Here is a 576,716-nt window from a genome sequence, read left to right as displayed (position 1 = left end):
GTTTATTCTACAATCTCCAATCTGCCATTAATTTCATCCAGTGTATTTGCCATCTTAGATAGTATAGTTTTTAATTTCTAAAAGCTTGATTTGTATCTTAAAACAAAATCCTGTCTCTATTCATACTCAATCTTTCCTCTAGCTTCTTGAGCATATTGAATGTTTAAATGTCCTTTTCTACTAATTCCACCAGACAGTTCTTCCCCTGGACTTAAGTTTCCTCACAAGGTTGTAGTTATAAATTCTCAACTGAGTTTATTAGGAGGACCATATATCTCTGGAATGTTCTCCCTGTGTTCCTTCCTCATTTACAGTACTCTGCCTTGTGAGCTAGATGCTTTGGCTTCTTCAGATTTCTAGCTCTCTCTCCTCAACTATGGCAGTCTGCACAGATATACCTTGGTCCTCCTCCTAACTCCCCTTCAATCAAGACTAAAATCTTTAAGACATTAAGCTGGGTCAATTGTAGGATTTTTCTCATTTGCTTCTCCTCTCTCAAGGATAACTGCCTTTGTTGCCTGATATCCAATGTCTTGTAAACTACTGTTTCACATAGTTTATTCAGTTCATTTTGTTGTTTCAGGTGGAAGGGTAGATTCAGTCCTGGTTACTCTATCTTGGCCAGAAGCAAAGTTACTACTTTTGAAATTTGATTATTTTATCCCCTTAAACAGAGTACTTTTTTAGGGTGACACCCCCCCCCAAGAAAAGGGTCCACATTTATTATATATCAGAGATTTAGAAAGTTGTGAATATTACTTATATTCTGCAATGGAATCACACATTCAATTTAATTCAAAAGATCACATTCTGTGTTTTAAGTTCTATGATTCTAGTAATTAAAAAGAGAGAGAAAAGGATCAATTAAACATTATTCCCATGTTCAAGGTACTTCCATAATAGTATAAAAAATACAAAAGCACATGTAAAGGCCCATATAGAAGTCATACTAATTAGTTTATTGATATTAAAAAATCTTATTCTCTTAGATGAGAATTAAGAAAACCATTAAGAAGACTTCTACATATTTCCGTCATTACATCTACTAACCTGCCTGTTTCTCTACCCAGATATTCTGCCTTCTTTTCTCTTCTTATGAATAATCCATTAGTAATCTAAGAAAACTATAAACTCTCTTATTTATGCATTATATCACATTTTTTTCTATTGTCTGAGAAATTCTCCTTTTAATTTTCTGCAGCAAGAATTTTTCATTTCTATCTTATTCTCCAGCTTTTAATAATCCCATTGAAAAATACCTCTTGACAATAACTTATTTTTATCTACAACTCCATTTCTCTCCTTCCTCATGCAGTCAACTTCCTTGCTTTCTCCAATATCTTTCCCTGGTACTCTCTTGAGTCCCACTCTAATCTGGCTTTCAACTTCTATAGCTTTACCAAAATTGCTTCAAAGCCACAAAAATATCTTCATTTTGCTAACTACAAGGATAAGTTCTCAGTCCTTATCATCCATGAACTAACAACAATATTTCAGAATGGTTGATCATTGATTTCCTCAACGGGAAAAAAAAAAAAAAAACCCTCTTTACCCACTAAAACACAACTTTAGAAGCATCTTCTTATCTTTCTGGGTGATCTTTTTCAGTTTGCATTACCGGTTTCTCCTCACTCCCCAACCTGTTAGGCTCAACCTCAAGGCTCAAAGAAGACATGGTCTTTGAATAACTGCTCTTTCTACACTCATTTTCTTGATGATCTACTTTATTATAAATGTTTTGCTGTGACTCCCAATATATATCTTAAGCCTAGCACATTTGTCTGATCTCTTCTACTATCTCTTTTATAGCATCCATGGTACAATATAAAGCACAGGAAGACATATCAAATTTTTTGGCTTTCCCCTATATTAGTTATATAGGATTATATGTATACATTTTATACATTTATACATATAAAGAGAGTCTACTGCTGAACTATTAATTCTTCCTACTAGATGTTTGTGCTTAGCTATCAGTTATTTTCTACTGATTGTATTTAAGTAATTAAGGCTATGATTTGAACCAGACCAAACTTCTTCCAGACCCCACAGCCTCTATAGTTTTTCAAAATCTATTTGTTTTTTTAAAAGGTTCACATAAAACATATTTCTTTCCCTCTTTTTTGTTTCTTCCTACTTCTACTTTGCTTTACTTAAAATTTTAGCTGAAAAAATCATCTTTTTAATTACCATCATTTTAATTCCCAAATTTCTCTCTTCCTTTATGATTTCTTCCTGCATTTAACTTTGCCATAATGATAGAAAAGTGACAGTGAGAATCTCTTATGAAATAATCCTACAAATGATGACATGCACAATGGTATTTTAAAGTAGAACTTGTGACTCTGATCACTGATGACAAACTTAAAATCTTAGAAACATGAGTGAGCGGTTTTTTTCTTAGTTTTGCCATCAATGATAGCTTCCCCTTTTAGTAAAGTAACTTTCTATTACTGATGAAAATATTAACTCAAACAAAACTTAAATAAAATGTGCATTAAAGACCAGTGTTATTCATTTAGATTTCTAGCAGGGAAAACAAATAGTAAAACTAGTCAAATAAATGAACTTATAGAATCTTATATTATGATAAAGAGAAAATTAAAGTAGAAAAAGCAAACAAGGATTGTTTTTAGGAGGGGCAGTTTGAGTTAGTGTGGTCAGAGATGGCCTTAGGTGAAATAAATAGCCTAAAGAAGGTGAGGGAGTTAAGTCTGATAAGCTATCTGGAGAAACAATGAACAATCAGATGGAAGAGTAAGTCCAACGTTGCTTGGCATGTTTGAAGCACAGCAAGAAGTATGTAGTTGGAGAAGAGTTCTTTAGATAGTAGTAGAAAAAGAGAGCAAAGAAAAAAAATAAGTTAAGGGAAGGGGAGCAGACCGTATATGTCTTTCAGATCTTAGTAAGAATTCAGGCTTTTTCCTGAAAGAAATTGAAGATGACACAAACAGATTCAAAGATACACAATGTTCTTGGATTGGAAGAATCAATACTGTTAAAATGACCATGTTACACAAGGAAACCTACAGATTCAATGTAATTCCTATCAAATTACCAACGGCATTTTACACAGAACTAGAACAAAACGTTTTTTAAATTTGTGTGGAAACACAAAAGACCACAAATAGCCAAAACAATCTTGAGAAAGAAGAAAAGAGGTGGAGTAATCATGCCCCCTGACTTCAGATTATACTACAAATCTACAGTAATCAAAAGAGTATTGTACTGACACAAAAACAGACATAGAGATCAATGGAACAGAATAGAGAGCCCAGAAATAAACCCACATACTTATGGTCAATTAATTTATGACAAAGGAGGCAAGAATATACAATGGAGGAATAGACAGTCTGTTCAATAAGTGGTGCTGAGAAAAACTGCACAGATACATGTAAAAGAATGAAATTAGAACATTCTCTAACACCATATACAAAAATAAGCTCAAAATGGATTAAAGACTTAAATGTAAGACTGGATACTATAAAACTTCTACAGGAGAACATAAGCAGAACATTCTTTAACATAAAGCACAGCAATATCTTCTTGGATCTGTCTCCTAGAGCAGTGTAAATAAAAACAAAAATAAATAAATGTGACCTAATTAAACTTAAAAGATTTTGCACAGCAAAGGAAACCATAAATAAAATGGAAATACAACATATGGACTGGGAGAAAATATTTGCAAACAATACTACCAACAAGGGATTAATTTCCAAAATATATAAGCAGCTCATACAACTCAACATCAAAAAAAAAAAAAAAATTTAAAAGTGGGCAGAAGAACTGAATAGACATTTTTCCAAAGAGGAAATGAAGGTGGCCAACAAGCACATGAAAAGATGCTCAACATTGCTAATCATCAAGAAAATGCAAATGAAAACCACAATGAGATATTACTTCACACCTGTCAGAATGGCTATCATCAAAAAGAACACAACAAATGTCGGCAAGAATGTGGTGGGAGTGTAAATTGATGTAGCCACGATGGAGCACAGTATGGAGGTTCCTTAAAAAATTAAAAATAGTGTTACCATATGATTCTGCAACCCCAATCCTGGGCATATGTCTGGACAAAACTATAATTTGAAAAGATACATGTATTCATAGCAACACTATTTGGAATAGCCAACACATAGAAGCAACCTAAATGTCCATCAAAAGATGAATGGATGAAGAAGATGTGATATATTTATATGTGTGTATATATATATATATATAAAGGAATATTATATATATTATATTATATATATTATAATATATATATGTGTAATATATATTATATATAAAATTATATATAATATATATTATACATATAGTATACAATTTACATATATATATATATATTATATATACATATAATGGAATATTACTCAGCCATAAAAAGAATGAAATAGAGATTATCATAGTAAGTGAAGTAAATCAAAGACAAATATCATATGATATCACTTATATGTGGAATCTTAAAAAAAAATGATACACATGAACTTATTTCCAAAAGAGAAAGAGACTCAGAGACATAGAAAAACTTATGGTTACCAAAGGGGATAGCTACAGTGGTTGGGAGAGAGATAAATTAGAAATTTGGAATTAACATATATACACAACTATATATAAAATAGTTAAAAAACAAGGACCTAGTCTATAGCAGAGGAGACTATCCTCAGTCTCTTGTAATAACCTATAAAGGGAAAAATCTGAAAAAATTTCAAATGTACAGCAAACTGAATCACTTTGCTGTTCATTTGAAACTAACACAACATTGTAAATTAACTACACTTTAATAAAAATTGTCCAAAAATTAAGTAAAATAGATTTTTTTTTCAAAAGAATTCAGGCTTTTTCTTTCAGTTTGAAATCTAATGGGGTTAGGAGGAGTTCAGCAGAAGAGTGACTTTGTCTGATGTAGATTTGCTATGGTCTAAAGGTTTGGGTTCCCCCCAAATTCACATATTGAAACCTTAAGCCCTAATATGACTGTATTTGGAGATGGGAGCTTTGGGAGGTAATTAGGTTATGACAGTGAACACTTCATGATGGGATTAGTGCTCTTATAGGAAGAGATATGAGTGCTTGTTTCCTCTCTCTGTTATTAGCCATGTAAGAACTTAACTAGAAGGTGGCCATCTGCAAAATTGGAAGTTATATTAGCCTGAATTGACTAAGGCAGGTTTGAACATTATCACTGAATTTTATATTGAGAATAAACAACAGGTGGTTAAGAATAGAATAAAGGAAACCAGTTAGGGTGCTATTGCAATATTTAATGAAAGGTTATGATGATGAGAAATTAGTAGACTTCTGAAGATACTGCTGCATTTGATATAGGCATGAGAGAAAGGGATTATTCAATGATGACTCCTGAATAACTGAAAGAATGAAGTTGTCCCTTTTGCTGAGATAGTAATATGAATCAATAAATCAATTTTGGTCATATTAGGTTTGAGACATCTAGTGGTTGATGTTGAGTAGAGAGACGGATCCATTAATCTGGAGTTCAGGGATGTAACAAAGACTAGAGAAATGATTTGAGAAGCATCAGCATATGGATTGTATCTAAAGCCATGATTCTGATTGAGGTCACCAAGGAAATGGGTATAAATTGAGAAGAAAAGTCCAAGTGCTATGCCCTGGAACATGCATACGTTAACAAGTTGGTGTTTTACAGGAACCAGTAAAAGAGATTAAGAAAGAGTAGTTTAAAAGGTAGGAAAAAGCAAAAAACAAAAAACAATGAGGGTTTTGGCAGACCAGTGAAGCAGTTGTTTCAGGAATAGGGAGCAGGCAATAATCAACCAGGTCAAATGCTACAGCTAGGTCAAGTACGATTATGGAGAATTTATTCTTGGATTTAACACTGTAGAGGTCATTAGTGACTATGATAAATGAAGTTTCAATGGAGTATTATAAGAGAAAGGCAGATTAGAATGAATTTAAGATAGAATAAGTGTAGGAAAATTGGAAACAGCAAGTGCAGAAAAGTTTTTCAAGGAAGAAATGCAGCAGTTGCTGAAAGGGGAAGTGAAGTCAAGGAGGATTTTTTTTAAAGATGTAAGTAATAAAAGCATGTTTGTTGGCTGATTAGAGAGACCCAATAGGGACAAACAAAACTAATGATGTCTAAAAAAGAAGATTTGCTGGGACAACATTCTTGAGTGGAGCAAATGGGGTGTGATCTAGTGCTGAAGTGTAGGGTGTAGTGTTTACTAGGATTATGGACACCAATATAGGTAGGGCAAAAATTGCTCGTGTAAATGTGTGAAAATTTCTCCTGATTATTTCTACTATTTTCACAGTGAAATTGGAAGGAAGGTCATCAGCTGAGCATGACAGTGGGGAAGAGGTGTTGGAATTTTAGAGAAAATAAGGTAGTCATCTAAGAGAGTGGGAGAAAAAATGGACTAGACCAATATAGTAGACATTAAGCAAATAGGGTGCTATTTGAATTCAACCTTTGCTTCAGTTTACAAAAGTGGATGCCATGAAGTGAGAGCAAGACAAAGGAGTGGAGGATGTAAATAAAGAGTGATTATATTGACCAACCATGGCATTTTAGCAAGGTATATAGGGAAAAGGGGACCTGAGGGTATAAGGAATAGTGAAAAGTTCATAAGATAAATGGATTTTAGCTTCCTTGCTGTGTTGAAAAAATGTTGGAATTGAAGGACTAGAGGAAAGTGGTGGTTTAAAAGTATGGTGCTTTAAATTGAGCCAATAGAGAGGTTTCAATTATCGATAATTATGTATAGTAATAGGATGTGTCTATGGGAGGAAGTGGGGTGGAGGACAATGTTACTGGAAGAGAAGTGGTCAAGAGACTGAAATTAACATGAATGATGTCAGCAGATATCAGTAGAGATTCCATAAGCTGCCTTTTCCCCAGCCTCCATGCTTCCATCAGCTGTAGTTATAAGGGATTTCTAAAACTTAGTGTGTTCCTGGCCAGACCCTTATATCTGTCTGCCTTGTGACCAATCAAGACTTATCATGCCTTTTTTACCTGTTTACATATGTCACCACAAGAAGTCCAGGACTCCCTAATCATCCACCATCCTCCGTACTGTAATTCCCATATGAGTCTGTGCATTGCTTTCTCTGACACCATCTTCTACATTTACCTAAATTCTGAATCCCTTTCACTATACTCTCTGGATCTCAGGATCACTCATCAACAAAATTTCCCATAAACCTGACATCTTTTTCATTTTCTTTTCCTAACATAAACCTGCCTCTCTTCTGAGGATTGCTTTGTCCTCTCTAAATGGTAGATATTTTCTCTCCCAAACCTCTTTCCTCTGGACCTGGAGGTGGGTTTTCCTCACTGCTTCTTCCATATAATTTTTCAGCCTTTTTTCTTGAAACACACCAGTTTTGAAACTCATTTCATTAAACAATGCCAAACACAAAACCATCCTTGTTTTAGTGATCTACTGGCCTTGTATAACTTCCTTTTATTCCTTGAAGGTTTTAGCTATGTACACCCTCCCCATCACATTCTCAAACACTACTATCAAAGTTCTTGGTGACTCAAATATCCTTCAATATCATGACCAGGATTATATTAAATGCCATTGGTCTGAGATGGTAGAGGTGTAATCTGCCTGGAATGTCAGATGAGGAATTAGATGCCATGTCAAGACATTTTTTTTTTTAACATCTTTATTGGAGTATAATTGCTTTGCAATGGTGTGTTAGTTTCTGCTTTATAACAAAGTGAATCAGTTATACATATACATATGTCCCCATATCTCTTCCCTCTTGCATGTCCCTCCCTCCCACCCTCCCTATTCCACCCCTCTAGGTGTTCACAAAGCACAGAGCTGATCTCCCTGTGCTATGCGGCTGCTTCCCACTAGCTATCTATTTTACGTTTGGTAGAGTATATATGTCCATGCTACTCTCTCACTTTGTCCGAGCTTATCCTTCCCACTCCCTGTATACTCAAGTCCATTCTCTAGTAAGTCTGCATATTTATTCCCATCTTGCTCCTAGGATCTTCGATCATTTGTTTTTTCTTTTATTTGTTTTTAGATTCCATATATATGTGTTAGCATATGGTATTTGTTTTTCTCTTTCTGCCTTACTTCACTCTGTATGACAGTCTCTAGGTTCATCTACCTCACTACAAATAATTAAGTTTCGTTCCTTTTTATGGCTGAGTAATATTCCATTGTATATATGGACCACATCTTCTTTATCCATTCATCTGTTGATGGACTGTCCTGGCTATTGTAAATAGAGCTGCAATGAACATTTTGGTACATGACTCTTTTTGAATTATGGTTTTCTCAGGGTATATGCCCAGTAGTGGGATTGCTGGGTCATATGGTAGTTCTATTTTTAGTTATTTAAGGAACCTCCATACTGTTCTCCATAGTGGCTATATCAATTTACATTCCCACCAACAGTGCAAGAGGGTCCCCTTTTCTCCACACCCTCTACAGCATTTATTGTTTCTAGATTTTTTGATGATGGCCATTCTGACCAGTGTGAGATGATATCTCATTGTAGTTTTGATTTGCATTTCTCTAATGATTAATGATGTTGAGCATTCTTTCATGTGTTTGTTGGCATTCTGTATATCCTCTTTGGAGAAATGTCTATTTAGGTCTTCAGCCATTTTTGGATTGGGTTGTTTTTTTTTTTTGATATTGAGCTGCATGAGTTGCTTGTATGTATTGGAGATTAGTCCTTTGTCAGTTGCTTCATTTGCAAATATTTTCTCCCATTCTGAGGGTTGTCTTTTCATCTTATTTATGGTTTCCTTTGCTGTGCAAAAGCTTTTAAGTTTCATTAGGTCCCATTTGTTTATTTTTGTTTTTATTTCCATTTCTCTAGGAGGTGGGTCAAAAACGATCTTGCTGTGATTTATGTCATAGAGTGTTCTGCCTATATTTTCCTCTATGAGTTTGATGGTGTATGGCCTTACATTTAGGTCTTGAATCCATTTGGAGTTTATTTTTATGTATGGTGTTAGGGAATGTTCTAATTTCATTCTTTTAAATTTAGCTGTCCAGTTTTCCCAGCACCATTTATTGAAGATGCTGTCTTTTCTCCACTGTATATTCTTGCCTCCTTTATCAAACATAAGGTGACCATATGTGCGTGGGTTTATCTCTGGGCTTTCTATCCTGTTCCATTGATCTATATTTCTGTTTTTGTGCCAGTACCATGCTGTCTTGATTACTGTGGCTTTGTAGTATAGTCTTAAGTCAGGGAGCCTGATTCATCCAGCTCCGTTTTTCTTTCTCAAGATTGCTGTGGCTATTCGGGGTCTTTTGTGTTTCCATACAAACTGTGAGATTTTTTTGTTCTAGTTCTGTGAAAAATGCCAGTGGTAGTTTGATAGGGATTGCATTGAATCTGTAGATTGCTTTAGGTAGTAGAGCCATTTTCACAATGTTGATTCTTCCAATCCAAGAACATCATATATCTCTCCACCTAATTGTATCATCTTTAATTTCTTTCATCAGTATAATTTTCTGCATACAGGTCTTTTGTCTCCTTAGGTAAGTTTATTCCTAGATATTTTATTCTTTTTGTTGCAATGGTAAATGGGAGTGTTTTCTTAATTTCACTTTCAGATTTTTCATCATTAGTGTATAGGAATGCTAGAGATTTCTGTGCATCAATTTTGTATCCTGCTACTTTACCAAATTCATTGATTAGCTCTAGTAGTTTTCTGGTAGCATCTTTAGGATTCTCTATGTATAGTACCGTGTAATCTGCAAACAGTGACAGCTTTACTTTTTCTTTTCCGATTTGGATTCCTTTTATTTCTTTTTCTTCTCTAATTGCTGTGGCTAAAACTTACAAAACTCTCTTGAATAATAGTGGTGAGACTGGGCAACCTTGTCTTGTTCCTGATCTTAGTGGAAATGGTTTCAATTTTTCACCATTGAGGATGATGTTGGCTGTGGGTTTGTCATATATGGCCTTTATTATGTTGAGGATGGTTCCCTCTATGCCTACTTTCTGGAGGGTTTTTATCATAAATCAGTGTTGAATTTTGTCGAAAGTTTTCTCTGCATCTATTGAGATGATCATATGGTTTTTCTCCTTGAATTTGTTAATATGGTGTATCACATTGATTGATTTGTGTATATTGAAGAATCCTTGCATTCCTGGGATAAACCCCACTTGATCATGGTGTATGATCCTTTTAATATGCTGTTGAATTCTGTTTGCTAGTATTTTGTTGAGGATTGTTGCACCTATGTTCCTCAGTATTATAGGCCTGTAGTTTTCTTTCTTTGTGACATCTTTGTCTGGTTTTAGTATCAGGGTGATGGTGGCCTCGTAGAATGAGTTGGAGAGTGTTCCTTCCTCTGCAATATTTTGGAAGGGTTTGAGAAGGATAGGTGTTAGCTCTTCTCTAAATGCTTGATAGAATTCGCCTTTGAAGCCATTTGGTCCTGGGCTTTTGTTTGTTGGAAGATTTTTAACCACAGTTTCAATTTCAGTGCTTGTGATTGGTCTGCTCATATTTTCTATTTCTTCCTGGTTCAGTCTTGGCAGGTTGTGCATTTCTAAGAATTTGCCCATTTTTTCCAAGTGTCCATTTTATTGGCATAGAGTTGCTTGTAGTAATCTCTCATGATCTTTTGTATTTCTGTAATGTCAGTTGTTACTTCTCCATTTTCATTTCTAATTCTATTGATTTGAATCTTCTCCCTTTTTTTCTTGATAAGTCTGGCTAATGATTTATCAATTTTGTTATCTTCTCAAAGAACCAGCTTTTAGTTTTATTGATCTTTGCTATCATTTCCTTCATTTCTTTTTCATTTATTTCTGATCTGATCTTTATAATTTCTTTCCTTCTGCTAACTTTGGGGTTCTTTTGTTCTTCCTTCTCTAATTGCTTTAGGTGTAAAGTTAGGTTGCTTATTTGAGAGGTTTCTTGTTTCTTAAGGTAGGCTTGTATAGCTATAAACTTCTCTTTTAGAACTGCTTTTGCTGCATCCCATAGGTTTTGTGTTGTTTTGTTTTCATTGTCATTTGTTTCTAGGTATTTTTTGATTTCCTCTTTGATTTCTTCAGTGATCTCTTGGTTATTAAGTAGTGTATTGTTTAGCCTCCATGTATTTGTATTTCCTACAGATTTTTACTGTAATTGATATCTAGTCTCATAGCATTGTGGTTAGAAAAGATACTTGACATGATTTCAATTTTCTTAAGTTTACAAGGCTTGATTTGTAACCCAAGATATGATCTATCCTGGAGAATGTTCCATGAGCACTTGAGAAGAATGTGTATTCTGTTGTTTTTGGATGGAATGTCCTATAGATATCAATTAAGTCCATCTTGTTTAATGTATCATTTAAAGCTTGTGTTTCCTTAATTATTTTCATTTTGGATGATCTGTCCATTGGTGAAAGTGGGGTGTTAATGTCCCCTACTATAATTGTGTTACTGTTGATTTCCCCTTTTATGGCTGTTATTATTTCCCTTATGTATTGAGGTGCTCCTATGTTGGGTGCATAAATATTTACAATTGTTATATCTTCTTCTTGGATCGATCCCTTGATCATTATGTAGTGTCCTTTTTTGTCTCTTGTTATAGTCTTTGTTTTAAAGTCTATTTTTTCTGACATTTGAATTGCTACTCTAGCTTTCTTTTGATTTCCATTTGCATGGAATATCTTTTTCCATCCTCTCACTTTCAGTCTGTATGTGTCCCTAGGTCTGAAGTGGGTCTCTTGTAGACAGCATATATATGGGTCTTGTTTTTGTATCCATTCAGCCAGCCTGTGTCTTTTGGCTGGAGCCTTTAATCCATTTACATTTAAGGTAATTATCGATATGTATGTTCCTATTCCCATTTTCTTAATTGTTTTGGGTTTATTATTGTAGGTCTTTCCCTTCTCTTGTGTTTCCTGCCTAGAGAAGTTCCTTTAGCATTTGTTGTAAAGCTGGTTTGGTGGTGCTGAATTCTCTTAGGTTTTGCTTGTCCGTAAAGCTTTTAATTTCTCCATCAAATCTGAATGAGTTCCTTGCTTGGTAGAGTAATCTTGGTTGTAGGTTTTTCTCTTTCATCCCTTTAAATATGTCCTGCCCTCCCTTCTGGCTTGCAGAGTTTCTGCTAAAAGATCAGCTGTTAACCTTATGGGGATTCCCTTATGTGTTATTTGTTTTTTTTCCCTTGCTGCTTTTAATATTTGTTCTTTGTATTTAATTTATGGTAGTGTGATTAATGTATTTCTTGGCGTGTTTCTCCTTGGATTTATCCTGTATGGCACTCTCTGTTCTTCCTGGACTTGATTAACTATTTCCTTTCCCATATTAGGGAAGTTTTCAACTATAATCTCTTCAAATATTTTCTCAGTCCCTTTCTTTTTCTCTTCTTCTGTGACCCCTATAATTCGAATGTTGGTGCGTTTAATGTTGTCCCAGTGGTCTCTGAGACTGTCCTCAATTCTTTTCATTCTTTTTTCTTTATTCTGCTCTGCAGTAGTTATTTCCTTTATTCTATCTTCCAGGTCACTTATCAGTTCTTCTGCCTCAGTTATTCTGCTATTGATCTATTCTAGAGAATTTTTAATTTCATTTATTTTTTTGTTCATCTCTGTTTGTGTGCTCTTTAGTTCTTCTAAGTCCTTGTTAAAAGTTTCTTATATTTTCTCCATTCTATCTCCAAAATTTTGGATCATCTTTACTATCATTATTCTGAATTCTTTTTCAGGTAGACTGCCTATTTCCTCTTCATTTATTAGTTCTGGTGGTTTTTTGCCTTGCTCCTTCATCTGCTGTGTGTTTCTCTGTCTTTTCATTTTGCTTAACTTACTCTTTTTGGGGTCTCCTTTTCGCAGGTTGCAGGCTTGTAGTTTCTGTTGTTTTTTGTGTCTGTCCCTAGTGGCTAAGTTTGGTTCAGTGGGTTGTGTAGGCTTCCTGGTGGAGGGGACTAGTGCCTGTGTTCTGGTGGATGAGGCTGGATCTTGTCTTTCTGGTAGGCAGGTCCACATCTGGTGGTGTGTTTTGGAGTGTCTGTGACCTTATTATGGTTTTAGGCAGCCTCTGTGCTAATGGATGGGGTTGTGTTCCTGTCTTGCTAGTTGTTTGGCATAGGGTATCCAGCACTGTAGCTTGCTGGTCATTGAGTGGAGCTGGGTTTTGGTGTTGAGATGGAGATCTCTGGGGGATTTTCACCGTTTGATATTACGTGGAGCTGGGAGGTCTCTTGTGGACCAGTTTCCTAAACTTGGCTCTCCCCCCTCAGTGACACAGCCCTGACGCCTGGCTGGAGCACAAAGAGCCTGTCCTCCACACGGTTTAGAATAAAAGGGAGAAAGAAAAGAAAGAAAGACAGAAGAAGATAAAAATAAAATAAAATAAAGTAAAGTAAAATAAAATAAAGTTATTAAAATAAAAAATAATTATTAAGAAAAATAAATTTTATAGGTAATAAAAAAAGAAAAATGGCCAGACAGAACCCTAGTACAAATGGTAAAAGCAAAGCTATACAGACAAAATCACACAGAAGCATACACATACACACTCACAAGAAGAGAAAAAGGGGAAAATATATATATATCGTTGCTCCCAAAGTCCACCTCCTCAATTTAGGATGATTCATTGTCTATTCAGGTATTCTACAGATGCAGTGTACATCAAGTTGATTGTGGAGATTTAATCCACTGCTCCTGAGGCTGCTGGGAGAAATTTCCCTTTCTCTTCTTTGTTCCCACAGCTCCCTGGGTTCAGCTTTGGATTAGGACCCGCCTCTGCATGTAGGTAACCTGAGGGCATCTGTTCTTTGCTCAGACAGGACGGGGTTAAAGGAGCAGCTGATTGGGGGGCTCTGGCTCACTTAGGCCGGGGGGAGGGAGTACTACGGATGCAGGGTGAGCCTGCGGTTGCAGAGGCCGGCATGACATTGCACCAGGCTGAGGCATGTTGTTTGTTACCCTGGGGAAGTTGTCCGGGACCCTGGCAGTGGCGGGCTGCACAGGCTCCCAGGAGCGGAGGTGTGGAGAGTGACCTGTGCTTGCACACAGGTTTTTTGGTGGTGTCAGCTGCAGCCTTAGCGTCTCATGCCCATCTCTGGGGTCCGCGCTGATAGCCATGGCTTGCGCCCATCTCTGGAGCTCCTTTAAGCGGCACTCTTAGTCCCCTCTCCTTGCGCACCAAGAAACAAAGAGGCAAGAAAAAGTCTCCTGTCTCTTCGGCAGCTCCAGACTTTTCCCCGGACTCCCTCCTGGCTAGCTGTGGCTCACTAGCCCCCTTCAGGCTGTGTTCACACCGCCAACCCCAGTCCTCTCCCAGCGATCCGACCGAAGCCCAAGCCTCAGCTCCCAGCTCCCGCCCGCCCCGGAGGGTGAGCAGTCAAGCCTCTTGGGCTGGTGAGTGCTGGTTGGCACCGATCTTCCTTGCGGGAATCTCTCTGCTTTGCCCTCTGCATCCCTGTTGCTGCTCTTTCCTCCACGGCTCTGAAGGTTCCCCCCTCTGCAACCCCCAGTCTCCGTCCATGAAGGGGCTTCCTAGTGTGTGGAAACATTTCCTCCTTCACAGCTCCCTCCCACTGGTGCAGGTCCCGTCTCTATTCTTTTTCTCTGTTTTTTCTTTTTTCTGTTATCCTACCCAGGTACTTGAGGGAGTTTCTTGCCTTTTGGGAGGTCTGAGGCCTTCTGCCAGTGTTCAGTAGGTGTTCTGTAGGAGTTGTTACACATGTAGATGTATTTCTGATGTATTTGTGGTGAGGAAGGTGATCTCCCCGTCTTACTCTTCCACCATCCTGAAGCTCCTTCCTCAAGACTTTTTTGTCACAAAAAATAAGACTTCGTAGACTGAGAAAAAGATTATGTCTCAAATAATTGTCTATTTAATATTTAATGCAGTGGTTCTCAACTGAGGGTTATTTTTCCCCCCAGGATACATTTGACAATGTCTGGAGATATGTTTTTTGTCACAACTATGAGGAGGAGTGTGCTACTGGCATCTAGTGGTTAGAGGGCATGAATAATGCCAAACATCCTGCAATGCATAGGACAAACCCCCACAACAAATAACTATTCAATCCCAAATATCTGTAATACTTTTGAGAAACCCTTGGTCTAGGGTGATGGTGTTCTTCACTTTAAGATTTTTAGCAATGGAAGTGTAGTGATTTATATATTTTTAGTCTGAAGTAGGACCCTGACAAATATAGATAGAATAGGATTACAGCAAATACTTAACAAAACCCACTAAAACCTTGGAGAATTAAAAGATTTTTAAAATATAAAAAAATGATGGTCACAGTTTTAGAGCCTCCAAATTTTTGAAATTCCCTTTCTCATGAGTACAAAAAGTTTAGCTAGCTAGTTTATCTAAAGTTGAAATGGGGCTTCCATGACCCCAAGTTTCCATTTTTTCTTCATAGACTAAGGAGCTTTTTACTTTAACTCTTTTCTCCTGGGTTTCAATTTGGAATAAAACTATTTCAAATGGAATATGATTCTAATGGGACACAAAAACCATTTTGTTCTGTGAACTGGGACTTTGGCCTGGTTTTTGAATTGCTTTATTTAAGAGTGGGTGGAACGGGATTGTTAACCTCATTTGTGACCTATGACATTACTTTATACAGTGGTTGGTTCTATTCCATTGTCACTCATTTATTCATTCATATCCATCCATTCAGCATCCATTCATCTATTTATTTAAAAAGCATTTACTGAATTCCTACTATATGCTAAGCAATGTGTTAGTGGGGATAAAAGGATAAACAAGAAAAGATCTCTGACCTCAAATTGCTTTTACTGTGATAGAAGAGAAAACAACAGAAATTATAATAATTTAATACATTAAGATTCTTAATAAAAATTGTTATAATGGCACACAGAAAGGAGTGACTTACAATTCTGTGTGGTGTTGGGAAGTAGTTCCAGAAGGTTTAAAAGATCAAATGATACTATGAAAAAAGGATAAAAGGAAAAGAGGAATGGATAAAATGGATACAACAAAAAAGAAATTTACTATTTTAGGGCTATCCACCATGAGCCAAGCCCTATGCAAGGCACCTTAAGATCTTTTTCTTATTTGTTCCTTACAATAAGCCTACATGATACATTATCCCTATTTTATATGTGAGAAAACAGAAGCTCAGATACATTCGTCAAGGTTACCATGAAAATAAGTATCAGAACTGAGATCTGGGTCTACATCAGACTCCGCATAGCCATGTTTCTTCCAACAAGCCAAAAAGAAAGAACAGGTTTGAACACTGAGGGTGCAATGTACTCACATTTTGCCAGGTATGCTAGACTTTTCTTTCACATTTAACCTTCCATGCCTATAGCTCCTGAAACATCTGAGTATCTCTCTACTGCTGGCTATAACTGATCTGACCCACAACAAACCTATCAACAGGCAGATTTTATGAGATTGTCTCTTAAGAATGTGAACAAAAAGACTATACTCATGATAGTGTACATGTACTGATGGTTTGCTGCTCTGGTATGTCACTTTATGCTGAGGCTGAAGTAGACTGGAGAGAAGGAAGCAAACCAACATTATATGTGAGCCAACATACTGTAGGATCAGAAACCATGAGTAAGCAGAGAAAACTGTCAGTGGAAGAAAAGAGAAGCAGAAAGAAGCTTCTGGAGAATGAGACACTAAGACAGCAACAGCTATAATTCTTGAAGGAAGATTTCTGTTTCTTATTAAGCCTGGCTGTACTTCTCAACATCTTATACTATTACCCTTCTCCCCACTACCACCATATATACAAAACTTTAACTGGAGCTTAAATGTTATTAGATTTATTTTAATAAAAATGTTTTGAAGTGGACCAACACTAAGAGAATAAGAGACAGTAGCTTATAATCACTGGAGCAGAATGGGCACCTTGTTTACACTAATGAACTTGAAAAATATAGAGTTCAGGGTGAGAATATGAAATGTTTTTAATGTTGGGCCAAAGATTTGGACTTTATTCTAAAAGGATAAGGAAGGATTAGAGATATTTGAATGCTTTAAAGCACCTCCTTGAACTATAAGATTTGGTTTATTTATTCCTGTATCAACAGTACCTGGCTGAGAGAATTATACAAAATTTATGTTTGATAAACATTTGTTGTAACAATGGAAAAAACAAATGAGAGACAAAAATTATCAGAGTTCAGTTTTACAACATAATTATAATAAGTAAAATCACGATTGAAATCCAATTATAAAGAGCTTTGAGGATGGATTGAGTATTGAAGGATAATGGGACTATGCCAACAATGAAACATGAAGTAATCCACCAGCTATAACATGGAAGCATGAGACAGCATTGTCCATGCTGAAAGTGTTGAGTATAGCATGATATAATTTTAAAGAGGGGTGGCAGAGGATGAAGGGTAAGAGATCAGTAGGGATTTGTTCAAGAAAGACTTTATAATACCTGCTAACAATCTCGAACATTAATGTTTCATAGTTTACAAAGAATCACTAAAGGATTTTCCACACAGGAATTAATTCATTCGTTCCCACAACAAATATCTGAGAAACAACTATGTTCCGGATATTATTCTTTCTGCTGTGAATGTATTGGTGAATGAAATATTTTTTAAAAAATCTCTTGTGGAAGTTACATTTTATTGCAACAGACTGATAATAAAGTAATATAAGCAAATGTCTTGTTTATTAGAAGTAATATGTGGTGTGGAAAAGTAATTAAGTTGAGTAAGGGGAATTAGGAGTGGTGAGGAGTAGCTTGCAGTTTTAACAGGGTGGTTGGTGTAGGCCTCACTAAAAAGATGTTTGAGCAAAGATGAGGAGATGAGGGAGTAAACCTGGGTAATACCTGGTGGAAGGACACTCCAGGAATAGGTTTTCTCCAGCTACCATAAACAGCCTGAGGCAAGAGAATGTCTAGTAAGCCAGGGAAATCCAGGAGAACTATAAGGACAGGGTAGAAAGAGTGAGATGGAATGGAGAAGGTGATAAGATCAGAGAAGGAATGTGAGGCAAGATCCTAAAGGGCCTTGTGACCAGACATGCATTTTAAGGTGATTATTCTGGCAGCTAAGCAGAAGATATATTTAAAAACAGTAAGATACTTAGGATAATTTTGGTTCTAAATAATAGAAATCACAATAAGGAAATTTATTAGGTCATATTACAGGATCTGAAGATAAGGAATTTATGACAGGTTAGAGACTGCAGAAGAAAAGTTCAGTGAACTCAAAGATGTACTTGTATACTATCCAAAATAAAGCACAAAGAGAAGAGGAAAAACATGAAAAACAATTACCAGAGCAGAATTGACCTGTGATGTCTAAAATATGTGTAATTTGAGTCCAAGAAATGTAGAAGAACAGAAAAGAATTGAGAAAATACTGAACAAATTTTTCTAAATTTAATGAAAACTATAAATCCAAGACCTAAGAATCTCAGCAAATCTCTAGTATCATAAAGAAAACCACACCAAGGCACTTCATAATCGAATTGCTGAAAACCAATGATAAAGATAAAATCATAAAGAAGCCATGAAAAAAGGACAGAATATACATACAAGAACAAAGTTTAAAAATTACTGGGGAATTACTATTAGAACCCAAGTAAGCCAGAAGACAATGAAGAGATCTTTAAATATCAAAGGAGAAAAATAAAGTCAACTTAGATTTTTCTACTATGCAAAAAAAAAAAAAAAAAAAATCTTTTAAAAAAGAACGTGAAATACTTTCCAAACAGGTGGTGAGAGAATTAATCTCTAGTAGACTCTCACTACAAGCAAGAATAAAGGAAGTTCTTTCATCAGAAAGAAAATTTTACCAGATAGACTTTTGTAAATATACAAAGGAATTAATATTGCTAGATGTGGTAAATATGCGGATGAGTATAAAAATAATTTTGCCCCAAATATCAATTATTTGTCCATCTAACATTACCTTTTTTGCTATCATTTTGCTGGCCTCCTGCACCAAGCCAGCTATTACTCTTTCAACTGGATTTCCACATTAGCATTCTAATTGGTCTCCCTTGTTCTGCGCTTATTCCAACACAGTATATTCTCAACAAAACAACCAGACTTTTAAAACATACCTTGCAGATTATATCACCTCTTTGCTCAGAATTCTCCAATAGCTTCTCATCTCATTTATGGTAAAAGCCAAAGTCGTCACAATACTACAGATTCTATAAATTTAGCTCTCCTTACCTCTGAAACCTTATCTTAGAGAACACTCACCTTCATTCTATTTAGCAACATTGACCTCTTTTTTAGTCCTTGAAGACAACAGGAATTGTCCTACCTCAGAGCATTTATCTTTATTCTCTTTTCTGCTAGAGCACTGTTTTCCAACATATTCTCTCATTTCCTTTTCTTTCCGTACAGTCACCTCAGGAAAGCCTTCTTGGTCACATCCACAGCCCCAACATTCCCTCTCCTCTTCCATGCTTTTTCTTGAAGACTACTTTTTAAAGAGCAGTTTTAGATTCACAGCAAAATTGAGAAGGTACAGAGATTTCCCATATGCTCCCTATTCTCACACATGCATAGCCTCCCTCATTATCAACATCTCCCACAAAAGTGATGCATTTGTTACAACTCTTCCATGCTGTTTTAACAGTATTTATTACCATCTGACACACTCTATATTTTTCTTATTTTTTTAATCTGTCTCTTCTCCTAAAATATAAGCTCCAAGGTGACTCAAATGTTTTCTCTACGAAATTTTCCTTGACTCTTCCCAGGACAGTCAGACTCTCTTCACCTTCTCATTCAGACCACAGTGTATGAGATTTCCAATTGATTACATCCTCACTAACACTTGATATTGTCAGTCTTTTTTTCTTTGACCATTCTGATGAAGGGGAGAATTTTATCTCTGAAAGATGAAAGGTGTTTTTTCTGGAAGAAAGAATGTATGCTATGGGGCAAAATCACTAAATACATACACAAACACAGGAAAACACCACTCTATACTATATACTGAACTTGTAAAAATAAAAATGTGAAATTAGCTCAATCCAATACAGATTTCTCTAAGCTAAGCATTCAACAAGGGGATAAAAAGGTGGAAATTTTTAATGAATTGATGACACATGCCAAATTATTTCTCTTGTTCTTCAGTAGGCACTGACAGAAAATCCTTGTCAGCCTTTGGGACTGTGAGGCAGATTTTTAATTTCATGCTTTTGAAAAGTTTGAGAGACTTTCAAATTCAGTTATTTAAATTGCCTTTAAATTACCTATTGCAAAGTATAACCAGCAACCTGTGTGGAAAATCCCTTATGTATTTTAAAAAATATTATTGAAGTAAAATTTAAATAAATCTTAAATAAAGGAAATATATATATAAATTTAAGTAAAGGCAAAAATTATAAAGGTGCAGCTCAATCAATTTCCACAAGTTGAATACACCAAAGTAAACATTGTCCAGATCTAAAAACAAAATATTTCAAGCACTAAGGATTCTCCTTTATGTTCCCTTCTACTCACCAACTGTTGTTGAGAACAACCATTATCCAGGCTTCCTCCTGATAACCTTTGCCTAATTTTTACTTTATATAAGTGGAATCAAATTGCTCACTATTTTGGTGTCAGACTTTTTTTGTTCAATCTTAAATTTGTGAGATAGATACATCCATGTTGTTGGTTGAAGTTGTAAACTGGGTATTCTCATTACTGTATTTAACAATTCTTTATCTAATCTACCATTACTGGACATTTAAGTATTTTCAGTTTAGGGCTATTGTACTGCTATTAACATTCTAATGCATATCTTTTGATAAACATACACAGAGGCATAAATTTATTGGCAAAATTTGGGGTGAGGGCTGCAGGGTGTGTGGCTTTTTTCTGATTGGTTGGTGGTGAGATAACAGGGTGGTGCTCCAGAAATTTTGTGCTCAGCCTGAAGTTACCATCCTCCATCTGGGTGGGGGTCTTAGTTCCTGTAGAAGAACTCAAAGATATTGTTATTTATATTTCTTAAGGAGGAGCCAGGATGCTGCCCCAAGGCTTCATTATTGTTTCTTGACTGCTCCTCTCTTGTTTCTGCATTCCCTTCCTTCCCTGATTAGAAACTGTTTGAATCTTCCCTATAAAACTCAGGCAAGGTCAAGGAGGCTGAATGAAGCTTTTTCCTGCAAACAAGAAACAGGGGACACAGAAAGTCTTTTGTGCCCTGGAGGGCCCCACAGAGTCCTGCTTGGTTTCATAACCAGGCAGCCCAGCTTGTGGAAGCATGGGGAATAGATTGGAGAGGTGTTCTTAAAGAGAGGGAAACTACTGTGAAATAAAAACAATTCCAAACTTCTATAAGGAGAGACTTTATTTGAAAAGACTACTGCATTAGGTAGAACACTCTGATTATAAGATCTGCAAGTGTCTCAAGTCTCAGATAAGAAAGGACTTTTCTTGTATAGGGAGGAGTAACAAAGCTAGAAAAAAACAGGGTCAGGGTTGGGACAGAGAATGTTTTTCTGGAGATCAGCAGATGGTGCCTGGAAGGGGTCCTAAGGAAGAGCAGTCATGCATTATAATGCTGTATCAGGCTCCGGTCAAAGTTCAAAGTCCTGGGACTTCCCTGGTGGTCCAGTGGTTAAGACTTCCAGGCAGGCTTCTCTCTAGTTGAGGTACGCAGGCTCCAGAGTGCGTGGGCTCAGTAGTTGCGGAACATGGGCTTAGTTACCCTACGGCATGTGGGATCTTAGTTCCCCAGCCAGGGATGGAACCCACTTCCCCTGCATTGGAAGGTGGATTCTTAACCACTGGACCACCAGGGAAGCCCCATAAATACTCTTATACGTAGATTTTAGATAGCAATTTACTCTGCAGTTACAGCACCTACAATAACATCCCATTTGATAAAATGCCAGGACTGGGATTTACTGATGTAAGGGAGTATTTAGTGACACAGTGATTTACATCTAACCCTAAATTGATAAGCCACTTGTCTGCCCTTTAGAAAAGCAGACTTTAAACCAATAAAAACATTAGATTGTATGTGCTTCCATAGGCAAGGTTTCAAATATAGATTCAAATTTAGTTGTCTAAAATCAATATTTGTATAAACAGTTGTATATTAATAATCTTTTTGGAAAAGAGAAGTAAATAAAAGAATCCTTGTTTTCTGAGTAGTGAGCAGTGCAATGTGCTCAAATTTTAATAGACCATATACAAAGGATGGATTGGAGTTGTCTAAGAAAAAGTTCAGCAAAGTGACACAAAATTGTAAGAATATAGTATGAGTACTTAAACCTGGAATCCACTTATTTATGTATTCTTTATTTCTTCTCATGTATTTATTTTGACAAATATTTTGTTTTATTAAATGCATCCTAAGTGTGGGCCTCTGCACCAAACACTGAAATAAGCTTACATGTAAAAATGTAAATGTAACATATGCACATAAGTACATTCAGATCAATGAGATAGGTTAGATCCATCATCTTGCGTAAAGCTATAATTTTAACAAATGTCAGACTAAGCATAGTGACACAATCCTTATTTTACTTTCTCTTCTCTGCCATTAAGAACAATATACTAACAGGAAAGGGTAGATCAAACATTGCATAACAGGAATTAAAACTGAAAAGGAAATAAGTTATTAAAAGAACACATAGTTATTGTAAAGTGTCGTGCCTGCAAAATTAAGTGCCAATGCATGGCAAAAACTTGCAGGTGCATGGAGAATGTTATCATGGAGAAGGTTACCATCACAAGCAACACTTGCCTTAGGGTTTTAACTCACAATGCTTTTCCTTTTCCACTGCACCATACTACCACTACATTCCTTCAATATTCTTTATTTCCTCAATGAACACTTTTGTCACAAAAAGCACAAAATTGCTTTTAACCTGGTTGCACCAAAAACACTATTAGTTCAAAATTAAGTGATACCACTTGTGAGGTCTTAAACATGTTATTAATTATGGGTTACGTTCAGTGGTATGTTGGAGCTAGTTCCTACAGACACAGGAGAGACAATTGTGGTTGTTTCTCAACCCTAGATTCAGTGACATCCTATTGGATAGCTTGAAATTGGCATGCTGGGAGTATTTACACTATAGAAATCAGTAAAATTTACAAATTAGGAAGCTTATTTTAAGAGCTGGTTTATCAACACATCGTTTGATGAGAGTGTTGGTTAATACCAATACAAAATGCACAGCAGAAAAACAATTACTAAAATTGTTTCATTTTCATGAGATTTGCTTTTTTGTTGTTGTTTCTATGTTTTGTTTTGCTTTCATTACCAGCCCTCTTACTTTTCCAGCTGCTATAATTCTAAGAGAGACCTTTATAGTTTTCCTCGATAAGATATTACAATAGACCTCTTAATTCTTGTAACTCCATGGATTAATTATGGAATAAAATGTTTCTAAAAATTTTATAAATGGATTCATTTTATCTCTGTTCAATGTTATGCTATTGAGACTTAGCCATATTGTTACAATGTTATGCTATTGAGACATCCATATTGTTACATTAAACTAGAGTTTACTCATTTTCCTTGCTGTATAATATACTCTAGAATATACAATAATCTATTTTTCAATCTACATCAATGGACATTGGAATTGTATGCTGTTTGGGGCTATTACAATGGCCCGTTTATATGTGTTTCTGTTGGATATAGCTAGGACAGAAATGTCTGGGTCAAAGAATATGTGTACCTTCAACTTTAGCAAATACTGCTAAAGAGTTTTCCAAAGTGCTGTAGCAACTGAATTCCCATCAGCAAAGTATGAGTGTTGAGTTACTCCACATTCTCTTAAACATTTGACATGGCCAGCCTTTTTAATTTTATTCATTCTGGTTCATATGTGGTAGATTTTCATTGCGGTTCTAATTTGCATTTCTCTGATGAGCAAGGAGGTTAAGCATCTTTCCAGTGGTCATTGGTCATTTGTATGTGTTCCTTTTTGAAGTTCCTCTTCAAGGTTTTTGGGGGCTTTTTTTTTTTGCCAATTTTTCATCTGATTTGACTGTTTTCTCTGTTGATTTATAGAAGTTCTTCACATGTTTTGGAAATGTGCCCTTAGTCTGATGTAAGTATTGGGAATGTATTCTAATTAGTGGATTTGCCTTTTTACTCTCTTAATGGGATCTTTTTGTTAATGAAAATATTTTAATTCTAATATAGTCAAATTAATGATTTGTATGTCAAGTTTAAAAATTAAAAAATATAAAAACTCTATTTTATGTTTTACCATTAATGTTTAGATCTAATTTCATCTAGAATTTATGTCTAAATATGAGCTAGAAGTCAGATTTCCACCACCTTCCTTCACCATAGATATTTAATTTGCTATTGTTTGAATAGATAATCTTTCCCTATAACCCTAAAGTATATGTGTTTTCATGATTCAAATTTCCATATATGTATGGATCTGTTTCTAAAATCTTTATTCTAAATCATTGATCTATTTTCCTATCCTTATGCAAATAGCATATGATTTAACATAGTTCATAATGTCTTGATATATGACACAGTTCATAGCTCCACAGCTTGTGGGATCTTCCCAGACCAGGGATCTAACCCATGTCCCCTGCATTGGCAGGCTGAATCTTAACCACTGCACCACCAGAGAAGTCCCCACACCTAGGATTTTTGAAAGAGATCACATTGAATCTATTATGTTGTCCTTTTTAATACTGTACATGTTAGGTTTAGGTATCAAGATTACAAAGATCTCATAAAACATCTTGGTAAGTATTCATTTCTATTTACTCTCTAGAAAAATTTTTGGGTGGTTGATGTCATCATTTCTTTAACTGTTAGAAATGACCAAATATTTGGTATAAAATATCTGGTATGGAGCTTTCTTTCAGGGAAGGTTTTGAATAATGAACATAATTTATTTCATAGATATAAGACTAATCTGATTTTCTCTTTCTTTTGTGGGCTGATTTGATAAGTTGTGTTTTTCTAGAATTTTGTCCCTTCCATCCATGTATAGCCATTGAAGTTTTCACTTTATCTTTATAGTATTGTTTTTAATTCCTATATTTCTTCACTTCATTATTTTCTTCCTTCTATTTTTGGGTTAATTTTCTGTTTCCCCCCCCCCCTAAATTCTTGATATGAATGCTTAGATAATTGATTGTAATATATAATATACATATTTAAGTCTATACATTTCTCTCCAGGCATGGACTTCACTATATCATAAGTTTTCAGATGTGTTACGTTCATTAAGATTCAGTTCAAAAGGGCTTCCCTGGTGGTGCACTGGTTGAGAATCTGCCTGCCAATGCAGAGGACATGGGTTCGAGCCCTGGTCTGGGAAGATCCCACATGCCGCAGAACAGCTGGGCCTGTGAGCCACAGTTACTGAGCTTGCACGTCTGGAGCCTGTGCTCCGCAACAAGAGAGGCCGCGATAGTGAGAGACCCGCGCGCCATGATGAAGAGTGGCCCCCGCTTGCCACAACTAGAGAAAGCCCTTGCACAGAAACGAAGACCCAAAACAGCCATAAATAAATAAATAAATAAATAAAAATTAAAAAAAAAAAAGATTCAGTTCAAAATAAATATTTTCTAATCTTCATGGTGATTTCTTTTTTTTTTTTTTTAAGAAATTTATTTATTTATTTATTTATTTTTGGCTGTGTTGGGTCTTCGTTTCTGTGCAAGGGCTTTCTCCACTTGCGGCGAGTGGGGGCCACTCTTCATCGCGGTGCGTGGGCCCCTCACCGTCGCGGAGTCTCCCGTTGCGGAGCACAGGCTCCAGACGCGCAGGCTCAGCAGTTGTGGCTCACGGGCCCAGCCGCTCCGCGGCACGCGGGATCTTCCCAGACCAGGGCACGAACCCGTGTCCCCTGCATTGGCAGGCGGATTCCTAACCACTGCGCCACCAGGGAAGCCCCCATGGTGATTTCTTTATTGAAGCATTTAAAATTATATTTCTTAGTTTCTAAATATAAGATAATTTTCTAGGTATCTTTATTATTTCTAACATCACTGCATTCCAATATGGTCAGTAGACATATCTGATATGATTTGAATGCTAAATCTGTTAAGACTGCTTTATGACCTTTCATACTTCACTAAATGTCCCATGTGCACTTAAAACGAATGAGTGTTCTAGAACTTCATATACAGTGTTATATATAGTTAGGTCAAGTTTGTAAATATGGTGTTCAAGTGTTCTACAGTGTTGGTGACTTTTTTTGTCTTCATGGTCTATTTATTACTGAGAAAAATGTACTAGAGTCTTCCAATATGAATGTGGGGTGGTATAATTTTGCTTGTATCACTTAATTTTTTCTTGTATTACTAATTTATTTTATTATTATAAACCTCATGAAAAAATGGCAGCTTGAAGAATCATATGTGAAAATCACATAACTTATAAAGCATATCTCTTCATTTCAATCTTTTATCAATAAAGCATAGTTATATTCTTATATCTTGATTGATATAGTGAGATGGACAGAAATGACTAGGTTCCTGCTCCTATTCACTGAATGCTCACAAATGTATTTAAAAGACACTAATTCAGAGATCTGTAAGCTAGAAGAGACTGGATTCAGGACCATTGCTGAGAGCTGGCACTGGTGAATAGCAGGCAAGGGCTCAGACTTTCTCAGTCCACCTACCAAAATAGTTATGGTACTGCCATTGACCCAGTGGTCATAGGTCAACTACAAGTGAAGTATCCAAGTGAAAATAATCAATTTACTTAGGCTACTACTGCAATACTGAAAATATAAATTAACAACAAAACTTTCACGATTTTTGGATATGAGGAAAACCTTAAGTACCAGGTACAATTAACTAAGCTCCTCAAAGACAGGGATTATGCCTAATGGATTGTTTTAGTCGTAGCACTGAGTCGTTCACTTGGCATTTGGTGACAGTTGATAAATATTTGTTAAAGGAAACTCTTGGCCCTGCTCGAACAAAGAGTTAATTATAAGTAACATTTCTGTGAGCCTAGAAAACCACAACAACACAGGTAGGTCTTCAAGGCTTCAGCAATTTTAAGAAATATCACATTTTCCCTAGTAGAATACAAAAGCCACAAGACAGGAAACACTACCTTCAATAGGAATACCTCTCATATGACTATTATCTTCATATGTCATAGATCATTGGAGGAAAATGTTACATTCTTCATCCCTGGAAACTGGATCATCCAGACTGAGATAAATCTGGAAACCTTAATGATTATTTCTCCTCCTTTTTGCTTGGTGTACAAACCTAACATGGCTCCCTTGCTGATTGCCCTGCAAAGGCAGCATCCATTCTCAAGAATGACTAATAAAATTGCAAAGGAATAAATATATATTTAACCTAGAGCCCCATGGATTAGTGTCCACTGAAGTATATTTTCAGAGATAATTATTTTAGAAGAAACCTACCCTTTAAAAAGCACCTTGGTTGGTCATGTAACATCCGTCCTTAAAAGAATATCTAAACTCAAATGAGTTTAAGAATCAAATTGCAGTGTACTTGTACACTAGGCTGTTTACATGAAACTTGTGGGGCAGTCACATCTTTCACCTCCATCCTGGGTGGCTGTCCTCTTCTCTTCTCTTCTCTTCTCCTCCTTTCCCCCTCTCTTCCTCTCTTCCTCTCTATCACTCTCTTTCTTCCCTCCAGTGCCTTCATACCAAATTCTGGATAACCTGCTCTTCCACTCATTCCAACTCCCCTTCCCAACCATAGACTACTCCTAGGTTCTTGTCCATGCTCTTTCCTTTATTAAAGCTAATTTGAAACAATAAGTTTAAAGCTACCTATTGCATTTTTTTCTTTTTCTTTTTCTTTTTTTTTAAGGTAACATTTATGTTTTAACAATGATTTTCATTTGAATAAGTCCAGAGTGGAAAATCTCTTTAATCTAGTAAGATATGATAACAAAAAAACTGCAGATAATGCTATAGTGGCAAGACTGAGCTTTTGTATGCTAGAGAGAGAGGAGAAATATATTTATCAAACTGCTATACACTAAGCAAATAAGTAGGGACAACAAATCCAAGTTGTTCTGTTTAAGTATAAACCATCTGTGTGATAGAGACCTCTATGGCATGATGGCATGGTTTTCTCAGAAAAGCATGAAATCTCAGGAAGTCAGCTTTCAATCAGGTAAAATCTTATTGTCTATAATGAGCTGTATCCCACCCAACAGATGGTCTTGAATCTGGGCACTCTATGTTCACAGCTTTGGACAAAATTCTAGTACTACCCAACTATAGGGACATGAGATCTGGCTTACTTATATTAGGGCAATGACTTACACTGAAAAACTTGCTGGGTTGAGGCTGACTTGTTGCAATATTAATATTCAGGTCACTCTTGCCTCTCTACTGTGAGTCAAGCTCAATACAAATCTAACAGAGCACTGGATTCCATTGATTCCCAAGATTCTCCAGAATGAATCATCATCCTTGCCTTCTTTCACTCAAATCCATTGTAATAACAAATCCTGTCAAATCTACCTTCCAAATATATATGGAATACATCCATTTCTTTCCATCTTTGCTCTATCTGTCCCAACTATCACCTTTTCTCCTTTGGTCTATTTTAATGTCACCAGCTGACCATCTACTGTTTGCTCTTACCTCCCTTATGTCATCTCCTACACATAGTAGCAAGAGTAATCTTTTAACACATAAAAGGGTTTATATCCCTGTTTAACCTAACACCCTTTAATGACTTTTTTCATTTAACTCCAAATTTATTATCGTGTCCCACATCTTCTCCTTCATTGGAATGTAAGTTCCGTGAGGGCAGAGACTATATCTGTCCTGTTCACCACTGAATTAAAGAACCTAGAGTTAATTAATGAGGTCAACTTAAATAGAATCCAGGCTTCTGTCATAGCAGACTCACCACAGCATCAGTGGAGTGGACTCCTAACCCAATTCAGGATTTAGATACACCCCTGAGGGCTGGGTGCAGAACAGTGATAACATTGCTCCCACCGCATTTTTACAGCATGGAAGACAATGGTAGTGTCACTGAAAGCAATGTCCAGAGGGAGTTCCAAGCTGGGCACAAAATGAAAAAGTCAGCAAACTAAGCAGGCACAGACAAAGAACAGAAAGGTAAGGAGGCAATTAAAATAAAGAACAAAGAGAGCTGAACAAAAGACCTTTTGAATCAGATTCTGGAGGATAAGGACATGAGAAATTTCCAGTTAGCCCTCATGACATGACCCTGCTGGGAGTGAATAGTGTCAGAAGCAGAGAGCACACAAGTTTCCAACCCTCACCATAATTTTAAAATGCACACAATTCACTTCAAAATGTACTTACTGTTCACTCATTCACTCACCCACTTATTCATTCATTCATTTATAACACAGTCTTTATTGAGAATCTATGACTATCTTTGGAAACATTAAAATACACTGAAATGCACCTTGTTTCAGAGCTTCTGGCTATCCATCTGTAATAAGGCAGACTGGCCTTCTAATACTCTTCCTTCTTCTCTCACTCATCACTCAATATTCAACCAAAGTTTTTCTGTCATGTAAGGTTTTTCAAATTCTCCCTGGTTTTCCCTTATCTGAGTTCCCTTCGCATGTACAATTGCCTCACATGATTTAAGCCTTGAAGAATGGCTTTCTGTATTATTTCCAGATTGTATACTCCTTAAAAACTAACACACTTTATTATATCTGTAGTATTTCTTCTATGGACTTAGCTCAGTGCCCTTAGTGCACGATAAGTGCTTGGTAAATACTTCAACTCTATTGCCTGGTTAGTAGGGTCATTATCCCCAGATTAGAACTCTAGTTGAGCTATTTCTCTTATTTTCTGGTTAAGTGGATATATGAGAAGACCTTTCTCGGCAGTTTCAGACTTTTATTGATTCATGTTTGCCATCCAGAACCCAACTGGCTTCTATAATATCCCTTTGGCACATTAAGTCACTGTGCATTTCTATTTATACCATTTGGTTACTGGCTGCCTTGAATCCTTTAATGTAACCAATCTAGGAATTTGCAAACTTTAAAAGTAAAAGTAAATATATTTAAAATATACACTTACATATTCATTTACAGAACACTGAAAAAATAGCATTTTTTCAAGTATATTATGCCTTGTTTTCATTTTAAAATTAGAAGTTTTTGACAGAGAAAAGAAAATCCTTATAATCCCAGCTTCACTATAAACTTCGCATTTGGAAATATGTTTGCTTTTTTTTTTTTTACATTTCTATCTACCCTTTTTATCTATTCACTTTGGAGCCTGCTTTTTTTCTTTTTTCACTTCATACTGAAACCCATCATGACATACTTACCAGTTGCCTCCCATTCTTTGTTATCCTCTTTGTTTTGAGTTTGTTAACTTCCCTTGAGAGGATTAAGTAAAAGAAAAGGGAGGTGCAGTTTACTAAATATTTTATCAGGAACATTTTTCTGTGTTGTATTTCCTTCAAACAATTATTTTTAATATTTATTTAGTATTTAATGGACCATATGTATACTTCAGCTGCAACTAATATTGTAGCCAGTAATTCATGTGAAGAAACAGCGATGCAAACACTAGTTTATTTTATATTGGCTTGTGTAACTGGCCTCCTGCCCCCAGATGTCTGTTGTCAGGTCACTCACACACGCAAACACCTGCAGGATGTGGCTCTATAAGGGGTGTTCAGAAAAAGCATGTCAATCTCAGGAAGCTAAAGTGAGGGTGGATGAAAGGAACTCTCAAGTGGAGTTTTCTTTGGGTTCAAATGCTTTTGCAGCTTTTCTCTCACTCTTTGTACAGAGTTGGAAATGTGACATTTTAAAGATAGATTTTATAGAAACAAATGTCAAGAGAGGTGAGTCATACTAATATCTCTAAAAATAAACCCAGGTTGTCAAAGAAATCAAAACTTTGCCCTCAAGCTTAGCCAGTGAGAGAGCAGGAGTCTTCCCACCATGGGCTTTGCAGCTGCTTAAAGTAATCCCAGAACCTGAGGGAAATATGAGACTGAAAAGGCTGAAAATAAGAGGCAAAACGTATTTAGGGTTTGAATTTTATTTAACTGGAAAGTGGCCTTCAGGAAATGCACCATATTGAGAAGGAGAGAAGTGATTTGGCTATTTCAAATGAGGACCAAGATAGGCCTCCTAAAGGAATAACCTCCACTGTTCACATTTGAAATGTAGCTTTGGCAGCAGCCTAAAGAGTTAGCATTAATAATGAGCATCTACAGTGGTCTGAGTACAGAGGGAGAAAAAAACTCCAAAGCCCTCAGGAGGATATTTGGAATCCCAGACTATGCCCAAAATGTGCCCTAATGTGGACACATCAATGTCAAAAGGAAATAAAATTGAGTTCCAAATTTAGAGACAGTAAAGCCATCTATCTTGGTTTCTTCTCACATTCCTTCTCCACAACTCTCTCTCCAATGTCAATAGTCAACAAGATGGCCAATGTCCTTTTGCTTCCCTGCCCAGGACTGGACACTGAGTAACTGTATACTTCCCCCTGCCTGCTCTCTTGAGAATACCAAGTGGTCAAGATTTTTTTGTTTCATTTGTTTGTTTGCTTTAATTAAGAACATCATTCCCTGTGCTAGAGACAATGGTGAGTCAGATAAAGTTCCTGCCATCATGGAATTTACATTTTATTGTGAAAACCAGACAGTAAACATATTGACAAATAAATATATGTATAGTATAATTTCATGCATCATAAAGTAAGGTAAGATAATAGAGATTTATTGAGTATGAGTTAGTGTGGGGATGTCCTAATTAAAGATGTCCTTTCGTCCATCTTATATATATCAAACATGCATGTCATATTTATTCAGAAGTATAGGAAGCCTCTCTCTGTCACCCTCTGTCATGCAGTACACCTCTAGGAGGCAACTACAATTACTGGATTCTTGGATATCCTTCTAAAAGTGTTTTATGCATATGCAAGAATAAATTCATTTATATAAGTATGCATACATAATATTTTATTATAAAAATTTTCAAATATATAGCAATATTGAATGAATTTTACAGTAAACACCCATATATCCACCACATAGTTTCTACCATTACCATTTAACAGTACTTGTTTTATCATTTATCTAACCATGTATCCATTATTTTATCTATCCATCCTATTTTTATTGCATTTCAAAGCAAATTTTAGACATTACTATACAACTCCTAAATGCTTCAGTATGTATACCATTAACTAGAGCTCAATAATTGTTTAGGTTTTCTTTTTTTTTTTTAATTTATTTTTATATTTATTTTTGGCTGTGTTGGGTCTTCATTTCTGTGTGAGGGTTTTCTCTAGTTGTGGCAAGTGGGGGCCACTCTTTATTGCAGTGCACAGGTCTCTCACTATCGCGGCCTCTCTTGTTGCGTAGCACAGGCTCCAGACGCACAGGCTCAGTAGTTGTGGCTCATGGGCCTAGTTGCTCTGTGGCATGTGGGATCTTACCAGACCAGGGCTCGAACCCATGTCCCCTGCATTGGCAGGCAGATTCTCAACCACTGAGCCACCAGGGAAGCCCTAGATTTTCTTTTGATGTAAACCTGAAATGCAAAGATTTTAAATGTCTTTCAATCCATGACCATGCTATAGCTCCATATTTATTTAGGACTTCTTCTTTTCTGTCAGCACTGTTTTGTATCTTTCCATGTAGAGGTCTAACATATATTTTGTTAAATTGATTTGTGTGTCTTATATTTTCTGATGCTCTTTTTCTTACATCATACTCAATGGTGAAAGACTGAAAGCTTTTCCTCTAAGCCAGGAAAAAGGCAGTTTGGGAAATTGATAGTGTTGATAGTTGTACAACAATGAGTATATACTTAATGTCACTGAATTAATTGTACACTTAAAAATAGTAAATTTTATATTACATATATTTTACCACAATAAAAAATAAATCAAATGTCATAGTATGGGGCAGGGAAGAATATGAGATATCTCTATACCTTCCTTCTAATTTTGCTGTGAAATTGAAACTGCTATTTTAACTGTCTTTTAAAAAATATCTTGCTGGTTGTGTTTCTTCTGGTCATCCCCTTGTAGAGTACAAGGATTTGAGATAAATTTACAACATTTTTGCCATGGCCAACAATAGAAGACAAGACATTTATCCATGATATTCCCATCATTCCACTTTGAGATGTGTGCTGGGGCCACTTTGCATTGGCAGTAACTTACAAGGTGGGAATACCCTTTTGCATTCCCACCAGCAATGAATGAGAGTTCCTCTTGCTCCACAACCTCTCCAGCATTAGGTGCTGTCAGTGTTCCAGATTTTGGCCATTCAAATAGGTGTGTAGTAGCATCTCATTGTTGTTTTAATTTGTATTTCCCTGATGGCATATGGTACAGAACATATTTTTATATGTTTTATTTGCCATCTGTATATCTTCTTTGGTGAGGTGTCTGTTAAGGTCTTTGGCTCTTTTTAAAAATCTGATTGATTATTTTCTTATTGAGTTTTAAGAGTTCTTTGTATATTTTGTATAACAGCCCTTTATCAGATGTGTCTTTTGCAAATATTTTCTCCAAGTCTGTGGCTTATCTTCTCATTTTCTTGACATTGTTTTTGTAGAACAGAACTTTTTAATTATAATAAAGTGCAACTCAACAATTCTTTTGTGGATCCTGTCTTTTGTACTGTATCTAAAAAGTCATCACTATTCCAAAGGTCATCTAGGTTTTCTGCTATATTATATTCTAGGAGTTTTATAGTTTTGCACTTTACATTTAGGTCTGTGATCCATTTTATTTTTTGTGGTGAAAGGTGTAACATCTGCATCTAGATCATTTGTTTTGCATGTGGATGTCCAGTTGTTCCCTTACCATATGTTGAAGAAACTGTATTTGCTCCATTGCATTGTCTTTGCTCCTTTGTCAAAGTTCATTAACTATATTTATGTGGGTCTGCTTCTGAGCTATCTATTCTATTCCATTGATGTGTCTATTATTTCAACAGTAACTAACTAATCTTGATTACTGTAGCTTTATAGTAAGTCTTGAAATTGGGTAGAGTCAGTCCTCCAACATTTTTCTTCTCCTTCAATATAATATTGTTTATTACAGATCTTTTGTCTCTCTACATAAACTTTAGAATCAGTTTGTCAAGATCCACAAAATTACTTGCTGGGATTTTGATCGAGATTGCATTGAATCTACAGATAATGTTGGGAAGAACTGACATCTTGACAATACTGAGTTTTCCTCTCCATGACCATGGCATATATCCCTTTTATTTAGTTCCTCTTTAATCTCTTTCCTCAAAGTTTTGTAGTTCTCCTCATCATATAATTTTTTCCCCTATTTTGTTAGATTTATACCTAGGTATTTCATTATTTTTTAGGGTACTAATGCAAATGATATTGTGTTTTTAATTTCAAGTTCCACTTGTTCATTGCTGGCATATAGGAAAGTGATTGACTTTTGTATATTAACATTGTATCCTGCAAACTTGCCATAATTGCTTGTTATTTTCAGTTTTTTCATTGTTTCAGATTTTCTACATAGATGATCATGTTCTCTGTGAACAGAGACAGTTTATTCTTCCTTTCCAATATGTATAGCTTTTATTTCCTTTTGTTGCCCATACTATGCAGCCCAGGCCCCGGGTGCAAAAACATTTTTAACAAAACAAGCAGTCTAGGAGTGTTTTGTCAACAGGATGCTACAAAGGCCAGTGACAAAACCAGACTGAACCAGCTCTAACTTGACCACAGGAACGCACCTGCACAGATGAAACCTGGTGGTGTCCAAGAGTTGCCTTTGGTCTGTTACCCTGCTAAAATCTCTGCCTAAAGGGGGGATTTGTACTCTGCTACACACAATTTGTGCAATGTTCAAGGGAGCCTGAGGGACTGCGCATGTACTGGCTCTTTCTGGAAATCACCTCCCTTTCCCCCAGTTTCTGGTGTTGAATCTGCTCATTACCCCTTAAAAGTTCCCCACTTTCCTCCATTTGGAGAGGAAGTGTCTTTAGAGCATGAGCTTCCCTTCTCTATTCTCTGGCCATTGAATAAAAGCCTGTCTTGTTTGCACCAAACTCAGTTTCATTATTGGCAGCACGAACCTGAGTGGAAAAGAATTCCCTAACTGAGCTGCGAGGTTCAGTTCAGCTAGAGCCCCAAGAGGTGGGCTTGGGGTCTAATTCAGTAACACTTTTCTTGTCTCACTGCATTAGCTAGAACTTTCAGTATAATGTTGAAGAGGATTGGTGAGAGGGGACATCCCTGCCTTCTACCTGATCTTAGTGGGAAATATTTGACTGTTTCACTACTAAGTATGATATATTTAGATATTTTGGAGATTTTTAAAAATCAAGATGGGGAAGTTTCTCAATTCCAGTTTACTGAGCGTTTTTATCATGAATGACTTAGATTTTGTCAAATGCTTTTTTTGCATCTATTGATATAATTTTGTGTGTGTGTGTTTTAGTCTGTTAAGGTGTTGGAATTACATTAATTGATTTTCAAATGTTGGACCAGCCTTTCATACCTGGAGTAAATCCCACTTGGTCATGGTGTATAATTCTTTCTATACATTGTTGTATTCAATTTGCTAATATTTTGTTGTGTTCCTGCATTTTGCGTTACCAAAGGGAAGGAATCTGGGCCCATGCTAGAGATTTGAAGTAGGAATCATAGAGAAGAATGTGTTCCTGCCTCTGCAGACAAGTCCTCAATAACACATCACCCCAGAGCTATGAAAAACATAATTTTGTTTGAGAATCTTGGGTGCTTTATCCTGTATATATGTGTTGATTAAATTAGTGGGCCTGTAAAAAAGCCTTTTATTTGCTACACTGTTAAATTGCTATGAGGTAACATAGAACTCCCAAAGTTGCTGGGAAAAACATGCGGAAAACAGAAATCTATATCTTTATCTTGAGGTATTAGATGGATCATGGAGTGGTCAGGAATAGGATAAATTATTTTAAATTTAGTAGCTACCTGCAATAACAGGTTAAATACTAAACAAATTTTGCCTTTTCTGAAAATCTGGCCTAGTTGGTTTTATTTCTAATTTTTTTAAATATAATTACTTAAGATTTAAATGGTAGAAGAGTGACATTCAGGTATCCTCTTGAAATAGATTTAATTTACATGTTTTTTTTTTTCCAATAAGATGCCTAAATTACATTACAACATTATTAAAGTGTTCCATCTCATGCCATTTTGAAAGGAATAGGGACATCTTGCAATGGGAAATAGATGAATGATAGGTAAAATCGTCTCTAAGAGTTTACAAAACAAATTAGAAGTGCACACTTTAAAGGAAAAAAGAAGGTTATCACATTCTCAAATGGATTATGCTTTACATGATTTAAAAACTGCTAAACAGCTCATTCTGTTCCAAATTATTCTTTATTTCAGTTTTTTATTCTACAAGAAATTCTGCCATTCAGAATTCAGATTCATTATAGATAATTCAGTATGAAGTAAGAAATAATTTTGGGACTCAGGCTATTCATTGTTCCCATATTTGTATGATTTAGTTGAATCAAATTTCTTTCCTTCTTTTTTTCCTGAGCTGAACTGTATTGAAGAAAGTGATAGTGGGTGATGTGAGGGGAGTGGAAAGATGAGAGATAATTGGAAAAGACTGGGGCATTTATAAGGTTATCATTCACCACCCTAATGCAGCCAATTCCTGGATGCATATTAAAATTACCAAGGAAACTATTTTAAAATGAAACAAAACAAAAACAAAGAAACAAAGGTCAATGCCTAAGCTTTTCATACCCTAAGGGCATTTATAATATAATCATATAATTATAATCTTGTGGAAAGTAATTTTTTTGCCGTTGTTTTATTTTTCTTTTTATCAATAAGACACCCTGGTGATTTTAATTTGAAAACTGAGACTTAGAACCACTTTCTCAGTCCTGATATGCAGATAATATCCCATACCAAGTGAATTAGAATACCTGGAACAAAGGAATATATGTTGGTATTTTTTAAGATCCCAAAGTAATTCCAATGTGCAGTGAAATTTAAGAACTACTACACTTGAGTTTATATCTGAATAACCTAGAGGACTAGTTAAAACAAAGATTGCTGGACTCCACTCAGAATTTCTGATTCAGCTGATCTGGAGAGGGACCTGAGAATTTGTATTTCTACAAGTCCCCTGGTTGTGCTGATAATACAAGTATGAGAATGTATATAGGATCACTTTGGAAAACTGTTTAGTATTAACTACTAAAGGTAAAGTTATGCATACCCTACCCATCAGTTCCTTCCTCAGTATGTCCCCTACAGAAATTCATATTTTTATGCACCAGAATATATGTATAAAATATTTTCATAGCATTATTATTTTCAATGACTGAAAACTAGAAACAACCCAAATATCTACCAGCAACAGAATGAAAAAATAATTTGTGGTATGTTCAGAGAATGACATAACATACAGAAATAATGATGAACAAGCACTTCTATATACAACAATATGGATGATTCTTTAAAACATAATATTGAACAGAAGAAGCCAGACTCATGCACACACATAACACACATAACACACATAATATAATTTCATTATATAAATTTTAAATAAAATGGACAAGACCAAAAAACTACTGTTTAGGAATTCATACTTCAGGATTAAAATTGTTTAAAAAAATCAAGTAAATTATTGCCTTAGTATGGATAGTGGTTTCCTTTGAGGGTGACAAAGTGTTTTATCAGGAAGTGCCTTGTCAGGGTTTTCAGGATAATGGCAGTTTTCCATCTCTTTAGCTGGGAGATTGTTAAATAGCTACTTTCTTTATAATAATTTTAATATACTTCTGCTTTATGTACTTTTCTATATGTCTATAACATTTCATAATAAAAAATAATCAAATAATAAAATTAGGAAGGCCAAGTAACTAGTAGAAAATAATTATGTAGAGTATACACTAACTTCAAAGCTGAAACAAGATGAATCTCAAGTTGTCTATAGCAGGAAAATTTTGTTTGAAGTCAATTCTGTGAACTAAGTAGAGAACATTTCAATTACATTGTGTAGAAAATTGGAAGAAACCTATTTTTAATGATTTTGAAATTTTAGGAGAACATGGTGACAACCAGGGCCTTTTTTGTGAGATATTCTAGTTTATGCCTATTGTCCTAGTGTAATTATTATTTTTTTAATAGATCTTTACTGGAGTATAATTTCTTCACAATGCTCTGTTAGTTTTTGTTGTACAACAAAGTGAATCAGCCATATGCATACATATATACCCATATCCCCTCTCTCTTGAGCCTCCCTCCCATCTTCCCTAACCCACCCCACTAGGTCATCGCAAAGCACCGAGCTGATCTCCCTGTGCTATGCTGCTACTTCCCACTAGCTAACATTTTTACATTCGGTAGTGTATGTATGTCAATGTTACTTTCACTTCGCCCCAGCTTCTCCCTCCCACTCCATGTCTTCAAGTCCATTCTCTATGTCTACATCTTTATTCTTGCCTTACAACTAGGTTCATCAGCACCATTTTTTTTTTTTAGATTCCATATATATGCATTCGCATATGGTATTTGTTTTTCTCTTTCTGACTTACTTCACTCTGTATGAGAGACTCTATGTCCATCCACCTCACTACAAATAACTCAATTTCGTTTCTTTTTATGGCTGAGTAATATTCCATTGTATATATGTGCCACATCTTCTTTATCCATTCACATGTCGATGGACATTTAGGTTGGTTCCATGTCCTGGCTATTGTGAATAGTGCTGCAATGAACACTGTGGTACATGTCTCTTTTTGAATTATGGTTTCTCAGGGTATATGCCTTGTAGTGAGGTTGCTGGATCATATGGTAGTTCTATTTTTAGTTTTTTAAGGAACTTCCACACTGTTTTCCATAGTGGTTGTATCAATTTACATTCCCACCAACAGTGTAAGAGGGTTCTCTTTTCACCACACCCTTTCCAGCATTTATTGTTTCTAGATTTTTTGATAATGGCCATTCTGACTGGTGTGAGGTGATACCTCATTGTAGTTTTGTTTTGCATTTCTCTAATAATTAGTGATGTTGAGCATATTTTCCTGTGCCTCTTGCCCATCTGTATGTCTTCTTTGGAGAAATGTCTATTTAGGTCTTCTGCCCATTTTTTAACTGGATTATTTTTTTGATAATGAGCTGCATGAGCTGTTTGTATATTTTGGAGATTAATCCTTTGCCTCTTGTTTCATTTGCAAATGTTTTCCCCCATTCTGAGGGTTGGCTTTTTGTCTTGTTTATAGTTTCCTTTGCTGTGCAAAAGCATTTAAGTTTAATTAAGTCACTTTTGTTTATTTTTGTTTTTATTTCCTTTGCTCTAGGAGTTGGGTCAAAAAAGATCTTGCTGTGGTTTATGTCAAAGAGTGTTTTTCCTCTGTTTTCCTCTAAGAGTTTTATAGTGTCTGGTCCTATATTTTAGTCTTTAATCCATTTTGAGTTTATTTTTGTGTATAGTGTTAGGGAGTGTTCTAATTTCATTCTTTTACATGTAGCTGTTCAGTTTTCCCAGCACCACTTATTGAAGAGGCTGTCTTTTCTCCATTTTATGTTCTTGCCTCCTTTGTCATAAGTTAGGTGCCCATATGAGGGTGGGTTTATCTCTGGGCATTCTATCCTGTACCATTGATCTGTATTTCTGTTTTTATGCCAGCACCATACTGTCTTGATTACTGTAAATTATGGTATAGTTTGAAGTCGGGGAGCCTGATTACTCCAACTCCGTTTTTCTTTCCCAAGATTGCTTTGGCTATTCAGGGTCTTTTGTGTTTCCATACGAATTGTAAAATTTTTTGTTCTAATTCTATGAAGAATGCCATTGGTAGTTTGATAGGGATTGCATTGAATCTCTAGATTGCTTTAGGTAGTATAGTCATTTTCACAGTACGATTCTTCCAATCCAAGAACATGGTATATTTCTCCATCTGTTTATGTCATCTTTTATTTCTTTCATTAGTGTTTTATAGTTATCTGAGTGCAAGTCTTTCACCTCTTTAGGCAGGTTTATTCCTAGGTATTTTATTCTTTTTGTTGCAATGGTAAATTGGAGTGTTTCCTTAATTTCTCTTTCTGATTTTTCATTGTTGATTTATAAGAATGCCAGAGATTTCTGTGCATTAATTTTGTATCCCACAACCTTATCAAATTCATTGATTAGTTTTATTAGTTTTCTGATGGCATCTTTAGGATTTTCTATGTATAGTATCATGTCATCTGCAAAGGATGACAGTTTTACTTCTTCTTTTCCAATTTGTTCCTTTTTTTTCTTTTTCTTTTCTGATTGCCATGGCTAGGACTTCCAATACTATGTTGAATAAGAGTGATGAGTGTGGACATCCTTGTCTTGTTCCTGATTTTAGTGGAAATGCTTTCAGTTTTTCACCACTGAATAAGATGTTTGCTGTGGGTTTATCATATATGGCCTTTATTATGTTGAGGTAGGTCCCCTCTATGCCCATTTTGTGGAGAGTTTTTTTTTTTTTTTTTTTTTTTTTTTTTTTGAGACATTTCAATTTTATTGGCATTGCATCATTGTCAAACATCATATTATCATAAGTTTATACTGTCATTTGATCCCATTGCACATCTTCTGGTAAACCAGCTGGACAATACAGCTGAGCAAATATGGGATAGGAAAGAGGACAGTGATGAGTTTTCACCCTTGGGTGCAGTGGGCATTGAAAACTTTATTTTTTATTTATTTATTTATTTTTAAAAATAAATTTATTTATTTATTTACTTTATTTTTGGCTGTGTTGGGTCTTCGTTGCTACGCGCGGGCTTTCTCTAGTTGCAGCGAGCGGGGGCTACTCTTCGTTGGGGTGTGCGGGTTTCTCATCGTGGTGGCTTCTCTTTGTTACGAGGCACAGGCTCTAGGCGTGCGGGCTTCAGTAGTTGCAGCACGCAGGCTCAGTAGTTGTGGCTCGCAGGCTCTAGAGCGCAGGCTCAGTAGTTGTGACGCACGGGCTTAGTTGCTCCGCGGCATGTGGAACCTTCCCGGACCAGGGCTCGAACCCATGTGCCCTGCGTTGGCAGGCGGATTCTTAACCACTGAGCCATCAGGGAAGCCCGGAAACTTTATTAAATAACTGTTCTGCTCCTATTTCAGAGCATTCCTGGAACAAAAGCTAAACTACCCAACAGTGGTTGAAGGAGGGACTCCAAGGAGCAGTAGATGGTAGGGGACAGGGTGTAGAAGTTAGTCTCATAAAGGTGAGGACAGAACCATGTGTTGCTTCTTTTTCCTTTTCTTTTCTTTTTCTTTTTTTTTTAACTTCTTGGCCCTGTCGCCCAGCATGCAGGATCTTAGTTCCCCAACCAGGGATCGGGCTGCACCCCCTCTTTAAGTATACCATTTATTTCCTGCTGAAACACTCAGTCCTTCCCCCAGGGGGAGTGACTCACTGACGGCTTGGGTGCTTCTTTCTCCTCTCATCTCTCTCTCTGGATCCGTGCCCCCTGCAGCAGGCACCCAAGTCCTCTCTGCTACATGATACAATCTTACTGGGGCAGGCTCTGTTTATTTGTTGTTGTTTTTAGTCCATCCATCACCTTGTCTTGTAATCTTCCTTTTTTTCTAATTAAGTTTATCCTGCACAAGTGAAATATTTTCACTTTTCAGATGTGGACTGGATCTTTGAAAAAAGGGTTCAGCAAGTTTCTTAATTACAGGCGCGCAGAGGCCGCTGCAGCTTCCGCACTTCCCCTCGAGGGCGCTCCGGGACGCCCGCGCTGCGCCGCCCGCCGGCGCGGGGGCGGAGATTTTTGTGGAGAGTTTTTATTATAAATAGGTGTTGAATTTTGTCAAAAGATTTTTCTGCATCTAGGGAGGTGATCATATGGTTTTTATTCCTTAATTTGTTAATGTCATGTATCACATTGATTGATTTGCTTATATTGAAGAATCCTTTCATGCCTGGGATGAATCTCACTTGATCATGGTGTATGACCCTTTTAATGTGTTGTTGGATTCTGTTTGCTAGTATTTTGTTCAGGATTTTTGCATCTATGTTCATCAGTGATATTGGTCTATAATTTTCCTTTTTTCTGATTTCTTTTTCTGGTTTTGGTATCAGGGTGATGGTGGTTTCATACAATGAATTTGAGAGTGTTTCTCTCTCTACAATTTTGTTGAAGAGTTTGAGAAGGATCAGTGTTAGCTCTTCTCTAAATGTTTGATAGAATTCAACTGTGAAGCCATCTGGTCCTGGATTATTTTTGTTGGAATATTTTAAATTATGGTTTCAAATCCATTTCTTGTAATAGGTCTGTTTATATTTTCTAATTCTTCCTGGTTCAGTCTTGGAAAATTGTACTTTTCCAAGAATTTGTCCATTTCTTCATGACTGTCCATTTTATTGGCATACAGTTGTTTGTAGTAGTCTCTTATAATCCTTTGTATTTCTGAAGTGTCAGTTGTGATTTCTCCATTTTCATTTCTAAATTAATTGACTTGTGTCCTCTCCCTTTTTTTTCTTGATGAGTCTGGCTAAGGGTTCATCAATTTTGTTTATCTTCTCAAAGAACCAGCTTTTAGTTTTATTGATCTTTGCTATTGTTTTCTTCATTTTTCTATCATTTATTTCTGCTCTGATCCTTATGATTTCTTTCCTTATACTGAGTTTGGGTTTTCTTTGTTCTTCTTTCTCTAGTTGTTTTAATTGTAAGGTTAGATTCTTTATTTGAGATTTTTCTTGTTTCTTAAGGTGAGATTGAATTGCTATAAACTTCCCTCTTAGACCTGCTTTTGCTGCATCCCATAGGTTTTGGGTCATTGTTTTTTCTTTGTCATTTGTTTCTATGTATTTTTTGATTTCTTCTTTGATTTCTTCAGTGATCTCTTGGTTATTCAGTAGCTCACTGTTTAGCCTCCATGTATTTGTGTTTTTTACATTTTTTTTCCTGTAATTGATTTTCAATCTCATAGTGTTGTTGTCAGAAAAGATGCTTGATACCATTTCAATTTTCTTAAATTTTCCGAGGCTTGATTTGTGACCCAAGATTTGTCTATCCTGGAGAATATTCCATGTGCACCTGAGAAGTATATGTATTCTGCCACTTTGGGGTGGAATATTCTATAAATATCATTTAAGTCCATCTGGTCTAATGAGTCACTTGAAGCTTTTGTTTCCTTATTTATTTTCTGTTTGGATGATCTCTCTATTGGTGTAAGTGGGGTATTAAATTCTCCTACTATTATTGTGTTACTGTCGATTTCTCCTTTCACGGTTGTTAGCATTTGCCTTATGTATTAAGGTGCTCCTATGTTGGGTACATAAATATTTATAATTGTTATATCTTCTTCTTGGATTGATCCTTTAATCACTATGTAGTGTCACTCCTTATCTCTTGTAACAGTCTTTATTTTACAGTCTATTTTATCTTATAAGTGTATTGTCACTCCAGCTTTCTTTTGATTTCCATTTGCATGAAATAGCTTTTTCCATCCCTTCACTTTCAGTCTGTATGTGTCCCTAGGTCTGAAGTGGGTCTCTTGTAGACAGCATATATATGGGACTTGTTTTTGTATCCATTCAGCCAGTCTGTGTCTTTTGTATGGGACATTTAATCCATTTACACTCAAGGCTATTATCAATATGTATGTTCCTATTACCATTTTCTTAATTGTTTTGGGTTTGTTTTTGTGGGTTTTTTCTTCTCTTGTGTTTCCCACCTAGAGAAGTTTCTTTAGCATTTGTTGTAAAGCTGGTTTGGTGGTGCTGAATTCTCTTAGCTTTTGCTTGGCTGAAAAGCTTGTGATTTCTCTGTCAAATCTGAATGAGATCCTTGCTGGGTAGAGTAATGTTGGTTGCAGGTTTTTCTCTTTCATCACTTTAAATATATCTTGTCACTCCCTTCTACCCTGCAGAAGTTCTGCTGAAAAATCAGCTGATTACCTTATGGGGATTCCTTTGTATGTTATTTTTTGTTTTTCCCTTGTTGCTTTAATATATTTTCTTTGAGTTTAATTTTTGTTAGTTTGATTAATATATGTCTTGGTGTGTTTTTCCTAAGGTTTATCCTGTATGGGACTCTCTATTCTTCCTGGACTTGGGTGACTATTTCCTTTCCCATGTTAAGGAAGTTTTTGACTATAATTTCTTCAAATATTTTCTCAGACCCTTTGTTTTTCTCTTCTTCTTCTGGGACCCCTATAATTCGAATGTTGGTACGTTTAGTGTTGTCCCAGAGGTTTCTGATGTTGTCTTCAATTCTTCTCATTCTTTTTTCTTTATTCTGCTCCTTGGCAGTTATTTCCACTCTTTTGTCTTCCAGCTCACTTATTCATTCTTCTGTCTCAGTTATTCTGTTATTGATTCCTTCTAGTGTACTTTTCATTTCATTTATTGTCTTGTTCATCTCTGTTTGTTTGTTCTTTAGTTCTTCTAGATCTTTGTTAAACATTTCTTTTATTTTCTCTATCAGTGCCCCCATTGTATTTCTGAGATTCTGGATCATTTTTACTATCATTACTCTGAATTCCTTTTCAGGTAGATTGTCTATTTCCTCCTCATTTATTTGGTCTTGTAGGTTTCTACCTTACTCCTTCATCTGTGACATATCTTTTTGCTGTCTCTTTTTAAATTTTTTTTAAGAGTGAGATTGTGTTCCTGTCTTACTGGTTGTTTGGTCTGAGGCTTCCAACACTAGAGTTTGTAGGCTGTTTGGTAGAGCTGGATCTTGGTGCTGAGATGAGGACCTCCATGAGACTTCACTCCAATGAATATTCCCTGGGGTCTGAGGTTCTCTGTTAGTCCAGTGGTTTGGACTTGGAGCTCCCACTGCAGGAGCTTCACCCGACCCCCAGCTTCTGAACCAAGATCCCCCAAGCTGCCTGGGGTGGCAAAAAAGTAAAAAGAGAGAGAGAGAAGAATAACAAAGTAAAAAATAAAATTAGACTAGGAAACTAACAGATATGTTATAAAGAACATAAAAATAAAAATAGATGAATCAACAACTGGGTGGTACATCAGTACCACAATAGTTAAAAAGAGGAGGAGAGAAAAGAAAAAACAAAGGTGGGGGAAGGACTTGGCTGTGGAGGGTGGGCCCTAAACAAAGGCGAGGTTTGGGTGGTGGGTGTGGCCTATGATTAGGACCCACAGGGCTGGAAAAGGCCCTGGGTGTTGTGTGGGGTGGGGCTTAGTTTCAAGGAACAGAAGGTGTCCAGACATGCCCCCACCCCTGGTCTCAGAGGGTGGGGACCTCATCTGGGAGCCCAGCAGGCTTCCTGGGCTCAAGTGGATTGTGCAAACACCCTCCTCTCCTCTCCTGCTCGTTTGGTCCTGGAGGGACCCTCCCCCTTGCCTCTCCTGGTCTCCCTGACTCCTCCCCTGTGTCGCCAAGGACCCAGGCAGCCTGGAGGGGGCCTTGGAGGACAGGGGAATGGCCTGGGAACTCAGCAGGTTTCCCAGGCCTGAGTGGGTGGGACAAATGCCCTCTAGTCCTCTCTTACTCCTCCTGGATGGCTCCTCCTGCCTGCCTCTCCTGATCTCCCCAACCTCCATCTTATGCCCCCAGGGACCCACCCAGCCTGGATATCCAGTGTAATTAATTATTAACAGTACCTTTTCATTTGGAAAATAAATTATGAGTATATGTCTGTTTTTAGCATTCTTTAGACAGCTGAAACAGGAAAATTTGTCTTCTAAAGATCAGTTTTAATCTATGCAATAAGAAATTCCAACTCAGTAAATGCAGAATGGCTTTTTCATATGTATATGATTTTGAAAAAACATGCATTCCCAAAGCCATAGCATTTCTTTTTTCTCTCTCCACAATTAATAGGTTTTGCCTACTTTAATGGTTCCACTGAAATTAATCACCTTGAGTGCTTACACCCACCCTGTCCCCCCCCAAAAAAAACAAAAACAAAAACCTGATTTCTTAAGAAAAACAATGTAAAAAAGGCCAAGTATGCCAAGACCCCAAAACTTAGTGCTTAACTATTCAACATCTGCTATACCATCTGTTTTTAAATCTAAATGTCATTTTCAGAAGTTTCTCTGATAATCAATGAAAATTTAAATCATGCAAGATAAGTGCAAGATGACTAAAAGGGGGTTAGGCAGGGAGATGAGAGTCAAAGCACAGAAAGGAATAAATATCTGTACTAAGTTTCTTCTAACTTGAACTTCCAAAGTAAAATCTTCAAGTAAAACACTGGAAACATCAAAGTGTTCCCACATAGTCACATCCTCCTCTTCTCCAACCCACTCTCAGGAAAGAAAAAGCTAAAGCTTTCAGATCAGGTTGAAATAACTCAGGAACATTTATTAATACTTGACTAATTCTTAGGCCCTCAGGATAAACTCCCATTGATGTCAGCAGCTTTCTTTTGCAGACAGTCTTAATAGATTTCAACTGTTTTATTTAGAGCACTTCCACTTTAGGATGGAGCTTCAAAGGCCTTACCTAACACTGCTAGGATGTTGGCAGCCCAACAAATTCTGAGAACCCAAACCCTCAGATGCAATGGCTCCTTCCTGGCTGTTTCTGAAGGATGCTGCTTGAATTTTGTATCTGCAATTAAGAAATAGGAAGAGAGCTTGCATGACCCTAGAAGCTTCTCTTGTGTGGCCATTGTTGATTTAAAAGTGTAAGAACTGATCAATAGAAATTATGTTTCTGACTAAGGAGTCGAGTCTACCTATGTACATTCAAGCTGTGTCTGCACATACAGACTAATCTGAGGAGGGGGAACTAGTTAACTACAGCCATAGAGCTTTATATAAAATAATATATCAGCCTAGGATCACTGGCTGAAAGGAAAAAACGCCCATTTAAGCCAGCTTAAGTTAAGAGAAATTTATTTTTAGGCTAAACGAGGACCTCACAGACATTTAAGGATAAGAAATGAAATAGAGCCAAACTACCTGGGACAGACACTAAAACAGAAAAATTAGTTACATAATCATTCTCTGTTTTTAGAGCAAAGATTCCCTCTTATCTCTGATTCTTTTTTCTTTTATTTGGCTTCATGTAGTTCCACATTCCTCTACTTGCCCTGACGTTTCAACTCAATTATCCACTGTCAGCTAAATAATAGCCCCTGTATCTTCAAGTACAACTTCTCAAGAGAAAGAATCTAATTAGTTCAACTCACTCTATGCACCAGTTCTTCTTGTGTTAGCATTCAACCCTAGCTAAGTCAGCTAGTGGTGAGGAATTACTTCCTACAAAGGGGGTTGTGAATAGGGTACATTCTAGAAAAGGACTGGATAAGTGCTCCCCAAATTTCTACTATAAGGATTTATGTAAATTATTTAAAATTATTTTATCTTGGATGGACCATGTATAGATATCAAAAAGTACTGGCTCTTCTTTCCTTGTCTTCCAGATCAATATGAAATTCAGGAAATATATAACCAATTTTCAAATGACAATGTTGAAGCCACAAGAAGAGTTTTCAATCTCCTGCAATGGAAATTATTAACAAAAATGGAATAATGTCTCCAACATGTATGCTTTTCTTTACTCAGAAGGCCTCTGTGGTTGGATTGCTCCCATTCCCCTAATGGAGGCTTATACATTTATAACACGTTTCTGTTTGACGCTCGTCCACCCAAATCTAAAGTGAAGAGTTGCTTGTGTATTACATTGAAAACAATAACGCGGGCTTCCCTGGTGGCGCAGTTGTTGGGAATCCACCTGCCAATGCAGGGGACATGGGTTCGAGCCCTGGTCTGGGAGGATCTCACATGCTATGGAGCAGCTGGGCCCATGCACCACAACTACTGAGCCTGCGTTCCAGAACCTGTGATCCACAACTATCGAAGCCCACGCACCTGGAGCCCGTGCTCCATGGCAGGAGGTCACTGCAATGAGAAGCCCACGTACTGCAACAAAGTGTGGACCCCGCTCACCACAACTAGGGAAAGCCTGCACACAGCAACGAAAACCCAACACAGCCAAAAATAATTAAATAAAATAGATAAATAAAAACAAGAATGCATTTGGATTTTGAAAGAAAATGCCAAAAATTTCAAACATGATACATTTATGTCCAACTGAGTCTTTCAGAATATATTTTTAAGAATCAGTGGAATAATGGAAATCTTAATCAATGTTGCCTGATTTTCTATAGCTTGGATCTCATCTCTCAGCCATTTTTTTCTCCAGAGTTAGAATATTCAGTTTATTTTCTTATATTTGAGAGAAAAACAAGTATTAAGGTATATTTTTTGATCACTTCAAAGTTAGTTTTTGCAGAAAATATATTCTGACCTGTCTTTACTGCTACAGATTTACAAAGGGCATATCTGATTCATTTCCAGGAAGAACAAACCACTTTTCTTAATGAATTCAAGGAAGATAAAGAAAAGTCAACAATAAAATGAAAGAATTAGATTACCTTTTTTTCATATGACATATTTTATTGGCTTTAATATTCAGTAGTTGAAATTTTGTGGTGCTTTTTAATCTTAATTTCTTAACATCTTACATTTTCTTTTTTTGTTTTCATTTATCCATTCCTTTATTTATTTGTTCAACATTCAATAAATGTCCCCCTTTTATCAAGACTGCATCATGCTTTGGGAAGACCTCACATGGGGCTGTATAGCCTCTCATGAAACACAATAGAAGGGTACATAAACCAGACTTCAGGGGAAAAACAAACAGGAAAAGCTCCCTGGGGAAAATGACATCGTGGGTGAAGGCTCTGGAGGTAAGAAAGTACTAACACATTTGAGAAGCTGCAAAAAGTAGAGCTGGCCTGAAGAGTGCACAGTTAGAGAGTGCAGGGCTGTTTGGCAAGGGTGCCGGTTAAGCTTACATTTTCTTAATATACATAATTCCCATTTTAAAAATTTTAGTCTTTTCAAGGTTGAATTTGTTACCGTTTAGAAGTGCAATGAAATTTTATGTATGTATGTCTTTATTTATGTATTTTAAACCAACTTGACTAGTTCCTCAAAAGCTTATGATCTGAAATGAGATGAGAATGGTGGCAAGATCTTTCAGTTGCTTAATATCAAGAAAGGAGAAGTTACCTGTGGACAATTTGATAACTCAAATCTGGGCATGGAAATTATTTGGTCTCGTAGTGACAATGCACCCACTGAGTGTCTCCCAGCTATGTAATACACTCCCACTTGAGTATATGTGACAGTTAACACCAAAGGAGATGTTAACTTTTAAAGACTGGCTTTTTTGTTTGTTTATTTAAATTGAGCACAGGTTGATAGATGTAGCGTTACTCATTACATTTATTCAAACATTCACTAAATTAAGCAATGAATGCTTATTTAACAAATATTAAATAAACATTTAGCAAGTGTTTATTGCACCCCTACTATGTACCAAGCACACTGCTTGGATTGGGGATACAAAAGTCTATAAAAATGATAATATTTCTAGTTAAGCTCAGTGGGGTAAACTATCACAAAGATCATTTTCCTATGAAGGGTTATATGGAACTGAGAGAGTAAGGAGGAAAGCATAATTGAGATTGGGGATCAAAGTATGCCTTTATGTGGAAATAACTTTTAGGCAAATAATGAGGGGTTAAGTAGGAGTTAGACAGGATACTTATGAGGTGGGAAAGAAAAATTTATATTTGGGGAACTGAAAAGTGAGAGTACCTGGACCAAAGAAAACAATGGGTAAAGTGGCTCAAAATGAGACTGGAGCTCTAGATACGGGCCACAGTAACTGTACTCATAATCTAGTTTAACAGTTTGGGGCTTGACCCTAAGTTCCGTGGAAAACAATTCACATGTTCTGAGCCATGGATGATATGAACTTTTATTTTATTTTAATCTTATTTTATTTTTTATTTTATATTGGAGTATAGTAGATTAACAATGTTGTGTTAGGTTCAGCTGCACAGCAAAGTGGTTCAGTTTTACATATACATGTATTTATGATTTTTCAAAAAAATTTCCCATTTAGGTAATTACAGAGTATTGAGCAAAGTTCCCTGTGCTATATGGTAGGTCTTTGTTGTTTATCTATTTTAAATATAGCAATGTGTACAGTTCAACCCCACACTACCAATCTACCCCACTGCGCCCCCCCCCTTCCCCTGAGTAGCCATAAGTTTGTTCTCTAGTCTGTGAATCTGTTTCTGTTTGGTAAGTAAGTTCATTTGTATCATTATTTTAGATTCTGCATATAAGCTATATCATATGATATTTGTCTGTTTCTGTCTGACTTACTTCACTTAGTATAATAATCTCCAGGTCCATCCATTTTGCTACAAATCACATTATTTCATTCTTTTTAATGGTGAGTACTATTCCATTGTATATATGTACCACATCTTCTTTATCCATTCTTCTGTCAGTGCACCTTTAGATTGCTTCCGTGCCTTGACTATTGCAAACAGCACAGCAAGAATATTGGGGTGCATGCATCCTTTTGAACGATGTTTCTCTCTGGATATATGCCCAGGAGTGGTATTGCTGGATCATATGGTAGCAATAATTTTAGATTTTTTAAGGAAACTCCATACTGTTATCCATAGTGCCTGTACCAATTTACATTCCCACCAGCAATATAGAAGAGTGTCATTTTCTCCACACCCTCTCCAGCATTTATTGTTTGCAGAGTTTTTGATGACAGCCATTCTGACTGGCATGAGGTAATTTCTAATGGTACTTTTGATTTGCATTTCTCTAATGATGAGCATCTTTTCATGCGTGCTTTAGCCATCTGTATGTCTTTTTGGGGAAATGTCTATTTAGGTCTTCTGCCCATTTTTTGATTATTTGGTTTTTTTTATACTGAACTGTATGAACTGTTTTTATATTTTGGACATTAATGCATTGTCGGTTGCGTCATTTGCAAATATTTTTTCCAAGTGTGTGGGTTGTCCTTTCATATTGTTTATGGTTTCCTTTGCTGTATGAAAGTTTTTGAGTTTATTTAGGTTTCATTTGTTTATTTTTGTTTTTATTTCCACAGATCAAAAAAGATATTGCTGCAATTTATATAAAAGTGCGTTTGCTGATGTTTTCCTCTAAAAGTATAATAGTATCTGGTCTTACATTTAGGTCTTTAATCCATTTTGAGTTTACTTTTGTGTGTGGTGTAAAAAAATTATCTACTTTTATTTTTTATATGTAACTGTCCAGTTTTCCCAGCACCGTTTATTGAAGAGACTGTCTTTTCTCAATTATATAGTCTTGCCTCCTTTGTTATAGATGAATTGACCATAGGTGTGTGAGTTTATTTCTGGGATTCCTATCCTGTTCCATTGAGCTATATTTCAATTTTTGTGTCAGTACCATACAATTTTGATGACAGTAGATTTGTAATGTAGTCTGAAGTCAAGGAGCCTGATTCTTCCAGTTTCATTTTTATTTCTCAAGATTGCTTTGGCTATTTGGAGTCTTTTGTGTCTCCATACAAACTTTAAGATTTTTTGTTCTAATTCTGGGAAAAATGTCACTGGTAATTTGATAGGGATGTCATTGAATCTTTAGATTGCCTTGGGTGGTATAGTCATTTTGACAATATTGATTCTTTCAATTCAAAACATAGTATATCTTTCCAACTGTTTGGGTCATCTTTGACTTCTTTCATCAGTGTCTTATAGTCTCTGCAATAGAGAATTTTGCCTCCTTAAGTAGGTTTATTCCTAGGTATTTTATTCTTTTTGATGTGATGGTAAATGTGGTTGTTTCTTTAATTTCTCTTTCTTATCTTTCTTTGTTAGTGTATAGAAATGTAACAGATTTCTGTATAGTAATTTTGTATCCTGCAAATTTACCAAATACATTGATCAGCTCTAGTAGTTTTCTGGTAGCATCTTTAGGATTTTCTATGTATTGTATCATATCATCTGCAAACAGTGACAGTTTTAGTTGTTTTCCAATTTGGATGCCCTTTGTTTTTCTTATGTGATAGCTGTGGCTATGACTTCCAAAACTATGTTGAATAAAAGTGGTGAGAGTAGACATCCTTGTCACGTTCCTGATCTTAGAGGAAATGCTTTCAGCTTTTCACCATTGAGTATAATGTTAGCTGTAGGTTTGTCATATATGGTCTTTATTATGTTGTGGTAGTTTCCCTCTATGCCCACTTTCTGGAGAGTTTTTATCATAAATAGGTGTTGAATTTTGCCAAAAGCTTTTTCTGCATCTATTGCAATGATCATATGGTTTTATTCTTCAATTTTTTGATGTAGTGCATCACACTGAATGATTTGTGGATATTAAAAAATCCTTGCATCCCTGGGATAAATCTCACTTGATCATGGTGTATGAACATGTTAAAGTATTATTGGATTTGCTTGGTAGTATTTTGTTGAGGATTTTTGCCTCTATATTCATCAGTGATATTGGCCTGTAATTTCCTTTTCCTGTGGTATCTGTGTCTGGTTTTGGTATCAAGGAGATGGTGGCATCATAGAGAGTTTGGGAGTGTTCTTTCCTCTGCAATTTTTTGGAAGAGTTTCAGTAGGATTGGTGTTAACTCTTCTCTAAATGTTGGATAGAATTCACCTGTGAAGCCATCTGGTCCTGAACTTTTGTTTGTTGGGTGTTTTTAAATCACAGTTTCGATTTCAGTACTTCTGATTGTCTGTTCATTATTTCTTCCTGGTTCAGTCTTGGGAGATTGTACATTTCTAAATTTGTCCATTTCTTCAAAGTTGTCCATTTTATTGACATATAGTTCCTTGTAGTAGTCTCATGATCCTTTGCATTTCTGTGGTGTCTGTTGTAACTTCTATGTTTTTGTTTCTAATTTTATTGATTTGAGCCCTCTCCCTTTTTCTTGATGATTCTGGCTAAAGGTTTATCGATTTTTTTTTATCTTTTCAAAGAACCAACTTTTAGTTTCTTTGATCTTTTCTATTGTTTTCTTCATCTCTATTTCATTCATTTCTGCACTGATCTTTATCATTTCTTTCCTGCTATTAACCAGGTTTTATTTGTTCTTCTTTCTGTAGTTGCTTTAGGTGTAAGGTTAGGCTGTTTATTGGGAATTTTTCTTGTTTCCTGAGGTAAGATTGTATTGCTATAAACTTCCCTCTTAGATCTGCATTTGCCATGTCCCATAGGTTTTAGATCACTGTGTTTTCATTGTCATTTGTCTCTAGGTATTTTTTTATTTCCTCTTTGATTTCTTCAATGATCCACTGGTTGTTTAGTAGCAAATCATTTAGCCTCCATGTGTTTGTTTTCATTAATTTTTTTTCTTGTATTTGATTTCTAATCCATAGTGTTGGGGTCAGAAAAGACGTTTGATATGATTTCAATTTTCTTAAATTTACTGAGGCTTACATGGTGGCCCAGCATGTGATCAATCCTGGAGAATGTTCCATATGCACTTGAGAATAATGCATATTCTGCTGCTTTTGGATGGAATGCTCTATAAATATCAATTAAGTCCATCTGGTCTAATGTGTCATTTAAGGCCTGTGTTTCCTTATTTATTTTCTGTCTGGATGATCTGTCCAGTGATGAAAGTGGGGTGCTAAAGTCCCTCACTATTATTGTGTTACTGTTTATTTCTCCATTTATGGCTGTTAGTATTTGCCTTATATACTGAGGTGCTCCTATGTTGGGTGCATATATTTATATTTACAACTGTTATATCTTCTTCTTGGATTGATCCCTTGTGTCCTTCCTTGTCTCTTATAACAGTCCTTATTTAAAGTTTATTTTGTCTGATATGAGTATTGCTACTCCAGCTTTCTTTTGGTTTCCATTTGCATGGAATACCTTTTTCCATCCCCTCAATTTTAGTCTGTATGTGTCCCTAGATCTGAAGTGGGACTCTTGTAGACAGCATATAAATGAGTCTTGTTTTTGTGTCCATTCATCCAGTCTAAATCTTTTGGTTGGGGCACTTAATCCATTTACATTTAAGGTAATTATTGATATATATGTTCTTATCGTCATTTTGTTAACTGTTTTGTATTTGTTTTGTAATGTTTTTTTCTTCTATTACTCTTTTTTTTCCTTTCTCCTGTGATTTGATGATTAAGTTTAGTGTCGTGTTTGAACTCCTTTTTCTTTTTTTTTGTGTGTGTCTGTGGTAGATTTTTGGTTTGCGATTACCATGATGTTTTGATATAGCAGTCTGTATATAAACAAGGTTGTTTTAAGTTGCTGGTCTTTTCATTTCAAATGTATTTTCAATATCCTGCATTTGTGCTCTCCTCTTCTCATAATTGCTGGCTTTGATAACATATTTGTGTGCAGATGATTTCCTATCTTTACTGTATGTTTGCCTTTGCTGGAGAGCTTTTCCATTTGTAGTTTTCTTGTTTTCAGATATGGCCTTTTCTTTTTCACCTAGAGAAGTTCCCTTAGCATTTGTTGCAAAGGTGATCTGGTGGTGCTGAATTCTCTTAGCTTTGCTTGTCTGTAAAGATTTTGATTTCTCCACCAAATCTGAATGAGAGCCTTGTTGGGTAAAGTATTCTTGGTTGTAGGTTCTTTCCTTTCATCCCTTTAAATATATCTTGCCACTCCCTTCTGGCCTGCAGAGTTTCTGCTGAGAAATCCACTGATAACCTTACAGGAGTTCCCTTGTATGTTATTTGTTGCCTTTCCTTTGTTGTGTTTAATATTTTTTCTTTGTCTTTAATTTTTGTGAATTTGATTCCTATGTGTCTTGGTGTGTTCCTCCTTGAGTTTATCCTGCTTGGGACTCTGCACTTCCTGGACTTGGGTGACTGTTTCCTTTTCCATGTTAGGGAATTTTTCAGCTCTTATCTCTTCAAATATTTTCTCAGGTCCTTTCTCTCTCTCTTCTTCTGGAACCCCTATAATTCGAATGTTGGTGCATTTAATGTTGTCTGAGAAGTCTCTTAGACTGTCCTCAGTTTTTTTCATTCTTTTTTCTTTATTTCATTCCTTGGCACTGATTTCCACCATTCTGCCTTCCAGCTCACTTATCCTTTCTTCTGCCTCGGTTTTTCTGCTATTGATTCCTTCTAGTGTATTTTTCATTTCAGTTATTGTATTATTCATCTCTGTTTTTCTTTTCTGTAGTTCTCCTACATCTTTGTTCAACATTTCTTTTATCTTCTCAATCTGTGTCTCCATTCTTTTTTTGAGATTTTGGATCATCTTTATCATCATTACTCTGAATTCTTTTTCAGGGAGATTGCTTATCTCCACTTCACTTAGCTGTTGTTCTGGAGTTTTATCTTGTTCCTTCAACTGGGACATATTCCTCTACTGTCTCATTTTGTCTAACTTTCTGCGATTGCAGTTTCTGTTCTGCAGTCTGCAGGATTGTAGTTCTTCTTGTTTCTGCTGTCTGCCCCCTCATGGATGAGGCTGTCTAAGAGGCTTGCCCAGGTTTCCTGGTAGGAAAGACTGGTTCCTGTCCACTGGTGTTTGTAGCTGTGTCTTGTGGCAGGGCTGTGTCAGTGGGTGTGTTTAGTGGACAACTGTGTTCTCAGGAACACTTGAAGCAGCCTGTCAGCTGATGGGTGTGGCTGTCTTCCTACCCTCTTGGCTGCTTTGCCTGAGGCTTCCCAGGACTGATGCCTACAGGCTGTTGGGTGGGGTGAGGTCCTGGTGAGAAAATGGTGGTCTGCAAGGAGGCCCATCCTCATGAGCACTCTTTAGAACCACTGCCACCAGCATTCTCATCCACACAGTGAGCCACAGCTGCCCCCCACCCCCCGCCTCCAAAGAAGACCCTCCAACACCAGCAGGTAAATCTGACCCAGTTGCTTATGAGGTCACTGCTTTTTTCCCTATGTCTTGGTGTACACAAGACACTGTGTGCACCCTTCAAGAATTGAGTTTCTGTTTCCCCAAGTTTTGTGGAATTCCTGCAATCAAACCCCACTCACCTTCAAAGCCAGATTCTCTGGAGCTCCTCCTCCCATTGCCAGACCCCCAGACTGGGGAGCCTGATGTGAGGCTCAGAACTTTCACGCCTATGGAGACCTTCTGTGGTATAATTATTTTCCAGTTTGTGGGTCACCCACCTGTCATGTATAGGGTTTGATTTTATCACTATTGTGCCACTCCTACCATATCGTTGTGGCTTCTTCTTTGTCTTTGGATGTAGGGTATCTTTTTTGGTAGGTTCTAGCATTTTTTTTTTTTTTTGGCTGATAGTTTTTCAGTAGTTAGTTAGTTGTGATTTTGGTGTTTCTGTAAGAAGAGGTGAGCTCATGTCCTTCTACTCCACCACCTTGTCTCCTTCTCTCTCATTTATTTTAAAAATTACACTGGCTGGAATGGAATGACGAGGGTCAAAAGTGAAAGTGCAGTATAGTGAGTTTAAACTTGAGTGGAGGCAGTGGAAATGAACAAAATGTATAGATTTAAGAAAACTTGAGGAGACATGTCCAATATATCAGCAAATTCTATTGTTTATAAGTATTGAGGTAACAGGAGCAAACCCCATGATTTGAGTTTAAGCAGTTGTGTGTCACCATACTGTGATTTGCTGAAATGGGGTAGATTGAAGAAAGAGGGTACTATGGACTGGACCGTGCCCCCCAAATTAATATGTATTTATTTATACCCTCCAAAGTGAGTGTATTTGTGGATGGGGCTTTGTGAGTGTTGGGGAGAAAAGTTTGCTACCCCAAAATGTCTCTTTGGCATGCATTTTATTTTAAGCTGAAAATATCTAGGCCCAAGGAACTCAGGAGGAAACTTTGACCTTCCTGCTAACTGCCTAAAATTTAGATAGTGGACGTGTTATCAGAGATATCTGCAAAGAATATGGGCTAGTTGTATAGGCAGAAACTCAGCAGGACCTAGAGAGCAGAGTCCACTCTGTGTCCATTTCCTCTGCCTGGCCCAGCAAACTTTTATTTATGAACAATTTGCTTTTCCAACTACTTGTGAGTTGCTTTCATTCCCTTTGAAATCCCAAACCACTATCCTCAACATTTTTTGTCTTTAGCTGAAGATGATATTTAAGGTGAGAGTTTTGGCCGTATTGGTGAATCACTCAGTTTTCCTGGGTCTCCCCCATGTATACATGTAATTAAACCTTTGTTTGATTTTTCTCTTGTTAATCTGTCTCATGTCAATTTATTTCTTTGCCCAGCCAGAAGAACCTAGAAGAGTAGAGGAAAATTTCTTCCTCCCTGACATGAGGATGTGATAAAAGTTAAATGAGGTCATAAAGGGGAACCCTAATATATAGGAAGATAAGGAGGAACCAAAATTCTCTCCTTCTCCACCACATGAGGACACAGAGAGTAGGTGGCCTTCTGCAAGCTGGGAAGAGCGTTCTCATCAGAAAGTGAATTGGCTGAAACTTGATCTTGGACTTCAAACCTCTAGAGATGTGAGAAATACATTTCTGCTATGTAAACCACCCAGCCTGTGATATTTTGTTATGGCACACCAAGCTGACTAAGATATAAGGATTTTGGAGGTTACTTGTATATTGAGATGGATGTGGGATAATTACCAATATTAATAATGGGGTAGAGCTCAGAGTGAGGTCTAAGCCACAGATCAAAATCTAGACATCATTAACATTTAAAAGATATTTGAAACAACAGCTACAAATGAGGTTGTCTAAAACAAGTATACACATGAGAAAAGAGCAAGAACAAAATTCTTAGTACTTCCTACATATAGAATTTGGTGCAAGAAGAGTACCTAGCTAAATGCATTGAGAAAGAGTGAGAGATTTGTCATCAGGACTTTGTGATATTAGGGAAGCCAAGAGAAGACAGTATTGAAGCAGAAAAGTACAAGTCAATTATACTGAATATTGCTAAAAGATTAAATAAGAAGAAGATAAAGAAGCTTCCATTACATTTGGCAATATGAGAGTCATTGGTGACTACTGGGAAAACAGTTTTGGTGTAATAGTGTGGTAGAATTGATATTTGAGTGAATCAAAAGTAAAAAAGTGGAGGCATCTTTCATAGACTGTGTGTGATTGTGTGTGTGTGTGTGTGTGTGTGTGTGTGTGTGTGTGTGTGTGTGTGATATTTGACTGTGACAGGAAGCACAGTAATAGGAGGGTGATTGAATCTAATGTGAGTTAATGACTCCCCTGGGGTGGATCAGGTCTAGGATGAGTCACATTATTTGCTCCTTAAGTAATGAGCATGCCTCTATACCTAGTGTCCTAGAAATTATATAATAAAATCTTCCACTATCATCTCTTATAAAAAATTACCTTTGACGTGTTTATTTTGGGGTTAGATTTTCAAGAATGCACCTCATTACTATGACAAGAGTTGTCTACACTTCTATTTCTTTGAAAATGGAATCCTTTTATATCCTCACCACAGTCCTTTCATAAAATAGGTTTGTACCCCTGAATCCTGGTTACTTTGGTTGGGTCTTTGTGACTTACTCCCACACCCTTGGAGCAGGCATCTCTTGTCCTCTGCCTACTTTCTGCTACCAGAATTTCTTTACATGAATTTTGGCCCACCTTCAGTGAATTCTTTCTTCATTCTTCTAGACGTCCATGATGACAACTTGATTTCCTGGCTCATGTTCCATTACCTGGTATTTGGATTACCTTTGGCCACCTCCTCTGATTTTCCATCATCAGTTCATCCAGGCTGCCTATGGGCTACACCCACAATGGGGTTAAAGGCTCAAGTCCTGTGGAATGAGAGATGTGGGTGTGATGATACCACTTAATAGCTATGAATCCTTGGCCATTGTTAACTCTCCAAGTCTAGGATATTTCCCTGTAAATGTTGCTGTGAGTACTAAATGAAATACTTTCTATAATATTTACCTAGAACAGAGAAAGGTTTGAATTAAATGTGGCTACAATTATTATATCCAATAGTGATCTAAATAAATTATCTAGTTTCAGTTTTTTCTCAGTTTTATGATTGTGTTATTAAGTTTGCTGAAGTATAAATAATAAAAAAGGTGATTTAAATCTGTCTCATTTCATTTTAGAAATTAATACTTTTAGGCAGTTTATAACACTATTTAAAATGGTAGTCTGCTCTTAGGATTGTTTTGTGATTTAACTCTTTTTTTTTTTGCAACTAGTGATAAGGACAGAGTAAAGGGACAAAGCAGGTAATTAAATAGTTAATCCCACTAGGGAATCATAAGTAGAGAAAAAAGTATGGGTGACCCCTGTAAGTTAATTATCACTCAAGAAAGCAGGTTTTCTTAACCACAAAACCAAGTGGGCTTGCTTAGCAAGGAAAACCATGCAATAGAAGCACAAGACATGCCCCAAGACAATAAAACAATGGTGGAATGAAACCTACATTGTGCCCATTGAAATCAGCAATTTAATGATCCTTGAGAAGGGGCTTTTTCTGTGTGTACTAAGAGCAGAAATATAGGGGAGAAGTGTCATTATACTAAAACCTAAGATGTTTTACCATATTTTAGTATATGTTACCACTTTTTCCTCATTTCCATAGTGCCATGACAGTCCTGGTTGAGCCATATAGGGTCAAAAACTACTCCACCCAATATATAGAAGGAGTTAATGATGAAAAACTCAAGGAAAGAAGAACGAAGAAGAAAGGAAGAAACTGGTCTTCTCCCTCTCCCCACTTTTCCTTTGATTATAAAAATGTAGCCCACTAAGTTCTTGGGGCAGCACTCCTTTGCCTGCTCACTTGTATCTCTCACAAGTGTCCTGTACTAATAAATCATTTCTTGCCTGTTGCTTTGCCCCTTGCTGAATTCTTTCTGCACTGAGACAAAAGAACCTGAGATTCATTAAGTCCTGAGATAAGTTCTGTGGTTTCAGACCAGGTGTGCAGTTTCAATCAGAAGACTGTGGGTTTGAGTCCCCTCCTAAGGTAAGGATGATGAGTTTTGAGTCCAATCTGAAGTGTGGCTAGGTTGAAATCCCATCTGAGGAGTGCAGTTTCATCTGGGTTAGAGTCCCATCCAAGGAGTGCAGTTTCAATAGGAGAAAAAAATCTTCATAAATGGCTCATTGGTCATTCAATGACTTAACCCTTGTGGCATTTCTGGTCTCTAATGGAATCACATTATTTGAAGTATAAGGAGGAGCGCTGATGAAAGAAGAGTAAGTGATGTGATCAAGGCCTCCCAGAAAGTCAGAAACAAATGTCAAATTATACCACTACCTCTGCTCTCTACTCCTAATGAGTACTTCACTTCAGTGCCAGTTAAATGTTAGGGTAATCTAAGTCCAATAGAAAAATAATGCAAGCCACATATGTAAATATATTATAAATTTATTTCCACAAATGTAATTAACGTTTTTCTACTAGTTATATTTATCTTAATAATTCATTTTTATTCACTTTTAAATTTATTTATTTATTTTTAACATCTTTATTGGAGTATAATTGCTTTACAATGGTGAGTTAGTTTCTGCTTTATAACAAAGTGAATCAGCTATACATATACATATATCCCCATATCTTCTCCCTCTTGCATCTCCCTCCCACCATCCCTATCCCACCCCTCTATGGGTTCGAACACTCCCTAACACCATACACAAAAATAAACTCAAAATGTATTAAAGACCTAAATGTAAGACCAGACACTATAAAACTCTTAGAGGAAAACATAGGCAGAACACTCTATGACATAAATCACAGCAAGATCCTTTTTGACCCACCTCCTAGAGAAATGGAAATAAAAACAAAAATAAACAAATGGGACCTAATGAAACTCAAAAGCTTTTGCACAGCAAAGGAAAACATAAACAAGAGGAAAAGACAACTCTCAGAATGGGAGAAAATATTTGCACATGAAGCAACTGACAAAGAATTATTCACTTTTGTATTAATTTGCTTTTATCAGGTTTATTGATGCATAATTGACATATACAATTAATCCATTTAAAGTGTACAATTCAATGAATTTTAGTATATACACAGAGTTGTGCAACAATCCCCACAATCAGTTTTAGAACATTTTCATCATCTCCAAAAGAAACTTCATACCAATTAGCAGTCAGTCACTCCCCCTTTACTCCCAGTCTCTCACCCGAACCCTAGGCCATTAGAAATTGACTTTCTGTCTCCATGTGCTTATTCTGGACATTCTCTTTTGCTGTCAATCACAGTATGTAGCCTTTTGAATATGTCCACTTTCATTTTGCAGAATGTATTTAAGATTCATGAGTATTATGAGTGTCAGTAGTTTATTCCTTTTTATTCCATTGTATGAATATATCACACTTAGTTATTTGTCTATCTGTTGATAAACATTTGAGTTGTTTTCAGTTTGGGTAAGCAAAACTCACCACTATTTTCAGTGTAGGGGCGCAAAACTTGCCACTCCAAAATTTCTCTTTGGCCTGTGAATTATTTTGAGCTGAAAACAATCAAGGCCCAAAAGAATCAGGAAGAAATTTTACCTTCCCTCAACTGCCTAAAACTTTTAGATAGTAGTTCTGTTCCTGAAATAGAGCTATCACTAGAGATATCTGCAAAGAATATAAGCTAGGTGTAGTGGAGGAAACTCTAGGAAATGCTTAAAGATTAGTGTTCATTCTGTCTCTTTGTCTCTGCATGGTTTAGCAAACATTTATTTACCAAACATTTGCTTTACCATTGCCATGTCAATTGCCTTTCTCCCCTTCGAAGTCCCAAAGCACTATTCCTAACATCCTCTTTGTCTTTAGCTGAAAATCATATTTAAGATGAAGGTTTTAGTCATTTTGATGAGTTATTCAGTTTTCCTGGGTCTCTCCCATGTATACATGTTATTATGCTTTTGTTTAATTTTCCCCTGTTAATCTGTCTCATGTCAATTTCATTCTTAGACCAGCCAGAAGAACCTAGAAGGGTAGAGAAAAATTTCTTCCTCCCCAACAGGTGATTATGAATAAAGTTGCTGTAGAGATTCTCATATAGGCTTTGATGTAAACTTAAGTTTTAATTTCACTTAGGTAAATATCTAGGGGTAGGATTGGTGAATCATAAGAAAAGTGTTATATTTAACATAACAAGAAATTGTTAAGCTTCTTATTTTCCCGAAATGGTTGCTCCATACTACATTCTCAGTAGGACTATATGAGAGTCTTGGTTGTTCTGCATTGTTGCTAGTGTTACTGAGCCAAACTTGGGTCTGTTCACCCATGCACAGTAAAGCCAATCAACTGACACTGGGTTGAGGTGAAAAAAAAGTGCAGCATTTGTTGCAGGGTGCCAAGCAAGGAGTCCAGGGCAACTGGTGCTCAAAACACCCAAACTCCCCCCATTGGGTTTCAGGAAAGCATTTTTAAAAGGCAAGGTGGGGGCTTCCTTGGTGGCGCAGTGGTTGAGAATCTGCCTGCTAATGCAGGGGACACGGGTTCGAGCCCTGGCCTGGGAAGATCCCACATGCCGCAGAGCGGCTGGGCCCGTGAGCCACAACTGCTGAGCCTGCGCGTCTGGAGCCTGTGCTCCGCAACGAGAGAGGCCCGCGCATCGCGATGAAGAGTGGCCCCCGCTTGCCACAACTGGAGAAAGCCCTCGCACAGAAACGATGACCCAACACAGCCAAAATCAATCAATCAATCAATCAATCAAAACATACGCATCTGATTCAAGATCCTCATTAAAAAAAAATAAATAAATAAATAAAAGGCAAGGTGATGAAGGGGAGTTTCAGGGTATGTGATCAGCTTTTGCACAGTTTTTGGATTGGTTGATGGCAACGTACAGGGTGGTGGCACAGGGGTTATCATTATCAAACCTTAGGTCCCAGTAGGCCTAGGGGCTATGTGTTTATGGTCATCAAATAAAGTCTTCCATTTGGTGGGGGTTTTAGCATCTGTCAAGGAATTCGGGAAATGTGCATTAGATACTGTTATCTTGGTACTTCAGAGAGGTGTTAAAGCAGAGGATATGGGGGAGGGGTCAGTCCCTCCCAGGAAGGTCCCATATGGTCCTGTTCTGTTACGCTAACATTTGATATAGTCAGTTTTTTTTGTTTGCCAGTCCAATGGGTGTATAGTGGTATAGCCACATTTTTAAAAGTTTAAAAGTATGAAATTAACTTTATAATACATTTTGTTTAATTAAATGTGTCAAAAATTTTCATCTCAACATGTAAAAAGTATAAAATTGTTAATATATTGTATTATTAATATTGTTTTTCACACCAAATTTGGAAATCTGGTGTGTATTTGACACTTACAGCACATCTCAATGCAAATGCTTAATACTTGTAAATACACAGTTTAGGTAGAGTCCTATCAAAACCAAGTTATGTTTAACTGAAAAATATTTTATACTGCTTCAGTTTTTAAATTTAAATTGAAATATATTAAAATTAAATATAATTAAAATTCAGTCCCTCAAGTGTAGTAATCACATTCCAAGTGCGCATGTGACTGGTGACTACTATATAGGACAACACAAGCATTCCCACCCCAGTACTTGATTGTCTTCCTAATTTCTAAACCATGGGGAACTATAAGGGATGTAGATTTACTCAAGACTAAACCATATTTAATGCCCCCATGTTGGATTAAGTGCCCCTTTTTGGTGATCAGTGCTTATACATTTTAAAATATTTACCTCATTATACTCTTCTTTTTTTTTAAGATTTATTTTAATTTTATTTTTGGCTGCGTTGGGTCTTTGTTGCTGCGCACAGGCTTTCTCTAGTTGTGGCGAGCAGGGGCTACTCTTCATTGCAGTGCACGGGCTTCTCCTTGGGGTGGTTTCTTTTGTTGTGGAGCACAGGCTCTAGGTGTGCAGGCTTCAGTAGTTGTGGCACGTGGTCTCAGTAGTTGTGGCACATGAGCTTAGCTCCTCCACAGCATGTGGAATCTTCCTGGACCAGGGATTGAACCCGTGTCCCCTGCATTTGCAAGCAGATTCTTATCCACTGTGCCACCAGGGAAGTCCCTATGCTCTTAATAATGGATTTACTTTAGACTCTCCTTGACTCATTTCAAGTTCCTTTAAGGCACAATGTGTCTTTATTAACAGATCCCCAGCATCTAGAACAGTGTCTAGCACACTATAGTAGTTACTCAATAGATACGTTTACATATGTGAATAAAAGCACAAATTAATGTTGAAATATTATAATATTGACATGACACTTGCTCAAAACAAATGGTTCCTATGGTACATATTGTATTTATCTGATAGTACTCAATTTAGGATGGTCTTATCTGTATTCAGTGGTGAGACTGGCATTTAGTTGAATTTTTCATTTTCCATTGAATTTTATCAACTTTAGGAAAATTCTATTTTTAACAGCTGAATCAGTTTGTAATCTAGATAAAGAAACATTCTGAGGGGTCTCCTTGTAGGTGTTCCATACTATCATTTGAGAGCAGCAATTGTATTTTTGCTGTATGGGAGCAAAATTTGCCACCCAAAATATCTTTTTGGCATATGGATTATTTCAAGCTGAAAACAATTAAGGCCCAAAAGTCTCAGGAAGAAAATTTGACCATCCCCCTACCTGTCTAATAGAATGTATATAGAGGATCTCTTTCAGGAAGGGAGCTATCACCATGGATAACCATAATATGAAGTAAGTATGGTAGGCAGGGAGAAACCAATAAAAGTCTGTTTGGTAATATTTCTCTCTGTGTCCCATTGTCTCTGTATGACCCAGTAAACATTTGTTTACCAAAGAAACATTTGTTTTTTTATCTCCATGTCAATTGTCTTTCTCCCCTTTGAAATTCCAAACCACTACTCCCAACATCTTCTTTTGTTTTTAGCTAACGATGGTATTTAAGGTGAGGGTTTCAGCTATTTGGGGGAGTTACTTAGTTTTTCTGTGTCTCTGCTATGTATACATGTTATTAAACTTTTGTTTTATTGTCTCTTGTTAATCTGTCTCGTGTCAACTTAATTTGTAGATCAACCAGAAGAAACTAGAACGGTGAAGGAAGATTTCTTCCTCTCTTACACTGCCTTATAGTTAGGCTCAGTTTCAATGGTGGAAATAGAAAAAAACTTCAGTGCAATTCATATAAAGCAAAACTCTAAGAAGAGCAGTGATGAGAGAAGGCCTAGGGGTCAGTCCAACATTCAGAGAAGAGAAAAAAAGGGCTGAGAGAGGGACAGTTGGTTTTGGGGATGCGGAAACAGCACCCAAAATTACAAAATAAGCCACCAAAGAAGCAAAAGAAGGAGAAGAAGAATGAAGGGGGTGAAGAAAAAGAGGAAGAGGAGGAGGTAAAGGAGAAGAGGGAGGAAATGGGGAAGTGGTGTGGGGGAGGGGAGGAGAGGAAAGAAAGATAGGAGGAAAAAGAAAAATTTTCAGGAGAGACAATTTCAGTAGATGAGTAGTACAAACCAGAAACAAGTTTTAAAGAGATGATGGGGATTATGTGCTGAAATAATCTGGAAAGTAGGCAGACTTATCATCCCTCTCTTGGCTCACAAAACACTCTGGTACACATTGTTACACCTAAGACTTCTTCCTGAGAAAGTTTTGACAAAGAGAATGGAAAGTTACATAAGGTCTCAACTTCAAAGGGCATAAAGGATTACAATTGATTGGCAGTTTGAAATAAATAGAGAAAACAGGCCATGCATAGAGAGCAGCATCAAATCTACTTTAAAAGCCATTTTTATAGATTTGAATGTTACACTTCATATCAAAGAGGCAACTGGGTAGGGCTCACAATAATGCTTCTGCTGTGGTTCAGTTTATGACTAGTACATTCAAGGACAGAGAACACAAGAGAGAGGATGCTTAGGGTGACCATATTTATTGAGAGTGCAAGTATGTCCTAACTGAAATGGACACCAAATAATAATAATAATGGGGAACTGTCTCATTCAACCAGGACATGCAATTATGCAATTACACTAGATGTGTTATCATTGTTATAGGGTCAATTTGTCCCCCCGCCCACGCAAATTTATTCATTGAAGCCCTAACCCTCCAAAGTGGCTGCATTTGAAGGAAGACCCTTTAAGGAGGTAAGGTTAAATGAGGTGGGGTCCTGATAAGATAGGACTTGTGTTCTTATAATAAGAAGATAAATGATATCTCTCTCTTTCTCTCCTATGTACACACAGAGAAAAGGTCTTGTGAATACACTGTAAAAAGTCATTTCTGTACAAGTCAAGAAAAGAGACCTTACCAGAAACCAACTCCATGGACACCTTGATGTGGGACTCCTGGCCTCCGGAACTGTGAGAAAATAAATGCCCATTGTTTAAGCCACCCCGTCTATGGTATTTTGTTATGACTATCTGAGTTGATTAAAACAATTAATAAATTAAATCTTCATTTCCTTGACTAGAGACACAAATTGAGTAGAACAAAAGTGGATCAGGGCAATGTTGCTGGCTGCAGCATGTCATATCCTAATTCACTGGGATAACACTGAAATGGTCCTAGGATTGGAATCAAGACACCTTGAAGATCAGTTTCTCAATCAGGCATTCTGTTTTTGTCCAGATGGTGTTCTTAAAGGGAAAAAAAAAAAAAAAGCCAGGCTTAATTAGATAGTCTAAGGATAAAATACAGCTACTCAGTCCAAAACTATGTTCCAGAAAAGTCAGGAACTGGAAGGAAGAAAATAGAAAGAACTAGTGGTAAATTTCAGTGACTTTGTTCAAGAGAAAGGCCATTCCTTTTGGAAGTGAAAAAGGAATGTGTTTCTGTTTACATAATAGCATCTAATAGTTCCTTATGTGTGCTCTGTATACCATACTAAGTGGAAGGGACTCAAATGAGTAAGACATACATGCTCTGTTAAAATATGTTAAGGTGAATGCATATAATAGAATATCATAGAATTATTTAAAACTAAGTATCAATATGGGAAAATGTTAATGATGGTTTTAAACATACTAAAAAGTAAGCTTCAGTTGAATTTATATACTGCTTCAAGTATGTAAATATTTATAGAAATCTAAATGTTATAAATATAAATGCAGATGAATAAAAAATTTCTGGTAGAATACACATGAATCTGTTACTGATTACATCTGGAGAGTTGAATTAGGGCTAGAGATCGGGAGGAGAAAGAGATTTAATTTCACTAAGTATAGTTTATAATTGGTCCATGAGAAGTTAATTAATTCACAATCTATTTACAGAAGAGATGAGTAAGAATACATGCAACTAAGCTGTCTACGTGCTAAAGTAGAAATATGCATAGGGTTGAGCAAAGATGTAAAGAGGGAATGTTCAATTTTATATGGAATTTTCAGAAATGAATTTTTAAGGGAAAGTGGTACATGAGCTAAGTTTTGAAAACTGGGAGATTAAAAAATAAAAAAGAATGAGCAGAGAAGCCAAATATCAAGGAGAGAGAACTAAAAGTATGAAATGTCATGGGATGTTTGAAAATCTGCAAATGGTCCTCTATACCCGCTCCAGTTAGCTGAGTATATGAAGTCAAAGCAGGAAAAAATGGCCATGGATAAAATTAATGAGGAGGTAATAATAAGCATATCTAAAATTTAATGAACCATGTTGAGGGTTAAATGCTTGCCCTTACAGAGGGTAGTGAGGAAATTTAGACAAAATTTCAGGAAATGTTGAGTGGGCAACAGTATCAAATAGTACATAAAAGATTAGCCATAACAAGCCTGGAAAGAGTTATTTGCTTTACTACTATGAGGTCTTTGGTTATCTCTATTAAGTGTTTAGTGAATGGAAGAATGACAGACATTTTGGCCAATGGTAGTAAATGACAGGACTCTAAGGCTGTTGATTACCTTAGGAGCTCATGTCTCAGGTAGCTTGAGACACAAGGTGAGATAATTTGATTGCCTTTGTCCCACATGTAGACTGGAATTTGCTTAGTCATCATTCTCAGCCAGTAATGAAAACTCTCTACAGGAAGTTACAAGGAAGGAGATTGACCTTCTGTTGGAACCTCTGCAACCCATGGTGGCTGGGCCTTTTACAGATTTATGATGTGTAACCAAAGAGGTTTGGAACAAATTGGGGAGAAGACACATATGGTTGAGAGACATAAACAGCTCAGATAAAATGGCCCTGGAATAAAATAGTTCTCTTCAGAGAGTTTTACAGGTAATTTATAACTTCTTTCTTCTGAGGAGATTTCTAGGAATGGACATCTAAACATATTCTTGTTCTATTCAGCCTATTGTTCTCCATAAATGGCTCCTTGTGCTTTAATTCAAATTTTCCGTTTAATTTACTTTTGCTTTAAAGGTTAAGAACTAGGCTTTGATTGTTTCTTACCATGACTTAACAACCTACAAAACAATTCCTTAGCTAAACTTGTAAAAGGGACATTGTGATAAATATTGAAATATGTTATCAAAATAAAAATTGTATGGATTTTTTTTTAAAAAGAACTGCTGTTAGACATCAGGTTCACTTGAGCTGAAATCCTGGCTTTGCCACTTAGCTAGTTTACTGGACTACTTTAAGCCTGTTCTGCCACAAATTGGAAAGAGCATGTGAACTATGTCTTGAGTTTTGTTTGAAGGTTCAATTGAACTGGTGTATTTAAACACTTTAGCATAATGTAACACAGAGAGTAAGAACCTTAAAAAAAAAGAGCTTTATTTTATTATTATTATTTTATCTGACAAGTTTTGCTCTCAAATGAACTCAACATAATTTTTTTTCAGGTGCCCTGTTAAAGGTAATACCAGGATTTGATAAACATTACCATTTCAGATAAATAAACCATCTGAAATACTTTTGGCCATAAGACATATTATATTATTTTTTTAAAAATCTAATAACAAAGCACCAACTGTATACAGAAAATCTATTTTCTGTGATCTTATACTCAAAATGTAGTGAATTTATGTATTTCTTATTGTACCCTTTAAATGTATTTGAAATATCTATTTATGATGATTTGTCAGTGGTGTGGTATAAGATAAAATGTGATTTTCATTTTGAGATTAAATCAGTCCTTATCTGATTACCAAAACTGATACTTACCAATTCTATGGCCTTATTCAAGAAAATTTAAAGTAATACAAGGTAAAATATATTGAGCATTTACTATATGCCAGTACATTTCTAACTTTATTCTTATAATACACTCCTGAAATAAGTACAAATAATTCCATTTTATAGATAAGGAAGGTGATGGAGGCATTATATCATTTGCCCACATCACAGGTAGCGAGAAGAGCTAGAATTTGAACACAAGTCTATGAGGCTAACAAACCCAACACTCTTTATCCAAACTATGTACTGTCGGTAAAATGAGGCTAAGGAAACTTACTTTATAGAGTTGTTATGAAGACTGGTGATAATATATGCCATTTCACATGAACTCTGTAAATGTTAGCGATTTTTAATTTAATTTCAAATGAAAAAAATTAGGTCTGTTTGTCTCTGGGTTACCGGCCTGCGACCTTCTTTCTGAAATGCAGAATGCTACAAGGGGTGATTTGCTACAAGGGAGTGTAGGGGGTGTAAATGCCAGGTGCAAGATGTAATTTACACAGAGTCAGAGAGTGTTAGAGGTTAGCTTTATGAAGGACAAATCTAGTTACAGACACTACAGATTAGTAACAGTTAAAACTAGGATTGATTAACTCTTTCAGGCCAATTTATGCTGCTTCTCTAGCCTGTTCATTGTTCCCTTTATTTTCCTTGTTATCAGGAGACGAAAATCTCATTTCTATTTTTGTTATAAGACAGGCTGGTCTAAGAATCAAATTGACATGAGACAGATTAACAGGTGAAAATTAAACAAAAGTTTAATAATATGTATACATGGGAGAGACCCAGAAAAACTGTGACTTGCCAAAATGGTCAACCTCTCTCCTTAAATACAATCATCAGCTAAAATCAAAAAAGCATACTGAGGGCGGGGAGTCAGTTATGGGAGATTATCAGCAAAAACACAGTAAATAAGGGTAAGGTTGTTTTGAAGATTTAAGTTAGTGCCTTTTCCATTAATAAGTTTATAGAGATCTGGTCAACCTCCTCTTCCTGGTACAGTGAGGGACACCTCCTTACAAGCGGATATTTCCCTTAAAAAATGTAAATATTTCTTTACTAAATAGTTATTAAAAAGTAACTCCAACTTGGTTTTCAGAGTTTTTCCCATGTCAGCTGTTGCTTAGAAAATAATCAACTTAAAACAATTAATATGTCAATGACACCTATTTTGGGGTGACAAATTCTCCTTCCTTACAAAGTACACAGTACTCCCTACATAACCTTCCCTCATACTGTACATTTTATTCTTCATGTTTTTCTCTTTACCTTTACCTTTTCTATTTTGGATGGACTCTATGATCACTTTACATGAAAGCAAAAAAATTGATAACATTTTCAAATACATCAAATTATGTCAAATGCAATATAATTTGACATACATATTTTGAATGTCAAGTAATGGGGCTAAGAACAGGCAGCCCCAAAATGTGCCACTTTGGCATGTGGATTATTGTGAGCTGAAAACTATCAAGGTCCAAAAGACTCAACAAGAAACTTTGAACTTCCCCCTTACAGCCTAAAAATTTTTAAGGTAGGAGGTGTCAACTTGAAAAAAAACAAAAAAAGCACAGTGTAAGAGGTGCGAGTGGAGTTTATTCAGTGTCTTATTGAGAACTATAGTCCAGGGTACAGGCTCTCAATAGCTCTGAGAAACCTTTCCAAAGAGATAAGGAAGGAGCTCAGCATATATACAATTTTGGAGAAGGGGTACATGCAATCAAGCACACATCTTTGTAGATTACTGCTAGTCATGAGGTGCAGATATCTTAGTTAATTATTTTAATGCTTTTCTAAGCATGGGAAGATGCAAGAAATTGGGTACATAAAATTTTCTCCTGAAAATATCTAACTCTCTGAAGGCCTGTTCTGACAATTTTTCCAGAGCACAGTGTCTCAGTCCTGATCTCTGCCATGAATTCCTTTCAGGGTGTATTGAAGGTCAGCTACAGCAGTGGCTAATGACTCACTCCTTGTAGAGCTAGAGTGACATTCTTTAGTTGGCAGAGGCCTGTCCTAGGAAAGAACTATCAACCATAGATAACTATAGTAATTTATTAGGTGTGGTAGATAGGGAGGAACCTAGCAAAGCCCATTTGATTAAAGTTCTCTTTGTGCTCTTTTGTCTTTGGATGGCCCAGCAAACATTTATTTTCCAAACATTAACTCTTTTTCTCTTCCTGTGAATTACCTTACTTCCCCAGGCCCCTACCTCCTTCTTAGTCCAGAATATATCTATAAAATCTCGCCTTGCTGTCTTTGGAATTCTTCACACTTATGTGGATTTCCCCAGTGCATATAATAAATTTGATTTTCTCCTGTTAATCTGCCTTATGTTATTTAATTGCCAGCCAAAAGAACCAAAAGGGAAAGAGGGGAAATTTCCACTCTCCCACAGAAATAACTATTAGCATTGCTGTGTTTGTTTGACTTCAGAAATAGAAAAGAAATAACTAAATTGATGTACTTTACACCAAAATAGTTCAAAGAATTGTGATGATTAATGAACCATCCCCCAAACCCTATAGAGTCCTCAGGTTTAATCAATGTTAAATCATCCAAAATAACAGAGAGGTGCAGAGGTGCAGGACGTTGATGGGTTTTGTCTACCTCATGAGTGCTTCTCCCGGTTCTTCTGGGCACTGGCTTTGAAACCAAGCAGGTTCCTGGGCATGGAAGCCTTTCTGTTCCCCGTTTCTTGACTCCAGCCTCCATGACCTTCCCTGAGTTCCAAAGGACAGATTCAAACAGTTGCTAATCCAGGAAAAGAAGGGATGCAAAGACAAGGGAGGGGTAGCCAAGAAACAATAGTGCAACCTTGGGACAGGGTCCTGGTTCCACCTCAAGGGATACACATAACAATATCTTTAAGTTCTTTAAGATGTCAGCATTCTTTATACCAAAGACCACCTGAAGCTACATTAATGAACAGAGAAGCTCATCAAGAAGATTACCTGAGACCAGATTAAAAGAGTGCAGCCCCTGCACACACCCTAATCTTATCAAAAACTCCACCCTTGAGCTGTTGCTATAAAACTCCTTATCAAATCCTCCCAGGTTGGTACACACAGTTTTGAGTGCAGGAGCCAGTAGTGTCTCCCTTTGCCTGGCAAAGCAATAAAGCTATTCTTTTCTGCTTCACCCAAAACTCTGTCTCCAAGATTCAATTCAGGATCAGTGCACAGAAGCTTTTGGCATCAGCCTCACATGCCAATACTAAGCCTTCCAATTTTGAATCTGTAAGGGAGCAAAATTTGCCATCCCAAATTTTCTCTTTGGCATGCAGATTATGTTAAGCTGAAAACAATTAAGGATCAAAAGTATCAGAAAGAACATTGACCTTCCCCCTAACTGCTGTTGGGGATGGTGAAATTTCCCCTTCTACCACTCTTGAGTGCTTATGGCTGGACGAAAAATAAAATTGACATAAAACAGATTAACAGAAGAAAAAGAAACCAATTTGAATTTGTGTGCCTGGAGGTCCCACAGAAACAGGACCCAAAAAATGACAAAAGCAGGCAGCTTTTATAATTTTAAGACAAAGAAAACATAAATTCTTGAGGAGAAACTCAGGTTCACTGTGCCCAATTTGTGAAGAATCTAAGCAGAGTTTGGGCTTGGTGTGGTAAATTAAGGAAGTAACAGGTTTGTTTATGTAAGCTTCTTGGCCCTGAATCTTTGGTGATAAGGGTGTCCTTCTACCTCCAGATGTAGGGAATGCACCTTTAACATGAGAGATTATTTCCTGCTTTCAGGGAGACAGAAAGGAGTGTCCCTTTTGCATTGGTCATTTCTTAAGTAACTTTAATTCAAAATAACAAATATGTGATTGAGGAACATTTTGGAGTGGTCTACCCTGGGTGCCAACACTGTCTAAATAATGTATATCTATAGAGGACCTGTTCCATGAAGGGAGTTATTACCATAGATAACCATAGTATGAATTAAGTGTGGTGAGTAGGGAGGAACCTAGCAAAGTCTGTTAAAGTCCGTCTCTGTGTCCCATTGTCTCTGCATGACCCAGCAAACATTTATTTACCAAACATTTGATTTTTCAACTTCATGTGAATTGCCTTCTTCCCCTTTGAAGTACCAAACCACTACCTCTAACATCCTCTTTTGTCTTTGGTTGAAGATGAATTTAAGGTGAGGATTTCAGCCATTTTGCTGAGCTACTCGGTTCTCCTGAGTCTTTTCCATGCATACCTGTTATTAAATTTCTTTGATTTTCTCTTGCTAATCTCTCATGCCAATTTAACGCTTTGACAACCAGAAGTATCTAAAAAGAAGGAGGAAAATTTCTTCCTCCTCAACAAATACAAAATTAGAACACCTAATTAATGTTATACCAAAGGACTCTTTTACCCTACAAAAGTATAGGTGTATTTGCCTTTTCATAGTGTGCTTTATTTTGTAGTCCTCCATCTCTGCCAGAAATCACCACTGCAAGCCTATTTCTAATCTATAATTAATAATTGAAATAACCAAAATAAGGTCTTTTTAATTCAAATTTTGATTCTGTTTATATATATATATATATATATATATATATATATATATATATATATATATTAGAAAATCTGCCAAAATGCTAAGTACTTTTGCAACATGTCCTAAACCATTTAGCATTTCTCCCCTCCTTCTCTCTTTCCCTTCTGTTACTGAGTCCAAGCTCAGTCTGCTTGATGTATGACAGGCCAATAAATCAAGAGACGAGGTGTTGAGGCAAATAGAGACTTTATTTGGAAAGCTGGAGTCCGAGAAGATGGTGCACTAGAATCCTAGAGTACCATTTTATCAGGGTCTGGATGCTAGTTTCTTTTATAGAATGGAGAGGGGGAGGAGGTGAGGAAGTAAAGTGAAAAGGCCTTAAGTCTTGCAAAATATCTCCTGGTTTGGCCAGCCTAGGGGAAGGAATGTGTTAATTTCTTCTTTCCTGCAGCCACTCACAGGTGGGCAGAATCAGGTGTTCCCCTGTGAGCTGAAAAAAAGCACTTTGGTTTAACATTCAGGCAGAGGAGCAGGGTTCCCTGAGGCAGGCCTTTATGTATGCTTATAGCTATAGACGGCATCCTCTTAGTGATTGTAGTAATGAAAGCAACAGAAAGCAATGGTTAAGGTAAAAGAAACAGATCCAACATGGAATCAGATTTTGTTCTTCCCTGTTACACTTCTTTTCTATCTTCCTTCCTTCCCCCTTTTTCTCATTTCCTTCCTTATTTTCCATTTATCTTTTTTTCTCTTTTCTCTTCTCTCTTCCTTTTATTTCTTCCTTGTTATCCTTTCTGCCTTTTTATCTTCCTATCAGCATTTCTTATGTGTGTTATACCAGGTGCTATGTAGACACAAAGAAATGATCAAGGAGCTCTTAATCCAACTGACAAAACGACCATTTAGTTTACTCAGTAAAAATTAATCAAGGAAATCTTAAAATAATATTTTTAAAGTGCTGGACAAATCTTTGGTTTATTGCTTTCATACAGTGAAGAAAAGAAAGAGTATGTCAAGACTTTTTTCTCTGCTCTAAAGTAATTTGTGCCCATATTTCAAAAAGCAGCATATCATGACTTCCCTGGTGGCACAGTGGATAAGACTCTATGCGCCCAATGCAGGGGGCCCAGGTTTGATCCCTGGTCAGGGAACCAGATCCCACATGCATGTCTCAACTAAGAGTTCACATACCACAAGTAAGGAGCCCGTGTGCTGCAACTAGGGAGCCCACCTGCCATAACTAAGAGCCAGTGCAACCAAATAACTAACTAAATAAATTCTTTTAAAAAGAGACATATCTTCAAAGAGTCACAATTTTCTTCAAATTTTATGATTTTTGTTAGAAAAACTAAACAGAGAAAATAGCCCCCTTCACAGAGCTTTTTTAGATTGTAAAGAGGTACATGAATCAGGGAAATGCTGCTATTTTTCTATTATTTTCATACTGGAGATGCTAACATCGAAATTCTATAGTTTTCTCTATTTAGACTCTGCTTCATGCAGTGTCCATCTACTTCTTTCTGCATCACTAGTATTGAAGGTTGTGATTTCATTAGGACAGCTTTTATTTCAAAGTACTCTCTTAAATGAAACTCAAGGGAAATGAGCTAAACATAAGATGTCATTGGTTTGCAAATGCCAATCTTCTACTCTCAAATTTCAAGTGCTACTTGTCTTTGTAATTGCAAGTGTAGGGACACATCTTGCCTCACCTAGAAGCACTCACATAGTACTAACAATTATCAGGCAGGACAGTATTTAAATTTTAAATTATCACTGATCCATGTTTACTGTGTAATTTACCCTACAGTGATTTGCAGGGTAAAGTAGGAAATAAATTTTGGATTTCTCTTGATTCCAGCAGAGGGCATAAAGTAGGTTCAAATGTTACTTTTCTTTTTACAAAGACCAATATGTATTTAAATTTTTAAACACATGCTCCATTTAGTATAACTAAATTGTTGGGGTTTTTTTATTATTGATTTGGTTCATTTTGTTTTTGGTTTTTCCTAATACTAAGTTAGCATTTTTCACAGATTATAAAGTTATGATCAGCAAGGGGACAATTGTCAAATGGAAGGATAAAGCAGTGACATCTTCTCAGTAAAGACAGGCTAACAGTGAGAATAGAAACCACTTCCTTTATAATTTATTTGGAACATACAATCATGGGCTTGTATAAAAGCCAGTATTTTCATGATGGTGTGGACAGGGAATGTTGGCTGCAATTCCAGTAAATAATGTTGCTCATCATCCCTGTCCTACAAGGATCAAGCCAATAGTCACTGCACCTTCTCCCCACCCCCAACACTCCCTGAGGGAAATTCAAGATGGATTATAATGGAAAACCACTGCAGTTTACCCCACTCCCTGAGGGAAATTCAGGAAGGAAAAAAACAGGAAGCATTTTGTGCTTTGAATACTGGCCCTAGGTAGTTAAGATGCATATATAAGGATTAATTTCAATGAAACCAGACTCTTGCATCTTTCCATACATAGAAAAGAAATAAAATCATTAACTTGACATGCTTGTTCCTTATGATTAGCAGCAATCTTTTTTTTTTTTTTTTTTTTTAGCAGCAATCTTTTGATATTCATCTACATGTTTTCTGTCCAGCAGAAAAACTCTTATATATCCTGATTCTCCCTTATCTCTTTGGAGCATTTCTTCAGAGCTATCTGAATGGCTGTCTCTTGAGCTATAGTCCTCAGTAAGATCCCCAAATAAAACTTAACTCACAACTTTTCGGTTGTGTCGTTTTTCTTCAGTTGACAGTATGAATGGTTTTTCTTTTTCTTTTTATCTTCTTCCTCTGATGAAGCTGGAGTTGAAAATGGTTACTCTGGAAAAGTAATCTAAATCTTTCTTCAGATGGATTGTGGATAGGTGGTTAAGTCTTTCTTGAAAAAAAAATGTAAAACAAAATAAAATAAAAGCAAGAAGCAGTTTGCAAGAGTTTGTCACAGACTTAATAAAGAACATCCTGACCTTTTTAACCTCAGGCATATATTGAGTTTGGTTTAATAGATTTAAGTTATTAGAAAAACGTTTCTAATTAAACTATGATAAGACCAGTTAATTAAGCAGCCCTAGATGATATTTGTGAGCAATCTTGATATCTGTGGGTGTGTGTGTGTGTGTGTGTTTGTAGCAATAAACATAGGCATTTAAAAAATAGACTTTACTAAATTAGGGTTGCTTTATTTAACATGTGATAGCATAATATTTAGCAAAACTCATTAATACAATTTTTAATGCTTTGTTTTATAATACTTAAGACACTATCAGTTGCAAACCCATTATTATTTTATGAGCCACTAAGGAAGACAAAATCTCTGCCAAGTAAAATGTGACACAATGCATTAAAGAAAATTTTGTATGATGCATGAAAAGTTCACACAATCCTCTTAATGCTTGGAAGTTACTTTCATCTATTCTGAGGCTCTTGGTAGTTTCTCCTGACTTTCATTGTGTTGCCTAACATGCGCCAGGCAATTCTTCCCCACATTTCTCACAAACAGATGTAGCACAGTTTCATATACTCACAAGTATCTTCCTTCCTCTGACCCTATATAGCTCTTGTTTGTTGTTTTGCAGGAAAACATGACATTTTGGTAATTCTCCTAACAATGAATATTTGCTTCATTCTCTTTTTTCCCTGTGTTATTTTGAATAAAGTTTTTTTCACATACTGAAATATCATGCAATCTTTTAATACATTTTAAATAGCAATTAAACTCAACCACTGTAGCCTTGACTATGTTCATGACCTTAGTAATATGAATAGTTATGAACTAGTTCATCCTTGTATAAGCAGATAGAGTAGGGGGGGTCCCCAGAGGAAAAGATCCAGATATACCTTTTTAAGCCTAAGCCACTTTGTGATCTAAGCCTGGCCACGATGTTTGCTCTTCAACAGGTCTCAATAATAATGATGTTAAAGGAACAAAAGAATATGTGACTGTTATCAGGCAAGAAAAGTAACAATAGCAAAATAATAAATCTGTTGTAAAGACCCCCAGTTGTTTCAATGGTAAAGATTAGTCTGAATCACATTCTTGAGCTGCTTTAAAGAATTCATACTCCCCTCATGTGCTCAGCCACCATATCAAATGGAACCTAAGGAATGATGATGTTGACTTTTCTGACCATTAGTACTTCAACCAACAGAACGGAAGCTTGGACTCTGTCAACCTTTGTCCAAATTCTATGCTGAATTCTCCTCTGCTCAAGCCCTTTCACGTGTGAATGAAAAGTATTGCCTGCCATATCAATTTAAAAAAAGATGTTATAGCCATCAAGTCATCACATTACAGCCGCCCCCAGTGGTGAGCCCTGAGGAAACTCAGGATGGGAAAGACAGGCTACTGACCCCAGATAGCATAAGGTGCATATCAAAGGAATGATTTCAGTGAGCCCAGACTCTACGTCTTCCCATACGTAGAAAAGTGCTAAATTCCTTAACTTGAGATATCTGTTTTTTTTTTTTTTTAATTAACAGCGATCTTTTGATGTTCTGATTAACTGGTCTTTGTTGCAAAAACTCCTATGTATTCTGGCTCCCCTCCTTGCCTCCTTGGAGCAGTCTCTCAGAGTTATCTGCTATGCTGTATCCTGGGCTTAAGTCCTCAGTTTTGTCCATAACTAAATAAAACATAACTCTCAACTTTTAGTGCATTTTTTTCAGTTAACACATGAATATACATACACCACCCAAACCCCTTCATGGATATGCATGTCCCCTTAGCTTAAAACTTGCCCAATTTTGCTGTTCAGGGAAACACTGCTTTGGGAAATATCCCCCATGTTACCCTTACTTGCTGCAAGTAATAAATCCTTCCTTTTCCCAATCTATGGCTTGGTTGTGTCTTTTGGCTCAACCCCCACCAAGAAGTGAACCCAGTTTTCAAGTAATACTTGTAACACTTGTAGGAAATGAAAACTATGGCATGACTCCTGCCTGGTCAAAAACAACTGTAAGCACCACAGCTTTTAAGATATATCCTTATTTCAGAGATTTTTTTAATGTACCAAAAATAGTGTGTCTTAGAATCAATAAAAAGTATTTGCTTACTTTACAAAAGTATATATTCACATAAGAAAGATACATACATCCCATAAGTATAATAATAAGTAGTCTGGAGCTTGGATGTACTAAAAAGAAGACCATAAAAAAGTACTGTGAGTCACCAGGGAGTTGAGTACCTGAAAGCAAAGTGCCCCAGAGGAAGTGAACAAATTCTAGAACACTTCCTGCAAACTCACATCTGTAAAGATATGTCAATATAAAGGGACAATAATGTATAAAATAGAGTGCTGGCACTTTGCTCAAACTATTGAGTAAAAAAATGTTAAAGTAGAGAGATAAAACACTGAGAGAGCAGTGTGGGAAAGTAATAATTACTTGCTATCAGTTAGTAGGAGAATAAACAATAGGAGCAAGTCCAGATATCACAATTGCCTGAAAAGCATAGTCTAGGTCAGGGATCAGCAAACTTTTTAAAAAACTCCAGATGGTAAATATTTTAAGCTTTGCTAGCCACATACATTCTCTGTCACATGTTCTTCTTTGTTTTGTTTTTGACCATCTTTTAAAACATATAAACCATTTTGTAGGATCTCTCCTACAAAAAGAGATCCTGGGCTATATTTGTCTTAGCCTCAGATTGCAGGCCTTTGGTTTGGATCAGTGGTTGTTAAATTTTAACATGCATCAGAATTATCTGGAGGGTTTTCAAAATCAGAGTGCCACCCCCAGGGTTTCTGATTCAGAAGGTCTGGCATAGAACTTGAGAATTTGCTTTCCTAACAGGTTCCTAAATTGATGTTGATACTGCAGATCTAGGAACCACACTTGGAAAATCATTGATCTAGTGGTAAAAAGTGGGTTGGGGACAATATCAGATTTAGGTTAAAATCTCCATCCTTTCACTCACCACCTGTGAGAACTTGGGCAGTTCACTGAACTCTATTGAAATCTCAGTTTTCTCAGCTACAGAATAGACAGAAATAGATCCTCCTTTTATGGGCTCTTATAAAATTTAAATAATATAATATTTGTAGATAATATTTTTGGCACATAAAGATTGCAACATAAATGTTAACTATTACTCATCATACCAGGTGGGAAACCATTTTGAAAAATTCAAAAGGAAAATTTAAAAAATTATATTATTTCACCTATGCTGATTTATTTGAGGTACTGGAAACTATCATCTAGAAAGTTTAAAAGAATAAAAAGGAATTATTGTAGGGGAACAAAACTTACCACCCCAAAACATTTCTTTGTCATGTTGATTATTTCAAGCTGAAAACAATCAAGTCCCAGAAGACTCAGGAAGAACCTTTGACCTTCCCCCTAACTGCCTAAAAATTTTAGATAAGGGACCTGTTCCCGGAATAGAGCTATCATCAGAGACATCTACAAAGAACATGAGCTAGGTGTGGTGGGCAAAACTCAGTAGGACCTGGAGATCAGAGTCCACTCTGTGTCCCATGGCCTAGCAAACATTTATTTATCAAACATTTACTTTTCCATCTCCATGTGAATTTCCTTCCTCCCCTTTGAAGTCCCAAATCACTACCTGCAACATCCTCTTCATGTCTTGTTTTGTCTTTAGCAGAAGACAGTATTTAAGGTGCTGATTTCAGGCATTTTGCCAAGTTACTCAGTTTCCCTGGGTGTCTCCCATGTATACATATTACAAAACTTTGTTTGATTTTCTCCCATTAATCTGTCTTATGTCAATTTAATTCATAGACCAGCCAGAAGAACCTAGAAAGGTAGAGGAATATTTCTTCTTCTCCAACAGTTGGCAACAAGAATGGGGTGCAAATTTTCTGGCTGGACATTAGTTACCCCAAAGCTGCTGCATTTAAGATATCCTAGGACAATTGAAAAGTGCTAGCAGATAGTAAGAATTCTTACAATGTCAGTCAGTCTCTCAGAGCTCTCTCTGAAGGCTCTGTTGAAAGTAAAAGTGGTAGGAGGTTTTTTTTCTTTCTTTTTTAAAAAATTAAATCAGCGGGAAAAAAAATATTTGTAGGACTAGCTCCTTGGACTCAAAGTCTATTGGTTTGAAATTTGGTTGAGTATTCTTGGTTTATTGATCCTTTTCCTCCCAGAGATGGTCACTGTTTTTCTTTGTGTCTCTCTTTTGTGTCATTTTGATGCCAAAAACTCAGCCTCTGTGCACAGATGCCAAATTGAATCTCAGAGACTGAGTTTTTGGTGAAGTAGAAAAGAATAGCTGTATTGCTTTACCAGGCAAAGGGGGACACAGTTTGTTCCTGTCCTCAAAAGCTCTGTTTCTCGACACAGGGGGATTTCATGAGGAGTTTTATAACAATGGTTCAAGGGTGGGGTTGCTGATAAAGATCAGGGTGTGTACAGGGCCTGCACTCTTTTAATCTGGCCTCAGGTGGTCTCCTGATGAGCTTCCTTGGTTCTCAAATTGTGACCTTCTCTGGAATGAAGAATGCTTCCTCAAGTAGTTAACATTTTCCACTTGTCAGGGTTTTAGTTCTGTAGAAGAGCTCAAAGATATTATGTGTATCCCTTGACACGGAAACAGGATCCTGTTCTGAGGCTGCACTATTGTTTCTTGACTGCTCCTCCCATGTCTCTGCATCCCCCCTTCCCTGATTAGCAACTGTTTGAGCCTGCCCTTTGGAACTCAGGGAAGGTCATGGAGGCTGAAGCCTATTCCCTACAAATAAGAAATGGGAGACACAGAAATGTTTCCACGCCCATGAGCCCCACAGGGTCCTTCTCAGTTTCAATTTGTCATAAAGAGGAAAACCATTGGTCGTATTATGTTTTCCTTTTCTCTTGTTCTATGTCTTGAGAGCTTAGTGTGTTAACCAATGAGAAAACTCTCAGGGGCTTCCCTGGTGGTGCAGTGGTTGAGAATCTGCCTGCCAATGCAGGGGACACGGGTTCGAGCCCTGGTCTGGGAAGATCCCACATGCTGTGGAGAAACTGGGCCCGTGAGCCACACAGCTACTGAGCCTGCACGTCTGGAGCCTGTGCTATGCAACAGAGGCTGCGATAGTGAGAGGCCCACGCGCGCACCGTGATGAAGAGTGGTCCCCACTCGCCACAACTAGAGAAAGCCCTCGCACAGAAACGAAGACCCAACACAGGCAAAAAATAAATAAATAAATGTAGTCATTTAAAAAAAAAAAAAGAATCTCTGTCTCATTCTCTACTCTTCCTAAAATAAAAAAAAAAAAAAAGAAAACTCCCTCTGGTCTCTGTCATTTGGAAGGTGCACATATATCTGTGTATTTAGCAGCCAATCAAATAGACTGTGGTTCCAAGCAGTCTCTTCGTCAGGTCATGCTGGCTCTCAGGGGCATTTGTCATAAGGGGCCTGTTACTGAACTCAGGTTTGGCTGCTCACTTCTCAAAAGCCAAGATATGAGGAGAAACAAGATTTGGGCTCATAAAATCAGCTCCTCGAGAGACAAGTTTTGATTGGAAAGGAAAGCCTACTTTATTCCAGAGGCCAGCAACTTGGGAAAAAGAACCAACTCTGAAGATTCTGCTTGAACTATGAAAGTTTTTAAAGGAGAAAGGGGAAACTAATCACAGTTAATCATTTGAGGTGGGGGGTCATGGTCTTTGTTATCTTCCATTATGTGCAAACTGGCCAGCCTCATTGTTCTCCTTTTCTGATCTTATCTTGATCATAGAGCCACAAGACTGCTAGAGGGAAGGTTTAGTAATCCTTTAATCAAACTCACCATTTTCCCTTCCCTTAATCTAAGAAAAGAATTGTCAACAACAAACTGGCAATTGGCACTTGCCAACTACCTCTACAAGGATTAAATCATGTGCTGCTGCAGCTGCTGATTTTCAACACCCCCTGAAAGGAGTTCAGGGTGGAAAGCAGAAATGAGACACTCCGTGCTCTGGGAAAAATTGCAGAACAGGTCTTTAGGTAGTTAGATATTTTCAGGAGACTAATTTATGTGCCCAATTCCTGTATCTCCTCATATCTAGAAAAGCACTAAAATCCTTCATGGTGACGACTGCTCCTCATCACTAGCAGAAACGTTCTGCTGAAAAAAATACATGCTTGACTGTATGTACTCCCCCCTCACCAAAATCACATATATACTGACCTTCCTCCCTACCTCTTTGGAGCAGTTTCTCAGAGCTTTCTGAAATGCTGTCTCCTGGGCTATAGTCCTCATTTTGCCCCAAATAAAACTTGACTCACAACTCTCACGTTCTGCAATTTTTTTTGGTTGACAGAATGAACATGTTAAGCAAAGCAGAACAAAGGCCTTGGAAAGTATGCAGAAGCCTAAGGGTCCGGGAATTTAGCTAGTGTAAAGGTTAGATTTTAAAGTATAACTAGGCTCTAGGATCAAAAGAGGAAGTGGATATGTGTTGGGGAGGGAATAATCTTCTATTTTCAGAGATGGTTGTCTTGATCACACAGTTCCAAGTAGCCATCAGGTCTCACTTGTCGTTGGAACATTACCTGAGTCATAAATTTCTGGTCAGCAGGGAGGGTCCCACAGGGTCCTGCTCAGTTCCAGGCCCAGTCCATAAGGAGCCTTTGTCTTCTCAACTTTCATTGTTTTATTAATGATGCAACAAAGGTCTTTACTTTCTTAGACTATTTTTGTCAGTGAACTTTCTGGATCTTGTGAGGGCCGCATCCTTTGCACTCTCCTGTTGGGACATCTCTTGTATCTTATTGGTTTGAGTTACTATTAATATTCTGCCCATCAATGGCCAGATGATGGATCTTTTGCCTTGGAAAAACTTCTATTTTGGTAAATTTTTAGAGTGTTCTCATCCTAAATAGCTGTTTTATTAGTACCTATGGAAAGACAAAATTAAAATTATATATAAAGAAACATAACAGCTAATCTTAAGAACTCCATTAATAAGGAAAAAATGGCATGGCAAGCCTTACTGAGTTTGGTGTCTCAGCTTCCCCTCAGGGGGTCTTACAGACGCTAATAAAAGCATTAAGTTAATTAGCAAAAGAATGGGAAGAAGGCAAGGGGAGAGTCGAGAGACTCTTCAGAATTAGGTAGGAAATTTTAAAAGGGTTATTAAGAAGTAAGATAAATAATACAAATATTGAAAATGGTGGAATAAAGAGGAATCAGAAAAAGAAGTCACAAGACATCCCAGCAGGATGGAAATCTTTAAATGGTTAAGAAATGGGGGGAATAAAATGGACTTTGATGGGATTAAAGTAAAGGTTTTAATACAGCACTACCTAATATTGGTAAACAAAAGTGACCACCTAATGGACCCCCAACATTAAAGGGCCTAAAACAAGTCTGTTCTATTTACCACAGTTTGAAGAAATTTTTAAAGTTAGGAGGCAAAATTTACACTGAGAAACCTAATCAGCAATTGCTTGGGGCAACAGGTCATTTAAATAATTTAAAAGTTGACAGAAGGGCCTGGGTCCCTTGACTCAACCACTCACTGGGACCGTATACAGGACTGGATTAAGTGGTCAGTTAGGGGATAAAAAGGAAAAGTTTATGGGATTCCTTGTAAAATCAAGACCTGATGGGATCCTAGTAGAGATTCTAATTAAAGGTATGAGTTGATGAAACTGAGATGAAAATTGACAAGACAACTGGTGTATTTGAATGGGCTTTATGTAAAACGGTTGTGTCTCTTTTGCCCGATTGTATTGTGGTGATGGATATTGTGTTTCTCTGGGGGATGCTTCCTTGCTTGTATTGTAAGACAGAGCATGTAAATCCATCTTCAGGCAATGTTAATTAAACATGCTAATGGAAACCTATAGGGTTGTCTAAGCCCACACAATGTGAGATGGAAACTGGGGGCTAACACTCAGAGGTTAATAGAAGAAATATAGTGGAGGATTTTTACCTCTAGGGTGAATTGATTTGGGGTTGAATTGTGGGCTCAGATATAGGGCTTTTATTCAATGCTTAGTACAGACTTTCGGAGGTATGATACATTGAGCCCTGAAGTTCTAGAACATATAAATCTTTTGATTTTTATTTTTAGTCAGAAATTTCCTCCCTCATATAAAGAAGCAAATTAAGAAAATGTAATTGGTTGAGCAGATCAGCATTTTGATTATTTAGGCAACAACCCAGACCTTTGGGGGAATTTAAAGCAACTGTCTTTGTCTTACAAATCTCTACAAAATTAGAAATGCAAATACAGCCCACAATGGCATGAGACTGAGCCTAGTTGACTCAGTCAGGTAGAACTTGAAATCAAAAGAGGAAAAAAAAAAGGAAATGAGACATTTTTAGAAGTACAAAATGCCGGAAAGGGTTCCCCATCCAAAATCTAATTCACAGCCTCCTTATCAATTTGTCAAGTACTAGCACAAATCTTAAGACTTTATCACAAATAGTAAAAAGCCTTAACTATCTGAGATGATCAACTTGACTTATTTCTGCTGTTATTATTAACTAGTCAGGTTTATATCATACCTGATTTATGACTAAATTTTAAGATGAAGGAGATGAGACCTCTGGTTGTGCCTGTCTATATGTGTACATTATAGAAATGATATTTCTCCATCTCCCAGTAAGATTATCAAAACTGATATGTGAAAGAACTCATTTAGTTGACATAAAAGTGCTTGTGAATTAAATATTTCTAAATTTAGTAGAAACGAAACTAAAGTTTTTTTCAAGTTCATGTGATTTAAGATAAATCTTTAGTAAATAAAATCAAGTTTTTGTTGATTTAATTAAATAGTTCTGTCTTGAGAGTTATGAGCATTAAATGGGAAATTTTATTCTACCTAGGTTTACCAAAAGTCAAATAAGGTTATCTTATCTCTGTTACAAAATTTGTCAGCAATAAAAATAACTTGGTATGATAAAATTTTTACAAGTAATTAAATAAATGTTAATGTATAAGAGTTTTTAGGTGAACTCTTTAAGAATAATTATGTTTTATGATATGTCTACTTAAATATAGCTTACAAAATCTTTTGGTACTTTAACACTTTAGAGTTTTATTAAGTTAAATAAGGGGAATTCATTGACTGTCCATATCATTTCCAAATAAGATAAAATACTGACATATTGTTACTGAGTCCAAGCTCTCTCTGCTTGCTACACGTCAGGCCAATAAATCAGGAGATGAGGTGTTGAGGCAAGGAATAGCAACTTTATTCGGAAAGCCAGCAGACCAAGAAGATGGTGGACTAGTGTTCCCAAAAGCCATCTTATTGGGTTCTGGATACCACTTTCTTCTGTAGAACAGAGAGGGGGAAGAGGTGAGGAAGTAAAGTAAAAAAGCCAATAGTTTTGCAAAATATCTCCTGGCTTGGCCAGCATTGAGTAGGGGATGTGTTAATTTCTTCTGTTCTGCAGCCATTCACAGGTGGACAGGGTCAGATTGTCTCCCTGTGAGCTGAACAAAGGCACTTTAACATTCAGGCAGAGGGACAGTGTTCCCTGAGGCAGGCCATTATGTATGATTATAATAACAAAAGCAATGAAAAGCAAAGGTTAAAGTAAAAGAAACAGATCTAACATGGAGTCAGATTTTGCTCTTCCTTGTTACAACATTAATTGTTAAACAAGTCCCTGAAACTGAGCAGGAAACTTTTGGGTCCTACTGGGTACAAAACCTTTCCATGTCCCCTCTTTTTTGCTTGTAGGAAAAAGACTTCAGTGTCCTACACCTTACCTGAGTTCCAAAGGGCAGATTCAAACCGTTACTAATTAGGGAACAGAGGGAATGCAGAAAAAAAAGAGGAGCAGTCAAGAAACAATAGTGCAGCAGTAAAACAGAGTCCTGGTTCCTCCTCAAGGGATGTATTACATAACAATATATCTTTGAGTTCTTCTGCAGGAACTATGACCCCCACCCAGGTGGAGGGTGATAACTTAAGGCTGAGTACAATATCTCCGGAACACCACACTGCTACCTCATCACCAATCAATCAGAAGAAAGTCACACACACTATAGCCCTTACCCCAAATTTTGCCTATAAAAACTCTTCCCCGAAAACCATCAGGGAGTTCAGTTCTTTTGAGCACAAGCTACCCATTCTTTTTGTATGGCCCTTGCAGTAAACCTTTCGCTGCTCCAAACTCTGATGTTTTGGTTTGCTTGGTCTCACTACATCAGGCACTCGAACTTGCATTCCACAACAATTTTACCTGAGTTTGTTCTGTTATTACAGAAAAACTAAGGATTTTTAGGTTTATTAGTAAACATGTCATGTACCACATTGAAATAAAATTATAATGCTATGAGAAAATGTATGTTTTTAGAAATTATAAAATGAATTCATAAGCATTCCAATTAAAAAAACATACTGCTATAACAAATAGTTCACAATTGCATACTTCTTAGCTTTCACTAGAAATTAAAGTTTCTAAGGGTTAAGAATTTTAATTAATATATGTAATAAAAACTACTAAAATTAATAACAAAATCATTTTGTATGCAAGGGAAAAAGGTGTAAGGAATGGAAATGCATTGTATTAAGAGAAAAGAAAGTAATTTTCTCCTACAGAGAGTTTAAAAAAGAAACAGAGAGAAAAGAAAAGGAAAGCATAAGTTAAATCAAAGGGTTAAAAAAAGGAAGTTATAAAAGTTTGTGGAAAAGAATCCTTGAGAAGAAGTTTCTGTGCAATTTATCAGCTCAACTTCTGGACTATGAAATTCTAATAGAAATTTCAAAGGCAGCACTGTGGGGGAACAAATTTTGCCACTCCAGAATGCTTCTGGTATGTGGGTTATTTTGAGCTGAAAACAAGGCCCAAAAGACTCAGGAAGAAACTTTGACCTTCCTGCTAACTGACCAAAAATTTAATTAAGGGGGTTACTACAAGAATAGAGCTATCCCCAGAGATATCTGCAAAGAATATGGGCTAGGTGTGGTGGGAAAACTCTTAGAGATAAGAGTCCACCCTGTGTCCCATTGTCTCTGCATGGCCCAGCAAATATTTATTTATCAAACATGCTCTCCATGTGAATACATTTCTCCCCTTTAAATGCTCAAACCACTACCCCCAACATCATCTTTTATCTTTAGCTGAAGATGGTATTTAGGGTGAGGGTTTTGGCCATGTTGGTAAGTTACTCATTTTTTTCTGGGTCTCTCCCATGAATACATGTTACTAGATTTTGTTTGATTTTCTCCTATTAATATGTCTCATGTCAATTTAATTCTCAGACCAGCCAGAATAACCTAGGTAGTTAGAAGAAAATTTCTTCCTTCTCATGCATATTTTAAGGAAAGATTTTTCATATCTAGGCAATGACCCAGGGATAAAGAACCACAGACTCTGGGTCCAATAGTACTGGATATACATTATGAATTTACAGGAAGATCTTGACAAATTATTGTACTTCTCTAAACATAGGTTTCTTCAATCTCTATCTGGTCTCAAGTTTTACCCTTACCCTAGTAAAAGCCATCACCCAGAGAACACTTTTTGAAAAGTAGATCCTATCACTTCATTGCTCACTTAACACTATTCTGTGGTTTCAATGACACTTAGAATTTTGTATTAATACCTTATCAAGACCTGCAACACCCAGGAGAAGAATCAGAGGCCATACTGCAGACATTCTGAAGCAGCTACTTGTTTTCTGTCTTCTGTTTTTTGTTTTTCATTTGTTTTCTGGGTTTTGGGGTTTTTATCTCTAGATAATTTATGTGTACATTAAAGTTTGAAAGCACTGGCCTGTAAAGTCTTCCTGACCTCCCTATGAGTCTCTGACTTCACCCACTAAAACTCTCATTTATTATATTCCAGGTACTCTTTCAGTCCTGGAATGCAAGAAGCTTAGGATCTTTGCCCTCTACCTAGGATATCCAGTCCACAGATCATCTCATGACCAGGCCCTCCTTGTCATTTGAATCTGAGCTGAAAATTTGCTTTCTCATAACACTATCCCTTTATTTTCTTTCTTATAGTACGTTTCCACCCACCAGAATATAAGAAATGTAAGAGCTGAAATCTAAACTGTCTTGTTTATTGCTCTATCCCTAGTACACAGAACAATGCCTGATATATTGCATATGGTCAATAAATAATTTTGAATAAATGAGGAAATAATATTTACCTTCTGGGATTACACTTGTTATTAAATGATAACATATTAAGAAACATTAGTACATTGTGGTTACTTGCCCAATATTTGTTCCCACACCTTCCCTTTTTCCTCCTTCCTTTGTGAATATAGTACTGATATGCTATGGTGCCTAGACTGTGGTGATCCAAAACATTATATATAAGATCTAAAGAGAGGCCCTAATAATTGTGTCACCTATTGATTTCTCTTAGAATCAATTTCTCCAATTTTCTCCAATAGCGTGTTAGAAGCACATTTAGAAAAAGAAAAGGTAAGAGAGAATAGAGGCACTTAATCTGCAGGATGGAGACACAGATACATCCTTTACCTGAATTATGATGGTCCTAGTTCTTAGGAAGGATAATTCTAACAGGAATATGCAGTGTAAATAATCATTTAAATATAGGAAATTTTGAGTGCTAAGAGTTGGAACATATTCAGTTTATTCATTTAATTTTTTCTAAAATTTTGGTTGTTAGAATATGGAACACTATGTGTGGTAAACCTAGCCATGATATTTTAAGTACTTCATTTTCAATATGGTAGAAAATAAGAGAAAAATGCTGAAGGTTTAGAATTGAGGGAGTAAATTAGAATATCTATGGAAACCAGTGATGTATCAATGAGAAATAGTTTGGAACCTAAGAATTCAGTCCTGTAACCAGAAACAATAGCTGCCTCAGGAAGTAGATGTCACTTGGAACAGCTGGAGAACATTTATGAAATCAATGAAGAAGAAGCATGAGACTAAATAGAGAAACAATTTTTTATCTACACTGACGTCAGATTTCTGTGCTTGCTATATTAACTGCAAGAGTCATTCTTCCTTTGCTTGGTAAACTAAAATGAAATTAATATTACACTTGATATTACTTAAAAAATTAAACTAAAGTGTAACACAGATGGAATAATTTAAACAGTATTAGAATAAGTATATAATTTATATAATGTAGGAAGATAGGCATTGATATTCTATTGCAAGGAAATGTCTGGTTTTTTTCTTTTCTCAGCTAAGATAATTTTATTATATTGGTAGTAGTGTTGAAATAATTTTTTCATCTTTGAGACTTTGAAAGCTTAGTTTTGTTACAAATTGATAATGAGGAACATACTAAATTTCATACCACTCCTCATGAACTTTGAAATCTGTACTATTTATTTTCCAGTGAGCTAAAGAGCTGCGAGTTATTTAGAATGCTTTATTTATTATTCTCCCAATCAGTTGACACACATGTGGGCAAATAATCTGTCTTATTTTTGATGTATAAATGTACTAGATGTGCATTAAAAATAATTTACTTCTATTCTAACCCACATATTTTCCAATGAGGTCTAGAAACATAAATGATTTGCCTCAATACAGAAATATTTGAACTATAGATGAGATTCTATTTCACTTGAATCTCATTCCAAGCTCTTACCATGACACCACAATGATTCAGTTTACATGGAAATGTATTATATTTTGCATGACAAATATTGGGAATTCCAGTGTTTTAAGCTTGAATTCCTGATACTGTGTCCCAAGCCTGAAGTTAATTATAAAACCTGCTAAAATACAAGCCAGTGAGTGCCCCTAAATCTCTTAATAAGAAGAAAATTCATCATGAACACCTTTATCAGACAAGGTGTACTAGTTCCTTGTTGCTGTTTTAACAAGTGATCACAAATATAGTGATTTAAAATGAAACAAATTTATTATCATGAAATTCTAGAGATCAGAAGGCCAAAAGCAGTCTCACTGGGCTAAAATCAACAGAGCTGCATTATTTTTGGACGATATGGGGGAGAAACCATTTCCTTGCCTTTTCAGGCTTCTAGGGTCTGCCCCATTCCTTGGTTCATGGCCCTGCATCACTCACATCTATGCTTCTGTTTTTATTTTTTTTCTTACTCTAAGCCTTCTGCCTTCTTCTTATAAGGACCTTCAAGATTGCATTACGTCCATTTGTATAATTCAGGATAATCTTCCCATCTCAAGATCCTAACTTAATCACTAAGTCCTTTTTGTCATGGAAGGTAACATATTAATAAATTCCAGTAATTAGGATGTAGACTTCTTGGGGGAGGGGGCTATTATAGAGCCTGTCACACAATGGTACTGTAAATCTATCAACATTTTGCCTTGGCCTAATTGGCTTACACCCATAACTAATCTATGCTATGGTTGTTGATGAAGAGGAAGGTGGGAGCATTTCACTTGTGTTTTCCCAACTCCATTCATTCTGGGCAGGCTGCCTAGTTTGTTGTGATCTCACAACAAAACAACTATCTGTGAGAACTCTAACCTAATGGCTTAACCTGTAAAGATGAATCAACAATTTCTATGTGTGAGTTTTATTCATCTTTGACACATTTATAGGGGGTTTGATTTATTTCTATTCTAGTCTGCAAATCTGGAAAATGTTGGGTCTGACTACTCGAAAAATGAATGTCTTCTGTAGACAGATAAGTAAAATTAACTATCCATAAATGATTGCAGATTTTCTTTGCGAGGCACAGCCAAAGTGCTTGTGTTACACACTCAACACTCACAGCCCTAAGGAAAGAATATACTTGTCCCAAAAGTTTACCCCACATTTTGTATATGGTATTAACTTTTTAAATTCTTTATAACATGGATTTATTAAACATTGGCTCTCTTCCAGGCATTGCCATATATTCCAGGGTTACAAAAATAAATCATAGTATCTACTTTCAAGGAAGTCATTGTTCAACATAGTGGTTTTAAAAGTATGGTCCCTGGACTCCTAAGCATCACCTGGAAACTTGATAGAAATGCAAATTCTTGGGCCTCATCCAAGATCTACTGAATTAGAAACTCTTGAGGATGAAGCCCAACAACTTGTGTTTTAACAAGTCCTCCAGGTGATTTTGATGCATGCTATTTGAGGACAATTGAGCTAATATGTGTGATCAAAACATATACAGATTACAACACAATGTAATCAATGTTTTAAAAATGGTGTTGAGTACATGATATAGAAACAGAAATTAGATGTTTACTGGGAAAGTTAAGTAAGTTTCATATAAAAGGTAACTTCTGATCTGGGCTTGGAAGAATCAGTAGGGAGCTTTCTTAGATTGTCCTTAACATCTTGATGTGCTCTGAAACTGCTGAAGTTCAACATGGCTGGTGCACAATGTATGTGGGGTAGAGTAAAGATAGATAAACCTAGGAGTTAGAAAGGAGTTAGATTTTGAAGAAATTTTTATGTCAAGATAAAATTAATGTTATGATTATATTTTATTTTTAGTTAGAAATTTCTGGCACCAATATAAACATAGATTACAGAATGTAAATGCCAGTGGCACAGATATCTATATCAGCTGAAAGCCTCATGTAGAAGTCAAAATGAATGATAAAAGAGCCCTTAACTATTGGTGGCTAATAATTTTTCTAACATTTTATTATGAAAAATTTCAAACAGAAAATTTGAAAGAATGTTAAATTGATTATTCATATATCCACCAGCTAGACATTACCATTAACATTTTACTAACCTTGCTTTTTTATATGTCCATCCATTCATAAATCCATCCATTCTCTATTCAACCATCAATCCATTTTATTTTTTGATTTATTTCAAAGTAAATTTCAAATATCATTTGCCCTCTCATTACATATATCAGCATGCATAGCATTCACCAAAGTTCAATATTTGATACTTTTGATACTTTTACCTTTTGAGGTAACATTTATTTATAATAAAATGCACAAATTTTAAATGTACATTTGCTGAACTTTGACAAATGCCTGTATTTATTTAACCTCTTTCAAGACATAAAACATTACTCTCACTCCAGAAAAATTATCTCATACCACTTCCCAGTCAATTTCTATGCCTACTCCCAGAGGCAAACACTGTTATGATTTTCTTTTGACTGTAAATTTGCTTTGGCTGTTCTAAAATTTCATATAAATAAAATTATACAATATATACTATTTTGTGTAAAGTTTGTTCCACTCAGCATAATATTTTGGAGGTTCATACATGCTGTTGTGTGTATCATTAGCACACACCTTTTTATTGCACACTAATATTCCTCTGTATGAGTAAATATACCACAGTTCATTTAATCTATTGAAGGACACCTGAGCCATTTCCCTAAGTTGATTAATAGTAATAAAACTGCTATGAGACCTGTTCAAGATGGCAGAGGAGTAGGAGGATGTGGAGCTCATCTCTCTCCACAAATGCATCAGAATACATCTACAGATGCAACAATTCTCACAGAACACTGGTTGAACACTAGCAGAAGACCTTGGACACCAGAAAGGACAATAAAAATCCCCACATAACCAGGTAGGGTGAAAGAAAGAAGGGAGAAGGAAGAGGAGAGGAAGCGGGATGGGACCTGTGCCCCACTGGGGGAGCTGGAGCAAAGGAGATGTTCCAGCATCCAGGGAAACTCTCTCACTGATGGAGAAATTGGTTGGGACAGAAGGGAAGCATATAAGGCTGTCAGAGGAGGGTGAAACTGCCAATCTGTGGCAGACAGGACAGTGTGAGAACTACACAGACAGTCTGTGTCACAACACTGTGTGCCCCAGACTGGGATGTGTGTACACCAGTGTGCATGGGGGCTGGGAGCTGGAGAGTGGGGATTGGAGAGCAAACCCGTGGGGAGGACTGCTGTTGGCTGTGAGGAGAGGGCTTGAGGGGATGGGAGAGAGGAAATTGCAACTGGGAATGCCTGTGGAGGAAACCCGGGCTGCCATGGAAGCAAGGCATCACTATTGAGTGATGTATGGAGGGTGGAGCCACCATTGCAACTTCTCTCTCCCCATGCACCAGCCCCTGCCCCCTGAGATGCTAGGAAAGGGCCCCACCAGGGATGGCCCTTGCGCACCTACCACTGGGCACTATAAGAAGCTCCCACCAGGGCTGGCCTTCACGTGCCTGCCACCAGGTATTAGAGGAAGATCCTGCCAGGGCTGGCCCTCGTGTGCCTGTCTCCAGGACCTAGAAAATACTCCCTCTAGGGATGAATCTCTCATGCCCGTGGTTGCTGGATTCCTTGTGCACCTTTTGCCACCTTGGCTCCCACGACCCAGGCAGCTGTGCCACCTCCATGCCCTGTCCTCACCAGGACAGACCCAAGTGTTCCAAGGCAAACTCAGGGGCAGGCTCCTGTGGGTGGCCCACATGAAGATGTGAGGGTAAACCACAGCTGAGTCCCAGTGGTGGGGTGATTAGGAAGAGGAATGAAAATCTTTCTCTCAGCTGCACAGTCACAGATTAAATCCCTGCAATTGGATTGGTAGACCCTGCATCTATGGGATATCTGAATGGACAACAAGATTTCCTACAAAAGAAACCAGAATAGCTCTGGAAGCTGTAGACTTTGGGGGCAAGCACATGGGGCAGTTGGACCAGATCAGAGTCTGAGCTGTCCCCACAGTGCTCAGAGCAGGTCCAGAGACCAACCTATAGGAATTGGACAGCCTCCTGGAGAGGCAGAGGTGGGCTGTGGCTCAGGCTGGGGCAAGGACACTGAAAGCTGAGACCCCAGGAAAATATTATTATTACTATTATTTTTATTATGTTTTGATTTGTTCTGTTGTTGGTTTTGTTTTTTTATTATTATTCTTTATTTTCATTTATGTTTGGTGGTTTTTTTGGTTTTTCTTTTTGTTTCTTTTTTCTATTTTTAGTTTTTTTTATATTTCTATTTTACTTTGCTTTTTTGTTGTTCTGTGTTATTTCCATTTTTCTTTGTTCAATTTTGTTTTTATCTTTTTTTCTCTTTGTTCTGCTTTGTTTTTACCTTTTTAAAAAAATAGTTTTTGTGAGTTTGTTTAAAGAAAACAAACTTTATTTTGTGAGTTTGTTTAAAAGAAAACAAACTTGCTTTATTTTTCAGTTTGCATACTGCTTTGGTTTTGTTTTTTGTATTTGTTAGTTTTGTTGTTAATTGTTTGATTTCGTTTTGGGGTTCTTTTGATTGTCTGGTTGTTCTCTTGGTTTGAGTGGTTTTTTTGTTTGTTTCTTTCGTGTGTGTGTTTCTTTGTTTGTTTTTGTTTGTTTGGTTTTGCTTTTACCATTTGCCTGGGGTTTTCGTTGTCTGTTTTTTGTTTGGTTGGTTTTTTTAATCATTACTCTTTTTGCTCTCTGTTTCTGTCTTGCTATTTGTCTTGGGTTTTGTTTCTCTGCTTGTTTTCATTTGTTTTTTTCCCCCCAGTTTTTTCCTTTTATTGCCATGAAGTGCAGCTTGCAGGGTCTTGAGTCCCTGGCTTGGAGTCGAGCCTGGGCCTCTGTGGTGGAAGTGCTGAGTCCAGGATGGTGGACCACAAGAGAATTCCCAGCCCCAGAGAATATTCCCAGAGGTCTCCATCTCGAATCCAAGACCTGGCTCCACTCAACTACCTGCAGGTTCCAGTGTTGGATGCCTCTCAACAAACATAAGCAAGACAGAAACACAAACCTACCTATCAGCAGACAGGCTGCCTAAAGTCATACTAAGCTCACAGACACCACAAAACACACCACCTAACATGTTCCTGCCCATTAGAGAGACAAGACCCAGCTCCACCCACCAGAGCTCAGGTACGAGTCTCTCACACCAGGAAGCCTACACAAGCCACTGGACCAACTTAACCCACTGGAAACAGACAACAGAAGCAAGAGGAACTATGACCCTGCAGCCTGCAAAAATATTAGACAAAATGATAAGACAGAAATATGTTGTAGACAAAGGAGCAAGGTAAAACCCACAAGAACAAATAAATAAAGAGGAAATAGGCAATCTACCTGAAAAAGAATTCAGAGTAATGACAATAAAGAGGATACAAAATCTCGGAATAGAATAGAGGCATAGATCAAGAAAAGAAATGTTTAATAAGGATATAGAAGAACTAAAGAAGCAACAAATTATGATGAACAACACAATAACTGTAATTAAAAATAGACTATGAGGAATCAATAGCAGAATAACTGAGGAAGAAGAACGGATAAATGAGTTGGAAGATAGAATGGTGGAAATAACTGCCATAGAGCAGAATAAAGAAAAAGGATGTAAAGAAATAAGGACACTCTCAGAGACCTCTAGGAAACATTAAATGCACTGACATTCAAATTGTAGGGATCCCAAAAGAAGAGAAAGAGAAAGTGTCTGAGAAAATATTTGAAGAGATTAGAGTCAAAAAGTTCCTTAACATGAGAAAGGAAACAGTCAATGAGGTTGAGGAAGCACAGAGTCCCATACAGGATAAACCCAAGGAGAAACATGTCAAAACACATATTACTCAAACAAACAAAAATTTAACACAAAGAAAAAATATTTTAAAAACAAGGGAAAAGCAACAAATAACATACAAGGGAATCCCCATAATGTTATCAGCTGATTTTTCAGCAGGAACTCTGCAGGCCAGAAGGGGGTGGCAGGATATATTTAAAGTGATGAAAGAGAAAAAATTACAACCAAGATCACTCTACCCAGCAAGGATCTCATTCAGATTTGATGGGGAAACTAAAAACTTTACAGACAAGCAAAAGCTAAGAGAACTCAGCCCTACCAAACCAGCTTTATAACAAATGTTAAAGGAAATTCTCTAGGAAGTAAACACTAGAGAAGAAAAACACCTAGAGAAACAAACCCAAAACAATTAAGAAAATGGTAATAGGGACATACATACCAATACTTACCTTAAATGTAAATGAATTAAATGTTCCAACCAAAAGAAACAGACTTGCTGAATGGATACAAAAGCAAGACCCATATATATGTTGTCTACAAGAGACCCACTTAAAACCTAGGGACACATACAGGCTGAAAGTGAGAGGATGGAAAAAGATATTTCATGCAAATGGAAATCACAAGAAAACTGGAGTAGCAATACTCATAACAGAAAAAATAGACTTTAAAATAAAGACTATTACAAGAGACAAGGAAGGACACTACATAATGATCAAGGGATCAATCGAAGAAGAATATAAATAGTAAATATTTATGCACCTAACATAAGGGCACATCAATACATAAGGCAAATGCTAACAACCATAAAAGGGGAAATCGACAGTAACACAATAATAGTGGTGGACTTTAACACTCCACTTACACCAATGGATAGACCATCCAGACAGAAAATTAATATGGAAATTCAAGTCTTAAATGACACATTAGAACAGATAAACTTAACAGATATTTATAGGACATTCCATCTGAAAGCAGCAGAATATACTTTCTTCTCAAGTGCACACAGAGCTTTCTCCAGCATAGATCACATCTTGGGTCACAAATCAAGACTTGGTAAATTTAAGAAAATTGAAATAGTAGCAAACTTCTTTTCCAACCACCACACTATGAGATTAGAAGTCAATTACACACAAAAAAATCTATAAAAAACACAAACATATGGAGGCTAAACAATATGTTACTAAATAACCAAGAAATCAAATAGGAAATAAACAAATACTTATAAACAAATGACACAGAAAACACAACAATCCAAAACCTATGGAATGCAGCAAAAGCACTTCTAAGAAGGAAGTTTATAGCAATACAATCTTACCTCAAGAAACAAGAAGTCTCAAATAAACAACCTAATCTTACACCTAAAGGAACTAGAGAGAAAGAAGAACAAACAAACCCAAAGTTAGTAGAAGGAAAGAAAGCAGAAGGATCAGAGCAGAAAGAAATGGAATAGAAATGAAGAAAACAAGAGCAAAGATCAATAAAAGTAAAAGCTGGTTCTTTGTGAAGATAAATAAAATTGATAAACCTTTAGCCAGACTCATAAAGAAAAAAAGGGAGAGGACTCAAATCAATGAAGTTAGAAACAAAAATGGAAAATTTACAAATGACAACACAGAAATACAAAGGATCATAAGAGACTACTACAAGCAACCATATGCTAATAAAATGGACAACTTGGAAGAAATGGACACCTTCTTAGAAAGAGTCAATTTCCCAAGCCTGCATCAGGAAGAAATAGGAAATATGTACAGACCAATCACATGTGCCTAAATTGAAACTGGGATTAAACTGGGATTTTGTTTGTTAACAAACAAAAGCCCAGAATAAGATGGCTTCACAGGCAAATTCTATCAAACATTTTGAGAAGAGTTAACACTTATCCTTCTCAAACACTTCCAAAAAAATTTCAAAGGGAGGAACACTCCAAATATCATTCTAAGTGGTCACCATCAGCCTGATACCAAAACCAAATATATCACAAAAAAAGAAAATTACAGACCAACATCATTGGTGAACATATATGCAAAAATCCTCAACGAAATACTAGCAAACTTAATCCAACAACACATTAAAAAGATCATACACCATGATCAAGTGGGATTTATCCCAGGGATGGAAGGTTTCTTCAATATATGGAAATCAATCAATGTGATAAACCATATTAACAAATTGAAGGATAAAAACCATATGATAGTCTGAATAGATACAGAAAAATCTTTCAACCAAATTCAACACCCATTTATGATAAAAACTCTCCAGTTAGTGTGACTGGAAGGAACCTACCTCAACATAATAAAGGTCATATATGACAAACCCACAGCAAACATTATTCTCAATGGTGAAAAATTGAAAACCTTTCATCCAAGATCAGGAACAAGACAAGGATACCCACTCTCACCACTATTATTTGACATAGTTTTGGAAGTCCTAGCCACGGCTATCACAGAAGAAAAAGAAATAAATGAAATCCTAATTGGAAAAGAAGAAGTAAAACTATTTACAGATGACATGATACTTCACATAGAAAATCCTAAAAATGTCACCAGAAAAATAATAGAGCTAATCAATGAATTTAGTAAAGTCACAGGATACAAAATTAATACACAGAAATATCTTGCATTCTTATACACTAATAATGAAAGATTAGAAAGTGAAATGAAGGAAACAATTCCATTCACTATTGCAACAAAAAGAATAAAATACCTAGGAATAAACCCACCAAAGGAAGTAAATGAAGTGTACTCCAAAAATTATAAGACACTGATGAAAGAAATCAAAGAAAGATGACACAAACAGATGGAGATATATACCATGTTCTTGGGTAGGAAGAATCAATATTGTGAACATGACTATACTACCCAAAGCAATCTACAGATTCAATGCAATCCCTACCAAATTACCAATGGCATTTTTCACAGAACTAGAACAAAAATTTTGCAATTTGTATAGAAATGCAAAAGACCCTGAATAGCAAAAATAATCTTGAGAAAGAAGAACGGAGCTGGAGGAATCAGGCTCCCTGACTTCAGACTATATTACAAAGCTACAGTAATCGAGACAGCTTGGTACTGGCACAAAAACAGAAATATAGATCAATGGAACAGGATAGAAAGCCCAGAAATAAACCCACACTCCTATGGTCATCTGATCTATGATAAAGGAGGCAAGAATATACAATACAGAAAAGACAGCCTCTTCATTAAGTGGGGCTGGGAGAACTGGACAGCTAAAAGAATATTTACAAAAAAAGAATATTCACAAAAAAATCTCAAAATGGGTTAAAGCCCTAAATGTAAGGCCAGACACTATAGAATTCTCAGAGGGAAACATGGGCAGAACACTCTTTGACATATATCACAGCAAGATCTTTTTTGACCCATCTCCTAGAGTAATGAAAATAAAAACAAAAATACAAAAATGGGACCTAATGAAACTTAAAAGCTTTTGCACAGCAAAGGAAACCATAAACCAGATGAAAAGACAACCCTCAGAATGGAAGAGAATATTTCCTATCAAAGCAACTGACAAAGGAGTAATCTCCAAAATATACAAACAACTCATGCAGCTCAATATCCATAAACAAAATGAAACAAAACAACACAACCAATAAATGGGCAGAGACCTAAATAGACATTTCTCCAAAGAAGACATACAGATGGCTGAGAAGCACATGAAAATATGCTCAACATCTTTAATTATTAGAGAAATGCAAATCAAAACTACCATGAGGTATCACCTCACACCAGTCACAATGGCCATCATCAAAAAATTCACAAACAATAAATGCTGGAGAGAGTGTGGAGAAAAGGAAACCCTCTTGCCCTGCTGGTGGAAATGTAAATTGGTACAACCACTATGGAGAACAGTATGGAGGTTCCTTAAAAACTAAAAATAGAACTACCATATGACCCAGCAATCCCACTCCTGGACATATACCCAGAGAAAACCATAATTCAAAAAGACACATGCATCCCTATGTTCATAGCAGCACTGTTCATAATAGCCAAAGCATGGAAACAACCTAAATGCCCATTGACAGAGGAACGAATAAAGAAGATGTGGTACATATATACAATGGAATACTACTGTGCCATAAAAAAGAACAAAATAATGTCATTTGCAGCAACATGGATGCAACTAGAGATTATCATACTAAGTGAAGTAAGTCAGAAAGAGAAAGAAAAATACATATGCTATCACTTATAAGTGGAATCTAAAATATGACACAAATGAACCTATCTATGAAACAGAAACAGATTAATGGATATAGAGAACAGACCTATGGTTGCCAAGATGGAGGGGGTTGGAGGAAGGAAGGAATGGGAGGTTGGGGTTAGCAGATGTAAGCTATTCTATATAGAATGGATAAACCACAAGGTCTTACTGTATAGCACAGAGAACTATATTCACTACCTTATGATAAACCATAATGTTTAAGAATATTAAGAAAAGAATGTATGTAGATAGATAGATAGATAAATAGAGATAGTTAGATGAATCACTTTGCTCTGCAGCAGAAATTAACACATTATAAATCAACTATACTTCATTTTTTTAAAAATGAAAAAGGAACAAATGATATTACTTTTAAAATCATAATAATACATTTAGAAATTATTTTTTCCTCATTACCTTATATCACCAGTTGTTTGGATTTCATCAATATAATCTAGGCCTGAAGATTCATTTAACAAATACTTAAGTGCCAGGTATGGACTATGCTAGGTGTTGGGAATACAGCAATAAAAGAAGTAGTAAGAAATATCCCTTGTACCATGGGATTTGCATTCTACTGGTAATAAGTAATATTTATACAGTACCTATTCTGTGCTAGTCATGTCCTAATTTTTAAAATATACTTAGGTGTATTGACTCATTTAATCTTGACCACACCCTAATGCCTCATTTTACTGATAATGAGACATAAAGAGGTTAAATAACAGCCCCAAGATCAGAGAGCTAGTAAATATTAGATCTGGAGCACAAACTCAGACCTTTGGCTCTCCTTTCTACACTACCCATGCTTATTTCCATGGAGATTTCATCTAGTCTTATGCCTTTAAATAACATTTATGTAACAGTGCTCCCCAAGTTTATATATCACATATTTTTTTCCTGAATACTAGGCTTATAGATCCATTGCCTATCCAATATCTTTATTTGGATTTCTAACAGATTTCAGTTTAAAGTGTACCAAACTGATCTCCTGATCTCCCCTGGACCCCAAAACTGCTCTACTTGCAATCTTCTCCATCTCCGTTGATGACAACTGCATCTTTCTAGTTGCTCAGCTCCCAAACCTCTCTTTTTACAATTGGAGGCAGTACTGGTATACCAAAAAGTTAAACGTGTTATTGGCTTCAAGACTGGGCAGCATACTGAGGCCAGAAGGCCTCAACTTCACTGTCAAAAGAAACTATAAATTCAGGGAAGACATTTTCAAGGGAGGCTGCACTAATGGTGACCCATGTAATATGAAGACAGATAGTTTATCAGCACTGTCATCTGAAGTAACATGTAAAATATACCTAATAAAATTTGTAGAATGGGCTAAGGAGGTTTCCAGGCATAATGTTGGGAGGGCCAACTGTTTTCCTTTAGCTGCACTTCATAAGACATGGATATGGAAAAAGTAAAGTAGGAAATGTTAAATTTTCAAGCAGATAGAGGAACATTTTCAAATGTAGGCCTTCTGGGTCCCTGGAAGAAGACTCTCAAAGTAACAAATCACCATAGTGAAAATATAAAATCCACAGTTTTTCATTAAAATGTGATTTTAAGGGAAAGATCTCAAGATTCATTGTTAAGATCTCAGAAAGAACTAAGGTGTTTTCTTGTAGACATTTTTAGCTAGATTTAAGGGCTTTTAAATTTCTTGAAATGTAGTTTTATAGCACTCTGATGCTCAATCCAATATAGAGAGGGACCAGTCTTGAAGAGATATGTGGGTATGGCTTTTGTCTAATACAGCAAATTATAATTTGGATCACAAGAAAGTTAACAATGTTTTAAAAGAAATTATACTATTTTTGACTGAAAAGGTGAGAGGCCATTCAAAATGAAAAAAGGCTTTGGGCCCCTATATACTTGTGGACAGGAAGCAGGCTGAGAAAGCTATGAAATGGGTATTTCTTATGGAAAATGAGGCTGGAGCCAAATGCTTTGAGGGTTGAACCAAGGGGCATGGAGAAGGATTTTCAGGGAATAGGAATCGGCCTTTATCAAGAACTAGCAACACGTGCCTGACTGCTGTTCAGATTTGTTAGGAACGAGTGAGTGCTGTGTGCCTCCTGTTTTTTCTTCCTCCTTTTGAATGAAAGTGGCTATTATGGCCCTCTTGTCCCTGTCTCTTCACTGTATGTTGGGTGGTGATTGGGAAAGGGAGCAGATAATGTCTCTTTATTTCACATGTCTTTGGATTGAGAGGATTCATAATTCAAAGAGTTTTATCCACACCCGAACCCAAATTAGAAGACGAACTTCTAGAATTTAATCCTTAACCTCATGATATATTAGAATGAGATTTTGGGGGTGTGACACAGGGGGGTTATATTTTACATGTGAGAATGACATAACTTATTAGGAGTCATATGGCAGACTGGTAGCTAAACTCCAAAGATGGATTTCTGGTAAGTGCTTTCTGACATACACACTCTTGTGTGCTAATTTTAAGGAACTCTTTCTCTGATTATTCCTTTACCTAGCATCCTGTTCTTGGTTTATAGATGAAATGTCTTCTTTAGTCTGTCTAAAAATACTAATTTGAGTTACTCTTATTTAAAGTGATGTTCTCCTCCCCTACCCTGAATTTACTCTTATTTTACTCGTGGTCATTTTTTTTCTGTGTGTGTGTTATTTTCCCTTCATGTTGCAATCCTTCCACAAATAACATCTGATGTTAAGTTGTCCATTTATATTTAAGGATTAGACAAAGAAACGGCTGACTGGAAATATAGATGGAGCTTGTCAACCAGCAAGACTTCATGTTAAGATCAAAAGTTGTTTCTACCTCAAAAATTTTGCTCTTTTTAAAAAAAATTTTATTGAGGTATAATTGATTTGCCATGTTGTGTTAACTTCAGGTATACAGAAAAGTGAACCTGTTATACAAAGAAATCTATCCACTCTTTTTAAAATTCTCTTCCCATATAGGCCTTTACAGAGTATTGAGTAGAGTTTCCTGTGCTATACCATAGGTCCTTATTAGTTATCTATTTTTTATATAGAAGTGTGTATGTCTCAATTCCAATCTTCCAGTTTATCCCTCCCCCTCCTTATACCCCAGTAACCATAAGTTTATATTCTCCATCTGTAAATCTATTTCAGTTTTGTAGATAAGTTCATTTGTAGCCTTTTTTTAGATTCCACATATAAGTGATTTCATATGATATTTGTCTTTCTGTGTGTAGCTTACTTCACTCAGTATGACAATCTTTAGGTCCATCCATGTTGCTGAAAATGGCATTATTTTGTTCTTTTATGACTAAGTAATATTCCACTGTATATATGCACCACATCTTCTTTATTCATTCCTCTGTTGATGGACATTTAGTTTGCTTCCATGTCCAGGCTATTGTGAATAGTTCTGCAATGAACATTGGGGTGCATGTGTCTTTTTGAATTATGGTCTTCTCCAGATATATGCCCAGGAGTGGGATTACTGGATCATATGGTAGTTCTATTTTCAATTTTTAGAGGAACCTCCATACTGTTCTCCATACTGCCTGTACCAGTTTGCATTCTCACCAACAGTGTAGGAGGATTCCCTTTCTCCACACTATCTCCAGCATTTATTGCTTGTAGACTTTTTGATGATGGCCATTCTGACCAGTGGGAGGTGATACCTCATTGTAGATTTGATTTACATTTCTCTAATAATTAGTAATGTCGAGCATCTCTTCATGTGCTTTTTAACCATCTGTATGTCTTTGGAGAAATAGCTATTTAGATCTTCTGTCCATTTTTTGATTGGGTTGTTTGTTTTTTTGATATTGAGCTGCATGTGCTGTTTTTATATTTTGGAGATTAATCTCTTCTTGGTTCATTTGCAAATATTTTCTCCCAATCTGTGGGTGTTCTTTTCATTTTGTTTATGGTTACCTTTGCTGTGCAAAACATTTTAAGTTTAATTAGGTCCCATTTGTTTATTTTTGTTTATATTTTCATTATTCTAGGAGGAGGATAAAAAAGGATCTTGCTGTGATTTATGTCAGAGTGTTCTCCAAATGTTTCACTCTAAAAGATAGTATTCAGCCTCATATTTAGGTCTTTAATCCATTTTGAATTTATTTCGTCTATGGTGCTATGGTGTATTCTAATTTCAATCTCTTACATGTAGCTGTCCAGTTTTCCCAGCACCACTTATTTAAGAGATTGTCTTTTCTCCATTGTATATTCTTACCTCCTTTGTCTTAGGTGACTATAAGTGCATGGGTTTATCTTTGGATTTTCTATCCTGTTCCATTGATCTATATTTCTGTTTTTGTGCCATTACCATACTGTTTTGATGACTGTAGCTTTCTAGTATAGTCTGAAGTCAGGGATCCTGATTCCTCCAACTCTGTTTTTCATTCTCAGGATTCTTTGGCTATTTGTGGTCATTTATGTTTCCAAACAAATTGTAAAATTTTCTGTTTTAATTCTGTGAAAAATGCCATTGGTAGTTTTTTTTTTTTTAATTATTTTATTTATTTATTTATTTTTGACTGTGTTGGGTTTTTCGTTTCTGCGCGAGAGCTTTCTCTAGTTGTGGCAAGCGGGGGCCACTCTTCATCGCGGTGCGTGGGCCTCTCACTATCGCGGCCCCTCCTGCTGCGGAGCACAGGCTCCAGACGCGCAGGCTCAGCAGTTGTGGCTCAGGGGCCCAGCTGCTCCGCGGCACGTGGGATCCTCCCAGACCAGGGCTCGAACCCGTGTCCCCTGCATTGGCAGGCGGACTCTCAACCACTGTGCCACCAGGGAAGCCCCACCATTGGTAGTTTGATAGGGTTTGCATTCAATCTGTAGATTGCTTTGGGGATTATAGTCATTTTCAAAATGTTGATTCTTCCAGTCCAAGTACATGATATATCTCTCTATCTGTTTGTGTCATCTTTGATTTCTTTCATCAGTATCTTATAGTTTTCTGAGGACATGTATTTTACCTCCTTAGGTAGGTTTATTCCTAAGTATTTTATTCTTTTTGATGTAGTGGTGAATGGGATTATTTAATCTCTCTTTCTGATTTTCATTGATATTGTATAGAAATTAAAGAGATTTATGTGTATTAATTTTGTATCCTACAACTTTATCAAATTCATTGATGAGCTCTATTCGTTTTCTGGTAGCATCTTGAGGATTCTCTATGTATAGTATCATATCATCTGCAATCAGTGACAGTTTTACCTCTTCCTTACCAGTTTGGATTCCTTTTATTTTTTTTTTTCTTCAGTGATAGCCATGGCTAGGTCTTCCAAAACTATGTTGAATAAAAGTGGTGAGAGTGAACACCCCTGTTTTGTTCCTGATCTTAGAGGAAATGCTTTCAGCTTTTCACCATTTAGAATGATGTTAGCTGTAGGTTTGTAGTATATGGCCTTTATTATATTGAGGTAGGTTCCCTCTAGGCCCACTATCTGGAGAGTTTTTATCATAAATATGTGTTGAATTTTCTCAAAAGATTTTTCTGCATTTATTGAGATGATCATATGGTTTTTATTCTTCAATTTGGTAATGTGGTTTATCACATTGATTGATTTGTGTATATTGAAGAATCCTTGCACCCCTGGGCTAAATCCCACATGATCAGGGTGTAAAATCCTTTTAATGTGTTGTTGGATTCAATTTGCTAGTATTTTGTTGAGGATTTTTGCATCTATGTTCATCAGTGATGTTGGCCTGTAATTTTCTTTTATTGTGTGATCTTTGTCTGGTTTTGGTATCAGGGTGATGGTGGCCTCATAGAATGAGTTTGGGAGTGTTCCTTCCTCAGCAATTTTTTGGAAGAGTTTCAGAAGGCTAGGTGTTAATTCTTTCTAAATGTTTGATAAAATTCACCTGTGAAGCCATCTGGCTCTGGGCTTTTTTTTTGCAAGATTTTTAATCACAGTTTGAATTTCAGTACTTGTCATTGGTCTGTTCATGTTTTCTGTTTCTTCCTGGTTCATTTTTGGAAGACTGTACCTTTGTAAGAATTTGTCTATTTCTTCCAGGTTGTCCATTTTATTGGCATATAGTTGCTTGTGGTAATCACTTATGATCCTTTGTATTTCTGTGGCGTCTATTGCAACTTCTCCTTTTTCATTTTATTAATTAGAATACTCTCCCTTTTATTCTTGATGAGTCTGTCTAAAGGTTTATCAATTTTGTTTATCTTCCCAAAGAACCAGGTTTTAGTTTTATTAATCTTTGCTATTGTTTTCTTTGTCTCTATTTCATTTATTTCTCGTCTAGTATTCATGATTTCTTTCCTTCTACTAACTTTGGTTTTGTTTGTTCTTTTTTCTCTAGTTACTTTAAGTGTAAGGGTAAGTTATTTATTTAAGTTTTTTTTTGTTTCTTGAGGTAAGATTTTATTGCTATAAACTTCCTTCTTCAAACTGTTTTTGCTGTGTTTTGGATTGCTGTGTTTTGATTGTCATTTGCTGTAGGTATTTTTTGATTTCCCCTTTGATTTCTTCAGTAATCCATTGATTAGTTAGTAACATATTGTTTAGCCTCCATGTGTTTGTGTTTTTACGTTTTTTTTTTTCCCTGTAATTGATTTCTAATCTCATAGTGTTGTGGTCGGAAAAGATGTCCCCTATGATTTCAGTTTTCTTAAATTTACCAAGGCTTGATATGTGACCCAAGATGTGATCTATCCTAGAGAATATTCCATATGCGCTTGAGAAGAAAGTGTATTCTGCTGCTTTTGGATGGAATGTCCTATAAATATCCATTAAGTCTATCTCATCAAAGTGTCATTTCAGGCTTGTATTTCCTTATTAATTTTCTGTCTGAATCATCTATTCATTTGTGTAAGTGGGGTGTTAAAGTCCCCCACTATTATTGTGTTACTCTTGATTTCTCATTTTATGGCTGTTAGCATTTGCCTTATATATTGAGGTGCTCCTACATTTGGTGCGTATATATTTACAATTGTTCTGTCTTCTTTATGGATTGATCCTTAGATCATTATGTAGTGTCCTTCCTTGTCTTTTGTAACAGTCTTTATTTTAAAGTCTATTTTGTCTGATATGAGTATTGCTACTCCAGCTTTCTTTTGATTTCCATTGGCATGGAATAGCTTTTTGCATCCCCTCACTTTCAGCCTGTATGTGTCCCTAGATTTTAAGTGGGTCTCTTGTAGACAGCAGATATATGGGTCTTGCTTTTGTATCCATTCAGCCAGTCTGTTTCTTTTGGTTGGAGCATTTAATCCATTTACATGTAAGATAATTATCAATATGTATGCTCTTATTGCCATTTTCTTAATTGTTTTGGGTTTGTTTTTGTAGATCTTTTTCTTCTACTGTGTTTCCTGCCTAGAGAAGTTCCTTTATCATTTGTTATAAAGGTGGTTTGGTGGTGCTGTATTCTCTTAGCTTTTGCTTGTCTGTAATGTTTTTGATTTCTCTGTCAAATCTGAATGAGATCCTTGCTGGGTTGAGTAATCTTGGTTGTAGGTTTTTCCCTTTAAGCAGTTAAAATATATCCTGCTACTCCCTTCTGGCCTGCAAAGTTTCTGCTGAAAAATCAGCTGATAAACTTACAGGGATTCCCTTGGATGTTATTTGTTGCTTTTCCCTTGCTGTTTTTAATGTTTTTGTTTTGTATTTAATTTTTGTTAGTTTGATTAATATGTGTCTTGGTGTGTTTCTCCTTCTGTTTACCTGTATGAGACTCTCTGTGCTTCCTGGCATTGATTGACTATTTCCTTTCCCATGTTAGGGAAGTTTTCTACTATAATCTCTTCAAACATTTTCTCAGACCCTTTCTTTTTCTCTTCTTCTTCTCAGACCCCTATAATTTGATTGTCAGTGTATTTGATGTTGTCCCCGAGGTCTCTGAGACTGTTCACATTAGTTTTCATTCTTTTCCTTTATTCTGCTCCATGGCAGTTATTTCCACCATTCTATCTTCCAGCTCACTTACCCATTCTTCTGCCTCAGTTATTCTGCTATTGATTCCTCTAGTGTATTTTTCATTTCAGTTATTGTGTTGTTTATCACTGATTATTTGTTCTTTAGTTCTTCTACATCCTTGTTAAACATTTCTTATATCTTCTTGATCCATGCCTCCATTCTATTTTTTTGGATCATCTTTACTATCATTACACTGAATTCATTTCAGGTAGATTGCTTATCTCCTCTTCATTTAGTTGGTCTTCTAGGTTTTTACCTTGCTCTTTCATCTTCAACATATTCCTCTGTTGTCTCATTTTGTCTAACTTACTCTGTTTGTGGTCTTCTTTCTGCAGGCTGCAGGGTCATAATTCCTCTTGCTTCTGGTGTCTGCCCCCTGATCGGTGAGGTTGGTCTTGGTGGCTTGTGTAGGCTTCCTGGTGGAAGGGACTAGTGCATGAGCTCTGGTGGTCGATCTGGGTAGGGCTGTGTCAAGGGGTATGTTTTGGGGTATCTGTGAGCTCAGTACGATTTTAGGCAGCCTGTCTGCTGATGGGTGGGACTGTATTCCTGTGTTGCTGGTTGTTTGTTCTGAGGTGTCCAGCTCTGGAGCTTGCAGGCTATTGGGTGGAGCTGGGTCTTGGTGTTGAGATGGGGACCTCCAGGTGAGCTCATGCCAATTAATATTCCCAGGCACCAGGAATTTTCTTGCAGTCCAGTGGCCAGGACTTGGTGCTCCCACCATGGGGGCTCAGATTTGATCCCCAGCCAGGGAACCACAACCCTGCAAGCCACATGTTGTAGCCAAAAAAAAAAAAAAAAAAGGGAAGAAAACAGACAGACAAAAACCAAGACAAACAAAGGTAAAAATAAATAAGAGGAAAAAAACCCAGAAAACATAAAGAAAACAAAAAAGAAGAAACAACCAAACAAAAATATCCCCAAACAAAAGTAAACAATAAAAACCAAAATAACATAAACAAAAAAGAAAAAACAAAACAAAAAAGCAAGCAAAACAAAAAATAAACACTAAAAAATGACAACAAAAGAAAACAAATAAAAGAAAAAAAACCCTTAAAACCAAAAATCACAAAATGCAAAATCAGAACAAAACAAAACAAGACAATAAAAAGAAACAAAATAAAATAAAAATAGATAACTAAAAAAATATTTTAAATTTTTAAAAATTAAAAAAATAAGAATAAAATAAAATAAATTAAAACAACAAAACAAAAGAAAACAAAAAAATTCCCTGGGGCCCTCACTATTAGAGTCCTTTCCCCCACAATGAACCACAGCCAACCTCACCTCCCCAGGAGGCCCTCCAAGACCTCTATGTAGGTCTCTGGATCTGGTATGGGCCATCTGGTTACAGCTCAGACTCTGAGCTGGCCCAATTTCCATGTGTACTTGCCCCCAAATTCCACAGCTGTTAAAGCTACACTGGTCTCAATTGTGGGAGCAGTCATCCATTCAGATGTTCCACAGGCATTGGATATACCAGGCCCATCGTGGGTTTTTAATCCAAGGCTTGTGCAGCTGCACAGAGATATTTCAGTTCCTCCTCCTTAGTTGCATGGCCCCTGGGTGTCAGCTTTGATTTTGGCCTCACCTCTGCATGTGGGCCACCCTCAGGCATCTGCTCCCTGCCCAGGCAAGAAGAGCAAAGGCAACAACTGAGTGGGTCATGCTTGCTTGCTTAGGAACAAGGGGCCACAGGTTGTGACCAATTGGGATGCACGTGCTTACTCAGACATGAGGGAGACAAGGCAGCAATGACTGGGATGTGCACTCTTGGTCTTTTGGGAATCTCTCCCAGTGCCTGTGGATGCAGGGGCTGGCATTCAGGGAGAGAGGCTGCAATGGTGGCCCTGCCCCTTGTGCACCACTCAACAATGGCTCTCACTTCCAAAGCAGTCCACACTTCCTCCAGGAGCATTCCTGTCTGTGGAGCTCCTCACTCCCATCCCTTCAGGCCATCTCCACACAGCCAATAGCAGTCCTCTCCCTGGGTCTGCTCTCCTAACCCCATGCTTCAGCAGCCAGCCTTAGCCCCTGCCCACATTGGCAGACACCCATCTCATGCTGGGGCACACAGGGTTGTGGTACAACCCATCCATGCAAGTCCTGCTCTGTCCTGCCTACCAAAGGCTGGCCACTCTACTTTCTTCTGATAGCCCCTGAAGCCCCCCAACCTCTATTTTGTTGTATTTTACTGCCAGTGAGGGGGCCTCCCTGGGTGTGGTAACCTCTCCTGTCCTTCAGCTGCCCCCCCAGGGGTGCAGGTCCCATCCTGTTTCCTCTTTTCTTTTTCTTCCCTTTCTCTTGTTTATCCTACCCAGTTATGCAAGGATCCCTTCTTGTCCTTCTAGGTGCCCAAGGTCCTCTGCTAGTGTTTAGCAGGTGCTCTGTGAGAATTGTTCCACTTGTAGATGCATTCTTGATGTACATGTGGGGAGAAGTGAACCTCAGGTCCTCCTATTCTGCCATCTTGACCACTCTTCCCAACACCTTTGTTCTTGTTGCTCCTAGTTTCTTCTGGTCTTTAAAATGTCCTATATTTAGCCATCACTTTCCTGACAAAAATACTTAATTTTACCAACCCCACATATACATTATCTCTCACCATTACAGTCTTATTAGAATTGATTACTATTTTAAATGATCCTTAGGTTTGTTTAGTTCTTTGGTTTTGTTTATTTTATATGCTTATTTGTTTGACTGTCTCTTGCTCTGAAATGTAAAACTGTGAGAACAGGGATCTCATCTGTTTCTTCATCACAATGTCCTCAATACTTAGAACAAGGCAATGCATATTGCACATTCTTAATAAATATTTGTTGAGAGAAATATTGATTAAAGGTGCAGTCAGCCATTGTAAACTGGAAGTTTCACATACTTACCTTAACTCCTACATTAAAATTTCTCACTGTTGTTGAAGCCCATGGTAGACCACCCCAAGATGTGTCTCAATGGCATATTGATTATTTTGAATTAAAGTTACTTAAGAAATGGCCAGTGCAAGAGGGACACTCTGAGCCTCCCTTCTGTCTCCCTGAAAACAGGAAATAAATCTCTGATGTGAAAGGTGCATTCCCTGCCTCTAGAAGTAGAAGGACACCCTTATCACCAGAGACAAGAAATTTGGACCAAGAAAACTGTATAAGTAAACATTGTTACTTCTTTAATTTACTAACCCAAGCCCAAACTCTGTTTAGAGTTTTCATTAATTGAGTGCCCAACATTTGTTTCTTTTTTTGTTCTGTTATCCCTCACAAATTTATTTTTTCTTTGTCTAAAAAGTATAAAAGCCACCTGCTTTGGCCACTTCTTAGGTCCCATTTCTATGAGACCTCTGTGCTCACTATTAAAATTTTTCTTTTTCTTCTGTTAATCTGTCTTGTGTCAATTTTATTATTAGTCCAGTCACAAGAACTCAAGAGGGGTAGAATGGGAAGTTGTACCCTCCCCCACAGTGTCCTTACATAACTTTAAGGAAATGACTATAAAATTTTATAATAAATACTGTTGACATCTGCTATAAAACTCTCTCCTTATGACACTACTACTGGCTCACAATAATCCAGGCTGAGGAGATTATTTTCAGCATTTTTTTTTATCATCTTTGATTTCATACTGCCATTGTCTCTCAGATAAAACAGAATGAAGCATGGAAGAAAAGGGCACTAAAATTAGGTCAGAACAGCTGGGTTTGAGTCAGGGTTCTGTCAAGTATTAGTTGTGCGACTTTATTTAAGTGGTTTAAATTCTCTGAGCCTATAGCTTTATATATAATTTGAAGATAATGATACCCACACACACCTGAAGATCTGTGTGAAAATATTCAATTAGTGCATGTCATGAAGTAGTGACAATGAATAATCCCTTTCTTCCTATACTGTATTTCACAATTAGAAAGCACTTCTTTGTGTCTAATTTAAATCTCTTCTGCTCTTTGTTCTCTATTGTGAATGTGGTAACAGAAACTAACCCACCAAATATGATGCTTCAAAAGTTTTATTTTCTCTAGTTGACAGGGCTCATCTTATTTTGTAAATAAAATCTTATTGGAATACAGCCATGTCCACTCTTTTACATATTATCTCAAATATGGCTACTTTTATGTTACAACAGCAGAGTTGAATAGTTGTGAGAGAGACTGCATGAAAGCTTAAAATATTTCATTCTGGCTTTTTAGAGAAAAAATTTGCTAACACTTGTTTTATCCGTTGTCAAACTAACTTTTAAAAAACATGTAAAATTTAAAACAATTTTTAAAAAATATAACTCTTTTTTAGAAAAAATATGAAAAGTCTTAGGCCATCAACATGCAAAAAAAATCTCATCAAAAGACAATTCAGAAAAAAAATCTTAAAAATTTCACTTATTCAGGGGAAGAAATCTTTCCTGTGTAGAACAGTGATTCACAATTGGGAAAATTTTTCTCCCATAGTGAATATTTAGCAATATCTACAGAAATTTTTGTTGTTGTCACAGCTGGGGGTCAGGGTGCTACTGGTGTCTAGTGAGTAGAGGCCAAGGATGCTACTAAACATCTTACAATGCACTGGACAACCCTTCCATAATGAAGAATCATTCAGTCCCAAATGTTAAGAGTGCCTAGGTTGAGGTTGAGAAACCCTAGTGTAAAATGAGATACATACATGATTAAACAGCTCCTTTGAAGTCTGTCATTGGTTCCAGTGGAAGTTCCAAAACTTTCTACATGCTGACTGGTTCCTCAGGTAGAATCCAGAACATTCATCTAAATAAGTCTGCCTTCTATTTACAACATACTAGCATGTAAAAACCATATGATTATTTTTCACAAGGACACAAATATTTTTGTTATTCCCACATTCCCTCTTCCCAGGGTGAAGATAGTTGAACCCTCCCAGATTCTCAGATCTACACCTGCCCTTAGGCACTGGAACAAACTTTTCTAGGTCATTAGCCTCTAATTGCTGTCCACTGGAAATATCCAGATAATATTTAGGTGATGTGCCAGCTATTGCTAGCAATCATTTCCCTTATTCTCCCATGTTTCCCTTATGTTCCATGTTCTCTGGAACATATCAGGTACACAGCATGCCCAAATCCCTTATGCTACCTGTGGCTACATTTGGATTTGTGTGCCTCAATACCAATTTTAATTCATTTTAAAACACAACACAACATTCTATGGTTGTGATATAAAATAATATCTCACTCTGAGTCTATTGTCTTCTTTAATGTCACAGATATTAATCAAAAGAATGTTTAAGAGCTCAAAGTTATGTAAGTTTCTGTGGTCGACTCTATACCCTCTTCCCCATGCCCAATCACATGTACCAACAAGAAGTGCAGCCAGCACTTCTGGGTTTTATAAAGACCTGAGGTTTGTCTACTGTATTAAGGTTCTCCAGAAAAGCAGAACCAATAATGTAGGTTGATCCATAACAGATAGGTAGATAGAGTTAAGGATAGATAGATAGATCGATCTATGGAGAGAAAGGAAGAAAGATTTATATTATATTATATTATATTATTTTATATTATATGCAATTTACTCACATGACTATGGTGGCTGAGAGGTCCCAAGATCAACAGTACTAAGACCTGAGAATCAGGAGAACTGACATTATCCGTTTGAGGTTGGGTCTGAAGACAGGAGGACATCTATGTCCTAGCTCATGACTATCAGGCAGACAGAGTAAATTCTTTCTTGCTAGCCTTTTGTTCTGTTCAGGCCTTCAACAGATTGGATGAGTGCTACATATATTGGTAAGGGCAATCTATTTACTCAAGCTACTGATTCAGAGGTTAATCTCACCCAGAAACACTCTCACAGACACACCAAGAATAGTGTTTAAACAAACATATGGGCACCCTGTGACCCAGTCAAGTTTTTGCAAAATTTAACCATTATATCTATACTTGCAATAAACCACTTAGGATAAATGTTAATGCTATTTAAAGACTATGGAATAGGTTCAATAAAATATAAATACAAATATATGTGTGTGCATATACAAAATTTAAGCTGTCTCATGTCAGCAATGAGGTAGGACAATAATCTCCTTACAACAAACACTGGAAGAAATATTTTGAAAACTAATACAGAGGTGAAGATTACTGAGAATAACTTCTTTTCACTTACTGATATTTAAATTTTTCATGGCTAAAATTGTTATGGTTTAATCTAAAAAATGAATTGATGTTAGAATTGTGGATTATAAAATAATTGAGGTGAGGTTATCTGTTGGTTATCTGCTCTGGCTGCTGATCAGATCAGCATTAGGCTTTGGCTTTCATCACTGTTTTGTATCTCACACATCTTCTTAACAATAAATAGAACAGATAGTAATGAGATTAGTTTGATAGATCACAGTTCTGGAGTGCCACATTCCATTAATTACTTGAGACGTTGCTCCCAATCCAAGGACTGGGATTTTGTAGTTATTTCAGAAGGCAAAATGGAGAGAATATCAATATACCCAAGAATTTATTTATTAGCTGACCTTAAAAAGAGCTACAGAGGCTCTCCCGGAAGATGGCGGAAGAGTAAGATGCGGAGATCACCTTCCTCCCCACAAATACATCAGAAATACATCCACACGTGGAACTGCTCCTATAGAACACCCACTGAACACTGGCAGTCAGACCTCCCAAAAGGCAAGAAACTCCCCACGTACCCGGGTAGGGCAAAAGAAAAAAGAAATAACAGAGACAAAAGAATAGGGATGGGACCTGCACCAGTGGGAGGGAGCTGTGAAGGAGGAAAGGTTTCCACACACTAGGAAGCCCCTTCCTGGGTGGACACTGCAAGTGGCGGAGGGAGGAAGCTTCGGAGCCACAGAGGAGAGCGCAGCCACAGGGGTGCAGAGGGCAAAGCGGAGAGATTCCCACACAGAGGATCAGTGCCGACCAGCACTCACCAGCCCAAGAGGCTTGTCTGCTCACCCACCGGGGCGGGCGGGGGCTGGGAGCTGAGTCTCGGGCTTCGGTTGGATCGCAGGGAGAGGACTGGGGTTGGCTGCGTGAGCACAGCCTGAAGGGGTTAGCGCACCACAGCTAGCCAGGAGGGATTCTGGGAAAAGGTCTGGAGCTGCCGAACAGGAAAGAGACTTCTTCTTGCCTCTTTGTTTCCTGGTGCGCGAGGAGAGGGGATTCAGAGCGCCGCCTAAACAAGCTCCAGAGATGGGTGCGGGGCACAGCTATCAGCGCGGACCCCAGAGACGGGCATGAGACGCTAAGGCTGCTGCTGCTGCCTCCACCAAGAAGCCTATGTGCGAGCACAGGTCACTATCCACACCGCCCCTCCCGGGAGCCTGCGCAGCCCGCCACTCCCAGCGTCCCGTGATCCAGGGACAACTTCTCCAGGAGAACACACGGTGTGCCTCAGGCTGCTGCAACGTCATGCTGGGTTCTGCCACCGCAGGCTCGCCCCGTCTCCATAACCCTCCCTCCCCACGGCCTGAGTGAGCCAGAGCCCCCGAATCAGCTGCTCCTTTAACCCCATCCTGTCTGAGCAAAGAACAGATGCCCTCAGGCGACCTACACGCAGAGGCATGTCCAAATCCAAAGCTGAACCCCAGGAGCTGTGTGAACAAAGAAGAGAAAGGGAAATTTCTCCCAGCAGCTTCAGAAGCAGCGGATTAAAGCTCCACAAACAACTTGATGTACCTGCATCTGTGGAATACCTGAATAGACAACGAATCATCCCAAATTGAGGAGGTGGACTTTGGGAGCAAGATATATTATTTTTTCCCCTTCTCCTCTTTTTGTGAGTGTGTATGTGTATGCTCTGTGTGAGATTTTGTCTGTATAGCTTTGCTTTCACCATTTGTCCTAGGATTCTCTCTGTCCGTTTCTTGTTTTTTTTTTTTTCTTAAAAAAATTGTTTTTTCATTAATAATTTTTTAATTTTTATTTTAATAACTTTATTTTATTTTATTTTATCCTCTTTCTTATTTCTTTCTATTTTTTCTCCCTTGTATTCTGAGCCATGTGGATGAAAGGCTCTTGGTGCTCCAGCCAGGCATCAGAGCTGTGCCTCTGAGGTGGGAGAGACAACTTCAGGACACTGGTCCACAAGAGACCTCCCAGCTCCACGTAATACCAAACGGCGAAAATCTCCCAGAGATCTCCGTCTCAGCACCAACACCCAGCTTCACTCAACGACCAGCAAGCTACAGTGCTGGACACCCTATGCCAAACAACTAGCAAGGCAAGAACACAGTCCCATCCATTAGCAGAGAGGCTGCCTAAAATCATAATAAGGCCACAGACACCCCAAAACACACCACCAGACATGGACCTGCCTACCAGAAAGACAAGATCCAGCCTCATCCACCAGAACACAGGCACTAGTCCCCTCCACCAGGAAGCCTACACAACCCACTGAATGAACCTTAGCCACTGGGGACAGATACCAAAAACAACAGGAACAATGAACCTGCAGCCTGTGAAAAGGAGACCCCAAACACAGCAAGATAAGCAAAATGAGAAGACAGAAAAACACACAGCAGATGAAGGAGCAGGGTCAAAACACACCAGACCTAACAAATGAAGAGGAAATAGGCAGTCTACCTGAAAAATAATTCAGAATAATCATAGTAAACATGATCCAAAATCTTGGAAATAGAATAGAAAAAATGCAAGAAACATTTAACAAGGACCTAGAAGAACTAAAGAGGAACCAAGCAATGATGAAAAACACAGTAAATGAAATTAAAAATAGTTTAGAAGAGATCTATAGCAGAATAACTGAGGCAGAAGAACGGATAAGTGACCTGGAAGATAAAATAGTGGAAATAACTACTGTAGAGCAGAATAAAGAAAAAAGAATGAAAAAAACTGAGGACAGTCTCAGAGACCTCTGGGACAACATTAAATGCACCAACATTTGAAATATAGGGGTCCCAGAAGAAGAAGAGAAAAAGAAAGGGACTGAGAAAATATTTGAAGAGATTATAGTTGAAAACTTCCCTAATATGGCAAAGGAAATAGTTAGTCAAGTCCTGGAAGCACAGAGAGTCTCATACAGGATAAATCCAAGGAGAAACACGCCAAGATACATATTAATCAAACTATCAAAAATTAAATATAAAGAAAACATATTAAAAGCAGCAAGGGAAAAACAACAAATAACACACAAGGGAATCCCCATAAGGTTAAGAGCTGATCTTTCAGCAGAAACTCTGCAAGCCAGAATGCAGTGGCAGGACATATTTAAAGTGATGAAGGAGAAAAACCTACAACCAAGATTACTCTACCCAGCAAGGATATTGTTCAGATTTCATGGAGAAATTAAAACTTTTACAGACAAGCAAAAGCTGAGAGAGTTCAACACCACCAAACCAGCTTTACAACAAATGCTAAAGGAACTTCTCTAGTCAAGAAACACAAGAGAAGGAAAACACCTATAAAAACAAACCCAAAACATTTAAGAAAATGGGAATGGGAACACACATATCGATAATTACCTTAAATGTAAATGGATTAAATGCTCCCACCAAAAGACACAGACTGGCTGAATGGATAAAAAAACAAGACCCATATTCAGACCTAGGAACACATACAGACTGAAAGTGAGAGGATGGAAAAAGATATTCCATGCAAATGGAAATCAAAAGAAAGCTGGAGTAGCAATTCTCATAGCAGACAAAATAGATTTGAAAATAAAGATTATTAAAAGAGACAAAGAAGCACACTACATAATGATCAAGGGATCAATCCAAGAAGATATAATAATTGTAAGTATTTTTACACCCAACATAGGAGCACCTCAATTCATAAGGCAAATGCTAACAGCCATAAAAGGGGAAATTGACATAACAAAATAATAGTAGGGGACTTTCACACCCCACGTTCACCAATGGACAGATCATCCAAAATGAAAATAAATAAGGAAACACAAGCTTAAAATGACACATTAAACAAGATGGACTTAATTGATATTTATAGGACATTCCCTCCAAAAACAAAAGAATACACTTTCTTCTCAAGTGCTCATGGAACAAATTCCAGCATAGAGCATATCTTGGGTCACAAATCAAGCCTTGGTAAGTTCAAGAAAAATGAAATCCTATCAAATATCTTTTCCAACCACAACGCTATGAACTAGATATCAATCACAGGAAAAAAATCTGTAAAAAAAAATACAAGCACACGGAGGCTAAACCATACACTACTAAATAACCAAGAGATCACTGAAGAAATCAAAGAGGAAATTAAAAAATACCTAGAAACAAATGACAATGAGAACATGATGACCCAAAACCTATGGCATGCAGCAAAAGCAGTTCTAAGAGGGAATTTTATAGCAATACAATCCTACTTCCAGAAACAAGGAACATCTCAAATAACCTAATCTTACACTTAAAGCAATTAGAGAAAGAAGAACAAAAAAACCTCAAAGTTAGCAGAAGGAAAGAAATCATAAAGATCAGATCAGAAATAAATGGAAAAGAAATGAAGGAGACGATAGCAAAGATCAATAAAACTAAAAGATGTTTCTTTGAGAAGATAAACGAAATTGATAAACCAATATCCAGACTCATCCAGAAAAAACGGGAGAAGACTCAAATCAATAGAGTTTGAAATGAAAAAAGGGAAGTAAAAACTGACACTGCAGAAATACAAAGGATCATGAGAGATTATTACAAGCAACTCTATGCCAATAAAATGGACAACCTGGAAGAAATGGACAAACTCTTAGAAATGCACAACCTGCTGAGACTGAACCAGGAAGAAATAGAAAATATGAACAGACCAATCACAAGCACTGTAATTGAAACTGTGATTAAAAATCTTCCAACAAACAAAAGCCCAGGACCAGATGGCTTCACAGGTGAAATCTATCAAACATTTAGAGAAGAGCTAACACCTATCCTTCTCAAACTCTTCCAAAATATTGCAGAGGGAGGAACACTCCCCAACTCATTCTACGAGGCCACCATCACCCTGATACCAAAACCAGACAAATATGTCACAAAGAGAAAAACTACAGGCCAATATCACTGATGAACATAGATGCAAAAATCCTCAACAAAATAGTAGCAAACAGAATCCAACAGCACATTAAAAGGATCATACACCATGATCAAGTGGGGTTTATCCCACGAATGCAAGGATTCTTCAATATATGCCAATCAATCAATGTGGTAAACCATAAAAGCAAATTGAAGGAGAAAACCAAATGATCATCTCAATAGATGCAGACAAAGCATTCAACAAAATTCAACACCCTTTTATTATAAAAACCCTCCAGAAAGTAGGCCTAGAATGAACTTACCTTGAAACAATAAAGTCCATATATGAAAAACACACAGCAAACATCATTCTCAGTTGTGAAAAACTGAAACCATTTCCTCTAACATCAGGAACAAGACAAGTTTGTCCACTCTCACCACTATTATTCAACATAATTTTAGAAGTTTTAGCCAGAACAATCAGAGAAGAAAAAGAAATAAAAGAATCCAAATGAGGAAACACGAAGTAAAGCTGTCACTGTTTGCAGATGACATGATACTATACATAGAGAATCCCAAAGATGCTACCAGAAAACTACCAGAGCTAATGAATGAATTTGGTAAAGTAGCAGGATACAAATTTAATGCACAGAAATCTCCTGGATTCCAATACACTAATGATGAAAAATCTGGAAGAGAAATTAAGGAAAAACTCTCATTTACCATTGCAACAAAAAGAATAAAATACCTAGGAATAAACCTACCTAAGGAGACAAAAGACTTTTATGCAGAAAATTATGAGACACTGATGAAAGAAATTAAAGATGATAGAAACAGATGGAGAGATATACCATGTTCACAGATTGGAAGAATCAACATTGTGAAAATGACTATACTACCCAAAGGAATCTACAGATTCAATACAACGTCTATCAAACTACCAGTGATATATTTCACAGAGCTAGAACAAAAAAATTCACAACTTTTATGGAAATACAAAAGACCCTGAATAGCCAAAGAAATCTTGAGAAAAAAAATGCAGCTGGAGGAATCAGGCTCCCTGACTTCACTATGCTACAAAGCTACAGTAAACAAGACAGTATGGTACTGGCTCAAAAACAGAAATGTAGATCAATCGAACAGGATCAAAAGCTCAGAGATTAATCCAGGCACATATGGTCACCTTATTTTTGATGAAGGAGGCAAGAATATACAATGGAGAAAAGACACCCTCTTCAATAAGTGGTGCTGGGAAAACTGGACTGCTACATGGAAAAGAATGAAATTAGAACACTCTCTAACACCACACACAAAAATAAACTCCAAATGGATTAAAGACCTAAATGTAAGGCCAGACACTATAAAACTCTTAGAGGAGAACATAGGCTGAACACTCTATGACATAAATCACAGCAAGATCCTTTTTGACCCATCTCCTAGAGAAATGGAAATAAAAACAAAAATAAACAAATGGAACTAATGAAACTTAAAAGCTTTTGCACAGCAAAGGAAAACGTAAAGAAGATGAAAAGGCAATCCTCAGAATGGGAGAAAATATTTGCATACAAAGCAACTGACCAAGGATTAATCTCCAGAGTTTACAAGCAGCTCATGCAGCTCAATATCAAAAAACAAACAACTCAATCCAAAAATGGGCAGAAGACCTAAACAGACATTTCTCCAAATAAGATATACAGTGCCAACAAACACATGAAAGGATACTCAACATCACTAATCATTAGAGAAATGAAAATCAAAACTACAATGAGGTATCACCTCACACCTGTCAGAATGTCCATCATCAAAAAATCTACAAACAATACATGCTGGAGAGGGTTTGGGAAAAGGGAACCCTCTTGCACTCTTGGTGTGAATGTAAACTGATACAGCCACTATGGAGAACAGTATGGAGATTCCTTTAGAAACTAAAAATAGAACTACCATACGACCCAGCAATCCCACTACTGGACATATACCCTGAGAAAACCATAATTCAAAAAGAGTCATGTACCAAAGTGTTCACTGCAGCTCTATTTACAATAACCAGGACATGGAAGCAACCTAAGTGTCCATCAACAGATGAATGGATAAAGAAGATGTGGCAGATATATACAGTGGAATATTACTCAACCATAAAAAGAAATGAAACTGAGTTATTTGTAGTGAGGTGGATGGACATAGTGTCTGTCATACAGAGTGAAGTAAATCAGAAAGAGAAAAACAAATACCGTGTGCTAACACATATATATGGAGTCTAAGGAAAAAAAAAAAAAAAGGTCATGAAGAACCTAGGGGTAAGACAGGAATAAAGACACAGACCTACTAGAGAATGGACTTGAGGACATGGGAAGGGGGAAGGGTAAGCTGTGACAAAGTGAGAGAGTGGCATGTACATATATACACTACCAAACGTAAAATAGATAGCTAGTGGGAAGCAGCCGCATAGCACAGGAAGATCAGCTCAGTGGTTTGTGACCACCTAGAGGGGTGGGATAGGGAGGGTGGGAGGGAGGGAGATGCAAGAGGGAAGAGATACGGGAACATACGTATATGTATAACTGATTCACTTTGTTATAAAGCAGAAACTAACACACCATTGTAAAGCAATTGTACTCCAATAAAGATGTTAAAAAAAAAAGAAAGAACTACCATTTGACCCAGCAATCCCACCACTGGGCATATACACTGAGGAAACCATAAATCAAAAAGAGACATGTACCACAATGTTCATTGCAGCACTATTTACAATTGCTAGGACATGGAAGCAACCTAAGTGTCCATTGACAGATGAATGGGTAAAGAAGGTGTGTCACATATATACAATGGAATATTACTCAGCCATAAAAAGAAATGAAATGGAGGTATTTGTAGAGGTGGATGGACCTAGAGTCTGTCATACAGAGTGAAGTAAGTCAGAAAGAGAAAAGCAAATACAGTATGCTAACACATATATACGGAATCTAAGGAAAAAAAAAAAAGGTTCTGAAGAACCTAGGGGCAAAACAGGAATAAAGACGCAGATGTAGAGATTGGACTTGAGGACACTGGGAGGGGGAATGGTAAGCTGGGACGAAGTGAGAGAGTGGCATGGTCATATATACTACCAAATGTAAAATAGATAGCTAGTGGGAAGCAGCCACATAGCACAGGGAGATCAGCTCGGTGCTTTGTGACCACCTAGAGGGGTAGGATAGGGAGGGTGGGAGAGAGATGCAAGATGGAGTGGATATGGGGATATACGTATACATATAGCTGATTCACTTTGTTATACAGCAGAAGCTAACACAACATTGTAAAGCAATTATACTCCAATAAAAATGTTAAAAAAGAATAAGAATATATAGACTTTTCCTTTTTGGTATCATTTATTGATTTAAATATTTTATAAGTGACAGTTTCCACTTATAAGGTAAATAAATCTGTGGCTTAAACAGAGAGTTTTGTAATGAATTATGTAAATATAACACACAACTGTTATTCCACTTTGTTTTATAAGAATCCTAGGTTGTTAATCACTCATTTTTCATATACAAATTTTCCTTGTTCTTCAGTCTGTAAATACAAAAACATTTTACATAATGAAACATGCTATTTGCATACATCATGCATAATTTAGAACAATTATAAATAAGCACAATCCAATGAATTAAAAGTGGTGTTACATTAAAAGTAAAGTACATACAGTGGATGTTTATAATTCTATAAGTGTTTACATACTTTTACACATACTAGTATTCTTAAAATTCTAGTGAAATGAGGCATATTTTATCTTTTCAATCACAAAAATGTTCTCTAAACTTATACTATTGAGTAAAGAAAAATATCTTAAAATATAATATGAAACACTGAATTAAAATTTTATAATTAATGGTACAGGTTTAATAGATGCAGTTATCTTTGAAAAACAAAAAATAGCTTGACATTTCAAAATATATGCAATTTAACCATGCTTTATGGATATATTATTATATATCATGATGTTATTTGATAACACTGTAATTTAAGTTTGCAATAACTAGATTTTTAAAAGTAATGATTTACAAAGCATAATCTGATAATAAAATAGCAAATGCCCAATATTGTTTACATTGCAAGCCAAACCAAAAATTTAGACCCATGAGATTACAGCAAATGAACTGGACAAAACATTAAAATAATTCAGGTATCTGGTTAAATAAAACCTACCCCATGTAGAGGAAGTGAATGAAGGCCTAGCACGATATAACCATGTGTTTTTATTAATTGGGTTGGGAAACCTATTTACTATTACATGGTAGTGGAATGTTTGATGGAAATGCTTTGGCTATTTACCTTATACATTGAAATCAGGAGGCAAGTTTTTGTTTGTATTTGTTTTAATCTAAAGTACTGTTAGGGAAATGAGAACCTTTGGTTTTGTAAAATGGCTACTCACAGCTGAAGTGTCAGAATTCTGGTAGGTTGATTTTGAAATGAGGAATGATAAGTATTATTTCTGGAATGCATTTAATTGGTACATTTTAAAAGCATAACAAGACAGCTTTGTCACTTGATTATCAAAGTCATAATGTAGTTACAAGTAGCTGTTATAAAATTTTATAGTTTTTCCAAGGCAAATTTTTCAGGGAATTTTTTTTTTTTTCTTAAAGCTGTTAATTCAACTCTAAGAAAATCAGAAAGCCTTTTTGTCCATGGACAATTTTTCCATTTGAACCTAACCTGACTTCCTTAGTAGTAATAAACTGCCATTATTATGTGACTCAATTTCCACACAGTTGGAATAATTTTTGCTTATCTCCAAATACTTAAAGGAGACAATGATTTTATTTTTGCCAATCTGAGTCTTAGATATCAGTTTAGTAAGAGGCAACAAAATAGAGGGAGAAAATGGGACTGTGGCTCACAGCTGTTCAAATGTTATCTTAATTCTTCTTAATTTCTTCTGTTTTCCTCAACCATATCTCTTCCATTTTTACATTCATTATTGGAAACATTTCCCTCAACAAATAAAAATGGTAAAGGTATTGAAGGTCATATTTCTTCATGAACAAGTATTAAGATTCTCTATCATTTCAAGGCAAAGGTTTTCTTAACACTGAAAATCACAGGAAGAAAGTAATTTGTATTTTCATAGGTGTCAATTTATATGGAAACTGCCTACTTTTTCACAATTTCAAAATAAATGTCAGTGTGGAATAAATAAAAGTTGATCAACATAGAAAGTCTTCCCTTTTGAAGTTTTAATTTTTCTGAATTTTTCATATCCCTTCCTTTGACTGACTACCTGATTTGTTATAGTAGAAGATCCCTAAGATGTATAACAAAGAAGTCCAAATGAGAAATAAGAACCAAAATTCAAATGTATTTGACTTACTGAAGCAAATCTTTACAGAGAGAAAAAAGAAAGCTGTATTATTTCTACATAATTTTCTGTTAATGAATGCAAACCAATGTATGTCATGTAGACAACTTATTAAATAGTTTGAATGTAATATTAATACACTAACATAAAAAAGAAAAGAATAAAATTTTCAGTTTTAGAGATTAAAGATTGTTTAAATCTTGTTCAAGACTTGTTCAAATTATTGTAGTGCCAGGGGTATCTAAAATGAAAAACATACTCTTCCGTCTTCCTCACTATTACACCTTTAAATAAGATATTTCACTTATTTTCCATTACGAATCATCTACTATGCTAGAAATGATTGAATTTTCCCTGAAAAAAAAAAAAAAAAGGTTTTGGATTGGGATTTGTAAATGGTTGATCCCTCAATATAGCTACCATAAAATGATCCAACCTGTGTTTTTGTACTTAGGAACATGGTAATTTGTTAATTCTAGTGAAAAAATCAAAACTGTGGTTATAAACAGCAATCTGAATATATGTTAAAATCTAAAGGCATAGAGCTAAGAAATTTGGAATACACTGTATATTGCTTTTTCAATACAGTAGACATAAAATTGATAGGAAACATTTTCAAACCCTCAAAAAAGAACCCAAAACACCATGCTATGCCAAACTGAGTTACAGAAGGGTATGCAGGATGCAAGACAGTGCATTGGTCATCTATAGGTAAAGAGCCAGTAAAATCAAGTAGTAGTTGGTGTATTTGCCTTATTGGGAAGTAGCTTCTAGAAAACAATTTCTCTACAGATAGAAGAAGCTTCTTTTCTATTTCAATCTTTAGCAGTGTGGTACCCAAGGAAAAAATTACTATGTGAAAATAAGACGATTTTTCCAAATTAAGATGTTTGTAGGGGCAAAAAATAGGAGATTGTCCAAAAAGGGTGACCCTGATACTTCTTGAAGACATGTTTAAATTCAGTAAAAAAGAACAACATGTTACTTTTTAAAACTTATGTTTCTCTTAACTGATGAAACCTCTATAGAAGCCAAGGTCTCAATTGTCTCAGTCATTTCTATACCCAAATTATCTATATCTAAATAGTCACCTTCTTTTCCTTACCTCATGAATCCACAAACTCTTCAATCATGAAGCCATAATAATAATAATATACTATTTTTCACATACTTCACAAGAAAAAGAAGGGAAAAAAAGGAAGGAAGGAAGGAAGGAAGGAAGGAAGGAAGGAAGGAAGGAAGGAAGGGGGAAGGAAGGAAGGAAGGGAGGGAGGGAGGGAGAAAGGGAGGCAGGGAGGAAATAAGGGGGAAGGAAGGGAGGGAGGATAGAAGGGAGGAAAAGAGGGAGGGAGAGATGGAAAAGAGAAGCTGAGGATGCTGACAAACTTAAGGAACTAATTAGTTTACTGCACATAAGGCCTATACTATGCTAATACTAAATTAGATCATAAAGCAAATATTGATTAAGACATAGTACCAAATTTTCCCAAAAGAAAACAAATTCTGCACTGATGGGCATATATAATGCAAGATTTTTTGCCCCTTTAAATCTTTTTATTCTGATTAGCATATTCCTTAAGTTTCTTGTTTGTTTTAACAAAGTTTTTACATGCTGAATTTTATGACATTCTATTATGTATGAATACTGTGCTATAAAAATCTATAATCAGTTACCTTACCATCTATTTTCAGCTTTCTTCTAGGTTAACAGGGTTGGCAAAGTGTGATTTTTCTGTCTCTTGTCATCTTTTTTGGTGTCTTTTTTTTTTTTTTTTTTTTTTTTTGGTTACAGTCCAGCTGAATCCAGCTGAAGTATTTCATATATGCTTATAAAATGGGATACTTTCTACAGTCAGGTATTCATTTGCATTTTAGTAGGAGAATTTTTCTTTAGACAGAAAAAAAAAGTGTTTTTAAGGATTAGAAGAAAAAGCAATGAGTACTCACTATCTCAGGTCATTGAGTTACATGACAAATGAAAGGGATGGATTATATAATTGCCTGGTAACATATCTGAAACTAATTTAAGAGATAAGAATAATAATTTTGGCTACCATTCACTAATAATTATCTTTGTACAACAAGAACAAAAAGAATTTTCTAAAAATTCCTGAATTACTGTAGATAATTATAAAGTTATCTAGTTTATCTAGACCTGCTTGGCTAGAATGAGATCTAACATAAGAATTAATTTCTTTTTCTTGATAATACTTTCTAGTCAAATAATAGAAAAGCAATTTATCTGAAGCTTCAAGCCAAGGTTAGGCTCTGATTTTAACCTGGTAATTTATACCAATAAAATTTGGAGGGGAGATTTCCTGTTGTTGATAAACTATCTGGCCACTCCAACATGAAGTTTGCTTCACTTTAACTATGGAGAATTGAACTTTTTAAAAAAAGCTTATAAGTGGCAGGGGAATTTTAAGTGGTTATACACAGATATATTTATACAGATCATCCCAGTCTCAGAAGAAAGCCATACTCTCTTGCCAACCTTGAAAGTTAGTGATATTGACCATAAAGGCATGCTTCTTGGGAGTCAATAAAAGTAGAATTGTTCTAGGAATTGAGGTTTCATTAAGTATGGAAATGCATAGCTTCTTTTTAGTCAGAACATATGTAGGAATATTTATATTTATTGTTCAAAGGATATGAAGGTAAGTTTTCACTTAGATTTTATTCTGAGAATTTGAGATTCTTGCTCTAGATCCTTTCATAGCCAAATGTGAACACAGTATACTTGTCTTTTATCCTTAACCCTTATATTACTAAAAACAGTTTTATTATTTTAAGTAAAAGAATGTTGCCAAATTTGTAAACCATGGCTCAATGCCAAAATTTGTAACTTTGTCTTATTTATGACATCTTCTACATCTTTCCTGCAACAACTGGAAAACATAGAGAAAAAATAACTGAAATGTAATTTATAATTCTTTGTTATCTCCAGGACGTAAAGCCTTAAGGAATCCATCAACAAAATTATTATTCCTTTTCAGTGCTGAAGCACTTGATACCTTTAGAAAATTTTCAAAAGTCTTTAGCATTCTGAATTTCGGATATAAGTAAGTTGATTTTCAAGACAGCAAATCTTCGTCCCAAATTAGTTTCTTAACTGATAATTCTGATTAAAAATTGTTCAGGTTTGTTTCTTCCTTTTAAAATTTTGTTCTAAACAAACTCTGCTAGAATTACCTAGCTATATGTAAGTGAAACATCTTTGAATGATGATTAGAGACTGCTTAACCACTTAATTTTAAAAGACTGGGAGTACATCTTCATCTCTCCCACAGAATACCATCAAATGCTGTGGGGTAACTCTCTTCCCAGCTCCATTTCTCTGGAACATCCCAGAATAAGATGGATAGGTCTGGAGTCATAAAGGCTTTTATCTACTCTAAAGTTGAGCACTTGTTTTGCTTGCAGCTGAAGCCCAATTTGAGAACAATGTGAAGAAGAATATGGAATAGAGTATAGCCCCCCAAAGCCATTTTACAGATGTTAGTATACAGAATATTTCTCATTCTTTGTGACTAAATTTTCCAACTAGGGAATGGTATAATTTCTATAATGTCAGAACAAAAAAAATGATGTATAAAATGAAATTGTATTCCTCTCACGGAATGTTAGCTCAGCCAGCATGCTATAAAAGGGAAAAAAAAAGTTTTGCTTTAATATCACTTGAACACCTATAGTCTGTTCTTTTGTGCTAATTTTAGCAGGCTTTTCTGTGACATACAGAGGGGCTGGTATTTGGCCTTCTTTGTTCCTTAAGCCCAGATGTTCTCACACTTTCATTTACCTTCATCACCGTAACCAAGTCTAGTTCTATCTGCCACCTTCAGAGAGTTTATATATATAGCTTTGTGAGTTTCTAATCCCAGTTTCACTGATGTGTGCCCCTGCTGAGAGGTTGCTGCTACCTCCTAAGAAAACTGAAAATAGCTCATGAGGGATTTTTTCTCTTTTCTTTGTTAAATAAAAATGAGCAAATAAGTCATTTGGCTTTCACTAAACTACATGTGTCTATTATGAAAACTGCTTCCCTTTAGGAGTATATATACTTTCACAAAGAAAAAAGTTAAATCTCTTTGCTCAGTCTCATCTAAAGTTCCTGCCCATCCCACCCCCTCCATCTGTCCCTATGTTCTGAGTCTGACATGTAACTGCCAGGCAGCAAAATGGGAAGAATTGTCTTTAAAGAGTGCGGGGGTGTGAAGAAGAAATTTTGCACAATTTTGATTTTACCCCAACTAATACATTACTGTCCTACTTATATTTAATTATACTTAATAGCCTACAGTAAAAATTCATTTAGTAGAATCCCTTCTTTATCTCCAACTAGCCAAAAGGCCACAGAGGAAGATTAAATATAAACCAATTCCTTTATTTGTAAAAATATGTATCAAAAGAATTAGAAACAAACTACTACTTAGGCTTGCCATTTAGTTTTTCTTGTCTCTTCTGCTTTCAAATAATAAGCAATAGTACTTAAGTCTAATATTAAGAGTGGTCTGATCAACAACTAGATGAATTAACTGAGAAAATAGATTCACTATAATTTAATGGATTCAAATTAAGTATTTTTTATTATTTATTATCAAAAGCATGCTTATTAAGGGTTAAGCATCCAATGATATACAAAAAGATGACTGTCAAATGCTTTCTCAGTGGGAAAAAAACGCTTTCTCAGTGACTCAACAGCCCTGTTTGATTTTTATAGGAGAATTTTATAAATCGTGGGTAGGAAGATGTTAAGTTTTGCTGTTGGTAATAGGAAGGTAAAATGTTAGCAAACCCACCCACGACTCCAATTGTGTTCAGATTCAAGATTAGAAGAGAGTTTAACCATCTAGGCAATAATAGGAACTGTAATCTTATTTAGAGGATTAGGAATGGATTCTAAGCTTTATGATTTTGCTAAATAATAATCAGATGATTAGAAGTACCTCAGTGTATCATAAATTTACTAGTTAGTTTTAACTGTAATCCTAATTCATGATTCTAAATGATGGAGGAGTAATTTAACTACTAAAGGACTATTATTGACTGTGCCATATTTGATTAAAGTTATATTTTAAGGAAAGTAAAAATATGAATTATTCATTTCAAAACCTGCAAGCTTTAGTGGTATCATCAAAATGGCTGAGAAGGACAGGTTATTTTAAATATGACTACATAATGATTTTCAGACATTTTAAAATTGTACTACAGATGAATTTCAACCAATCACATTCTGAAAGCCAAAATAGTATTGTACTTACTAAACATTTGCCATCGCAGAGAACAGTGATAATAATTATTTTTATCTTTAATCTTTCATCATCTCAGACCTTATCAAACCAACAGTAGAATTAATTAACTTGTCCTAAGATGCATCTGTATTTTTGCCAAGCCTACTCTCGATCAGCTTATCCAACCCATACTATACTTTTGCTCATTTATCTATCCTTAAATACTCCTATTTACTATATACTACAAAGATCTGAAAATCTGGGCAACAATACATATACAATCTTTTGAGAGGAATAGAAATCATATTATGATAGGTATCAATAATTATACATCAGAAACAATCTGATCAAAATATATTAACTACTTCATAGCATGTGTGCAAATGAAGGACTTGTGAGAGAAATTAAGTATGTTATCTGCTCAAATAATTTTTATCTATCACTTGCTGCTCATTTTACTGTAGTAGAATGGTGAATATCTTTTAAAAGTCCACACTACCTATATTATTGCTTATATAAAACATGTCTCTGTTTCCCTAAGGGTTCTATGAAGTGCACAGAAGTGCAAGTTTCATATGGCATCATCATCATGGCTTAGATTATTGCTTGAAAGGTTGTTATAAGATATTGCTAGGAAATAAGTTTTAGATGAATGTACAATTCAATGAGAAAAGTACAGAGTGAGACTAAGTATCAAGTTGGTGATGTTTCAAACATAAAAATCAAAGTATTTGGGAATAAGGCTGTCACTTTGACATTTGCTTCTCTGTCCAAACGTTCATAGTTCATATCTTGTTGGTAAGGATCAACAAATATTGTGATGTACTGCACAGCTCTGGCAGTAACTAAGAAAGTTATACTGTACCTAGTATGTCTAATAGCCCTATAGTGAACAATATTCATCCCTCATGCTTATCAGTGTTGATTTGAAGCTTGAAGACTTATGCTCAAAAAGCAGACTATAAATTTGAAATCAAAGCTAAAATTAAAAACTTGTGAAAGAAATAATGCTATTAAGCCTGGAGTATTTAGCTTTTCAAAATAAGTATGAATGAAATAATATATTTCTATCTTAGTCAACTTGCACTTATTCCTAGTAATTGGGATTATTTGAATATTCTTCATTGATTCCCAAATCTGGCTATATATTAGCATTACCTAGAGTGATTTTCTAAATACAGATTCCTAGGCCTCCACCTGAGACCTACCAAATCCAAGTCTCTGAAGGTAAAGTCCAGTAATTTGTGTCCCTAAGGTAGTCAGATATTGCCAAGCTTCCTAAAGTAGTCAGGTACTGCCAAGCTGATGAGTTGAACCATTGAACAGGATCATTTCTTAATAAGGATGGAATTGGCAATGAGGCACATGGCTGAAGCTATGGTCTGGTCACAACACAATAGAAATAAGACACAGGGACTTCCCTGGTGGTCCAGTGGTTAAGAATCCACCTTTCAATGCAGGGGATGTGGGTTCAATCCCTGGTCAGGGAACTAAGGTCCCACATGCTGCGGGACAACCAAGCCCATGTGCCGCAACTAGAGAGAAGGCTGTGCACTGAAACTACTGAGCCCGAGCACTCTGGAGCCTGCACACCACAACAAGAGAAGCCCATGTGCCACAACGAAGACCTAGTGCAGCCAAAATTTAAAAAAAGAAAAATAAATAAATAAAGACACAAACTTTACTTCTCTACATCCCAAGTCCTTCCAAAATGTCACTCCTTTTAATCATGTAATATCTACATTCAACACACCCCCACACACAGAATATTTATTACTTTATAAAACTAAAACTATTCTACAACATAAGATTAGCTGTGATTCTTCCTGTTTATAAATGTATCAATGACTTTTTTTAATGAAAGGAAGAAGGAAGGAAAAAAGGAACAATGACTTTTATGAAAGGAAAAAGGGAGGAAAGAAGGAACAAAGGAAGGAAGGAAACAGAAAGATGACAGGAAAATAATACTTAGGCTTCAACTGTTTGAATCAAGTGTGAGGAAGGAATTTTGCACACTATCTCAAAATGCTCTGACAAAATTTATGTTAATCTGTGTATAATATCAGTGTCTGTTCTTCATTCACCACTGTGAGGAGCCTTAAATTGAGTCCACAGCTGGGGTCAGTTTATCCATTTAACAATAAAATTCTTTCAATCATGTTAACACAATTTATGTGTATGTTCAATCAGCTGGTTGTAAATTGTGTATTCATATCAAGAGCTATGCTTAAAGAATCATCATTCAGACTGTAATATGTTAAACTTTAATAATTAAGCCTCTGGTGCATCATGTTTTTCAGGTTATATCTAATAAGATATGCTTATAGAAGCCTCTGAAATGACATAATTTTTGTAGCTGAAGATCTATAGTTTAATAATAGAAATACCCAGGCTACAATATGGGGCTTGGTTCTTGGACTTGAGTTTCTAGGTACTGTTCGCTGAAAGACATCTGGTGCCCCCCAGAGCCTATTCAGAGCCATGTGTAACTCATTCCGAAGGAACATTTATGGAAGTTGTACCAAATGCTTGGAGTCAGATAGTATTTTGAAGGAAGCAGAGAGAAGCTACAGGTGGAAGCAATGCCCTAGCAAAACTGAGAATGGTTAGTTCACTTCAGCAGTGCTTTGTTACTTGGGCCTAGAGTTGTGTGGGTCTTGCAATCTGCCTGAAACAGGCATCAACAACTCTTTCTATGGCCATGTTAGGTTCAGTGATACAAAGGGAATGGTGTTTGATGGAGCCAAACTTGACTTGGTGAGATGGTTTCCAGTGACAGTATAGAGTAGGAGAGGGTCTGGGCATTGGTTAAGTTGTGCTTAAAATGCATGACAAGACAGAAACTTACATGTAGAAGTTTTACTGTCTGCTCTGATGATCCACAAACTTGCCCTCAGCAAGTCAGGAACCCAAGGAGCCTTCAAAAAATATATTTAATAATGGTGATAATCTTGAGCTCCCTCTTCATACCTCACAACCTCAAATATACCATTTCAACTGGTATCAATATGATTCTGTAGGAAAAACACAGCCTGGCAGTTTTCCAAATTCTCTGTGACTTTGCCTTTTGTATCTATCAATTTAATTTTGCTTTATTGCTGTAACTCTTTGGAGGAATTCACCAAATTAAGACTTCCTGCGCTTGTGAATGAGATTTTGCTTTATTTGTTGTCCTATTTTGTTCTGTTTTTCCTGGAAAGGCACACAATTTTGCACTTTCACAATAAAACACTATGTTTCTGTTACTATTGTCACTGGATAAGAACAGTGTGAAACCCCAAGAGTTCATATTTGAAGCACTGAATCCACAAACTCACTCTCAAGTCTCAGGCATCAGTGCCTGTCTCAGAGTCACAATAGGTCATACACAGTTCACTGGATTCCACACATAATCAAGTATTAAAAGGGAAATCAAAACTATTTGAAATATAAAAGAAGAGATGAATATCAAGGCAGATTTTAGACAGTTGGACCAAACTGTTAACTAGAAGCTGTTTCTTCTTTCCCTTCTCCACCCAACACTACACAGCCAAGAGCCCCAACTCTATGTGCTCTTCAGGCATTGAGTATTATTCTTTTTATTATGGCTGTTACCTATTTATCAAGGTTCACAAAGCACATACTGTGCAGTATATTTTGGGTACATATGGGGGTTTCTGACTTCGTTATATAACTCATTTATTTGTAAACAATGACATTCCATCAAAATGATACTGATGCCAACATGAAGCTTTGGTACTGATGGCTAGTCATAAAGTAACTTCTTCAAATCAGTTGCTGGAAAGAATACTGAAACAGAGGGTCTATATGTGCCAAATTGGATCTTAAAGTATCCATTTTCGAGTGGGTTAGAGCCATTTCCCCAATTAAATAATGCTTGATTTCTAAAGGGACATCCATTTAAATTCCATTTAATCTGCCATGCTAAAAAGCATGATGTATGTTAATAGTTTGTACATGAGAATACCGTATAGATATTATTCAAATGTAATACCAACAGCCACCCATTATTACAATCACAATTCCTAATGGAGGATACATGTATTGTACTCTATAGGACATATAAAAATGCAATGCTTTTTCACAGCCTCTAAATTCTATGACTGCAGCTAGAATGAAATGCCATTTTATACTGTATTTTGCAAATACATATAGGAATAGTGTAGCTATAATAAGTCAACTGTACTAGGTTGGCAAAATGGTAATAGATCAGACCATTGCCTCAGACTATACCTTCAAAGATAAATTTAGATTATATGCTATGAAAAATGTAGTTTACATCCTGTTTGTGATATTTAATAGATCTCTGGCATATTCTTCATTGTGACATTTGTGACAATGTAAATAGCTATTCTTCTCCAAGTAAAATCATATAAACTAAGAAAGAGCTTGTTATTTTTCTGAAAAATTGAATGTATATACAATTCTTATCCTAAACCCTATCACCAAGTACTAGATAATGAAGTGGATTGTCAAGGATGCTTTTAAAATATGCTTCCCACAGGTATTTTTAAGTATGGAGAGAATAACCATATGTTTAGAATAGTTGCTTAGACAAATCTTTACAAAAAGTAGAGAATTAATTGGATGATTCCTGGAAGTCCCTTTCAGCCTTATGGTTACAAAACACATTGTTTATGATTAAAACACTTATGATTTACTATATCACAATAAGCTTTAAGTTACTGTGCAGAATAAGCATAAATGAGTTCAGTGAGTTTGGTTCTCTCCCCATGCTCCTGTGCTATAAGAAGCCCATCAGCATAGCTGAGGTATTTCCTATTCTCAGCAAGAGGATTGAAGTGCTCCCAGAGCCTGTTCTTTCCACACTGACTGTAAGCCTGCCCTCTATTCCCTGTGAAAGAAGTGAGTTAATCTCTCAGCCCCCTAAAGAAATTCTTTTGTGAGTAATTATTCCCATGAGAGAACCTTGTCCTCAGCCTCCACAGCCTCCTATAAAGACCCTGGCCTTCTTGCCCACATGTGGTTAAAAACAGAAACGTAGACCCAAGGAAGGGAGGGACAGGCAAGGATTCAGGTCTAGGTCCTGTTTCCACATGCAAAGTGTTGCATTAGTGTCCTCTTAAGCCCCAGCGAGGGAACAGAGTTCAACAATTATAAAAATGATCACCATTATAACAAATAATCTGCATATCTAGAAATATTTTCTAGCTGTATACTTAGAGAACTTAAAAACACTAATTAATCCTCACAGACTACATTGGACACTAGTTAATCTGTTCCTTAACTGAGTTATTTCATAACTAAATTCTAATGCAGCCAAAATCCCTAACCAGAAAAAATATATTGTATTCAGTAGGCATAAGCTACCAATGAGTATACCTATCAGAGTAAGAAAATGGCCACCACAAGGTTTCAAGGAAACAAATGTTTCCAACTCATTAACCTCAAGAGAAAGTTAGATTCTATATCTGATCCAACATAAGAAACTCTGGACACACTGTGCTCAGGGTGTTTCAGGGTGAGTCTGTAATAATATTTTCATGCACTGTTAATTAACGGGAACAGGTTTTCATTTAGCAGAACAAGCAATGGAAACCTATCTGTAACTTTGGTGATTACTAGGTCTGAAGGTTAGACATACTTCAGTATTAATGAAGGTGATTCACTGAATTTAAAAGCCACATCAAATAAACTGCAGAAGAACATTAAAAAAAATCTCAAATCCATAAAATACAGTTTTTTTTCCTTGTTTTTATTATGAAAGAATAAACAACCTTCTTGGCAAAATACCCTACACCTCTTTCTCACTAATGCCAGTATCTAGCGATTTGTTCCCATGAGGGGCAGTTAGTCCTTAGGAAGCATCCTTTGAAGAAGGTGACAGGGGCAGGGGGGTGGACTTACATGTCATTTAGTAGGATGCTGTTTATTAGAATTTAGCACATTGTAAAAACTACCTATATTTAGAAGTGCTAAGTTGAAAGGGTCCAATGTAGCAAATCATTTTATTTTCACTGATATTTCTTAGAAGATAGCAAAAAGACCTTTCTTTAATCTTGGTTACAGAAACATACATTTGCTATTAGGACATGCCATTTCCTCTGGATTCTATGCTGCATTAATCAAATCTAAAAGCTATATTTACTAAGCAGATATACTATGCTTTCTCAGCATCTGAAATCCTAGGTTATGTGTATTTTCAATCTAAGCACTTATCTCTCTAAATAAGTGAAACTATATTCTATTAATATGTTGGAATTACATAATATACCAACTATACAGTAGCAGATTGTGAAAATCTAATAATGCTGTGTGAAATTACCTAGAAGAGATATGTATAAAAATAGGTAATATCCCTAAAATATTTTGCCAAGTTACAGTTTTTCCTGCTGGGGAGTTTACCACACTGCCATGATATATGTATGAAATGTCTGTTCAGAAAAACAAAATTAGAAAATATTCCTCTCATACCCACTCACTAAATGTAGGAATATATAATCAAAACTGGCTCTCAAAAGTGATACAAATATATAGAGAAAGATACCTGTATGTGTGACAAACAAGAAAACATGGAATCTATTTATTGGTTAGTTTTGAAAGGGGCCTCACACTTGTAATTAATTAAAATACATATATATATTATACACAATATATATATGACCAAAAACACTCATAAGAATGGATACATCTTATTTCCACTTTGCCCTCCAGTTTTTTGTTGATAGTCATCACCCTCCTTTTTCTAGGATTATTGCCTGACATAACAGAAATTCCACTGTTTGTCCTCCAGAGAGCAGTGAAGGATGAACAATCTTTCCATTCTCCTGTCATGACCCATGTTCTGGGCTTGTGCTTTTTGGAGGAGTCTTTGATCTGTAGCAGGTCTCAGAGGCTTGTCTCCCGGAGGAACATTGTGCCAATGTTGTAGGAAACCTTTTTTATTCTCGATGAAGAAAGAGAAGGCTTTGGCTGCTTAGGACCAGTTCTTACCTCCAGGAAATAGCAGACCCCAGAGATTTCCTTTGGAAAGTTGTCTGGAAGCTCTTCACGGGACCGAGGAATGAATGTGAAACTTTCTTCTCGTTTTAATAATCTAAGAAGAAAATATATAATGTGAATCATATGGGCAGGGGAGATGAGAAAAAATGGACACAAATTTTAAAGACTCGGGAAGCCTATCAATGACTGAGCTCATATTAAATGCCTTCATTCTTTGTAGAGATGTGGCCTTCATTACATTCCAAATACTAGAAAATATTATTTCTCAGGAGAAAATACCTTCACGCTATAATAATAATTTTTAAAAAGCAAAGTTGTTCTTGGTGCTACTGGAAAATATTTGTTCAAAGTTGATTTTTTTCCTAAACAAAAGGCTAAAGAAACTGCATAATACAAGTTTTTATTCAAACATGCAGGATTTACTCTTTCTGTTTTAAAAATCTGCCTAATTCTGGAGCACTCCTTTAATGTTTTGTAGACTCTCAATAAGATTTAAATCCTATGTGTCATACACATAAATCAAGTTTTTAGCTTTGTAGAACAACAGTCATAATTCCATGTTTCTGTGATATCTGGTTACTGATTTCTAGCAATACATATTTTCTAAACTCACTAGCATTTATTTGTCAAACAGCTTGACTCTTCCCATCCAGTCATAGTTAAAGACAATTTTCTAGTACACTAATACTGGAGATTTATTCTTGTCCAGTTCCATGAAATGTTCAGTTTGATAGCCGTACCTAAAAAAGTGGTCCAGAAGTTCAATTTAATTCAACAACTTTTATGGGCTGCTTCTTATTGCCCTAGAAAAATCTCCTAGATTCTGTTGTGAATATAATAAGTAGAACACAAGCTAAGAAGCTTAAAGTTTTATCAAAAGAGATAGACACAGAGAATAAAAGAAACAGAAAATAAAAACTGAATAAGCAAACAAAAGCCACAGTAATATAAAAGTAATATAAAACAATAGGCTAGATGCCATAAGAAAGGTGAATCCAAAAAGGTGTTGAAGTCCAGAGAGGGAAAAAGTTTACAGTGGGATGACCACTAAACCTTCATGGATGAGATGGTACTAAAGATGGGCAGAATTTCAATAAGTGAATGTGGAGAACAACATAATCAAAGGTTTAGATACAAGAGAATTATGATCAGGATCAACATGTTTCCAACTATTGGATACCATTATAGAATGAGGTAAGAGTGAGAGTTAAGGCTGAAGCAGTAGGTTAAGACAAACTTTTGAAGTCCAAAACTAAAAGTTTAGACTTTATTTGGAAGGCACAGTGGAGCCAAACCTATCACTTTTTTCCTAAAAACAACTCATTTTCCTAAGACAGGTAAATGTTAATAGCAGGTCCAAGTTATTCAGGATAAGAGATGGGTTGGAGGTGAAAGGAACCATTATGACAGAGAAAAGGCAAAGTGAAAAAGTCAGTGAGTGCAAGGAGAATAAACAGTGTTTGAAAAATGTAAGATCATTGCACAAGCAATGATAATCATCTTTACACTAAAGAGAAAAAAAGAATCATTCCTTGTCAAAAGTTCTTAATGGATAAAAATATTATCTGAAAATAACAGTTGGTAGTACTAAGAATTCTTATAATGTGAGCAATCTATATTTACCCTTATGAATGACTGTTGTAGTATTTTGCCTTGTAAAAGATTTTTTAAAGATTTTATTCTTACTTGTTCAGTTTATTTATTTAATTTAATTTTTATTTTATATTGGGGTATAGTTGATTTACAATGTTGTGTTAGTTTCAGGTGTACAGCAAAGTAGTTCAGTTGTACATATGCATATATCCATTCTTTTTCAGATTCTTTTCCCCATACTGGTTATTATAGAATATTGAGTAGTTCCTTGTGCTATACAGTAGGTCCTCACTGATTATCTATTTTATATATAGTAGTGTATATATGTTAATCTCAAACTCCTAATTTATCCCCTTGCCCCATCTTTCTCCTTTGGTAACCAGAAGTTTGTTTTAGAAGTCTGTGAGTCTGTTTCTGTTTTGTAGATAAGTTCATTTGTATCATCTTTTTAGAGTCCACATATAAGTGATATCATATGATGTTTGTCTTTCTGTATCTGACTGACTTCACTTAGTATGATAATCTCTAAGTCCATCCATGTTGCTGCATATGGCATTATTTCATTCTTTTTTTATGGCTATTCCATTTTATATATGTACCACATCTCCACATCTTCTTTATCCATTCCTCTCTTGATGGACATTAGGTTGCTTCCATGTCTTGCCTATTGTAAATAATGCTTCAGTGAACATTAGGGTGCATGTATCTTTTTGAACTAAGGTTTTCTCCAGATATATGCCCAGGAGTGGGATTGCTGGATTATATGGTAGTTCTATTTTTAGTCATTTAAGGAACCTCCATACTGTTCTCCACAGTGGTTGTACCAATTCACATTCCCACCAACAGTGACTGAGGGTTCCATTTTCTCCACATTATTGCAAGCACTTGTTATTTGTTGACATTTGGATAATAGCCATTATGACAGGTGTGAGGTGATATCTCATTGCAATTTTTCCTTTTTAAAAACTTCCAATTGACCATTCCTTTAAAAATATTACACAGTGATTATATTAACTTGGGATATAGGTAAATGAGTCTCATTCTAACATTTCAAAATTCTTTCAATTAACTTATCTCACTTATCCACATAATGTAACTCCATGCAAAGTCTAAACATGCTCTTCTCTGACAAATTTATGGAGGGTAAAAGTGAGTCCAGAGTAAGATAGAGTGCTTTGATAATGGGAGCAGTAAGACAGTGTTGGCTCTGAAAGGAGAGTCCAGACCTGTTAACTCCTAGTCAAGCCTAGCACTATGATAAATAATAAAGCTATACTAAGATAGTTTTTTTTTCTTCCAGTGTTATTGAGATGTAATTGACATACAGCACTGTATAAGTTTAAGGTGAACAATATAGTGGTTGGATTTACACCATGAAATAATTACCACAATAAGTTTAGTGAACATCTCATATAAATACAAAATTAACGAAACAGAAAATTTTTTTTCCTTGTGATGAGAACTCTTAGGGTTTATTCTCTTAACAACTTTCATATACAACATACAGCAGTGCTAATTACATTTTTCATGCTGTACATTACATCCCCAGTACGTATTTACCTTATAACTGTTAGTTTGTACCTTCTGACTACATCCAATTCCTGCTCCCCCCACTCCCCTCTGGTAACCACAAATCTGCTCTCTTTTTCTGTGTTTGTTCACTTTTGAAGTATAGTTGACCTAAAACACTATGTTAGTTCCTGTCATACCCAGTAGTGATTTGATATTGCTATACATTTCAAAATAATCACCATGATAAGCCTAGTTACCATATGTCATCATACAAAGATATTACATAATTATTGACAATATTGCCCACACTGTACATTTCATAACCATAACTCATTTATTCTGTAACTAGAAGTTTATGCATCTTAATCTCCTTCAACTATTTCTCCTTCCCCCAACAATCTCCTCTCTGGCAACCACCTGTTTGTTCACAGTATACATAATGCTGGTCTTGTTTTGTTATATTCAGTCATTTGTTCTGCTTTTTAGCTTGCACATAAAAGTGAAATCATACAGTATTTGTCTTTCTCTCTCTGACATTTCATATAGCATGATACCTTCTAGGTCCATCCATGCTGTCCCAAATGGCAGATTTCATTCTTTTTTATGGCTGAGTAATATTCCATTGTATGCATATGCCATATCTTCTTTATCCATTCATTTATTGATGGGCACTGAGGTTGCTTCCATATTTTGGCTATTGTAATAAAACTGCAGTGAACATAGAGGTGCATGAATCTTTTCTTATTAGTGTTTTTGTTTTCTTCAGATAAACATCCAGGAGTGGAATTTCTGGGTCATTTGATAGTTCTATTTTTAATTTTTTAAGGAATTTCCATACTGTTTTCCATAATGGCTGCACCAATTTACATTCCCTCCAACAGTGATTTAGGGTTCCATTTTCTCCACATTCTTGGAAGCACTTGTCATTTGTTGATATTTAGATAATAGCCATTCTGACAGGTGTGAGGCGATATCTCATTGTGATTTTTATTTGCATTTCCCTGATGATTAGCATCTTTTCCTTTGCCTGGTGGCCATATGTATGTCTTCTTTAAAAATGTCTACCTAGGTTCTCTCCCAGATTTTAAATTGTGTTTTTGTTTTGTTGATGTTGCGTTGTAAGAGTTTTTGTATATTTTGGATATTAACTCCTTTTTGGATAGGTGGTTTGCAAATATCTTCTCCCATTCAGTAGAGAGCTTTTTAATTTTGTTGATAGTTTCCTTTGTTGTGCAAAACTTTTTAGTTTGATGTAGTCCCATTTGTTTATTTTTGCTTTTGTTTCCCTTGCCTAAGGAGACATGTCCAAAAAAGTATTGCTAAAACCAATGACAAAAAGCATATTAGCTAAGTCTTCTTCTAAAAGCTTTACAATTTCACGTCTTATATTTAAGCCTTTAATCCATTTTGATTTTACTTTTTATATGGTGTGAAAAATTAGTCCAATTTGATTCTTCTGTCCAGTTTACCCAACACCATTTATCTTTTCCACATTGTATTTTCATTCTTCTTTTTGTAGATTAATTGACCATATGACTGTGGGCTTAATTCTGGGCTCTTTATTCTGTTCCATTGACCTTTGTGTCTGTTTTCTGCCAGTACCATACTGTTTTGAATTACTGTAGCTTTGTAGTATGGTTTAAAATCAGGGAGCATGATACCTCCAGCTTTGTTCTTTTTTCTCAAAGTTATTTTGGCTATTCTGGGTCTTTTGTATTTCCATACAAATTTTAGAATTATTTGTTCTAGTTCTGTGAAAAATGCCATTGGTATTTTGATAGAAATTACATTGAATCTGCAGACTGCCTGAGTACCATTGTCATTTAACAATATCAGTTCTTCCAACCCATAAGCATTATATATCTTTCCATCTGTGTCATCTTCAATTTCTATTCTCAGTGTCTTATAGATTTCTGAGTATGGGTCTTTTTCCTCCTTAGTTAGATTTATTCTTAACTATTTTATTCTTTTTGATTCAACTGTAAATGGGTTTGTTTTATTAATTTCTCTTTCTGACAGTTTGTTTTTAATGTATAGAAATGCAACTGATTTCTGTATATTAATTTTGTGTCTTGCAACATTAACAAATTCATTGATAAGTTCTAGTAGTTTTCTTTTGTGGCATCTTTAGGATTTTCTATGTATAGTATCATGTCATTTGCAAAGGTGACAATTTTTCTTCTTTTTTTCCAGCTTGGATTCTTTAAAAAAATTTTTGTGTGTGTGTCTGATTTCTGTGGCTAGGACTTCAAATACTGTACTGTATAATAGTGGTGAGAGTGGGCATACTTGTCTTGTTCAGGAAGAAATGCTTTCAGCTTTTCATTATTGAATATAATGTTGGCTTGGATTTGTCATATAAGATCTTTATTATGTTGAGCTATGTCCCCTCTATACCTACTTTGTTCAGAACTTTTATCACAAATCTATGTTGAATTTTGCCAAAAGCTTTTTCTGCATTTACTGTAAAGATCATATAATTTTTATTCTTCAGTTTGTTAATGTGTTTTATCACATAGTTTGATTTGCAAATATTGAACCATTCCTGATTCCCTGAGATATATCCCACTTGATCATGGTATATGATCCTTTTAAGGTATTGTTGACTTCAGTTTGCTAATGTTTTGTTGAGGGTTTTTACATCCATGTTCATCGTTGATACTGGCCTATAATTTTCTCTTTTTTGTGATGTCTTTGTTTGGTTTTGGTAACAGGCTGATGCTGGCCTCATAGAATGAGTTCAGAAGTATTCCTTGCTCTTCAACTTTTTGGTAATAGTTTGAGAAGATTAGGTGTTGATGCTTCTTTAAATATTTGGTAGAATTCAACTCTGAGTCCATCTGATTCTGCACTTTTATTTGATGGGAGTTTTAAAATTACTGATTCAACTTCATTCCTGGTAATTGTTCTGTTCATATTTTCTATTTCTTCTTGGTTCAGTCTTGGAAAATTATACATTTCTAGGAATTTTTCCATTTTTTCTAGGTTGTCCATTTATTTGATGTATAATTGTTTGCAGTAATGTCTTATGATCCTTTGTAATTCTGTGGTGTTGGTTGTAACTTACTCTTTTACATTTCAGATTTCATTGATTTGGGCTATCTTTTTTAGTTTGGCTAAATGTTTATCAATGTTGTTTATCTTATCAAAAGTTCATATCTCATTTTCACTGATCTATTGGTTTTTTAAAAATTCTCTATTTCCTTTATTTCTGCTCTGATCTATATGATTTCCTTCCTTCTACTAATTTTGGGTTTTATTTGTACTTCTTTTTCTAGTTCCTTCAGGTGTGAGATTAGATTATTTATTTGAGATATTTCTTGTTCCCTGTGGTAGGCTTGTATTGCTATAAAATTCTCTTTAAGAACTGCTTTTTGCCCCATCCCATAGATTTTGAACTGTTATGTTTCCATTTTCATTTGTCTCAAAGTATTTTTTGATTTTCTTATTGATATCTTGAGTGACCCATCAGTTGTTTAGTAGCATATTGCTTACCTTCCACATGTTTGTGATCTTTGCAGTTTTTATTCTTATAGTTGACTTCCCTTCTTATACCAAAACAAAAAACATCCTTAATCTGATTTCATTTTCCTTAAATTTACTGAGACTTGTTTTGTGGCCTAGCCCGTGTGATCTATCCTAGAGAATGTTCCATGTGCACTTGAAAAGAATATGTATTATGCTGCTTTTGGATGAAATTTTCAATATACATCCATTAAGCCTATCAAGCATAATGTGTCATTTAAGGCCAGTGTTTCCATATTGATTTTCTGTCTGGATAATCTGCCCATTGATGTAAGTGAGGTGTTGAAGTCCCCTACTATTATTGTGTTCCTGTCAATTTCTCCCTTTATGTGTGTTAATATTTGCTTTATGCATATTTAAATGCTCTTACATTGGGTATATATATTTACAATCTTTAGATCTTCTTCTTGATCATTAAGTGATATATTAATTTGTCTCCTGTTAAAGTCTTTGTTTTAAAGTCATTTTGTCTGATATAAGTATTGCTACCCTGGCTTTTTTCTTTTTTTCATTTCAATTTGCATGGAATATCTTTTCCCACCCCCTCACTTTTGGTCTGTGTGTATCTTCAGATGTGAATTGAGTATCCTGAAGGCAACATATATGTATCCATTCAGCCACTGTATGTCTTTTCTTTGGAGCACATAGTCCATTTACATGTGTAGTAATTATTGATAGGTTTGTACTTATTACCATTTCATTAATTGGTTTGGGGTAGTTTTTGTAGTTCTTTTTTGTTCCATTTTTCTTCTTTGCTTTCTTCCCTTGTGATTTGATGATTATCTTTAATGTTTGGATTCCTTTCTCTTTTTTGTGTTTATGTATCTATATAGATCTTTGGTTTGTGATTACCATGAGGTTTATATATAGCAAAATATACATACATGATTATATTACATTATTGATCTCTAAGTTCAAACACATCTTACCAACCCTGAATTTTTCTCCCCCACATTCACTGTTTCAAACATATTTTACATCAATTTTTTTTGTGTATCCCTTAACTACTTATTATTATGCATACAGTTTGGTTTTATTACTTTTGTCTTTTAACCTTCTTGTTTTATACATAGTTGATTTACTACCTTTATGGTATATTTGCCTTTTCCAATGAGATTTTTCTCTTTGTAATTTTCATGTTTCTAGTTTTGACCTCTTCTCTTCTGCTTAGAGAAGGTCCTTTAGCATTTCTTGTAAAACTGGTTTTTGGTGTTGAACTTTTTTAGCTTTTTATTGTCTGTAAACCTTTTGATTTCTCCATCAAATCTGAAAAGAGCTTGCCAGGTAGAGTATTCTTGGTTGCAGGCTTTTTCCTTTCATCACTTTAAATATATCATGCCACACCCTTCTGGCCTGCAGAGTCAGCTGATAGTCTTATGGGAATTTCCTTGTACATAACACGTTGCTTTTCCCTTGCTGCTTTAATGTTCTTTATCTTTAATTTTTGCTATTTTAATTACAGTGTGTCTTGGTCTGGTCCTCTTTGTGTTGATCTTGTTTGTGACTTTCTGTGTTTCTTGGACCTGGATGTCTGTTGACTTTCCTAGGTTAGGGAAGTTTTCAGTTATTAGTTCTTCATATGTATTCTCTGCCTGTTTCTCTCTCTCTTCTTCTACTTGGACCCCTATAATGTTAATAATATGCTTGATGTTGTCACTGAGGTCTCTTAAGCTCTCTTCTTTTTAAAAAATTCTTTTTCTGTTCATCATGAGTGATTTCCACTACTCTGTCTTCCAGTCCACTGACTCATTTGTCTGTATCATCTAATCTACTCTTGATTTCTCCTTGTGTATTTTTATTTCAGTTATTGTATTCTTCGGGTTTGTTTCATTCTTCTTCATATTTCCTTACTCTTTGTTGAAAACTTCTAACTTCTTACTTTTTTCGTTCATTTTTCTCCCCTGTTCTTTGAACATCTTTATGATCATTACCTTGAACTCTTTTTCAGGTAGATTCCTTATCTTGAACTTCATTTAGTTCCTCTGGGTTTTTATATTTCTCTTTCCTCTGGAACATATTCCTCTTTTGCCTAGTTTTGCCTATTTCTCCGTTTTTATTTTTACATATTTGGTAGATTGGTTATGTTTCTCAATCTTGGAGAAGTGGTCTTATGTAGGAGATGACATATGGGGCCCAGCAGCACACTTCCCTTTGGTTACCAGAGCTATATGCTCTAGGGGTGCTCTCTATGTGGGCTACATGGGCCCTTCTGTTGTGGTAGACTGACTACTGTGGGTGTGCTGGTAGACATGGCTGGCCCCAGGTCCAGTTGGTTGCCAGATTCTGACTAGGGTAAAAGCTGTAGGCCACTGGTAGATAGGGCTGGGTCCTGGCATGAATGGCTGCACCAACTGGGAACTTCCATTCCTAGTACTGGTCTGCTGGTGGCAGGGCTGGGTTATGAACCAGCTGGATACAGAACCCTGGGTATTCCTGGGGCTAGTGCCGGCCCACTGGTGGGTGAGACAATGTCCTGTGGTGGCTGGCTGGAGGGTTAAAGGCCCCATAGCTGGTGTCAACCTGCTGCTGGGAGGGGCCAGATCCTAGGGTAGTTGACTGAGGGCACCAAAGTGTCCAGAAACTAATTTTGACCCACTGATGGGCAGGACAGTGTTCAGCAGATCTTGAGTCTGGTGCTGGTGCCAACCTGCTGGTGGGTGGGTCAGGTTGAAACAGGTGGTTGTAAGGCTGCAGTGGTCCTGGGCTTGCATCTGCCTGTTGTTGGGTGGGCCAGGGCCCAGGGTGACCTGAGGCTGGTGTCATCCTACTGTTGGGTGGAACCATGTCCCAGGGCAGCTGGAGCTCAGAGCAGCCGACTTGATGATGAGTGAGATTTTATCCCCACACAGATAGCTGTTTGGCCTTTGGCTTCCCAGAACTGGTGCTGACTGGCTGAGTCCCAGTGGTTAAAAGCTAGAGGGAATATTCCAAAATGGTACTGGTCAGAACCACCAGTGTCCTTGTAGTAGATAGAGTCCCAGGTGTCTCCTACTTCTCTTGGAAGCTCTCCAAGAAGAGCAAATGGGTCCTTTCAAATTACTGCTTTTGCCCTGGGTCCCAGAGCATGTGATTTTGTATGAACCCTTTAAATATGGTGTCTCTATTTCTACAGCCCTCTGTCTCTCCCAAAAGTAAGCCCCATTGCTCTTCAAAGCCAAACATTCTGGGGGTTTGTCTTCCAAGTGTAGGACCCCTGGACTGAGAAGCCCATATGGAGTTTGGGAGCCCAATGTTGGGCTTGGATCCCTTGCTCCTTGGGGAGAAACTCTGCAATTGTAAATATCCTCCCTTTTCTGGGTCACCTACCTAGGGGTATGGGTCTTGATTACAGTGCATCTCTGTCCCTTCTATCCATATCATTGTGGTTCATTTTTCATAGCTTTAATTGTATAAAATATTCTCTGCTAGTCTTCATGTTGTTCTCATCAATACTTGCTCTGTAAATAGTTGTAATTTTGGTGTGCCCATAGAAGGAGGTGAGCTCAGGGTCTTCTTACTCTACCATCTTGGTCACTTCTCTTTAAGATAGCTTTACATCACAAAATAACTAAACTGAGATGTAGATAAGCCTTAATGACAATCAGAATGGAAGTCATTTTAGTCCTGTTTGCTTTTTTTTGTTTTTATAGATGTTGATTGTCTTTACATATAATATACAATCAGTTACTTCAGAAGAAAAAAATGTAAAATTCCCTAAACAATAGTTTAATTTAGCATTGAATTCCAGAATAATTTTTCTTAGCTCAGAACAGTCATCAATGTGCAACATGTGGGTATCAATGATGCCAATCAATCAATAGACACTTGTTGAGTGCTTGTGACATGATGAAATAGTCCTCTGAATGGAAGAGAGTAAGTGGACATGCATAGAATATGTTAATATAAAATTTAAAGGGCAAGAAATACTGATGATACAAATTAAGAATACAAGCCAGCATATGGTACAACATATGATAAAATCCAAAGGAGGAAATTCTGTAGGGTAAAGGGAGAAATGATTACTGTGGATCTTAGTACAAAATTCTAGAACCAGAGCAATAAAGTTCACTTCCACCAATTATAAAATAGAGCCATAAGCTCAATCTTTCCAACAAGTTTCCTTAAAGGCCCATTATCAACAAACAGGATTCTAGATAAACTGCATTTCTCTATTCCTACATGTTAAGCCCCCTAATTTTGCTATCTTTACAGTTTGTTTGCCTTACCAAGGTCTTTGTATTTTGCTATAATTGAGATTTTTATGACAATGAATAATAAAATTGGGAAAACTTCTATGAAAGCCCTTGTAAATGACTGAAAGAGGGTGTAGTAGTGGCTTTGGATGCCACAACTTAAATAATTCACTGGACTTTGTCTGGGAGGAAACTTTTAATAATGAATTAATTTCTTGACATTTTAAATTCATCTCATATATACTGTGCTAAAATACAAATGCATCAACTTTTATGGAGTTTTATTCTTTTATAAGTATATGTTTTGGTATTAATAAACTAAATACAGTTTTAAATTTTAATTATAAAAATGAGAGCACATAAGGATAAATTGATCCAAGCTCCTATGATACCCAGTATTTAGCAAGTTTTGTATATATAAATACTGAAGTGCAATATTCAGATGATTTCCAATAGGAAAATCTGAATGAATTACTGGCGGGTCTGTGCAGGAGGTCGGGGGAAACATTTCACACAGCACACCTGGTCATGATGAGTCATGTGATAAATAAATGATCAAATGTGTATACAGGGATTAAGAATTTATACACTGATCACCTCAGAACTTCTGACCCTTCTGATATGCTTTATTAAGTCCAAGTCCCTGGGCTGGCTCTAAAGCTTTGCCTAGCAGTCCATTTCTTCAGCAACTCAGGACTGATATGGAAGCTTAAATTCTACATAAATCTAAATTAATCTCCAGCTCTAATCCCTAAGTGGTTGATATACAACTTGGGAATTTCAACATGTTTAACAAGTGTTCAGAAGCCACACAAATCCTAGTTTACCTGCCTGTCACCTTTCCTCTTCTCAACAGAGTTTTTTTCTACAAATCGATTTTCAAGATGAAAATTAACTGCTTCTACAGATCATCGGATGGCCCTCAAGCATGCCACGGACCTCCACGGAGGTCCATGAAGCTGCTCCCTCACTGCTGTGCAACGAAGCTGTTCTCTGATTCCTTCAGCTCTTGTCTGAATGCCCATTCCCCCTTGTTTTCACTAAGCATTGTGCTCTCCTGTATTCTGTCTTGGAAAAGGACCTGAAACTAAATCACACTGAGGTACAAATGACCTAAATGTAATTTCCATTTTAACACAAGATCCAGAGTTTTGAAAAAGTAATCAAGTTGTAACCATGACATTTCAGGCATCCTATTCTAGGATTTATTGTCTTCTTCAGATCATACTTCATTGTCATATATACAGGTTGTCATATATACATATATATGACATATGTATAATTGTCATATATACAGGTTGATGGTTATATATTATTCTAACCTAATGGCTTATTATTCTAAACTAATGGCTTAGGTTAGAATTTGATCTTTTATTACTCTATTCCTTTTTCTCCAAATCTATACTTTGATTTGATTGTTAATTAGGGAGGCCTTTAGGCCTGGTTGCTATGTGCATTTCTCATACTACTCCAAGACTGTAGAATTAGGAAAGATAACCAGTAATACAATTCTTAAACCAGGCTTTACCTTCATGCAGTCTTCTGGTCAATGAGTTCAGCAGTTAGCTGGTCAACAGTTAGTTCCTAAATGCCTTCTAAGAGCTAGGTGCTGAACAAATGCATTGCTAGTTTTGATTGTAATAGTTATGGGGCAGGAGAGGACTGAGATGGAAAGAAGGAACTTTTATTTTTGCTGAAAATGTCTTTTCATAAAGTGTTTTTTGTTTATTTGTTTGTTTGTTTTAGCTGAGTTGATGTCAGGGGTAACTCCCTAGACAAAACAAACCTTGCTGAAATTAATAGATGTATTTCCAGTCTCTAATAGTGACCAACTAGATGTGCAGTCCTCTAACATCTGCATGTTTGAAATCATCATGCAAGATTGGAAAACCTTTTCTTTGTTTCAACAACTAAAAAGACCTGTGTAATATGCAAAGTTATAAGAGAGCAACAACTCAGAATGCTATCTACCACAGTAATCACAAACTTGTCTATTCATTTCCATGCTACTGCTCACCGAAGAATTCATTAAGACCAAGGCAAGAGACAATAATATATGAGGCATTTTGCAGAGCTGAGGCCAAGAAAGCATATGAGGATAGTGACTTTTTGAAGACTGAATATCTGAAATGTCTTTATTTCATTCTCTTCTCAACTTGATTAGTTTGATGCATCATTAAATTCTTGATTGGAAATTATTTTCTCCTCAATATTTTGCTGCTAAAAAGTCAGGTGTCATTCCATTTTCTATTCCGGTGGGTATAAACTTTCTGTCAGTCTCTCTCTCTTTCTCTCTCTCTTTTATCATCATCATCATCTTTCTGTCTCTGGTTTTATACAAATTAATGATAATGGTGTCTCAATGCATTTTTTATTCATTAAAATGACCATTAGTGGAAGCTTTTGATATACAAAGTTATATCTTTCAGTTCTGAGAATTTTTTGGTATTTCATTGATAATTTTTTACATTTATTCTGTATTTTTCTTTCTGGATTTCTGCTTAGTTATATATTGGACTTGGTAAATTGATCCTCCAGTTTGTTTTCTTTTCTCTGTGATTTACTTGCTCATTTTTCTATTCTACTTTCTGCATGATTTCCTCTAATATTATCTTGTAATCCTCACAAGGATTTTAAAACAATTTTAAAACTTCAGATATCATATTTTTAATTTCCAAGAGCTCGTATTTGTTATATGATTGTTTCATTTTTTTAAGTGTTTTGTTCTTACTTACAATCTTAAATCTATGACAATATTAATCGTCCTTTTTGATTTTCTTCTGTTCTCTATATTGCCTCCATTTCCTCCAAATGCTTATTGACTACTTGTTGTTGGGATTTTTTTTTTTTTTTGGTTGTTGTTGTTTGCCTGCTTATTTTGGTCTTTCTCTTTCATATTAAAGGCATTCAAAAGTGACTAATATCATTGGAAGTCCCTTTTACTTAACTGTGATGCAGTACAATCTGATTGGAAGCTTTATGTGTGGCAAGATTTTATAAAATTGTGGGTTTCTTTTGGGCATTTCATTAGGGCTCCCAAATATCAATACATTTAGCATTCTTCCCTTGGGCTAATTTGTCCAAGTAACAATGTTCCAATCATGCCTGTGGCATTAAACCTGGCTTCCAGCATTCTGGAAGTTAAATGGAGGAAATGAGCTGGGAATCTCACTGTTCAGTATATAGGCTGTTACTTAGTCCCCCTGTTTCACCTGATCAAATTTAGAGCCATTTTCATTCAATATCTCAAGGAAAATAAACTATTGTATACTTCTAGAGTTATTTGTCCCTTCCAAATTTATTCTTACTAAATAATAGAGTTTTAGATGAGCACATGGCTACCCAGCTAGAAACTACATTTTTCAAATTCCTCACAACTAAGTTTCTGAGTGATTATTAGGTTCCTACAATTAGAGTCACTCGTTCAAGATTTGAATGTCAGAAGTTAAGTTGATTCCATTTTCTTTTGGCAACTGACTATTAACCCTGGCTATCAGATTAGAATTTTGCAGAAGAAGGCTCCAGTTTCTAGTTTCCTGAGTATCAGGAAAATGGCCCAGTAGTGGTGACTTTTTCACCCAACCTCCTAATCGCTGGAATGAACATTTAGGCAACCACTTTTCAGCTTCCTGAGATTCAAAGCTTAGTATGGCTGTGGCCATGGCTCCAGACCTAGAACATTATAACTCCAGTAGTGACATCAGAGGCTTAACTAGCCAGTTTTATATTTGCTGGCATCACTTCAAGATACCCAGTTTAGAATCTGCTCTTTTTCCCCCTTTCATGGTTCTGTAAGCATATCATTCACTGTATTAAATCTTTTCCATCTTAAAATACTTGGGGTTGTTTCTACTTCTTGTACTTTTTCTGAAATTTCTCTCAGTTATGTGTTGGACTTTGTAAATTAATCCTCTAATTAGTTTCTCTCTTTTTCTGAATAGGCTGATATTTAGAGTTAGAGTATATAAGCTTGTTTCTTATCTGTACCTTCCTCTGTAAGACTTGAGATGTCATTGTTCCCCTCTGTACTAAGCCAAATACCACTAAAGTATACACTTTTCATCTTGCTCTCTTTCATTTTTAACTCCTTTTCCCTTCTTTGTATGTATATGTTGAGAGAGGATTATACTTGCTTTATATTTTTACTATCATTTTCCTACTATTTCAGAAAAGATTAATGAAAACCCAGGTGTTCAATCTGCAACGTTAAATTAGAATTTTCTACTGTTGCTAATTACCTGAATATCTTTTTGCTAAGGAATGCATTTGGACTCTGTTATGATGGCATTAGACACTATGTCTTTGAGTGATGGAGAAGGATAACAGCTCTGAGAAAAGAAAATGAAAAAAAGATAAAAATTCTTTGTGGTTTTCTAAGTGTTCTGTAGTTCTCAGTTTTTCCTATTCACCTTCTTCTTTCCATCTGAGTGGAATAAAATAAGTTCTGCTCTGTATTTCTGCTTTATGCTTCACTGCTCCAAAATCTGATACAGTTTGAAGATAGGCCCAATAAAACTATAGTTATTGAGTCAGACAGCCTAAAATCCCTTGAAATTCAATGATTCATTCTTTGGAAATAACACACCTGTCCAAATAAGGAAAATAAGAATCTGGCTTATTATGAAATAAACAGAAGGAGCTCACCAAATCTGTATGCATTTTAACGTTACAAACATTTTAAGTTACAGATTTTGTAGCAATTTTATAGAATCATGTTTGTGGGTTTTAAAATTCAAGTTAATGGACAAGTTTTCAAAAAGGGACAGTTTCCCTATATGTCCCTGAGAAGTATAAGGAAGAGAGGCATAGAGGCTCTCTGTGACACCCTGGCTCATTTCTTTTTGCAACCACCTTGTTTTAAGTATTGATAGCAAAGTATGCTTACTATAAATTCCACAGTCTGTGTGCCTGGTGCTTGCTAGGGAGTGCACATTCTGGTATGTGTTTCTTATTTGGATGGCAAAACAAACGCTTCTTAAATTCTTAATTTTATAGAACTACCATACGACCCAGCAATCCCACTACTGGGCATATACCCTGAGAAAACCATAGTTCAAAAAGAGTCATGTACCAAAATATTCATTGCAGCTCTATTTACAATAGCCAGGACATAGAAGCAACCTAAATGTCCATCGACAGATGAATGGATAAAGAAGATGTGGCACATATATACAATGGAATATTACTCAGCCATAAAAAGAAATGAAATGGAGGTATTTGTAATGAGGTGGATGGAGTTAGAGTCTGTCATACAGAGTGAAGTAAGTCAGAAAGAGAAAAACAAATACAGTATGCTAACACATATATACGGAATCTAAGGAAAAAAAAAAAAAAGGTCATGAAGAACCTAGTGGCAAGACGGGAATAAAGACACAGACCTACTAGAGAAGGGACCTGAGGATATGGGGAGGGGGTGGGGTGAGATGTGACAGGGTGAGAGAGTGTCATGGACATATATACACTACCAAATGTAAAATAGATAGCTAGTGGGAAGCAGCCGCATAGCACAGGGAGATCAGCTCTGTGCTTTGTGACCACCTAGAGGGGTGGGATGGGGAGGGTGGGAGGGAGGGAGATGCAAGAGGGAAGAGATGTGGGAACATATTTTATATGTATAACTGATTCACTTTGTTATAAAGCAGAAGCTAACACACCATTGTAAGGCAATTATACTTCAATAAAGATGTTAAAAAAAAAAACAAAAAAAAATTCTTAATTTTAGGATACTGAATAGCTAAAGGTAATTCTGCTACATTGGTTTCTGTGGACATTGTCAATTTTCAGCTTTAATAGCCTAAAACCTCCATTTAACACACTAAAAACCAAAGAGAGTTAAAATTAAAAACACTAAGAAGAGTTACATGTCTACAGGCAAAATTTCAAAAAGAGGTGGCAAATGAGAGATTAGAAAAGATAACTGTAATCAGTTCTTAATAATTAAATAATTTCTTCACATTTTTTATTCCTTTGATCAAAATTATTTTTAAAAAATAAGTCCAATATCACACTAGTCTTTCTGTATAAAAGACAAAGGGTGGAGTGGAAGGAAAAAAAATATGCACATTTTTAAAATGAACAATACTTCATTGACTTCATTATTAAAATATTAGATGCGAAACAATTTTAAAGAATTCTGTGTTCTCTATTTGATGTATTCCTGAACCAATCATAAGTAGAATCAGCCTAGATCATTGTAAGGAGGACATAGAAAGTTATAATGACTTCAGTCCCAAAGAAGGCAAATCAGCCTGAAGAAAATATTTAGGAGCTAGAAATAAAAATAGTGAGCTTTTTTCTTTTCTTCAAGAGTTTAACCCTTCTCCTCCTCATTCTTCCATATTTTTCTTTTAAAGTTTTCACATTTTAGTAACATTACATTCCCCATGTTATCACCACAGAATATAAATTCAGGTTAGATGAGAGAACTTCACAAATGCAATAACGTATTCTGTAGTATACCAAAGTTTGTATAAAATGTCTGACCAAATCAACTTGCTCAAAAATCATTAATCACTTCCATTATAGATAATTTATTTAGTTTAACATTTAAAATTCTTAGAAAATAAACATACCATACACACTTTAAAAAGTGTTTTCCATTTATCTTTTCATTAGCACTTAAAATACATATTTCTGCTTGAAGATGACATTTAAAAATTATTCTAAAACAGCAGCAGCAAATAAAATTCTTCAATAACAAAAGAGCAAAACTAGGATCCATAATTAAGTTATTCTCATATTTAAAGTATGATCCTGAAATAAATACTACTTCTAAGCAGCTCTGTTATCAGCTTTTCATGTTTGGTTTAAACGCACACAACTTGTCAGTGTGGGGAGGCTTATATTATAATATTATATTCTATGCATTGTTCTGAAAGGGTTCTTCAAGAGCCAACCAGTCCTAAAACCTGAAGACCATAAAGCAAATAGGATTCCTATGTAACATCAAAAGCCTGTGATATTTTGTAACAGCTAGGAGTATTTTACGATTGGCTCGTTCTCTTCTTTAGAACTAATTTCATGAGGAGAGCTTAAGAAGGTGGACATTTTACCATTATCATGTGCATGTAAAAGTGACATGTTTCTTTTGTGCTAATTTGACTCCTCTGAATGACATAGTTAATGAGCTAGTCACCAATAATTTCGTGACCAGGCAAATGAAACCTGCAAAAAAAGAAACCAGTTTCAAATTAACATGTTATTGTCTCACCCACTCAACAATTTATTTTCAACATAAATATATAACCTCATTAGTGCATACATTTAGTTTACATACTGTCGTTTTGTATGAAATACTTTAGTTCTCTCTTAGTCTCTTTAAAACAAAAAACAAAAAAAAACCTCAATATGAGATGTCTGACTAAAGCAAGCACTATCAACCAGACCAAGACAGCATCTCTTCTAAGGTTTAGCTTTTGGCCAGAATTCCTGATACATAGAATAGTCCATACCAGGAGTCATTGCTCCTGCAACAAAGCCTTGGGTTGCCAGGCACATGTGAATCAGGTGAATGGACATTTTAGTATTTTCCCTTCTCTTCAATTTATATAATTCATACACAATGATTGCTACAAAACCTGCCATTCCAATGGGGACAAATGGTGCCCCTCTGGCTATTCAAATAAATTTACATCCATGATCTTCATCAAATGAAGAAAGAGAAACATCTGTGTAGGTAGACAGTGATTGAAGACTCTTTTGAGAACTACAGGACTTCTTTAAGTCACTTAAATTCTCTGGTTCTGTTCTCCAGAAGAGATCACATCTTGGATCACAAATCAAGCCTTGGAAAATTTAAGAAAATTGAAATCTTATCAATCATCTTTTCCAACCACAATGCTATGAGATTAGAAATCAATTACAGGAAAAAACTGTAAAAGCCACAAATACATGGAGGCTGAACAGTGTGCTGCTAAATAACCAAGAGATCACTGAAGACATCAAAGAAGAAATAAACAAATACATAGAAACAAAATACAATGAAAACGTGATGATCCTAAGCCTATAGGATGCAGGGAGAGGACTGGGGTTGGCTGTGTGAACACAGCCTGAAGGGGCTAGTGCACCACAGCCAGCCGGGAGGGAGTCCAAGAAAAAGTCTGGAGCTGCCAAAGAGGAAAGAGACTTTTTTTGCCTCTTTGTTTCCTGGTAAACGAGGAGAGGGGATTAAGAGCGACACTTAAAGGAGCTCCAGAGATGGGCGTGAGCCACGGCTATCAGCACGGACCCCAGAGACGGGCATGAGACACTAAGGCTGCAGCTGCAGCCACCAAGAAGCCTGTGTGCAAGCACAAGTAACTATCCACATCGCCTCTCCTGGGAGCCTGTGCAGCCCGCCACTGCAGGGTCCCGTGATCCAGGGACAACTTCCCCGGGAGAACACACGGTGTGCCTCATGCTGGTTCAACGTCACACTGGCCTCTGCCACCACAGGCTCGTCCTGCATTCTGTATCCCTCCCTCCCCCCGGCCTGAATGAGCCAGAGCCCCCAAATCAGCTGCTCCTTTAACCCCATCCTGTCTGAGCAAAGAAGAGACGCCCTCAGGCGACCTACAAGCAGAGGCGGGGCCAAATCCAAAGCTGAACTCCAGGAGCTGTGCGAACAAAGAAGAGAAAGGGAAATTTCTCCCAGCAGGCTGAGGAGCAGTGAATTAAATCTACACAATCAACTTGATGTACCCTGCATCTGTGGAATACCTGAATAGACAGCAAATTATCCCAAATTGAGTAGGTGGACTTTTCCCCTTTTTCTCTTTTTGTGAGTGTGTATGTGTATACTTCTGTGTGTGATTTTGTCTGTATAGCTTTGCCTTTACCATTTATCCTAGGGTTCTGTCTGTCCTCTTTTTTTTAAATTTTTATTTTTAGTATAGTTTTTAGCACTTGTTATCATTGGTGGATTTGTTATTTTGGTTTGGTTGCTCTCTTCTATCTTTCTTTCTTTCTTTTTAATTTTAATTTTATTAAATAATTATTTTTTATTTTAATAAATTTATTTTATTTTATTTTACTTTCTTTTCTTTTCTTTAATCTTTTTTCTTTCTTTATTTTTTTCTCCTTTTATTCTGAGCTGTGTGGATTACAGGCTCTTGGTGCTCCAGCCAGACATCAGGGCTGTTCCTCTGAGGTGGGAAAGCCAAGTTCAGGACACTGGTCCACAAGAGACCGCCCAGCTCCACGTAATATCAAACAGTGAAAATCTCCCAGAGATTTCCATCTCAACGCCAGGACCCAGCTCCACTCAACGACCAGCAAGATACAGTGCTGGACACCCTATGCCGAACAACTAGCAAGACAGAAACACAACCCCGTCCATTAGCAGAGAGGCTACCTAAAATCATAATAAGGCCACAGACACCCCAAAACACACCACCAGACTTGGACCTGCCCACCAGAAAGACAAGATCCAGCCTCATCCACCAGAACACAGGCACTAGTCCCCTCCACCAGGAAGCCTACACAACCCACTGAACCAACCTTAGCCACTGGGGACAGACACCAAAAACAATGGGAACTAAGAACCTGCAGGCTGTGAAAAGGAGACCTCAAACACAGTAAGTTAAGCAAAATGAGAAGACAGAGAAACACACAGCAGATGAAGGAGCAAGGCAAAAACCCACCAGACCTAACAAATGAAGAGGAAATAGGCAGTCTACCTGAAAAAGAATTGAGAATAATGATAGTAAAGATGATCTAAAATCTTGGAAATAGAATGGAGAAAATACAAGAAACGTTTAACAAGGACCAGAAGAACTAAGCAGCAAACAAACAGTGAATGAACACAATAAAGGAAATTAAAAATTCTCTAGACGGGATCAATAGCAGAATAACTGGGGCAGAAGAACAGATAAGCGACCTGGAACATAAAATAGTGGAAATAATTACTGCAGAGCAGAATGAAGAAAAAAGAATGAAAAGAATTGAGGACAGTCTCAGAGACCTCTGGGACAACATTAAACACACCAACATTCGAATTATAGGGGTCCCAGAAGAAAAAGAGAAAAAAACAGGACTGAGAAAATATTTGAAGAGATTATAGTTGAAAAATTCCCTAATATGGGAAAGGAAATAGTTAATCAAGTCCTGGAAGCACAGAGAGTCCCATACAGGATAAATCCAAGGAGAAACATGACAAGACATGTAAAAATCAAATTATCAAAAATTCAATAAAAAGAAAAAATATTAAAAGCAGCAAGGGAAAACAACAAATAACATAAAAGGGAATCCCCATAAGGTTAACAGCTGATCTTTCAGCAGAAACGCTGCAAGGCAGAAGGCAGTGGCAGGACATATTTAAAGTAATGAAAGGGAAAAACCTACAACCAAGATTACTCTACCAAGCAAGGATCTCGTTCAGATTTGTTGGAGAAATTAAAACCTTTACAGACAAGCAAAAGCTAAGAGAATTCAGTACCACAAAACCAGTTTTACAACAAATGCTAAAGGAACTTCTCTAGGCAGGAAACACAAGAGAAGGAAAAGACCTAAAATAACAAACCCAAAACAATTAACAAAATGGTAATAGGAACATAGATATTGATAATTACCTTAAATGTAAATGGATTAAATGCTCCAACCAAAAGATAGACTGGTTGAATGGATACAAAAACAAGACCGTATATATGCTGTCTACAGGAGACCCACTTCAGACCTAGGGACACATACAGACTGAAAGTGAGGGGATGGAAAAAGATATTCCATGCAAATGGAAATCAAAACAAACCTGGAGTAGCAATTCTCCTACCAGACAACATAGACTTTAAAAGAAAGACTATTACAAGAGACAAAAGAGGACACTACATAATGATCAGGGGATCAATCCAAGAAGAAGATGTAACAATTGTAAATATTTATGCACCCAACATAGGAGCACCTCAGTACGTAAGGCAAATACTAAGAGCCATAAAAGGGGAAATCCACAGTAACACAATCATAGTAGGGGATTTTAACACCCCACTTTCACCAATGGACAGTTCATCCAAAATGAAAATAAATAAGGAAACACAAGCTTTAAATGATACTTTAAACAAGATGGGCCTAATTGATATTTATATGTCATTCCATCCAAAAACAACAGAATACACATTCTTCTCAAGTGCTCATGGAACATTCTCCAGGATAGATCATATCTTGGATCATAAATCAAGCCTTGGTAAATTTAAGAAAATTGAAATCATATCAAGTATCTTTTCCGACCACAATGCTATGAGACTAGATATCAATTACAGGAAAAAATCTGTAAGAAATACAAACACATGGAGGCTAAACAATACACTACTTAGTAACCAAGGGATCACTGAAGAAATCAAAGAGGAAATCAAAAAATACCTAGAAAAAAATGACAGTGAAAACACGACGACCTAAAACCTATGAGATGCAGCAAAAGCAGTTCTAAGAGGGACGTTTATAGCAATACATTCCTACCTTAAGCAACAAGAAACGTCTCAGATAAACAACCTAAATTTACACCTTAAGCTATTACAGAAAGAAGAAAAAAAAACCTAAAAGTTAACAGAAGGAAAGAAATCATAAAGATGAGATCAGAAATAAATGAAAAGGAAATGAAGGAAATGATAGCAAAGATCAATAAAACTAAAAGCTGGTTCTTTGAGAAGATAAACAAAATTGATAAACCATTAGCCAGACTCATCAAGAAAAAAAGGGAGAAGACTCAAATCAATAGAATTAGAAATGAAAAAGGAGAAGTAAAAACTGACACTGCAGAAATACAAAGGATCATGGGAGATTACTACAAGCAACTATATGCCAATTAAATGGACAACCTGGAAGAAATGGACAGATTCTTAGAAATGCACAACGTTCCGAGACTGAAAAATGAAGAAATTGAAAATATGAACAGAACAATCACAAGCACTGAAATTGAAACTGTGATTAAAATCTTCCAACAAACAAAATCAAGGACCAGATGGCTTCACAGGCAACTTCTATCAAACATTTATAGAAGAGCTAACACCTATCCTTCTCAAACTCTTCTAAAATATAGCAGAGGGAGGAAAACTCCCAAGCTCATTCGACGAGGCCACCATCACAGTAATACCAAAACCAGACAAAGATGTGACAAACAAACAAAACTACAGGCCAATATCACTGATGAACATAGATGCAAAAATCCTCAACAAAATACTAGCAAACAGAATCCAACAGCACATTAAAAGGATCATACACCATAATCAAGTGGGGTTTTTCCCAGGAATGCAGGGATTCTTCAATACATGCAAATCCATCAATATGATACAACACATTAACAAATTGAAGGAGAAAAACCATATGATGATCTCAATAGATGCAGAGAAAGCTTTCAACAGAATGCAACACCCATTTATGATAAAAACCCTGTAGAAAGTAGGCATAGAGGGAACATTCTTCAACATAATAAAGGCCATATATGACAAACCCACAGCCAACATCATCCTCAATGGTGAAAAAATGAAACCATTTCCACTAAGATCAAGAACAAGACAAGGTTGTCCACTCTTCCCACTATTATTCAACATAGTTTTGGAAGTTTTAGCCACAACAACCAGAGAAGAAAAAGAAATAAAAGGAATCCAAATCTGAAAAGATGAAGTAAAGCTGTCACTGTTTGCAGATGACATGATACTATACAGAGATTCCTAAAGATGCCACCAGAAAACTACTAGAGCTAATCAATGAATTTGGTAAAGTAACAGGATACAAAATTAATACACAGAGATCTCTTGCATTCCTATACACTAAAGATGAAAAATCTGAAAGTGAAATTAAGAAAACACTCCCATTTACCACTGCAACAAAAAGAAAAAAATATCTAGGAAAGACCTACGTAAGGAGACAAAAGACCTGTATGCAGAACATTAAAAGACATGATGAAAGAAATTAAAGATTATACAAATAGAGGGAGAGATGTACCATGTTCTTTGATTGGAAGAATCAACATCGTGTAAATGACTCTACTACCCAAAGCAATCTACAGATTCAATGCAATCCCTATCAAACTACCATTGACATTTTTCACAGAACTAGAAGAAAAAATTTCACAATTTCTATGGAAACACAAAAGACCCCGAATAGCCAAAGCAATCTTGAGAAAGAAAAATGGAGCTGGAGGAATCAGGCTCCCTGACTTTAGACTATACTACAAAGCTACAGTAAACAAGACATTATGGTACTGGCACAAAAACAGATATATAGATCAATGGAACAGGATAGAATGCCCAGAGATAAACCCACGCAAATATGATTACCTTATCTTTGATAAAAGAGGCAAGAACATACAGTGGAGAATAGACAGCCTCTTCAATAAGTGGTGATGGAAAAACTGGACAGCTACATGAAAAAGAATGAATTTAGAACACTCCCTAACACTATACACAAAAATAAACTCCAAATGTATTAAAGACCTAAATGTAAGGCCAGACACTATAAAACTCTTAAAGGAAAACATAGTCAGAACACTCTATGACATAAATCTCAGCAAGATCCTTTTTGAGCCACCTCCTAGAGAAACTGAAATAAAAACAAAAATAAACAAATGGGACCTAATGAAGCTTAAATGCTTTTGCACAGCAAAGGAAACCATAAGACCAAAAGACAACCCTCAGAATGGGAGAAAATATTTGCAAATGAAGCAACTGAAAAAGGATTAATCTCCAAAATTTACAAGCAGCCCATGCAGCTCAATATCAAGTAAACAAACAACCCAATCCAAAAATGGGCAAAAGATCTAAATAGACATTTCTCCAAAGAAGACATACAGATGGCCAAAAATAACATGAAAAGATGCTCAAGAGAGCTAATTTTTAGAGAAATGCAAATCAAAACTACAACGAGGTATCACTTCACACCAGTCAGAATGGCCATCATCAAAAAATCTACAAACAATAAATGCTGGAGAGGGTGTGGAGAAAAGAGAACCCTCTTGCACTGTTGGTGGGAATGTAAATTGATACAACCACTATGGAGAACAGTATGGAGGTTCCTTTAAAAACAGAAAATAGAACTACCATAAGACCCAGCAATGCCACTACTGGGCATGTATGCTGAGAAAGCCATAATTCATAAAGAGTCATGTACCAAAATATTCATTGCGGCTCTATTTACAATAGTCAGGACACGGAAACAACCTAAGTGTCCATCAACAGATGAATGGTAAAGAAGATGTGGCACATATATACAGTGGAATATTACTCAGCCATAAAAAGAATCGAAATTGAGTTATTTGTAGTGAGGTGGATGGACCTAGAGTCTGTTACACAGAGTGAAGTAAGTCAGAAACAGAATAGTAAATACTATTTGCTAACATATATATATATAGAATCTAAAAAAAAAAAAAAAAGATCATGAAGAACCTAGGCACAAAACGGGAAGAAATACGCAGACCTACTAGAGCATGGACTTGAGGACACGCAGAGGGGGCAGTGTAAGCTGGGACAAAGTCAGAGATTGGCATGTACATATATACACTTCCAAACGTAGAATAGATAGCTAGTGGGAAACAGCCACATAGCACAGGGAGATCAGCTCAGTGCTTTGTGACCACCTGGAGGGGCAGGATAGTGAGGGCGAGAGGGAGGGAGATGCAAGAGGGAAGAGATATGGGGACTTATGTATATGTATAACTGATTCAATTTGTTATAAAGCAGAAACTAACTCAGCATTGTGAAGCAATTATACTCTCAAAAGATGTAAAAAATAAAAACAAACGAAGAAAAATCCAATACAAAAAACAAAGAATCTCATCACTTCAGGTAAGATTAGATGCAGATAGCAAATAAGTTCTTAGAAGTTTAGAATTTCAAATCAGAAACTGTGGCACTTGAGGCAGGATAATGCCAAGTTAATACACATTATCATATTGAAAATTTAAAAGAATTTGTGCTTATAATGCATGGTATATAGAAATTTATTTTTAAAATCCAATCAAACATCTCAGAATTTCAATTCATTTCTGGAGGTGAAAATCAGTGTCTCCTCAATAGGAATGTTTATTTGAACTGTTTCAAGGAATAAAACAATCTCTGAAAAAAAAAAACCTATGGGATACAGCAAAAGCAGTTCTAAGAGGGAAATTTATAGCAATTCAAGCTCATCTCAAGAAACAAGAAAAATCTGAAATAAACAATCTAACCTTACGCCTAAAGCAAATAGAAAAAGAAGAATAAAGAAAACCCAAATTTAGTTGATGGAAGGAAATCATAAAGATCAGAGCAGAAATAAATAAAATAGAAACAAAGAAATCAATAGCAAAGATCAATGAAACTAAAAGCTGGTTTTTTAAGAGGATAAACAAAATTGATAAGCCTTTAGCCAGACTCATCAAGAAAAAAAGGGAGCGGACTCAAATCAATAAATTTAGAAATGAAAAAGGAGAAGTTACAACAGACACTGTAGAAATACAAAAGATCATTAAGAGACTACTACACGCAATTATATGCCAATAAAATGGACAACCTGGGAGAAATGGACAAATTCTTGGAAAGGTACAACTTTCCAAGATTGAACCAGGAAGAATTAGAAAATATAAACAGACCAATCACAGGTAATGAAATTGAAACTGTAATTAAACATCTTCCAACAAACAAAAGTCCAGGACCAAAGGGCTTCACAGGTGAATTCTATCAAACATTTAGAGAACAGTTAACACCTATCCTTCTCAAACTCTTCCAAAAAATTGCACAGGGAGGAACACTCCCAAACTCGTTCTATGAAGCCACCATTACCCTGATACCAAAACCAGACACAGATGTCACAAAAAAAGAAAATTATAGACCAATATCACTGATGAACATACACACAAAAATCCTCAACAAAATACTAGCACGCAGAATCAAACAGCACGTTTAAAAAGATCATACACCATGTTCAAGTGGAATTTATCCCAGAGATGCAAGGATTCTTCAATATATGCAAAACAATCCATGTGATACACCATATTAACAAATTAAAGAATAAAAATCATATGATCATCTTGATAAATGCAGAAAAAGCTTCTGACAAAATTCAACACTGATTTATGATAAAAACTCTCCAGAAAGTGGGCATAGAGGGAACCTACCTCAACACGAGTCATATTTGACAAATCCACAGCAAACATCATTATCCATGGTGAAAATCTGAAAGCATCTCCTGTAAGATCAGGAACAACAGAAGGATGTCCACTCTCCCCACTATTATTGAACATTGTATTGGAAGTCCTAGCCACAGAACTGAGAGAAGAAAAAGAAATAAAAGGGATCCAAATTGGAAAAGAAGGAAAACTGTCACTGTTTGACAATGACATGATACTATACATAGAAATCTTAAAGATGCTATCAGAAAACTACTAGAACTAATCAATGAATTTGGTGATGTTGTGGGATACAAAATTAATTAATGTGGGATACAAAAAGAAATCTCTTGCATTCCTATACTCTAACAATGAAAGATCAGAAATAGAAATTAAGGAAACAATCCCATTTACCACTGCAAGAAAAAGAGTAAACTACCTAGGAATAAACCGACCTATGGAGGCAAAAGACCTGTACTCAGAAAACTATAAAACACTGATGAAAGAAATCAAAGATGACATAAACAGATGGAGAGATATACCATACTCCTGGACTGGAAGAATCAATATTGTGAAAATGACTATACTACCCAAAGCAATCTACAGGTTCAACACAATCCCACTCAAATTACCAATGGCATTTTTCACAGAACTAGAACAAGAACTTTTACAATTTGTATGGAAACACAAAAGACCCTGAATAGCAAAAGCAATCTTAAGAAAGAAAAACGGAGCTGGAGGAAGCAGGCTCCCTGACTTCAAACTATACTACTAAGCTACAGTAATCAAGACAGTATGGTACTGGCACAAAAAAAGAAATATAGATCAATAGAACAGGATGGAAATCCCCAAGATAAACCCATGCACCTATGGTCACCTTATCTTTGATAAAAGAGGCAAGAATATACAGTGGAGAAAAGACAGCCTCTTCAATAAGTGGTGCTGGGAAAACTGGACAGCTACATGTAAAAGAATGAAATTAGAACACTCCCTAACACCATACACAAAAATAAACTCAAAATGGATTAAAGACCTAAATGTAAATCCAGACACTATAAAACAGAGGAAAACTTAGGCTGAACACTCTATGGCATAAATCACAGCAAGATCCTTTTTGACCTACCTCCTAGAGAAATTGAAATAAAAACAAAAATAAACAAATGGGACCTAATGAAACTTAAAAGCTTTTGCACAGCAAAGGAAACCATAAACAAGACAAAAAGACAACTCTCAGAATGGGAGAAAATATTTGCCAGTGAAGCAACAGACAAAGGATTAATCTCCAAATATACAAGCAGCTCATGCAGCTCAATATTAAAAAAAAAATCCAATCCAAAAATGGGCAGAAGACCTAAATAGACATTTCTCCAAAGAAGACATACAGATAGCCAACAAATACATGAAAAGATGCTCAACGTCACTAATCACTAGAGAAATGAAAATCAAAACCAAAATGAGGTATCATCTACACCAGTCAGAATGGCCATCATCAAAAAGTCTAGAAGCAATAAATTCTGGAGAGGGTGTGAAGAAAAGGGAACCCTCGTGCACTGTTAGTGGGAATGTAAATTGATACAACCACTAAGGAGAACAGTATGGCGATTCCTTAAAATACTAAAAATAGAACTACCATATGACCCAGCAAACCCACTTCTTGGCATGTATCCTGAGGAAACTATAATTCAAAAAGAGACATGTACCACAATGTTCATTTTAGCACTATTTACAGTAGCCAGGACATGGAAGCAACCTAATGTCCATCAACAGATGAATGGATAAAGAAGATGTGACATATATATACAATGGAATATTATTCAGCCATGAAAAGGAATGAAATTGAGTTATTTGTAATGAGGTGGATGGACCTAGAATCTGTCATACAGACTGAAGTAAGTCAGAAAGAGAAAAACAAATACCATATGCTAATGCATATATATGGAATCTGAAAAAGCGGTACTGATGAACCTAGTGGCAGGGCAGGAAAAAAGACCCAGATGTAAAGAACGGACTTGAGGACACAGAGGAGGAAGGGGAAGCTGGGATGAAGTGAGAGAGTAGCACTGACATATATACACTACCAAATGTAAAATGGATGGCTAATAGGAAGCTGTTGCATAGCACAAGAAGATCAACTCGATGCTGTGTGACGACTTAGAGGGATGAGATAGGGAGGGTGGGAGGGAGGCTCAAGAGGGAGGGGATATGGGGTTATATGTATATATATAGCTGGTATTTTGTTGTACAGCAGAAACTAACACAACACTGTAAAGCAATTATATAAAGATGTGAAAAAATAAAATAAAATAAAATTCCAGAAAAAAAATAATTCTCTGGTTCTCAATTTCCTTGTGGAAAAGGAAAGATTTTGATCTAATTTATTCCAAAGATTATTTCTGACTCAAACATCTAATGGTGGTTGACAATTTATATACTACTCCAATTATAGAGGGTCATGTGAAACAACATGTTCAAACATGTTAGTTTTAGACTTGCAATTCTGAAAACGTCTCAAGTAAGATCTCCGGAGAAAACACTGTTGTGTTGGCCAACATCAAAAAAGCTGATCACAGAGCAATTTTGATTTAATAATGGGTGACTAAAGTATGAGAATTTTTGCAGTTTAATCAGAGCCATGAAAATAATTCTTGAGCATAGCATTTAGATCAGATATTTCTCAGAGTGCACAAAGTGTTACACACAAAAGAACAGGGAAAGGAACTAACTGCTAAAAGACTAAGTCCCAATTAAGACCAATTGCAATTTTCTAGTTTAAAAATGACTTTCCCGGGCTTCCCTGGTGGCGCAGTGGTTGAGAATCTGCTTGTTAATGCAGGGGACACGGGTTCGAGCCCTGGTCTGGGAGGATCCCACATGCCGTGGAGCAACTGGGCCCGTGAACCACAACTGCTGAGCCTGCGCATCTGGAGCCTGTGCTCCGCAACAAGAGAGGCAGCGATAATGAGAGGCCCACGCACCGCGATGAAGAGTGGCCCCCACTTGCTGCAGCTAGGGAAAGCCCTAGCACAGAAACTAAAGACCCAACATAGCAATCAATCAATCAAAACAATCAATAAAATAAATCTTTAAAAAAAAATGACTTTCCCAACATATTCTCTTTTATTACCTTTTCTTTTCTTTTTAATTTATTAATTTATTTATTTATTTTTGGCTGTGTTGGGTCTTCATTTCTGTGCGAGGGCTTTCTCTAGTTGCGGCAAGTGGGGGCCACTCTTCATCGCGGTGCACGGGCCTCTCACTATCACGGCCTTTCTTGTTGCGGAGCACAGGCTCCAGACGCGCAGGCTCAGTAGTTGTGGCTCACGGGCCTAGTTGCTCCGCGGCATGTGGGATCTTCCCAGAGCAGGGCTCGAACCCGTGTTCCCTGCGTTGGCAGGCAGATTCTTAACCACTGTGCCATCAGGGAAGCCCTATTTTATTATCTTTTAAAATGTGTTCTCATAGTACAAATCATGATCATTTTTTTGGAGGTAGACTTCTTTGTTTTGAGTGGAATTGAAACATACCTATTTACTTAATATAACAATCCAATGTAATAAAATATAAAATTTCCCAATTCCTTTAAAGAAAAATGCTTATAAATGAGAAAAAGGGATAAAGAGAAATTGATTTATTTAGAAAAAGTTTGATTACATGCTAAATCTTGAATTTTGAAATAAAAAGATAAGTTCATAAGGCATTATTATTTTTAAAAGTCAGTAAACATGACTTTCCACTTCCAAGGCCCAGTGTTGACCACACAATACATATAATGGCTATGTGATTTTGCCTAGTCAGCCCTGTTAATTATTTCTTTAAAGATATTTATACCTTTATACTTTCATATTGCTTTCCTTCCATTCTCACAACCTCAGTCCTAGCTCAAGTTTAGAACAATAATGTTGCCTTTCAATACTCATATTTCCTCTAGTTTTCCTTATTCCCTCCATGTGGAACATTACCTCCAAATAAATTTTCCTTTGATCATGTGGTTTACAGGCTCAAAAACATGCAATGGGTCTCTAATAACATATAAGATCCACTATTTTCTAAGTTGAAAATAAATTCTCAGCCTCACTAGATGTTAAAACTATGATACTTTTTTTAAATAAATATTTTATTTTAGAATAATTTAATTTTTTTTTAGACACAAAACTTAATTTAATAGAAATTTTGTTTGTAGTTCTTACATTCTCATTTACAGAAATGTTGCAAAGATAGTACGAGTTCCTCTATACTCTTTACTCAGTTTCCCCTAATGTTAACATTCTACATAACCCTGGTACATTTGTCATAACTAAGAGATTAATAATAGTATGTTATTAACTAAACTAAAGACTTTATTTAGATTTCACTACTTTTCCACTAATGTCTTTTTTCTTTTCCAGGATTTAGTGTAAAATTTTTGGAAATGATACAGACCTAATTGTTTTTTCTAATTCATGAGGAAACAGAAGATAAGATTACTCATGTGAGTTATCTAGGGTCATAAACTAATTAGTGTCAGAACATTAATGTGAACTTGGGTCTCCTGATATGTTTTATTTGGTCATTCATTTATTTAATCAGCCAGAAGCAATTTAAAAATTTTTCCAAACTATGGGTCACTTTGGAAATCTAATGTATTAGAAAAAACATCTTTCCAGAAAAGTACACACGTGAGTATGCATTGAAAATATGTCAGGAAACTCATAAACACACCAAACTTAAGATTTCCTTAAATGCTATACTATCTCCCAATACCTTAACAACACTACATTTAACTATGTTCTAGTTTGGATTTTTAAATCAGAGTTTACTTAAATTGGTTTCATAGCCAACAAATGTTTAAAAATTACTTTTCTACTTGGCCCTTTTAGCTAAAATGTGAACATCTAAAAATATTCAGAAAGTATCCTTTATCCATTATTAATTGCAAAATAAACATTGACAACCCAGTCACTTGCATTGGTGCCATTTTTAGTGGAGAAAGAAAATGGAGGATGTGCATTGGATTTCCCTCTTGCTTTAGATTATGCTCAAATATCTTAGTAACTAATTTTCACTTTATAGTGATCTAGATAATGTAAAGAATTCAGTTAAACTTGGTGTTATTTGTAAAGATATTATTTATGGCCAATAAAATAGCTGTTTTTTGTACTTCATAGAAATTCCTCTTTTGTATGAAATTAATAGATGTCTGCCATATTAGAACTATTGACATGAACCAGATTCATGTCTTTAAATTCTGCACCCTAAGCTAGGTAATTAACATTTTATCATTACTGTCATGGGAAAAGAGAAACACCCTTCATCTAGAGTAAGGAATGTGCCCTAATATAGGACCAGCAATATTTCTACATTCAATCTAGAGCCTTAACATATAGACCAAACCTATGCCAAGTAGTCAAACTACCAAAAACGTCAAAATTGCCAGACCCACTTTTTCATTTCATAACAATGAAATAATAACTAACCATTATTACACAGTACTTATTTATATATTTATGTATTGATTCTGACAACTATAAGCAATTAAACTTATAAAAGTAAGCTATTAGGTAAATATATATATGACTTTTACTATAAAAATAACTGCAACATTATATTCTGATCCTCAAAGACTTCACTATTATGACCTCATAATGCTGGTAAATATATGGAATGATTGAGGTGGAATATTCTAAAGTCAAAAAAATAGACCAGATTTATTTTTAAAAATTAGGAAAGCTTATGATTTCCAATCCTCAGAATTATATTTTCTGGGGAAAATGCTATTTGGTACAGCAGAGAGACAAAGGAAGAAAGAGTTAAATAAAAATGTCTAAGTAGAATATCTCATTCAATTTTGCTATATGTGACTTTTGTTGACACTTTTAAAAGGATAACATGGATGTTATTCTTTGTAATTAAAAAATAGAAATATAATTCTTGAGGCACAACTTAATTTATCCTTTTGGAAACACTATTAAGTCATTTGTCTTTATTATTATTTTTTTTATTTTGTAAAATATAGTGTTTACTATTTTTGGTGCTTCTATAAAGAATAGGATGATCAATAAAGTCACTTAAAAGACTGACAGGACAGGAAAATACCAGTCCAAATATTTTTTAAAAATATAGTCACTAGTGCAGATAAGCATTTTGATTTTTTAAAAACAGGAAGTTATAGGTCAACTACTAGACAGAATTTCTTTGGATGTCTTTCCCCATTTTAAGTATCTATAGTAAGAAGAGTAAATATTTACAGTATATCTCACTCTTGTATAATAATAATATTGACAAAGAAATAGAAGCAGATTTTCTACCTAGTGTTTTAACTAAGTTAGTAACTATTAACTTTTACATGCAAAGAAAAATATACCCAAGTAAGTTAATCTTTCTTCAATTATTCCATGCATATCTCAATATACTAGAAAGATGCATTCCTCTAAATTGTCTATAAAGTAAAATTCTGAATAATATGCCTATATTCACTGTGATTTTTATTATATGCGTTAGACACAAAATGTTTTAGCATAACAGACGCAGAAGATGGTTTTCTGTTTAACCCGGAGGCCTCTATTTGCCACAGCTGATGTTCAGATCCAGAGTTAGAGATACAGATATGGTTAGAAATACGGAGACGTTAAGCAAATATTTTAGGACAAACATTCTTCTTTTTTATTACCTTGAGTATGAAAAGAACTCTGGGATAGCAAAAGTGTAACCTGGATATATTCATATGTGCAGAAATAAGAAAGGAACAGAATCTCCCTTGCTCTGATTCCAGCTTGCTCCCTATTGATGCTTTTATCACTCTTTTGCAGAGGAAATCCTCCCATCAAGGCAAGTCATCTTCAGAAATTATTGCTCCTTATCAACAGTTATTGACCCACAGAGATAGTTTGCCCATGGATAAGAACTCAGGCTCTAGGATAAGACAGCTATGAATTTGAATTCTGACTCCTACATTGTGTGTTTTTAGCTGTGTGTTCTTGGTGACTTATTTAACCTTTCAAAGACGTAATTTCTTTTCATCTGAAAAATAAAGATAATAACAGTGCTTAACTCACAGGCTTGCTATGAATATTAAATGGGTAATGTGAATAAAAATGCTTACAGAGAAAAAGTAATTCAATGTAACTTTGTTACCGCTATCATAACATTTTAGAGCTATAAGTTATTTTAGTAATCATCTAGGTAATCTCCTTCATTGTAGAGATGAAGGGACCAAGCCCAGAAACATTATCAGGTTGGCCAAATATTACACAAAAGTTAATATCTTAACCAAGATGAGACTTCAGTTCTCCAGATTCCTAGGCTAGAAATCTATTATACCAAACTCTAGTCTAAAAAATGTAGTTTATGGAGTTTTAAACATGATGCCAGTGGTCTAAAGATACCCATAAGTTAAGTATTACAACTTTCTGAGTACCCAGCTTTTTTAGAGATTATATAGGGCTAGCTATATCTGTGGGCAGATTGTGAAGTAAGGATACTGCAGTCATCTTATAAAAATTCCATGTACTACTCCTTAATTTCCTCCTCAAGCCAAACATCCTACTGCTTCTTAAATATAGAAATAAAATTCAGTCCTTGTTGTGGATGTAATGCTTGTGTCCTCCCAAAATTAATTTGTTGAAACCCTGCACCTGAATGTGATGATAGGAGGTGGGGCCTTTTGGGAATTAGTTAAAATTAGATGAAGTCATGAAGGTGGAGCTCATGGAATGGAATAGGATTAGTGCCCTTATAAGTGTCATGAGAGCTTGCTTCCTCTCTCTCTTGCCATTATGTGAGGATAAAAAGAGAAGTCAGCCATCTGCAAGCTACAAGAGAGCCCTCACAAGAACCTGACCATGCTGGTACCATGATTTCTGACTTCCAGCCTCTACAGCATGAGAAATATATTTCTATATTTCTAGTAGAAATTCTTTAAAAGTTAAATAACTCATCTTGCAAAGTCCTTTTCTTTCCTAGATTTTTTTTTACATAATTGATATGTTTTTTAAAAAGTTCTCAAAGACAAGGACGTGTAAATAGAATTGAGGCTACAGTTCTAGGCAGATTTTAGCCTTTAGATTTTTTCCCCTTGTTTTAGGCAGAATAATAACCCTACCTCCTGTCCAAAAGGATGACAGGAAGTAGGGTTTAAAAAAAAAAAAAAGTCCATGTCCTAATCCCTAGAACCTGTGAATATGTTACGTTACGGGGCAAAAGTGAATTAAGATTGCAGATGGAATTAAGGTTGCTAATCACCTGACATTAAAATAGGGAAATTATCCTGGATTATCCAATGGACTCAATGTAGTCACAAGGGTCCTTAAAAGTAGAAGAGGAAGGAAGAAGAAAAGAGTCAGAAAAAGAGATGTGACAGTGGAAACAGTGTCAGAGAGATGCAATATTACTGGCTATATGATGGAGGAAGGAAGCCACAAACCAAGGAATGCAGGTGGACTCTAGAAGCTGGAAAAGACAAGAAAACAGGTTATCTCCTAGACCTTCCAGAGAAGAATGCAGCTCTGATGATACCTTGATTTTAGATCAGGGAGACCCATAACAGACTTCTATTCTATAGAACTGTTAGATAATAAATCTGTGTCATTTAAGCCACAAACTTTGTTGTAATTTAATTAATATATATGTTATTACATACTGTAGGGGAGCAAAATTCACCACCCCAAAATGTCTCCTTGGTGTGTAGATAATTTTTAGCTGGAAACAATCAAGGCCTCAAAGACTCAGGAAGAAACTTTTAGCTTCCCTCTAACTTCCTAAAAGAATAGAAGGACTATTCCAGGAAAGGAGCTATCACCATAGATAACTATAGTATGAACTAGGTGTGGTAGACAAGGAGGAACCTAGCAAAATCTATTCCTTAAAATTCCTTTCCGTGTCCCATTGTCTCTGTATGGCCTAGCAAACATTTCTTTACCAAACATTTGCTTTTCTGTCTCCATGTGAATCGTCCTCCTCCCCTCTGAGTTCTCAAACCACTACCCCCAATATCCTTTTTAGTCTTTAGCTGAAGATAATATTTAAGATGAGGGTTTGGATCATTTGGAGAGTTACTTATTTTTCCTGGGTTTCTCCCATGTTATTAAACTTTTGTCTGATTTTCTCCTGTTAATCTGCCTCATTTCAATTTAATTCTTAGAGCAACCAGAAGAACCTAGAAGGATAGAGGAAAATGTCTCTATCCCTAACAGTATCTCTGCTTAAATTAGGCTATTTGCCATAAAAAGAGTCAGTGTTTATCACATGACTAAGACTTAGTCATCAGCAAAATGCCTTTGCTAATAAAAACTTGTAGGAATAAGCTGATTACTAGCTCAGTTCTGAGTCATAGCTCAAAATGCCTTTGGTCACATTACCAAACCCACTGTTTCTTTGGAACTGCCAGATGAGGTCTGTAATCCAACTATCACACATCACTCAACATGGCTAAACATAAAATATGAGAATCAAGTGCAGAATAAGATAGTCTATGCCTTCATGGAAAAAACAGGTTGAAATAATAAATGAATGTCTACTGTGTTCCAAGTATAAGAGCTTTATAAATATCATATTTAATCCTAACAATAATCTGAAGTAGATACCAATTTAAATATGAGGACAATGGGCCCAAAGAAATTGAGTTCCTAAATTTCAGACAATAAGTTTCAGACTCTGGATTTCAACCTAAGCACTCTGATTCTGGTTCACTTGACCACTACCATATCCTGATCCATTGTACATCCTCTGTTATGATGAGCTGTTTATACAGCATTGGTTAGAAGGTAACTTGGTTTGAACTGAAGAAGGAGCCTCTCACAGTGAATGAAAAATAGGCATTCTGAAAAGTCTAGAAGTAGATCAATTGTAAAATGAGAAAAAAAATGCTTAAAGGTTAAGGAAAATTTTATATCAAAGTAGTTAAAGAGTTTTTCTACATTTTTAGTTTGCACTTAGCAAGGAAATACGATTGATTCTGCTCAGGCAAATAATTTGACTATTCATGCCATTTCAAAATTTGCTGAAAATGTTCTCAGTATAAGCAATTATTTCAGTTCCACAGATCAGCAGAATGATGTTAAGAGACCATTGTTTGTAATGTGCATTATTTTAAAATTTGGATGAGTGGGAACAATGATGATTGTAAACATAACATTTATTCAGAGAAAAATGAAAACGTCAAACATGAAAAATTCAAAATTCAATAAACATTTCTTTTTTTCCAGAAATGAAACTAGTAATAAAGTGCCCTAGGTGAAGAGGAAATGGTCCTTGGGCATTACTGCATGCAACAAGATGACTCACAATAAGTCTAAAAAAATAAATACTATTATATAAAAGTTATGGACTTGGTTTAGAAATCTTTATTCATTATGTCCAAATGAATATTGAGGTAAACAACATCTGATCATTCCAATTCTAGTAAACTTTAGGAAACTCAATTATTTATATCGTATGAAATGTAAAGTAGCTTAATTTATGTAATGTCATGTTCATAGGAACATACTTTGTAATAATTAAAAATTAGAAAAACAAAACCTGTGTTCACCAATAGAGGAATAGATGAGTGAACATTAAAATATAGTATAGTCATATGCTGAAATGTTGAATAGTAATTAAAATGATGGGCTAGAGCTATCTATGTCTCAACAAGGATAGATCTTAAAACATAAAATTTTTTAAAAGTTAGAGAAATGTTTATACAGTGAAATATCACTTATGCAAATTAAAATAAATGAAATTCTATTGTTTATGGATACACATGGGAAAGTTAATGTATAAAACACTAGACTTTGAAACACAACAAATTCATTAGGGTATTTGTCACAATGAAAGGAAGGAAAAATTCCAAAGGAAAAGTCTTATTTATTTTTATTAAACAAGATCTGAAGCACATATAAAGTCTTAAACAAGTGGTGGGATCATGGGTATTATATTATTCCTTTTAAACTTTAGTACTTCAAAGTATTTATAAAAGTGTTGTTTTTTCAATCAACTATTTAAATATTTCAGGCAAAATGTATTTGGAATGAATTATTCAGAAAATTATTTCAATTTCTCATTATATCCAAATAATCCACTCTCTTACAGTTTATGATAATTATATAGTCTTGCTAAAAATAAATTGAATATAAACTTCTCTGAAGAAGGCAGGGGGATCAAGATGGCAGAGGAGTAGGACGTGGAATTCACATTCTCCCACAAAAACATTGAAAATACATCTACAAGTGGAACAGATTTACAGAGAACAGCTACTGAATGCTGACAGAAGACCTCAGGCATCCAAAAAGACAAGAAAACCTCCATGTAATTGGGTAGGACAAAAGGAAAAAGAAAAAGAAAGAATGGGGACAGGGTCTGTGCCCCAGGGAGGGAGCTGTGAAGGAGGAAAGGTTCCTGCACCCTGGAAAATCTCTCTACTGGTGGGGATATCAGCCTGGATGGGAGGGGAGTTTCAGAGCCTAAGAGGAGAGAGCAGCAACAAGTTTGTGGAAGGCAAAATGGAGTGCCCTGCACTCCCCAAACTGAGACACTCCTCTGTCAGTGCAGGTGGGGGTTAAATGCTGAAGCTCAGGATCCAGAGGTCAGATCCAGGGAGAGGACCAGGGTGAGATGTGCAGAAACAGCTTGAAGTGGCCAGGCTGTGGCAACTGAGGGTTTACTCTGAAGAAGGCTGTGCCTGCCAGAGAGGCAAGTCGCCATTATTAGGAGTCACACGAAGAGAGGGGTAGGACCACCATAAGAGCTTCTTTCCCTGTGAGCACTCCCAGGCAATAGGACACCACCTACAGGAGCTCCAGGGGAAGGTGTGAGTCACTGCCACCATCTTGGGCTCCAGAGGCAGGCACTAGCCACCTCTACCAGACCCGTGAGCTGATGCCAGGCCCTGCCCCTGTTGTCCCAGGAGGGTGCATATAGCTTCTGCCACTAGAAAATCTACCTGCAGTCACCAGGACCTGTCCGAGCTGTCGCAGAAGGGTATGGATAGCTCCCACCACTAAGAAATCTATGAGCAGGAGCCAGGACCTGCCCCTGCTGTCCCAGGAGTAAGTGGATAGCATCTTCCCCTAGGAAATTCATGAGCAGGCACCAGGACCTGCCCCCACTGTCCAAAGCAGGCAAGGGCTGCTGTACCTGCACATTCCATATCAAGGGAATAACAGCCACCACATGCTGAGGAAAAAGGCAGCAAACAACCAAACTAGGAGCAGCCCCTCGATTCTGGAAAAGAGGGTGGAGTAGAAGGACCTAAGCTCATCTCCACTCATGAAAACACCAAAATCAAAACTAACTGCTGAATAACCATCAATGAAAATAACTGGAACCAACCAAAAAAGATATTTTACATTCAAAGACAAAGAAGAAGCCACAATGAGACGGCAGGAGGAGCACTTTCACAACATAATCAAATCCCATACCCACTGGGTGGGAGACCCATGAACTGGAAAAAAATCATATCACAGAGGTTCTCCCACAAAAATGAGAGTCCTGAGCCCCACATCAAGTTCCCCAGCATGAGGGTGTGGGAGTAGGAGGAGGAATCCCCAAAGCATTTGGCTTTGAAGACCAGTGGGGGTGGAGTACAGGAGCACCACAGGACTGGGGGAAACAGAGACTCCACTATTGGAGGGTGAACAAAAGTTTTCACGTACACTGGAATCCAGCACAAAACAGTAACTTCATAGGATCCAGGGCTGAATCTACCTATGAGTCTTGGAGGGTCTCCTGGAGAGATGGGGGTTGGCTGTGTGTAATTTGGGGGGCAAGGACACTGGGGACAGAAACCCCAGAGAATAGTGGTCATCGTGAGCTCCCCAGGAGGTTGCCACTCTGGCATCAAGACTCAGCCCTACCCAACAACCTACAGACTCCAGGGCCAAACAACCAGCAGGATAGGAACACAGACCCACCCATCAGCAGACAGGATGCCTGAAGCCATACTGAGCTCACAGCCACCTGTAAACAGGCTTCCTTGACACAGTCCTGCCCACCAGAGGGAGAAGACCCAGATCCACCAACCTGAGGGCAGGCACCAGCCCCTCTCAACAGGAAGCCTGCACAAGCCTCAGAACCAAACTCACCCACCAGAGGGCAGACACGAGAAGCAGGAGAAACTATGACCTGCCAGCAGAAAGGAGATGACAAACACAGAAAGTTAGAGAAAATGAAATGGCAGTGAAATATTTTTCAGATGAAAGAACAAGATAAAAAACCACAAGAACAACTAAGTGAAGTGGAAATAGGCATCTACCAGAAAAGAATTTGGACTAACGATAGTAAAAATGATCCAAGATCTTGGAAAACGAATGGAGGCACAGACTGAGAAGTTACAAGAGATGTTTAACAAAGAGATAGGAGATTTAAAGAACAAACAAACAGATGAACAACTCAATAACTGGAATGAAAAATACACTAGAAGGAATCAATAGCAGAATAACTGAGGCAGAAGAATGAATAAGTCAGCTGGGAGACAGAATGGAGGAAATCGCTGCCATGGAACAGAGTAAAGAAAAAAGCATGAAAAGAAATGAGGACAGTCTCAGAGACCTCTGGGACAACATTAAACACACCAACATTCATATTATAAGGGCCTCAGAAGAAGAAAAGAGAGAGAAAGAACTGGAGAAAATATTTGAAGAGATTATAACCAAAAACTTCCCTGACATGGGAAAGGGAACACTCACTCAAGACCAGGAAGTGCAAAGAGTCCCATACAAGATAAATCCAAGGAGGAAAATGCAGAGACATATTAATCAAACTGACAAAAATTAAAGACAGAGAAAAAATAGTAAAAGCAACAAGGTAAAGCAACAAATAACATACAAGGGGAGCTCCATAAGGTTATCTGCTGATTTTTCAGCAGAAACTCAGCAGGCCAGAAGAGAGTGGCACGATATATTTAAGGTGATAAAAGAGAAAAACCTACAATCAAGAATACTCTAACCAGCAAGGCTCTTGTTCAGATTCAAAGGAGAAATCAAAACTTTTACAGACAAGCAAAAGCTAAGAGAATTCAGCACCACCCCCCCCACACAAAACCAGCATTACAACAAATCCTAAAGAAACTTCTCTAGGCAGAAAAGAAAAGGGCACATATAGAGTCAAGAAAATTACAAATGGGGAAACTTACCGGTAGAGACAAGCATAAAGTAAAGGTAGGAATTCATCCCCACACAAATATGATAACAAAACCAGCAATTATGAGAAGAGGAGAGTACAAATGCAGGATATTGGAAATGCAATGGAAACTAAGAGACCAGCAACCTAAAACAATCTGGTATATATACAGATTACTATATCAAAACCTCATGGGAACTACCAACTAAAAATCTACAATAGATAAACACACGCAAAAAAGCAAAAGCAATCCAAACACATCACGAATGATAGACATCAAATCACAAGAGGAGAGAACAAAAGATGAAGGGAAGAAAAAAGACCTTCAAAAAAGAATCCAAAACAATTAACAAAATGGCAATAAGAACATTCATACTGATAATTATCTTAAATGTAAATGGATTAAGTGCTGCTACCAAAAGACATAGACTGGCTGAATGGATAAAAAACAAGACCCGTATATATGCTGTCTACAAGAGACTCACTTCAGATCTTAGGGACACATACAGACTGAAATTGAGAGGATGGAGAAAGGTATTCTATACAAATGGAAATCAAAAGAAAGCTGGAGTAGCAATACTCATATCAGAAAAAACAGACTTTGAAATAAAGAATGTTACAATAGACAAAGAAGGACACTACATAAAGATCAAGGGATCAAACTAAGAAGAAGATATAGCAATTGTAAATACATATGCACCCAACATAGGAGCACTTCAATATATAAGGCAAACATTAACAACCAAAAAGGAGGAATGGACAGTAATATGACAGTAGTGGGGGACATTAATACCACAGTCTTATCAATGGACAGGTCATCCAGATAGAAAATGAATAAGGAAACACAGGATTTAAATGAGACATTAGACCAGATGGACTTAATTGATATTTACAGAACATTCAATCTGAAAGTAGCTGAATACACTTTCTTCTCAAGTGCACATGGAGTATTCTCTAGGATAGATCACATCTTGGACCACAAGTCAAGGCTTGGAAAGTTTAAGAAAACTGAAGTCATACCAAGCATCTTTTCTGACCATAAAGCTATGGGATTAGAAATTAATTGCACAGAAAATACACTAAAAAACACAAACACATGGAGGCTAAACAATATGCTACTAAATAACCAATGGATCACTAAAGAAGAAGAAATTAAAATATACCTAGAGATAAATGAAAACGAAAACATGATGATCCAAAACATGAGATGCAGCAAAAGCAGTTCTAAGAGGTAAGTTTATAGCAATAAAATCTTACCTCAATAAACAAAAGAATTCTTAAATAAACAACCTAACCTAACATCTAAAGCAACTGTAGAAAGAAGACAAACAAAACCCAAAGTTAGTAGAAGGAAAGAAGTCATAAAGATCACAGCAGAAATAAATGAATAGAGATGAAGAAAACAATAGCAAAGATCAATGAAACTAAAAGCTGGTTCTTTGAGAAGATAAACAAAATTGATAAACCTTTAGCCAGACTCATCAAGGAAAAGAGGGAGAGGACTCAAATCAGTAAAATTAGTAATGAAAAAGGAGAAGTTGCAACTGACACCACAGAAATACAAAGGATCATAAGAGACTACTAAAAGCAACTATATGCCAATAAAATGGACAACCTAGAAGAAATGGACAAATTTTTAGAAAATACAACCTTCCAAGACTGAACCAGGAAGAAATAGAAAAAATGAACATACCAATCACAAGTACTAAAATTGAAACTATGATTAAAAATCTTCCAACAAACAAAAGTCCAGGACCAGATGGCTTCACAGGTGAATTCTATCAAACATTTAGAGACCAGTTAACATCTATCCGTCTGAAACTCTTCCAAAAAACTGCAGAGGGAAGAACACTCCCAAGCTCATTCTAGTAGGTCACCATAACCCTGATAACCAAAACCAGACAAAGATACCACAAAAAAAAAAAAAAAATACAGGTCAATATCACTGATGAACATAGGCGCAAAAATTCTCAACAAAATACTAGCAAGCTGAATCCAATTGTACATTAAAAGGATCATATACAATGATCAAGTGGGATTTATTCCAGTGATGCAAGGATTCTTCAGTATGCACAAATCAATCAGTGTGATACACCACATTAACAAAGTGAAGAATAAAAACCATATGATCATCTCAATGGATGCAGAAAAAGGTTTTGACAAAATTCAACACTGACTTATGATAAAAGTTCCCCAGAAAATGGGAATAGAGGGAACTTACCTCAATGAATAAAGGCCATGCAAGACAAACCCACAGCCAACATCATTCTCATCAGTGAAAAGCTGAAAACACTTCCTCTTAGATTAAGAACAAGGCAAGGATGCCCAGTGTCACCACTTTTATTCAACATATTTTGGAAGTCCTAGCCACAGCAATCAGAGAAGAAAAAGAAATAAAAGAAAACCAAATTGGAAAAGAAGATGTAAAACTGTCATTGTTTGCAGATGACATGATATTATATATAGAAAATCCTAAATATTTTATCAGAAAACTACTAGAGCTGATCAATGCATTTGGTAAAGTTTCAGAATACAAAATTAATGCACAGAAATCACTTGCATTCCTATACACTAACAACAAAAGATCAGAAAGAGAAATTAAAGAAACAATCCCATTTATCATTCCATAAAAAAGAATAAAATACCTAGGAATAAAGCCATCTAAGGAGACAAAAGACCTCTACTCTGAAAAGTATAAGATGCTGATGAAAGAAATCAGAGATGACACAAACAGATGTTCTTGGATTGGAAGAATCAATACTGTCAAAAGGACTTAGTACTCAAGGCAATCTACAGATTCAATGCAATTCCTATCAAATTACCAATGGCATTTTTCATAGAAGGAGAGCAAAAAATTTTTTAAATTTGTATTGAAACACAAAAGACCCTGAATAGTCAAATCAATCTTGAGAAAGAAAAGCAGAGCTGTAGGAATCAGACCCCCTGACTTCATACTATACTACAAAGCAACAGTAATCAAAACAATAAGGTACTGGCACAAAAACAGAAATATCAATGAATGGAACAGGATAGAAAACTCAGAAATAAACTCACACACCTATTGTCAATTAATCTACAACAAGGGAGGCTAGAATATACAATGGAGAAAAAGACAGTCTCTTCAATAAGTGGCACTGGGAAAGCTGGAAAGCTACATATAAAAGAATTAAACTAGGACACTCCCTAACACCAAATACAAAAATAAACTCAAAATGGATTAAAAACTTAAATATAAGGCTAAATACTATAAAACTCTTAGAGGAAAACATAGGCATAACACTCTTTGGCATGAATCACAGCAAGATCTTTTTTGACCCATCTCCTAGAGTAAGGGAAATAAAAACAAAAATAAACAAATGAGACCTAAGGAAACTTAAATGCTTCTGCACAGTAAAGGAAACCATCAACAATACAAAAAGACAACCCACAGAGGGAGAAAATATTTGCAAATGATGTGATCGAGAAGGGATTAGTCTCCAAAATATGCAAACAGCTCATGCAGCTCTAGGTCAAAAAAAAACAAGCAACCCAATCAGAAAGTGGGCAGAATATCTAAACAGATAGCTCTCCAAAGAAGACATACAGATGGCCAAGGAGTATATGAAAAGATGCTCAACATCATTAATTATCAGAGAAATGCAAATCGAAACTACAATGAAGTATCATCTCCCAGCAGTTGAATGGCCATCATCAAAAAGTCTACAAACAATAAATGCTGGAGTGGGTGTGGAGAAAAAGGAACCCTCCTACACTGTTGGTGGGAATGTAAATTGGTACAACTACTATGGAGAACAGCATGGGGATTCCTTAAAAAACTTAAAATAGAACTACCATATGACCCAGCAATCTCACTCCTGGGCATATATCCAGAGAAAACCATAATCCAAAAGGATACAAGAACCCTAATGGTCATTGCAGCATATTTACAATTGCCAAGTCATGGAAGCAAGCTAAATGTCCATTGACAGAGGAATGGATAAAGATGATGTGGTATATATATACAATGGAATATTATTCAGCCATGAAAAAGAATGAAATAATGCCATTTGCAGCAACATGGATGGACCTAGAGATTCTCATACTAGGTGAAGTAAGTCAGACAGAGAAAGAAAAATATTATATGGTATCACTTGTATGTGGAACCTAATTTTAAAAAAGATACAGCTGCATAGCACAGGTAGATCAGCTTGGTGCTTTGTGACCACCTAGAGGAGTGGGATAGGGAGGGTGGGAGGGAGAGGCCAGAGGGAGTGGATATGGGGATATACATATACATATAGCTGATTCACTTTGTTATACAGCAGAAACTAATACAACATTGTAAAGCAAGTATACTCCAATAAAGATGTGAAAAAAAAAGATAAAAGTGAACTCATTTACAAAACAGAAGCAGACTTATAGATATTGAAAATAAACTTATGGTTAACAAAGGGGAGACATGGCACCGGTGGGATAAATCAGGAGCTTGGGATGAATACCTGCACACTGCTATATATAAGATGGATAACCAAAAAAGACCTACTGTATAGCACAGGAAACTGTATTCAATATTCTGTGATAACCTATATGAGAAAAGAATCTAAAAAAGAATGATTATATTTATATGTATAGCTGAATCACTTTGCTGTACAACTGAAATAACACAACATTGTAAATCAACTATACTCCAAAGAAATTAAAATATTAAAAAAATTTTTTTAGAAACCTGTCTGAAGATTTCAAAATAACCAGACAATATAGAACATTTTTCAGCATTTAATTCAGGAAAGAAAATTGGAAATTTCAAGCTCTTATGATCTTAATACTCAGTTTAACTTTACAAATTCCTATTTGCTCTAAGAAAGTTCAATTTTATCTCCTCTTAGAGAATGTCCATGAAACATCCACCTGTCATTTCACTTTGAGTATCCTGGGAAAGGGAAGTATACTCTACACTTGTGGATTCATAAATCACTTGTGCTATGTGGAATAGAACAATTATACATAGCTGAAGTGTATAGATTGGTATATATAAAACCAACAGAAAGCACTTGGGCAGAAACACATCCAGAATCTGAAAACCAAGTCACACTGAGATCATATACCTAAATTTAGTTTTCTAGAAACTTACCAGGAACCAAAGTACATTATTTTTAATGGTATCCCAGATAAAAATGGATGTCAAAGGTCATTGAGTCCAATCACTCTTCTGAAGCATGGAAGACAAGTTGAAACAGCAAATGGTTTGGATTCCAGGGTCTCAGTAATTAGCTACATTTCCATCAAGGAAATGGGAATAAAATTACCTGATTTCAAGCACTGGATTGCTGCCCTTCTCAACTCCTAATCTGTTCTCTCTACAACCTTGGAGATCTTTTTAAAGTACAAATCTGGTCAAGTCACTCCTCTGCTTAAAACCCTTCAATGTCTTTCTTTGCTCTTAGGGTTAAGTTGAAATCCCTTAACATGAATTACAGCTTCAGTTGTTCTGACTTCAGTCTATCTCTTCATCCTCATTTTAGTCCACTCCTCCTGTTGCTCTAATACTCTCATCAGGTCCTTTTGACCTCAGTACTAGTCTATTGTAATAAACTGTTTATTTGTATACATCTACCATTGTCTGTAGTCTCCTCCATGAAGGCAAAGATCATATTTATGCTGTTTATTGTTGTAACATTAGTGACTATCATAGTGCTTGGAATATAGTAGGTACTCTACAAGTATTTGTTGAAAGAAGGGAAGGAGGGAGGAACACAGAAACAGATGGAGGAAAAGTGTTAATTTTGAGGATAGACCAAACATAAAAATATTTTTATAAAGTATTATTAGAAATTATAATATTTGAGACCAGTCAGAGAAAGTATCTTTTATAATCTACCCAGACGGCAGCTCAATTTGTTCATCTATGTCTCCATTTGTATTTTGGTGGGGGAGAGGAGGGGGGAAAGATCATAACAGAACAAAATATTTCAATGCTCACAATGTTTTAAATGATTCAATTCTTCAGACTTTATTGATCACCAAGGATAATTACAAACTCCCACCAATGTGAAAAAGATTATTAAAACTCAAAGACAACACCCAAATGCACAGAGTCTGTGTGGCTTGTGGGGTTTCCTTTATTGGTCACATGTAAACAAAGCCAGCTATAGCAATGATATTTAAGCTCAGGGTATAACTCCTCACATGGTTGATCCATTCTTTACACATCATTTTTTTAAAATGGAGTTTCTATAAATCTACCCTAACTTATACAAACAGGAAACATATGTATTAGCTCCATGATGGGAAAAATCATAACCATGGTAGGAGTATATAGGTGAGGTGGTTGATCTTCAGGAACTTTTCCTTACCCCATGGTCTAGAGAACAAAGTGCAGTGATCTAGAGCACTGATCTAGAGAAGCTTCTTAATTCCATTTAATATGGAAATCACTGTCAGGTCATATGTATTATGCCCAGAATTGTGTTAGAAAAATTGGGAGAAATTTAAAAGAAGCAAAACCCTTATATAAATACCCTAAAAATGACATGTAGTTCTTAAGCAACTTTATCTTGATTTTATATTTGTAATTTCTTCCCCTTTCTCATGTGCTCCTCAGGAATCTGGAAATACTTGTCTTTTATCTAAGAAACCTTAACTTCCCTCTGTAAAGATGTGGTATCCAAAGCTTCAAAGTGTCACCATTTTGTTTGTTATTATAAATCAACATTTATTATCTATGTATTTAAAGTTTCTGCTTCTGGGGTTTTTTTGTTAGCCTGGGTTAACATGGTAGTCATGCTAATAAAAATATCCATGGTCGCCATTTCTACTTTACTGTTTTACAATGTGATTTCTAAGTCATTTAAATCATGGAACTAATGAAATAGCTTGTACACCAAAGCTTAGCATTAGGCCCCAAAGTCTACCAAGTAGGAGATATTCATACTATTTTCTTAGTATAGAGATATTTATCTTATCAGTACATTTATTCATTAATTTGATAAGTATTTATAGAGTGCTTATTATGTGCTAAACATTTTTTTGTAAGTTTTGGAGGTATAATGATGAGCCAAGAAGACCTGGTCTCTGCCCATATGGCACTTAATAGCTAGTGCCTGGAGCTTGATATCTACCAGGCACAAAACAAAGATGACTTCAACTGTCAAAATGTGTAGAGTTGTCAAATATGACCTTTAAGATAAATAGAGTTTGAAGTTTTACTCTGTACCCAGTATATATTTAACTTTAGAGAGTCCCTATTTATATTCATTATTTAGAAGAATAAAAACAGACAATTATCTTTTCTATCTTATTCCTTTGATTTTTATAAACATTGAGAAACATTTTGAAAATGTTAGGATTTCTAGTGTGTTGCAGACCCTTAACATTTACTCTCCTGTATTTTTTTCTTTTTTTTTGATTTTTGGCTGCATTGGGTCTTTGTTGCTGTGCACAGGCTTTCTCTAGTTGTGGCGAGCGGGGGTTACTCTTCATTCAACTGTACAGGCTTCTCATTGTGGTGGCTTCTCTTGTTGCACAGCATGCACTCTAGGCGTGCGGGCTTCAGTAGTTGTGGCACGTGGGCTCAGTAGTTGTGGCACATGGGCTTAGTTGCTCCACGGCATGTGGGATCTTCCTGGACCAGGGCTCGAACCCATGTCCCCTGCACTTGCAGGTGGATTCTTAACCACTGTGCCACCAGGGAAAACACTGCTCTCCTGTATTTTAAACAGGAATACCTAAGGAGGACAGAGACTGTGGGAAATGATAAACCTGCATTTACCTCTCAGTCAAGTCAGGTTTTCCGTGTACTTTCTTAGGGTACAAATTACATTTTGTGTCATAATTGCTATCTTTCAGACTGGATGGATCTACTCATATTATCTTAGACAATAACAGGATCAAGAAAAAAATAGAGTCTCACAAGTGACAGGCTATTAGTATAACGCAATGCCAAAGACAGGGGGAGAAGGCCAAAAAACACTTACTGGTAAGTGGTTGGGCTGACATTGATGCGTCGAGGGTGACTTCCCGATTCGAATTTGCTTGCCAGAGTGACATTATTTCCAAACAGGCAATATCGTGGCATTCTTACCCCAACAACTCCAGCCAGCACAGAGCCTGAGTGAATGCCTATTCTCATCTAAAAAAGAAAAGGAAAAGGATATATTTATGTTTTCATTTGGTATGCTATTATTTTAATAAGAGGTACTGCTGAACCATTAAACTCCTAGCTCCTCAAAGATAGGGACTGGGGTCTTGGTCATTTTTGCGAGCCAAATATCTGGACTATTATATCAGTAGTATCAATGAACATGGATGGTGTGGAATAAATGAACAAATGGATTAATTATAAGAAAAAAAACTACATTTAATTTTCTATTGTAACACAATAAATCCAGTTGTGTTACAATTTAAATCAGGTTTTATTTGTATCTAGTATGCTCTAATAAATGGAAAATGTATTATTCTCCCTCCAGTTATTCTAACATAAAACCCTATTTTTTCCTTCATAGCATTAAACACAATTGTAAATTAAATATTTATATTTCTGTTTATCTGTTCATTTAAAATAGTTTTCTCTCTGTTTATTTCAGATCACTTCTATTTCCACATTTACTAATCTTTTCTTTTGTAATGCCTTATCTTTTGCTAATCACATCCAGTGTATTTTTCTTCTTAGATATTGTGATTTTCCTTTCTCAAAGTTCAGTTCGAACTTTTTTTTTTAATCTTTCAGGTACTAAATTAACTTTTGAATATATGGAATACAATTAAAATAACTGTTTTAATATTTTTGTCTGCTAATTCTAACATATGCTCCAGTTCTGTATCAATTTTGATTGACTGATTTTTCTCATTATTATGGGTCATATTTTTCAGCTTTTCTGAATGCCTAGTAAATTTTGGTTGGATGTTAGGTATCATGAGTTGACTTTGTTGAGTGCTGGATATGTTTTATATTCTTATAAATATTCTTGAGCTTTGTCCTGGGATGCAGTCAAGGTACTTGGAAAGTTTTTTCTTTTTTCCTTTCAAGTCTTGCTTTTTAAAATTTGTTAGGCAAGTCTTGAGCTGTGTTTCATGTAGGGCTAATTATTCCCCACTATTGAGGCAAGAACCCTCTGAGTACTATACCCAATGCCTATGATTTATGAGGTTTTCCAGTTCTCCTGATGGGTTCTGGCATTTTTCTAAGTCTTGTGTGAGTTCAAGGAACTTTTTCTCTAATCCTTTCAGGTATTTTTCCCTGTTGGGCTCAGGTAGTTTTCTCACATATAAACAACAATCAGTAAGTTAAGGAACATATAGGAGGCTCCTTGGAAGATCTCTGGTGGTCTTTTTGCACCTCTCTCCTTAGTGGTACTCTGTGAATTCTAGTTTTTTTGTTCTCCATAGACTCTCAGCTTCATCTCTTCAACTTGGGGAGTTTGTTGGGTTCCTCCTGATTTGTCCTTCCCTGCACTGCAGCTTGAATGTACCCCAAAGAAATACGCCAGGGAAATCATATGTTTCATTTTGTTCCCTGTCTCTCAGGCATCACTGTCTTCCATTGCCTAATGTCCAATGTCATGAAACTGTCCTTTTTTTTTTTTTTTTTTTTGAAAGTATTTATTTATTTATTTATTTATGGCTGTGTTGGGTCTTCGTTTCTGTGCAAGGGCTTTCTCTAGTTGTGGCAAGCGGGGGCAACTCTTCATCGCGGTGCGCGGGCCTCTCACTGTCGCGGCCTCTGTTGTTGCAGAGCACAGGCTCCAGACGCGCAGGCTCAGTAGTAGTGGCTCACGGGCCCAGCTGCTCCGCGGCACATGGGATCTTCCCAGACCAGGGCTCGAACCCGTGTCCCCTGCATTGGCAGGCAGATTCTCAACCACTGCGCCACCAGGGAAGCCCGAAACTGTCCTTTTGTACATTTTGTCCAGATTTTTAATTGTTGAGGCTGGGAGTGTAAACCCAGCCTGTTCTTTCATATTGGCTGGGAGAAGAAATGAGATGTACTTTTTTTAAAGAACACAAACTATCTTAAAAATTTAGGCCTATTTCTGATGAGAGATTGTCTGTTTGGATTTAAAGACAAAAAAAATGTAATTGTTATTGCAAGTTCCTATGCCTGATGCACAGTGAGGCCAAAAGAACCAAAACATTGGATGGAGTTAGGGGTAGAGAAAGGTTTATTGCAGAGTGATGCAAGGATACAGGTGGCTCATGCTCTAAGAAAACCCTGAGGTTCCTGAAGGGTTTTGGCAGAGCATTTTTAAAAGCCAGGTGAGGGAGGGGGGTTGCAGGGTATGTGATCAGCTCATGCACAATTCTCTGATTGGATGATTGTGAGGTAACAGGGAGGTGTCACAAGGGTTAACATTATCAGTCCTTAGTCTCCAAGAGGCCTGGGGCTATGTGCTCATGGTCATGAAGTAGTTAACTTCTTCCATTTGGTGGGGAGTTTTCACATCTGTAAAACAACTAAGGGAATGTGCATCAAATACTGTTATCTAGGTACTTCAGAGAGGAGCTATGGCAGAGGATATGGGGAAGGCCTGTTTCAGGAAGGCCCCATAGGGTCCTGCTCAGTTACATAATGAATGGTAGTATTCCTTATAAACAAACATAACGCACTTTTCTCTAAAATTAGCAAAGCATTTTGAAAAATTTTATTATATTTCTTTGCTTTCAGAAGGTCTATTTATATTAAATTACCTTGTGCAATATAAGATTGTCTAAAAACACCCAGACCTTAAATACTAAGATTGTCATGTTAGACCTGTGATCTTTTTAAGCAGTAAAAGAGCAGAAATGAGTATCAAACCGACACATTTTACAGCCACTATATTCTGTGCTTTTAGTTTGAGAAGAATACTCCATACCTCACCAACTATACTGAAGGCTTATATGGTTCCACCCCTGCCTCTTTTCAAAAGACCTGAGGCTGTTCTTTTCTTTTTTTTAAACTAAATTGTCATAATAAGAATTATTATAACCTAAAAAGCCTGAAGATAAAAACCCTGGTATTCTTGAGAAGGCGGATGGAGAAATGGTTATTTAAAAAACCCTTATCTCTTAGAAGACTACCTTAAAACATACACAAGAATATCAACAAACACAAAAATAGCACAGATTCGCTGTTACTGTCAATATAATGGAACAGGACTCAGAAAAAGTATTTACTTTTGGATATAAGGAGATACCATTGAGAACTTACAAGCTGAATCATCAGACTCTGTTTTCTTTTACATTTCTTTCAACAACTTCTTGAGATTTCCCAGGAGTTGTTACCTTATAAGGAAGTCACTGATTGCCACATTCAGAATCTGCCTCTTGCATCTAGCAGTTAGACAAAGTAGAGAGCTACTTTTTTTTTCTTTTTTTTAACATCCTTATTGGAGTATAATTGTTTTACAATGGTGTGTTAGTTTCTGCTTTATAACAAAGTGAATCAGCTATACATATACATATATCCCCATATCTCCTCCCTCTTGTGTCTCCCTCCCACCCTCCCTACCCCACCTCTCTAGGTGGTCACAAAGCACCGAGTTGATCTCCCTGTGCTATGCAGCTGCTTTCCACTAGCTATCTATTTTACATTTGGTAGTGGATATATGTCCATGCCACTCTCTCACTTCGTCCCAGCTTACCCTTCCCGCTCCCCGTGTCCTCAAGTCCGTTCTCTAAGTCTGCATCTTTATTCCTGTCCTGCCCCTAGGTTCTTCAGAACCTTTTTTTATTTTAGATTCCATATATATGTTTTAGCATACGGTATTTGTTTTTCTCTCTCTGACTTACTTCACTCTGTATGACAGACACTAGGTCCATCCACCTCACTACAAATAACTCAATTTTGTTTCTTTTTATGGCCAATATTCCATTGTATATATGTGCCACATCTTTTTTTTTTTTGGGTGTGTTGGGTCTTCATTTCTGTGCGAGTGTTTTCTCTAGTTGCCGCGAGCGGGGGCCACTCTTCATCACGGTGCGTGGGCCTCTCACTGTCGCGGCCTCTCTTGATGCAGAGCACAGGCTCCAGATGCGCAGGCTCAGTAGTTGTGGCTCACGGGCTTAGTTGCTCCGCGGCATGTGGGATCTTCCCAGACCAGGGCTCGAACCCGTGTCCCCTGCATTGGCAGGCAGATTCTCAACCACTGTGCCACCAGGGAAGCCCTGTGCCACATCTTTAGAGAGCTACTTTTAACTGTCAATGAGAGATTTAGATTCATTTTGGCAAGATTAAAGTTTATTTAATTGGTTAACCAAGTAGTAACGTTTGCATCCATCTGGTCAGTATACTCTAGCTAAAGAGGATTGCTTTGCACTAAACCAGTGGTTGTCAGCTGGGGCCATCTGTGCCCCTCAGTGGACATTTGACAATGTCTTGAGACATTTTTTTATTTTTACAACTGGGATGGAGAACTATTATTGGCATCTATTCAGTAGAGCTAGAGATTCCTAGGACACCTTCCCCACGTGAAAGAATTTTCCAGTTCAAAATATCAATAGTGCTGAGGTTGAGAAACCTGCATTAAACAGACCTCTGGCAACTTATAAACACTTAGCAGAGCAACACACACACACACACACACACACACACACACACACACAAATAAATGCTTTAATAAGATCAGTGCTTTGGTAAATAACATTAGACTTCACTTTTTAGAGAAAGTTCATGAAAAAGTTGTGTTTGTCCTAGGAATTTATTGAAAAACACAATAACTTTAGGATTTATCTTGAGGTTAGGATATCTATTACTCAATCTCCCATACCTATATGAAATGTATGAAATAATGCAAAACTCTGGGACATATCAAAATCCCCAGTAATCAAAGGGTTCAGTTATTCTCATAATACTCTACTGATTATTTATTTGCCAAGGCACATAAACAACTGCCTTTCTAGATAACATGCGTCCTGCAGCTCTTAAAAATAGAAGGCTTATATAGTTCAACCTCAGCTAGTCAAAACTCGTCTGATTTAGTTTAGTCCAGCTCCCTCATTTTACAAATAAACTGAAGTCAAGAGGAGCACAATGAAAAGAGCAAATTAGTGTTTGGGCCAGCTGTAGGCCATAGGTCAGTTGGCTCTGGGTTCAGTAAACTAAAAAAGACACCCAAATTAAAAAGGTCCTCAGTTTGTTTCTGCAAGGCCCATCAGACTAAGGCTTACTTTTGGGAAAGCCAGAGGGCTATAGAAAATATAGTCTCCACTCTTACAGGGCACACACAAAATCTCACACTCTGGGACCCAGAGCAGAAGCAGTAATTTGAAAGGAGCCTGGGTCAGATCCACCTACTGATTTTGGAGACCATCCAGAGAGGCAGGAGGCAACTGGAGCTTACCCTGGGGACATAAACACTGGTGGCAGCACTTTTGGGGAACTCTTTGTATGAGAAGGATGATGGTGCTGGCAAGCAGCATTTTGGAATCCTCCATCTAGCTTATTAGCAATAGGACCCAGCCCTGCCCACTAGCCTGTCTGCACCAAGAGTAGGACACCTCAGGCCAAGCAGCTAGCTGGGCAGGGACACAGGCCTACCCACCAGCAGTCCAGCTGCCTTAAGACCACCTGTGCCCACAGACACCCTGGGACCCAGTCCTGCCTCCAACTGGCAGACAACTATTCCAAGACCGCCAGGGCCCTGCAGCCAGAGACCACCCTAGACTGAGCTCTGCCCACCAGTAGGCTAACATCAGCTTCAAAATTCTCCTGGGACCAGGCCTTACCTCTGCCTACCAGTGAACAGACACCAGCATCAGGACTACCACAGTCTCACAGCTTGCTCGTCAGGACCCAGCCCACCCACCAGCAGGCTGCACCAACTCAAGGACCCCTTGGGCCCCAGCCTCACCCACCAGCAGGGCAAAACCAGCTCTGGGACAATCTTGGGCCCCACAACCCCCAGGATCCAGCCCCACCCACTAGCAGACTGACACAAGCTTTGGGACACCTCAGCTGCAACCAACTGTGTCAGGAATCAGCCCTGCCCATCAGCAGGCTGACACTAGATCTGGAACCCCCAATTCCACAACTACCAATCTTGGAATCAAGCTCCACCCTCCAGTGGGCTGGCAGTAGCCCTGGGGCCCCCCAGAGCCCTGCAACTAGCCACTTTGTGACTTTACGCTGCCTGCCAGTGGCTGGTAGCCTGTAAACTGACAAGACCAAGACCTGTCATGCCTACCAGATCACATACAGCAGTCAGCCAGCCACAATACAATGACTTACATAGCCCACATTGGGGGCACCCCTAGAGCATAGAGATCTGGTGACCAGAGCAGAGTGCACTGCTAGGAACATAGAAAATCTCCTACACAAGGCTACTTCTCCAAGGTGGGGAAATGTAACCAACCTACTAAATACATAGAAATAAAAACAGCAAATTAGGCAAAATGAGGCAGTAGAAGATTATGATCCAAAGAAAGGCACAAGAGAAAACCCCAGAAGAACTAAGAGAAGTTGAGATAAGCAATCTACCTGATAAAAAAAGAAAATTACTAACCAATATCACTGATGAACATAGATGCAAAAAACAATCAACAAAATATTAGCAAACAGAATTCAAAAAAATGATACACCATGATCAAGTGGGATTTACCATAGGCCTGCAAAGATGGCTCAATATCTGAGAACCAATCAATGTGATACACCATATTAACAAACAAGAAGTGGTGTGATGAATTGGGAGATTGGGACTGACATACATACACTAATATGTATAAAATGGATAACTAATAAGAACCTGCTATATAAAAAAATAAAATAAAATTCAAAAAAAATCATATGATCATCTCAGGAGATGCAGAAAAAGTTTTTGACAAAATTCAACAAACATTTTTGATAAAAAAACTTTCAACAGAGTGGTTATTGAGCAAACATACTCCAACATAATAAGGGCCATATGTGACAAACCCATGGCCAACATTACACTCAACAGTGAAAAGCTGAAAGTATTTCCTCTAAGATTAGGAACAAGACAAGGATGCCTACTTGTGACACTTTTATTCAACATACTATTAGAAGCCCTAGCCACAGCAATCATACAAGAAAAAGAAATAAAGGATTCCAAATTGGAAAGGAAGAAGTGAAACTGTCACTGTTTGCAGATGACATGATACTATACATAGAAAATCCTAAAGATGCCACCAAAACCTATATATATAACTCATCAATGGATTCAGTCAACTTGCAGGAGACAAAATTAAAATACAGAAATTTGTTGCATTTCTATACTCTAACAACAAAGTATCAGAGAAATTAAGAAAACACTCCCATTTATAATTGCATTAAAAAGAATAAAATACCTAGGCATAAATCTAACCAAGGAGGTAAAAGACCCATACTCAGAAAACTAAAAGACTCTGATAAAAGAAATTGAGGAAGACACAAACAGATGGAAAGATATACCATTTTCATGGATTGGAAGATTGAATATTGTTAAAATGATCATACTACTCAAGGTAATCTACAGATCAATGGAATTCCTATCAAAATATCAATGGCATTTGTGGAAACACCAAAGACTCTGAATATCCAAAATAATCTTGAGAAAGAAGAACAAAGCTGAGGGTATCATATTCCTGATTTTGAACTGATTTGAACAGTAGTCAAAACAGTACAATACTGGCAGAAAAGAGACACATAGATCAATGGAACAGAGTAGGGAGCCCAGAAACCCACTCTTATTTTCATGCAAGAATATGCAATGATGAAAAGACAGCCTCTACAATAAATGGTGCTACATGAAAAAGAATCAGACTGGACAACTCTCTCAACCATGTAGAAAAATCAACTCAAAATGGATTGAAGACTGAACTTAAGAACTAAAGCCATAAAATTTCTAGAAGAAAACATAGGCAGTAGGTTCTTTGACATCAGTCTTAGTAATTACTTTTTGAATATGTCTCCTCAGGCAAGGGAAGCAAAAGCACGAATAGACAAACAGTACTACATCAAACGAAAAAGATTTGCACAGAGAAGGAAAAGATCAACAAAAGGAAAAGAACACTTACTCAATGGGAGAAGCTATTTGCAAGTGATATATCTAGTAAGGAGTTAATATCCAAAATACACAAAGAACTCATAAAACTCAACATCAAAACAACAACCCAATTAAAAAAATAGGCAGAGGATCTGAATAGATATTTTCCAAGGAAGACACACAGATGGCCAACAGGCACACGAAAAAGATGCTAATCATCAGGGAAGTGCAAATAAAAACCACAATAATATATCACCTCATACCTGTCCAAATGGCTTTTATCAAAAAGACAGCAAGTAACAATTGTTGGAATGAATGTGGAGAAAAGGGAACACTTGTGCACTGTTGGTGAGAATGTAAAATGGTGCAGTCACTACAGAAAACAGTATGGAGATTTCACAAAAATTTTAAAATAGAACTATCACATGATTCAGAAATTCCACTCCTGACTATTTATCTAAAGAAAATTAAAACATAAATTAGAAAAGATATATGTATCCCAAATATTAATTGCAACATTATTTACAATAGCTAAGATATGGAGCAACCTAAGCATTAATCACCAGATGATAGATAAAGAAGCTATGAGATATATATATAAATACACACACATATATATATAATAAATATATAATGAGTATATTATATATTTACTTATAATATAAACACACATATATATTTATATGTATTTATATTATATATATTATATATTATACAATATTATATATTTATATATAAATAAAATAAATATATAATAAATAAATAATATGGAATATTACTCAGCCATAAAAAAGAATGAAATTTCAACATGTGTGACAACATGGATGGACCTAGAGGGTATTATGCTAAGTGAAATAAGACCAACTGAGAAAGACAAACACTGTATGATTTCACTATATGTGGAATCTAAAGAACAAAATATATGAACAAACAGAAAACAGAAAAAAAGTTATAGATACAGAGAGGAGTGTTGTGGGGAGAGGTAAGAAATAGGTGGGGGGGGGGGCGGGGGTTAAGAGGTATAAACTTCCAGTTGCAATACAAACGAGTCACAGTATAAATATACAGTGTGGGCCTGATTGCTCCAGCTCCGTTTTTCTTTCTCAAGATTGCTTTGGCTATTTGGGGTCTGTTGTTTCCATACAAATTGTGCAATTTTTTGTTCTAGTTCTGTGAAAAACGCCATTCATAGTTTCATAGGGATTGCATTGAATCTGTAGATTGCTTTGGGTAGTATAGTCATTTTCACAATGCTGATTCTTCCACTCCAAGAGCATGGTATATCTCTCCATCTGTTTGTATCATCTTTAATTTCTTTCATCAGTGTCTCATAGATTTCTGCACACAGGTCTTTTGCCTCCTTTGGTAGGTATATTCCTAAGTATTTTATTCTTTTTGTTGCAAGGATAAATGAGATTTTTTTCCTTAATTTCTCTTTCAGATATTTCATCATTAGTGTATAGGGATGCAAGAGATTTCTGTGCATTAAATTTGTATCCTGCTACTCTACCAAATTCATTGATTAGCTCTGGTAGTTTTCTGGTAGCATCTTTAGGATTCTCTATGTATAGTATCATGTCATCTGCAAAGAGTGACAATTTTACTTCTTGTATTCCAATTTGAATTCCTTCTATTTCTTTTTCTTCTCTGATTGCTGTGGCTAAAGCTATAGTAATCAAGACAGTATGGTACTGGCAAAAAACCAGAAACTTAGATCAATGGAACAGAATAGAAAGCCCAGAGATAAATCCATGCACATATGGTCACCTTATCTTTGATAAAGGAGGCAAGACTACACTATGGAGAAAAATCAGCCTCTTCAATAAGTGGTGTTGGGAAAACTGGACAGCTACATGTAAAAGAATGAAATTAGAACACTTCCTAACACCATACACAAAAATAAACTCCAAATGTATTAAAGACCTAAATGTAAAGCCAGACACTATCAAACTCTTAGAAGAAAACATAGGCAGAACGCTCTATGACATAAATCACAGCAAGATCCTTTTTGAACCACCACATAGAGAAATGGAAATAAAAACAAAAATAAACAAATGGGACCTAATGAAACTTCAAAGCTTTTGCACAACAAAGGAAACCATAAACAAGACGAAAAGACAACCCTCAGAATGGGAGAAAATATTTGCAAATGAAGCAACTGACAAAGGATTAATCTCCGAAACTACAAGCAACCCATGCAGCCCAATATCAAAAAAACAAACAACCTAAACCAAAAATGGGCAGAAGACCTAAATAGAGATTTCTCCAAAGAAGATATACAGATTGCCAACAAACACATGAAAGGATGCTCAATATCACTAATCATTAGAGAAATGCAAATCAAAACTACAATGAGGTAACACCCCACATTGGTCAGAATGGCCATCATCAAAAAATCTACAAACAATAAATGCTGGAGAGGGTGTGGAGAAAAGAGAACCCTCTTGCACTGTTGGTGGGAATGTAAATTGGTACAGCCAATATGGAGAACGGTATGGAGGATCCTCAAAAAACTTAAAATAGAACTGCCATATGACACAGCAATCCCACTCCTGGGCATATACCCAGAGAAAACCATCATTCAAAAAGATATATGCACCCCAATGTTCATTGCAGCACTATTTCCAATAGCCAGGTCATGGAAGCAAACTAAATGTCCATTAACAGACGAATGGATAAAGAAAATGTGGTACATATATACAATGGAATATTACTCAACCATAAAAAGGAATGAAATAGTGCCATTTGCAGAGATGTGGATAGACTTAGAGACTGTCATTCAGAGTGAAGTAAGTCAGAAAGAGAAAAATAAATACCGTATGTTAACCCATATGTTTGGAATCTAAAGAAAAAAAAAAGTTTCTGATGAACCTAGGGACAGGACAGGAATAAATTAACAGATGTAGAGAATGGACTTGAAGACATGGGGAGGGGGAAGCTGGAATGAAGTGCGAGAGTAGCATTGACATAAATACATTACCAAATGTAAAATAGATAGCTAGTGGGAAGCAGCTGCCTAGCACAGGGAGATCAGCTCGGTGTTTTGAGACCACCTAGAGGTGTGGGATAGAGAGGGTGGAAGGGAGACACAAGAGGGAGGGGATATGGGGGTATATGTATGCATAGAGCTGATTCACTTTGTTTTACAGCAGAAACTAACACACAATTATAAAGCAATTATACTCCAATAAAGATGTTAAAATACATGTATATATATATATATATATATATATATATATATATATATATATATATATATACAGACACACTGTGGGGAATATAGTAACTATGTAATATCTTTGTATGGTGACATACAAAGATAGCATTATTGTGGTAATCATTCATTATTAGAAGTACTGTGGTAGTCATTTTGAAATGTATAGAAATATCGAATCACTATGTTGTGTAACAGGAATTTGAATAGTGTTGTAGATCAATTATACTTAATAAAATAAAAAAACCCTCAGAAACTTAGATCATTTTTTGTGTTTACCAGAGGTGGAAGTTGGGGTAGAGAAAATTGGATGAAGGGGGCCAAAGAGTACAAACTTCTAGTTATAAGACAAGTAAGTACTAGAGGTGTAATGTACAGCATGATCAATATAATTAACGCTGCTGTATGTTATGAAAGTTGTTAAGAGAATAAGTCCTAACTGTTCCCATCACAAGGAAATCTATTTTTCTATTTTTACAATTTTGTGTATATGAGATGTTCACTAAACTTATTGTGGGACTCATTTCATGAGGTATGTAGGTCAAATCTTTGTTCTGTACCCCTTAAACTTATCAGTGTTGTATGTCAACTATGTCTAAATAAACTTGGGGGGGAAATTTCAAGCTATTGAAAAGTCTTTAATGGTTATAATAGTAGGGAGATTAAAATGATTATTCACATTGTTAGGCAAGGTTGAGGAAAACAAATACTTCATCCTTATACCAGTATTAATTAATATTTATATATATGGTTTTATCATAAAATTCTCCTTTCACCAATAAAATCAGATTAATAAAATTTCTTTTTACATTGTTTTGTCTTGTCCTTTTATTCATAACTAATATTTCCCTGACAAGAAACAATCGATTAATGTTTTAAGTTCTAATTTCAAGAGCTCAGGATTCTTAGGAAGAATAAGATCAACTCACATAATCTATAGCTTTTACAATTTTTTCTTGTTTCTCTGATGTTCAAGAAAATGGGGAAACTCTGTGGATATGTGACATTTTTTATTTTATCAGGGGCCTCAGCCTCCAGTCTAATGGTATCAAAACATCACGTTCTCAAGTAATATGCCTGGACAAATAGCAGTTAGGGCAAAATGTCTTACTGTGTTTATTTTGATTATTACCAAGGTACCAGTCATAGATAAATTTCACTTTATAGAAAATATTTGACAAAAAATGGTTCTTATCACTGGTATGGCAACATACAATTTCAGATTTTTTTTTTTTAATGAGGAGGATATTATCCTACAGAAGATGATTAGGAGAGCATGCCTGGAATTCTATGGTGGATGGCACTGAAAACAATATTAGAGACTGCTGGGAGACACAGCAATATGTATCAACTTCACCACTACCTCCTTACAAGGCACTATTTAATGTGTATGTGATTATTTAAGTACTTTTGATACGTGATAAGAGTTTTAAATTTGACCCAACTTGTAAGAGTATTAATGTTAAGACCTATACACTAAATCTGAAATTTATCTCAGAGAGAAAACAATGCAATTGATAGAAGTATAAGAAAAAAAGATTTTAAAAATGAGTTTGAGAGGATGGGAGTCAAGATAGCGGACTAGGAAGATGTGGAGTTCGTGTCTCTGCACAACTAGGGCACCTACCAGGCACTGGTGGGGGAACATGGACACCTGAGGGGATGGGAGGAACTCCCGAGCAACCAGGTAGGACATGGCGGGGCGGTGGTAGGGAGGAGGAGAAGTGGAAGTGGGACCAGGACGGGCACCCCTGAGGGGTGGCTGGGAGAGGGGAGGGGCTCCCACACCTGGAGGGACCCACCCATGGTCAGGTGATCAACAAGGATGGAGGAGACCCTTGGGAGAGCTGAGGATCAGAAGGAAACATGGTTAGTGTTTACCCTGCCCATTTGGGCCCTGGGGAGCCTGCTGAGGTCCCAGGACTGATCCTCTGCCCACCAAGGCACCCTCCAGCTGTGTGGGTCCTGAGGGAGTGGGAGGGAGGGGGAGAAGGTAAAAGCCAGCCTGACAGGACCAGCACCCCTGAGGGGCGGCTGGGGGAGGGGAGGGGCTCCCACACCTGGAGGGGCCCACCCATAATTAGGGGATCAACAGGGATTGGAGAGAACCTCAAGAGAGTGGAGGATCAGAAGGGACAATGGTCAGCCTTTCTCCTGCCCACTTGGGCTCCGGGGAGCCTGCTGAGATCCTGGGCCTAATCCTCCACATTCCAAGGCTCCCTCCAGCCATGCTGAGCCTAAGCCCACACCCCCACCCAGGGCTTTACCTCTACACACCACACTCCAAAACCCTCTCTGACCCCCTCCAACCGTGCTGGGCCTAAACCCCACTTGAACACCCCCAACTAGGGTCTTTCCTCCAAACTCCACACTCTGAGGCTCCCCTCCCAGACCTTTCGCAGCTGAGTGGGTCCTGAGCTTAGGCCCCACCCTGCTTTAAACACCACACATGCCTAAGCTCCGCCACCTACAGCAAGGCCTTTTCTGGCCTTTTTTGTTTTAGGTTGTGGTTCTGTTTTACCTCATTGTTGTTGATTCATTTACATTTTTATTTTTTCTAATAATTTATTTATTTATTTATTTATTTATTTATTTATTATTTTATTTTATTCTTTAGAGTTTCTTATTGTTCTGCTCCTTTTGCTGTGTCCCCACCCTCTTTTTTTCCTTTTTCTTTTATGGTTCTGTTTTACCCAGTTGCAGTTGTTTCACTTATATTTTTATTTTTCCTAAGATATTTTTAATTTTTCTAACTTTTTAAATGTTTTGTTATTGTACTGCTTTTTTTTTTTTTTTCTTTTCTTTGCTGTGCCACACAGCTTGCAAGATCTTGGTTCCCAGGCTGAGGGTTGGGCCTGAGTTCCTGTGTTGGGAGCTCTGAGTCCTAACCGCTGGACTACAGAGTACGTCAGACCCCAGGGAATATTAATTGGAGTGAAATCTTCCGGAGGTCCTCATCTCAGCACCGAGACCCGACTCTACACAACTGATTATAAACTCCAGTGGTGGGCACCTCAGGCCAAACAACCAGTAAGACAGGAATACAGCCTCACACATCAAAATAAAAAAAGTGAGATGACAAAAAAATATGGTACAGATGAAGGAGCAAGGTAAAACCCTAAAACATGAAATAAAAGAGGAGGAAAGAGGCAACGTATCTGAAAAAGAATTTAAAGACCCAAAATCTCTGAAATAGAATGGAGGCACGGATTGAGAAAATACAAGAAATGTTTAACAAAGACCTAGAACAACTAAAGAGCAAACAAACATTGATGAACAACAAAAATTGAAATGAAAAATATACTAGAAGGAATCAAAAGTAGAATAACTGAGGCAGAAGAATGAATAAGTGAGCTGGAAGATAGAATGGTGGAAATAACTGCCAATGAGCAGAATAAAGGAAAAAGAATGAAAAGAACTGAGGACAGTCTCAGAGACCTCTGAGACAACATTAATTGCACCAATATTCAAATTATAAGGGTCCCAAAAGAAGGGAAAAAGAAAGGGTCTGAGAAAATATTTGAAGAGATTATAGTCAAAAACTTCCCTAACTTGGGAAAGGAAATAGTCACCCAAATCCAGGAAGCACACAGAGCCCAATGCACAACAAACCCTAGGAGGAACACACCAATACACATATTAATCTAAGTAACAAAAAGTAAATTCAAAGAAAAAACAAAAGCAACAAGGGAAAAGCAAAAAATAACATACAAGGGAATCCCCATAAGGTAATCAGCTGATCTTTCAACAGGAACTCTGCAGGCCAGAAAGGAGTGGCTGGATATACTTAAAGAGATGAAACGGAAAAACCTACAATGAAGATTACTCTACCCAGCAAGGATTTCATTCACACTCAACAGAGAAATCAAAAGCTTTACAGACAAGCAAAAGCTAAGAGAATTCAGCATCACCAAACCAGCTTTACAACAAATTCTAAAAGAGCTTCTCTAGGTGGGAAACACAAGAGAAGAAAAAGACCCAGAAAAACAAACCCAAAACAATTTTAAAAATGGTAAGAGGAACATACATATTGATAATTACCTTGAATGTAAATGGATTAAATGCTCCAAACAAAAGACACAGACTGGCTGAATGGATACAAAAACGAGATCCATATATATGCTGTCTAAAAGAGACCCAGTTCAGACCTAGGGACACATACAGACTGAAAGTGAAGGGATGGAAAAAGATATTCCATGCAAATGGAAATCAAAAGAAAGCTGGAGTAGCAATACTCATATCAGATAAAATAGATTTTAAAATAAAGAATGTTACAACAGAAAAGGAAGGGTACTAAAAAATGATCAAGGGATCAAAGAAGAAGATATAATAATTATAAATATTTATGCACCCAACATAGGAACACGTCAATACATAAGGCAAATGCTAACAACCTTAAAAGAGGAAATAAACAATAACACAATAATAGTAGGGGACTTTAACACCCCACTTACACCAATGGACAGATCATCCAAACAGAAAATAAATAATGAGACACAACTTTAAAGGACATCATAGACCAGATAAATTTAATTGATATTTATAGGACATTCCATGAGAAAGTGGCAGAATACACTTTATTCTCAAGTGCACACAGAACATTCTCCAGGATGGATCATATCTTGGATCACAAAGAAGCCTTGGGAAATTTAATAAAATTGAAATTATATTAAGCATCTTTTTCGACCACAATGCTATGAGATTAAAAATCAATTACAGGTTAAAAAAGCTGTAAAAAACACAAATACATGTAGCCTAATCAGTGTGCTACTAATTAAAGAAGAGATAACTGAAGAAATCAAAGTGGAAATTAAAAAATACTTAGAAACAGATGACAATGAAAACACGATGACCCAAAACCTATGAGATGCAGCAAAAGCAGTTCTAAGAGGGAAGTTTATAGCAATTAAATCTCACCTCAAAAAAAAAAAAAGAAAAGAAAAAGCACAAATAAACAATCTAAAGTTACACCTAAAGCAACAATCTAATGTTACATCTAAAGCAACTATAGAAAGAAAGACAAAGACAACCCAAAGTCAGTAGAAGGAAAGAAATGAAAAATATCAGAGCAGAAATAAATGAAATACAAATAAAGAAAACCAAAGCCAAGATCAATAAAACTATAAGTTGATTCTTTGAGGACATAAGCAAAATTGATAAATCTTTAGCCAGACTCATCAAGAAGAAAAGGGAGATGATGCAAATCAATAAAATTAGAAATGAAAAAGGAGAAATCACAACTGACACCACAGAAATACAAAGGATCATAAGAGACTACTACAAAAAACTATATGCCAATAAAATGGACAACTTGAAGAAATAGACAAATTCTTAGAAAGGTACAATTTTCCAAGACTGAACCAGGAAGAATTAGAAAATATAAACAGACCTATTACAAGTAATGAAATTGAAACTGTAATTTAAAATCTTCCAACAAAGAAAAGTCCAAGACCAGATGGCTTCACAGGCAAATTCTATCACACATTTAGTGAAAAGCTAACACCTAAACTTATAAAACTCTTCCAAGAAACTGCAAAGGAAAGAACACTCCCATATACATTCTGCAAGGCCACCATCATCCTGATACCAAAACCAGAAAAACATACTACAAAAAAGGAGAGTTACAGACCAATATCACTGATGAATATAGACAAATTCTCAACAAAGTACTAGCAAACAGAATCCAACAACACATTAAAAGGATCATACACCATGAACAAGTGGGATTTACCTCAGGGATGCAAGGATTTTTCAATATATGCAAATTAATCAATATGATACACCACATTAACAAATTATGGAATAAAAACTGTTTGATCATCTCAACAGATGCAGAAAAAGCTTTTGTCAAAATTCAATACCCATTTATGACAAAAACTCTCCAGAAAATAGGCATAGAGGGAACCTACCTCAAAATAATAAAGGCCATATATGACAAACCCACAGCAAACATCATTCTCAATGGTGAAAAATTGAAAGCATTTCCACTAAGATCAGGAACAAGAAAAAGATGTCCACTCTCACCACTTTTATGCAACATAGTTTTGGAAGTCCTAGCCACGGCAATCAGAGAAGAAAAAGAAATAAAAGGAATGCAAATTGGAAAAGAAGAAGTAAAACTCACTGTTTGCAGGTGACATGATATTATACATAGAAAATCCTAAAGATGCCACCAGAAAATTACTAGAACTAATCAGTGAATTTGGTAAGGTTGTGGGATACAAAGTTAATGCACAGAAATCTCTTGCATTCTTATACACTAACACTGAAAAATCAGAAACAGAAATTAAGGAAACAATCCATCACAACAAAAAGAATAAATGCCTAGGAATCAACCTACCTAAGGAGGCAAAAGAACTGTACTTAGAAAACTATAAAACACGGATGAAAGAAATCAAAGATAACACAAGCAGATGGAGAGATATACCATGTTCTTGGATTGGAAGAATCAATATTGGGAAAATGACTACAACATCCAAAGCAATCTACAGGTTAAATGCAATGCCTATCAAATTACCAATGGCATTCGTCACAGAATTAGAAGAAAAAAATTTATAATTTGTATGGAAACACAAAAGACCCTGAATAGCCAAAGCGATGTTGAGAAAGAACTATGGAGCTGGAGGAATCAGGGTCCCCAACTTCAAACTATACTACAAACCTACAGTAATCAAGACAGTAGGGTACTGGCACAAAAACAGAACTATAGATCAATGGTACAGGATAGACAGCTCAGAGATAAAAGCACACAAATATGTTCACCTAATTTATGACAAAGGAGGCAAGAACATACACTGGAGAAAAGCAGCCTCTTCAATAAGTGGTGGTGGAAAAACTGGACAGCTACATGTAAAAGAATGAAATTAGAACACTACCTAACACCATACACAAAAATCAACTCAAAATGGATTAAAGACTTAAATGTAAGACTGGATACTATAAAACTCTTAGAGGAAAACATAGAAAGAACACTCTGACATAAAACACAGCAAGATCTTTTTTGACCCACCTCCTAGAGTAATGAAAATAAAAACAAAAATAAACAAATGGGACCTAGTTAAACGTAAAAGCTTTTGCACAGCAATGGAAACAATAAACAAGGCAAAAAGACAACCGTCACAATGGGAGAAAATATTTGCAAATGAAGCAACATACAAGGGATTAATCTCCAAAATATACAAACAGCTCATACAGCTCAATATAAAAAAAAAAAAACCCAATTAAAAAATAGGTGGAAGACCTAAATAGACATTTCACCAAAGAAGACATACAGATGGCCAAGAGACATGTGAAAAGCTGCTCAACATCACTAATTAATAGAAAAATGCAAGTCAAAACTACTGTGACGTATCACTTCACACTGGTCAGAGTGGTCATCATCAAAAAATCTACAAACAACAAATGCCAGAGAAGGTGCGGAGAAAAGGGAACCCTCTTGCACTGTTGGTGGGAATGTAAATTGATACAGTCACTGTGTAGAACAGTATGGAGGTTCCTTAAAAAACTCAAAATAGAACTCCTATATTATCCAGCCATCCCATTACTGGACATATACCCTGAGAAAACAATAGTTCAAAAAGACACATATACCCCAATGTTCATGGCAGTTTTATTTACAATTGCCAGGACTTGAAAACAACCTAAATGTCCATCAACAGATGAATGGATAAAGAAGATGTGGTACATGTATATAATGGAAGATTACTCAGCCATAAAAAGAAATGAAACTGGGTCATTTGTAGAGATGTGAATGGACCTAGAGTCTCATACAGAGTGAAGTAAGTCAGAAAGAGAAAAAACAAACATAGTATATTAACACATATATGTGGAATCTAGAAAAATGGTACAGATGAACCTATTTGCAGGGTAGGAATAGGAACGCAGATGTAGAGAATGGGTGTGTGGACACAGGGGGAGAAAGGGAGGGTGGGATGAATTGGGAGATTAGGTTTGACATAAATACACTACCATGTGTAAAATAGATAGCTAGTGGGAACCTGCTGTATAGCACAGGGAACTCAGCTCGGTGCTCTGTGATGACCTAGATGGATGGGGTTGGGGCGGAGGAGGGAGGTCCAAGAGGGAGGGGACATATGTATACATATAGCTGATTCACTTCATTGTACCGCAGAAACTAACATAACATTGTAAAGCAATTATACTCCAAAAAAAAATGAGTTTGATTATTAAACATTAATAATTATTATCCTCTTTTGTAAGCCATAACTTTTTTGTTCATATTATAAGACTAAATAGCATAGACAACTTTACCCTCTGGAATAATAGTACATTTACAAAATTAAACTCCGGAGTTATAATGTAGAACTCTTGGCTACATGTTCCAATGAACTGGAGAACTTTAAAATTACTGTTTTGGTCTCCCTTCCAGAGATTTTTATTTAACAAGTCTGGAATGAAGTTTGGGCACTGGGATTTTTAACTATCTCCAGGGTTTCTAATGTGCATCCAAAGTTGAGAACCACAAGTTTAGAACATTGTTTAAGTTTCACAGATGTATTTACAAATTACTAAAACTACAGGAGGCAAGTAGTTTACATAGCTGTACTCTTTCCTAGCAAATGGTTTTAGCCAGCATTGTGTAAATTCTTCCACAATGTATACAGAGACATATATTGCCTTTCAACTTGGGAAAGGAAACACAATATTCCACCCTGCTCCCAGAAGACACAATATTCCTAAATATCTCTTGAAGACTTTAAAAAAAAAAAGATATGTATAATTATAATATTAGCAAATGTGATAGAATTGTGAATACTCCTCCTTGAGACTTCAGCACATCTGTTTTGGGGTGAGTAGAAACCCAGTCTCATTTATAGCATTTTATATAGTCTCACATGACTAGGGGCACTGGGAATACATAGAGAAACTTCTTCATCTTGAAATGTTCGTCTATAGATTAGCCCTGGCAAAAATGTGGCAGTTGGGATGAAAGGCATTTTAGGCTTATGAATGCTAAAATGGGTCATATGCTTTGGAATATGACCTATCAATTATCTGTTGTATGATCCTGGGCAAATTACTTCTCTAAAACTCATAATCTATAATGCAGAGAGAATAATAATGTGTACCAGCTTAGGCTAGTACAGAATAAGCATTTACTCATATCCAATATAAAACATTATGATTATTAAGTTTAACTGGAAAAATAGTGGTCAATTTTGTTTATCTTCTTATAGTATAAGCACTAGACACTTTTCTAGTTCATACACCTTATTCCACAGATGTGGAAACTGAAAGACAAAGAATAAATGGCCTGCTACTGAACACAACCAGTGAGGACTAAAGTCTAAATGGAGACATTATTCTTATGGCTTCTACTGAATTCATCTGTGATAACATCTTGGCAGTTTTCTTTTTTAATCCCCTTTTTTCATTATTGAAGATGAAAGATTCATGATGATAGTTTATGTTTATGCAAACCTCCATAAAATCTGTTTAAATGGTTATATAGCATTACCCAAATGACCAGAACAAGGGAAAGTGTTTTCTGAAAAATTTTTAAAAAGATTTTGAAAAATAACAGAAAGCTACAATAAAATTCAAATACACACAGCATCAAATGTAAATCAAACTGTCTTAGTCAAACCTAAAGAGACATGACTACTAAATGTAATATGGTATCCTAGGTAGGCTATCGGAACAGAAAAAGGAAATCGGGAAAATTGAGGAAATCTGAATATAGACTTTAGTTAATAATAATGTACCTATATTGGTTCATTAATTATAACAATAGTACCATACTCTTATTTGGGGAGAACTGAAAATGGGGTATTCTGGGACTCTCTGTACTAACTTCACAATTATTCTGAAAATATAAAACTGTTATAAAATAAAAAGTTTCTTTTAAAAATGTAAATCATATTCCTCCACCAATAAAAAAACATGTTCTCAAATGTTTATCTTTAAAAATGTTTATTTTAAAATTCAGACAGTAACAGCTAACTCAAGGATATAGAATAAAAGTATTGAATGCAATAATGTAAAAAGATATAAAATGTAATGCAATGTGAAAAATAATCATTTACAAATCTTAGAAGAAATCAATCAATCAACCAACTAACCAACCAAAAGGCAATAACAACCCTAAATCCTTTATACATACCCTAATCCTGATGTACATTACTTTTGTCACCAACATGTATTCCATTTTGGCATTCCATGGTACTCATGTTCATTTTCCTGAGCAGATTGGCTCCTTAATATCAGCAATAGTTCTTTCAACTGGAGATATGTTTGGAAGATCTGGCCCAATATTAATTTTAGGGGTAAATTGTGAAAACAAAGTTAACCCCATAATAAGGTTTAAATATACGTTGGGTTGGGTGAAAAATTCAAACAATGAACAAAACTGAAAATTAAGAAATCATTAAGCAAGATTCATAAATCCCAAAGGGTCCAATGGTAGACTTCAAGGCATCCATAGATCTCCTGAAGTTGTGCATGTATGTTGCATCTGTAGTGTTTATCAGCTTTTAAAAGAGTCCGTGGATTCCCCAGTATTAGAGAATCATTAATTTAATGTCTTTTTCAGTTTCAAATTATTTCTGTATCTTTAACACCTACCACTAAATTTTGCATTTAGTGCAGAACCTTAAAAATTTTGTTGAATGAAGGAGCAAGTAAATTGATCAGCAGGATAAAAGAAAGAAAATTCTATGTTGGGCACAAATGTCACATTTTCCTTCCTCTAAATACTTGCAGCACTATATTTTTATCCCTCGAGTCATCTTTGATATTCAAGTCATCTTTGGATACTCATTCATCTTTGTATCCATCATCAATATTTGTACACTAAGATTGAAAAGCAACTTTTAAACAAGGGACCTTGAATTAATGTTTTATACCCAATTCTACTTCTGTTTGTCACATTAGTCCAATAATTGATAAAGTAATGTCATCCCAAAACGTATGAAATTGTATCTTTAGATCCTCTGAAATCTGGCTAAAAATGAGAAGAAACTAGTTAATGGCTGCAAAAAGAATATAAAAAGCTTAGCAAATGAGGCTAAAATCACTCAAACCTCAAAACTGTTCTTTTAGTGCTGCTTTAATACAGCTGTCACTTTTTGTTTTGCTGCTTTAATCCAGCTGTCACTTTTTGTTTTGATGGCAGCCTTTAGTACAAAATAAAAGAATAATAGATTCTCACTAATCAGTGAGTTCATGGACTAGAATAAGTCCCCTGAATTAGCTCTACTTTTAACCTGGACTTTGAGAAAAAAGCTCTAAACTTTGAAATAAAAAGCTTTGTATTACTTATTTGTAATTAGTATGCAATTGATCTCATCCAAGCAAACAAAAGAAAGAGTAGGAAACTTTTATTTTCAAAATTGAACTTGGTAAATGAAGAACCTACACAAAGTAGTCATCAAAGACAAATTCTGTGTATGTGGCATGTGCACACGAAGTCAGTTTTAAGGAATCTCTTCACACATTAACTCCTAGAACAGTTAAGTGTGTACTATTTTTGTTTTGACCCCATTCCCTCTGACACATGAAATTCAGAATAAGAAACCTTTAGTTTAACCAAACCAATCTCTTTAATAAAAAATGAATTTCTGATTATTACTTTGTTTTTATTAACATATGACTTTACAAGATATGCAGTTGTTTTGATATATTTTATTATGGTACAAAGTCACCCACAGATTCCTAAACACATCACGCTCCTTTACTCCCCTGGGCCTTTATTGTTGCTGCTTATCTGCTTAGACTGCCTTGTACCACTTCTCTGGGGTAATTTCCATTTTCTTAATAGAAATTTTTTTCTATTTTCTATTTCCATAGAAATGGTTTCCAGTTTCTTCACAGCCTAGCCATCATCTCTGCTCCATGCCTGTGTATAAATTCTTCCCTCTGCTTTCTTCAATTTTTTTTTAATCAATAAATTGAAGTATATCTTCTGCCCATTATTTATTGTTTGGGTTGCTTGTTTTTTGATATTGAGCTGTATGAGCTCTTTGTATATTTTGGAGATTAATCCCTTGTTGGCTGCATAATTTGCAAATATTTTCTCCCATTCTGTAAGTTGTATTTTCATTTTGATTATGGTTTCCTTTGTATGCAAAAGCTTTTAAGTTTATTTAGGTCGCATTTGTTTATTTCTATTTTTATTTCCATTACTCTGGAAGATGGATCCAAAACAATATTGCTGTGATTTATGTCAAAGAGTGTTCTGCCTATGTTTTCTGCTAAGAGTTTTATAGTCTCTGGTCTTATATTTAGGTCTTTAATCAATTTTGAGTTTATTTTAGTATATGGTGTTAAAGAATGTTCTAATTTCATCCTTTTACATGTAGCTGTCCAGTTTTCCCAGCACCACTTATTGAAGACACTGTCTTTTCTCCATTGTATATTCTTGCCTCCTTTGTTATAGATTAATTGACCATTCATTAATGGTCATTAATGACCAGAAATGGGTTCATTTCTGGGATTTCTATCCTGTTCCACTGATCTGTATTTCTGTTTTTGTGCCAGTACCATACTGCTTTAATTATTATAGCTTTATAGTATAGTCTGTAGTAAAGGAGCCTGATTCCTCCTACTCTGTTTTTCTTTCTCAAGATTGCTTTGGCTATTCAGGGACTTTTGCATTTCCATACAAATTGAAAATAAAATTTGTTATAGTTCTGTGAAAAATGCCATTGGTAATTTGATAGGACTTGCATAGAATCTGTAGATTTCCTTGTGTAGCATGGTTATTTTGACAACATTGATTCTTCCAATCCAAGAACATGGTGTATTTTTCCATCTGCTTGTTTCAGCATTTTATAGTTTTTGGGATACAGGTCTTTTGCCCCTTAGTTATATTTATTCCTAGAAATCTTATTCTTCTTGATGAGACAGTAAATGGGACTGTTTCTTTAATTTCTCTTTATGATCTTTTGTTGTTAGTGTATGCAACAGATTTCTGTGTATTAATTTTGTATCCTGTGACTTTACCAAATTCATTGATGAGCTCTAATAGTTTTTGGCAGCATCTTTAGGATTTTCTACGTATAGTATCATGACATCTGCAAACAGTGACAGTTTTACTTCTTCTTTTCCAATTCAGATTCCTTTTATTTCTTTTTCTTCTCTCAGTGTTGTGGCTAGGACTTCCAAACTATGTTGAATAAAATGGATGAGAGTGAACATCTTTGTCTTGTTCCTGATCTTAGAGGAAATGCTTTCAGCTTTTAACCATTGAGTAAGATGTTAGCTGTGGATTTGTCATATAAGACTTTTATTAGGTTGAGGTATGGTCCCTCTATGCCCATTTCCTGGAGAGTTTTTATCATAAATGGGTGTTGAATTTTGTCAAAAGCTTTTGATGCACCTACTGAGATGATCATATGATATTTATTCTTCAACTTGTTAATGTCACAATGATTGATTTGCATATACTGAAAAATCCTTGCAGCCCTGGGATGTATCTCACTTGATCATGGTGTATGATCCTTTTAATGTAGTTTTGGATTGGTTTGCTAGTATTTTGTTGAGGATTTTTGCATCTATGTTCATCAGTAATATTGCCTTGTAATTTTCATTTTTTGTGGTAAATGTGTCTGGTTTTGGTATCTGGGTAATGCTGGCCTCATAGAATGAGTTGGAAGTGTTGCTTCATCTGCAATTTTGTGGAACAGTTTCAGAAGAATAGGTGTTAAATCTTTTCTAAATGTTTGATAGAATTCACCTGTGAAGCCCTCTGGTCCTAGACTTTTATTTGTTTGAAGTTTGTTAATCACAGGTTCAATTTCTATACTTGTAATTTGTCTGTTCATAGTTTCTATTTCTTCCTGTTTCAGTTTTGGGAGATTGTACCTTTCTAAGAATTTGTTCATTTCTTCAAGTTTGTCCACTTTTTGGCATATAGTTGCTTGTAGTAGTCTCTTTGGTCCTTTGTATTTCTGTAGTGTTGGCTGTAATGTCTCATTTTTCATTTCTAATTTTATTGATTTGAGTCCTATCCCTCTTTTTCTTGATGAGTCTGGCTAAAGGTTTATCAACTTGATCTTTTCAAAGAACCAGTTCTTTGTTTCATTGATCTTTTCTATTGTTTTCTTAGTCTCTATTTCACTTATCAGAACCACCCAATCCAAAAATGGGCAAAACTTCTAAACACACATTTCTGCAAAGAAGATATACAGATGGCCAAAAAGCACATGAAAAGATTCTCAACATTGCTAATTATTAGAGAAATGCAAATCAAAACTATAATGAGGTATTACCTCACACTGGTCAGAATGGCCATCATCAAAAAGTCTACAAACACAAGGGAACCCTCCTACACTGTTGGTGGGAATGTAAATATATAAGTTCATTTATATCATTTTTTATATTCCACATATAAGCTATATTATATGATATTTGTATTTCTCTGGCTTACTTCATTTAGTATGATAATCTCTAGGTCCATCCATGTTGCTGCAAATTATTATTTTATTCTTTTTTATGGTTGAATAATGTTTCATTGTATAAGTATACCACATCCTCTTTATCCATTTATCTGTCAGTGGGCATTTAGGTTGCTTCCATGTTTTGGCTATTGTAAATAGTGCTTCAATGAACATTGGGGTGCATGTATTTTTTCAAGTTATGGTTTTCTCCAGATATATGCCTAGGAGTGGGATTGCTGGATCATATGGTAGCTCTATTTTCAGTTTTTTAAGGAACCTCCATACTGTTCTTCATAGTAGTTGTACCAATTTATTGATATAATACAGAATTAGACCCACAGACATAGAAAACAAACTTATGGTTACCAAAAGGGTGAGAGCGAGGGGAGGGATATGTTAGGAGTTTTGGTTTAGCCTATACACACTACCATATATAAAATAGACAACAAACCAGGACCTACTATGTAGCACAAGGAACTATACTCAGTATTTTATAATAACCTATATGGGCAAAGAATCTGAAAAAAATGTATAGATATATGTATAACTGACTAACTTTGCTGTATATCTGAAACTAATACAACATTGTAAATCAACTATACTTTAAAAAAAAAGCTATAAGGATATGCTGTACAGCACAGGGAATATAGTCAATATTTTATAACAAGTTTAAATAGAGTATAATCTATAAAAACTTTGGATCACTATGTTGTACACCTGAAACTAATACTGTGAATCAACTATAATGCAGTAAAATTAAATAATAATTTTTTTTAAATTTGAAAGATCCTCAGATATACAAGGTAAAGATAAGGATAAGTGGAATACTAAATCCCCAAACCTCATTTTAGTGTATTTAGCTTCAAATTTCCCCCATACTAAACATTTTAGGAGTTCTGTTATTAAGAGTGGAATGGTGTGTTTCATATTTTAACCCCTTTTCCCTTAGTGTCAGGAAAATATACAATTATTTAAAAAACTAGAAATAATACCAGCAACAAAGGCCATTAGTATTCTAAAACCTGGATATTCAGATATTGATCAAGTTGATTATAAAAACTATGTTATGTTAAAAAAATTTTTGACTAATTTTCCTAATTCCATTGGAAAAGATTTGTTTAGAATCCAGGAATATTAAGGATCTTCATTTCATGGCTGCATAAAGAGTGACCTGGAATATAGGGTGATTTGTCTAATATCACATAGTTACCTTGTAGCATTGCTGGGGTATCATCTGGGTGAGCAGTAATTTCTAGCTTAGAATTAGGGTACCCATTTATATGACATTTCCCTGAAGAGTGTGGCTCTGCGCCCCAAATGTGGAGGAAGCTCATGAAAGATCATGATGTGTATAATAATGCTGACCATTTTAGATTAACCTGAATGCCATGTTTTTACTCTCTTCTCTGGGCCAATGAGATGGTGATTGAGGCAAGGATGGTAACAACTGCCATCAGAATTTGTTCTTTCTCTGAAGTTTCAAAGAACCACCTTTTATACATTATATATTTCAGATTATATTTGAAAACTGAAGCTTGACTGAATAAAGTCAAAAAAAATAAAAAATAAAATTGAAGTATAGTTGATTTATAGTACTATGTTAGTTTCAGGTGTACAGCAAAGTGATTCAGTTATATAGATATTTTTTTTCAGATTATTTTCCATTATAGGTTATTACAAGATACTGGATATAGTTCCCTGTGATATACAGTAAATCCTTGTTGCTTATATATTTTATGTAGAGTAGTTTGTATCTGTTAATCCCATACTCCTAATTTACCTCCCCACTTCCCTTTCCCCTTTGGTAACCATAAGTTTGTTTTCTATGTCTGTTTTGTATATAGATTCATTTGTATTATTTCTCAGATTCCACATATAAGTGATATCATTTATCTTTGTCTGTCTTACTTACTTAACTAAGCGTAATATTCTTTAGACCCATCCATGTTGCTGCAAATGGCAAGATTTCATTCTTTTTTATGGCTGAGTAATATTTATAGATAGATAGATAGATAGATAGATAGATAGATAGATAGATCACATCTTCTTAAGCCAATTGTCTGTTGATGGGCACTTGGGTTGTTTCCATGTCTTGACTGTTGTAAATAGTGCTGCTATGAAAATTGAGGTGTATGTATCTTTTTGAATGAGAGTTTCTGTGTTTTCTGGATATATGCTCATGAGTGGAATTGCTAGATCATATGGTAGCTCTATTTTTAGTTTTTTAAGAAACCTCCATTCTGTTTTCCATCGTGGCTACAACAATTGACATTCCCACCAACAGTGTAGGTGTTTTCTTCAATTCCTGACCATCTGGATGGCTTTTCACATTTCAGACCACAGTTTAGAAGTCACTTCATCAGGAAGCCTTCCATCAGGAAGTTAGGTATCCCTGGTATGAATTTTATTCACTGCATTTACCCTTTCCCAATATCTACTATGCTTTATTTTATTTTATTTTTCCATTATCTGTCTCTGTTGCATGATGCGAAACTCTGGGAGAACAAGGATCCATGTCTTACTGTTATATCCCCAGCACCTACCAGAATCTTCCTACATGTAGCAGTGTCTCAATAAATATTGAAGTAAAAAATAAATTTAACCACTTCTTTTAAAACCTCAGAATATAAATTAATATGGCTTTTGAATTAGATGTTTGAAGTGTACTTCATTTTCTTTAACTGTTCCTTTTCATAAAAGGGATATCCTAAAGAATAAATTTAAGCAAATAATAATTTGCCAGAAACTTGCCTAAGGTGTTCTTCCTTTCCCTTTCACACTACTTTTTCTGTCACATTAAAAACAACCACATAAACAAACAAAACAAGCTAAGTCAGGTTAAATGAGTATGTCTGAGCAACTGCACCTGCCCCGTGGGAACATCTAAGTGTTGCCTGGGAGAGCTGTGTACCAGGAGCCAGGACACAGCAAAATGTGGTCAATAACTACCTTCTTACTGACACTATCCATTAAAATATTATGATATCTATGTGAATAGGTATGTAGGAGGACATGCATAGCCTAAAATTACCAAAATTATACCAAATACTTCAATTTTAAAAGTTACTTCAGTTAGGTAAGTGTATTATTAAAATAAAAATCAAGCCATGGTAGAATATCATTTTTTTAGTATAAAGTAAAACATTTCAATATGCAATTATTTTCTGCCACAATATTAATAAAGAGTATATTCTCATTGAAAGGAGTTAGAAATATTTGAGTATTTTCAACCAAATATTGAAAGTGGTAAGATATTAATTTATTTTATGAGATTAAAAGATAGTTGGAGACAGACATTTGCATGTTTAACTGAGTGCCTGACCCTCCAGTGACTATTATGATGGCAGCAGGGGACCCTAACTTCTTACACCAGATCATTTCAGTCCACCTTTTACAGAGTCATGCATGGAGTGTGGAGTACTCTCAGGAGGAAAACCCAAATAAAAGCAAATCTTACCCAGTAAGATTCCCATTTTTTCAATAGGTAGGCAAAGGCAGACTATGGATTTCTAGAATTATAAGGACTTTGGATGTGATTCTGAAAGCTATCAAGAGTATGAGACTTGATCATGTCTATTTTGTTTTTTGTGATAACCCTGTATCTTTTCACAGTGCCTGGAATGGAAATAGGTGATCAATAAATATACATGTGTTAGATAAAGTAGCAAAACTTAAGTAGTACATTGGCATATTATATTTCTGAGTTAGAATATTAATATGGGCTACAGGGTGAAGAATGACTTTAGAGTTATGACTGAGTGAGAAAGACTATAGACTAAACAGCTTCTTGGTTGAATTTGAGTGGTAATGTTGATGGAAAGGAGGAGACTTGTTAGAAATGTAGGTGGCAAATTGATAGGACTTGGTGACTGACTGGATGTAACAAATTAAAAGAAATAGAGATTTATAAAGGAGGATGCCCCAAACCCTGGATTAATGTGTTGAGTGTTATGGATTGAAATAAGGGCTAAAGGAGAAAGTCCTTTTGGTTGGGACTAAGATGGTAGGATATTGTGAGTTAATTTTGGATGGGAGAGTTAAAAGTGAGTTAAATTTGAGTTGGGAGATATCAGCTTTGAAGTGATTCTAGAAACCATAGCTGTGTCAGACTTATCAGAGTGTGTAACATGGGGAGAAAAATAGCTGGGTGAATAATTTTGAATAATATGAATATTTAAAAGATTCACAATCAAAGTAAAACCAAGGATCTGAAGCCAGGTCAAGAGTCCGAAATTTTAGAGCAGACAGGTAAGTGTTGTAGGTGAGAGCAAAATAGAGGGACCAAATAGGAGGTGCATAAGAAGTCAAGTTAGGAAGTTTGAGACAACAAATGAGACCTTAATAGTAAAGCAAACCTGTTAGGACAACAGTCAGTCCCTTAGCAGAACTTAAGGATCTGGAGAAAGAAGAAAGCAGGTAGCAGGATGTGCATGTTGTGGTGAGCAAAGTCAGGGGCCTCTCCTAACAATGGGAGAACAAATTCAAGAGATGTCCTGAAAGAAGCAGCCCATCATTTTTATTTTAATTTCTGACATATACATTTTAAAGTAATAACTAGAATTATGACTTATAACATTATACCAGAACATATAAGATTTTTAGAAATTTCATGTAATGTCTGAAACATTTATATTAACATATTTCCATACAAATAACCCAATGAAAGTTTAGTATTAGTTGTTTTGTTTGTTTGTTTGTTTTTATACTGCAGGTTCTTGTTAGTCATCAATTTTATACACATCAGTGTATACATGTCAATCCCAATCGCCCAATTCAGCACACCACCATCCCCACCCCACCACAGTTTTCCCCCCTTAGTGTCCATATGTCTGTTCTCTACATCTATGTCTCAACTTCTGCCCTGCAAAACGGCTCATCTGTACCATTTTTCTAGGTTCCACATACATGTGTTAATATACGATATATGTTTTTCTCTTTCTGACTTACTTCACTCTGTATGACAGTCTCTAGATCTATCCATGTCTCAGCAAATGACTCAATTTCGTTCCTTTTTATGGCTGAGTAATATTCCATTGTATATATGTACCACAACTTCTTTATCCATTCGTCTCTCTATGGGCATTTAGGTTGCTTCCATGACCTGGCTATTGTAAATAGTGCTGCAATGAACATTGGGGTGCATGTGTCTTTTTATTTATTTATTTATTTATTTATTTTTGGCTGCGTTGGGTCCTCGTTTCTGTGTGAGGGCTTTCTCCAGTTGCGGAGAGCGGGGGCCACTCTTCATCACGGTGCGCGGGCCTCTCACTGTCGCGGCCTCTCTCGTTGCGGAGCGCAGGCTCCAGATGCGCAGGCTCAGTAGTTGTGGCTCACGGGCCTAGCCGCTCCGCGGCATGTGGGATCTTCCCGGACCGCGGCACGAACCGGTGTCCCCTGCATTGGCAGGCGGATTCTTAACCCCTGCGCCACCAGGGAAGCCCCCATGTGTCTTTTTAAATTACGGTTTTCTCTGGGTATACGCCCAGTAGTGGGATTGCGGGATCATATGGTAAATCTATTTGTAGTTTTTTAAGGAACCTCCATACTGTTCTCCATAGTGGCTGTATCAATTTACATTCCCACCAACAGTGCAAGAGGGTTCCCTTTTCTCCACACCCTCTCCAGCATTTGTTGTTTGTAGATTTTCTGATGATGCCCATTCTAACTGGTGTGAGATGATACCTCATTGTAGTTTTGATTTGCATTTCTCTAATAATTAGTGATGTTGAGCATCTTTTCATGTGCTTCTTGGCCATCTGTATGTCTTCTTTGGAGAAATGTCTATTTAGGTTTTCTGCCCATTTTTGGATTGGGTTGTTTGTTTCTTTAATTTTGAGCTGAATGAGCTGTTTATATATTTTGGAGATTAATCCTTTGTCCGTTGATTCGTTTGCAAATATTTTCTCCCATTCTGAGGGTTGTCTTTTCGTCTTGTTTATGGTTTCCTTTGCTGTGCAAAAGCTTTTAAGTTTCCTTAGGTCCCATTTGTTTAATTTTGTTTTTATTTCCATTACTCTAGGAGGTGGATCAAAAAAGAACTTGCTGTGATTGATGTCAAAGAGTGTTCTTCCTATGTTTTCCACTAAGAGTTTTATAATGTCCGGTCTTACATTTAGGTCTCTAATCCATTTTGAGTTTATTTTTGTGTATGGTGTTAGGGAGTGTTCTAATTTCATTCTTTTACATGTAGCTGTCCAGTTTTCCAAGCACCACTTATTGAACAGACTGTCTTTTCTCCATTGTATATCTTTGCCTCCTTTGTCATAGATTAGTTGAGCATAGGTGCGTGGGTTTATCTCTGGGCTTTCTATCCTGTTCCACTGATCTATGTTTCTGTTTTTGTGCCAGTACAATATTATCTTGATTACTATAGCTTTGTAGTATACTCTGAAGTCAGGGAGTCTGATTCCTCTAGCTCCGTTTTTTTCCCTCAAGACTGCTTTGGCTATTCGGGGTCTTTTGTGTCTCCATACAAGTTTTAAGATGATTTGTTCTAGTTCCGTAAAAAATGCCATTGGTAATTTGATAGGGATTGCATTGAATCTGTAGATTGCTTTGGGTAGCATAGTAATTTTCACAATATTGATTCTTCCAATCCAAGAACATGGTATATCTCTCCACCTGCTGGTATCATCTTTAATTTCTTTCATCAGTGTCTTATAGTTTTCTGCATACAGGTCTTTTGTCACCTTAGGTATGTTTATACCTAGATATTTTATTCTTTTTGTTGCAATGGTAAATGGGAGTGTTTCCATAATTTCTCTTTCAGATTTTTCATCATTGGTGTATAGGAATACAAGAGATTTCTGTGCATTAATTTTGTATCCTGCAACTTTACCAAATTCATTGATTAGCTCTAGTAGTTTTCTGGTAGCATCTTTAGGATTCTCTATGTATAGTATCATGTCATCTGCAAACAGTGACAGTTTTACTTCTTTTCCAATTTGTATTCCTTTTATTTCTTTTTCTTCTCTGATTGCCATGGCTAGGACTTCCAAAACTATGTTGAATAATAGTGGTGAGAGTGGACATGCTTGTCTCATTCCTGATCTTAGAGTAAATGCTTCCAGTTTTTCACCATTGAAAATGATGTTTGCTGTGGGTTTGTCGTATATGGCCTTTATTATGTTGAGGAAAGTTCCCTCTATGCCCACTTTCTGGAGAGTTTTTATCATAAATGGGTGTTGAATTTTGTCAAAAGCTCTTTCTGCATCTATTGAGATGATCATATGGTTTTTATTCTTCAATTTGTTAATATGGTGTATCACATTGATTGATTTGTGTATATTGAAGAATCCTTGCATCCCTGGGATAAATCCCACCTGATCGTGGTGTATGATCCGGTTAATGTGTTGTTGGATTCTGTTTGCCAGTATTTTGTTGAGGATTTTTGCATCTATATTCATCAGTGATATTGGTCTGAAATTTTCTTTTTTTGTAGTATCTTTGTCTGGTTTTGGTATCAGGGTGATGGTGGCCTCATAGAATGAGTTTGGGAGTGTTCTTCCCCTGCAATTTTTTGGAAGAGTTTGAGAAGGATGGGTGTTAGCTCTTCTCTAAATGTTTGATAGAATTCACCTGTGAAGCCATCTGGTCCTGGATATTTGTTTGTTGGAAGATTTTTAATCACAGTTTCAATTTCATTACTTGTGATTGGTCTGTTCATATTTTCTGTTTCTTCCTGGTTCAGTCTTGAAAGGTTATACCTTTCTAAGAATTTGTCCATTTCTTCCAGGTTGTCCATTTTATTGGCATAGAGTTGCTTGTAGTAGTCTCTTAGGATGTTTTGTATTTCTGTGGTGTCTGTTGTAACTTCTCCGTTTTCATTTCTAATTTTATTGATTTGAGTCCTCTCCCTCTTTTTCTTGATGAGTCTGGCTAATGGCTTACCAATTTTGTTTATCTTCTCAAAGAACCAGCTTTTAGTTTTATTGATCTTTGTTATTGTTTTCTTTGTTTCTATTTCATTTATTTCCACTCTGATCTTTATGATTTCTTTCCTTCTGCTAACTTTGGGTTTTGTTTGTTCTTCTTTCTCTAGTTCCTTTAGGTGTAAGGTTAGATTGTTTATTTGAGATTTTTCTTGTTTCTTGAGGTAGGCTTGTATAGCTATAAACTTCCCTCTTAGAACTGCTTTTGCTGCATTGCATAGGTTTTGGATCGTCGTGTGTTCATTGTCATTTGTCTCTAGGTATTTTGTGATTTCCTCTTTGATTTCTTCAGTGATCTCTTCGTTATTTAGTAATGTATTGTTTACCCTCCATGTATTTTTGTTTTTCCCATGTAATTGATTTCTAATCTCATAGCATTGTGGTCAGAAAAGATGCTTGATATGATTTTGATTTTCTTAAATTTACTGAGGCTTGATTTGTGACCCAAGATGTGATCTATCCTGGAGAATATTCCGTTCGCACTTGAGAAGAAAGTGTAATCTGCTGCCTCTGGATGGAATGTCCTATAAATATCAATTAAATCTATCTGGTCTATTGTGTCATTTAAAGCTTCTGTTTCCTTATTTATTTTCATTTTGGATGATCTGTCCATTGGTGTAAGTGAGGTGTTCAAGTCCCCCACTATTATTGTGTTACTGTCAATTTCCTCTTTTATAGCTGTTAGCAGTTGCCTTATGTATTGTGGTGCTACTCTGTTGGGTGCATATATGTGTATAATTGTTATATCTTCTTCTTGGATTGATCCCTTGATCATTATGTAGTGTCCTTCCTTGCCACTTTTTTTTTTTTTAATTTTATAGCTACTTTATTTATTTATTTATTTATTTTTGGCTGTGTTGGGTCTTCGGTTCATGCGAGGGCTTTCTCTGGTTACGGCAAGTGGGGGCCACTCTTCATCGCGGTGCGGGGACCGCTCTTCATCGCGGTGTGCGGGCCTTTCACTATCGTGGCCCCTCCCGTTGCGGGGCACAGGCTCCAGACGCGCAGGCTCAGTAGTTGTGGCTCACGGGCCCAGCTGCTCCGTGGCATGTGGGATCTTCCCAGACCAGGGCTCGAACCCGTGTCCCCTGCATAGCAGGCAGATTCTCAACCACTGCGCCACCAGGGAAGCCCCTTCCTTGCCTCTTGTAACATTCTTTATTTTAAAGTCTATTTTATCTGATATGAGTATAGCTACTCCAGCTTTCTTTTGATTTCCATTTGCATGGAATATCTTTTTCCATCCCCTCACTTTCAGTCTGTATGTTTCCCTAGGTCTGAAGTGGGTCTCTTGTAGACAGCATATATATGGGTCTTGTCTTTGTATCCATTCAGCAAGCCTGTGTCTTTTGGTTGGAGCATTTAATCTATTCACGTTTAAGGTAATTATCGATATGTATGTTCCTATGACCATTTTCTTAATTGTTTTGGGTTTGTTTTTGTAGGTCCTTTTCTTCTCTTGTGTTTCCCACTTAGAGAAGTTCCTTTAGCATTTGTTGTAGAGCTGGTTTGGTGGTGCTGAATTCTCTTAGCTTTTGCTTGTCTGTAAAGCTTTTGATTTCTCCATCAAATCTGAATGAGATCCTTGCCGGGTAGAGTAATCTTGGTTGTAGGTTCTTCCCTTTCATCACTTTAAGTATATCATGCCACTCCCTTCTGTCTTGTAGAGTTTCTGCTGAGAAATTAGCTGTTAACCTTATGGGAGTTCCCTTGTATGTTATTTGTCATTTTTCCCTTGCTGCTTTCAATAATTTTTCTTTGTCTTTAATTTTTGCGAATTTGATTATTATGTGTCTCGGCGTGTTTCTCCTTGGGTTTATCCTGTATGGGACTCGCTGCGCTTCCTGGACTTGGGTGGCTATTTCCTTTCTCATGATAGGTAAGTTTTCGATTATAATCTCTTCAAATATTTTCTCTGGTCCTTTCTCTCTCTCTTCTCCTCTGGGACCCCTATAATGCGAATGTTGTTGCATTTAATGTTGTCCCAGAGGTCTCTTAGGCTGTCTTCATTTCTTTTCATTCTTTTTTCTTTAGTCTGTTCCGCAGCAGTGAATTCCACCATTCTGTCTTCCAGGTCACTTATCCATTCTTCTGCGTCAGTTATTCTGCTATTGATTCCTTCTACTGTAGTTTTCATTTCAGTTATTGTATTGTTCATCACTGTTTGTTTGTTCTTTAATTCTTCTAGGTCTTTGTTAAACATTTCTTGCATCTTCTCGATCTTTGCCTCCATTCTTATTCCGAGGTCCTGGATCATCTTCACTATCATTATTCTGAATTCTTTTTCTGGAAGGTTGCCTATCTCCACTTCATTTAGTTGTTTTTCTGGGGTTTCATCTTGTTCCTTCATCTGGTATATAGCCCTCTTCTTTTTCATCTTGTCTATCTTTCTGTGAATGTGGTTTTTGTTCCACAGGATGCAGGATTATAGTTTTTCTTGCTTCTGCTGTCTGCCCTCTGGTGGTTGAGGCTATCTAAGAGGCTTGATGGGAGGCTCTGGTGGTGGGAAAGCAGCCATCTTGAGAGTTTCTCTGCTCACGGTGCCCTGAATCAGGCTCACTGAGTCTGGCAAACATAATCTAGCCACTGATATTTTTCCACATCAGCAAGATGAGAACATGCAATGGATGGCATGGCTATCTAAACTAAGTTAGATGACCTTAGTTTCTTGAACTTGGAAGGAAACCACAGACATTCTTAATGTCTTAAGCCTCTGAAGAATTTTCAATCTACTAAACACAGTATTAAGGTCACATTTTTGTATTGCCCCTTTGCCCAATTCATTTCAACAGAATTCAACACAAGGGAAAAAAATCCATAAAATAAAACAAGTTATGTTCAGAGACTGGACTTTGAACACTGCAATCTTTTAGGAAATAACCCATCAATTCCCCCTCCTGAATCTCCTTCTAATTGGCTTCTCTTCTCCATTCCTACTGTTCCAACCTTAGCTGGGGATCTCACTCTATTACTTGGACTATCACAGTAATTTCCTAACTTGTCTATGTGTCTCTAGCCTAGTTCTTCTTCAATCTTGCAATATGTAGCTGCCAGATGGTACTTTTTAAAACATTTTAAGATATTCACCTCAATAAGGTTTTCCCCAATTAGAATCTCTCAATGACTCTTAACTTCCTACTGAATAATATCCAGGTCTCTTTGTAAAAAATTCATAATTCCTAATAGTCTGTCTCTTTGCCAATGCCCCACTTCATCTGACACTCCTCCACCCTTTATAATCTTTTGCTCTTAAAATACCAGATTCCTGTTGTTTTCTAAATTCACTGAATAATTTCACACTTCTGGGCTTTTGCATACGTTATTTCTTCTGTTTGTACTGTCCTCCTTACCTTAAATACTTGACAAATTCCTACTCAATCTATTAATCTTCAATATTCACTTCATATTCCCTCTTAATAAGGATTTCCCTGACGTCTTGCCCTTCTGCCTCCCACACTTCACCAGCCACAGTTTATCATCCCAATCTTCTCTGCTATCTTGGTATCCTGTATATTTCTTTATTTTAGCATGTAATAGTAGACTCCTGAAATTCTACTGGAGAGATGAAAAGGATATATCTTTGGAAATCCAAACAAATCTTTGGAAACCCCTAAATTCACTATACCAAAGCATCAGAAAATTTGTCCCAAAAATGTTTATCTAAGAATGGGACAGAATGCAGCCTATGTGGATGTGTAGATGGTAAACAGCAATCTAAGCTCACTGACTAGCTCCCTACATTGCAGCATGGGTGATTTAAATGCATCTCTTGGTGAAAACATATTTTACTCTGTATAACAACTCTGAGCTCACTTGTGAATAGTTGAGACTGTGAGTGCAAGTTTTATGAATACCAAGGACCAATATTATAGCACTTCCTTGTTTATGTATTTCCCACCTCATCTAAATCTACATTGCATGCCGGGAGGGACTATGTCTATTTATTTTTCTGTGAGAAATAGTAGATTTTCAATAAAGTTAAATGAATGAACCATATACCTGAAATTCAATTGCAATGTCTAAACAATCAAAAACTGTTCATTCCCTTTTTCCCCTGCTTTTGAGAAGAATGACAGTGTAACATCTTCCTATTTTAAAAATGTATGAATGCTAGAGAAAAAGATTTACTTCATTCAATATTGAAATATTTTATTTATTTATTCATTCAGTCACCAAATATTTGTTGATTTCTTAATATATGCTACACATTGTTCTATGTTTTGAGGATACAGGAATATATACGATAGATGAGTACTCTGCTTTTATGGTGTTTTCATTCTTATGGAGACACACAATAAGCAAAAAAATAAAAATCCCGTACTACCACATACTTATATTTTTTTAAATGCCTCTTTGTTCTTTTTTAAACCTGGGAATGATTTAGATATGGGGGCTGAAGTCAGCAAGGAAGAACTGGTGTGTCCTGCCCTTTATTGTTGCCACTACACAATACAAAATTTGAGCTTTGTAATTTCAGATTTTGAAGATTTTTCAAATCCTTGTAGTTTTCCTAACCTATTTGTATAAAAGGCATTGCCAAATGAATAACTAAAATAATTTTTCATTTCTGTGGACTGGAGGTGTAACTTTTTAAATGATCAACTTTGCCAGGAAACTGAGAGGTATATTTTAAAAGGTCTTACTTTTGTAATAGAGACCACATCTTAGCTGAGAAAACTAAAGGGAAAAGATATATAGCGATATAGTGAAAACTACTCTGTAGAAGTCAGTAAAATTTAATCAGAGACCATTTTTTGCAATGACACAAGTCAGCCTATTACTGTAAAATCAGTAGGGAAAAAATGACTCCTTCAATGACAAAATATCTCTTTTTATAAATTTAGAAAATGTCATACCTGCTAGAGTTGTCACAATTAATTATGGCATGCTAGAGAGATTGAAAATATCTTGATAGTTTCTCACAACTATTCTCTCCTTCTGAATAATTTCCTCTTTACATGTCCTTCAAGATCTAGCTTAGGGAACCTATTTTTTTTTTTTAATCAGTCATCAATTTTATACACATCACTGTATACATGTCAATCCCAATCTCCCAATTCATCACACCACCACACTCACCCTCCCCCCGTGGCTTTCCCCCCTTGGTGTCCATACGTTTGTTCTCTACATCTGTGTCTCAATTTCTGCCCTGCAACCTGGTTCTTCTGTACCATTTTTCTAGGTTCCACATATATGCGTTAATATACGATATTTGTTTTTCTTTTTCTGACTTACTTCACTCTGTATGACAGTCTCTAGATCTATCCACGTCTCAACAAATGACCCAATTTCGTTCCTTTTTACGGCTAAGTAATGTTCCATTGTATATGTGTACCACATCTTCTTTATCCATTCGTCTGTTGATGGGCATTTAGATTGCTTCCATGACCTGGCTATTGTAAATAGTGCTGCAATGAACATTGGGGTGCATGTGTCTTTTTGAATTATGGATTCCTCTGGGTATACACCCAGTAGTGGGATTGCTGGATTGTATGGTATTTCTATTTGTAGTTTTTTAAGGAACCTCCATACTGTTCTCCATAGTGGCTGTAACAATTTACATTCCCACCAACATTGCAAGAGGGTTCTCTTTTCTCCACACCCTCTCCAGCATTTGTTGTTTGTAGATTTTCTGATGATGCCCATTCTAACCGGTGTGAGGTGATATCTCATTGTAGTTTTGACTTGCATTTCTCTAATAATTAGTGATGTTGAGCATCTTTTCATGTGCTTCTTGGCCATTTGTATGTCTTCTTTGGAGAAATGTATATTTAGGTCTTCTGCCCATTTTTGGATTGAGTTGTCTGTTTTTTCAATATTGACTTGCACGTGCTGTTTATATATTTGGGAGATTAATCCTCTGTCCACTGATTTGTTTGCAATATTTTCTCCCATTCTGATGGTTGTCTTTTCATCTTGTTTATGGTTTCATTTGCTGTGCAAAAGTTTTTAAGTTTCATTAGGTCCCATTTGTTTATTTTTGTTTTTATTTCCATTACTCTAGGAGGTGGGTCAAAAAAGATCTTGCTGTTATTTATGTCAAAGAGTGTTCTTCCTATGTTTTCCTCTAAGAGTTTTTTAGTGTCCAGTCTTACATTTAGGTCTCTAATCCATTTTGAGTTTATTTTTGTGTATGGTGTTAGGGAGTGTTCTAATTTCATTCTTTTACATGTAGCTGTCCAGTTTTCCCAGCACCACTTATTGAAGAGACTGTCTTTTCTCCATTGTATATCCTTGCCTCCTTTGTCATAGATTAGTTGACCATTGGTGCATGGGTTTAACTCTGGGATTTCTATCTTGTTCCATTGATCTATGTTTCTGTTTTTGTGCCAGTACCATATTGTCTTGATTACTGTAGCTTTGTAGTATAGTCTGAAGTCAGGGAGTCTAATTCCTCCAGCTCCGTTTTTTTCCCTCAAGATTGCTTTGGCTATTCGGGGTCTTTTTTGTCTGCATACAAATTTTAAGATTTTTTGTTCTAGTTCCGTAAAAAATGCCTTTGGTAATTTGATAGGGATTGCATTGGATCTGTAGATTGCTTTGGGTAGTATAGTCATTTTCACAATATTGATTCTTCCAATCCAAGAACATGGTATATCTCTCCATCTGTTCGTATCATCTTTAATTTCTTTCAATAGTATCTTATAGCTTTCTGCATACAGGTCTTTTGTCTCCCTAGGTAGGTTTATTCCTAGGTACTTTATTCTTTTTGTTGCAATGGTACATGGGAGTGTTTCCTTAATTTCTCTTTCAGATTGTAAAATTATTTTTTTAAAAAGTCACTTCTTAAATGGCTAAACAACTTTCTTTAAGATTATATATTTTTATATTCACATTCTTCAATTTTATGTAGATAAAATTAGCTTCATGAGGCCCTTATCCATCTTTATTGAACTTGTTCACTATGATGAAACAGAATGTTTAATAAATGTTTAATCTATTATAAGATATTTAAATATCAAATATTATAATTACCAATTACTGCCAACAATATACTTAGGCAATGATGATGATGATAATAATGATGATGAAGCATTTCCTTGAAGGAAAACCAAAATATGTTATCTGTAACAATGAAATACTTAATGGGAATAGACTTAGTGAAAAAACAATATTGGGAGCAGGAAATTCTTTAAGCTCTGTATTTAGGATTAACAACTTGTCTCACTAGAGAAAGTAAGAAACGAGAGACAATTGGCTTATTTGTGAACAAGGCAAATGGATAGAGAAACAATTTTTAACCAAACCTAAGTGATAAGGAAGTCTGAGATTTGATAAAAAGATAGTGGAAAAAAGACTGGAAGAAAATATGGACTAGATTTTTTAATGATATTATCCTTACTTTCTCTGACTCTGCTACAAAATCATGTGTAGAAATTTGATCCCTGAGAGAAAAATAACATAGAAATGGAAAATTCAGATTTGGAAGTAATCACGGACAATTACAGTCTAAGATTATGTGTTACACTTTCTTTTAACACTGTAATGCTGTCTGAAATACATATCGTCCAGCAAAGTAATTTATAGGCTACCAAACATATTTGTGATCAAGCTTGTCAAAAGGACTTATTTTCTAAATCAGTGTTTTTTAAACTGCTGGTCATAATCTTTCAGTGAGTTGTAAGATTTAGCATTGCTTTATTAATCTTTTGTTTTAATTTTGTGTACATTACATATATACAAATAAACATAAATGTGTGCTCTGTGTCAAATGCATAAATGAGTTGTTAAAAAAAATTGAAAGCTATCATGTTAGGGAACATGAGTAAGTTGACTATGTTTATTGGAAACGTTTCAGTGCCCTTGGGCAAGATTAACTCAAGGTATAAATGAACTAAATGAATGCCTATAATGTTGACTGAGGGATATAAGCAATATTTTCTCAGGAAGTTAACTCCTTGAACAGTTGCCAAGGCACCATTCTCTTTCCACCTTACCTTAAAGTCTCACCATTAGTACTTTTTTTTTCAATTTTATTGAGATATGATTGACACATTGTGTAAGTTTAAGGTGTACAATGTGTTGATTTGATACATTTATAAATGCAAAATTATTACCACCATAATATTAGCTACCACCTCCATCCCACCACATAGTTACAATTTCTTTTATTGTGATAAGAGCATTTAAGATCTGCAATTTGCCCTTGATATTCACGGATCAATCAACAACCATGGATGAAAAATATTTGGAAAAAAATATTCAAAAAGTTTCAAAAAGTGAAACTTGAATTTGCTGTGTGCCAGCCAAAATTTAAATAGCATATACATTGTATTAGGTAATATAAATAATCTAGAGATGATTTAAAGTATATTAGAAGACGTGCATAGGTTATATGCAAATAGTATGTCATTTTAATAAGGGACTTGAACATCCACGGATTTTGTATTCAAAGTGGGTCCAGGAACTACTCCACTGCAGGTACCCAGGAATGACTGTACTCTCTTAGGAACATTTAAGTATACAATATAGTATTATTAGCTAAATCCACCATGTTATACATTAGATCCCCAAACGTTAATTTTATAACTGGAAGTCTCTACCCTTTGTGCAATATCTCCCAATTTCCATTAATGCTTCTTTAAGACTATAAAAAGTTGGCTTCAGGATCATTTTAAAGTAATTTTTTTTATTAAAATAAGATGAATTTTAAGTCCAGTTTATGATATTAACTATTTAGTAAACTGAACCACAGAAAGACTGGCTTTGAGTGAATAAGAGATACAGAGCATACATACCATGTCTCCCTAATGAGGGAGCCAAGTAGTTGAATGATGGGGGGATGAGCAATGGGCACTAATTGGGAAAGGAGGAGGAGCTTGGACAGGGAAACTGGTCCCTAACAGCCAGAAAGAAGGAGTAAAGATGTTGGGCCAGGAGAAGGAAGAATCTTGACAATGTGATGCCCAAACTTGAATACTGGAGGAAATAAGGGAATATCTCTTATAAATATCATCAGTCCTCTCCGGAGAATGCATTCACCAACTTCTCCTAGAGGAGTATTCCTCTAACTCCCGGAGACTGAAATGTTTGGTTACAAGTAGCCTGTAGACTATAACTGTTCAGCCACAGTGAATCATTATGTGCATGAATAGATAACAATATATTAATCTCCCTTCACCTTATGTGCACTAGAAAAATAAATCTGAGTTCCCTTTTTATCTGTAAAACAACAACAAAAAAGGACCAATATCAGTTAATAGTAACCAATATTGTATAGTGCTTTTCTAATGTGCTTTTTAATTAACCATCTTCTGAATAACATAAAGCAGGTATATTATTACCCTCAGAGAAAACTCAGAGGTGTTATGACCCACACAAGTTCACAAACCTAGCAATTATTTGGGCAAGAACTAAAATCAGAGTCTTTGTACTCCAAATCCTTTACCCTTTGATTACACTTACCTGCTTTTCCATTTGAGAGAGAACAAAAGGATCCAAAATTAAAGATACATTTTGCTTACCTCATGGCTCTGCCCTTGGCCTGCTATGACTTTAGAACATACTAAGAATATACTATAAACCTAAGAATATTTTTTTGTCCATTTATTCATTCTCTTTCACAATTGGTTGAAAACTACTGTATTTCATAGACTCTAAGACTCCATAAATTATAAAATGCATGGTTCATTTTATGTACCATTAAGAAGGGAAAAAACCATAAGCACTTGAACCATAACATAATGCTTTCATATCTCTTAGAATTTCCTTTAACAATTACTAAAATATTTCTTTTAGGCTTATTTAGATACATATTTTTATCATATTTACTATGTGCACCAATAAAAAGAGAAATATGAGCAAAATAATTTGAATTTATTCTAAAATTTCCTAATTTTCAGACTCTAAGCCTTCTGAGTCACTTTTCAAATTGGAGTTATTGTTGTCCATATGTTCCCACCTATGTTATCCTCTGTGAATTCTTAAGGGGTTTCACTTCAACAAGCTTTGATGTTGAAACTTCTGGATTTTACCAGAAGATGAGCAAAAGAATGTTTGCAATCACTAGGACTCATAGTTTTTATTTAAATAATCCTTAAATGGTTTGTAGATTAAACATCTAAGGTTGCATTTGTATATGCATGCCACCAGAAATAATAACAACTTTACATATGCACAGACAATAACAACTCCCTCAGCCTGACTGACTTTTGTATAACACCATTAACTGTAAGACATAATCTAGGTTCACTAATGTTAAATAGGAGTGTAAAATGCATGTTTTAGAATTGATTAAATAAAATATTCTCCTTGTATTGTCTTTTTACTTTCCCTTTAAAAATAATAGGTGAGAGATTTGGATTGGCTTAACCAGTTAGCACAATTCCTTCCAGAGAATCAGCCAAGATAAGATAATTATTCAAAATTAGTTAACCAGAGTGGTCAAATATAATAGCTGACATTTATTAAACACTACAAGGTGTCAGACACTATGTTTAATATTATTTCTAATTCTTATAACTTTGCATGAAAGATTTTGTTATACATTTTACAGATCAGGAAACTGAAACTCAGAGAGATTAAGAAATTTGTCCACAGCCAAAAGGCAGCACATGCCAGAGCCTTAATTCAAACCCCTGCAAGACATTTCACTGTTTCATCTATAGCCCTCACTTCTCTCGTAATTTCCTTATGTGCTATTTTCTATCTATACAATATTTCTTTTGGAAACTGATCCTCCTTCCCCTCCCCCAAATTCCTTCATTTCTTTCTCCCTCTTTTTATTTTGTTCAGTTTTCCTCACTCATCAAATACTTTATGGCGAACAATAAGATATTCTAATTCTCAGGAGAAAAACTATTAGGAATTCTATTCTTCGTTGTCCATTTCCCTTTTGGAGTTACCCCAGGTGTCAGGTGATTTACATCTTACCTTTCCATTTCATTAGTGACACCAAAGGCTAGCTCCTCAGAGTTCCTTATCAGCATAACTGAAGTAGCAATCTCTCCAGCTGTCATAAGCAGCATTATGTCTACATCCTCACTGAGAGGGGCTTTCCTTGCTGAAAGTAGGCATGGAAGTAGAAACAGATGCTGTTAAGGAGAATTGGTGAGGGGATGAAATACTTTCTTGATAGATTTTAGATTAGCCACAGGGAAGTGATACACTTTCTTGTTTCCAGGCCTTTACTTATGTTGTTTTCTCTACTTCAAATGTTAATATTCCCGTCCTCCTATTATAGTCCAAATTCGCTTCTTTCATGGATCCTTCCTCAGATGCTCTGTCAAAAACGATAACTCAGTGTTCTCTTTACACCCTTCAGTGGATTTTATCATCATATTATGATATTATAGTTATCTTCTTGTCTAGTTGGATATCCTTAGAGAAGAAAGCATGTCTTCTTTAACTCTAGGGTCCTTTATTGAAGTGCTGTCTAACAGACATATTATATAGCCACAAATGTGAGCCACATGTAAAATTTAAAAATTTCTAGTAGCCATATTAAAAATAAGAAGAAACAGATGAAAATAACTTAATTATATATTATATTTAATCTACTATATCCAAAATATTGTTATCTCAAGCAGTAATCTAACATAAAATTATTGATAATTTTTTAAATTTTTAAATTTTATTTTATTTATTTTTTTATACAGCAGGTTCTTACTAGTCATCAGTTTTATACACATCAGTGTATACATGTCAATCGTAATTTCCCAATTCATCACACCATCACCCCCACCACCCCCACGGCTTTCCCCCCCTTGGTGTCCATACGTTTGTTCTCTACATCTGTGTCTCAATTTCTGCCCTGCAAACTGGTTCTTCTGTACCATTTTTCTAGGTTCCACATATATGCCTTAATATATGACATTTGTTTTTCTCTTTCTGACTTACTTCACTCTGTATGACAGTCTCTAGATCCATCCACGTCTCAACAAATGACCCAGTTTCGTTCCTTTTTATGGTTGAGTAATATTCCATTGTATATATGTACCACAACTTCTTTTTTTTTTTTTTTTAATTGAGGATCTTGAATCAGATGCGTATGTTTGATTGATTGATTGATTGATTGATTTTGGCTGTGTTGGGTCTTCGTTTCTGTGCGAGGGCTTTCTCCAGTTGTGGCAAGTGGGGGCCACTCTTCATCGCGATGCGCGGGCCTCTCACCGTCGCGGCCTCTCTCGTTGCGGAGCACAGGCTCCAGACGCGCAGGCTCAGCAGTTGTGGCTCACGGGCCCAGCCGCTCTGCGGCATGTGGGATCTTCCCAGGCCAGGGCTCGAACCCGTGTCCCCTGCATTAGCAGGCAGATTCTCAACCACTGCGCCACCTGGGAAGCCCCCGTACCACAACTTCTTTATCCATTCGTCTATCGATGGGCATTTAGGTTGCTTCCATGGCCTAGCTATTGTAAATAGTGCTGTAATGAAAATTGGTGTGCATGTGTCTTTTTGAATTGTGGTTTTCTCTGGGTATATGCCCAGTAGTGGGATTGCTGGATCATATGGTAATTCTATTTTTAGTTTTTTAAGGAACCTCCATACTGTTCTCCATAGTGGCTGTATCAGTATACATGCCAACCAACAGTGCAAGAGGGTTCTCTTTTCTCCACACCCTCTCCAGCATTTGTTGTTTGTAGATTTTCTGATGAAGCCCATTCTAACTAGTGTAAGGTGATATCTCATTGTAGTTTTGATTTGCATTTCTCTAATAATTAGTGATGTTGAGCATCTTTTCATGTGCTTCTTGGCCATCTGTATGTCTTCTTTGGAGAAATGTCTCTTTAGGTTTTCTGCCCACTTTTGGATTGGGTTGTTTGTTTTTGTTAATATTGAGCTGCATGAGCCGTTTATATATTTTGGAGATTAATCCCTTGTCTGTTGATTCATTTGCAAATATTTTCTCTCATTCTGAGGGTTGTCTTTTCGTCTTGTTTATGGTTTCCTTTGCTGTGCAAAAGCTTTTAAGTTTCCTTAGGTCCTATTTGTTTATTTTTGTTTTTATTTCCATTACTCTAGGAGGTGGATCAAAAAGATCTTGCTGTAATTTATGTCAAAGAGTGTTCTTCCTATGTTTTCCTCAAAGAGTTTTATAGTCTCCAGTCTTACATTTAGTCTCTAATCCATTTTGAGTTTATTTTTGTGTGTGGTGTTAGGGAGTGTTCTAACTTCATTCTTTTACATGTAGCTGTGCAGTTTTCCCAGCACCATTTATTGAAGAGACTGCCTTTTCTCCCTTGTAAATCCTTGCCTCCTTTGTCATAGATTAGTTGACCATTGGTGCGTGGGTTTACCTCTGGGCTTTCTATCTTGTTCCGTTGATCTATGTTTCTGTTTTTGTGCCAGTACCATATTGTCTTGATTACTATAGCTTTGTAGTATAGTCTGAAGTCAGGGAGTCTGATTCCTCCAGCTCCCTTTTTTTCCCTCAAGACTGCTTTGGCTATTTGGTGTCTTTTGTGTCTCCATACAAATTTTAAGATTTTTTGTTCTAGTTCGGTAAAAAATGCCATTGGAAATTTGATAGGGCTTGCATTGAATCTGTAGATTGCTTTGGGTAGTATAGTCGTTTTCACAATATTGATTCTTCCAATCCAAGAACATGGTATATCTCTCCATCTGTTGGTACCATCTTTAATTTCTTTCTTAGGGTCTTATAGTTTTCTGCATACATGTCTTTTGTCTCCCTAGGAAGGTTTATTCCTAGGTATTTTATTCTTTCTGTTTCAATGGTAAATGAGAGTGTTTCCTTAATTTCTCTTTCAGATTTTTCATCATTAGTGTATAGGAATGCAAGAGATTTCTGTGCATTACTTTTGTATCCTGCAACTTTACCAAATTCATTGATTAGCTCTAGTACCTTTCTGGTGGCATCTTTAGGATTCTGTTATGTATAGTATCATGTCATCTGCAAAGAGTGACAGTTTTACTTCTTCTTTTCCAATTTGTATTTCTTTTATTTCTTCTTCTTCTCTGATTGCCGTGGCTAGGACTTCCACAACTAAGTTGAATAATTGCGGGGAGAGTGGACATCCTTGTCTCGTTCCTGATCTTAGAGGATATATTTTCAGGTTTTCGCCATTGAGAATGATGTTTGCTGTGGGTTTGTCATATATGGCCTTTATTATGCTGAGGTAGGTTCCCTCTATGCCCCCCTTTTGGAGAGTTTTTTTCATAAATGGGTGTTGAATTTTGTCAAAAGCTTTTCCTGCATCTATTGAGATAATCATATGGTTTTTATCCTTCAGTTTGCTAACACAGTGTATCACATTGATTGATTTGCATATATTGAAGAATCCTTGCATCCCTGGGATAAATCCTATTTGATCATGGTGTATGATCCTTTTAATATGTTGTTGGATTCTGTTTGCTAGTATTTTGTTGAGGATTTTTGCATCTATGTTCATCAGTGATATAGGTCTGAAATTTTCTTTTTTTGTGGTATCTTTGTCTGGTTTTGGTATCAGGGTGATGGTGGCCTCATAGAATGAGTTTGGGAGTGTCCCTTCCTCTGCAAATTTTTGGAAGAGTTTGAGAAGAATGGGTGTGAGCTCTTCTCTAAATGTTTGATAGAATTCACCTGTGAAGCCATCTGGTCCTGGATATTTGTTTGTTGGAAGATTTTAAATCTCAGTTTCAATTTCATTACTTGTGATTGGTCTGTTCATATGTTGTATTTCTTCCTGGTTCAGTCTTGAAAGGTTATACCTTTCTAAGAATTTGTCCATTTCTTCCAGGTTGTCCATTTTATTGGCATAGCGTTGCTTGTAGTAGTCTCTTAGGATGTTTTGTATTTCTGCGGTGTCTGTTGTAACTTCTCCTTTTTCATTTCTAATTTAATTGATTTGAGTCCTCTCCCTCTTTTTCTAGATAAGTCTTGCTAATGGTTTATCAATTTTGTTTATCTTCTCAAAGAACCAGATTTAGTTTTATTGATCTCTGCTACTGTTTTCTTTGTTTCTATTTCATTTATTTCTGCTCTGATCGCTATAATTTTTTTCCTTCTGCTACCTTTGGGTTTTGTTTATTCTTCTCTCTCTAGTTCCTTTTCGTGTAAGGTTAGATTGTTTATTTGAGATTTTTCTTGTTTCTTGAGGTAGGCTTGTATAGCTATAAACTTCCCTCTTAGAACTGCTTTTGCTGCATCGCATAGGTTTTGGATCATCGTGTGTTCATTGTCATTGGTCTCTAGGTATTTTTTGATTTCCTCTTTGATTTCTTCAGTGATCTCTTCATTATTTAGTAATGTATTGTTTACCCTCCATGTATTTTTGTTTTTCCCATGTAATTGATTTCTAATCTCATAGCATTGTGGTCAGAAAAGATGCTTGATATGATTTTAATTTTCTTAAATTTACTGAGTCTTGATTTGTGACCCAAGATGTGATCTATCCTGGAGAATATTCCATTCGCACTTGAGAAGAAAGTGTAATCTGCTGCCTCCAGATGGAATGTCCTATAAATATCAATTAAATCTATCTGGTCTATTGTGTCATTTAAAGCTTGTGTTTCCTTATTAATTTTCTGTTTGGATGATCTGTCCATTGGTGTAAGTGAGGTGTTCAAGTCCCCCACTATTATTGTGTTACCATCTATTTCCTCTTTTATAGCTGTTAGCAGTTGCCTTATGTATTGAGGTGTTCCTATGTTGGGTGCATATATATTTATAATTGGTATATCTTCTTCTTGGATTGATCCCTTGATCATTATATAGTGTCCTTCCTTGTCTCTTGTAACATGTTTTATGTTAAAATCTATTTTATCTGATATGAGTATAGCTACTCCAGCTTTCTTTTGATTTCCATTTGCATGGAATATCTTTTTCCATCCCCTCACTTTCAGTCTGTATGTTTCCCTAGGCCTGAAGTGGGTCTCTTTTAGACAGCATATTTGTGTGTCTTGTTTTTGTATCCATTCAGCAAGCCTGTGTCTTTTGGTTGGAGCATTTAATCCATTCATGTTTAAGGTAATTATCGATATGTATGTTCCTATGACCATTTTCTTAATTGTTTTGGGTTTGTTTTTGTAGGTCCTTTTCTTTTCTTGTGTTTACCACTTAAAGAAGTTCCTTTAGCATTTGTTGTAGACCTGGTTTGGTGGTGCTGAATTCTCTTAGCTTTTGCTTGTCTGTAAAGCTTTTATTTATTCCATCGAATCTGAATGAGATCCTAGCCAGGTAGAGTAATCTCTGTCGTAGGTTCTTCCCTTTCATCACTTTAAGTATATCATGCCACTCCCTTCTGTCTTGTAGAGTTTCTGCTGAGAAATTAGCTGTTAACTTTATGGGAGTTCCCTTGTATGTTATTTTTCGTTCTTCACTTGCTGCTTTCAATAATTTTTCTTTGTCTTTAATTTTTGCCAATTTGATTACTATGTGTCTCGGTGTGTTTCTCCTTGGTTTTATCCTGTATGGAACTTGCTGCGCTTCCTGGACTTGGGTGGCTATTTCCTTTCCCATGTTAGGAAAGTTTTCGACTATAATCTCTGCAAATATTTTCTCTGGTCCTTTCTCTATCTCTTCTCCTTCTGGGTCCCCTATAATGTGAATGTTGTTGCGTTTAATGTTGTCCCCGAGGTCTCTTAGGCTGTCTTCATTTTTTTTTATTCTTTTTTTTTTATTCTGTTCCGCAGCAGTGAATTCCACCATTCTGTCTTCCAGGTCACTTATCCGTTCTTCTGCCTCAGTTATTCTGCTATTGATTCCTTCTAGTGTAGTTTTCATTTCACTTATTGTATTGTTCATCTTTGCTTGTTTTTTCTTTAATTCTTCTAGTTCTTTGTTAAACATTTCTTGCATCTTCTAGATCTTTGCCTCCATTCTTTTTTCAGGGTCCTGGATTATCTTCACTCTCATTATTCTAAATTCTTTTTCTGGAAGGTTGCTGATCTCCACTTCATTTAGTTGTTTTTCTGGGGTTTTATCTTGTTCCTTCATCTGGTACATAGCCCTCTGCCTTTTCATCTTGCCTATCTTTCTGTGAATCTGCTTTTTGTTCAACAGGCTGCAGGATTGTAGTTCTTCTTGCTTCTGCTGTCTGCCCTCTGGTGGATGAGGCTATCTAAGAGGCTTGTGCTGCTTTCCTGATAGGAGGGACTGGTGGTGGGTAGAGCTGACTGTTGCTCTGGTGGGCAGAGCTCAGTAGAACTTTAAGCTGCTTGACTGCTGATGAGTGGGGCTGGGTTCCCTCCCTGTTGGTTGTTTGGCCTGAGGCAACCCAACACTGAAGCCTAGCTGGGCTCTTTGTTGGTGCTAATGGCAGACTCTGGGAGGGATCACACCAAGGAGTACTTCCCAGGACTTCTGCTGCCAGTGACCTTGTCCCCATGGTGAGCCACAGCCACCCCCTGCCTCTGCAGGAGACCCTCCAACACTAGCAGGTAGGTCTGATTCAGTCTCCCCTGGGGTCACTGCTCCTTCCCCTGGGTCCCACTGCACACACTACTTTGTGTGTGCCCTCCAAGAGTGGAGTCTCTGTTTCCCCCAGTCCTGTGGAAGTCCTGCAATCAATTCCTACTAGCCTTCAAAGTCTGATTCTATAGGAATTCCTCCTCCCATTGCCAGACCCCCAGGTTGGGAAGCCTGACGTGGGGCTCAGAACTTTCACTGCAGTGGGTGAACTTCTGTAGTATAAGTGTTCTCCAGTCTGTGTGTCACCCACCCAGAAGTTATGGGATTAGATTTTGCTGTGATTGTGCCCCTCCTCCTGTCTCATTGTGGCTTCTCCTTTGTCTTTGGATGTGGGGTATCTTTTTTGGTGAGTTCCAGTGTCTTCCTGTTGATGATTGTCCAGCAGCTACTTGTGATTCTGGTGTTCTCACAAGAGGCAGTGAGAACATGTCCTTCTACTCCACCATCTTGGTTCAGCAAAATTGTCTATTGAGATTTTAATATGTCTTATTTCATAGAAAGTGTTTTGAAATCTGGTGTGTATTTTTCATTTACAGCACATCTCAGTTTGGAATAGCCATATCTAAAGTGCTCATTTGCAACATGTGGCCTGGTGCTAACATATAGAACAGTGCAGCTCAGGAGCTTGAACATGAGGGGGGAGAAGTCATAATTTTTTTGAATGAAAAGGCAGTGCAATAAAAAGATTGGCAAGGCATTGTTTATAGTGGGAGAAGAAAAGAAAAATAGAAAATATTTATAGAAATTGAGCTTCAAAGACTCAGATATGGTGTTCTGTTAGTAAAAACAGAGAAAGTATTGGAAATAGGAGGATTTGAGGAACCAAAATTAAAGGTGATCAGTTTTGTACCCTTGTCAAATTACTCTGAAGAAAAGAAATATAGTGCTTTTAACAAAACAGTGGTACTTCTAGCACCACCTACATATAGATATTTAGAAAAAAAATTTACGATGGTGATAATGACAATACATACATGTAACCTCTCCTCATTTTACAGACACAAGCAATTACCACAAACATGATAGATTTTACCATTAAATAAAATGTCACAGTCAAGTGCACTGAATCCTTTTAGGTCATAATCTAGACAACTGTTTCATGAATTTGAATAATATTCATTTGTACATAGTGCATATGGCTAAGTCAACAAGTGTGAATAAAATTATGACACTTGAATGTGTAACAAGGCTGCTCATTTTTCTTCTCTCAGACTAATAGATTTATTATTTGATAAAAAGGAATGACTCTACTATATCTACTTAGTATTACTTACTTAGCAATTACTGTCTTTCACTGAGTGTCATTTGTGTTACTTCATCACAGTTCATATTGTTACTGAAATACATTCAACAAAATCAAATAATAAATGCAGAAAAAAACAGGCATACAGAATTTCAAATGGATGAATTCTTAATAGGTAAAGAGATATTTAAGGTAGTCTGAACTTCAGAGTGCTCTTTTCATGAAGATCCAATTTTGGTTTTGTTTGCTATTTGTCTGTTAACCTAACAGTTTTCCTTAGGTTTTAATAATAAGAAAAAGTAAATAAAAGTACACATATGTTCTTTTGATCTTTGAAAGGTTCATGTTAATGTCACAGTATCACACTGCTCACTTGCTCCCACCCAAGCTAGGATCCTGGAAGCAGTCTTTTGTTCCTTCGTGTACCTCATCTAATCAAATAATAATTTCTGTCAATTCAGATTCATATGTATTTTTGAACCCTTCTCCATCTCCCCTAATACTGCTCCCTTAGTTCAGGCTAGCATCATCTCTTACAGGACTCCCCACAATAACCTCCAAATTGACCTTTCTGTTCCTGAGCTTGTCCCTTCAAATTCATAAGCCACAAATCTACCAGAGTAGTCCTTTCCCTGGTTGAAAAAAGTCATATCCTTTAACCTGACCACAAAGTGTTCCGATGTGGTTTCTGTCTCACTTTGTGTCCTTAATTACCCTCCATTTACTCTGTATTAATAATAAGCTGGTGTTTTTCATGATTACTTGTTGTGTTGGGTCCTCCTCAATATTTCATATGTTCTCAATATACTTATTTTTCACTTATGTGAATGAAAAATGTGGACTGCCATATCAGTAAACAAAGCATGTTGTAGGTATCAAGCCACCACACCCACCCTGATGGTGAGCCCTGAGGGAATGGAGATGGAGGATGGAGACAAATGGGCTGTCAGCTGCCCAGTCCTCAGCCACTGCAGCTACCCTCAATGATGCACCCTGAGGGGACTCAGAACAGGACAGAACAGGATACTGGCCCATCTAGGGTGCTAAGGTGCATATCAAAGGAATGATTTCAATGAGCCCAGACCCTTGCATCTTCCCATACACAGAAAAATGCTAAATTTCTTAACTTGAGATTTTTAAAAATTTAAAACATATTTTGATATTCCAACTACCTGGTCTTTAATGCAAAAACTCTGATATATCCTGGCTCTTCCCTTGTCTCTTTGGAGCAGTCCCTCAGAAATATTCTGAGAGGCTGCCTCCTGGACTTGAAGTCCTCAGAAAGTCTGCCAAGTAAAACACAATTCTCAACTTTTAGGTTGTGCATTTTTTTTCAGTCAACACTTACATATAATCATGTGTTTGTATGTCTGTTTCTCCCACTAGTTTGTGAGCCATTGAGGTCAGGGATAGTCATTACTATTATATTTTTAATCTTTAGTTCTTCACATAATATAGCATATGCCAGAATCTTGAATGGAGAACCTAATTCCTAGAAGAGTGTACTTCACTATTCTAGGCATTCTGCAAACGTTTGTCGAAATGAATCAAATTTATGAACGTGAGCAGAGTCAGATACAAAAATCCAGAGTTTAACATACCATTCTGAAAATAAAATCTTACCTAGTTTCTAAGTCTCTAGTTTAAGAATCCACCCCAATCATGTTCTAATTTAGAAACTAGGTTAGAAATAAACTAACAAGAAAACCATGGATGTACAATATACATCATTATTAAATTATGAGTATATCTATCTTCCATCCATTACTGCATTAAGTGAAAGAAATACAGTTTGCTATCACTCAGAATTGAAAAGGGTACTGGAAACAAGGAAGTTGAGGAGTGTGTGAGACCCCTTGGAAATTTCCATTTAACAAATATGTTCCTGTGTGCTCATGAAAATAAATGTGTGTTTTTTTTTTTAATTATCAGAACTGTTGACTTGAACAATTTAACCTTATCTTGTACACTTTCCCCATACTTATCCTTTGATCTTACATTTTCTTAGGCTTTTTTGAAAGACATGCTTATGAAAGGTAATGAGCAGGAAGATTTCTTTGTCATGTCATACAATGAGCTTGTTTTAGGAGATGTTTGAAGAGAAACTGAGAACCCATATGAATGAGTGAAAAGAGAGGCTACTAGGACTTCCCTAACATTTGAAAATTGTAATTTGCCATCACAGAATGATGAGGTGGGGCATAGGGGCAGAACTCATTTTATGTCCATGGAAAAGCAGCTAATTATATACTTCATCAAAAACCATATTTCAATAGGCACTTATATTGTCAAAATTGGATAATGAATGACTTCGCTTTGTCCTTAAACTGCTATATTTTAAATCATGCTTCCACTTAACATTTCCAAAAATGTTGTCTAAATTTTTTTTTTTTAGGCTCCTGAATGTAAATTGCTTTGCATGAAATTATTTAAAATGCTAATAAAACACTGTTAAAAATTAAGGAAAAGAATAAAAAATTACTAGATTTAGGAGAGAGAAAAACGAGTCAAATTCACCCTGAGTTAATAGAATATATTAAAAAGGGAAGGAAGGATTGAATTATTTGGCATAGCTTTACCCCTTTTAAATAGCTCACAGTAAGTGTGACCAGAAGTTACTAGAATACAATATTCATATTGAAAATTATTTAGCTCTTGTATTTTTATTTAATGACACCTGTACTTAAAAGACTCTTACTAAACACCACAACAATTCTTGGGAAATGTATATACACACACACACACACATACACACACACACACAAATATGCTCTTTCCCTCTCTTAAAAAGAAGTGAGAAGTGTTTTGTATAATTGCTTTTCACCTTCTAAAAAACAGTAATTTATTAGCCATTTTAATACACTGTGTAGTATATCCCTCATTATATTGCATCTCATTTTTAAACAATAAAATCCTATCAAATATTTATTGTAATTAGCATTTGTTGCTACATATCACTATTTCAGTGCATTGAGATTTTAATATTAAAATTATTTTTATGATATGGCATGAACATTAATCAGTGTTTATTCCATAGCAACAAAAGCTAATGGATACTTCCTTCTTAACTACTCATCCATCTGTACACAATAGATACCCAATAAATAATTACTAACCATACGTAATTACTGTCCTAATATGCAACACAGCTGTTCTCAGAATAAACTATATTTGCAACTATGGCCCTTCATGGCCATTGTGACATCTTGAACCTGGATAACACATTCTGTCTCTTGCCAAAAATTCTTCAAGCATTCCTTAAATCCTACCGTGGTTCTGCACTAATTACAGCCATAAGGGTATATTTTGGGGCCAGCAAATATGTTTACTATCTAATGTAACTTCAATTTATACCATTTTTATTAGGACTTTGTTTTCAAGATTGTATATTTTCAATTATTTTGACAGTCATTATCAATATCTGTTAAAGAAACACATGGTGAGTTTCCATCTATAGCCACAGTATTAAGATTCATGAATAAAAGTAATTTCTCTCTGGCTAAAGGTTCAGGCACAGAACTGATAAAGTAGAAGCCATGAGTGAAAGCCACTGAAATCTGGGAGCACCTTGCTCCTCAAAGATGATCAGTATTGAGAGCAGCAGGTCATAATGGGGGGGAAAAAGCTTTGTGTTAAAATGACCTAGGTTCGATTTCTGGCTTTGTCATATATTACCCTGTGACTGGGGCAAATCACTTCCTTTAACTGAGCCTATTTTATTTATAAAGTGAGGAAAGTAAGGCATATTTTTGGGGGTTGCTGTGAGAACTAAAATAGTTAACATTGACATATGCTCTAACATAATGCTTGGAATGGAGTAGACACTCAACAAACGGCTAGCACTCCTACTAATAAAGTGATGATGATGATGTTTTAATGAATGAATGAAGCTTATTATCAGGGAAGTAAGGTAATAACCAAAATGTATCTCTATATTTTCTCCTTCTAAGTGAAACTCCTCACTCTTCCAGTACCCAACTCCATTCGGCTGTAACACCTATCCAAACACTGCTGGATGGAGGTGGGAAATGAAATAAGAGATAGATGGGCCACTGGGCTGGACAGCTGGTGTCTGTCAAGTGGAGCAAAACTGAAGTTTTGTCCTCAGCCAGACAAGAATGACTCCCGTTTCCCTTCCTCCATTGATATGGAGGGAATGAACTAGCAGTGGGGAATTTTTTGCAGCAAAAATAGGAGTGAAGTTTTCCCTCTCCTGAGAACAGGGAGAATAAAGAGAACAGTTAACAGGCTAGAGAAGAAACATAACCTGGCCTGAAAGAGTTAATCACTCCTAGTTTTTTTTTTTTTTTTTTTTAACTGTTACTAATCTGTAGTGTCTGTAACTAGATTTGTACTACACAAAGCTAACTGATTACTCTTTAACACTCTGTGAATTACATCCTGCCCTCCCTCGTAGCAAATCACCCTTTGTAGCATTTGCATTTCAGAAAAAAGGTCACAGGCCAATATGACTGTCTTGAAATAATTCAGGAAGAAGAATGCAAGACCTTCACTACTTTGATCCTTATCATATACCCTGGGACTGCGAGCCCCACATATAAAATCTTCTCCTATTCCCGAAGGAGAGGGGCACAGTTCTTGAGGCACTAGCTTGCTGTGTCTTCCCTTCTGCCTGGCAGAAAAATAAACCCATCTCTCTCTTCCTCCAAAATCTCTGTCTCCGTATTTCTGGTTGGCATCAGTGCACAGGGAAACCGATATTTCGGTAACAGAAAGAAGAGAGGAAGTTCACCTCTCTGGAACTTGAATAGACACGTCAAAGTAAATAAAAGACAAGACTCAAGAATCAATACTGTGACATTTTAATATTTGCATATACAAACAGCCATTATTATGTGGTTTATAGCTAACATCACTGAAATTAAGGTTGGTGGTGGAATAAAGAAATTGTTACTGAGTCCAAGTTCATACTTCTTACCTCACAACAGGCCAATGAATTGGGAGACAAGGGATAACAACTTTATTCGGAGAGCAGAGAGTCCAAGAAGATGGCAGACTAATGTCCCAGAGAACCATCTTGCCAGGCTCTGAATGCTAGTTTCTTTTACAGAAAAAAGAGGTGAGGAGGTAAAGTAAAAACTTGTTGCAAATATTTCCTGGTTTCAGCCAGACTCTGGGAGGAGATGTGTTAATTTCATCTTTCCTGCAGCCAGGTGGGCTGGGTCAGGATGTTTCCTGTGACTAAGCAAAGGTTTTAGTTTAACAGTCAGGCATGGGGGGCAGGGTTCCAGGAGATAGGCCATTATGTATACTTTAAGCTATAGGCAACATCCCTTTAGTGATTAACTTGTAGCAGAAGCCATAGAATACAAAGGATAAAGTAAAAGAAACACATCAAAGCCAGATTTGTTATTCCCTATTACAAAATTATCCAGAAAAGGAAGTTTTGTTGTCTGAAGAGATGAGAGAGTTTTCCAAGGGAACTTAGAAGGAAAAGAAAGCATCGTAGAAAGAAAGAATGTTTGGGCACCTAGGAAGTAACTAAATGGCATAGTTAGAAACCTCTTTTCAAACTGAGTTGTGCAAATAAATAATCACTGTCTTTCAAATACCAAAAAAAGTTTTATGATATAATATACTGGGAAATAGTGGGTTAAAAAGTTGAATGAATTTCTTAACCTTGAGACTTTTCAGAATCTTTAAAGTGCTTTGCAAATCCCCGTGTAGTAGGCACTTCCCAAAGTTACACCAAAATTTCATTTCATATGACACCCATGTAACATCACATGAGATAAGTTTTAAGACTGCTATCCTACAAGATCCATTGTAATGTGGAGAAGCCAACAGCTACCAAAGGATTAACACTAAAAGTGCTTATTAGAAACAGCTGTGAATCCAGTTGTAGAAGACACAGCAATATATGGCAAAAGGAAAGGCTATGACTTCGTTTTTGTTTTGTTTTTTTTCCCCTGTAATTAGCTCTTTGCAGGGAACCACACTCAGCAGGAAATTCCTTTTCTTGTCAGTTTAAGCAAAGCTACATTGTAACTGCCAACTACAAATTTGCACTTGCCATCTACCTCTACAAGGATTACATTATGAACTGTTGCAACTGCTGACCTTCAACACCCCCTGAAAGGAGTTCAGGGTAGAGATCAGGAATGAGGTACTCTGTGCTCTGGGGAAACTGGCAGAATAGGCCTTCAGATAGTTAGATATTTTCAGGAGAAGACTTTATGAGCCCAGTTCTTGTATCTCCTCTCTAGAAAAGCACTAAAATCTTTCATGGTGACGTCTTCTCTTTGTGAATAGCAGTAACCTCCACGAGCCTAGCAGCAACCTTCTGCAAAAAATGTGTGCTTGATTGCATGTACTCCCCCTTTACCAAAATCACATATATACTGACCTTCCCCCCTACGTCTACGGAGCAGTTTCTCAGAGCTATCTGAAATGCTGTCTCCTGGGCTGTAATCCTCATTTTGCCCCAAATAAAGCTTAACTCACAAATCCCATATTGCGCATTTGTTTTCAGTCGACATAACTAACTTTTAAATCCGGTACCCCCATGCTCTACTGATCTCTGGCCTTAGCACACCTTTCAGATCTTTTGATCACACAATATCTTGCTTAACATGTTTGTTTTTTTCTGTAGATCAAAGAAGTAGAAATGAAGAATAAGTAAATAACAAATGACCAGATCTCTTCCCTAGCTTCCCCTTCAGTACTCTCATGAAAAAACTGTGTGAACAAACTGTGTGAACAAGATAGCATCTAAATAAAGATGACTATAAATCCAGAAGCCTGCACGCAGTGGGGGGTGGTGACAACTATGACCCCCTATCTCAGTGATTAATGGAGATTACTCCCCTTTTTCCCTTTAAAAACTTTCATGGCCAAGCAGAATCTTCAGAGATGGTTTTGGGGGACACTGAATCCACCATCACCCCAGATTTTGGCATTCTGATTAAAAGCAACTTTCCTTTATCAACATTTGCCTTTCTCAGGTGTTGATTTTCCAGTGGCAAGCAGCAGGACTTGAGTTTCGTAACACCCCTGCTACCAAACCCTTTTTTTGTTTGTTTGTTTGTGTTTTTGTTTGATTGGTTTTGTTTTTTTCCTCCAGCAATCGGAAAATAATAAATTAGAACTGGGATTTTGTGAGATCTTAATACTGATAGGTGACCTGTAGATTTAGTGGTGTGTGTGTGTGTGTGTGTGCACGTGTGTTATCTTTCCCATGAGTAAAGTTTACAAAAGTGCTAGGGTTGGGGTGGTGGTTCCCAGGAAGGGCTGCATACACCAGCATCCCCTTACTTGTTCACTTACCCTTAAACTTTAACAGTACCCTTTTATTAGAATGTTAATATTCTAATATTCTCTTATTAGAATATTAGAATTAAAACAGCAGTGCTGTGGATTCTTGTGGCAGTGATATCCTTAAACACAATAGCTGATGGTAGGAGAGTCAACCAAAGCTTAGAGAGGCTTGGCAGAATTTCCCAGATTCTTAAACTCTCATTTCCTCCAAAGAAAATGAAGAAATAAAAAATATTAAAGTAGTTAAATTTTTTTTTTGATTTTGATGGTAAGGTGGGTGGTTAAATTATTATGTTAAAACTTCAGAGTATAAAAATTGGAGGCAACTTTCTCTTTTTTAAAAGGTAATTATGATAATAGAGCTCTGCTATTAGGAGACTAAAGCCCTTTTCCTATGAAAGGAGAAAATATACCTTAAAATGACAACTGTCAAAACAATAAACCTGAAACAAACATAAAATGCAAAAGGATCCTGAGATAATAACACTAGTCAGCTCTATAGAGCAATACACAGCTGGCTGTGTATATATGCATGTACATATGCAGAATGTATACACTAAGTCTCCTGACTGTACATACATGAATTGGGACAGCAGGAAACAAAGAAGCTGAGGGAAAAAGAGGAGACACAGCACCTCATTATTCAGCCCTTCTGTGTCTCCACCCTGCTTGATCTCTTAGGGAGCTAGATGTTCTTTACCCATTTATGGATTCTGAAACACTGACAGATGAAATTCAGAACCATGGAACATGAACCCAAGTAACACTATTTTCTAATTTTTTAAACAATTCCGTCTACTCTCTTTTAATTGACCTTGATATTATAACCTTTATTTTTAAAAATTTCACTGTATATGGCTGCAGGTCATGTGATTTTAATTATATTAATATGCTATATTTTAACTTCTCAGTAAATTAGTTTATCTTTTCAGCCAGTGTTCCAAGCCATGAGTTTTGAAATTAATTTAGGGAGTTATGAACATAATTTTTTTAATTAAAAAGAACAAAGCAGAATAACACAGCATAGTATAGAATAGAAAATATCAGATTGCTTTGTACACAGCAAGGGTAAATATTGTTTCATAAATTTTTGTCTCTGTATGCCTAGTAGAATCATGATATAATTTTTTCTTACTATTGTTCATAAGAAAAAATATTTGAAGTCTAATGTTTTAGGTGATATTTGGGTGTCAAGTTTTCATTTGTGCTGTGAAATCAATCATGTTAAATGTCCCATGCCTGTCAAATCCTTTGGCTGTTCCACTTTGCAGCTCCTGAGCCTGTGAGTTCAGCCATAGTTGTGGTGGACAGTTCTAGAAGCTCTTAGACTCACTCTGTATTGATAAGTTTTTGCCTCAAGCACATTAATGTTTTTGTTGTTGTTGTTTTCACTTTTTTACCCTGGAGTTTTTCTAATCCTGTGGAGTCCACTGGGGTGAGTTAGTGAGAGGGAGTTAATGCCCTTAGGGCAATATTCAACACTTTAGGTCAGAACAAGTGGATAAATATTCTTGCCTGCCTTCTCCTGGACAAAGACGTTAGGAGGCATTCTTTACGTCTCCTATGAGAAATCCCAGCAGCATCAAGTCCGCATTGCTCACAGGATGTGACCTTGAAAATGTAACTTTACATTGTCCTTTCCTCTTTGTCTCACTCTCCATTCTCACTCCTGACCCCTGGTATCACTTTCAAAGAAACTACCTATACCCAAGACCTCATCTCAGACTTTTCTTTCAAGGAACTCATGCCATAATATTTACATTTAGACTTAGAATTATCAGATATTAAGTTTTGGAGATTCCTTAGAAGTCATCTGTTCCTATCATCCAACTTTCATTAACTTTTCTGACAATGAGTCTTCTATTTACCTTTGGAATAACTGTATTTCCAATTAATATACATACTTCTAACAGTTGTACTGATATTTAGCAATAAATATTTCTAAAAATTCTGAAAGGACCATGTACAGTATTCATTAAGTATTTATCATGTAGCTTAATTTTTGTGGGAATATTCTAGGAAACTTTACCTCTAACTGCCAATAGTAAGTAGGACTAAGAAAAAAATAAAGGAGGCCTGAAGATTTCTATTTTGTCTGTTTGTTTGCAAGTGATGTGTTTTCTTCAACACATTTTTATAACTTCAGAAGAGTAAAGATAAGGACATTGAAGTTATAGAGCTGATTGCCCATTTTAACACAGCAGGTGGGAAAAGTCTAATATCTGTGATGTAGTGAAATGTACTCATCAATTTCACCTGTAACTCAATAGAACCTTCAAGATATTGATCTTAAATAATACACAATATGCCTTTCTTCAAAAATTTTTATAGACAATATCATCACATTGTTTTTAAGTGACATTGTATTCCAAAAGGATTGACAAAATACCTACCAGTCAAATGAATTCTCTAAAAGATATTTATGCTACATAAAGTTAGGAACTCCTCAAAATCCATATGCAAAAAAGTCATGCAAACCATAAATGAAATATTTACTTAAAAATATGGTATTTAAGATAGACAATAATAACAAGTGTTGGTGAAGATGTATAAATATTGGAAGCCTCAAACATTGCTGGTCAGAAGGTAAAACAGTGCAGCTGCTTTGGAAAACATTTAGCAGTTCTTCAAAAAGTTAAACATAGAGTTACCATATGAGCCAGCAATTGTATTCCTAGGTGTGTACCCAAGAGAACTGAAAATATGTATTCACACAAAAGCTTGTATGTGAATGTACCTAGCAGCAGTATTTATAGTAGCCAAAAAAATGGAAAGCAAGAAGTCAATAAATTGAATGAATAAACAAAATGGAATATTATTAGCTATAAAAATGAATGGAGTACTGGTACATACTATAACATGAATGAACCTCGAAAACATTAGGCTAAGTGAAAGAAGCCAGTCACAAAAGGCCACATACTATATTCATTCCATTTATATGAAATGTCCAGAGGAGACAAATCCACTGAGAGAGAAATATTATAGTTGTAAGAGGCTAAGGAGAGAAAGGGAATGGGAAGTGACTGTTAATGAGTACAGTGTTTTTTTTTTTTTTTTTTTGAAGTGATAAAAATGTTCTGGGATTAGATAGTAGTGAAAGTTAAGCAGCTTTGAATATACTAATTAATTATCTTAAAAACCACTGTATTGTACACTTTAAAAAGGTGAATTTTATGGTATGTTAATTCAATATCACTTTTAAAAATATGGTAGCAAAGTTCCAGTCTTTCTTATACCATAACAGAAGGATGTGAAACTGTAAGATACCCCATGGAACACAGACCCCAAATATGCAGTTCTGTCTGTATGTCAGTCTTACTGTGAAAGTGGGTGATGAAAACCATGTTCACTCACATGACTCAGATGATATCCAATATAGCGTAGCCACGTGTAAACATCTAGCAATAAATGTCCCAGTAATAACAATATAATAAAATATTGAATACTTCAATGTTATTAAAAAGATAAAATTTTAAATTCCTATATGGGAAAGATAAGACCTTGTTGCAATTAGAAAATATAGTACCAATTCAAATTGCATACAAATATAGAATGACACTACTAGAAATGAAATGAATCATGCAACACTATAAATGGTTGTTAAACATTAATGAAATATTTGATTTATGCCAATCACTCCAAAACCAAGGCATTTTCCAGTCGAACAGTGGATGGAGAAAAATTTCTATATTTTATCTTAAAAATACTCAATCAGAAAGGCAGTTTCGTTTTTTTTTTTTCCTCCATGTATTTCTTTCTTTTCTCTTGGGAAATATTTTCAAGGTGTTGGTGAATTACAAGAACAGAAACATACTTGATGGGTCGTCCTACTTGTCAATCAAGTTAACAGCTATAAAATAAAATAAGTTATTCTGCTAAAATTTAACTTGTAAGGATAAATTTAGCTCTGAAATTTGAACAAATGACTGTTTCTTAAAATTAAACTATGACGCTTGGTTAATTTTGTTTATGTGCCATTGCATGGTAATTAATGTTTCCTCTTTAAGGATACTATCTTAAAGATAGGATAACATTGCTATGTGAAATATTTGAATGGACTAGCTATTGGTACATTTTATACTTTCACTGAAAAAGGTTGACAGTGATAATTCTAAAAATAGTTAATGACAGAAAGGGCTAATTATTCAATCTTTGGTAACTCCAGCGAGTTTTGGAAGTAGTTTCTAGATTCAAGATATTTAAATGTACACATATCAAAAAGAAAAATCTGCTCCCTTTCTAGAGCCTTGTCAGCTTAGGCATTAAAGAATGTACAGTAGAACTGGACATGTTCACTTTAATTAAACCCAGTTTATAAAGATTTTTTTCTGAGGTTTTATTCTCCTTTGGTTAGTCTCATTCACCTAGTCATTCGATTAAATCACTTTTCTATTCCCTTAGGGATTCCCTTCCTGGGATTTGACACAGGACCTGGTTTCCAATCTGTCTGGCTACTGACATGAATAGTACTATGTTACAACCCAGGATCCTGAGCTATGGTTATTAATGCAGACACCCACGATAATTTTCTGATTTATTTTAAAAAACAAACTTCTTTCTTTTTAATTTAAAATATAAAGTCAATATTATGTTCCCCAAATGCTATCATAATGGGCTTATTTATAGAATAAAATTATACAGTAAGTTGCAGTTTTCCACATCTATTGGGTATCTGGTATCAGGCACATAGTAGTGCCTTGATAAACATTTTAGATGGAAAAGCAATGTATGAAAAAGTGAATAAGAAATGAATAAGTATACATTAGGATATAATTTTCCCTATTCGTCAGAATGAATATCCTGCATTAGTGTATCAGTTATAATTTAATTCAAAAATATTAATAAATTGCTTGTACTATAGTGTACAAAGATGAACAAACCATGGACCCAGACATGAATGTTCTTACAGTCTAGTTCAAAATACACAGGAATATACATAAACTATTTATTTGAAAGATGTCATATGTTAAATATCAACAGTTAAGTGTGACTAAAGTTATAAATTTCCTAAGGAAGAAGCAAATAATTTTTATTAAAGAGAATGTGAGTATTGGGATTGACTTCATAGGGGTTGAGCTGGGCCAAGAAGGATGGATAATATAGGAAAACACACAAATGCAAGACAAATATAATAGACAAAACAAATATAACAGACAAAACAAATGTAACAAACAAAACAAAACAATAACAGCATGGCTAAGGAGGCAGCAATGTACAGAATAGCCATTATTCTGGTATGCTTAATGCCATAATATTGTGGTGGAATGTTATTCATTTAATTGGATATAGGTTTGAAAAGGTATCTTGGGGAAAGAGTTAAGGTGCTGATTAGGATTTAGTCCTTATTTTATAGACAATGGAGAGCCAACAGAATGGCTTTGTTGTTGTTTTGGTCATAAACAGAAAAGCAGAATATGGCATAGTTCTAGGGGAAAGCTTTGGAAGAAAATGGCAATTTTGTGTCTAATAATGGATATAGCATTACATAGGTAATGCTATATCATATAGTTGAATGTTGCTAAGAGAGTACAGTCATCCCTCGGTATCTGCAGGGGATTGGTTCCAGGACCCTCTTTGAATACAAAATCCACAAATGCTCAAGTCCCTTATTAAAATGGTGTACTGTCTGCATATACACTCTGCACATCCTCCCATATACATTAAATCATCCCTAGATTACTTACATTACATAATACAATGTAAATGCTATGTACATAATTGTAAATACATTACAAATGCTATTTAATTTTTGCTGGTGTACAGCAAATTCAAGTTTTGCTTTTTGAAACTTTCTGGATTGTTTTTTCAAATATTTTTCATCCATGGTTGGTTGAATCCATGGGTACCAAGGGTGACTTGCAGATCTTAAATGTTCTTATCACAAAAGAGGAAATGGTATCTATGTGATGGGATGGAGGTGGTAGCTAATACTATGGTGGTAATAATTTTGCACTTTATAACTGTATCAAATCAATATGTTGTACACCTTAAACTTACACAATATGCCAATTATATCTCAATAAAACTGAAAAAACAAGTACTGATGGTGAGACTTTAAAGTAAGTGGAAAGAGAATGGTGCCTTGGCCACTGATTGAGGAGTTAACTTCCTGAGGAAATACTGCTTATATCCCTCAGTCAGCATATTATAGGCATTCATTTAGTTCATTTACACCTTGAGTTAATCTTGCCTAAGGGAATTTAAATGTTTCCATTAAACATAGTCAACTTATTCATGTTCTTTAAAATGATAGGTTTCAAAAAATTTTAATACTACTCATATGAAAACAGGAAGCAAAGGAGAAAACATTTGAAGAAAGAACCATGTCGAAGAGGGGCGTTGAAGAAAAGTTGAGATCTTTCATATTGATGTCTTCTATCATTTCATTTAATTAGGAAAGTAAATGTCTATTGAAAATAAAAGTAGCAAGGTTAAGAGACAAATTTAAAGACAGTGAAAAATATTTGCAATAGTCACAGCGAGGGATAGTAAAATGACATCCCTGAAGATTTTAGGGACCAGTTGAATTTAAAAGGTATGCACTTTCAATAAATATCTAATTCCTATAATTATGCCATCTTCTCCAGTAATGCTCATTAATCTCAGACCAATAATTTTCTACTTCGGTAGTCCAGTATGATGGAAATAAATAAGAGTAAAACTAGAGGGCTATTAGGAGCAATGAGTGAGACAGAGACAATGGGATCCAGGCTAGATAAGGTGTTATGGATTAGATTGTGTCCCCCACCCCCACCCCCAAATTTAGATGTTGAAATCCTAATCTCCAGTACCCCAGAATGTAACCTTATTTGGAAATGCGGTCATTGCAAATGAAATTCATTAAGTTAAGATGAGGTCATACTGGAGTAGGGTATCCTAATAAAAGGAGAACTTTGGAAGCAGAGATAGCATGCACACAGTGAGAATACCATGTGAAGGTTGGAGTTGTGCTGCTACAAGTCAAGGAACTACCAGAAGTTAGGAGAGGGATCTGGAAGAGATCCTTCCCGAGTGCCTTTAGAGGGACTTCATGGCCTTTCCAATGCCTTGGTCTCATATTTCTAGCTTACAGAACTGTGAGACAAATTTCTGCTGTCTTAAGCCACCCAGTTTGTGGTAGTTTGCTATGGTGGCATACTAATACAGAAGGCAAACATAGTCAAAAAATAAATAATGGACTGAAAACCTAAAAATAGGTAAACTTGGAGGTCACAGTGATCAGAGGGAATGATAGAATAGGAAATGACAGAAGAACAAGAGGTTGTGGATTAAGGAAGGATATTTAGAGTTGAGATCCCAGAGTTGGAACAGTTCTAAGCTATGATGAGTTCTGAGGCATAACTCTGTGTGAATTTCTGAAGTGGGTTGTAATAACATGCTAACAACATAGAACTATCATTTATGTGAGCATCAATTTTTATAATGGTCATAGTTTTTCCTTAGAATAGCTTCTTAATAAGTTAACAGTATTTATAACTTGGTATTGGGGCAAAGAATATAAAAATAATCTTACTCTAATTTCTTTGACATATTTGAAGAGGAAGCAAATATAAAAAATATTGAAAAATTGTTCATATCTGAAGACACATCACTACACTCTACTATTTTCAAAAAAAATATGTTGTTAGAGATGAGATGAAAGAGGCATGGAGATTCAAAAGAGTACCCATTTATTTGTGTTTTCCCTTTTATAAGCTAACAACTGATCCAGCATAATCATAGAAAATGTTGACGGTTAAAAGAAGAAATCTACTTGTTAACTTTGACCAAATTCTATAAGATACTCCCAAGTCATAATGAGAGACACTAGCAGAAGGAAGACTCAGGACAAGGAGAAAATAATTAAGAGTTTTTAAAAGAAGTAAAATGAAATAGTAAAAATGGAATTACTCTGTTAGTAGAGACACGACACTCAAGAGATCAAAATAATTGGACCTTCTGCCACAGATCTGTGCAAAGTTTTCTACTTGTTTTATAGAATAACTTGAAAAGCACCATTTCTAAATGATATTCTTCTATCACAATGAACAGTTGCTGGAAAAACCAAAAACTTCAAAATTCTTTCTGTTTTCTAGTTGGCCTTAACTGCTTCATTAGCTTCCTTAGTAAATTTCAAATGTTGAAATTCCATTGTTAATTACATAGTTACATAATTTTTATACTTGTTTTATGGCCTGTAGAATAACAGAGTTGTCCTCCAAATTTTTTAACTTAAAATCTTTCAATTACCAATTGCTATTCACAACTGAATTTCCTAAGCTCCCATACAATTATTCTTTTGTAAATTATCTCCGGTAAGTTCTGGCTAAACTAGACTATAAGAAAAAAAAGAATATTTTAGCCCCTGTTCAATAAAGCCAATAAAATCAATTTATCGTCATAGCTGTATTGCTTTACCAGACAGCAGCAGCAAATCAGAAAACATCTAGAATCTTAAGACAAATACAGTTGGCTTTAGAATCTGGCATTAATTGGCCATCCAAACTGTGTCATAAAACTGGACAGAAGCATGCTTGTCTAATATAATTTTTCAAATCAAAATACTAATCTACTTGAACACACTAATAACTTTTCCAACTTAAAATAAGGATTAGTCATTTTGGAGCAAATATTTGAAGACATAAACAACCCTTGAAGCACCAACCTTAAAAGGGAAGCTTTGCCATGATTGTTTATGACTGATATAATAGTATGCTTAGATTTCTGATAGAGTGTATATATATATATATTTTTTTTTTAAAGGATTTTCTTATTTATTTATTTATTTATTTATTTATTTTTGGCTGTGTTGGGTCTTCGGTTCGTGCGAGGGCTTTCTCCAGTTGCGGCAAGCGGGGGCCACTCTTCATCGCGGTGCGGGGACCGCTCTTCATCGCGGTGCGCGGGCCTTTCTCTATCGCGGCCCCTCCCGTCACGGGGCACAGGCTCCAGACGCGCAGGCTCAGCAATTGTGGCTCACGGGCCCAGCTGCTCCGTGGCATGTGGGATCTTCCCAGACCAGGGCTCGAACCCGTGTCCCCTGCATTAGCAGGCAGATTCTCAACCACTGCGCCACCAGGGAAGCCCTAGAGTGTATATTTTAAAAAATATGGTATGACTCTTGCTTCCCTGGGCATGTCTTTTTAATCATGAGCATTTTCACAAATTAGAATTGACAAAAAAGGAAATAAAAATTATAGACAATAATGTTTGGGTATAGCTTGCTATAATAACATAGCTAAATAGTAGAAAGTGATTTCAATATAGCACAGGATGCTCTCTTGCATAGAGTAAGACATCACACTATATCATAACCTTATAATATATATTCTCAATACTGGAATAATGAAGCAGGTCCTCTTTATTTCATTGCATTTTGGTAGCAAAATTACTCATTTCTATCTTGAGTGGTAAAGTTGAAATAGGAGCATGGGATACGTTCAGTATTTTCCAAAAGGACATGATTCAAAATATGCAAATTTGGGGAAAAAAGAACATGAGAAAATAAAATAAGTGAAAAGGAATGGCGACTACTATAAATTTATACAAACACCAGAAGTCAATGTACCTACTTGTATACCAGGTAGATGACATGGCAAAAAAATTTGCAAATATAAGAATATTGACTTGTACAGCAAAGGATCACAGAGAAGAAATTATATACATGCAAACAAAGATATAGTAGATATCAATGACATAGCAAACAAAATTATCTACTTTCTTCTACCATTTGGTAAAATTTAATTCGGTTTACTGTGAATGCATGTCTAGAACATCAAATAATTCCTCTGACGAATAAAACAGTTACAGTTTGAGACATTTGGACTTGAATGCAGAAATTTACCAATGCTGAAGAATTATCATGAAGATATTATTTTTCTGAATTAAATGCCAGAATTTAAGTAAACTAAATTCCTTGATCTATTTTCTACATAATGCAGATAAACTAATTCTAATATTTTACTTTTCCAGTTGTGTTCCTCTGAAAATATTTCAATTGGCATCAATTCTTTCCTATTTAAATTTTACAGTCAGGATTTGTGATTCATTAATCAGATATTTGCTCATATTAATTTCTGCCAGTATAGTTTTTCTTTTATGACCATTGTTTCTACCAATCCTAATTGTCCTGGCCAAATGCTTTACAGCACAATTGTGTCAAAAAGATTTGATGCTCCCATCAATTTTTAGCCAATAAAACGTTTATCCTGTCCAGTTTGAGGTTTTGTTTGTTGATTATTCCTTATGAATTGAATACATAGGTGAAAGCTTGTGTTTCCCTCATTTTTAAACTACATACGTTTTTAAAATTATAGATAGAAGGAAGAAAAACAGTCCATGATGACACCACCTGCATAATTCCTATTGATCCTAAAAACGAATACATAAAGTAATTCATGCACATATTTGGAAAATTTAAACAAACGTAAAACTTCAAGATTACAAGCAGAAAAAGTCCCTTCTCCTAAATTAACCATTATCAACAGTTTTATGTGCATTAATTCATACCAATATTATTTTGTGTAATTCTTAGGTAGCCCATGGAAAAATGACAAGCACTTTTATGAGACTGAGAGAAAAAGAAGCCTGAGGAGGCCTGCGGGAGGTGGGGAGGGGCAGAGATGGGGGAAACCAACTCAGAAAGGAAGGCAAGCAGAATAGGAGGCAGAGAACAACATAGGTCTGTGGAAATACTTGACTGAAGCCTCCTGAGTAATGAGCCTCATGTTTTTGCTTTTCCGTGTCTCTACGTTTTCTTAGGGAAGATACCTGCTAAGCATATTAAAATAACTAAACACAGGCTACTGACTACTTGACATAGTTTTCAAATAAACTAACAATTAAAGCAAACAAGTTGAATGGCATCCTGGAGTCTGAAAATCTGGGTGGCCGATTGAATTTCTGACTGAATGGGTTAAAGTGACCAGATGTTTCAGTATTTTTACTCAATGACAGACCAAAAAAAAAAAAAAAAAAAAAAGCAGATTAATGTTTGGCACTCCTGCAGTTCAGTCTGCAACTTAATTATGTAGTTTTGCACATGCGAGAAATTCAAAATTCAATAAATTCTTGCTGGCTGAGTGATCAAATCATTTTACTACATTTTCACTTCCAATCAGTGCTTTGGTTATTGTAAATATACAAAAGATTATGGATAAGTTAATATACAAAAGGATCAACTGATAGCATCTGGAAAATAATATGTTCTAAAGAGCAGTATATCTTTTGGATTATTTGTTATGGTTTTAAATCTCTGTTTTCCTAGTTTTAGATTATTATATTGCCCCAAAAAGCAGATCATATCATCTGTTTCTTAAAAAGAAGTTCATATTACAAAAGTTTATATTTCAATATTATTCCCAACTTAAAATTCAGATATTTTAAAATTTTATAGGACTAACAATTTTGGTTTCTAATATTAAATGCAGACATAGTTATCCTCATTATTTCAACATCTCCATGTATAGTTAATGGTCAATACAGTTTGCCTCAAATGAGAATGCCTTCAAGTCATTGCACTGCTATTACATCTGAGCATTACCTTCTTTCATATTTGTTTTAAATGATGTATAGTTGAGATGTATTGTGTTAGTTTCAGGTATACTACATAGTGATTTGATATTTGCATATATTATGAAATGATCACCACAATAAGTCTAGTAACCATGTGTCCCCATACAAAGTTATTACATATTCCCTATGCTGTATATTACATCCCCATAGCTTATTTATTTTATAACTGGAGGTTTTCACCCATTAATCCCCTTCACCTACTTTGCCCCCCTCCTCCCTCTGGCAACAACGCATTTGTTCTCTGTGTCTATGAGTCTGTTTTCGTTTTGCTTTGTTTGTTTATTTAGATTTTTAGATTCCACATAAAAGAGAGATCATACAGTATTTGTCTTTCTCTGTCTTACTTATTTCACTTAGCATAATACCTTCTAGATCCATCTATGTTGTCACAAATGGCAAGATATCACTTTGTTTATGGCTGAGTGGTGTTCCATTGTGTGTGTGTGTGTGTCTGTGTGTATACACATACACACATATTCTCTACTGATTCATCTATCAAAGGACACAGGTTGCTTCCATATTTTGACTATTGTAAATAATGCTGCAATGAACATTGGTGTGCATGTATCTTTTCAAATTAGTGTTTTTGTTTGCTTTGGGTAAATACCCAGAAGTGAAATTGCTAGACCATATGGTAGTTCTAGTTTTAATTTTTTGAGGAACTTCCATACTGTTTTCCATAGTGGCTACATGGACTTACAATCCCACCAACAGTGCACAAGGGTTCCCCTTTCTCCACACTTCTTATTTAACACTCCTTATTTGTTGTCTTTTTGATGATAGCCTTTCTCTCAGATGTGAGGTGGTATTGATTTGCATCTTCCCCTGATGATTAGTGATGTTGAGCGTCTTTTCATGTATCTGTTGGCCATTTGTTGGACATTTCTTTCTTAAGGGAGAGAGAAGAGTAATAACTTTTTCAGGGAAGATTAAAATTATTAGCTTAGTCATAAGATTAGAAATCATATGCTATAATTATATTGCGGGAGGCAGTGTCGGGTAATGGTTAGGAGCAAGGACTTTGAAGTCAAACATTTGAATTCCAATTCTGAATCTATTCTTAATTAGTCTTATTTACTTATTTACTCTTATTTGACAATATGCCCCTTAACCTCTCTGAGTCTTGGTTTTCTCATTAGTAAATAGGATAATAACATTTGAGTCATGGTCCATAATGTTGTAAGACTTGCATAATAATATGCAATACGTATGTATTTCACAAACATGAAAATGTGCTTAAGACACACATATATAAATGTAAATAGATTAACTATACACATATATGTGTGCATATGGGTGTGTATATATTTACGTATAGATCTATATTTTATATATATTAGCATAATTTAGCATATATTAGCATTGTGCTTAGCATAATGCCTGGCACATAGTAATCACTTGGTTAAAGGCAACTCTTATCAAGTATTCAGGTAACAGAATTCTACTCTGGCCATTCTGGTGAGTTATTGGCCAGTTTGGTATAAGAAAATACTAAAGTCTTTTTTTCAAGCAGATATATTTATGTTGAAGTTTAGTTCTTCAATTGACTACCTGCATAATCTTGGTCAAATTATGTAAACTTCTGAGTCTCAAATTATTTAAATGTAAAATAAGATTAATGAAACTTACTATGCAGGATTTTGGGGGATGGGAGGATTAAAAGAGATTAAGTGTATAAAATACCAGGCACAAGTCTGACATATAGAAGGTGTTCTATATATTATTTTTTCAAGATCTTATACATGTTCTTTAACTCTTAGATTTCTTACCTCTTGATCTTTAAAATATTTAAAATCTGCACATGTGCCCTTCATGGGATTGTTGTGTAGATTAAATGAGATGATATATAAGCTATCAAGCCAACCACTAGCACATAGTTGGTTTTCAGTATTTTTCAACTCCACTTTCCTAGATATATACAAAATCTATGAAGATACCAAAATAATGTAGGTCTGAATGTACAACCAAAGTATCCTGAATATTCTAAGAAGAATTAAAAGTCTTTGCCAAATCTTTACAAAAACTAACAAAAATCATTTAATATTAAGAGAGTTTTGAGGGAAATCCAAGTATCTACTTCTATCTGCTAACCAAGTCAGTCATTTATTTATAGGTGTTGCTTCCATAGAATGTAATTTCTGGAAGAGTCATGGCTATATTCTGTTTACTTGCCATTACATTCCCAGTACTTAATTATTTGTTCAGAAAAAAGTAAATATTCAAAAATCATTTGTTGAACAAATGAATAAAAGTCACTCCTAGCAAGTTTCCAGCCAGGATTGTGCAGAATCAGGCTTCATCCGAGTTGAAACAGCAAACCACCTCCAAAGTAAAAAGTCTTTTGTCCTCTGGGACATTCAGTGCACAGTCAGGGCCTATGTTTCTATCAACCTGATGTTTCTTCAACATCAACAGGTCTCCCACTAGGAATTATTTGCATGTATTTCAGACATTGTTGTCAAAATTACCATGTTTCCCTGAAGAGTGAGGTCTGAATTAATGAGGTTTTACTAAATTTTTTAATGATTGGTTTAACCTTTGAGCGAACAAATTAAAGGCACATGATAAAGCAGAATGACTGTTAGAATTGAATCCACATGTACATTTGATCTTCTAACATTTGCACACAAAGTGACAATTTCTGATGAAGTAGGAAGCACTACAAATGTGCAGAAATCAATTCAGCCATTAGGATAAGGCTGAAACCTCATTCCAAATAAGGAATATTATACTGGTGGCCCAGACAATTACAATATGCCTGACTTGACATCAATACAAAGCTTAACAGATTTTTAAAAGTGCTTGTGATACTGAATTGTTTCTGCCACATTTGCAACTCAGGTTATTAAAGAGTTGCCTTACAATGACTCATATATTTAATTTTAGGAATAAGAAAATACAAAGTGAGGTAATAACAAAGAAAAATTCTTCCTAGGGCTTATCAAGTCTCTCCTGCATGTTTAGGATGCATGTACATCTTTGGTACACAGTGTCTCATAACTTCACTTAACTGAATATTCATTCAATTTTTAAAAGAATCTGCTTTTCAAGTCTGTATATTCTATTTCTGTTTGTATAGAAAAAAAAAGCCTTTAAGAATATACAACGTAATGTAAAACATGGTTGTGGTTTGTTGATAAATTATAGATGGTTCTGACTATCTACTGTGTGCTAGTTTTCAGTGGTCATTTTATTTTTTGTAATTTCAGAAAACTAAGAAAGTTACTTCGAAATAATTTTTAAACTTTTGTTTGGAGTTAGATATGAAATTTTGAGACAGAATAACAAACCAAAGGCATAAAGCCTAGCGGTATAGTTAGCATATAGATAGCACATTACTGTCTTACCTATTATTCTATCTTGCTATTTTCATATCTTTTTAGGTATTGCAAGATTAAGGCTGCTAATGTTGGCATATGTGCATTTAGCCTTAAAAGAGATTAAGTTAAACTGGCAGTAAAAAATAAAATTTTCTTGTTCAATAATGTCAGACACAGATACTACAAAAGATAAAAAGATAATGGGCTAAATTACCTCCCAAAATCAGTTGGTGAAATAACATCTTAATATCTTTTTAGGAGCAAGAATTGGCAGACAAAGATTCTTATTCTTTACATAAAACTCAGATAATAAAAACCTGAGCTACTTAACTGCTTGGAGGCTTCACATTTCTGCAAGCTTATGTGGACCAAGAATGCTACCTGCCATATCAGAAAACAGAGGATGTTGTGACCATCAAGCCAGAGCTGCCCATCTTACTCCCCCCTCCTCCATCCCCACCCCATGGGGAGCCCTGATGGAAGTCAGGATGGAAACAGGCTACCCACCACCAAGCTCTCAGCCACTGCAGCGGTGCCCAACAGTGCACCCCGAGGGGACTCAGGATGAGAAAGAACCTGATACTGGTCCTAGACAGTTAAGATACATATCAAAGGAATGACTTCAATAAGCCCAGACTCTTGCATCTTCCCATACATAGAAAAGTGCTAAGTTAATTAATTTGAGAAGTCTGATTTTCTTTAACCATGATCTTTTGATGTTCCTACTACCTGGTTTTGTTGCAAAACTCCTATATATCCTGGCTCCTCCCTTACCTCTTCAAAGCATTCCCTCAGAGCTATCTAAGAGGCTGCCTCCCAGGCTTGAGTCCCCAGGAAATCTACCAAATAAAACATACTTTTCAACTTTTAGGTTGTGCATTTTGTTTTTCAGTTGACATCACACAAAAGTCAAACAAAAATTAATGTCTTTACTAATATAATTTTTTAGCCTCTTCTTAGGATGTTGCACCAGTATTCTTGGGAGGGACCCTCCTGGAGACAGATTAAAATAAATGAAATAGATTATAACATATTTAGGAGTATTTACACCATGGTGATATTATTTAATGGAATAACTTTATAAAATATTTAAACATGTCCCCACTAAAGAATGCATTTCTCTTCTGAAAATGTGGAAGTGAGAGGACTGCTGCATAAAATCAAACTGAGCAATTTTGTATTTTACATACACAGTTTCTTGCAAATCAGTTTATCTTTTTTTCCCCATTGCTTGGTCTGTTTTTCCTTCACTTTCTTATTATTACTTATTTTTTCATGTAGCAAAAATATGCAAATACCTTTACAAAAGATCTGCTTGGAAAATCTGTTTGGCAAATATCATAAAAAACTCTTCAGCAAGACTTTTAGAAATGTGTGTCTGATAAACTATTTTTTCATAGACTAAAAATATGATTAAAAGTCTAAATTTAGACTTACATATTATATAAGTGGTAATATAAGTGACTATATTGTATTGGAAACAGTCATGATAAAGATAAAATAAACTAGCAATGAAATTCATTGACATACACATTGCATATGTAACATTGTGTATTAAAGCATTATACCTATATCTTAGAGAGTGGTGGAAAGGCATTAAGGGTGCTCTGCCTATTAAAGCATGTATTGTTCAATACCTAAAAATAATTAGTTAGAATATAAGACACAATCTTTAAATTCAAAGACTATCCTATGACAAAATGTAAATATGACATTTTAAAATATGTACCTTCTGCATTACAATCCACAATAAACAATAAACAGAGGAAAATAAAGGGAGAAAAAACAATGGGGTAAGATGGCTAATATATGCTCCCACTCAGTCTAGCTGATGATTGCAATTTTCAAAGTAATGATGGAATAACATTCATTCCCCTCCGACACACACATAATTGAATATATCTCTCTGTCTTTCTAATTTAAAAAATTAATCATTTTGAATGGAATATTTTTAAAATAGATTACTTACTTCCATTCTCTTAAAGAGGACATCTAATATAAATTTAAATTTTCTTGAAGACTAAAGCCATGAGAAGTCTAACTTATTAAATAATGGAATATTCAAAGCAATAGGAAAAATTTGATAATATAAGATTTAACCTGTATTTATTTAATAAGTCTATATAGAGTGTACTTATTAGGAACTCTCAGGTTTGGTTTTAATTCTTCTTTTCTTCACTTGTTAAAATGAAAATAATAGCAATACTTCCTTCATAGAATTATTGTGAAATTTAAGAGTTATTACATGGAAAGCACTTGGTACAGTGACTGCCTGGCATATGGTTAAGTGCTTCATTTGATGTTATCAATCAATATTCTGCAGTAGCTAGTTTCAATGCAGTTAAGATGTTTTTGTCTTTTCTGTTTAAAGATAATTTCATCTGTGACTTGGGTTGAAAATAGGCATAAATGTAGATTAGTGAGAATGAATCTACTTAGTAAGATAAAACTCATAAAAAATATACATCACTTTGAAATTGCATTTCTAGTAATGTTACCAAACCAAACTTGGGTCCATTTGCCCAATGTGCAGCAAAGCCAATCTATCGACACTAGGTTGTGGTGAAGGAAAGTACAGCTTTTATTGTAAGGTGCCAAGCAAGGAGAGCATGCAGCTAATGCTCAAAAGACACAAACTCCTCAATGACTTCTGGGGCAGGGTTTTAAAAGACATTGTGAGGGTCCTGGGGTATGTGATCAGCTTGTGCACAATCCTCTGATTGGTTGAAGTTGAGGTAATAGGGTGATATTTCAGGAATCTCAATTATCAGTTTTCTGGCTCTAACAGGTCTGGGGTCTACATACTGGTGGTATGCGTGCACTTAACTTCTTCCACCAGGTGGGGGTTTTAGTATCTGCAAAACAACTCAAGAATATGTCTCAAGATATAGCCCTTGAGGAGGAACTAAAGGTCCTTGACTTTATTTGATGGCTAAACTATTATTATTTTGTCTTGCCTGATTGTTTTCCTTTGTTTCTGCATTTTTTCACTTCTCTGACTAAATTTGCTCTTTAGAATTCAGGGAAAGCCTAGGAGACTAAAGCTTTTCTGTAAACAAGAGGCAGGGTGTGTGTGTGGAGGTCTGTCCCTGGGAAGGTCCTGCAGGTGTTGCCAAACCAAACTTGGGTCCCCTTGCCTGCATGCAGTAAAGTCAATCTACTGACACCGGGTTGTGGTGAAGGAAAGTGCAGCTTTATTGCAGGGCACCAAGCAAGTAGTCCAGAGTAGCTAGTTCTCACAACACCTGAACTCGCAGATGGGTTTCAGGGAAACACTTTTAAAGGGCAGGTGAGGGAGAGGAGTCGCAGGGTATGTGATCAGCTCACACACAATTCTCTGATTGATTGTGAGGTAACAGGGCAGTTCTACAGGGTTTAAATTATCAATCCTTAAGCTCCAGTAAGCCTGGGGGCTATGTACTCCTGGTCACCAAATAGTTAATATCTGCCATCTAGTGGGGATTTTATCATCTGTAAAACAACTCAGGAGATGTGCATAAGATATTGTTATCTAGGTACTTCAGAGAGGAGCTAAAGCAGAAGATATGGGGGAGGGGTCTGTCCCCAGAAGGCCTCATAGGGTCCTGCTTTGTTACATAGGGCTCTGCTTGGTTTTAGTAAGAGAATATTGTATAATTTGAACAAAGCCCTCTGTAGGTCAGCTCACAAGACAATAAAAAAAAGATTGGGGGAGATGAACCTGAGGGGAGGTGAGCAGTAAATTTGATAGTGCTTTTCCATTATGGCATCTTCTGACCTCAGAAGTGACTGAGAGGTTGAGAAACTGAGCAGTGCTTTTGACAATGGGGAAAAAAATTAGAGTCCAAGGATTGCCAAGGGGAAGGCCTTAATAAAAGCCTCTATACTTTGAGACGAGACTGTGACCAGCAACAATACAGGTATAAGTAATTCCAAAAACATCAGGTGAATCAGAAGTAAATTGGCCCTCAGAGAGACTTAAACTCAGTGTTAAATCATCTGATTCCTGATTGCTAGAGCTCCTAGCAATCATTCCCACCAGAAGCACACATAAAATTTCCCTACAGGAGGGTAACATCATTCTAGGTCTAAAGTTATTTCTATAATTTTTTATATACACTCTCCAGAACCCAAATAAAAAAATAATAATAAATAGACACACAGGAGACAAGTAACATCACTAAATATTAACTGAAAGAACAGACAGTGTAATAGACCACAGAAGCTCTAGAGAATGAATTTATCAAGCAAATAGTTTAAATTAATTATGGCTGATATATTCAAGGATATAAATAAAAACAATATAAAAATTTTGTCAGATAAATGGAAATTTTAAAAAAAGCTATAAGACTTCCCTGGTGGCACAGTGGTTAGGAGTCTGTCTGCCAGGGCAGAGGACATGGGTTTGAGCCCTAGTCTGGGAAGATCCCACATGCTGCGGAGCAACTGAGCCCATGTGCCACAACTACTGAGCCTGTGCTCTAGAGCCCATGAGCCACAACTACAGAGCCCATGTACCACAACTACTGAAGCCCACATGTCTAGAGCCTGTGGTCCACAACAAGAGACACCACCGCAATGAGAAGCCCGCGCACTGCAACAAAGAGTAGTCCCCACTCACTGCAACTAGAGAAAGCCCACGTGCAGCAATGAAGACCCAACACAGCTAAAAATAAATAAATAAATAAATTTATATTTTAAAAAAGCTATAAACTGCTATAATCAACATTAAGTATTAAGTGGATGGGTTTAACAAATGATTTTCATAACCAGCTGAGGTATTAGTGAGTTAGAAGATAGATCTGAAGAGAGTATATAAGACTCAAGCTCTGATAATTAAACAGAGGCAAACTACAGAAGAGAATCCGTTATAATCTTATCTACTGGTAAACTCTTAGTGAAAAAATACTTTAAACACATTCTTTTTTAAAAACACAAACACATTTCTAGTACCAAATAAATTCACTATACAGTATAGATCTATTAAAAACATATTTGGCCATAAATTTTACCAGTAGTATTGTGGAGTATTTTTGTGTATTATTGCTACAATAAAACAACGGTTTACTAAAACTGCCACTATATGCATTATCTAGGATATGAAAAGTAAATTCAAATGTGTCTATTGGATAAACATGAGAAATGAGGGTAACTGAGTTCAGTATCTTAATTGTGAGCTCATATAATGCCTATGTAGTTCTTTCTGACCCCATAGGTTTTTCTCCTTAGATATAAATTCTAGAGGTAGAACATTTCAAATGAGTATACACACTTCAAGATGAAAAGTACTAATTATAATTGTATAAACAAACAACTATCAGAGAATCATAGAGAATTAATCAGGTTATCAAATAATTAGATTTTCTTTTTTCTAAATACAATCTTGGGCTGTAATCTCATGGGGTTAACTATTGCAATATTTGCAAAGAGCAAATCCTTCCAAATATTAAAATAACAATATCAGGTTTTCTTTGTAAATAACAACTATTTAAAAATTAATTGCGGAATAATTATTTCATCACCTCAAAAAAACCTATAGGCTCATTGGAAGGCTAAATTGAAGCTTGAGAAGCTAGAATTTAATGTATTACAGTACACATAAATTGTAAATTAATATTCCTGCCTTTGGGCTAGGCAGTTAGAAGAAATTCATAGCATTTCCCTGATTTGCAATTGAGATTGCTAACCACATTAGTATTAAAACATGATTACACATTGTTTTTAACTCTATTTTACAATCACTCTATAATTGCCTCTTTATATAAAATGTACTATTCTTTGAACAAATAAAGGGAATTTGAATTTGTATGCCTATTAATGATACTCAACAAAATATTTCTTTTAAACTGAGGTCCAAAAGTAAAACTTAGATATTTGGACACATTAACTCAAACATCTTCAAAACCCTTAAATCATGAAAATGCTACTTGTCTTTCTAATATATGTTTAATCACATTCTCTAGTCAGTCCTCAACCCAGCTTCTCTTTCCTTAGCAACACTACTTTTTAAAGCATAAAGCACAGGCAGTAATAAACATTTTGTTATTTTACTCAAAGAGTATTTAAACTATTATTAAAAGTTAAGACTTTCAGCACTAAAAACTCTATTCAAAATACTTTGGTAAGATTAGGTTCACAAAATTAAAGAACAGCAGAAAATTACACAATTTTCTAGTGAAATCACAATATAAGTACCTCAAACAAAAAGGAGATAATATAAATCTGATATTACTTTTCTTGAATTGTCAATTGTTTAAGGTATATGAAAATCAGATATCCTATAGGGAGGGGAAAAAATAGGCATCTTGGCATTTCCATATACTCAGTCAGTAGAATCAACATTGTATTGATAAAATATTTAAAATCTAGTCACTATTTTTAAAAACAGTCTTAATTAAAGCCTCTTTGGGCTGATTTTTCAAAATTTATTGTATAAATAGACCATATTTCTGTATGCTTTTTAATCGAACTAGTTAGATAGAACTTTTTAGATAGAACCAGTCTAGAACTAGCCTCTGAGTTTTATTAGAGTACTTATAGAAAAATAATTTGCTTGAGTATTTTAAACTGAATAAGTAAAATGCTATATTCTCTGGTAATTTTTATTTATTTTATTATTAATTTTATTTATTTATTTGTTTGTATATTTATTTATTTTGGCTGTGTTGGGTCTTCGTTGTTGAGCTCAGGCTTTCTCTAGTTGCGGCGAATGGGGGCTACTATTTGTTGCAGTGTGCAGGCTTCTCATCGCGGTGGCTTCTCTTGTTGTGGAGCACAGGCCCTAGAAGCACAGGCGTCAGTAGCTGTAGCACGTGGGCTTAGTAGTTGTGGCTCACAGGCTCTAGAGCACAGGCTCAGTAGTTGTGGCATACGGGCTTATTTGCTCCACGGCATGTGAGATCTTCCTGGACCAGCGATCAAACCCATGTCCCCTGCATTGGCAGGCAGATTCTTTCTTTTTTTAATAAATTTATTTATTTATTTATTTATTTATTTATTTATTTTAAAGGATTTTCTTATTTATTTATTTATTTATTTATTTATTTTTGGCTGTGTTGGGTCTTCGGTTCGTGCGAGGGCTTTCTCCAGTTGCGGCAAGCGGGGGCCACTCTTCATCGCGGTGCGGGGACCGCTCTTCATCGCGGTGCGCGGGCCTTTCTCTATCGCGGCCCCTCCCGTCGCGGGGCACAGGCTCCAGACGCGCAGGCTCAGCAATTGTGGCTCACGGGCCCAGCTGCTCCGCGGCATGTGGGATCTTCCCAGACCAGGGCTCGAACCCGTGTCCCCTGCATTAGCAGGCAGATTCTCAACCACTGCGCCACCAGGGAAGCCCAATAAATTTATTTTTTATTTATTCATTTTTGGCTACGTTGGGTCTTCGTTGTTGTGCGTGGGCTTTCTCTAGTTGCGGAGAGCGGGGGCTACTCTTCACTGCAGTGCACAGGCTTCTCATTGCAGTGGCTTCTCTTGTTGTGGAGCACCGGCTCTAGGTGTGCGGGCTTCAGTAGCTGTGGCACATGGGCTCAGTAGTTGTGGCTCGCGGGCTCTAGAGCGCAGGCTCAGTAGTTGTGGTGCATGGGCTTAGTTGCTCCATGGCGTGTGGGATCTTCCCGGACCAGAGCTTGAACACATGTCCCCTGCATTGGCAAGCAGATTCCCAACCACTGTGCCACCAGGTAAGTCCTGGCAGGTGGATTCATAACCATTGTGCCACCAGTGAAGTACTCTAGTAATTTTTAAAATTAAAAAATTTAACCTCGTCAATTTTACAGTTAATGATTCAAGGACATTATCGACCATTTGCAAGGAAGTATAATTGATAATTCAGGTTCCTATTTCCCATCATGAGAGGTGCCTCATAGGTTTATAAAACCATATAAAATTAGTAATTTATTTTTCAAAATTTCAGAGGTTTGGGGGAGTTTTCCTTTGTTTTCAGAAATTATTGCAAGTCAAATAAGTTAAATATTAAAAAGCCTAAAAACTTAGTTTGAAGTAAACAATCAACTGATCACATATCAACTCTACTGTAACAACCAAGCATGTTTAATGAAAGATTCTTTCAATAAGTTTAGAAACATTCCCATGGTAACAAGTTAGAAGCCAATTGAAAACCAAATTAAGATGCTAAAAAAAAATTCCAAACTTTACAAATAATATAAATTAGTAATGAAGCTAAATTATTAAGGTGATTTTATTATTTTGAATTCTCTTTCTGCATTCTTATTAAATCTTTATTGACACTTCCTCTTCTGATTTGATAAAACTAATTAATAAGACAGAGCTAACGTTATATTCCACAAATGAAAATATGGATGAGCACATTGTAAAACAACAATTCCCTGGTTTGGTTTTATGGTATTTTAAGTTTGCTTTGGCAATGCTGACTCAATGTAAACATTATATCTCCTATAAAAGAAAATCCAACATAGAAAAACAATCCCAAATGATAAGTCTGCTCAGCTGGTAGCCTTGAAAATTTAAGAAGTGATATGAATTCCATCTGGAATGTGTATTTTTGCAGTTTGCTTCAGATTTGAGACAGCATTCCTTTTGTTTGTTTTCCCTGGCAGTTGTAGGAGTGTCATTCACACACTTGAGTAATTCAATAATTATGTCCTAGGGAACTTAAACTTAGATTTTTAAAAATTTTTACTGTTCCTTGCTTTCATGTTTTCACCACTGGTGGGATTGGCTTGAAAACTCTCTCTCCATGTTTTTAAATTTTCAAATGTATACATATATGTGCACATTAAAGAATAGTAATAAAATTAATAATTTTTCACTATAATCCCTATGTCCGCCTTCCCTATTGCATGCTCCCTCATCCCATCACTGTTTTACTTTCTCTTACAGAAAGCAACATCTTGAATTTTGTATTAATCATTCCTTACTTTCCACTTTCTCCTTCAAGGTAGGTATTTCAAAATAGCATTATTTTTTCAATTTTTCTAGTTTTGAAATTTAATTAAATGGAATAATTCTATAGAATTGCTCCATGACTTGCTTCTTTTGTACTATATTGTTTTTGACATCCATCCATTTGATGTTCAGTTCCTGAAGTCATTCATTTTCCCAGCTGTATGGTATACTGAGGTATAAATGTATCACAGTTTATACATTCTATTATTAAATGGATATTTAAGTTATCTCCACTTTGAGGCTATTATGAAAGTATTTCTGTGAATAATCTTGTGTGTGACTTCTGCTACACATGCACAACTACTTCCCTGAAGCAAACATTTAGGAGAGGGCTTACTGGGTTGTAAGAAAGGCACAAGTAAAATTTTACTAGTTAATGCCAAGTAAATTGTACCATTTATACTCCCACCAACTCTGTGTGAGATTTCTTGCTACTCTAACCCCTCAGCAACAGTGTCACTGTCAGACTTTCAAAGTTGTGCCAAACTAGTAGGTGGGAAAACTTTATCATAGTGTTATTAATATATCTAATCTGAATACTGATGAGGTTAACCAACGATATTTTTATTGGTTATATGTATTGCAAAATATTCTCCTAGTTTGTGGTTGACTTTTTATTCTCTTTAGGTGTTCTTTGACAACAGAAAAGTTTTAATTTTAATGTAGTTAAAGTTATCCACATTTTCCTTTATGGTCTGAAAGTTTTTGACCTGCCTAGTCTCCAAAAAATTCTTCCCTACTCTAAGTCAAATTTCTAATTATATCATATTGCATGCAAATGTCAAATCATTATGTAGTACACCTGAAACTAACATATTGTATGTCAATTATATTTCAAAAAAATCAATAAATAAAGAACAGTGAGGTGTTTTTTAAAATTCCTAATTATAAATTTATAATTATATTCTGTAGCCTATAATATTTACCCACGTGGAACTGACTTATGTGCAGACACATGAAGTGCAGTTATATATTTTCTTTACATGGATAACCAATTGGCCCCCAAACATTTATTGAATAGCCCATTATTTCCCCATTGATGAATGTCACCTCTGTCATTTATCAAGTTCTCTTTTTCTCTCAAGTACTGCAGTCTCATTAAGATATGTTTAGTTTTGTTAAAAACTTTTGCACAGCAAAGGAAACCATGGACAAAATGAAAAGACAACCACTGAATGGGAGAAAATATTTGCAAGTAATATGATTGATAAGCAGTTAATATATAAAATATATAAAAAAAATATATAAACAGCTCATACAACTCAATGTCAAAAAAATAAGCAACCTAATTAAAAAATGTGCAAAAGACCTGAACAGATATTTTTCCAAAGAAGATATACAGATGACCAACAGGCACATGAAAAGATGCCCAACATCCCTAGACATGAGAAAAATGCAAGTTAAAACTGCAATGAGATATTACTTCACACCTGCCAGAATGGCTATCATCAAAAAGACCACAATAACAAATGTTGGAGAGGATGTGGAGAAAAGGGAACTCTTGTACAGTGTTGATGGAAATGTGAATTTGTGTAGTTACAGTGCAAAACAGTTTGGAGCGTCCTCAAAAAACTAAAAATAGAGCTAACACATGATCCAGCAATTCCACTCCTGGGTATATAGCTGAAGAAAACAAAAACCCTTATTTGAAAAGATACGTGCATCCCAATGTTCATGGCAGCATTACTTACAATTGCCAAGATATGGAAGCATTCTAAGTGTCCATCAACAGATGAATGGATAAAGAAGATGTGATATATATATATACTACAGAATACTACTCAGACATAAAAATGAATGAAATTTTGCCATTTGCTACAACATGGATGGACCTGGAGGGTATTATACTTAGTGATATTAGTCAGACAAAGACAAATACTGTATGTTATCACTTATATGTGGAATCTAAAAAAATAAAACAAACTAAGGAATATAACAAAAAAGAAACAGACTCACAGATATAGAAAACAAACTACTGGTTACCAGTGGGGAGAAGGAAGAAGGGAGGGGCAAGATAGGGGTAGGGGATTAAGAAGTACAAATTACTATGTATAAAATAAATAAGCTATAAGGATATATTTTACAGCACAGGAGATATAGCCAATATCTTATAATAACTATAAATTGAGTATAATCTATAAAAATTTTGAATCACCATGTCATACACTTGAAACTAATATAATATTGTAAATCAACTATACCTCACATATATATATATGTACCATTATATAAATCACAGGTGTATTATGGAATTAAATACAAATGAAGTGAAACACAAAAAATAAATTAAAATGGAATTATTTAAAAAATAAAAGACTTTAATGTACTTAATGTAAAAAAAAAAGAGATACTTTTGGATTCTTATGATTTTGTAGAATTCTTTAGGATTACTGTGTCTGATAACTGATTAGTGTCTTTTAATAATTCCAGAAAAAAAAATGCTTTTTTTTGCATTCCCTCTATTATCTTCATGTGGAGATAATTCCAACTGAATGTATAATGTCTCCTACATATTTTACATTCTTTTATTCATATTTCCCCATTTTTAATTCTCTGGACTTACTTATGGGAACTTTCTTCAGCTGTATCTAATTTGCTTCTAAACTCATCCACTGAGAGATTTTTTGTTTTAGTTTGCTCGATTTTTGGTTTTTGTTTGTTTGTTTGTTTCTTTTGGTATTCTGTTGATTGCTTAGAAATTCTCTGGTTCATTTTCAAACCTAGTTGTTCCAGCCTTGTTTTTTTTTTTTTTTTTTTTAATTAGGGTATAATTGCTTTACAATGTTGTGTTAGTTTCTGCTGTACAACAAAGTGAATCAGCTATATTTATACATATATCCCCTCCCTCTTGGACCTCCCTCCCACCCCCCCACCTGCCCCATCCCACCCATCTAGGTCATCACAACACACCAAGCTGAGCTCCCTGTGCTATACAGCAGGTTCCCACTAGATGTCTATTTTACACATGGTAGTGAAGCTTCTCTTTTATTTCTTTAATTATTTTAAGCATTGTCATTTTGATTCTGTGTCCAATAATTTTGATATTTGACAACTCCAGATCTGTTTTTCTCATCTCCTGTTTCTACTGGTTCTTAACCCATAGTACTTTGTTTTCCTGTGTGAGTGTGTGATTTTTTCCCTTTGTTTTATTTTGTTTTGTTTTTAGTATTAGGCAGTCATTTTTCAGAGAACTTTGTGGAAATTCTTTGAAGAGGGAATTGAAGTTGACTTTCTTCATGGAAGGATAGTGTTTCCTATTATCACTGTTAATGACAGAGCACTTAAATTCACCACTTAAATTTTGTTCTATCTATATATATAATGTGATTGACACATTTCTCTTTACTGAGTTCAGTGATATGCTTAGTAACTTTCAAAAAGCTACTATTTGTAAACTATTTAACACTACATTTTAATCAGAAGGGTCACTCAGAGTATCTACTTTGCCATAGTGCCAAACTAGGAATATATTCACATTTTGAGGCTTTTTTCTGTATTTTTTAACCCATGGTTGATGAACTGTTATAAAAAGGCTACCTTGAATTCAAGGTTACTTTGCCAAATACAAGATTTTTGGCTTATAAGGATTCATAGTAAAAACATTTCTGGGATCTATCAGGTGCTTGCAGAAATATAGCTAGGTGACCTCATCCATTCTCAGAGGTAGATCCTAGATTTCAGACAGCTATCAGTACCAAAAAGAGTACAATACACGAGAAGCTACATTTTCCACAGTTTCTGATGTTTCCTCAGTCTTGGGCTCCAACCTTCAAGCTCTGACACATAAAAAAATATTTCAGAAGTAACCCTGAGGCCTAAGGCTTCATAAGAATACCTGTACACTATCCACAGGAAGTTGTTCAGGTCCTCCAATTTCTTGCTTCTTATTTCTTGCTCTTTGGATTATCTCTCAGAACTGACTCTCACCATCAATGTTGCTTGGTGTTGGTGAATTGGTCACTGACAGCAGGTTCCTTCCTTGGTTTAATCCTTTAGCTCTTTTTTTTTTTTCCCCATAGTAATTTGTCTTCCACAAAACTTTTCCTATTTTGGGTCATATTCCATTTGTTCATTTCCTGGGTTTATGAGTTATCTCTAGTATTCCCTCCTTCTTGAACAACTGGCTTATCTAGATCTGTAAATTTTAGTATATAGAATTCAGAAGGGAATTTCTTGCCTTCTTCAGTTAAAGGTGCATTACTACTCAAACAAAACTGTTGAGAAGCTTACCTGAATTGGTCTTCCATCAGGGGTCAGCACCTCTTCAGAAAGTTCCATCATCTTCAGGGCCATCAGAGCAATGGGTTTAGCATGGCAGAGGCTTTTTCTGTGGAGCCCTGCAGCAACACAGTATGCATCACCTATTGTTTCCACCTGCAGCAGCCAGACAAATCAAATGCAAATGTATGATAATGAGCCAAAGTAGAAATAGTTATCTGCAATCACAAATGTTGCTGGAAAACATATCATCAAAACACCAATAAATCAAGCAATTAGACAACAGAGTATAATCATAAAAGAGTTTGCAAACAGCCAGTCAAATACTAACATGTCACTCCAGAGCTGTTTGTTCATCAACATTAACACCATAGATGATCATTGAAATCAGAAACAACTAGAATATAAAATAATTATCCCTCACAAAAATAGAATTGTCACTGTTTTGCCTGGCTATTTTCCAAATAATGACTTTTTACAAAGACACTCTCTCATCTCCTTCAAACCTTCAAGTAGACCTTCACTGGAAAGTAAGTTTTTTGCAGTTTTTCCCAATTACTCCACACTTTTTAGTGTTTATTTTTATTTTTTTAATTGAAGTATAGCTGATTTACAATGTTGTGTTAGTTTCAGGTGTCACACTTTTTGATATATCTGTAATTTGTTGTCTAGTCTATTCTTATTTACTCTTAATAATTATAACACATAACACTTCTTGAATTCATACTCTCTACCATTAATTGCATCAACTGCTTTACATGCATTATCTCATTAAATCCTCACAAATATCCTAAATGGAAGAAACTAGTATTGGTTATATTTGAGAGATGAGAAATTCATGCACAGAAACCCATCCATAATCTTACAATTAAAGAGTTAACAGGCACTATCAAGAGTCTTTCCAGACCATGTCAGCAACCATTTTGAATGGCTATTGTGATTGTTAAATATTTTCAATATTTACCCAGGGTTAAAACTTCCAAAATTCCAAAGCATAGAACATGGTATAAAAGTTAGGCACAACTCATTTCTAGAGGAAAGTTTTCTAATTATCCAAGGTAGATATGGTGATTATGTTCAACAGCTCTAATATTTTAATTAGAGAAAAGTGATGAAATATTGCATTAAATGTCCAATTCCAATATCACTTTTTCTGTGAATCACTCCATGGTCCTTCCATTAGTTCTTAGTAGCAAAACTAATCCTTTCTTCTACTCTGTTTCAACAGCACACCTCTATATTATAGCTTTCATCATAGGTTATAATCAATATGTATCAATATATAATCAATATGTATCCACAGCTACAAAGTGAGCTCTTTAAGAATGGGATCATGTCCTTTTAATGTCTGTACTCATAGTGCTCACGATAGTGTCTTAAATATAGCTATTTAATAAATAACTATCAAATGAATAAATAATCAACCATATTTAACTATGATTACAATAACAGTTATTCTAATCAGTTGCTCATTTGCCCCATTTATTTTATGAGCACCATGTAGACCTGTGTGCCATGTAGATCTGGGTAGGAAAAAATTGCCTCTAAATTACTGGAGATGCTTCTATCATAAATATAACAAGAATTACAAAATATTCTATTAGTTAAGATTTAACAACAATAATTACATTTCATGTGAATGAATCCTAACACTTTAATATTAAAAAGCTTCTCTGCATTAAATTCTGTGAGCACAAATCTAGGGAATGTGATGACAGCGCTTATGAATCTCATGAAACTAGAGATGCCAAAATTATCAATGATTATCTGAATCTTATCAGGAAATATGCATCAAAAATGATTCAAATACACTCAGACCTATCATGAAGTTCCACATCTTCACTTCAGGATCTGTTTTCTGAGGCCAGAAAATGGAAATTAAAATTGTATGGTAAGAACAGAAAGATGATGCAATGTGAGTCAGCAAAAGTTTTATTCTAAATACTAAAATATACTTCCACCAAAAACTCTCATTGAGGAAGAAAACCAGCAAATAGCAAACGTCTGAAATGTGGTCATTTACCATTTCCCCCTAAAAACACAATGTCTTTTGCTAAACCTCAGATTTATCTCATACTTGTGTATTTCTATACAATTAAAACATCTAGAATGCTGTTAGTTATATAATTTGAAACTAACTTCTGATTTTCAAATATTAGAACACATAAGCAGTAAATTATTTGTATAAATTGACCTGCTCTCCAGTCACTCTGAACATGCATGTTCCTGGAGCATGATCTTTTCTTGGAGTCTCTATCATCATCAAACTTCTCATCAGTATTATCTCCACTATCATTTCAGTAAAAATTTATTGAATACCACTAAATGTGTATTTCTAGAATTTGTACCATAGGCATATATAAAGATTAGTTAGTTATATGTTGTACTTTCTCCTTAGGTATATATAATGTAATAGTATGGAGAAGATGGACCAATATGTTAACAAATGACCAAAAAAAAATCAAATTAAGTACACAACATAAATATAAGAAATTCACATTAAAATCCATTCATGTAAGATTACATAACATTTAGTTTCCAAATATTTAAATCCAGACTAGCTATCAGAAATAATAGGATCAAGAGCTAGGTAAGAAATAGACCGCAAAAAACCCATAGATTAAGATGTGGAATTTTCACAATTATTCTTAAACACCCAACATAAAAAAAAAATTCTAAAAGATGTTGTTGTCATCATGGCAGGCTAGATTATGCTGCAGTAACAATACAACCTGCAAATCGTAATGATCTAAAATAGCAAAGGTTTTTTTTTCTGATTCATGTTGCATATTCATGGGGGTTAGGGGATTGGGGTAGAGGAGAGAAACATTGTGCCACATCTCTTCACTCCAGGGACAATGCTAATAGAATCTCCTCATCTGAAGCTCGTTGCCATGTCAGAAGAAAAGAGGTTCTGATTATACACGAGCTTAAGAGCTCTCTTAAAGCTTCCTCCCAGAAGTGACGTATATGGCTTTTTCTCATGATTCATTCGTCAAAGCAAGTCACGTGACCATGTTTGACATAAAGGAGATGGGAAAATGCAACCAACCTTGTGCTCAGAGAAGGGTCGGAAATATCTGGTGAATAGTACAAATGAGAACATGAATGAATATGTGATCGCTTAGAAATTTTCAAATAACTAGATGTCTGTAAAGTGCAAGTAATACATCCTTGAGATGTTTTTCTTTCCTTGTAGATATATTCAGTATCTTAACCTGAAAATCTTGGATGAAACACCTTAGTAATGCAGCTTTCCATTAAAGTTCTATTCTTTTCTCCTCTCCCTTCATCTAAGTCAGGTCTATACGAATTTAGCAGAATTGAATACATGTGGAAATTTTACTGGATTCCCTTCAAAATTATGTCAACTTTGCTTCAAAAGGAGCAGGGAATGTGAAAGCATTATATATCAGTTAAATTTCTTTTGAGGCTGTTTCCTTGAGTTAAAACAAAGTTAAACAAGTAGACATTATAAACATATTACCAAAAAACTGTCCAAAAAGTTGACTATAATCTGAATTCCTTTATAATTGTCTCAGTGTTTTTTTAATAGACACCATCTAAAATAGTGCATCTCATTTATTTTCAGTATCTCCAACCTGTTCTTAAATGACATTAGATAAAAATAAAGATGACTAAACTAAACTTGGAGATGGAGAAGATAGAGCTTATGCAAATGTCAGAAAAACCTTACATCCTTCTCTGAACATAAAAGAGGAGGCTTAAATACTAAAAATATTATGTAACAACTGTTGTCCCACATATTATTATACCTGCTTTTATCAAACTTTAAAGAATTCATCTATCTCAGTATATCTTCTCAATACTTTATAATCAAACTCCCTACATTATTCAAGAAATAAAGGTGGTATAAATAAACTTCTTAGAGTTATGCATTCACCCTTTTTATTTACTTTACTTTAGCTTTAGATTAATTATTTAAAATAATTTATTTATACTTTCTAATAGAAGCTCATCCTCAAGTTTTCTTCTCCCTCTCCTCCAGATTAATGTTCAAGAATTATCTGGGAAATTTCTTGGAAATTTGGGCACAGTGGGGAAGAAAGAATGTGTGTGTTGTAAATAAGGGTGAGGGTGGTACTGGGGCTAGGATTACCCTACAAGAACACTGCACACAACTGGGCAATAAATAATCTCTGCCCCATGAAACTCATGACCACCTCAGTCCTTCCATCCCATAGTCCTGGGATTATCTTCCTTTGAACTTTGTAGAACTTGTGAAAGGGAGTTTGGGGAGAGGGCATAATAGTAAAGAGTCAGAGAACTCTGACAGTCTACCTTACTGGACAGCCTCCCTCTCTTCATCTGGACACAATCAAGAGGAGAAACAAATTAGAAAGTCTGCTTTTCTAGATTGGTTCAAGATGGTAGAGTAGAAGGACTTGTGCTCATGCCTTCTTGTGAGAACACTGGAATCACAACTAAGTGCTCAACAATCATTGACAGTAAGACACTGGAACTCACCAAAAAAGGTACCCCAAGTCGAAAGACAAAGGAGAAGCCACAATGAGATGGTAGGAGGGGTGCAATCAAAACAAAATCAAATCCCATAACCGCTGGGTGGGTGACTCACAAACTGGAGAACAATTATACCACAGAAGTCCACCCACTGGAGTGAAGGATCTGAGCCCCACATCAGGCTTCCCAACCTGGGCGTTGGGCAATGGGAGGAGGAATTCCCAGATAATCAAACTCTGAAGGCTAGCAGGATTTTATTGCAGGACTTCAAGAGGACTGCAGGAAACAGACACTCCATTCTTGGAGGGCACACACAAAGTAGCGTGCACATCAGGATCCAGGGGGAAGGAGCAGTGATGCCATAGGAGACTGAACCAAACCTACCTGCTAGTGTAGGAGGGTCTCCTGCAGAGGTGAGGAGAAGCTGTGGCTCACCACAGGGACAAGGACACAGGCAGCAGAAGTTCTGGGAAGTACTCCTTGGCATGAGACCACCCGTAGTCCACCATTAGCCCCACCAAAGATCCTGTAGCCTCCAGTACTGGGTTGCCTCAGGCCAAACAACCAGCAGGAAGGGAACTCAGTCCCATCCATCAGCAGACAAGTGGATTAAAGTTTTACTGAGTTCTATCCACCACAGAAACACCAAGCTATACCTACCACCAGTTCCTACCATCAGGAGGCTTGCACTAGCCTCTTAGATAGCCTCATCCAGCAGAGGGCAGACAACAGGAGCAAGAAGAACAACAATCCAGCAGCCTGTGGAATGAAAACCACATTCAAAGAAAGATAGACAAAATGAAAAGGCAGAGGACTAGGTACCAAATGAAGGAACGAGATAAAACCCCAGAAAAACAACTAAATGAAGTGGAGATAGGCAACTTTCCAGAAAAAATATTCAGAGTAATGATAGTGAAGATGATGTAGGACCTCAGAAAAAGAATGGAAGCAAAGATCAAGAAGATGCAAGGAATGTTTAACAAAGACCTAGAAGAATCAAAGAACAAACAAACAGAGATGAACAGTACAATAACTGAAATGAAAAATACACTAAAAGGACTCAATAGCAGAATAACTGAGGCAGAAGACCAGATAAGTGACCTGGAACACAGAATGGTGAAAATCACTGCTGTGGAACAGAATAAATAAAAAAGAATGAAAAGAAATGAAGACAGACTAAAAGACCTCTGGAACAATATTAAACACACCACATTCGCATTATAGGGGTCCCAGAAGGAGAAGAGAGAGAGAAAGGACCTGAGAAAATATTTGAAGAGACTATAGTGGAAAAATTCCATAACATGGGAAAGGAAATAGCCACCCAAGGCCAGGAAGCACAGAGAGTCTCAGGCAGGATAAACCCAAGGAGAACCATGCCAAGACACATAGTAATCAAATTGACAAAAATTAAAGACAAAGGAAAATTATTAAAAGCAGCAAGGTAAAACTGATAAATAACATACAAGGGAACTCCCATAAGGTTAACAGCTGATTTCTCAGCAGAAACTCTACAAACCAGAAGGGTGTGGCACAATATATTTAAAGTGATGAAAGGGAGAACAGAAAACCAAGATTACTCTACCCAGCAAGGATCTCATTCAGATTTGATGGAGAAATCAAAAGCTTTACAGACAAGCAAAAACTAAGAAGATTCAGAACCACAAAACCAGTTCTACAGCAAATGCTAAAGGAACTTCTCTAAGTGGGAAACACAAGAGAAGAAAAGGACCTACAAAAACAAACCCAAAACAATTAAGAAAATGGTAATAGGAACATACATATTGATAATTACCTTAAATGTAAATGGATTAAATGCTCCAACCAAAAAACACTAGCTCGCTGAATGGATACAAAAAAAAAGACCTGTGTATATGCTGTCTACAAGAGACCCCCTTCAGACCTAGGAACACCAAGAGACCAAAAGTGAGGGGATGGAAAAAGATATTCCATGCAAATGGCAATCAAAAGAAAGCTGGAGTAGCAATACTCATATCAGATGAAATAGACTATAAAATAAAGTATGTTCCAAGAGACAAGGAAGGACACTACATGATCAAGGGGTCAATCCAAGAAGAATATATAACAGTTATAAATATATATGCACCCAGCATAGGAGCACCTCAATACATAAGGCAAATGCTAACAGCTATAAAAGAGGAAATCAATAGTAATACAATAATCATGGGGGACTTTAACACCTCACTTATACCAATGGACAGATCATCCAAAATGAAAATAAATAAGGAAACACAAGCTTTAAATAACACATTATACCAGAAGGACTTTTAATTGATATTTATAGAACATTCCACCTGAAAAGAGCAGATTACTCTTTCTTCTCAAGTGCACACAAAACATTCTCCAGGATAGATCACATCTTGGGTCACAAATCAAGACTCAGTAAATTTAAGAAAACTGAAATCATATCAAGCATTTTTTCTGACCACAATGCTATGAGATTAGAAATAAATTACAATGAAAAAAACGTAAAAAACACAAACACATGGAGGCTAAACAATACATTACTAAATAACCAAGAGATCACTGAAGAAATCAAAGAGGAAATCCAAAAACTCCTAGAGACAAATGACAACAAAAACATGACAATCCAAAACCTATGGGATGCAGCAAAAATATTTCCAAGAGGAAAGTTTATAGCAATACAATCCTACCTCAAGAAACAAGAAAAATCTCAAATACACAACTTAACCTTACACCTAAAGCAGTTAGAGAAAGAAGAAAAAAAATACACAAAGTAAGCAGAAGGAAAGAAATCATAAAGATCAGATCAGAAATAAATGAAAAAGAAATAAAGGAAACAATAGGAAATATCAATAAAACTAAAAGAAGGTTCGTTAAGAAGATAAACGTTATCGATAAACCATTAGCCAGACTCATGAGGAAAACAAGGGAGAAGACTCAAATCAACAGAATTAGAAATGAAAAAGGATAAGTAACAACTGACACTGCAGAAATGAAAAGGATCATGAGAGACTACTACAAGCAACTATATGCAAATAAAATGGACAACCTGGAAGAAAAGGAAAAGATCTTAGAAAAGCATAACCTTCCAAGATTGAACCAGGAAGAAATAGAAAATGTGAGCAGAACAATTGCAAGCACTGAAATTGAAACTGTGATTTAAAATCTTCCAACAAACAAAAGTCCAGGACCAGATGGCTTCACAGGTGAATTCTATCAAACATTCAGAGAAGAGTTAACACCCATCCTTCTCAAACTCTTCCAAAAATTTCAGAGGAAGGAACACTCCCAAACTCATTGTATGAGGCCACCAACACCCTGATACCAAAACCAGAAAAAGATACTACAAAAAAAGAAAATTACAGACCAATATCACTAATGAATATAGATGCAAAAATCCTCAAAAAACTAGTAGCAAACAAAATCCAACAATACATTAAAAGGATCATACACCATGATCAAGTGGGATTTATCTCAGGGATGCAAGGATTCTTCAATATATGCAAACCAATCAATGTGATACACCATATTAACAAATTGAAGAATAAAAACCATATGATCATCTCAATAGATGCCTAAAAAGCTTTTGACAAAATTCATCACCTATTTATGATAAAAACTCTCCAGAAAGTGGGTATAGAGGGAACCTACCTCAATATAATAAAGGCATTATATGACAAATCCACAGCCAACATTGTTCTCAATGGTGAAAAACTGAAAACATTTCCTCTAGGATCAGGAACAAGACAAGGATGACCACTCTCACCACTATCATTCAACAAAGTTTTGGAAGTCCTAGCTATGGCAATCAGAGAAGAAAAAGAAATAAAAGGAACACAAATTGGAAAAGAAGTAAAACTGTCACTGTTTGCAGATGACATGATACTATACGTAGAAAATCCTAAAGATGCCACCAGAAAACTACTAGAGCTAATCAATGAATTTGGTAAAGTTGCAGGATAGAAAATTAATGCACAGAAATCTCTTGCATTCCTATACACTAATGATGAAAAATCTGAAAGAGAAATTAAGGAAACACTCCCATTTACCATTGCAACAAAAAGAATAAAATACGTAGGAATAAATCTATCTAAGGAGGTAAAAGACCTGTATGCAGAAAACTATAAGACACTGACGAAAGAAACCAAAGATGATACCAACAAATGAAGCGACATACCATTTTCTTGGACTGGAAGAATGAATATTGTGAAAATGACCATACTACCCAAAGCAATCTACAGATTCAATGCAATCTCTATCAAATAACCAATGGCATTGTTTATGGAACTAGAAATACAAAAATTTTTCATTTGTATGGATACATAAAAGACCCCGAATAGCCAAAGCAATCTTGAGGGAATAAAACGGAGCTGGAGGAATCCCTGACTTCAGATTATACTACAAAGCTAGTATAGTACCTTTATACTAGCTACAAATCAAGACAATATGGTACTGTCACAAAAACAGAAATATAGATCAATGGAAAAGGATAGAAAGCCCAGAGATAAACCCACGCACATATGGTCAACTAGTCTATGACAAAGGATGCAAAAATATACAATGGAGAAAAGACAGTCTCTTCAATAATTGGTGTTAGGAAAACTGTACAGCTACATGTAAAAGAATGAAATCTGAACATTCCCTAACACCATACACAAAAACAAACTCAAAATGGATTAAAGACCTAAATGTAAAACTGGACACTACAAAACCCTTAGAGGAAAACATAGGAAGAACACTCTATGACATAAATCACAGCAAGATCTTTTTTGATCCTCCTCCTAGAATAATGAAAATATAAACAAACATAAACAAATGGGAACTAATGAAACTTAAAACCTTTGCACAGCAAAGGAAACCATAAAGAAGACAAAAAGACAACCTTCAGAAAGGGAGAAAATATTTGCAAATGAAGCAACTGACAAAGGATTAATCTCCAAAATATACAAGCAGCTCATGCAGCTCAATATCAAAAAACAAACAACCCAATCAAAAAATGGGCAGAAGACCTAAGTAGACGTTTCTCCAAAGAAGACATACAGATGGCCAACAGGCACGTGAAAAGGTGATCAACAAGGCTAATTACTAGAGAAAGGCAAATCAAAACTACAATGAGGTATCACATCCAACCAGTTAGAATGGACATCGTCAAAAAATCTACAAACAAGAAATGCTGGAGAGGGTGTGGAGAAAAGGGAACACTCTTGCACTGTTGGTGGGAATGTAAACTGATACAGCCACTATGGAGAACAATATGGAGGTTCCTTAAAAAACTAAAAATAGAATTACCATATGACCCAGCAATCCCACTACTGTGCATGTACCCAGAGAAAACCATAATTCAAAAGGACACATGCATCCCAATGTTCTTTGCAGCACTATTTACAATAGCTAGGTCATGGAAGCAACCTAAATGCCCATTGACGAATGAATAAAGAAGATGTGGTACATATATACAATGGAATATTATTCAGCCATAAAAAGAACGAAATTGGGTCATTTGCAGAGACATGGATGGACCTAGAGACTGTCATACAGAGTGAAGTAAGTCAGAAAGAGAAAAACAAATATCGTATATTAACACATTTATGTGGAATCTAGAAAAATGGTACACACGAACTGGTTTGCAAGGTAGAAATAGAGACACAGATGCAGAGAAGAAGCATATGGACACCAAGGGGGGAAAGCAGGGGTGGTGGAGGTGGTGGTGGGACGAATTGGGAGATTGAGATTGACATATATACCTAATAAGTATAAAATAGATAACTAATAAGAACCTGCTGTATAAAAAATAAATAAATAAAATAAAATTCAAGAATACAAAAACAAACAAAAAAACAAATCTTTGCCAAATGGATCAGCTAAAAATGGTTTCCCATTTTAATTTTCTTAGTTTTGAGTTTGAGGGTCTTCCTTTTCTGTTGTTCATTTATAATTCTAGTTTTGAACCAACTTTCCAAATTTTTTGATTGGCATTTTTCTAAGAGATTTGTAAGAATATTTGTATACTAAGGCCTTTTTCTGTCATGAGATTTGCATTTTTTTTGTCTTGTTTTGTTGGTCTTTTGACTTTGTAATGATACTTTTGTTACACACATATTTTAGAATTTTTACTGACAAATGTACCACTTTTTTCCTTTATGGATTCTGGATTTTTATACCATACTTAAAAATAATTCCTAAATTATGCTTTACATTTACTCATCTTTTATATTTTTATGAGCCCATTTTATATTAAATGCATTGATTTATCAAAAAAAAAAGTCCGCTTTTCTACTTGTTCTTCTTTCTGGTTTTGGCCTCTAGAGTCTTTAAAAAAGAATGGAGGTGGGAAGGAGAGAGAAGAGAGGTGTTGGAATATGATGTAAGCCTAAAAATGAAAAATGTCTTCTTTTCCCCTTCTAGCATTTCACAGAACACCTGGTCACCTGGGCATGATGAGGTCATTGTGGATAAGAACACTTGATTTTCAGAAAGGATACCATATTTGTGCTTGCTGTGAGGATTGGGTCACACCTGCCAGCCCAATCACCTGTCTTATATTAGGTTCAATTCCTGAATGACAAGGAGAGGGGTACAGTAGAGGAGTTTTCTAATGATTGGCAGGCACCCTGAGTCCACAAAACAGTTCTGGAGGTACTTGATGACTAGAAACCAGACAAGAGGATTGTTGGTGGTATGGACATAGATTATCCAAAAGGCTGGCCAGAAAAAGGTAGAGCATGGCACAGGCCTTCATGAAAACTTGTAAGTAGCAGAAGACCAGGAAAAACTGTATACTTGGGTAAATTTAGAGACCTTTTACATTTCCCCCTTTATTTCATACATACTCAGCAGATCTCTGCTGTTTATATTCCTGTTTTTCCAGGTACTTGGCAGCTGAGTCGGTGAAATAGGCTCCTGGTCAAATATGAAAATCCAAATGGCAGTGGCCAAGCAGAGATGATAGGGCTATGGAACATCCACTGGACCTACTTGAAGATGAACAGTTTGCCACAGACAGCAAGCATGAACCCAGGTTTTTATTGTTGTTGAGGTTGTGTTTCTTGAAGATAAACTTGCTCTCTTCAAATATGACTCATGAGTACATATATCAAAAGCAAGTAGGAAGGCCCTGACAAAAACAAATGCTCAAGCAATGTAGATGAAAGCAGTGCAGTCTTTAGCATCATTTTCTTGGCTTAAACAAAGTGATGGCTATGGCCATAAAAGCTACATTATTGAAGTTGAGAGCACTGGCAGTCCAGAGGAGCCAAGGTGCAGAAACGCCAGCATGTAAACATCACTGTTGGCCAAGCACAGGTGTAACAATAAGTGGAAGGTAATAAAAATACCCTGGAGCAGGGATAATTTCCAGAAGTAGGAGTTAACCACACTAGTACCCAAATAGCCTTGAGTGTGTCCCTGGGCTGCCCTCTGAAAGTAATCTGATTTCCCTTCACATAGCAGGTGGTATTGTAGGAGTTGGGCCACATTTTTCCTTTAATAAGAACAATCTTGTCAGATCCTGAGAGGCTATGGTCTGAGAACCAGGTGAAAAAGTTACAGGTGATGCCATGCTCCTGCAGATGAAGGACTCCTGACCATATGTTTGGAATGGAAAAAAATGTCACTTGTCCAGAAGCTCTGATCTCATATTCTTTAATAATCACCTTGTGTCTGCAGTAGGAGTTTGCTCAAAAGATTACCTTGAAGTTGTAGATTGTCCTGGGTTATCTGAACTCCTTTATTCCTAATTAATATGAACCTCAGCAAATCTACATTGTGGCCCTTAAGCATGACTGTTGGATGTGGATTGTTCCAAATGTCCACATCCATATTTTTGGTTGATGAATCTTGTACCCTCACCCACGTACCACTGCATTTGCCCAAACTTGGGCTCCAATTGAAGGAAGACGCTGTCAGCCTGAACATTCACTGTCCCTAAATCCAGACTCAAGAAAGTCTCTGAAGATATCACATTCAGGGGCCAGGCCCTTGTCCCCTCCTTCATCTCTACAACTTAATTTTCCTTCACCACCTTCTCTCCTCTCTCCATGGATACTTCATCTCCTCCTCTACTTCCTTCACTTTTTCCGTCTCCAATATTCTCATCTCTCTACCTGCTTTTCATCCATGAATTTCTTTACTTTCCTCATCTCTTCTGCTGTCATTGAGAATATGGCACCCTCTTCAGTTGCCACCATTTTAGCCAACCCCCCACACCAGCGTATTTGGTGAGACTTCTACCCCATGGTGAGCCAGAACTCTATAGGGTATTCCTGCCAACATGAATAGTGTGTGGTGGGAGGCCTCCTTCCTGAAAGAGGTTGCTCACTGGTACCAAAAGTGCCAGAGAAAATTGAGGCATCACAGACGATGGCTGGGAGGATGGGGCAGCCTGGATATTACTACATCCTTTCCACCCCAACTACAAAGAAACTTGCATCCCTAGTCTCATTTGCTGAGACTAGACTGAACAGTAACCAAAACTGAGCAAGAAGAGGCTCTACCTTCCACAGGGGAACAAGAAGCAACCTCTACTGCCTTTGAAGCTGGCATATGAATATTCATTTTTGTCAGACACTATATCGGGAATCTGCCTTAACATTTTTATTCCCCACCTATAAAATGTTATTATTAAAAGCAAAATTATTATTAACCTGTTCTTTTTAGGCTTTGTAAATAATCCTGCAGTCATTCAATATTATAATAGCGTCTCCATTATAGAGTCCTATTTCATGATGCTAAAGGTTGATATTCTGGAAATAATTTAAAAATATTAAGATTAATATTGCAAAAGATCGAGCTCTGTATTTGTCCTTCTTGTGAAGTTATGAGTAATAAGAACTAAGTTGTGATGAGTCATAAAATAACCTCATAATATTTATAACTTTCTATGGGTGTTACCCCTCACCATTCAAGGAACTGAAAGTCCTTGATTGGCACTGTCATTAACCTAGACTGAAAATTCAGAGAGAAGAGCCTCTGAAAACAAAAGGTCATTTGCCCCTAAAGCCCACGCTTATCTTTACATGTGGTTAGCTATTTTCCTCAATGTAGCTTTAAATTCACAGCTGGCTCATTCTCAGAGACCCTAGTTCAGAGAATGGATTGAAACTAGGTTTATTTGTTACTTTTAAAGTCCCTGAAGACCTCATGGATGCACTCATTATTTTGAAAGAAGTCTCAAAAATAGAAGAAGAAAAACTTTTCCCACCTCACTGAGTACACAGCTCCTTTAGTGCACGTGTCAAACAAAACTGAAAACCAGGCAAAGTTTATCTCAAGACTTAGCCCTCACGTTTTTTCAAGTTTACTTTCCCTACTTCTGGGTCTGTGACTTTCTTACACACATATTTGATGAACATAATTCTATATTACAGTATGTATGGGGTGTGTGTGTGCATTTGTGCATGTATGTGTTTATACTCTCCCTCTACTAGCTATATTTAACTTTATATCCCTGAATCCTAGCACAGTATCAGGATGCCCAATAGAGTTTTATTAAATGCTTTAAATTTGTCCAGTTTCTACATTGGAGTGGGAATTGTCTGCTAAGCAAGCTTTTGGAATGCAAAATTCAGGACCACCCGCATAAGAATCACCTAGACAGTACTTATTAAAAATTAGACCTCTAGGCCCCACCTAGATCTATTAAAAGAAAATCTAAGTATAAGACCAAGCTATCTGCATTCTCACATGCTTCCAGGTAAATTTTATGATTCTCAAAGTTTGAAGACTTCTGGTGTATGATGTGAATTAAAAATATACAAAATCCACCCAGATATTCACATTTTTTTTAAAGTGCTAATAAGCCTTCAGAATGGAGAAAAGCAGCACTACCCTGAGCTCCAGCCATTGCCATATAAATTTTTCTCTGAGTTTTGCCTTAATTGTGGGAGCAATAAACTTCTCTGGACATATCCATAATTATCAGAACTTTATATTAAAACTTCCAGTCAGTCACCGTCTCTCCATCCCTGCACACACCCACCAAATGCTGAGAATCATATGACACAAGAGGTATTCAATGATCCAAAGTTTGTTGAGTACAATTAAATACATCCAAGTGGGGGGACCTTCAAGATGGTGGAGGAGTAAGATGTGGAGATCACCTTCTTCCCTACAAATACATCAAAAATGCATCTACATGTGGAACACCTCCTACAGAACACCTACTGAATGCTGGCAGAAGACCTCAGATTTCCCAAAAGGCAAGAAAATCCACACATACCTGGGTAGGGCAAAAGAAAAAAGAAAAAACAGAGACAAAAGAATAGGGACAGGACCTGCACCTCTGGGAGGGAGCTGTGAAGGAGGGAAAGTTTTCACACACTAGGAAGCTCCTTCACTGGCGGAGACAGGGGTGGGTGGGGGGAAAGCTTTGGAGCCACGGAGGAGAGCGCGGCAACAGTGGTGCAGAGGGCAAAGTGGAGAGATTCCCACACAGAGGATTGGTGCTGACCAGCACTCACCAGCCTGAGAGGCTTGTCTGCTCACCTGCCGTGGGGGGGGGGGGTTGCTGGGAGCTGAGGCTCAGGCTTCAGAGGTCAGATCCCAGGGAGAGGACTGGGGTTGGCAGCATGAACACAGCCTGAAGGGGGCTAGGGCACCACAGTTAACCTGGAGAGAGTCTGGGAAAAAGTCTGGACCTGCATAAGAGGCAAGAGACCATGATTTTGGGGTGTGCGAGGAGAGGGGATTCCTTCTCTGTCAACCCACAGAAGGCAGAGCACCGGCTAAACGAGCTCCAGAGATGGGAGCAAACCGTGGCTATCAGCTCAGTCTCCAGAGATGGACGTGAAATGCTAATGCTGCTGCTGCAGCCACCAAGAATCCTGTGTGCAAGCACAGGTCACTATCCACAACCCTGCCCCGAAAGCCTGTGCAGCCCACCACTGCCAGGGTCCTGTAATCCAGGGACAACTTCTCTGGGAGAACACACCGTGCACCTCAGGCTGTTGCAACTTCACATGGGGCTCTGGACTGCAGGCTCACCCCGCATTCTAATTATGACTACTGTACCCTTCCCTCCCCCCGACATGAGTGACCCAGAGCCCCCTAATCAGCTGCTGATTTAACCCCCTCCTGTCTGGGCGGTGAACAGACGTCTGAGGGTGACCTACAAACAGAGGTGGGGCCAAAATGAAACCTGAACAGCAAGAGCTGTGTGAACAAAGAAGAGAAAAGGAATTTTCTCCAAGTCTCAGGAGCAGCAGATTAAATCCCCACAATCAACTTGACATACCCTGCATCTGTGGAATACTTGAATATACAAATAATCAAGCCAAAATTGAGGTGGTGTACTTTGGGAGCAACTGTAGACTTGGGGTTTGCTGTGTGTGACTGACTTTTTACTGATTTTTACATTTATCATAGTATAGTTTTTAGCGCTTGTTATCATTGGTGGATTTCTTTATTGGTGTCATTGCTCTCTTTTTAAAATTATTATTACTTCTTTATTTTAACAACTTTTTTCTTTTAATAATTTTATATTAATTAATTAATTAATTTATTTTCTCCATTTTTTTCTGAGCTGTGTGGCTGACAGTGTCTTGGTTCCCTGTCCTGGTGTCAGGCCTGAGCCTCTGAGGTGGGAGAGCCGAGTTCAGGACATTGGACCACCTGAGACCTCCTGGCCCCAAGTAACATCAATTGGCAAGAGCTCACCCAGAGATCTTTGTCTCAACAGTAAGACCGAGCTCCATCCAAGGGTCAGCAAGCTCCAGTGCTGGATGCCCAATGGCAAACAACTAGCAAGACAGGAACACAACCCCACCCATTAGCAAAGAGGCTGCCCCAAATCATAGTAAGTTCACAGACACCCCAAAACACACCACTTGACGTGGTCCTGCTGATAAGAAAGACAAGATCCAGCCCCATCCATCAGAACACAGGTGCCAGTCCCCTCCACCAAGAAGCCTACACAAGCCACTGAACCAATCTTACCCACTGGGGGAAGATACCAAAACAATGGGAACTATGAACCTGCAGCCTGAGAAAAGGAGCCCAAACACAATAAGTTAAGCAAAATGAGAAGACAGAGAAATATGAAGCAGATGAAGGAGCAAGGTAAAAACCCACCAAACCAAACAAATGAAGAGGAAATACTCAGTCTACCGGAAAAAGAATTCAGAGTAATGATAGTAAAGATGATACAAAATCTTGGAAAATGGAATGGAGAAAATACAAGAAATATTTAACAAGGACCTAGAAGAACTAAAGAGCAAACAATGATGAACAACACAATAAATGAAGTTAAAAATTCTCTAGAAAGAATCAATAGCAGAATAACTGAGGCAGAAGAATGAATAAGTGAACTAGAAGATAAAATAGTGGAAATAACTACCACAGAGCAGAGTAAAGAAAAAAGAATGAAAAGAATTGAGGACAGTCTCAGAGACCTCTGGGACAACATTAAATGCACCAACATTCGATTTATAGGGGCCCCAGAAGAAGAAGAGAAAAAGAAAGGGACTGAGAAATTATTTGAAGAGATTATAGTTGAAAACTTCACTAACGTGGGAAAGGAAATAGTCAAGTCCAGGAAGTGCAGAGAGTCTCATACAGGATAAATCCAAGGAGAAACATGCCAAGATACATATTAATCAAACTATAAAAAATTAAACACACAAAAAATATTCTAAAAGCAACAAGGGAAAAGCAACAAATAACATACAGGGGAATCCTCAGAAGGTTAACAGCTGATCATTCAGCAGAAACTCACAAGCCAGAAGGGAGTGGCAGGACATATTTAAAGGGATGGAAGGAAAAAACCTACAAGCAAGATTACTCTACTCAGTGAGGCTCTCATTCAGATTTGATGGAGAAATTAAAACCTTTACAGACAAGTAAAAGTTAAGAGAGTTCAGCATCATCAAACCAGCTTTACAACAAATGCTAAAGGAACTTCTCTAGGCAGGAAACATAGAGAAGGAAAAGACCTACAAAAACAAACCCAAAACAATTAAGAAAATGGGAATAGGAACATACATATCAATAATTACCTTAAATGTAAATGGATTAAATGCTCCAACCAAAAGACATAGACTGGCTGAATGGATACAAAAACAAGACCCGTATATATGCTGTCTACAAGAGACCCACTTCAGACCTAGGGACACATGTAAACTGAAAGTGAGGGGATGGAAAAAATATTCCATGCAAATGGAAATCAAAAGAAAGCTGGAGTAGCAATTCTCATATCAGACAAAATAGACTTTAAAACAAAGACTATTACAAGAGACAAAGAAGGACACTACATAATGATCAAGGGATCAATCCAAGAAGATATAACAATTGTAAATACTTATGCACCCAACATAGGAGCACCTCAATACATAAGCAACTGCCAACAGCCATAGAAGGGGAAATCAACAGTAACACAATCATAGTATGGGACTTTCTCCAATGGACAGATCATCCCAAATGAAAATAAATAAGGAAACAGAAGCTTAAAATGACACATTAAGCAAGATGGACTTAATTGATATTTATAGGACATTCTATCCAAAAACAACAGAATACACTTTCTTCTCAAGTGCTTATGGAACATTCTACAGGATAGATCATATCTTGGGTCACAAATAAAGCCTCAGTAAAACTAAGAAAACTGAATATGCCTCAAGTATCTTTTCCGACCACAATGCTATGAGACTAGATATGAATTACAGGAAAAAACTGTAAAAAATACATACACATGGAGGCTAAACAATACATTACTAAATAACCAAGAGATCACTGAAGAAATCAAAGAGGAAATCAAAAAATACCTAGAAATAAATGACAATGTAAACACGATGACCCAAGACATAGGGGATGAAGCCAAAGCAGTTCTGAGAGGGAAGTTTATAGGAATACAATCCTACCTCAAGAAACAAGAAAAATCTCTAATAAACAACCTAATCTTACACCTAAATCAATTAGAAAAAGAAGAACAAAAGAAAACCAAAGTTAGCAGAAGGAAAGAATTCATAATGAACAGATCAGAAATAAATGAAAAAGATATGAAGGAAACAATAACAAAGATCAATAAAACTAAAAGATGGTTCTTTGAGAAGATTAACAAAATTGATAAACCATTAGCGAGACTTATCAAGAAAAAAAGGAGGAAGACTCAAATCAACAAAATTAGAAATGAAAAAGAGGTAAGAACTGAAACTGCAGAAATACAAAGGATCATGAGAGATTACTACAAGCAACTATATGCCAATAAAATGGAAAACCTGAAAGAAATGGACAAATTTTTAGAAAAGTAAATCCTTCTGAGACTGTAGCAATAAGAAATAGAAAAAATAAACAGAACAATTGCAAACAGTGAAATTGAAACGGTGATTTAAAATCTTCCCACAAACAAAACCCCAGGACCAGATGGCTTCATAGGCAAATTCTATCAAACATTTAGAGAAGAGCTTACACCTATCATTCTCAAATGCTTCCAAAATATAGCAGAGGGAGGAGCACTCCCAATCTCATTCTACGAGGCCACCATCACCCTGATACCAAAACCAGACAAAGATGTCACAAAAGAAGAAAACTAGAGGCCAATATCACTGATGAACATAGATGCAAAAACCCTCAACAAAATACTAGCAAAAAGAATCCAACAGCACATTAAAAGGATCATACACCATGATCAAGTGGGGTTTACCCCAGGAATGCAGGGATTCTTCAATATACGCAAAGCAATCAATGTGGTACGCTATATTAACAAATTGAAGAAGAAAAACCATATAATAATCTCAAGAGATGCAGAAAAAACTTTTGATAAAATTCAGCACTGTTTATGATAAAAACTCTCCAGAAAGTAGGCATAGAGGGAACTTACCTCAACATAATAAGGGTCATATATGACAATCCCACAGCCAACATCATTCTCAATGGTGAAAAACTGAATGCATTTCCTCTAAGATCAGGAACAAGACAAGGTTGCCCACTCTCACCACTAATATTCAACATAGTTTTGGAAGTTTTAGCCACAGCCATCAGAGAAGAAAAAGAAATAAAAGGAATCCAAATCGGAAAAGAAGAAGTAAAACTGCCAGTGTTTGCTGATGACATGACACTACATATAGAGAATCCTAAAGATGCTACCAGAAAACTACTAGAGCTAATCAATGCATTTGGTAATGTAGCAGGATACAAAATTAATGCAAAGAGATCTCTTGCCTTCCTATACAGTAATGAGGAAAAATCTGAAAGAGAAATTAAGGAAACACTCCCATTTACCATTGCAACAAAAAGAACAAAATACCTAGGAATAAACCTACCTAAGGAGACAAAAGTATTGAATGCAGAAAGCTATAAGACACTGATGAAAGAAATCAAAGACAATACAAAGAGATGGAGAGATATACCATGTTCTTGGATTCGAAGAATTAACATTGTGAAAATGACTATACTACCCAAAGCAATCTACAGATTAATACAATCTCTATCAAACTACCAATGGCATTTTTCACAGAACTAGAACAAAAAATTTCGCAATTTGTATGGAAACACAAAAGACCCTGAATAGCCAAAGCAATCTTGAGAAAGAAAAATGGACGAACCAGGCTCCGTCACTTCAGACTATACTACAAAGCTACAGTAATCAAGACAGTATGGTACTGGCACAGAAACAGAAATATAGATCAATGGAACAGGATAGAAAGCCCAGAGATAAACCCATGCACATATGGTCACCTTATCTTTGATAAAGGAGGCAAGAATGTACAATGGAGAAAAGACAGCCTCTTCAATAAGTGGTGCTGGGAAAACTGGACATCTACATGTAAACAATGAAATTAGAACACTTCCTAACACCTAACTCAAAACAGATTAAAGACCTAAATGCAAGGCCAGACACTATAAAACTCTTAGAGGATAACATCTGAAGAACACTCTTTGACATAAATCACAGCAAGATCCTTTTTGACCCAACTCCTAGAGAAATGGAAATAAAAACACAAACAAATGGGACCTAATGACACTTAAAAGCTTTTGCATGGCAAAGGAAACCATAAACAAGACGAAAAGACAACCCTCAGAATGGGAGAAAATATTTACAAATGAAGCAACTGACAAAGGATTAATCTCCAAAATTTACAAGCAGCTCAATATCAAAAAACAAACAACCCAATCAAAAAATGGGCAGAAGACCTAAGTAGACATTTCTCCAAAGAAGATATACAGATTACCAACGAATATATAAAAGGATGCTCAACATCACTAATCATTAGAGAAATGCAAATGAAAACTGCAATGAGGTATCATCTCACACCGGTCAGAATGGCCATCATCAAAAAATCTACAAACAATAAATGCTGGAGAGGGTGTGGAGAAAAGGCAACCCTCTTGCACTGTTGGTGGGAATGGAAATTGATACAGCCTCTATGGACAACAGTATGGAGGTTCCTTAGAAAACTAAAAATAGAACTACCATATGACCCAGTAAACCCACTACTGGGCATAAACACTGAGAAAACCATAATTCAAAATGACTTATTTCAGTACTATTTATGATAGCCAGGACATGGAAGCAACCAAAGTGTTCATCAACAGATGAATGGATAAAGAAGATGTGGCACATATATACAGTGGATTATTACTCAGCCATAAAAGTATATGAAATTGAATTATTTGTAATGAGGTGGATGGACCTAGTCTGTCATATGGAGTGAAGTAAGTCAGAAAGAGAAAAACAAATACCATATGCTAACACATATATATAGACTCTAAAAAAACAAAAAAAAAGGTTCTGATGAACCTAGGGACAGAACAGGAATAAAGACACAGATGTAGAGAATGGACTTGAGGACATGGGCAGGAGGAAGGGAAAGCTGGGAAAAAGTGAGATAGTATGCATTGACATATATACACTACCAAATGTAAAATAGATAGCTAGTGGGAAGAAGCTGCATAGCACAGGGAGATCACCTCGGTGCTTTGTGACAACCTAGAGGGGTGGGATTGGGAGGGTGGGAGGGAGATGCAAGAGGGCAGAGATATGGTGATATATGTATACACATAGTTGATTCTCTTTGTTATACAGCAGAAACTAACACAACACAGTAAATTAATTATACTCCAATAAAGATATTAAATAAAAGAAAATAAAAATAAAGTTTTACATTAAACAAAGGAAATACATCCAATTGTATTATTGTGCATAATGGCTTAGCAATTCAAATGGAAACAAGTTTAACTAAGGACTTACTGATAAAGCTACTTCAAAAAATCTCTCATTCTTTTAAAAAAATCTAATTACACTCATTTTGATTGATATCTCTGACCCAAATAATAATAATACTTCTTTCAAGGATGTCTCTACAGTGCTCAGCTGATAAGGCACATTGAAAAGAGGTCATGGATATAAATAGCACAGTTATTTAGCTTGGGAACTACTCCCAAATGAGGGGAAATAGATTCCAAATGACTGCCTAATAAAGAAAGCTCTTCTTCTGATAAAACTCTCAGTAGATCTATTAATGCAAATTCCAGTTACTGCTCAAGATCTCAGTCATGTGGAAAACAATATTGCCAGCCCTTAGGTTGTTTATCAGAAGGGTCATTAAATATTAAGATATGTTAGCAAATAATATATATGTGCATAAATATATATATATTTTTTCTGGTCACAATTTTGCTGTAAATCCTCAGGGTAGATGTGGCAACTGAAAATTTCTTTCTGCTATACAGTAGACTGTCCTGTAAGAACTTCAGTAATATGATTCTAATATCCTACCTTTATCCACCAGTATCATCCTAATTTATTCCATGCTTCAATCAAAATGAATAACTCAATGTTCTTTGCATACTTTCTGTACCTGCCACCATCTTATTTATACTCAAAGTTATTTCTCTATCTGGAATCCAACCATTCACTGTTTATGAAATAATTATTAAGATTCTATTTTTTTAAGAAAAGTTTTCCAGAGATTCCTGATTTACCAGAACTTTAAATATGTCCCCAGAGAATGGTGAATGTCTGCTGTATTTTCAGTACACACATAATAAGTGCTGAATCATGTTAGTTGATGTCACAAAAGTGAATAGCTTCAAGACTTACTATAAAGCTACAGTAATCAGGACAGTGTGGTATCAGTAAAAGAATAGACAAATAAATCAGCTAAACAGAATAAATCGCCCAGAAATAGACCCCATAAATATAGTCGACTGATTTTTGACAAAGGGGCAAAGGCAATACAATGGAGCAAAAATAGTCTTTTTAACAAATTGTGTTTGAACATCCACATACAAAAAAATGAATCTAGATACAGCTCTTATACCTGTCACAAAAATTAACTCAAAATGGAGTGTATACCTAAATGTAAAATAGAAAACTATGAAACTCCTGAAAGATAACATAAGAGAAAACCTAGATGAACTTGGGTATGGTGATGCTTTTTTTTTTTTTTTTATAACACCACCAAAGACACAATCTATGAAAGAAACAACTGATAAACTGGACTTTATTAAAATTAAAAATTTCTGTTCTGAGAAAGATATTGTCAAGAGAAGTAGAAGACAAGTCACAGGCTGGGAGAAAATACTTGCAAAAATATATCTGATAAAGGACCATTATCTACAATATTTAAGTAACTCAACAATAAGGAAACTAACAATCCAATTTAAAAATTAGCATAAGACCTTAATATATACCTCACAAAGAAGATATACAGATTGAAAATAAACATATGAAAAGATGGTCCACATTATATGTCATCAGGGAAATGCAAATTAAAACACAGTGAGGTACCACTACAATCCAATTAGAATGGTGAAAATCCAGAACACTGACTGTGTTGCTGGTGAGGATGTGGAGCAACAGCAGCTCTCAGTCATTGCTGGTGGAAATAAAAATGGTACACCCTCTTTGGAAGACAGTTTGGCTGTTTCTTACACAACTAAACAAACTCGTACAGTACAACCTATTCAGCAATCACACTTGCTTGGTAGTTACCCAAAGGAGTTGAAAACTTATATCCATGCAAAAATTTACACATGGAAGCAAGCGAGATGTCCTTCAGTAAGTGAATGAATAAACTGACGGGTATATTCAGACAATGGAATATTATTAAAGAAATGACTTATCAAACCATGACAAGACATGGAGGACTCTTAGATACATGTTACTAAGTGAAACGAGCCAATCTGAAAAGGCTACATACTATATGATCTAAATAGATGACATTCTGGAAAAGGCAAAACTATGGAGAAAATAAAAATATCAGCAGTTGCTGGGAGTTGGGTGAGATGAATAGGTGGAGCACAGAGGATTATTAGGGCAGTGAAAATATTCTGTATGATACTATAATGATGGATATATGTCATTATACATTTGCCCAAATCCATATAATGTACAATACCAAAAGTGAATCTAAGGTAAACTATGGACTTGCTGATTATATGTCAATGTAGGTTCATCCTTGGTCACTCATCATTCTAGTGAGTGGTGCTGATAATGTAGAAGTTTATGCATGTGTAGGGCAGTGGTATATGGGAAATCTCTGTACATTCCTCTCAATTTTATTGTAAAGTTAAAACTAAAAATTAAAGTCTTTTTTCTTTTTTAAGTGAATAGTGTGGTCCAATTAGCAAATCAAATGGAAATACGTCATTAAGAATTTGTTTTTTTTTTTTTTTTTTTTTTTTTTTTTTTTTTTTTAATATTTTTGCCTTGTTTTGTATCCTCAATTGGTTTTTCACTTCAGTTACTTTTTTTTTTTTTTAATTAATTAATTAATTAATTTATTTATTTTTGGCTGTGCTGGGTCTTCGCCTCCGTGCGAGGGCTTTCTCCAGTTGCGGCAAGTGGGGGCCACTCTTCATCGCGCTGCGCAGGCCTCTCACCATCGCGGCCTCTCCCGCCGCAGAGCACAGGCTCCAGACGCGCAGGCTCAGCAACTGTGGCTCACGGGCCCAGCCGCTCCGCGGCACGCGGGATCCCCCCAGGCCAGGGCCCGAACCCGCGCCTCCTGCATTAGCAGGCAGGCTCTCAACCACTGCGCCACCAGGGAAGCCCAAGAATTTGTTTTTTAAAGATAACCTAACCTCTATAAATCCTACTGCCTCAGATTATCTATGTAAATACTAGCTTTTGTCTCTCCAGATTAAGTATGGTTTTAGAAAACAGATTTCCCCCAACCCCTCTTCCATGAGTCAAACCTGTCACATGCTTCCAAGTCCATCTTCATGCCATATCTTTTCTGAAAGTGTCCCCAATCCTTCAGTAGGATGTCAACTTTGCCTCTTTTAGGACCCCATTAAAGCTTGTTTTCCACATCTCTTATACTGTTGTCATTCATGTTCATACTTTCTCTAATAACATCCTGTCTAGATTGTTAAGTCATTTAACTTTGAAGGCAAGAACAATGCCTTAGTTATCGTTTTAAATCCAGCAGGTGCTAGTGCCTTGCTAGCACAGTAGACATATAGAGAATTATGACTGAGTCAAGTTGTATTATAAACATCTCTAGGAAGAGTTAGGTCAATATAAACAATGTGTGAATTAACTTTCCAGATCATAGTCATTGTTACAGGCCTCCAAAACATTCAATCAATTCAGTTCAAGCCTACATAATTCCAGAATAAGAACATATTCAGGTGACCAGGTGATTTGCATGGATGATGAAATAGAAAAACTTCCGTTATTAAGTTGACAAAATTGACCACTTACTTCAGGGTGCCAACATTGACTCCTGTACATGTCTTGCCAGCCCAGGTAATGCTACCACCATTCCTCAACAGAATTATGGCATTAGTATCCTTATGTTCTACTTTTTTCCACCCACCCCTCCCAAATCTAAACCCCACACTACTCTTGAAGTGATTTTTATAAAGCAAATCTACTTGTGTCTCTCTTGTATTCAAAATTTTTCAATGTCTTCACCTTGCTTTTATGATTAAGAACAAAATCACTGAAATAGCTAAACCACTTATAGATTCTACCTTCTACCTACGTCTGTACATTTAGCTTGTCTTACTCTTCTCCATTCCTTAAGTTTCACCAAACTGATCTTCATTTTAGTTGTTCAAATTTCATCATATTCCTTTCTGACTCAGAGCCTTTACATATCCTAACTCTACTGCTTAGAATCCTCTCCTCTCATTATTCTTTCTACCTGGTTAACTCATATTTAGGTATCAATTTAAAATCATCTCCTTGGGGTGCCTTCCAACTCCTAAACTATATCAGGTGTCTCTATTATATGCTCTCATAACACCATGTAAATTTTTGTAGTCATTCTTATTGCAGTTTATAATTACAGATTTTGTGAGTGTTCATTAATCAATTACTGTCTTCCTCATTAGACTATAAACTCCATGAATGCAGGTGTCATTTGTACTTTGCTCACAACTTGGTGTGGTGCCTGACATATGGTAAGTGCTCAGGAAACATTTTTTAAAAATATAAATAGGTGAAAGTGGTTGGTCAAGTGTGGACTTCCTTAAGATCATGCAGTCTTGACACCATCCAGAGCAGCCTTCTGGAATGGAAAACCCTGAACAATGCTAAATTTACCACCTATTTATGAGCTTTGTGAACTTAAACAAGCTCTTTAACTTGTTTAAAAGAAATAACAAGCCCCAAATGGAGTCATTTGCCCCCATAACAGCAAACCAAGAATTAATTGCAGTTTCAATCTCTCCCAGGAATGTGAACAATCTTAAACTTCCTGATCAGCAATGTGTGGTAATTTGCATAATAGGACCTCTGTCATTCCCAACCCCACAAAAGAAAAGGGGGGTGGGGCGAAGAAGAGGGAAAGAGACCTTTTTAAAAGTACAAACTGCTGGAAAAGCTCCCTCACCCAAAATCTAATTCATACTCTGACATAATTAAGATTATTTGTCAAGGACAAATACAAATCTTAAAAGTCTTTTCCACAAATAGTAAAAAGCCTTAGCCATCTGAGCTAATACACTTAACTTATTCCAACTGTTACTTATAAACTAGTGAGGTTTATATTGTTATACCTGATTAATAATTAAAGTTTTAAAATGAAAGCTATGAAATCTCTAGTTATATCTATCTGTATATAAGTACATACACAAAAAATATGGTATTTTCTACTTTTGGATATTATTACCAAAATTAATTCATAAAAGAGTTCTATTCAAATTGGCTTAAAAGTAAGCACTTATGAATTAAATATTTCTAAATCTTAAAAGTATAATATAAACTAACCCTAATGTTTTTCAAATTCACGTGATCTAGCATTAAAAGGAAATTTAAAGTTATTGTTTTAATTAAAATAGGCATATCTTTACAGTTATCAGCATTAAATTTAAAACTTTTCTTCCACTTAGGTTTACTATAAGTCAAATAAGTTCATGTTATCTCTGTTACAAAATTCGTCAGCAAGAAAAATAGCTTGAGATGAAGGCTGACTTTGTCTAATGTATCATGAAGTTTCCATGGGTAATCTAAACAAAATTTTTGGGAACAAGTGATTTAGATAGATATAAATGGGGTAAGACTTTTTAGATGAACTCTTTTGTTTTAAATTTTCATTGGTGTATAGTTGATTTACAATGTTGTGTTAGTTTCAGGTGTACAGCAACGTGAATCAATTTTATATATATACATATATCCACTCTTTTTTAGGTTCTTTTCCCATATAGGCCGTTACAGAGTATTGAGTAGAGTTCCCTGTGTTATACTGTAGGTCCTTATTAGTTATCTATTTTATATATAGTAGTGTGTATATGTTGATCCCAATCTCCCAATGTATTCCTCCCCCTCCCTTACCCCTGGTAACAATAAGTTTGTTTTCTACATATGTAACTCTATTTCTGTTTTGTAGATAAGTTCATTTATACCCTTTTCTTATATTCCACATATAAGCAATATCATATGATGTGTGTCTTTCTCTGTCTGACTTACATCACTCAGTATGACAATCTCTAGGTCCATACATGTTGCTGCAAATGGCATTATTTCATTCTTTTTAATGGTTGAGTAATATTCCATGTTATATATATACCACATCTTCCCTATCCATTCCTCTGTTGATGGACATTTAGGTTGCTTCCATGTCCTGGCTATTGTAAATAGTGCTGCAATGAACACTGGGGTGCATATATCTTTTCAAATTATGGTTTTCTCTGGATATATGCCTGGGATTGGGATTGCTGGATCATATGGTAGTGAAGTTTTTGAAAATGATTATGTTTTATGGTATGTCTAATTAATATTGTTTCTCCAAATATTTTTGTTAACTTGAAACATTCAAGTTGTGCTAAGTTAAATGTTGGGAATTCATTGAATGTCTAGGTCATTTCCCAAGAAAGTAAAATAATAAAACATTAATTATTAAACAAGTCTGTTTACCTACTTTTGTCTTATTACAGAAAAACTAAATATGTTTGGGTTTATTACAAACATGTCTTGTACCACATTTAAAAAAAAAGGAATTATGCTATAAGGAAATGAATGTATGCTTCTAGAAATTATAAAATGTATTCATAAGTTTGCCGGTCAAGAAAGACTGGATACCAAACAGTTCACAATTGCTTATTCCTTAGCTTTCACTAGAAATTAAAGTTTCTAAGGGTTAAAAAAAACCCTAATTAATATATGTAATTAAAACTACTAAAATTAATAAGAAAAACATCGTTGTATGCAAGGAAATTTTAAAAAGAGATATAAGGAATGGAAATATATTTTGATAAGTAAAAAAGAAAATAATTTTGTCACGAAGAGAGGTTTAAAAAGGAGTGGTGGGGGGCTAGGACAAAAATCTAAATGTAATAAAAGAAGTTGTAGAACGTTTGTGGAAAAGGAACGCTAATAAAAGAGTTTTGTGTGTTGTTAGGACTGGTTCAGATTAGAACAAATTTAATTGAGTAAATTAATTTTAATATTAAAAATAAGCTTGTACAAAACTAGAATTTAGTTTTCTCACTAAGAGGACAAAATTTTCTTGGAATATTGACCTGATTTTGATAACAGATTATAAAGTTTCTTTACCTTTTAAGTAATCTGTTGTAAATTTTGCTATTTGCCTTTGAAAGCTTTGATTGCCACACTGGTTAAGTAAAAAGGTATAGTTTCCTATGATCTTATTTGACCAAGTTTTAATAACCTTTTTGTATCTGTGACAAATTTCCCCAAATAAAATTCTAAATGAAGTCCTTTTGAACTCTAGCTAACTTTATTTAAGAGGGCCTTTGAAATATCTCAGAGAGAGATAGTAAACTAATTAGGCTTATTTGATATGTTAAATTATATGGGAAGCATTGTCAAATGAGTGATGACAAACCTTCTTAGGTTATATTGTATGGGTAAATGTTATTAATGTACATGTTCTAAAAATTTGATGAAATTCTTAAAATATTGTATGTCACAAAAATAACCAAATTTTTTGTCAATTGCACTGTAATCAGGTCTTTAACAATGCTATTTTAAGTCTTTTTTATTTATAGACAATTATTGTTTTACTCTGATATTTTTATTAAAATCCTTCAACATCAAGAAGATTCTTAGGAAGAGATCAAGATGGTGGAGTAGAAGGATGTGGAGTTCACTTCCTCCCACAAATGCATCAAAAATATATCTACATGTGGAACAATTCTCACAGAATACCTACTGAAAGTTGGCAAAAGATCGCATACAACCAAAGCTGCAAGAAAGATCCCCACATAGCAGGATAGGATGAAAGAAAAAAAAAAGAAGGAATAGGGACAGGACCTGTGCCCCTGGGAGAGAGCTGGCAAAGAGGAAAAATTTCCTCACCATGGAAACTTCCTTCACCAGCTGGGAGGTGTGACAGGACAGATAGGGAGCTTCAGAGGCTCAAGAGGAGAGTGCAGGAGCTGGCTTGTGGCAGTCAGGGTAGAGAGAGACTGGCACAGATGGTCCTTGTTGCTTCACTTCCCAGCCCAAGATGTGTGCCTGCTGGTGTGCACAGAGGCTTGGTGCTGGAACAGGCTTCAGCAGAGAGACTCAAGGAGAGGACTCAGTTTGGCTGCATAGACACAGCATGAAGGGCCTGAAGTATGGTCTGGGTTACAACTGGGATTGCCTACAGCAGTGGTCCCCAAACTTTTTGGCACCAGGGACTGGTTTCGTGGAAGACAATCTTTCCAGGGACGAGGAGGCGGGGGTGGTTCAGCCGGTAATGTGAGCGATGGTTCAGGCAGTAATGCAAGCGATGGGGAGTGATGGGGAGTGGCAGATGAAGCTTTGCTCACTTGCCCGCCACTCACCTCCTGCTGTGCAGCCCGGTTCTTAACAGGCCGCGGACCGGTACCAGTCCGTGGCCTGGGGGTTTGGGACCCCTGGCCTACAGGATGGAGATCTGCCATAAGAGCCCCTTTATCATTGCATGAAAGGAGGGGCATTGGCACACCATAGCATTCTCATTGCTAGCATGCTCGCAGCATCCAGCCACTGTGAGCTTTGGGAGCCTGCAAGCACCTGTGGGTTGCACACACATGGATTCGGGGCTCAAGTCTGAGCCAATTTACCAGTGCTCCTACAGCAGATGTGGGGGTGCGTGTTTGACAGGTTTTCCCACCAGCAGCTTTGTCAGACTAGTGCCTGGGGGACATCTGAGTTGATTACTGGTGCTCCCACAGTGAAGGTGGGTCGAGGGCAGTGCTAACAAATGTGTACTTTGTGTACTTTGTGGGTGTGCACACCAGGTGGCAGGTGGCATCAGAGAGTAGCATGTATAGTAAGTCACCTATGTATGAATGAGTTACATCTTGAGAGTGCATCCCTAAGTCCAATTTGTTTGTAAGTTCAACAAAGGTAGCCTAGGTACCCAACTAACACAACTGGCTGTATAGTACTGTACTGTAATAAGTTCATAATACTTTCACACAGATAATACATAAAAAACAAACACAAGAAATAAAGAAAACATTTTAAATCTTACAGTACAGTACCTTGAAAAGTACAGTAGTACTGTACAACAGCTGGCATTCAGGGGCTGGCATCGAATGAACAGGCGAGAAGAGTTACTGACTGGAGGAGGGAAAGGTGGTGGGAAATGGTAGAGCTGGAGGATCGTCAGCAATAGGAGATGGAGGGCAAGCTGCAATTCACTCATGCCTGGCACAGGTTCTGGTTCCTTGCTGGATTCAATTCTATCTACTGACTTGAAAAAATGATACACTGATGTCTGGGTAGTAGCTCTTTTTTTCTCATCATAGATGACACAGCGCTGGATTGCATTCTGAACAGCTGCTGCAATCTTCGTGTGTCATTCTACATTTGGGTTCTGTGCCTCAAAAACTAACAGTGTCTCCTCAAATAAAGAAAATCCCCTTGCCACTTCCTGCTTCGTGAATCTCTTCGGTTCTTCAGTTACTTCATTTTCCTCTTGTCTATCTTCATCCTTTCTCTGGGCCTCCAATTCCATCAGGTCTTCATTAGTAAGCTCCTTGTGTTGCACAGCAAGGAGTTCAATGAAGTCGTCCTCTTGCAGCTCTAGCTCCAGCTTCTTGATGAGGGTCACTAAGTTGCTGAAGACCTCTTTGGAGTCCTCATACACCTTCTCAAATCTATGAAAATCGTGAACAAACTGGGGCATAGGTTCTTCCAAGTTCCATTCATGGTGACGGCAGTAACCTCATGCTAAGCAAAGTCCATGTTTTTTATGGCCTTGTAGATGTTATAGTCCTTCCAAAACTGTCACAAGATTGTTTCTGATTCATCACTTGCCTTTATTGCCTGACAAAAAGAGTGATGTAAATAATATTTCTTGAAAGTCGCTATAACTCCCTGGTCCAGAAGTTGGATGAGCAATGCAGTGTTCGGTGGCAGATGCACTACACTGACATTGGGATGAAAGTCGTCCATGAATGCAGGGTGGCCCAGAGCATTGTCGAGTGGCAAAAAAATGTTGAACGGGACATCCTTCTCTAAGCAATATTTCTCTACCTCCGGGATAAAGTGGTGGAAAAGGCAGTCCTGGAAAATGTAACCTGTGTAACCCAGGCTTTAGGGTAACTCGTCCACACAACAGGAAGAGAGCCTTTGGCTATGTTTTTATGGGCTTTTGGGTTCTCTAAATGATAAACTAAAAGAGGCTTCAGCTTCATATTGCTGCAAGCATTGCCACCAAACAAGAGTTAACGTATGCTTTGCTGGCATTAACTTTTCCTCCTTACTGATGTAACTTCAGTCGGCATGCTTTTCCAGTACAGTCCTGTCTTATCCATATTTAAAATGTGCTCAGGTAAATATGTGCCTTCATCAATAATTTCCCGAAATCTTTCAGGAAATTTCCCTGGCAGTTACTGTATCTGTAGTCACTGTCTCACCACTTACTTTTACATTGTGAAGATTGGCTCTAGTCTTGAATGATGAAATCAGCCATGGCTGGCATTAAAAGATGCACCTTCTGATTCTTCTTAGTGTTTCTTCTTCAAGTTTTCATAAAGCCTTTTAGCTTTCTCTTGAATCAGCATTAAGCTGAGTGGGACTTGACACTAATACTGATCCTGCATGCATACACTGAGAAGTTTCTCCATCTCGTCCATTACTTTTCCACACTTCTTCAATATAATTGTCAACATCATTGGCACAGCAGACTTCACATGTTCCATGATCTTGTCCTTGTTCTTTTGAATCATGCCAATGGTTCAATGATTCATGTTATAAGAATGAGCGACATCTACTGTCTTTTTGCCTCGCTCCACTCTCTCAATTATTTCCATCGTTATAACTTGGTGCTTCTTAGCAGTACCAGCTACATCACCGCTGCTTTTATGCTTGCTTCTGGACATCCTGGGTTTGAAATAAAGATACTGTAGTACTGTACTCTATACAGTACTGTACAGTAAAGTACACAAAAGTACAACCATGTGTAGAGGATGCATACACATGACAACGTATGCCAGACACGTGAACTAACTTAAGTGATTGGACCTGCGAATGCGTGTTCGCATCTTTGAAAGTTCTCAACTTGAAGGTTCATATGTAGAGTACTTACTGTACCAGTGGACAGCTCCTAGGGAGGAATACACAGTGGAATACATATGGAGACTAAACAACATGCTACTAATATATCAGTGGGTCAACAATGAGATCAAAGAGGAGATCAGAAACTGCCTCAAGACAAATGACAATGAAAACACAACCATACAAAATCTATGTAATACATCAAATCAATCCTAAGAGGGAAGTTCATAGCAATACAGAACTTCCTCAAAAAACAACCTGACCTACCACCTAAAGGATTATGAGAAGAACAAACAACATGTAAATTCAGCAGAAGGAAGGAAATAATAAAGTCCAGTGAGGAAATAAATAAAATAGAGATAAAACAGAAAAAAATCAATTAAAAAGGGATCTGGAATATAGAATAACAGAAATACACAAAAATAAACTCAAAAATGGGTTAAAGACCTAAATGTAAGGCCAGACACTCTAAAACTCTTAGAGGAAAACATTGGCAGAATGCTCTTTGACATAAATTGCTGCAAGATCTTTTTTGACCCACCTCCTAGAGTAATGAAAATAAAAACAAAAATAATCAAATGGGACCTAATTAAACTTAAAAGCTTTTGCACAGCAAAGGAAACCATAAACAAAATGAAAAGGCAACACTCAGAATGGGAGAAAATATTTGCAAATGAAGCCACTGACAAGGGATTAATCTCCAAAATATACAAACAGCTCATACAGCTCAATATCAAAAAAACAAACAACCCAATCAAAAAATGGGTGGAAGACCTAAATAGACATTTCTCCAAAGAAGACATACAGATGGCCAACAAACATGTGAAAAGATGCTCAACATCACTAATTATTAGAGAATGCAAATCAAAACTGCAATCAGGTATCACCTCACACAGCTCAGAATGGCCACCATCAAAAAATCTACAAACAATAAATGCTGGGAAGACTGTGGAGAAAAGGGAAACCTCTTGCACTGTTGGTGGGAGCATAAATTGGTACAGCCAGTATGGAGGTTCCTCAGAAAACTTAAAATAGAGCTACCATATGATTCAGCAATCCCATTCCTTGGCATATACCCAGAGAAAACCATAATTCAAAAAGATATATACACCCCAATGTTCATTGCTGCACTATTTACAATAGCCAGGACATGGAAGCAACCTAAATGTCCATCAACAGAGGAATGGATAAAGAAGATGTGGTACATATATACAATGGAATATTACTCAGCCATAAAAGGGAATGAAATAGTGCCATTTGCACAGACGTGAATGGACTTAGAGACTGTTATTCAGAGTGAAGTAAGTCAGAAAAAGCAAATATAGTATAATATTGCATATATGTGGAATCTAGAAAAATGGTACAGATGTACTTATTTGCAAAGCAGAAATATAGACACAGATGTAGATGACAAACTTATGGATACCAAGAGGGGAAGGGAGGGATGGGATGAATTGGGAGATTGGGATTGAAATATATACACTACTATGTATAAAATAGATAACTAATAACCTACTGTGTAGCACAGGGAACTCTACTCAGTGTTCTGTGGTGACCTAAATGGGAAGGAAACCTAAAAAAAGTGGATATATGTATATGTATAACTGATTCACTTTGCTGTACAGCAGAAACTAACACAACATTGTAAAGCAACTATACTCCAATAAAAATTAAAATAAAATAAAGAAAATATAAAACAAACAAACAGAAAAGTGATCTGGAAGATAGAATAACAGAAATCACCCAATCAGAACAGCAGACAGAAAGACAAGTGAAAAAAATGAAAGCAACATACAAGACCTATAGGTAATACAAAGCTTGCCAATCTACACATAATAGGGATCCTAGAAGGAGATGAAAGAGAAAATGGAATAAAAAATGACCCAAAGTCATTCTATGAAGCAACCATCTCCCTTATACCAAAATCAGACAAAGACAGTACTAAAAAATAAAATTACAGGCCAATATATTTGATGAATATAGATGAAAAAGTCCTCAACAAAATATTAGCAAACCAAAGATAGTAACATATAAAAAGGATTATATACCATAATCAAGTGGATTCATTGCAGAATCACAAAGGTGGCTAAAAATATGCAAATCAATCAATGTGATACACCACATCAAGAAAAGACAAAAACCACATGATCATCTCAATAATTGCAGAAAGCATTTGATAAAATTCAACAACAGTTCATGATAAAAACTCTCACCAAAGTGTGTATAAAGGGAACATATCTCAGCATAATAAAAGCCATATATGACAAACCCACAGCCAAAATAATACTCAACATTGAAAAGCTGGAAGCCTTCCTGCTAAATTCTGGAACAAAAAAAGGATGACACTCTCACCACTTCCATTCAACATAGTAGTGGAAGTCCTAGCCAGGGAAATCAGAGAGGGAAAAGAAATAAAATGTATCCAAATTGGAAAGGAAGAGGTAAAATTGTCCTTATATGCAGATGACATGACCCTCTACAGAGAAAACACTAAAGACTCCACACAAAGATTATTAGAACTGATAAATTAATTCATCAAGGTAGCAGGATACAAGGTGAACATACAGAAAGTTGTTGCATTTGTTTACACTACAATGAAATATCAGAAAGAGAAAGTAAAAAAAAAGAAAAAACGAAATCCTGTTTAAAATAAGGTCAGAAAAATAAAATAAAATACCTAGGAATAAACCTGACCAAGGACGTGAGAGACTGATATACTGAGAACTATAAAACACTGAGAAAGGAAACTGAAGATGATTCAAAGAAGTGGAAAGATATCCTATGATCTTGGATTGGAAGAATTAATATTTTTAAAATGGCCATCCTACCCAAAGAAATCTACAGATTTAGTGTGATCCTTACCAAATTACCCATGAGATTTTTCACAGAACTAGAACAAATAATCCTAAAATTTATATGGAACCACAAAAGAACCAGTATTGCCAAAACAATTCTGAGGAAAAAGAACAAAGCTGGATGCATAACCCTCCCAGACTTCGGACAATACTACAAAGCTGCAGTCATCAAAACAGTGTGGTATTGGTATCCAAAAACAGACATATGGATCAATGGAACAGAATAGAGAGCCCAGAAATAAACCCACTCAATTAATCTTTTACAGAGTCAAGAAAATACAATGGAGAAAACAGTCTCTTCAACATGTGGTGTTGGAAAAGCTGGACAGCTGCATGTAAATCAATGAAGTTAAAACATTCCCTCATACCATACACAAAAATAAACTCAAAATAGCTTAAAAACTTAAATATAAGACATGACACCATAAAACTTCTAGGAGAGAACATAGGAAAAACATTCTCTGACATAAATCATAGCAATATTTTCTTAGATCAGTCTTCCAAGACAAAAGAAATAGAAGCAAAAAATTAACAAATGGAACCTAATCAAATTTATAAGCTTTTGCACAGCAAAGGAAACCATAAACAAAACAAAAATATAGCTTACAGACTGGGAGAAAATATTTGCAAATGATGTGACTGACTAGGGCTTAATTTCCAAATACATATATAGCTCATATAGCTAAATATCAAAAAAACAAACAACCCTATCAAACAATAGACAGAAGACCTAAATAGACTTTTCTCCAAAGAAGACATACAGATGGCCTCAACATCGCTACTTATTAGAGAAATGCAAATCAAAACTACAATGATGTTATCACCTCACACCAGGTAGAATGCACCTCATCAAAAAGTCTACAAATAATAAATGCTGGATAGGGTGTGGAAAAAGAGAACCCTCTTACACTGTTGGTGGGAGTGGAAATTAGTGTAGCAACTATGCAAAAAGTCTGGAGTTTCCTTCAATAACTAAAAATAGAGTTATCATATGATCAAGCAATCCCACTCCTGGACATATGCCCAGAAAAGATAAAAACTCTAATTCGAAAAGACACATGCACCCCAATAGCCAAGACATGCAAGCTACCTAAGTGCCCATCAACAGATGAATGGGTAAAGAAAATGTGGTATATATACACAATGGAATATTAATCAGCCATTAAAAAGAATGAAATACTACCATCTGCAACAACATGGATGGACCTAGATATTGTCTTACTGAGAGAAGTAAGTCAGATAGAGAAAGACAAATGCTATATGATATCACTTACATGTGGAATCTAAAATAATAATAGAAATGAACTTATTTACAAAACAGAAATTGACTCACAGACATAGAAAACAAACTTATGGTTACCAAAGAGGAAAGGGGGAGTGAGATAAATTAGGAGTATGGGATTAACATATATACACTACTATATGTAAAATAGATAACAATAAGGGCTTACTGTATAGCACAGGGAACTACATTAAATATCCTGTAATAACCTATAATAGAAAAGAATCTGAAAAAGAATATATATATGTGTATGTATAAATGTATAAATGAATCACTTTGCTGTACATCTGAAATTAACACAGTATTGTATGTCAACTATATTTCAAGAAAAAAGAAAGAAAACAAAAAAATTAAAAAAAAATTCATTAAAAAGACTTTTTGACAAATATGAGTTTCTGATAATTTTCATATACCAGTGAACTGCATTAGAATGTACAGAGTTCTAATGAAAAACCTGATGCCTTCATAAAACTGCTAACAAAAATCAAAATCAATAAGAATTATTTATAGACTGAATGAAGTGATGTCTATGATTATAATTTTATGAAATTTTCTATGAAATATTACTGGCTTTTTAATATTTGGTTTTCAGATATAAAGAAACATTTCCTCTTATGCTATGACTTACAGCAATTTGGTAAATTATACCTTTGTAAAGAGAATTGAAACATTTATCTTTTTTCTCCCTACCTGATCCCTCCAAATTTGGGAACTCTTTTTATTTTTATGGCAATATAGTTATTTACATAAGTTCACTAAGAATCTGTTCCCCTTGTAACAGAACACAATTGGAAACTTTGGTTATATTACCAAGGCTTTGACTGGAATGTCATATTTGAGAGAGACATGCATAGACTCAGACATGACCAGACCAATCTTAGTTCTTTAAGGAACTAAGATAGATTGACTTCATGGAGCCATAAAATCCCGAGGAAAAACAGCTTGGTACCTTTCTTACAGGGCTCCTAGCAGCTTTACCAGGTGAATAAGGAAGGTCACTTCCTGGCGCGTGCAAAAACCTCTGGGTATTTGGGGGACTTCAAGAAAAGAAGAATTCACCCAAATCTTTGGGTGAATTCACCCAAATTCACCCAAATACCCAAAACAGGTATTACAGGTGAATGTGATGACAAGTCCTGGGCATGGCTTCCTGCATTCAAGAGGCATTGAAACGTTCAATCTGGAGATTCCTTACGAAAAGTTCCAGCAAAGCAGATTTAACTGAACCTATATGATTCATTTATATTCTTTTTGGACTTATGTAAATAGGCCAATTTTAATGAAACTAAACTTATTTTGAAAACAAATTAGTCTTAATTTAGTTTTCTTTGGTAGAAATGTGGGTGATTTTAGAGAGAAAAAATTGTGTTTCAGCAGAAACTATAATACACAGTTATGAATATTAGATTATAGTTCTGTTAATTGTCTTTGAGGTTTTGTTTTTCCAAATATAAACTGAAGTGGATCCTGAATTCTTCTAGTTTCCTCAAATATTTGGCTACAACTATTCAATCTAATGTTTCCAGTTTTTCTCTCATTTTTGACTTGAAATCATTGCAAGCTAAAACTGCCCTCTTCCTGAAGCCCGGCAAACTGAAGCTGAACAACTTGGTGTAAACTTAAGAGAGATCACCACAATAGCCCATGTTTAGACAATCTCTTTGTTATTGTATAAGCCACTCAGAAAAACTGAACGCTGGATGACATCATCAGGGACATTTTAAACTGTAAAATATACTTTGAGCCTTACATCTAAAAATCTTCTCCACTGGTAGCTCTCAGGACTCAGACACTGGGTTAATAATTTTCTCGAACTATTATCCTTTGTTTTTCTTTTGTATCCATAGAAATGGTCTTTATTAAATACCTGACTGCTTGCACTGTATCGGCCAAACTTTGAGACCCCATGTGAATCACTGTCTCCTGAAATGAGCAACTGAACTGACCTATTGTCAGGACCAAGAGATTGGCTCAGTGAGTTATAAAGCAGTCTATCAACTCAATTTCTGAATTCTGAAACTTCTTAAAGGAGGTTTCAAAAGCAGAACTGTAGGAGAGCAAAATGTGTCACCCCAAAATGTCTTTTTGGCATTTGGATTGTTTTGAGCTGTGAACAATCAAGACCCAAAAGGCTCAGGAAGAAAGTTTCACCTTCCCTCTAACTGCCTAAAGAAACTAGATAGAGAATCTGTTCCAGGAAGGCAGTTATCACTATAGATAACTATAGTATGAGATAGGTGTGGTAGAAATGGAGGAACCTAGCAAAGGGACACCTCTCTGTGTCCCATTGTCTCTGCATGGCCTGGCAAACATTTGTTTACCAAACATTTTCTTTTCCATCTCCATGTCAATTGCCTTCCTCCCCCTTGAAGTCTCAAACGACTGCCCCCAAATCCTTTTTTTTTCTTTAGCTGAAATTGTATTTAAAGATTTCAGCCATTTTGGCACGTTACTCAGTTTTCCAGGGTCTCTCCCATGTATACATGTTATTAAACTTTTGTTTGATTTTTTTCTTGTTAATCTGTCTCATGCCAGTTTAATTTTAAACCAGCCAGAAGGACCTACAAGGGTAGAGGAATATTTCTTTCTCCCAGATACTCATATTTATCATTATGCCCCAATGCCTAGCCTAGTACTTAGAACACAGTAGGTGACAAATAATTATTTGTTGAAGATAAATCAATAAATATATACATAGAATTTAGCATTACACTCACACATATTTTACATTCAACAAATATCAGTCCCTAATATAAGCTCAATTTTTGTGCCCCCCTTCCTAAAATTTATATGTAGAAACTTAATCCCCAGTGTGATGGTATTTGGATGTGGGACCTTCGGGAGATGATTAAATGATGAGAACAGAGCCTTCATGAATAGATTAGTGTCCTTATAAAGGAGACCCCAGAGAGCTCCCTTGCCCCTTCTACCATGTGAGGACACAGCAAAAAGACAGCCATCTATGAACCAGGAAGTGGTCCTTCACCAGATGCTAAATCTGCTTATGCATTGATGTTGGATTTCCCAGGCTTCCAGAACTGTGAGAAATAAGTTTTTGTTGTTTATAAGCCACCTAGTCTATGGTATTTTTATTATAGGAGACTGAATGGACTAAGACACTCATCTTCCTTCCTCTCACAGCAAATTCCCAAGACACTCTCTGTCCTTTGTCTTCTTTCATATGAATGAATCTAGATGGAGCCAACTGCTTGTACTGTTCCTTAATTCACTGCTATTTCCCACAGATATTGTTATTATTTTGAATTATGAATAGCAAAATTTCCCAACAATAATTTGCTAAGCACATTTTATGTGTAACTGTAACAAAAATATAAGACCAATGCCATTGTTCCCATTTTATAGAAGCAGAAGAGGGCTCAGATAGGTTTTGTGACTTTAGTGATGAGGACAGAAAATACGATTTTCAAGATTGATATCCAATATCCTTTCCCCTACACTTAGCTATCACTGCAGTGTCATGCACAAGGACTTCAACAGCTCTCTCTGGCCTCTCCCTTATGGTCAAAGGACCTCCTTTATCAGAGAGCTGAAATATTCCCTATTGTTTATGAGGCAGTGACACTAGTAATGGAATTTGATAAGTGGAAAAGGAGAGACACAATATTTTCCTTTGATGACAGCAGAAAAAAATCTATACAATATCAAAGGAAAATATGAAATTAAAACATATTGCTTTGAACTATCTTAAGAACAACATTATCTTAACAGGTGGCTTTCATATACTACAATACAGGCGCACACACACACACACACACACACACAGCTGGATCAACAGTTTAATAAGAATTTTGCTTCAGCTAATTTCCTGCAGTTTTCCAGCTTATTCAAAGCCATATTAACTATTTTAAAACTTGAAAAATGAATCAAACTGTACACACAGTTACAATCAAATACTTGAATTTAAGAAAACAAAGTTAAATTTTCATTTTCCCACATTAAATATGTTTACAAATATAAATAAACCCACATTATTTTAAACTCACCATATATGAATAACCTACTAATAGGGTGTCATTAGAGCTGGTTTGCACTTTGGGAACATTTTCCTAGCCAACTACATATAATTCCAAAATTGAGTATTTAGAATATTAGAATCCTGTAAACTTAGAATGAAGTGAACTTTGAGACTTTATTTTACCTGTCCTATCAAAAGATTGTAGCTTGTGTTTGAATTACTCCAGTGACCGGAGCATATGGCTTCAGACAATCTATTTTATTGTTGGAAACACTGACTTTCATAAGGATCTTCTGCTGTGCTAAAATTATTTTTTTTAACTTCTACATACAGATCCCCTTTACCCTCCTGGAGCCAAAAAGGACAAGACTTTATGAAGTTTAACACAAATTAAAAAATAGTGCAGACCTTTCGAATGCTTTGTAAAAGTAATGATAGTTATATTCTTAACTCTAGGCTAAAATTCAAATTGCAACTTAAAAATTCAAACTGATCCTCGAACTATTATATCAAGGACCTCATGTTCATAATAAAGGTCTTTGGCTACTAGCTCTTTACATCCTCTGAACAGAATTGTGATTATACCATTACTCTCATTTTGTAGAAATTTTCCTGGTGATTGTCAAAGTTATTGAATACAGAATACTGATTTATGAAATATATATATATATATATATATATATATATATATATATATATATATATATATAAATACTAGAGCAATCTTTGGTCATAGATCTGCATCTAATTAGTTAGGAATACTAGCTATCTGATACATGAATGATTTCAGCCATTGTTTTCTACATTATGAGCTTTTAGTTGAATCAGAAGTAAATTCAAATAACATCTCTGTCACTTATAAACTCATATTCATAAGGGACATAATAACACCTATCCCACAAATTTGTTCTGGAAAATAAATAAGATGTCACAATTAAGGTATCCAGCACTGTGTTTGGAAAACAGTCTGTATTTAGTAAATGTGAATTCAGTTCCTTCAGTTCTATTTTGCTTTAAGTAATTTGTACTTTTAAAATCACTGTTGTTAAGTGGTGACTACTGGGATAATTATGTATAGGATTTCTGCTAAATAACAGCATTAATTAAAGGTTTGGTGGAAAAGGTAATAGAAATAATCCAATTCGCAGATTGCATTGAGACTATCCCATCTGTTAAGTGAGATGTAACTGTCCTGTTTAGAAGATCGATTTCCATTTTAGTAAACTCATTGAAAACCCAAGTATTATAAACCTTGATGGAAACATAACTGACATATTCACATTCTAGAGTTTGCCAGAAATCCTCTGGTAAATGACCTCAGGGTAACAGAAGTGACTATTTAATGACAATAATTCTTTATAAAGAAAGTTGATATTCGTAAATGATTTTTAAAAAATGAACATATTGGAGTAACTAATTAACGAGATAGTAAAACCTAAAATTGCACAATGTACCCAAATGAAAAACTAGTTTCTTGTACTGTTCTGTTAAAGGTCTTAGAGACAATAAGCACAAACATGCAGTCTGAGCTAAGAACTTAATTTACTATATGCCCAGTAACAACTATTTGAGAAATAATGGTTAACATTTACACTTACTACTATGGACAAGACATTGTAATAAGCATTTTTACATATATTTCATTTAAAGGCTCAAAAAATATAACTATGAGGTAGATAAAATTACTTTATTTGTTTACAGATGGTGAAACTGAAGCAGAGGTAAAAAAAGTGGTTAAAAGTAGAAAGATAAGAATTCCAAATCGTTTATTTAAAATAATTATTTTACGTATCAACAGATATGTAAAAGAGAGACAGTGTGTAATGACACACACTCCATAAAGCCAGTGAAAAAATTTTCACTTGAATCATGAAGTAACATTTATCTTTATAAATGTAAGAAACTCTAGCAACATGGGCCAAAGAAAACTTGCAAGAGACTTATAAATTTCCAGACTCTTTTTAGAATTGATATACATTCCTTGGTGTCTTATTCCATTCAGCCTGCTGTAACAAAATACCATAGACTGGGTGACTTAAAAAACAGAAATTTCTTTCTCACAATTGTGGAGGCTGGGAAACCCAAGATCAAAGTGCTGGCTAATTTGGTTCACTGGTGAAGGTTCCCTTCCTGGCTCGCATATGACCACCTTATCCCTGTGTTCTCACATGGCAGAAAGAGAGCAAATTCTGGTCACTTTCTCCTTTTATATGGACACGGATCTCACCATGGGGTTCCTTCGTCATAATCTTATTTAAATATAATTACCCTTCCAAAGACCTCACCTCCAAATACCATTGTACTGGGGGTTAGGGCTTCAAAAATGAATTTTGAGAGAACACACTCAGTCCGTAAAATTAGTTACTATAAAAATAAAAAACATCAATCTCTTAGCAGTTGCCATCACTCTTTAGAAAATTGAAATCAGGACGGGGCTAAGATGGCAGAGTAGAAAGACCCTGAAAGACCTCATCTCACAAGCCCACTAAATTTACAACAGAACAACCATTGATGAAAAAGATCAGAACCAACATAAAATATTTTCTACAACTAAAGTTATAAAGAAAGAACCACAATGAGATATGTAGAAGGGGCAGAGTCACGATATAAGCAGGTCTCATACTGCTGGATGGGTGAACTAGAAACAGGAGAAAAATTTCTATTCAGAGGTTCTCGCAAAGGAGTGAGGAGTCTGAAACCCATGTTGGGCTCTCCAGCCTAGGGGTCCTGAACCAGGAAGACAAACCCCAGAACATTTGGCTTTGAAGGCCAGGAACTTACTTTGGGGAGTCCCAGGGGGCTGTGGGAAATAGAGACTTCACTCTTAAAGGATGCTCACAATATCCTCTGCACTCCAGGAACCAGGGCAGAAGCAGTAACTTTAAAGGAGTCTGGATAAGACCTACCTGTTGATCTGGAGAATCTCCTGGAGAGGCAGAAGGTAAATGTAGCTTACCCTGGGAATATAAACACTGGCAGCAGTCATTTTGGGGACCTTGTTCTACCACATGGATGCTGGTGCTGGCAATTGCCATTTTGGAATCCTCCCCTCTCTTATTAGCCTCATAACCCCAGCTTCACCTCCACCCTATGGCTTGTATGCACCAATACTAGGATGCCTTAGGCCAAGCAACTACTGGGCAGGGAGAGAGCCCCACCCACTAGCAGACAGGCTGCCTTACCCTGAACCCACAGCCACCCCTTGACACAGCCTTTCCCCCCAGAAGTCCCAGGACTTAGACTTGGGGGACAGGTATGAGATTTGACACCCCCAGTGTCCTCTAGCCAGAGAACCCAGGACACAGCTCCACCCACCACTTGGAAGGACCAGCCCCAGAATATCAGCCCCACCCACTAGCTACCCAGCTTCAGCCTAGGCAACCAGCCTCACCCACCAGCAGGCAGACACCAGCCACAGGACAACCATGGCCTCACAGCTGGTGGACCCAGCCCCCACACCAGCAGAACAGCACCTGCCCTGGGACTAGCTGGGCACTGGCCCTGCACACTAGCAGGCCAACACAAGCTTCGGGACACCCCAAACACTCCAGATCACAAAGTCAGCTGTATCAGGAACTGGCACCACTCACTATCAGTCCAACTCCAGATCTGGGACCTCTGGGGCTTATAGCCAGACCTCAGGACCCAGCTCTGCCCACCAGTTGGCTGGCACTGGCCCCAGAACCTGGCTTTACCCACCAGTGGGCATACATCAGCCCTGGGGACTCCTGGACCCCAACTCCCATCATCAGTGAGCCAGTTCTAGCCCCAGGGGCCCCAGGGTTCTGCAGCCAGCTGCCTCATGACACAGCCTCATCAAACAGCAACCAGAAGGCCCTCACAAGGCAGGGCTGGGCATCCAACCCCACGGGGGGTCAACCAAATCTACAAGACCCCACATAGTAGTCAGCACACCACCACAGAAAACCATCCTAGTGGACAACCCTAGAGCATGTAGCCCTAGTGATGAGAGGGGAGGGCACTGCCAGGACATCTTCTACAAAAGGCCATTTCTCCAAGGCTGGGAAACATAACCAACCTACCAGATAGAAAGAAATAAAAGCAGCAATTTAGGCAAAATGAGGAAGCAGAGGAATATTTCCAAAAGATGGAACAAGATAAAACCCCAGAAGAAGAACTAATTGAAGTGGAGATAGGCAATCTATCCAAGAAAGACTTCACTGTAATGATTTTAAAGATGATCAAAGAACACTTGAGAAGAATGGAGGCACAGAGTGAGAAGTTAGAAGTTTTAAACAAAGAGTCAGAAAATATAAAGAAGAACCAAACAGAGATGAAGAACACAATAACTAAAACAAATATACACTAGAAGGAATCAAAAGTAGACTAAATGATACAGAGGAATGGATCAGTGAGCTGGAAGACAGAGTAGTGGAAATCGCTGACACTGAACAGAAAAAAGAAAAAAATCATGAAAAGAAATAAGGACCATTTAAGAGACCTCTGGGACAACATCACAAACCCTAATATTTGCATTATAGATGTCCCAGAAGGAGAAGAGACCAAGAAAGATGCTGAGAACATATTTGAAGAAATAAGCACTTGAAAACTTCCTTAACCTTGGAAGGAAAACAGACATCTAAGTCCAGGAAGCACAGAGAGTTCCAAACAGGAATATTAAAAGCAGTAATGGAGGGGTTTCCCTGGTGGTGCAGTGGTTAAGAATCCGCCTGCCAATGCAGGGGACACGGGTTTGTACCCTGGTCTGGGAAGATCCCACATGCCACAGAGCAACTAAGCCCGTGCACCACAACTACTGAAGCCCGCATGCCTAGAGCCTGTGATCCACAACAAGAGAAGCCACCACAATGAGAAGCCTGCACACCACAACAAAGAGTAGCTCCCACTCGATGCAACTAGAGAAAGCCCGAGTGCAGCAATGAAGACCCAACACAGCCAAAAAAATAAATAAAATAAATAAATTTATTAAAAAAAAAAGCAGCAATAGAAAAGCAACAAGTTACATACAAGGGAACTCCCATAAAGCTATAAGCTGACTTTTCAGCAGAAACTCTGCAGGTCAGAAGGGATGTTATATATATGTATTGTTATATATTTAAAGTAATGTTATATTTAAAGTGATGAAAGGGGAAAATCTACAACCAAGAACACTCTCTCTGGTGAGGCTCTTGTTCAGATATGATGGAGAGATCAAAAAGTTGTATAGACTAGCAAAAGCTAAAAAAGTTCATCACCTTTAAGCCATCTTTTTTTATTAATTTATTTATTTATTTTTGGCTGTGTTGGGTCTTCGTTTCTGTGCGAGGGCTTTCTCTAGTTGTGGCAAGTGGGGGCCACTCTTCATCGCGCTGCGCAGGCCTCTCACCATCGCAGCCTCTCCCGCTGCGGAGCACAGGCTCCAGACGCGCAGGCTCAGCAACTGTGGCTCACGGGCCCAGCCGCTCCGCGGCACGTGGGATCTTCCCAGGCCAGGGCCCGAACCTGCGTCTCCTGCATTAGCAGGCAGGTTCTCAACCACTGCGCCACCAGGGAAGCCCAAGCCATCTTTACAAGAAATGTTAAAGGGACTTCTCTAAGCAAAAAAGAAAAGGCCACACTAGAAAAATAAAAACAGTGAAAGGAGAAATCTCATTGGTAAAGGCAAACACACAGTAAACGTAGTAAATCGTCTGAGCACAAAGCTTGTAGGAAAGCTAATAGACAAAACTAGTAAAATCATCTATACCCACAATAGGCAGTTAACAAATACAGAAAATAGTCAGGTGTAAAATATGATGTCAAAAACAGTAATCATGAGGGGAGGAGAGTACAATTGCAAGGTTGCCATAAGACACTTGAAATTAAGAGATCAGCAACTTAAAACAATCATAAATATACATATATACTGCATGGTAACCACAAACTAAAAATCTATAAAAGATATATACACAAGAAAGAAAAAAAATCCAAACACAACACTAAAGATAGTCATTAAATCGCCAGAGGAAGTTACAAAAGAAGAAGGAACAAAAAAGAACTACAAAACAACTTCAAAACAATTAACAAAATGGCAATAAGAATATACGTATAAATAATTACCTTAAATGTAAATGATTTAAATGCTCCAATCAGAAGACAGAAACTGGCTGAATGGATACAAAAACAAGACTTGTATATATGCTGCCTACAAGGGACTCAATTCTGATCTGACACACACAGACTAAAAGTGAGGAGATGGAAAAAGATATTTTTTGCAAATGGAATGAAATGAAAGCCAGAATAGCAATACTTATGTCAAACAAAATAGACTTTAAAACAAAGACTGTTACAAGAGATAAAGAAGGCCATTACATAGTGATCAAAGGATCAATCCAAGAAGAAGATATAACAATTGTAAATATATATACACCCAACATAGAAGCACCCAAATACATAAAGCAAATATTAACAGAGATAAAGAAAGAAATAGACAGTTACACAATTAATGTAGGGGACTTCAACATCCCACTTATGTCAATGGACAAATCATCCAGACAGAAAATCAGTAAGGAAACACTGACATAAAATGACACACTAGAGCAGATGGCTTTAATAAATATATATAGAACGTTCCATCCAAAAGCAGTAGAATACACGTTCTTTTAAAGTGCACATGGAACATTCTCCAGGATAGAACACATGCTAGGACATAAAACAAGCCTTGGTAAATTTAAGAAAAGTGAACTCATATTAAGCCTCATTTCTAACCACAACACTATGAGATTAGAAATCAACTACAATAAAAAAAAAGCAAAAAACACAAACACATAGAGGCTAAACAGTATACTACTGAACACCCAATGGATCACTGAAGAAATCAAAGAGGAAATAAAAAATACCTGGAGGTAAATGAAAACGAAAACACAATGATCCAAAATTTATGGGATGCAGCAAAAGCAGTTGTAAGATGGAAGTTTATAGTGATACAAGCTTACCTCAAGAAATAAGAAAAATCTCAAGAAAGAGTCCAGAAATAAGCCCATGCACTTGTGGTCAACTAATCTATGACAAAAGAGACAAGAATATACAATGGAGAAAAGACAGCCTCTTCAAAAAGTTCTGCTGGGAAAATTGGACAAGTACACATAAAACAATGAAATTAGAATAGTTTCTAATTGTATATGATATACAAAATAAACTCAAAATTCACTAAAGACCTGAATGTGAGACCTGAAACCATAAAACTAGAAGAAAACATTGGCATAACACTCTTTGAAGTAAATCATAGCAATATTTTTTTGGATATGTCTCCTAAGGCAAAGGAAACAAAAGCAAAAATAAATAAATGGGACCTAGTTAAACTAAACAGCTTTGAGAATGATGCCCAGAGGCTCTGAGAACTGGAGGGACTCTCACTCCTCTTAAAGATTAAATATATAAAGCTTTCTTCATATCAATTCATCAGTGCCCACATGTCTTCCTTCTTTGACTAATCTGTGGAAGGACTGACTTGTATAAGTGGCAACAGGTGGAGCCAGAGTTAACTTTTCAAAGTTTTCTGGGACCCAGCAAATAGGATACGTAAGTAGCTACATTTCATGACTTCATGTGCTTATTTCTGAAGTCCTGGAGGGAAAGACAGTGTGACTGACCCTTGCTTCTTCCCACCATGCTTCTCCTCAACATCTGACGTCACTGTAAGCCAGATCATCCCTGCTGTGTGCAAAGCACACGTTACAATTCTACTGTTTTAAAAAATGTTTGAATATCTCTTTTGTGTCTTTTTCTTTATATTAGACGTAGGCCAGGCATTCTACCACATTCACACTTCACCCAGAGAAGATGGGCTTGGCATCCAGGTCCTTGGGCTTGGAAGAACAATGGAAAAAAGAATTCATGCCACTCTGTAATTATTGAAAATTTTAAGTCTAGGATAAAATATATGACTCATCAATGATTGTTGGTCACTGGAACTATGGAAACAAACTAGGGATGAATTCATAGAAGGGGGAAAATAAGAATGGAGAATATAGAGGGATGATGGTTGAGATCATTTGCTCTGTGCATGGGGGAAAATGTTTACATTCTCACCACAAACCATCACAAAAAACAGATTCTAGAAGGATTTGAGATACCAGATATTAAAAACAAAGTTATGAATGTTTTCGAACAAAATGTAAGAGACTCTGATTATAGCCTTGTGATATGAAGGAGTTCTTAAGAATAAAAAGATCATAAAATAAAATACCAAGAAATAAGATTCTTCCAAATTAAAAACCTTTTATTTAAAAACCATACACAAGCTCCACTGCATTGGTCCTGGGGGCATAGGAGGGAGGGTGGGGAGATCAGGAAGCGCCCTCGGGGACAGGAGGAGCAGGAGAGGAGAGGAGGGCGTTTGCCCCACCCATTCGAGCCAGGAAGCCTGCTGGGCTCCCAGGTAAGGTACCCTGCCCTCTGAGACCAGAGGTGGGGGGCACATCTGGGCCCCTTCTGTTCCTTGAGTCTAAGCCACACCTCCCACAGCCCCCAGGGCATTTTCCAGTCTGTGGGTCCTAAGCACAGGCCCCACCAATGCCCAAACCTCGCCCTTGTTTAGGCCCCACCCTCCACAGCCAAGGCCTTTTCCTCCCTTTTCCTTTCTTTCTTTCTTTTTTTTTCTTTTCCCATCTCCTCCTTTTTATTATGGTAAAAAAGTACTGATGTACCTTCCAGTTGTTGATTAATCTATATTTTTATTTTTATATTCTTTCTACAATATCTGTTAGTTTCCTAGTCTATTTTTATTTTTTACTTTGTTATTGTTCATTTTTTTTTCCTTTTTTGTCACCCCATGTGGCTTGCGGGATCTTGGTTCATGAGCCAGGGGTTGGGCTGAAGCTCCTGTGGTGGGAGCTCTGAATCCGAACCACTGGACTAACAGAGAACCTCAGACCCCAGGGAATATTCATTGAAATGAGGTCTCATGGAGGTCCTCATCTCAGCACCAAGACTCAGCTCTACCCAACAGCCAACAAACTAAAATGTTGGAAGTCTCTGGCCAAACAACCAGTAAGACAGGAACACAATCCCACTCTTAAAAAAAAAAAATGAGATGACAAAAAAATATGTCACAGGTGAAGGAGCAAAGTGAAAACCTACAAGACCAAATAGATGAAGAGGAAATAAGCAATCTACCTGAAAATGAATTTAGAGTGATGATAGTAAAGATGATCCAGAATCTCGGAAATAGAATGCAGGCACAGATTGAGAAAATACAAGACATGTTTAACAAAGATCTAGAAGAACTAAAGAACAAACAAACAGAGGTGAACAACACAATAAATGAAATGAAAAATACACTAGAAGGAATCAGTAGCAGAATAACTGAGGCAGAAGAAAGAATAAGTGAGCTGGAGACAAAATGGTGGAAATAACTGCCGAGGATCAGAATAAAGAAAAAAGAATGAAAAGAATTAAAGACAATCTCAGAGACCTCTGGGACAACACAAAATGCACCAACATTTGAATTATACGGGTCCCAGAAGAAGAAGAGAAAAAGAAAGAGTCTGAGAAAATATTTGAAGACATTATAGTCGAAAACTTCACTAACGTGGGAAAGGAAATAGTCACCCAAGTACAGGAAATAAAGGGAGTCCCATACAGGATAAACCCTAGGAAAAACATACCAAGACATATATTAATCAAACTAACAAAAATTAAATTTAAAGAAAAAATATTAAAAGCAACAAGGGAAAAACAAAAAATAGCATACAAGGGAATCCCCATAAGGTTATCAACTGATTTTTCAGCAGAAACCCTGCAGGCCAGAAGAGAGTGGCAGGATATACTTAAAGTGATGAAAGAGGAAAATCTACAACCAAGATTACTCTACCCAGCAAGGATCTCATTCAGCTTTGATGGAGAAATCAAAAGGTTTTCAGACCAGCAAAAACTAAGAGAATTCAGCACCACCAAACCAGCTTTACAACAAATGCTAAAGAAACTTCTCTAGGAGGGAAACACAAAAGAAGAAAAAGACCCACAAAAACAAAGCCAAACAATTAAGAAAATAGTAATAGAAACATACATATCAATAATAACCTTGAACATAAATGTATTAAATGCCTCAACCAAAAGACACAGACTGGCTGAATGGACACAAAAACAAGACCCATATATATGCTGTCTACAAGAGACCCACTTCAGACCTAGGGACACATGCAAACTGAAAGTGAAGGGATGGAAAAAGAAATTCCATGCAAATGGAAATAAAAAGAAAGCTGGAGTAGCAATACTCATATTAGATAAAATAGACTTTAAAATAAAGACTGTTACTAGAGATAAGGAGGTACACTACATAATGATCAAAGGATCAATCCAAGAAGAAGATATAACAATTATAAATGTTTATGCACCCAACACAGGAGCACCTCAATACATAAGGCAAATGCTAACAACCATGAAAGGAGAAATCGAGAGTAACACAATAATAGTAGGGGACATTAACACCCCACTTTCACCAATGGACAGATCATCCAAACAGAAAATAAATTAGGAAACACAGCTTTATATGACACAATAGACCAGATAGATTTAATTGATATTTATAGAACATTCCACCCAAAAGTGGCAGAATATACTTTCTTCTCAAGTGTACGTGGAACATTCTCCAGGATAGATCACATCTTGGGTCACAGATCAAGCCTCAGAAAATTTAAGAGAATTGAAATAGTATCTAGCATCATTTCTGACCAAAACACTATGATATTGGAAATCAATTACAGGGGGAAAAAACTGAAAAAAACACAAATACATGGAGGCTAAACAGTGCGCTATTAAATAACCAAGAGACCCCTGAAGAAATAAAAGAAGAAATTAAAAAATACATAGACAAATGACAACGAAAACACTATGACCCTAAACCTATGGGACACAGCAAAAGAAGTTCTAAGAGGGAAGTTTGTAGCAATTCAATCGCACCTCAAGAAGCAAGAAAAATCTCAAATAAACAATCTAACCCTACACTTAAAACAACTAGAGAAAGAAGAACAAAGAAAACCCAAAGTCAGTAGAAAGAAAGAAATCATAAAGATCAGAGCAGAAATAGAAATGAAGAAAATAATAGCAAAGATCAATAAAACTAAAAGCTGGTTCTTTGAGAACATAAACAAAATTGATAAACCATTAGCCAGACTCATCAAGAAAAAATGGGAGAGGACACAATTCAATAAAATTAGACATGAAAAAGGAGAAATCACAACTGCCACCACAGAAATACAAAGGATTTAAGAGACTACTACAAACAACTATATGCCAATAAAATGGACAACCTGGAAGAAGTGGACAAATTCTTGGAAAGGTAAAATTTTCCAAGACTGAACAAGGAAGAATTAGAAAACATAAACAGACCTATCACAAGTAATGAAATTGAAACTGTAATCAAAAATATTCCAACGAAAAAGAGTCCAGGACCAGATGGCTTCACAGGAGAATTCTATCAAACATTTAGAGCAGAGCTAACGCTGATCCTTCTCAAACTCCTCCAAAAATTGCAGAGTAAGAAACACTCCCAAATTCATTCTACAAAGCCATGATCACCTTGATACCAAAACCAGAAAAAGAAATCAGAAGAAAAGAAAATTATAGACCAATATCACTGATGAACATAGATGCAAAAATCCTGAACAAAATACTGGCAAACAGAATCCAACAACACATTAAAAGGATCATACACCATGAACAAGTGGAATTTATCCCAGGGATGCAAGGATTCTTCAATATACACAAACCAATCAATGTGATACACCACATTAACAAATTAAGGAATAAAAACCATATGATCATCTCAATAGATGCAGAAAAACCTTTTGACAAAATTCAACACCCATTTATGATAAAAACTCTCCAGAAAATGGGCATAGAGGGAGCCTAACTCATAATAAAGGCCATATACGACAAACCCAAAGCAAGCATCATACTCAATGGTGAAAAATTGAAAGCATTTCCACTAAAATCAGGAACAAGACAAGGATGTCCACTCCCACCACTCATATTCAACATAGTTTTGGATGCCCTAGCCATGGCATTCAGAGAAGAAAAAGAAATAAAAGTAATCCAAATTGGAGAAGTAGAAGTAAAACACTCACTGTTTGCAGATGACATGGTACTATACATAGAAAATCTTAAAGATGCCACCGGAAAACTGCTTGAACTAATCAAAGAATTTGGTAAGGTTGCAGGATACAAAATTAATGCACAGAAATCTCTGGCATTCCTATACACCAACAATGAAAAATCAGAAAGGGAAATTAAGGAAACACTCCCATTTACCATAGCAACATAAAGAATAAAATACCTAAGAATAAACCTGCCGAAGGAGGTGAAAGACTTGTACTCAGAAAACTATAAAACACTGATGAAAGAAAATAAAGATGACATAAACAGATGGAAAAATATACCATGTTCTTGGATTGGAAGAATCAATATTGTGAAAATGACTATACTACCCAAAGCAATCTACAGATTCAATGCAATCCCTATCAAATGACCAATGGCATTTTTCACAGAACTAGAAAAAAAAATTTCACAGTTTGTATGGAAACACAAAAAACCCCAAATAGCCAAAGCAATCTTGATAAAGAGAAACGGAGTTGGAAGGAATCAGGCTCCCTGACATGAAACTATACCACAAAGCTACAGCAATCAAGACAATATGGCACTGGCACAAAAACAGGAATATATATCAATGGTACAGGATAGAAAGCACAGAGAAAACCCCACACACATATGGGCATCTAATTTATGACAAAGGAGGCAAGAACATACAATGGAGAAAAGACAGCCTCTTCAATACATGGTGCTGGGAAAACTGGACAGCTACATGTTAAAGAATGAAATTAGAACACTCCCTAACACCATACACAAAAATAAACTCCAAATGGATTAAAGACTTAAATATAAGACCAGACACTATAAAACTCTTAGAGGAAAACATAGGAAAAACACTCTTTGACATAAAACAAGCAAGATCTTTTTTGATCCACTCCCTAGAGTAATGGAAATAAAAACAAAAATAAACAAATGGGACTTAATTAAACTTAAAAGCTTTTGCACAGCAAAGGAAACCATAAACAAGACAAAAAGACAACCCTCAGAATGGGAGAAAATATTTTCCAATGAAACAACAGACAAAGAATTAATCTCCAAAATATACAAACAGCTCATGGAGCACAATATCAAAAAAACAAACTATCCAGTAAAAAATGGACAGAAGGCCTAAGTAGCCATTTCACCAAAGAAGACACACAGATGGCCAAGAGGCACATGAAAAGATGCTCAACATCACTAATCATTAGAGAAATGCAAATCAAAACCACAGTGAGGTATCTCCTCACACAGGTCAGAATGACCATTATCAAAAAAATCTAGAAACAATAAATACTGGAAAGGGTGTAGTGAAAAAGGAATCCTCCTGCACTGTGGGTGGGAATGTAAATTGATACAACTGCTATGGAAAACAGTATGGAGGTTTCATAAAAAACTAAAAATAGAACTACCATATGACCCAGCAGTCCCACTACTGGGCATATACACTTAGAAAACCATAATTCAAAAAGAGATGTGTACCACAGTGTTCATTGCAGCACTATTTACAATAGCCAGGACATGGAATCAACCTAAATGTCCATCGACAGGTGAATGGATAAAGAAGATGTGGCACATATATACAATGGAATATTACTCAGCCACAAAAAGAAACGAAATTGAGTTGTTTGTATTGAGGTGGATGGACCTAGAGTCTGTCATACTGAGTGAAATAAGTCAGAAAGAGAAAAACAAATACCATATGCTAATGTATATATGTGGAATGTAAAAAAAAAAAAAAAAAAGGTACTGATGAACCTAGTTGCAGGGTAGGAATAAAGATGTAGACATAGAGAATGGACTTGAGGACACAGGGTGGGAGGGGGAAACTGAGGCGAAGTGAGAGTAGCATTAACATTTATACACTACCAAATGTAAAACAGTTAGCTAGTGGGGAGCAGCAGTGTAGCACAGGGAGATCAGCTCAGTGCTTCACGATGACCTAGAGGGGTGGGATAGGGAGGAAGGGAGGGAGGGGAATGGGGACATATATATGCATATGGCTGATTCACTTTGTTTTACAACAGAAACTAACACAGTATTGTGACACAATTATACTCCAATAAATATCTATTAAAAAATATAAAATAAAAACCATAGACAAGACTAAAAGACAAAATACAGACTTAAAACTACTTCTCAAAAAAAGACATAATTCAAAAATGAAAAGGCAAGCCATAGATTGGTGAAAATATTTGCAAAATATGTATCTAACAAAGAAATGGTTTGTATAAGCATATGAAAAGATGCTCAACATCATTTATCATTAGGGAAATTCAAACCAAAACTACAATGAGATATCATTTCATACCCATTAGGATGGTTGTTATCAATGAAACAGAAAATAACAAATGTTGGCAAGAATGTGGAGAAACTGGAATGCTTGTGCATTGCTTGTGGGAGTGTAAAATGGTGCAGCTGCTATGCAAAACGTTATGGCAGTTCCCCCAAAACTTATAGAATCACTTATGATTCAGCAGTTCCATTCCTAGATATATACTCAAAACAATTGAAAGCAGGGACTTAAACAGGTATTTGTACACCCATGTTCATAGTGGCATTATTCACAATAACTGAAAGGTGGAAGCAACCCAAGTGTCCATCAACCAATGAATGGATAAACAAAATGTGGCATATACATACAATGGAATATTACTCAGTCTTAAAAAGAAATTCTGATACATGCTACAACATAGATAAACTTTGAAAACATTATGGTAATTGAAATAAGCCAGACAGAAGGACAACAATTATACGATTCTACTTATATGATGTACCTAGAATAGGTAAATTCATAGAGAGAAAGTAGAATAGTGGTTACCATGGGCTTGAGGGAGTAATGGGGAACTATTGTTTAATGGGTACAGAACTTCTGTCTGGGATGATGAAAAAGTTCTAAAGATAATGGTAATGATTGTACAACAATATCAATGCACTAAGTGCATTATAAATTGTAAAAATGATAAATTTTATGTTATGTGTATGTTACTACAACTAAAAAAAAGCTTTATGGTAAATGAGAGAATCCAAATACAAAGGACCACATATTCTGTGATTCCATTTATATGAAATGTCCAGAATTGGCAAATCCATAGATTTTTCATCCAGAAAGTATATTAGTGTTTGCCTGGGTCAGGGGGGCAGATGGGCATTGGGAGGCAATACCTAAGGGGTGCGTTTCTTGGGGAGATGAAAATATTCTAAAATTGATTGTGTTGTTTTTTGGACATCTGTGGATACCCTAATAGCCCTTGAATTCTACACTTTAATGGGTGAACTGTGTGGTACATGAATTATATCTTTAAAAAGCTACTACAAAAATCAATCAATGTAATTCTTCATATTCAGAAAATAAAGGAGTAAACCCATGCAAAAAAAAAAAAAAGGAAAAAAAAGCTTTTGCACAGCAAAGGAAACCACTGACAAAATGAAAAGACAACCTATGGAATGGGAGAAAATATCTGCAAATAATGATAAGGGGTTAATATCCAAAATATATAAACAGCTCATACAACTCAACAGCAGAAAATAAGACAAAACAAACAAACAAACAAAAAACGACTAAAAAATGGTCAGAAGACCCAAATAGACATTTTTCCAAAGGAGACATACAAATCGTCAACAGGGACATGAAAAGATGCTCAACGTTGCTAATCATCAAAGAAAGGCAAATAAAAACCACGATGAGGTTATCACCTCACACCTGCCAGAATGGCTATCATCAAAAAGACCACAAATAACAAATGTCGGTGAGGTTTTGGAGAAAAGGGAAACCTGGTACACTGTTGGCAAGAATGTAAATTGCTGCAGCCACTGTGGAAAACAGTATGGAAGTTCCTCAAAAAACTAAAAGTAGAACTACCACAAAATCCAGTAATTCCACTCCTAGGTATATAGCCAAAGAAAGCAAAAAAAAAAATTAATTTGAAAATATATATACACCCTAATGTTCATGGCACCACTATTTACAATAACCAATACATAGAAGCAACCTAAGTGTGTACAATCAGATGAATGGATATTGATAATGAATGGATATTGATTATATATATTATATATACGTGATATATATAATATATATCTCACAATGGACTACTTACTACTCAGGGACAAAAAAGAATGAAACTTTGCCACTTGCAACAACATGGATAAACTTGGAGGGTATTATGCTTAGTGAAATAAGTCAGTCAGAGAAAGGCAAATGCTGTATGAAATTACTTATAGGTGGAATCTAAAAAGTTCAAAAAACTATTGAATATCACAAAAAAAGAAGCAGACTCACAGATATAGAGAACAAACTAGTGGTTGCCAGTGGGGAGAGGAAATGATGGAGGGACAAGATAGGGATAGGGGATTGAGAGGTACAAACTGCTATGTTTAAAATAAATAAGCTACAAGGATATATTGTACAGCACAGGGAATATATTTTAGAATAACTATAAATGGAGCATAACCTTTAAAAATTATGTCACTGTTGCACACTTGAAACTTATATAATATTGTAAATTAACTATACCTCAACTTAAAAAAAAAGAAAAAAAGTAAAAAAAAAATTTATAAAGAAAATAATATAAAATGATGCAGAAATGTCAAGGTTAAAAAACTTTATACCAAGCTTCATTTCAAAATTGAAACACTGGGTATTATTAACTACTATGTAAAATATTTAATAGAAGCCCTATAAATAAAAGAAAGAAAATTGAAAATCAATACAGATGAAAAACAACATCCCAAAACACTTTGTTAAATTCAGCAAGAAATACATCAATTTTGATTTCTGCTTGGCAATCCAAATTGCTTTAGCCTTCTAACTGTCTTCAGAATTTGCCACAACACTAAAAGAAAATGTTCTCTGAATACAGAAGGATGTCATATTAGAGTGTAAAAAAAATAAACATTTTAACTTTAGCTTCACAGTGTTGGTCATAGATCTTGCACAATCCAATATTACTTTAAGAAACACTGTTATCTTCATAAATTGTATATTGTAACTCAGGTTATTCAGATTAAAATGATCTATGAAGGCAAAATATGGATCCATCTTCAAGAATGAGGATCCATGAGGACGCAGTGAAGATGACATAAATAATGCATTTCAGGGAGCTATCTTTTTTGCCTCCTCTTTTTACCTTTCTCCCTACTCTGCCTTCACAGATTTCTCTGGCATAAGATGTAATTCTAATAACCTGGAAAAATGAACCTAAGGAAATAAGCATTTTATCTATTTCTAATAAGCACTGGCTATACCATATTTATGTACATACAAATACATGGACATATAAGCATATACATATGAAATACACAACCACTCACCATATATGCTCAGATCAGCTATTTGAGAAAGAGTAATTAACATTTATATTTACTACAATGGACTAGACACTGTCATAAGCATTTTTACATTCATTTAATTTAAAAACTTTAAAAAAATACTATGAACATAGACATTTTTTTCTTTATTTACAGGTGGTGCAACTGAAGCACAGAGATAAAATAAGTGGTTAAAGGTAGAAAGATGAGAACTCCAAATAGTGTACTTAAGATAGCACTGGGATTCCACAATTTTAACTAAATGGAATGAGAGTGATGCAGAGAAGAATACAGTCTCCTCTCTTTTTCTCTCTTATCTCCAGCCTAAGCACTTGACAAAAGAAAAACTACAAATGAGACAAAACCATTGTCAGTTATTTTTAGGGCATTATGTATTTTGAAACTGACAATATAATCCCGCCAGTAGAAAAGTTATCAGAACAAAACACTTATCTTTGACTTTCACCTTCCTTCTAAAGAATATAAATTAGTTTTCTAGTCATTAAAATTGTGCTAAAAAAAAAATACAATTCCTGCTCTGCAAATAGGTTCATCTGTACCATTTTTCTAGATTCCACATTTATGCATTAATATACAATATTTGTTTTTCTCTTGCATTAATGTATGATACTTGTTACTTCCATCCACGTTTCTACAAATGACCCAATTTTTTTCCTTTTAATGGCTGAGTAATATTCCATTGTATACATGTACCACATTTTCTTTATCCATTCCTCTGTTGATGGACATTTAGTTTGCTTCCATGCCCTGGCTATTGTAAATAATGCTGCAATGAACATTGGGGTGCATGTAAATTTTTGAATTATGGTTTTCTCAGGGTATATGCCCAGTAGTGGGATTTCTGGGTCATATGGTAGTCCTATTTTTAGTTTTTTAAGGAACCTATTTGCAAGGCAGGAATAGAGATGCAGACTTAGAGAATGGACGTGTGGACACGGGGGAGAGGGGGGTGGGATGAATTGGGAGATTGGGATTGACATATATGCACTATTACATGTAAAATAGATAGCTAGTGGGAACCTGCTGTATAAAACAGGGAGCTCAGCTCGGTGCTCCTTGAGGACCTAGATGTGTGGGATGGGGATGCGGTGGGAGGGAGGTCCAAGAGGGAGGGGATATATGTATACATATAGCTGATTCACTTTGTTGTACAGCAGAAACTAACACAACAGTGTAAAGCAACTATACCCCTATATATATATTACTGATATAATATATATTTTATAATATATATATATTACTAATTCCAAAACATTCTGTAGGCTTTTATGAGAGTCATGTCCTGTTGTCAAATGAGTGGGTCAAAAATGTTTATTTAATGAGTGAATAAATGAATTGATTATCTTACTTCAGAAGTTCCTCTTTTCTAGACTTACTAGAAGACACTGTTACCTTATTTCCAATAATATAGCTGCAAAAGTAAATGGCATTGACATTGATGGAAGCCACTGAAAAGAACTAGTATAAATCTTTAGTAGTTTTCAATTTCAAAAGTGTGCACTGATCAATGAAACAGAAAATATGTAAATCTTAGGGGAAAATGAACCAGTCACTCTTTACTAAGTGGAACTGGTGTTTATTGCTGGAAAATGGAGTAAAATATATACATATTTATAAAATTCTAAGAATAACCTAAATACCTAAGTACTTTAAAGTGCTATTTTATCATAAGGCAAAATGAGGGGGAAAGGAAGCATTTCATTTTGGTTTTTTCTGCAAAATCCCCAATTCACACTGAAAGGATATTCTTGACATTCTACTTCGTTTTCTGAAGCCTGGCTGAAGTCCAAGGAACAGTGGTTTTAGTAACTCCATACTAATCAAATGTCAAGACAAATCAAACTTCTTGAGGCATAGTGTTCTGTAGCCTTGTAACTTTATATGAGAAACATCTGCTTTCAGCTCTTGTCAGGGAGGTTAAAGATGGAGATTCAAGTCTGAAAGAGGTCCTTATCAAATTTACAAAATGCTAGCATATCAGTTGTGCAAAGCCCAAGTGATCTTCACCAAGATGTCTGAATCCAAAGAGTTTGTCTGATTCTCAATTTCCCTGCGATATTAACAAGTTCACTCAAAACTGAACTCTGATTACCTTATACATAAACCTTTCCATCATGGATATTTACCATCTACTTATATAAATTAAGTGGATACATGATCTTAATGGCTTTTCTAGCCCTTTATTGATATTGTATTTATGGAGGTTTTGAGCTTATAAAGTCAGCAAAGTGCTTCCATTGGTCTTTGAGATTTTCAGAACTCAAGGTGTTCAACAATTTTCAAATTTTATTCATGCCAAGAGTGCCCCCAAATACAGTCAATTTATTTTCAAGAGTGGATAGAATGAACCTGATAACTCTGGCTTCTCTGTAGGTTTAATTTCTGTTTTAGAATTTAAAAGCTCAGTAGACATCTCTATATTCCTTTGAGGTTGCCATATTTGGTTTCCCTTTGACTCTATAGTGGAGGTTGTATGCATCCTCTGGCTCCAAGTCTTTCCTGCCCAGGGAAAAGATGTTAGTTCCCATCAAAGTTTGTCCTGATGCCTATCTTCATACTTGTTACCTGGTATCCAGTTCCCATAATCTTTGTGTCCAGTCCCAAGGTCTTGCATTCCCTAAGAGTGAGCCTGGATTTCTGTTCCTTCCTACTTTGCTGGACTCAGCTCTTCCACCTGGATTTACAATACTTGTATTCCCTTGCCAATGTGAACTTTGTGTTGTTGGTTTTTAGATCTCAACGTCAGATTCCCTGATCTAACAAAATTCTGGTCCAGGCATGTCCTGGTTGCCCCATCCTGTCTTTCTACTCTTTCTTCCCAACCCAAGCCTGACACTGATACTCAGCGTTTAACTCTACAAACATTTGTAAACCAGGTTTGGAGTTTGTGATGGGAATGCCTCTCTACTCCCACCCCAAGAGAGGAAAGTATTTTATTACTAACATGCTTTAGAGTTGCCTGGCCAAGGTGATTTTAAAAATTATCAACTTTTATTGAGTTTCATTCTTTTGAAATTATACCCCTTATTGCCTGCACTTGGGATCACTGATCCCACTGTTTCCTTGGTATACTACTTCTCCATAAGAGAAATTAAGGGAGAAGATGCTAGCTAGTTTCTGACAAAAAGGGAGTATGGCAAATGGGAGAGTCCCTAACTTTTAAAGATGCAGCTTCTCAGAACTCTGAACTATTTGTGACTCAAGAGATGGGAGTGGAATTGGGTTATGTTGTCATAGTGTTTTCCTTATCATTTGACAGTACAACTATAGTTACTGATCATGTAAAATAGTTTTGAAACAGTTTTCACTTTTGCAATTATTTGATCTTTGTCTACATCTTTATCCACAGCCTAAACTTGTGGGAAAATTGTAAGTTTTAGAATCAGCCAAGTGTTGGTTCAAATTCTGATTCAATAGCAATATTATCTGGATTATTTAACTTCTCTGAAATTTAGTTTATTTACCTGAAAATGGAGATAATGTAACAAGTCCACATGTTAGTCATGGGGTATTAAATGAGATCATATTTTATTCTTTTCTAATAAGCACTGAGTACACTTTAGTTATGTACATACAAAAGCATACAAAATAATCACATAATACATACCCACTCCCATATGTCCAAATGTACCTATCTGAGAAATAATAATGACAACTAACACATCCATTTACTACTATACACCAGGTGCTAATCTTAACTTTACAGTTTATAAAACGGGAGGGAAGTTAAGAAAGTGTTAAAGGTGAAAAGGTGAGAGCTGTAAGGAGTGTATTTAAGATAGCACTGGGAAACTGCAGCCTTGGCTGAGTGCAATAAGAGGAGCATGGAGAAAGATTCATCCTCCTCTTTACTTCTCCTTTATTTCAAACTAAAGGTCTTGGCAAAGACAAAAATATAAAATGAGGCAAAACTCACATTATGTTGCTTCAACATCCAATACTATTATCACTACATTTAGTTATAATTTATTATTATCTATATACAATTGGCTTAAAAAGTTAGAGTTACTTGTTCTTTATTTTGTTTATTCTCTACCCCCTATAAAACCTGAGGAGCAAAATATTATATAATATGTTGACTATTTGCTGAATATTTGCTTTTCTAATTATGAGATCAAAATTATAATCCATGCTTCCTTCAATTTACTTTGTTCTTATTTAGCATTCATATACCTGTAACATCTTGGCAGTCAAGCATTTTTAAAGACTAATTTTCTCAATGCTTGCAATATGCACAGTAAAATATACACCATCTTCCTTAACCTCCTACTTTATAGGAAGCTTGATTATTTTAGCAGAACCTTCTTATTATGGCCTAGTTTAGTTAAATTCTGGCATTATAATTCATCACTGCATCATCTCCCTTATGATAGGAAAACATAATAAGATAATAAGATGATCAAGAGAGGGGCAACTAATAAATTTAGAGACTGGAGTCTTACTGCATGTAACAGACTTTGAATGCCTCCTGTGAGGCACTCTCTCTAGTTCTTTTTTTTAACATTCAGCTTTACTTGGTTTCCCTTCACTTTTCTAACATAAAACAAAAGTGAGCCATACCTTATTTATCTCTGTGGTATAATTATTCCACCAAAAATTCTACACATACTTTAAATCCAACAAAATACTTTTAAATTTTATAAAATCAGTAGATTTATAATCCTTAAAAAATTTCTGTCACCTTTGGGATTTTTTTCAATAGCAATTAAAATTTTAGCAAATAGTTCTTGGTATAAAATAGCACTGTGTAAATGTTCTAGAAAATAATCTGGAAAGATTACAATAATTAAAAACCTTAAATTAGGCTGGTCAGATTGAGAATTTCTAAATTATATACCTCCTAATGTAGTTCTCATAATGTATTGATACTTCATTTTATCCTAAACAAGGGCAATATTCTCTTTATTTGTCCTTCCCTCTCTCTGGCCATATCATTACTCTGGCTTCAGCACATATTGTGTTTCCTGGTCTGGATCCCCCAGATTCAACCTCCATAAGCCTGAGTAAACATCAAAGCCACCGTATACACCTACCATACCAGATACATATACACACTAGTATTGGAGAGGCATTAAAAATACCTGGCTCTGTTGATGGTTTCCTTTGCTGTGCAAAATATTTTAAGTTTAATCAGATCCCATTTGTTTATTTTTTGCTTTTGTTAAAATTACTCTAGGAGATAGATCCCCAAAAATATTGCTGAAATTTCTGTCAAAGAATGTTCTGCCTATGTTTTCCTCTAGGAGTTTTATAGTATCCAGCATTACATTTAGGTCCTTAATCCATTTTGAGTTAATTTTTGTATGTGGTGTTAGAGAATGTTCTAATTTCATTCTTTTACAAGTAGTTGTCCATTTTTCCCAGTACCACTTATTGAAGAGAATGCATTTTCTCCATTGTATATCCTTGCTTCCTCTGTCACAGATTAATTGACTAAAACTATGTGAATTTACTTCGGGGCCCTCTATTATGTTCCACTGATCTATGTGTCTGTTTTTGTGCCAGTACCATATGGTTCTGATGACTGTAGCTTTGTAGTATAGTCTGAAGTCAGCTATGGAGTTGTTTCCTCCAGCTCCATTTTTCTTTCTCAAGATTGTTTTGGCTATTTGGGGTCTTTTGTGTTTCCACATAAATTTTAAAATTATTTGTCCTAGTTCTGTAAAAAATGTCATTGGTGTTTTGATAGGGATTGCATTAAATCTATAGATTGCCTGATGTAGTATGGTCCTTTTAACAATATTGATTCCTCCAATCCAAGAACACAGTATATCTTTCCATCTGTTTGTGTCGTCTTCAATTTCTTTCATCCATGTCTTATAGTTTTCCGAGTACAGGCCTTTTACCTCCTTAGGTAGGTTTATTCCTAAGTATTTTATTCTTTTTGATGTGATGGTAAATGGAACTGTTTCTTTAATTTCTCTGCAGATTTCTGTATATTAACTTTGTATTCTGTAACTTTACCAAATTCATTGATGAGCTCTAGTAGTTTTCTGGTGACATCTTTAGGTTTTTTATTTATAGTATCATGACATCTGCAAACAGTGACAGTTTTACTTCTTCTTTTCCAATTTGGATTCCTTTTATTTTCTTTTCTTCTTATGATTGTCATGGCTAGGACTTCCAAAACTTTGTTGAATAAAAGTGGTGAGAGTGGACATCTTTGTATTGCTCCTGATCTTAGAGGAAATGCTTTCATCTTTTCACCATTGAGTATGATGTATGATGTATGATGTTAGTTGTTGGGTTTTCATATATGGCCTTTTTCATGTTAAGGTATGTTCCCTCCATGCCAATCTACTGAACACAGAAGATATTTGCAAACGATATGACCAATAAGGGGTTAAAATCCAACACATATAAACAGCTTATAAAACTCAACATCAAAAACACAAACAACCTGATTAAAAATGGGCAGAAGAACTGAATAGACATTTTTCCAAAGAGGAAATGCAGATGACCAACAGGCACATGAAGAGTTGCTCAATATTGTTAATCATAAGAGAAATGCAAATCAAAACCACAACAAGATATCACCTCACACAGGTCAGAATGGCTATCGTCAAAAAGAAAACAAATAACAAATGTTAGCAAGGATGTGGAGAAAAGGGAACCCTCTTACACTGTTGATGGGAAGGTAAATTGGTGCAGCCACTGTGCAGGTAAATTGGTGCAGCAGTAACCAATTTTGAGGTTGCTCAAAAAACAAAATACAGAACTACCAAATGATCCAGCAATTCCACTCTTGGGTATATATCAGAAAGAAACAAAAAGAGTAATTCAAAAAGATTCTTGCACCCCAAAGTTGCTAGCAACATTATTTACAATTGCCAAGGAATGGAAGCAACCTAAGCGTCCATCAACAGACGAATGGATAAAGATGTGGTATATGTAGACAATAGATACTACTCAGCCATAAAAAGAATGAAATTTTGCCATTTGTAGCAACATGGATGGACTTAGAGAGCATTATGCTAAGTGAAATAAGTCAGACAGAGAAAGACAAATACTGTATGATATCACTTACATATGGAATCTAAAAAATACAACAAACTAGTGAATAAAACAAAAAAGAAGCAGACACCATAGATATAGAGAACAAACTAGTGGTTACCAATGGGGAGAGTGAATGGACAAGGGGCAAAATAGGGATGGGATAAAAAAGGGGTTACTGTGGTACTGTATAAAATCATATGTATGAAACTTTTGAAAACTGTAAAGCACTATAGGATTTAAAGAATCATACATTCAATTAAAAAAACAAATTAAAAAAAAACACCTGGCTCTGGTATCATTTTACCTTATAATTTATTGCTAAAATTTCATAAGAAAGTTCAGTTTAAGAGAATCTGTGAACCAAACAGTTTTGTTTACTTTTCAATATATATATGAAAGATGGAAAGCAGAGTCTTGAGTACCTGAGAATGAGTAGATCCACTCTGTAATTTAAAACTTGCTGATAATTATTTATAATTATATGAACCTTACCAGTTTAATAAAATATAGGAAAATTTGAAGTCATTCAGTATATTCCCACAGATTTTCTTTTTCTGTGAGGTGTCCTAGCTTATCTCCAGGAAAGGAAGACTTGATGTCTGTGAAATGAACTGTATTTTTAAAACTTGAAATTGTTTTTGTACCCTCAGAAGATATCACATTTCTTCTTTTCTCAATACCAAACTGATACTTATATTTAAATCAAGGATTTCCATGTTTTACCAGAAAAGAATCTATTTTTCATGCTCATTTAGTTGCACAGCGTTAGAGCCACAAAAACATATGACTACTTTAGCTGAAGGAAACTAACACTGCAAATCAATGATTTAGAAGGAAGCAATTGTGGTTGCAGAGCTTGGTGCAATAGTGCCCAAAGTCTGGAGAATTCCCTGGTGGTCCAGTGGTTAAGACACCATGCTATCACTGTCATGCATGTTCAATCCCTGGTCAGGGAACTATGATCCCGCAAGCAGGGTGGCCAAAAAAAAATAGTGCCCAAAATCTGAAGGAAAAAGAGTGCTGGAAATTCAGGACAATCTGCTCTCTCTTCTGGAATTGACAGTGATAGACTCATCATGTCTCTGGTTTAGGATCAGACATTTGGCTGCCTCTGCCATAAATTACATAAAAATAAACTATAAGGAAGTTAAATATAATTTATAAAAACTCTTATTTTGTATAACAAAGCAAATCCCTCATACATATGTCACACTGAGTGTTTACCACTCAGAAGAGGCTTTCTAAAATATTTAACATTGGTTGTATATCATACATAATGGAACTAGTGAATATCTTTCCATAAAGGAGAGACACCTTAATGAAAACACCCTCTGGATCATAATATGAAACTAAAATGTGAAACAGATTCTTTCTGAATCTGCTTATGTGCAGATCATACTACGAAAGAAGTAGAAGTCTAGATGATTAGTAAAGAATAAAAAAAAATCTAAAATTCACTAGTTTGTTTGTACTAAAAGTAATTGCTGTCCTCCATATTAAAAAAAAAAGCCATGTACCCTGACATTTTGCAATCCATGAGAAATTTTATGTAAAGTTACAGTTATTCATTACGTAGACATGAAGCTGAATCACTCAAAATATTGCTATAATTTTAATAAGAAATTAGTAAGGGGTTTGCCAAATTAGACTAACAAATGGTGACTTGTATACATTTTCAAAACTCTTCCATTAAGTAGCTTGGAAAATTAAGGTGCTTACACTAAAAACCATTGGTTATTTGGACAATAGCTAGAATATTTACATGTATTCTTTCAGAATTACAGGGACCTCAATTAATTGACTGTGAAGAGCAAACTACCGATTAACCATGATCTAACTCACAATGCAATGCATGTTTTAACATAAATTGCTGTTTCCTTTTAACTGTCAATATAAAACTTTTACTTTATATTGTAATCCTACTCTTTAGGAAAAATTAATTGTATGGTTAAAAGTTGCCTAGATTTCAGCAAGTTTATTTATTTATTTTTGATAATAATGAATTTAGAGTACTAGTTCTATAGAATTTTTCCTTACTGAGCAATATCATGATTCACAGTTAGCTATGTCAATAGTATAAATCAACTCATAATGAAAGTTTACTCATAGAGCAGAAATGCTTGTATTCTGTATAAATATTGATATTTCTAAATTAAAATTATCCACCATTTACTATCAAGTTTAAAAAGAGAAATAGATTGTATGCTTGTAATTTAATTAAGATGACAATTTACTACTAAAAAGTATTTATATATAAGTAACTAAACCCCTTTACCTTATAAATATCCAAAAATCCACATTGGTGGTCAAATCTTGTGTACAGTTCATTCAGCATGCTGATTACTTGCATGGGGGTACACTGGGCACATATGGCTGTGAAGCCAACAATGTCTGAAAAGAGCATGGTGACATCATCAAACTTTCTGGCTTGCACTTGCTGCCCTTGCCACAATTGCTGGGCTACATCACCAGGGAAAATAGAATATAGAAGATCCACTGTTTTTTTTTTCTCTTCTTCCAGGGCCTGGTGAGTTCTTTCTAAAGTTGCTTTTAATTTATCCATCCTCTTCTTCAAGCCATCTTGGGCCTTTGCCTGCTCACCAACCAAAATTACATCTCGGGTAGCATCATGGATAGGAATGTCCGAGAGATGCAGCCCTCGTCCCATGAGTTCATCCAACTTGTCCACACATGGAGAACCCAAGAATAAAATAGAATTTGATTCTGAGACATGGATCATTTGTCCTTTAACTTCCATCACCTGCAAAATTAACACAGAATTTTGATCAGCACTATTCACATAGTAGGTTCACAAAAATTAATTTATTGTCTGATGGAGAGGAAGAACAAGAAATAAGCTCTATTGAATTTCTGCATTCATATAGGCAAATTTAAATGTGATTTATGGCCAATATAAGTTATGATTCTAAATAGAAGCATTTGTTATTGTTTCCCACTTGGTCACTTTCTTAACACAATGATCAAATGGAAAGGAAGGAAGATCAATGAGAAACGAAACAGGAAAACATTTTCATTCAAAATGAAATTGCACCCAGGTACATCATGAAACTGGTTCATGAGCCAGTTCAAAAACTTTCAACCTGCTTAGTAATAGTAGAATTAGGATAAATCCATCTGTCAATATAACTGCCTTTAACTGTCATTAAAATAATACTCAGAAAATAAGTCCAGGAGACTAAATGAATACAAATAATTGTTTAGCCTTATGTAAGTCATTTTTCACCAGCTGTAGTCCTATGAAAATATATTAGATTTTGCACTGACTAGATTAGTTGACAATTCATTTGTTCTTAAAAATAAAAAAAATTAAACTAGATGTCATTAAGCCAGTATTACCAGAAAATAACAATCAACTAGCATGTTCAATATAAGCTAAAAATAGCCCTCCAGATTGGGACAGTATTAAAGGAATTCAGTTAATAAGATAAAGAATCTGAAGATGTAGGAATTTAAATCTACCCCTCCTTTCTGTACTATTTGACTGGAGAATTTGAGAACTGATGTTTAATGAAAAACTTCATGAACACTGGTTTATGCTATTTTAGCTTGGTTCCCCAAGGAACACTCAGAGGGGATAAGCATCAGTAGGGAAGGAAGGAAGACTTAGGATATGGTTATGCAAATATAGTTATTTGGGTAAGGGTAAGATATTTCAGCACATCTGGAGAGGAAGCTAGCTGTAATTACCTGGAGAGAACAGCCTATAAGTAGACCACCTGAGACTGTGTATCAGTTTTATCTATGTTACTTTCCCCAACTACATGGAATGTGTTCAATACATTTATTTTCTTTTGTTCTTCATAGCATGAAGTAGTTAGGCTAGTTGATGAAATTGGAGGCATAGAACAAATATGGGGTAAAACTAAAGAGATTGGGATTTGTAAGCCTGCAAATGTTTTACTTTTTTCCCCCTGCACCATTTACCAAGATCTAGTCTACATAAGGAAATAAAATTGAATCCTTGTTTCATGTCATATTTTTAATGAAATGAAATGTTCACGTTTTTATATAAAGATTCTGCTAGTGTTCAGTATTTCAGCATTTTTTACATAATACTCTCATTTATTCATTGAAATGTTATTGACTGTTTGCTATTTACTAGTGCAGCTCTGGATGATAAGCATAAAAAGATAAAACAAGGTTCCTCTTTTCAAAGTTATCACAGTATGGAAGGGAGAACCAAATCTATATAGCCCATAGAATAGAATGAAGAAGGCCCTTCAATTCCCAATTTAAGGTGGGCTCTCAAAAGATGGCAGGCTACAGTTTGAATACAAAGAAAGTAATTGTCCTGAAAAGTATTTCCAGATTATTACATATATGCCTGATATGCTTTTGGGGGGGAGGGGTTTGTTAATGATATATACTTGTTAGAATATTAAAGGTGTAATAAAGAAGATACACATAATGTACAACCTCATAATTTAAAAATTAGTACTTTAATTTTTTTTCTTATGATTTAAGGTAAAAGCAAACCTCTGATATTCATAGATTTAGACCTCCCTCTGGTCTTTCCCTTTTTTTTCTCAGATTTCTTTTTAATTATTTTCTTTTTCTTCTACATCTTACTTTCTTCTCCCTTCTCCTCTTTGTTCTTTGGACTTACTCTTTTTTTTTTTTTTTTTTTCCCAATATGCTATCTTCATTCAGTCTTTATCTCTCCTGCTTGCCTGGCTTTCTTTCTCATCACTGGTTTCCTTCATCTTCCTCACTGGTGCTTCCTTTTTCTTTTTCTTTCTCTTTTTTCCCTATGTATTAATCTCCAGATTTACCATCACAAATTGACTTTTTTCTTCTCCACCTTTACTTTCACCTCCTTTTTTATTTTAAATATGAAATCAGTATATGTATACAGGCATAAACAATATTATACATTATTTGCTATGTGTAATAAAAAAGAGTGTTTTTCTTTAACTTACAAAGAAGCTGGATGCAATATGTTATACTCCACCTCAAAAAAACAAAACATAAATATATTCTTGATTTATATATGGCATTAGTTTATTTTTTGAAGTCTCTGAATCAGCAGAGCCTGAGAGAATAAAATAATTGCTTACTTCTTACATTACAGAAAAAAAAAATTCATGAAAGAGAAACCACAATATACACAGTAAATAACTTAATTTTAGAATATTTTTCATCAGTGAATTTTTTCCTTATTTATAATTGGGCAAATATCACTGGAGCATTTGTGTCTCTGTCATAAATGCAGGTTTAGCCTAATTGGAAAATAATATAAATTATTTTTCTTGAATTGTTTTTGCTTTATTATAATTATAAATTCAGATATTCACCATGATTGCATTTATTGATTTAGCAATATGCACAACTATTATAGGAACTACGTATTTTTATGTAGAGGAGACAAATTTGTGGAAAACTACATTAAATTAAAACATCCCCTTAAGGTTTTATTACATTCTAAATTATATTAAAGTTTTAATAAAATAGCATAAGGCAGAATGAAAATAAAATGTCTTTAAATCTATCAGATTTCATAAATTGGTAAGCATAATAGAGGGGAATGGGCTAAAAAATAGAATGGAGCTGACAGAGGATAGGATCAGTGAGGATAGTTCCATAGAATGTACTCAATCTGAACAAGGAAAATAGACTGAAAAAAAAAAAACAGAGCTTCAGGGACCTGTAGCACAATAACAAAAAATCCAACATTCATATCATGGGAGTCCTAGAAGCACTTGAAGTAATAATGGCTGAAAGTGTCACAAATCTGATTGAAGATATAAACACTCAGAATCAAAAAGCTATGTGAATCTCTAGTAGGATAAAATCAAAGAAATCCATTTCAAGACACATTATAAATTTTGAAAACTAAATTCAAAGAAAATATCTTGAAAACAGTCACAGAGAAAAGATGCATTACTTATAGGGAACACTAATTTGAATGGCAGTTGATTTCTCATCTGAAACTATGAAGGTCAGAAGAAAGTAGTACATTTTTTTAGATACTGAAAGAAAAGAAGTGTCAATTGCGAATTCTATGTGTGGGGAAACTACTCTTCAAGAATGAAGGAGGAATAAAGACATCTGCAAATGAAGGAAAGCTAAAAGTCTTTGTCCTAACAGAACAGCTAAAGAAAGATCTTAAAATTGAATGAAATAAGAGAAATAATTTTCTAAGGAGCATCAGGAAGGGAAACAAGAATGGAAAGACTAAAAATACTGGTAAATACAATAGATTATCCTTCTCCTCATAAGCTGTCTAAATCACATGTGATGATTGCAACAAAAATTATAACACTAACGATTCTCATTACAAGTGTCCTCCTTATAAGAGAAAATCAGAGGGAGATTACACACACACACGAAGACAGTGTGAAAACAGAAACAAAGATTGGAGTGACGCAATCACAAACCAAGAAATACCAAGGCATGCCAGTAGCAACCAGAAGCTAGAAGGTCAGGAAACCTATTCTCCTCCAGATCATGTGGAAAGAGCAAGGAGCTATCCACACTTTGATTTTAGATTCTGACCTCTAGGGCTGTGAAAGAATAAATTTCTGTTGTTTTACACTACCCAGTTTGTGGTTATTTGTTACAGTAGCCACAGGAAACTGATACAGATCAGAACAACAAAATCAACAAATAAGATCTAATTGACAGATGTAGGGTGATCCACCCAACAGCAGAAGAATACATATTTTTCAAAGAACCTGTGTAACATACACTAAGACTGACCATATTGTAGGCCATGAAAAAAAACACCACAACAAATTTTTGAAATTCAAATTATATGGAATATGTTCTCTGACCACAAGGAATAAAACTAGAAATAAAGACATATTCATAATAGCCAAATATTGGAAACAATCCAGGCGTATTTCAGTGGGTGAATGGTTAAACCAAACATGAGTTACTATTCAGCAATATAAAGAAATTGTACATTGATATAGGCAAAATAATAGATAAACTTGTAGGGAATTATGCTAAATGAAAAATTGCTGGGGGAGGAACCAAGATGGCGGAGCAGAAAGATGTGATCTCACACCCTCTTGCAAGAACACCAGAATCAAAACTAGCTGCTGGACAATCATCGACAGGAAGACACTGGAACTCACCCAAAAAGATACCCCACATCCAGAGACAAAGGAGAAGCCAAAATGAGATGCTAGGAGGGGCACAATCACAGAAAAATCAAATCCCATAACTGCTGGGTGGGTGATGCACAGACTGGAAAACACTTGTACCACAGAAGTCCACCCACTGGAGTGTAGGTTCTGAGCCCCACGTCAGGCTTCCCAACCTGGGGGTCCGGCAATGGGAGGAGGAATTCCTAGAGAATCAGACTTTGAAGCCTAGTGGGAATTGATTGCAGGACTTCCACAGGACTGGGGGAAACAGAGACTCCACTCTTGGAGGGCACACACAAAGTAGTGTGTGCAGAGGAACCCAGGGGAAGGAGCAGTGACTGCAGGGGATACTGAACCAGACATACCTGCTAGTGCTGGAGGGTCTCCTGCAGAGGTGGGGGGTGGCTATGGCTCACCGTGGGGACACGGACACTGGCAGCAGAAGTTCTGGGAAGTACTCCTTGGCGTGAGCCCTCCCAGAGTCTGCCATTAGCCTCACCAAAGAGGCAGGTAAGCTACAGTGTTGGGTTGCCTCAGGCAAAACAACCAACAGTGAGGGAACCCAGCCCCACCCATCAACAGTCAAGTGGATTAAAGTTTTACTGAGCTCTGCCCACCAGAGCAACAGTCAACTCTACCCACCACCACTCCCTCCCATCAGGAAACTTACACAAGCCTCTTAGATAGCCTCATCCACCAGAGGGCACATAGCAGAAGCAAGAAGAACTACAATCCTGCAGCATGTGGAACAAAAACCACATTCACAGAAAGATAGACAAGATGAAAAGGCAGAGGGCTACATACCAGGTGAAGGAACAAGATAAAACCCCAGAAAAACAACTAAATGAAGTGGAGATAGGCAAACTTCCAGAAAAAGAATTCAGAATAATGATAGTGAAGATGATCCAGGACCTCGGAAAAAGAAAGGAGGAAAAGATCAAGAAGATGCAAGAAATGTTTAACAAAGACCTAGAAGAATTAAAGAACAAACAAACAGAGATGAACAATGCAATAACAGAAATGAAAACTACACTAGAAGGAATCAATAGCAGAATAACTGAGGCAGAAGAACGGATAAGTGACCTGGAAGACAGAATGGTGGAATTCACTGCTGTGGAACAGAATAAAGAAAAAAGAATGAAAAGAAATGAAGACAGCCTAAGAGACCTCTGGGACAACATTAAATGCAACATTTGCATTATAGGGGTCCCAGAAGGAGAAGAGAGAGAGAAAGGACCAGAGAAGATACTTGCAGAGATTATAGTTGAAAACTTTCCTAACATGAGAAAGGAAATAGCCACCCAAGTCCAGGAGGCGCAGCGAGTCCCATACAGGATAAACCCAAGGAGAAACACGCAGAGACACATAGTAATCAAATTGGCAAAAAGTAAAGAAAAAGAAAAATTATTGAAAGCAGCAAGGGAAAAACGAAAAATAACACACAAGGGAATGCCCATAAGGTTAACAGCTGATTTCTCAGCAGAAACACTACAAACCACAAGGGAGTGGAATGATATACTTAAAGTGATGAAAGGGAAGAACCTACAACCAAGATTATACTACACGGCAAGGATCTCATTCAGATTCGATGGAGAAAGCAAAAGCTTTACAGATAAGCAAAAGCTAAGAGAATTCAGCACCACCAAACCAGCTCTACAACAAATGCTAAAGGAACTTTTTTAACTGTGAAACACAAGAGAAGAAAAGGACCTACAAAAACAAACCCAAAACAATTAAGAAAATGGTCATAGGAACATACATATCAATAATTACCTTAAACGTGAATGGATTAAATGCTCCAAGCGAAAACACTAGCTCGCTGAATGGATACAAAAAAAAAAAAAAAAAGACCCGTATATATGCTGTCTACAAGAGACCCACTTCAGACCTAGGGAAACATACAGACTGAAAGTGAGGGAATGGAAAAAGATATTCCATGCAAAGGGAAATCAAAAGAAAGCTGGAGTAGCTATACTCATTTCAGATATAATAGAATTTAAAATAAAGAATGTTACAAGAGACAAGGAAGGACACTACATAATGATCAAGGGATCAATCCAAGAAGAAGATATAACAATTATAAATATTTATGCAACCAACATAGAAGCATCTCAATACATAAGGCAACTGCTAACATCTATAACAGAGGAAATCGACAGTAACACAGTAATAGTGGGGGACTTTAACACCTCACTTACACCAATGGACAGATCATCCAAAATGAAAATAAATAAGGAAACAGAAGCTTTAAATGACACAATAGACCACATAGATTTAATTGAAATTTATAGGACATTCCATCCAAAAACAGTAGATTACATTTTCTTCTCAAGTGCGCATGGAACATTCTCCAGGATAGATCACATCATGGGTCACAAATCAAGCCTCAGTAAATTTAAGAAAATTGAAATCATATCAAGCATCTTTTCTGACCACAACGCTATGAGATTAGAAATGATTTACAGGGGAAAAAAACCGTAAAAAACAAAAACACATGGAGGCTAAACAATACGTGACTAAAAAACCAAGAGACCACTGAAGAAATCAAGGAGGAAATCAAAAAATACCTAGAGATAAACAACAATGAAAACACGATGATCAAAAACCTATGGAATGCAGCAAAAGCAGTTCTAAGAGGGAAGTTTATAGCTATAAAAGCCTACCTCAAGAAACAAGAAAAATCTCAACTAAACAATCTAACCTTACACCTAAAGGAACTAGAGAAAGAAGAACAAACAAAATCCAAAGGTAGCAGAGGGAAAGAAATCATAAAGATCAGAGCATAAATAAATGAAATAGAAACAAAGAAAACAATAGCAGAGATCAATAAAACTAAAAGCTGGTTCTTTGAGAAGATAAACAAAATTGATAAACCATTAGCCAGACTCATCCAGAAAAAGAGGGAGAGGCTCAAATCCATAAAATTAGAAATGAAAAAGGAGAAGGTACAACAGACACCACAGAAATACAAAGCATCCTAAGAGACTACTACAAGCAACTCTATGCCAATAAAATGGACAATCTGGAAGAAATTGGCAAATTCTTAGAAAGGTATAATGTTACAAGACTGAACCAGGAAGAAACAGAAAATATGAACAGACCAATCACAAGTAACGAAATTGAAACTGTGATTAAAAATTTTCCAACAAATAAAAGTCCAGGACCAGATGGCTTCACAGGTGAATTCCATCAAACATTTAGAGAAGAGCTAACACCCATCCTTCTCAAACTCTTCCAAAAAATTACAGAGGAAGGAACTCTCCAAAACTCATTCTATGAGGCCACCATCACCCTGATACCAAAACCAGACAAAGATACTACAAAAAAAGAAAATTACAGACCAATACCACTGATGAATATAGATGCAAAAACCCTCAACCAAATACTAGGAAACAGAATCCAACAACACATTAAAAGGATCATACACCATGATCAAATGGGATTTATCCCAGGGATGCAAGGATTCTTCAATATACGCAAATCAATCAATGTGATACACCATATTAACAAATTGAAGAGTAAAAACCATATGATCATCTCAATAGATGCAGAAAAAGCTTTTGACAAAATTCAACACCCATTTCTGATAAAAACTCTCCAGAAAGTGGGCATAGAGGGAACCTACCTCAACATAATAAAGGCCATATATGACAAACCCACAGCAAACATCATTCTCAATGGTGAAAAACGGGAAGCATTTCCTCTAAGATCAGGAACGAGACAAGGATGTCCACTCTCACCACTATTATTCAACATAGTTCTGGAAGTCCTAGCCACGGCAATCAGAGAAGAAAAAGAAATAAAAGGAATACAAATTGGAAAAGAAGAAGTAAAACTGTCACTGTTTGCGGATGACATGATACTATACATACAGAATCCTAAAACTACCACCAGAAAACTGCTAGAGCTAATTAATGAATATGGTAAAGTTGCAGGATACAAAATTAATGCACAGAAATCTCTTGCATTCCTATACACTAATGATGAAAAATCTGAAAGAGAAATTATGGAAACACTCCTATTTACCATTGCAACAAAAAGAATAAAATACCTAGGAATAAACCTACCTAGGGAGACAAAAGACCTGTATGCAGAAAACTATAAGACACTGATGAAAGAAATTAAAGATGATACCAGCAGGTGGAGAGATATACCATGTTCTTGGATTGGAAGAATCAATACTGTGAAAATTACCATACTACCCAAAGCAATCTACAGATTCAATGCAATCCTTATCAAATTACCAATAGCATTTTTTATGGAAGTAGAACAAATCATCTTAAAATTTGTATGGAGATGCAAAAGGCCCCAAACAGCCAAAGCAGTCTTGTGGGAAAAAAAACAGAGCTGGAGGAATCAGACTTCCTGACTTCAGACTATACTACAGAGCTACAGTAATCAAGACAATATCATACTGGCACAAAAACTGAAACATAGATCAATGGAACAAGATAGATAGCACAGAGATAAACCCATGCACTTATGGTCAACTAATCTATGATAAAGGAGGCAAAGATATACAATGAAGAATAGACAGTCTCTTCAATAAGTGGTGCTGGGAAAATTGGACAGCTACATGTAAAAGAATGAAATTAGAACACTCCCTAGCACAATACACAAAAGTAAATTCAAAATGGTTTTGAGACCTAAATGTAAGACCGGACACTATAAAAGTCTTAGAGGAAAACATAGGAAGAACACTCTTTGACATAAATCACAGCAAGATCTTTTTTGATCCACCTCCTAGAGTAATGGAAATAAAAACAAAAATAAACAAATGGGACCTAATGAAACTTCAAAGCTTTTGCACAGCAAAGGAAACCATCAACAAGACGGAAAGAAAACCCTCAGAATGGGGGAAAATATTTGCAAACGAATCAACAGACAAAGGATTAATCTCCAAAATATATAAACAGCTCATGCAGCTCAATATTAAAGAAACAAGCAAACCAATCCAAAAATGGGCAGAAGATCTAGACATTTCTCCAAAGAAGACATACAGATGGCCAAGAAGCACATGAAAAGCTGCTCAACATCACTAATTTTTAGAGAAATGCAAATCAAAACTACTATGAGGTATCACCTCACACCAATTAGAATGGGCATCATCAGAAAATCTACAAACAACAAATGCTGGAGAGGGTGTGGAGAAAAGGGAACCCTCTTGCACTGTTGATGGTAATGTAAATTGATACAGCCACTATGGAAAACAGTATGGAGGTTCCTTAAAAAACTAAAAATAGAATTACCATATGATCCAGCAATCCCACTACTGGGCATATACCCTGAGAAAACAATAATTCAAAAAGACACATGCACCCCAATGTTCATTGCAGCACTATTTACAATAGCCAGGTCATGGAAGCAATCTAAATGTCCATTGACAGATGAATGGATAAAGAAGATGTGGTACATATATACAATGGAACATTACTCAGCCATAAAAAGGAACGAAATTGACTCATTTGTTGAGACGTGGATGGACTTAGAGACTGTCATACAGAGTGAAGTCAGTCAGAAAGAGGAAAACAAATATCGTATATAAACGCACGTATGTGGAACCTAGAAAAATGGTATAGATGAACCGGTTTGCAGGGCAGAAGTTGAGACACAGATGTAGAGAACAAACGTATGGACACCGAGGGGGGAAAGCCACGGTGGGGTGGGGATGGTGGTGTGGTGAATTGGGCGATTGGGATTGACATGTATACACTGATGTATTTAAAATTGATGACTAATAAGAACCTGCAGTAAAAAAAAGAAACAAACAAACAAAAAAGACAACTAAAACTTTCTTTGGGTTATTTGTATGGAAATATGTTAATATAAATGTTTCAGACGTAACATGAAATTTCTGAAAATCTTATATGTTCTGGTATAATGTTATAAGTCATAATTCTAGTTATTACTTTAAAATGTATATCTCAGAAATAACTAAACTTCCTTGTCAATTGCATTGTTATGAACTTTCATTAAATCTTTAACCGTGGTCATTTTTAAGTCTTTTGTCATTTACAGACAGTTCTGGGTGTACTTTGATGCTTTTGCAAAAATGTTCCTATAAAAGCATTTCATCTTCAAGGAATTCATGGAAAAGACTCTGACAAGTACAGGTTTCTGGTAACTGACTATACTACTGAACTGAATGAATAAGCATTTTCAGAACTCAAATGGAAAACTGATGAATTCATAAAAGTGCTAACAAAAGATCAAGATAAAAAAAATTAATTACATGGGACTGAGTGAACTGATGAGGATGATTATAATTTTCGTGACTTTCTGTTTGAATAAAATAAAAAATTCCACAAGGACACAGAGGCAAGAAATATACAAATCAATTTTCACTGCAAAGTAAAGGAGCTGTTACAGTGGAGGATTAGTGGACTGAATGTCAATATTATGACATAGTATGAGTGTGTTTTGTGCTTGGTAATTGAAATCATTGTTGCTTTTGTTGTGGTCATCCATTTACAATGCTTGGTGTCAGTTTATTTATCTCTTGTAAAAATAAAATACAGTGTGTGTGTGTGAAAAAAAAACGAAAAAACAGAAAACTGTAGTGTAAAAAAGAAAAATTGGAAAAAATATATTGCAGAAAATAAAAAAAGTAAATAAATAATAAATAAATAAATAAATAAAAGAAAGGAGGCAATTAAGAGAAAAAAAGAAAAATTGCTCAGTTACTAAAGTAGAAGAGTTTTTGTTTTCCTTGTTTGCTTATTTATTTTTATCATTCAATTGTTGTTTGTGTTTTGATTTTTAGAATATATTTATCAAAGAAATAAGGTGTTTAGTAACAAAAGCAATTTCACCCAGAGGGCTGCTGATTTTTAAAAAATTCAACCTAAAAAATCTGTATTTATAGTAGTTACAACCTTTAAAAAGTTTTGAAATGATTTATTTTCTTTGACATGAATCCTTCATTAAATATTCTTATTTAGAGAAACAATTTTAAAATTCTTAAGTCAAGCACACTAAATATAGTTAAAAAGAAATTTAAAACATTTATTTATTTATTCACCTATTTCACAAATATTTATTTAATATCCATGACCTATCAGTACTGTGCTAAGCTCTTTAAATATGCAATAAGTTAGGCAGAGCATCTTTGCTTTTTTACTAAATTGAACAGTAAATTCAATAGTAAAGTGTGTATGTATCTGGAGGGATATTAACATCTGAGGCTAATTATTTATAGATTGAAATGTTTCCTTTGTTGAGATGAGATACAATAAAAGTCATACTGTTTATTGATGAAAACATTGCTGGTGTTTTTCTTTGAAAAAATAAATATATAAATAAAAATAACCATTCAGACATTTTAATCTTTCTGTGCTCATTTTATTTCCCATGCATTTGTATTTAGTTTCATTGTTATTCTTTACAACTTAGAAATTCATTCTAAAAATGGATTTGAATTCTGTTTTGATAGATAAGCCAGTAAAGCACATGACAAAGTTGGTTTAATATTCAAAGATTAGATGTCATTTTTCTTTTTAAATCATGGCAGGATTCATATAATATTGAAAGGATATAGGTTATGCTTTGTAGTTGAAAGAAGTTATATCTGCAAATTTTTTGTCATTCTGTTGAGAAATTCTTATGTTTTGCTTTTAGAGTCCTCATTCTTTTGGTATTTAACAAGCACTAAATTTCACACTATGTGGGGAATATTAAATTGATATGAAGTTTTTAATACCTTACCTACATAGACTGTCTTTTTTCCCAAAGGGTGCAAATGATTTCATTTTTTAAATCACATTCACACAATCAGTAAATCACAAACATTAAAGGAATAGACTCTGGGGTGCCTTGTCACCACACTGCCACTCACACATCGCATGGAAGATTTTGGCTATATTTCTATATATCCAGTTTATAAAAATACACTTCAAAAAGCTATAATAAATTTTTGAATTACCACTAAAATATTCTGCAAAAACAGGAAATTGTACTCTCTCTTTAAAGAAATATTACAAAAATGATTCTGCACAAAGTACTAACACATTATTACATGAGGATTAGTGAAGCCTCCTCATAGTATTATAATAGAGAGCCATTTAGATGTGTAAAAAATATTGGCCTTTCTGGCCTAGCCAATTTAACATGAGAATATTCTGATAAGGTCTTAAAGAAGAAAAAAAACCTAACTTTCAATTATCCAATTATATATGTGTTATATAATTATCCATTTATATGCATGTGTTGTGTGTGCACTTATATTAAAATAACTGTTCTCCCATACATAATCAGGGGGATGATGGGAGATCAGGAGTGGATATTTGATATATTGTTTAGTAACAAAAATAAGGTTTTTGCATTTTGACTGGATTGTGTTAAATATTTAAAAGAAATAACTGGAGTTTGTGCTTAGACCCAAGTTGACAAAACCCTGTTCAATACTGAGAATCCTGGCTGTTGGATAAGCAGAATTAAGGATATTAGAGTACAGAAGGAACTTTCTAATGGAATAATAGGATATTTGTTTAGTCTAGGGCACATACCATGGTTAAAGAAATATGAAGAGCTGCAGAATCTAGTTTTTATATAGAGGATTGAAATTTTTATATAGAGGATTATTTCCAATAGATCTTTCTGTAATGACGGAAAATATGGTTAGTGGGCTGATTTGATTTTCATTAATTTAAATTAAAATGTATATCACCACACATGGCTACCAGCTAATCTACTGGACAGCATAGCTCTGAAGTAAAAGTTGTGGGTCCCATATTCAATCCATCACTTGGTCAAGGTATTATCTCTAATTTGTTAGGGGTAAGAAACAACTTAATATTTGGGTCACACAGATGTTTTTTCTTTTAACAATGTTACATAGAAGGTTTAAGAAAATATTATGTGTAGGAACTTTATTCAGCACTAAAGATAGAGTTGAGCTTAAGACAGTTATGGTCTCTGTCCCCATGGAGCTTATATTCCAACAGAGGAGATGATATATATATATTAAAAAAGAAATGATATGGTTATGGAGGGCTGAGGTACCCTATGGCTGCAGAACAAATAGATCCTGATTTAAAAAAAAAAAAAACATACTTATGAGCCATCTCTTAAGAGGTAGGAGAGGTTTCCAAGTACACCCCCACATATGCACACTAGAAAAAGGAACAACCAAATCAAAACAAAGCAAACAAACAAAAAGTGAAACCTTAATCTGGACCCCTGAGAGGGGCAGAGAGAAGCCAGGCTGTACTGAGAGCCATGTGGAGAGCACACTGCTATTGGGATTATGAGACTTGGGACATTTGTAAGATTAGGGAGCCTAGTCAGATTCTTGACCTGAAGCTCCATCCTCAGAGAAGACTAGATTGGTCCTCAGTCAACTGACATCTAAAACTTCCTCATCGTAGGCTCACAAGACTCTCAATACAATTAAGCTTGAGCAACGGACAAAAGCAAACAAACAATGAACACAAGATTTAGATGACAGAAAACTCTGAGTAATAGGATTGTCAGGTTCAGAATATAGAGCAGCTACATATTTACAAGTAAGGATATAATCATAGAGAAAGACAAGCACCAAGAGACTATAAGGAAGGAGCAGGCAGTTAAAAACTAAGAATAGATCATAATGTAAATGATAATAGTATTTACCTCAAACACTTGTAATGAAATAAATACATACAGGTCTGTATACCATGTTGAGTACAATATCTGGCACAAATTAGCCTTCAATAACTGTTAGTTGACTTCACTGTGGATTCTGAAACTACCTAAAATCTCCTAAATCAGAACCGCTTGTTGCTGGGCTCAGAAATTGATTTTTTTTTTTTTACAAGGACTACATGTGATTCTGAAAATTCACTAGCCTTAGGAATTATTGTCTCAAATATCATCTTGTACAATCTAAGTGTAAATGAAGTGTAAGTAAAGAAAATGAGGGATGGAAAGGAAAGACAAATTGCATGGAAACACAAGACAAGTTGGTAAAGGGCAAGGACTTGAAACAGACCTCTTGATATATACAGCCACATTTTAGATGGTTCACTGTCAGAAAGTATATTCTGAATAAAAAAAAAAGAGTGAAATGTGAAGTTCAGTGATGACTTAAAGCTAAGACATGAACAAGACCACCAAGTTGCCTATAAATATATTAATCAAAGGTGAATCACAAAACTGTTTCAACAAATGCTATAGACAGTTTTGTTTTAACAACTTTATAAATGACTTTCCTTCATACCTGTGGAAACATTAAAGATATAAAGGGGTCCCTTACATATTTTCATTGGCACAGTACTGCATTTTATGAGAGGAATTATGTTTATTTTGTTATCCAATTTGAGTATTTGAGTTTCTGGGTATATCCCAGAAATGTTTGCCAAAGGTCTTCTTGAAAAGTCCTCTTTGTGACTCTATAATATCTCTTAATTATCACTTAGTTTATACATCATGTAGAATTTTCAAAATGTTTCCACACACATTGCTGCATTTTGTCTTCTTGACATTGTAAGATGCACACAATCAAAGTTACTGTAATTGAGAAAGCTAAGACCAGGGAGGATTGAGTGAGTTGCTAGTTTAGTTGCACAGTTTAGTTTTGAAACTAAAAATGATCTGAGTTTAAAGCCTAGTTTCACCACTTGTTGGCTGAGTCACCATAGGCAGGTCACATGTACTCTCAGGGCTCTAGCAACATCCTCCGTAATATTGGAATAACAACAATTTTAATAGAATAGCATTAGGACAAAGTTTAAATGAGATAATACATATAAAAAGTCTAGCCTAATACTCGCATATGCATTCATTCAATAATTTCTCTCTATTATTATTGTTACTGTTGTTATTAATCATTATGAAATAAGATAATGATGATTGGGGGCTTGCCTGGTGGCACAGTGGTTGAGAATCTGCCTGCTAATGCAGGCGACACGGGTTCGAGCCCTGGTCTGGGAAGACCCCACATGCCACGGAGCAACTGGGCCCGTGAGCCACAACTACTGAGCCTGCGTGTCTGGAGCCTGTGCTCCACAACAAGAGAGGCCACGACAGTGAGAGGCCCATGCACCGCGATGAAGAGTGGCCCCCGCTTGCCGCAACTAGAGAAAGCCCTCACACAGAAACGAAGACCCAATACAGCCAAAAGTAAATAAATAAAAATAAATTTAAAAAACAACCAAACAACCAAACAAACAAAACAAAACACTGAGAGACCAAGAATGGGTGTCTTCTGGAAAAAAAAAAGAAAAAAAAGAAAAAAAAAGATAATGATGATTTGGCTGGTGCTAGAGAGATATTACAAATAGGAAATGATAATATAATTATGTTGAAGAAATTATAATTATAATACATTGTATGCTCAATGCTCTGTGGTGACCTAAATGGGAAGGAAATCGAAAAAAGAGGGGATATATACATATATAGCTGATTCACTTTGCTGTACAGTAGAAAATAACACAACTTGTAAAGCAAATATACTCCAATGAAAATTAATAAAAATTACGTTTTATGAAGTTATATTACATAGGCATAGATTATGGATTATTTTCAGTGACAGTGAAACACTATAAACATATCTATAGTTTCATGTCTACAAATAGATTTACTTAAATGATGTATGTTCTGTCAGTTAAGAAAAAAGTTTCACAAACCATACAAAATGCTACAATAATTAAAATATCACAGTGAAGGTTGACTTTGAATTGGCAAAATGTCTCAGACACACATTATCAGAATTTGTCTTTGTAAACTTCCCCATGAACTGAACAATGTGTAGGAATTCCTTGTCAAGATAATAGCATTCAGCTGAAGCAACATGTCCTGCAGGCTGTCTATTATAGTGAAAAATGTAATAGTTCTTGGAATATGGCAAGGGAAGTATTCCAAGATGAGTGAAGGAAAAGCTTAAAGCCCCAGAGAGAAAGAAGGGCATAACACATTTGGGGCACTTAAGAAGGTCCAGTATGATTACAACAGAGAACGAAAGGGGAATGACCAGGGTCTAGTCAGGTCAAGGCCACACAACTGAGTTATGATCATTGGAATGTGAACCTAGCCCTTGTGATTCTCCAGTCCTCTCTCTACTCTTTCGTCTACTACCATGAAGGCCATGTGTCAAAGATGATGAAATCAGAAGGAGCCTGGGTTCCAAAGTCTCTTTTGCAACAGGGCTGCTCAGAAGACACCTAACCTGCCCCAGATCTATGATGTGAGCAAGAAATAAATTTTTACATAGTTAATGGACTGGGATTTGAAGATTATTATAGCAGCTAGCATTATTAAGCTTGACTAATATACCAGATCCTGTAAAAGATCACTTTCAGCCATCTCTTTTCACACACTTGAGATGTGCTCTAGGCTTACACCTACTTCATGCTAGGACTTAGGTGAAAAGAATCAACCATGATTCTTTCTTATCCAACCCGATTATATTCACTATCATTCTAATTAATATCATTCCCATTTAAAGTTCTATGCTATCAGTGAATTAAAGAAGAGTCCTGAGATTAATACAGAGTTTAATCTATAAGTGTGAATCTAACGTTTTGCTTAAAGAACTGGTTGGTTTTATGCTTATCTAACATGAATCATCATGAATTAGAACTTCACATCAATTTTTTATCCTACTGAAACTAGATTGCATGTGTATCTTGTATTCCAGTAAGATGTTGTCAAAGCCTTTTAAGTATACTGTAAATAATTTAAATGGTTTCTTATATGTAAATGTTCACAAACAGTATAGAAATTAATACATTTATTTGGGGTTATTGAGGGAATATTCCTTCAAAAACTGAAAGTCTTCAGGACAAATTATGCATTAAGACTTCATTCCTTTTTTGATGTTTATTTTCAATTTTAAATATATCCTCTGATTTAATTTTACAGTAACCCAGTTAGTTTGAGCAAGTGTAAGAATGGAGACTGAAAAAAGTTAAGTGATATGTCCCAGGTCTAGGGCTAAGGAAACATAGAGATGGGACTAGAACATGGGTGGTCTCACCTTAGGTATGTCCTTTCCCTACATCTTTCACTCTTACCAAAAAGGGACTTCTAAAAACTGCACATGTGTACATGTGTTATGGGAAACCCTTAGGAAATTCTTATATATCAGGCCCAAGAATCTCTGCATTGTCATGTAATGTTTGCTTGAATGTTTTCCTACTCTTGGGAATTAGATGGCATGACCAAACTGTGACTCTACACCTTTAAAATGGAAATAATAAATAAACCTACCTAATAGTATTGCTATTTGGATACCTATTGATTAATATTTACAAAGTATTCAGAATAGTCAATGGTAAATAATAAACATGTATATGTTAAATAAAACTGCTTGGCTTGTGGTTGCTATAAGTAGTTTTAGAACTCTTTAGCTTATCATCTACTATTGCCCTACAGACAATTAAGCTTTAATTACAATGAATTACAGGCTGTATTAGTTTTCTAGGGCTATTGTAATAAATTAATGCAGAATGAGTGCTTCGAACAACAGAAATTTATTGCCTTAGATCTGGAAACTAGAAGCCCAAGATCAAAGTTTTGGTGGGGCCATGGATACCTCTCTCCTAGCTTCTGGCTTGTGGCAGCATAATATTCACATGGTGTTCTCCCTGTGTACATGTCAGTCTCTGTGTCCAAATTTTCAAACTTTATAAGGACACCAGTCAGAAGGCGTCTGAGACGGTGGAGTAGAAAGACCCTGAGCACACCCCCTCTCACGAGCACACCAAAATTACTACTATCTGCAGAATGACCATCGATTAAAAAGACTGCAACCTGCCAGAAAAGATCTTCTACAACTAAAGACATAAAGGAGGAACCATAATGAGATGAGTAGGAGGGGTCAACTTGAAATATAATCAAATCCTATACCCCAAGGTGGGCGACCCACAATTTGGAGAATGATTATATTGTACAGGTGCTCCCACAGGAGTGAGAGTTCTGAGCCCCACATCAGGCCCCCCAGACAAGGGGTCTTGCACCAGGAAGATGATCCCCTAGAGCATTTGGCTTTGAATTCCAATGGGGCTTAATTTCGAGAGCCCCAAAGGAAATAGAGACTTCACTCTCAAAGGGAACAATCAAAATCTCATGCACACCAGAACTCTGGGCAAAAGCAATAATTTAATCAGAGCCTGGGCCACATATACCTTCTAGTCTTGGCAAGTCTCCCAGAGAAGTGGGGGGGAGGCTGTGGCTCACCTGAGGGACATAGACACTGTGGCAGCCATATTTGGGAACATTTTACCACATGAACACTACTGCTGGTGGGTGCCATGTGGCTCATTAACACCAAGACCTGGCCCCACCCAAAACCCTGTTGGCAACACTGCTGGGACACCTCAGCCCAAACAACTAACTGGGCAGGGACACAGCCCCACTCATCAGCAGAAAGGCTCCTAAAGATTTCCTGAGCCCATAGCTGCCTCTAGACATGCCCCTAGATATGGTGCTGCCCACCAGAGGATCAAGACACATCTCCACGCACTAGTGGGCAAGCACTGGCACTTCCTTCCAGGAAGCTTGTACTAGCCACTAGACCAGTCTCACCCACCAGGGGGCAGACACCAGATGCAAGAAAACTATGATCCCACAGCCTGTGAAACCAGCCCACTCATAGCAGACCAGACACTCCCCTGGGACCAGTGCACTAACAGGCCAATGTAAGTTTTGGGACACCCTGGACCCAATACTAAACTATGTCAGGAACCATCACCCACCAGCACCAGTGATCTAAAATGAGCTCTGTGATCCCTGACTCCAGGAACTGGCTCTGCCTGCCAGTAATCTGACACTAGCCCCAGGACTTGGCTTCACCTACTAGTGGGCAAGCAACAACCACAGAATCTTCAGGACCCTGACTCAGCCCACCAGGAAGTTAGCACCAACCCTAGGACCCCATACGGTTCTGCAGTGAGCCACCTCATGACCAGACCCCATTAAACAGCACCCAGCAGCATACACACAATCCAGGACCTGGCAAACAACCAGGCTAGAGGGCCAACCAAAAGTACCAGACCCCCCACATAGCCCACCACAACAGAAAGACCCACAAAGCCCTCTTAAGGGAAATCCCTAGAGCATATAGCTTAGTGAAAACAGGAGAGTGCACTGTTGGGACATATAGGACATCTCCTACAGAAGGCCATGTTTAAAAGGTTGGGAAAGGCAACTAACCTATCACATACATAAAAATACAAATAGTAACTTAGAAAAAAAGTGAGGCAGCAGAGGAGCATGTTTCAGATGAAGGAACAAGATAAAACCCCAGAAGAACAACTAAGTAAAATGGAGATAGGCAATCTACCTGAGAAAAGAGTTCAGAGTAATGATCATAAAGATGATCAAAGAACTTGGGAGAAGAATCGATGCACAGAGTGAGAAGTTAGAAGATTTTAACAAAGAGTTAGAAAATATAAAGAAGACCCAAACAAAGGTGAAGATTACGATAACTGAAATTAAAAATACACTAGAAGGAATCAAAATTAGGCTAAATGACACAGAGGAAGAGAACAGTGAGCTGGAAGAAAAAGTAGTGAAAATCACTGCCACTGAACAGAAAAACAAAAAAAGTATGAAAAGAAATGAGAACAGTTTAAAAGACCTCTAGGACAACATCAAGCACACTAACATGGCATTATAGGGCTCCCAGAAGGAGGAGAGAGAGAGAAAGGGACTGAGAACATATCTGAGAAACAATAGCTGAAAACTTCCAAAACCTGGGAAAGGAAACAGTCACCCAAGTCCAGGAAGTGCAAAGAGTCTCACAGAGGATGAATCCAAATAAGACACCAACACGAATTGTAATTAAAATAATAAAAAATAAAGAAAGAGAATATTAAAATCAGCAAGGTAAAAGAAATAAGTAATATAAAAAGGTACTCCCATAATGCCATCAGCTGATTTTTCAGCAGAAACTTGGCAGGCCAGAAGGGAGTGACATAATATATTTAAACTGAGGAAAGGGAAAAACCGACAACCAGGAAGACTTTATCAAGCAAGGCTCTCATTCAGATTTGATGAGAAATCAATAACTTTACAGACAAGTAAAAATTGAAAGAGTTCAGCACCAGCAAACCACATTTACAACAAATGAAAAACAAAATTTTCTAGGCGAAAAAGAAAAGTCCACAAATAGAAGGAAGAAAATGATGAGATGAAAAAAGCTCACTGGTAAAGGCAAATATACAGTAAAGACAGGAAATCACCCCACATAAAACTAGTAGAAAGGGCAAAAGAAAAAAGTAGTAAAATCATTTATATCCACAATAAGTAGTTAAGGGATACAGAAAACAATTATCTGTAAAGTCTAATTCAAAATCACCTAAATCATCAAAGTCATCAAAAACAGTAATTGTGAGGGGAGGACAGTAAAAATGCAAGGTTTTTAAAGTGCATTTGAAGTTAAGAGAAAGCAAATTAAAACAATCATGTTTATATATAGACTGCTATACAAAGACCTCATTGTAACTGCAAACCAAAAATGTAGAATACATATACACACAAAAAAGAAAAAGGAACCCAAACTTGACAGTAAAGGCAGTCATCAAATCAGAAGAGGATATAACAAAAGAAGGGGAAAAAAAAAAACCCTACAAAAACAAATCCAAAACCATGAATAAAATGACAATAAAAACATACATATTGATAGTTAACTTAAATGTAAGTCAACTAAATGCTCCAACCAAAAGACAGAGAATGGCTGAATGGATACAAAAAAAAAAAAAAAAGACCTGCATATATGCTGCCTAGAAGGGAGTCACTTCAGATCTAGGGACACATACAGACTGAAAGGGAGAGGGTGGAAAAAGGCATTCCATGCAAATTGAAACCAATGAAAGCCAAAGTAGCAATACGTATATCAGACAAAAAAAAACTTTAAAATAAAGACTATTACAAAAGACAATGAAGAACACTATATAATGATCAAGGGATCATCCAAAAAATGTATAACATTTGTAAATATTTATTCACCCAACTTAGGAGCACCTCAATACATAAGGCTAATGCTAACAGCCATAAAAGGGGAAATTGACAGTAACACAATAATATTAGGCAACTTTAACACCCTACTTACACCAATGGACAAATCATCCAAACAGAAAATAAATAAGGGAACACAAGCTTTAAGTGATACATTAGACCAGATGGACTTAATTGATATTTATAGGACATTCCATCCTAAAACAACAGAATACACTTTTTTTCTCAAGTGGTCAAGGAACATTCTCCAGGATAGATCACATCTTGGATCACAAATCAAGCTTTGGTAAAATTCAGAAAACTGAAATTGTATCAAGCTTCCTTTCCGACCACAACGGTATGAGATTAGATATCAATTACAGGGAAAAAAACTGTAAAAAATACAAACACATGGAGGTTAAACAATACACTACTAAATAACCAAGAGATCACTGAAGAAATTAAAGAGGAAATCAAAAAATACCTAGAAACAAATGACAATGAAAACATGACGACCCAAAACCTATGGGATTCAGCAAAAGTAATTCTAAAAGGGAAGTTAATAGCAATACAATCCTACCTCAAGAAACAAGAAAAATCTCAAATAAACAACCTAACCTTACACCTAAAGCAATTAAAGAAAGAAGAACAAAAAAGCCCAAAGTCAGCAGAAGGGAAGAAATCATAAAGATCAGATCAGAAATAAATGAAACAGAAATGAAGGAAACAATAGCGAAGATCAATAAAACTAAAAGCTGGTTTTTTTGAGAAGATAAACAAGTGGATAAACCATTAGCCAGACTCATCAGGAAAAAAAGGGAGAAGACTAAAATCAACAGAATTGGAAATGAAAAAGGAGAAGTAACAACTGACACTGCAGAAATACAAAGGATCATGAGACATTACTACAAGCAACCATATGCCAATAAAATGGACAACCTGGAAGAAATGGACAGATTCTTAGAAAAGCACAACCTTCTGAGATTGAACCAGGAAGAAATACAAAATATAAACAGACCAGTCAAGAGCACTGAAATTGAAACTGTGATTAAAACCTTCTAACAAACAAAAGCCCAGGACCAGATGGCTTCACAGGCAAATTCTATGAAATATTTAGAGAAGAGCTAACACCTATTCTTCTCAAACTCTTCAAAAATATAGCAGAGGGAGGAACACTCCCAAACTCATTCTACGAGGCCACCATCACCCTGACACCAAAACCAGACAATGATGTAATAAGAAAAGAAAACTACAGGCCAATATCACTGATGAACATAGATGCAAAAGCCCTCAATAAAATACTAGCAAACAGAATCCAATGGCACATTAAAAGGATCATACACCATGATCAAGTGAGGTTTATTCTAGGAATGCAAGGATTCTTCAATACACGCAAATCAATCAATGTGATACACCATTTTAACAAATTGAAGGATAAAAACCATATGATAATCTCAATAGATGCAGAACAATCTTTTGACAAAATTCAACACACATTTATAATAAACACTCTCCAGAAAGTGGGCAAAGGGGGAATATACCTCAACACAATAAAGGCGATATATGACAAAACCACAGCCAACATCATTCACAATGGTGAAAAACTGAAACCATTTTCTCTAAGATCAGGAAAAAGACAAGGGTGCCCACTCTCACCACTGTTACTCAATATAGTCTTGGAAGTTTTAGCCACGGCAAACAGAGAAGAAAAAGAAATAAAAAGAATGCAAATTGGAAAAGAAGTAATACTGTCACTTTTTGCAGATGACATGATACTATACATAGAAAATCCTAAAGATGCCACCAGAAAACTACTAGAGCTCATCAATGAATTTGGTAAAGTGGTAGGATAAAAAATTAATGCACAGAAATCTCTTGCATTCCTATACACTAACAACAAAAATCAGAAAGAGAAATAAAGGAAACATTCTCATTTACCATTACAACATAAAGAATAAAATACCTAGGAATAAACCTACCTAAAAAAAGAACTGTATGCAGAAAAATACAAGACACTGATGAAAGAAAGCAAAGACAATACAAACAGATGGAGAGATATACCATGTTCTTGGATTGGAATAATCAACATTTTGAAAATGACTATACTACCCAAAGCAATCTACAGAATCAATGCAATCCCTATCAAATTACCAATGGCATTTTTCACAGAATTAGAGCAAAAAATTTAAAATTTGTATGGAAACACAAAAGACCCCAAATAGCCAAAGCAATCTTGAGAAAGAAAAAAGGAGCTGAAGGAATCAGGCTCCCTGACTTCAGACTATACTACAAACCTACAGTAATTAAGACAGTATGGTACTGGCACAAACACAGAAATATAGATCAGTGGAACAGAATAGAAAGCCTAGAGATAAACCCATGCACTTATGGTCACCTAATTTATGACAAAGGATTCAAGAATATACAATGGAGAAAAGACAGTCTCTTCAATAAATGGTGCTGGGAAAAATGGACAGCTACATGTAAAAGAATGAAATTAGAATACTATCTTACACCATACACAAAAATAAAATTGAAATGGATTAAAAACTTAAATGTAAAGCCAGGCACTATAAAACTCTTAGAGGAAAACATAGGCAGAACACTCTTTGACATAAATCACAGCAAGATCCTTTTTGACCCACCTCCTAGAGGAATGGAAATAAAAACAAAAATAAACAAATGGGACCTAATAAAACTTAAAAGCTTTTGCAAAGCAAAGGAAACCATAAACAAGATGAAAAGACGATCCTCAGAATGGGAGAAAATATTTGCAAATGAAGCAACTGACAAAGGATTAATCTCCAAAATATACAAGCTGCTCATGCAGCTCAATATCAAAAAACAAACAACCCAATCCAAAAATAGTCAGAAGACCGAAATAGACATTTCTCCAAAGAAGACATACAGATTTCCAACAAACACATGAAACAATGCTCAACATCACTAATCATTAGAGAAATGCAAATCAAAACCACAATGAGGTATCACCTCACACTTGGTCAGAATGCCTATCTTCAAAAAATCTAGGAATAATAAATGCTGGAGAGGGTGTGGAGTAAAGGGAATCCTCCTGCACTGTTGGTGGGAATGTAAATTGATACAACCACTGTGGAGAACAGTATGTAGATTCCTTAAGAAACTAAAAATAGAACTATCATATGACCCAGCATTCCCAATACTGGGCATATACCCAGAGAAAACCACAATTCAAAAAGACACATGTACCACAGTGTTCATTGCAGCACTATTTATAATAACCAGGACATGGAAGCAACCTAAATATCCATTGACAGATGAATGAATAAAGAAGATGTGGCACATATATACAATGGAATATTACTCAGCCTTAAAAAGGAATGAAATTGAGTTTTTTGTAGTGAGGTGGATGGATCTAGAGTCTGTCATACAGAGTGAAGTAAGTCAGAAAAAGAAAAACAAATATTGTATGCTAATGCATATATGTGGAATCTAGAAAAATAGTACTGATGAACCTAGTGGTAGGGCAAGTATAAAGATGCAGACATAGAGAACAGACTTGAGGACATGGGGGTGGGGAAGGCGAGGCTGGGACGTAGTTTGAGTAGCATTGACATATATACACTACCAAATGTAAAATAGATAGCTAGTGGGAAGCTGCTGCATAGAACAGGGAGATCAGCTCAGTGATTTGTGATGACTTAGAGGGGTGGGATATGGAGGGTGGGAGGGAGGTTCAAGCTGGAGGGGATATATGTATACATATAGCTGATTCATTTTGTTGTACAGCAGAAACTATAATAACATTGTAAAGCAGTTATACTCCAATAAAGATATATTTAAAAAAAAAAAGGGAACCAATACAAGAAGAAGATATAACAATTGTAAATATAAATGCACCCAAATGCCGCACATAAATATATAAGGCAAACATTAATAGACTAAAAGGAGAAATTGACACTAACACAATAATAGTAGGGGACTTTAACACCCCATTTTCCAGTTTGGGGTACCATCTTCAGTTTCTTTCATCATAGTTCATAGTTCTCAGAGTGTAGGTTTTTCACCTCCTTAGTTAAGTTTATTTCTAAGTCTTTTTATGTGATTTTAAACAGGATTATTATTTTTTTTACTTTCTCTTTCTGACATCATTATTATTAGTGTATAGAAATCAACAGATTTCTGTACATTAATCTTGTATCCTCCAACTTTGTGGAATTTATTTATTAGTTCTAACAATTTTGGGGTAGAGACTTTAGGCCTTTTATATAAAGTATCGTATCATCTGAAATAGTGACAGTTTTACCTCTTCCCTTTCAATTTGGATACCTTATATTTCTTTTGCGTGTGTGATTGCTGTGGCTAGAAATCCCAATACCATGTTAAATAGAAGCGGCAAGAGTGGGCCTCTTTGTCTTCTTCCTGACCCACAAATGGGAGGTAGGCAACCCACAAATGTGAGGATAATTACAAATGCTTAGGTTCTACATAAGGAGCAAGGTTTCTGAGTCCCACAATGGGCTCCCCAGGCCAGGAGTCTCACACTGGGAAGATAAGTCCCCAGAAAGTTTGGCTTTGAAGGTGAGTGACACCTACTTTCAGGAGAGCCAGAGGACCATGGGAAATAGAAGCTCCACTCTTAAAGGGCACACACAAAATCTCACACACACTGGGACCTAGGGTAGAAGCAGTAATTTGACAGAAGCCTGGATCAGATCCACTTGCTGAGGGTTAGAGAGTGTCCCAGAGAGTCAGGAGGCAACTGGAGCTCACCCTGGGCACACAGACACTGGCAGAAGCCAGTTTTGGGACCTTGTTTACCATAAAGTCTCTGGTGCTGGCAAGCACTATTTTGGAATCAAACCTCTAGCTTATTGTCCCTGGAGCCCAGCTGCCCATCAGCATGTCTGCTGCAGTACTGGGACACCTCAGGCCAAGCAACTAGCTGATGGGGAAAAAACACCACTGAACAGAAGGCCAGTTATGTTAAGACCCCCTGAGCCCACAGTTTTCTCGAGACACAGCCCTGTCCACCAGAGGACCCAGGACACAGCCCCTGCACACCAGTGCACTGGGAATACGTCTGGGACACCAGGGCCCTGCAGACAGAGAGCCCACACACCAGTGGGTAGGCACCAGCCCAAGAACCCTGAGGGCCCTGGTCCTACCCAACAGCAGGCCAACACACCAACTCCAGGATACCCAGGACCCTGCAGCCAGAGACCCGCAGGACTAGTTACCTCCACCAGGGAGCCAGCACTAGCCTAAGAACATGGCCCCATCCACTAGTGGGCTGGCACCAGCCCAGTATCCCCTGAGCTCCAGCCCACCCACCAGCAGACTAGCACCAGCCATGAGAACACTTGGGCCATGACCCCACCAACTAGCAGACCAATACCAAGTCTGGGACATCTTGAAAAGCTCAGGCAGCCACCCAGGGATCTAGCCTCACACACCAGTGGGCTGATACAAGCTTCAGGAAACCACAGAACCAGCAGCCAGCTGTATCATGAACCAGCCCCACCCACAAGTGAGCTGACACCAGCTCTGCCACTCCCAGGGCCCTGTAGCAAGAAAGCAAGAAACATGGATCCACAAACTAGTGAGTTGGCACTACACCCAGGACCACTTGGGTCTTAGCCCTGTTGACAAGCAGGCCAACAACAGCTCTAGAATACATCTCCCATTCCAGGCCATGGCCTAGTCTACCAGCAGGCCAACACCAGATCTGAGACACCTTGGACGTTTCAGCTAGTGGCTTCAAGATTCAGCCCCACTCACCAATGAGCTTTGGGACAACCCAGAACCTGCAGCAACCTGTGTCAGGAACCAAAATGCCCACCAGCAGTCTGATAATAGATTTGGGACCCCAGGCCCCACAACCACCCACCTCAGAATTGGGTTCAGCCACCATTGGCCAGCCCAGTCCCCAGGACCACTCAGGGATATGCAGCCAGCCACCTTGTAACCTGGCCCCTCCTACCAGTGTCTGGCACCCTCCGCACAAGGCAGGAGCTGGCAACCAACCAGAGCAGAGGCCAGCAACACCTACAAGACCACCCACAGTAGTCAGCCTGCCACAACAGAAGGACCCATGTAGCCTACAGAGGGGAACTCCTAAAGCATATAGCCCTGGTGACTAGAGGAGACTGTGCTGCTAGAATGCATAGAAAATATACAAAAGGTCACTTCTCCAAGATTGGGAAATGTAACCACCTTATCAAATACATAGATATGAAACAGCAAATTAGTCAAAATGAGGTAACAGATAAATATGTTCCAAATGAGGGAACAAGATAAAACCCCAGAAGAAGAACTAACTGAAGTACAGATAAGTGACTTATCCTATAAAGAGTTTAAGGTAATAAACATAAAGATTTTCAAAGAACTCAGAAGACTGAATAACTGAGTGAGAAAACTTTTAACAAAAAGTTAGAAAATGTAAGGAAAAACCAAAGATGAAGAATACAATAATTGAAATTAAAAAAAAAAAGAAAAACTAGAAGAAAACAACAGTAGATTAGATGATACTGAGGAACAGATCAGTGAGCTAGAAAAGAATAACAGAAATAACTGACATTAAATAGAAAAATGAAAAAAAGAATTTTTAAAAATGAGGACAGTTTAAGAAATCTCTAAGACAATACCAAATGTACTAACATTCACATTATAGGGGTCCCAGAAGGAGAAGAGAGAAAGGGGCAGAAAACATATTTGAAGACATAATAGCTGAAAACTTCCCTAACCTAGGAAATGCCTTCATATCACCATTAGAGGAAAAAAAGTGTGTTGTCTACCAAGGAACTCCTATGAAAATATGCTTATTTGAATGTTTGGTCATTTATTGAAAATCCTACCTTATTGCTATAATACACCCTGCTTAAATGGGACACATGTACAATATAAATTATCTATTGCATTTGTTTTTATGGAAGGAAAAAGTATAAAATTTTATGGAAGGAAAATTATATTTTGAGCTAGTTAGAATTCCAAGAAGTCAAAGTCTTCTAGGCCAATTGTATTTTACAAAGAACTACCATTTCCTGGACAAAAATGTGCTACTAAAAGATGAGACTTATAAGAAGGTACAGAGAATCCCTAATCTTAAAACTTTCTATAATTTTCTGAATTATAAATAAAGGCCACTCACAAGGCCTCCTCTTCCCAGGCATAGAGGCTGGCACATAAACTATCCAGCTAAAACACTTTTTAGTTAGCTCATATATGTAGGGTATTGTGTTAAGCCTTCAAGAAACTTTAAAAAGTTCCCTTTTGTAGAGACTTGTAACTTACAAATTTAGTTGAATATAAAGGATATATATGTACATATATACATTAAATATATATTATATATATAATATGTAAATATACAAATGTATAGTTCAGTCTATACAAACCAACATATGCTAACTGAAAAATAAACTCTAGAAAAAGGACCTTTACAGAGTTTCAGAGGAGTTAGCAATTAATGGTTCATAGTTTTAGTTGTTGCATTTGCAAGTTAGTAAATAGCTATTATGGTAATTAAACTGGGTGTATTCTGAGGAATAAAGTAGAAAAACATGGGTCACAGAATGTAAGTAATACCTCTCCCCAGCTCCAAAAGTGCAGTTCAAAGCTTTTTCTTATTTTCATGGAAAGGCATTTTATTTTAAATATAGCAGTGTGTGAATGTAAACCTCAAACTCCCAATCTATTCCGCCCCCCCCCCACACTTCCCCCTGGTAACCATAAGTTCGTTCTCTGTCTCTGAGTCTGTTTCTGTTTTGTAAATAAGTTCATGTGTATCTTTTTTCTTTTTTTAGATTCCACATGTGAGTGATATCATACAACATTTCTCTTTCCCTGTCTGACTTACTTCACTTAGTATGATATCTCCAGGTCCATCCATGTTGCTGCAAATGGCATTATTTCATTCTTTTTAATGGCTAATATTCCATTGTATATATGTGCCCCATCTTCTTTATCCATTCATCTGTTGATGGACATTTAGGTTGCTTCCATGTCTTGGCTATTGTAAATAGTGCTGCAATGAACATTGGGGTGCATGTATCCTTTTGAATTATGGTTTTCCCTGAATATATGTTCAGGATTGGGATTACTGGAACATATGGTAGCTCTATTTTTAGTTTTCTTAAGGAACCTCCATAATGTTCTCCATAGTGTCTGTACCAATTTACATTCCCACAAACAGTGTAGGAGGGTTCCCTTTTCTCTCTCCAGTATTTATTGTTTGCAGATTTTTTGATGATGGCCATTCTGACTGCTGTGAGGTGGTATCTCACAGTTTTGATTTGTATTTCTCTAATAATTAGCAATGCTGAGCATTTTTTCATATGCCTCTTGGGCATCTGCAGGTCTTCTTTAGAAAAATGTCTCTTTAGGTCTTCTGCCCACTTTTTTTTGACTCTGTTGTTGTTTTTTTTTGATATCGAGCAACATGAACAACTTGAAAATTTTGGGAACTAATCTGTTGTTGGTCACATCACTTGCAAATATTTTCTCCCATTCTGTGCATTGTCTTTTCATTTTGTTTATGGTTTCCTTTGTTGTGCATTTGAATTTAAATAGGTCTCATTTGTTTATTTTAGTTTTTACTTCCATTATTCTGGGAGATGGATCAAAAAAGATATTGCGTCAATTTATGTCAAAGAGTATTCTGCCTATATTTTCCTCTAAGAGTTTTATAGTATCTGGTCTTACATTTAGGTCTTTAATCCATTTTGAGTTTATTTTTGTGTGCAGTGTTAAGGAATGTTCTAATTTCATTTTTTTTTAATAAAGCTGTCCAGTTTTCCCAGCACCATTTATTGAAGAGGCTGTTTTTCCTCCATTTTAAAGTCTTGCCTCGTTTGTTGTAGATTAATTGCCCATAGGTGCGTGGGTTTATTTCTGGGCTTTCTATTCTGTTCCATTGATCTCTATTTCTGTTTTTGTGCCCGTACCATACTGCTTTGATGACTGTAGCTTTGTAGTATAATTGGAAGACAGGGAGCCTGAATCCTCCCACTCTATTTTTCTTTCTCAAGATTGCTTTGGCTAATTGGGGTATTTTGTGTCTCCATACAAGTTTTACGATTTTTTCTTCTAGTTCTATGAAAAATGTCATTAGTAATTTGATAGGGATTGCATTTAATCTGTAGATTGCCTTGGATAATATAGTCATTTTGACAATATTGATTCAATTCAAGAACATGGTATATCTTTCCAATTCTTTCTGTCATCTTCGATTTCTTTCATTAGCATCTTATAGTTTTCAGAGTACAGGTCTTTTATCTCCTTAGGTAGCTACATTCCTAGGTATTTTATAATTGTTGATGTGATGTTAATGGGATTGTTTCTTAAATTTCTGTTTCTCATCTTTCATTGTTAGTGTATAGAAATGCAATAGATTTCTGTGTATTATCTTTGTATCCTACAACTTTATCAAATTCATTGATGAACTCTACTAGTTTTCTGGTAGCATCTTTAGGATTTTCTATGTATAGTGTCATGTTATCTGCAAACAATGACAGTTATACTTCTTTTCCAATTTGGATTCCTTTTATTTCTTTTTCTTCTATGATTGTAGTGGCTAGGACTTCCAAGACCAAGTTGAATAAAAGTGGTGAGAGTGGACATACCTGTCTTCTTGATCTTAGAGGAAATGCTTTCAGTTTTTCACCATCGAGAATGATGTTGGCTGTGGGTTTGTCATATATGGCCTTTATTGTGTTGAGGTAGGTTCCCTCTATGTCCACTTTCTGGAGAGTTTTTATCATAAATGGGAGTTGAATTTTGTCAAAAGCTTTTTTCTTCACCTATTGAAATGATCATATGGTTTTTAATCTTCAATTTGTTGATTTGATGTATCAAACTGATTAATTTGCAGATATTGTGAAATCCTTTCATCCCTGGCATAAATACCACTTGATCATGGTGTATGATCCTTTTAATGTATTGTTGGATTCAGATTGCTAGTATCTTGTGGAGGATTTTTCTGTCTATGTTCATCAGTGATATTAGCCTATACTTTTCCTGTGGTATCTTTATCTGGTTTTGGTATCAGGGTGATGGTGGCCTCAAAGAATGAGTTTGGGAGTATTCCTTCTTCTGCAAGTTTTTGGAATAGTTTGAGAAGGACAGGTGGTAACTCTTCTCTGAATGTTTGATAGAATTCTCATGTGAAGCCATCTGGTCCTGGACTTTTGTTTGCTGGGAGTTTTTAAATCACAGTTTCAATTTCAGTACTTGTTATTGGTCTGTTCATATTTTCTATTTCCTCCTGGTTCAGTTTTGAGAGATTGTACCTTTCTAAGAATTTGTCCATTTCTTCCAGGGTTTCCATTTTTTCTTAGCATATAGTTGCTTGTAGTAGTCTCATATGAGCCTTTGTATTTCTGTGGTGTCCATTGTAACTTCTCCTTTTTCATTTCTAATTTTATTGATTTGAACCCTCTCCCTTTTTTTCTTGTTGAGTCTGGCTAAAGGTTTGTCCATTTTGTTTACCTCTTCAAAGAACCAGGTTTTAGTTTCATTGATCTTTTCTATTATTTTCTTCATATCTACTTCATTTATTTCTGCTCTGATTTTATTATTTGTTTCCTTCTGCTAACTTCGGGTTTTGTTTATTCTTTCTCTAGTTGCTTTAGGTGTAAGGTTAGGTTGTTAATTTGTGATTTTTCTTGTTTCCTGAGGTAAGATTGTATTGCTATAAAATTCCCTCTTAGAACTGCTTTTGCTGAGTTCCATAGGTTTTGGATCATCATGCTTTCATTTTCATTTGTCTCTCTGTGATACATTGTTTGTTTAGTAGCATACTGTTTAGCCTCCATGTGTTTGTGTTTTTTAGTTTTTTTCTTGTAGTTGATTTCTAATCTCATAGTGTTGTGATAGGAAAAGATGCTTGATATGATTTCAATTTTCTTAAATTTACTGAGGCTCATTTTGTGGCCCAGCATGTGGTCAATCCTGGAGAATATTTCATGTGCACTTCAGAAGAATCTGTATTCTGCTGCTTTTGGATGGAATGCCCTATAAATATTAATTAAGTCCATATGGTCTAATGTGTCATTTAAGGCCTGTGTTTCCTTGTTCATCTTCTGTCTGAATGATCTGTCCACTGATGAAAGTGGCGTGTTAACGTTCCCCACTATTACTGTGTTACTGTCGACTTCTCCTTGTATGGCTGTTAGTATTTGCCTTATATATTGGGGTGCTCCTATGTTGGGTGCATATATATATTTACAATTGTTATATTATCTTCTTGGATTGATCCCTTGTGTCCTTCCTTGTTTCTTATAGTAGTCTTTATATTAAAGTCTATTTTTTTCTGACATGAATATTGCTATTCTAGCTTTCTTTTGATTTCCATTTGCATGGAATAGCTTTTTCCATCCCCTCACTTTCAGTCTGTATGTGTCCGTAGATCTGAAGTGTGTCTCTTGTAGACACTATATACACAGGTCTTATTTTTATGTCCATTCAGGCAGTCTATGTCTTTTGGTTGGAGCATTAATCCATTGACATTTAAGGCAATTATCGATATGTATGTTTTCATTGCCATTTGGTTAATTGTTTTAGAATTGTTTTTGTTGGGTTTTTTTTTCCCGTCCTCTTTTGTTCTCTTCTCCTGTGAGTTAGTCACTAACGTTAGTGTTGTGTTTGGATTCCTTTTTCTGTTTTGTGTGTGTATCTACTGTTGATTTTCAGTTTGCAGTTACCATGAGGTTTTGATATAGCAGTCTGTATATATAAACAGGAATGTTTTTAGTTGCTGGTCTTTTAATTTCCAATGCATTTCCAATATCCTGCATTTGTGGTCTCTTCTTACAGTTGCTGGTTTTGATATCATATTTGTGTGTGGATGGTTTCCTACCTTTACTGTATGTTTTCCTTTACCAGTGAGCTTTTCCATTTGTAATTTTCCTGTTTCTAGTTGTGGCCTTTTCTTTTCCACTCAGAGAAGTTCCTTTAACATTTGTTACAAAGCTGTTCTGGTGGTGCTGAAATCTCTTAGCTTTTGCTTGTCTGTAAAGCCTTTGATTTCTCCATCAAATCTGAATGAGTGCCTTGCTGGCTAGAATAGTCTTGGGTGTAGGTTCTTCCCTTTCATCACTTTAAATACATTGTGCCACTCCCTTTAGGCCTGCAGAGTTCCTGCTGAGAAACCAGTTGATAACCTTATGGGAGTTCCTTTGTATGTTACTTGTTGCTTTTCCCTTGTTGCTTTTCGTATTTTTTCTTTGTCTTTAATTTTTCCAATTTGATTAATATGTGTCTTGGCATGTTCTAATTGGATTTATCCTGCATGGGATTCTCTATGCTTCCTGGACTTGGGTGACTGTTTCCTTTCACATGTTAGGGAATTTTTCAGATATTATCACTTCAAATATTTTCTCAGGTCTTTTCTCCTCTCTTTTCCTTCTGGGACCCCTACATTGTGAATGTTGATGTGTTTAATGTTGTCCCAGAGGTCTATTAGACTGTCTTGATTTCGTTTCAGTATATTTTTTTTATTCTGTTCCATGGCAGTGATTTCCACCATTCTGTCTTTCAGGTCACTTATCTGTTCTTCTGCCTCAGTTATTCTGCTATCAATTTCTCCTTATGTATTTTTCATTTCAGTTATTTTGTTGTTCATCTCTGTTTGTTTGTTCTTTAGTTCTTCTAGGTCTTTGTTAAACATTTCTTGCATCTTCTAGATCCTTGCCTCCATTCTTTAACTGAGATCTTGGATCATCTTCACTAACATTATTCTGAATTCTTTTTCCAATAGGTTGCCTATCTCCGCTTCACTTAGTTGTTTTTCTGGGGTTTTATCTTGTTCCTTCATCTGAGACATATTCCTCTGTCATCTCATTTTGTGTAAATTTCTGTGATTGTGGTTTCTGTTCCACAGGCTGCAAGATTATAGTTCTTCTTGTTTCTGCTGTCTGCCTTCTGGTGGATAAGGCTGTCTTAGAGGCTTGTGCAGGTCTTCTGATGGGAGGGGCTGGTTCCAGACTACTGATGGGTGGAGCTGGTTCTTGTTCCTCTGATGGGCAAGGCTGTGCTCAGGAAGACTTTTTGCAGCTTGTCTGCTGATGGGTGGGGCTGTGTTCCCATGCTGTTGGTTGCTTGGTCTGAGGCATCCCAGCACTGGAACCTACAGGCTGTAGGGTGGGGTTAATTGTGGCCTCTGGGCAGGGTGATGCTAATGAGTACTCCCCAAATCTGCTGCTTCCAGTGGCTTTTTCACCACCATGAGACACAGCCTCCCCCTGCCTCTGTAGGAGATCTTCTAATACTAGTAGGTATATCTGTCCCAGTCTTTTATGAGGTCCATGCTTTTTGTCCCCTGGGTCCCCCCTGGTGCACTTGTGACATTGTGTGCACTCTCCAGGATTGGAGTTTCTGCTTCCCCCAGTTCTGTAGAATTCCTGCAATCAAACCCCGCTGGCTTTCAAATTCTCTGGGGGCTCCTTCTCCCAGTTCCAGATCCCCAGGCCTGGAAGTATAACATGGGTCTCAGGAATTTCCCTCCTGTGGCAGAACTTCTGTGATATAATTTGTTTCCAGTTTGTGTGTCTCCCACCTGGTGGATATGGGATTTGATTTTATCGCAATTGCCCCCCTCCTACTATCTCTTTGTGGCTTCCTATTTTCCTTTGGATGTAGGGTATCTTTTTTGGTTGGTTCCAGCTTTTTTTGTTGATTTTTTTCAGCAGTTGTTGTGATTTTGATATTTACATAAGAAGGGGTGAACTCACATCCTTCTACTCTGCCATCTTGAACTAATCTCCTCCCAGTTTAAATCTTTGATCAAATGTGTACAGCTATGTTTAGAATAACTTTTTCTTTTTTATTTATTTATTTATTTATTTATTTATTTTTTTTAAAGGATTTTCTTATTTATTTATTTATTTTTGGCTGTGTTGGGTCTTCGGTTCGTGCGAGGGCTTTCTCCAGTTGCGGCAAGCGGGGGCCACTCTTCATCGCGGTGCGGGGAGCGCTCTTCATCGCGGTGCGCGGGCCTTTCTCTATCGCGGCCCCTCCCGTCGCGGGGCACAGGCTCCAGACGCGCAGGCTCAGCAATTGTGGCTCACGGGCCCAGCTGCTCCACGGCATGTGGGATCTTCCCAGACCAGGGCTCGAACCCGTGTCCCCTGCATTAGCAGGCAGATTCTCAACCACTGCGCCACCAGGGAAGCCCGACTTTTTCTTTTTTATTAAAGGAAAAGGTGCCCCCAATTAATGACTCTCATTGGAGAAACCTGATGTAAACCAAATCTATAGACAATGTCAGTAAAAGCAGAACTGGTAATCAACTTAAAGTAGCCATAATATTGGAGAAAATTTAGGAAAAAGTCATAAGCAGGAAGACTTGGTATACAGATGAGAAGACTATAGTTTTTATTTTATTTTTATTTTTATAGAAGTATAATTGACTTACAGTATTATAATAGTTTCAGTTGTACAACATAGTTATTCAATATTTTTATAGACTAAATAATAATCACTACAATAAGTCTTGTTATTATGTTAGCATACAAAATTATTATAATATTATTGACTAAGCTTCCTATGTTGCACATTACATCCCTATAACTTATTCATTTTATAACTGGAAGTTTGTACCTCTTAATCCCCTTTGCTCATTTTGTCTGTCCTCCCACCCTATCTCCAAGGCAACGGTTTGGTCTCTGTATCCATGGGTCTGTTTCTGTTTTGTTATGTTTGTTCATTCATTTTGTTTTTTAGACTCCATATATGAGTGAAATCATTCAGTATTTGTCCTCCTCTTTCTGATTTATTTCACTTAGCATGATACCCTCTAGGTCAACCCATGTTGTTGTAAATGGCAAGATTTCATTCTTTTTTATGGCTGGGTAATTTAGATAGATAGATAGATAGATAGATGATAGATAGATAAATAGAGATATATAGATATACCAGATCTTTATTCATTCATCTGTTGATGAACACTTAGGTTGCTTCTGTATGTTGGTTATCATAAAGAATGCTGCAATGAATGTAGAGGTGCATATATATTTTTGAATTACTGTTTTTGTTTACCTTGGAAAATATCCAAAATTGGAATTGCTGGATTGTATGGTTATTCTGTTTTTAATTTTTGGAGAACCCCATTCTGCTTTCCATAGCAGCTATGACAACTGGCATTCCCACCAACAAGGCATGAAGTTTCCTTTTTCTCCACATCTCTGCCATTCTAACAGGTATGAGGTAATATCTCATTGTCATTTTGATTCACACTTCCTTTATGAGTATTAATGTTGAACATCTTTTCATGTGCCTGTTGGCTATCTGTATGTCTTCCTGGAAAAATATATATTCAGGTCTTCCTCCCATTTTTTAATCACTTTTTAAAATATTAAATTACATGAGTTCTTACATATTTTGGATCTTAACTTCTTATCAGATATATGGTTTGTCACTATTCTTGCCCTATTCAGTGAACTGTCTTTTGTGGATAGTTTCCTTTGCTGTGCAAAACTAAAAATTAAAAAGGTTTGATGTAAAGTTTTTAACCGTGGTCATTTTTAAGTCTTTTGTCATTTACAGACAGTTCTGTGTGTACTCTGATGCTTTTACAAAAATGTTCCTATAAAAGGGTTTCATCTTCAAGGAATTCATGGAAAAGACTCTGACAAGTACAGGTTTCTGGTAACTAACTATACTGCTGAACTGAATGAATAAGCATTTTCAGAACTCTAATGGAAAACTGATGAATTCATAAAAGTGCTAACAAAAGATCAAGATGAAGAAAAATTAATTACATGGGACTGAGTGAACTGATGCAGATGATTATAATTTTTGTGACTTTCTGTTTGAATAAAATAAAAAAAGGTTTGATGTAGTCCCATTTGTTTACTTTTGCTTGTTTCTCTTGCCCTAGGAGACAGATCCAAAAATTTTTTTTGCTAAGACTGATGACAAACAGTGCACTTCCTATGTTTTCTTATAGGAGTTTGATGTTGCCAGTTTCAACATTTGAGTCTTTAATCCATTTTTAGTTTATTTTTGTATATTGTGTGCAAGAGTAGTTCAGTTTGATTTTTTTGCATGTAGTTGTCCAAATTCCCAACACTATTTATTGAAGAGGCTGGTTTTCCCCATTGTATATTCTTCCCTCGTTTGTTATAGATTAATTGATCATATAAGTGTGGGTTTATGTCTGGGCATTAATCTATTCTGTCCCACTAACCTATGCACTTGTTTCTGTGGCAGTACCATATTGTTTTGATGACTATAGCCTTGTAGTATTGTTTGAAATCAGGGAGCATGACACCTCTAGGTTTGTTATTCTTTCTCAAGAATGTGTTTTGATTAATTGGGGTCTTCTGTGGGTTCAAACAAATTTTAAAATTATTAGTTGTACTTCTATGAAAAATGTCATTGGAATTTTGATAGAGATTGTATTGAATCTGTAGATTGTTTTGGGTAGTATGGTTATTTTAAAAATATTAATTTTTCCAGTGCTGAGCACGGTATATATTTCCATTTGTTTGTGTGTTCCTCAGTTTCTTTCATCAATGTCTTATAGTTTTCTGAGTACAAGTCTTTTACCTCCTTGGCTAGATTTATTCGTAGGTATTTTATCCCTTTTGATATTGTTAGTGTTTAGAAATGCAACCGAGTTCTGCATATTAATTTTGTATCCTGCAACTTGACTGAATTCATTTATTGGTCTAATAGCTTCTTGGTGACATCTTCAAGATTTTGTATATACAGTATCATATCTGCAAACAGTGACAGTTTTACATTTTGCTTTCAAATTTGAATTTCTTTTATTTTTCTTGTCTGATTGCTGTGGCTAAACTGCCAATACAGAGTTGAATAAAAGTGGTGAGAGCATTCATCCTTGTCTTCTTCCTGATCTTAGAGAAAATGTTTTCAACATTTTACCCTTGAGTATGACATTGGGTGTAGGTATGTCATATATGGCCTTTACTATGTTGAGATATGTTCCATCCATACAACTTAGTTGAGAGTTTTGATGTTGAATTTTGTCAAAAGCTTTTTCTACAACTATTGAGATGACCATGTAATTTTTCTCCTTTGTTGTGTTAATGTGGTGTATTACCTTGGTTGATTTTTGGATTCTGAACCACCCTTGTATCTCACTTGTTCACGGTGTATGATCATTTTAATATTTTGTTTCATTTGACTTGCTGATATTTTGTTGACAATTTTTGCATCAATTTTCAGCTGTGATATTGGTCTGTAATTTTCTATTTTTTGTGGTGTCTTTCTCTGGTTTTGGTATCAGGGTGATATTTGCCTCATAGAATGAGTTCAGATGTGTTCCTTATTCTTCAGTTTTTGAATTCTTTGATAATTTTTGATTCTTCTTTAAATATTTTATAGAATTTACCTATGAAGCCATCTGGTCCTGAACTTTTGTTTGTTGGGAGATTTTTTTTTTTAAGGTTTGATTAAATTTCATTACTTGTAATTGGCCTTTTCATATTATCTATTTCTTACTGTTTCTGTCTTGGGAGATTGTACTTTTCTAAGAATTTGTCCGTTTCTTCTAGGTTGTTCATTTTATTAGCATATAGTTTGTAGTAATCTGTTATGATACTTTGTATTTCTGTGGTGTCGGTTGTAACTTCTTCTCGTTCATTTATAATTTTACTTATTTTGGCCCTTTCTCTCTCCTTTTTATTTGATGAGTCTGGCTAAAAGTTTAAAATTTTTATCTTTTCAAAAATCCAGGTCTTAGTTTTATTGGTATGTTTTACTGGTTTTCAGACTCTATTTCATTTATTACACCTGTGATTTTAATAATATTTTTCCTACTACTAACTTTTAGTTGTGTTTGTTCTTTTCTAGATCCTTTAAACATAAAGTTAGATAGTTCATGTCACAATTTTTTGTTTTGTTTCATAAGGTAGGTTTGTATTGTTATAAACCTCTTCTGAGAACTACTTTTGCTGGGTCCTGAACATTTCAAAACACTGTGTTTCCATTTTCATTTGTCTCAAGGTATTGATTTCTTCTGATTTCTTCAGTGATTAATAAGTTGTTCAGCGGTATATTGCTTACCTTCCACATGTTTGTGGTTTTTTTTCTTGTGTTGACTTCCAATCTCACAACATTATATTTGGAAAAGAATCTTGGTCTGATTTCAATCTCCATAAATTCGTTGAGGCTTGTTTTGTGGCCTAGCATGTGATGTACCCTGGAGTATGTTCCATGTGCATTTAAAAAGATTGTATATTCTGCTGCTTTTGATGGAATGTTCCATATATGTCTGTTAAGTTCATCTGACCTAAAATGTAATTTAAGGCCGGTGTTTCCTTGTTGATTTTCTTTCTGGATGATCTGTCCATTGATGTATTTGGCTTATTAAAGTTCCCTTTTACTTTTATGTTACTATCAGTTTCTTTATGTCTATTAATACTTGATTTATGTATTTAAGTACTGCTATGTTGGGTCCACATATATATTTATAATGTTTATGTCTTCTTGGATTGATCCTTGATGATTATGAAATTTCCTTCTTGTCTCTTGTTTAAAGTCATTTTTTTTTCTGATATAGGTATTGCTAACTTGGCATTCTTTTCATTTCCATTTGCATGGAATACCTTTCTTCATACCCTCACTTTCAGGCTCTGTGTGTCTTTAAATCTGAAGTGAGTCTCCTCTTGGCAGCATATAGATAAGTGTTGTTTTCTTTATACATTGAACCACTCTGTGTCTTTTGATTGTAGCACTTAGTCCATTTACATTTAAGGTAATTATTAACAGGTATAAACTTATTGCCACTTTTTATTGTTTATGGCTTGTTTTTGTAGTTCTTTTATGTTCCTTCCTTTTTCATTTGCTCTCCTCCCTTGTGATTTGATAACTATCTTTAGTTTTATGTTTGTATTCCTTTTATATTCTGTGAGTGGTTCTATCATAGATTTTTGGTTTGTGGCTATCATGAGGCTTATAAATAGCTATATAGAGAGAAAGAGAGACCTCTGGAAAGTCCCCCCCACCCTTACTGATCTCTTGAGTTCTAACACATTTTACCAGCCCTGCATATTTACTCCCCCCACCCCTAAATTTACTGTTTTGGACATCATATTTTACTTCTTTTTGTTTTGTGTATCCCTTAACTACTTATCTTGGATAGAAATGATTTTACTACTTTTGGCTTTTAACCTTCCTACTAGCTTGATTTGTAGTTGATTTGCTACTTTTAGTATACATTTGCCTTTTCCAATGAGACTTTTCCTTTTGTAATTTTCATACTTTAAGTTATTGTCTTTTCTTTTCTACTTAGAGAAGTCCCTTTAACATTTCTTGTAAAGCCAGCTTAGTGTTGCTGAGCACTTTTAGCTTTTGCTTGTCTGTAAAACTCTTTATCTCTCCTTCAAATCTGAATGATAGCCTTACTAAGTAGAGTATGCTTGACTGTAGGTATTTTGCTTTCATCCCTATAAATATATCATTCCATTTCCTTCTGGTCTGCAAAGTTTCTTATGAGAGTTCTCTTGTACATAATTTGTAGCTTTTTCCTTGCTGCTTTTAATATTCTGTCTTTATCTTTAATATTTGCCATTTTAATTACAATGTCTCTTGGTGTGGATCTATTCGCATGATTTTATTTGGGACTCTCTGTGACTTCTGCACTTGGATTTCTGTTTTCTTTTTCAGGATATGTGTTCTGTCATTTTCTCTTTTCCCTCTGGAACACTTATAATGCAAATATTATACACTTTATGTTTTCCTAGAGGTCTCAAGCTGTCTTAATGTTTTAAAATTCATATTTTTTCTTTCAGCTTGGGTGATTTCTACTACTCTGTCTTCCAGTTTGCTTATCTGTTTCTCTGTATAATCTAATCTATCTTTGATTCCGTCTAGCGTATTTTTTTATTTCAGGTATTGTATTTTGCAACTCTGGTTCTTCTTTATATTTTCTAAATCTTTACTAAACTTTTCACAGTTTTCACCCATTTTTCTGCTGAGTTCATTGAGCATATTTATGATCATTACCCTGAACTCTTTATCAGGCAGATTGCTTATCTCCACTTCAGTTAGTTCTTTTTCTGGGTTTTATCTTGTTCCTTCATTTAGAATATATCCCTTTATCACCTCGTTTTGCCTAATTCTCTCTGCTTATTTGTATATATTAGGTTGCTTGATTATGTTTAGATTTTAGCAGAGTTGCCCTATGTAGGAGACATCCTATGGAGCCCAGAAGCACACTCCCCTCTAGTCACCAGAGCTATATGATCTAAGAGTGCCCCTTATGTGGGCTGAGTGGGCTCTTCTGTTGTGGTGGGGCTGCTGACTGTGGGTATGCTGGCACATAGGGCTGGTCCCTGGCTCAGCTGGCTGCCAGGTCCTGCCTCGTATGGAGGCTTCTGGCCCCTGGAGGGCATAGACAGATCCTGCCGTGGCTGGCTCCATAGTCAAAAGAGTCCCAGGGCTGGTGCTGGCCTGTGAGTGGTTGGGGCTATGTCTCACAGGACTGGCTACTTGGCCCTATGGGACTGTTTACTCGGGAATAATGGGGGTGGCCAGGTCCTGGAGATAATAGGCTGGAGTGAAGACTCCAAAATGTCACTTTCCAGCACCAGTGTCCTTGTGGTAAAAAGAGCTCCCTAAAATATCTGACACCAGTGTCTATGTCCCAGTTGCCTCTCCAAGATAACCTAATGTTCTGGCACAGGCTCCTTTCAAATTAATGCCTCTGCATTGGGTCTTAGAGCATGTGAGATTTTTCATGCACCCTTTAAGAGCAGAGTCTGTCTCCTACAGTCCTCCAGCTCTCCTGTCCATAAGCCTCGCTGGCCTTCAAAGCAAGCTGTTCTGGGGCTTGTGTTCCTGGTAGAGGACACCAGGCTTGGGAGACTGATGTGGGGCTCAGACCATTTGCTCCTCTGCAATTGTTATTATCCTCCCTTTTGTGGGCCACTTCACTGGGGAGGGTACATCTTGACTATACTGCATCTCTGTCCCTCCTACCTGTCATTGTGGTTCCTTCTTTGTATCATTTAGTTGGGGAAAATCTTTTCTGCTAGTCTACAGGTCATTCTCATAGATAGGTGTTTTGTAAATAGTTGCAATTTTGGTATGCCTATGGTAGGAGGTGAGCTCAAGGTCTTTCTACTCAGCTATCTTGGTCATCTCCATTGTCTTTATTTTTAACAGTTTTATTGAGATATTCACCCATGTAAAGTGTACAATTCATTCAATTTTACAATGGATTTCAAAAAGTTGTATAAATCATCAACACAAACTAATTTTAGAACATTTCATTATTCTTCAGAAAACCCTTGTACTCATGAGCAGTCAACCCCTATCCCTCTCTCCCTCTTCCTCCTCAACCCTCAGCAATGACTTCTTGTCTCCATAGATTTGCCTCTTCTGGATATTTCATATACATGGAATAAAATACCATGTTTTCTTCAAGAGTTTTATTGTTTTGGCTCTTACATTTAGGTCCAAGATCCATTTTGAGTTAATTTGTATACATGGTGTGAGATGGGGGTCCAAACTCAATCTCTTGTATGCAGTTGTCCAGCTGTTCCAATAATATTTGGACTATATGTTGAAGACTATTCTTTCCCTTAAATTATCTTGGTATCTTTGAAAAAAATCAATTGATGATAAATATAAGCATTATTTCTGGACTCAATTTTATTTCATTGGTCTATATGTCTATCCTTATGCCAGAAGCATACTGTCCTGATTATTGTAGCTTTGTAATAAGTTTTGAAATCAGGAAGTGTGAATCCTTCACGTTTCAAGAGTGTTTTGGCCCTTTGGGTCCCTTGCATTTTCATATGAATTTTAAGATCAACTTGTCTATTTCTTCAAAAAAAAAATAGCAGCTGAAATCTTGATAGGGATTGTCTTGAATTTGTAGATTATTTTGGATAGTATTGCTATCTAACAATATTAAGTGTTGCAATCTATGAAGGTGGGCATCTTTTCATTATTTAAGTCTTTAATTTCTGTCAACAATGTTTTATAGTTTTCTGTGTGCAAATCTTCCACTTCTTTGGTTATATTTTTTCCTAAGTATTTTACTTATTTTGATGCTATTGTAAGTGGAATTATTTTCCGAATTTCGTTTTTTGATTGTTCATTGATAATGTATAGAAATGGAATTGATTTTTGTATGGTAATATTACATCTTGCAACCTCAATAAAGTTGTTTATTAGATAAAATAATTTTGTGGATCCCTTAGAATTTTTCTATAGAGAAAATCATATCATCCAAGGATAGAGGTAGTTATACTTCTTCTTTTCTTTTTTCCTTTTTTGAATTTTGTTTTATTTATTTTGTATACAGCAGGTTCTTATTAGTTATCTATTTTATACATGTTAGTATATATATATGTCAATCCCAATCTCCCAATTCATCCCACCACCACTTAACCACCCCCCCGCCACTTTCCCCCCTTGGTGTCCATACATTTGTTCTCTACATCTGTGTCTCTATTTCTGCCCTGCAAACTGGTTCATCTGTACCATTTTTCTAGGTTCCACATATATGCATTAATATATGATATTTGGTCTTCTCTTTCTGACTTACTTCACTCTGTATGACAGTCTCTAGGTCTATCCATGGCTACACAAATGACCCAATTTCATTCCTTTTTATGGCTGAGTAATATTCCATTGTATATATGTACCACATCTTCTTTATCTATTCATCTGTCAATGGGCATTTAGGTTGCTTCCATGACCTGGCTATTGTAAATAGTGCTGCAGTGATTCTTCTTTTCTAATATAAATGCCTTTTGAATCTTTCTTTTAGATAATTGTCCTGTACTTCCAGTACAATGTTGAACTAAAGCTAGAGCAGACATGCTTGTCTTGTTCCTGAAATTAGGGGGAAAGCATGTCAATCTTTCACCATTAGTTATAATGTTAGCTGTGGGTTGTTGCAAGATTTCTTTTAGCAGGTTGAAGAAGTCGCCTTTCTCTTGCTAGTTTACTGAATATTTTTATCATGAATGGATGTTGGCTTGTCAAGTGCTTTTTCTGCATTTATAAAAATGATCATAAGGTTTTTGTCTTTTACTCCATTAATAAGATGTATTACATTGACTGAGTTTCAAATGTTAAACAAACCTTGCATTCCTGAGATGAATTTTACTTGGTCATGGTGTATATCCATTTTTATATGCTGATACATTCCATTTACTAGTATTTTGTTAAGGATTCTGCCTCTATATTCATTAGGAATATTGGTCTATGGTTTTATTTTCTTGTGTTGTCTTTGTCTGGTTTTGGTATCAAGGCAATAACAACATAGAACATTTCAGAAATTTCCTCCCCTCTTCCATTTTTTTCAGAATAGCTTGTGAGGTTTTGTATTAATTTTTCTTTAAATGTTTGATAGAATTCTTCAGTGAAGTCTGGGCATTGCTTTGTTTTACTGTCTTTTTATAAAACTAATATGATGATAGAAAGAACCACAGAAATGACATCATTTTTTCTTGATTCTACTATTAAGAAGCTATATGACTTTTGAAATTCTCATTCTCCAAGTCTGTAATTTAGAGGTAAAACCATCTGTTCTATCTATTTGTAAGGATTATTTTGAAGATTAACTGAAATGATGGGTGTAAAAGCTTTCTGTAGCCAGAAGATGCCATTCCACTATATATTACTATGTTTATTATTTTTTGCCTCTACTATGGAAAATTCTATCTGCAGACAGATAAAATTTCCATTAATTGTCTGAGAAGCAAGCCTGTCACTTTAATCTATGTGCCTGGGGCAAGTATCATGGCATATGCAGTGTACACTGTCCTGAAATTAGTACCTGTGGCAATGTGTTACCAGCTCCTTTTATTTCCTATTATTCTGTCTTCTAAACTATATACTGCCAAAAGTAGAAGTCAGAGCTCTGCCAATATCCCTACTTGCCAACTGGATTATCTTCATGAGAAAATCATCTGTCTCTTCAACGTTCTTTTCACTTAAACTGAATGGGGAAGACTAATTCCCATAGTCCCTTTCACTGTTAAGAAAACAAAGTCAATTTCCAAATAACTGGTGTGTTTCTCCTGAAATAGACTATTTTCCACCTAGAGAATTACCTAAACTAGCTACCTATCTGTCTTACATATCTACCTATATGTCTAAACCTAGCAGTAACTGAACTAATGTATTGATTTCTCTAACATTAAGAATAAAGTTAGTTCCCTATTTACACATAACTACATAAAATCAGCCACCACTTCTTCTCATATCCTACTCTCCTAACCTCCAACCCACCTCATCTTTTCCCTAGCCCTTCGTCTATTTTAGGTCTCATTGTCTCTTCCAAAGAGTTCATAGTTTCTGGAGAATGCATGCTTTAAGAAGAAGAAGAAAGAAAAAAATCTATGACAGAAAGGCTAAACTTCTGGTTGCTGAAGCCAAGATAAGCAATGCCAATCAACCTGAATGGCACTGTGCCACAAAAGCACATTTTCCCTATATTGTCTATAGCCTTTACTTCAGTGTGTCTCCTTGTCTACATCGTCAACCATTAGAAATTAGATTGAGGAAAATAAGAAAACTCTTCTTAAAATACAAATTATTGAAGGGTTATGGCTACCAGTGACTCACACCTCAGTAAAATTTAATACAGTTAAATTTCTTTCCTTCCAAGAGCTACTTGAATTCTATCATTTATATTAAAGAAATGAATAATTTTATTTGGCAAGAAACAAAAAGTAGATAAAGCTCATTTTGAATGAGAAGCAATTTGTAGAGTTGAAAAGATTTGGCAGGATACAATAGCAAAGGACTTAGGGTACCATAATAGTAACAATTATCACATATTTAGTATGTTCTAGGCACATTTCCAAGTGAGTTATTCCATTTAATCCTCTTGGCAATCCTATGAAACAGTTGTCACTGTTATCTTTATTTTATACATGAGAAAATTGAGACTAAGGGAGATAAAGAAACTTCTCTAAGGGCATATCAACAAGAGGTAGAGTCAGGATTTAAACTGAGGTCTTTCTGAACTCAGAATCAGAGTTCTAAACTTCTAGGATGACTGGTCACCTAAACGCTAAAGACCAAAAGTACTAGGACTTATAAGACAGATAAAGATGAAATGCAGATAGATGGTACCATTCCTCACACAAGCTTCATTGGCATCAAACAGCTAGCAAAATCATTATGCTGCCCCTATCCCCCCCACATATTTCTTGAGGTCAAGTTTTTAGATAGGTACAATCCCAGCCCAACTTATGTGGATAATAGGCTTTGTAAAGTAACTTAGGGACTTAACAAGTTATCATGTCATCTGAGTAGGCAATTGCTATCTAAATTGCAAAAAGCTGATTTTAATATTTATTTATTTATTTTATTTATATATTTTTGGGCTGCGTTGGGTCTTCGTTGCTGCATGCTGGCTGCGGTGAGCGGGGGCTACTCTTCGTTGCGGTGCGTGGGATTATTGTAGTGGCCTCTCTCATTGCAGAGCATGGGCTTTAGGCATGCGGGCTTCAGCAGCTGTGGCACGTGGGCTCACTAGTTGTGGCTTATGGGCTGTAGAGGGCAGGCTCAGTAGTTGTGGTTCATGGGCTTAGTTGCTCTGCGGCATGTGGGATCTTCATGGACCAGGGCTCGAACCCGTGACCCTGCATTGGCAGGCAGATTCCTAACCACTGCACCACCAGAGAAGCCCCCTATAAAGCTGATTTTAAAAATGATCTATTAGAACAACAACTACTTAATAGTTGAGGATTCCTGGACAACATATAAACATTAGTAAGTTATAAAATCTAAAAAATCTAAAGTAAAATGAACTGTGGCCTCATCACCATTTTTTAGGGAATGTAGTTTACTGTTATTATAACTTGATCTAATACTGAAATTATGTAAATTTAACCAAATTCATATTAAAATGAAAGGTAAGAATGCAGTAATTGTGAATGTGCTTACATCTAAAATTAGATTGTCATACACCTAATTGTGAACCAAAGTTATTCTGAATTGATAGCTTAAAATCTGAATTGTCTTATTTTAAGGCTTTTTGGGGGAATGAATTTTTAAACTTCCCTAAAGAATAGTAATTTATAACCAACAGATAATAATAGATATCGTCTCACATTTAACTTGAGCTGGCCATCATGCTTAATTTATGTATCTGTTTTACTGAATCTCATACATATATTATCCCTAACCTGTTAAGAAATAAATTACAAGAAAGGACATAGTGCCAGTAAAATTTTAGAATGGATTTAATGAGTTATTAATTCTATAAAGTTTACTAAGCATTTATTTTACAAGAGACATGATCAAAAAATTCAGCTATTAATCAGATTCCTGTACTCAATGACCTGCATTTTGAAAAGTGAAATAAGATTGATATGAAATATCATGAAAAATAATGATATTAATAATAAAAATAGGTAGAGAGTGATATAATCCAGCTCTGATGAGAAAATAAGAGTTTCATCTGATTCAGCATAAATAACTAAATAACATGTGGTAATACATGCAAAGGGCTGTAAATATCTTTTAATAAAAGTAGCTATTATTACTATTCAACATGTCTGAATTCTATGAATTATTTAAGTTTATATCTTTAAATACCAAAATATATTTCAATTTTAACATTTTGGGTTAAAATGAGCTTATTATTTACACATAGACTGTTCTGCTATTTTATACAGACTGCCTTGATCATAAAACTTTTCTCAAAACTCAGGGTAATATTATGAACACTGAATTTTGTGCTAAAATGCAATACAGTGATTGTTTCAGTGAAAAAAAAAAGAAAAGAACTAACATGAATTAAGTATCTACTATTTACCTAACACTTTATACATGAAGTACTTTATCTAAATAAAATACGTATGTTATGTCCATACCATTAGAGTTCCTGTCTTTCAAATTGTAAGGTTTTTTTTTTTCTTTCTCTTTATAGCTCCTTTCACCTCAGGCTTTCTACTGTCACAGTTATTATTAGAAACAGCTCTCCCCACCATAGTACATTTTAGCATATTATATCTAATCTGTTGTGGATTGAGAAACCAGACAACCAAATATATTGAATTATGTATAAAGAGACTGTATAAAGAGAGCTTGATGGACTCTATAAAGTGCAAGGGAGATATGCATTTCGTGGCCTATATTTTGGCTTCTCAGAGCTTTTTGCCCTCTGTCATACTTAGCTGAATTCAGAAAACTCGAGCTTGTTAAATATTGCAACTCCATTTAAGAAGGTGTTAATATCTATACTTTCACTTACTGTTATAATGGTTGAATTAACTCCCGAAATTAAAAGGATGACACTGGATGCACAATTCCATCAAAAACGGCTTTAAAATGCCCGTGCTAATCCTTATTTCAGCTTGACTCTAGTCTAAGGAATGAGTCACAGATAAAAAAGGGAAGGCTCCGCCATTACTACTGTAAACACAAACTTGGAAACAGGAGGAGAAAGAGGAAGAGGAGAATAAGGGGGGTGATGAAGGGAAGAAGAAGTATAGGGGTAGGAGGAAGAGAAAGTAGAAGGGTAAGAGGGAGAGGAGAAAGAAGAGGGTGAAAGGAGGAAAAGAAGGAGAATGAAGAATAAGAATTTGCTCTAACATATTGGAATGAAAATGGATCTCTCCAGGAACTAGACAAGCCCTGTCTCTGGTTTTACTATGCAAAGATGTCATCAAGGTTGCAGGCTTCATCACTCCTTGAATCATAAACATATACCTCCAGAATTAATCTAGAAGCCTATCTATTATTGTATTTTTTCTACTTTACTGTTTAACTTGTATGAAATGTTACCATGACTTCCTGGTTTTTGTGGATTACTGTATCCATGTACTCCGTTGTATTTATACAATAATAAATTAGTGACCTTCCCCTCCCCCCTTCATATTGATGTGGCTAGGTTTCTCTTTGTTGGTAGGACTTCCTGCTTACCCATACACTTGCCATTTGTCAGCCATATCCCCATCCCCATCAGCTCTCAATCCTGAAACATTTACCCTGCCAAAAGCACCAAACTTCAGAAACAAGTTTGGGCTACATCATCCAGTTGTCACAGCAAGTTGTAAGCACAGTTTTAAGATAACACATACCTAATTCTGAAGACAGAGATGTGCGTGAAAACACAGCATTTAAAATTGGGATTTCCGGGGCTTCCCTGGTGGTGCAGTGGTTGAGAATCTGCCTGCCAATGCAGGGGACATGGATTAGAGCCCTGGTCTGGGAAGATCCCACATGCCGCGGAGCAACTGGGCCCGTGAGCCACAACTACTGAGCCTGTGCGTCTGGAGCCTGTGCTCCATGACAAGAGAGGCCGCGATAGTGAGAGGCCCGCACACCGCGATGAAAAGTGGCCCCCGCTCGCCGCAATTAGAGAAAGCCCTCGCACAGAAATGAAGACCCAACACAGCCAAAAATAAAAATAAATAAATAAATAAATTTATATTAAAAAAAAATCTAAAAAAATAAATAAATAAAAATAAATAAATAAATAAAATTGGGATTTTCTTTCATATATTGTATGTTCACACTTAAAATATGGTAATTGAAAATTGTTTCTTGAAAAAAAGTTATTTAAAAATGAAATGTTCAAAATCAAATATGGGGAACTCACTCAAGTTAAAAAGAAAGTTTTCTTTGCTCTGTCTCATTCACCTGTTTTATTCCCATAACAATGCTTATCATTATCAAAAATTAGCTTTTATTCCACTTTTAAAAATTGAAGTATAATTTGCATATAGTAAAAATCATCATTTGTAGTGTAAAGCATTTTTAATATCAAATTTTCTGTAAAATAAAACTCTGACAAACTAATAGTGAAAAGAGGAAAATTTCTAAAAACAAGTGTTCATATGTTTTTTGGTTTCCCTCTTCATTAAGCACTGTAGAAAAGTTTATCTTAAAAACACAATACCAAAAGTGAGGAATTACGTAGTTGGCCCCTTTCTTCCTCCTAAAAGGAAATGAATTATTGTAATAATGTACACAGAGAGCTGTTAAGTGCACTGAAAAAGCAAGCAGAGCATCAGTTGCACCATCCATCCCATTAACAGATTTAGAATGCTGCCTTTTTTCAAGGGAGGTATCGTTAACAGTAGAAAGAGTATGTATGTATGGGCTTTGAGGTCAGAGAAGATCTGTGTTTAAATCAAAGACCTATTACTTACTGACCTCAGACGAGTTAATTAGCATCTCATCTGTAAAATACTACTACTTTCATGTAATTGTTATGAGGATTAAATAAGATATAGGAAATAAAGACAATAGATTCGTTTCTGGTACAAGCAAGGACATTAAATGGTAGTTGATATTATTATTATTGTAATTACTGTTATTGTAATTATTATCCTTATTTAGCCATCCTCTTCATCCTAGCCAGAAGCATCTCACTTTCTTTTGAAAAGCTCTTGAATTTTGTGTAACTCTATGAAAAAATAGTTTTCCCTATTGTGAAAACTGAAGGAAGCAGTACCTTACTCAAAGAGTGAAGAAATGTCTTAAGACTTTTGTTTGCATTTTAGAGAATACACAGAGAAAGATAATTGCTTCTTCCCTTACACAGTTAATGCTTTATTATACAGTTTTGCTAGAGTGACTAGAGACTCGGTTCCAATTCTTTCCTTGGCCATAAGGAGGGAATTAAGGTAGGAAATTCTCTGGGTTCTTTTCTGAGCGTTTGGATTTAAGAGGAGGGAGGCATGGAAGGGGCTCTGTAAACTGTCCTGATAAAACAGATCTCTGGCTGAACTTTAAGATATATCAGGACAAGAAACCTGGGCAGGATAAGTATTTCTTTGTTTTCATGCTTTTATATTTTCTCTCTTTTATTTAGATTCCTATAGAAGACTTCTTTTGAAAAATGCTATACTTTGTAAACTAAGGAGAAGAGGGATTTTCCAATTTGAGGCATTTGTGGATCTAATCAGGTACTGAGGGGAATGTGTCTGACCCTGACTATATCCAAAGATAAAGTCTCTCCCTGCCTGGGCCTCAAAGATAAAATTGTAATTAAAGAGATCTGTAATAAGATGAAAGCAGGGGGGAAGTGAAAGATGACCTTAGACTTAAATCCTTTTTACCCAGGATTTTTTTTTAAGCTCTTAAGTCGATTATCACATATATGTAACTTATTTCCCTTGGTAGAATGCAAAATACTTGAGGAAATAACCTTTGTCTCATTCACCTTGGTTTTCGCCACAATATTGATTAAAGTACCTTACACACAGTAAATGCTCAGTACATATGTGTTAAGGCTTATAATATTTGTTTATTATATTATAAGGAAGTAATATGTGTGGTGCAAAAAGACCTGGATCAGGAAAATCTAGTTCTGGCTCTGGCACTGTTAAACCTATCTGGGCCTTAATTGTCTCAAATTAAAAAGTTGAATTGGATTATCTCTAATTTAACCTCAAGCTCTAAAATGAAAGAGAGAAGGAGAGACAGAGGAAGGAGGGAGGGAGGGAAGGAGGAAGGAAGGAAGGAAGGAAGGAAGAAAAGGAAGGGAGAATGGGTGCTTCTATCAGAGAAAATTCAATCAATCACAGAAAATTCCCAAGGAAGTGCATTTGTCATTTAATGACTTCAATACAGGGATTCAGAGAATGTGGAAGTCACCATTACTGTTTAATTTCTAAAGATAAATTTTGATAAATTTAAAAGGATTTAGAGAAAGAATTAAATTTTCTATGCCTAGTTAGGTGCAAGAGAATGTGGATGAACTACTGAAAATTACCAATTCCCAATGTTATTCTGCAAGTTGGTCTTGCTATGTTGAGTTACCACATCTGTACCTTTTCTTTTATTTGGCATGTGGAAATAATGAAATTTCTCTCTTTGTTTGCTAAAGCCTAAGCACCCATCTAGCTCCTAGTCTTTGTCCTTTGTAAGGCGAAGAGCCAAATTAGTCAATTAAAATACACAGTCCGTGGTGTGTACTTCCCGAGTTTGGTGAGCATCTTTATGACCATTTCTTTGAACTCTTCATCAGGTAAATTACTTTCCTCTCTTTCATTATGATTTTTTTCTGGGGTTTTAATTTGTTCTTTCATCTTGAACATATTCCCCCTTTTCCTCATTCTCCTCGACTTTAGGTTTTTGATTCTATGACTTGGGTGAAACAGCCACCTCTCCTGGTCTAAAGGAGTGGCCTTCTGTGGAAAAATTCCCTGTGTAGAATGCTTATGCCTGTTGGCTTCGGCAGGCCAGCTGAAGCTGTAGTGGTCTGGGCAAGGGATGGTCCCTGGGGAGCACTGTGCCTGAGGCTGCCTTGGTGGAGTAACTAAAACTGAATTCGGTCCAGGACTGGGGCAGTCCCTGGGGAGTGCTCACCTGAGGCTGCCTTGGAGGGAAGTTGGGGTTGAATCGGGCATGGGCTGGGGAAAGTTCCTGGGAGAAATGTGCCTGAGACCTCCTTGGAGGGATGAAGCTGGACCATTCCAGGCCAAGGGAGTCCCTGGGGAGCACTCTGCTCAAGGCAGTCTTGGCAGGGTGGCTGAAGCTGGATCAGGCCAGGCTCAGGGCAGTCCCTGGTGAGTGTTGCACTCAAACCTGCCTTGGAAGGATGCCTGGGGCTGGAGCTGGAGCAGCATGGTCTGGGAGGAGGCCTGGGAGGACTCAAATAAAGAGGCTTGCTGGCACCTCTGACCCCAGAGAGTGCTCCAGCACTTTTCGGCTCATTTGGTAGAAGCTCTAGGGTTAGTAAATGAATTTTTTTCCATACAGTCTATGTACCCTGTAAACTGCTGTTTTTTCTTCTGTGTCCCAGGTTGGGTGGGTCTGTGCTTGGGGCCCTCAGTTATATCCCTGCCTACTGCAGGTCACAGCACCGGAGCAGGGGGGTGATTCCCATGGATATCATGTCTCCATCTTTTCTACTTGTTTCTATGTGGTCCTTCTATGTGCTGTAGCTATTCAATCAGCCCTGGGTTATCTTTCAGGTGGAACTGCTCTACATGTAGGTGTAGATTCAGTGTGTCCATGGGATGAGGTGAACTCAGGGTCTTTCTGGGCCACCATCTTGCCCTTCCCTCCTCTTCTCTTCTTATAAGGATACCAGTCATATTGGACTGGGGGTCATCCTAATGACCTCATTTTAACTTGATTACATCTGCAAAGACCCTATTTCTAAATAAGGTCATGTTCACATGGAAAATGAAACTGAAATTTCTGGGACTCAACAAATGTTCATTAAGAAAAAGGGATGGCAAACTAACAGTATTTCCATTTGCTTCAGTCCGGATAACGTCAAAAACAGAATATACTCTGATTTTAAAAGGCATTTAACATAGTAATTATGAATTAAACAAATAGATAGGGAGATATTCGTTGGTTTAGGTGAATTCAGAACTGATTAGCCAAATAAATCCCAACAATTTTGTATATTATCAACTTTGATGGGGTGATCTACAGTGCTTTCCTGCAGAATGCTGTAATACATGCTCTGAAATTCTATATTCTTATCAAAACTTTATATTAAAGTGTATTTATCTAACTTGCACAAGATTCAAAAACATAAGGGGTTCATAATGTAGAAAATAAGAATGAAGATTTAAGCACCTCTACAGATGATTATGCTAGACAAAATTAAATTTAAATTAATTGGATTGAACAAGGGTATATGTAAAATCTTCTTCATAGGTTCAAAAAGTCACTTGCACAATCACAAGATAGGGCAGACTCAAAACAGTAGTAAATCTATGGGTTTTAAAGTTTATATATACCAGTAATGTAATGTAATTAACAGTGGCAAAAATTCAGAAATACTAATACAATCATAAGTGGCACTAATGGACCTATTTACAGAATCCAGAAAAAGGTAAGAACATAGCTACACACAGGTTAGGCTACTTATTAATTGCATTAGCCACATTTTGAGGTTGAAATGTTCCAAGGAGAATATGATGAATAGGTGAAATGACTGGAATTTTAAGTTTAGAGAATAAAGCTTAGGTAAGGAGGTGACACCTTTAAATATCTGAAAGATGGTCATATAAAAGAGTAATAAGACTAAATTTAAAGTAATGCAGTTGAAAAAATGACCAGTGTATAAAAATCAGAGGCAGATCTCAACAAAATATATAGGTAAAAATATCTGACAATAAGTACTATTCAAAAGTGTAATGGCTGCTGTGTGAACTCTGGATGTGATCATGCTGTCTGAATGACCAGTTTAAGTCTCAACTCCTCAGAATGGCACACACACATAAAAAAAGCCTTTCTTGGTACAGTCTTTACTGATGGTGAAATTTCATATCATGTCAAATTATTCGTAATTCTCTAAATTGTCTGTGATCTCTCCATGTCTGTGTCTTTGCATATTGCCTCCTCTACTTGGCATGCTCTTCACTGTTCATGTTCAAAGCATGGCTCAAATTTTATTTCTCAAAATGACTTTTCCACCTTCCACTACGTGTTAAGTATCCTACTCTAGGGTTCTTATATCTTGAACGTATACACCTATTTTATCCTTTATTACAGGGTACTGTAGTAGTCTGTTCACTTCACTTTTCTTTCCCTCCCATTAGATTGTGGGCTTCCAGGGAGAGGGAAGGGATGTCTTGATCTTATCTATCCATGATGTCCAGCACAATGTCTGCTAATTAACAGGTAATAAAAAATATTTGCTGAATAAATTTTGTAGAGTACTTTCCCCTACTGAGTAGAATGCTGTGTTGGAAAATCTTTAAGGGATTTTTTAAATCCAATAGAATGTAGTTTTTGTATATAAAATACGATTGAATACAGAAACCGAGTAGTCCAGGAATAATTACTACAGACATAGTATGTGTAAGTGTTGAGGAATAAAATCAGCAAACAGGGGCTTCCCTGGTGACACAGTGGTTAAGAATCCACCTGCCACGAAAGGCTCTTGGTGCTCCAGCCAGGCATCAGGGCCGTGCCTCTGAGGTGGGAGAGCCAACTTCAGAACACTGGTCCACAAGACACCTCCCAGCTCCACGTAATACCAAACGGCAAAAATCTCCCAGAGATCTCCATCTCAACATCAAGACCCAGCTTCACTCAACGACCAGCAAGCTACAGTGCTGGACATCCTATGCCAAACAACTAGCTAGACAGGAACACAACCCCATCCATTGGCAGAGAGGCTGCCTAAAATCATAATAAGGCCACAGACACCACAAAATACACCACCAGACGTGGACGTGCCCACCAGAAAGACAAGATCTAGCCTCATCCACCAGAACTCAGGCACTAGTTCCCTCCACCAGGAAGCCTACACAACCCACTGAACCAACCTTAGCCACTGGGGACAGATACCAAAAACAACGGGAACTACGAACCTGCAGCCTGTGAAAAGGAGACCCCAAACACAGTAAGATAGGCAAAATGAGACGACAGAAAAACACACAGCAGATGAAGGAGCAGGCTCAAAACACACTGGACTTAACAAATGAAGAGGAAATAGGTAGTCTACCTGAAAAAGAATTCAGAAGAATGATAGTAAGGATGATCCAAAATCTTGGAAATAGAATAGACAAAATGCAAGAAACATTTAACAAGGATGTAGAAGAACTAAAGAGGAACCAAGCAATGATGAAAAACACAATAAATGAAATTAAAAATACTCTAGATGGGATCAATAGTAGAATAACTGAGGCAGAAGAAAGGATAAGTGACCTGGAAGATAAAATGGTGGAAATAACTACTACAGAGCAGGATAAAGAAAAAAGAATGAAAAGAACTGAGGACAGTCTCAGGGACCTCTGGGACAACATTAAACGTGCCAACATTCGAATTATAGGGGTACCAGAAGAAGAAGAGAAAAAGAAAGGGACTGAGAAAATTTTTGAAGAGATTATAGTTGAAAACTTCCCTAATATGGGAAAGGAAATAGTTAATCAAGTCCTGGAAGCACAGAGAGTCCCATACAGGATAAACCCAAGGAGGAACACGCCAAGACACATATTAATCAAACTGTCAAAAATTAAATATAAGGAAAACATATTAAAGGCAGCAAGGGAAAAAAAACAAATAACACACAAGGGAATCCCCATAAGGTTAACATCTGATCTCTCAGCAGAAACTCTGCAAGCCAGAAGGGAGTGGCAGGATATACTTAAAGTGATGAAGGAGAAAAACCTACAACCAAGATTACTCTACCCAGCAAGGATCTCATTCAGATTCGATGGAGAAATTAAAACCTTTACAGACAAGCAAAAGCTGAGAGAGTTCAGCACCACCAAACCAGCTTTACAACAAATGCTAAAGGAAATTCTCTAGGCAAGAAACACAAGAGAAGGAAAACACCTACAATAACAAACCCAATACATTCAAGAAAATGGGAATAGGAACATACATATCGATAATTACCTTGAATGTAAATGGATTAAATGCTCCCACCAAAAGACACAGGCTGGCTGAATGGATACAAAAACAAAACCCATACATATGCTGTCTACAAGAGACCCACTTCAGACCTAGGGACACATACAGACTGAAAGTGAGGGGATGGAAAAAGATATTCCATGCAAATGGAAATCAAAAGAAAGCTGGAGTAGCAATTCTCATATCAGACAAAATAGACTGTAAAATAAAGACTATTACAAGAGACAAAGAAGGACACTATATAATGATCAAGGGATCGATCCAAGAGGAAGGTATAACAATTGTAAATATTTATGCACCCAACATAGGAGCACCTCAATACATAAGGCAAATACTAACAGCCATGAAAGGGGAAATTGACAGCAACACAATCATAGTAGGGGAGTTTAACACCCCACTTTCACCAATGGACAGATCATCCAAAATGAAAATAAATAAGTAAACACAAGCTTTAAATGATACATTAAACAATATGGACTTAATTGATATTTATAGGACATTCCACCCAAAAACAACAGAATACACATTTTTCTCAAGTGCTCATGGAACATTCTCCAGGATAGATCATATCTTGGGTCACAAATCAAGCCTTGGTAAATTTAAGAAAATTGAAATCGTATCAAGTATCTTTTCCGACCACAATGCTATGAGACTAGATATCAATTACAGGAAAAGATCTGTAAAAAATACAAACACATGGAGGCTACACAATACATTACTTAATAACGAAGTGATTACTGAAGAAATCAAAGGGGAAATCAAAAAATACCTAGAAACAAATGACAATGGAGACACGACGACCCAAAACCTATGGGACACAGCAAAAGCAGTGCTAAGAGGGAAGTTTATAACAATACAAGCCTACCTCAAGAAACAGGGAACATCTCGAATAAACAACCTAACCTTGCACCTAAAGCAATTAGAGAAAGAAGAACAAAAAAACCCCAAAGCCAGCAGAAGGAAAGAAATTATAAAGATCAGGTCAGAAATAAATGAAAAAGAAATGAAGGAAACAATAGCAAAAATCAATGAAACTAAAAGCTGGTTCTTTGAGAAGATAAACAAAATTGATAAACCATTAGCCAGACTCATCAAGAGAAAAAGGGAGAAGACTCAGATCAATAGAATTAGAAATGAAAAAGGAGAAGTAACCACTGACACTGCAGAAATACAAAAGATCATGAGAGATTACTACAAGCAACTATATGCCAATAAAATGGACAACCTGGAAGAAATGGACAGATTCTTAGAAAGGCACAAACTGCCGAGACTGAACCAGGAAGAAATAGAAAATATGAACAGACCAATCACAAGCACTGAAATTGAAACTGTGATTAAAAACCTTCCAACAAACAAAAGCCCAGGACCAGATGGCTTCACAGGCGAATTCTATCAAACATTTAGAGAAGAGCTAACACCTATCCTTCTCAAACTCTTCCAAAATATTGCAGAGGGAGGAACACTCCCAAACTCATTCTACGAGGCCACCATCACCCTGATACCAAAACCAGACAAAGATGTCACAAAGCAAGAAAACTACAGGCCAATATCACTGATGAACATAGATGCAAAAATCCTCAACAAAATACTAGCAAACAGAATCCAACAGCACATTAAAAGGATCATACACCATGATCAAGTGGGGTTTATCCCAGGAATGCAAGGATTCTTCAATATACGCAAATCAATCAATGTGATACACCATATTAACAAATTGAAGGAGAAAAACCATATGATCATCTCAATAGATGCAGAGAAAGCTTTTGACAAAATTCAACACCCATTTATGATAAAAGCCCTGCAGAAAGTAGGCATAGAGGGAACTTTCCTCAACATAATAAAGGCCATATATGACAAACCCACAGCCAACATTGTCCTCAATGGTGAAAAACTGAAACCATTTCCACTAAGATCAGGAACAAGACAAGGTTGCCCACTCTCACCACTATTATTCAACATAGTTTTGGAAGTGTTAGCCACAGCAATCAGAGAAGACAAAGAAATAAAAGGAATCCAAATCGGAAAAGAAGAAGTAAAGCTGTCACTATTTGCAGATGACATGATACTGTACATAGAGAATCCTAAAGATGCTACCAGAAAACTCCTAGAGCTAATCAATGAATTTGGTAAAGTAGCAGGATACAAAATTAATGCACAGAAATCTCTTGCATTTCTATACACTAATGACGAAAAATCTGAAAGTGAAATTAAGAAAACACTCCCATTTACCATTGCAACAAAAAGAATAAAATATCTAGGAATAAACCTACCTAAGGAGACAAAAGACCTGTATGCAGAAAATTATAAGACACTGATGAAAGAAATTAAAGATGATACAAATAGATGGAGAGATATACCATGTTCCTGGATTGGAAGAATCAACATTGTGAAAATGTCTCTACTACCCAAAGCAATCTACAGATTCAATGCAATCCCTATCAAACTACCACTGGCATTTTTCACAGAACTAGAACAAAAAATTTCACAATTTGTATGGAAACACAAAAGACCCCGAATAGCCAAAGCCATCTTGAGAACGAAAAATGGAGCTGGGGGAATCAGGCTCCCTGACTTCAGACTATATTACAAAGCTTCAGTAATCAAGACAGTTTGGTACTGGCACAAAAACAGAAATATAGATCAATGGAACAGGATAGAAAGCCCAGAGATAAACCCACACACATATGGTCAACTTATCTTTGATAAAGGAGGCAAGCATATACAGTGGAGAAAAGACAGCCTCTTCAATAAGTGGTGCTGGGAAAATTGGACAGGAACATGTAAAAGTATGAAATTAGAACACTCCCTGACACCATGCTGAAAAATAAACTCAAAATGGATTAAAGACCTAAGTGTAAGGGCAGACACTATCAAACTCTTAGAGGAAAACATAGGCAGAACACTCTATGACATACATCACAGCAAGATTCTTTTTGACCCAGCTCCCAGAGAAATGGAAATAAGAACACAAATAAACAAATGGGACCTAATGAAACTGAAAAGCTTTTGCACAGCAAAGGAAACCATAAACAAGACCAAAAGACAACCCTCAGAATGGGAGAAAATATTTGCAAATGAAGCAACTGACAAAGGATTAATCTCCAAGATTTACAAGCAGCTCATGCAGCTCAATAACAAAAAAACGAACAACCCAATCCAAAAATGGGCAGAAGATCTAAATAGACATTTCTCCAAAGAAGATATACAGATGGCCTACAGACACATGAAAGAATGCTCAACATCATTAATCATTAGAGAAATGCAAATCAAAACTACAATGAGATATCATCTCACACCGGTCAGAATGGCCATCATCAAAAAATCTAGAAACAATAAATGCTGGAGAGGGTGTGGAGGAAAGGGAACACTCTTGCACTGTTGGTGGGAATGTAAATTGATACAGCCACTATGGAGAACAGTATGGAGGTTCCTTAAAAAACTACAAATAGAACTACCATACGACCCAGCAATCCCACTACTGGGCATATACCCTGAGAAAACCATAGGTCAAAAAGAGTCATGTACCAAAATGTTCATTGCAGCTCTATTTACAATAGCCAGGACATGGAAGCAACCTAAATGTCCATCGACAGATGAATGGATAAAGAAGATGTGGCACATATATACAATGGAATATTACTCAGCCATAAAAAGAAATGAAATGGAGGTATTTGTAATGAGGTGGATGGAGTTAGAGTCTGTCATACAGAGTGAAGTAAGTCAGAAAGAGAAAAACAAATACGGTATGCTAACACATATATATGGAATCTAAGGGAAAAAAAAAAAAAAAAGGCCATGAAGAACCTAGTGGCAAGACGGGAATACAGACACAGACCTACTAGAGAATGGACTTGAGGATATGGGGAGGGGGTGGGGTGAGATGTGACAGGGTAAGAGAGTGTCATGGACATATATACACTACCAAATGTAAAATAGATAGCTAGTGGGAAGCAGCCGCATAGCACAGGGAGATCAGCTCGGTGCTTTGTGACCACCTAGAGGGGTGGGATGGGGAGGGTGGGAGGGAGGGAGATGCAAGAGGGAAGAGAAATGGGAACATATTGTATATGTATAACTGATTCACTTTGTTATAAAGCAGATGCTAACACACTATTGTAAGGCAATTATACTTCAATAAAGACGTTTGAAAAAAAAAAAAATACCTAGAAACAAATGACAATGGAGACACGACGACCCAAAACCTATGGGACACAGCAAAAGCAGTGCTAAGAGGGAAGTTTATAGCAATACAAGCCTACCTCAAGAAACAGGAAACATCTCGAATAAACAACCTAACCTTGCACCTAAAGCAATTAGAGAAAGAAGAACAAAAAAACCCCAAAGCCAGCAGAAGGAAAGAAATTATAAAGATCAGGTCAGAAATAAATGAAAAAGAAATGAAGGAAACAATAGCAAAAATCAATGAAACTAAAAGCTGGTTCTTTGAGAAGATAAACAAAATTGATAAACCATTAGCCAGACTCATCAAGAGAAAAAGGGAGAAGACTCAGATCAATAGAATTAGAAATGAAAAAGGAGAAGTAACCACTGACACTGCAGAAATACAAAAGATCATGAGAGATTACTACAAGCAACTATATGCCAATAAAATGGACAACCTGGAAGAAATGGACAGATTCTTAGAAAGGCACAAACTGCCGAGACTGAACCAGGAAGAAATAGAAAATATGAACAGACCAATCACAAGCACTGAAATTGAAACTGTGATTAAAAACCTTCCAACAAACAAAAGCCCAGGACCAGATGGCTTCACAGGCGAATTCTATCAAACATTTAGAGAAGAGCTAACACCTATCCTTCTCAAACTCTTCCAAAATATTGCAGAGGGAGGAACACTCCCAAACTCATTCTACGAGGCCACCATCACCCTGATACCAAAACCAGACAAAGATGTCACAAAGCAAGAAAACTACAGGCCAATATCACTGATGAACATAGATGCAAAAATCCTCAACAAAATACTAGCAAACAGAATCCAACAGCACATTAAAAGGATCATACACCATGATCAAGTGGGGTTTATCCCAGGAATGCAAGGATTCTTCAATATACGCAAATCAATCAATGTGATACACCATATTAACAAATTGAAGGAGAAAAACCATATGATCATCTCAATAGATGCAGAGAAAGCTTTTGACAAAATTCAACACCCATTTATGATAAAAGCCCTGCAGAAAGTAGGCATAGAGGAAACTTTCCTCAACATAATAAAGGCCATATATGACAAACCCACAGCCAACATTGTCCTCAATGGTGAAAAACTGAAACCATTTCCACTAAGATCAGGAACAAGACAAGGTTGCCCACTCTCACCACTATTATTCAACATAGTTTTGGAAGTGTTAGCCACAGCAATCAGAGAAGACAAAGAAATAAAAGGAATCCAAATCGGAAAAGAAGAAGTAAAGCTGTCACTATTTGCAGATGACATGATACTATACATAGAGAATCCTAAAGATGCTACCAGAAAACTCCTAGAGCTAATCAATGAATTTGGTAAAGTAGCAGGATACAAAATTAATGCACAGAAATCTCTTGCATTTCTATACACTAATGACGAAAAATCTGAAAGTGAAATTAAGAAAACACTCCCATTTACCATTGCAACAAAAAGAATAAAATATCTAGGAATAAACCTACCTAAGGAGACAAAAGACCTGTATGCAGAAAATTATAAGACACTGATGAAAGGAATTAAAGATGATACAAATAGATGGAGAGATATACCATGTTCCTGGATTGGAAGAATCAACATTGTGAAAATGTCTCTACTACCCAAAGCAATCTACAGATTCAATGCAATTCCTATCAAACTACCACTGGCATTTTTCACAGAACTAGAACAAAAAATTTCACAATTTGTATGGAAACACAAAAGACCCCGAATAGCCAAAGCAATCTTGAGAACGAAAAATGGAGCTGGGGGAATCAGGCTCCCTGACTTCAGACTATATTACAAAGCTTCAGTAATCAAGACAGTTTGGTATTGGCACAAAAACAGAAATATAGATCAATGGAACAGGATAGAAAGCCCAGAGATAAACCCACACACATATGGTCAACTTATCTTTGATAAAGGAGGCAAGCATATACAGTGGAGAAAAGACAGCCTCTTCAATAAGTGGTGCTGGGAAAATTGGACAGGAACATGTAAAAGTATAAAATTAGAACACTCCCTGACACCAGGCACAAAAATAAACTCAAAATGGATTAAAGACCTAAGTGTAAGGGCAGACACTATCAAACTCTTAGAGGAAAACATAGGCAGAACACTCTATGACATACATCACAGCAAGATTCTTTTTGACCCAGCTCCCAGAGAAATGGAAATAAGTACACAAATAAACAAATGGGACCTAATGAAACTGAAAAGCTTTTGCACAGCAAAGGAAACCATAAACAAGACCAAAAGACAACCCTCAGAATGGGAGAAAATATTTGCAAATGAAGCAACTGACAAAGGATTAATCTCCAAGATTTACAAGCAGCTCATGCAGCTCAATAACAAAAAAACGAACAACCCAATCCAAAAATGGGCAGAAGATCTAAATAGACATTTCTCCAAAGAAGATATACAGATGGCCTACAGACACATGAAAGAATGCTCAACATCATTAATCATTAGAGAAATGCAAATCAAAACTACAATGAGATATCATCTCACACCGGTCAGAATGGCCATCATCAAAAAATCTAGAAACAATAAATGCTGGAGAGGGTGTGGAGGAAAGGGAACACTCTTGCACTGTTGGTGGGAATGTAAATTGATACAGCCACTATGGAGAACAGTATGGAGGTTCCTTAAAAAACTACAAATAGAACTACCATACGACCCAGCAATCCCACTACTGGGCATATACCCTGAGAAAACCATAGGTCAAAAAGAGTCATGTACCAAAATGTTCATTGCAGCTCTATTTACAATAGCCAGGACATGGAAGCAACCTAAATGTCCATCGACAGATGAATGGATAAAGAAGATGTGGCACATATATACAATGGAATATTACTCAGCCATAGAAAGAAATGAAATGGAGGTATTTGTAACGAGGTGGATGGAGTTAGAGTCTGTCATACAGAGTGAAGTAAGTCAGAAAGAGAAAAACAAATACAGTATGCTAACACATATATATGGAATCTAAGGGAAAAAAAAAAAAAAGGCCATGAAGAACCTAGTGGCAAGACGGGAATAAAGACACAGACCTACTAGAGAATGGACTTGAGGATATGGGGAGGGGGTGGGGAGAGATGTGACAGGGTAAGAGAGTGTCATGGACATATATACACTACCAAATGTAAAATAGATAGCTAGTGGGAAGCAGCCGCATAGCACAGGGAGATCAGCTCGGTGCTTTGTGACCACCTAGAGGGGTGGGATGGGGAGGGTGGGAGGGAGGGAGATGCAAGAGGGAAGAGAAATGGGAACATATTGTATATGTATAACAGATTCACTTTGTTATAAAGCAGATGCTAACACAGTATTGTAAGGCAATTATACTTCAATAAAGATGTTTGAAAAAAAAAAAAAGAATCCACCTGCCAATGCAGGGGACATGGGTTCGACCCCTGGTCTGGGAAGATCCCACATGCCGCGGAGCGACTAAGCCTGTGTGCCAGAACTACTGAGCCTTTGCTCTAGAACCCACGAGCCACAACTACTGAAACCCGTGCACTTAGAACCCATGCTCCACAGCAAGAGAAGTCCCCACTTTCCACAACTAGAGAAAGCCCGTGAGCAGCAATGAAGACCAAACTCAGCCAAAAATAAAAAAATTAAAAATAAATAAATAATAAATAAAATCAGCAAACATACAGAGGCCTGACATTAATTAAATAGTAGTCTAACTATCTATGCAAAAATAAAATGTTTGGATCTTCCCTCCCTTTGTCTATCCCTATTATTGTCAAAAACCTCACAGCAGGGTAGTTTTGAATAGTCATATACTGCATAGGGATAGGCAAAGGGAGGGAAGATCCAACTAATATATCTATAACTGAATCACTTTGCTGTACACCTGAAACACTGTAACACAACTATACTTCAATTATAAATAAATAAACAAATAAATAAATAAATAGGGCTCTATGGCCTTGTGACAATCCAAAAAAATAAAAAGAATCACAGAAGACATTCTATTACAAATAGAAATGTGACTCTTTCTTATCCAATTAACTATTGACCCTTTCCAGGTAAAAGTAATAAAAAACTCCAGTTAACATGCATTTAAAGTCAATAGTCAGTCTGATATGAGTGAGTACCTTCCACCTAGGAAGAATTCATTAATATCACAAAGATAAGAATTAACAGGGAATATTTATAACAATGTCAAAAAGGTAGTTTATCATTCCTTAGATAAAGTTATTTTCACAGGAAAAAGGAAAATTTCTCCAATGGAGAAAAAGTAGAGCCCCTTCAGAACAGCCACTGGAATATAAGTTTAATACAGATTGAAAGATCATGAGCAAGCAAGGAAAAAACATGTACTGACAACTGAGTTAAAGCCTTGCTTCAGAGACTACCACAATCCATGAAAGATAAACATGACTATGGTCAAATATAAATAAGATGTAAAATTACCGATTTGTGAAAAATTTAATAATTGCCACTCTAATTCAAGGTTTTAATCAAACAAATAATCTTGGAAGTATAAGTGTCTATATATGTAAAGAACTATGCAATGTAACAAATCGAATCATGCATTTGCCAGTCTCAATGCTCTCAAATATTCTCTCCACCAGGCTCTCCTACAAACCCTACCCAACTTATTTCTTATAAATACCATTTTCACAACACTACCCACTTCTCAATAACTTGTTATGGTTTTCTGACATTAACTGCATTAAACCTAAATCTCCTGGTGGAGTTCTGAGCCTGAGTCTCCCCAGTCTGGGGGCCTGACATTGTGAGGAGGAGCCCCCAGAGTACTTGGCTTTGAAGGTCAGTGGGGTTTGATTGCAGGAACTCCACAGGACTGCAGAAAACAGAAACTCCACTCTTGAAGGGTGCACACAAGGTCTCTTGTGCACCAGGATGCAGGAGGAAAAGCATTGACTTCATAGAAGCCTAGGCCAGACCTACCTGCTTGTCTTGGAGGGTCTCCTGGGGAGGCAGGGGGTGGCTGTGGTTCACTGTGGGGACAAGGACATGGTGGTGGAGGTACTGGGGAGTACTCATTGGCATAAACTGTCCTAGAGGCCACCATTTTGACACCAAGACCTGGTCCAACAAAATAGCCTGTAGGCTCCCATGCTGGGGTGTCTCAGGCCAAACAACCAAGAGGGAGGGAACACGGATCCACCCATCAGGAGACAGGCTGCTTAAAGTCTTCCTGAGCTCACAACCACCTATAAACATACTCCTTGACATGGCCCTGCCCACAAAAGAGACATAACCCAGCTCCACACACCAGTGGGCAGACACCAGTCCCTGCTATCAGGAAGCCTACATAAGCCTCTTAGACCAGCCTTACCCACCATGGGGCAGACTCCAGAAGCAAAAGAAACTACAATCTGGCAGAGAGTGGGACCACAAACGCAAAAAGTTAGACAAATGAGATGGCAGATGAATATGTTCCAGACGAAGGAACAAGATAAAACCCCAGAAGAACGACTAAGTGAAGTGGAGATAGGCAATCGACCTGAAAAGGAATTCAGAGTAATGAAGGTAAAGATGATCCAAGATCTCAGAAAAAGAATGGAGGTATAGACCAAGAGGATATAAGAAATGTTTAACAAAGAGCAAGATGATATAAAGAACAGACAGAGTTGAACAATATGGTAACTGAAATGAAAAATTCACTAGAAGGAATCAAGAGCAAAATAAATGAAACAGAAGAACTGATAAGAGAGCTGGAAGACAGAATGGTGGAAATCAAAGCTGTGGAACAGAATAGAGAAAAAAGAACGAAAACAAATGAGGAACGTTTAAGAGACTTCTGGGACTACACTAAACACAGCAACATGCACATTATAGGGGTCCCAGAAGGAGACATGAGAGAGAAAGGGCCTGAGAAAATATTTGAAGAGAATATTTGAAGAGAGATAGCTGAAAATTTCCCTAACATGGAAAAGGAAACAGTCACCCAAGTCCAGGAAATGCAAAGAGTCCCATACAGGATAAACCCAAGGAGAAACATGCCAAGACACACATTAATCAAATTGACAAAAATTAAAGCCAAAAAAAATATTAAAAGCAACAGGAAAAGGCAACAAATAAGATATAAGGGAATCCCCATAAGATAATCAGTGGAGTTTTCAGCCCAAAATCTTCAGGCCAGAAGGGAGTGCCATGATATATTTAAAGTGATGAAAGGGAAGAACCTACAAGAATACTCTACCCAGCAAGGCTCTCATTCAGATTTGATAGAGAAATCAAAAGCTTTACAGACAAGCAAAAGCTAAAAGAATTCAGCTCCACCAGACCAGCTTTCCAACAAATACTAAAGGAATTTCTCTAGGATGAAAAGAAAAGGCCACAACTAGAAACAAAAAAATTATGAATGGGAAAGCTCACTAGTAAAGGCAAAGATACAGTAAAGGTAGGAAATCATATGCATACAAATATGATATCAAACCTAGCAATCATGAGAAGAGGAGAGTACAAATTCAGGATATTGGAAACGCATTGTAAATTAAGACCAGCAACATAAAACAATCGTGTTTCTATACAGACTGCTATATCAAACCCTCATGGTAACCAAAAACTGAAAATCTATAATAGATACATAAAAAAGGAAAAGGAATGCAAACACAAGACTAAAGTTAGTTGTCAAATCACAAGAGAATGGAACAAAAGGGGAAGGGAAGAAAAAAGACCTACAGAAAAACCAAAACAAAACAATTAAAAAGATGGCAGTAAAAGAAACATATCAATAATTACCTTAAACATAAACAGATTAAATGCTCCAACCAAAAGATATAGATTGGCTGACTGGATACAAAAACAACACCTGTATATATGCTATCTACAAGAAACCACTTCAGATCTAGAGATACATACAGACTGAAAGTAAGGGGATGGAAAATGGAAATCAAAAGAAAGCTAGAGCAGCAATAAACATATCAGACAAAATAGACTTTAAAATGAAGACAGTTACAAGAGACTGGAAGGACACTAAATAATGATCAAGGGATCAATCAAAGAAAAAGATGTAATAATTGTAAATATATATGCACTGAACATAGGAGCATCTCAATATATAAGGCAAATACTAACAGCCATACAAGGAGAAATTGACAGTAACACAATAACAGTAGGGGGTTTTAACACACCACTTTCGTTAATGAACAGATCATCCAGACAGAAAATCAACCAGGAAACACAGGCCTTAAATGACACATTAGACCAGATGAACTTAATGTATATTTATAGAGCATTCCATCCAAAAGCAGCAGAAATACACATCCTTCTGTAGTGCACATGGAACATTCTCCAGGATTGATGACATGCTGGGCCACAATGCAAGCCTTGGTAAATTTAAGAAAACTGAAATCATATGAAGTATCTTTTCCAACCACAGTGCTATGAGACTGGAAATCAACTACAAAAAAATGTAAAAGCAAAAACATGTGGAGGCTAAATATGCTACTAAGCAACCAATGGATCACTGAAGAAATCAAAAAATAGCTAGAGGAAAATGAAAAGAAAGTACGGTGATCCAAAACCTCTGGTACACAGCAAAAGCAGTTGTAAGAGGGAAGTTTATAGCAAAACAATCTTATCTCAGGAAACAAGAAAAATCACAAATAAACAATCTAACCTTACACCTAGAGCAACTAGAGAAAGAACAAACAAAACCTAAACTTAGTAGAAGGAAAGAAATCATAAAGATCAGAGCAGAAATAAATGAAATAGAGATGAAGAAAACAATAGAGAAGATCAATGAAATTAAAAGCTGGTTCTCTGAAAAGATAAACGAAATTGATAAACCTTAGCCAGACTCAACAAGAAAAAAATGGAGCCGGCTTAAATCAATAAAATTAGAAATAAAAAAGAAGTTACAACTGACACCACAGAAATACAAAGGATAAAAAAAAAAAAACTACTACAAGCAACTATATGCCAATAAAATGAACAATATGGAAGAAATGGACAAATTCTTAGAAAGGTACAGTTTCCTAAAACTGAAATAGGAAGAAATAGAAAATATGAACAGACCAATCACAAGCACTGAAATTGAAACTGTGATTTTAAAACTCCCCAAAAACAAAAGTCCAGGACCAGATGGCTTCACAGGTGAGTTCTTCAAACATTTAGATAAGCATTAACACCTATCCTTCTGAAGCTTTTCCAAAAACTTGTAGAGGAAGCAACACTCTCAAACTCATTCTATGAAGGCACCATCACCCTGATACCAAAACCAGACAAAGATACCACAAGAAAAGTATAGGCTAATATCACTGATGAATATAGACAAAAAATTCTCAACAAAATACTAGCAAGCCAAATCCAACAATACATAAAACGGATCATACACCATAATCAAGTAGGAATTATCCCAAGAATGCAAGCCTTTTTCAATATCAGCAAATCAATCATTGTGAGACACCACATCAACAAACTGAAGAATAAAAATCATATGATCACCTCAATAGATGCAGAAAAAGCTTTTGACAAAATCCAACACCAATTTATGATAAAAACTCTCCAGAAAGTGTGCAGAGAGGGAACATACCTCAACATAATAAAGGCCATATATGAAAAACCAACAACTAACAACATATTCAATGGTGAAAAGCTGAAAGCATTTCCTCTAAGATCAAGAACAAGACAAGTATGTTCACTCTTGCCACTTTTATTCAACATAGTTTTGGAAGTCCTACCCGCAACAATCACAGAAGAAAAAGAAATAAAAGGAATGCAAATTGGAAAAGAAGAAGTAAAACTGCCACTGTTTGCAGATAACATGATACTATACATAGAAAACCCTAAAAGTGTTACCAGAAAACTACTAGAGCTCAACAATGAATTCAGTAAAGTTACAGGATACAAAGTTAATATACATAAATCTGTTGCATTCCTATACACTAACAATGAAAGAGCAGAAAAAGAAGTTAAGGAAACAATCCCATTTACCATCACATCAAAAGGAAAATACCTAGGAATAAACCTACGTAAGGAGGCAAAAGACCTGTACTCTGAAAACTACCACATGCTGATGAAAGAAATCAAAGATGACACAAACAAATGGAAAGACATATCATGTTCTTGGATTGGAAGAATCAATATTGTCAAAATGACTATATTACCCAAGGTAATCTACAAATTCAATGTAATCGCTATCAAATTACCAATGGCATTTTTTGCAGATCTAGAACAACAACAACAAAAAATTCTAAAGTTTGTGTAGAAACACAAAGACACCAAATAGCCCAAGTAATGTTGAGAAAGTAAAACAAAGCTGGAGAAAACATTCTTCCTGATTTCAGACTATACTATAAAGCTACAGTAATCAAAACAGTATGACACTGGCACAAAGACAGACTTCTAGATGAATGGAACAGGATAGAAAGCCCAGAAATAAACCCATACACCTATGGTAAATTAATGGAGAAAAGACTGTCTCTTCAATAAACAGTGTTGGGAAAACTGGACAGCCACATGTAAAAGAATGAAATTAGAACATTTTCTAACACCATACACAAAAACAGGCTCAAAATGGATTAAAGGTCTTAATGTAAGACTGGATACTATAAAACTTTTAGTGGAAATCATAGGCAGAACACCCTTTGACAAAAATTGCAGCAAGATCTCTTTTGATCCACCTCCTACAGTAATGAATATAAATGCACTGTGGTGACCTGGAAGTCCAAAAGGGAGGGGATACATATATATGCATGGCTGATTCATTTTGCTGTAGTAACACAACATAGTAAAGCAACTATACTCCAATAATAATTAATTTTTTAAAAAGCCACGTTGGGTCCTGAAGCCTAAAAACAACCAAAAAACAAAAGCAAAAAAACCACAAAAACAAAAACAAATGGAACCTAATTAAATTTAAAAGCTTTTGCACTGCAAAGGAAACCATAAACAAAATGAGCAGTCAACCTACAGAATAGGAGAAAAAATTTGCCAGCAATGTGACTGACAAGGATTATTCTCCAAAATATACAAACAGCTCATGCAACTCAATAACAAAAAAACAAACAACCCAATCAAAAATGAGCAAAAGATCTACATAGACATTTCTTCAAAGAAGACATACAGATGGCCAAAAAGCACATGAAAAGATGCTCAACATTGCTAATTATTAGAGAATGCAAAACAAAAATACAATGAGGTATCACCTCACACTAGTCAGAATGGCCATCTTCAAAAAGTCTACAAACAATAAATGCTGGAGAGGGTGTGGAGAAATGGAAACCTCATACACTGTTGGTGGGAATGTAAATTGATACAGCCACTATGGAGAACAGTATGGAGGTTCCTTAAAAAACTAAAAATAGAGCTAACATATGATCCAGCAATCCCACTCCTGTGCATATATCCAGAGAAAACCACCCTATGTTCATTGCAGCATTATTTACAACAGCCAAGACATGGAAGCAACCTAAATGTTCATCGACAGAGGCATGGATAAAGAAGATGCTGTAGATATATACAATGGAATCCTACTCAGCCATAAAAAATAATGAAATAATGCCATCTGCAGCAACGTGGATGGACCTAGAGATTCTCAAACTAAGTGAAGTAAGTCAGAAAGAGAAAGACAAATACCATATAATATCACTTATATGTGGAATCTAAAATACGACACAAAGGAACTTATTTACAAAACAGAAACAGACTCAGAGATAGAAAACAAACCTATGGTTATCAAAGGGTAAAGTGGGGAGGGAGGAATAAATTAGAAGGTTGGAGTTAACATATACACACTACTATATATAAAATAGTTAATCAGCAAGGACCTACTGTATAGCACAGGCAACTCTACTCAATACTCTGTAATAACCTATATGGGAAAAGAATCTGAAGAAGAATAGATATATGTATATGTATAACTAAATCACTTCATTGTACACCTGAAACTAACACTACATTGTAAATCAACTATATTCCAATATTAAATAGAAATTTTTTAAAAACCCTAAATCTCCTCTCTTAAATTTTAATGCCCTTTGTAACTTATACTTGCCTACCAGCCATTTGATTCACCACACTCCTTAACATGTACTCTGCATTTTGTTTAAATCTTTTTATTGTTCAGCCATACACTCCATGCTTATATCTATGGTTCTTCCAGAACTTTGCTCATGCTGGTTTCCCACTACAGTAGAAAGAATAATGGCTCCACAAAGTTTTTCATGTCCCAATCCCCAGAACCTCTCAACATGTTACCTTACATGGCAAAAGGGACTTTGCAGATATAATTAAGTTAAGGATCTTAAAATGGGGAGGTTATCTGGATTATCCAATTGGGTCCAATATAATTGAAGACTCCTTATATGAAGCAGTCAGGAGTGTTCCAAGGTGGAAGCAGAGGTTGTAGTGATACACATTGAAGATTCAGTAAAAGTACACAAGCCAAGGAATACAAGCAATCTCTAGGAGCTAGAAAAGTCAAGAAAACAGATTCTATCCTGAACCCTACAGAGGGAATGCAGCCAGGCCAATACCTTAATTTTAGCTCTGTAAGACTCATTTCAGACGTATGACCTCCAGAAATGTAAGATAATACTTTGTGTTGTTTTAAGACACTGTTTGTGATAATTTGTTACAAATAGCAGTCAGAAACAATATATCTTCCAATACCACCTTCAATAAATAATAATTTTCAATATTATTTTCTCTACAAAGCCTTCTCTGACCTTTCCTTGTTATGGATATGTCCTATATCAAGGGTTTAATATAAGTGTATCATTTCTTTTTTAGTGTGTTATCTTGAATAAACTCTAAACCTCTTAAGAGAAGGGACTATCAGAGCTAATGCTTCACATACTCAACTGCAGTAATGAGTATAATGCATGCTTGATGGTTTTGTCATATTTGTATTTATTCAGGAAACATTCACTGAGAGTATGATTCATACAAAGTAATCTGCCAGTACCTGTGGAATTTAGAAGAACAACTACCGTCCTTTTCCTCTAGAACAACATCTTGGGAGTGGTAAAACATATACTTGGCTAACTAAAGGAAAATACAGAGCAAGCTAAGTAAAATTACAGAGTTGAGAATGAAAAGTTTTAGGAATTTAGACATGGAAGATTTAATTTTGTCAGGGGATTCAAAAATAATTTCATGGAGATATATTGCCCTGCTTATCTTTAGCATGCCTATGTTTAATGTCCTTCCTTCCCTCTACTTCCCTTACAAAAATCATCTTCCTTATGACACTTTTTGGTACTTTTATTTGGTTTGAGTATTGCCCCAGAGAGAAAAAGATAGGGGTAAACAACCTGTTACTCTGAAATGGCTCTGATTCGTCTTCTCTCTCTTTTTATTCTCTCTCTTTCCATTGCCACAGCCTAACGCCTATATTTACATTAACATTACTAACTACCATTTTCATTAGCTTGTTCCCTTGTTTGTTTTATTAGAGATAATATTATTCCCTCACCTCAGTCCCTTCACGGAGCCATGAATGAAAAGTTTAATTTTATTTCAAAATTACACTATTTTTATTTTTAAAATTTTTATTAGAATATAGTTGATTTACAATGTTGCACTAGTTTCTGTTGTACAGCAAAGTGTATCAGTTATACATATACATATGTCCTCTCTTTTTTAGATTCTTTTCCCACATAGGTCATTACAGAGTATTGAGAATTCCCTGAGCTATACAGTAGGTTTTTGTTGATTAACTATTTTATATATATAGTAGTGGGTATATGTTAATTCCAACCACCTAACTTATTCCTCCCTCCACACATTTCCCCTTTAGTAACCATAAGTTTGTTTTCTACATCTGTTACTCTGTTTCTGTTGTGTAAATAAGTTCAATTGTACAATTTTTTTTAGATTCCACACAAAAGTGATATCATATGATATTTGTCTTTCTCTGTCTGACTTACTTCACTTAGTATGACAGTCTCTAAGTCCATCCATGTTGCTGCAAATAGCATTACTTTGTTCTTTTTTATGGCCGAATAATATTCCATTGTATATATGTACCACATCTTCTTTATCCATTCCTCTATTGATGGACATTTGGGTTGCTTCTAACTGTCAGTATTTGCAGATGACATGATATTATATATAGAAAATCCTAAAGATGCTACCAGAAGACTACTAGACATCATCAATGAATTTGGTAAAGTTGCAGGATACAAAGTTAATATACAGAAGTCTCTTGCATTCCTATAAACTAACAACAAAAAGTTAGGAAGAGGAATTAAGGAGATAATCCCATTTACTGTCACATAAAAAAGAATAAAATACTTAGGAATAAACCTACCTAAGGAGGCAAAAGACTTGTGCTCAGAAAACTGTAAGATACTGATGAATGAAAAGTTTTAAAAGCACTCATGGAATACTGACCTCGTTATTAAGATACTGTGTCTTTAAGGTGGATCTGTATGCTGCCATATCAATTAACCTAATTTTTAAAATTGATCTAGAGCTGGGATTAACCAAGATGGCGGAGTAGAAGGACGTGCTCTCACTCCCTCTTGCGAGAACACCAGAATCACAACTGGCTGCTGGACAGTCATCAACAGGAAGACACTGGACTTCACCAAGGAGGATACCCCACGTCCAAGGACAGAGGAGAAGCCACAGCGAGATGGTATGAGGGGCGCAATCAGAGTAAAATCAAATCCCATAACTGCTGGGTGGGAGACTCACAGACTGGCAAACACTTATACCACAGAAGTCCACCCACTGGAGTGAAGGTTCTGAGCCCCACGTCAGGCTTCCCAACCTGGGGGTCCGGCAACGGGAGGAGGAATTCCTAGAGAATCAGACTTTGAAGCCTAGTGGGAATTGATTGCAGGACTTCTACAGGACTGGGGGAAACAAAGACCCCACTCTTGCAGGGCACACACAAAGTAGTGTGCGCATCGGGACCCAGGGGAAGGAGCAGTGACCCTGGGGGAGACTGAACCAGACCTACCTGCTGGTGTTGGGGGGTCTCCTGCAGAGGCAGGGGGTGGCTCTGTTTCACCGTGGGGACAAGGACACTGGCAGCAGAGGTTCTGGGAAGTGCTCGTTGGCGTGAGCCCTCCCAGAGTCTGCCATTAACCCCACCAAAGAGCCCAGTTAGGCTCCAGTGTTGGGTTGCCTCAGGCAAAACAACCAACAGGGAGGGAACCCAGCCCCACCAATCAACAGTCAAGTGGATTAAAGTATTATGGAGCTCTGACCACCACAGCAACAGTCAGCTCTACCCACCACCAGAGCCTCCCATTAAGCCCCTTAGATAGCCTCAACCACCAGAGGGCAGACAACAGAAGCAAGAAAAACTACAATCCTGCAGCCTGTGGACCAAAAACCAGTTACAGAAAGATAGACAAGATGAAAAGGCAGAGGGCTATATACCAGATGAAGGAACAAGAAAAAACCCCAGAAAAACAACTAAATAAAGTGGAGATAGGCAACCTTCCAGTAAAAGAATTCAGAATAATGATAGTGAAGATGATCCAGGACCTCGGAATAAGAATGGAGGCAAAGATCCAGAAGATGCAAGAAATGATTAACAAAGACCTAGAAGAATTAAAGAACAAACAGAGATGACCAATACAATAACTGAAATGAAAACTACACTAGAAGGAATCAATAGCAGAATAACTGAGGCAGAAGAACGGATAAGTGACCTGGAAGACAGAATGGTGGAATTCACTGCTGCGGAACAGACTAAAGAAAAAAGAATGAAAAGAAATGAAGACAGCCTAAGAGACCTCTGGGACAACATTAAACGCAACAACATTCGCATTATAGGGGTCCCAGAAGGAGAAGAGAGAGAGAAAGGACCAGAGAAAATATTTGAAGAGATTATAGTCGAAAACTTCCCTAACATGGGAAAGGAAATAGCCACCCAATTCCAGGAAGCGCAGAGAGTCGATACAGGATAAACCCAAGGAGAAACATGCCAAGACACATAGTAATCAAAGTGGCAAAAATTAAAGAAAAAGAAAAATTATTGAAAGCAGCAAGGGAAAAATGACAAATAACATACAAGGGAACTCCCATAAGGTTAACAGCTGATTTCTCAGCAGAAACTCTACAAGCCAGAGGGGAGTGGCATGATATATTTAAAGTGATGAAAGGGAAGAACCGACAACCAAGATTACTCTACCCGGCAAGGATCTCATTTAGATTTGATGGAGAAATCAAAAGCTTTACAGACAAGCAAAAGCTAAGAATTCAGCACCACCAAACCAGCTCTACAACAAATGCTAAAGGAAATTCTCTAACTGGGAAACACAAGAGAAGAAAAGGACCTACAAAAACAAACCCAAAACAATTGAGAAAATGGTCATAGGAACATACATATCGATAATTACCTTAAACGTGAATGGATTAAATGCTCCAACCAAAAGACACAGGCTTGCTGAATGGATACAAAAACAAGACCCATATATATGCTGTCTACAAGAGACCCACTTTAGACCTAGGGACACATACAGACTGAAAGTGAGGGGATGGAAAAAGATATTCCATGCAAATGGAAATCAAAAGAAAGCTGGAGTAGCTATACTCATATCAGATAAAATAGACTTTAAAATAAAGAATGTTACAAGAGACAAGGAAGGACACTACATAATGATCCAGGGATCAACCCAAGAAGAAGATATAACAATTATAAATATATATGCACCCAACATAGGAGCACCTCAATACATAAGGCAACTGCTAACAGCTATAAAAGAGGAAATTGACAGTAACACAATAATAGTGGGGGACTTTAACACCTCACTTACACCAATGGACAGATCATCCAAAATGAAAATAAATAAGGAAACAGAAGCTTTAAATGACATAATAGACCAGATAGATTTAATTGATATTTATAGGACATTCCATCCAAAAACAGCAGATTACACGTTCTTCTCAAGTGCACACGGAACATTCTCCAGGATAGGTCACATCTTGGGTCACAAGTCAAGCCTCAGTAAATTTAAGAAAATTGAAATCATATCAAGCATCTTTTCTGACCACAACGCTATGAGATTAGAAATCAATTACAGAGAAAAAAACGTAAAAAAGACAAACACATGGAGGCTAAACAATATGTTACTAAACAACCAAGAGATCACTGAAGAAATCAAAGAGGAAATCAAAAAATACCTAGAGACAAATGACAATGAAAACACGACGACCCAAAACCTATGGGATGCAGCAAAAGCAGTTCTAAGAGGGAAGTTTATAGCTATACAAGCCTACCTCAAGAAACAACAAAAATCTCAAGTAAACAATCTAACCTTACACCTAAAGAAACTAGAGAAAGAAGAACAAACAAAACCCAAAGTTAGTAGAAGGAAAGAAAGCATAAAGATCAGAGCAGAAATAAATGAAATAGAAACAAAGAAAACAATAGCAAAGATCAATAAAACTAAAAGCTGGTTCTTTGAGAAGATAAACAAAATTGATAAGCCATTAGCCAGGCTCATCCAGAAAAAGAGGGAGAGGATTCAAATCAATAAAATCAGAAATGAAAAAGGAGAAGGTACAACAGACACCACAGAAATACAAAGCATCCTAAGAGACTACTACAAGCAACTTTATGCCAATAAAATGGACAACCTGGAAGAAATGGACAATTCTTAGAAAGGTATAACCTTCCAAGACTGAACCAGGAAGAAGCAGAAAATATGAACAGACCAATCACAAGTAATGAAATTGAAACTGTGATTAAAAATCTTCCAACAAACAAAAGTCCAGGACCAGATGGCTTCACAGGTGAATTCTATCAAACATTTAGAGAAGAGCTAACACCTATCCTTCTCAAACTCTTCCAAAAAATTGCAGAGGAAGAAGCACTCCCAAACTCATTCTATGAGGCCACCATCACCCTGATACCAAAACCAGACAAAGACACTACAAAAAAAGAAAATTACAGACCAATATCACTGATGAATATAGATGCAAAAATCCTCAACAAAATACTAGCAAACAGAATCCAACAACACATTAAAAGGATCATACACCACGATCAAGTGGGATTTATCCCAGGGATGCAAGGATTCTTCAATATACGCAAATCAATCAATGTGATACACCATATTAACAAATTGAAGAGTAAAAACCATATGATCATTTCAATAGATGCAGAAAAAGCTTTTGACAAAATTCGACACCCATTTATGATAAAAACTCTCCAGAAAGTGGGCATAGAGGGAACCTACCTCAACATAATAAAGGCCATATATGACAAATCCACAGCAAACATCATTCTCAATGGTGAAAAACTGAAAGCATTTCCTCTAAGATCAGGAACAAGACAAGGATGTCCACACTCACCACTATTATTCAACATAGTTCTGGAAGTCCTAGCCATGGCAATCAGAGAAGAAAATGAAATAAAAGGAATACAAATTGGAAAAGAAGAAGTAAAACTGTCACTGTTTGTGGATGACATGATACTATACATAGAGAATCCTCAAACTGCCACCAGAAAACTGCTAGAGCTAATTAATGAATATGGTAAAGTTGCAAGATACAAAATTAATGCACAGAAATCTCTTGCATTCCTATACACTAATGATGAAAAATCTGAAAGAGAAATTATGGAAACACTCCCATTTACCATTGCAACAAAAAGAATAAAATACCTAGGAATAAATCTACTTAGGGAGACAAAAGACCTGTATGCAGAAAACTATAAGACACTGATGAAAGATATTAAAGATGATACCAACAGATGGAGATATATACCATGTTCTTGGATTGGAAGAATCAACATTGTGAAAATGACTCTACTACCCAAAGCAATTACAGATTCAATGCAATCCCTATCAAATTACCAATGGCATTTTTTACGGAGCTAGAACAAATCATCTCAAAATTTGTATGGAGACACAAAAGACCCCGAATAGCCAAAGCAGTCTTGAGGGGAAAAAACGGAGCTGGAGGAATCAGACTCCCTGACTTCAGACTATACTACAAAGCTACAGTAATCAAGACAATATGGTACTGGCACAAAAACAGAAATATAGATCAATGGAACAGGATAGAAAGCCCAGAGATAAACCCACACACCTATGGCCAACTAATCTATGACAAAGGAGGCAAAGAGATACAATGGAGAAAAGACAGTCTCTTCAATAAGTGGTCCTGGGAAAACTGGACAGCTACATGTCAAAGAATGAAATTAGAATACTCCCTAACACCATACACAAAAATAAACTCAAAATGGATTAGAGACCTAAATGTAAGACTGGACACTATAAAACTCTTAGAGGAAAACATAGGAAGAACACTCTTTGACATAAATCACAGCAAGATCTTTTTTGATCCACCTCCTAGAGTAATGGAAATAAAAACAAAAATAAACAAATGGGACCTAATGAAACTTCAAAGCTTTTGCACAGCAAAGGAAACCCTAAACAAGACAAAAAGACAACCCTCAGAATGGGAGAAAATATTTGCAAACGAATCAACGGACAAAGGATTAATCTCCAAAATATATAAACAGCTCATTCAGCTCAATATTAAAGAAACAAACACCCCAATCCAAAAATGGGCAGAAGACCTAAATAGACATTTCTCCAAAGAAGACATACAGACGGCCACGAAGCACATGAAAGGGTGCTCAACATCACTAATTATTAGAGAAATGCAAATCAAAACTACAATGAGGTATCACCTCACACCAGTTAGAATGGGCATCATCAGAAAATCTACAAACAACAAATGCTGGAGAGGGTGTGGAGAAAAGGGAACCCTCTTGCACTGCTGGTGGGAATGTAAATTGATACAGCCACTATGGAGAACAATATGGAGGTTCCTTAAAAAACTAAAAATAGACTTACCATATGACCCAGCAATCCCACTACTGGGCATATACCCAGAGAAAACCGTAATTCAAAAAGACACATGCACCCGAATGTTCATTGCAGCACTATTTACAATAGCCAGGTCATGGAAGCAACCTAAATGCCCATCAACAGACGAATGGATAAAGAAGATGTGGTACAGATATTCAATGGAATATTACTCAGCAATAAAAAGGAACGAAATTGAGTCATTTGTTGAGACGTGGATGGATCTAGAGACTGTCATACAGAGTGAAGTAAGTCAGAAAGAGAAAAACAAATATCGTATATTAACACATGTATGTGGAACCTAGAAAAATGGTAGAGATGAGCTGGTTTGCAGGGCAAAAGTTGAGACACAGATGTAGAGAACGGACATATGGACACCAAGGGGGGAAAACTGCGGTGGGGTGGGGATGGTGGTGTGCTGAATTGGGCGATTGGGATTGACATGTATACACTGATGTGTGTAAAATTGATGCCTAATAAGAAACTGCAGTATAAAAACACAAACAAGCAAAACAAAACAAAACAAAACAAAAATAAAAAAATAAAATTGATCTATTATTCAATTAGACTGTATGGTGATAGAAAGAGATTAGACAAATTGTGTAGCATTATTCAAACATTCTTCCTCAAAATGTACTAAATGTTTCATACAATAGGGGTTTAATTGTCAAAAAATTTTGGAAAGAGTAGATTAAACAATTATAAATTCCTTTACTGTAGGACCTCCCAGAGCCTTTGCTACACTAAAGTGCATTCACATGGGGATTATAAGCATGCAAAATTTCAAAAAGTTGCTTTACCACAAGATCCTGGTTTTATTATTGTTGTTTGTTAGTTTGTTAGTTTTGTATGTTTTGATTAAACTCATATGAACAATTCTGGAAATGACAGTTGGGAAATGCCAATACAGTGGAAAGGAAATAGTAAGGGAAGCTTTGAAATCTTAGTTTTAGTACTAGCTCTTCCATTAAGCAGCTGTGTGACTAAAGCTTATGTGGACTGTAATCATTTCCCCATTTATAACTGAAGGGGCAAATTAGATCACCTCTGAGGTTTCTTCCAGCTTTAAGCTTCTATGATTCTATTTTCCTTAAATAAATCTAGTTGTACAGTGGTTTGTATCGTGTTCAGACAATACTTTTCACTTCCAATTACACTTGATCCTATAAAAAGCACCTCCTGTTTAAATGTTGGAAGTCTCATAATAACTTTACATACATGTAAGGCACAGTTACATATGGGGTTAACTGCATGTAAGCATTACACACTTCATAAACATTCAAAGGATAAGTGAATTACAAATGATCTAATTATTTGGTCATAAAACTGGAGGAGTCCACAAAAGATGGCCATACCTTAGTCAGTTTCTGATTTCACAAATTACAATACTTACTGTTTTTGTTTTTTCACTTAAAGTCCATTAAGATCCAGAATGAATATACAATTTGTTGCTCAAATTCACAAAACTAAGGACTATTCAGTCTGCCTTATAATGTAGTATTCTTATTAAAATGCATTACATCTAAAGAGGAATAAGACTACATATACCCATTTAATCCATCTCTCATCTAAAGAAATAAAATGTTGCCAATATGGCTGAAGCCCCTTAGGTCTCCTCTCTCAGACTACATTCTTCTTCTTTTTCTCAGGGGTAATCCACAGTAATTTTCAACAGTAAATAAGACAAAGAAATAAACAAGGAAAGCTCTAAAGTAAATGCAATTGCAACCAATTCTACAGAATTTTCCAGAATAATTTCAAACATATCAATTCTATTGATTTAAATATTCTCTACATAAACACATGTTTTGTTTTACAGGATTTCTGAAATGCTAATCACTAATAAGGGGGTGTGTTATATATTGTTATATAATTTATGTGGAAATGAGTAAGGAATGATACAAACATCATCACAACATACTAGAAGGGCATCTGTCAGAAGCTCCTGCATAACATCCCAGAATTTGCATAGATCTATCAATGGCAAGGCCTCTAGCACAAGTCACTTTCTCCCTTCTGGAAATTTTTGCCAGGCACAATTTGCCAGTCTCTCTCTCTCTCTGACTCTTTTCCCCTCCTTTCCTCCTTCCTTCCCTCTCTTCCTGTCTTGCTTCCTTTCTTTCATTCTTATTTCATCATTTTTCTTTTTTTTTTTTCCTTTGGCTAAAAGAAAATAAAAATTAACTCAGCTTTTCACACTCCATTTCAGTACATAATACCTGGAGGTGGGACGTTTATAGATGCATTACCATAATCTAAGTAGCCAAAGCATTTATTCAAGGTTATTACATAATTTGTGGAGATGCAAAAAGGAAGACAAAGTGAGTGAGATAGAACTTGCATTGTTTAAAATGGAATTTTACATGAATAAATTTAGTCAGATGATTGCCAGCTGTGACTTGACTTTTCCCTAATAGCTCTAGTTTCCAAAATGCTCTTGTAAGAATTTAACAAAGACATGATTTATAACAAGAAACTTAAAACAGGTTGGGGGTGGGGGAAGAAAGAAAAAAAAGTGTTTGAACAATCACTCAATTACTGTTTCCCAATGTCTAGGTTAAAATAAAATATGTGTTATAAGATTTAAAATAACTAGTAAAAACAGACACAAAGTATTCCCCCAGGACTTTATAAATCTAATCTACAAAGGAAACTATCTGGACGTAGGGCTGAGCATGGATGTTCACTCTCATTTAACAGTATCTGCAATTTTCCCACTATTATTTCACAGAAAATTATACGTGTCAAAAATATGCATTGTGATTTACCTCCAAAGGAATAAATTTTGTCTGTAGAGAAAAAAACGCCATATGATTGTTAATGAAAGAACATAAGAATGCAATCGACTTACATGATGACTAGTGATGTGGCACTAAGATTTTATCACTTCTGACTCCCAAGCTATAAAACTGACCCGTGCTATAAGTCCCACAGTTCAGCATTGTTATTCAGATTCTCATCAGAGAAACATATGAATTCTGAATATTTGAGGGTCATCATTTAGTTAAGTGGCAGACTTTTCAATATCTCTACGTCATCTTTTCTGTGTATACAAGCCTGTTTGGATAAAGAAAAATGATATTTGCCTTTGATATTAAATATTTTTGTTACCCAGAGAAAGCATATTATTACTGAAATGGATTAAAGTGACAGTATCTAACCATTTATATTTGTTCTGTTCTGTGCCAGCGATAGCATCTTTTAAGTCCCACAACACTTAGAACAAAGCCCGCATTTCATCCTGGAAACCTGATGATTTGACACTCATCATTCGTTTTTTAAACTCAGGTAAGTTGATGTAAAATACTATATGTTTCAGGCATACAACATAGTAATTCACAATTTTTAAAAGTTATACTCCACTTATAGTTATTGTAAAAAATTGGCTATATTCCCTTGTTGATAGTATGTCCTTGTAGCTTATTTATTTTATACATAGTAGTTTGTACCTCTTAATCCCCTATCCTTATTTGTCCCTCCTCCTTCCCTCTCCCCACTGGTAACCACTAGTTTGTTCTCTGTACCTGTGAGTGTGTTTCTTTTTTGCTATATTCACTAGTTTGTGTTATTTTTTTTTTAATTCTACACATAAGTGATATCATACAGTATTTGTCTTTCTCTGCCTGATTTATTTCACTTAGCATAATACCCTCCAAGTCCATATATTTTGTTGCAAATGGCAAAATTCATTCTTTTTTATAGCTGATTAATATACCATTGTCTATATATACCCCATCATCTTTATACATTCACCTGGTGATAAACACTTAGGTTGCTTCTATATCTTGGCAATTGTAAAAAATGCTGCTATGAACATTGGGTACATGAATCTTTTTGAATTAGTGTTTCTTTTTTTTTTTTTTTTTTTCAGCTATACACCCAGGAATGGAATTGCTGGGTCATACTGTAGATCTATTTTTAGTTTTTTGAGCAACCTTCATAGTGTTTTCCACAGAGGCTGCACCAATTTACCTTCCACCAACTGTGTATAAGGGTTCCCTTTTCTCCATATCCTTGTCAACATCTGTTATTTGTGTTCTTTTTGATACTAGCCATTCTGGCAGGTGTGAGGGCATATGTCATTGTAGTTTTGATTTGCATTTCTCTGATGATAAGCAGTGTTGAGCATCTTTCCGTGTGTGTTGGCCATCTTTATGTCTTCTTTGGAAAAAATGTCTATTCAGTTATTCTGCCCATTTTTTAATCAGGCTTTTTGTCTTTTTGTTGTTGAGCTGTATGGGCTGCTTATATATTTTGGATATTAACCCCTTATCAATCATATCATTTGCAAATATTTTCTCCAATTCAGTGGGTTGTCTTTTCATTTTGTCAATGGTTTTCTTTGCTGTGCAAAAGCTTTTAAGTTTAATTAGGTCCCATTTGTTTTCTTTGCTTTAGGAGATGGATCCAAAAAAATATTGCTACAATTTATGTCAAAGAGTGCCCTGACTATGTTTTCATCTAGAGGTTTTATGATTTCTTACATTTAGGTCTTCAGTACATTCTGAGTTTATTTTTGTATATGGTATTAGAAAATATTTTAATTTCATTCTTTTACATGTGGCTGTCCAGTTTTCCCAGTACTACTTATTGAAGAGATTGTCTTTTATCCATTGTATATTCTTGTCTTCCTTATTTTAGATTAATTGACCATAAGTATGTGGGTTTATTTCCAGGCTCTCTATTCTGTTCCATTGGTCTATGTGTCTGTTTCTGTGCCAGTACCATACTATTTTGATTACTGTAGCTTTGCAGTACAGTGTGGTCAGGAAGCATGTTTCTTCCAGCTCTGTTCTTTTTTCCCAAGATTGTTTTGGCTATTCAGGGTCTCCTGTGTTTCCATACAAATTTTAAAATTATTTGTTCTAATTTAGTGAAAATGCCATTGGTGTTTTGATAGGAATTGCACTGAATCTGTAGATTGCCTTGGATAGTATGGTCATTTTAACAATATTAATTCTTCCAGTCCATGAACATGGAATATCTTTCCATCTGTTGTGTCTTCTATTTCTTTCATCAGTGTCTTATAGTTTTCAGAGTACAGGTCTTTTACCTCCTTAGGTAGGTTTATTTTCAGGTATTTTATTTTTTTTAATGCAATTGTAAATGGGATTTTTTTTTTTTTTTTACTTTTTCTTTCTGATAGTTCATTGTTAGTGTATATAAATGCAACAGATTTCTGTGTATTAATTTTGTACCCTGCAACTTTACCAAATTCATCAATGAGCTCTACAAGTGATTTTGGAGCCGTCTTTAGGATTTTCTATGCATAGCATCATAACATCTACAAGCAATGACAGTTCTACTTCTTCCTTTCCAACTTGGAAATTTAGTTGGCAGGACTGAGTCACAAGACAACTTACTCTTGAACCCTGGGGAACCTCAGAGCTAGTGCTGGCTCACTGGTGGGCAGTCAGCGTCCAGGAGACACCAGGGCTGCTGCCCACCCACTGGTAGTTGAAACCAGGTTCTGGAGTGAGTGCCAGCCTACTGGTGGCCAGACCCAGGTCCTGGGGTCTGCTTGCAGAGCTGGTGTCTGATTCTGGGCACAGCTGGTTGTGGGGTTTGAGATGTTCTCAAGCTTGTGTCGACCTGCTAGGGGGAGGGGCCTGGGCCCAGCTGGTCCAAGGGCAGGATCTGGTTTGCTAGTAGGTGGGCTGGGTCCACAGGCTGCAGGGCTGTGTTCTTATCACTGGTGTCTGCCCCCTGGTGGGTAGGCTAGTCCTGAGGCTAGAACAGGCTCCCTGCAGGCAGGGCCAGAGCCCAGAGGATTCTGGGGCTGGTGCCTGCCAACTCATGGGTGAAGCTGAGTCCCTGGGTTTCTGGCTGGAGAGCCCTTGGGGTCCTGGGTCTAGTGCTTGTGCACTGGTGTTTGGGGCCAGGTCCTGGGCCTTCTGGTGGGCAAGGCTGTGTCCAGGGGTGGCTGTGGGATCAGGGGTCCTAAGGCAGCCTATCTGCTGGTTGGTGGAGCTGTGTCCATGCCCAGTTAGTTGCTTGGCATGAAGCGTCCTAGCACTGATGCCTACAGGCTGTTGAGCCAAGGCAGGGCTAGTTACGGGGCTAATATGCTAGAGGGAGGATTCCAAAATGGTGCTTGCTAGCACCAGTGTCCATGTAGTAGAACAAGCTCCCAAAAATTGGCTGCCACCAGTGTCTATGTTCCCAGGGTGAGCTGCAGTTGCCTCTTGTCTCTCCAGGAGACTCTCCAAGATCAGCAGTTAGGTCTGACCCAGAATCCTTTCAAATTACTGTTTCTGCCTCGGGTCCCAGAGCATGTGAGATTTTCTGTGCACCTTTTAGGAGTGAAGTCTCTATTCCCTACAGCCTTCTGGGACTCCTGAAGTAAGACCTGCTGGCCTTCAAAGCCAAATGCTCTGGGGGCTCATCTTCCCAGGGCAGGACCCCCAGGCTGGGGAGTCTGATGTGGGGCTTGGACCTCTCACTCTTGTGGGAGAACCTCTGAATTGAAATTATTCTCCAGTTTGTGGGTTGCCGCCTGAGGGTATGGGACTTGACTATATCTCAACTCTGCCCCACCTACACATCTTGTTGTGGTTCCTTCTGTATATCTTTAGTTGTAGAAAATCTTTTCTGGTGGGTTCCAGTCTTTTTCACTTATGGTTGTTCTGCAAATAATTCTGATTTTGGTGTGCCTGTGAGCGGAGATGAGCTCAGGGTTTTTTTACTCTGCCATCTTAGCCAATCTCTCTCACCTTTCACTTTTTGACTATCTTTCAGTCTCAACTCAGCCAACAAGTAAGGCAACTTCATTTACTTCCACATGTATAATTTATACTAAGGATATTTTCATAATGTGTTATGTATATCCATGAAAATGCACTTATTCATTCATTCACAAATATTTATTGTGCACCTAGTATATCACAAAGATTGTACTAGACCCTGGGGATTAAGTTGTGAGTAAAACAACATGAGTTCTGTCTCCATGGACATTTTACTGTTATGTGCTTAGAAGAGCTTAATGATACTATGACAGCTATAATAGGCAATTTTACTAATCAAAGTTCAAGGAAGTCTTTCCTGAACACATGATTATTAAATTTAGAACTAAAAGACTAATGGGAGCTAACCAGGTGAAGATTTGAGAGAATATTTCAAGCAGAGAGAATAGCATATACAATTGCTCTGATAAACAGAAGAGAAAAAGAAAGGGAGTTGGGGAGGGGAGGAAATGCTAGGAACAAGTCACATCCAATGTCTAGGTGGACAGAGATAAGCATGCAAAGCAAACTAAGAAGGAACAGGAACATCTCTGGAAAGAGAAGACAAGATAGTAACAAAAACCAAAGGAAGAAAATGTCTCAAGGCACAGAGAGTTTTTATTAGTTAATGTTACCAAACAGAGAAGTGTGACAAAGACTGAAAAATGTCCATGGAGATTATTAGTGTTGGTGAAAAATTATAGTGCTAGTTACGACTATATATAACCTTATTAAAAAGAAATAAAGAAATTCATGACAGATTATATTGTCTTAGCCCTTGATTAGTACTCAGTTGGTTCTTACCAAATGAGGGTTTAAAATTTAAACAATGTCGTCGGGTTTTTAACTAGAAATTCAGTCTTTTCAAAAGAGGTGACTCAAATCCTGGCTCAGTCAGTGACTCAACTGCTTTCTTTTTCCTTTGTTATTTTTAAGACAAAGATATCTTCAGAAAGGTTACGCCACAGGTAATAGATTAAAATACTTTGTATTAATTGGAAGGACCCCTGGAGAAGAAATTAAACTATGTCCTTCTGAGCAATATATGGCATCAGCTCAAAACACCATGATTTGAGTCAGTTGTTCAAAATGTTTACTTCATTTTGCAATTATGGTGATAATATTTACAAGGGTACTGTTTTTTACAAAGTAATATTGTAATAAAACAAAGATAGCTGAATTCTCTGACTTTTTTATACAGTGAACATGTCAGAAAGCAATTAATGTGTAGGCAAAGTTTGTATTCTGCAGTTGCAGAGGAATAAGTAAATTTATCTATCATACTTTGCTAACTAAGCAACACCAAATAATTGATGTGTTCTGTTGGGAGATGGAAACAGACACACCTATGGGAAAATGGGATGCTCTGACCATGGCCATGATATTACTGTTTAGGTAACTGAAAGGAAAAAGTTGATTCTTGAATACTAAGTTTTCAAGTGGCAGAACTATCATTTCCAATACTATATACTCATTTAAACTAAAATTTCAATTATTTTCAAATTATCCTCTGTTCTCAGAAATCCATGCCATTATTACCTTCTATCAATAGCTCTACAGTAGGAGTCAATAAACACTAGTCCCTGTTTCAACATCAAACCACATAATTCCATTTTTCCAGTAACAAAATGGGGAAGTACCATCATCCTATTTACATTAGAAATGCTATGTAGATTATATAAAGTGGAGGTACTTTGTAAAAAATTGTAAATCTCTATACAAATGCAACTTATTACAATCATCACATGTAGTATACACTGAGCCAACTACATAAACACGTTTTGAAAAATGGTAATACTTATAAAATATTATTGCCCACATATTGTGTGCTGATTGTATGTTTCTTCAAATAGAAGAACTTCTAAGAGCATGTCAACTTCATATACACACACTCAACTATTCTCTAGACAGAATTACTAGAGGGGGAAAAATACTAACCACTTTTATGTGGCAGGGCCTGCTAGTTCTCATGCTGTAATCCTTCTTCCCTTTCTCCCTCATAAGAAAAAGCCATTCTTGTTAACTGGGCATAATGCCATTCAGAAGAGATATTTTATAGCCTCTCCTACAACCAAGTGTGGCTCTTAAGCTAAATAGTGGTCAATGGGATGTAAGTTGAAATATCATGTTGAATGTATCCTTAGAGTAAAAGCGTTCTTAAAGGATATCTATTTCTTCCACCCCTTTCCTCCTTCCTGTTAGTTGGAATGTGTATATGATGCTAGGACTCAAGCAGAATCCTGGGCCATGAAGAAGAGCCTAGATGCTGGGGGAGATGAAACAAACAAAAAAAAGGTGTCTGAATTCCTCACACACAAATGCCAACTCTGGACTGCCTACCTCTTTATTTCACATGAAGGAGAAATAAACTTTTGTTATTTTTAGTCTTCCGTTACTCAAAGACAAACTTCATCTTATCTGCAGACTATCTATCTATCTATCTATCTATCTATCTATACACACACATATATGTATGGTGTGGGATGTTATCTATATTTATATGTACAACTACTTATAAACACACATATGTATATATACAAATATTTATACATATATGTACACATACATTTATACACACTTAATTTGATGTAAAACAAAAACAAAAGACTGTGACTATTTAACGTTTTAGTAGAACAGACACTTCAAATGTGTAATGTCCCAAAAGGCCTACAGTATTACCCTCTCCAATATAATCTCTACATTGCCAATAAAATAGTCATTAGAAATTCTAGTTCTAAATCTGATCTTACGACATCCCATCTTAAAATCCTCCGATGGCTATTTCCTTCAAGATAAAGCCCAAATAACAGCCAGACATACAGGTCCTTCCTAAGAGAGTTCCTTTAGTCCTCTCCCACATGTATCCTGTACTCCAGCCTCACCTTGTCTCTCTACCTTTGCACAGATAGGGATCTTTCTCTTCTACTTGAAATGCCTCACCCCAGCCCCTCAAATGTACTCTGCTGATGGCTAACTATCCTCCAAAGTAAGCTTATATCTTATATCTTTTGGGTGTCCTTCCTTGACACTCTTCCACATTCATTCTCCTGTTGCTCTTGCTGAGTTAGTTCCTTTATGCTCCCTTAGGACTTGGTGCATGCATTTATTCTTTCAACAAAAAACTAAGTATCTACTGAGGAGCAGGCACCATATATCTCTATTATAACCATCAAGTATATTGTAATGTTTAAAAATCTGTTACCCACAGTCCTAAAGAACATAGATAGTATATTTTCTAATTTCTTTCATCCTTAATGCACTGTACAGATATTCAGTAATTGATTAACCAATTAATTATTGGGAGTCTGCATTACCTACAGTTCAACTAGATGACTCATCGAGCACCCTGTTGTCATAGTTCCTTGACTTCATTTATTTCATTGACCTTCCTCTCTCCACTTACATGGTATCAATTTAGACAGTATCATCCAGAGACAAAGATATTTTAAATCTCAAAATCTGAAAGCTGTCTTACTTATCCATAAAATTTCACCAAGTGACTCTCAACCACTAAACCTACACTTAAGTGTCCAGTCCCTTGACTTCATGCTTTTCTCCAGCCACCAACTTCCCACCTGCTTCTCTTCCTTTCTTATCCAGCTTGGACCTCATGACAATCTTTTCAATTACTCTCATTTGCACTATTAATTCCCTCATTATTCTCATCTATATGTTGTGTCACATCTACCCAACCACTACACCTGGTTCAAATTAAGTATTTGTTTACAATGCTGGGTGTTACGGGGAGAAGAAAAGGTAGCCTGTGACAGAGATATGGACTTTTAGGTTAAGTAGCAAGTATCAAAACTAAAGTAGGACATTTCTCCTCTCTAAGATATTCTAAGATAGCTACATTGAGTAAAAGTCATAGAATTAGATCTCTCAAGTCAGGAGTAATTCCAGCCTTATATTACCATTATTCCACTAAAGATTGTCAACTGCTGCAATTCATAATGTCATCTTTATCTTTGTCCAGTAGGGCCAGAGTCCTACCTAGTTCTTTATCAGTCTCTGAAGATTATTACCACAGTGATTCTGGATAAATCACTTTAAAAGTTGCCTGAGAAGACCTCTCTTTGAAGGGATAAATGAATAAATAAATAATCACCTGTCCCTAGCTAGTGTGTCCTGAGCATAAGTTGTCTGAAAAAGTCTTTTAAAGATGCTGAGAACTAAAACTGATTCTGAATGAGCAACCTATTTTCTTTCACAGGCTTTCAATGAGAAATTCATCATCACATGCTGTCAGCAAAGTAGCACAATTGTTTTTATTTCCTTTGCCTTTTGATTTCTTTTAAGGGCTGTACCTTTTTCTACAGCCAACAGGTGTTTTTAGCACAATCAGTATAATGATTTAGTAATTATCTAATCATTTCTGGTTGCTGGATAGAATGGTTACAGCAATTGCTTGCTTGTCCCATAAGAATAGTTAGGAAAGTTCATTTCCTTGGTGTTATATTCTCATTGATCATTGGAAAAGCAATTGATTTCCTTTCCAATTTGGCATCATGATATATCCTCCAACTCTGGCCCAATCCCTACTTTAGAACAACCAATTCTTTAAGATTTATCAAGGACAGGGTAAGCTATAGATAGTACAAAATGGCTATTCAAAACAGTAAGAAAAGCTGTCTTCAAAGGTACAAGTTATAAGATTATACTTTAATCCAGTACTCTATTTTTAAAACAATCTCCAAAACTTTCCATCAGATAAAAAGAAATTATGTGCAATGCACTGTATCTCTTCTTCACATAATACATATAAATTAAATGAAAACTGTATTTCATGAATGTCTTTTTATTGCCATACTTCTGGGTTTGCATTTTCTGTCTCATTCTTTTCGAGAATTTAAAGTCATTTAACAATATTCCCAGGATAAAATGTAATTTAACTCCTGCCTCTCAGAAGGTAATTACATTATACATTTCATGGACAGTTAGACACAGTATTTTTAGTATCTTTATTTTTTGTTTTCTCCAGGATGAGTTTCCATGTGTTCAAAAAGACCCAGAGAGATGAAAAGGCCCCAAAAGAAGGACAAGTCAGTCAGAAAGTCAAATGACAGAAAATAAATTACTTAGTTATAACAGATTCTCATAAACTTCTAAAGAGGTATAGATAGAATCTTGGCTTCCTAGTCTTGGATCTGCCTAAATCCAACCCATATGGCAAACTCCAACTTCTCAAGTCTCAAGCATTTCAAAATCTATTTCTACTGTCTCACAGCCCACTTCTGCAACAAGGAAAAATCCAGTACTAACACATTTATTACAGGACCTTTGAAACCTGAAGAAATTTTAGACCAAAGATGAAACATATGATTTTATTTTACGCAAGTGCTAACATTTAAAAAAAAATTGTAATCTCTTCACATGTCTGCAAACCTATTGTTACTTCTTGGCTCCTGCTGTCCAATAAAATTCCAGTCACTTCACAGTATCAGTAAATGACATCTTGTACATGTGATTTTACATATTTGCTGAAAAGCATCAAAAGACACAGAAGGCTGTATTACAACGAAAGTTTCTTCAGTGTGACAAAGAATATTAATTTTTGCCATTATGCAATTTATTATCTTCAGAGGTTCTTTAATGAAGATTTTAAAATTTCCAGTAGAAAAGCAGTTACCAAAAAATACAAGCTTGCAGAAACTTTCATACTAAAAGCATATCTTACATAAATAAAAATCTCTTAATCTCTTAGACCCTCACTGCTATTGGATACATCTCCAATTGTGTGCCACTATTGTTTCCATTGTATAGTATACTCTACACATTGTCACCTAATTCATTAATTTCACCTGCCCCAGACTGCCTCTTCTATTTGTAATCATCCCGATTAAGTAATAATAAATTGTCACCTGACCTCCATTGCCATTAAATCTACCACTGTATATTTTTCCTGTCTTTATGGACAAAATCTATGAATTCATCATCTATGCCCCCCAAATCTACTCCATTACAACTCAACTTCCCACTAAATGTTTCTCTAGTCTTAAATGAATTTGTGACTGCATAGCTAGCAACCTATCCTAGCTAAACCCAATAACTTCTCCTTTATCATGCTTCTCAATCTTTCTATTTAATAACAATACCAAGAGGACACTGGTAATACAAATTTTTCTGGTTCTGCTGATGCTCTTAAGAATGCTGGTTTTGGCTCTTTGGCTAACTCTTCTTCACTCTTTCCATCTAAAGTTTCTGTTCTTTAAAAGGCTCCACTACTCACTCTTTAGGAAGTTCAAGATTCTAATTTCCTCCATAAGTGATGTTCATGACCTTAACCTCCCACAATTCTGCACTTTATTTCTTGCTGGGCACAGAATAGCACCACTTGGATACTATGCTATCCAATCAGTTTTTACACAACATTTTATCTAGCTACGTCACCTGCAACACCACCTAACAGTTAACTGCAGTCTTCACAGTTCTATGTACTGCATAAACATTGTATAAAACACCATTTGAAGAACACTGGACTTCTGATCAAGATGGTTATTTAAGTTTAAGCCTAGAGAAACCACTGAAGTTCCATCATATAGCAGTGTTGGACAAAATATAAAAAGAGAATGCTATAATTAAAGAACATTTGGGTGGTTTCCAGGTTTGGGCAGTTACTAACAAAGCTACTAGAAACATTCCTGTGCAAATGTTTTTATGAACTTTGCACTCATTTCCTTTGGGTATATTCCCAGTAATGAAATTGTTAGGTCATATGATAGAGGTACGTTTAACGTTATTAGTGATCGCCAAACAATTTTGCAAAGTTGTTGTACCAAATACATTTCCACCAGCAAGGTATGACAGTTCTGTTTGCTCCTCCTCCTTGCTGACATTCAGTATTGTTAGTCTTTCTAATAAGATTCATTCTTGGTATGCCATTGTGGTTTTAATTTACATTTCCCTGATGACAATGCTAAGTATTTTTTCCTATACTTTTTGTCCATTTGCAAAAATGTTTCAGCAGGACTTCTGTCCATATTTTGAGTTGTTTGTTTTACTGAGATACATGAATTCTTTATATATAAGTTCTTTGTCAGATGTATTTATTCCCTGTCTATGGATGTCCTTTTTACTTTCTGCCCTTTGATGAGAAAAGATTTTAATTTTAATGGAATTCAATTTAAATTGATTTTTGTTATTGTTAGTGCTTACTGTTCCCTATTTAAGAAAATTTTACCTTCCTTAACATTATAAAGATGTTTTGTGATTTGTTCTAGAAGTTTTACAATTTTAGCTTTTATATTTATGTTTATGACCCACCTTGAATTTTTGTTTATATATGAGATGAATGTCAAGATTCATTTTTTTCCCACATAAATATCCAGTCACTGCAATACCATTTTATTTAAAGTTCTTCTACTTATTAAATTGCTCTGGTGTCTTTATCAGGAATCCAATATATTTTGGGGGCTATTTCTGAACTCTAAATTCTGTTTCATTGATCTATTTATCTATTTATTTATAATGCCTTTGCCAGATTGTACAAACTACTGCCACTTTATAATGTCTTGAGTCTGGCATGTTCTCCAACTTTGCTCTTTTTCTTCGCTCTTGGCTATTCCAGGCATTCTGCATTTTCACAAAATTTTAGAATCATCTTCTACAAAAAGTTGCTGGATTTTGATTGGGATGCATTGAACCTATAGATCAATTTGAGGAGACTGGCACCTACTTATTTATTGTTATTTATTTTCACTTTTCAATGGTTTGCTGGTAACATATAGACTTGTCCATGGTGACACAATAAATAACAACTAAAAATTTAGGGATATTTTCCCAATACTAATTTTTTCTCTCTGGGCTGTTAATATATTTGCAGTCAGCATCCTAGCTATATTAAATTAAACTTTTATAATCATTTCTTGCTTTCAGAATTGCCAACTAAATACTGAAATTACAGAATCTTTTTTTTCTTTTTTAATTTTTTTGAATTGGGCTTTCCCAAGCATACTCACTTTTCAAATGCTTCTTTCCAGAAAATACCAGGAAAAATATTTAAGGGGAGCTTTAAAGTGATTTTTTTCTTTTTGGCATCTCAAGTATACAAACCAAAACCAAATACATAATCTTTAAAGATCATTGCTGATGTTCTCTGTAGAGCCAGGGAACTAGCATCACACATATGACATACGTATGTTGGCTAAAAGCCTTTTGGCTGAACTCAAAATTTACAAAGTCTCACAGAATAAAAAACAAAGTGTTTGGTGTTTAAAAAAAAACCACAAACCTTCTTCAATATCTGGGGGAAGAAAGATTCCAACAAATTCTCTTTGTTTTATTATTTGTATCATAATATCCCTAAGCTCTAAGCCAAATGTAAGTGACATCTATACTGAAATACAAAATTGTAAATTACAACATGAGATATATACTTTAAAAATATATGGTGGTGACTTAAGGTTTCTGGTGCAGAATATAAGGTACTTGGAAGTTGCCACTCTTCCCTGACAACAAGCAAAATGCTGAACAAAATGAAAAATCAACAACTCTTCTTAGATCCATAAGAGACATGACATCACAGGGCCACATTGCTGTTACCAAAATTCCAGAGACAGCTAAATACAACAGAATGACAACAAACCAGAGCAGAAACTCATAGATAGAAACCTCCACAATAACCAGTGCCAGGGTAGGAAAATCTGAACTGTACTTGACAAATTGCTAGAGACTCAATGCATTCAAGTCTGAGAGATTAAGAACTATGGCGGGGGGGGGGGGGGGGGAGGGCTGATCCAGGCATGGGCAGGGGGCACACCTTTGTGAGTTTTACCTCCTGAAGCTCTACTAGGTTATCACAGTGAATATCAAGGGAAAATTCCCTGGTGCTTTCAGTTGGGAAGATGAAAAGGAACCATTCTGAAACACACAAGAACATTCTGTTCTTCTTAACAAGGCTGACCCACAGGAGAAACTGTTTTACCTTCGCCTAGCCAGCGGAGGTTTTATCACAGCCTAAGTGACCTGAGGGGAAGGAAAATACCCAACTTGAGACAGCTCTATCCTTCAAGGTGGAAAAAGAGAATATTCAATTCCAGTGCACTTGAACTATCCTGTCCCCACTAAGGGGAACGTGTGGGAGACAGAAACTGAGACTTGTGAAGTTTACAATCCAGAAGCACAGGCTCACTAAAAGACAGACATAATCATAAGAAGATAGAATGCTTCCTCTCTCATATACCTTGCCATCACATTACTAAAGGTCTATTTACAGTGGTTCCTTTTACCCAGTATATCATGTCTGGCTTTCAAGAAAAAATTACAAGGCATACTAAAAGGCAAAAAGCATGGTTTGAAGATGCAAAGCAAGAATTAGAACCAGATTCAGATATGGCAGGGATTTTGGAATCATCAAGCAAAGAATTTTAGAAAACTATGATAAATATGCTAAGAGTGCTAATGCATAAAGTAGATGTCATGCAAGACCAGATGGTCAATGTAAGAAGAGATAGAAATTCCAAGGAAGAATGAAAAAGAAGTGCTAGATCAACAACACTGTGACATACATGAAGAATGCCTTTGATGGCCTTATTAATAGCTTTGTCCAGCTTTATCCAAGATCTGAGGGGGAACTACAAACAATGTAAAATACATGAAATTGGAATACCAGAAGGGGAAGAAAGAGAGAAAGGAACAGAAGAAATATTGAAACAATAATGACTGAGAATTTATATCAAGCCACAGATGCAGTAAGCTTAGAAAACACCAAAAGGATAAATGCCAAAAAAAAAAAAAAAAAAAACACCTAGGCATATCATATTCAAACTATAGAAACACAAAGATTCAAGAAAAAATCCTGAAAGAGGCCAGTGGAGCAAAAACTTTTTATCTATAAAGAAGCAAAGATAAAAATTATATCTGACTTCTCTCAGAAACCATGCAAGGAAGAAGAAAGTAGAAAAAAATATTTAAAACATTAAGAGGAAAAAAATCCACTAAGCTAGGATTCCGTGCCCTGCAAAATTATCCTTCAAAAGTGAAGGAAAAATAGAGACTTTCTCTCAGACAAAAACTACGGGAACTTGTAGCTAGTAGATCTGCCCTATAAGAAGCGTTAAAAGAAATCCTTTAGAGAGAAGGCAAATAATATAGGTCACAAACTTTGGAGAAGGAATAAGTAAAGGTAAAATAGAAACTTTAAGTTTCTTATTCTTAATTGCTCTATCAGACAACACTTTGTTCAAAATAATAACAGCAAAAATGTATCCAATTTTGTATACTTACGTATAGGTGAAATAAATAATAGTAATGACACAAGGGATGAGAGGAAAATATTAGGAATTAGGAATACTTTGTTATTATAAGGTATTCATACTACCTTGAAGCAATATAGTGTTATTTGAAAGTGGACTTAGGTTTGTTGTAAAAACATATTGTAGATGCTAGAGTAACCACTAAAAAAGTTTTAAAATAAATATAAATGATACACTAAGAAAGAAAGAATAATGGAATCCCATATAAAATGCTCAGTTAAAACCACAAAAGGAAAAGACCCCGAATAGCCAAAGCAATCTTGAGAACGAAAAATGGAGCTGGAGGAATCAGGTTCCCTGACTTCAGACTATACTACAAAGCTACAGTAATCAAGACAGTATGGTACTGGCACAAAAACAGAAATATAGATCAATGGAACAGGATAGAAAGCCCAGAGATAAACCCACGCACATATGGTCACCTTATCTTTGATAAAGGAGGCAAGCATATACAGTGGAGAAAAGACAGCCTCTTCAATAAGTGGTGCTGGGAAAACTGGACAGCTACATGTAAAAGTATGAAATTAGAACACTCCCTAACACCATACACAAAAATAAACTCAAAATGGATTAAAGACCTAAATGTAAGGACAGACATTATTGAGCTCTTAGAGGAAAATATAGGCAGAACACTCTATGACATACATCACAGCAGGATCCTTTTTGACCCAGCACCTAGAGAAACGGAAATAAAAACACAAATAAACAAATGGGACCTAATGAAACTTCAAAGCTTTTGCACAGCAAAGGAAACCATAAACAAGACGAAAAGACAACCCTCAGAATGGGAGAAAATATTTGCAAATGAAGCAGCTGACAAAGGGTTAATCTCCAAAATTTACAAGCAGCTCATGCAGCTCAATATCAAAAAAACAAACAACCCAATCCAAAAATGGCCAGAAGACCAAAATAGACATTTCTCCAAAGAAGATATACAGATTGCCAACAGACACATGAAAGAATGCTCAACATCATTAATCATTAGAGAAATGCAAATCAAAACTACAATGAGATATCATCTCACACCGGTCAGAATGGCCATCATCAAAAACTCTAGAAAGAATAAATGCTGGAGAGGGTGTGGAGAAAAGGGAACCCTCTTGCACTGTTGGTGGGAATGTAAATTGATACAGCCACTATGGAGAACAGTATGGAGGTTCCTTAAAAAACTACAAATAGAACTACCATATGGCCAAGCAATCCCACTACTGGGCATATACCCTGAAAAAACCATAATTCAGAAAGAGTCATGTACCAAAATGTTCATTGTAGCTCTATTTACAATAGCCAGGACATGGAAGCAACCTAAGTGTTCCTCATCAGATGAATGGATAAAGAAGATGTGGCACATATATACAATGGAATATTACTCAGCCATAAAAAGAAACAAAATGGACTTATTTGTAGTGAGGTGGACGGAGTTAGAGTCTGTCATACAGAGTGAAGTAAGTCAGAAAGAGAAAAACAAATACAGTATGCTAACACATATATATGGAACCTAAGGGGAAAAAAAACGGTCATGAAGAACATAATGGTAAGACAGGAATAAAGACAGACCTACTAGAGAATGGACTTGAGGATATGGGGAGGGGGAAGGGTAAGATGTGACAAAGTGAGAGAGTGGCATGGACATATATACACTACCAAACGTAAAATAGATAGCTAGTGTGAAGCAACCGCATAGAACAGGGAGATTAGCTCTGTGCTTTGTGACCACCTAGAGGGGTGGAATAGGGATGGTGGGAGGGAGGGAGATGCAAGAGGGAAGAGATATGGGAACATATATATATGTATAACTGATTCACTTTGTTATAAAGCAGAAACTAACACACCATTGTAAAGCAATTATACTCCAATAAAGATGTTAAAAAAAAAAAAAAAATGATGACCCAAAACCTATGAGATGCAGCAAAAGCAGTTCAAAGAGGGAAGTTTATAGCAATAAAATCCTACCTCAAGAAGCAAGAAAAATCTCAAATAAACAACCTTATCTTACACCTAAAACATTAGAGAAAGAAGAACATAAAAAAACCCAAAGTTAGCAGAAGGAAAGAAATCATAAAGATCAGATCAGAAATAAATGAAAAAGAAATGAAGGAAACAATAGCAAAGATCAATAAAACTAAAAGCTGGTTCCTTGAGAAGATAAACAAAATGGATAAACCATTAGCCAGACTCATCAAGAAAAATAGGGAGAAGACTCAAATCAATATAATTAGAAATGAAAAAGGAGAAGTAACAACTGACACTGCTGACATACAAGGCATCATGAGACATTGCTACAAGAAACTATATGCCATAAAATGGACAAACTGGAAAAAATGGACAAATTCGTAGAAAAGCACAACCTTCTGAGACTGAACCAGGAAGAAATAGAAAATATAAACAGACCAGTCAAGAGCACTGAAATTGAAACTGTGATTATAACTTTCCAACAAACAAAAGCCCAGGACCAGATGGCTCCACAGGCAAATTCTATCAAATATTTAGAGAAGAGGTAACACCTAGCCTTCTCAAACTCTTCCAAAATATAGCAGAGGAAGGAACACTCTCCAACTCATTCTACGAGGCCACCATCACCCTGACACCAAAACCAGACAAAGTTGTCACAAAAAAAGAAAACTACAGGCCAATATCACTGATGAACATAGATGCAAAAATCCTCAACAAAATACTAGCAAACAGAGTCCAACAGCACATTAAGGATCATAAACCACAATCAAGTGGGGTTTATGCCAGGAATGCAAGGATTCTTCAAAATATGCAAACCAATCAATGTGATACACCATATTAACAAATTGAAGAATAAAAACCATATGATCTATACAATGGAATATTACTAAGCCATAAAAAGGAACGAAATTGGGTCATTTGTTGAGACGTGAATGGATCTAGAGTCTGTCAAACAGAGTGAAGTAAGTCAGAAAAAGAAAAACAAATATCGTATATTAATGCATATATGTGGAACCTAGAAAAATCGTACAGATGAACCAGTGTGCAGGGCAGAAATTGAGACACAGATGTAGAGAACAAACATATGGACACCAAGGGGGGAAAGTGGCGGGGGGGTGGGGATGGGGGTGTGATGAGTTGGGCGATTGGGATTGACATGTATACACTGATGTGTAAAAAATTGATGACTAATAAGAACCTGCTGTATAAAAAAATAAATAAAATAAAACTCAAAAAAAAAAACCCAAAACAAAACACCATATGATCATCTGAATACATGCAGAAAAAGCTTTCAACATAATTCAACACCAATTCATGATAAAAACCCTCCAGAAGTAGGCATAGAGGGAACTTACATCAACATAATAAAGGCCATATATGGCAAACCCACAGCCAACATCATTCTCAATGGGGAAAAACTGAAACCATTTCCACTAAGATGAGGAAGAAGGCAAGGTTGCCCACTCTCACCACTATTATTTAACATTGTTTTGGAAGTTTTAGCCACAGCAATCAGAGAAGAAAAGGAAATAAAAGGAATCCAAATCAGAAAAGAAGAAGTAAAGCTGTCACTGTTTGCAGATGACACGATATTATACATAGAGAATCCTAAACATGGTACAAGAAAAATACTAGAGGTAATCAATGAATATGGTAATGTAGTAGGATGTAAAATTAATGCACAGAAATCTCTTGCATTCCTATACACTAATGATGAAAAATCTGAAAGAGAAGTTAAGGAAAAACTCCCATTTACCCTTGCAAGAAAAAGTATAAAATACCTAGGAATAAACCTATCTAAGGAGACAAAAGACCTGTATGCAGAAAACTGTAAGACACTGATGAAAGAAATTAAAGATGATACAAACAGATGTACAGATATACCATGTTCTTGGATTGGAAGAATCAACACTGTGAAAAAGACTATACTACCTAAAGCAATCTACAGATTGAATAAAATCCCTATCAAACTACTACTGGCATTTTTCACAGAACTAGAACAAAAAATTTCAAGATTTGTATGGAAACACAAAAGACCCTGAATAGCCAAAGCAATCTTGAGAAAGAAAAATGAAGCTGGAGGAATCAGGCTTCCTGACTTCAGACTATATTACAAGGCTACAGTAATCAAGACAGTATGGTACTGGCACAGAAAAAGAAATATAGATCAATGGAACAGGATAGAAAGCCCTGAGAGAAACCCATGCACATATGGTCCCCTTATTTTTGATAAAGGAGGCAAGAATATACAATGCAGAAAAGACAGCCTCTTCAATAAGTGGTGCTGGGAATACGGGACACCTACATGTAAAAGAATGAAATTAGAACACTCCCTAATACCATACATAAAAATAAAGTCAAAATGGATTAAAGACCTAAATGTAAGGCCAGACACTATCAAACCCTTAGAGGAAAACATAGGCAGAACACTCTATGGCATAAATCACAGCAAGATCCTTTTTGATCCAGCTCCTAGAGAAATGGAAATAAAAACAAAAATAAACAAATGGGACCTAATGAAACTTAAAAGGTTTTGCACAGCAAAGGAAACCATAAACAAGACGAAAAGACAACCCTCAGAATGGGAGAAAATATTTGCAAATTAAGCAACTGACAAAGGATTAATCTCCAAATTTACAAGCAGCTCATACAGCTCACTATCAAAAAGACAAACAACCCAATCCAAAAATGGGCAGAAGACCTAAACAGACATTTCTCCAAAGAAGGTATACAGATTGCCAACAAACACATGAAAGGAAGTTCAACATTACTAATTATTAGAGAAATGCAAATCAAAACTACAATGAGGTATCACCTCACACCAGTCAGAATTTAAAAATCTACAAACAATAAATGCTGGAGAGGGTGTGGAGAAGAGGGAACCCTCTTGCACTGTTGGTGGTAATGTAAATTGATACAGCCATTATGGAGAACAGTATGGAAGCTGCTTATACAGGTAAAAATAGAACTACCATACGACCCAGCAATCCCACTACTGGGCATATACACTGAGAAAACCATAATTCAAAAAGTGTCATGTACCACAATGTTCACTGCAGCTGTTTACAATAGCCAGGACATAGAAGCAACCTAAGTGTCCATCTACAGATGAATGGGTAAAGAAGATGTGGCACATATATGCAATGGAATATTAGCCATAAAAAGAAATGAAATTGAGTTATTTGTAGTGAGGTGGATGGACCTAGAGTCTGTCATGCAGAGTGAAGTAAGTCCGAAAGGGAAAAACAAATAAAGTATGCTAACACATATATATGGAATCAAAAAAAAAAAAAGAAAAGAAAAAGCTTATGAAGAACCTAGGGGCAGAATGGGAATAAAGATGCAGACCTACTAGAGAATGGACTTGTGGACACGGGGAGGGGGAAGGGTAAACTGGGAAGAACTGAGAGAGTGGCATGGACTTATATGTACTACCAGTTGTAAAATAGATAGCTAGTGGGAAGTAGCCGCATAGCACAGGGAGATCAGCTCAGTGCTTTGTGACCACCTAGAGAGGTGGGATAGGGAGGGTGGGAGGGAGGGAGGCACAAGAGGGAATAGATATGGGTATATATTTATATGTATAGCTGATTAACTTTGTTATAAAGCAGAAAGTAACACACCATTGTAAAGCAATTATACTCCAATAAAGATGTTAAAAAATAAATAAATGTCAATAAAGATGAAAATTAAAATCATCCATAATTTTTAAAAAAGTAAAATCAGTATCTTTTTTGATAAGAGAACACTTTTAACAGCATTTCTTATTGACCTCCAGCATATAAATCAGTTCATTATGCACTAAGACAACCAGTGCTAAACTAGAAGTCCTTTGGTAATTACACTATATTTGAAGAAAACAAAAACAAAAATTTAAAAATCAGGCTTAGGTCAGAGGTACTGTAGAGATACATCAGTGAAAGATGTCTGATCATGTCCAAACAAAATGGCTAGAGGATAAAGAAATATTTTTGTAATTGCTATACATATTACACTGCAAAAATTACTAAAACATAATAGAAGAATACGGGGGCAGGGAAACAAAGAAATGTTTCAGCTGTATACTGAATGAATAACTATTGGCTAGTAATAGTAGAAAGAAAGGGACAATTTCCTAATTACATTACAGAAAAGTCATCAAAGAACAGAACTTTTATTATATAGAAAGTACTAAAGCTACATGATAAATTTCATACATTATTATTTTTAATAAAACTTTTTATTTTGAGATGATTGTAGATTAATATTCAGTTTTAAAAAATAATAGAGATCTCAAATGTCCTTTACACAGTTTCCCCAGTGATAACATCTTGCAAAATTACAGTACAATATCACAAAATAAATACTGACATTGATACAATCCACCACCAATCTTGCACTAAAGATCTCCACACTTGCATTCAATGTGTGTATTTAGTTCTATGCAATTTTATCACATGTATAGGTTTGTGTATCCACCACCAGTCAAGATGCAGAATAGTTCCATCCTCACAAGGATTCCTTGTGTGGCCCCTTTATAACCATATTTGGCCCTGCTTGCCCCTCCCTTATCCTTAAACCAAGGCAACTACTAACCTATTCATTTTTTTTTCTCACTTCAAAAATTCATATAAATGGATTCATGCAGCATTTTATCTTTTGGGGTTGTCATTTTCACTCAGCATAATTCTTTGACGATTCATCCAAGTTTTGCACTTATAAACAGTGTCATCCTTTTTATTCCATGATATGGATAGACCACAGGTTGTTTAAACTTTTGCCCATTAAAGGACACCTAGCTTATTTCCAGTTTTTAGCTACGATGAATAAATTTTCTATTAAAATTCCTGTATATGTGTTTGTATGAGAATAATTCTTTGTTTCTCTGGGATAATATTCAAGAGTGCAAATGCTGGGTCATCTGGCACAATTATTACTGATATTGGGAAGGTATATTGGTAAGACTTCTTTGAAATAAAATTAATAATATGTATTAAGAACCTTAAATATATCCATACCCTTGAGTCACCAAGTTTACTAAGATAATAAACAGAAAGGTAGGCACGGATCCATGTATAAAAGTTATTCACCAAAAAAATAATAAAAATGGAAATATCTTCAACTCCATCAATAAGAGAATGATTAAATAAATTACGGTGAATTCTTATGATAAAAATCAATACAGACGGGATCAGCACTGCAAGCAGCATGAGGGGCGGAATCTCGGACACTCCAGGATCCTGACGAGTTGCAGCAGGAAAGGGGAGGATGGGGGCAACAGCTGCTACTTCTAGATGCTAGGAAATGCAGCTGGACCTGGATCCAAAGCAGTCTCTCCATATCAACCAGGACTGGAGGACAATGCCCGGCAGGAGGACTGAGCAGAGTGCAGAAGTCTGGCCACCCTGTGCCTTTGGATTGGAGAATTTAACTCATTTACATGTAAGCCGTGTGGCTGACATGGTCTTGGTGCTCCAGCCGGTGTCAGACCAGAGCATCTGAGGTGGGAGAGCCGAGTTCAGCACCTTGGACCACCAGGGACCTACCTGCCCCACATAACATCAATTGGTGAGAGCTCTCCCAGAGATCTCCATCTCAACATTAAGACCCATCTTCACTCAAGGACAAACAAGCTCCAGTGTTGGACATCCCATGCCAAACAACCAGCAAGACAGGAACACAACCACACCCATTAGCAGAGAGGCTGCCTAAAAATCATAATAAGTTCACAGACACCCCAAAACACACCACTGGACATGGTCCTGCCAGACACAAAGACAAGATGCAGCCTCATCCACCAGAACACAGGCACCACTCTCCTCCCCCAGGAAGCCTACACAACCCACTGAACCAACCATACCCACTGGGGGCAGACACCAAAAACAATGGAAAATGCAAACCTGCAGCCTGTGAAAAGGAGACCCCAAACACAGTAAGTTAAGCAAAATGAGAAGACAGAGAAATACACAGCAGATGAAGGAGCAAAGTAAAAACCCATGAGACCAAACAAATGAAGAGGAAATAAGCAGTCTACCTGAAAAAGAATTCACAGTAATGATAGTAAAGATGATCCAAAATCTCAAAAATAGAATGAAGAAAATACAAGAAATGTTTAACAATGACCGAGAAGAACTAAAGAGTAAACAAACAATGACAAACAACACAATATACGAAATATAAAATTCTCTAGAAGGAATCAATGGCAGAAAACTGAGGAAGAAGAACGAATAAATGATCTGGAAGATAAAATAGTGGAAATAACTACCACAGAGCAGAATAAAGAAAAAAGAATGAAAAGAAATGAGGACAATCTCAGAGACCTCTGGGACAACATTAAATGCACCAACATTCTAATTATAGGGGTCCCAGAAGAAGAAGAGAAAAAGAAAGGGGCTGAGAAAATATTTGAAGAGATTACAGTTGAAAACTTCCCTAATATGGGAAAGGAAATAGTCAAGTCCAGGAAACACAGAGAGTCCCAGATGGGACAGATCCAAGGAGAAACACGCCAAGACACATATTAATCAAACAATCAAAAATTAAGTACAAAGAAAAAATATTAAAAGCAGCAAGGGAAAAGCAACAAATAACATACAAGGGAATCCCCATAAGGTTAAGAGCTGATCTTTCAGCAGAAACTCTGCAAGCCAGAAGGGAGTGGCAGGACATAGTTAAAGTGAAGAAAGGGAAAAACTTACAACCAAGATTACTCTACCCAGCAAGGATCTCATTCAGATTCGACGGAGAAATTAAAACCTTTACAGACAAGCAAAAGCTAAGGGAATTCAGCACCACCAAACCAGCTTTAAAACAAATACTAAAGGAACTTCTCTATACCGGAAACACAAGAGAAGGAAAAGACCTACAATAAAAAACTGAGAACAATTAAGAAAATGGTAATAGGAACATACATATTGATAATTACCTTAATGTAAATGGTTAAATGCTCCAACCAAAAAACATAGACTGGCTGAATGGATACAAAAACAAGACCCATATATACGCTTTCTACAAGAGACCCAGTTCAGACCTAGGGACACATACAGATTGAAAGTGAGGGGATGGAAAAAGATAGTCCATGCAAATGGAAGTCAAAAGAAAGCTGGAGTAGTAATTCTCATATCAGACAAAATAGACTTTAAAATAATGACTATTGAAAGAGACAAAGAAGGACACTACATAATGATCAAGGGATCAATGCAGGAAGAATATATAACAATTGTAAATACTTATGCACCCAACATAGGAGCCACTCAATACATAAGACAAATGCTAACAACCATAAAGGGGAAATCGACAGTAACACAATCATAGTAGGAGATTTTAACAACCCACTTTCAGCAATGGACAGATCATCCAAAATGAAACTAAATACAAAAACACAACCTTTAAATGACACATTAAACAAAATGGACTTAATTGATATTTACAGGATATTCCAACCAAAAACAAGAGAATACACTTTCTTCTAAAGTGCTCATGCAACGTTCTCCAGGATAAATCATATCTTGGGTCACAAATCATGTCCTGGTAAATTTAAGAAACTTGAAATCGTATCAAGTATCTTTTCCGACCACAACGCTATGACACTATATATCAATTACAGGAAAAAAATCTGTAAAAAATACAAACACATGGAGCCTAAACAATATGCTACAAAATAACCAAGAGATCACTGAAGAAATCAAAGACTAAATGAAAAAATACCTAGAAAGAAATGACAGTGAAAACACGACAACCTAAAACCTATGGGATGGAGCAAAAGCAGTTCTAAGAGGGAAGTTTATGGCAATACAATCCTACCTTTAGAAACATAAAACATCTCAAATAAACAACCTAATCTTACACGTAAAGCCATTAGAGAAAGAACAACAAAAAAACCCAAAGTTAGAAGAAGTAAAGAAATCATAAAGATCAGGTCAGAAATAAATGAAAAAGAAATGAAGGAAACAATAGCGAAGATCAATAAAACTAAAAACTGGTTCTTTGAGAAGATAAAAAAAATTCATAAACCATTTGCCAGACTCATCAAGAAAAAAAGGGAAAAGACTCAAATCAACAGTAGTAGAAATGAAAAGGGAGAAGTAACAACTTACACTGCAGAAATACAAAGGGTTGTGAGAGATTACTGCAAGCAACTATATGCCAATAAAATTGACAACCTGGAAGAAATGGACAAATTCTTAGAAAAGCACAACCTTCCGAGAGTGAATCAGGAAGAAGTAGAAAATATAAAAAGACCAATCACAAGCACTGAAATTGAGACTGTGATTAAAAATCTTCCAACAAACAAAAGCCCAGGACCAGATGGCTTCACAGGCGAATTCTATCAACATTTAGAGAAGATTGAACACCTATCCTTCTCAAACTCTTCCAAAATATAGCACAAGGAGGAACACTCCCAAACTTATCCTATGAGGCCACCGTCACCCTGATACCAAAACCAGACAAAGATGTCACAAAAAAGAGAAAACTACAGGGCAATATCACTGATGAACCTAGAGGCAAAAATCCTCAACAGAATACTAGCAAACAGAATCCAACAGCACAGTAAAAGGATCATACACAATGATCAAGTGGGGTTTATCCCAGGAATGCAAGGATTCTTCAATATATGCAAATCAATCAATGGGATACACCATATTAACAAATTGAAGGATAAAAAACATACTATAAGCTCAATAGATGAAGAAAAAGCTTTTGACAAAATTAAACACCCATTTATGATAAAAACCCTCCAGAAAGTAGGCATAGAGGGAACTTACCTCAACATTATAAAGGCCATATATGACAAACCCACAGCCAACATGGTTCTCAATGGTAAAAACCTGAAAACATTTCCACTAAGGTCAGGAACAAGACAAGATTGCCCACTCTCACCACTATTATTCAACATAGTTTTGGACGTTTTAGCCATGGCCATCAGAGAATAAACAGAAAAAAAAAGGAATCTAAATCAGAAAAGAAGTATAACTGTCACTCTTTGCAGATAACATGACACTTTACATACAGATTCCTAAAGAGGCTACCAGAAAACTACTAGAGCTAATCAATGAACTTGGAAAAGTAGCAGGATACAAAATTAATGCACAGAAATCTCTTGCATTTTTATACTTTAATGATGAAAAATCTGAAAGAAAAAATAAGGAAACACTCCCATTTACAATTGCAACAAAAAGAATATAATACCCAGGGATAAAACTACCTAAAGAGACAAAAGACCTGTATGCAGAAAACTATAAAACACTGACGAAAGAAATTAAAGATGATACAGACAGAGAGATATACCATGTTCTTGGATTGCAAAAATCAACATTGTGAAAATGACTATACTACCCAAAGCAATCTACAGATTCAATGCAATCCCTATCAAACTACCAATGGTATTATTCACAGAACTAGAATAAAAAATTTCATAATTTGTATGGAAACACAAAAGACCCTGAATAGTCAAAGCAATGTTGAGAAAGAAAAATGGAGTTGGAGGAATCAGGCTCCCTGACTTCGGACTATACTACAAAGCTACAATAATGAAGACAGTATGGTACTGGCACAAAAACAGAAAATACAGATCAATTGAACAGGATAGAAAGCCCAGAGTTAAACACATGCACATATGGTCACCTTATCTTTGATAAAGGAGTCAAGCATATACAGTGGAGAAAAGACAGCCTCTTCAGTAAGTGGTGCAGTGAAAACTGGATGGCTACATGCAAAAGAATGAAATTGGGACACTCCCTAACACCATACACAAAAATAAACTCAAAATGGATTATAGACCTAAATGTAAGGCTAGACACTATCAGACTCTTAGAGGAAAACATAGGCAGAACACTGTTTCACATAAATCACTGCAAGATCCTTTTTGACCCACCTCCTAGAGAAATGGAAATAAAAACAAAAATAAATGAATGAGACCTAATGAAACCCAAAACTTTTGCACAGCAAAGGAAACCATAGACAAGATGAAAAGACAACCCTCAGAATGGGAGAAAATATTTGCAAATGAAGCAACTGACAAAGGATTCATCTCCAAAATTTACAAGCAACTCATGAAGCTCAATATCAAAAAAAAAAAAAAAGCCAATACAAAAATGGGCAGAAGACCTAAATAGACATTTCTCCAAAGAAGATATACAGATTGCCAACAGACACATTAAAGGAAGTTCAACATCACTAATCATCAGAGAAATGCAAATCAAACTACAATGAGGTATCACCTCACACCAGTCACAACGGCCATCATCAAAAAATCTACAAACAATAAATGCTGGAGAGGGTGTGGAGAAAATGGAACCCTCTTGCACTGTTAGTGGGAATGTAAATTGATACAGCCACTATGGAGAACACTATGGAGGTTCCTTAAACAACGAAAAATAGAACTACCACACAACCCAGTAATCCCACTACTAGGCATATAACCTGAGAAAACCATAATTCAAAAAGAGTCATGTACCACAATATTCATTGTAGCACTATTTACAACAGTTAGGTCATGGAAGCAACCTAAGTGTTCATCGACAGATGAATAGATAAAGAAGACATATATACAATGGAATATTACTTAGCCATAAAAAGAAATGAAATTGAGTTATTTGTAGTGAGGGATGGACCTAGAGTCTGTCATATAGAGTGAAGTAAGTCAGAAAGTGAAAAATAAATACATATGCTAACACATATATATGGAATCTAAAAAAAAAAAAAAACAGGTTCTGATGAACCTAGGGGCAGGACAGGAATAAAGATGCAGATGTAGAGAATGGACTTGAGGACATGGCGAGGGGGAAGGGTAAGCTGAGATGAAGTGAGAGTGTGGCATTGACATATATACACTACCAAATATAAAATAGATAGCTAGTGGGAAGCAGCCACATAGCACAGGGAGATCAGCTCAGTGCTTTGTGACCACCTAGAGGGGTGGGATAGGGAGGGTGGGAGGGAGATGCCAGAGGGAGGGGATATGGGTATATATGTATACGTATAGCTGGTTCATTTTGTTATACAGCAGCAACTAACACAACAATGTAACGCAGTTATACTCCAATAAAGATGTCAAAAAAATAAATAAAATAAAATAAAATTGTACACTCTCAAAAAAAAATACAATTCAATAATAGGGAGACAAAAACCACAATTAAAAATGAACAAAATATTTGACTAGACATACAACAACAACAAAAATATACCACTAGCTAATAAGCACAAGAAAAGATGCTTAACATCATTAGTCATTGGGGAAATGTACATTAAACGCCCATCACTCAGCACCCACTAGGATGGGTATGATCAAAAAGAGTGACAATATGAAGAGTTGGTGAGGATTTGAAGAAACTTAAACCCCCACACATTGCTGTTCAAATGTGAAATGGCACAGCCTCTTTGTTAAATAGTGTAGCAATTTCTTTAAAAAGTTAAACATATACTTATCATATGACATAGTAATTACTCTCCTAGGAATTGTCCCAAGAGAATGTAAATGTATGGAACAAAAACTTTTGCATGCATTGCAACAGTGTTCATAATAGCCAAAATGTGAAAACAATCCAGTGTCCGTCAGCTAATAAGTGGGTAAACAAAGTGTTGTATATCTATGCAATGGAACACTGTTCAGTACCAAAGAGGAACAAATTGCTCATACATGCTACGACATGAATAAACCTCAAAAACATTATGCCAGACAAAAAAAGACTACATATTTGTATGATTACATTTATTCCAAATGATATCTTATAGAGATGAAAGTAGACCAGTGGTTGCCTGGGGTTGGGAGTTAGAGCAGGGATTGACTGCAAATGGGCACAGGATACTTTGGGGTGATAAAGTGTTCTAAAACTGAATTGTTGTGATAGTTGCACAATTATATACATTTACTAAAAATAATTGCACTGTTTACTTATAAAAATGTTAATATAAATAAAGAGAGCACCATTAAAAATTGGGAGGTAGACAACACACTCAAAATAGCTCTTCAGATTTTAATTTACTGAATCTGAAAGCTACCAGCTAAAACAAAATGATTCTAAGTTAAATACAAAAGGAACAATTAAAGAAAGATTCTGAACAAGTTTTAACGAAAGGGGCTAATTTCCCACTCATCAGAACCTACACTAGAACTAAATAATGGTCTGATCTACAGTAGGGTCACTTTCTTTTGTTAAGTTCAGAGGTGCAGTCTTTCCTGCTAACAAAAATAAAAACATGGCAAAATGTACACTTTAAACATGAGGATTACTGTAAGGAATATATTATTGACCATGTAATCATCTACCCTGTCCTTTAAATATACAGAATACAGTAACTGTATAGTAACATAACACTTACTCTACAGTAATTTTAATATTACAGGCATTAAAAAAAATCAAGAAAGAAAGCCAGCATGAACCTCAGTAATATCTGCATCAGAATCTCAATTTGGAAGCAGTGAGATCAAGATGACAGAGTAAGAGGATGTGGAGTTCATTTCTCCCCACAAACACATCAAAAGTAAATATATATGTGGACCAATTCTCACTGAAAACTAACTGGAAACTAGCAGAAAGACTCCTGTTCAACCAAGACTGTAAGCAAGAAACATGTAATTGGGTAGGAAGGGAAGAATAGCAATTGGGTTGGGACCTGTGCCCTTGAGAGGGGACTCAGAGGAAAATGCAATTACTTGAACAGACACTCAGGTGAGTACCCTGGGGAGTGAGCAGGCAGAGCCACAGACTGGGCGTTCCAGTCCTGGGGCCTATGTGGAGAAGACACACCCCCTTGTATAGTTGGAGGTCCACTGCAACAAATAGAAGGGTAGGGAAAAGACTGGACTCTGCTCCTGAAAAGTGAACATATGCTGGCTAGCCCCCGAGGCAGGTCAGAGACAGGTCTGCTCTGGCAGCTGCTGGGGATCCTGCAACTGCCTCTCAGCATGCCCCAGCATGAGTCAAGTGAACACCCAGCCCCGCTTACTCCATGCCATGGCATGGCACTGCATCTAGGGTGGGAAGGACCAGAGAAGACTTGACCATGGGACATAGAGGCAACCCAGTCCCAGGGGGAGCTCAGGTGGGGCAGAGGTGGCCATTTTGGCACTTACTCAAGCAGCACCTCAGAAGCAGGACAGGTATCTGATGGCCTCCACTCAACCACAGCTAACCTTCCAACACACACCAGGAATCTACCCAGGAACCCATCAGCCCAGGAGAGAAGCTTCACACAGGATGGGGGTGGTGGAAGCAGAGGACAATGACCACCTGTGAGTGACAAAGGGGGCTTGCAGCAGAGGCTGCATCTCAGTACTGCTGTAGACACCTACACATGCTGCGCATCAGACCTCTGGCCCCGGACCCTACTACTTCAGCTCCTCTGAGGCAAAAGTCCCTGGGCAGAGAGAAGGAAAAAATACACACTTAAAAGGAACAGAGCCAGCTCAAGGTCAACCCTCAGGGCTTCTGCTCCAGGAACTTGAGATCAGACCCCCACCTCTGACAGGGCAGTGATGGCCACTGAACAGAGAAGAAGTCCCACCTCATGCCCAGTGCTGGCTCTAGCCCCTCTACCTGGATCACCATCCACTGTCAAGGTGATAGCCACCAGCACACACTGAGGAAAAACGTAATTGTTGTCCATGTCAAGTCCAGCCCTCCCATCAAAGGCCTTGGGCACACATAGTCTGCATAGAGATGATTCCACATAAGAAAATCCCTTCAAGACTGAAATAGGTAACTGTTTCAACTAAATTCATAGCAGTAGAGAAAGTTAACTAAAATGAAAAGGCAGAAGAACTACTCTCAATTGAAAGAGCAAGAGAAAACCATTGAAAAAATAAATAATGAAACAGAAATAAACAATTCACCGATAAAAAATTCAAAACATTGGTAATAAAAATGTTAACTGTATTAAGGAGAAGAAATTTTCTAAACAAGGAACTAGGAAATATAAAAAGACCCAATCAGAAATGAATAATTCAATAGCTGAAATAAAAAACACACTGCAAGAATGAATAGCAGACTAATTGATACAGAAGAACACATAAGTGATCTGAAACATAGAATAATAGAAATCACCCAATGAGAACAGCAGAGAGAAAAACTAATCAAAAAGGAAAAAAATCAATTTAAGAGATCTTTAAAATAACACTAAGCATTCCAAAATTTACATTACAGGTGTCCAGAAAAGGAAAAGAGGGAGAAGGGGATTGAAAATGTATTTGAAGAAATTATGGCTGAAAACTTCCCAAATCTAAAGAAGGAAACAGATATCCAGATACAGGAATCACAGAGAGTTCCAAACATGCTCAACCCAAAGAGACCTACACCAAGACATATCATAATTAAAATAGCAAAAGTTAAAGATAGAGAATTCCAAAGACAGCAAGAGAAAAACAAAGAATTATATACAATGAAACCCTCATAAGTATCAGCTAATTTCTCTGCAGAAATTTTACAGACCATAAGGTGTAGCAGGATATATTCGAAGTCCTGAAAGGGAAAAATCTGCAACCTGGGATACTCTACCCAGCAAGATTATCATTTAGAATAGGAGAAATTGAAAAAAAAAAAAAAGCAAAACTTCATATAAAAGCAAAAACTAAAAGAATTCATCAATACTAAACTTACCCTAAAAAAAAGTTGAAGGGTATTCCCTAAATGGAAAAGAAAGAATCTATAGGAAAGACAAATGTACTGTACAAATTGAAGATCAACCACTTAAATAAGCCAGTATTTAGATTAAAAGACAAAAAATTGTGAAAGCAACTATAACTACAATAAGCAGTTAAGGGATAAGCATGAAGGTGTAAAATGTGACATCAAAAACACAAAATTGGGGGAAGGGAATAAAAAAATGTAGATTTTTAAAAATGTGTTTGAGCTTAAATGACTACCAGTTTAAAACAAGTAAATATAATTATTGGTCAATATATGTGAATCCCATGATAACAACAAATTAAAAACCTACAGTTACATACACCAAAATCAAAAAGAAACACAAGCATGTTGCTAAAAAAAATCATCAAACCACAAGGGAAGAAACAAACAGAAGAAATGAACAAGGAAGAAAAACAACCAAAAAACAAGTAATAAAATAGCCATAATTACATACTATCAATAATTACTTTATATATCAATGGACTAAACCTCCATTCAAAAGACACAGGGTGGCTGACTGGATTGAAAACAAGACCCTTCAATATGCTGCCTACAATAGACACTTCAGGGTGAAAGACACACACTGAACTGAAAGTGAAAGGATGGAAAAAGTTATTTCATGTAAATGGAAATGACAAGGCAGCAGGGATGGCAATACTCATAGCAGACAAAATAGACTTAAAACAAGGGCTATAATAAAAGACAAAGAAGTGCATTATATAATGATAATGGGATTGATGCAAAAAGAGGATATTACACTCATTAACATATATGCACCCAATACAGGAACACCTAAATATAGAAAGCAAATACTAACAGGCATAAAAAGGAGAAATTGACAATAATACAATAAGAGTAGGGGACTTTAACACCCCACTGATATCAATAGACAGATCATCCAGACGGAAAATCAATAAGGAAAAAGTGTTCTTAAATGACACACTAGACCATTTGGACTTGATAACTACAGGACATAACATTCCAAAACAGCAGAATACACACTCTTTTCAAGTGAACATGGAATGTTCTCCAGGATAGATCACAAGCTAGGCCACAAAACCAGTCTCAACAAATTTAAGAATAGAAATTATATCAAGTAATTTTTTCTGACCATAAAGGTATGAAACTAGAAATCAACTACAGGAAGAAACATGGGAAAAACACAAACATGTAGAGATTAAACAACATGTAACTAAAAAGCTACTAGGTCAATGAAGAAATCTAAGAGGAAGTAAAAAGATAGCTCAAGACAAAGGACAATGGAAACACCACACTTCAAAACCTATGGGAACAATTCAGGAAAAAGACAAGGAGGCTCACTCTGACCACTTCTATTTAACACAGTATCAGAAGTCCTAGTGACACAATCAGACAAGGAAAAGAAATAAAAGGAATGCAAATTAGAAGGTAAAAAATTAAAACTGTCCCTATTTGCATATGATATGATTCTTTACATAGAACACCCTTAAGACTCCACCTAAAAACAATTAGAACTAATAAACTCAGCAAAGTTACAGGATACAAGAGCAACATACCGAAATCTGTTGCATTATATACACTAACAAGGAAAGATCAGAAAGAGAAAGTAAAAAAAAAAAAAAAAATCCCACTTAAAATTGCAGCAAAAAGAATAAAATAGCTAGGAATAAACTTAACCAAGGAGCTGAACAACTTATAGTCTGAAAACTATAAAACATTAATAAAGGAAACTAAAGATGATACAAAGAAGTGCAACGATATCCCATGCTCTTGGATTAGAAGAATTAATATTGTTAAAATGGCCATACTACCCAAAGCAATCTACAGATTTAACATAATCCCTATCAAAATACCTATGATATTTTCACAGAATTAGAACAAATGATTCTAAAATTCATGTGTAACCAAAAAAGACCCCAAATTGCCAAGGCAATCTTGAGAAATAAAGAACAGACCTGGAGATACCACCCTCCCAGACTTCAGATTATACTACAAAGTTACAGTAGTCAAAACAGCATACTACTAGCACAAAAACAGACACATAGATCAACTGAATAGAATAGAGAGTCCAGAAATAAACCCACACTATGACAGTCAATTAATCCATGACAAAGGAGGTAAGAATATACAATGGAGAAAAGACAGACTCTTCAACAAGTTGGTGTTGAAAAAACATGTAAAACAATGACATTAGAACATTTCCTCATACCATATACAAAAATAAACTCCAAAAATGAATTAAAGACCTAAATGTGAGACTGGAAACGATAAAACTCCTAGAAGAAAACATAGGCAGAACACTGACATAAATCGAGCAATATTTTTCTGGATCTGTTCCCTAAGACCAAAGAAATAAAAGCAAAAATAAACAAATGGGACCTAATAAAACTTAAAATTTTTTGCACAGCAAAGGAAACCATCAACAAAATGAAAATACGACCTACGGAATTAGAGGAAATATTTGCAAATTATATGTCCAACAAGGGGTTAATATCTAAAATATATAGACAGCTCATACATCTCAGTATCTAAAAAACAAGCAGCCCAATGAAAAAATAGGCAGAAAACCTGAAAAGACATGTTTTCTGAGAAGACATACAGATGGCCAACGGGACATGAAAAGATTCTCAACGTCACTACTTATTAGAGAAATGCAAATTAAAACGACAGAAAGATATCACCTCACACCTATCAGAATGGCTATCATCAAAAAGTCTACAAATAACAAATTTTGGAGAGGATGTGGAGAAAAAGGAACCATTGTAAACCATTGGTGGTAATGTAAATTGGTGCAACCACTATGGAAAACAGTCTGGAGGTTGCTCAAAAAACTAGAAATAGAATTATCATATGATCCACAATTCCACTCCTGGGTATATAAAAATGAAAACACTAATTTGAACAGATACATGCACCCCAATGTCCATAGCAGCACAATTTACAATAGCTAAGATATGGAAGCAGCTCAAGTGCCCATGAATAGAAGAATGGATAAAGAAGATATATACAGTGGAATATTACTCAGCCATTTAAAAATAAAATAAAATTCTGCCATTTGCAGCAATGTGGATGGACCTAGAGAATATTATGCTTAGTGAAATAAGTCAGACAAAGAAAGACAAATACTATATATCTCTTATATGTGGAGTCTTAAATATACTACAAACAAATGTATATGCAAATGAAAATAGACTCACACAGAAGGAAAAGAAACTAGTGGTTACCAAATGGGAGAGGGAAAGGGGAGGGGCAAATTAGGGGTACAGGATTAAGAGATAAAAACTACTATGTATAAAATAGATAAGCACCAAGGATATATTTTATAGCACAGGGAATTATAGCCATTATCTTGTAATAACTTTTAATGGCATATAATCGTAAAAATACTGAATCACGATGCTGTACACCTAAAACCAATATAATACTGTAAATCAACTATACTTCCATTAAAAAAAAAAAAAATCTCAATTTGTCTAACCTACTTTAAAAGGTAGTTTATGGTCAGGGAGAAATTCTAGAGAAAAAGAAACATAAAAATTAAAATTAAATATCTCATTTATAATTATAAGAGCAAAGAAAACTCCAGATAATTTTGATCGAAGTTATTGTACATCTATGTTCTATAGTGCTCATTTATAGAAAAAGTCCTAGTGTCATTTTGTCCATCACTAAAATATTGTTCAATATTTGAAATTCTCTAATAGAATATTATGATCTGAACAGAGAAGGAATGCTCATATTTTCCCAAATTAATTTTAAGTTGAAGTCAAATAATGTATTCTTAACAACTGGATGAAATTTCTCTCAACAGCGTCATCATGGATTGGTAAGATTAATAAATATATTTTAAACTTTTCAATCACCATGTCAGAAAAATGATGGGCACATGTCTAGAAAAGATAAAGGAGCATTTTGGAAACTGATTTGACCACAGAAAATCAGAGGTTAATTCTTCCTTTAGTCTTTTAAAATTACCTCCTGATATTTGTTTTGCAGCTTCTAATTAATAAGGCAAATGTGATGATATTTCTGGGGATTGAAAAAGAAATGTGTTGTTGTTATTATGCCTTTCCTAAGTTCTAACCTTGAGAACAAAAGCGAAGATGAATAGCATGCCATTGCTGTATCGTAGGGATGATGTATTTCAAATGCTGGACTCCTTCCACAATGCTCTTTGAAGCATTGTTACTAAGGAAAAAAAATGTTAAAGGAATTCATATTATTTATTGATTCTCAAATCCATTGCTGTTTCAGGTTTTGCCTAAGCTAACCAGTCCATTTTATTTTGGAAGCCACTGACACAACAAAGTGCTGTAACAAGTGAACATAAAATATATTAATAGGCACAGGTAATAAAAACTTGATTCCAAACTTTAGTGAATCTGAAAAGGAGACTAGGGGTTTTAAAACAATGATAGCCTATAAATAAAAAAGAAGATTCAAACAAAACCCCTACAGGATTTGTGACAAATGGTCTTCTAGTCATTATTAAGAAGAAAAACCCAAGTCGTATTTTGTGAAGATGTTAGGTAGAGTTGATATTTCTCTAAAATTATTCAACCTACTGATTTCCAGTACTAACTTCCATAAGGCAAGAAGAGAGGAGAATGGATAGGAGGAATGTTACAAGGGGAAAGGAACAATAATAATAATAATAGTGGTAGAAGTAACAATAACGAACATTTATTCAACACTTAACACTGAAGCCAAAGATATAATAAGAATTTTACATGGATTGTGTCATTTTATCTTCACAAATAACTTTCCGAGGTAGGCAGCCTAATTTGTCAGAGAATTATTCTAACTTAGTCTTGATAATAGGATGAGCTTTTCATGGTTGAAAAATCAGATCCCCTTTGCCTCTCTTTGAAAATGCATCAGATGCCTCTCACTGATATTTTTGCTTCTGGTAACAAACCCTTATGTCTTTATAACTCATTACTGCAGAATCGAGATGTAAATTCTTTGACACTAGGATGATGGCTACCTCACCAAATTGCTTACAAGAGTGTTCTACCTCTAGTTATATAATTAACACTAACTGACAACACAAAATGACAAAGATCATGGTTTAGCAAAAGCATTACAGTTCACTCTGCAAATGATTTACCATCATTCAGCTGTATGATTAGCTCTTGTTTTTGTTGTTTTTCTTTTTGATGGCAGGGGTGGTAGTCCATTGGTATTAAGTGCAGAGCTAAAATAGTTAAATTATGATGAAAGCCTTCACTGTAGACTAAAGAATAAATATCTTACATTATTGAAAATTAGAACTTTCTTATCAAAGCCCAATACAAAATTAGAAACTTCAGATAACACATGGAGTTATTAACAAGACCAGCAATTATGGGAAAAATAATGAATATCAAGGCCAAATTTATCAACAGGATCATAATTTTTAACCCTGATTTTCTTCTTTCCATGTTTTAGGAAACAATAAATTTGGAATTTGGAACATAATAATTCAAAAATATTACTCATCTGGTTAAGATTCCATGCCATAACTTTATTGACTATAACTTTATTTGGGCTAACTGTAGCCTCCCAAATGTCCCATTCTGGCAAACCCAGGTGAATAAGCAGAAATGCACAGAGAATGAGAGGATTGTCATCCCTATTCTAACTAAAAATTCTGCCTATTGTTTTATTTTTAAACTGCCACTAACATGTTTAAATTATAATTGCATCTTCTCAATGAGCACAGTTCCTTATTATTGGAACTGGCAGGGGGCCTTGACATCTGAGTCATCATTTCACTATGTCTATTTCTTACTGTGGTATACAAATTAAATAGACATACAAGAGGAAATATAGGGGGAAAAATCTGAAGCAGTAACTTTAAATTGAATTAACTGTTGTCAAATCTACAAAATATATAAAGCAATCAACATTGGTAATAATATATTCTACTTCAGCCACATTTTCAATAATATTAACTTCAATTCTAAGGCCAAAAATGCTTCAAACACTCCTAGCCAAACATTGTACTTCTATTAATCAAAACCAATAGCTTTAATATTCCCTAAATTTAAAAGATAGAATAATTCCAGTGTCTTCTCTCAAGAAGTGAACATGTTCTAAAGAAATGTCTCTTTTTCAACACTAAAATTTAATTAGAAGAGAAGTCTTGAGATAGTCACTTGATACATTGTTCTGCATATTAAGAAAATAATAGGATGTAAACCAGATGTTCCTAGATTATGAAATTTAGAACGTAACATATTCAAAATGTAGCTAGCTTTTTACCTATATTTATGCAATATTTAAGAATAAGGCAAGCAATCCCCACAATGTTGAAATCAGTCTTACTATTTCTTTCATAGTTTGACTTCAAACAGTGGAAATAGTCATGGATTTACAGTATCTGGTTTTTAGTGAGTCTTACCAGTTTTGTAATTACTATAGCTAGTATTAATAAATGTCTTCTTTTTATATGATGAAATAAATTCATGAAAGAGGCAGACACTATGCAAAATAGCTGGGAATAAGGCCAAATCTTTTTACATATATCCAGGGACCAGTAATTTTCTAAATGACACTCTAGGCTCTCTTGCCTAAATAATGACAAGTACTGCCATCATGTAATTTACTAAAATAATTATGTAATCTCCTAGTTTCCATCACCCATATCAAGTCCATAACCACTTACCTTGTCTTTATTCTCAGTGCCAGAAGCCTCAGGCTTGGTCCTAATCACAAATGGTGTGGACAGTCGCAGCAGAACCCTTTCGAAGGTGGCATTAACCTTTGGAGAAACAATCTCGAAGCAGTCCTCAAACCTGAGCACTTTGTGAGTGTCACATCGGAGCTGCTTCCTTAGGCCTTCCCCCAGCTGAAGGACTGTCATGTGGGGGTCAAACATCAAATGGAAAGGGAAGGCTCTGCAGAAGGTGTTGATGCTAATTCTGAGGTCCGCAGGAACTTGGGAGGTTCCCTGTGGAAGGTTCTTCATGATATTAGTATTTTCACATTGTTTGATAAGGAAAGTAAGACCACTACAATTGCCTGGGTTTGAACCATCAGAGCACAGTTTCTCATTTGCAACCTGGTCCACTTCTACATCCAGCTGATAGATTTTCTTTCCTGCAGCCTTAATCATTCCAAGCATTGCAAACCCCACGATGTGGTGAGGGTGGAAGTAGTGGAGCATAAGATTACCTTCAGGGAGCTCTTTGCATAGGAATGATGGTGACTCCAGAGTGGCCTGTTTTCCAAAAGAAGTTCTAATGTGTTCCAACAAAGCATCAAAGCCATTAAAAAAGTCCTGCAACGTGCCACCTACAGCTCGAAGGACTCTCTCATTTTCATCAAAGCATATATTAAAGAACTCCTCACCAAATCTTTCTTGAATTTCCTCAAACTTCAAACCTAGAGGTAAATGGAAGCAAATGTTAATAAAGTATAATACAAATAATTGAATTCACAGCTTTTTTAATGCTTACCAGAAGAGGCAACTAGTGAAAGAAGCAAGAGAGGTATTTCCCTTGGGTACACAAATTTCCCAAATAGGTTAAGTCATTCATTTTGAGTTAAAGAAAGTAAATTTCAGTTCATTCCCTGGATACTTCTAAGATGTTAATGAGCATAAATTTTTTGTTGTTGTTTTTAAATAGACTTTATTAGTACAATTTTAGATTCATAGCAAAACTGAGCAGAATATAAAGATATTCTCCAAGTACCCCCTGCCCCCCCACACACAACCCCCTCCCCCCTGGCAACTACTGATATTGTGCACTACAGTGGTACATTTGTTACAATCAATGAACCTACACCGACATAACATTATCACCCAAAGTTCATAGTTTACATTAGGGTTCACTCTTGGTGTTGTATATACTTGAGTTTTGACAAATGTATAGTAACATGTGCCCACCATTATAGTATCATACAGAGTAGTTTTGCTGCCCTAAAAATCCTCTGTGTGCCACCTATTCATTCCTCCCTCCCCTCAAACCCTGGAGCATGAAGTTTTTAAATGCTGCTAATCTAGCTGTTCTGTTTTCTTTTCAATACTATACTCCATTTGCTGTAATTATCATGAATAATATATTTTCCTTAACAATTTCCCTCATCGTTAAAGAATTTTAAGAGGCTATTATAAAGTTGTTTATTATGTCCATTCAATATTACTATTTTACTTATCACAATTCACTTGTTAAGTAGGAAATATAACCAGAGAGGGAATCTATGGTACATGAGCAGAGAAAGGCATCAGGTTATCTTGCATAAACAGAAGTGCTTAAATTAGTAATCTCTGAGAAAATCATGCAGGTCAGCTAGACCCCAGAAAGTGAGAGACAAAACAAGGAATTAAAACTGTGGAATGATTTGCATTCATTCTTTCACTCACAAAAATGAGAGCAGACAAAAGTAGAGTAGGAATCTGACCAGACAGAGTTAAAAGTCTTTAAGTTTTCTCGGTTCATACTTATTCCCAGATGCCATGGCAAAAGGAAATCTACCTTATAATAATGGTTATAATAATAAATAAATAAATAAACAAACACACACAATGCATTATATAGTAATTAGAAGCAGGATCACACGTAATCTAGTTAGATCCACCCTTGAGGAAGAATACAGCACAGATAAAAGAGTTGAGTCTGTATCCTAAAGAAAGCTTCTATGTAGAGTCACCCTAGTGCTTCTCCTTTGACTTTGGCTGAAATCAGTACATGTAGTTTACATATTCACATTTTATTTCATTATCTATCTCATCTTATAAGGAGGTCCTGAAAACCAGACAGGAAAAGACAGGTCATTTTGTTAGTGTCCTGTTAGAATGCAAAGTAGTCTAGGCTGCCTATGGCTTAGTTTGTTGTTCCTACTTTATTATTCCCTATGAGTTCTCCCCATCCAGAAGTGAGGGGATAAAACAGAGTCAATAATATTGTTTTAAAATAGAGTCCAAACACATCAAATATTTTTTGAGAGCTTACCATAGAGTCTAAATATTGTGGAAGCCAAGTTAAGAAGTTAGTTTGACAAAGAAGTTCTTAAAATCCATGTGAAATGAGAAGTAGAAAATTTAAGTGAAAATCAGTCCCGTTATTAAGAAGCATTTCACATTAATTTTAGTTTCATAGATCTGATGTTCAAGAGAAGCTGAGAAAGTCACCTACTAGGATAAAAACGTCACTACTCATCTCACATTGTAATGTTACAAGATTGAACTTCAACATATGTTGCATTCACTAACAATAATGCCAGCCAGAATTGATTATAATAGCAGTTTTCTAACTAGTTCCCTGGTGTGAAAGAGAGAAAACAAGATAGATGATATCCACTGCAATTTGGCTCCTGTTCCAACTGCTCCATTAAAACTGCTTTTGTAATTATTTAAATCAATATATCCTGTTTTGTCATTTTATTACTTAACTTGTTTTCTTTTTCCTTTAGTTTGATAGTGTTCATCAACTCTTCCTCCTAAATTGCTATTCTCTTGGATTATAAACGATTCTCTCCTGGTTTAATTACTAGCTGTCTGAAAAGCCCTTCACTAAAAGTTCTTCCTATACAAAATCCTTACATCACCATCACTATACTGTAACTAAAAATTTCTAATACATACAAATTAAACTTACGCCCCTTCAATGGCAATATTCTTTGTGGCTATTAATTTTTAATTATGAAATTCTTATTAAAAACTAAATTCAGAATAAATAAAAATTCCTATAATCTGACTATATTTGCTGAACAACAAAATTCCATGTGCCACTGAAAATATTCCATGGATTGCTTCTATACTTTGAAGAGTTGTGTCTTAAGGGACTTAGGGTCTTTATGCACAGATGAGAAAAAGAGAATTTCTTCTAACTCGCATTTTTCATAACATTAAAAATGCCTTCACAGTTATTAAGAGCACAGATATAATACAGTAAGCTTATGTCTTATTTCCAAATGTCATAATCCCAAAGAATCATCCAGAAAATAACAAGTAAGTAAATTCACCAGAGGCAACAAAATTAAAACTACTTGTGAGTACAGCAGTCTATCAACTAGAAATCCTTGCTGCTTTAAAAAGCACTTCTGGACCTAAGATACAATGGTTATTAAGTCTCAAATGATAATGCTAAAGCCTACCAGGGTGCTAAAGTGACTTATATCAATAAAGAAAAACTAAATTATTTTTAATATTATATGCAAATACTATACATGGCAATTCTATATACACCACAGTATTCAATTAACTAATAAATATTTTTGGTCTCACAATTGTTAAACTGTGCAAGCTGAGAAAAGAAAAAAATTCTTAGAGCTTGAAAAATTAGAACTAGGGAATGATCACTTCAACTTTTGCAAATATGCTATGAATCAATACCCAAGACTTCCACTTTAAACATCTCAAAATTTAGAAAGCACAGAGAAAGTAGTTTAGCTCAGTCTCACTCCCAAGGTTCCACTTATAATTGATGCAAACCCCCTACTTCCAGTAAATCACTTGAAACATAGAAACAATGCTCATCTGCTCTTACCACAAGAAGCTTGACATTTGGGTATATAAAAATACATTTCTTAAGGAGGCAAAACTTACAATAAAACTGCTTTCATTAGCAGGTAAATTAAAAGAATTTTAAAATACTATTAATTCATCCCTTCAAAAAAATGAATAGCTGACATCCTTTAACATCCATGACATTCAGTTCATCCTTTAACTGAAAATGAAATAGTGTGTTCATTCATGACATGAATCTTTTGTCCCTTATCCAACTTCACACTGTGCACCTCTTGAGGGCATATATGTCTGCATACCTATCACTAGCATAATGCCTGGCACATGGAGACTAAGTATTCATTCATAGAAACTAAACATTCATCTAGAATCAAGCTTTTAAAGCTACAGTTGTGTCACACCAAAGGATACCAAGACAACTAGACACATCCTTTTCTCTCATAGGCCCCCACAGATAATTAAATTACAAATGATTGGGCTATAACAGAGGCATACAGGAACTATGACAGTATGGGAAAAAGAACTTTCTCCTCAGGGAGATAAAGTTTGAAAGATAATTTGAAGAAAAAGTAGGCATTCAAAAAGCCAACAAGGAAGGAAGGAGCACTCTAACAGATGGACAGTAATGAAATATGAATAAAGCAGGGAGGTGAAAGAGCCCAGCAGAGTCAGGGAAGAGCAAGTAGTAAGTGCATAATGGCTGTGGAGCAGGGGTGGTGGGATGAGCTGCTAATCAATCAGCAATGTAGAAGTTGGACTTAAGTGTGACAAGACCAGAGTCAAAGATAACAGCCAAAGAGATGCTGCAGTGTCTCTATAAGGTTATATTGATTGAATTAGGTAGTTCCAGTAAGAATGGAGAAATCAGTGCCAAGCAGTGTGTCAAACATTTTCGTATATTACTTTAACATTTTAAAAATTCCTATCAAGTGGATATTTTTAATTGCACCCATTTTAAAGGTGAGGAATGTTAAGAAATTTGCCCATGTTCACCCAATTGTAGGTAGCAGAGCCAGGTCTCAAAGTGAAGTCTGTCTAAAACTAGATCTTGTGTAATAAATACTGTGTGATAATGTGCACAGTATTAAATGAGTAAAACATCTGCATGAGTGAAAAATGCATGTCTTGCCCATTGAAATATCATCAATGCCTAGCATTCTGCCTGACATTTATGGGCGCTCAATAAATAATAGCTGGATGTCGGGTGAGTTAATGCATAATTGAAGTCAATAGAAAGGAGCTACAAGGAGCAGTCAATGGCTATCAAATGCCACAGAGGTCAAGGAAGAAAACTTTAAATTGGATTGGTCAGAACTTCAGGGACCTTTGACAGAGCAATTTCAGTGGGGAGGTGGAGGCAAAAGACTGAGTATAATGGGTTGAGGAGGGTGGGACAAATGAAGAAACAGAATATTAATTTTCAGCTGTATTAATAATATTATTGGAAGGCTAAAATTACTTATTTTATAAAATTGTTTTTAAAAAATCTGGCCTCCATGCTTGGAAAGGGAAATGTTGCCTTCATTGAGAACTGAGTGAATAGAGAAAGGTATGACATGAAAGATATAGCACTGACTGGGGTCCTGGATCCTCTGGGGGAAGATTTATTAATAAAAGAGGGAAATTTGTGTCTTCCTAGGTCCAGAGGCCATCCTTATCACCCAGCAAATGTATCAGTCTCCACTAACATGGGAAAATACCAAAGCGGAAGGCATTTCTTCAAGTTGCTTAAACTTCAACCAAGGAGCTGAATACCTACCAACTTATCACTTCTGTGAACTGTGGACCTCCATAATTATTTTTTGATTAATTACTTAGGTTTCATCAACCTAATATCTAAGTAATATAACTCAATCACAATAGTATCTCAAGTTCAAAAGATTTCAACATTTTAAGTAAATAATTATCCTTTTAGACAAACAATTATTTTTCCAGCTTTATTGAGATATAACATGGTGTAAGTTTAAGGTACACAATGTGTTAATTTGATACACTTAAATATTGCAAAATGATTAGCATCGTACCATTAGTTTACACCTCCATCACTTCACATAATTACCATTTCTTTTTTTGTGGTGAGAACATTCAAAATCTGCTCTTAACTTTCAAAGTATAATGCACAATTGTTAACTATAATCACAAGGCAGTGCATTAGATCTCCAGAACTTAGTCATCTTCTAACTGGAAGTTAGAACATTTCCCTATTTCCCCCAGCCCCAGGTAACCACCATTCTACTCTCTATGAGTTTGGCTGTTTCAGATTCCACATATAAGTGACAGCATACAGTATTTGTCAAGAAAAAATTATTTTATCTAGCAAGACCATAAGATGTTTCTCAACTATGTTTGAAACCCAGATGACACTTTTATAAGAATATAATTCTAGTGCCATGCCAATCTACAAATAAATAGTTAGTCTCTGCCTCCAGAGATTTAAGGGTAAATATTACATATGTCTAAATAATAACAAAGAAGAAAGGCTGAAAAGAAATCCCACTGCCCAAATCGTAATTTTAAGGGAAATTGTTTTGAATCTGAGCTATCAATACAGTCTCATTTGAATCTTGGTGAGGTGAGATGAAACGTTTGTCGTTAGAGTACTTTAGTTAAATATGTAAAACTGTTGGGATAATAGTAAAAAGAAAGATTCTTATCAATTTTGCTCTTAATCTATGAAGGGTTAAACTACAATTTTCTACCATTTTAGAGGCATTTAATTCTCCTCCTTTTATTGCATTTGTGGCATCCTGTCCCTCTCCAAAAAAGAACACAGCATAAGTCATATATTTATTTTTAAGTGTAGGTGAACTAAATTAAATTTTCCTTAATATTTTAAAAATTTTATTATATAATTAAAAATAGCAGGACACATATTCAGATTTTAAAAACAGGGTTTTAACATCTTTGAGCTAACAAAGAATTTGCTAAGCATAGCATTAGAGGAAACCCTCTAACACATTTAAGATTAATTCTTGAATACCCAAAGGAATATTTATTATTGTAAGTGTAGTAAGTGCTTCAGGCACAAAAATATTTGTGATGGTTAAGTTTACAGTTTGTAATTTTGAGACTATGCTAAGGTATGCTTTAAAATATACACAGGACAAAAAATAAATAAAATAAAATAATAAAGTAAACATAGGGCAAAAATTTTAAGTTAGAAACATGGCATAATGGAGATGATGCCAAACCCTGAGTACTGGGAGTACTTTTTCACCCAGAAACTATATCTAAAAAGCAGAGCATCATAAAAGTACACTCCAACAGTATCAGTTGGTACTCCTTGCTTTCAAATAGCAAAGCACATATTTGTGCCTTTCTTATAAAATACCAGATATCCCCTTGTATTATAAATATTTGTCTATGATCCTTCTGTTGACCATAAATAGCTTTAGTAGGACAACTCATGAAATGTATGATCTCTAGAAACAGTGTGATCTAGAAAGAGAAAAAGAAACCAATGGAGGAAGGACTATAACTAAAACAATAATAGAAATTTCCCTGAACTGTAGAAAATCTTGAATCAACTGATAGAAAAGGCACAAGTTCCAGCCAAGACTGGTAAGAAAACACACACACATACACACATACAAAAACCTAAGCACATCTGGTTAAATTCCTGAAATACAAGAGATAAAATCTTTTAAGTTGCAGGAAAGAACAAATAATTTTCAAAAAACTTAAAAAAAAAAGTTCTTCTTATTTGCAATTCTGTAAGCTAGATGATGGTGGAATAATATATGTGGAATACTGAGAGAATTTAAATCTAAGAATTCATTACCCAGCCAAGATATCTGGCAGATTCAGAAACAATATGACTCAGTGAAACACCTGAGGAAAATAATTGAGAAAACACTTTAACCAAACAACAAATGAAACAGAGGAGTCCTGGTAAGAGAAAATGGGAAAAGTAAAAACATCAAGGAGAAATGAACCTTGCAACACACACACACACACACACAGGTGTGTGTGTGTGTGTATGTGTCAATGACAGATTTCTTTTGCAAATTTGTAATATAAATGTAAATTAAAATTACTGAAATAGAGAGAAAGGGAAACTATTGACAACTGCAAGGCAAATTTTATTGAAAATCTGGAACTAAACAATCTCAGCAAAAGCCAAGAGTTAGGAGGCTAGGGAGAAACAGTGGGGAGGGGGAAAGGAGAAAATGTTCTAACAGCACTCTAAAGGTCTCTTCCAAATGGGATATGGTAATTAGAGAAAAAAATACATTCTTAGTAAGGAAATAAGTGACATTTTGTTTTAAAATAATGAAAAAACACATGGATCTAATTTTAGTAACAAGAAAGGGAAGCTAACCAATAATGAAATGGGAAAGCAGAAGAGAACTTTCAAACTACAAAGGTTAAAAAAATTTTATATTCACCATGATCAAAATAGCAAAAATAAGAAAAAGAAAAAACAATGTAAAATGAATAATTATCATAAATCAAGATGGAAGAAAGAAAGTCAGTAAATTATGCATTTCCTTAAGTGTAAACAAATAAATACCATCAAATGTCAGAAATTCTCACCCCATATATAAGAATTGCATATCTATAAAACAACTTATAAAAGGTGATTTTTAAAAAAAGTTTGAAAATAAATGTTAGGCAAAAATTTCCAGGAAACTACAAGAAGAAAATAAGCAAGGAAGGAGTAGTATTAATATCAAACAAGATGGAATTAAGGTTAAAAGCGCTAATCAGGATAAAGAGAGACATTATACAAAACAAATCACAATTTACAAAGAAGACCTAAGAGACATGAAACTGCAACATTGTAACTAAATATACAAAGTATTAGTAATTAGAAATTGATGGCTAATGAGCAAGGGATTTCTTTATGGAGTGATAAAAAATGTTCTAAAATTGATCATAGTGATAGTTGCACAACTTTACGAGTATTCTAAAAACACACTGAGGTATGCACTTTAAATGGGTGATTGTATGGTATGTGAATTATGTTTCAATATACCCATTACACATTTTAAAAGCTAATAAAAAATCTAATTTTACTCTAATGAAAAAACTCTAGACAATTATAGAGGAAACTATAGTAGGATTATAGTGAGAAACTTTAATATATCTCTCTCAGAATCAGATGGATCTGACAGACAAAAAAAGCAAAGTCATAGAGAAATTAAATAAAAATAAATACAACAAAACAATCAACAAAAGAAAAATGTAATAAAAATAAAATGTCATTAGTAAATTTTAATGTGCCTTTTTCAGAATCAAAAGATCAAAGATTAAAAAAGCAAAGTCATAAATTAAATAAATCTCAACAACAATAAAAATAAAAAATTCAGAGGAAAAATGAAATTTAAATAAAATTTAATAACAAAAGCAATAAATGTACACATGTGTGTATGTATATACACATGCATGCATGTTTATAGTATATGAAGATATTACAAAAATTGCTCAAGTACTTCGCCACAAAATTTCCATAATATGTTTTTTTTTCATTTTTTTGGTTTTTTTCAAATTATTTATTTATTTATTTATTTACTTATGGCTGTGTTGGGTCTTCGTTTCTGTGCGAGGGCTTTCTCTAGTTGCGGCAAGTGGGGGCCGCTCTGCATCGCAGTGCACGGGCCTCTCACTATCGCAGCCTCTCTTGTTGCAGAGCACAGGCTGCAGATGCACAGGCTCAGTAATTGTGGCTCACGTGCCTAGCTGCTCTGCGGCATGTGGGATCTTCCCAGAACAGGGCTCAAACCCGTGTCCCCTGCATTGGCAGGCAGATTCTCAACCACTGCACCACCAGGGAAGCCCCATAATATGTTTTCAAGGAAAGATTTTGCAGATCACATTTTCTAATAATAATACAAATAATAATAATAATAACAGTACAGCTACATGTAAAAGAATGAAATTAGAACACTCCCTAACACCATACACAAAAATAAACTCAAAATGGATTAAAGACCTACATGTAAAGCCAGACACAATAAAACTCTTAGAGGAAAACATAGGCAGAACACTCTATGACATAAATCACAGCAAGATCCTTTTTGACCCAGCACCTAGAGAAATGGAAATAAAAACAAAAATAAACAAATGGGACCTAATGAAACTTAAAAGGTTTTGCACAGAAAAGGAAACCATAAACAAGACGAAAAGATAACCCTCAGAATGCGAGAAAATATTTGCAAATGAAGCCACTGACAAAGGATTAGTCTCCAAAATTTACAAGCAGCTCATGCAGCTCAATATCAAAAAACAGCCCAGTCCAAAAATGGGCAGAAGACCTAAATAGACATTTCTCCAAAGAAGATATACAGATATCCAACAAAGACATGAAAGGATGCTCAACATCACTAATCATTAGAGAAATGCAAATCAAAACCACAATTAGGTATCTCCTCACACCAGTCAGAATGGCCATCATCAAAAGATCTACAAACAATAAATGCTGGAGAGGGTGTGGAGAAAAGGGAACCCTCTTGCACTCTTGGTGGGAATGTAAATTGATACAGCCACTATGGAGAACAGTATGGAGGTTCCTTAAAAAGCTAAAAATAAAAATACCATATGACCCAGCAATCCCACTCCTGGACATATACTCTGAGAAAACCATAATTCAAAAAGAGTCATGTACCACAATGTTCACTGCAGCTCTATTTACAATAGCCAGGACATGGAAGCAACCTAAATGTCCATCGGCAGATGAATGGATAAAGAAGATGTGGCACATGTGTACAATGGAATATTAGCCATAAAAATAAACGAAATTGAGTTATTTGTAGTGAGGTGGATGAACCTAGAGTCTGTCATACAGAGTGAAGTAAGTCAGAAAGAGAAAAACAAATACCGTATGCTAACACATATATATGGAGTCTTAAAAAAAAAAGGTTCTGAAGAACCTAGGGGCAGGACAGGAATAAAGACGCAGGCATAGAGAATGGACTTGAGGACATGGGGAGGGAGAAGGGTAAGCTGAGATGAAGTGAGAGGGTGGCATGGACTTATATATACTACCAAATGTAAAATCGATAGCTAGTGGGAAGCAATCGCATAGCACAGGGAGATCAGCTCAGTGCTTTGTGACCACCTAGAGGGGTGGGATAGGGAGGTTGGGAGGGAGACACAAGAGGGAGGAGATATGGGGTTATATGTATATGTATAGCTGATTCACTTTTTTATAAAGCAAAAACTAACACACCATTGTAAAGCAATTATACTCCAATAAAGATGTTAAAAAATAATAATAATAAACACATATGTGAGAAAAAGGTAACCAAAAATTGTATCTATTTGGAAGTTAAACAGTACCCTTCCTTGTATGAAAAAGAAAAAATTGAAATTATAACTTCTAGAAATCAATGAAAAGGAAACTAATTCGTTCAAAATCCTATGAGGCACAACAAAAACTGTGCTCAAACAAAAATATATGTCATAAATACTTTCAGCAACAAAAAAATAAGTAAATAAAAACTTTCAATTAAGAAAATTAAGTTTAAAATTAAACTATAAAAGCTGAAATTAGTAGATTAGAACTAAATTAGGAGTGAGAAAGAAGATATAGTATATATTAAAGAGAAATAGAGGAATCAAAATAGGACCATACAACGTTCTGCCAACAAATGTGTAAATGTAATATAAATAGATAATTTTTCATCAAAACATAAATGACAAAAATTGACCCAAGAAGAAATGAGTTTTGGATAGCCTTTAAGAAAATTGATAATTCCAAAGTGATTTAAATATTTCCAGGCCATAGAAAACAATTAAAACTACTCAATTCTTCGTATTAAGCCCACATAACTTTAATGCCAAAACTTGATACAGTATACTAAGACCATTTTCTCTTATGAGTATTTGCTAAAATAGTAGCAAATGGAGTCTAGCAATTTATAAAACAGTAATACTTCATGACCAAGTACTGTTTATGTCAGAAAAGAAAAAGTAGTTCAATAGTAGAAAATCTATCAAAGTATGACGTTTACAAAATTAAATGAGAAAATAATATTGTTTTATCAGTAGATTCTGAAAAGTCTGAAATTGAACAGTTTTAATAAAAATTTTGAGCAAAACAGGGATATAGAGAAGCTGCTCAAACATAATAAATTTTGCTCTTCAAAAACCAGAAGCAAAGCTTATTCTAAATGGTAAAATACTAAGAACATTTCACTAAAATCAGAAATTAGGCAAATAAGCTTGTTATCACCATTGTTATTCAATATTATCTTGGAGGTTCTAGCTGATGGTATGAGATATAAGGAACAATAAAATTATCTCTTTTTGCTAATGAAGACTGTACACTTAGAAAACCTAGAAAGTCTTTTAACTTCAAGGCTCTTTCTTGCTTTTTTTTTTGGTGCACAAAACACAACATTATTTTATAGAAAAAAAATACCTACTAGAATTAATAAGAAAACATTGTAAATAACTGAATATAAAATAAACATAGAAAGAATTAATAGCTTTTCTCTATATTAGCAGTAAGGATCAAGAAGTAGAAATGGGGAAATATTCTATTCAAAGTCGCAATGAAAATTATAAAATCATAGGAATACACTAATAAGAAAGGCATAGAACTTATATTAAGAAAACTATTAAATCTTAACACAGAAAACAGAAACTGAACAAATGGAAAAATGTTCCAAATTTCAAGATGCAAAGACCTTACATTATAAAAATATCAATTCTTCCCAAATTAATGAGTTTAATGCATTTCTAATTATAGTCTCAACATGTTTTCTTATTAATACAGTAATTTTAAGGTTCATATGGAAGAATAAATTCTTAGAATAGCCCAAAAATTCATGAATAAGAAGACTACTGAGGAAGAACCAGATATTGGAATAAATGAAATGCACTGTAATTAAAATGTTTTCTATAGAAATAAATGAAGAGATTATTAGGTCAGAATAGAGAATTCAGAATCAAATCTGTGTATATAATTTTTAATGTACCACAAAATAGTATTTTTATTCAATGGGGAAAAAATGGTTTATTTAATACATGGCACTAGCCATCTGGAAAACAATAAAATTAAATCCCATCTCACAACACACACACACACAAATCAAATTCAAGATCAATTAAAAGTTTAAAATGTAAGAGACAAAACAATAAATATTTTAGAAGAAAATCTAGGGGACTTTATGTATGCCTTAACCAAAACTGGCAAACAAACATACAAAAAGACATAAAGACATATTTGATTTTGTATGATAAAAAGCTAAGCTAAAACTGTCAGAATAATATATAGAATACAATTTTATTTTAGTAAAATATAAGTATGTGTGTGTGCATGTGTGTGTGTGTGAGTGTGTGTGTGGTGCGTCTCCCCTGACATTCTGCTAGCCTCTCTATCTTAAATACAACTAATTTGTTTCAGACCACCACTATCAACCACCTAGAATTATTTCAACAGCTTCCTAATTACTCTGGTTTCTAATCTCTCTGCAATCCATTCTATATGCGTCTTTTCAATATCATAAATCTTATCATATAATTTCTCTATTTAAAGCCCTCCAATGATTATCTTTTGCCCTCAGAATAAAGTCCAAACTCAACAGGGCTTGATCCAGCCCTTACTTACAGACCCAACCTCATCTCTCCCAATTTACTTACTTCACATCTCTGTATAAGCCATTATGACCCACTTGAAGTTTCCTGAACATGCTCAACAATGTCTCTCTGACAGGTTTCTGTCCATGCTACTTTTGTGCTTTGTTTTGTTCTGTTTTGTGTTTTAATAGAATTCTGTTCTCCTGCCTACCCCACTTAGGTAGTTATCTGCTTACACTCATCTTGCAGATCCTTACACCTAAATTCCTCCAGAATACTTTCCTTGACACTCAAAGACTAAGATGGATGCTTCTACTTCTTCAGTTTCCAAAGCACTTTGTGAATACCCCCATCTTAGCATTTATCACACAACAGTTGCTGGCTTGTCCACCCCCTCAATCAGACTTAATCTCTTTGAAAACAAAGGTTATATCCTCTTCACCATTCATTCAATTATTATTTTTTAAAAATGAGAATACCTGCTCTGTATCAGTCTCAGTGCTGAGCACTAGGGAAACTATTGTGATCAGAATAGATGTGGGTTTTACCCTTATTGAGCTATGTGAAAGATAGTCTAATCCAGTAGTTGTACACATAATCCAACAACTGTACATAGAAACCATATGATGATAGGTGCTAGAATGATAAATTGTATAATGATATGAGAGCATATAACAAGGACCTAATGTAATCTACTGGGTCAAAGAAAGCTTCCTTTAAAAAGTGAGAGAGAACTTCAGGAAGATGGCGGAAGAGTAAGACGCGGAGATCACCTTCCTTCCCACAGATACAGTAGAAATACATCTACACGTGGAACTGCTCCTACAGAACACCCACTGAACGCTGGCAGAAAACGTCCGACCTTCAAAAAGGCAAGAAACTACCCCCGTACTTGGGTAGGGCAAAAGAAAAAAGAAATAACAGAGACAAAAGAATAGGGACGGCACCTGCACCAGTGGGAGGGAGCTGTGAAGGAGGAAAGGTTTCCACGCACTAGGAAGCCCCTTCGCGGGCGGAGACTGCGGGTGGCGGAGGGGGGAAGCTTTGGAGCCACGGAGGAGAGCGCAGCCACAGGGGTGCGGAGGGCAAAGCGGAGAGGTTCCCGCACAGAGGCTCGGCGCCGAGCAGCACTCACCAGCCTGAGAGGCTTGACTGCTTCCCCGCCGGGGCGGGCGGGGCTGGGAGCTGAGGCTCGGGCTTCAGTCGGATCGCAGGGAGAGGACTGGGGCTGGCGGCGTGAACACAGCCTGAAGGGGTTAGCGCACCACAGCTAGCCGGGAGGGAGTCCGGGGAATAAGTCTGCAGCTGCCGAAGAGGCAAGAGACTTTTTCTTCCCTCTGTGTTTCCTGGTGCGCGAGGAGAGGGGATTCAGAGCACCGCCTAAACGAACTTCAGAGACTGGTGCGAGCCGCGGCTATCAGCGCGGATCCCACAGCAACAGGGGCGCAGAGGGAAAAACGGAGAGACTCCCGCACAGAGGCTCGGCGCCGAGCAGCACTCACCAGCCTGAGAGGCTTGTCTGCTCACCCGCCGGGGCGGGCGGGGCTGGGAGCTGAGGCTCGGCTTCGGTCGGATCGCAGGGAGAGGACTGGGGCTGGCAGCGTGAACACAGCCTGAAGGGGTTGGCGCACCACAGCTAGCCGGGAGGGAGACCGGGAAAAGGTCTGCAGCTGCCGAAGAGGCAAGAGACTTTTTCTTGCCTCTTAGTTTCGCTGCGCACAAGGAGAGGGGATTCAGAGCGCCGCCTAAACGAACTCCAGAGAAGGGCGCGAGCCGCGGCGATCAGCGCGGACCCCAGAGACGGGCGTGAGACGCTGGGGCTGCTGCTGCCGCCTCCAAAAAGCCTGTGTGTGAGCACAGGTCACTCTCCACACCGCCCCTTCCGGTAGCCTGTGCAGCCCGCCACTGCCAGGGTCCCGGGATCCAGGGACAACATCCCCGGGAGAACGCACTGTGCGCCTCAGGCTGGTGCAACGTCACGCCGGCCTCTGACGCTGCAGGCTCGCCCCGCCTCCTCTGTACCCCTCCCTCCCCGCGGCCTGGGTGAGCCAGAGCCCCCGAAGCAGCTGCTCCTTTAACCCCGTCCTGTCTGGGCGGGGAACAGACGCCCTCAGGCGACCTACAGGCAGAGGCGGGTCCAAATCCAAAGCTGAACCCCAGGAGCTGTGCGAACAGGGAAGAGAAGGGGAAATCTCTCCCAGCAGCCTCAGAAGCAGCGGATTAAAACTCCACAAACAACTTGATGTGCCTGCATCTGCTGAATACCTGAATAGACAACGAATCAGCCCAAATTCAGGAGGTGGACTTTGGGAGCAGGAGATATTAATTTTTCCCCTTTTCCTTTTTTTTGTGAGTGTATATGTATATGCTTCTGGGTGAGATTTTGTATGTATAGCTTTGCTTTACAATAGCTTTATTTTACTTCACTATATTATAGCCTCTTTCTTTCTTTCTTTCTATTTTTTCTCCCTTTTACTCTGAGCTGTGTGGACGAAAGGCTCTTGGTGCTCCAGCCAGGCATCAGGGCCGTGCCTCTGAGGTGGGAGAGCCAACTTCAGAACACTGGTCCACAAGACACCTCCCAGCTCCACGTAATACCAAACGGCAAAAATCTCCCAGAGATCTCCATCTCAACATCAAGACCCAGCTTCACTCAATGACCAGCAAGCTACAGTGCTGGACACCCTATGCCAAACAACTAGCTAGACAGGAACACAACCCCATCCATTAGCAGAGAGGCTGCCTAAAATCATAGTAAGGCCACAGATACCCCAAAATACACCACCAGACGTGGACGTGCCCACCAGAAAGACAAGATCTAGCCTCATCCACCAGAACTCAGGCACTAGTTCCCTCCACCAGGAAGCCTACACAACCCACTGAACCAACCTTAGCCACTGGGGACAGATACCAAAAACAACGGGAACTACGAACCTGCAGCCTGTGAAAAGGAGACCCCAAACACAGTAAGATAGGCAAAATGAGACGACAGAAAAACACACAGCAGATGAAGGAGCAGGCTCAAAACACACTGGACTTAACAAATGAAGAGGAAATAGGTAGTCTACCTGAAAAAGAATTCAGAATAATGATAGTAAGGATGATCCAAAATCTTGGAAATACAATAGACAAAATGCAAGAAACATTTAACAAGGATGTAGAAGAACTAAAGAGGAACCAAGCAATGATGAAGAACACAATAAATGAAATTAAAAATACTCTAGATGGGATCAATAGTAGAATAACTGAGGCAGAAGAAAGGATAAGTGACCTGGAAGATAAAATGGTGGAAATAACTACTACAGAGCAGGATAAAGAAAAAAGAATGAAAAGAACTGAGGACAGTCTCAGGGACCTCTGGGACAACATTAAAGGCTCCAACATTCGAATTATAGGGGTACCAGAAGAAGAAGAGAAAAAGAAAGGGACTGAGAAAATTTTTGAAGAGATTATAGTTGAAAACTTCCCTAATATGGGAAGGGAAATAGTTAATCAAGTCCTGGAAGCACAGAGAGTCCCATACAGGATAAACCCAAGGAGGAACACGCCAAGACACATATTAATCAAACTGTCAAAAATTAAATATAAGGAAAACATATTAAAGGCAGCAAGGGAAAAAAAAAGAATAATACACAAGGGAATCCCAAAAGGTTAACATCTGATCTATCAGCAGAAACTCTGCAAGCCAGAAGGGAGTGGCAGGATATACTTAAAGTGATGAAGGAGAAAAACCTACAACCAAGATTACTCTACCCAGCAAGGATCTCATTCAGATTTGATGGAGAAATTAAAACCTTTACAGACAAGCAAAAGCTGAGAGAGTTCAGCACCACCAAACCAGCTTTACAACAAATGCTAAAGGAACTTCTCTAGGCAAGAAACACAAGAGAAGGAAAACACCTACAATAACAAACCCAATACATTTAAGAAAATGGGAATAGTAACATACATATCGATAATTACCTTGAATGTAAATGGATTAAATGCTCCCACCAAAAGACACAGGCTGGCTGAATGGATACAAAAACAAGACCCATATATATGCTGTCTACAAGAGACCCACTTCAGACCTAGAGACACGTACAGATTGAAAGTGAGGGGATGGAAAAAGATATTCCATGCAAATGGAAATCAAAAGAAAGCTGGAGTAGCAATTCTCATATCAGACAAAATAGACTTTAAAATAAAGACTATTACAAGAGACAAAGAAGGACACTATATAATGATCAAGGGATCGATCCAAGAGGAAGGTATAACAATTGTAAATATTTATGCACCCAACATAGGAGCACCTCAATACATAAGGCAAATACTAACAGCCATAAAAGGGGAAATTGACAGCAACACAATCATAGTAGGGGACTTTAACACCCCACTTTCACCAATGGACAGATCATCCAAAATGAAAATAAATAAGGAAACACAAGCTTTAAATGATACATTAAACAATATGGACTTAATTGATATTTATAAGACATTCCACCCAAAAACAACAGAATACACATTTTTCTCAAGTGCTCATGGAACATTCTCCAGGATAGATCATATCTTGGGTCACAAATCAAGCCTTGGTAAATTTAAGAAAATTGAAATCGTATCAAGTATCTTTTCCGACCACAACGCTATGAGACTAGATATCAATTACAGGAAAAGATCTGTAAAAAATACAAACACATGGAGGCTACACAATACATTACTTAATAACGAACTGATTACTGAAGAAATCAAAGGGGAAATCAAAAAATACCTAGAAACAAATGACAACGGAGACACAACGACCCAAAACCTATGGGACGCAGCAAAAGCAGTGCTAAGAGGGAAGTTTATAGCAATACAAGCCTACCTCAAGAAACAGGCAACATCTCGAATAAACAACCTAACCTTGCACCTAAAGCAATTAGAGAAAGAAGAACAAAAAAACCCCAAAGCCAGCAGAAGGAAAGAAATTATAAAGATCAGGTCAGAAATAAATGAAAAAGAAATGAAGGAAACAATAGCAAAAATCAATGAAACTAAAAGCTGGTTCTTTGAGAAGATAAACAAAATTGATAAACCATTAGCCAGACTCATCAAGAAAAAAAGGGAGAAGACCCAGATCAATAGAATTAGAAATGAAAAAGGAGAAGTAACCACTGACACTGCAGAAATACAAAAGATCATGAGAGATTACTACAAGCAACTCTATGCCAATAAAATGGACAACCTGGAAGAAATGGACAGATTCTTAGAAATGTACAAACTGCCGAGACTGAACCAGGAAGAAATAGAAAATATGAACAGACCAATCACAAGCACTGAAATTGAAACTGTGATTAAAAACCTTCCAACAAACAAAAGCCCAGGACCAGATGGCTTCACAGGTGAATTCTATCAAACATTTAGAGAAGAGCTAACACCTATCCTTCTCAAGCTCTTCCAAAATATTGCAGAGGGAGGAACACTCCCCAACTCATTCTACGAGGCCACCATCACCCTGATACCAAAACCAGACAAAGATGTCACAAAGAAAGAAAACTACAGGCCAATATCACTGATGAACATAGATGCAAAAATCCTCAACAAAATACTAGCAAACAGAATCCAACAGCACATTAAAAGGATCATACACCATGATCAAGTGGGGTTTATCCCAGGAATGCAAGGATTCTTCAATATACGCAAATCAATCAATGTGATGCACCATATTAACAAATTAAAGGAGAAAAACCATATGATCATCTCAATAGATGCAGAGAAAGCTTTCAACAAAATTCAACACCCATTTATGATAAAAGCCCTGCAGAAAGTAGGCATAGAGGGAACTTTCCTCAACATAATAAAGGCCATATATGACAAACCCACAGCCAACATTGTCCTCAATGGTGAAAAACTGAAACCATTTCCACTAAGATCAGGAACAAGACAAGGTTGCCCACTCTCACCACTATTATTCAACATAGTTTTGGAAGTGTTAGCCACAGCAATCAGAGAAGACAAAGAAATAAAAGGAATCCAAATCGGAAAAGAAGAAGTAAAGCTCTCACTATTTGCAGATGACATGATACTATACATAGAGAATCCTAAAGATGCTACCAGAAAACTCCTAGAGCTAATCAATGAATTTGGTAAAGTAGCAGGATACAAAATTAATGCACAGAAATCTCTTGCATTTCTATACACTAATGACGAAAAATCTGAAAGTGAAATTAAGAAAACACTCCCATTTACCATTGCAACAAAAAGAATAAAATATCTAGGAATAAACCTACCTAAGGAGACAAAAGACCTGTATGCAGAAAATTATAAGACACTGATGAAAGAAATTAAAGATGATACAAATAGATGGAGAGATATACCATGTTCCTGGATTGGAAGAATCAACATTGTGAAAATGACTCTACTACCCAAAGCAATCTACAGATTCAATGCAATCCCTATCAAACTACCACTGGCATTTTTCACAGAACTAGAACAAAAAATTTCACAATTTGTATGGAAACACAAAAGACCCCGAATAGCCAAAGCCATCTTGAGAACGAAAAATGGAGCTGGGGGAATCAGGCTCCCTGACTTCAGACTATATTACAAAGCTTCAGTAATCAAGACAGTTTGGTACTGGCACAAAAACAGAAATATCGATCAATGGAACAGGATAGAAAGCCCAGAGATAAACCCACACACATATGGTCAACTTAGCTTTGATAAAGGAGGCAAGCATATACAGTGGAGAAAAGACAGACTCTTCAATAAGTGGTGCTGGGAAAATTGGACAGGAACATGTAAAAGTATGAAATTAGAACACTCCCTGACACCATGCACAAAAATAAACTCAGACACTATCAAACTCTTAGAGGAAAACATAGGCAGAACACTCTATGACATACATCACAGCAAGATTCTTTGTGACCCAGCTCCCAGAGAAATGGAAATAAGAACACAAATAAACAAATGGGACCTAATGAAACTTAAAAGCTTTTGCACAGCAAAGGAAACCATAAACAAGACCAAAAGACAACCCTCAGAATGGGAGAAAATATTTGCAAATGAAGCAACTGACAAAGGATTAATCTCCAAGATTTACAAGCAGCTCATGCAGCTCAATAACAAAAAAACGAACAACCCAATCCAAAAATGGGCAGAAGATCTAAATAGACATTTCTCCAAAGAAGATATACAGATGGCCTACAGACACATGAAAGAATGCTCAACATCATTAATCATTAGAGAAATGCAAATCAAAACTACAATGAGATATCATCTCACACCGGTCAGAATGGCCATCATCAAAAAATCTAGAAACAATAAATGCTGGAGAGGGTGTGGAGGAAAGGGAACACTCTTGCACTGTTGGTGGGAATGTAAATTGATACAGCCACTATGGAGAACAGTATGGAGGTTCCTTAAAAAACTACAAAAAAACTACCATACGACCCAGCAATCCCACTACTGGGCATATACCCTGAGAAAACCATAGGTCAAAAAGAGTCATGTACCAAAATGTTCATTGCCTCTCTATTTACAATAGCCAGGACATGGAAGCAACCTAAATGTCCATCGACAGATGAATGGATAAAGAAGATGTGGCACATATATACAATGGAATATTACTCAGCCATAAAAAGAAATGAAATGGAGGTATTTGTAACGAGGTGGATGGAGTTAGAGTCTGTCATACAGAGTGAAGTAAGTCAGAAAGAGAAAAACAAATACAGTATGCTAACACATATATACGGAATCTAAGGGAAAAAAAAAAAAAAAGGCCATGAAGAACCTAGTGGCAAGACGGGAATAAAGACACAGACCTACTAGAGAATGGACTTGAGGATATGGGGAGGGGGTGGGGTGAGATGTGACAGGGTAAGAGAGTGTCATGGACATATATACACTACCAAATGTAAAATAGATAACTAGTGGGAAGCAGCCGCATAGCACAGGGAGATCAGCTCGGTGCTTTGTGACCACCTAGAGGGGTGGGATGCGGAGGGTGGGAGGGAGGGAGATGCAAGAGGGAAGAGAAATGGGAACATATTGTATATGTATAACTGATTCACTTTGTTATAAAGCAGAAGCTAACACACTATTGTAAGGCAATTATACTTCAATAAAGATGTTTAAAAAAAAAATATGTATCACTTTTTATTACTTATTTACTTATCTTTCATCTACATATGAAAGATAAGTAAAAGTCAACTATGCAGCCAAGAAGGAGGAAAGAAAGGCCATTCCAGACCAAAGGAACATGTATGCGAAAGTCCTGGAAGAGAAACTAAAATGAAGCTTTTGAGAAACTAAATGAAAACCACTATTGTAATCCTAATCCCTGGCACAGTGCCTGTTTGTAGTAAATTTTTTGAATGGATAGATAAAAGAATCAATCAATTAATGAATGAACAAATAAATATGGCTGTGTATGACTGACCACATGTCTGTATAATATATATATATCATATACAATGTATATATTATATAATACTTACACTGGATATATAAATAGATGCTTGTATGGGTGCATATGTATAGTTTTTCCATTGCTGTTTTTCATGCCCTTCAATATTCACTGGCAGGTCTTTTTACACAAGTGGGCTAGTTATGCTAAAAGGCTAATTTAATAGGTGTGAATGCTTACTATTTGACAAATTCTTGTTCCTTTGCCAACAAATAGCCACAGGTGAGAACTAAGAAATGGACAGACTCAGGGCAGCACATGTATAATCAGGCAGTTCTATCAGGGCTCTGTGCTATGCTTGCTATCAGAAGCTGCCCACCTGTCAGGTGACTAAGGGCTCATCCCATTTCCCAGTCTTCCTTCCCCAGCACCCTGACATGTTGCTGTGTAAGACACTAAGCCAAGAGCCCCACAGCAGTGTGGTACATTCAAAGAACGCACAAAGATGAGCTAATTAAAAAGAGGAACTGCAGGAGCACCTGCCTCAGCCTTGTACCCACACTTGGCCCCTGCTTCTGAAATGCAATCTGCCACATTGTGAAAATGTGTCAATGTCTCACAGGCTTCGGAATCTCCCTACAGAGATGTACTCTCATCATTTCTCATGCCTGCACTTTTTAGCAGTCTTTTACATGTTGGTTAAGAATTTAAGGAAGAGAATTACTATGCAAATGCATGGATTCCTGTTTCTGCTGATGATAACTGGCCCAGTTTAAATCAGAGGTCACAAAAGTGGCAGAAGAAGAGCATAATTTCCAGAAGGAAGGCTCCTCAGAGGGTTACTCAGAGCTGTTAATCACTGCTAATGCCTCTTTAATTGTTATGCTTTTTACAATCACTAAATTGTGATCCACCCTCCTCAACCGCTCCAACCCAGTTTTGGAAGCTATGCCTCTATCCAATTTGTACAGAGAGGATTAACTTTTGGAATAAAAGTTGTGTTGTTGTAAATAAATAAAATTGATGGGAATCTGAATTTTTTTTACAACTTCAAACTGGTTTTTAATATCATATTTGGTTTATTTGTCCCGCTCCAATCACATTTTTCATAACCAATTCCCTTTTGATCACACATATAAGATATTGGGCTGAGTAAGAAAGTAATTTAAAGCTGTGAAAAAAAGTATCAATGGCATACATAGGGACTGAACCCCTAACCACTGCTTCTTTTGCCTCATAGGTGAGGTCACCCTAGGAATGGTTGAAGCTAGCACCCGAAGCAGAGCAACGGTTCATGTGTTACTATCTTAAAGTGAATCTGACAGGAACACTGAGCTATGCTTGTCATACCACACCTGAAGATATTTCACAAATAGAACACAAGGGAAAGCCTGAGATATGCAATAATTAACAAAAATGGTAATCTTTTAAAATTGGGAGAGGAGACAACATACACCTGAGTTCTTCCAATATTGTAATGGAAACTACAATATTTTTGGTTTCATGACTTATTTGATAAAAAGTTATGTTCTTATGAATTCTTTCACTTTTTTTTTTGGCCACGCTGCATGGCATGCAGGATTTTAGTTCCCTGACCAGGATGGAACCCATGCCCTCCACAGTGAAAGTGCGGAGTCCTAACCACTGGACTGCCTCTTTCACTTTTCTAATACAGCATTTTGTAATACAGTTCATTTTTCTGTCCCTTCCCAATTTTTGTACATACCGACACATATATTACAGTTGAATTCATAATATAATAATGTACACAAAACATTTGTGATTTTTTTCTTTTTGTGTAATATTTCATCTCTAGTGGATGCTGGGAGTGTGTGAAGCTATCAGCTCTAGGCTGAGTCTTGCTCTGGTAACTGCTTTTAGCTGAAGAGAGCTGCCTGGCCCAATGGCAGAATTCAGACCCCAGGGCAGCCTGAATCCAAAGGTTAGTTTGGGAGGTGGTGAGCTGTAATACAAAGGCAAGGCGTCCTTGCCTCAGTGGGGGGCAATTCTGGAGAGATCAGCTGAGACATTTGTTGTGACTGCACCTAGGCATAGCACTTCAACTTCTCTCTAATTCTACTTTCTTCACATCCTTACAGGGCAATAGTCTGATAAAACTTCTAAGCTGCAAACACGGGCTTTCTTTCATGAAAAAGAATGACTCAGACAGTGGAGCTATTAACCACAAAGGACTATTCTCAGGCCTTGAAACCTACTGTGGTTTGCCTGGTTGGGTCATTGATCCTGAGAGCACTATCCAGTAGCATTCCTGAGAACAGATCTCCACCTCAGAGCCCGTTTCCTGGGGAAACAGAGCTATGATAACATTATAAACATTTTCCCATGCTGTAGCATAATCTTTCCACATAGTTCTCAATGAAACAGCTGTTTAATGTTCTTGTAAGCAGATTATCACATTTTAATGGACCATTTCCTTATAGTTGGACTATTGGTTGTTGCCAATATTTTGTCAGTATAAAGAGCATTCAGAGAACAGGATCAAGCCATTTTTGACGTTTCTTCTTGTTGTTTTAAACTATTTCTTAAAAAAATCTGAAGTATGGGCTATTATTAAGATAAAGATATGAAGGTTGTCAGTCTATCGATATTAAGGATTTATAGATCATAGCAGTGCAAACGTAAGTCCAATAGCAAAATATAACACCAGAATACTAAGGAATTGGGACAGATTATTTTATATATTATTGTTTCTTTAACCCAAGACTCAGAATAGGATGCTTGAGAGGCCCAAAGAGAAAAAGAGAACAGAATGGTCTATAATTAACTTCTGCAGCTAATTATACCATACTTGGCTGAGTAAATCTGAATCTACACAATGCTAGCACCCAGTATACAATAAATATTTGTTGAATACATGTATGTATGAATGAATAAATAAATATTCAGGTTGCTTTAAGTTTTAATTGAAATTCAAGAAAGCTCATTAATGTAGAAATGTAGAAAATGTATGTAATGTAGAAAATATGGACAGGATACTGAGAAGCCCTTAGCTTTAAGTTCTTAAATTGTTCCCATTCCAAAGCAAAAGTGATGGTGTTGGTAACAGTAATAGCATATGTGGTATGCAGAAGCTAGCAGAGGGACTAAGATGGAAGAGTTAAGGAGGAATAAAATACAGTTATAACTAGTAAAGGTACTCAGAGTCAACCAGAAAACAGTAAGCAAAGTTTGTTATTGCACCAGGACACATACCACAAATTCATGGAAAGAAGTGTCAGAGACTGGAAGATATTAATGGAAATTCACATTTTAAATTTGGGGTAGATGAGGAACGAGGGCATGGTATATCTCGTGAGATGCACTGGCAATCCTATAGACATATCATAAGATTTATCCCCAGTTCTTGTCTCTTAAAATGCCTCAACAAGAATCATTTCTCAAATCAGGCTGTCTCTTCAATTATTCGTGAGTACACCTTGCTCATTCCAACATGTGTCCTGTCACTCACAGTGCCTCTCCTGGAATCCCCAAAAGAGAGCATCCCTCACTGGACAGGCATAAACAAGGGGACAAAGAGGAGAGGAATCCACTTCTTAGGAAGGAGAGGGAGGAAAAAGTACATCACAGTAGAGGCAAAGAATACTAAAAAACAGAAGCAGAAGAAAGGAAACTGCACCAAAGGCTTAGTTTATTTTTATAGGGATATTAATAGGTAAGCCTGGGGCTAACTTACCCAAAAGAGATATAAAACAAAAATGTCTGAATTTAGAGCTTTTCTTTTTCCCATAAACTTTTATCACTTCCCCACCGCTCTTTAAGTCCTAAAGAAAACAAAGGTTATATGGGAGATCTTTCTTAACATCTGAAAGCAAACAAAAACACATTATCCAAAAGGTCAATCACATCCAGCACTTGACAGGAAAAAGATATTACAAAGTTGTAAGATCTTGAATTCACACTCAGTGATAAACACCACACTCTTTTCAAAGCACTTCTTTAGTACACTGCAGAAAAGAGTCAAAATTAAAAGTCAAAAAACATGCTGACTTTTCTCTTCTTAGGCCATTCCCAAGCCTTGCCAGAATATTGCTGCTATTTCCTTTCTAGCTTCCAGAAGAATGTCAAAGGTCAACATAGTTTGTTTTGTCTATCCAACTAACAGTGAAATGGTTGGCCTGGTGACCTAGAAGGTAAATACACATTTGAGATTTTTTTAGCCTTGCGACTATGTAACCTTGCTCTAAGTGCAAATCTTATGATGTAGGCAATCTTCTTTTTAAACAGTGAGCCAAATTTAAACTCCACTGTCTGCAGAACCTATACTACAGTAACTCTTACTACTAATATCCCTGTTTCACAAATCAGAACTACCCAAGGAGTTATATAAATGAGCTAAGAATGAAGACACATGAAGTCAAGTTCCCATGTGGCAATACTAAGATTTGCTCTATCTCACAAATCCCTCCGATTTGCCTAACATTTCTACTAAGGTGAAAGCAGGGACATTGGTTTGTGAATACTAGTGTTACTTGATGTTTGCCTCCCACTGGCAATTAGATTCATCCCATCATTTAATTAAAAATTTTGTCACCACAAAATCAAGATTGTGAGGTTCATAACAGCATGAAAGTGTGTATGTGAGTGAGTGTAGGGCTTGAGGGGGTGGGGGGAGGGAAGTTAAGGAGACCTTAGACATAAGTAAGACCTGAGATGACATCTACGTGCCTCATATGTTTGCTTATGGTCACAATAAGTTTGAAATTTGAGTATAATTCACTTAAATCCCATTATTTCTATATAACAATTAAGGTTTTAAAGAATCAAATAGATATGTATCAAAAATGAACACCATTAAAAAAATACTTTGCTTATTCCAACAAGAGGGGAAGTGAATATCTAGTATGTGCTGGATGCTCTGACCTGTTATTAATTTTAAAATCTGGGCCGTGGTAGTAATTTTAACCATATATAGTTGTAGTCACAGGGTTTTCCATCATCTTCTAAATAGTTTGCTTTAAACTCCTATTAGCTCACTTTAAAAAACTAAACAGCTACTTGGTGTGAAATCTTGCTTCAGATGAAGATTCTATTTAACTAATTGTACAAACAGTTATATAGAGATGCAGAAAGCACTGTTATTAAATATAGAAACACTTTTATAGCACATTGCAATATTATCTAATGACTGATGACAGACTGTGAATAATAATTTACTCTGGGTACTTAAAATGTCAGGGAAGCAATAAAAAAGAAAATCAGAGTCTATAGAAAAGATTATGTCAACGATGTCATAACATCTTTGTTATGACAAAAATGTCATAACATTAAGAGGATCACAAGCAGAAAGGAACAGGTCCTAGTATAGATGCCACTCACTGTAGTATCAAAAAATAAAATAGATAACTTGAGCAGTAGAAGTAGTCAGCAGTTTTATCACTAAGTCAGGTTATAAGGCCACAAAACTTGAGGAATATAATAATATCCATAGATGGGCTCCAATTTGGACACTGATTACATAGAATTTGATGTTTTCATTGATGATATTAGGAACAGCAAAATATACTTAAGTATAAAAATAGACTACAAAAGCTCTTCAACTCATTTATGTTTGTTATTTTAGTTTAGTTTTGGATTTTTTTAAATTGGTGCTAAAACCAAATAGAAATAGAAGGTCCCTTTGAATCAATGATCTATTTTAAGTATAATTTTATTCAATAGTTTTTAGAAATGTTTTATTTTGATATAATTTTAAACTTAGAGCAAAGTTGCAAGATTAGTTCAAAAGCTTCCATATTCTTTTACCAAGATTCACCAATTTGTTAAAAATTTACCCCATTTGCTTTATTATGTGCTCTCTCTCTCTCATGGGCACACACACACACACACCATTTAAGAGTAAGTAGCAGACATCATGCCCCTTTACTACTAAATACTTCAGTGTGTATTTCCTTAGAACAAGAATGCTCCCTTACAAAAACACAGTAAAATCATAAAGATGAGGAAATTTAACACTGGTACAATACTATTACCTAAAACACAGTCCAAATTCAAGTTTTCCTTACTGTCCCAATAATATTCTTTACAGCTACTTTTTTTTTCTAGTCCAGGATCCAATAAAGGATCAATATTTGTTGATCCAATAAAGGATCAACAAATATTGCATTTGTTTGTCTTGTGTCTTTCGTTTTCCCTCCTCTAGAACAATTCCTCAGTCTTTCTTTGTCTTTCAAACAATATTTCTCAGATACCTACCCTTCCAGCCACTCTTCCTTGTTGGTGTGGTTACAAAAGATTGAACACGGCACCTAACCACTTGGTACCTACAGTCAAGTCGAAGAGAAAGATATATAGACCAATAGGAAGCACATCTTGAAAGTATAAGCTGGAGTCTCCCCATTTTTATCAGCTCAAAACCATTGCTTTATCTTTTTCCTATCTCCCATTTGGGAACAGGAAAATAATTCTATAGTCAGAATCATCATTGGTAAAAGTTATTTATAAAATAACTTTTAATTCAAGGAGTTATCTGAAGTAATATAGAGTACTATACAACAGTATGCAGTAAAATCGTATACATACACAAACATGCACACACAGAGGTTTGTGGGGGAGGGGGGTGTTTTTTTCTTTTTTTTAAGAAACAGGCATGTTTCTTCTAAATGGAAGATGTGTTACAATTTCCATTTATTTTCAGAAATAGAGAAAAATTGGACATGGTGAAAAGAACTGTGCTCCCTTTCTGAAGTTGGAGAAGCTATATTCAAATCTAACCTCAATCATTTATTAGCTAAGTGAGCTTAGGAAAGTCACTTAAAATCTGGGCCTTAATTACTTCATCTGTAAAATCAGATTACAATAGTTAACTATAGACTTTAACGAGTAACAAAAGAACATATGTGAAAATTTTTCATAAAAAGTAAAGCACTGTGTAATATATATATACATGTATATATGCATGTACACATATATATGTGCGTCTACAGATGTAGTGATGTATATAGGTGGATGTGTGTATGTACGTGCACGTGAGAACAGACAGAGAGAGAATGACAGTGAGAGAAAGCTTAAAGATGTATTTGATTTGAATTTTTTTCCTGACAGGGTCCTCCCTCTCACCACTTAGAAGAGTACTGAATCCCAAATTTCTCAGTTTGAGCGTGGGCCTCCCACTTCTCTTGGGATGGCTGTCTTCCAGTGGCCACATACAAGCAGCATTCCATTCTGTCCACTAAGTACAGAAGTTCTATTCTTCCTGTCACGTGGCCTTTCCATGAGCTTCTAAACTGACAGTGTTAAGAGGGCAGAGATCACGCCTGGGATTATCCCTTTCCCTTACTCACTGTCAAGTCTCTACAACCAACACAGTCCTGGGTACACAGAGGGTACCCAACAAATATTTGTGGAATGGTGAACACCAGCTGAGACATTTTCCAGCCCAAAATACTATGACACAGCATCACTGGCTCCTTCTAGTGGTAGTTGCTACTCAGACAACAGCAGGGAAACCAGAACTTACATCAACCTCCTCCATATTAGGATAAATAGTGTTTAAAAAGAAAAAGTTCATTCCTGGAACTCTGAATCAGCATAAATACTACAGTCATGTATAAATCCTATTAGAATTGTGTAAATGAATTAAAAATGATTATCATTAACATATTAATTATTTAAGCCCTTCCCCACTCTCTTTTACATTCCATTGCCTTAATTTTCTTCATAGCACATCACTCTGAAGTTATCATTTTTGTTATTTGTGGGGTTTTTTTGTTGTTGTCTGCCTCTCCACTTTCTGTTTTTCTCCCTGCTAGTCACCAGCACCTAGAACAATAACTGAAAAAAGTAGCTACTCAATAAATATTTGTATTGATGGAACAAAGTACTTGAAAATTGCTTCTTTAATGAGGTAAACATTTTCTATATTATTATATACACATATCACTGGATTAATAAACCTTTTCCTGTAGTTAGTACAACAATAAACTTTAGCTCAGCTAAAGCCCTGGTGATCATTTAAAACAAACTAAGGAAGTTTATAGATTTGCAACAAGGTAGAGTCTCTTGATTACTAATTTTGCCATCTAAAAAATTAAGCTTAAATATAGCACAAAAGCAGAAAACTAATGACAAATTAAAGGAAGCAAACTTCTAAATGCTTGGCAGATTTGCATCTTCCTTTTTATTAATATGAAGGATTAAGTATCCAAATAATGAAAAAGAAAGGGTATGAAAACAAAAACAGAGGTAAATGAAAAACAGTCCTAAATACTAAAAGTGAATGAAGAGGAGAAAGAGGTGTCAGAATGTTGTAGGAAGTACAAAGAATCAGGAAAAACAGAACAAAAAGTAGAAAAAAGATAGCAATCAGAGGCATTTTCAGTTAAAATTTTTTTGTGCACTAATCACTCAGTGGAGTAACTCACAAAAATTAGGCTCATTTGTCACCTCTATGCTTGATGTCTGGCTGAAATCCCTCTTGATCTCTCCTTTGAAAGACCCTAAAATGACTTTGTTTTATTAAAGCTCACAGACAAGTAAAAACTTCCCTTTCCCAGAGCAGCTGCAAACTCACTCTATTGCCCACTCTATTTATATTTCCCCACCTAGGCTAAATTTGTCTTCTGGTGATTAATGGGATTTCTGGTCCAAGTAGTGGTGGAGAGAAAAATGTTACTAAAGCCAGTATTTTACTAAAACTATGTGTGACCCACTCTTTCTGACATTCGCTGAAGAACAACCTACCATACATCTGTGCAAAGTTAATGACATAGGATGAAGAAAGTGAGGGACTGACCCAGAACTAGTATGCCCACTTATGCAAAGACAGGAGAAAATCAGAAAAAAATATGATATCATAAATGTGTGGCACAGACTGTGGCAGTCTAAGCCAGCAGTTCTCAGCATTAAGGAGACTTGGCAAAGAGATAAAGAGATGGGGGGCGGGTGGGGGGGAAGGCATCACTAGAGCACATGGCATCTAGCAGGAGGCATTAAACCTGCGGCCAGAAGACAAAGGGCAATGAGTGGAAGCAGGGCTCCAGTTCCTGTTTAGAGATCAGAAGCAGAACTAAAAGTCCTGAAAAGAAACAGAATAAGTGAAAAGAACTGAGTGGTGTACAAGGAAGCAACCCCCTCTCAGAAATAAGACCGAGAGATAAACCCAGATTCTAGAACCTCTAGTACCAGAAAGTATAACTTGGTACTAAATTCTTTAAGAATTAAACTAGAGCTTACTAGGCATCCTTGCCGAAGAGCAGGGTTAGCCTTGGAGTTAAGGTGTCAAGTAATGGCTGCAGCGAAGTACATAGTGAAGAGCATAAAAAAATCTGATTCTTTTCTCCAACACAATTGTTCAGAACTATCAGGGGAGCTTTATTTTCTTCCAGTTTTATTGAGATATAATTGACACACAGCACTGTATAAGCTTAAGGTGTATAGCATAATAATTTGACTTACATACATCATGAAATGATTATCACAATAAGTTTAGTGAACATCCATTATCTCACATAGATACAAAAGTAAAGATACAGAGAAAAGAAATTTTTCCTTGTGATGAGAATTCTTTCATGTATAACATATAGCAGTGTTAATTACAATGATCATGTTGTACATTACATCCCTAGTACTTATTTATCTTATAACTAGAAATTTGTACTTTTTTTACCGTCTTCATCCAACTCACTCTCCTACAAACCCCCGCCTCTGGTCTGATCCACAAATCTGATCTTTTTTTCCTATGAGTTTGTTTGATTTAGAAATATAATTGACCTACAACACTGTGTTAGTTTCTGTTATGCAAGATAGTGATTCAATATTTCTATACATTTCAAAATGATCACTGCAATAAATCTAGCTATGATATGTCACCATACATAGGAATTACATAGTTATTAACTATATTTCCCATACTGTATATTTCATACCCATGACACATCTATTTTGTAACTAGAAATTTGTACCTCTCAATCTCCCTCATCTATTTCTTTCCTCCCCACACCATCTCTGGCAACCATCTGTTAGTTTTCTGTATCTATAACTCTGTTTTTATTTTATGTTTGTTTGTTTTGTTTTTCAGATTCCACATATAAGTGATATCATACATTATTTATCTTTCTCTGTCAGACTCATTTCACTTAGCATAATACCCCTAGTTCCATCCGTGTTATTGGAAATGGCAAGATTTCATTCTTCTTTATGGCTGAGTAATATTCCACTGTGTGTTTGTGTGTGTGTGTGTGTGTGTGTGTGTGTGTGTGTGTGTGTGTGTATCTTGCATCTTTATTCATCTATTGATGGACACTAAGGTTGCTTCCATATCTTGGCTATCGTGGAGAATACTTCAATAAATATAGGGGTGCATATATATTTTTAAGTACTGTTTGTTTTTTTTTCTTTGGATATATTCCCAGGAGTAGAATTGCTGGATCATATGGTAGTTCTGTTTTTAATTTTTTGAGGACTCTCCATACTGTTTTCCATAGTGGCCACAAGAGTTTACATTCCTACCAACAGAGAACAAGGGTTCCCTTTCCTCCACATCCTCACCAACAATTGTTATTTGTTGTCTATTTGAGAATAGCCATTTTGACAGGTGTGAGGTGATATCTCATTGCTGTTTGGATTTGCATTTCCCTGATGATAGTGATGTTGAGCCTCTTTTCATGTGCCAGTTGACCATCTATATGTCTTCTTTGGAAAAATGCCTATATATATCCTCTGCCCATTTTTAATAAGTTTGTCTGTTTGTTTGATGTTGAATTGTATAAGTTCCTTGCATATTTTGGATTTTAACCCCTTATCAGATATATCATTTGCAAAGATCTTTTCCCATTCAGTACGTGGTTTTTTTGTTTTGTTGACAGTTTCCTTTGCTGTGAAAATGCTTTTTGTTTGATGTAGCCCCATTTATTTATTTATGCTTTTGTTTCCCTTGCCTGAGGAGACATATCCAAAAAAATATTAAGACTGATGTCAAAGCACATACTGCCTATGTTTTCTTCTAGAAGTTTTATGTTTTTAAGCCTTAAATTTTAGTCTTTATTCCATTATGAGTTGACTTTTGTGCACAGTATGAGAGAGTAGTCCAGTTTGATTTTTTTAACATAGTTGTCCAGTTTTCCCGACACCATTTATTGAAGAGGCTGTCTTTTTCTCATTGTATATTTTTGCCTCCTTTGTCATAAATTGATTGCTCATGTAAGTGTGGGTGCATTTCTGGGCTGTCTATTATGTTCCATTGATCTATGTATCTGTTTTGTGCAAGTACCATACTGTTTTGATGACTGTAGCTTTGTAGTATAGTTTGAAATCAGGGGGTATGATACCTGTAGCTTTGTTCTTCTTTCTCAAGTTTGTTTTGGCTATTCTGGGTCTTTTGTGTTGCTATGCAAAATTTTTAATTATTTGTTTTCATTTGCATGGAATACCTTTTGCTATACCCTTGCATTCAGTGTGTTCTTTAGCTCTGAAATGAGTCTCTTATAGGCAGCACATTGATGGGTCTTGTTTTTTATCCATTCAGCCACTCTTTCTTTTAATTGTAGCATTTAGTCCATTTACATTTGAAATAGTATTGATAGGTATGTAGTTACTACATTTGGTTAATTGTTTTGGGGTTGTTTTTATAGTTATTTTTCCTTTCTTTCCTCTTCTTTTGTTCACTTCCCTTGTGATTTGATGACTATCTTTAATATTATGTTTGGATTCCTTTCTCCTTTTTGTGTGTATTTATTATAGATTTTTGGCTTGTGGTTACCATGAGATAGATAGATAGATAAACAGAAAGACAGACATTAGATAGATAGATAGATAGATAGACAGATAGACAGATAGATAGGGATAGATGATAGGTAGATAGATAGATGATAGATAGATGATAGATAGATAAATAGATGATAGATAGATAGGGATAGATGATAGATAGATATAGATAGATGATAGATAGATAGATAGATAGATAGATAGATAGATAGATAGATGATAGATAGATAATTCTATTTTGTTGATCTCTTAAGTCCATTTTAACAACCCAGCATTTTTACTCTCCACTACCACATTTACTGTTTTGGACAGCATATTTTACATCATTTCATTTTGTTTATCCCTTAACCACTTATTGTGGATATAGATTATTTTACTCCTTTTGTCTTTTAAGCTTCCTACTAGCTTTATACATGGTTGATTTACTACTTTTATGTATATTTGCCTTTACTAATTAGATTTGTCCTTTTGTAATATTCATGTTTCTAGTTGTGGCCTTTTCTTTTCCTTTTTTTTTGTTTGTTTGACTGTTTGTTTTTTCTGGCACACAGAATTTTTGTTTGTTTGTTTGTTTGTTGGTTGGTTGGTTTTTTTTTGGCACACAGAATTTTAATAACCCTTGTAATACCCCACACAACTTCTTAGAAAATGCCAAGTATGTTAACAAAACTCCTAACTGTACAGGAAGATAATAACGTTTGGCTTCTTCATATGGCCACATCCCTTCATTACTGGACGGTGACACTGGTCAGAGTGCCACCCAGTTACTAGTGTGGGAAATCCCCATCTGTGACAATAAATATATAAATTCTGCTTGCTGTAACACCTGGTTTGTGTAGGTTCCATTTGCCCTATTGGTCACAAATGAGCTGTTGATACCATTTCTGACCCCAAATAAATAAAGTCCATTAACAAGTTGCAGCATGATGAGAGGGCCTCATGTAGAGAACTTGGGCCCCTTTTTCTGGATATTATCTGCAGTTGCCTGAATCGGAAGCCAACGAAGGGGTTCATCCAGATCAGCAAGGGGGGGCCTCCCAAAGACTGACTTCATCTCTTCCCACTGCAGCCTCTTCTCCCACTCAGGCTTCTTACTCTTCAGCCTCTCAACCTCCGTTTCATCATTGCATATGGAGTGGATCTGAGTGCCAAACATCACTGCAGTGAAACTGAAAAACAGCAGACTCTCAAGGCACAGGAAGATCAACAGAATTACAGTGACTAGAGATGAACAATCACTGCATTCAGTCCACTGCCCTTGGATGCAGGGGATGAACTGCAGCCCTCAGAGGACAAGTGTGTGCATGAACGCCAGCGCGAAGTACATAGTGAAGAGCACAAAAAAATCTGATTCTTTTCTCCAACACAATTGTTCAGCCATGGCAAGGAGATCCATTTTCCAAATACATCTTTTGCAAACACTGCAGTTGTGGGTGTGCTCAGGCTTGATACAGCAGCACTTGGGGTACTCGTAGATCACTTCTTCTGCAAACTCTTCAGTTTGCAGGCTTCAGCTGCAAACTCTCCATGTATTCTTTAATAGCATTTCCTTTGGGTACGCCCCAGGGCTGGTGAGCATGGTCCTCAGGTAAGATGACAGGGCAAGCATCACCAGGCAGATAAAAACGACCCTATGACCACAGAGTACCTGAAGTCTCTGGAAGGCAGCAGCAAAACTAACATCACCATGAAGTCCAAATATATGATCAGAAGCCACATCATGATGGTGCATATCATGCCGCTGCTGTCACGGATGAACTAGAGGAGGATGAAAAGTCGTAGTTGTCATTTTCAGTCAGGAGAGGATGATGTTTGACATCCCAGAGCCAGTGTCCTGATGATGGCATGGTTTCCCTCACAATTTATTTCTAAACATTTCTTGAACATTTTGTGCCTTTTCTTCAGGATCTTAAGGTGCATACTGTCCCATGTGATAGAATGCGAGGCCCAGGTGGGGTCGCCTGGCACCTTGACTCCTCCAGGCCTGCGGCAGCGGCAACATCAACTGTAGCAGCGGAGGCAGGGACACATTGTACAGCAGCGCTCATGTTCGGGCCAGAGCCGCCCACAGCTCCGCTCAGCTGGGTCCCATGGGCTAGTGAGAGGGAGGCTGCCACCGAGCACACATGAGAGCCAGAGCCCAGCCTGGAGAGCTGGCTTTTTCTTTTTTATTGTAGAGAAGTCCCTTTAACATTTCTTGTAAGGCTGATTTGATGGTGCTGAATTATGTTAGCTTTTGCTTATCTGTAAAACATTTGATCTCTCCATCAAATCTGAATGAAAGCCTTGACAGGTAGAGTATTCTTGGTTGGAGGTGTTTCTCTTTCATTCCTTTGAATATATCAAGTTACTCCTTTCTGGCCTGAAGAGTTTCTGTTGAAAAGTCAGTTGATTTCCTTATGAGAGTTCCCTTACACCTAACATTTTGCTTTTCCCTTGACGCTTTTAATAATCTCTCATTATCTTTAATTTTTGCCATTTTAATTACGTGTCTTGGTGTGTTCCTTTTTGGAATACACCAAGACACATTGTAATTAAAATGTTCTTTTTGCCTAACTTGCTGTAACCCTTTTTGGGTTGATCCAGTTTGGGACACTTTGTGCTTCCTGGGCCTGGATCTTTCCTTTCTCAGGTTAGGGAAGTTTTCAGCCATTGTGTCTTCAAATATGTTCTCTGACCCTTTCCCTCTCTCTTCTCTTTATGGGACCCCTATAATGCAAATAGTACTACTGATGTAGTCCCAGAAATCTCTCAAACTTCCTCATTTTTTTGTATTCTTTTTTTTCTTTTTTCTGTTCAGCTTCAGTGATTTCTGCTACTCTGTCTTCCAGCTTGCTGATCTGTTCCTCTGTATCATCTAATCTATTCTTGATTCCTTCTAGTGTATTTTTTATTTCAGTTATTGTATTCTGCAGCTCTGCTTGGTTCTTTATATTTTCTAAATTTGTTATAAACTTCTAACTTCTCACTCTGTTCATCCAATCTTCTCCAGAATTCTTTGAGCATCTTTACAATCATTACCTTGAAATCTTTATCAGGTAGATTGCTTACTTCACTTCACTTAGTTCCTCTTCTGAGGTTTTATCTTATTCTTTCATTTGGAACATATTCCTCTATTGCCTTATTTTGCCTAACTTGCTGTTCTTATTTCTGTGTATTTGGTAGGTTGTTACATTTCCTGACCTTGAAGAAGTGACCTTTTGCAGGAGAAGTCCTATGCATTCCAGCAGTGCACTCCTTCCTGGTCACCAGAGCTATAGGTTCTAGGGTATCCCCTATGTTGGCTGCATAGGTCCTTCTGTTGTAGCAGGCTGACTACTATGGGCAAGTCTGGTAGGCATGGCTAGCCCCCAGTTGGGTTGTTTTCCAGGCCCTGCCTTGTACAGAGGCTGCTGGCCACTGGCAGGTGAGGCTGGGTCATAAGGTGACTGGCCACAGAGCCCCAGGTGGTCCCAGGGCTGGTGCTGGTCAATTGGTGGGCTGAGCCACATCTGGCAAGGGTGGTTATGGGGACAGGGTTCCAAGATATAGTGTCAGCCTGCTGATGGGTGGGGCTGATTCCTGACACAGCTGACTGTAGGGTCCATGGAGCCCAAAGCTGGTGTCCGCCCACTGGTGATTGATTACTTTAGGGTTAGTGTCAGTGCACTGGTATGCAGGGGCAGGTCTTGGGCCCTTTAGTGGACAGGGCCAGGTCCCAGGGTGGCTGTGGGTGCAGGGAGTCTGGGGCTGAGTTCCTGTCAAGGTAGTTACTTAACTTGAGGGTCCCAGTACTGGCACTGACAGGCTAGTGGGCAAGGCCAGTTCCCAGTGCTAATAATCTACAGGAAGGACTCCAAAATGGCACTTGCCAGCACCAGTGTCCTCATGGTAGAATAAGCTCTCCAAAATGGCTGACGTCAATATGTCCCCAGGGTGAGCTCCAGTTTCCTCTTACCTCTTCAGGAGGCTCCCCAAGATCAGCAGGTGTGTCTGACCCAGGCTCCTTTCAAATAACTGCTTCTGCCCTGGGTCGCAGAGCATGTGAGATTTTGTGTGCACCATTTAAGAGTGGAGTCTCTATTTCCCACAGCCTTGTGTGTCTCCTGAAAGTAAGCCCAGCTGGCCCTCAAAGCCAAACATTCTGGGACTTGTCTTCCTGGTACAGGACCCCCTCAGTCTTTGGGAAGAAACTTTACAACTGTAATTATCCTCCCACTTGTGGGTCACCCACCAGGGGGTATGGGTCTTGTCTATACTGCATCTCAGCCCCTCCTGCCCATCATGTTGTGGTTCCTTCTTTACATCTTTAATTGTAGAGGATCTTTTCTGCTAGTCTTCTGGTCTTTCTTATCAATAGTGCTCATTAAGTGGTTGTAATTTTGGTATGCCCATGGAAGGAGGAGAGCTCAGGATCTCGGTCATTCCCCCTGGGGAACTTATCTTTAACATACAAGTTTTCAGTCCCCATTCTAGATATGATGAATCAGAATATTTGGATATAGTGTCTACAAGCCTCTTTTTTAAAATTTCTCCAGATGATCCTACTGTACAATCACTAGTGGAATCTACTCTTCTAGAGTCTGGAGTAGAGACAATTACTTCTGGGATTAGAATTCAAAGTAATAATGCAAAAAATATCTCTCTAGGAAGGGCAAAAGCATAAATTCATAAATGTTAAAATAAATATACATATATTCAGAGTTGGATTTTCTTCCTTTTTTCCTCATCTAGCTCTGGAAAATGTTCAATCCTGACCAGTATGTACGAGTCAGGAATTATTTCAGCATCCTTGCTTATGAATATCACACGTGTTTTTCTCTTCAACTGGATGCTATATGTGCTCCATTGGTTTCTTTTCACATCTATCAACAACACTCCCCTTACATCAAATAACATTCTACCTCATACCATCAATGATTCATCTCTTCTGTGGGGACTCACAGCTGGTTCTTTTGACTCCTCTTTTCTACATGGGAAGTGAAGCTCAATCCTTCATATCTCCAACCATTCTCTATCTCCCAACAATCAACTCCAAACAAGTCTGGACCACGACAATGGTGAATAAGAATATAGAAGTTGTCCACAAATGCTACAATAAAATTCACATGTATCACAGGGAAAAATTCTGACTAATATTTCCAAATCTACATCTCCTTTCTTCACAAAGGAAAATTACCATTTCTTATTGTAAAGTTAAGATCAGACTTGGTGGAAAAGCAGGATAGGCCAGGAATTGGAAGTTTGGACTCAATCATACTACATTTGAAATGAATCTCTTATCTCACTTTAACTACCTACCATTATGGGTAACAGAAATAGGGAAAGAGAACTCCAAAACACCTATAAAAATCATCCACAATACATAATCATAGCTCCCCAAATGGAAAATAAAACATATGAGAATCTTTAACAGAACAGGCTCATAAAAAGCAAATAAAAAGATTCATATTTTTGTTTTTGAAAATAGACTGACTGTGAGATAATAAAGGGAATACATCATATAACAAGCCTTAATTTGAGTAACATCTTTATTATGACTCATAAAGTTCCGTTCATCAAATTAATTTAAATAAATGGTGATAGAAATGCTGCCAAAACACTTAAAATTGACTGAACATCTAAACTCAAGGTTAATAAGAATGAAAACTCATCTAGCATAGAACCTAGGATATTTGAATTTAACTCTAATCTTACTTAAAATTTTCATTAATTTTCAAGATAATTAACTAGTTATTAAAATTTATAGCCCAGTCAAAGTTAGAGATTTGTAGCAAAGAGCAATAAAATCAGAGAATATAAAGGGCCAAAAAACAAAGAAAAAGTAGACCTAAGATAAAAATAATTAATTTAATGAATAAAAGGCATAAAATAAAAAGGGAAAAGAGAGGGGAGGAGAGAAGGTGGTGTGTTCATTTGAGTTAAAAGATTCAAAAGGAGTGAACACAAACATATGGTATTTAAATTTTAAAAGTACATATGCCAAATCACTATGAATTTGTTCCAAGAGATGGAAAAAAAATGACCTATGAGTTTCACATAGGAAGTGGTATGGGCCCACAATCATCTTTCTCCCATAGTAAGGAAAGAATAAACTTCTTGCTAACTGAGAGAAAAACTAAAAATTACTCTTTTGTAATAGAAGCAGTAGAGAGGTCAATAAGTATTGCAGCAGACTCTTACATCACAGCCTCATAGTCTTCCTGCCTTCCCCACAAGCCCATGCAAAAAGGCTGACCTAAGTGTGCTTTCATTTCTTCTAAGTCACAGGTAATTTTTCCATGTTAGGAATTTTGCAGATATTAAGTGGAAATTATACTATTTCCTGAGAAAAGAGCAGTGGGAGATTGTTTAAGAGGCTTACAAAACCTGCTTATGAAAATGAACTGAGTAAAAGAAGGTTTCGTTAAGCAAGTTTGACTCACTAGCCACTGATAGTGTTGAAAGGAATTCAAACTACATTAACCTGAAGATGAGGGGAGCGTAAGCATATTAGCAAAGACTGATATTTTGAACATCTTCAATAAATAGGATGACAAGTCATATCACTTAGAAGTTACACCTAAATACATAAAATATTTCATTTTCTACTATATAACAGTGGCTGACTCCATTCCAGGGGCTTATTTTTACCAAATCAAAGAGAAATATTCTGCCTGTTAGCACCATGGATAATTTCTGGTATGATTTTTAATCATACCAGAAATAATTTTTTAAACAGTTTCTAAATCAGTCATAAAATCTTGGAAAAGCACTCATAATGACAAAACAGAAAAACAAAATTCTTAACTATAGTTTGTATATGTTGAAATTATAAGGAGATAGCAGGTGCTGTTTTTGTTTATTAAAACTTCAAGGGAAAAGGCACATCTATTAGAATGGCTAAAATCAAAACAATCTGACAAACCAGTTTCTGGAGAGGATGAGGAATAAGTGATAACAGCCATTTTGGAAGACACTTTGGTAGTTTCTTACAAAGCTAAACAAAGTGCAGCAATCACACTCCTAGGTGCTTACCTAACTGATTCAAAAACATGTCTACATAAAAACCTGCAGGTGTATGCTTAGAGCAGTTTTATCCATAATCACCAAAAACAGAAGCAACTAGCTGTCTTTCAGTAGGTGAATGGATAAGCAAACTGTAGTGCATTATTATGATGGAATACTATTCAGAGAGAAAAAAGGAATGAGCTATCAAGCCACACAAAGATATGTACTAAACCTAAATGCACACTGCTAAGCAAACAAACAAACAAACAAACAAAAACCAGAAAAAATGTGAAAAAGCTACATGCTATTATAATTCCATTTATATAACATTCTGGAAAAGGCAAAACTATAGAGTGGCAAACAGATTAGTATTTTCTAGGGATTTGTTGGGGGGAAAGAGGTAGGGTTAAAAAGGTGAAGTACAGAGGAATTTTAAGGCAGTAAAAGTATTTCATAGGATATTATAATGGTGGATACATGACACGATGCATTTATCAAGCCCATAGAGTTTTACAGCACAAAAAGTGAACTTTACAGTATGCAAATTTTAAATATATATATAGAAAAAAAAATTTTTATATATATTTGTATATAAATATATTTATATATATACATATGTATATCCCAGAAGTGGAACGTAAGATCCCAGAATGGAATGAAAAAAGGAATTAGCTATCAAGTCACACAAAGAATATAACTGTATTACAAACTTTATTACAAGTGCAAAAAAAAACTTCACTGAAGGTAGTAGAGTAGAAAGGTGCTGACCTAAATAACCTTGGAAATGAGTGGAGTCTGTAAAACTTCATATGTAAATCCATACTCTGAAATTGCACACAAACACTGTACTCTAGTTGATAAAATCATTTCCCATAGGAGCATGTAATAACAATTCTGAAACAACTATACTCCTACAGTGCAATTGAACAATTATGTAGATCAATGGCTAAACAGAACAAAGTTTCTCACTGCTGGAGTAGGAGGTTATAGTAAGCAAGGGGGAAAGGTTAGAATGATCCACATGATAATGGGTTAGAGTTGAAGACATCAGTATGAACTCATATTTAGCATAATATAGAAATACAGAAATATTTATAGACAGGCATATATATATATATATAGCAGTTAATATACACATATATATTTCCTTGCTCTGTCAACTGAGAGAGCCTAGAAGCAGCAACACCCCAATAGCAAGAAGTACACCGAGTACCCAGATTTTGGTTTCCAACACCATTCTCCAACAAAAGGAATCAGGACTCCTTTGAGACTCCTTTAAGAAATGACTCTGAGAAATGACTGAGGCAGAAAATATACAAGATGGGTCTGGAGCATCTTATAATACAAGATAGTAGGGAAGTGCTCAAAACACACACACACACACACACACACACAATAATGATGGACATATGTCAAAGTACACAGCAGACAACTGAAAGCAAGCTGACTAGTACTCTTCAAAACCATCAAGGTCATCAAATACAAAGAAAGTCTGAAAAACTGTCACAGCCAAGAGGAGTCTAAGGAGACCTAACGACTAAATGTAATATATCCTGAGTGGGGTACTGGAACAGAAAAAGGACAGGTAACAACTAAAGATATCTAAATAAAGCTTGAAATTTACTTAATAATAATGTAACAATACTGGTTCATTAATTGGGACCAAAGTACCATATTAATGTAAGCTGTCAATAATAGGGGAAATAGGTGTGGAATGTATGAGAACCTTCTATACTATCTTCACACCTTTTCTGTAAATCTGAAACTATACTAAAATTAAAAGTTTATTTCTTAAAAACTTAAAGGGAAAAGAAAAGTAAAAACCTACCTACTAAAAAATTCAGAAAAGAGAACAACAGACAATCTGAAGAATTTAGGATGTGAGAGGTTGCTCTACCACATAAGGAAGAGGTCCAAGACAGAAAGCTGCTAGTGATAAGGCAATAACACATTAGATATAAACAAAGAAGATCTAAAAAATAAGAAAGAAAAATGACTGTCATGTTTTTTCAGTAAAGAAGAGAAGCTTAGTGCGGAGAAATTTAGCAGGATAAATGGGAAAAGGCTTGTCATAAGATTCAGAAGAAAATGCTCCCAAGAGAAAAAAATATCTAGGCGAGTAAAGAAAGCTCTCTACATTTCTTCTCAATATACTTGTATCTTCTAAAACTGGTCTGCATAATTTAAGGATCAGCTTTTATTTAAATGTTTTATAATTTTACACATATTGGAGGCAGTGTTCACACTCAGCGGTCTCATTCCTTTTCAGGCCTACCTACTACATCTAATCATTTCAGAAAAAAGTATTCAAGCAAAGAGCAGAAAACAGAAGTTATTTTTAATTTACATAGAATCACTACTCAATTCTCTACTAAGAATTATTAAATTCCTAAATTTAATAATTTTAATAATTTTATAATTATTAAATTCCTAAATTTAATAATGCCTAAATTATTAAATTCCTAAATGAGATACTCTGACAATATTCCTAAGCTTAACCATTAAAAAAAAAATCAATGGCATTGTAAATACAGCCTTTTGCAAGGTTTGTGCTAGGCCAATGACATCTAACATATTAAATTAAGTCACCAAATCAGCTTGAAATCTTGTGGCCAACAGAACTGGCATAGGATTTACTACAGCATCACTATGAAACCATGTTTGTGTCATGAGCCAAACACTGTCACCCTTAATTTGCACTGTCAACACCTGAAATCTAAAAAAAAAATCTAACCTGTAAATGATTCAAATTACAAGGAAACTGCATTCTCCTTAATACTAATGATAAATAACCAAACTTTTTTGATACTATCCTTATGCAAGCAAGTATCCCTAGTACACTTTCAAGTAGTAATGAACTAAGTAAAATACAATACAATGAAAACTTTCATAATTCAGAGAACTAGAAAGACTTGTGTAATTAGCATTGGAGGTGTGATGTAAAGTCAATCTTAGTCCAATGACCCTTGAAGGCAGCATGAAGCAGGGAAAGGTTTGGAATCAGACTGACCTGGGTTTAAATCCTGCTTTTGTGGCTTGTCAGCACTGACAAAGGAACTTAGCAACAAGTTAATGTCTCAAAATATGTTTCCTCAACTATAAAAGGGAGAATATTGACCTCCCAGTTCTGATGCAAACATTATTTTGTGAATATTCAATAATACGAGCAAACACTGCAGCATTTGTTATTTATCAGGCTGCTATAAGTACTGTATATAAATTAACTTATTTAATCTTCCTAACAACTCTAGGAGGTATGTAATTATATTATCCCCATTTTACAAATGAGAAATATTTAGTATGGAAAGATTAAGTAACTTATTCCAGTTCGTACAGCGAGTAAGTATGTTTTCATAACTAAGTAATCTGGCTCTAGTCTTTGCTCTAAATTACTACATTATAATATCATTATTAAATCAGTTAATAAAGCAGTTCCCTTCCAGCCACCCTAACTCCAATTCATCTCATTAAAATACTGACACTTTTTCCTTTTTATTTACTTTTAATTTACTTTTAATGAAAGAGAAAACTGATCAGTTACCAAGTTACAGTAATAACTATATTGAACTCTGTTCAATATCCTATGATAAACCATAATGGAGGAGAGAGGAGAAGATGGCGGAAGAGTAAGATACGGAGATCACCTTCCTCCCCACAGATACATCAGAAATACATCTACACGTGGAACTGCCCCTATAGAACACCCACTGAACGCAGGCAGAAGACGTCAGACCTCCCAAAAGGCAAGAAACTCCCCTACGTACCTGGGTAGGGCAAAAGAAAAAAAGAAACAACAGAGACAAAAGAATAGGGATGGGACCTGCACCAGTGGGAGGGAGCTGTGAAGGAGGAAAGGTTTCCACACACTAGGAAGCCCATTCATGGGCGGAGACTGCGGGTGGCGGAGGGGGGACGCTTCGGAGCCACGGAGGAGAGCGCAGCAACAGGGGTGCGGAGGGCAAAGCAGAGAGATTCCCGCACAGAGGATCAGTGCCGACCAGCACTCACCAGCCCAAGAGGCTTGTCTGCTCACACGCCTGGGTGGGAGGGCGCTGGGAGCTGAGGCTACGGCTTCAGTCGGATCTCAGGGAGAGGACTGGGGTTGGAGGCGTGAACACAGTCTGAAGGGGTTAGCGCACCACAGCGAGTGGGAGGGAGTCCGGGAAAAGGTCTGGAGCTGCCCAGCAGGCAAGAGACTTTTTCGTGCCTCTTTGTTTCCTGGTGCACAAGGAGAGGGGATTCAGAGCGCCGCCTAAACAAGATCCAGAGACCGGCGTGAGCCACGGCTATCAGCGTGGACCCGAGACGGGCATGAAACGCTAAAGCTGCTGCTGCCGGCACCAAGAAGCCTGTGTGCAAGCACAGGTCACTATCCACACCTCCCCTCCTGGAAGCATATGCAGCCCCCCTCTGCCAGGGTCCCGTGATGCAGGGACAACTTCCCCGGGAGGACACACAGCGCGCCTCAGGCTGGTGCAACGTCACGCCAGCCTCCACCACCACAGGCTCACCACGCATTCTGTACTCCTCCCTCCCCCCAGGCCTGAGTGAGCCAAAGCCCCCGAATCAGCTGCTACTTTAACCCTGTCCTGTCTGGGCAGGAACAAACACCCTCAGGCAACCTACATGGAAAGGAGGGGCCAAATCCAAAGCTGTAACCGGGAGCTGTGCAAACAAAGAAGAGAAAGGGAAATTTCTCCCAGCAGCCTCAGAAGCAGGGGATGAAAACTCCACAAACAACTTGATGTACCTGCATCTGTGGAATACCTGAATAGACAACAAATCATCCCAAATTGAGGTGGTGGACTTTGGGAGCAAGATATATTATTTATTCCCCTTTTCCTCTTTTTGTGAGTGTGTATGTGTATTCTTCTGTGTGAGATTTTGTCTATATAACTTTGCTTTCACCATTTGTCCTAGGGTTCTGTCTGTTGTTTTTTTTTTTTTTTACTTTAAACATTTTTATTCTTAATAATTATTTTTTATTTTAATAACTTTATTTTATCTTACTTTATTTTATTTTATCCTCTTTCTATTTTTTCTCCCTTTTATTCTGAGCCGTGTGGATGAAAGACTCTTGGTGCTCCAGACAGGCATCAGGGCTGTGCCTCTGAGGTGGGAGAGCCAACTTCAGGACACTGGTCCACAGGAGACCTCCCAGCTACATGTAATACCAAACGATGAAAATCTCCCAGAGATCTCCATCTCAACACCAACACACAGCTTCACTCAACGACCAACAAACTATAGTGCTGGACACCCTATGTCAAACAACTAGCAGGACAGGAACACAGCCCCATCCATTAGCAGAGAGGCTGCTTAAAATCATAATAAGGCCACAGACACCCCAAAACACACCACCAGACGTGGACCTGCCCACCAGAAAGACAAGATACAGCCTCATCCACCAGAACACAGGTACTAGTCCCCTCCACTAGGAAGTCTATACAACCCACTGAACCAACCTTGGCCACTGGGGACAGATACCAAAAACAACAGGAATAACGAACCTGCAACCTGTGAAAAGGAGACCCCAAACACAGTAAGATAAGCAAAATGAGAAGATAGAGAAACACACAGCAAATGAAGGAGCAAGGTAAAAACACACTAGACCTAACAAATGAAGAGGAGATAGGCAGTCTACCTGAAAAAGAATTCAGAATAATGATAGTAAAGATGATACAAAATCTTGGAAAGAGAATACACAAAATGCAAGAAACATTTAACAAGGACCTAGAAGAACTAAAAAGAGGAACCAAGCAACAATGAAAAACACAATAAATGAAATTTAAAATACTCTAGACGGGATCAATAGCAGAATAACTGAGGCAGAAGAACGGATAAGTGACCTGGAAGATAAAATAGTGGAAATAACTACTGCAGAGCAGAATAAAGAAAAAAGAATGAAAAGAACTGAGGACAGTCTCAGAGACCTCTGGGACAACATTAAATGCACCAACATTCGAATTATAGGGGTCCCAGAAGAAGAGAAAAAGAAAGGGACTGAGAAAATATTTGAAGAGATTATAGTTGAAAACTTCCCTAATATGGCAAAGGAAATAGTTAATCAAGTCCGGGAAGCACAGACTCCCATACAGGATAAATACAAGGAGAAACACGCCAAGACACATATTAATCAAACTATCCAAAATTAAATACAAAGAAAACATATTAAAAGCAGCAAGGGAAAAAAAACAAATAACAAACAAGGGAATCCCCATAAGGTTAACAGCTGATCTTTCAGCAGAAACTCTGCAAGCCAGAAGGGAGTGGCAGGACCTATTTAAAGTGATGAAGGAGAAAAAACTACAACCAAGATTACTCTACCCAGCAAGGATCTCATTCAGATTTGATGGAGAAATTAACACCTTTACAGACAAGCAAAAGCTGAGAGAGTTCAGCACCACCAAACCAGCTTTACAACAAATGCTAAAGGAACTTCTCTAGGCAAGAAACTCAGGAGAAGGAAAACATCTACAATAACAAACCCAAAATATTTAAGAAAATGAAAATAGGAACATACATATCAATAATTACCTTAAATGTAAATGGATTAAATGCTCCCACCAAAAGACACGGACTGGCTGAATGGATACCAAAACAAGACCCGTATATATGCTGTCTACAAGAGACCCACTTCAGACCTAGGGACACATACAGACTGAAAGTGAGGGGATGGAAAAAGATATTCCATGCAAATGGAAATGAAAAAACACTAGAGTAGCAATTCTTATATCAGACAAAATAGACTTTAAAATAAAGACTATTACAAAAGACAAAGAAGGACACTATATAATGATCAAGGGATCGATCCAAGAGGAAGGTATAACAATTGTAAATATTTATGTACCCAACATAGGAGCACCTCAAAACATAAGGCAAATACTAACAGCCATAAAAGGGGAAATCAACAGTAACACATTCATAGTAGGGGACTTTAATACCCCACTTTCACCAATGGACAGATCATCCAAAATGAAAATAAATAAGGAAACACAAGCTTTAAATGATACATTAAACAAGATGGACTTAATCGATATTTATAGGACATTCCATCCAAAAACAACAGAATACACATTTTTCTCAAGTGCTCATGGAACATTCTCCAGGATAGATCATATCTTGGGTCACAAATCAAGCCTTGGTAAATTTAAGAAAATTGAAATCGTATCAAGTATCTTTTCTGACGACAACGCTATGAGACTAGATATCAATCACAGGAAAAGATCTGTAAAAACTACAAACACATGGAGGCTACACAATACACTACTTAATAACGAAGTGATCACTGAAGAAATCAAAGGGGAAATCAAAAAATACCTGGAAACAAATGACAATGGAGACACGACGACCCAAAACCAATGGGATGCAGCAAAAGCAGTTCTAAGAGGGAAGTTTATAGCAATACAAGCCTACCTCAAGAAACAGGAAACACCTCAAATAAACAACCTAACCTTGCACATAAAGCAATTAGAGAAATAAGAACAAAAAAAACCCCAAAGTTAGCAGAAGGAAAGAAATCATAAAGATCAGATCAGAAATAAATGAAAAAGAAATGAGGGAAACAATAGGAAAGATCAATAAAACTAAAAGCTGGTTCTTTAAGAAGATAAACAAAATTGATAAACCATTAGCCAGACTTATCAAGAAAAAAAGGGAGAAGACTCAAATAAATAGAATTAGAAATGAAAAAGGAGAAGTAACAACTGACACTGCAGAAATACAAAGGATCATGAGAGATTACTACAAGCAACTCTATGCCAATAAAATGGACAACCTGGAAGAAATGGACACATTCTGAGAAATGCACAACCTGCCAAGACTGAACCAGGAAGAAATAGAAAATATGAATACACCAATCACAAGCACTGAAATTGAAACTGTGATTAAAAATCTTCCAATAAACAAAAGCTCAGGACCAGATGGCTTCACAGGTGAATTCTATCAAACATTTAGAGAAGAGCTAACACCTATCCTTCTCAAACTCTTCCAAAATATTGCAGAGGGAGGAACACTCCCAAACTCATTCTACAAGGCCACCATCACCCTGATACCAAAACCAGACAAAGATGTCACAAAGAAAGAAAACTACAGGCGAATATCACTGATGAACATAGATGCAAAAATCCTCAACAAAATAGTAGCAAACAGAATCCAACAGCACATTAAAAGGATCATACACCATGATGAAGTGGGGTTTATTCCAGAAATGCAAGGATTCTTCAATATACGCAAATCAATCAATGTGATACACCATATTAACAAATTGAAGGAGAAAAACCATATGATCATCTCAATAGATGCAGAGAAAGCTTTCAACAAAATTCAAAACCGATTTATGATAAAAGCCCTGTAGAAAGTAGTCATAGAGGGAACTTTCCTCAACATAATAAAGGCCATATATGACAAACCCACAGCCAACATCATCCTCCATCATTTCAGTTTTTCATCCAATTGTGAAAAACTGAAACCATTTCCATTAAGATCAGGAACAAGACAAGGTTGCCCATTCTCACCACTATTATTCAACATAATTTTGGAAGTTTTAGCCACAGCAATCAGAGGAGAAAAAGAAATAAAAGGAATCCAAATTGGAAAAGAAGAAGTAAAGCTGTCACTGTTTGCAGATGACATGATACGATACATAGAGAATCCTAAAGATGCTACCTGAAAACTATTAGAACTAATCAATGAATTTGGTAAAGTAGCAGGATACAAAATTAATGCAAAGAAATCTCTTGCATTTCTATACACTAATGATGAAAAATCTGAAAGTGAAATTAAGAAAACACTCCTATTTACCATTGCAACAAAAAGAATAAAATATCTAGGAATAAACCTACCTAAGGAGACAAAAGACCTGTATGCAGAAAATTATAAGACACTGATGAAAGAAATTAAAGATGATACAAGTAGATGGAGAGATATACCATGTTCTTGGATTGGAAGAATCAACATTGTGAAAATGACTCTACTACCCAAAGCAATCTACAGATTCAATGCAATCCCTATCAAACTACCACTGGCATTTTTCACAGAACTAGAACAAAAGATTTCACAATTTGTATGGAAACACAAAAGACCCCGAATAGCCAAAGCAATCTTGAGAACGAAAAACGAAGCAGAGGAATCAGACTCCCTGACTTCAGACTATACTACAAAGCTACAGTAATCAAGACAGTATGGTACTGGCACAAAAACAGAAACATAGATCAATGGAACAAGATAGAAAGCCCAGAGATAAACCCATGTACATATGGTCACCTTATCTTTGATAAAGGAGGCAAGCGTATACAGTGGAGAAAAGACAGCCTCTTCAATAAGTGGTGCTGGGAAAACTGGACAGGTACATGTAAAAGTATGAAATTAGAACACTCCCTAACACCATACACAAAAATAAACTCAAAATGGATTAAAGACCTAAATGTAAGGCCAGATACTATGAAACTCTTAGAGGAAAACATAGGCAGAACACTCTATGACATAAATCACAGCAAGATCCTTTTTGACCCAGCTCCTAGAGAAATGGAAGTAAAAACAAAAATAAACAAATGGGACCTAATGAAACTACAAAGCTTTTACACAACAAAGGAAACCATAAACAAGACGAAATGACAAGCCTCAGAATGGGAGAAAATATTTGCAAATGAAGCCCCTGAAAAATGATTAATCTCCAAAATTTACAAGCAGCTCATGTAGCTCAATAAAAAAAAACAAAAAACCCAATCCAAAAATGGGCAGAAGACCTAAATAGACATTTCTCCAAAGAAGATATACAGATTGCCAACAGACACATGAAAGAATGCTAAACATCATTAATCATTAGAGAAATGCAAATCAAAACTACAATGAGATATCATCTCACACCGGTCAGAATGGCCATCATCAAAAAATCTAGAAACAATAAATGCTGGAGATGGTGTGGAGAAAAGGGAACACTCTTCCACTGTTGGTGGGAATGTAAATTGATACAGCCACTATGGAGAATAGTATGGAGGTTCCTTAAAAAACTAAAAATAGAACTACCATATGATCCAGCAATCCCACTACTGGGCATACACCCTGAGAAAACCATAATTCAAAAAGAGTCATGTACCTAAATGTTCATTGCAGCTCTATTTACAATAGCCAGGACATGGAAGCAACCTAAATGTCCATCATCGGATGAATGGATAAAGAAGATATGGCACATATATACAATGGAATATTACTCAGCCATAAAAAGAAATGAAATGGAGTTATTTGTAGTGAGGAGGATGGAGTTAGAGTGTGTCATACAGAGTGAAGTAAGTCAGAAAGAGAAAAACAAATACAGTATGCTAACACATATATATGGAATCTAAGGGGAAAAAAAGAAAAGGTCATGAAAAACCTAGTGGCAAGACGGGAATAAAGACACAGACCTACTAGAGAATGGACTTGAGGATATGGGGAGGGGGAAGGGTAAGATGTGAGAAAGTGAGAGAGTGTCATGGACAAATATACACTATGAAACGTAAAATAGATAGCTAGTGGGAAGGAATCACATAGCACAGGGAGATCAGCTCCGTGCTTTGTGACCACCTAGAGGGCTGGGATAGGGATGGTGGGAGGGAGGGAGATGCAAGAGGGAAGAGATATGGGAACATACGTATAACTGATTCACTTTGTTATAAAGCAGAAACTAACACACCATTGTAAAGCAATTATACTCCAATAAAGATGTTTAAAAAAAAAACCATAATGGAAAAGAATATTAAAAAAAGAATATATGTATATGTATAACTGAATCACTTTGCTGCACAGCAGTAATGAACACAACATTGTAACTCAACTATACTTCAATAAAAAAATAAATAAAACACCATTTGTCCCCCCCAAAAAAGAACTATATTGGCAGAATTTATTTATTGCTATCAATATTAATTCATCTATAAAATGATAAGTGATTTTTGCACCAACTAGTTCTCCAATATTCTAAATATGTTAAATATATTCTAATTCACTAAACAATTACACGTTTTAGAGTTATCCTAAGGAAACCCTCATGTAATCTTAACCTTAAAGTAAGGCTAACTAACTCTTCACAGTTTTATGGCCAATTAAAACGTTGTCAAGTGCACATTCAAAATCACAATAAAACCAGAAAAGTACATACAAGTCAACATGTAAGCAATAAACTATTGCTTATATAAAAACAAGTGGCAACAGAAAGTTCCATACCAGCTAATGATTCTGGAATCAGTGGCACTTTATAGGGAGCTCAGGTTTCACAGTATTTCAGAGTCTACCACAAAATTATTGTGAGGTATATGCACCAAAGTTCATCCACTCCATTCTCCTCACTAGCATTTTCCCAACAAATAATCTCATGAAAACATTACTCTGACACTGACTTTACATGCTGACTTTTTGGAGACAATAAAGCCCCACTTTAACAGAAGACCTTTAAAACAGAAAAAAACTTTAATGAATATTCTTTCACAATTCATGTCCTTCACCAATTATTTTGAGAGAAAATGCACTTTAGCCAAGGCAGTGTAAAACTATGCTTTGTTAATACTTAGTAAATAACTGACGCTTATTAAAATAGTAAACCTCTGTTTGCTATAATTCATCAGTAGAGGAATTACCTTAGATCTCTCATTTCTATATGATTTCTGTCCTACTGTGGAATGACTTTATCCTACACCATCTATATCTTATGGCTCTTGATGAAACACCCACAACCCCTTTAACAGTATCAAAACCTGTTAAAACTGAAATCCTCATAATCCTCATTTATTTTAAATTGTATTACGCAAAGGGAGCTAAGCAATATATCATCCTTCTCCCTTAAGTCTCCCTATTCAATTCTGTCTTCCTTTCCCCAACATTACCTAAATCCAAGATACAGGATCAGGTGGCAACACTTCAGCAGAAAACACAGTATACACCCTTTAATGCTTTAGCATAGATGCTTCATTGTACCAATCAACTGTTACAATTTCCAAGAAAATACTCAATGCTGTACCTCATAAGACTATAAACACATTTTTTTACTTAATTGGAGCTAAAAGTGAGCTTTGCAGATTATGCCTGGAAAAGGCTTACATTTTTCAAACAACTAAAATTAGAAGATCATTTTGGTATGCAAAAGATGTACTAAATAAAGCAGTACGTTTAACACTAAAAGCCTCCAGTAGGGAGGGCATTGTTCACAACTATCTCTCTTTGTATATTCTTTTTTCCAGAGTTTAAAAACCTCCTTAGAGTACTGTACTGCATTATCACAGTGAATGCCAGAGCACCAAAATAAGGAATAGTCTGTACTTAATATCCCTAATTTGTAAATAATGAGACAATATAACAACTGGTTTCTAAGCCAACAAAAGAAAATCAATGACAAAAATGTTGATGTCTAGAAATAGTTCTTTACCATTACTACAGAGGGCATAAACCACTCTGTAATGTGCATGTTTCCAGGGAGTCCTAGGGAAGAGGCAATGGAACAAATGCATGACAGAAGCATGACCGGTCTTCTGCAACAAGCTTTCTCCTTCTCTTCAGGTTTCTCTTTTTATTCCATGCCAACCACTTAACTCAAACTTCAACCTGAAGAGCTGGTAAACGATCAAACTACCTAGAGTTTATACTAAGTAGATAGAGATGGTCATTTTGAAAGGAGAAAAATTTGTTACTCTGATCATATTTTCTGACCTATGGCTTTAAATATTTTTTGATGATAGGTGAAATATAAATAACATTCAGATGAGTGAACAAACACAATTCTAGTCTTTACTATAACCTTGTAATATGTTAAGAAGGTGAGAGAAATATGTATCCCTCAAATCCAATCCACTAGTATTCTAACCACACCACCCAAAGCTGGTAAATATAAATCATAGAGTTGGAAAACTGCCCTCTGGCATCCACAGAGAGGGCTTCCAGGCATCAACATTTTTCTTAAACTCGTTGAAACTCTATTTCTCCATGCTAAACTCCCCAACTCAGAACAGGTCCTCTTTCTTTATGGTGTTTTTCTTTTCAGTGAGTTAATCAATTTTTGCATTTGCATAAATGATTGCACAGAAGACTTTAAATATAATTCTTTGTAAAAGGTGAGAGCTAAGCAAACGAAGATTAATCATACTTCCGTGACTTGTTAAAAATAAAAATAAAGCTTACATTGAATATGACTAGAAAAGCTGTCATCTCTGTCCTCAGTCTATATTTCAAGAATTATGATAGGACATAAGTTAAGAGAACAGCTACGTCTTAGGCACATAATCACCTGTTGGATACATGCCAGCGTCTTGTGAACAGGAGGCAGTCATTTACAAGATTGTGCTTTTTACATTTTGAGAACAACCCATCATTACTTACAGGGAAAAAAATTAGACCTAATGTCTTTTTTCCAGAAAAATTTAATATTTATGGAAATCTAAACCCTGTTATACAGTCCTCTTCTAAATTATAAGTACTTATTTAAAAACTACTCTTTCCCTAATACCATCAGGTAGCATACTGCCTGCTGTTCTTTTCACTCACTAACTTAATCTATCAACTAAGCTATGCTGGGCCAACAGTATCACCTGGTGTTTACTATATCAAATTGTCTGACCTAGAGTTTCTTGTAGGAATTGTGTACACTTATTTCCAAGTCACAGTTCAGAAAAAGTCTTTAGTACTTCTTACATATTCATCATCTTGTACACCTCTTACTCCCTCTAACTCAGCGATTCTCAAAGTAGGCAGCATAAGGAAAGGAAAGGAAGGGCAGGGAATCATTTAGAAAATTAGTAATTAAAGAGAAATTTTTCAATATATTAAAAATCCCTTGGCCAAGATCCTGATACATCCCTCTTAGTGGAACATCATCTCACCTCACCCTTTCAAAAATCACAATGTGTCAAAAGAAATAGATATCACTTATGAGAGAGTCCTGAGAAATACAAAATCAGAAAACTATAAACAGTTCTTGGGTAATGCCCAACCCCACCCCACCTTTACTCTCACCCCTTATCTTCTCCAATAATAATGTTGACTTGTGTAGTATGACATCCATGGAGTTGTACTGAGATTGAGGTAAGTACATCTTTTCACTGCCCATTATTGCCTTGGACAAACCACTTACATCTATATGCCTCCCCTCACAAAAGGTCCATGTTCTTATTGTAATATTTTATGCTTACAAGTTACCTAGGAAGAAAATGTAGTCAATGTCTAGCTGGAGTCCCAGCTTGAGTGTTAAAGCCAGGTCTGCCTCTGGGAGTCAGATATGTTTAGAAAAATCTAGTAAACTCATGCATTGAGGTCACCTGGAATCTGTTTGTAGGAGGGACTCAGATGTCTCCAGGGAAAGTACTTACCCTAAAGGGAAAGAAAGGGAAACAAGTTTTTCCTAGTCTCCAAAATCTGATTCTGAGAGAGGTGATTCTGAGTTTTGTATGGAGTCAGTCACTAAGATTTGCTTTCCCCCCCCCACCACTCCCCAGAACTCCATGGATTTCTGTCTGAGTTCTAAGGCAAAAAGAAGATTCCAAAAAAATTGAAAGAGGTATCTTTCCCAAAAAACTATGTAAGACATTAGAGCAAAAAATATTCCTGCTATGGTATCGACTTTGTGTATAATACAATGTACCTCTCACACACCAAGAACTTCAGATCATAAGATAGGACATCTCATTTATGGTACTTTATAGCTGCATGATTCAGTGCAGTTTATAACAATATCCCTTACCATGTTGGGAACATCTAAAAACAGCCCTTTGTCAGAAATACTAGTATTTTCAAGGTAAATGCCCCCCTATAAACAGGGCACAGAGACTTCCATAGATGACCTACCTCACTGCCTTTGAGTTGTAGAGTCCACTCTGAGTACATGTGAGCCACCCTCCAGCCCCAACCAGGCGTTCCAGAAATAGTAGAATAAATAATAATAATAATAATAATAATAATAATAATAATAATAAAGCATGGACTTTGAGAAAAGAGGAAGATCCCTAATTTTAACTGACAGTAAGAGCCAGAGAAATATGGATTACAGGAGGCTAATAATACTCAGATATGAATATTTAGAAAAATTTGCCTGGAATGTAATGTTTTCCAGTCTCCAAGTAAATGGCATGCATGTAATTTCCATTTAAATATCATCAGAAGTATTGAAACTAAGTCACTTGAAGACAAGGTCTTGGTCTCAATTCACCATAGTCTCCAAATCTCTCTTTCATAGAAAATGAAACATTTACTCTTTTTTACTTTTCCCCCTTCCCCTTACTCATTCTCTCTCAACCTTATAAATATATAGTTACTATACCGAGTACATTAGCAGTACACTGAAGAATTCCTGAGACATCTTCAATGTCTTCTTTGTTGGAATGGTCTGCATAGGAGCATCTGTTAGAAATATTGTAGAAATTCTTTTCTACATCCCTATAACTAAGAAGAAAACAAAATTAGTATATGGAGAAATTTTTAAAAGACTCTGCAAATGCACTCATATACATACACAAAAGCATGTGTTTATGCTCTTAGCATAATGACATTTTCAAACAACTGAAGCTTTAAGACATAATTTCTGGCATAACCCATCACTAACATCAGAATAAGCAATGTGGACCTGGAACTGGAAGCAATCATTAACAAGAAAGCAATGTGTGAAAAAAATAAATGATGAGAACCAGAAAATATATCAGTTTGTATAGCTAATGTTTCTTTATTTGAGTGCTTCATAACTACTGGTAATTTGTTTCTATAATGAATTTACCTAGAAAAAGAATAATTAACAGTGCTAATTTGGTGCGTTGGCACTAACTGTGTTGAAAGTAAACACATCTTAACTTCTCTTACAGTCAAGAAATTAGCATGGATAACAAATAAGCAAATAAAGCAATTGGTGTCTGACAGAATTTGAATCATGGTCTTACCTTTTTCTATCTGTGAGACTTTGGGAAAGTAATCTAATCTCTATTAGTCTAACTTTCCTCCCTCATGAAATGGAGATACCTCCTAGAGTTCTTACAAGGACTTAAAGATAAAATGCCTGTGTTGATAAAATGCCTGTGTTGACTGAAACTTTTCCAGTTTCCTCTGAATTAGAGCTAAGGCACCAAAGCTGCAGAAAATAGGGGTCAAACGCTCCCATGTTTCAAAAGAGTAGCCAAGAAGACCAGACATCACCTTCAGAACTTAAGAAGTGACTAAATAGTCACTGCCACTGTCACATCACCACCAGCATACATAAGCCAAGGAATAGGAAAAATATGAAAGAAAATAATCAGAAGAATGAGTTATTGGCCTAGGAGGAGAGTACTGTTGTTCTCTCCCCCCATCCACACACACACAAACACAAGTAAAAGAGAGAAAGGGAATATTCCCTACAGAGGACCAGATGGTGAAAGAGGGATCTACTCTGATAGAGACTGAGGTTTAGGTATCTCATTCCTCAGTGAATATCTGCTGAGGTGGTGGAATTCCTGATCGTCCCTCTATACCTGACTGAATGGAAGAAGATTCCAGGGAGTGTTATTAACAGGGAAAATAAATAGAGCCAAATTGGAACTGGCCTACAGTCCTACCATTTGGCAAGGCAAAAACTATGGGTTTCCATTGGGAAAATTCATATTTAGTGATATGGAGATATCACTAAAGAAAGGTGAGCTGGGGGTGTCCCATCCTATTGCTTTCCCGATCTAGAGGCTGCAGCCAGGAGCAGGGATTACACTAGCAAGACTGTGGAGTGAAATCCACAGAGCCAGGAGCTGAGGCATCTGAAGCAGTAAAGGCAGAGCCTGCACATGCACCTTGCTGAGGGCATCACAGCCAAGAGAGGATTATTACAACCACCAGTGAAGTAAACGAGGCTTCTACTATTTCTCATTTTATTCATGCCTGATATAACACATCAGAAGAGAAAGGAACCAGAAAGGATTGGCCTAAAGCAGAGGAGTCAATAATACATGATATCACCTCTACATTGCATTCCAAGTTCCTCAGGCCAAGGTCTAACCCAGGCAGAGAGGGACAGAGAATAAGATTGGATATGAGATTGAAGATTTGAATTGGTCTGGAGTGGACTTTATACTCCCTGAAAGTACTTGGAAAACAGTGCAATCTGCCCAATGTAGTATCAAAGAGGGCTCATCCTAGCATGTTTGAAATGACTGGGGAGAAAAAAGTAAAAGCGTTTCATGTTTGTAAGATTAGACTCCAATAAACCAGTTAAGCAAAATGCTTACTACAATTTCTAGAATGCAGGAATCACTCAATAAAAGGTGGGATGGTGAGCACAGTCATTAAACACAGACAAATACGGTTTATTTTTAAATCAAGTTCCACCATTTTAATCAGAGTGACCCTAAACAAAATTTTTTTTTCACAGTCTCAATCTCCTCTTCTGTAAAAATGAGCTTAATACAGTGATCCTATGAAATAGATTGTTAGTATTAAATAAAATAACAGATATGAAGTACCCAGTATATTACCTCAAAAACAGAGAGCAATCAATAGATATTAGATTTTATCTAACTTGTTTTTATTCAGTAAGATAGATATTATATGTAAATATATCCAAAAAAAGCTACATCATTTTTTAGATAAAATCATTTACAGCCACTAAATCTGACCATGACAACATAAGTAATATCATTGAAGCTTGTTTCCCAGAATAAGCAGGGTTAACCCACTCCTAATTTCACTTCTAACGTCCTATTGAAATTATTCTAGCTTAATCCTTATTCAACTGTCAAAATAAAAAGAGAACAGAGGTTGGCTGTATAAAACAAACATAGAGCCCACAGTGATAAATGGAGTAATAATATACCTTTAGATGACTATAGGAAATGGTGTCCCAGACCAATATGAGGTTGGCAGCAGTCCTACCTGTGATATTAGCACAACGATGCTCATTCTGGCAAAAAGTATAAAATGAATGGCATGATACTGAATACATATTTTTCTATACTTTGATGTTTAAAATATATAATGAATTAAAATTACATCTCAGAAAGATGATCATGTTATTTTCCAATCAGTTTTAAAGAAATCTCTGCTTTATCTTCCCTACCATAGCAATCCATTTTTGTGAGCTAAAGACCAGTAGGAGTGGTGTAGTATAAACATGAGTGAGAGCAGTTAGATTAGGCACTCTGGAGGAAGAAATTTAGATTTAAAAAAATCCAAATTCTCTGTAAGAAGAAAGCTGTAGCTAGAACATGAACTGGGCATATTTAACTCCTGATGCTAAACAAATGATTGCAGAGTTTTAAAGGCTCAAGGAGGACAGGTAAAGGATACAGCAAGAGGATAAAGGGAAAGACAATCAACAAAAATTAAGGTGCAAAAGAGTCAGATACAATAGTGGTAATTATAATTCAACAAACATACTGATTACCTATGTATACCAAGCTGATTATATGACTTACCACATTATTATCATTAATATTTCATTTAAACATCACCCCTACTGTGCTATTATTCCCATGTTTAAAAATGAGAAAATTGAGACTCAGGGAGGTTAAGTAATCTGCCCATGATCATTCAAAGGCACACCTGACTTTAAATCTAGTAAATCTGGTATGTCTACTTCCAAAGCATATTTTCGCAGTCCCTTGCTCTATACTACACAATAAAGCTGCACAGAGAGAAGGGCACAAGATAATGACAAGAATGTCATCAGAAAAAATTGTCACCATAAACCAGATTTTCCTCAATTCTGAGTTCCTTTTGATTCCTAAGGTAAACACTGCCTGTCTCCTACTTACCACTTTTGCTTCTCACTATTCTTCCCACCCCACACTGCCCCCAACGCTAGCCCATTCCCTAGAAGCTTGAGTTAAAGAAAGGCTAACATAAAGATGAACAGTCAGGGCCCTCTTTTCTCATTTTAGATTGAGGGAAGAAGACTGCATATGCAGAGTTTACACAGCAATCAAAATTTACCACAAAGTCAATCTGACACACTGTAGCAGAACATTAAGCATAAATGGAAAACTATGCAAATAAATGAGTATAATTTATGCCATAAAAAGAAGGATTTTGGATACTAGAACTGTAGATTTTAGAACTATAATGGACCCTAGAGATTACTCATTTTACACCCCTTTCCGAGGCATAATTTACTCTTTTATCCACTATATACATACCTCTGTGTACATACCTCTAGGGTACAATGTATTCATTTATTCACACTCCTCCCTCCTCACAAAAAACTGTTAGTTCCTCCTATGTACCAAGCATTTACAAAGACACAATAATATAAGAGTAAATAAGATAAATAACCAAATAAGAAAATAAACAAGATAATATAAGCTAATGATAAGTACTATGAAGAGAGATAATAGAGACTAATGTAGTAGAAAATCACTGCGGTTGGAAATTAAGGTAGGGGATTGAGGATTACTTTAGGTGGTGTCATACCTTCCTGCTTTGGTATAGTTGGGAAACCAACAGAAGGCTGGAGTGGCTGGAGTGGAGTGAAAAGTGGGGAGTGGAATAGGATGAAATCAGAGAGGTAAGCAGAGGCCAGATCACAGGAATAGCTCAGATTTTATTCTATCACAGTAAGTTATTATATGGTTTTAAACAGGGATTTCAAAGCATGATCCCTGGACCAGTAGAATCAGCAGTATCTGGGAACTCCTTAGAAATGCCAATTCTTGAGCCTCACCCAGACATACATGATCAGAAACTACAGGAGTAGAAGCCAGAAAACTAGATAGGAATCTCTATCTGAGAGATCATGGTGACAGTGGAGATGAAGAGATGAAGATTTATCATACCGCATGAATAAATTATTTAAGCACTTATTTTCCCAACTTGAATGATCTCTATGAATAAATAAATGAACAAGTGAATGGATAAGTTAAGGAACAGAATAAATGTTTAAAGATAAAGTTGCTGAAGTACAGAGAGGCTATCTTACTTCCTAACAAGAGGATCCATCGGCCACTCCCTCCCAATCCTCCATCTGTCTGATCCTTTGAACAGCTGCTCACTTCATTCAAGGCTAGGTCTTGGAGACTAAAAAAAGCCTCAGAGAGTTTCTATGGGCTACCGGTATAAAAATTAATTAAGGAGCAAGACTATACAATCCTGGAGCTCTGATAAATAATGCAGATCCAAAGGCAAAGTATCAAAACAGAGGAAAGGGAAGATGGGAAGGTTAGCTGTTGGAGACTGAATTATGAAATTAAAAAGAAAAAGGCTAGCTCCTACTCTCTGTTACCCATTCTGATTCATCATCAAACCCAAGACACCTAAAAGCTGAATTACTTCAAGACAAGCTTTAGGCAAAGGTCAATTTCAGGGATTAGGAAAAGCACCTCTTTCCCACCCTCACCTCCCCAGAAACATGTAAAGTAAACTTTCCAGCACTTGCTCACAATTGCCTGAAATCCCTTTAACTGTAAGAAACACATTCCTTTTCACAGTTAGAGATAAAATTGTGTTTTCTTAAGAGGAACAACACATATGAGTGAATACATTTTAATCCAAGTGTTAGTGATCATAGATGCTCTCCTTTTTCAGTATTGAAAAAAGAAATTGAAAGCAGAAAGATGGACTCCAAAAGGCAAAGAGGACACTGGACAGGGAAACCATGGCCCTTTTTATCTTCATCAGCATGAGCACAGAAAAAGACAGTGAGCAAAGGTACTTCAGGTCCTCAGAAGGTAGCCAACACCCAAGCAAAAATATGCTACTAGGTCTTAGAACCAGTAGGACATGAAGACACCTCTTTATATGAAAGTCCTATACCCTATCTGTTTTTTAAATACTGTGTCTGCAATAAACAGAACTAGGGAAAGACCATTTAGGCAATGAACAAAGAAATACCACAGGCTATGTCTACAGAGATTGAGAGGAGAGTTGAGGCAGTTATTTAGATGAAAGAGAACTCCATCCTACTAATGGAAAAAATAATTTTCTGCTGATTATAGTAATACAGTTTAGTTATCTATTTTGATCATATTTATAAGATTCCCACTCTGACTTGCCATGAAGACATAATTTAGTTCACAAATAAGACTATTTCATCAGTCATTATTTGATTTCAAAACGGAGAGGGCATTCATAATTCCAGAAATAATTTGCATTTCATTACTGGTATTGTCATTAAAATCTTAAAAATAATGATGATAATAAATATGAGTAAACAAGCATGTGGTGCTTACCACATACCAGGAATTGTTCTAAATACATTGACTAGTTTAATCCAAACACCATATTTGAAAGCAGCAAGTCCAATGAGAGTGATTAAGTTTTATTTTAGAGTATGTGGGAAGAGATTAACTTGACATTATTTATCTCCCTTAAAATAAACCATTTAAAACTACAAATAGCCTCAAATTAAAAACCATCTCATGAGTTTAAATAATATGTTTTTTCTAGCACTGTACTCTTGAGGATTGATATGACAAAGTTTCAGAGCAATTCCTTTTGAAATGACAGTTAACATAATCATCAAGCACTTAAAGTATATGGCATTCTACTCGGTACTGAGATTATTTTTCCACTAAGTTTTCTTCCCTTTTGTTTTATAAAAAAAAAAAAAAAAAAAAAAAAATCACACTACATCCTAATAGCCAAAAATATGTTCTTGATCCCCATGGTAATGACTATTACCCATAAATATTAAATGATTCCCCATAACATTTCAAGAGGTACCAGGATTTGAAACTTGACTCCTCAGAACTTCTTAAACTTCTACAAAGATAAATAGCTGTAGTACATTGTACATTTAATTTAAATAGCTAGACTGCATCAGAAAGTGAATTTAGGCTTTTGTATTTGCCAACTGCTTTCTGCCGTAGCCAATCAAGGATATAACTTACACTTATTTGGAGCTTCCTGTTTACAAAATACTTTCATTAAAATTACCTCATTTAATAATGACATATAATCCTTGATTTAGTTGTTACCATCATCATCACCCTTTAAAAGGGATAAAGTTACTTTAAAGTTCTATGTCCTGGTGAGGTCTTGAATGCCTGTCTTTTGACCTCAAATCTTCTTATTTTACATCATACCACAACCATTTCAGGAAATGGGGAATAAATAAAGGAAATATGTAGCATGTGACTCTAACTAAACAAATACTTCTCACTGAACTGTGTTAAGCTTGTAGTGAATTTGATTAAACTTTACTGAAGGATCCTAAAATCCCATTTAAAGCCTCTTGGTTGGTACCAATAAACCTTATGATATTACTAAGGCAAAATATGAGATTCAGTGGATGAGAATGAGAGGGTGGGAGCACAAGAAGGAAGAAAAAGGAAAGCACTAGCAAAAGGGATTTTACTTAAAAGGATTCAACATAAATAAACTAAAGGAAATCACTCCATGGGGCTCCTATGAGCTCCCACTTCACACTGAGATCATAATCACTATGCAATAAGGTTGACTTGGTTGCCCACATGTTCAACAGCTATGTTTGAGTAACTCCTTTTTTAAAATTGGAGTATAGTTGATTTACAATGTTGTGTTAATTTCTGCTGTACAGCAAAGTGATTCAGTTATACATATCTACATTCTTTTTATATATATTCTTTTCCATTATAGTTTATCATAGGATATTGACTATAGTTCCCTGTGCTATATAGTAGGACCTTGTTGTTTATCCATTTTATATATAATAGCTTACATCTGCTAACCCCAACCTCCCACTCCATCCCTCCCCCAGCCCTATCCCCTGCCACTTGGCAACCACAGGTCTGTTCTCTATGTAGTAATTATCTTTAATTTGTCCCCAATAATAGCCAAAATCAATTTTTACTTACCCAGTAAATTGGTGTTCATAATACTGCAATGTCCTCTTTAGAGTTTGCTGTATCATCTGGGGCTACAGAATAATAATAATAATAATAATAATAATAATAATAATAATAATAATAATAATCAGCAAATCAGTGTCATTCCATTCTGAGTATCATAAGCAGATATGTAGCTTCTGATTCATCTCATAAGAGTTTTCATTTTACAATATAAACCCATCATGAATTCTGCCATGTATTTTCCCCACAGGAACTAATAATATGAGGCACTCAGCAATTACCCAGAATTTTCCAATTTCAAATATGATAGCATTTCCTAGCCATATTTTCCCCAATGCTTTTGTACTAGCTATTAAGTTCAACAAAATACTCATTGGCTGCCTACAATAAACCTAGACATTGGGGGCAGTGGAGAGGGGTGTACTAAATAAGATGAGTAATGCCCAGGTCAAGCCTGACTTCCTCAAGAGATTTCAAGCAAGGGTTCTAGAGTGTCCAAGAGGGGCCAGAGTGTTTGGGGAAAGAAATGGGATCTTCGGAAAATACCTAAGCAGCTCATGACTGAATTTTATAATCCTCTCCTCTCCATGACAGCTAGAGACAGAGTTTCTTAATCCCAGAGCAAGAATTATTCTAGACTTATTTAGGCAACAGAGCCTCATCTTGGAGTCTCAGACCTAGGGAGGCATGAAAGTGACTCAAAGATCTTAAAACACAGATTTTATTAACAAATTATAATAAGAACCAAATTTTCAGTGGCAAGGGTGTGAATTTTTTAAATAATAACAACTTCTAATCAAGCAGGAAAAAAAAGCTTATCAAAACATTGATCTATTATAGCCATGGATGAATTTTGGGGGGTTATAATGACTCTGACACAGACCCTTCAAGATGTGAGAGCAGCATGGTAGTTTGGTAATCTTGTGGGCTGCCACTAATTAACCACACAAACCTAGATAAATCTAAAAAGGTAATCTGCAGAAAGCATCTAGCACAATGCTGCTACCTAAGAAGCAGTTAATAAATATCAGTTTATTTCCCATCCCTAATCCTTCAAAAAGATTGTCTTAAAGATATGTAATTTAAAGGAGACTACAGAGATTGTTGTCAGGGTTCACTTGAACCTCTTCCATGTATACCTCTCTATGAAAAATGTCCAGGATAGATGTAAAAATCTCCCTACCTAATAGTTTCAACATCCTCCTTGGTAGGAAATGGCTATTTTAAAGCTTGAGGAAACTGAGCTTCAATTAAATCAAGGGCATCCACTGAGAACTATTCTACACTACCATTTAGGAGAACATCTTCACTGAGCAAATCTAAGAGCTCAGATATATTCTTCACTTTAGCCAAGCCATTTCAGAAATTAATTTTAGGAGAAATCAGCCTCCAAGTGTTCAAAGAAAGAGATACAGGGCAACTTCTTTCAACAGCTGTTTTTTCCTTTATACTAGGTTAAAAAGATGAACATGAGGTCCCAAACTGGTATAGATGTTTCTGTTCATAAGAATAGAATCAAAGTAGAATAGCATGCCTAGGAAAGGAAAATCATTCTTGACCCAAGAAGCAATGAGTCTGTTGAAAAATCTGAAGAGGGTGAAGCAGACACAGCAAACCTAGCACACATGAAAAGTGTGCTTTAAAAACCCAACCCATGGCCAACCTAAATCAAGTCATTATCAGTCACTGGCTCAGTACCCCTGGGATCTGAGCCTTCTGAACTGGTTTGGCAGTTTCTGAGCCAAGATAACTTTCTCTTTGGCAACATGCCCTAAAAGCAGTGAAAATCCACAGAGGGATTATCCTTCCAATAACCTCTGGTGACAAAATATGGAACAGAAAGCAGGAACTAGAGTGCATAGGGTCAGTTAAGACCAGAATGAACTCATTTGTACCAAAGGACATTTTATTTTCCTGTACCAGGAATTTCCCAGTCATTAAAAAAAGCAAATGTTTGTGAAAGGAGTTAAGCCATTTAAAGAACTGACTTTTTTCTTTTCTGAAGCAATTACTTTTACTCCCCAGCAGGAATGATATTTATAGTTTCCAAATACATTAAATGGAAAATGTTCTCTGGGCACATTCAACAAAGCTTCAACTTCATAAAGATTTATATACTTCCTACTGCTTGCCAGATCCAGTGGGCACATTCTGGTGGTCTGAACTGTAAGCATAGAGGCTGACTGCAGAGTATCCCCTGATCTTCAGAAAGCCAAGGCTGACTTTAATACAGACCTGACTCCTCACCATGGACTATCACCACGGATTCACTCCAATCTTCTTCAGAGTTTGCCTGATTCTGAGACATCTTCACATAATCTGAGCCTCTCTGACATGAATAAAAAGCACAAAGTGAAGACCTGCACGTGGGCCAAAGCCTTCTGAAGGGGTGACTTCTGCCTTGAGGGTTGTAGGGTCCGTTTACTAAATGTCCATGTATGCCAGTGATGCAAGTCAGTGTAGAGTAGTGGGAAAAGCAAGGGCTCTGAAGATCTGCAGATCTTCTCTCCTTTTCTTTAAGAATGCAACTCCATACCAGTTCCATCCAACCTTCAACAGGCCAAAATCCCATTCCTCTTATCTGTATCTATCCTTTTCTTTAAGAAGGAGTTTGGAAAGATGATTTAGAACGGAGAATTTAAGATCAAACTGAGTTCAAAATCCAACTCTTACTCATGAACTAGACGACCTTGGGCAGTTTACTTAAGCTATCTGAAATGATTCCTTATGTGTACATTATTTTTATGGGAATTAATTGAAATAATTAAATTGAAGTCACTAGTACATAGTAGGTGCATAATAAATGATAGTTATGACTATGTTCAGTGGGTTCCTACCCTCAAGAGTCTCAAAATCTAGTGGAGGAGTACAAAGTTTATGTTAGAACACCCACCCCACAAGTGTAATGTTTCAAGATCCTCATCAGCTAAAAAAATCAATAGACTTACCACTAATACTAATAATGAGAAGATGGTGCCTATTCCAGCTGAGGGAAAAATAGGAAAATGGTAGCTGAATTTATAAATATTTCCAATGAAACCTTCAGATCAGTCCAGAGAGATGGTGACAAAAGCAGAATTCTCAGAAGTAAGATTGAGAATAGACCTAAATCCAGGCCTATACGTGGGAAGGGCATTGATGCACCATAGCTAAGATGAAGACTTCAGGCATTATGCTTTATAACTAATTAGAAACAACCCATGAACCTCCTTCTTATGACATAAAGAATGTGCAACAGGAGAGCTGGATGATCTAATATGTTTATAGCCATATGCTACAGGATCTGAAAGACAAGGGTTGGGAAGGAGACAAAATCCACTGTCCCTATCATACAAAAGAAAATCAAAGAAGTCTAATTTTTTCTCTCCTTCCCCCAAACTAAGAGATAGTGGCTTCCTACTGTCTCTACTCAACACAAAGAAGCAATGGACAGGAAGACAGCTGGAAAGAGAAAGCAGTCATCTGTGTCCCAAACATGTATTGTCTAGGGCTCAAAGAGGAAGTACCCAAAGCTTCCATCATGTGGCAACAAGAAGCCATCTTCATCTCTAGTCTCATTAACAGCTTCACTCTACTTAGCAGTGACTGACCCCCACAGACTAAATGTTATGCTCATGAAAAGTCATGGGATCCAAACAGCCAGCCATGAAATAATCCAAAAAGAGCCAGAGAAAGGATCCCTGAGTAGTGGGAGGAAGCAGTTCTCAGCAACTTGCCCTTCAAGCTCAGACAGCCCTGCAGAGGCTCCCACACAGTCCCTGCTCTAGATATCTGCACCAGACGGTATGGGGCTCAGGCAGGAGTCAGGGAGTCAAGATGTGTGTGTGTGTGTGTATCACATGAAATGCAGTTGTCATCGTACAAAGTACACATACATCTCAATTCTATAGAGGTGAAGTCGTGGCTCAGATTGATTAAGTAGCCCAAGATCATATAGCTCGTAAGTGAATCAGTCACTGCAAGCCAGGACTGGCTTCAAACTGTGCAGTCTTTCTACTAGATGCTTTGAGGGTCCCTCTCACCTTTACTATTCTGTGATCCTATATATTCTTCAAATGTATACAGCCTTCATCATGCCAAAAACAAACAAATAAAAATCCACAGATAATTTAAAAACAAATAAACTTCTCATTTCTGCTTTATAACACAAAACCATAAGCTACAGAATTAATGGAAACAATAGGTCTGCCTTTAAAGAAACATCCATAAATAGCCATGTCATTTTATTTATTTAAGTATGAAAAAATTATATTTCAATGTCAGAAACTAAATGATATGGATATATATTTAATTACTATTGCTCTAGGCCAGTGATTTTCAACTCTACCTACAAATTAAAATCCCCTGGGGAGCTTTTAAAAAAATACCAATGCCTGAGTGCCACCCCCAAACTTTCCAATACAACTGGGGGACCCATTTGCTTCTAATGTTAGTCAGGGTTGAAAACCTTTCATGTAAGATATAAACATGATGATCAAGACCAATACTCTATAAAAGTTACCTGAATAAGTCAGCATTAATGAGAGTAGTTTCTTTACTCAAATATCAAAAGAAGCAAGCTTCTGAAAGATGTCCACACATAACTGTTAAATCAACACAGTTCCACTAATAGCTCATAGTTAAGTATGATTTGTTAGGTAAACAGAGAACTATATTCTTGAAGCATTTCCAAGTAGTTCACTCCCATGCACTTATGTCAGTATTCAATTTTGTACTGACACATACATAACAATGCAACAGTTAATACGATTGTTGCATTTAATCTATGCAAGGCACTGCTTTAAGCCCATTACGTATATTAACTCCTTTGATCTTCACATTAACATTATGAGGTAGGTTATTATTTTACAGATTAGAAAACTGAGACACAGAAAGTTTAAGTTGTCCTATGTCAAACAGGTAAAAAGAGACAAAGCCAGGGTTGAAACTCAGGTAGTCTGTTCCAGAATCCAAGCACTTAATCTCCAACCTGTACTGCACATAATTTTTAACACCCTGTATTTGGTTGAGCACTTTACATTTCATGTTTTTAATGCATATTATCCCAATCGATCTTTGCACCAATCCAATGAAATAGTTAGATTGATATTATCACCATTTGACTAAAAAAGAATCAAAGTTAGAGAGATTAGAAGCCCTCCTTTACAAAAAGAGCGTATTTTCCCCTAGGAAACTTCCATAATAAGAAAGCATTTTTTTAATGTCAGCATAAAAATGAAGAATCACATGGATTCAAATTAATTGTTTGGTTCTTGACAACACACTTAATGTTCTTTAAACATATGTACACAAACAATACCATAAGTAAAAATCATGAATATCTTGTCTTAGATACACTTTCACTTTCCCATGCTTAGCTTTCCCTCACCCTCTTCCCTACCCTCTGAGAGTCCAGTTTAGTTACATTGCATCTGATAGGACAAATCCCCACCACCATCATCTAAACTCCCAGAATAGGTCTCCAAAAATCATCATTGCATATTCTCCTTCCTTCCTTCATCAAAATTTGGAATCCTCTTAGTACCCTGACCCCAGATGGTACTCAGGAGGAATCCTACTTGAAAAACTTGATCCTCAATCCTTACTAAGGTAAATGATGGTATAACTGGGCTTTCCTACTTTATATAAGATGGTCTGAACCACTAAAGGTGGTATTTTGGTAAATAGGAGGGTCAGTGAGAGATAAATTAGGGAGCAAGGAACCTTTTCATCATCCTCCAAATCACAATCCAAAGATCTCTACTTTCTTCATAACATAAGAGCATTTTGCTTATAAGGATATGATATGCCAAATTTCTTCACTTAAAGTGATCAAAATTATAATGTTAGATACCTTATCTTTATGGGTAGGCCTGTAGACACCAATGGATCAAATTAAGTCATGTCAAATAACCAACATAGGTACTTCTGAAAGACATGTAATTGTAGTAATTGTCAGTCTTGCTAAAGATCCAGGCATAATATGAATTTTCCCAGCCTTTGACTAAACTTACTATATATAAGCCAAAAAGGAAAAAAAACACTGCAAATTAAATATAGAACTTTGAGTCAGGACCTCTGTATTTCAAGCCCAGCTGTGCTACTGACCTTTTTATAAAATTAGCCAAAATCTCTTCACCTGGGAGTAAAAATCCTTGGGAAAAAAAATGCCTCCATTTTCCCATCTAAAAAACACGTATAAGAAGTTCATAGTTCTCAGGGTCATTTGAAGTAAAGCATTGCAAAGTTAGCACTTGTAAACAGAGGGTTAGAATGTACCAGAGATTAAACCACCTTTCAGGAAACTTGGAATATCATCTATGAACTACACCAGTAATTTCCTAAACAAAATTGGTAGTCCAGACAATTAACTACAAAAAACAAAAATGACAAGTATGCGAAAAGAAAAAAAAAAAGTTGGAGACACATTATAATATATAGTTCTATACATACTGGTTGAAAATCTGCATGATTTCGTCCAATCTCCACTTTTATTCTTCTTGTGAACATGGGTACACATTTGAGTGACCTCATGAAAGCTTAGGGTGAAGGCTGACATTATGCTAATTGACCCACAACGGGATTCAAACTGATAACCTTGGCCTTATTAGAAGTAAATTCTAGAGTTGGAAAGATGGCAGAGGAAGAGCCAAGAAAAAAGATCCCTTTGCTTCCAGAAAATCTCCTGAAAAAGAGGAAGGCTTATCAAGCTCTGAAAGCCACCCAGGCAAAGCAGGCGCTTTTGCAAAGGAAGGAGCAGAGGAAAGGAAAAGAGATCAAGTTTAAGCGACTAGAATGGTTCCTACATGATTCCTGGCGGCAACTACGTGACAGGGTGCGACTCAGACGACTAGAAGTGAAACCTCACGGCTTGGAAGTGCCGGATAAACATTCCTTGGCCTTTGTTTTATGCATCGAAAGGATTAATGGGGTGAGTTTACTGGTGCAGAGGACCATTGCAAGACTTCGCCTGAATAAGATTTCAGTGGTGTCTTTATGCAAGTAACTCCTCAAACCATAAAAACGCTTTGTATAGTGGAACCTTATGTGACCTGGGGATTTCCAAATTTGAAGTCAGTTCGGGAACTCATCTTGAAACTTGGACAAGCCAAGGTCAAGAATAAAATCATCCCTTTGACAGACAACACAGTGATTGAGGAGCATCTGGGGAAGTTTGGTGTCATTTGCTTGGAAGACCTCATTCACGAAATTGCCTTCCCGGGGAAGAATTTTCAGGTGATCTCAGGGTTCTTGAGCCCTTTCCAACTCTCAGTGGCCCATCACGCTACCAAGAATAGAGTGGGCTTCCTCAAGGAAGTGGGCTCACCTGGCTATCGAGCTGAACGCATCAATCAGCTCATCCGGCAGCTGAACTAAACCCAGCATATCGGAAAGCACAGTGCATTGGAATCATGTGTTTTTGTTTTATGGAATTGTTACCCAGTATCTTCAAGCCAGATTATTTTCTGCTGTATCTGCAGAAACTGGAGGGGAAGGGTCAGGGAAAAGATGGTGATGTTCAGGGCAGGCACTTTTCATCCCACTTCAGTTCCAAGAAAAAGTTCCTGTGTGTTTTCTGCAAAGACCGCCATCCACCTCTGAAACCAGCAAAGGACTTGTGCCATGGAGGAGGGAGTCCTGTTTTATCACACCTATCCTGGGATTTAATGTTGGTGAACGAACGAATACCCACACATGAATACAAGACAGCAGAGGACCAGGCCCAGGGGCATATTGAACCTGGGGTATCTAAGGGCCTTGTTTTGGAAAGAACTTGAAATACAATTAGAAAGAAGTGCACAAAAACAATGCTCGGTTGTCTGCTGTGAAAAAAAAAAAAAGTACTAATTAGCAGAGCACAGTGTTCATTACCATTTAATTATTGATTTTAAACTGAATATATTTAACATATACTCAATGTGATAATGAAGTCTTTCTATACAAAATATCTTTGCTTTACAAATATCTTCCCCTTTGTTATTTTTTAATGCCCTTCCAAATGAGCCATTGAATTTCAATTTGACAAGACCTAACACCATCAATACTGATTTAATCTGAAAACATATATTCTTTGAACTGAAACAGATTCAAAGGGCTATTTATTAGTTCTTCTCCACCTCAGGCAAGAGCACATTTAAGTAATCCAAGAATTTCTGTTTTCAACGAACACCAGAAAATAATAACACCACCTTCAGTTTGTATAACACTTCACAGTTTACAAATTACTTTCTTTCCTTCATCTCATTATATATTCACAACAACCTTGTAAGTCTCAGATATAATTATCCACATTTTACAGATGAAAATGCTGAGATTCAGAGAGGTTAAAGTGTTTTGCCTCAGCTACATGCTGGAAAGAGACATCAACTAGACAAGAACTTAGGCCTCCTATGCTATTTCTTCCACAAGCTGCTGCCTCCATTGGTAATTTATCTCACTTTGGTGACCATTAGTAAGTTATTCCATGTACCTAACTGAAATCCCTTATTTCCTTTTATTTTTTTCTGTAATAGATATGAAAACAATGTTGAAAATTGTTTCCCCAAATTTGAAAATGTTGTTATTTAAATAGTTCTGGTAGGATCATTAACTTCTTAATAGGGAAACTTCAGGAGAAACATGCTTTCCTGGTCACCATCTTGGCCAACTTGGCTGTCTGAATAAAAATCCTGACTATGAGACAAGATGGTACCGCTTCTAGACATCTCAGGAAAATTGATATTGCTTTATTGCAGACCTTTGGAGAAACATGACTTCAGCCCTAAACCCTTAAACCAAACAGGACCTCACAGATGGCACAGGGCTGACTCAGTCTACAAAGTGAAATAAGAGTAAGCTTTCTGGATTCAACACTGTAATAGAAGTTGAGTGCTAAGTGTCAAACAATTGGTCCAACACGTTACATGCCCCAACTCATTTAATCCTCACAAAAATCCTGTAAGAGAGGAAGAAGTCTTACCCCAATTTTATAAATGTGAAAATTGAACCCAGAGAAGTTAAAAAAGAACTTGCCCGAAGTCACTTAGGTAGTAAGTATCTAAGTCTATTAAGTGTCTGATCTATATCTGCCTCCAAAAGCCAAGCTTTTAATTTGCTCCTCTAAACTGAAATACAATGTTCTATATTTACCAAGGCAGAAAAGGTTACAGTTGAAAGGGATAATTAAGTCTTAGCTAGACTGTATAATTTTGTTATTTATTTATTTATTTTTGGCTGTGGTTGGGTCTTCGTTTCTGTGTGAGGGCCCTCTCCAGTTGCGGCGAGCGGGAGCCACTCTTCATCGCGGTGCGCGGGCCTCTCACTGTCGCGGCCTCTCCTGTTGCGGAGCACAGGCTCCAGACGCGCAGGCTCAGTAGTTGTGGCTCATGGGCTTAGTTGCTCCGTGGCATGTGGGATCTTCCCAGACCAGGGCTCGAACCCTTGTCCCCTGCATTGGCAGGCAGATTCTTAACCACTGCGCCACCAGGGAAGCCCTAGACTGTATAATTTTGGATACAGCATTTATTTTTCTGAACCTCTATTACCTATATTATAAAATAGGGGAATTCCTAGCATAACTGTTTCTCAGGGTTGGTGTAAGCACCAAATGAAATAAAACTATGAAGTAGTATACAAATATGTGTTATATGTTAATTCTATGCAAAAATCTGTTGATGAGGAACTAGTCAAAAAATTATTAAATTGAACTAAACTGACTATGTCTAATGCCTAGGACTGTTGCCAGGCATGCCTCATAGCCCAAAGATGCCAATTATATGCTGCCAAGCTAATTAGTGCCATTTCAAGTCAGGTTTAGCAATGACCTTCATGTCAGGAAATAATTTCTAGCCTTTTAAAATATCTTTGCAGCCTCCACTTGAGCATTTCCAAAGAATTCCCTATTGTTTCCAGTACCTGGAAGTTACAGTGAGGTGTTTCCCAACAAGAGCCTGGAAATGAGGGAAGTGATATTTCTGTTTGACAGTTAAGTTATAAAACTAACTCATAAAACAGGGAAATGTTTTGTTAACCCTAAATGCACCAGCTTAAACAATAGTTTGTAAATGGGTGAATGGGAATTACCTTCAAATACCAGCCATGGTACAGCTCCAGACAAAGTAGGCTACTGAGCAATAGAAAGTGGGTGAAGTTAGAGAGGGCAACCCATATGAAAGAGAAGGGAGGAGAATAGTTTATGAAACATTACCTCTAATACTGTTCAAGGGCATACTGGTCCTCTATCACATTGAGATAAATTATTCTTAAGGTAAGGAAAATTCTTCAACCATCTTAACTAAAATGAGAGTCTCATGAATGAATATGGATCATCAGGTCTCATTGTCAAGGCCTTCCCTACAACCAGATAGACCCTTAAACTGGATTAAAGAATTTGGCATGAAATTCATTTTGCTCTGGCTCTCCATGGATTAAAGCAAACTTTTGGTTATGACTTGGCTCCTCATGTAGCCTGAATAGGTAAGAAAAGTGCTGACCATGCAGACTTTGAGTACTAAGCTTCATTTCACAGTTATTGCTCACTTTAAAAAAGTAAACTGTCATTCAGACGCCAACCAAAGTGCCATGGGCATTTTTTTAGCCAGTCAGTGGCTAAGAGTCTGATTTCAGGACTCAGACAAGCCCAAGTCCTTGGAGTTTAAAAGTTTCAGACGCTGAAATATGCCGAAACCATCAAAATACTACCCAGGGATTGTCCTGCTCAGCTCTACTGCTTCAACCTCTCCTGGAAGATAAAACTCAACAAGGGTCTAAATATAATCAGATCTAGTGTTGACTATAACCTGATGATCCAAACAGATATGAAATCTGCTTACTAGGCAGATGTTTGGCAGATAATGACTGCCATGTCATCAATGTTTATGATGAACTACATTCCTAAGCTAGAGGTACAGAATAATCACACTTCTTTCCAGAAAAAATATGCAAGTCAAAGAATACTAATACTTCATGACATCAAAAGTCTTATTTTTTTTCATTTAACTCTACCTGAGCACATTTTTTAACCTATGTATCACTCCATTGTATAATATCTATTGTATTGCTTCCTCATTCCTTCTAGTAAATTATTTAATTACAGCATAATTATATATGATCTGTGAAGAGAAATGTATACCCTTACGAACATAACTATTTCTATGATAATCATGACTTCCTTCATATTTGGAAATCATATGACTAGTAATGTCTTTGCTGTCCCCAGACTCTGCAGCATAAGTTAAGCTGTTGGCAGTGAGGGTAGCTTTTGTCACTCCGTTCATAGCTGCCTCACCCATGGGAGCCTGGAGCATACAAACATGACAGTGGACAGGCAAACTAGGTCAGCCTAGAGACAGAGCCCTGATGAAGAAAGAACCCTTTGTCATTTCTAACACAGGTCTATATTATATGAACTCACAGCACAGTCAGGAACTAAACAGTTGGTGACAGGAGGTAAGGTTCAAGAAAACCAGCAGGAAATTGCTATCAGCCACCATTTGCAAGTCATAAAGTATGAAACATATGTGAAGCAAAATAGGAAATAAGGAATCTATGTGAACAATATTGTATATTGCTAAATTGCTTTATTGAACAATTCATGGACATGTTGAAAGTCACATCATGGTGAAAAGAGCTTAGGACCTGAAACAGGAAAACCAGGCACTAAAATAGGTGGTTACAAGCTTCTTGACTTTAGGCAAGTTACTGTTCCCCTCTGAGCTTCGGTTTCCCCATCCTTAAATTGGACCTCCTTACTTCATACATTTCCTGAGTGAATTACGGTGACAAAATGAGTATTATAAAACATGCTTTGTAAGCTTTAAATAGATATCACTTATTTCTTGTGGTTTTTCTGTATGGAAAGTATAGGTTAGCACATCATTCTCTCATAGTCCTGAAGTGGGGAAAATCAAGAAGAAAAAAATGATGTCACTAATGTTTCGTGTTTTTAGATGTTAAAAAATATATCTGGTGAAAGCTCCTGGTTTTTCAAAATTCTCTTCAAATCTGCTCACACTAAAAACTAACTAATCAAAATAAGCCATTTATCACAAAATTGGTTATAATAATGTGAATTGATATAGAGGTCATTGTAGAAGACCTCCAGCAAAGAACATTAAACTTGCTCACATTAGAACCAAATTTTTATCTATGTAGTATTTCTTAGCCATTTGTTTGTCTTAACTACCTAACAGAAGATTAGGGGAAAAGGGGCAGAGAGTAAAATGATGTAAGAACAGTTGCCTACAGAAGAGGGGAAATGTTTCTGGCACAGTATTTTTTTTCTCAAATTCTTTCTAGAATACTACAAGAGTTTTAAATATCTTGCTCTGGCATTCAGCTATACAAATATCAAATGTTTACCCACACAAATCATGTACACATATTCACACCAAACAACAGACAGTTTTAATGATATGATGCTTAGGAACAAGGTACTAATTAGATATCATTCACTATTTTTCAGTCTTAAAAAATCATTTTAATTTCCTTGCATGCATAAGGGCTCTTAATTGGAATTTCCAAGGCAAATTTAGTGCAGGGGCATCAATAATTGGCATAATACATATTAATCCATAAATTATTCATTTAAGTAACAAGTCTCTGGAATCTCTAGGCATTATAAAATATAAGGAAAACATAAGTCCAATTTAGTCCTATGGGTCTTCTTTTAAATGAACCCTGAAGTAGCAGTAATAGTTCTTAAAAGTAACAGAAAATAGTTTATGATATAAAATTAATAAGTATAATGCCACATAATCAAAGGTGCTATATATTATTATTTTGTTTTTGTCCACCAATATATCTACATCATTCATACAGACCAAAAATATTAAATAATTTACTGTGTCTACAGAGATCTTCATACAGCTGTGTAAGAAGTGCCCAGACATACACATTTCCATATAGTCGTCAATATATGTCAGAGCATTGTGGAGCCAGACACCAAATTTGATTTTAGGAGCACCAAGAGAGCTATCCCCATCCTATCCATCCCCTCAAGGCTCTCTCCAAAACTTACTTTTCACTCCTGCAAAGGCGCTTAAAATAAAAAGAAGTACTTTTCAATTAATAATTTAACATAAGGTATGTAAAATGCACATAGTCCAATTTGTCTGGTGGGAGAGACTCATAGCAGATTTTTGTGGCAAGGGGTTTTGCTATAGGAATCAAGAGAGATAGAGATAGAGATAGAGAAAGAGATAGAGATAGAGATAGAGATGGGGAGGGGGGAGAGAGAGATTGAGAATAAGGACTACCAAAAGTAAATAATTTACAATTTTTTCTCAAACTTAATTCATAATATATCAGAGTTTACACGAGTATAAAATGCCAAGGCAGGAACTGTGATATGCTTCACATTGATATGACTTTGCTTTTGTTTCTACTAGTTACTCTGGAAGAGCAAAATAATAAACTTTGTTACTTTAGGTTTTTAAGATGTTTCTAGACAGGCATATCTTGATTTGACTTATAGATCACATAAAGTGGCTGAATACCTTATCTAATGGCTAAAAATTGTTGTTCTGATCTTACTTTTAGATTCATATTTTATAGTTTTATAACTGTAACATTTTCATTGACCTGTATTTGCAAGTGTATTCTTTGAAAAATGAAAGTGTATTCTTTGAAAAATTATGTCTCTTGGGGTAACTTGTAGTAAAATGCTTTTTCCAACTACATATCCAATGGAATTGTTAATTTCATTACAGTCATCATTAATGCCATTGATTAATATATCCCATTGCTATAATCAAAATAACTGGGTATCTATGTTAACTATGTATTTGAGACTGAGATATTTCTCAGTAGTCAAGAATGCTAAGTTAATGGTGGAAAATTACATTTACAACTTAAAGTAGTATTTTATTTCCTCCATCCTCCCCCACTCCCATCCCAAGAATGCAGCTGAATAAGGAGACAACTGCCTAAGTGCTTAAAGAACCAGCAGGCAGCAGCCTCACACACCACAATTCTCACAGTTAGCCCCTTGCAAGCTGTGGAAGAATCTCACCCATTCTCTTTCAGCAGGAAAGTTAGGTTTGTACTTTGCAAGCACGCTTTTGGAGAAAGAACTTAATTCAGAACAAAAGGAAAGATTGGTTTTCTTTGAAATGTGTTTATAATGGCAATGAGTTAACATAAGAGGGGAAAAAAAAGGGAGGCTTTATAGCTTGCAAATGATGTCATGTCTACAAAGTGTTTATTGATCTTTATATCAGGAGGAAACAATAAATCATTCTTCACCAGCAACCACACTAGAAACTTCCTCATATCTGCCTGAAGTTTCAAATGGAATTACAGTAATATGTAGCTAAAATTTATTCTTTCCCTCAGTCTGTTCCATTACAACATAATCATCTCATCATTATCACTGCTTACAATAAATGCCTTTGGAGGCAGATTCTTTGTTAAGGAGGCAAAAGACATTTTCATTACTGTGGCAATTTTTTTAAAAAGACAATGAGAGTAAGTATACCTACTCCAGATTTCTACTGAATTAAATTTTTAAATTCAGAATCAGACAGAGTCATTTCTTTTCTGACCTATATAATCAATAATAGAGAGATAGATCGATCGATAGATAGACAGATAAACATATAGATTTCAAAAATGCTATTAAAGTAAACTCAGGGTTATATCTGTAAATATATGATAAAAATACAATTTGTAAGGGTCTCTGCATTCTTTCCTTTCTGAAAACAAATAAATTCCTTAAGTTAGAAACCAAATATTTGTAAGACAACATTCAAAAATCAAATTATCTCCCATATGCAAATTAAACCAATCACACAAGGAAAAAATGAAATTGGAAGACAAGCTCAGAGTAACCCTGCACTGAGAATTTGGTCAACAGGCATTAAAAGAGATATATTTTTCTTTTGTTGAGATCTACAGAAACTTACTAAATTGAGATGACAGGCTTCTCACTAGTGCAGCAACAGGTACTCCCTAAATTTGCTGTTGGTGTAATATGAATTTTTCTTCCAAAAGTTCTTGCTTTCCCTTGGGAAAACTTTATACAAAAAAAGAGGTTGGAAGAAAGATAAAATCTTTCTTAAATTTTATCCCTGAAATGTTTGCAACAGAATCACAAGAAAAAATGGTAAGGGAGGAGACGGGGGCAGTGGGGAGCACAGATTATAAGTATTTTCTATAATTGAGACATCTCAAATTCCTGGCACAGAAAAGGCCAACAACAAATATCTGTTTAATAAACTAATGTTAATTTTTTAAAATATATATATTTAGATCGTGTAGAAAAAATTTATTCCTACTTCCTAATATATAATGTAAGTTGACTCGCGTAGCATATTACAAGAGTATTTAAGGAAAATCCAGTAAAATACTGGATAAAAATCCAATAAAATACTTTTTATTTTTTAACCCTGCAGATGACTAGAGCCATTTTGTGCTCCATAGATCTTATATTTTGGCTCAGGACACAATAAAGTCAAGCATGTATAGAGGGTATATAGTAAATATATGATGAAGGAATAAAGGATAATAGGATATAATAATTATTTACATTTGTATATGTTTTGTCTATTTTGTTGTTCCTGTTACTGATTTTATTTTTCTAAAATGCATTTGTATTTATCACCCTACTTCTTTCTTATTTGTGTAGTATAGTTAGTATAGTTGTATAGTATAGTTAGAATAAATATCTTTATATTCACTCTAAATTTAATCATTTAACAAATACTTACTAATCAGCTACCACATGCCAGGCACTAGTAGACTTGGGATTTGGAAGTATATAAAAATAGACAAAAATCCTTGCTTGCTGAAATTGAGTAAAATTCCCCCAGAAAAGAAAAGGGAGAGGGCCAAGAAGCGCCGTTTGATTGCGTATGTCTTGTTTGGCCTTATTTTGCCTTCCACACCACCTTTCAACTGTGTAAAATATATTCAGTATAACAAAATAGAGTCCTATTCATTTGGCTCCTAATACCTCAAGATTCCTTCCTTTAGTGACCTTTTCATCAATGTCAAAAAGAGGTCCAATGCTAAACAAAGTCATATCAGACACAGAGATGGTAAGAATATGGGTTCTATACATAAAATATGTATCTCAAATTACCTTTAAAACTAAAAGAGAACAAGCTAGTACAAGCATAAATCAATTTACAAAGTCTTATCTTTAGAAGAATAAGAGTAAATCTGAAGTTTTCAAAAAGTGATTTACAATGGAATATATCCAAAAATGTACACTTCTTGGTTTAAATACAAAATTTCTGAAGAATGAATTACTAACATTTCAGACCTCATTTGACATCCCATGGTCAGTGTAGCTGCCACAGCTAAGGTATACCTAGAGAACTGCAATTTAAATTTGACAAAATTACTGACCAATGAGTTATAGTGATAAAATCAAGATAAGATTGTGATAAATTAGGCGTAAATAAAACCAAAATCTGATAGCTGTCTTTGCACTGTACTCCTACTATGCCATATTGTATTCCCCTTGGGTACAGAGAAATAAGTATCCTTACTTTTGGCAAAGGAGCTACAGAATGGCTCTAAATCAATGCTATCCTTTCCCAAAGCCTATTTATCTCATCCATCTACAGCTTTTTTGACTACTCTGTTACCTTCAAACATGAATTTCCATTTCTTTAATAAACTTTGATTTGGCCTCACAGGTCCTGCCAACTACCTCTCTTTACTTGTATTGCCAAATGTCTTGGAAGACAAATTTATGCCCATGATATCCTTTGTTTACTCATCATATATTCTCTCTTTAAATCTCATTAAACAGGTTTCCTTCTCAGTTGCACGACTGACATCACTTCTGAAGAAACCTCATTCATACTGGGTTTGAAAGTACCAGTCTTAAATTCACATCATTTTTCAAATATCAACCATTACAACACTTGCTTCCAGCTGCTCTCCAGTCACCTCCCACCACACAAACAAAAAAGCATCCTAGCACCTACATTCTTCTGCTTCCTTTTTCTATACTGCTTTTCAATTCTCTATTCTTCTTATTTTTCCTCTCTTTCAATAAGACAGCTTGTCAATTTTCAAGATATTTGCTATTACCTCCATGAACTGTCACCCAAACTCCAATGCTAAATCTTTAATAGTCTATTTATTGAGTCTTCTGCCTACAATGTGACAGGCACTGTGCTGAGGCTGGTGATCCAATAACACCAAGCTCACAAAGAACTCACAGTCCAGAGCCAACCATTTGCACCTAAATTCAAAAAATCCAAATCCAAGGTTATCATTATATTCCTTCCAAATATCACCTTCCTATTGCTGACTTTTGCACTTTTATTAATGTCATCACAATTCTCAAACACACTATTGTAGGCAGGGTTCCCTGGGAAGCAGACTCTGAGAAGATTAGAATGCAGAAAGCTTATTAAGGGGTACTTGGGGGATCAATACCCATGAAAGAGGAAGAAGTTGGACTGTGATGCTGTCGCAGTGGAGACCACCGCTGACCCTACGTGGAGTTCTACCTTCAAAGTTGGCTGAATTAGGTCAAAAGGGGCAAGTCTTCATATCCATATGCTGATTAGTCACTGGAATGGGGAATGACATTGGGCAAAGCATCTCTTTTCAGTCCAGGCAATACATATAGGAGACTGACAGCTGAGGGTCACTGTCAGCAGCACTCCTAGCATCTAGGGAAGTAAGTCCATCATTACTAAAGTAGGGGCATCTAGGCAGTACATCACAATGTCCACCACACTCAGAGGGGTGAAATATACAAATATGGTGGAAGAAATAGAGTTTGGAGCTAAACAGACCAAGATTCTACTCTTATTCTCCATCAGTAAGTAATTAACTGTGATCACAGGCAAGTCACTCAACTTCTCTCAATCTCTCATAAGATTATTTTGAAAATTCAATGATACATATTATGAAAACACTTAATGCTGGATCCCCAGTAGTTGCCTAACACATGTTAATTCTTCTTCTACCCTGTAAGGTTTTTTTTTTAACTATGCTCTTTCTTTTCTAGGTGCTAAGACTTCTATCAAAATGACGTTTATTCAGTCAATAAAGAGGTACTGAGAACCTGCCTTTAGCCAGGACTATTCTAGGCACTACAAAGACCACTATGAACAACTCAGACAAGGTTCCTGCCCTTGCACAGCTTAAATTACAGTGAGGGAAGACAATACATAAGTGAGTAAGTAAATAAAAAGATAACTTCTGATAGGGAGTGCTGGTCAAAATAAACAATGATGTTAAAGAGAATGGTTGGTGGGGGAGAGCTACTGTCTGATGAGGTGACACTGAGCTGAAATCTGAAAGCCAAGAAAAGGCCAATCATGTGGAGAACTGGACTGAGGGGTTATTTCTGACACAGGGGTATAGAATACAAGTCCTGAGGCAAGATAATACTTTCCTGGAATGTTCAAGGAGTGTACTATAGAACCGTAAGTGTAGATTACAGTTCATGAGGTGAGGTCAGAGAGGTAGTCTCTTGGTACTTGTAGACCATAGTAAGGCATCACTCCTGCATTACCGTTGTGAGTATGAAAATAGAATAAAATGTGTAGAGCATTTAGTACAGTGCCCAGCACATGGTGAATCATCAGTTATTATTACTAGTATCATCATCTTCATTACAGTTTCAACTGATCTATTACATACAGACCCTTCCTTTGTCCATATGTCCTCCATATGTCCATATGCCAAATAAGGAAAGGTTGGGATAGGATGAAAAAGAGGGGCAGAGGGGAGGAGAGAAGATGGCGGAAGAGTAAGACGCGGAGATCACCTTCCTTCCCACAGATACAGTAGAAATACATCTACACGTGGAACTGCTCCTACAGAACACCCACTGAACGCTGGCAGAAAACGTCCGACCTCCAAAAAGGCAAGAAACTCCCCCCGTACTTGGGTAGGGCAAAAGAAAAAAGAAATAACAGAGACAAAAGAATAGGGACGGCACCTGCACCAGTGGGAGGGAGCTGTGAAGGAGGAAAGGTTTCCAAGCACTAGGAAGCCCCTTCGCGGACAGAGACTGCGGGTGGCAGAGGGGGGAAGCTTTGGAGCCACGGAGGAGAGCGCAGCCACAGAGGTGCGGAGGGCAAAGCGGAGAGGTTCCCGCACGGAGGATCAGTGCCGAGTTGCACTCACCAGCCCGAGAGGCTTGTGTGCTCACCCGCCGGGGCGGGCGGGGCTGGGAGCTGAGGCTCGGGCTTCGGTCGGATCGCAGGGAGAGGACTGGGGTTGGCGGCGTGAACACAGCCTGAAGGGGTTAGCGCACCACAGCTAGCCGGGAGGGAGTCCGGGGAAAAAGTCTGCAGCTGCCGAAGAGGCAAGAGACTTTTTCTTCCCTCTGTGTTTCCTGGTGCGCAAGGAGAGGGGATTCAGAGCGCCGCCTAAATGAACTTCAGAGAAGGGCGCGAGCTGCAGCTATCAGCGCGGACCCCACAGCAACAGAGGCGCAGAAGGAAAAACGGAGAGACTCCCGCACAGAGGCTCGGCGCCGAGCAGCGCTCACCAGCCCGAGAGGCTTGTCTGCTCACCCGCCGGGGCTGGCGGGGCTGGGAGCTGAGACTTGGCTTCGGTCGGATCGCAGAGAGAGGACTGGGGCTGGCGGCGTGAACACAGCCTGAAGGCGTTGGCGCACCACAGCTGGCTGGGAGGGAGACCGGGAAAAGGTCTGCAGCTGCCGAAGAGGCAAGAGACTTTTTCTTGCCTCTTTGTTTCGCTGCGCGCAAGGAGAGGGGATTCAAAGCGCCGCCTAAACGAACTCCAGAGAAGGGCGCGAGCCGCGGCGATCAGCGCGGACCCCAGAGACGGGCGTGAGATGCTGGGGCTGCTGCTGCCGCCTCCAAAAAGCCTGTGTGTGAGCACAGGTCACTCTCCACACCGCCCCTCCCGGTAGCCTGTGCAGCCCGCCACTGCCAGGGTCCCGGGATCCGGGGACAACATCCCCGGGAGAATGCACTGCGCGCCTCAGGCTGGTGCAATGTCACGCCAGCCTCGGGAGACGCAGGCTCGCCCCGCCTCCTCTGTACCCCTCCCTCCCCGTGGCCTGGGTGAGCCAGAGCCCCTGATGCAGCTGCTCCTTTAACCCCGTCCTGTCTGGGCGGGGAACAGACGCCCGCAGGCGACCTACACGCAGAGGCGTGTCCAAATCCAAAGCTGAACCCCAGGAGCTGTGCGAACAGGGAAGAGAAGGGGAAATCTCTCCCAGCAGCCTCAGAAGCAGCGGATTAAAACTGCACAAACAACTTGATGTGCCTACATCTGTTGAATACCTGAATAGACAACGAATCAGCCCAAATTCAGGAGGTGGACTTTGGGAGCAGGAGATATTAATTTTTCCCCTTTTCCTTTTTTTTGTGAGTGTATATATATATGCTTCTGGGTGAGATTTTGTCTGTATAGCTTTGCTTTACAATAGCTTTATTTTACTTCACTATATTATAGCCTCTTTCTTTCTTTCTTTCTTTCTATTTTTTCTCCCTTTTACTCTGAGCCGTGTGGATGAAAGGCTCTTGGTGCTCCAGCCAGGCATCAGGGCGGTGCCTCTGAAGTGGGAGAGCCAACTTCAGAACACTGGTCCACAAGAGACCTCCCAGCTCCACGTAATACCAAACGGCAAAAATCTCCCAGAGATCTCCATCTCAACATCAAGACCCAGCTTCACTCAATGACCAGCAAGCTACAGTGCTGGACACCCTATGCCAAACAACTAGCTAGACAGGAACACAACCCCATCCATTAGCAGAGAGGCTGCCTAAAATCATAATAAGGCCACAGATACCCCAAAATACACCACCAGACGTGGACGTGCCCACCAGAAAGACAAGATCTAGCCTCATCCACCAGAACTCAGGCACTAGTTCCCTCCACCAGGAAGCCTACACAACCCACTGAACCAACCTTAGCCACTGGGGACAGATACCAAAAACAACGGGAACTACGAACCTGCAGCCTGTGAAAAGGAGACCCCAAACACAGTAAGATAAGCAAAATGAGACGACAGAAAAACACACAGCAGATGAAGGAGCAGGGTCAAAACACACCGGACTTAACAAATGAAGAGGAAATAGGTAGTCTACTTGAAAAAGAATTCAGAATAATGATAGTAAGGATGATCCAAAATCTTGGAAATAGAATAGACAAAATGCAAGAAACATTTAACAAGGATGTAGAAGAACTAAAGAGGAACCAAGCAATGATGAAAAACACAATAAATGAAATTTAAAATACTCTAGATGGGATCAATAGTAGAATAACTGAGGCAGAAGAAAGGATAAGTGACCTGGAAGATAAAATGGTGGAAATAACTACTACAGAGCAGGATAAAGAAAAAAGAATGAAAAGAACTGAGGACAGTCTCAGGGACCTCTGGGACAACATTAAACGCACCAACATTCGAATTATAGGGGTCCCAGAAGAAGAAGAGAAAAAGAAAGGGACTGAGAAAATATTTGAAGAGATTATAGTTGAAAACTTCCCTAATATGGGAAAGGAAATAGTTAATCAAGTCCTGGAAGCACAGAGAGTCCCATACAGGATAAATCCAAGGAGACACACGCCAAGACACATATTAATCAAACTGTCAAAAATTAAATATAAGGAAAACATATTAAAGACAGCAAGGGAAAAAAAAAGAATAACACACAAGGGAATCCCCATAAGGTTAACATCTGATCTATCAGCAGAAACTCTGCAAGCCAGAAGGGAGTGGCAGGATATACTTAAAGTGATGAAGGAGAAAAACCTACAACCAAGATTACTCTACCCAGCAAGGATCTCATTCAGATTTGATGGAGAAATTAAAACCTTTACAGACAAGCAAAAGCTGAGAGAGTTCAGCACCACCAAACCAGCTTTACAACAAATGCTAAAGGAACTTCTCTAGGCAAGAAACACAAGAGAAGGAAAACACCTACAATAACAAACCCAAAACATTTAAGAAAATGGGAATAGGAACATACATATCGATAATTACCTTGAATGTAAATGGATTAAATGCTCCCACTAAAAGACACAGGCTGGCTGAATGGATACAAAAACAAGACCCATATATATGCAGTCTAAAAGAGACCCACTTCAGACCTAGAGACACATACAGATTGAAAGTGAGGGGATGGAAAAAGATATTCCATGCAAATGGAAATCAAAAGAAAGCTGGAGTAGCAATTCTCATATCAGACAAAATAGACTTTAAAATAAAGACTATTACAAGAGACAAAGAAGGACACTATATAATGATCAAGGGATCGATCCAAGAGGAAGGTATAACAATTGTAAATATTTATGCACCCAACATAGGAGCACCTCAATACATAAGGCAAATACTAACAGCCATAAAAGGGGAAATCGACAGCAACAAAATCATACTAGGGGACTTTAACACCCCACTTTCACCAATGGACAGATCATCCAAAATGAAAATAAATAAGGAAACACAAGCTTTAAATGATACATTAAACAATATGGACTTAATTGATATTTATAGGACATTCCACCCAAAAACAACAGAATACACATTTTTCTCAAGTGCTCATGGAACATTCTCCAGGATAGATCATATCTTGGGTCACAAATCAAGCCTTGGTAAATTTAAGAAAATTGAAATCGTATCAAGTATCTTTTCCGACCACAACGCTATGAGACTAGACATCAATTACAGGAAAAGATCTGTAAAAAATACAAACACATGGAGGCTACACAATACATTACTTAATAACGAAGTGATCACTGAAGAAATCAAAGGGGAAATAAAAAAATACCTAGAAACAAATGACAATGGAGATACGACGACCCAAAACCTATGGGACGCAGCAAAAGCAGTGCTAAGAGGGAAGTTTATAGCAATACAAGCCTACCTCAAGAAACAGGAAACCTCTCGAATAAACAACCTAACCTTGCACCTAAAGCAATTAGAGAAAGAAGAACAAAAAAACCCCAAAGCCAGCAGAAGGAAAGAAATTATAAAGATCAGGTCAGAAATAAATGAAAAAGAAATGAAGGAAACAATAGCAAAAATCAATGAAAGTAAAAGGTGGTTCTTTGAGAAGATAAATAAAATTGATAAACCATTAGCCAGACTCATCAAGAGAAAAAGGGAGAAGACTCAAATCAATAGAATTAGAAATGAAAAAGGAGAAGTAACCACTGACACTGCAGAAATACAAAAGATCATGAGAGATTACTACAAGCAACTCTATGCCAATAAAATGGACAACCTGGAAGAAATGGACAGATTCTTAGAAATGCACAAACTGCCGAGACTGAACCAGGAAGAAATAGAAAATATGAATACACCAATCACAAGCACTGAAATTGAAACTGTGATTAAAAACCTTCCAACAAACAGAAGCCCAGGACCAGATGGCTTCACAGGTGAATTCTATCAAACATTTAGAGAAGAGCTAACACCTATCCTTCTCAAACTCTTCCAAAATATTGCAGAGGGAGGAACACTCCCCAACTGATTCTACGAGGCCACCATCACCCTGATACCAAAACCAGACAAAGATGTCACAAAGAAAGAAAACTACAGGCCAATATCACTGATGAACATAGATGCAAAAATCCTCAACAAAATACTAGCAAACAGAATCCAACAGCACATTAAAAGGATCATACACCATGATCAAGTGGGGTTTATCCCAGGAATGCAAGGATTCTTCAATATACGCAAATCAATCAATGTGATGCACCATATTAACAAATTAAAGGAGAAAAACCATATGATCATCTCAATAGATGCAGGGAAAGCTTTCAACAAAATTCAACACCCATTTATGATAAAAGCCCTGCAGAAAGTAGGCATAGAGGGAACTTTCCTCAACATAATAAAGGCCATATATGACAAACCCACAGCCAACATTGTCCTCAATGGTGAAAAACTGAAACCATTTCCACTAAGATCAGGAACAAGACAAGGTTGCCCACTCTCACCACTATTATTCAACATAGTTTTGGAAGTGTTAGCCACAGCAATCAGAGAAGACAAAGAAATAAAAGGAATCCAAATCGGAAAAGAAGAAGTAAAGCTCTCACTATTTGCAGATGACATGATACTATACATAGAGAATCCTAAAGATGCTACCAGAAAACTCCTAGAGCTAATCAATGAATTTGGTAAAGTAGCAGGATACAAAATTAATGCACAGAAATCTCTTGCATTTCTATACACTAATGACGAAAAATCTGAAAGTGAAATTAAGAAAACACTCCCATTTACCATTGCAACAAAAAGAATAAAATATCTAGGAATAAACCTACCTAAGGAGACAAAAGACCTGTATGCAGAAAATTATAAGACACTGATGAAAGGAATTAAAGATGATACAAATAGATGGAGAGATATACCATGTTCCTGGATTGGAAGAATCAACATTGTGAAAATGACTCTACTACCCAAAGCAATCTACAGATTCAATGCAATCCCTATCAAACTACCACTGGCATTTTTCACAGAACTAGAACAAAAAATTTCACAATTTGTATGGAAACACAAAAGACCCCGAATAGCCAAAGCCATCTTGAGAACGAAAAATGGAGCTGGGGGAATCAGGCTCCCTGACTTCAGACTATATTACAAAGCTTCAGTAATCAAGACAGTTTGGTACTGGCACAAAAACAGAAATATCGATCAATGGAACAGGATAGAAAGCCCAGAGATAAACCCACACACATATGGTCAACTTAGCTTTGATAAAGGAGGCAAGCATATACAGTGGAGAAAAGACAGACTCTTCAATAAGTGGTGCTGGGAAAATTGGACAGATACATGTAAAAGTATGAAATTAGAACACTCCCTGACACCATGCACAAAAATAAACTCAAAATGGATTAAAGACCTAAGTGTAAGGGCAGACACTATCAAACTCTTAGAGGAAAACATAGGCAGAACACTCTATGACATACATCACAGCAAGATTCTTTGTGACCCAGCTCCCAGAGAAATGGAAATAAGAACACAAATAAACAAATGGGACCTAATGAAACTTAAAAGCTTTTGCACAGCAAAGGAAACCATAAACAAGACCAAAAGACAACCCTCAGAATGGGAGAAAATATTTGCCAATGAAGCAACTGACAAAGGATTAATCTCCAAGATTTACAAGCAGCTCATGCAGCTCAATAACAAAAAAACGAACAACCCAATCCAAAAATGGGCAGAAGATCTAAATAGACATTTCTCCAAAGAAGATATTCAGATGGCCTACAGACACATGAAAGAATGCTCAACATCATTAATCATTAGAGAAATGCAAATCAAAACTACAATGAGATATCATCTCACACCGGTCAGAATGGCCATCATCAAAAAATCTAGAAACAATAAATGCTGGAGATGGTGTGGAGGAAAGGGAACACTCTTGCACTGTTGGTGGGAATGTAAATTGATACAGCCACTATGGAGAACATTATGGAGGTTCCTTAAAAAACTACAAATAGAACTACCATACGACCCAGCAATCCCAGTACTGGGCATATACCCTGAGAAAACCATAGGTCAAAAAGAGTCATGTACCAAAATGTTCATTGCAGCTCTATTTACAATAGCCAGGACATGGAAGCAACCTAAATGTCCATCGACAGATGAATGGATAAAGAAGATGTGGCACATATATACAATGGAATATTACTCAGCCATAAAAAGAAATGAAATGGAGGTATTTGTAACGAGGTGGATGGAGTTAGAGTCTGTCATACAGAGTGAAGTAAGTCAGAAAGAGAAAAACAAATACAGTATGCTAATACATATATACAGAATCTAAGGGAAAAAAAAAAAAAAAAGGCCATGAAGAACCTAGTGGCAAGACGGGAATAAAGACACAGACCTACTAGAGAATGGACTTGAGGATATGGGGAGGGGGTGGGGTGAGATGTGACAGGGTAAGAGAGTGTCATGGACATATATACACTACCAAATGTAAAATAGATAACTAGTGGGAAGCAGCCGCATAGCACAGGGAGATCAGCTCGGTGCTTTGTGACCACCTAGAGGGGTGGGATGGGGAGGGTGGGAGGGAGGGAGATGCAAGAGGGAAGAGAAATGGGAACATATTGTATATGTATAACTGATTCACTTTGTTATAAAGCAGAAGCTAACACACCATTGTAAGGCAATTATACTTCAATAAAGATGTTTAAAAAAAAAAAAAAAGAAAAAGAGGGGCAGAAATAGCTGTCATGCACATTATTTGGTAATTTTTAAAGAGCAGTTTTACATTTTTTTTAAATTTAATTAATTAATTTATTTATTTATTTATGGCTTTGTTGGGTCTTCGTTTCTGTTCGAGGGCTTTCTCTAGTTGCGGCAAGTGGGGGCCACTCTTCATTGCGGTGCGCGGGCCTCTCACTATCGCGGCCTCTCTTGCTGTGGAGCACAGGCTCCAGATGCGCAGGCTCAGTAATTGTGGCTCACAGGCCTAGCCGCTCCGCGGCATGTGGGATCTTCCCAGACCAGGGCTCGAACCCATGTGCCCTGCATTGACAGGCAGACTCTCAACCACTGTGCCACCAGGGAAGCCCAGTTGTACATTTTTTAAATCCAAATGGATCATATCAAATTTCTGTCTGAATGCCCCACTTCTTGTGTGTGTTTAATGCATATTGAGTGCATTCTAAATGAATCAATAAGTACTCATTTGCTAAATAAATGCTGTCTGAATGAATGAATGTGAGGGGTAAGGGAATGAGTGAATAAACAAGTGACCAGTAAGAATACATTTATTTTTAAGATTTCTGGGAGGGAATTTCTGGGAGATTTCATAACTCTGAAATGTGCACCCAAGATAGTTAAAAAATATTTCCCATAAAAAGCAGGAGAATGCTGAGCAACAACCATAAAGAAGGAAATTTCTACAGGTTTTAGAAAAGATGTGGCTGGAGGTAACTCAAGTTACCAGGAGATGTGATTTACAATACGCAGGTCAGTAAGATGCTGATAAGAAGCAGTTAATGAAAGCCACCAAAATTAATTGATCATTTACTGTATTCCAATTACTGTGTATGCATTATACTTTTAATCTTCATAATCCTATAAATTATTACCTTCATTTTATAAATAAGAAAATGAGCCTTATAGAGGATTATCCAAGAATTCACAATATAATGACCAGGGTTAGTGTCTGACTCTAAAACTTGTTCTTTTCCCAGAATGTAGAGAGTGAAGGAATCTGAACCAATGCCTTAGTCCTCAAGCAATCAGCATAGCAGCATGACGAAGCAATTAATAACAGACACATTGTCTTCAGTTCACTATTCACATTTTACTACATATTTACCCTTGGGTGAGAAATTAGTATTATTACATATGATTTCAGAGATGGGAAACAGAGCCAGAAAAGTTATTTCCCCAAAGTAAAATTAAAACAAAAAACAGAAGGCAGCATTAAATACGTTGTAGCCTCTGTCCACCAGTGCCCTTCTCCCCACCCATCCTGCACACACACATACACTAACAGGCATTTTTCAAGAAAAAACAAGACAAGCACATTAACCAAATTATACACAGAACTCTAAAAGTTAAAAAAAACAAAACAGGGCTTCCCTGGTGGCGCAGTGGTTGAGAGTCTGCCTGTCAATGCAGGGGACACGGGTTCGAGCCCTGGTCTGGGAAGATCCCACATGCCGCGGAGCAACTGGGCCCGTGAGCCACAACTGCTGAGCCTGTGCGTCTGGAGCCTGTGCCCCGCAACGGGAGGGGCCACGATAGTGAAAAGCCCGCGCACCGCGATGAAGAGTGGCCCCCGCTCGCCACAACTAGAGAAAGCCCTCGCACAGAAACGAAGACCCAACGCAGCCAAAAATAAATAAATAAATAAACAAATGTATTAAAAAAAAAAACAAAAAAAACCTTTTTTTTCAAATCATGCCTAATTTGCCTCCCATTGCCTGAGACTCCCTGGTGGAAGAGGAGAAACTGAGCACGCATATTAACTCTTTCAGACTGCAAGGACCATTTAGTTCCTTAGTGCTCCTATGTAGAGGAAATTTCATATTGTAAAGCATTTGATTATCTAAAACACTCCACTTACATGGTAACTAGCCTTATCATGATGATCATTTTGAAATGTATAGAAATATCGAATCACTATGAAACAAACAAGTACTAGGGATGTAATGTACAATGTGATAAATATAATTAGCACTGCTGTGTGTTACATATGAAAGTTGTTAAGAGAGTAAATCCTAAGAGTTCTCATCGCAAGGAAAAATTATTTTTTTCTATTTCTTTAATTCTGTATCCATATGAGATGATGGATATTCACTAAACTTATTGTGGTAATAATTTCATGATGTATATAAGTTAAATCATTATGCTGTACACCTTAAACTTATACAGTGCTGTATGTCCATTATATCTCAAAAAAACTGGAGGAAAAAATAATGAAAAAATCAATCAATCAATCACTCCAGTTACCAGGATGTCCACACATCTATAGCACAGTGATAACTGACTCATAATGATGACATTGAGGCACTGAAACACAAAGGAGAGTCTTTGGGACTATCAAAGACTGATTAACAAAATGAAAATTGTTTAACTCTTAAGGGTACTTTACTGAACTTCACCTACTCACAAATTGATACTGCATATGTTTTATTTAGACTGTTTATTTAGACTGATTCACTGGAACTAATTTTTACCTTTTCAGATAAAAAAAACAATCCGCTATGTTCTCCAATACATTAGGAAATGTTTTGGTAGCCACCCATTACTCTAAATCCCATAGGCTCTCATACTCAAGAAGCAATGTACCAAGTCTGAGCCATGGAAACTTTATTGTGTAACAACTAGGGCCCATAAATAATGCATTGAATGATGTAACTGAATGTTCTTATTTTTCAAGTATTAGTTCTAACTTTTAAAACATAATGTATATAGTAATCAAGAAGCTAGATCTGAGTTTCTCAAAGACCAACTAGTTACCAGTCATCAGTCTGGTAGATGGGGACCTGCGGTACCAATCATCTATTCTATGAGAAAGAATAGTGAAAGAACAGGACGCAGATATATATTAAATAAGCTTAACATCAGATTTCTGTCCAATACAGGAAGGCTAGAAATGCCTTTGAGTATTACAATCTGCCCCCATTTGACATTCACTCTCATTATTTCCCAAGACATAACCCTAACCCTCCTCCATTAAATTGCCCCCTAACAGCTCAAACTCGATCTGACATATAGGCCTTTTAATATACAATAAATACTTTCACCATTTTATACCTCTCCAAGTCATACTCATCCTCTCAGTTTAGGCTACAAATTCATCATCTCCAACCTCAGCTGGGCCCTCAAAAAACAGCCAGTAATATGTTCCAAGTCATACTAATCCTCTCAGTTTAGACTACAAATTCATTATTGTCACCCTCAGCTGGACCCTCAAAAAATACCCAATAATACATTAACATGTTCCTGTTCAGTTTTCTCCCCCATTCCTTAAATCAATAATTTCTAACTTTACCACTTTTCTCAAGGACTCTAACCCTCCAGTAACATAATTATGTCTATAATGATATCTGAAGGATAGATATGTGGATGTGCTGGTTTGTAGAGATTTTTAATACAATGTTTGGTAACACAAGGTTTCTTATGCACTGAAATAATAATGAACAGAAAAGCATGGTAGAGATACTGTCTCTGCATAGTATAAAAACATTTATAAGTGGCAGCACATATGCTCCCCCAAATAGATACTATGTCTATGGGCATGATCTGATAATCATAATAACCAAAGTTAAAGATAACTGGCAAAAAATCTAACGATTATTGTGAAGCTCCAATAAAATACCCAATAAGGGAGTATTTTTAAAATCTTAAAGCATTCTAAAACAAATGCTTTAACTGTCTTTATACTTATTTGTGTCTGAAAAATATCTACAAACAAAACAGTTACAATAATCAACTAAAATATGACAGCACAAAATCACTGTAGCCTGCAGAGCATTACCAGATACACCATAATCTACACAAGAATTTATGCAATCATTTATTCATTATCTTAACAAACATTTATTGAGTGCCTTTATAAATCAGACTTTTGCTAGGCATGGGCATACATAGATCTCTGTCTTAAGGAGGCAGAATAAACCAAAATCACCTGTCAACACAGTAAGTCCCATTATTCAGGTCTGAGCAATAACTTAGTATTCTATAGAGAAGATATGAAGCAACAGAAAACAGGACAGATGTGTCTGGATATGTGTGTGTCTGTGTTTGTGTGTGCACAAAACTAATCAGGAAAACCATGCTCTCCCAATATTAAGTTGAAGGGTCCATGCATGAAGAAGCAGAGGTATAAAGCAGCAAGGAATGGAAGCATTTTTTTAGAACATTTTAAGTTTCTCCACTGGGCACAGCAGACTCATACGTCACAAATATAGTACGGTGAATGGAAAAGGAGTCAAGTGGATTCAAGGACTTGCAACTAAGGTAACCTACCTCAGGACTTCCACACAGACAGCCTCCTCTCATAATAGGTTGGTTCTAGAGTTCTCTGCAAATTCAAATTTCTTCTAATGTTGGATCACCATTTATTTGGAGACTTCAACTAGACCCCTACCCACCTTAGCCACTGAATGAGAGAAAGACTAATTGGCTAAGGATGTAGAGTTTAGCAACCATTGTTATATTTGTCATATTTTGGTAGGGTTTGAGAGGTGGTTCTATAATCTGATATCTGAACCTCCTATTGCTTCCTTTCTAGGCAAAAAAATTCTCCATCTAGATGTTTCTTTCTCTCTTCACCTTTTTTAAAAAAATTAATTGGCACGAGAACAAGTCATTGCTTCAAAATGAACCACTTGATGGCACATTTGTGAAATGTCATGTCAATCTTGCTCTAAAAAACACAGATATGGATAATAATGTCAGATTGACCATCACAACAGCCCTTCTTCTCCCTTCTCTATCAGACCCAACATTTTTGAATAGCTGTTTCTTTATTTTGAGTAAAGAGGCCACAGGAAACATACAGCAATGACTTGTGACCTACTAAACATAAACTTAGGGGAGAATCCTCAGGAAAAATGGGAAGAGTCCACAAATAATTAAAACTACAAATGGTTAAACCTCAAATATTTTCCAACACAGAGCTAACAAAATTATTTTGAACACGAAGGATACAGCAATAAAGTGTGTCTCCAAGACACCTCCTCTATTCTGTTCCTATTAAGACAATAATTGCCTGGGATACAATCATTCCAAAGGAGCCACTTCCAGGATCATTCTACCCAAAAAATGAGTCTACAGCGCTCACTGAGCCTAGATCAATGATCCTGGAGGTATGGAATTCAGTAACCTTTAAGCACAACTTTGGTGGGCCTAGCAATCACTTGGATTTTTGTTTAAAATACAGAGTCCAGGCCTCTTCCTAGAGTTATTAAACTAGACCCTCTGAACACAACCATACAAAAATCTATGGGATGCAGCAAAAGTAATTCTTACAGGGAAGTTCATAGCAATACAGTCCTTCCTCAAAAAACAAGAAAAATCTCAAATAAACACCATAACTTACCACCTAAAAGAATTCAAAAAAAGAAGAACAAACAAAGCCTAAAGTCAGCAGAAGAAAGGAAATAATAAAGATCAGAGAGGAAATAAATAAAATGGAGATTAAAAAAACAATAGGAAAAAATCAATAAAACCAAGACCTGGTTCTTTGAAAGTATAAACAAAAATGACAAACCTCTGGCCAGACTGACCAAGAAGAAAAGAGAGAGGACCCAAATAAACAAAATAAGAAATGAAAAAGGGGAAATAACAACCAATACCACAGAAATACAAAAAACCATAAGAGAATACTATGAACAATTATATGCCAACAAATATGAACACCTAGAAGAAATGGAAAAGTTTCTAGAAATATACAGCCCAACAAAATTGAATCAAGAAGAAATAGATAATTTGAACAGACCAATCACTAGACGTGAAATAGAATCTGTAATAATAATAATTTAAAAAACTCCCTATAAACAAAAGTTCAGGACCAGATGGCTTCACAGGTGAATTCTATGAAACACACAAAGAAGAACTTATACCAATACTTCTCAAACTCTTCCAAAACATTGAAGAGGAGGGAACACTCCCAAAGATATTCTATGAAGCCACCATCACCCTGATACCAAAACCAGACAAAGACACTACCAAAAAAGAAAATTACAGGCCAATATCTTTGATGAGTATAGATGAAAAAATTCTCAAAAAATATTAGCAACCCAAATCAAACGACATATAAACAACCATACACCACGACCAAGTTGGATTCATCCCAGGTTCACAGGGTTGGTTCAACATACACAAATCAGTTAATGTGATATACCACATCAACAAAAGAAAATACGAAAACCACATGACCATCTCAATAGATACAGAAAAAGCATTTGATAAAATCAACATCTGTTCATGATAAAAACTCTCACCAAAGTGGGTACAGAGGGAACATATCTCAGCATAATAAAACCACATATGACAAACCCACAGCTAAAATAATACTCAACATTGAAAAGCTGGAAGCCTTCCTGCTAAATTCTGGAACAAAACAAGGATGACACTCTCACCACTTCTATTCAACATAGTGGAAGTCCTAGACAGAGCAATCAGACAGGGAAAAGGAATAAAATGTATCCAAATTTGAAGGGAAGAGGTAAAATTGTCATTATATGCAGATGACATGATACGCTATATAGAAAACCATAAAGACTCCACACAAACACTACTAGAACTGACAAATGAATTCAGCAAGGTAGCAGGATACAAGATTAACATACAGAAATCGGTTGCATTCCTTTACACTAACAATGAAATATTGGAAAAGGAATGTAAAAAAATGTATATTTTTTAAGACTTGCATGCAAAAAATCAAATACTTAGGAATAAACCTGATTAAGGAGGTGAAAGACTTGCTGAGAACTATAAAACATTAATAAAGGAAACTGAAGATGATTCGAAGAAATGGAAAGATATGCTCTTGGATGCTCTTGGATTAGAAGAATTGCTATTATTAAAATGGTCATACTATCCAAAGCAATCTACAGATTTAATGTGATCCTTATCAAATTACCCATGACATTCTGTACAGAACTAGAACAAATAATCCTAAAATTTGTATGGAACCATAAAAGACCCAGCATTGTCAAAGCAATCCTGAGGAAAAAAAAAAACAAAGCTGGAGGCATAACCCTCCCAGACTTCAGACAGTACTACTAAGCTACAGGAATCAAAACAGTGTATTATTGGCACAAAAACAGACATATGGATCAATGGAAGCGAATAGAGAGCCCAGAAATAAACCCACACACCTATGGTAAATTAATCTTCAACAAAGGAGGCAAGAATATACACTGGGAAAAAGACAGTCTCTTTGGCAAGTGGTGTTGGGAAAGTTAGCTTCATGTAAATAAATGAAGTTAGAACACACCCTCACACCATATACAAAAATAAACTCAAAATGGCTTAAAGACTTAAAAATAAGACATGACACCATACAACTCCTAGAAGACAACATAGGCAAAACATTTTCTGACATAAATAGTACCAATGTTTTCTTAGGTGAGTCTCCCAAGGCAATAGAAATAAAAGCAAAAAAAACCCAAATGGGACCTAATCAAACTTACAAGCTTTTGCACAGCAAAGGAAACCATAAACAAAACAAAAAGACAATCTACAGAATGGGAGAAAATATTCACAAAAGATGCAACCAACAAGGGATTAATTTCCATAATATACAAACAGCTCATACAACTCAACAACTAAAAAAACAAATAACCCAATCAAAAAATGGGCAGAAGACCTAAACAGTCATTTCTCCAAAGAAGACATACAGATGACCAACAGGCACATGAAAAGATGCTCAACATCGCTATTTATTAGAGAAATGCAAATCAGAACTCCAATGAGATAACACCTCACACCAGTCAGAATGGCCATCATTAAAAATGTCTACAAATAACAAATGCTGGAGAGGGTGTGGAGAAAAGGCAACCTTCCTACACTGTTGGTAGGAATGTAAGTTGGTGCAGCCACTATGGAAAACACTATGGAGTTTCTTCAAAAAACTAAAAATAGAGTTGCCATATGATCCAGCATTCCCACTCCCAGGCATATACACAGATAAAACTATAATTAACAAAAAAAAACTATAATTCAAAAAGATAGGGCTTCCCTGGTGGCGCAGTGGTTGAGAATCCGCCTGCCAATGCAGGGGACACAGGTTCGAGCCCTGGTCTGGGAAGATCCCACATGCTGCAGAGCAACTGGGCCCGTGAGCCACAGTTACTGAGCCTGCGCGTCTGGAGCCTGTGCTCCGCAACAAGAGAGGCCACGATAGTAAGAGGCCCGCGCACCGCGATGAAGAGCGGCCCCCACTTGCCGCAACTGGAGAAAGCCCTCGCACAGAAACGAAGACCCAACACAGCCATAAATAAATAAATAAAATTTAAAAAAAAAAAAAAAAAAAGATACACGCACCCTTATGTTCACAGCAGCACTATTCACAATAGCCAGGACATGGAAACAATCTAACTGTCCATCAGCAGATGAACAGATAAAGAAGATGTGGTACATATATACAATGAAATACTACTCAGCCATAAAAAGGAATGAAATAGCGTCATTTGCAGCAACATGGATGGACCTAGAGATTATCATACTAAGTGAAGTAAGTCAGAAAGAGAAAGACAAATACCATATGATATCACTTATATGTGGAATCTAAAATATGACACAAAGGAACTTATCTACAAAACAGAAGCTGACTCACAGACATAGAGAACAGACATGTGGTTACCAAGGAGGAGGGAGGGAGAGGGAGGGATGGAGGGGGAGTTTGGGGTTAGCAGATGCAAACTAGTATATATAGAATGGATAAATAACAAGGTCCTACTGTATAGCACAGTGAACTATGCTAGGAACCTACATTCTAATGATTTCCTTTAGGTATTTCTTATGTTCACTGAAGTTTGATAACCACTAGCTCAGATGAAGAACTGTTTAATATGCCTCAAATAAAGCCTGTACAGGAAGTGATTTCTCACTGTTCTATTTATAAGAATGTTCACTCTTTCTCAGTTCCCCACAACAGCCACAACAAATCTCCAGCCTTCAAAGAGACTTCCAGCTCCCCTACTTCCTAAATTACTCTAAGCTGGAATTTTCAACTTTATGAGATGCTCATAATTCTAGATATTCAGATCCTGTCCTGAAGTGATATTTGAGGAGCAAGATTTTTTCATTCCATCTCCCAGCAGTGCATTTTTGGTGACAGTAGCCCACTTGCAGACAAACATTTCTCACCTGAGAGAGAACTGGACAGAAAATATAAGCAGACTTATACTGGAGATGGGAGGAGAGTTGTTACATTTACCTAACCTCTTAAAATATAAATAGGCCACTCAAGGAGTTCCAGTAGAAGAATACTTTTCCATCTGCTCTCTTTTTAACACAACTTCATTCTGAAGTTTTGCTTCAGATGGCAGGTGTAAGTAAAATTCAAACAGGTTTGCATACTTGAAAGTATCTCTTACAGGCTGGGTACGAAATCTAAATATTTTATTTGAACCAAATATAACACAGAAAAAAAATCAAACAAAAAAAGAAATAATATAATTGGATAATTAAATAAGAACATCCATTCATTTATTCTGAGCATTTTATTGAAAATCCACTGAGTATCAGGTACCATGCTAAATACAAGATAAACATAAGAGTATCAAGATTAGAGAAAGAAATTAAACAGAGGAACTTTGAATTTTGACCTAATCACTGGTTCATGCATCAAATAAGGGCCTGCAAAAGAAAACCTAGTCAGCCCTTGTAAACGTTCTCCCTACTTATGCCACTTAATTTTTTTTCTTCCTAGATGTGTGTGAAATTCACAGTTACCAATGTCTATATCTAGAGATCACCCACTTATTTTACTATCATATTCAATAAAACATGTAAGTTTGTAAACTTTTACCTTCAGCTCCCTATGATAGAGGCAACAAGATAAAACAAAAGTGAATGAAAACAGCAATGATGATATAGAAGGGAAAAACACATAATAGCACTCAGGTACTCTTCCCACACATCTCAGAAAACTTCAAGGTAGATAAATTATATACTAAAAAGGAATATATAATCACATCACCTCTACCTACAGACTAATAATCACTGATGTCATTTACCATAGTCAAAATTTATCTTTAAAATGAAGGGCTAACAATTGAGCTTGTAGCCAAGCAAGAATAGAGTGCAATACACAAAATGCAGAAGTCATTAGCTGGATAATTCTTGCATCTCACAGCATAAACCTTTGAACACTTGTACAGATTAGTTTGAACACAATGGATGGGGAGCTCTTGAAATTCTCAGGCAAGTGAAATAAGCAGTTTCTCTTTCACCTAATTTTTTTCCTAATTTAAAAGTAATTTGTTGTGAAATACCCATATTCTACCAAATATATATGTTCTAGTATTTTTATAGAATTTATAGTTGTGGTACTTATACTGCCACATAATAGTCAGCAGTTTGATAGAAATGTTTGAATCTACAATGATTATGTATACTTGTGTACACACATGAGGCATAGCCAGGGAGCCAAAAAGGGAGTCCAGTTTTAATTTTTTTAATGGATTGACTGGACGATGCCAACAAAATTAACTCCTTATCAATTTTTTTTAGGTACATGACATCAGTTAACCTATGAACTCTTTTAATAAGGTTACTAGCAAGTAAATTATTGAGAAAAAATGAAATATTTTAGATCATTTGGAGGCATTCAAATTTGATTGAAGTTAATGGATCTCAACTTGAAACTATCATTTATTGAGTTCAAGAAATTTTACAAGGAATATTGCTCCTCTTTCACTACAAATTATAAGGTAGTCATTATTCCTACTTCACAAAATAGAAAACTAAGGCTCTGAGGAGGAAGGAGTTGGCTTTCCCAGGGCCTTACATATATCAAGGGGCTCAGCAGGGAGTTATTCATTTTTTCTGTCAAACTTCAAATCTTTGTTCTTTCAGTTCTGCTGTGTTGTTTCTGATGACTAGGGATGAGTCAGAAAAAAGCAATAGATGGCCATTAAATTCTGATTTCAGATTATAGTATCTAATTTCTACAAAAGTGAAAACACTGAACTACTAGAATACATTTTGTTTGATTTTTAATTTTAATGAATCTATTGCTAAGAACTTTATTACCCATATTGAGCCCCAAATTTTTAAAACTTCAATTAAAACACATAAATTTATCAAATATCTAACCTCAAAACTATATTTTTTCATTATTTACATGTTAGTTACACTCACAATTTCTAAGGTTTTATTTAAGGCTTTACACATCAGAAAGTTCATTTTATTTAATACTAGGAGAGGCTAAATATGTATTTTTTATGGCCTTTCACTTTTTCATAGGCATGTATCAATACAATTTCTTTTCCAAAAATAATGAAACAGTTTTTGGATTTTTGCTACTTGAATTCAAGCTTCCCTTCCTTTTTCTTTCCTCACTGTTCTTTGTTTCTTGGACTATTCCCTATGTAAGTAGCTTTCCTCCCTTTATATGCCATCCTTCCAGTTCTGTTACTTTTCTTCCTGCCATTCTGCTCTCTATAGCTTCTGAGGTCTTCAAAGCCATCTGTAATGTTGTAACAGCTAGTAGTTCTCTGACAAGAAACCTAGGAAAGCCTTGCCCCTGGGTTGGTGTCCTAGAATATCTCCACTGACAGGCTGACATTAGCAAACCCAAAACCAATGTCAAAATGAGAGGAGTCTAAGCAACTCTCATTTATAGACATAAAATGGAAATAAATGAGACCCTAAATTCACCCTTGATGTAAAATCTCCAACTGTTTTTCCATATGTGTTCCCAAGTAAATTATTTCAAAATAAATAACGTAATAAGTGATATATGCATCTTCAGCCAGGTTTTTAGGATTATTTTTATTTTTACGGTTGCACCCCAGAGATTCATAGTGAACAAAACTAACCAAAGTGGATGATAAATAAAACTTCCCCTAGACATCTCTTCAACAATTGGAGTTCTTATATTTTACCTCAATACAGTTTCCTTAGAATAAAGTCTATAATTAAAGAAGTTCCATGAGGTCAAAAAACGGGAAAGTTTTGTTTGGCATTTGTATCACCAGTGCTTTGCACAATACTTGCCACATTGCAGATCCTCAAATATTTTTTAACAACTAGGTGGAATAAATCGTACTTTGATGCCCCTACTTAAGAAAGCAATTTACTTTCCTCAGTTTTAAAACTCATAGTAATATGTCCTTGCTTTTTATTTCATATGCCATTGTGACAGTTTATTGAAAGCTTGACAATACAATATGTCTTCGTAGACTGTCAGAACAGGAAGGGACCCTAAATATAATAACTTACAGATGAGTAGGATCTTAGACAGTAAAAGTAATATGCGCAGTGATATACAAGTATTTAGTTGTCCAAGGCACAATGCATGAGAACGTGGTACCCTGAATTCCAGATTTTTTTCAATTTTATGAATTCAATTTACTTTTATTATTAAAATAGTATGAAAGTATTATAATCTTTATAGCCAAAATCAATGCACCTAAAAGTAACTCTTAAAATATCAAAAAACGGAGTTTGAATATTCCATTGATCAAATTACTAGCTGAATTACTTGGCAATATCCTAGTATTTATTAAATTCACTTCCATTTCCCTACTTGCAACTTATCCTGAATAAAAAACAAATAAATCTCCAGTGATTGAGACAATTCCACGATGAGACCACTAAGAACACAGGGGCTTCCACAGCAATGCAAGTAGGTTTGCAACACTCAAAACAACTAGAAATTTCCATCTAAGAATGCTCTGTTAATGGCTGTTCTCAGAGGTTTTTGGGGTTTTGTTTGTTTGTTTTAAGTTGTTTAGCTCTAATGAAAGGACATTAGATAGCACATAAGTGTTTTCAGAGAAGTTTAGAATGCTGACAATGTAGCAGAACGAATCTACTGGAACTTTTTGAAGCAGTGTTCTAGCTTGCCAAACAAAAGAAAATGGGGGTGGAGAACACAGAAATAAGCCGCTGCTTTGAAACATACTCTCTGTTTTCTTTGTGTTACCAATTCTATTGGTGACATGACGGTTCGCCAATGAGAATTTGTTTATACATGCCTTATGAAGTTGGAATTGTTTACACTATATTCACATGTATGTTTTCAGCATAACAGCTGAAAGACCTTTTTCAAAATAGAAAAGAGGATTTCCCTGGTGGCGCAGTGGATGAGACTCTGCGTTCCCAATGTAGGGGGCCTGGGTTCAATCCCTGGTCAGGGAACTAGATCCCACATTCATGCCACAATTTAGAGTTTGCATGCCACAACTAAGGAGCCGGCGAGCCGCAACTAAGGAGGCTGCCTGCTGCAACTAAGACCTGGCACAACCAAATAAATAAATAAAATTTAAAAAAAGAAACAAAATAGAAAAGAATTATAGCATGGAAAGTACATACAGCTGTTGCATATTTTTGATTATTGCAATTATTTTCAATTTCAAACTTCTTATCCTGAACACCATTATCTGATTACATGCTTTTTATCCAGCAAAGAGTCAGAGTCATTCAAAGTTTACCTTTATAAAAGGTAAAAATCAGAAACTATTTCCTACCTCTTATTTTGGCAGTAAATACTTGAGTTCAGTTTATTTTATCTACTTCTCACATAAGTTGCTGAGAATAGTCTTATGTTAAAGTGGCATTGCTAGAGGCAGTGCCACAACTTTTTAGAAATTTGTAAATTCTGATTCTGAGGCAAAAAGAAAACTCCAGGATTATAAAAACAATTCCCACAAAAAACTAATAATTATCTTTAGTAAAATCATCATATTAGATATGAATCTGTTATACTGAAGAATTAGTATATTGCACAAACGTTGCTTTGGGTACTGACATAAAACTACAGATGCACAGGATTACTGGACTCCTTTTATAAAGGCTTATGTTCAACAATTTGCAACATCAAATAGTTCCTAAGATTATGCTTCCTGGTAAATATTTGCATTAAGAATAGCAAACAGTAGCTAACCCATTCTGAGTTTTGTTTCCTAGGTTATCAATGAAAGAAGTGGCTAAAGGTAAATTGAAGAGGAAATGCACAAAAAAAGGAAGATGACAGAAGAGTAGTTTCATTGCTAAAAGGTCATACTCCATTAATGCAATGGCCACAGGATATTTGTAGGATTGCCTGGTACAATTTCCCAGTCTCTCTGGATCCCATTCTTTCTCAGGTCCGTCCTACCATAAACTATAAGAGTACTTTCAAAAGGGAGACTCAAGAGTAGGCAAACAGGATCAATGTTCCGATTCATTTTGGAAACTTTAAAGAAGTAAAAGTCTCAGAGATGGATAGGTAAAAGTGCTGTCAGTAGTTGAAGTCTTTGTAACCAATCAAGGTGAGAATAAAAGGTGGATGGTGGTTTGACACTGAGTCTCTCTAGGATTCTGTGTGCAATGGAGTGAATTCCTTCAAAACAGAGCTGATACAGTCAAAGACCGAAACAGAGGTCTGGCATTACTGCAAAGAGTAAAAGTCAAGAGTAGCTGAAATGCCTGAGCAGGAATGAGGCAGAAGTGCTCTGGAAAGATGCCTAGAACCAGGGGGAGTCTAGAGTACACCTGGAACTGCTGAAACAGACACCCCTAAATGAGCACAAGTTTAGAGAGAGCTAGGAAGGCATTTATTCATTCAACAGATATTTATGAAGGGCCTAATAAAAGGAAACCATGAAAAAATGAGGGAGAAAGCACTAAAGAATCCAGGGAAAAGAGAGTGAAGGATGAGGTAGGGGTGCAAGAAATATCAGAGAGATTTAGAAAACCAGACACTAGGGTTACTCACAGAAGAAGGTTGAGCCAATAAATGCCTAGTGACTAAGAAAAAAAGTATATGAGGTAGTGAGAAAACAAGAGATAAGAGGTTTCTTCATCAGAAGACAACTCAAAAAAGTATCTGACAACCAGTTCCCAAAGATTTGAAGAAAGGAATGCAACATAGAATGCAGTTAGCCTGCAGAATTCAAAGATGTCAGAGAAGGTCATGCTAAGAGCAAGAGAGTGTGGGAAAAGAGAGGAAGAGTTTCCTGGAAGGGAGTAGGAGTTCCTTTGGGATACTGGAGACCAGAGATGAAAAACATGGAAATGGGAACTGCGGAACACAGTGCCTGGGAAAGTTTGGGGGAAGGAAAACAGGTGGGCATGAAGGAGGACCTAGGGCCGTCAGGGTGACCGCGACGAAGGAGGGTTCAAGGCTGGAGGTGGGCAGACAGACCTCTGAATCAGGAGACCCCGGAGGAGTGAAGTCTTCCTCCTTTCCCGTACTCCAGTGCCCCCTTCACCAGAGCCCAAGGTGCGGGTCTTGCCCCGGCCTTTGGGAACCGTAGGCCGGGCAGAGCAAGGCCCGGCCGCCCCCCAGCGGTGGGGCTCTTCGCACACGCCCCGGCTAGCGTGGCGCCAACTTGCCCGATCCCCTTCCTCTCTCCTGCGCAGCGGCCCTCCTTCCTCTCCCCGCTCACCGAGGGCGCCGTCAGGCGGCTGATGCTCTCGCCCAGAGAGTCCAGGTTGACCCGCCTCCGGCGCTGCGCTCTCCTGGCCCCAGCCGTGGCAGCGGTGGCGCCGGCGGCTGCCGGGGTCGGGGCGGCGGCGGCCGCCGCGCTGGGCTCGGGCGGCCCGGGCGGGCTCCGGCTGCCGTTCCAGCAGAGCCTAGACAAGGGGCACTCCCCCTCCTCCTCGGGGCTGGTCTCCAGGTAGTCGGAGCCCAGGGAGCTGAAGGACTCCGACGAAATCTTCCTTCGAGACATGCTGCTGGCGGCTCTGCGGCGGCCGAAGCGGCGGCGGGGGGAACGCGGCTGGCGGCGGCGGCGGCGTTAGGAGCGTTGGGGCCCCTGGGCGCTGCTGCCGTGCTCGGCTGGGAGTGAGTCCCCGGAGCCGCGGAGCCTCCAGAGCCGACTGCTCATGGCGGGAACTTGGGGCGCCGCGGCACCCTGGGGCCCGCGTTTGGCGGTGGCTGCCGCCTCTGCTGCTGCTAGCGCGACGCCACCTCAGCGCCCGCCTCGGTGCATCGCTGTGGCCGGTCTGCCGCTCGCGGGGAAGCTGCGAGTGTGTGACCGGGGGCGGCAGGGCGGGGAGGCTGCGGCCCGCACAGTCGCGGAGGAAAAGGCTTCTGCCGCCTGCGCGCCTATCTCGCCCCCCTTCCCCTAGCTCCTCCCGCCGTTCTCCTCCCGCCTCTCTCCCATTGCTGCCCGCCTACTTCCTTCTCCCTTTAAGCACCCCCTCCTCCGTGGTCTCTCTCTCTGCCGGCATCATGTGTCGCCATCATACTCATTGGGAGTCTGCCTGGCTTGTCGCCACGTTTCAGGAGCAGCAAGGACACTTCGTCGCCGTCCTCTGAGCGCCACCCCAGCTCCCACCGTCCCCTCCTCCTCCGAGGAGCGCACGTTGACATGGATCAGACCAAAGGGCCCCAGACCCAAATGCCCTACCCCTCGTCCGCGGAAGAGGCAGCTGAGGCGCAGACTGGCCCTGGTGGGCGCTGGAAGGGAGAGGGAAGCGGGGCTGGGGACGGAAGACCTCCCTCTGGAGCCACCTCGGGGAAGCCTCATAGCGTTGAAGTGGGGGTTTAGGGTCCATAATTGACCTTTCCCTCCGAGTTTATTTAGGAATTTCTGAGGCCAAGGGGAAAGGCCGAGCATTCCAGTCCGCCCATTCCGGAGGAGTCGCTTACAAGGGAAAGGAAGGGTCAACATGTTGGCACCCGTCCTTCTGGAGCAGCTTGTGAGGACGAGTGTTCTCCGCCTCGGTCGAGGCTGCGTGGGCTCGTAGCGAGTCCAGAGCCTGAAGGCAGTGAATGAGGACAGCGTCTCTTCAGGGGAGAGCCCTGTTGCTGAACATCAGCCGGGCTGGGCGCGCCGGGGTCCTGGCTCCCGCCGCCTCTGCACTGGTGCTGGACAGCTCCGCTTGCCACCTGCAGCCGCGTTTGCAGGCGTTGCAGACCCAGAGACAGTTCCTCTGCAGACTCCACTACCTAGGACCCGGGGAGTGATCCCCTGTCCTTCATTCTCCCGGCTCTTTGCACCAAATATACGATCTGTGTGCACTAGGCTACAAACGCTGCTCGGAAAGCTAAGAGGAGTGGAAGAAAGGCTTTTCAAAGCCCAAGAACAGCCTCGCAAGTTTGCGGTGGAACTGCTTCATTCCAAAGCTTGCCTCTTGGCAAACCAACAGCCGCTCTTAGCGCCTGTCCCCACCGCGCTTGCTTTAGCTCCAGGAAAGCCTCGGATTTGTTCTGACATTGAGATGGAGGCAAATAAGGGTCCCTGGCTGTGATACCCCTGCAGCAAAGCAGATGAGAAGGCTCCCCACCCCTTCTCCGGAAAGAAAAGTTCAGAGCTTTAGCTCCTCAGATATACAGAAGCAAAATCAGTTTTTCTTTTAAAGGTTCTTCTAAGGTAAAGGGAGATAGGTTTCTGGATTGTATTTATTTTAAATTTAACAGACAAAGCAAAAAACGTTTGCTGTACCACAACCCCAACTTGCTTTTAACTCTAAATCTTCCCAATTGTTTATGAGGACCCAAATAAATATAAATGCTGTTTGAAGATTCCATTTACATTTTGGGAAAATGCACTCAAATTGCTTCAGAGATATGCCTTAATCTCAGATTTGAAATAGGTGTTAAAGATATGAAAAGTGTATATTATCACTCACATACACCCCTTCAAATACACATATATATTCTTTCTCAGCCCGCTGCGTAAATTGCTAACTGCATAGTTTCTCCTCTTAGCAGAGGAAATTCAGGCCTCTTTTTAAAAATAATAATAATAGTTAATATTTGTAGTTGTTATTATTTTGACTTTGTGGTGTATCTACTGTTGATTTCCCCATTACTTCACTTAATTTTATACACATGTGTTTCCACTGGAAATTAGACACAAATTATATTTTTTATCAGAAAGGATAGTCATCAATTCTGCTAAAAGGTTTCACTGGCCTTTTTTTTTTTTCCTAAATTTTTTTTTTGGCAAATTACATTATTCCAACATTGGGAAAACTGTTTAATATTCTTTTTGTGCAGTATCAATCATAGCATAATAAATTGGAATTTTTAGTTCTCTTCTTTAGTAATAATGATATAACTGTCAAGTTCTTTAGAGTCATACAATTTTAGAGCTTCTATTAAGGATACTAACTAGCCTATGCCCTTCGCATCCTTTTAATAACTACTGCGGCACACACTCAACACAAAAGTTCTTTTTTGGTAATGGCAAATAACCTTTGCATTGAACTTAAAACCAAAATGTTTACTAATCATTCAAACTCTTGTCTCAAAATCAAAATGACTGAGTGCAAAGCAATGAGTATCATTGGTTTCCAAAATTTACAAGAGGCCCAGTGATCTTCCTGTTTACACTGGCAGTTTATTGCCAGAAAGAATTCTGAACCTATGGGACATTTTTGCTTTGTGTGAATGATTTGAATCAAACTCTTTATAGGATCTAGCCAGATGAAGTGGTCTTACAATTTTCTGTATAAGTTGATCATGATTTTCCCACTGATTTTTAAACTATAAGTAAATGGAGGCCCAGATATAGACAGTATATCATCTGCATTACTTTAAAGGGTTTCCTTTGTATTTCTGTACAGGAGCAAGGTTCAAAAGTTCTCAGTACAAAGAATGCTGTGTTCTATGTTTGAATTAACATCTTTAGAAGAAAGCATAACCTATGCTCCATGAAACAAAAAAATTTAAAACCTTAGAGCTAGTAAAAGGAATCCAGATACTCTAGGAAAAGAGTAGTCCACTGAAAATGAAAGATTTGTGCTCTAATTTTAGGAAAAAAAACTTGCATAGTCTCATGCCCACAAATTTGGTCCTGCTGGATACATTGTGTTTCAATAAATTCCTTAAAGTGCAGTCTCCTATTGGAAAAGGAAAATGCAGGAATGTACTTCCTTTGTTTGTGAAGTCAGTGAGAGCACTTGAGGACTCCCTTCAGATTGATCAAGCATTGGGAAGGACTCTTTAAGAAAGAAAATTCCTCATCTTAATTTAGATGGTGACTATTTCCCTTTTAATCATAAAAAATTTGTTGTGTATATCTTACCTTCATATACAGCTTTGCTATTTGATAAACTCCTTTCACTTACATTGTCTCATTTAATTTGATTTTCACTCTGTCCAGAGAAGTAAAGAAAAATCACCTCTGTCAAGTTCAAAAAAGAACTGCCATCAGTCCTTACTCCCCAAATTCTTTGCACTTCAGAACTTCAAATGCTTTCCTAATTTCTTTTCATCCATCTAAGTCTTGGGCAAGAAAACCTGCAACATCTATCTGCATAAGTGTTCCATGGAACAGAGTTCTTGCTAGATATCAGAAGACAGAGAAACTCACTCCCTGTAGTCAATCTTTACATAAATCTGGTAACTCACAGGAACTGTACATGTAATATTAAAGCAAGTTCTTCAAAGAAATATAGTAGCTGGTGAATTCTTAACTAGGACAATTTTTCTGTATCCCTAACTTAGAAAATTACATACACACATACACTCCACACCTGCAGGTTAACCCTATCTATGTACATGTTCCCTGAATGAGATCTGTCTACCTCTTCCACTTTCTCATAATCTCTTTTTTATAAGAGGTCAAAACATACTTTCTCAGTGAAAGATTGTGAACAAATAAGAGCAGAGATATCATGTGTCATATTCTTGCAAAATTTTATAAGTAAAACTAAATATTAAGGAAAATATCAAAATGAGAAGAACCATCTGCTTTGTTCATATATAAAGAGATACATGGAAGACAGTGCAATCCACCATCCTATGGTTGTATTTCATCATAACACCATCAAGAAGTACTTCTTGCTCAAAACAAGAAGAAGGGTGGAAGGGAGGAAATAAAGTCAATGCAACACTTAGTAGATTTGTACCAAAAAGACACTTATGAGTTATAAGTGGGATGGCTGCCTCATTGTGATGCCACTATATGCAAGAAAGAAAGAAAAAGGGAAAGTAATCATTGTCTATTGGTGCCTCAGACAGACAACACTCTCCTCCTTAAGTGGCTTTAAATGGCTTTGCACTCTCAATCATGCACTGCAGAAATCTATCCTCCTCTGAGGAGAGACCCTATAAGTCAATGTCTCCTACAATCTCCAGCCATTTTGTCTTCAGAATCATTAGCTCTCTACATCCTTTATTTAAGGTGGGATTCTTTTTCAGGTACTAAGTGCGAACTATATTGGAAGATTATTGTGTCTTTCTCTACATATTTTTATAAATCACAGAATTGTCCTTACATATCTAATAAGAGCAATATTTTGTGCTAAGTGTTTCAACTCTGGTCCTCTGTGTAGCTTTTAATAATTTTCCTAAATACTTCTTTCCACATTGTACCCAAACCTTTTGCCTTTCAAATTATTTCCAAACCTTTGCCTTCCAAATCTATTTAAGTAAAGATGAATTAACATTTGTTGAGAACCTACTATGGACCAGGGTCTTTTTACTTGTTGCTTCATTTAATTTTTACAATGTCACAATAAGAAGTATTTTCCCAGTTTTACAAATATGAAAATTTTGCACAGAGTTTAAATATTTTCCTCAAGGTCATGGAACTGATAAATATTAGTCAGAATTCCAGTCCTGACTCATAAGCCCATATATTTCCATTGAACCCTGTTTCCTGCCTTCCTCTTGTAATTGACCTCAAATGTCCTAAAAACACAGAGAAAAACAAATCTGATGAATTAAAATCACAATGTAAGTGGTTTATTGCATTACAAATAAATATTACACATTGGAATTATTCCCTGGAACACAATGTCATGGAAAAGCACTGATCTGTGCAGAAGCTCTACTTTCTAGTAGCTGTCCTGCTAATAACTAGCCAAATGACCCAAAAGGAAGTTGCTTAACAACTCTGGGTTACAGACCCCTCATCTCTAAATTAAAAGGGTTGAGTAAAATCTTCAGAGTATCATCAATCCCCAAGTTTTTATAATTTTTTTTCTATTTGTGGAGTTACTCATTTTCTTTCCAGGTATGTCTTGCGCCTAGAAAAATTTCCCTTCACATATTATAAGGTCAGTTCCTCTTTTCCCTCCCTATCACATCCTTTCTGAGAATGCAATTGCTCTGCAAATACCTTCTTTAACTGTCTAAGATCTTCTTCTTATATGAAACTGCCATGAACATGGTCCACAGAATTAAATGGATAAAAAAGAAAATTTTCAACTCAATTTTATTTGGTTAGATATTCACCATCTCTCTGTCTTTTCATAACCTAATTCTTCTGTCTGCTTTATTATATTATAGAAAGGAATCATATCTTCCTGTCTGCAACTTATTAAGCTTGACAGCTAACAATAATTAGAATGAATTATCAATGAGTGTCTTTATAGAATCTGGTTAATGTTAACAGACATTTACTTAAATATGTTCAATTTGTCATGAGTATGCAATCTGTTATGTAATCATTATTTTAAATTAATGAATCTATTTTAATCCAATTTTAATATAAATACTAGAATTCTTAAAAGCATTAGCATTAAGAATGAAATGTTATGCCCTTGTCACTAGATATGAGATAAACATTAGTAAAATGTTACTGATAATGATTAAGTGGCAATGTACTTAGATTCCTTAAAGTAATTAATAGGAAAAAATTTTCTGTTTAAAATTAAGAAACAAATCACAATTTACACTCACTTATGTGACAATCATTTCTGGAAAGCATTTCAGAGTGGATATTGAAATGACTGACCTCACTAATTAATAGATTAGTTCAAGCCTAAAAAAAAAGTTAGTGTTAAAATAATTCTAAAATATTTCTCCACCAAACATGAAATTTTAAAATAAAACATGTTTACCCATTTCTGACAGTTCTCCTTTTAATGAACAATATGATCATTAATTCCTCTTTTGGTATACAAAAATGAACAGGCATCTGTACCACCACAGTGAACTAAAATAAAAATGTTCCATTTTTCTAATTCACATGGGGCCTTATTATGGTCACCTAAGTAGAGGAATCCTTGTTTCCAGATAAACAGCATGTAACGGCGTAGACAGTCATTCCAAAGCCTCTGCACCAAGACCCCACAAGTGACTCTATGTTTCCCTCCAGGTTATGTAGACATAAGCTGGACCTATTTTTGCCCAATCCAATAAGGTCTTGGCACTTCTATCTCAGAGAATATCCAAATTTTCTTGGTTTTTAGGTTTTCTAAGTAATTTTTAACAGCACCCTAAACCAAAAGAAATACTTAACAATTCAGTGTATAAGGTAGTTGTACTCAAACAATTTAATAAGGATTTATGTCCTAACAACTTAGTAGCATTTAAAAATACATCTATCTATAAAGTGAATTTTAAAATTTCATTCTTAAATAATTGTAGTTATTTAATTAATTATTTTGCAGTTGGGCACTATACAGCTTCTCAAACCTTGAGATGAGATTGAACATTGCCACCTCATTTCCTGTTCCACACTGAACAGGAACTTCAATAAACCTAGCTTTGCAAGTGTATGAATTGACTGAAACAATGTAGCACAATCAACTGTTAAAGCATAAACTACCTCAAGCTAACGGTTTTCTCAGTTTTCAAATGATGTTAAATTTTGCTTTGTTTCCCTCAAAATTTTAAAATATACCTCTTCACTCCTGTGCATTCATTACATTGTCCCAGGCACAGTCTTAGTGCACAGTTTGGAAACTACAACTTGGTTGTTCAGCTATTGAAAAGTTCTCAAGTCTTTTATCTTTATTACAGACTGAGTAAATAGACAATAAGAGCTTGCAAATGTAAAATGAAAATTATGCATTTTAATGTCATTTTCTGTTATAATAAATTTGTGTACAGAATACTACCTAAAGTGTAATTTATGTGTAGTACGTGATTCTATAATTTAAATCTGTATAATGTTTTAACTCATTAATCATCTATCAACTAAGCTTTGAATACATAGTAAGAAACAAAATAATTTGAAAAGACACATAAAATATTTGCTTTTGATATTTCTTGTACATATAATCTTTTTACCAAGAGTTGTATTTGCTGAGAGTATAGAAATCAATATTATTTCATGCAAAAGTTTTAAAGATTTTAAAATATTTGTTTCTTTTAAAAACTGACCTTGGGGAATTCCCTGGTGGTCTAGTGGTTAGGACTCGGTGCTTCCACTGCAGGGGCCACAGGTTCAATCTCTGTTCTGGGAACTAAGATCCCTCAAGCCGCACGGTGAGGCCAATAAAACCAAAACCAAAAACAAACAAACAAAATCTGACCCCGAAATCTTGATAACTATTCTTTGTTTGAAAAGAACAGGAAAGACAAAGGTAAGGTTCATTATTCCCTATAACTTCTACTGTATAGCAAAGGAAAGAAGGCACTTCATTGCATTTTGCTGATGGAGAAACAAAGGCATCCAGGATTAAGGGAACTGTCCATGGTCCAGTGGCACATAGTTAATTACAGGTAGAGCTCCTAGCATGGCAAAATCTTATTCCATAGTTCTACTGTAGAAGACAGTACCTAAAAATGACAATCCTTTGGGAGGGAAAAAAAAATGTCTAGCTCATTATTTATAAAGAATATCATTTGAGTTGTTTTCTCGGGTAGTAAGAATAGATTTGCATTAATCCAATTACACATGACCACCATGGCTAAGTTAATTCATCCATATCCATTCATTACAACACATATTTGAGTAACTAAAAGTTTAGTATTAAACCAAGCACAGCAGATATTATAAAGGTATTATTCCTACTTTTGGAAAATTTACACTCTAATAAGCCTAAGGAAAAGTTAAATAACATCAAAAATTAAATGGCCATACAATATAGAAACAGATTAGATGCCATATGGAAAACAAGTTATAATATTTTAAGAGAAAAATAAAGGTGAACTCTATTTCTTATGAAGGGAATGGGACTTGAATTGGCCTTTGAAGAATGGGTAAAATTTGAATAGATGAATATGAATGAATTGGACATGGAGGAGAGAGAGAGTAACTTGTGTTTGGAAATACTGTGTATGGCATACAAACTGGATCAGAGAACAAATACGGAGGAATCATGAGACGTAGAATAAGAAAATAAAGACCAGATTGGACAAGGCCTTACAATGGACTTTCTCTGGCAGGCATTGAAAAAAAATTATTTTAACTTTTTGACCTGGCAAGTGACTTGAAGAGAGTGTTATATAGGTCAAGAAAATCTACCTAGATAAAATTCATCTATACAGTCTATTATTCCCAAGAACATAAACCAGCAGTACAGACTGCCTCAGTTGTCCAAGAAATCTGTTCCATACCATTAAAACTAAGGTATATGGCCTCTTCATGATTTCCTCCTCTACACACACACACAGACACACACACAACCATTTTCTCTATCATTCAAATTGGGGGCACACTTGCTATATATTATATGCTTATGATGTTTTCCAAGAATATAATCCAAGTCAGTAAAATATATCACCTCCCTATTTCAGCTTCCTATTGTCTAAAATGGCCAATTTTCAAAGCATATTAGTCATTAAACCGATAGGAAGAAAGATATCTTCTATAGAAACTTTTTAAAATTGAACTCCCAATAGATTCAATAAATGCCACTCTGTGTTTGGACCAGTGGTGTGTCTTGTACTTAACAAACAGACCCCTAAATTCTTCATTTGGTGTCCTAAGACAGTCACTTTGTTGACTCAGTGAAGAAGATTCTAAAACAGATTGGTCAAGAAAAATCATCCCACCCTGACTCATACCAAATATATTGTGCTCTTACATTCAATCTAATACATTTCCTTTTTCTACCAGAGAAATATTTTAATTTGCTACCTTTGCTTCCAACAACTGAAAGAGAAAGTTCATCCATGAAAATTGAGAAGATTGGCCTTCAGGAACTTCTTGTTAGTTAGTGGACCAAAGCAACTAACTTTGAAAACATTGTCAGCCAGGTCCAGGAGATATTAAGGCCAAGGAGGAGATTAGAAAAAGAGAGAGAGATGGCTGTAGGATATTCAGGGGAGATATCATGTGGTCAGAAATATATACAATACTAAAACAAAGACTGCTCAACAGGAATGAGGATGCAGTATTTGAAATGGACAGGTTGGAATGATACTGAAGCATACAAGACAAGTTTGCCAACTGAACACAACATGAAGAATGAAAATTTTAACGAATGGGATCTTTGTTTAGAGATAGCACAACTGAAAGTGCTTACTAATTGTGTATGAGAAAACAAATGAAAAGTGGTTTTGAAATCATCATCTCCAAAATTTTCCATACTCACTGTACGTTTTTATGAGGTAGTGGCCACAATTTTCAACTTTAAGAGTACCTCAAAAAACACTTCAAATAATTTGATAAGAATGTAAATACAAATGCCCCATTCAAATATAACAATTAAATAGTTCTAATATGATTTTTAAAAAGATAACTAAACTATTTTGAAATCAAAGTAGCATTAAAGTCACCAAAGGAAAATACTCAACTTATTCTCAATCCATAGTTCTTCTCATTTGCTCCTTCATTTCTCTTGGTTTGCATGATGCTTGTATTTTCAGGAGGTTATTTAACAAACCATAATAAAATTAATTGTCTGCAGGCTGATGAGGTCATAGATTATCAGTGTTCTTGATTTCCAATTATTTTAACAGAATTTTTTCCTCAGCTGTTCCATGCTCTCTTTGATGTCCTATTTCAAAAATGCACACCTCTGCTTTTTGCTGTTTGCTTTTTGTTGGCAGTTTTCCATTAGCAAAAAACCCAATACCTTATTACTATTATTCAAATGACATAATATAATTTCTGGGCAATCTGACTAGATTTTTTAAAGACCAATATTAATCACCAAAAAATAGGGTAAATGTATAAAATGGATTATGATATCTTTCATATACTTGGGAATTAAGTAAACATGAACATTGCCAAAACTTGACTGTCACTCAAATTCATTGGAATACAGCAATCAATACTAAATTGATAATCTATCAACTTGTGGCAAGTTCCAATGTTCTAAAACAAAGCTATACATTCTTTTCACAAATAAAAAAAAAAATCTTTTCCCCCAAGTTATTGGTACCTGGTTCCTAAGATACAAAATAGATATATTTCTGTTAAGTAAATCGACAATTTGGAACAAGTTATTGGTACTTTCAAACTTGAATGAATGCATATACAAACAAGGAAAGATTTCACATCTATCATTAGTTATGAGAAATTTAAATTGTATAGATAAAGGTTTTTTACATTTTCTCTTCTTTATCCATTCATTTATTTATACTGAAGAGGAAAAAATAGAAAATGCTTTCTTAAGGGTAATGAAAGCATTCTTCTTTCTATTAGACATTATTTGATGATTTATTTTATTTTTGTTATTTTGTGTAAAGTAATTGCTTATTAAAACAAGAATCCATATCACAGATGGAATTAGTTTGTTTTTCTTCAACATGGTAATTACCTCTGCTATGATTATTATCTAAAGACTTAGAGATAATGTCTTCATGCCAAAAACAAAAAGAATGTCCGGTTTTATTAAGAAAAATAATAGAACAAACATATATACATTAATTCATTCCTTCAACCAAAAAGCATTTATTCAGTAGTATTTTGTGCAAGCACAGTAATAGGTATTGTGAAGAGAAAGGAGCATAAAACATAGTCTTTTTCTTCAAGGACCAGCAATAGAGTTTAAAAAAATACCTTGGGAGAAACACACACACAAACTGATATACATTTTTAAATGGTAAGTTTAATAATAGAGATACACATGGGGTACAGAGAGACACCAAATACAAACTTAGAAAAAAGGAAGCTTTAAAATGTATTCTTGGAGGTAAAGATGCCTAAGCTGAGTTTTAAAAATAAATAGAACTTTGAAGACAGAGGAGTTAAGGACAAGGTATTCTAGGCAGCGGATTAGCTAGAGTAAAGGCACAAAATTGAGAAACAACAGATATGCACCAAGAAACACGAGGAGTTCAGAATTCCTAAAGTGTGGAGTTAAAGCAAGGCTCAGCAGAATAAAGCAAGACAGGTCCCAGATCACAGAGATATTTCATGGAGGAGTCATGTTTGCATATTAGAAAGATCACATGACTATGTAAAGAACAAACTTGAAGAGTCAAAACTCTTAAAAGAGGAAAACAGTTAGGAGGCTGTTTGAGTAACCCAAAAAAAGGTATGAGAGATTTAACTAGAGCTGTAGAAGCAGCTGGATGCTGTGTGTAAATCCCAACTCTTCTATGTAACTTTGCACAAGGCCCTGATCTCCCTATGCTTCAATTTCTTTATCTGTAAAGCTGGCATAATAATGCTTACAAGAATTATACAATATCATCCCATTTTGCAAATGAGGAAACTGATAGCTGGAATAAAGATTAATTAGAGGGGACACTTCAGACAAGTATATACAAGTTAAGTTAGCAGGGCTTGGTAATGGATTTAATATGGGAACTGAGAGAGGAGTGAGATTTAAGAATGGCCCCATGTTTCAGTTTTGGAGACTATCAACTGATGTTGAGAACACAAGAAGAGGAAATGGTCAGGTGAAAATGATAAGGTCTATTTCTTATAATTGAAATTGAAATAGATCCAGATGAAAATATCTAGCAAGAAGTTAGATATATGGATCTTGAATACAGGAGAGAAAGCTAGGTAAGAGATGCAGATGTGGAAATCATCAGCATTTAGGTATTCATCAAAACCATAAGAATAAAGGAGAAGAACAAGAGTATAATGAGGCTGAACAATGACCCCCCCCCCACCAAAGAACTCTACACCTTAATCCCTGAAATTTATATTTTACCATATATGGTAAAAAATAATTTGTAGATGTGAATAAGATAAGGAATTTGAGATGGGGAGATTATCTTGGATTATCTGGGTAGACCCAATGTAATCACAGGGTCCTTAAAAGAAGAATGCAGGAGGAACCAGAGTTAGAGAAAGAGGTGAAGTGATAACAGAATCATAGATTTGAGTGATGTACTCTGAAGATGGATAAAGAGGCCACAAGCCAAAAATACAGGTTGCCACTAGAAGCTGGAAAAGATAAGAAATGTATTCTCAGAATCTCCAGAAGGAACCAGCCCTTGTGGCACTTTGACTTTACTCCAGTGAAACTGATTTTGAACTCTGACCTCCAGAACTGTAAGAGAATAAATTTGTGTTGTTTTAAGCCACTAAGTTTGTGGTAATTTGTTATATCAGCAATAGGAAACCAATGCACAGAGAAAATATAGTGAAAATGAAAACAGGCAA

The 576,716-nt window shown here is 36.4% G+C and overlaps 2 protein-coding genes and 2 pseudogenes across 2 annotated transcripts; 1 reads left to right on the top strand and 3 right to left on the bottom strand.

Annotated features, from left to right (window-relative positions):
* Window positions 1-135,515: 135,515 nt before the first annotated feature.
* GUCY1A2 (guanylate cyclase 1 soluble subunit alpha 2) lies at window positions 135,516-564,248 on the bottom strand. The gene is made up of 10 exons (XM_057552036.1): window positions 563,964-564,248; window positions 522,534-522,595; window positions 515,075-515,196; window positions 459,414-460,132; window positions 339,298-339,783; window positions 272,185-272,328; window positions 268,189-268,195; window positions 240,866-240,954; window positions 184,783-184,937; window positions 135,516-136,007 (listed from the first exon to the last, which is right to left on the bottom strand). Exons 1-10 carry the CDS (start codon window positions 564,246-564,248, stop codon window positions 135,800-135,802), a joined length of 2,277 nt encoding a protein of 758 aa, XP_057408019.1. The 3' UTR covers window positions 135,516-135,799.
* On the bottom strand, window positions 154,117-155,161 carry LOC103006018 (HIG1 domain family member 1A, mitochondrial-like; annotated as a pseudogene).
* LOC103007484 (palmitoyltransferase ZDHHC7-like) lies at window positions 493,687-494,675 on the bottom strand (annotated as a pseudogene).
* Window positions 529,138-529,941, top strand: LOC103005179 (60S ribosomal protein L7-like 1). Its single transcript, XM_028166658.2, is given in 2 exon segments — window positions 529,138-529,483; window positions 529,486-529,941. Coding segments are annotated over 2 exon segments (741 nt in total). The 5' UTR covers window positions 529,138-529,140; the 3' UTR covers window positions 529,884-529,941.
* Window positions 564,249-576,716: the final 12,468 nt, after the last annotated feature.

Source organism: Balaenoptera acutorostrata, chromosome 9, assembly GCF_949987535.1.
Source record: "Balaenoptera acutorostrata chromosome 9, mBalAcu1.1, whole genome shotgun sequence".
NCBI lineage: Eukaryota > Metazoa > Chordata > Mammalia > Artiodactyla > Balaenopteridae > Balaenoptera > Balaenoptera acutorostrata.
Note: the sequence above shows the minus strand (reverse complement) of the source record. Positions and strands in the feature narration are given on the sequence as shown.

Excerpts from the sequence above, each read along its gene's own strand:
- GUCY1A2 (XM_057552036.1), bottom strand. The coding sequence starts at position 564,248 with ATGTCTCGAAGGAAGATTTCGTCGGAGTCCTTCAGCTCCCTGGGCTCC. Across the intron at positions 515,197-522,533 it reads TATGAACACCAATTTACTGG|TTATAGGGATGTAGAAAAGA; the intron begins GTAAGTAAAAAT and ends TTTTCTTCTTAG. Across the intron at positions 460,133-515,074 it reads GTGTACTGCTAATGTACTCG|GTTTGAAGTTTGAGGAAATT; the intron begins GTATAGTAACTA and ends ATTTACCTCTAG.